This window comes from Lissotriton helveticus, chromosome 11 (assembly GCF_964261635.1).
Source record: "Lissotriton helveticus chromosome 11, aLisHel1.1, whole genome shotgun sequence".
Lineage (NCBI taxonomy): Eukaryota > Metazoa > Chordata > Amphibia > Caudata > Salamandridae > Lissotriton > Lissotriton helveticus.
The window spans coordinates 766,003,257-766,579,972 of record NC_136072.1 but is presented as its reverse complement, the minus strand read 5'-3'; the positions used below and the strand labels follow the sequence as shown (position 1 = coordinate 766,579,972).

At 44.7% G+C, this 576,716-nt stretch overlaps 1 protein-coding gene across 2 annotated transcripts; it reads left to right on the top strand.

The window, feature by feature from the left end:
- Nucleotides 1–285,733: 285,733 nt before the first annotated feature.
- Nucleotides 285,734–558,404, top strand: RASSF2 (Ras association domain family member 2). Of its 2 annotated transcripts, XM_078666637.1 has the most exons (12): nucleotides 285,734–285,813; nucleotides 464,357–464,580; nucleotides 505,771–505,861; nucleotides 507,279–507,354; nucleotides 514,070–514,221; nucleotides 520,386–520,465; nucleotides 523,514–523,668; nucleotides 536,671–536,772; nucleotides 542,245–542,296; nucleotides 549,109–549,230; nucleotides 552,152–552,249; nucleotides 552,903–558,404. In XM_078666637.1, the coding sequence occupies exons 3-12, from the start codon at nucleotides 505,803–505,805 to the stop codon at nucleotides 552,970–552,972; spliced, it is 966 nt and encodes a 321-aa protein (XP_078522763.1). In that variant the 5' UTR covers nucleotides 285,734–285,813; nucleotides 464,357–464,580; nucleotides 505,771–505,802; the 3' UTR covers nucleotides 552,973–558,404. The 2 variants fall into 2 exon arrangements, with proteins under 2 accessions (XP_078522763.1, XP_078522764.1); XM_078666638.1 differs by lacking the exon at nucleotides 464,357–464,580 and having other exon boundaries at nucleotides 285,754–285,813.
- The last annotated feature ends 18,312 nt before the right edge of the window (nucleotides 558,405–576,716 follow it).

Here is a 576,716-nt window from a genome sequence, read left to right as displayed (position 1 = left end):
TGCCAGAGGGACATTAAGTTCGAGGCAGTGGAAGGTTCAGGCTCGTTCAAGTCCACTTATCCTGGGTGGGTAGGGACCTTTATTTGTTGAAGGTTAGAGAAGCTTTACCGGGTGTCTTTCCGTGCAGGAGCGTTTAGGAGGATCTAGTTTAGCTTGGGCATAGAACCGAGGGAACGGTGGCATCAGACAGACGCTATTAACGTTGGTTTGGGGGGCAGAAAGGGGGGGTAGTCGCCTCCCCCCCGACTTTCTGGGTGGCGGGGATTAGTGGAATTTTGCCAGGGTTGGCAGAGTTTTTTGTTGGATAGTTTAATTTGGGTCATCGACAGGGATTGTTTGGGCAGGTTGATTGCTGGGGCACTTACAGAGGTTGGGTGATCGTAAGTGGTGAAGGGGCAGGCAGGGGAGTTTTGGTGTAATAGATGTTTAGTTTTATAAGCTTATGTGTTATGCATTGAATTCTGATATTGTATTTTTGTAATGTTGTAATGCTCGGGTGGGGGGCGGGTTTCGAATAACTGTTAGGGGCGGGGGAGGGGAGATGGGGTAAGTAAGTGTTTATTTAGTGAGGTTTAGTTTTGTAAGGCATTTGGCTGAGGAGTTTTAATTGTTATGTGCACCTGTTGCAATAAAGCGGCCTTTTACACACAAGAAGTTGTTTGTGGTCTGCCCCCCCCCCACCCCTCCTTCCCAAGGGGGGCTTGGGGGGGCGGACGACCGTAGGGAGGTCCCCCCCCGGGCAGTTTGGGAAATAGCCCAATAGTAGCCCAAAGTATAAATACTTTGGGCTACTGCTCCCAGCCACCATTTTGTCCTTGGTGACCTGGTGGCTGGGAGCGTTAGTTAGGGAATTTTTTGTCCCTCCCTCCCTCCCTTAAGAATTGGTTTTTCTGGGTTTTATTATTTCCTTTCCCTTTTTAAGGCTCGGCTATAATGCGCTGAAAGCGCGTTCTCGCCGAGAACTATTGTCGGCGTCTCAGCAGTCTGAGACGCCGAAGGGAGACAAGACCTGGCCGCGCGCAGCGTTTTTCCATAGGATAACGTTGTGCGCGCGGCCAGGTCTTGTCTCCACGGCATTCCAGGGCAGACCGGATCACGTCGCGCGCCTCTCTGGAATGCAGGGGGAGTCTGCAGAGAGGCGCGCGGCGGTGATAAACAGGCAGGCACTGAGAAAACGCTTTAATGGCATCAGGTCCGGTTCTCGCAATGTAAATGCGAGCACTTTCAAATTTAAAAACTTCATATCCCGCCTTGTTTTTTTTTTCTTCGTGCCGTCTAAAGTACTTCCTAGAGAAATAATCTTAGGAGATGCAGCGTCTTCCTTCATTCATAATTGTGCAGAAAAAAGCTGCAGCTGCAAAATTGCCTAATTCCAGTGGCCCTGAAGTCCCTGTGCTACACAAATACCTCAACACGAATATAGCATTGTCATAGCATGTGTTGTGGTGTATTCATTTTGTATAGCGCGTGTGTGTGTGTGCGTATGCATGTGTGTGTGTGCGCGTGCGTGCGAGCGTGTGTGTATAAATAGTGTTAAATTATTTACTTCGGTGATATTTAGGTATCTTTTAAATGCTGAGTCTGTACCCGTGGAACCCTTACCTCACAATAATAGGTGTAAATTAAGAGAACGAATGACAGCGACTGTACAGTCATGTAGCCCGAGGTACAAAATGGTCCATTCTGAAGGTGTATTCTTTCATATTTGCTTGGTAGAGCATGTGCGTCGTTTCAGCTATTTATTTTTCCTGTACAAATGTAGCTTCTATTAAGGCGCGTTCAATTCGTACGTTTAATTGACTCAGGTGAATGCTGTAAATGTATATGAATTTCAGTGAATATTTAATCATTGGCCTAGGTGGGATTAAGCTTCCATAGATCTGAATTCATTTTGTTGGTGCCAACGTGCCTTGGTTGAAATTAATGTACGAATTAATGCGTAGAAACACTATGTCGGATCTTGTTCGGAATAGGACACCAGGAATGGAATAAACTGGAGGCCTTGAAAACTGGCAGCGACATCAGCCATGTGTGCATTTTACAACAATGACTTCGCGGTGATTTCTGATTTTTAACGGACTCAAGAAACAACAATTATTCCGTGCAGGAAACAAGTCATGTTGTTGCCATGAGGACAACACCGGTTTAAACAGTTCAGCCTGGATCCTGGGGCCAGGGGTGGGGGTGCACATGGGGAACTCATTACTGTCGGCATTCTGCAGCTTCCTTCACGTCTTCTGGTTTGATCAATTATTCTGGGAGCAGGCAATCCCAGAGTTCATAACATCCGACCCAACAAAAGGTAGGTATATAACGGTGCAGTCCAGCAGCTTAAAAGCACGTTTTTGAGTGCGTGTAACTCTTTTGCAGCTCCTCGGCAGTCAGCACAGATGATCGAGGAGCATGTAACATGCACAAGAAAGTGATAACTGGAGGTGAACATGTACACTAATGCTTCAGCGTAAGCACCACTGCCATGCACACACAGACACCACCACTCCCATGCACACACGGACATCACCACTCCCATGCACACACGGACACCACCACTCCCATGCACACACGGACACCACCACTCCCATGCACACACGGACACCACCACTGCCATACACACACGGACACCACCACTGCCATGCACACACGGACACCACCACTGCCATGCGCACACGGACACCACCACTGCCATGCACACACGGACACCACCACTGCCATGCACACACAGATACCACCACTCCCATGCACACACGGACACCACCACTGCCATGCACACACGGACACCATCACTGCCATGCACACACGGACACCACCACTCCCATGCACACACGGACACCACCACTCCCATGCACACACGGACAGCACCACTCCCATGCACACACGGACACCACCACTGCCATGCACACACGGACACCACCACTGCCATGCACACACGGACACCACCACTGCCATACACACACAGACACCACCACTGCCATACACACACGGACACCACCACTGCCATGCACACACAGATACCACCACTCCCATGCACACACGGACACCACCACTGCCATGCACACACGGACACCACCACTGCCATACACACACAGACACCACCACTGCCATGCACACACGGACACCACCACTCCCATGCACAGACACGGACACCACCCGTGCTTAATTTGTAAAAAAAAAAAAAAAGTGCCAGGGCTTTCATTTGTAAAAAATTAAGTGAAAGGGCACTCGTCAGGAGGCTACTGTAGTTAAGCCATACACATTACGCGACTTTGAGCAATTGGCATTGTAAATGACAATGACTTTTATTTATGTTTTGGTTTTTAAAACATAGATAAAACACCTTGTCATTTACAATGTCAAGACCTCAAACTCGCGTTCATTTACAATGCTAATAGCTCTAACTTTTGCAATGCCGAGACCGTTGCATTGTAAATGCTTGTTAGTATTTCTTAGCTTTTCCTATCCTGGTCTCTTTGTTGTTTCCGGTGCGCTGGGTAGGCTGGTTGTATTGTCGCTGGAGCAGGTGCTGTGCAGTGCGGGGATTAGTGGAATTTTGCCAGGGTTGGCAGAGTTTTTTGTTGGATAGTTTAATTTGGGTCATCGACAGGGATTGTTTGGGCAGGTTGATTGCTGGGGCACTTACAGAGGTTGGGTGATCGTAAGTGGTGAAGGGGCAGGCAGGGGAGTTTTGGTGTAATAGATGTTAAGTTTTATAAGCTTATGTGTTATGCATTGAAATCTGATATTGTATTTTTGTAATGTTGTAATGCTCGGGTGGGGGGCGGGTTTCGAATAACTGTTAGGGGCGGGGGAGGGGAGTTGGGGTAAGTAAGTGTTTATTTAGTGAGGTTTAGTTTTGTAAGGCATTTGGCCGAGGAGTTTTAATTGTTATGTGCACCTGTTCCAATAAAGCGGCCTTTTACAAACAAGAAGTTGTTTGTGGTCTGTCCCCCCCCCCCCCCCCCCCACCACCCCTCCTTCCCAAATGCGTCCGGTGCTGGACTTTGGCCATACTATGTATGTGTAATAGTAGCGGTTGAAATAATGCTTACTTGCACATGAATGATGTTTACACACGAGAGGAGGGAAACAAGTCCTTGTCTTTTTTGTAGTTGTTTCCTGCCGTATCATTGCCTACAAATCAAAACCATCAAATTACGCCTTGCCGATCTTAACAAATAATTCCTTTCGGTATTTCCTCATTTCAAACAATTCCTACCTCCTTTTCTCCCTTATGATGTCTTGTTTGTGGCTTGATGAACTCTATCGACGGCTTCTATCGCATCGCGGCGTCTATCCTTCCGCCTTGTATAAAATTGTACACAAAAAATTGTAAAAGTATAAAAGCGGCCAGCGGACTCGCTTCTCCGTCACCGTAAATTAGTTGAATCTATGATGAACAATGATCAATTACACCTTTTCTTTTGAGGGTCTCCTATTCTTATCCGGCTGAGTGTTTCCCGTCTTTCAAAATTACCTGCTTATTTGGATTCCATCCTAAGTAAACACTCAGTACGCTGCAGCCCGTGTGTACTCCCAGCAATAGGACGTGTGTGGGGCGGTGCCACGTTACGTATTTATCCAGGTAGCCTGGGAGTTGTAGTTAATGTCCACATCAATCGCATTTACTTTTTGAGGATTTATGTACTTTCCTGGAGTGGATATTACTCCTCCTTGGGGCTTGAATAATAACTAATAATTATTTGACTAATTATCATCTTGTCCGGACCTCGTAGTATTCAGCACGTTTTTTTCGTGCAAACTTTATTGATGGGATCCTGTTTAAACGTACGTCTTTGTGTGTGAGCATAAAACTTGTTCGCATTTGGTGTATCAACTTAATGCGCCAGAGAGTAGAAAATAGATGTATCTTCAATCTTCAATCCTTAATTCTCACATTTTCTCAGTATTCACTCAGTAGATATGCGGGGCTACTTGTGATGGTTTAAATTCTAAGTTTTCAGCATGTATGTTTGTGCTGTTTGGTGAACCTTATACTTATGTGGCTATACCGTGTTCAGTGAACACAACATCTTTTCGAAAATGTCAGGCTCCTTAAGATCGTTCATACCTAAAAGGTGAGTTATTCAGCATTCATATTCCCAGTATTAAGTAAACCTCATACTTTTGTGGCTGTCCAGTTTTTAATAAACACAACATCCTGGCATATTCCTAATTCTTCACTGAAGGCATTGCCATCCAAGTTTGTAGATTTCTGAAATTTCATTGAGCCCATCTACCGCAGTATTGTACTTGACAATCAGCATTGCCTCTCTTCTTGATAGTTTTTCCTCGGAATCTCCTCCCCTGGCGTCTTGCTCTACTTTAGAAATCACGGTCCACACTAGATCATTCTCTGTGTGATTATGCAATTTCCAGTGATTCACCAGTGGTGCCGTTACGATGTATCTCCTTATTATGGATTTGTGTTGTGTAATTCTTGTTCTTACTTCCTGATTGGTTTTGCCAATTACAGCATCTTGCACGGGCATCTAATTCCATATATCACGTTACGTGACTTGCAATTTGTAAAGGCCTCGTGCCTCCCCACACACGTCCCATTGCTGGGAGTACACACGGGCTGCAGCATACTGAGAGCATTCACTTAGGATGGAATCCAAATAAGCAGGTAATTTTGAGAGACGGGAAACACTGAGCCGGATAAGAATAGGAGACCCTTCATTTCCATTTCCATTTTATTTCATTTGTATAGCGCGTAAATCACCCGAAGGTCTCAGAGCGCTGGCAGCTGACAAGAATCCTCAACTCGAACAGATTCAGGAGGTCGGGGCTCGGTGAACTAGAGATTAGAAGAGCCAGGTTTTTAGTTGTTTTCGAAATTTCAAATGAACTGGCTCTGCTCTCAGTGAGATGGGGAGGGAGTTCCATGCTTCTGGGGCGGTTTTGCTGAAAGCTCTGTCTCCGTTTCTAACTGTACGGACTTTGGGAACGGAGAGAAAGGCTTTACTGGAGGAACGTAGCGTCCTGCCTGGGGCGTAAGTTTTGAGTTTCTGTTCAAGGTATGCAGGACCAAGTCCATTTACTGCCTTATGGACTAGGCAGCAGAGCTTAAACTTTATGCGTTTTTGCACAGGAAGCCAGTGTAGTGATCTAAGGCAGTCTGCTGAGGGAGTACGAGGGGGTAAGCCTAATACCATCCTGGCCGCTGTGTTTTGGAGAACCTGTAGTCGGTTCAGTAGTGTTCGGTTGATGGCCGAGAATAGGGCATTCCCATAGTCCATCCTGTTAACAATGAGTCCTTGGACTAGGGGCATGCGTGCTGAGAGTGGGATCCATTTAAAGATCTTCCTCAGGATTCGCATCTGGCCGTAACTGCTTCCCACTGTTTTTTTTATATGTTCGGACATGGTAAGCTTGTTGTCCAGGATTACTCCCAGGTTCCTGACGTATGGCTTAGGGACGGGGCAGGGACCAAGAGAGTCTGGCCACCAGTCTGATGACCAGATATGGTCAGCTTTGCCGAAGAGCATGATTTCGGTCTTCCCTGCGTTCATCATGAGGTAGTTTCTGGTCATCCACTCTTGTATATCAATCATACAGTTTTTTAACCTTATTTTTACGTCGTCAGAGTTATGGTTAATGGTGACGAGGATTTGAGTATCGTCAGCGTACGATATGGTCCCAAAGCCATTTTCTCTGATGATCTTTGCCAGGGGGGACACATAAACGTTAAAAAGGGTTGGGCTCAAAATAGATCCTTGAGGGATGCCTTTATCATTGTTGTAGAAGATAGAGGTGTGGGGGCCTAGTTGGACCCTTGATCGCCTATTTCCGAGGTAGCTCGATATCCATTGGAGGGCGTTGCCCTCGACACCAATCTCAGCAAGACGCCCTAACAGAACACGATGCGAGATGGTGTCGAAGGCCGCAGATAGGTCCAATAGAACCAGGATGGCTGACTCTTTTGAGTCCAAGGACAGTCTTATGTTGTCCACGATCTCCAGCAGGGCCGTTTCAGTGCTATGGAATGCCCTGAAACCGGATTGAGATGGATCAAGGAGTTTGTTAGACTCCAGGTGGGCAATAAGCTGTTTGTTGATTAGGGTCTCCATGACTTTCCCAAAGAGTGGTAAAAGGGAGATGGGCCTATAATTTACAAGTTGGTCCGGGTCAGCCGAGGTTTTTTTTAAAATGGGCCTAATTATTGCTTCCTTCCAGTGGTTGGGGACAACACAGTGCTGAATTGATTGATTGAAAATATTGGTCAAGGTGGGGATCAGAACTGGGGAGACTTTGGATATAACTTGCGGCGAGGCGGGGTCTCCCGGTGCTCCAGATTTCATTTTCAGCAAAGTTTGGTTCACGTCTTTTTCGGTCAAGAGTGAGAACTGTTTTAGCGTGGTGGAATGGATATCGAAGGGATTTGGCCTTGTAATATGAGGGGTGGTAATCTCTTCCTCAGTTGTAGGTTGGGGGAACCGTTTGTGGATTTCATTTATTTTCTCATGGAAATAGGTGGCTACGGATTCCACCCAGTTCTTGGAATCAGGGGACGCCTGCTGTATGCCTGGGGGTGTTGTGAACTCCTTAACAATATTAAACAGTTCACGTTGTGAGTTTGCTGCTAGAGTGATCCTATTGCCTAGATAGACTTTTTTCGCCTCGGCGATATCGTTCATGTACTGTCTATGAGCATCTTTATATAGTTCCCTGTCTTGGGTGCTCTTTGTGTGTCGCCATTTTCGCTCTGCTATCCTAGTGGTAAGTTTTATTTGTTTAAGCTCTGGTGTAAAACCAGGGAGAATTATTTTTCGGAGGCTTAGAGGTGCGCATGGGTGCTATGTCGTCTAGCGCAGTGGTGATTTTTCAAAAGAAAAGGTGTAATTGATCGTTGTTCATTATAGATTCAACAAATTTACGGGGACGGAAAAGCGAGTCCGTTGACCGCTTTCATACAAGGCGGAAGGATAGACGCCGCGATAGCGGCCGTCAATAGAGTTCATCAAGCCACAAACAAGACATCATAAGGGAGAAAAGGAGGTAGGAACTGTTTGAAATGTGGAAATACCGAAAGGAATTATTTGTTAAGATCGGCAAGGCGTAATTCGATGGTTTTGATTTGTAGACAATAATACGTCAGGAAACAACTACAAAAAAGACAAGGACTTGTTTCCCTCCTCTCGTGTGTAAACATCACTCCTGTGCAAGTAAGCATTTTTTCACCTGCTACTATTACACATACATAGTATGGCCAAAGTCCAGCACCGGATGCATTTCTAATGAGTTTGTCTTGTCTGCAGGATTTCCTAGGAGCCTGACATTCACACTCCTTTGAGTAAAGCATGCTCAAGATGGTATGTAAATGTGTTTTTATTACAAAACGAACACTGGTGATTAACTCAAGCAAGCATATCCAGTAGGGCCTCTTTGTTAATCCAACACAGGTATTTTCTTTGGCATTGAAAGGTGAGAAGTAGCAGGCATTAAGTCAATTACGATCTAAAGAGTGAGGGGGGTTCCAAGAGGAAAGGCTAAGCTCTATGTTTTGTTTTGTGATTCAGCCGCGTGGTCCTGAAGACAACTGTAAAAAGGGCAAGAGTTCAAAACGAGTAGACTATTGGGTGTTATTAGCCATAAGATTTTTTTTTAACAAAAATTGAAAAATGGTGAATTTCAGAATTGTTGTGTTTATATTGTAACTATGGCTAGGTTTAGAGATAGGGACTAAAAAGTTTCACTAAAAAATAGGGTGTGTGGACTATGTGCAGCGATAGAATGTAAGAGAAGAGTGCAGTTTGACAGGATATGAATAAATGGCTGAAAAGAATGAAAGGTGTAGTATGAGTGAGAACCAGGAGTGTGAAGTTTAAATAGGTTAAAAGAAAGAAGTAATGACAACATTTTTTGGGGATATATTGTGAAAAATAAAATTAAAAAATAAGATTCATTTCTGACAGAAAAAGAAGTCTGTAGTCCATGTTGTTTCATTTTCAATAGGACTCCGCAGAAGAAAGAATTCAAATAAGAAAGCAGTATTGGCATTTGGTAAGTTCTTTACAGGTACTCAACATAGGTCCCTCTGACACTCCTCTAACCCACCAATTAGGTCAGGGTACCTCTACCCTGACCCCTTTAATTATTTTGCAGGTAGGTTATAAGGCCCCAGAACAGTTCCCTGATGCGTAAAATGGCGGATGCAACCTCCCAGTCGGGATATGGTCAGCCAATCACTGCGTTGCTGATGGCGGGTGACTTTGTGGGTCCATCGCTGGGGTTCTGCGGATGGTCCGCATACCTAGATATACAATTTTGTTTTTCCTTTAATAACTCCGCAACTACTAAAAGGATTTATACCAAATCACAAATAGGGCTCTTTTGGGACCAGGAGCTACCTCACTGCCAAATTTGGTGTAATTCCATCCAGCAGTTCAGGCTGTAGAAGTGTTTAAAACCTCATGGAAAATTGTATGGGAACGCACATTTTTTACCTCTTTTTTTCAGACCCCCCTTGTCAGGTTACTCTGAAAGTTTCCCTGCAGGAATAGACAAACTGGGCCACTTTTATTTAGAAAATTTCATGACGCTTCATCAAATGGCACCAAAGTAATAAGGAAACCAAAAAATCTTCTTTCGATTGTATTTTGGTCCTAACTATAACTACCCAGTAGGTAATAGATGTGTGTGACTGTGTGTGTGTGCGCGTGTATATATATATATGTATATGTGTATATATATATATATATATATATATATATATATATACATATATATATATATTCACAGAAAAAACCATAGGTTATAGACCATATATAGTTAGGAATTAGCATTTACAAAACCTTGAAAATTCACTGAAAAAACCATAGGTTATAGACCATATATAGTTAGGAATTAGCATTTAGAAAACCTTATTTTACTCACACAAAACCATTGAAATTCCATATATAGTTAGTTGCACTAACTATATATCGCGCACCCGCAATCCACTGCTGATGATGTCACATATTACATCATTCATGACATGGTCAGTGACATCACTGATGACATCACTGATGACATCTCAAATGACATCACTGATGACATCTCATTTGACATCATTCTTGTGCTAATACGATAAACCTCTTCAGACTCTAATATAACCTTAGATACACTCAGTGTATACAGACACTCACACACTGTCACTCATCCATGGAGTTACTCACACACCTAGTCAGTCATGCAAAGAAACAATCTCACCTCCATTTCCTCAACTATACAGTTATACACACCTTACTTATTCAAACATATACTAACACATATTTACTCTCTTATACAATCCCTGATACAAGTTCACAATGATCCATACAGCCACTCACACATTCAGTGGCTCTCATGCACAGTTATTTATATATGCCAACTCTCACATGTACTGTGTTTTACATATGTACTTACTATGACATGTAGCATTGAGATATCCATTCACTCATCAATACACTCATACACACAGTCAACCGCCCATGTAGCTTTTTCCACATGCACTCTTGAACTCATACACCTAGTGAATCAACTGCTCACACATCTATGCACAGAGTCACACACCTCCCAGCCACCCCCACACAAACTCAATCTCCCATAGAAATACTTGGGCAACCAATTAATAACACATATAGCCTCTCGTATAGCTAATGATCAACACATGCAGCAGTTTACATCACAACAGACATAATGATGCACAAATTAAGACAGTTTAGTCACTAACCCATGCATTCAGTGAGACACATTTAATCACTCACTCATACAGTCAGTCACGCACCTACTAAATCCTTCATCCAGACACTTATACATCCACTCATTCTTCAATATCTAAGACATATTTTAACTTTACAGAAACATACAGTCACTGGATGTTGTCATCAGTGATGTCATTTGAGATGTCATCAGTGATGTCATCAGTGATGTCACTGACCATGTCATGAATGATGTAATATGTGACATCATCAGCAGTGGATTGCGGGTGCGCGATATATAGTTAGTGCAACTAACTATATATGGAATTTCAATGGTTTTGTGTGAGTAAAATAAGGTTTTCTAAATGCTAATTCCTAACTATATATGGTCTATAACCTATGGTTTTTTCAGTGAATTTTCAAGGTTTTGTAAATGCTAATTCCTAACTATATATGGTCTATAACCTATGGTTTTTTCTGTGAATTTCATTGGTTTTTTAACAGCTAATATCTGTAGCTGTAAAATGTATTCTTCTTTAAATCCAAAAATATATTTTATATGTTTATGAATAATTTTTTTTTTAAATATTTTTTTTTCTTCGTTCCCGCTTCGCGAATCGGGAAGCTTCCCGTTAGCTGACCTTGATGCCGCGAAATAGACCGCGAGCCGGTAAACGTTTCTTTACCGCAAGTGCCGCGTTAGAAAACAACATCGTGACGCCTCCCGTCCGCATGACGTTTCACGTTGTCGCGTGATACGTCATATGACGTGCTACGTTAGCGAACTGGTACGCGAAGCGAGTCGCAAAGCGCAGGTTTCTGGAAGCAAACCGGGAGGCCCTGCAAAGCGCTTAACGTAAACACAGCAAGTCATGTGACTTGGTAATAACACTTTTCATTGGTTCATTTCACTTTTGGTTTCCTAATGATGTAAGACTAGGTCATATAATCTAAAATGAACACTTTTGATTGGTTGAGAACTCTTGTTTTTCCCAAATGATGAAAATCCCTCCTTCTTTCCTCACTCTGACTTTCATCATTGTGAGAGAAAGACCCTTTGTGATCACTGAGCAATGGCTTCTTTAGTAGCTTCAGCTGGTGCTTCCCCACCACCTCCACCACATCCAAGGAAGAGTGGACCACCTGCTCAAGTTGTAATTCAACAAGAAGAAGAAGAAGAGGAACAGGAGGACGAGCACGAAGAGAGGCAGTTTTTGCCTGAGCAGCCCAAGACGTCTCACCGGAAAGAAAACTTCATTTGGCAATTTTTTAAAATTCCCAAAGGTCAGAAAAAAGTAAATGCAAGATACGTAACTTGCCTTATATGTCAAGATAGACTGTCCAGAGGGACCGACAAAAAATACAGTTTCGGAAACTACACAATGCATCGCCATATGACTAGGTGGCATCCTAACAACTACAGTGCTGCACAGTTTCGGAACGACCTAGATAATCTCCCTATTATGGCCAGAAGATCTGTTGTACCGGAAGTAACGGGACCAGAGGGCAGGGAGATGGTGCCAAATATACAAATGAGATTTGGTGATGTAAAACACACCTGCGCATTTTGCGATGGATTCATTTCCTACGGAGAAAAAAGCATCACTCTGATCAACAGAGCTATTGACTATCATATGCAAGTTTGTCCGAAACGCCCAAAATAATAAATACTTCTTTTTTTTGTTTTGTTGCTCCTGTTGAGCCCTTTACAATGAATCGTTTTCATTGCCCCCTCCAAGAAAAACCCAAAAAAATATGAAACTGTTCCGAAAAATTCAAAAACAGTAAAAAAATGTTCAGAAAAAAAAAAAAAAGTTCTTTTCAGAACTACCTCCCCGTTATTAAAAAATTGGTACAATATTTGGAACTGTGCCAACCTCTATTTCTCTTAGTTCGCTTCCTAGTTCGCTCGCTGGTACGCGAACTGGAAGCGAACCAAAAACAGTAAGTATAAGGGAAGGAAACACACACTTATGTTAAAAGAAAGACAGCTATAGGGGAGTAAACTAGAGATACCTGTACCCATAATCCACTGCTGATGATGTCACATATTACATCATTCATGACATGCTCAGTGACATCATCAGCAGAGGATTGCGGGTTTTTTGGCAACATGCCTTATCCACGGTTTAATAACGCTGCCTTTTGCTTTATATAAGTTTTCAAATTGTATGAAATATATACCAATAGGTCGTTATGAACCTTTAGGTAGTGCTTTTCTTCATGAGGTCTGGTCGTTTCATACACATACAGATGTTTCAAAGATGATCAAGAAGTTTATCTGAATGGAGAGGAATGCACTGAGACGCCAGATCATTCACTAATGTGTAGGCACATACAGTTACACGATTCATGCAACAAACACCGACCAAATATGGCTTGCGTGTTGCAAGGCACGCCAGTTCCTGCTATCATCCCCACGTTCAAGTTGTTGGAAAATGGTAGTTATTTGATGCTCAATAATGAAGATTGTTCTGAGTTAATTAAAAGTATTCCTTTTATCGTAACAGTAAGTGAACGGGTTATTTGCTGCAGAAATGTTCTATTTCCTCCCACACATGAACATAGGGAGTTTTCAATCTGGCCACAAATACCAACCTTGGGACACGTTTCAACGGCATGGCAAGAATAAGAGCTCTTTTGTCTCAGAGAGAGGTGGCCTTGAGTTCGGCCCGTGAAACTTTCGTACTTCACATAGCGAACACCCGTACACAGGTTTGCCTTTCTATTTCAGCAACATGTTTCCGACTATCTTTAACGCATCCTCCACAAAATCCCTGGCACACTTTTTTAAAGTTGTTACCAGTGGTCTCGTGACTTCATTTGAGAAAATCTTTGGAGTCATCCCTGCTTCTTTTCATTGTATTTTCTGCACTCTGGTTCGTGGATTGGCATTTTTACTTGCATTACCAGCGGACGCTCTTGTGCTTTTTTACATTTTTAAATATGGATGTCCCTCCTATGCAACCTCCGACCCTGCAGCTGCTGACACTGTTCCGCAATCGCATGCTAGAATATTATGGCACAATGCCGTTGGCGATATTAAGCACGGCATATGGATTATCTTTTCGGTTCTCCTACTTCACCTGTGTCCAGCCTGTATTTCACTGCCTGACCTGTGATTTCGATTGGGCCATTGATTTGTGTCTCTGCGGACCGGTTTCTCCTGACGTCGACTTTAATCAGCTGATGACTCCTATCATTACTCACGAGTTGGTTTGTCCTGGCGAAAGGATTATGGCTGTGGCATTGATGCATGGACTACTTGGTCCCTGGAATTTACTGGCGGCAGCACAGTCTTTCTTGGAAGAGAGCTTTCTTGAAAACCCACCGAGCTGTCCTCTGATGGTGATAGAGGATCCGGTGCTGGGAGAGCACGTATGTTCTTTTCCGCTTTTAAATTGGATGGCTGAACTGTTTTCGGATGAAGACGGTGACTTCCTATTGGAGGCTGTTGCAGCTTATTTTGCATACACAGTTATGTCATAGACCTTTTTCATGTTTGATATGCTGAGTACTAGCATTTCATTGACAATTCATTGACTTATTTGTCAAGTTTTTATTATTTACCTTGCCTATTGGCTTAAGACTCGATAAAGTACTTGGCTGTTTTATTTTTCTTTAGCATTGAATTTTCCTAGTTTTTAATGCTTTACCTTGCGGACCGTCCACATATAAACTTGCAATCTGCTCTCATGAGATGGCACTTCTATTATCTTATTCAGTTCGTTTCCGGATCATGAGGAGGTGTCATCTAGGTCCTGGATATCTTTACACCGTGTTAAGTTAGCATGGGCTCATTACCGGTTTAAACGCCATTTTTCCTTTTTTGCAACTTCTGCACACGACACTTAGTTGTTGCTTTAGCTTTCCACCTAGTAGTTCATCGTGGTTTACATGAGAATAATATGTTATTGGTCTACTATCTGCTTTACTTGTTAAACTATATCTGTACAGCGAGTGCTAAAGTTTCAAGAACAACACGATACAGAATTGTTATGAGGTCTGATCTCCACGACTTCATACTCATAACATAAGTGCAACTTCTGCCAATTCTGGGCATGAGGCGGGTTTTATATTGCTTTGCCGAACACACATACACAACAGTTGATGCGGTTCACATGAAGAGAGAGCTGGTGTATGCTGATGTGATTCCTTCAAATCTAAGACACTAAAGTATGGGCACGCCCTAAACCAACACAAAGAGACCTTCTTAGCAAATAATATAATATGTGTATTAGGGAGGGTGAGATATAAGCAGCCGCGGGCCGTGGAGGGAGTTACGATGGGGCAGGGAGGCGGGGAGGGGGAGAAGCAGGGTGGAGCCCTCTCTACCTTGCCCCTCCCCCTCCCCGCCTCCCTGCCCCACCGTAACTCCCTCCACGGCCCGCGGCTGCTTATAAGTGTTGCTAACTCTTATTCATTTACAGCATGTTAACATACTGTCACCATTCGCTTTTTATGTACTAGTAACTATGCTGGTAATTTTGCTACTGATAATATGTGTACTTGTATTCTCCACCCTGCTTCTCCCCCTCCCCGCCTCCCTGCCTCACCGTAACTCCCTCCACGGCCCGCGGCTGCTTATAAGTGTTGCTAACTCTTATTCATTTACAGCATGTTAACATACTATCACCATTCACTTTTTATGTACTAGTAACTATGCTGGTAATTTTGCTACTGATAATATGTGTACTTTTATTATCTAAGGTACTACGCCTGAGAAGACGGCATTAGTAAATAAACATTTCAAATACACATCTGTTCTTCTTAACTCCATGTTCTGGTTTCTAAGAAATCTATAACGACCGACTGTTCATGAGTTCCACGTATCCTGAGGTACTATAAGTTCATATTCTGGATTGTCTAAACATTGAGAGTTTGTTATATCCAATGTGACACTGTACCTAGCTTGCTAAATAGTTTTTGATTACTAACGTGAGTTTTGGGACACCCTAATTCGCCGAGGTTCCAATCCTCTGTCCACAGTTCTGTGTGAGAACAGAAACCCTGCGACAGGGGCACCCCCGACCCTTGCTGGAGCTTCATCACACTTGCGATACAACTCCAGCAATGCATTCGCCGAGGTTCCAATCCTCTGTCCACAGTTCTGTGTGAGAACAGAAACCCTGCGACAGGGGCACCCCCGACCCTTGCTGGAGCTTCATCACACTTGCGATACAACTCCAGCAATGCGCCACCTTTACGGCACAGATACATCACGCATCTGTGCTGTTTTTGCCCCATGATGCGCCGCATTGTAAATGCAGCACACCATAGGTGACGGAACAGCGGCACAGAATGACTAACACATCCCTGGTGATGCGCCAGTCATCATAAATGTATCCCTATGCTTCTTATCTTGTTAGAGATGAACCGCCATATGTATCATCAAAGTTATTTGCATTTCCTAAATAGCGAACTTTAAGGAATAAATAGCGATTCTTTACCATTCCTAGTTTGCGATGAGCTATTTGCTAATTAGCCGAATGTAGCCCAATGAAGCCCAATGTAGCCCAATGTAGCCCAAAGATGGCCGCCAGACACACAAAAAAACAAATGTAGCCCAAATATCAGCCAGATGTAGCCCAACTATAGCCCAGTGACAGAATGACCAATCAGCTTCGCAAACCTCCGTTACGCGAAGCGGAGCGCTGTTACAGATATATATCTTTTTTTGAACGTTAATTTCTCAAAATCCACTGGAGCACATATATTGAGACCTAGCAAAGGCACATCGGGCTACCAGTCCCTAATATTTTGCCAAGTTTCGTGCAAATCCATTCAGCCGTTCAATTATTATTTTTATTATTTTTTTTTGCCCCGCGGGGCCCTTTTAAAACCTCCACATCAAACCTAGGGGGTCAGCGAGGATCTACTATGCCCCCTTATAGTTATTTCCCCCTTTGTTTTGACCTCCTCTTGTCTCTCGATCCTACCGAGAGACAAGATGGCGGCCGCTACGGACTGTTTGGAATGTTGACAGACGCCGGAGAACCAATCAGCTTCGCTTCACAAAGCTCCGTTGCGCGAAAAGTCCGCGAACCAGAGCGCTGCCTGGTCCGCGCTTACAGATATATATCTTTTTTTAAACGTTAATTTCTCAAAATCCACTGGAGCACATATATTGAGACCTACAAAAGGCACATCGGGCTACCAGTCCCTACAATTTTGCCAAGTTTCGTGCAAATCCATTCAGCCGTTCGGGCTAAAAGTGAGGCCAACCGCCCTATGGAAAACTCAATGTTAAAAACACGTTTTGGGACCCCCCTTTTTTCTCGGCCCCCACTGGACGAACCCCCCCCAAATTTTCAAGGGCTGCTCAGAAACAAAATGTGCCATTTTCCTGAAAATTTCAGCCAATTCCGTCCACAAACGCCAAAGTTATTAGACATAGAATTTTCAAAAAACCCATAGAGAAAAAATCCTAACTATATATACCTACTGGCGACCGCCAGTAGGTAATATATATATATATTCACTGAAAAAAACATAGGTTTTACAGATGTTATAGTTAGGAATTTGCATTTAAAAAATCCTAGAAATTCACTGAAAAAAACATAGGTTTCAGGGACGTTATAATTAGTTGGACATTTGACTCATATAAAACAAGAGAAATTCGCCAGTTATAGTTAGTTGAGATAACTGTAACTGGTGCATCCGCAATGCACTGCTGATGATGTCACTCATGACATGTCAGTGACATCACTGATGACATCACTGATGACATCTCAAATGACATCACTGATGACATCATCCAGTGAATGTGTGTTTCTGAAAAGTTTAAATATTTTTCATATATGTATATATATGCCAAGGTGTATTGACGAATGAGTGGATTTACAAGTGCCTGAATTGATTATTTAGTAGGTGGATGACTGACTGTATAAGTAAGTAATTAAACGTGTCTTACTGAATGCATGAGTTAGTGACTAAACTGTGTGAAAGTCTGTATTAGTATGGGAGGGCAGGCCGGATAAACAGATGCGGAGGCTGTAAATAGTGGGCCAGTAGGTCAGTTTTTATTCAACAATAAACAAATGTTGGTAGCGATAGTGTCCTTCTCTATTTCAAAAGCACAATCAAAGTTCTTCTTGGTTTTTAGGAAATCTTCTCTTCGTCTAGGTTTTGCCGCTCCAGTGGTTGGTCCTTCCTAGGAGGCTTGGAAGAGGAGAGAAAAGAGGGAGCCGTCAGTGTTTGTAGGGATTTTTGATAAAGTTTTGTAGACCCTAAGGTCTCGGTCACCACACCCGGTTGGTGCAACTAATATTCGGGTAAATATAATAAAAAAAACAAGAGTGAGGGAGGTAGAATGATACTTGAAAAGGGAGGGGTTTCAAGGAGGTCCACTGTCATGGGGGATGTGCGCAGGGAAACAGTCAAAGGTGAGAGAATACTGCAAGAATGCGGGGTCTCTCAAAAAGAAAAGTGCTCATGATAGTTATACTTTGGGGCAAATGTCTGGGGTTTTCTTGTAGCTCTTAATTATGTGCTTGGTATCGCTATTATCACAAAAGATTACTAACAAAGACTACTAACAAAATTAATCAGGCTTCCTCGCCCTTCACGGTTTCCTTGTTCTTGAAGCCTCCGCCTACCGCTCCCCTCTGATACCCCTTTGAACCTCCCGCCACCCTCCTGCACACCTCATAACCTCTCGCCACCCTCCTGTACACATAAATCCTCCAGTTGCCCCAGTCCCTTCTTTCCCCTTGGTTTTAGAGACTCACCGGCTCTGCTGCAACTCTCCTGAGTTGCGGCCGCTCCTCAGCCACTTCCTGCGGGGACCACCACTCCTCGCACTACGTCTCGCTCTCATCCTGGTCTCCCGCGTCTGCTTCTTCGGTCTCGGTCCGTCTTCTGGCGTCTTCTCCTCCGTTTCGATCTGCTTCCTTCTCGTGTCCAGCTGTATCGCGCCCGCTGTTCGCGTCTCTGCCCCTTTTCATCTCCTGTGGGTTTTTCCTTCCAGGGTTATCCCCACCCTCTTCCGGTTGGGTGTCCTGCTGTACAGGGAGAGGACAAGGGGGAGGAGTTACATAGCGAGCCTGTTTGATGCTGTGCTGCAATCGTGTGTTCTTCGCTGATGCAGGTACATGTTTTGAGGGTCGAGGGAGGTTATATGGCACCCTCAGGCCTGTCGGGTTCGTCTTCTCCTCACATCAGTTTCTCAGTTAGTGTGTAAGTGGCTGCATGGGTTGGTGAGTAGCTACATGAGTGTCTATATGGGTTATTGATTTATTGTCTGAGTATTTGTATGGGTGCTTGAGTGTCTGTGTGGGTGGGTGGGGGTGGGTGTGACTCTGTGCATAGATGTCTGAGTGGGTGATTCACTGGTTGCATGGATTCCAAAGTGCATCTGGAAAGGGCTGTATGGGTCAGTTAGTGTGTGTATGGGTGTGTTGGTGAGTGAATGTATTTCTCAGTGGTATATGTGTGCTACATATGTTTTAAGGCAGTATATGTGGGGGTTGGAGTATATAAATGACCATATGTGAGAGTAAGTTATTTGAAGAGTGGGTGCATAAATGAGTGTCTGCTTTGATTGTATAAGACAGTAAGTATTTGTTAGTATCTGCATGAATAAGTGATGTGGTGTCTGTATAAATAACTCAGTCGGTGTGTATACCTGTATACATGAGTAAATGAGTATGTAATTCATTCTTTGCATGACTGACTAGGTGTGTGACTAACTCTATGGATGAGTGGTCGAGTGTGACTCTATGTATAGGTGTATCAGTACATATTATAGCAGTGTATTGATGAGTAACTGTATGTATAAGACACTGGATGTGTGTATAGGCCAGGCCTAGGAAATAGTCTGTTGTATGTACTATCTGGCATTCTTGTGTGTATGGTTTAAAAAACAGTAGTCTGTATTTTAGAGTGGGTGTATGATAGTTTATATTAGAGCATCAGTATCTGCATCAGATTACCACGTGGATGATGTCATCAGTGATGTCACTGACCATGTCATGAGTGATGTTATATGTGACATCATCAGCAGAGCATTGCGGGCACGCGAGTTATAGTTAGCTCAGCTAACTATAACTGGCAAATTTCTCTGGTTTTCTATGAGTCAAATGTCCAACTAACTATAACGTCCCTGAAACCTATGTTTTTTTCAGTGAATTTCTAAGGGTTTTTTAAATGCTAATTCCTAACTATAACGTCAGTAAAAACTATGTTTTTTCAGTGAATTTCACAGGTTTTTTTAATGTTAATTTAATATTTTAATATTTGTAAAACCTATATGTTTTCTAATTGTTTTTTAATATTTTGCAACTCTATTATCCTTTTTGTAACTTTCAAAATTATGTAATGTTTTATATCTTCCCCCAAAAATATGCATATCAAACTTTTTTTCGGGGGGAGAATACTACAGTCCTGTACCGGTAATCTACCAACCTCGATCAGCACGCAAATCCTATCCACCACATTTAAATGATGCGCATTTCGTATCCGGCGGGTTTGTGACACTGCATCTTGCGTAACAACATGTACGTTTGAGGTCGCGCCGACTGCTAATGTGGTATTGTCAGCTGCAAATTCCTCGGGAACGGTTCGATGCCAAAAGGGGTCTACGGCTCGACAGTCCCAACCCTCATTGCTATAACAGCACAGGCGAGCGGGGTGGTTGAGCGGAGGAAGGAAAGGAAGGGGACAGCCGGGAGGGAGATCTGCAAGGCAAAACAAGACATGTTTACTATAGCATAAAACCCAGATTCTCTCTTGCTTTAATCTTGCGTACCTGTAAAATATATAAAGTCCTCGTTCCCAGAGGAGGGCTGTACAGGTCCTTGTCTTACTTTTGCAAAGAGAGGGGTTGCACTAGGGAAGGGTTAAACAAATGGAGGCTTAGCAACCACCCTAGAAAGGAGAGAACGTTCCCCTATATAAGCGTTACACACCACATTATCTCCTGGTTGTACTCTCTACACACCATTAAGATCGACATCTCCTGCATCACAGGGATAGAGCAGTAGGGCGCCTCTTGAACCCCCGGACACAAAATATGCACCAAAATAATACTTTGGATATCGTGTTCCAGCTTCAATACAATACACGGTAACAGTCTTGCACTTAATTGTCCATGTGTTTCTAAGCCAGTTTCTAATCACCTAATGCCCCCTCATGGTGATTGTAGGTAGCGTGCTTAATCCAACAAGATAGGCGGTAAATACTCAGTGGAGTTTTCTATACTCCGATGAGTTCCGGAAAATATGAATAGCGGAGTTGTTTGCAGAGTTGTAAGCACATAAATAAACAAAAGTTGTGATGCGAGAATCGCTTCCTGAATCAAGTCTCAAGCAATGCGGTGCATGTACACCCTTACCAGTACCAAATGTGCGGGGGGAAAAGCGCTTTGTTCCAAGAATAATCAGCACCGCGCCCGACACCGGAAACTTCTTTTAAGCTTCTCAGTCCGGGTCAAGGTTCCTTCCCAGGAGGCTTTCACGGAACTTCTGCTAAGCCTCATGGGAAATGTAGTCCTGCTGATGTTCCTCGCAACCTCAGCGCTTGGACGCCTCCGGGCAACTATTTCGCGCTATATAAAACGCATTTTCATTTCATTTCATTTTCATTTCATTTCAATTCTCCTTCCGGGCTATTGGCGGCTCCACCACCCGTCTACCCATAAACCTGCTCTGTACATTGTCCGTGCAAGGGTCAGGATGGCGGAAGACTGAAGGATCCCTGCAAGGGTCGGGACGGCAGATGACTGGAGGATGCCCTGCTGAATGTCCGGTGTTGAAGGTAGGCATGTGACAGCTATGCGACCGGTACGCGACCGCTGCACGTTCCGAAGGCGATGAATGCACACTGCCACGCCCTTTGTTACTTCATAGATGTACGATATTGCGCCGCATACGCCAGCCCCTCATTTTTTTTGTCTCAAAACTGTATCTTAATAACTTTAAAGTTTATATGAGAGCAAGCGATAATTAATACTATTTTAAACAGTTATATATTTCTAACTGAACTGTAATAAACTTATATTATAGTAAATATATTTTCTCAAAATCACATCGGGTGTGATCTCATTGCGCACTGGCTGCGCGATTACCATGTGACCATAAAAAACCAATTTCTTTAGTTAATAACATTTCCCATTGTAACAGTTCGAAAACGCCACCCATTTTAGTCAATATCTGTACTGCATGGGAAACATCCTTTACAACGAAACTTTTACAACGCAGTGCTTTTACAACGCAGGTTTTACAACGAAAACCATTACAACGCATTGCACTGGGCGGCGCTCTAGGATAGGGAATAGTTTTAATTTACTATCCAACACCTTCCCTACTATCCACGGGGACTGGAGTTGGAATAGTAAATTAAACTATTCACTATCCAGCACCCCAAAGCGCTATGCGTTGTAACAGCATGCGTGGTAAAAGCATGCGTTGTAATGTCATACATCCGTACTGCATTTCATGAGACACACCACTTCTGCTTAGAGAGCTTTGTTCTAAGCTTTTTGCAATATACACATATCTTACACTACACACAACATGCAACCATCATTTTCATCAATATTCATGCTCTGTAAAGTAGCCTTCCACCTGTGATAGCCATACACCTAAAAGTTACATTATCGAAATTTTCTCCGATGCCAGAGGTAACATAGTTGCATATGCTGTCCACAGCACAACGTAATATAGTATGGCCCAGAGACAGTATCATGCATAGATAATGAACACACGAACACAGATAGATAGTGGAAGTGGGTACGGGCACGTGTGCTCAACTCCTTTTTATTACCAGGGTGACATATTCAGTGACGTCTGTGCTGGATGCGTGTGGGGTGAGTGTAAAGCAGCCTTCAAGGAATGGTTGCTGCTAGCATCAACTACAACAGTAATTATTGGATCGCACACAGAAATTCAATATTAAAAGAATCGATAATTTGTGCTGCAGTAAGGTAGGGACAGTAGATGTGAAATAATACAGAAATAATTCTATTGTAAAAGAACCACAACTTGTGGTATACTGACACACAATCAATAGATCTGAAATAATACACAAAAAGATTATATCATAAACGCTCCATCAGTTCTAGTGCACTCACATAGTCACATCAAAAGCATTCAGCATGTGCACAGCCAGCGATAATGCGTGCTGTAGACAGTCCGTACTAGGAGCAATATCTGTTGCCATCAACACTCCATCATCTGCAATAGCGACTCAATCTGAATTGTGAACACTGCTGTCTGCAGTGTTGGCCGCAGAGAGGGGTCAGCAACGACCCACAGCTACATGAGGTGACTTGAGCTGCCTAGTTTCTCGTAAGTGAAGCAACAAAAAAGCGTGTGCAGAGCCTGCAATGATGTGTATGAGTGGTGCAGACAGAGCGCACTGGAGCAATGTCTTTTCCTACAGGACAGCATCATCTACAATACCGGCTCAATGTCAAATATGAACACTGAAGTCTGCAGTGTAAGCCAGAGAGAGCGTTCAGCAAGGGACCACAGCCACGTGACATTGACTTGAGCTCTACAGTTTTCAATATGCGAAGCAAAAAAAACGTGTGCAGAGCCTGCAATGATGCATATGTGTGGTGCAGACAGTACACACTGGAACAATGTATTTTCCTACAGGACTTCCTCATGTACAATAGCGACCCGATCTCAATTGTGAACACTGCTCTTTGCAGTGTAGGCCAGAGAGAGCAGTCAGCAAGAGCCCACCGCGAAGTGACATTGTCTTGACCTCTACAGTTTGCAATATGCGAAGCAAAAAAAATACGTCCATGGGTCTGTGAGTGTCTGTGGGGTTGCGAGTGGGTCTGTGAACACCTGTGTATGTCTCTTAGTGGGTTTCTTACTGCCTGTGTGGGTCTGTAAATGGACGTGAGAGTGCCTGTGTGGGTCTGACATTGTTTCCCCCCAAAGTGTGCCAAGATTTGTGAATCTGTTGCGGATTCCGGTAGTGAAAAAAAGTAACGTTTTAACAAAATGTCATACTCAACATAGATCCCTCTGACACTCCTCTAACCCACCAATTAGGTCAGGGTACCTCTACCCTGATCGCTTTAATTATTTTGCAGGTAGGTTTTAAGGCCCCAGAACAGTTCCTTGATGCGTAAAATGGCGGATGCAACCTCCCAGTCGGGTTGTGGTCAGCCAATCACTGCGTTGCTGATGGCGGGTGACTTTGTGGGTCCATCGCTGGAGTTCTGCGGATGGTCCGCATACCTAGATATACAATTTTGTTTTTCCTTTATTAACTCCGCAACTACTGAAAGGATTTATACCAAATCACAAGAAAGGGCTCTTTCGGGACCAGGAGCAACCTCACTGCCAAATTTGGTGTAATTCCATTCAGCAGTTCAGGCTGTAGAAGTGTTTAAAATCCCTATGGAAAATTGTATGGGAACGCACATTTTTACCTCTCTTTTTTTCAGCCCCCCCTTGTCAGATTACTCTGAAAGTTTTCCTGCAGAACTAGACAAACTGGACCACTTTTATTTAGAAAATGTCATGAAGATTCATCAAATGGCACCAAAGTAACAAGGAAACCAAAACATTTTTTTTTTCGATGGAATTTTGTTCCCAACTATACCTACCAAGTAGGTAATAGATGTGTGTGACTGTGTGTGCATGTGTGTATATATATATATATATATATATATATATATTACCTACTGGCGGTCGCCAGTAGGTATATATAGTTAGGATTTTTTCTCTATGGGATTTTTGAAAATTCTATGTCTAATAACTTTGGCGTTTGTGGACGGAATTGGCTGAAATTTTCAGGAAAATGGAACATTTTGTTTCTGAGCAGCCCCTGAAAATTTGGGGGGGTTTCGTCAAGGGGGGGGGAGAAAAAAGGGGGGTCCCAAAACGTGTTTTTAACATTGAGTTTTCCATAGGGCGGTTGGCCTCACTTTTAGCCCGAACGGCTGAATGGATTTGCACGAAACTTGGCAAAATTGTAGGGACTGGTAGCCCGATGTGCCTTTGCTAGGTCTCAATATATATGCTCCAGTGGATTTTGAGAAATTAACGTTAAAAAAAAGATATATATCTGTAACAGCGGACCGGGCAGCGCTCCGGTTCGCGGACTTTTCGCGTTACGGAGCTTTGTGAAGCGAAGCTGATTGGTTCTCCGGCGTCTGTAAACATTCCAAACAGTCCGTAGCGGCCGCCATCTTGTCTCTCGGTAGGATCGAGAGACAAGAGGAGGCCAAAGCGAAGGGGCAAATGACCATAAGAGGGCATAGTAGATCCTCCCTGACCCTCTAGGTTTGATGTGGAGGTTTTAAAAGGGCCCCGCGGGGCAAAAAAAATAATAATAATAATAATCGAACGGCTGAATGGATTTGCACGAAACTTGGCAAAATTGTAGGGACTGGTAGCCCGATGTGCCTTTGCTAGGTCTCAATATATGTGCTCCAGTGGATTTTGAGAAATTAACGTTCAAAAAAAGATATATATCTGTAACAGCGCTCCGCTTCGCGTACTTTTCGCGTAACGGAGCTTTGCGAAGCTGATTGGTTCTCCGGCGTCTGTAAACATTGCAAACAGTCCGTAGCGGCCGCCATCTTGTCTCTCGGTAGGATCGAGAGACAAGAGGAGGCCAAAGCGAAGGGGCAAATGACCATAAGGGGGCATAGTAGATCCTCCCTGACCTCTTAGGTTTGATGTACCATTTTGCCAAGTTTGGTGTAATTCCGTTCAGCCATTCAGGCTGTAGACGTATGTAAATGTCCTATAGAAAATGTTACTTTGGTTTTGTATTTGTGTGTGATGAAAGTTAATTGGTTATGTATATATCTAAAATGAGAGGAAACCACAGCCATTTTGTGATACTACTGTCTGAGGTACATTTGTGAGGAATTTTTGGTGCTCAATTTCTGGTGTTTGGTTTACACAGTACTAACACTTCTCCTACTTTTAAAAAGGTGAGTTGTTAATTTGTAAGGGGAACTATGTTGTACACTTTAAGATAATTTGAAAAATGTTTTCTGTTATTTATTTACAGTCCTTCTGTTATACTAAATACTTGATAAAGTTAGTTTTATATTATGTATTATTAAAAACGATAAAATGAAAGTGATTATTTTTTTCTGCAATTTACAGCAAGCAATTTCAAAATAAAATGGCTCACAATGAAGAGACCGTGGCAATTTCTTTTGAATTATCCACTACATTTATTGAAATTGACAGCACCAATAATGAAATATTCTCACAAGGAGGAGATGACTTGAATGATTTTTTTGATCAATCTCTTGATGGCGAATTTATCGAATGTTTGGAGACCATAGAGTTACAAGAATCATCATTGCAGACTTTTCATGAGGAGATTCCAGATGAGATGATTGAAGAGGAAATTCCTGATGAGGACATGTTACTAGTTCTTTCAAATTTTGAAAATTCAGAAGAATAAATTTATATTTAGAAATACAAAAATTGTTTGAGACATTATTCATTTTTAATTTATGAGGTTGTAGCGAAGTGATTGTAGTATAAAATGAGACTTATAGTATAGAGTGGAACATTTTTATGTTACATGGTAAGTTTACTCATATTTACTTCCCTTCTTCCACTATATTATCTCCAATGTGTATTTGACATCTCTTCTTCATCTCCGGCCTCCTTTCTCTCACTGTCTGTCTCTGATGCATCTTATCGCTGCCATTTTGTGTAATTACAGAAGAGAGTAAAATAAAATAGTTCGGAACGTGAAAAGGGGGCAAAGTAGACTACCCCTCACCCCCTAGGCCTTCTCAGGCGGTCCCAAAAGGATCAGTTTCTGCTTTCCTGAGAGATTATGGTATGAGTTCCATATACCACAATAACTTGCATTACAACATGCAAGATATCTATCTCCTATTACCAACTTTTGGAGATATTCGCGCTAAGCGCGAATATCTCCAAAAACTAACACCTGCCCTGAGCAGTTCTTAGCCATGTTATCCAGTGGGAGGTGGATAACATGGCTAAGAGCATTAGCTCGGTAATGCATGAATATCGCTGACTTTTTAGCGATATTCATGCATTGCGGCCGTTTTTTATCGCATTTGCGATAAACCTTGATAATAGCAAGGTTTATCTTCGATAATTTCTGACGATGCTTAGCGGTAAAAAAATTCGTTGCTAAGCATCGTTAGTGATAAATATCGCTTAACTTTGGCAATATGCACCAACGTCTGTTAACGTTCGATTCGAAGGAAATGAGGAATTGTTGAAAAACATTGTCTGCGCCATCTTGCCTTTTTTGAAATGCCACACTTTTGTTGTGCACGGCAGCCATTTTAGATGCCTTGACCAGACCCACTCTCTGCACGCTGTCGATTCGTAGCATGGCTCCCCACCCTCGCAAGCATCTTCCCCAGGCACTGCTCACCCCCGCTCTCGGTCTTATGCATGGGCAATAAACCTCCCCCCATCTGCGCTGCTCTTCCCTGAGAATCACACTCTGTGCCCGCCCGACACCTCCCTTTCGCCCTGTTCACTACCGCACCCTCTGACACTCCTCTTCTTCTGTGTCCGATTGTCCAGGCCGGTCCTAGGCTATCAGCTAGCCCTGCAGATGTAGTTTATGGCCCCAGCTGTAAAGAATCACCCCTCTTCAAAGGAGTTATAGTAGATCAAGGCCCACACCCGATGAGATCCGTCACACCACACGTGTTCATACTATCTGAAAACCATCCTGTATTGTGATTGGGGAGGGGACCGAGCCTGAAGCGGAAGATTCCAGGGATGCCTCTTTGTACATCAAAGTTTTTACAATTATGTGTCACATGAAAAATATATAGCACTCCAACAAAGTAGTAGGAATATAAAACTTTAATAACTTATAAATATATACAACAAAACAAAAACAGTTAAAACATTTAAACAACGAAGAGACCGTGGCAATTTCTTTTGAATTATCCACTACATTTATTGAAATTGACAGCACCAATAATGAAATATTCTCACAAGGAGGAGATGACTTGAATGATTTTTTTGATCAATGTCTTGATGGCGAATTTATCGAATGTTTGGAGACCATAGAGTTACAAGAATCATCATTGCAGACTTTTCATGAGGAAATTCCTGATGAGATGATTGAAGAGGAAATTCCTGATGAGGACATGTTACTAGTTCTTTCAAATTATGAAAATTCAGAAGATGTTGCCTGGGGGTGGGTTGTCAGTAGCGGTCTGTTGTGCGAATAGTTCCAAGGCAGCAGAACGCGCTGAAATCTGGATGTCACGAAGGTGATGTCTAGTAAGTTGCCGCCCAGCAAATAACGGCGTGGGGCGCCGCGGGGGGGGGGGAGGAGTCAGTCCAAAGTTCCGTTAAAAGGGCAAAGGAAAGGATCGGTGGTTTGAACCATCAGTCAAAAAGGGGAGGGGGTGCAACAATTTTTCCTACCGGGTCACACTGTGCTTTCACCGAACTGAGGTGTGCAGGATTCTAGTCATTCAAACTGAGGCTGGCGCCAGCATGGGAGCGCCGACGTCCCGCGGCTACAGTTTCGTCACTCCACGGGCGATCATGGCAGTCATTCCCCATCGGGGGTGTCTGCGGGGGTCGGGGACTCCCGCGGCTCCTCTAGAATCTTCAAGGTCGTGGAGGACTACGGTGGTGGAGTCAACCAGTGACCGGACCATTTCTTTATGCTGGGCCCGCTCTTGCCAGGTCGACCGCCATTTTGAGAGTTCGGTAGCTACTGGAGATCGCGGGGTCAAATGAGCGGACGGGCTCCACCCTGCCGGGCGAGACGTTGCAGCATCGCCACAGTGGAAGAACCCTTTTCCGGGCACCTGGAGCGCTGAGGGTGCAGGTGGGAAGCCTCCACCTGGGGAGGCGGGAGAGGCCTGTTCGCACCGTCTCTCCCTCCCAGTGCACCCCACGGCGTCTCGCTTGAGATTTGTTATGGCCGGACCAGGCGATGAGGACGAGAGGGGGGGGGGGGTCGGAGGCATGTGCAAGACATCCCCCCCCAGGGTTGTTGCAGCAATTATTCAAGAAAGAAGAAATGTCCCATCCGTCTTTGGGCTGGACCTCCGGTGGATGGCGGCCGGACGCCCTTTGCTCTGGCCCCATGAACGGGTTCCTTGGCTCATCGGCTGCAGCCGGATCCCGTCGGCCCCAGCCCCCGGCCGTTGGTGGCCGGACCGGGAGAGAGTGTGGAGGGACAACCTGCAACTCTCAAGGGCCACCGCGGCCGGACTGGGAGAGAGAGGGGAGGGTCGAGGACACGGACATTCCCCCCCCTAAAACTCTCCAGTGTTGTCAATCCCCCTGGCCGGGTCCCGCTGGCCTCGGCCTCTCCTCCGGCTACACCCTACGTGATGATCTCCTGGCCGAGGCGTGGCAGCAGGACCCGCCTTATATGTGTTGCTTCCGGCTGGGCGTAGCCGAAAACCTGTTGCCCTTTGGAAGTTTCTAGAATGGGGCGGATGTCTGCTGATTTCTATCTTTCCCAGTTTGCCGTTATTTGGCCGTGGCAGGCGGTGGGACAGACACGTTTTGGGGCAGTGAGGGGCGATTTTTTCTGGTTTCTTATTACGGGCTTACTTCTAACGTTTCTTGTTTCTAGGACAATAACAGGTTTTATCATTACATATTGTTATCGTTTCTTTGTTTGTTATTTAATAAAAAGTTCATCAGTGGCCTACTGATTTTCGTTTTCCTATTCTTTTCTTTCCAGGTTGTTTCATGCTAAAGTTTCTGTTAACAGGATACAGTGATCACTTCGTTATTATTGCATATGTCCTTTTCACTAGGGGTGGTCTCTTGTTGGGCCAGATGACCTATCTCTAGTAAATGGTCCGGGTGAAACCGGTGCATCAATCAGTGGGGAGTAGATAGGCATGACAGATTACAACGGGGGAGAAAGGTCCGCATTACGTACCCTTTCACTACTTGCAAAGATTTTCCTACGTTTATTTGCAAACAGGGAATACCTCCAAAAAGAACTAATTCCCAAACAGTCAATGTTCGGACAATCAATCAATCAATGAGGAATGAAATAGGTACGACGTGTTAAAGGCTTGCGTTACCTACCCTTCACTATCTGCAAAGGGAGAGAGAATATTCCTATTCTTCCTCGTTTGCAGGCAGAGAAGATCCTTAAGAGAACCAACTTCGAACAATTCAATGCTCGATTCAAACAATCAACAAGGGGTACTGTGAACACAAATGAACGCCGCTTATGTACATACACATTGCTATTTTCAACAGGTTGTTCCTAATGTTTCTATTTTAGCGAGGTCAAAAAGAGATCCCATTAGTGGCCTACTGATTTTGCTCGATTCCTTTTGTTTTTTTACACGATTTTTCGCTATCTGCAAAGACTAAACAGAGTATTGCGACTCTGTGCTTGTTTGTAAATAGAGAATGAACCAAAGAGAACAATCAATCAAATGGAGAGAGAAGCAGGCACGACGGATTACAACGGGGGCAAAGGCCTGCGTTAACTACCCTTCACTATCTGCAAAGAGAGAGTACTCCTAATAGAAATGAGGGGTGGGAGGCAGCATTCAAAGCAGATCAGTGTGCATAAACACGAAAATGTTTTTACTTACCACGTACTTGACATTCGACAGCTTATGATATTTGCTATTAAAAAACCATTGAAATTCACTGAAAAAACCATAGGTTATAGACCATATATAGTTAGGAATTAGCATTTACAAAACCTTGAAAATTCACTGAAAAAACCATAGGTTATAGACCATATATAGTTAGGAATTAGCATTTACAAAACCTTGAAAATTCACTGAAAAAACCATAGGTTATAGACCATATATCGTTAGGAATTAGCATTTAAAAAACCTTATTTTACTCACACAAAACCATTGAAATTCCATATATAGTTAGTTGCACTAACTATATATCGCGCACCCGCAATCCACTGCTGATGATGTCACATATTACATCATTCATGACATGGTCAGTGACATCACTGATGACATCAGTTGAGCTAACTATAACTCGTGCGCCCGCAATGCACTGCTGATGATGTCACTCATGACATGGTTAGTGACATCACTGATGACATCACTGATGACATCTCAAATGACATCATCCAGTGAATGTGTGTTTCTGTAAAATGTAAATATTTTTCATATATATATATATATATTTTCACCATTCCGTCGCTTCCACCTCGCTCTGGAGTTACAGCCAGCCAGGGTAAATAGCATTCGGACACGGACCAGTCAAGTTTCGTTTTCGTTTATTTAGTGCAGTTAAAGTCCATGACGTTTCGGCTCCACGAGCCTTGTTCACATGACAATGTTACTTAGCAGGTTTCAACCTTTTAAAGTGCCAGTGATGATTTAATTGACGTCACGTGTAAGTGTTTAAGCAAGGACATAGAAAACATACTGTGTTGAAGTTTCTAATTACATTATATTAATGAATAACTTTGCTTGATTGAAAGAATATCAGTGAAATACAAAAGCGGGAATTAAGTACATAGTGTAAAAAAATATATATACACACAAATAAACATTGCTCATTATCCCGGGGTGCAATAACCTTGTTAAGATCATGGTAAAATACATTTTGTACTGGAGGTTGTAAACACTGATATTATATTCTCCTAATAAGAAGAACCTACCAGGAGTCCCACTGCTATAAGCTCAGGATATCTAATCCTTTCATTTAGGTTCCAACTACAATGTTATAGTGATGTCAATAATAAAGTGCAAATGCTTCTTTCGTAGATGTGCAAAATAGTGCAAAAAGTGCCATCAAATGTGCAAATTCCGCAAAAAATGTGCAAAAAAGCAATTTAATGTGCATATTCCGCAATATGTGCAAAATAACAATATCTGACCACTGTCCAGTTGTATCAACCAGGAATCTACATCACTAATAATCAACATATTTAAGAACCTGAATAAATAAACTGAGCACCCTTCCGAAAAAATACATTCAGAGTTAAATACCCATACGATGCATATCTCCCTATGCCAAATACCGGGGGGAGTGTTAGACTACAGCCTGCCACCTGTGGAGTAGTGTGGCTCACTGGTTAGAGGCAGCAGGCCCGAGAGCAGAAGTCAGCCTGGGACCAGGGTTCAATTCCCGACGCGGCAGGGTCGTGGACCTTGGTCAGCGGACTCGATAATTCTCGCTTTGGTGCTTACTCTAATCAAGGGGTTCCACTCGGCAACTCTGGGCATTAGCTTGCCTAATCTCCACAACGGCCCCACCAATTCCGGGGATGCCTGGCTCCACCTTGGGGACTCCCAGCAAGGGACCATCCCACAGGGAAAGCCAGGACGGGTTCCCCAGAGTTATACAGCGCCGGGACGCCCCGTTGCTGGGGCAGCTGTGCGCTTTACAAGTATACTACATTTACATTTACATTTACCCTGTAATTCATAATGTTAAAACCTCAACCCTTCAACAATCAAGACTACAATAATTTCTATATACCTGCTTAATAATAAGAAGTGAATAAATACTATAAATAACAATTACAGACTGACTGGGATTTAGGACCCAACACAGTCCGAATATTATATACGTGTACTACAATTCAAAATTGAATTCATATAGGTCGTAGCACATTCAGATCAACATACATTTCGACTTAGGTCTCAACCCCACTAGGTTCTCACACAGTATCTCCCAGCCGGGTGATTCCTGTCAATGAGAACTGTTGCGGGGGATCCCTGCATAGTTATAAAGCAATCCAGACTCACCCGCTTAAGGCAGACACATGTACAAGTCCTCCGTGACATTCAAGCCAACTGGTGACTTAGTATTGAGCAATAAAATATACTTGGTCTCAAGTTTTCTCAGTCTGGCATCTCTATCTCCACCTCTCTTGCTACTCATGATCGAATCAATCACCCAGTATCAAAGGTCAGTATTATCACTACAGTGGCATTCCCTAAAATGGCGAGCCACCGGGTAGGTGTTGTCACCATTAGTGATAGCCCGCAGGTGTTGGAGAATGCGTATGTGGACAGCATTTTTTGTGCTACCCACATATTTCAATGAGCAGGGGCATTCCAAGATGTACACTGCGAATTCGGTCTTACATGTTAAGACCTGGGTGATAGAGTGTTGAATATTGGTGAAACCATCCTTTCAGGTTTTCATATTCTGTCCATGGAGGCAAGCTTTTCATTTCATTCCTCCACCTTCTAGTTGTTCCTATTCCTACAGTCATATCTCCTATTCGTGCCACTTATCATGGAACTACAGGCAGGTGTACAGGTCTTCAGTTGCATTAAGACCTGCCGGAGTCTTACTGTCTAATTCAAGTATATATCTCGTTTCCAGAAGTCGTAGCTGTGCTTCTCGGTTCCCTCCCCGTCTTAATGGGAGCACAGTATCAATTAAGAAGTACTGTAAGTATTTGGGATCACTCTCATGCTTGCTCTCAAAATGACTGGCAACTGGGTAAGCTTGGTCCTTCCCTATATTTGCCCTAATGTGCTGCAGTATCCATTTGTGGGCGGGCACTGAAAAAACCATAGGTTTTACAGACGTTATAGTTAGTAATTAGAGTTTAAAAAACCCTAGAAATTCACTGAAAAAACCATAGGTTTCAGGGACATTATAATTAGTTGGACATTTGAATCATATAACACCAGAGAAATTTGCCAGTTATAGTCAGTTGAGCTAACTATAACTCGTGCACCCGCAATGCACTGCTGATGATGTCACTTATGACATGGTTAGTGACATCACTGATGACATCACTGATGACATCTCAAATGACATCATCCAGTGAATGTGTGTTTCTGTAAAATATAAATATTTTTTATATATATATATATATATATATATATATATATATATATATATATATATATATATATCAGGGTGTATTGACGAATGAGTGGATTTAAAAGTGCCTGAATTGATTATTTAGTAGGTGCATGACTGACTGTATAAGTAAGTAATTAAACGTGTCTTACTGAATGCATGAGTTAGTGACTAAACTGTGTGAAAGTCTGTATTAGTCTCTCAGTTAGTGTGTAAGTGGCTGCATGGGTTGGTGAGTAGCTACATGAGTGTCTATATGGGTTATTGAATTATTGTCTGAGTATTTGTATGGGTGCCAGAGTGTCTGTGTGGGTGGGTGGGGGTGTGTGTGACTCTGTGCATAGATGTCTGAGTGGGTGATTCACTGGTTGCATGGATTCAAAAGTGCATCTGGAAGGGCTGTATGGGTCAGTTAGTGTGTGTATGGGTGTGTTGGTGCATGAATGTATTTCTCAGTGGTATATGTGTGAGTAACTAGATATGTTTTAAGGCAATATATGTGAGGGTTGGAGTATATAAATAACTATACGTGAGAGTAAGTTATTTGAAGAGTGGGTGTATAAATGAGTGTCTGCTTGTATCGGTGATTGTATAAGACAGTAAGTATTTGTTAGTATCTGCATAAATACGTGATGTGGTGTCTGTATAAATAACTCAGTCGGTGTGTATACCTGTATACATGAGTAAATAAGTATGTAATTCATTCTTTGCATTACTGACTAGGTGTGTGACTAACTCAATGGATGAGTGGTCGAGTGTGACTCTATGTATAGGTGTATCAGTACATATTATAGCAGTGTATTGATGAGTAACTGTATGTATAAGACACTAGATGTGTGTATAGACCTAGGAAATAGTCGGTGGTATGTACTATCTGGCATTCTTGTGTGTATGGTTTAAAAAACAGTAGTCTGTATTTTAGAGTGGGTGTATGATAGTTTATATTAGAGCATCAGTATGTGCATCAGATTATCACGTGGATGATGTCATCAGTGATGTCATTTGAGATGTCATCAGTGATGTCAGTGACCATGTCATGAGTGATGTAATATGTGACGTCATCAGCAGAGCATTGCGGGCGCGCGAGTTATAGTTAGCTCAACTAACTATAACTGTCAAATTTCTCTGGTTTTATATGAGTCAAATGTCCAACTAATTATAACGTCCCTGAAACCTATGGTGTTTTCAGTGAATTTCTAAGGCTTTTTAAATGCTAATTCCTAACTTTAACGTCTGTAAAACCTATGTTTTTTCAGTGAATTTCACAGGTTTTTTAAATGTTAATTTAATATTTTAATCTTTATAAAACCTATATGTTTTCTAATTGTTTTTTAATATTTTGCAACTCTATTATCCTTTTTTTAACTTTCAAAATTATATAATGTTTTATTTCTTCCCCAAAAAATATACATATCAAACTTTTGTTTGTGGGGAGAATACTACAGTCCTGTACCGGTAATCTACCAACCTCAATCAGTACGCACATCCTATCCACCACATTTAAATGTTATGTTATGTTAAATAATATTTATAAAGCGCACATACGCCCTTGGGCTTCATGGCGCTGAGGTACGGGAACATAACAAAGAAAGGAAAAATAGACAGCCGGTTTAGGAATAAACATTATTTGAAGGCCTGTCTAAAAAGCCAAGTTTTAAAGTGATGTCTAAAAGTGAGAACGTCAGGGCTCTGTCTGAGGGGCAGAGGAAGTGTATTCCAGAGGCTGGTGGCTAAAAAGTCAAAGCAGCAGCCGCCTGAGCGTTTTTTGTTAAAGGAAGGAACAATTAAGAGATCCTTCTTTGCAGAACGGAGATTAAGTGAGGGGGTGTACCTGAGTACCAAGCCTTCAATAAACTTAGGGCCAGTGTGTTGAAGAGCTTTGAAGACCATGCAGCCCGTCTTAAACATGACCCTCTGCGCCACCGGGAGCCAGTGCAGTTGTTCCAGGCCAGGGGTGATAGATTGCCACTTTGGCTGCTTGAGGATCAGTCTGGCCGCTTGGTTTTGAACTAGTTGTAGTCTCTTAAGTTGGCCAAGCGGAAGTCCCAGGTAGATGCTATTAGAGAAGTCCAATCTGGACATAACCAAAGCAATGACCACCTGGATCAGGGCTGAGTGGGTGAGGAATTGGGAAATCTTTTTTATTTTCCGGAGCTGAAAGAAAGCCCCGGAGACAACAGCACCAATTTGACCCTTAAGAGAGAGGTCGGCGCTGATTATGACTCCCAAGCTTTTCACAGAGGAAGATTTGCACGGGGGCTGGCCCATGATGCTAGGCCAGAAATGAGGACCCCAACTTAGCTCACTTTTCCCAGGCAAGATCAGTTCGGTCTTGCCTGGGTTAAGTTTGAGGTGGTTGAGGTTCATCCATCTATGGATGTGATCCATAGCATTGTGGAATTCAGTAACTGAATCTGGGGTATTGAGGGGGAAAATAAGTTGTAGGTCATCAGCATAATTAAAAATGGAGACCTGATAATTCTTTAGTGAGTGAAGCAGAGGACGAAGATAAAGATTAAATAAGAGAGGTGACAGTGAGGACACCTGTGGGACCCCACAAAATGAAAACAATTTAGGAGCAGAAAACGGACCAAGTGTGACGGATTGTGATCGGTCAGAGACAAAGGTAATGATCCAATTCAGGGCCGAGCCCCTGAGGCCGGCCTGCTCGACACGGCTGACCAGGATGGAATAGTCAACCGTGTCGAACGCGGCCGACACATCGAGGAGTATCAGCGCCTGATGGATGCCTTTGTCAGTATTCGAACGGAGCTTGTTCTGGACAGCCACGATGACGGCCTCCGTCGAGTGGCCGGGTCGGAATCCTGCCTGGTTGGGCTCCAGATACTGAGTTGTCTCGATGAAATTAGACAAACAGTTTGTTACATGAGCTTCCAGTACTTTTGAAAAATAGGGGAGTAGGGAGAAAGGTCTGTAGTTGGACATTTCGTATACGGCGGGTTTGTGACACCGCATCTTGCGTAACAACATGTACGTATGAGGTCGCGCCGGCTGCTAATGTGGTATTGTCAGCTGCAGATTCCTTGGGAGCGGTTCGATGCCAAAAGGGGTCTACCTCTCGACAGTCCCAACCCTGATTGCTATAAGAGCACAGTGTGGGATGGTCAAGCGGGGAAAGGAAAGGAAGGGGATAGCAGAGAGGGAGATCTGTAAGGCAAAACAAGACAGGTTTACTATAGCATAAAAGCCAGTTTCTCTCTTGCTTTAATCTTGCGTACCTGTAAAATATATAAAGTTCTCGTTCCCAGAGGAGGGCTGTACAGGTCCTTGTCTTACTTTTGCAAAGAGAGGGGTTGCGCTAGGGAAGGGTTAAACAAATGGAGACTTAGCAACCACCCTATAAAGGACAGAACGTTCCCCTATATAAGCGTTACACACCACATTATCTCCTGGTTGTACTCTCTACACACCATTAAGATCGACAGCTCCTGAACCAAGGGAGGGAAACAAAACATGCACCAAAATATTACTTTGGATATCGAGTTCCAGCTTCAATACAATACACAGTAACAGTCTTGCACTTAATTGTCCATGTGTTTCTAAGCCAGTTTCTAATCACCTAATGCCCCCTCATGGTGATTGTAGGTACGTGCTTAATCCAACAAGATAGGCTGTAAATACTCAGTGGAGTTTTCTGCACGCCGATGAGTTGCCGACAAATATGAATAGCGCAGTTGTTTGCAGAGTTGTAAGCACAGAATTAAACAAAAGCTGTGATGCGAGAATCGCTTCCTGAATCAAGTCTCGGGCAATGTGTAGTATGTACACCCTTACCAGTACCAAACGTGTGGGGGGAAAAGCGCTGTGTTCTAAGAATAATCAGCACCTCGCCCGGCACCGGAAACTTCTTTTAAGCTTCTCAGTCCGGGTTAAGGTTCCTTCCCAGGAGGCTCTCGCGGAACTTCTGCTAAGCCTCATGGGAAATGTAGTCCTGCTGATGTTCCGTCTTTGCGCTCCTTGTGCTGGACGGCGGAATTCTCCTTCCGGGCTTTTGGCGGCTCCACCACCCGTCTACCCATAACCCTGCTCGGTACATTGTCCGTGCAAGGGTCGGGATGGCGGAAGACTGGAGGATCCCTGCAAGGGTTGGGATGGCGGAAGACTGGAGGATCCCCTGCTGAATGTCCGGTGTTGAAGGTAGGCATGTGACAGCTATGCGACCGGTACGCAGTACCCAGTGGTGCGTTACGTCATGTACATATGGGGTGGCACCCGCTGCACGTTCCGAAGGCGATGAATACACACTGCCACGCCCTTTGTTACGTCATAGACGTACCATATCGCGCCGCATACGCCAGTCCCTCATTTTGTATTGTCTCAAAACTGTATCTTAATAACTTTAAAGTGTATATGAGAGCAAGCGATAATTAATAATATTTGAAACAGTTATATATTTCTAACTGTAATAAACTTATATTATAGTAAATATATTTTCTCAAAATCACATCGGGTGTGATCTCATTGCGCACTGGCTGCGCGATTGCCATGTGACCATAAAAAAAACCATGGTACAAAAGGGGGTGGTGATGGACGGAGCATCAGAACCAATCAAACACTCACACCCAGTCAAAAGATCTGGGTTTGATCCATCACCGTTCTTTAGCCCACTCTGCCACCCCAGTTCAGACATGGCTATATGCAAATCAGTCTGGCCCTGTGCCTCATGGGAACAGTCCAGCCCGAACTGCCAAGCCATGCCTTCCCTGGACCGGAAACAAGCTTCCGAGGACCGGTTTCTGGCATTACAGCCGTCTTCAGCCCGACTTGCTTGAATCCAGTGGCAAAGTGAGCAAGGGACTCACGTCTGAGCATACCCTGCCACACTTAAGGTGGCCAAAAGTGGTACAAAAGGGGGTGGTGATGGACGGAGCATCAGAACCATTCAAACACTCACACCCAGTCAAAAGATGAGGGTATGCTCAGACGTGAGTCCCTTGCTCACTTTGCCACTGGATTCAAGCAAGCCGGGCTGAAGACGGCTGTAATGCCAGAAACCGGTCCTCGGAAGCTTGTTTCCGGTCCAGGGAAGGCATGGCTTGGCAGTTCGGGCTGGACTGTTCCCATGAGGCACAGGGTCAGACTGATTTGCATATAGCCATGTCTGAAATGGGGTGGCAGAGTGGGCTAAAGAACGGTGATGGATTAAACCCAGATCTTTTGACTGGGTGTGAGTGTTTGATTGGTTCAGATGCTCCGTCCATCACCACCCCCTTTTGTACCATAAAAAAAAACATTTCATTAGTTCATAACATTTCCCATTGTAACAGTTCGAAAACGCCACCCATTTTAGTCAATATCTGTACTGCATTTCATGAGACACACCTCTTCTGCTTAGAGAGCTTTGTTTTAAGCTTTTTGCAATATACACATATCTTACACTACACACAACATGCAACCATCATTTTCATCAAAATTCATGCTCTGTAAAGTAGCCTTTCACCTGTGATAGCCATACACCTAAAAGTTACATTACCTAAATGTTCTCCGATGCCAGAGGTAACATAGGTTCATACCCTGTCCACAGCACAACGTAATATAGTGTGGCACAGAGACAGTATCATGGATGGATAATGAACACACGGACACAGATCAATAGTGGAAGTGCGTACGGGCACGTGTGCTCGACTACTTTTTATTACCAGGGTGACATATCCAGTGACGTCTGTGCTGGATTCGTGTGGGGTGAGTGTAAAGCAGCCTTCAAGGAATGGTTGCTGCTAGCATCAACTACAACAGTAATTATTGGATCGCACACAGAAATTCAATATTAAAAGAATCGATAATTTGTGCTGCAGTAAGGTAGGGACAGTAGATGTGAAATAATACAGAAATAATTCTATTGTAAAAGAACCACAACTTGTGGTATACTGACACACATTCAATAGATCTAAAATATTACACAAAAAGATTATATCATAAACGCTCCATCAATTCTAGTGCATTAACATAGTCACACCAAAAGCATTCAGCATGTGCACAGCCAGAGATAATGCGTGCTGTAGACAGCCCGTACTAGGAGCAATATCTGTTGCCATCAACACTGCATCATCTGCAATAGCAACTTAATCTGAATTGTGAACACTGCTGTCTGCAGTGTTGGCCACAGAGAGCGGTCAGCAACAACCCACAGCTACATTAGGTAACTTGAGCTGCCTAGTTTGTCGTAAGCGAAGCAGCAAAAAAGCGTGTGCAGAGCCTGCAATGATGCATATGAGTGGTGCAGACAGAGCGCATTGGAGCAATGTCTTCTCCTACAGGACAGCATCCTGTACAATACCGACTCCATGTCAAATATGAACACTGAAGTCTGCAGTGTAAGCCAGAGAGAGCGTTAAGCAAGGGACCACAGCCACGTGGCATTGACCTGAGCTCTACAGTTTTCAATACGCAAAGCAAAAAAAAAACGTGTGCAGAGCCTGCAATGATGCATATGAGTGGTGCAGACGGTACACACTGGAGCAATGTCTTTTCCTACAGGACTTCCTCATCTACAATAACAACTCGATCTCAATTGTGAACACTGCTGTCTGCAGTGTAGGCCAGAGAGAGCAGTCAGCAAGGGCCAACAGTCACATGTCATTGACTTGAGCTCTATAGTTTGCAATACGCGAAGCAAAAAAAGTGTGCAAAGCCTGCAATGATGCATATGAGTGGTGCAGACAGATCGCACTGGAGCAATGTTTTTTCCTTCAGGACTGCATCATTTACAATACCGACTCAGTGTCAAATGTGAAAACTGAAGTCTGCAGTGTAAGCCAGAGAGAGCGTTCTGCAAGGGACCACAGCCAGGTGGCATTGACTTGAGATCTACAGTTTGCAATATGCGAAGCAAAAAAACATGTGCAGAGCCTGCAATAATGCGTATGAGTGGTGCAGACAGAGCGCACTGTAGCAATGTCTTATCCTACAGGACAGCATCATCTACAATACCGACTCCATGTCAAATATGAACACTGAAGTCTGCAGTGTAAGCCAGAGAGAGCATTCAGCAAGGGACCACAGCCACGTGGCATTGACTTGAGCTCTACAGTTTGCAATACGCGAAGCAAAAAAAACGTGTGCAGAGCCTGCAATGATGCATATGAGTGGTGCGGACAGTACACACTGGAGCAATGTCTTTTCCTACAGGACTTCCTCATCTACAATAGCGACCCGATCTCAATTGTGAACACTGGTGTCTGCAGTGTAGGCCAGAGAGAGCGGTCAGCCAGAGCCCACCACCACAAGGCATTGTCTTGACCTCTACAGTTTGCAATACGCGAAGCAAAAAAAACATGTGCATAGCCTGCAATAATGCGTATGAGTGGTGCAGACAGCGCAATGGAGCAATGTCTTTTCCTACAGGACTGCATCATCTACTATACCGACTCAATGTCAAATGTAAACACTGAAGTCTGCAGTATAGGCCATAGAGAGCGTTCAGCCAGGGCCCACAGCCACGTGGCATTGAATTGAGCTCTACAGTTTGCAATATGTGAAGCAAAACAAAATGTGTGCAGAGCCTGCAACGATGCATATGAGTTGTGCAGACAGTACGCACTGGAGCAATGTCTTTTCCTACAGGACTATCTCATCTACAATAACAACTCGATCTCAATTGTGAACACTGCTGTCTGCAGTGTAGGCCAGAGAGAGCAGTCAGCAAGGGCCCACAACCACGTGGCATTTACTTGAGCTCTATAGTTTGCAATACGCGAAGCAAAAAAAACATGTGCAGAGCCTGCAATAATGCGTATGAGTGGTGCAGACAGAGTGCACTGGAGCAATGTCTTTTCCTACAGGACTGCATCATCTACTATACCGACTCAATGTCAAATGTAAACACTGAAGTCTGCAGTATAGGCCATAGAGAGCGTTCAGCCAGGGCCCACAGCCACGTGGCATTGAATTGAGCTCTACAGTTTGCAATATGTGAAGCAAAACAAAATGTGTGCAGAGCCTGCAATGATGCATATGAGTTGTGCAGACAATACGCACTGGAGCAATGTCTTTTCCTACAGGACTATCTCATCTACAATAACAACTCGATCTCAATTGTGAACACTGCTGTCTGCAGTGTAGGCCAGAGAGAGTAGTCAGCAAGGGCCCACAACCACGTGGCATTTACTTGAGCTCTATAGTTTGCAATACGCGAAGCAAAAAAACGTGTGCAAAGCCTGCAATGATGCATATGAGTGGTGCAGACAGATCGCACTGGAGCAATGTTTTTTCCTTCAGGACTGCATCATTTACAATACCGACTCAGTGTCAAATGTGAAAACTAAAGTCTGCAGTGTAAGCCAGAGAGAGCGTTCTGCAAGGGACCACAGCCACGTCGCATTAACTTCAGCTCTACAGTTTGCAATACGCGAAGCAAAGAAAACGTGTGCAGAGCCTGCAATGATGCGTATAAGTGGTGCAGACAGAGCACACTACAGCAATCTCTTCTCTTATAGGACTACATCGTCTACAATAGCGTCTCAATCTGAATTGTGAACACTACTGTCTGCATTGTTAATTGAAGGCAGTACTCACACACAACCATCAATACTTTTTCTCACTCCCTCTTAACAAAATGCAACATAAATTACATAAAACTCTACAATAAATAAATCAAAACAATTCGAATTGGAATTTCATCTGTCCACAGTCTACACTATTCACTGTTCCTTTGGTCTTGCAAGATGAATTTGGTCATTTTACTAAACCTATAACTCATTTAAAAAAACTTCTTCAAGGAAGAATACTATAGCCTTATAGCCCGCCGTAGCAGGCTATTAAAGGCCCTCTCCAGCATTAACGGCCGGTGAGGGCCTTTAACAAGAGAGAGGGACTTTAATAGCCACTATAGCCCAGCTACGAAGGGCTATAAGGCTATTTGAACATTCTGCCACTAGAGGGCAGAATGTTCTAACAAATAAAGCAAAGCCTTAAGAGAGCGCAATGGGATTTGAATCCCTTCAGGCTCCCTAAAGCATTTGTTCACAGCCAGAGCTGTGAACAAAAAAAGTTTGCAATGTTGGAGCTCCAGGCTTATTAAAGCCATTATAAGAATGGAGCTCCTCCATTGTTTTCAATGGAGCTCCCAACATTCCAATGTTCTAATAAAACAATATTGTGTATGTTTCAATAGACCTTCTAATTACTTAACTACTGGATTTTGTAATTAAACAATCACCACTTGAAGGCAACCAAAGGGGGTAAGGCTGCTGGACCCGATGGTATACCAGCAGACCTCTATAAGGCCAACACTGAATTATGGGGGCCTTTGCTTGTCCAGCTTTTTAATGTTGCTCTGGCTAAGGGCTTAGTTCCTACCTGGCTTACATCGATTATAGTCCCAATATTTAAGAAAGGGGATAGGCAGAATTGCATGTGCTACAGGCCAATTTCTTTACTGGACTCATCAATTAAAATTTTAGGGAGAGTTGTTTTAGATAAATTGCGAATCTGGTCAGAAGAGAATGGGGTGCTATGTGATTTTCAATTTGGGTTCCAAAGAGGCTTAGGGACTATAGAACAAGGATTGAATTTGTTAATCCTCCAGCAGAAGTATGTAAAGGTTAAAAAACAACGTCTATATCTCGCCTTTGTTGACTTATCATCAGCTTTTGACTGTGTTTCACACAATAAATTGTGGTCAATTATGACTGAGTTGGGGGTAGACAATGCCATTATCTGCTTCTTGCGAGATCTATATTCCGGGGCCAATGCAAGTGTCCGTTTTGGGAATGATGGTGAATGCACTAGACAATTCGGGATTGGTCGGGGTGTACGTCAAGGATGTGTTTTAGCCCCATTTTTATTCTTGCTCTACATAAATGGCCTGGAGAAACGACTGGTGCAGGAGGGTAGGGACATGCCTATGGTGGGTGGAAGGCCTGTCCCCGCCTTGATGTACGCGGATGATGCCGTTTTGATGGCACGAACTCCAATGGCGTTACAAACCTTGGTCACCTCTTTTAACAGTTTCATGCTTGGCTTAGACTTAAAGATTAACTGCTCAAAAACACTGTCCATGTTTTGTGGGCCAAGATCAAACAAGCATTTGAAACCCATTTTTATAAATTCCAATCCCTTGGAAAAGACCTCCACTTTTCCCTATTTGGGAATTCTGTTTCATGAAAGTGGGTCATGGACTAGTGCAATCCAGGCTAGATCTCTGTTGTTCTCCAAAACTATTATGGCCTTAAAATGCTTTATGAGAAAATTAGGGAAAAAACCCATAAAAGAGATTTTAACTATTTATAGGGCTACCTGCTTAGCAGTAGCCACCTATGGATCAGGGCTGTGGGGTTACTCAAATATTAACACAATTCAAACTATGGAAAATAAATTTTTACGCCACATCCTGTCTGTACCTGAGAGTACTGCAACTATGATATGCCATGTTGAATTGGGAGTAATTTATGTTACTGATACGATCAAGATTCAGCCAATTCTTCTTTGGCACAGGGTGTGGACAAATGATGAATGTCTGGTTAATCGGGCTATTTTAAAGGACGTTTTAGTATTGGACAATATCAATGAGTCCAAATGGATATGCTATGTCAAGAACTTTCTCAGTGAGATAAATTGTGCTCAATACTTCGAGGACCCACCAACTATGGCATACATATCGAGAAGAGATTTGAAAAATTTGTGTATGGCCCATCTTAGGGACAAAAGACACTTAGAGGAGGCAAGAAAAAAGACTGTCTCTGCTCACCAGGACATTTTATGTGGAGATAAATTACAGCCATATCTGTCCCTATATATGTCTAATCATGAACGTTTCCTTTTAACCCGGTTTAGACTCAATATTGTTTTTAGAGTCTTGTCCTTTCCTGTGATGAATTGTTGGCTGAAAGAACTACCCTTTTGCCCATGTGATGATGTCTCCCCACAGTCCGATATTCATATTTTATTCTTTTGTAAATTTTATACTTTCTCTCGGAAGAAACTTATCATCCCGATTCTCAAAGACTTAAACATACGTAGATGTCGCTTAGCGTTCTTTGAATGCCAGAAAATGGAAACTGTTTTTATGGTAGCCTCTTTGGGCGAATTTTTTAAATCTACTTTTAAATGTCGTAAATCGATCTCAATGAATTAACCTCCTTATTGTACATATGCATTTTAAACAACGAATATATGACTCCCGTGTAAAACTGTATTTTCCTCATGCTACTTTTATGGTTATTTTGTTTTTTAACCGAATAAAGTATTTTGAACTGAACTGAACAATCACCACTCAACCTAAATTGTGAACCCTGCGAACCGCAGTCTAGACCAGATGCAGTGGTCATTAACACCTCACAGCCACATACCGTTGGATTAGAAAGCAAGGAGTTGGTTGCACCTGATCAGAGAGGGTACACAGAAATCATCACAGACTTTAACTTATGACATCCACAATCATACAATCAAGACCCCATTTCACTGTTCGCACCTGCTGTACCACAGTATACTCCACCGACTAGTGTCAACCAAGCCCAATTATCATGTGCAGCAGTTAGCTATGGAAGCACAGAGTGTGGTGCACCTCAACACATAAACTTCTGAGAAAAGCAAGCAAAAAGAATTATCATATATCGTCCATTGTGGGATCAAAACACCGTTCCACTGCTGGGACCTACAGTTGGTTGCACCTGATCAAAGAGAGTACCTTCATCTCCACTCTCAAATGAAGTTCTAACATCGTCCATTGTGGAATCAACACACCGTTCTACTGTTGGGACCTAGAGTTGTTTGCAGCTGGTCGAAGGGAGTACCTCCATCTCCACTCTCAGATACAGTTCTAACATTGTCCATTGTGGGATCAAGACACCGTTCCACTGTTGGCACCAAGAGTTGCTTGCACCTCATCAGTGGGGGTACACAGAAATCATCACAGACTTTAACTTCTGACATCCTCAATCATAGAATTAAGACCTCGTTTCACTGTTTCGGATCTGCTGTACCACTGTCTACTCCAGCAACTGCAGTAAACCATGCCTAATAATCATGTGCAGCAGTTAACTACGGAAGCACAGAGTCTAATGCACCTCAACGAAAGGAGTTCAGTAAAAACCAAGCAGAATGTTATATCGGACATTTTACATTGTGGAATCAAGACACCGTTCCACGGTTGGAAGCTAGATGTGGTTCCACTTGGTCAAAGGGAGTACCTTCATCGCAACTCTCAGATGCAGTTCCAACATCATCCATTGTGGGATCAAGACACCGTTCCACTGTTGGGACCCAGATTTGGTTGCAGCTGGTCGAAGGGAGTACCTTCATCTCCACTCTCAGATGCAGTTGTAACATCGTCCATTGTGGGATCAACGACATCATCACAGACTTTAACTTCTGACATCCTCAATCTTAGAATCAAGACCCCGTTTCATTGTTCGGACCTGCTGTACCACGCTGTAGTCCAGCGACCACAGTCAACAAAGCCCAATAATCCTGTACAGCAGTTGGCTACGGAAGCACAGACTGTGATTCCCCCTCAACGGAGGGAGTCCTATCAAAACCAAGCTGCAGATAATATCGGACATCGTCCATTGTGGGATGAAGACACCGTTCCACTGTTTGGACTCAGAGTTGGTTCCAGCTGGTCGAAGGGACTACCTTCATCTCCACTCTCAGATGCAGTTCTAACATCGTCCATTGTGGGATAATAATAATAATAATAATAATAAAGAGTTTATAAAGCGCACAGTAACGCCATCACGGCGTGTCCCCGCGCTGAATGGAGCTACTCACAACCACCCACTACAGAACCCCTAGCCCTACAAGGTATAGAGTAGAGTTTTGAGCCTAGCCCGAAACACCGTCTCACTGCTCTCCAATCTCAGGGCAAGAGGAAGTTTGTTCCAGTGCTGAGCAGCTTGGAGCGAAAAAGATCGTCCGCCCATTCTGGCCTTCCTTACCCTTGGGACTGTCAGCAGCCCAATGCCCTCCGAGCGGAGGGCCCTTGGCGGTTCGTAGCGGCTGACTAAGTCCCTAAGATAGGCGGGCGATCTGCCCCAGACAATACGGTGACAGAAGAGGAGGCATTTGAACAGCACGCATTTCTTCACTGGCAACCAGTGAAGCGCATCCAGTGCCTGCTGAGAATTTGCTCTCCTAGGTCTCCTTAACACCAGCCTGGCGGCGGCATTCTGGATGACTTGCAGGCGACCAAGGCTACCCTCGGTGGACCCAAGGAACAGAATGTTTCCATAGTCCAACCGAGAGGTCACCAGTGCCTGCGTCAACGTCCTTCTGGCCTCTAGGGGTAGCAGGTCTAAAGTTTTGTTTAGGGTCTTCAGTACCCCGAAACACTTGCCCACAAGACGCCTTATATGGCCCTCACAGGAGAGAGTGGGGTTAACCCATACTCCCAGGTTCTTAGCCTCCTCACAAGGTGTGGGAGTAGGACCAAGGCATGGAGGCCACCACTCGGCCGACCAGCTGTCACTCTTTCCCCCCACTACCAGAACCTCTGTCTTAGAGCCGTTGAGCTTTAGGCAGTGGAAGTCCATCCACTCAGCTAATGCCTGCATACAGGCCTTAAAGTTGGTGGAGGCATTGGCGGTGTTCTGCGATAGAGAGATCAGCAGCTGGGTGTCGTCGGCATAAGATACCAATTCCACCCCATGTGCCTGTACCACCTTCGCCAGGGAGGCCATGTACAGATTAAAAAGAGTGGGGCTCAAAGCTGAGCCCTGAGGCACTCCCTGGTCTAGTGGCATCTCTACCGATCGACATGCCCCTTGTTGTACCTGGAAGCATCTTCCTGTAAGGAATGACTGCAGCCAGTACAGCGCGGGACCAGCGACCCCAGCCTCACTAAGACACTGTAGCAAGATGGAATGAGCTACAGTGTCGAAAGCTGCGCTGAGGTCGAGCATGATCAGGGCCATTGTGTGTCCTGCATCCGCTCCTGCTCTTAAAGTCTCATTGGCACGTAAGAGAGCTGTCTCCGTCGAGAAGCCCGCTCTAAATCCTGATTGGGAGGGATGAAATAGATTCCCTCTCTCCAGATGCTCAGTGAGTTGAGCATTGACCACCTTCTCAGCCACTTTCGCCACGTAAGGCAGTAATGAAATGGGTCTGAGGTTTTCCAGCACATCAATGCTTACATTTGGTTTTTTCTTTATTGGGAGTACTATAGCCTTCTTCCACTCCTCTGGAACCTGCTGAGTGGAAAAAGAGGTCTGTAAGACATGTCTTATGTGTGGTTCCAGTCCAGCTAGACCCTCCGCAATGACCCAAGGAGGGGCCGGGTCATTGGGGGATCCAGACTTCACACTACGACAAATCTTTATTAGACTATCAGCCGACGGGACCTCGAAGATTTGCAGAGAAGAGTCAGGCGCCATAGGCGATCCAACAGCTCTGAAGTCTATGCCCCTTCCCGGCTGTTTAGAGAAGGAGGTATAAATTGCTTTAACTTTGGTTGAAAAAAAGTTAGCGACTCTATTGCATTCCTCCGTGGAGACACTTACAGGAGCATTTGAGCTGGAAACCAGAGATATTTCCTTGTACATTTTAAACAATTCGCGTGAGAAGCTCTCGGCTGCCTCAATGCGTGCCTGGAAATATTTAGCTTTCGCTCTGCGTACTGCGTACTGATAGCTTCTATGTGCCAAGCTATAGTTGCTTTTGCCCTGATCGCTAGGGTTCCTTCTCCAGCCCCTTTCGAGCTTTTTGCAGTTAGACTTAGTTTGCTGGAGTTCCTGTGTGAACCAAGGGGCGGTGCGTTGTCTACCCTCCTTGGCTTTGCCCCCACTCAGGGGTGCGAACTCGTCCAAGGTGGCAGCCACAAGCTGATTGAATTCCTTATTGGCCTGGTCACTATCAGTAGCTAGCGGTGGTTTCGCTTTCTGAATGGCTCGAACAAAATCCTCTTGAGAATAATGTCTCCATTTACGTCTCATAACATTGCTGGGCCCAGTCCTTGTGGCCTTATGTAGATGGTAAGAGAAATGGAAAGGGACCAAGAAATGGTCAGTCCATGGGAGCTGAAGGGGGGTGAGTGTCTTTATCATGTCCCAGCTGGCGAACAGAGGGTCCAGACAGTGACCCCGCTCATGTGTGGCAGCTACACTTAACAGGTCAAGTTGCAATTCTTTTAGGACTAAACGAACATCTGCTGCCTCCTTCTGTAGGGGATCCTCCAGATGTAAGTTCAAGTCCCCCAACACCAATACTTTACTGTGTTTGATCGCAGTCTGAGTAACCCCTTCCAATAAACTACTTCGAAAGTTTCCCAGAGACCCCGGAGGTCTATATATTAGGATGCCCGAAATTGCCTCGTGCTGACTCAATTTAATGTTGAATTCGCCAGCTTCACTATTGTCAATTTTTACCGATCTCAGGACACACTCAATAGGGTGTTTGACAATGATGGCAATACCACCACCCCTTCCTTTATCTCTGTCAAGTCTATGGAGGGAGTATCCTGGCGGAATTGCGTTCAGTATATCTGGATCAGAGTGCTCTCCTAACCAAGTTTCCGTTAGAAATAATATGTTCAGGGCCTCATCAAGTAAGAGATCCCACAGCTGGAGGGAGTGTTTGCTTATGGATCTGCAATTTAATAGCCCACCCTTTACTGTAACCACTTCCGGGACAGGGTCATCCAAGGACAAAGTCCTCCCTTTGAATGGACAGTTAGGACAAGGGCGCAAGTCCAAAGCCTCCATCAAGTGTCGACAGGCAGTGTGAGGAGAGGGGCAAAGATCCATCAATCTCTTACTAGTGTAAGAGTGCAAGTGGCACGCAGGAGAAGCAGGGGTCAGGGCCCCTGGCCCCGGTCGGTCGCGGACGGGCGCAGACGGGCTTGGCTTTGGCGCGGCTTCGGCGCGCATCCGGCGCGCCCGCTGCGCCAGCCCGCTGCGCTGTCTGGTCCCTACACACATTTTATAGGTGGGAGGAGGGTGGGAGGCCGGCGCAACTAGAGCGCAGCCCCAGCCCACACCAAAGATGGCGCCCGCCGCCGCCTCAACCGAAAAGTAAAACGGCTGGGCGTGGCAGTCACAGAAGGTATGTAGTGTGGGTAGGGGTGTTAGAGTGCCTGTCCTCAATTCCCACTTAGCTTAATGATTAAAAAGCACCCCAGAATAAAATGCACATCAAGGTTAAAAACACGATCTAAAAACAGAATAAGCAGCACAAAATATCAGAAGCTCTGAAGAATGCTCGTGAAATAGCTTGCAGCCCTAGTCCTCCCGCTAGGGAGAGCTCTAACAGACACTGTTCCACTGTTGGGACCTACAGCTGGTTACACCTGATCGGAGGGGATACACAGAAATCATCACAGACTTCAACTTCTGATATCCTCATTCATATAACTAAGACCCCGTTTCACTGTTCGTACCTGCTGTAGCGCGGTGTAGTCCATCGACTGCATCAACCAAGCCCAATAATCATATGCAACAGTTAACTAGGGAATCACAGAGTCTGACGCACCTCAACGAAAATAGTTCAGTGAAAACCAAGCAGAAGGTAATATCGGACATCGTCCATTGTGGGATCAAGACACCGTTCCACTGTTGGGACCTAGAGTTGGTTGCACCTGGTCGAAAGGAGTACCTTCATCTCCACTTTCAGATACAGTTCTAGCATCGCCCACTATGGTATGAAATCACCGTTCCACTGTTGGTACCTGTCGGACTACTGTGTTAGTAGTATACAGAGCACTCCATGGTGCTGGGCCTCAGGCTGGGGGGTGTGTGCCTGTGTCGCGGTACCCAGCGTTAATCTCAGGAGCCTTCCGAGCTCGCAGACCTCGGCCCAGGAGCTTCCGCTGGCACGTGGTGGGCCCTCTTTCACATATGGAGGTGTTGACAGGTGAACTGTGAAGCATATATGCTTTGCAGTGGCCATGACGGTTTCTGGATACCAACACGCTAAAAGCATCATTCAAGCAGCCCCCTTCGCTCACGGCGTCAGCCTCGTGGTGGTGTAAGCTGTGCAGATCTGGCATACACTTTCGCCAATCTGGAAGAGAACCACACCCAGAGAAACGTGCCTCTTCTTCAAACCCCTACGCTAGCCTTGCGTACGCCGAGCCAGCCCACTACCCTAAACATTTGGGGGGGGGGGGCACGTACGGGCAATCATTCCGTAATCTTCCCTACTGACTGTACTATCATGGTTGTGAAGTGGTATCCACTTCACTCAATAGACCATCATTGTATGTTAACATGTAGATGTGTGTGCTCTGCATATTCGTCTCTGTCTGGCACATCCCCTCAAGATTTTGCATTATATAGTTTTATAATCGATAATTACTTACCACCTTCGCACATACTTTTCTCCCATCTCTGCCCGCATTCTGCATTGGGAGGCAGAGGTGCCATGCCATGTTTAGTTTGTGTACAGGGCTAGCCAGGTTTCCCACAGTATGTAGTGTTGTTGTGTCTGCTAGGTGCACATGTTGTTTGTCATGTTGTATGTGATTATATGAGGTAGCGCGTTTATTCACGAGCAATGATTTCTCCCATTTACTTATCGCTGTCTTAAAGAGCATACAGAAGATTTTCTCACAGGTGAAAACTGCGACCACAATGGCAGTTATTCATTACTATCCAAGAATGTCCAACTACACGGTGCTTCTAAGTTTACAGACCCCAATCTTGTGTCCTTTCTTAAAAGGATGCCAACTCCCACAATCAGACCAACATTCACACAGCTTTCTAACGGCAGTCATCTGCTTCTCAATAACCTACACTCCTACTGAATGTGAGGTGGCACACCGCATGTCCTTACTGTTTCAAACACAGTAACTTCCTGTGGCAATGTCTATTCCCACCCACACAAACTACCTCCCAAACTTCAACTTGGCCTTCAATTCCTAGTTTGAAAACAGATTTCAAGAAACAAACCAAACTAAAAGCGCTTTTGTTCAGAACACAAGTCTCCCTCACTTCTGCAAAAGAAATGTATCGACTGCAGATTCCACGAAGTTCAAGTAAATACACTCCCTTTTAATTTCAAATTTGTTTTATTGGTTTCAGTGATAGCAATATACAAAACAGTGCATAAGATACGTGTCAGGCGTGTGCGGCAGGCAGGCAAGGAAGTATGCGGCGTATAGCAGTCCTTTATGCAATTGTCTGCATGCAGTGAGTCCGGTATGCTAAGCAGGGAGTTAAGACACTCCAAATAGCCTGAAAAGAAAGTCATGGTAAGAAGAACCCCCAACAGTATTCCCCTCCCCTCCCCCCAACTCCCTGTCCCGCTCCCACCCCACCCAGTGTGCCGAACCAAAGGGACGTACAATGTCATAGGTCTGAGGTGTTCGTCATCCTCAGTCAGGCGAGTTTGCAGGGGCCTTTGTGGATTCAGTGAGTCGCAGGATGCGCAGGTATTTGGGGCACGTGATCTCATTAAATTCTTTGGACAAAAGGGAGAGTAACGGAAGCCACACTTTCTGATAGGCGGCCGTGGAGTGTGTGATTGTGGCATGAATGCGCTCCATGCCCAGAACAAACCAGATTTTATGTAGTCAACCTGTATGTGAGGGTTTGGTGGTGGAGCCCCATAAGGACAGAATGTGTTGTGTGGCGGCTTGCTTGGCGACCCCCATCTGGCGGCCTCTCTGGGATTTTAGGGGAAAGGTGAGTGCGTTGGGCAGGCCCAGGAGGGCGTACGCCAGGAACCTAGGTATTTCCGTGTTGAATGTAGAGTCAATTTCGTCCAGGACAGATTTCCAGTAGTCCTGGACTTCACGACATTCCCAGAGAAGGTGTGTTAGGGTGACCCGTTCCCCACATCCCCTCCAGAACAACGCGCTTCGTGCAGGGTTACCCTTGTGGAGCCGGGCCGGTGTGAGATGCCAGTAAATGGCCAGTTTTGTCGCCGCTTCCCTGGAAGCTGTATTGTGTGTGGTGTGAGCAGCCCTATAGTATATAGATCGCCATTCTTGGGGTGATGAGGCCCTCCCCAGTTCTTCCTCCCATCTCCTTTGGCCTGCCGACTTGCCCTGGGGGGGGGACGGAGTGAGCATTTTGTAGAGGTCAGATATGAGGTGTTTGTCCGAGTCTTTCGTCACCAGCCACTTCTCAAAGGCAGTCATGGGTCTGCCGACCAGCGGTGCGACTTCCGCATGGGTGAGCCAGTGGCAAATCTGAAAGTATTGAAACAGGTGGGGGGGAACGACATCATAGCCCTGTGTAATGTCTGCGAGGGTGAGAAAGCCTTTCACGTCGAAAAGATGGCCGGCCGAGAAGTTGCTGATGTGGCGCCATTGTGGGAAGGCCCCGGAGTTGGTGCCCGGCGGGAATTCCGGGTTGTCCAGGACAGGCATTAGAGGGGATGGGAAAGTGGTGAGTCCTCTCTTGGCCGCCACTGCGTTCCATACCTGCAGGACAGTGCGGGTAATGGGAGATTTCAAGAGATAGCGTGGCCGATGTTGTTTAAGAAGAAACGGGACCTTCCAAAGTTGAGGTACCTGCCATGGATCTGTCCTGAAACAGCCAGCGCTTTTCGGATTCAGGCCTGAACCACTCCACCAGGTAGCGGAGCTGCGCCGCCTGGAAATATTGCAAGAGATTAGGGATGCCCAGACCCCCCTCATTAGGGCTTCTGTATGCTAGGTGTTTGTGCATGCGCGCCCATTTGCCCCCCCCCAGATGAAGTGGTGGATATTGGACTGCAGAGTCTGAATGGTGCCTGCCGGGGAAAATACCGGGAGAGTCTGAAAAAGGTAAAGGGTTTTAGGCAAGATCGTCATCTTAATCGCGGCAACCCGACCTAGTAAGGAAAGGGGATGTTTGGTCCAGTTTGCAAGGTCGGAACGAATCCGAGAGGCCAAAGTCGTGTAGTTGAGGGTAAGTGTTGAGGTCGTGGAGGCCGTGAGGGTGACGCCTAGGTAGGGGAGCTGTGTCGTTGACTGAATTCCCCCATCGTACACAGGCGGGGTAGCGTGCGCTTGGGCGTTCCTGCCTAGTGGCAATATGAGGGATTTCCCTCTGTTGATTTTGAAGCCTGAGACGGCTCCAAAGGCCTCCAGTTCCGCCAGAAAGGCAGGGACAGAGTGGGCCGGGCTCTCTAGGGCCGCAATGATGTAGTCTGCTTATAAACCTATCGTGTGGGGTTCCCGAGCAAAGGTCATTCCGTGTATATTGGAGTTGTCCCGGATTTTTTGCGCTAGAGGTTCTACATAGAGGGCAAAGAGGAGGGGCTAAAGGGGGCACCCCTGCCTCGTGCCACGCTGAATCTCAAAGGGGCTAGAGCGGAGACCTCCTATGCGGACACGGGCCTGTGGGTGGTGATAGCAACTTGCAACCCAGGCCTGGAAGCGGTCCCCCACCCGGTAACGCCGCAGGGCTTGCTGCAGGTAGAACCAGTCTACACGGTCAAACGCTCTCTCCGCGTCTATAGCCAGCAAAGCGGAATCCGAGTTCTGGTAGTGGGCCTTATCAATAAGGTGTAGAAAGCGTTTAGTGTTGTCGCTGCATTGGCGAGTAGGGACGAAGCCGGACTGGTCCGGCTCCAGAATGCCAGGTAGGCACGGGCCTAAGCGCGCGGCCAGGATCCCCGTGAAGAGCTTCAGATCGAGGTTGAGCAGAGATATGGGGCGAAACGCGGAGCAGGTTGTGGGTTTTTTGCCTGGTTTAGGCAGCACAATGATTTCGGCCGCTAGCATGTCTGGGGGAATGGAGCTCGGCCCCTCGAAAGAGTTAAAAAGTCGGGTGAGGATTGGGGCTAGTAGGTGGCTGAAGGTTTTATAAAACCTGGATGAGAAGCCGTCCGGTCCCGGGGACTTAGGAGGGCGCAAGCGTTTGATAGCAGCTAAGACTTCGTCTAGGCGGATGGGGGCATCCAGGGAGTCCGCGGTGGCTTGTGACAGCTCTGTGATCTTCGCTGTCTCGAGATAGTTATCAACCTCGTCCGGCGAGTCCGAATCCCCCCGTACAAGGTGGCATAGAATGTTCTAAACGTTTTGGCAATTCGGGACTCGCCGAAGATGTCCTGACCTGAGTCGTCGGTCAGAGTAGAAATCTGGAAGCGTTGTGTTTTCGCTTTTAGGGCGCTGGTGAGCAGGCGGCCTGTTATGTTACCCCCGACGTAATACGAGTGGCGGAGGCACAGGGCAGCAAATTCGGCCCGGTCAGTGTCCAGGCTGGCCAGCTGAGCCCTGGCGGATTTCAGTTGCCTCCAAACTCGTGGGGCGCCGGTACGGCTGTGGTCCCTCTCGAGTTCAGAGACCTGGGCCGTGAGCTCGTTCCTCTTTTCTTTGCGGTCTTTGGCTTCAGCTGCCGCAATGGCTATGAGTTCGCCCCTGGCCACCGCTTTCAAGGCTCCCCACAGAGCGGTCACATGAGTACCAGGGATATCATTAGTGGCTATATAGTCGGTGAGGCGTGCATGCAATTGTGTGGTGACCTCTGGGCGGTGTAGTAGGGTCTCGCGCAGTCGCCAGGAGCCGGGCGGGCGGACCTAGGGACCCGTAGGGTGAGCTCCACAGCGTCATGGTCAGAGAGCGCAGCTGGTGTGATGGCTATGTCTGTAAGGTTGGGGACCAATTCCGAGGAGCCCAGGAAGTGGTCCAGTCTGGCATAAGTGTGGTGAACGTGGGAGTAGAATGTGTATTGAGATGTAGTGGGATGGAAGGACCTCCACAAGTCTACCAAGCCCTCGTCTTGTAGCCAGATTTTACCAGCGGGTGTAATGGCCCCTGTGTCCCCGTATCGGTGACCTGATCTGTCCGCTTGTGAATCCATCACCATGTTGAGATCCCCCCCGATTAACAGAGGTGAGTTAAGGGATTGAAGGAACTCGGAGGCCGCTTGTTGCAAGAAGGGTTCCTGTCCGGAATTCGGTGCGTATAGTGAGGCAATGGTGAAGCGCTGTCCCCCCACCTGAAAGGTATGTGCCAGTAATCGACCCTTGATCTCTCCCACCCTGTCCCCCACTACGCCATGGAAGCCCCTTGAGACTAGAATAGCCACCCCTGCTTTCTTCGTTGGCAGTGAGGAGTAGAACTGTTGAGGGAAAGCGCGTGAGCGCATCCTGTGCCAATCTTTAGGTAGGAGGTGTGTTTCTTGCAATAAGCATATGTCAGCCCCGGAGTTCTCTAGATATGAGATCACGGCCCTGCGTTTGATCGGGTTGTTTAAGCCCTTGACATTAAGGGTGAGTACTTTCAAGCTGGACTCCATGATGGGAGAACACAAAGATCCTGATGTATGTGAGGCCTAAGCACCTGGTATGGCCCGTGGTGAGGCGAAGGGCGAGGCAGCCCCGGACAATACCCCTGCACACTGGGTCCAACCCGGATCCCCGGGTCCAATCCTGCTAGTTCCCCACAACATCCCTGTGGGTCGCGCTTAGCATGAATCGTAAGTGGCAAATGAAAGACATAGCCAGCCTGGCATTGACAATACCCCTTACGGCACACTGGATCCCACCCTCGATCCATCCCGCAGTCCCCGAACACCCCGCGAACGATCCAACTGTTAAACTTCATACTCCGATTCGGAATCCAGTATCCCAGAACTGAATAACCATCCCTTCCCTCCCCCCTCCCATCCCCAAATCCCCAAACCAGGAGAAAACATAGTCCCAGTCCTGTTGGTCCCATACAGGGCTGTGGTAGTGGTACTTGTACGGATCATGTCCGATGGCGGCCTCTCCGGCCCCCCGCCCGCCTCCCCCCGCCACACGGGCAGTGCATGTGCTATAGGCAATCTCCCCAGCGAAGGTTCAGATTATTCGGAGGGAGAGGTTTCTTTGGCTACCTCTGCCACCGCCGTTGCTCGTTCCTGTGTGATAACGGAGGCATCTGGTTTCAGGCGGTGCAATGGGGATTGTCTGTGGCGCACTGTTTGCCATCCCCCTCTGGACGGTCCTTGTGATTCTCTTGGTGTGGGTTCATCCTCTTCCTGGTCAAGACCCAGGAGGGTATGGGTGTCTTAAAGCGACCGCATTTGATGTAGCCGTCCGTTCCATTTGAATATAAGTCTAAATGGCTGGCCCCACGAGTAGGGGACCTCCTGCTGTCGCAAGAAGTCCGTCACCCTCTTGAAGTCTTTGCGTTTTTGCAGGGTGATGTTGGATAGGTCTTGGTATAGGGCGATGGAGTGACCCTGAAACTGGAGAGGCTGCACCCGCCGGGCCTCACGGAGAATCCGCTCTTTCAGCGGGAAGTCTGGGAGGAAGGCCAGAATGTCCGGTGGCGGGGCCGAGGCGCGTCGAGGCAGCCCAACTCTGTGCGCCCTATCAAAGCGAATGGCAAAGTCTGCTGGTTCCCCTAGAACATTCCTGAAGAGGGCCTGCAGGTATTCGGTGATATCAGTCCCCTCCGCTTTCTGAGGGACCCACCGGACCCGTATGTTGTTTCGACGGGAACGGTTTTCAAGGTCCTCCGCGTGGGCCTGAAGGTCCAGCTGCTGGTCTGTGAGTCGCAGGACCTCTCGTTGGAGCTGTTCGATTTCGCCACTTCTAGTTTGGTCCGCCTCTTCAATGGCGACCACCCACTCCCCAAGGCCCTCCACGTCGCATCGGAGTTCTCGGACCTCGCCCGCCACTTCTTGCTTTAAGGATTTGAAGTCCTCTCTGAGCGAGTTAAACAGCATCTCCAAGAAGGACCTGGTGATCGGTACCTGGTCGTCCGCAGGTGTAGGCAGGGGTTTCATGGTCGCCGGCGAGGGTGGGTCTTTGCTGGGTTTGGGCTGGGATTTAGCCAGTAATTTAGGGAGCGTCTGGGACCCTTTCTTTCCCCTTTGTCCCGCCATGCTGTGAGCGGCCCCTGGGTTGGACAGCTGCTGAGTCGTGGGGGCCTGCGGCAGGTGCGGTATTCCGGTGTTGTAGAGCCAGCGGGGAGCCGCGCCACCGGTGTCAAGGCGGCAAACATGGGCCGACCGCCTCGTGGACGACCAAAAGCTCAGATGGGTCAGTCTCGGTGCAGGTCCGCACCCCCCGGGCGCCACCCCGGGTCCAGAGGGTAGATGTGGCCGCTCACCCCCCAGCCAGCCAGGAGTGCTGTGAGGTCAGTTATTTCTCCAGTTGGGCACACAACCTCCCAGCTGGGTCGCTACCCAGCCCTGTGCGATAGGGGCTTGTGAATCGCGACCACCAATGTCTCAGGTATAGAGCGCCAAGCCCGGTCTATCAGGCTAAAATGAGATGCAGCCCAGGCCTCACCCCTCAACCCCTCACCGGGGGCTCGATTGTGCCCCCCGAGCCCTTTGAGGTGCCCACCTCCACTCTCCTCACCTTAGTGCACACTGGTCCGGGAGCGGGCCGCCTCCACTGGTATGTCCTCGGTGCATCGCCTCGCACTCCTCCCAAGAGTGCCTCGGTTCCGTGGGGGGTTACGGGGTCACCGCGGGGCACTTCCCAGGTGCAATTTGCCGTAGGGGGGGCAGTGCTGTGAGGTCCGCTGCTGGCAAGTCCGCCCCCACCTTGTAGAGGTGCTCCGGTCAGCCGCGCCGAGAACCGCAGGTGTCGGGGCAGTAGGCCCGAAGCCGGGGCCTCGATTTTCGCGACCTCCGGCCGGGTCTCACCGGGTCGCCGGCCGGGTCGCGGGGATGGCGATGCGCTGCCCCTCCGGGTTCACTGCTCCGGGGCCAGCATCGGGGGCTCAGTTCATAGGGGGGGCAGTGCAGTGTGGTCCGCTGCTGGCAAGTCCGCCCCCACCTTGTAGAGGTGCTCCGGTCAGCCGCGCCGAGAACCGCAGGTGTCGGGGCAGTAGGCCCGAAGCCAGGGCCTCGATTTTCGTGACCTCCGGCCGGGTCTCACCGGGTCGCCGGCCGGGTCGCGGGGATGGCGATGCGCTGCCCCTCTGGGTTCACTGCTCCGGGGCCAGCGTCGGGGGCTCAGTTCGTAGGGGGGGCAGTGCAGTGTGGTCCGCTGCTGGCAAGTCCGCCCCCACCTTGTAGAGGTGCTCCGGTCAGCCGCGCCGAGAACCGCAGGTGTCGGGGCAGTAGGCCCGAAGCCGGGGCCTCGATTTTCGCGACCTCCAGCCGGGTCTCACCGGGTCACCGGCCGGGTCGCGGGGATGGCGATGCGCTGCCCCTCTGGGTCCACAGCTCCGGGGCCAGCGTCAGGGGCTCAGTTCGTAGGGCTCCGCGCCTGGCTCGTCAGGCTTGTCAGTCCTGCCCCCAGAGACCTCGGGACCGCGGGTGCTCAGGCGGCCAGATCTCTGGCGCGGCCACAATGGCGGGTCGTGGTTTGGTGTCTTCCCGCGCCCGAGTCTCCTGTCAAGCACGCAGGTCCGTGGCTCTATGTCGGGGCTGCGGCTGTCGTGCAGCACCTCTCCCTGTGTTTTTCTCTGCTTTGCCGGGGAAATAAGGCGACGTTTGCGGTGTTTAGGCGGGATCGGGCAGGGAGCCTCGGAGACCTGCGTCCGATCACGCCGCCATCTTGGACACGCCCTGAATACACTCCCTTTTAAATACGAACCGTCAATTACACTTTGTGAATTGTTACACAATTTTCAACACATGTCACACTCCAGGTCTGGCACACTTTTTTAACATGGTCTCCTACAGCCTTCTAACACACTTTCAAACTACACTACATTCATTCGATCATCTCCGGAATAACAGGAACAGTGCCCATAATTCTCGCTCTTTTTGTGGCCATCCTACTACTAATTCTACTTCTAGAAATAGCTATGCTCTCTGTGGTAACAACTATGTCTGACAGAATACGCCTCTACGCCGAGCTACATCAATACTGTAAAAAAACTGAAAAACGTTTCGGCTACCTACCTCTATCTATTATCAGAGCTAGCTACAACATAACATTTATCTACACTTATGCAATATGCGTAAAACCATCGTTTGATTGAAAAACTTGCCCATTTGACTGGCGAATGGATGTATGCCTTGCCAACATCCCAACGATCGCTCCCGATATCCAGCAGGTAATGCATTATCTTGAAAACCATGAACGTGATTGTTCTGGCAGTGGAGAAATGGCGAATACAATGCAAAAAGGAATGGCAGCAGAATAGTATTTCTGCGCAGCCGCGAAAGATCTCCTGCAACATGCGACCTTTCGCAACATTGCCTGCCAATTCAATTTGCCGCTCCAACATTCGAGGAACATTACTGTCCCTCCGAGGATATGAATTGGATTGCTTCGCTTTTCTCAGACGATGGCAACAATAGCCTCTTGGAACATTATGCATCTCAAGCCGCTGAAGAACTTCTGGACTGGAATCTCCAAGACTTGTAAGAAACTCACGATATTCTTCAAATTGATTTTTTTCCATCTTTTTTTACGTTTTCCTTTACATTTTTTATAATACACTTCAATCCTACTACTTTCATATAACAACTTTCTAAGTATACTCAGACATTTGAACTCTATCTTCATTATTGCCCCTTACATCGCCACTTTAACCAGGGATCTGTGATGTATGTCCTATGCAAATACGCTATTTACTTCCTAAATTAGCCTAAACCCGACACCCATTTAGAAACCACAACTATTCTTTGTGCACACGCCTCTCTGCCTCCCTGTTATTCACAAAGCCCTTTCACACAAATTTACTCAAAGTTAACCTCTGCTCAGAACCTCACAATAAAAATGAAAAAAAAAACGACTTTGTTTAGGAACTGGTTGTCACAGTATAGTAATAGTAAACTACCTTTATTTTCATTATACAATTTATTCATTCATGTTTAATAGCTATTGTGTAGGTTACACAAAACTGTAACAGATAATGTGCAATTCACTGATGCAGGAACTTCGATTTGACTACAGCAGAAGCGGTTTGAGTTTGTCTCAGCTCGATGCCATAGCTCTCTACACAAGAATGTTTTTTTGAAACAGCTGAAGACAACAATGTATGGTTTGACTAGAAAGGTACAGCATGTGCTTCTCAGAAGTGCAATGTTTGTGTTCATCCTCAAAGTTTCAATGTGATTAGAAATAGTACCAATTCTGACACGCACCACATTGAATCTACTGTACAACAGATTGCTAACTATTCTGCTGTTGATAATTTCTTTTACAAGAAAGCACTGCCAAGGTAGCAAAAAAGTTTGATGATTACATTTTGCAAATTCTTTTTTATTTATTTCTTTTCTTAAAGGATACATATGGTAATCGTATCCTACCTTTATTTTCCTCATAGAATGTAGAGTCATTCAAGTGTAATAGCTGTTGTTTATGTCACATGCAACTGTAACTTGTAATATGCAATTCACTGATGCAGGAGCTTACGTTTGAATACAGCAGAAGTGTTTCAACTTTTCATCAGCTGGATGCCTTAGCTCTTGCACCAGTGGGTCCAATTATGGCACTTAAATAAAGACACTTTCTATATAATTTTCAAACTCCATCCCTTTATTACAAACAGCCACTTTATTAGACACACTTCATTTCACCATTTTTCTTTTGTGGCATTGCAACATTCTGCATTATATTCTTCATGATTATTTCTTTATTCCTGCTTCCTAAAACACGTCATTTGAGTCTGCAGACCGGTAGGGGTGAGTAGTTTGCTTCCCACTCTCTGTATAGTATAAACGCATAATAACACTGCTTACACAGGTATGCTACAACAGCCAGTATCCTACAGCACCCACAGCACATCACATTACAGCAATAAACTCACGACTTACACTCACAGTATCATCCGAGTCTTCAGACCGGTACCAGTGGGTAGTTTGCTTCCCACTCCCGCTATACTCTAAATGCATACCAACACCACCTGCACACATATGCTACAACAGCCAGTATGCTACAGAGCACATCAGTTTACAGCACTCCGCTCACAGTTTAGGTGCACAGTTTCATCCCCGAGTATAGCGGTACCTCATCTCTGCACCATCTCACTCTAGACAAAACAGCACTTTCACACCGGTAAGGTTAAATACTTCGGTTCTGCCGGTATGCAACAGACCGCTCAGCTCACAGTTTAGGCATACGCTTTCATCCCCGAGTATACCGGCACCTCACCACCATCTCACAGTGGACAAAACAGCACTTTCATACCGGTAGGAGTAAATACTTTGCTTCGGCCAGTATACTATAGACCACTCAGCTCACAGTTTAGGCATACGCTTTCATCCACAGGTAACCAGCACTTCCCCTCACCACCATCTCACAGTCAATCAATCAATCATCGCATTTATATAGCGCACTACTCACCCAGAGGGTCTCAAGGCGCTGGGGGAGGGGGGTCCGCTACTGCTCGAACAGCCAGGTCTTGAGTTGCTTCCTGAAGGCGAGGTGGTCCTGGGTCAGGCGGAGGTGGGTGGGGAGGGAGTTCCATGTCTTGGCGGCGAGGTAGGAGAAGGACCGTCCCCCTGTGGTGGCTCTTCGGATGCGGGGGACGGCGGCGAGGGCGTGGCCGGTCGATCGAAGCTGGCGTTTGGGAGCGTAGAAGTTGAGGCGGCTGTTGAGGTATCCTGGGCCTTGGTTGTGTAGGGCTTTGTGTGCGTGGGTGAGGAGACGGAAGGTGATTCTCTTGTTGACCGGGAGCCAGTGCAGGTCTCTCAGGTGTCCGGCGATGTGGCTGCGACGGGGGATGTCCAGGATGAGTCGTGCTGAGGCGTTCTGGATCCGCTGGAGTCTCTTCTGGAGTTTGGCGGTGGATCCGGCGTAGAGGGAGTTGCCGTAGTCCAGACGGCTGGTGACGAGGGCCTGGGTGACCGTCTTCCTGGTCTCGGTGGGGATCCACCGGAAGATCTTACGTAGCATGCGCAGGATGTTGAAGCACGACGAGGAGACGGCGTTGACTTGTCTGGTCATGGAGAGGGAGGAGTCCAGGATGAAGCCCAGGTTGCGTGCATGGTCTGTTGGTTTGGGTGCGCTGCCTAGGGTGGGGGGCCACCAGGAGTCGTCCCAAGCGGCGGGTGAGGATCCCAGGATGAGGACTTCCGTCTTGTCCGAGTTCAGTTTCAGGCGGCTGTTCTTCATCCATTCGGCTACCTCTTTCATCCCTTCGTGAAGGTTGGCTCTGGCGGTGGCGGGGTCGTTGGTGAGGGAGAGGATCAGCTGGGTGTCGTCGGCGTAGGAGATGATGTTGAGGTTGTGCTGGCGTGCGATGTCTGCGAGGGGGCTCATGTAGACGTTGAAGAGGGTTGGACTGAGCGAGGAGCCTTGAGGACGCCGCAGATGACTTCGGTGGCTTCAGATCTGAACGGAGGGAGGTGGACTCTCTGTGTTTTTCCGGCGAGGAAGGAGATGATCCACTCCAGTGCCTTCTCCTGGACTCCGACGTTGCTGAGGTGTTGTACTAGGGTACGGTGGCAGACAGTGTCGAAGGCCGCGGAGAGGTCGAGGAGGATGAGGGCCGCTGTTTCTCTGTTGTCGAGCAGCGCTCGGATGTCATCGGTGGCTGCGATCAGGGCGGTCTCGGTGCTGTGATTGGCCCGGAAGCCAGCCTGCGAGGGGTCGAGGGATCCTTTCGTCTCGAGGAAGGCGGCAAGCTGCTTGTTGACGGTCTTCTCGATTACTTTTGCAGAAAACGGGAGCAGCGAGATGGGGCGGTAGTTCTTGAGGTCGGTGGGGTCGGCTGAAGGCTTCTTTAGTAGGGCGCTGAGTTCGGCGTGCTTCCAGCTCTCCGGGAAGGTAGCGGTGTCGAAGGAGGTGTTGATGATGTCCCGCAGGTGGGGTGCGATGACAGCGTCGGCCTTGTTGAAGACGTGGTGAGGGCAGGGGTCGGTCGGAGATCCGGAGTGGATGGAGTTCATTGTGCGGACGGTGTCTTCGGTGCTGATCGGAGTCCAGGCGCGGAGGGTGGTGGGGGGGGGGCGGTGGTTCGGTCGTGGCGCGCGCCGGTTGAGTGCTGAAGCTGTTGTGTATGTCCGCAATCTTGTTGTGGAAGTAGGAGGCGAGGGAGTTGCAGAGGTCTTGCGAAGGGGTGATGTCGTTGTTTCCGGCGTTGGGGTTGGAGAGCTCTTTGACGATGTTGAAGAGTTCCTTGCTGTTGTGTGCGTTGTTGTCCAGTCGTTCCTTGAATGCAGTTTTCTTGGTGGCGTGGATGAGGTGGTGGTGTTTTCGGGTGGCGAGCTTGAGGGCAGTCATGTTGTCCGGTGTTGGGTCTCTGCGCCAGGTTCTCTCGAGGGCTCGGCAGATCTTCTTGGAGCTCTTGAGTTCGTCGTTGAACCATAGGGCTTTCTTGCTACCGGGTCTGCTAGGCCGGGTCCTCAGGGGGGCGAGCTAGTCTACGCAGTCGCTGATCCACTTCGTGAGGTTGGTGGCCGCCTGGCTAGTGTTCGTTGTGCTGGTGGGAAGGTTCATGCTCAGGGAGGTCGCGAGCTGGTCGGCTGTGATCTTGTTCCAGCTCCTGCGTGCAACCTGTTGCTGGTGGTGGTGGATCGTGGTCCTTCCGAAGCTGAAGTGGACGCAGCTGTGGTCCGTCCATTGGAGTCTGGTGGCGTGGCTGAAGGCGATGTCCTTGCTGGATGAGAAGATGGGGTCGAGTGTGTGTCCGGCGTAGTGGGTGGGGGTGGTGACCAGCTGCTTGAGTCCCAGGTTGGCGAGGTTGTCCAGCAGGGTGGTGGTGTTGCGGTCGTTGTTGTTCTCCAGGTGGAAGTTGAGGTCCCCTAGGAGGATGTAGTCAGCGGAGCAAAGGGCGTGCGGGCTGATGAAGTCGGCGATGTCTTCGCTGAATTGTGTGCGTTGTCCCGGGGGTCTGTAGATGAGGGTGCCTCTGAGGGTGGTCTTGGGGTTGATGTGGACCTGAAAGTGCAGGTGCTCGGCGGTTGCGAGGGTGTCGTCGGTGTTGGTCGTGATGCGGATGGTGTTCCTGTGGACGATGGCGATGCCTCCTCCGGTGTGGTTGATGCGGTCCCTTCGGATGATCTTGTAGCCGTCTGGGATGGCGATGGCGATGTCGGGCGCTGAGGAGGCGTTCATCCAGGTTTCCGTGAAGAAGGCGACGTCTGGGGCTGTGGTGTCGAGTAGGTTCCAGATCTCGATGGCGTGCCTGTGGACGGAGCGGGTGTTGAGCAGGATGCATTTCAGGTGGCTGTTGCTGTTGCTCGTCTTAGTCTTGGTTGGTGCTGAAGTAGTGCAGGTCCGGATGCAGGTGAACTTGCAGGCGTTGCAGCAGAAGGGTCCGTGGGTGCGTCTCGGGGTGGCTCGGTAGCAGCCCGGGACTCGGCCGGCGTTGAGGGCGTTGAGGGTGGCAGCGTCGTACGTCCGGCGGGCGGGCTGGGGTCTGCGGGGGCCAGGGGTCCAGGCACTGGGCGCGGTCCAGGCGCGGGCGGGCGCAGACGGGCTTACCTTTGGCGCTTAGTCGGCGCGCCCGCTGCGCGTCATCGCTGCGCGTCCGCACGTTCGCCATTTAAGGCGAAGTGCGAGGGAGGGAGGAGCAGCTGGGAGGCGGGAGCGGGGAGGGTACAGAAAGGAAAGGGGGCGTGGCCGCACGCAGGCGGCGGGAATCGGGGAGCGGGTCACAGGGCCAGAGAGGGAAGCGGCACTTGATCGAAACAAGGGGAACAGGCAAAAATTATACAACAATATGGGGAGCAGTACAATGGGGAGTAAAATACTCTATAAAACACACAAGACAATCACGAAGCAGCGGCAGTGGGCAAAACAGCACCTTCACACCGGTAGGAGTAAATACTTCACTTCAGCCAGTATGCTATTGCACCCACAGCACATCACTTTACAGCACTCAGCTCACAGTTTAAGCACACGCTTTCATCCCCGACTTTACCGATACCTCACCTCAACATCATCTCACTCTAGGCAAAACAGCACTTTCACACCGGTAAGGGTAAATACTTCGCTTCTGCCAGGATGCTACAAAGCACTCAGCTCACAGTTTAGGCACACGCTTTCATCGCCGAGTTCACCGGACCCTCACCTCCGCACCATCTCACAGTGGGCAAAACAGCACTTTCACACCGGTAGGGGTAAATACTTCGCTTCGGCCAGAGCGCATCAGTTTACAGCACTCAGCTCATGGTTTACATGCACGCTTTCATCCCGGAGTGTACCGGCACCTCACCTCAGCACCATCTCACAGTGGGTAAAACAGCACTTTCACACCGGTAGGGGTAAATACTTCGCTTCACACTCCCTCTACAGCACACCCTAACCACCCTACAGACCTCACAGCCCTCCTACCCTCCTCTTTCCCACTTTTTTTTACCCTTTTTCCCCCTTACTCGCTTCAACTGAATCACAAAAGGGCGGCCAAAACTTCCTAGTTGCAACCTCTTGCACCGCTCACAGCCAATCAGCAGCAAGCATGTGCTCGTAACGCAATCAGATGGCAGAGTTCCTAAATATCGATATCTGTAAATTTGGATATTTCTCAAAAACTACAGAACGGATTTACATAAAATAAACAAAAGTGTGCTTTCTAGACCAAGACCCTTCTACCTGCCAAATTTGGGGTAATTCTGTTCACCCGTTCGACCTGTAGCCTTGACTAAAGTTTCCTATGGAAATTAACATGGAGAAAACACGTTTTGGGACCCCCCTTTTTTCTCGGCCCCCCCTTGACGAATCATCCCCAAACATTCAACATAGGAGTTGATATCAACAAAGAATTTGTTTTGAAAATTTCGCGAAGATTCGTTAATCGACGCCAAAGTTATTGGGAAAAGAATGTTGCGATTTCCTATGGTAACTAGGTCCTAACTATAACTACCTGCTGGTGACCGCCAGTAGGTAATATATATATATATATATATATATATATATATATATATATATATATATATATATATATATATATATATATATATATATATATATATATATGAAGCAGAGAACTCTGGGTAGTTCTCAAGTTTAGGTGGAAAGCAGCTCCTGTATAGAGCACTCTCAACACCAGCGACACTCTAGATCTGCTCACCTCAAATGTCTGCTTTTCTATCAAAGTCTTTAAGCATAGGATTAGCACTGTGCTATCCATGCTGAAATAGAAATGGATAACGTTTTTTGCCATTCTACAGCAAAGTTTTTATTATTTTTTATTTTTTTATTTTGAAAATTAGAAAGATTGACAGACAAATTCACTGTTGCTCATACTATTCACAATGCAAGTTACATTTAGCGTCATATTAGGAATCAAATTCAATTAAACAAACATATTACACATTTTGCTCCCCATCCCTATGCCTTCGCAATTCCAATTCCACTACAGGCGATGTACAAATCTCCCCCCATACAAGTTCCATTTGGACCATTTCCTGTCCCACTTCTTCGGACATCCCCTCGCAACAAACACTTCTTTCTCAGCTATCATGCACCAATCTAGCTTCCTCTGCCAAACCGCCACTGCAGGCGGCTGTACTCCACCCCATCCCCTAGCGATTTCCCTCTTAAATAATGTGAAACCTAACGTTACAAACTGCTGTTCTGTCTCCGTATGATCAGTTGCCTCCCATATATTGAGCAGGCCAAATCGTGGCGTCAAAGTGAGTGGCTTTCCCAGCGCGGAATGCATGTGTCCTGATTCTGTCCCATCGGCTCTGCACCATCGGGCATTCCCATATCATATGGTAAAAGGTAGCTGACTGCCGGCAGCCCCTTAGACAGAGGTTATCCGGCCTAGATCCAATCCTCGCAAGAGTGACCACAGTCAAATATGAGCGGTGGAAAATACGGAGTTGAATAAGGCAGAATCTAAGTGTGATGGCAGCCTCTCTGGGAGACATTAATGCCTGCCTCCAATCCTCTTCCTCAATAGTCCCTAGGTCCCCTTCCCATTTCTCTTTAAGCTTTCCGAAGGAATCAGGCACATTATTACTAAGTTTCCTATAAGTAAGGGAGATCGCCTTGGTGTGCAACTATTCATCCAACAGACGATCCTCCAGAGGGGACGACCCCGGTACATCTACACAACTGGGGAACATCGTCATCAAAGCATGTCTTATTTGTAGATAGCGAAAGACCTCAGTGGGAGCCAACCGGTAGGCCTTCTGAAGCTCCTCAAACTGAAGGATTTTACCCTTCTTGATCAAGTCGCCAACCGTCGAAATACCGATCATATCCCATTTATCGAATCCCGGGTGATGGCAAAGCATACCTAGCTTCTGTGAATACCACAACGACGTCATTTTAGTTAGCATGCCTGTCCAACCCAAATGAGAATTGGCCAATCTCCATATCTGCAATGTGTGTTGAGTGGGACCTATAAAATGCTTCTTCCTAGTGCGGGAGTAAAGCGCCCCAAGATATCCAGATCTATCCATCTGATACCTATCTAGAGCACATGCCGTATCATCCGGCGGGGCATATAGCCACCTATTCACAGTCACCAGTTGCAAGGCCCAGTAATACAGCCGTATATCAGGTAGCGCAATGCCTCCATCAAACCATCCCTTCGTCAATTTCTGAAGCGCAATCCTCGGGCCTTCCCATCCCAGAGTAACGTACGCACCTTCCCTTCAACTGCAGTAAAGTAGGCATCTGGAACTCTATGTGGACAGTTTTGTAGAATATATAGAAACCGCGGAAGGGCCAGCATCTTAAAGAGAGCAGCACGTCCAACCAGTGACAATGGCAGAGATCTCCAATGTTGGACATCAGCCCGCAACCGTGCCAACAAGAGCGCTAAGTTGTGACTATAAAAGAGAGCCGGATCCGGCGTGACAAAAATTCCCAGGTATCTAAATCCGTCTTCCGATACCATTAAAGCACAGTCTTTTGGAAGACGTGCGGTCTGTCCATGACGCACATACACCGACATGCCCCAATTGATAGCGTACCCGGAATACTTCCCAAAATTTGTGAAAATATTGAGGACCATATGGATGGACCTGTATGGGTTCGCAAGATATAACAATATATCATCTGCATAAAGGGATATTCTATCTTCACAATCGTGGGACCACCGCAAACCCCATGTGATAACATCACGCCGTATCCAGGCCGCCAAGGGCTCCAGCATAAGCGAGAACAGCAGCGGAGACAGAGGGCAACCCTGTCTGGTGCCTCTCCGGAGGGAGAACTGCCTGGATGTGTAATTGTTCACTCTGACTGCCCAGAAATGTCCGTATAGAGTAGCCACACCCACCGTATAAATCTAGGGACTAATCCTGCTCTTTCCAAAACTTCAAACATGTATAGCCATTCAATTGAGTCAAACGCCATGGAAGCATCCAGGGACAGTATGACTGCATCCTCTTCTAGATATCTCTGGCTCTCCCCTCCCACTGAGCCTCAACCACTGCAAACCGCCCAGCAGAGTCCGCCCATGTATTGAGAACTATCAAGGGAACGGTTCTCCTAACCAAAATACATGTACCTCGAGATCCAGAGGTGTAGTCAGCATGCACAAGGAGCTTGTACCCCCATCTATTTAGGACCTTACTTTTGTTACCAACCAAGTGGGTTTCCTGTAGGAGGACTAAGTCCGGGGATTGTCTCTTTAGGTATTGCTGAATGATGCCTCTTTTTATTTTATCACCTCCTAGACCATTAACATTCCGGGTAAGGACAGAGAGCACTGAATCACGGTCAACCACCATCTATCAACATGATAAACATCATATCACAGGTTGGAAACACGGTCAACAATATAATTTGCAACTTGCATATAAAGTGTATTGTGTTACAATCGCAGTGAAAACAGTCGTTCGGGCCTTTGGCAAGGGAATAATCTCGTCCACAATAAAAACACAAATCAATACTTCGGAAACAACAATCACCCCTCCAACACCCCCCATACTCCCTACCCCCCTACCCTGCCTCCCTGCCTGTGGATTTAGAACTACCCACCCCCAAACATGGCAGAGTGCCTCTCAACCCCCTGAAAATGCTAGAAATGCAGAGGGAACCGGTCCCCCTTCCCGCAGATATATTATACAGTCTAAAGTCACAGCCATCCTTGTATTGTTAAAAACTAAGGAACATCATATCACATCAATATAGTCAACAGATAATTCACATCATTTACCCTGAGTGCAAAAACAGTCTCAGTTCAATGAACCAGAGTCCCTCCCCCTCATAGACCCCCTACTTGCATATATTTTCAAATCCAGGTCCCTCAGTGGAACACAGGAGCTGCTCAGTCCTGATCCTCCAGCCTGCTTGTTTCCGCTGCAGCCTCTGTACCTGCCGCCTCTGACCGGGTGTCTTTTTGCAGTCCCGGTCTATCAGGGCGGTTCCTCCTCCGATTTCCTACCGTGCTCCAACCCTCCATCCAGTCCCACACTGCCTCCGGTGAGTCAAAGAACCACGATTTACCATCTGATTCCACTCGCAGCCGTGCCGGGAAGAACATCGCACATTTCACCTCTCGTTCCCTCAGCTCCTTTTTGACCGCTTGAAAACGTCTCCTCTGCGCCTGAACCTTGGCCGTGAAGTCCGGAAAGAATGCCACCTCGTAATTATCCACTTTCAGAGGGGGGCCGGACCTCGAAGTTTGCAAGGTTATGTCCCTGTCACGGTAGTTGGACACTCTGGCGATCAGCGGCCTCGGGGGCACGCCTGGTTTAGGTCGACCACCTGGCACCCTGTGAGCTCTTTCAATAGTGAAGTAGCTAGACAATGTCTTGGGCTTCAGTTGCTTTGTGATTAAGTCCTCCACATACAGGTCCGCTGCTGCCCCTTCCGCCCGTTCCAGAACCCCTAAAATTTGAATGTTGTTGCGGCGGGCTCGCCCTTCATAATCATCCAGCTGTTGCGACATCCTTTCCTGTTTTTTCTGCAGCTCTAGCATCTTGCTCTGGAGCTCCGAGGTGTCCACCTGCAGGGCACTCGTCCCAATTTTCAATTCCTTCACCTTCTCATCCATTTTCCTGAAGTCGGCTCTTAGCAACGAGACCTCCACTGTGACTGAGTCCACCGAGGTACGTATACCACCTATCGACGCCATAACATCATGCAGAGTCGGCTCCGGTCCTGGCGCCTGGGTCACCACTGGTCCCTCCTTGTACGATCATGGTGAGTCAACTTTTTCTCCCCCTTTAGCCCAAGCAAATTTCGCTAGCTGCCTCTGGGCGTTGGACTTTGTGCCTTTTCCCCCTGCCGCCATTTTTAGAGATGTCCAGAAACCCCTCACAGCCGAACGAGGAGAGCAGGCTTTGTAGATTTATACTACCCGGGTCCAGCACCTTTTGGAGTTTGGTCCAACCGTCCTTCACCAATACCGACTAGTAGTAGAGAGGTCAGTCCCTTTTACATCTCAGAGCCCGTCACCTTTCGTCCTGCTGCAGAGTCCAGGTAATATTCGCCACAGCACATAGTCCCTTCAATGGTTCCTTTCAGCCGGGCCTGCCTGGAAGATCCACCACTCACTGCTCTCCCCTAGATCAACAGGAAGGAGCCGCCGGAGGTCACAGCACAGCTCTGGGATCCGCATTCACAGGCCCCACATCGGCCCCCAGCAGAACAGTCAGGCCGGACTACGCCCACCAGTAAACCTCCGCTCTGTGCAAATGCAAATGCAGTTGCCCATGCACCTACCGACTTCTGTGGGGAATTATTTGGCTTCACTTTTCACCACCTCTGGCAATCTCCTGCACCTCGCTCATCACTGGCGTGCTACCCTCTTGGCTCCACACACCCTGGGACAGGATGTCAATACCCCTTTGGGTGGCTACTATCTCACCCCATGTGGTCCACACAGTTGCTCCTCTGGGAATCCCATCGCTGTTATCCGCCGGCCGCCACCAAGGTCTCTCCACTGAGCCCCTACAGTGCTTCCATGAGTCAGTCTGACAGCCCGACACCGGAGCGTCAATGCGTCTCCACCTTCAGACCTCCAGGAGGGCCAATTGCAGCGCCCTCCCCCCCCCTGTGGCACACTCCCTCTCCGCTGCTCCGCTGGGTTCCAGGCTGGGCACCACCGACTTCCCTTCTCGACGCTCCGTTTGGGTTTCCCTTGGGCTCCGTCTAGGCCCAAAAGTCGGGGCCTCGATTTTTTGCCGCGCCCGGCGCCGCGAGCAGGTTCACGCCGTACCTCCCGGGGTGCCCCAATGCCGCCTCCGGGGGTCCTCCCCCACCACTTTGAGCTCACCGGTAGTCCGCCGGAGAGCTGCATCACTTCAGGGGGTCAACACGTACAGCGTTGGGCGGCCGCAGTTAGTGGTCGCTGCCCGGGGCCGCCATCTTCATTTATCGGAGCTCCGAGCCCGGGTTGCGCCAGTCAGCTGATCGCACTCTAGGGGGCCAAACGTTCACCCACTATGCGGAGGGGGGTGCCTAGGTGTAAAGCCCCCGGCCTCCAACGCTCTGCACTCGGTCTTTAATGGCTGCAAGTCGGGAAAACATCCACGGAAGGGCAGGAGCACGCTCAGGCTGCGGCCATCGCTCTTGGCTGCAAGCCACGCCCCCTATAGCAAAGTTTTTAAGCATAGGACTAGCACAGTGCTGTCCTTGCCGAGCTGTAAAATGACAAAAGCCATTTATCACTCCAGGCACAGTATTACAGCTTTGAATTGGTAAAATACCAACCAAGCCAACCGGAAATGAATATTTACAGCTCGGCAAGGACAGCACTGTGCTAATCCTATGCTTAAAGACTTTGATAGAAAAGCAGACATTTGAGGTGAGCAGATCTAGAGTGTCGCTGGTTTTGAGAGTGCTCTATATAGGAGCTGCTTTCCACCTAAACTTGAGAACTACCTAGAGTTCTCTGCTTCTTTTTTGCATAATTTATTAGTAACTCTATGCCTGAAAGGGTATTTTTTGTTTACTTATACTGGGTGCTCCCTTGTGTCTGGACAAAGCTATCAAGGGTTGCTTTTATTCATTTCAGGTTGGCTTGGTGGCACCACTGTTTTAGTTTGCGCAGTTCGGGTGTGAACCATGGGGAGTTATTTAAACCCCCTTTTTGTATTCTGGATCTCCTGGGGAGACCTACATCTAATGAGTGCTCGATCCATGAGTGGAAGTTGCCACAAGCTGTTACAGGATCAGGATGGTGTGGGGGTCTGGTAGAATGCAGTTCCTTGGTCCATGCCTCTACGCTTAGTTTGGGCCAGTGTCGGGCTTGGGTCCGGGAGGGTGGCATAATCATGTGGGGGAAGGTAATTGCCATGCAAAAAGGATTAGAAAATGGTCTGACCAAGGGATGGCGACGGGCTGTTCTCCTTCGAGTTTTTTAATGTTTGAAAAGTTGGGATCCGGAAGGTGTCCTTTGATGTGAGTGGATTGACTGACCTTTGGAAGCATCTCACAAGCTGCAAGGTCATGGACAAGATCAGTGGCAAATATATCCTGGGGTTATCAAAATGCATATTAAAATCGCCCAGAAGAGTGAAATTGGATGCGGTGCTAACCAGATTTACCACTGCTTCAAGCAGTGAATTGCAGAATTTTTCCGGGGCTCCTGTGGGCGGTATAGGAGGATACCTACAAATGTGATTGAGGGGGAGACCGCAATGGAAAAATGGGTATTTTCACAGGTATTGGCAGTATACCCGTGGGAAAAAGTGACTGTACTATGGAGTTGAATATTACTGGAATGAACAATAGCAGCTTTTTGTCCTCACATGATACTTTTTTTATTTGCGGAAGTAAAGGTTATTATCACCTACCTATTGGGTGGTCAGGTAGCTGCTACATGTCCTTTTTGCTTCCACCTGTGTTTTTGGCACTAGCATCCCGTCATAAAGACTATAAACTGTATAATTACATTTCTAAGAGCCGATTCAAGAGGACAATAAATAATGATGAGGTGGATCACACTGATACTGTACTGCAGCAGTATATTGACTTTAACTTGGGGCTATTCTTCTTTGTTGGTGCGGCCTTAAACAGCCGAAAAATTAGACGTTTGACATGTGTTGTAGAGGCTGTAACCAATCGGACAGCAATGGTGCTTGGGAATATCACAGAAGAACTACAAACTGCGAGAATTGTGACGCTCCAAAATAGGATGGTCTTTGAGGTCATCCTGGCTGACCGTAGTGGAGCATGTCGCATCATCGGGAGTAACTGTTTGTAACAGCGAGCCTAGGCGGGTGGAGGGGAATACCTTTATGAGTGAATGGTGGGTTGCTGATTCTATCACCCCTCCTTCTCTTCAACCACACAAGAACGAGTGGAGCAGTGACAGACAGCCCCTGTGGTTAATGCAAGAGGAGGAAATAGGCGAAGGCTCCTTTAACTGGGAGTATGAGGAGAAAGAGGACACGCCCCCAGCTGACGTGCGGATGGTAGGATTGGCTAAAAGAGAGGAAGACCCGAGGTTGGCGTGTAATGTCACCGGAGAGGAGTTTCTGGCGTGGAGAGGAGACCGAGCGGCGTTTGGAGGCGAGGAAGGCGAGAACCGGTATCGAGAGGCGAGAGGAGGAACACCCGAGGAAGTTGCGGAGCCAGGAGATCAACGTCCCCACAATTTGCCCAGCCACGCTCCAGGAGGAGGAGTGTGGCTTCAGCAGGTATGACAGCAAGTGTCGGGCTGAGTTGGGAGGCGGGGAGATTCGTCCTGTTAGTATAACTCAACCGACCTGCTTGTGGCTTCCTCCGCTTGTGTACATACTTGTTCCAGCCCTGTTTTCCCCGTTGTTCCCTTACACCCTTTCCTCACCGAAATATACCTCACACCCCATTTAAATATCTTTACTTTTTAAAAACACGTACTCAGCGGTGCTCCCATCACTCCCTGGTCCCCCCCCCCCCGGGTAATACTGAACGAGAACAGTACTCTGACAGGTCGCTTAGTATCTTTATGCCCACATATCCTGCCGTGAGGAAGCCGGAGAAGCATACCGAGACCCTGAGGGAGAAGAGCAAGACCAGAGAGACACCCAGAGGGCACCCCTTTCCACGGATCCCGCAGTGTGGTCACGAGAAAGACTTACCTCTAGAAACAAAAAGTCCTTCACTAAAATAAAACCATACTTACCTAGACACTGTCTCCGGTCCCTTACTGAGACCCCGCTACACTGTTGCATTTACATTTTGGAAGAGGTGTGACGGAAGGCCAGAGTGCCTCACTCCGGACCACAGGGTTCATGGTTCGATCCCTGGTGCTCACGGCAGGTCAGCCCAGCACCATGTGACTCTCGGCAATAGCTCGCTTAATCTTCCTGGGGGCCCCAAGCGCCAGGAAACCACTTTGGAGGTAGCTGTGCACTTTACAAATTCAAGGTTATTATTATTATTATTACATCCCTGACCACGCCCCTTCTGTTTTTGATGCAATTTCCAAGATGCCCAAAATACTAGCCACTGAAATCCATCAGGATTCAGGAACATGGACTTTGACTGGATGGCTATGGAGCATGTTTGCTGTATGGGGTTGGAAACTATTGTCAGCCCTATGCATAATTTTTGCTATCCTTTTTACTTGTTGCCCATGTATTCAAAGTGGCCCAATGCTCTGTTCTCTATGTATTTCTACTTGTACCTCATATATACCGACTAAACAAAATGCTAAGAATGTAAATGCCCGATTAGCAAGTGATCAAGAAATCCATTAAATGATGCAGATCGATGTCCATGATATTTTTCGTATTCCTTCGAAAGTATAAGAACATGTCTTCAGCATATGCTAAAAGGGCTGTCGGTGGAAATCGAAAATAATTTTTGTTAGCATGAGCTGAAACCATCTTGGTTATGGCATCCATTTTGTTGGTTTTGTAATTCTCCTATCCTCTGCTGCTCGTCTTTTTCCCTGCCTGTGCTGTCTATTTTAGTTGACTTCCTGACTCAGCTAAAATCAATATGCATGCTAAAGAGTTTGTAGCTGCCAGAACACCTGGTCTGAGCCTCAACTGTCAATCCCTTTCTGCTGCCATAAGCACTCCTGCTCCCCCTCCCACTTTGCTGACTAAGTGATTTCCCATCTGCCTATGTTTGTCGGTAACTATTCCTGAGTAGGCCTGTACCTTCTATTTGTATCTACGTGCTTCCTCTGCAAAAAGTCTGTATATAAGCACCGTGGCCTGTGTATTCAATGTACTATCTCCTGGAACACTTGAGGGTGTTGTTTGGACGTAGTCCCACTCATGAGTGATTAATAAACTTGTTATTTGAATTCCAGCTTCAGTGCCAATCTCTATTTTGTTGGTCTAAGGACCCGTGGACAGAGAAGGGTGACCCCTGCACCGGTGTGCTAACTGAAAAGAATATTTCCACAAGATCACGGCCACTCAACCTTGGTGGGTACGAAACTGCCAATGAAAGAAGAGCATGCAAATCAGTCCCCGGAATCTTCAGCAGGACTTCGATTATCAGCAACGATGGTCCAGGGCTTGCCCTCGTCGGCATTGGCAGTCAGATTAGTTTACTCAGGGGATGAGTTCCTCCGACAAGGCACCCTAACCCGTTTGGACTTTCTCAAAGTCAGTCTCTCACTTTCCACCTCACTTTGGTCAGATTCAGACATTTCAGCTATTAGTTCAAACTCTCTTTCAGATGTGAGTCTTAGGTTTCTTCTCTGCTCTCTTTCTGGCCAGATCTCATTCAGGTCTTCTCTCTGTCTCTACTGCACTTGCCTCCTCACTTCGCTAGCTACTTCACTGGGGTCAGACTCTTGCTCAAATACCACTGTTCTTTCTTGCCCAACTGGACCCCCCTCAGATTGCTCCAGGGCTTGTTCAGCCTCTATCGGGCCAAGAACAGCTTGGTTTGCCCTCTCATGTGACTCTCTGGTCACTTCTATCAATGCTTCGAGGAGAGGAGCTGTTTCCTCAGAGGGGCCCGGAGCCCTATGAATGTGAGATCTATGAACCCAATTTGGCACTCCGCCACACTTCACAGCAGTCGTAATCACCAGTATCACTTTGTATGGCCCACCCCAACTGGGCTCAAGGCAATTCTATCTCACATGCCTTTTTCTGGGCACCCAGTCACCAGGGATCAGCTCATGGCAGAGATCTCATTATGTTCAACCTGATGACACACAGAGTGAACCACGTCAGCCAATCATTTACAGTAGTCGAGAACCAAATCATCGGATATATTCACAAACATGTTGGCAGGCACGAAGCCAGTCTCATTACGCTCCCCTTAAGAACCTCAGGAGGCAACAAGCCAGTTCTTTTATCAGGAATACTGCATAAACTCATCAGCACAAGAGGAAATGTATCTGGCCATTTTAAAGACGCCGAAGCACACACCTTTGCCAATCTCGACTTCGGAGTGCCATTGACCTGTTCAACAATTCCTGAGACTACAGGTCTGTAACTGCAATGTAGTCTCTGTTCCATTCACAAAGCTGCACACAGCAATTCCAGAACCTCATTATTAAAATGAGTTCCTCGGTCTGGTTCCAATGTAGTTGGAAATTTGAACCTCGGAATCCGCTCTCCCAGCAACAACTCAGCTACAGCGAGACTGTCACACCTCCTAGTTGAATAGGACTCGACCCAACAGGAGTATATGCACACCACAACCACAATATACTTCAATCTATTGCACATGGGCATCTTAACAAAATCCAACTTCATCTTATTTAAAGGTCATCCTGATCTCCCTATGTGACTCAATGTAACAACAGTCCTTTTCCCTGCATTAATTTGCTGTCATGTTAGACATCGATGGCACAATGCTTCTGCAGCCACTTGAAACATTTGGTTGAACTATGTCTGCCTAAACTCCCTCACCACTGCATCTCTTCCTATATGTGCTGAATCATGAATCTGTCTTGCCATCGGGTACAATAAACAGTCGGGCAGTACTGCTCTGTCATCGGTCGACACTCAGATGTCATCCTCTCTCTTCACACAACTTGCTCTGACCCAGCCAGATTGTTCCTCTTTGGAAACTTTCTCCTGCAGACACCTCTCCTCATCACAGGTATCGGCAGCAGCCAACATCATGTTGAAATTGGTCACCTCAGCATCCTTGTTTCTGTATTCTTCATTAAAAATACAAGCATTCAAAGCACAGTATCGTGCAACTTCCTCTGCATATCGATTTCCAACAGTGACATAATCTGTTCCCTTACAGTATGCAGAGCACCTCACGGCCAAAATTTCCCTTGGCAACTGTAATGCTTCTACAAATTGTCTCACAATCTCCCCATTTCTGATTGCGGACCCAAATGATATCATGAATCCCCGTTGAGACCATAACTTTCCGAAATCATGAACCACACCGAATCCATACAGGCTGTCGGTATAGATCATTGCTCTGAGATTATCAGAAACACAGCATGAATGGGTCAAGGCAATGAGTTTAGCCACCTATGCGGAGTATACTCCTTGTAACCAAGCCACTACGACTACTCCAGAAACTGTACAGGCAGCAAAAGCTGCACTCAGATTGCTTTCATTGTCTCTTAAGCGTGAGCCATCAACAAACAGAACATAATCAGGGTCAGGTAGTAGCTCATTTGCAATGGCAGGACGTGGTTTGGTGCACAGCTCAGTGACATTGAGCCAGTCATGGTCTTCACCTTCCTCCCCCTCTGAGTTTGGAACAGGTAGCAAAGTAGCAAGATTTAACACAAAACAGCGCTTCAGAGTGACATTATCAGCAACCAAAATCACTTGCTCATATTGTATCAATCGGTGATTGGTCAAATATTTTGTTTTCGTTCTTGTCAACAGAATTTCCACTGAGTGTGGAACATACACTGTCAATGGGTGACCCATCACGATGCTCTCACCTCGTTCAATACTGACACCGGTTGCAGCATCGAGTATGAGACATCCGGGCAATGCAGATGGTACAGTATCTAAAGTAGCAAAGAAATAGGCCACTGGTCTACGGGCACTTCCATATAACTGTGTGAGTACTGAGAGCACACAACCTTCTTGTTCATTGCAGAATAACAAAAACGCTTTGTTGTAATCAGGCATTTCTAAAGATGGAGCATTACACAGACTCTCTTTCAGCTCCAGGAAGGCAAGCCAGCAATCGTTAACCCATGGCACCGGATCTGATATGTCTTTCTGTGTCAACGTCTGCTAAAATGTATCCCTCAGAAAGAAGTTAGAAATCTACTGTCAACAGTAGCCCACCATTCCCAGAAACATCCTGACTTGTTTCTGAGTGCGTGGCGGATTCATATGCATGATCACTGATACGTGTTCTGGTGATACCTTTTTCACCTCCACAAACAACACTATTGTGAGGAACCCTGTAAGACAGGAAAAGAAAGGGTTAAAACATCGAAGCTTGCCCAAGCATAGAAACTAACAAAGGATGGGTATTCTTTCAAGCAGGGAGGCGGAGTTGCGAGACAGAAGGACCATTCAGAGTGTGGGTTTTGGTAATGAAACAGAGGCTACTGGATAGGGAGAAGAGTATAGCAACCTGGAAGAGGTAAAAGGTAATGGAGAGAACAGACCGGAGTTCGTGGCTCCATACTCCAGGCAGGACGTGTTGGAGAGAGAAGGGAGACCTGAGGAGAAGACCAAAAAACAAGGACACTGTCCTCGAGTAGAAGACTCAGGTTGTGAGGACGTCTACCAAGATGCACTGGAACCAGGGGGGAGAATCCAGAGACATGGTGCGAGGACTTGTGGTGGGCCTCAGAAGCAGCCGCAACTCCAGAGAGTTGCAGAGTTGCAGAGTAGCTAGAGTTCAGGGATTTTTCTATACTACAAGCCCCTGGTGATTTATAGTGAGTTGTATGATTTGGCCCAGAAGACAGTTGTCTTTAGACCCTGTACATTGGCTAAAGTTTAGTCCCTTGGTTAACGTTCCAGACCGCATGTACCTATTTTCTTTAATGACTTGAAATCCCATTACTCCTGGAAGAGCAGGATCATTGGTGTAAAAAACTGGAAATGGGCCAAACAAGCACACATCTCACCAGCAACACACAAGGAGGGTATTAGTTTGGAGGAGGAGAAGTTGTTATTAGTCACTGCCCTGGTGAATACAGTGGGCTTACAAAGTTGAATGTGGGCAAAGGTTCTCCCCGGCGGGATCTCTGCTACCATTGGGACCGTTAACATACAGTGCGCCCATGGGGACAGCAAGAGGTGTCCCCTAACGGAGGTGCAAAACCAACTCCTGGTCAACCCAGTAGTACCCCTGAAAGTGGGACGTTTCCCAATACTACCAGGTCCTTTAATCATTGGTAATGATTACCCTCACCTTAAAACCCTGGCACATGAGATCTGGAAGGAGGGAGCTGATTGGTTAGGGGTCGCTCCTTTTGCCCAGGCTGATGATCATGAATGGCCATAAGCTAAGGATAGGAAAAGCAGAAGTAGGGCCCCAGTTTTTCATACACAATGGGTTATTATATAGAAAGGGAGAGACAAGAAACCTCAGCAATTGTTAGTACCCACTCCATTTTGGGACAAAATACTATTCCTAAGTCATAGTCACCTTTTAGGGGGACACGTCAATATGGAAAAAACAGAACGGGCCATGTTAGAAAGTTTTAGCAGCCAGTTATTTGCCAGAAAGATAAGAAGTATTGCAGGGAGTACCCAATAAGGCAGAAAGACAGTAGCTACAAGCCCAGTAAGGTCCCAATCATGCCCTTACCTGTTATAGAGGAGCAATTTACCCGTGTAGCGCTGGACATCATAGGACCCCTTTTACCCTCAAGAAGTGGTTGTCGTTACATCATAATAATTGTAGACTATGCCACTCGTTTACCCAAGGCTATTGTGTTATGCCGACCCAACACAATGAACGTGGCAAAGGCTATGATCAATGTGTTTTCAATAGTATGGTTTCTGAAACAGATCCTGATGGATCAAGGGACCCTGTTTGTCTCCAAACTCATGCAACATGTGTGCCGCCTTTTAGGGATAAAACAAATGTACACTGTGACATATCATCAACAGACAGACGGTCTTTTTGGGAGATATAACCCTGCGCTAAAAAGCACAAAAAAAAGCTATTGGATCTCGAGACAAGAAGGTGGGAAGACATGTTGCCTTTGACATTGTTTGGGAACAGGGCAGACCAGACTACAAAAGCCAATTCTTACACTAGGAAGGAAACAAGCTTCCGGGGACCGGTTTCTGGCATTACAGCCGTCTTCGGCCCGGCTTGCTTGAATCCTGATGGTGCAATGAGCAAGGGACTCATGTCTGAGTATACCCTTCCACACTTAGGGTGGACAAAATTATTTACAACAAGGGGTGGTGATGGACAGAGTCTCTGAATTAAGCAGAGTACTCTCACCCAGTCAAGAGATCAGGGCTAGATCCAACACCGTTTTTTAGCTCATTGCACCATCCCAGTTTCAGAACCTGGCTGTATGCAAATTAGTCTGTCCCTGTGCATCATGGGAACAGGGCAGACCAGACTACAAAAGCCAATTCTTACACTGGGAAGGAAACAAGCTTCCGGGGACCGGTTTCTGGCATTACAGCCGTCTTCGGCCCGGCTTGCTTGAATCCTGATGGTGCAATGAGCAAGGGACACATGTCTGAGTATACCCTTCCACGCTTAGGGTGGACAAAAATATTTACAACAAGGGGTGGTGAGGGACAGAGTCTCTGAATTAAGCAGAATACTCTCACCCAGTCAAGAGATCAGGGCTAGATCCAACACCGTTTTTTAGCTTCCGGGGACCGGTTTCTGGCATTACAGCCGTCTTCGGCCCGGCTTGCTAGTCCCCGGAAGCTTGTTTCCTTCCCAGTGTAAGAATTGGCTTTTGTAGTCTGGTCTGCCCTGTTCCCATGATGCACTGGGCCAGGGACAGACTGATTTGCATACAGCCAGGTTCTGAAACTGAGATGGTGCAATGAGCTAAAAAACGGTGTTGGATCTAGCCCTGATCTCTTGACTGGGTGAGAGTACTCTGCTTAATTCAGAGACTCTGTCCATCACCACCCCTTGTTGTAAATAATTTTGTCCACCCTAAGTGTGGAAGGGTATACTCAGATGTGAGTCCCTTGCTCATTGCACCATCAGGATTCAAGCAAGCCGGGCCGAAGACGGCTGTAATGCCAGAAACCGGTCCCCGGAAGCTTGTTTCCTTCCCAGTGTAAGAATTGGCTTTTGTAGTCTGGTCTGCCCTGTTCCCATGATGCACTGGGCCAGGGACAGACTAATTTGCATACAGCCAGGTTCTGAAACTGGGATGGTGCAATGAGCTAAAAAACGGTGTTGGATCTAGCCCTGATCTCTTGACTGGGTGAGAGTACTCTGCTTAATTCAGAGACTCTGTCCATCACCACCCCTTGTTGTAAACAATATCACACAAAAGCAAAGGAAATGAGGGATAAAAAGCTGATTTCCCTTATGTTAGTGGTATGGGTCATACATATATATTGTGTTAGCATGATGTATCTATATATTTCTAGTATGGAGGTATGCATAGTGCTTAATCTATAACTCCTTTTATGTATTTAGTAAGGGTATATGCCGGTTGTGTGTTCTGCTTGCATTGAGTAGGCCGAAATTGTACAGACGCCATCTTCATTTGTCTGCGTTAGACACGAACAGTGATCACGTGCTACCTTCCAATGGTTGTCAGGCCTTAGCTTAGTTGATTTGCTGGAGACAGCTGAATACACTCTTTTCTCTCCCTGTGCTTGGACTCAAGTTCGCATCTGGCTTTGGGTGCGATAAGCGCATTCTTGAAGGCGCCGTGCCTGCACTCCAAGGCACCGAGACGAAAGGGAGTCACCCCTCCTGACCTTACCAATAATAACTAAAGCAGAGCTTTGTACTAACCATGTGTTCCATATATGGTCCTTTCCGAGGGCCAAGAGCCAAGTAGTGTTTTTAGGTCTCGCCTGTCGATGCGCATGCGCATCGAGCTTGCGAGCCTATTGCGGCTCAAACAACCTTTAAACTACGAAGCAAGGAATCGTGGCGATTCCTTGCAGTGCCCGTGACTTTTAAGCTCAATGCGCATGTGCATTGAGCTTAAAAGCGCGTGCACAGCCGCCCGCATTCCTCCGACACCTTTGAAGTGAAGCTTAGCTTCACTTCAAAGGCCCGGCTTCTTCACACCCACATGCCGCTCTCGCTCTCCCAGCTCCGCCCCCTCCCCTGCCCTGCCCGGCCCGGCTTCTTCACACCCACATGCCGCTCTCGCTCTCCCAGCTCCGCCCCCTCCCCTGCCCTGCCCGGCCCGGCTTCTTCACACCCACATGCCGCTCTCGCTCTCCCCGCTCCGCCCCCTCCCCTGACCTCGGCTTACACTCACCCCTCCTTTCTCCCCTTTAGGCTGCTTTAATTGATTTTTGTGAGCCTTTAATTACTTGTATGTTTCCTGGCGCACATCGATTAAAGCGTCTTCCTACTTACAGTCTTCTATTTCCTTTTAGCTTGGGATTAATTATGCAGACCACGTCAGTGACTACACCAGAATCTGTTCTGCTTTTCATATACTAAATATATCGGTATATAGAACGATGTTAAATCTACAGATTGAAAAAAAGCATAAATAATTCTCAGAGCTAAAGCATCCCGTTACGTTGAAATTTTTCTCTTCCTGCAAACTTCTCACCTGTCTTTCTGGTCTTTCTCTGTCTCTGCTCTCCTCCCCCTGTTGGCCTCCCTGTCGTCTGTCCTCTGTCTCTGCATCTCCCGCTCTTTCTCTGCTGCCCTCTGTCCTTGCAATCCTCCATCCCTCTCGCTGTCCCTGCTGCTGTTTCCCTTTCTCTGCCGCTCGCCTGCTCTCTGGCTGTCTCCAGTGACGTCTCCCTGCCTCTCTCTCTTTCTCTGCCGCCCCTTGGCTGCTCTCTGACCGTCGTCAGTGACCTCTCCCTGTTGCTGCTCGCCCCTCTCTCTCTGCCGCCGTCCGTCTGTCCAGGCTGCTCTCCGACTGTCCTCAGTGGCCTCTGTCTGTCTCTGGTCGCCCCTCTCTCGCTAACGTCCTTTTACCTGTCTCAGCTGCTCTCTGCCCGTCTCCAGTGGCCTCTCTTTCTGCCTCTGCTCACCCCTCTCATCTACCCCGGACCCTCTGCCCCAGCTGTAGTTATAGGTCCGCACAGGAGGCTGGTGACTGAGTCCGTGCTTGTTTTTTAGATAACTTCGATTGTGACCCGAGCAGATGTGGACAAACACCACTGCCACGACATTCTCACCCTCATATTCGTGAGTGAATCGCATGCTCTGGTGTTCCTCCGTTAACATTTCTTTCCGATCCTTCTGGTTCTTGCAAGTGATTAGTGGGTTTTCACGCTTGTTTATTTTCTGCCTGCACTTCAACTTTCCATCCAGTCAACAATCAGTACTTTCTTTCTGTTCCACCAGTCTATGTACATTTTTTCCACGTCTGTCGCAAAGCTTTCAGTTTCTCGTGCATGTGTATAGCGCACGTTGTGGCTGTCTCCATAACTGCTCTTTAAACAAATGCTTTTTTTGTGAAATCACCCCATGCCGTGCTTGCACTTCAATGGCATCCGTGCCCCAGCTCATCGGATTCACTTTGTCGGCGCTGCTTGCACAGCTGAGCACCTCCCTTAAACACATAGGCCTCGGCCCCTGCAGCATTCCCCTCCTCCACCCCTCCCTTTCAGTGTGCTTGGAGTGAGGTCTCGTATTTGTGAAAAGTTTGAGCCATTGGCATTATAAATGACAATGCTATTTATTTATTTATATATTGGTTTTCAAAACAGATAAATTAAAAGGCATTGTCATTTACAATGCCAATAGCCTTAGTGTAAGCAAATTGTTGTTTTATTTCATTGCACTTAGATCCAGAACTGCTAAACCAGCTTTGGATATTTTGATGGCAACAATATAATATTTGAGTGTGTAATTGTAATTCAAGTTATTTTGTAGCTGAGTTGTGCTTTTGTCCGGAATTACTGAACTGGCATGTGTAACTGGTTGGCTGCTTCCATAATCATGGATGGCCCTGGTTACCAAAGTATAAACACAACAGAGACATAAGTATAGCATAGGTTGGACTTGCTGTGGGATATATCATACACAGACAACCTGCACACAGTTGCAATTTGGCTTCAGTGGTCAACATGAGGCTCGATTTTGAAAATGGCGGGAATTCGGGTCCCTTAGTTCAATATGTTGTGGTTAATACCAGATGGATGTGCTGATCTGCTACTCTCTTCTACCGGCCCCATTCTCTAACTCCCTGTTCTCTTCTCCGATGCTGATCTGCTGTTCTCTTTCACCCCGCCTCCTTCTTTAACTCCCTGTTCTCTTCTCCTGTGCTGATCTGCTGCTCTCATCCACCCACCTCCTTCTTTAACTCTGTGTTCTCTTCTCTTGTGCTGATCTGCTGACCCTCACCCTCACTCACCCTCACCCTCACTCACCCTCAACCCCTCACCCTCACTCACCCTCAACCCCTCACCCACCCTCAACCCCTCACCCTCACTCACAACACATATTGTGTTACAATAGGTGTCACATTTGCGAAAGATAAAACTATCTAGAGATGTAGCATAACGACCAGAGCTGCCATATAAGTCACATAAATACAAAACATGTTGCATTCCAAATGCTATAGGTGTCACATTCGCAAAAGTTATAACTATTGGCATTGTAAATGACAAAGCCATCAATTTAGCAATTTTAACAACGAAAAAATAAATAAATTGTCATTTACAAGACCAATAACTACAACTTTTCTAATGCGAAACCTATTGCATTCCAACCCCACTCACCCACGCAACGTCACTCACACACGCAACGCCACTCTCACACGCAACGCCACTCTCACACGCAACGCCACTCTCACACGCAACGCCACTCTCACACGCCACTCATCCATGCAACGCCACTCATCCACGCAACGCCACTCATCCACGCAACGCCACTCATCCATTTGCAAAACGAAAAAAGTTAAACTCTTCTATTGCGAGACCTATTGCATTTTCAATGCTTGTTTCCATGTACGGTGACTTCATGTACCAGCCTAAAGTATATATGTACAGTTTTGAGTGTAAGCCAGCAGTCTTCTCCACGCACCGTGAGGGGTGAGGATGGGAGAGGCTCCTCTATAGAGTATTTTGTATAATAAACGATTGAACTTTCTACACTGCCAACTGACTGGTTATTTGGTCATTTGTATTGGGCTATGGTAAGTAAAGCCTTTATGTTATTTTATGGTACGTCAGTTGGCGACTCTGGTGGGACTCTGCGTTGGGGTTGTCCTCCCGTAACCGGGTAGAATGGACAAAGAAAGAGGAGCTCTGGTCGAGTGGGTGGACTGACCACAGATTCTGACTTACTCCGCTCTCGCGATCAGGGAGCCCCAGCTGCTAGTGACCCTTCGCCGGAGTCCTACGGGCTTAACCCAGGAGCTGACCGTGTTGGTCTTCAGGAGTTGGCAGTGGAGAATACGCAATCATACCTGTGTGCATCAGGTGAGTAAATTGTTTTCGGTGTCTTTTGGGAACGCGCTGTTGAGCAGTGCCTTTGGAAACAGTTAACTGTATTTGATATGGAGGTCGGTGAACCACAGGGAACTTTGGGGGGTCTGATGGGGCAGCGTTGTGGCTGCATGGGTAGACGCTCCACGGACTTGTTTGGTGAATAATAGAGATACCGATCTGGCGCCTTGGTGTGACACGTGTGGTGTGCACCCGGCCGGACTGCTCTCGGAAAAGCCTTTGGTTGTACCTGGGTAGCCATCGGGACATATCTGGAGCGACGCTAAGGCAGCGGGCTTAGTCAGAATAGTCCCGAGGGTGAACCAGGAAGATTGCAGGATGGTCTGTAGGTCGGTCTGTGGTTAATCCCTGTCTGACGGTCTCTTGGTAGTCTACGGACTGCCTGATTTTGGTATTTGTTGGTCTAAAATCTGCACTGATTGGTTCTCCATGAACGGTAGTCGACGGGCTCCGTTCTTTTGGCATTGCAAAGACAAGTCACTTTGAAATTTTTTCCTTTTGAATATGTTTTGAATATGTTTTTGTTTGTATTGTCTTGTTTGAGGTTTTTGATTGGTGAATAGGATGTGAGAATGTATGAACATGGCCATGTTTGAAAGATCGTTTCTTTAAATGAGATTGGATTGTTAGTGAATAAGTATGTCGTGTTTTAGTAAACTTTGTTTTGGATGCTGTTGTCGCCGAAAGGGCACATGATTGGATCAAAGTCAAGCCCCGCCTGAGGGTAGCCCGAGTTATGATATGTATGTTAAACATGGTCTTTCGCCTATTTTGTTTAATACATTATGGCACAAGTATACTAAAGATAATGTAGAATTACAGTGGCCTTTAACCGGGTCTTTTAATGAGAAACAAGTCAATTACCTGCAGGATCGATTATTTTCTAAACGTAGTCGACAAACGATGTTCGACTCTTTGAATATGTGGCAGAAGGAAGCAAAACAAAGGCGTATTAGGGAGGAGAAGTTATGCAAAATAAAAGGAGGTCTGACGATTACACAAAAAGCCCATAGCATATGATAAAGAACAGATTGAGAAAAATATTGAGTGTGCAGATAGACAACGCAGGTTGCAGGTGGATAAAAGTTATGTAACTAGGACCGGACCAGAGGATGTGATAGAGGATTTGTTAGATGCACGTCCGCCTCCCCCTTATGCCCCACAACGCATATATCCTGCAGTCCCTTTAACTCCAGCTTCGGCTCCAATGTCCTCAGCTTCCATTGTGGCTCCTGTCTCTACCCCTCTAGGAACTTCTTCCGTCTTGTCCCCTTCGAGATTAGAATCGGCTACTCTATTACCGAACACCTGATCCCCTTCCCCCATGCCTGCGGTAGTTTTGGATTCCCCTTCTCCAATTTGGACTTCTCAGTCTTCGAGCACGACCCCCACCCTAGCCGATCAGACACCCTATCGCGGTCCAGAGGGTCTAGATGTGCGGCGATTGTATACTCGATCAGCGGTAGGAATAGAAGAGAAACAGATGATTGCGAATCAGGCGTCCCAATGGACGCGGAACCCTGTGTATACTATTACCGATATATGGAGAGATTATGAGCCTTTTATGCAGCAATTTGCTCTGGAGCATATGGCTACATGTCTTATTTCCTTGTGGGAACAGTGCTTTCCGGATGGAAAAGCCCCACAAGTAATGTATGATATTTTGGACCGGGCTCATACATTTGATTTGGGTTTGGAAGATGTGTACAGGAATGTAGAGATTCTGATAAAATATAGAGAGCGGTTACATCTGAAATGTCCTCATTTGGATTCCCAGTATACTATGAGGGAAGTTCATCCTATTTATCATCCCGAAATACCAGAATTACGGGATAGTTAAAATCAGGTATCTAGAGCTCGTGTGGAGGCACGATTTCAGGAGCAATGGGTCTACACCCCGTGGAAAAGGAGTGAGGTCCTTTCCCTGAAAGCGCAACTCCCCGATCCTCGTAAAAACCCTACTGCCTAATATAAGGAACTCACAGAGGCTGCTGCTTCAACTGTCATGACCTTAGCTGACATTGAGTTATTTTTTGGCGTACTGGTCCCTATTGACATATGGCATCCGGTGCACGATCAGCATCATTTAGAAGAATTAGGAGGGACTTGGGATCAGTTTAAGGATTGGGATAAGGAGCGAAAGCCTGTTGATAAACCTAGACCTGAAGTATTGGCTTTGCCAGGCCGAATTATTACTTATATGCACACCTTGATTCCGCCTCGTAAGGTAGATTGGGATAAATTGACAGCGTGCAAACAGAAAAAGGAAGAGAGTGTTTCGGATTTCTTTACCAGATTTGAGGGGGTATTCATTGACTTTAGTGGACAGGATTTCTCGGTGGAAGGTGGTGTGCGATTATTTGTTAATCGTCTTGTAACCAATTTGTTACCTGAGATTTCTGCACGGCTACAAGCCGCTGAGAGTACTTGGACAACTTCCACCCCCTCGATTATATTGAGCATGGCTGAGTATTACAAGCATAGGGAAAATGAGAGCAAGGATAAGTCAGAAAAGAAAGCAAAGGATCTTAAGACACAAGTATTGTTACAACAAAGTATGAGGGGACAAGGCGGCGATCGAGGAGGGAGAGGGTTTGTTCTGAGGGGGCGGGAATGGACGAAGAGGAGGTCCAGCTGTTGCTTTAGGAATAAACCGGTGCTCTTACTTTAAACAGAAAGGTCATTGGCAATCTCAGTGTCCATTGCTACTGGTTCGGAACGGGTCAGTAAGAGGAAGAGGAAGAGGTGGCATGAATCGAAGTGATATGCGAAGAGGAGAAGCATTGCATGGTGAGTCGGAAAAGAACTATTTCGATAACCCGAAAGGAAGGCAGTACTATAACGAAGCTTGTGTGTTCGAGGGGGCTGATGGGTATGGTTATACATAGGACAGCCATGGACAGAGTAGGGGCCAGGTATCAGTACCCGTCGATCAGCAAAGGCCCTATGTGAAAGGGCGGTTGATGGGGACTTCTGAAAACTTCTTAGTTGATACGGGTGCAATGAATAGTTCGATTTCCTGTTCACTGGTCCCGAGGGCTGCTTTGTCTGGGCAAAACAACATTTCAGTGGGATTTTCTGGAATCCCGGTAGTGAGCCCCATCTCTAAACCGGTTACGTTTACAATTGGCCCGGTCACTGTAGACTCTCCATTTTTGTTAACTTCACATTGTGGGGAAAATTTGTTGGGATTGGATTTGCTAAAGAAATTACATACAAAAATTCATTGTTCCCCTGACGGTGTTTAATTGACTATACAATCACTGGGTAAACATACCTGACAATGTTTCACTAAAAATTAACCCCTTCCTCCGGAGTTCGCTGCTATACCATCGACTCTGTGGGCGATGGGGGATACGGATGTCGGTTTATTAAAAATTCCGCCTGTTTCTATCACGTTAAAACCAAACGCTCGTTTACCCCGCATACCTCAGTACAAAATTTCACCGGCTGGTGAAAAGGCTCTGCTTGCTATCATTCAGGACCTGATTGATAAGGGTGTGGTGGAAGAAACAGCTGAAAACGTGTGTAATAGCCCGATATTACCGATTTTGAAAAATGCCCCGGTTGGGAATGATGTTGATCATGTTGATACCTATCGCTTTATAATTGATTTACGAGAAATTAACAAGATAGTGGTGCCGCAGTATCCGGTGGTTTCTGATATCACTACTATTCTTACCATGATCCCTCCCACTGCAAAGTATTTCTCGGTTATCGATCTGAAGAATGCTTTCTTTAGCATTCCAATCCATCCTGATAGCTGTCATATTTTCGGCTTCTCCTTATCTGGACGCAGCTTTCGATTTTGCCACGCACCCCAGCGGTACACTGAGAGTCCTAGCCTTTATAGCCAGGCTTTAAAAGCAGTATTAGACAAATTGACCCTACTGTTGATGATCTGTTGGTGGCTTCCAATACTGAGAAAGGCTGCAAGGAAGCCACTGTTAAATTATTATCTCATTTGGCAGCCAATGATAATAAGGTATCCCTCTCAAAATTTCAATATTGTCGACAGGAGGTGACCTACCTTGGTCATCTACTGTCGAAAGAGGGGAGGAGACTAACTCCTGAACGTGTGACTACCATTTCTAACATGTCTGTACCTCGTACTCAGCGTGATGTTCGTGCATTTCTTGGCATAACCTCTTACTGTCTGCAATGGATTCCTAATTCTTCCCTTCTTACTAAACCTCTCTTGTACTTAACCACTAAAGATGTGCATGAACCTCTACCTTGGACTGCTGAATGTCAGAAAGCTTTTGATTCTTTAAAATCTGCGCTTTGTTCTGCACCCGTCTTGGGTACTCCTGACTACCAAAAACCTTTTGTGCTCTATGTACATGAGGTGGACGGTTGTTCACTTTCAGTGTTAACACAAGGCTTTGGTGGTAAGCAAAGACCTTGTGCCTATTTCTCGGCGGTGTTGGATAACGTCGCCAGAGCGCTTCCTAGCTGTCTGAGGGCTACTGCCGCTGTTGCGGTGGCTATTCGACAGTCAGAGGGGCTTGTGTTGAATACTGACCTCACAGTGATGGTACCGCGCGCTGTGGACACATTATTGAATAAAACAAAGACTCAGCACCTTACGAGTGCTCCTCTTACTGGATATGAATTTACTTTATTTGCACCCCATATTACAATTATGCGGTGTGCCACTCTAAATCCTGCCACATTGCTACCCCTCCCGTCGGATGAAATGACAAATGACATATATGATTGCATAATTCGGACCAAAGAAGAGACGAAGGGACGTGTAAATCTCACAGACATTCCTCTATCTGACCCCCAAGGGGAATTGTATGTTGATGGCTCTTGTTTCAAGTTACCAGATGGCACCACAACAGCTGCATATGCGATTACGACCCTCTGCACAGTAGTTGAGATTTCTCGAGTACCCTATCAGTCAGCACAAGCAGCTGAGTTAGTGGCATTACTTCGAGCGTGTGAATTAAGTGAAGGATTGAGAGTAAATATTTACACAGATAGCCAATACGCCTTTGGCCTGGCTCATAGTTTCGGCCGCCTATGGGCGTAGAGAGGTTTTCTTACTTCTCATGGCCAAAGAATACAACATGGTCCCTTGATTTTACGGTTACTCGCAGCTTTAACGTTACCAGAGAAGGTGGCTGTAGTTAAATGCAGCGCATATAAAGCAGTGGTAGATGCAGTGGGTGAAGGGAATGCTTTTGCGGATCAGGTGGCAAAAGAAACTGCCAAATCCAAAATGTCATCCATGTGTTTGACCACTTCTGCTAGGTGGGTGGCGGAGACCGAAATATTTGAGAACACTATGGAAAGTGTCAGAGAAATACAAAAAGAAGCTACCCCTGCTGAATTGGCTCATTGGGAAAAGGAGGTGGGAAGATTAGACAAGAACGATTCCTGGGTTGATTTGACTGAAAAACAGAGATGGGTGTTACCTAACGCATTGGTGAACGCTGTAGTGACCATGGCCCATGGCCCAGCACACATTGGGACGAAAGGTATCTGCGCACTTTTGGACCCCGTGTGGAATAATCCTAATATTTATAAAACTGCTGCCCATTTGGTCCAATATTGCATGATTTGTTTGCGACACAATCCTGGGGGAAGGGAACCAGTCCTCAGTGGAAACTTTGCACCACCATCTTTGCCTTTTGAGATGCTCCAAATGGATTATATCCAGTTGGACTGTGTCAATAATCTGAAATATGTTTTGGTTGTGGTATGTGCCTTTAGTAAATGGGTGGAGGCCTATCCGACCAAGGAAAACACTGCTTTGGCAACAGCAAAAGCTTTGATAAAGGAGTTTTTCCCGCGCTACGGATTACCACGGGTAATCTGGACAGATAAAGGGGTTGACACTTTAATGCAGAGCTTATCAGTTATGCTCTCCATCCCCAACTAGACCTCATTGCCATTTGCTGCTGGACGCCTACCCCACACCATTGGAAAGCAACTTGGGGGTCCTCATAGTTCTCAGCGGTGATATCAAAGGATGATAGTCCATGTCCAGTGTGTGTTGGTTCATCTGTAGACCCAACAACATTGTCTTCCTTTGCCAGTACCGGAGGAGAAGTTTCAAAAGTGTCCAGGAGCTGTTTGAAGGTCTCTTCATCCATGGAGGGCAGGGTGGTGTCCTCAACAGGTTGGGCATTACAGACAGGCTGATCTCCAGAAGGCATTGTTTCTCCCTCTGGAAAGAAATAGAATTTGTTATGAGGTTTCCATGATTGAATATGACATAAGTGATATCTTTAACAATCGGACAGTATTTTACTTCACTTACAAGTACACAGGGATATGTAGAATATATCTTTTTGCAAGTGTATATGACCATGTTGTACTGTCTCCAACACACAATTGCCAAACTATTACTCAGCCTACCTTGTGGCACCACAACACACGTCACCTCAGAAAACATTCCTTGCCTCCCCAATCACACTGGCAGTTCAGGATGCTCAGCCACACCTACATGGCACTACACTACCTGGGACCCACTTAGCTTACACAACATCTACGCTTCCACCAAACAATCATGAACCTCCTCTCTCCATCGCTTGTGCTCACCCACACCCCCATATCCATATGAGCAGGACAGTAGGTAAGGTGTCCTCATACATGTCAGGCTACACCTGGAACAACCTCCCCCCAGCACATCAGGTCAGCAGCGTCAAATATGGATTTGTACTAGAAACTTTACACCTGACTCTTTGACTGATACCACTTGCAGTACATGAACCTACTCAGCACCTGAAGACACTCTCTGGTATCACATTGACAGTCTACATAGCCATACTGATTAAATTTACTTTACAGTACACATTTGCCTTCCAGGCTCCACCACAAGCACAATTGCGCCATGGTGCAAGGGGGCCTGCATTGGCACTGGCATGTCTGACAAGTTTCTAAAGTCCATGCATGATATGCTGCTTCAGTCAAGGTTTTGTACTTAGTATTCTGTAACTTGTAGTCCTGTTTTGTGGAGGGATGAATGACACCACAAGTCTCAGTATTGTTAAATACCTTGACTGGGGCAGCACTATGGATCTGGGAAACTTGGCAAGGCTGGACCGAGCTAGTAAAATTAGTACTGCCCAAGGAAAGGACAGTTATGTGAAGGATGAGTTGATAAGTGGTGCATTCCTGCCCTTTCTCTTTCACACAGTAAAGCGCAGCGCAGCAAAGTGTGTTTATGTGTTGCCCTGCATGACAGTTTGCTCATAGTTGGTCCCTTGTTTTGTCTCACCCTGTAGTTCTTGCTGGTCCTCCTTCAGCACAGTCCTGCCCTTCCATTTCAGCTATCAACTCTGTTGGAATGAGGGATACCACCTGATCCTTCAATAGATCCAAGTCCTCTTGGACATCTGTTCCTCATCGCTGCCATAGGGTGCCTGGCCAGTTTTTCGTTGGTCCTGCACTTGTAGTCATGCCACGTCTTCTTGTGCTACAGGATGGTACTTTTTGTTTGTGCTACACAGTTTATTTTGCCCACTATGGATAGCCAAATGGCATCCTTCCTCCCTAATGGCAATTTTGAGGTGCCAAATAGGAGATCTTCCTTATGTTGTCATCTAAATTATTAATATCTGGTTCTCCTCCTCAGTGAAGTTAGACTTCCTCTTCCACAAGGCGGATGTGATGTTTTTGTGTGTTGTGGTTGGCATCCTCCTGGAACCCTGAGGCTTCTTCCCCGCTCCGCTGTATTGAGGAGTATTGCTGTGTCGATTGTGTTACTTTTTCAAATGCTCCCGCATGTAAAGCTGTTAGAAATGGGGGTCTCTAGTTGGCAGAGGTGGGTACCTTTGTCCGAATAGGAACCCTTCTTCCTAGTCAGGATAAGGGAGTTACACTCCTAACATAACCCCTGCTCACCCCCTTGGTAGCTTGGCATGAGCAGTCAGGCTTATCTTACAGGCAGTGTGTAAAGCATTTGCACATAACCAACAGTAACACAGTGAAAGCACTACAAAAGGACACCACACCAGTTTAGAAAAATATCCAATAGTTTTATATACTTAAGACGATACCAAAAATGATAAAAATCCACACTACAGTACTTAGAAATCTTCAGTTATCAAAATAACCTTGAAATACAGTTCTTGAAGTCGATAGCTCCATCCAGGTCTATCACGGCGTCGTGAACAAACAAATCCAAACAGTTCTGGCTGACCACGGCGTCGCGGGCCCGCTACGGTGTCGGGAAGAGCCACAAGACACTACCTTTATTAATGCAGGGCATCGGCGATTCTAGTTGGGCTTCCAACAGCACGGCATCCGCAGGCGTCGGTTCCGGAGGTTGGTGCGGGAGTCGTCGGGCCCTTGAAGTCACATTCGTTGCAGATTGAACTCCTCGAGGTTGAAGTCAGGAGTGCTGGTGTTGGCAGGCGTTGGGTGTTGCGGTGCGAAGTGCAGCAATGCGGTGTGTGATGCCCTCAGGTCCCGGTACGAGCAGTGGCTCTGTGGCAGCGTCAGATGGCGGCGTTAGTGAGACCAGGGTCGCGTTGCGAAGTGATGCGGTGCTCGTCGCAGTGCTGGCAGGTCACGGTGCAAGCAGTGGCTCATCGTTGCTGAAGCGATGTCGTCGGCTGACGAACTGGAGTCGATGGTGCCGGTGCCGGTAGGCAAAGGCTGATGTGTGGGATGAGGGTGGTGCATCGTGTAACTTTAAGAGTGGTGCCCTCGAACCACTGTGCAGGCAATAGCATTGATTTCGAACACTGCAAAGCACTCAGTAAGGTGGTAGTTCCTCCTCACAGCTTCTCCAGCTCTACCTCTTGGCAGTCTTCTTGGTCCAAAAGAGTTCTAAAGTTCAGGGGTTTTCCCTCCACTTTTTATAAAATCCTTTGTCCGCTCAGGCAGAGAGTGTCTGTGCCCAGCCAGAACCAGTTCTGCCCTCTCTGATGTGGCTTCCTGGCAGGAGGTGGAAACAACATTGTCAGAGGCAGACCAGGCCCATTCAGGTGAAAGGAAATCTCCTCCCCCTACTCTAAATGCAGCCCAGGTCTAATCAGCCCTTCCCTGACCCACCTAGACTATCTGGAGCCATGGCTCCTCCCCATCCCCTGTCATCCAAAACCTAGACAGCCAATCCACAACCCCAGCAAAGGCCTACTGGATGGCTGAGCAAGAAAATACCTACTTTCTAAAAGTGGTATTTTCAAACACAGAATGTAAAAATCACCTTCACTAAAAGATGCATCTTTAGATTCTGAGTTCATGTATACTAAACTTTATTTGTCTACCTAGTTCCCAGGGCCAGTTATGTTTATAAGATGCTATTAACAAACTCCCCATTCAGTCCTATGGGAACAGGTAGCCTTGCAATAGTGAAAAACGAAAGTGGCAGTAATTCACTATCTGGACATGCCAGACAGACCAGGGCATGTCCTACCTTTCACATACACTGCACTCTGCCCACAGGGGTACCTTGGGCCTACCTTAGGGGTGACTGACATATACGAAAAGGGAAGGTTAGGGGCTGGTAAGTGGGTACACTTGCCAAGTCGACATGGCAGTCCCAGATTGCACAGAGACTCTGCAATCGCAGGCCAGAGTTACATTTACAGGCCGTTTGCGTGGGTGGCACAATCCAGTGCTGCAGCTTACTAACAGCATTTGATTTACAGGCCCTGGCACGCTCAGTGCACTTTACTAGGGACTGACAGGTAAATCAAATATGCCAATCATGGAAATACCAATCCATAACACAATGTACAACAGAAGCACTTGCACTTTTTTTTTTTTTTTTTTTTTTGAAAACCTTTATTGAACAGAGAAAGCTCACAAATACGGGCCTACAACCCACCAGGGCTGGCCACCACATAACAAAAACAGCAGGAGACATATATCAGGTGTCACAATATACTAAGGCAACAAATCAGGGGAAAGAGCAAGCATCTTAGAGCAATCTCAGGAGCAAACAAATAGAAAGGTAGTTTTCTTTTTTAAAGAACGGGTTTGGGAGGTCAGGAGCCTGGCGGGCCATAACACAAGCCAGAGGGGCGGGGTCGCGGCGGGCAGCAACGCAGCGATCTTAAAGACACAGGAGAAATAAATACGACAGAGGTATACCAATAAGTACCGGGCAAAACAACGGGTAGAAAGAAAAGCAATTGTGCACACAGTCCACTGCCCGCCCACCGCAGCCACCACCCGTCCCACCGATCAGCACAATAAAGGACCCAAATACCAAAACGATACGAAATGCACCCCCAAGTAGAAAAAACCCCACAAAAAAGGGGGGGGGGAGAGGGAAGGGAAAGGGGGAAAAAGGAAAAGGAAGGGACCCCAACCCAACCACCCGCCCCCAGGTGACAAAGCAGGAAAAACAAAATTCCGGTACAAAATCGACCACAAAATAGGAAGACAAACAGAACAAGTCACCATCGTTGTAATACCGGAAAAATACACCAGAAAGACACCCGGGGGACAGACGGCGATACAGAGCCCCGAAAAAGGGGATACACAAGGGCCATAGAACCAAGTAGGGAGAAAAAAGGAGGAGAGAAAGACCCCTCCAAAAACAACAACAGACCCTCCCACCCACCCCACAAGCCCTCCCTACACCCCTGCAGAGGGCTATGGCCTACCCCCCGGCAGCGTGCCTGTCGCCCTAAATAGAACCCGAAATATAGAAGAAAAGGAACAGGGTAGAAACAAAGACAAAAGGGAAGGGGCAGGGGAAGGGAAGGAACAACGCACACGGGGGAGGGCGAAAAACCAGTATCATCTGCTTCCATCCCGCCACCCGCTACAAGGGAAGGGTATAGCCCATGGGAAGTCAACGATATTAGAAAAAGTTTCAGGAGTCCCATAAAATTACAGAAACATCACAACAGCTCTTGTCAATCACATAACAAAGAAACCAGACTACCGCATATAAAAGTCGTTTCAGCCCTGTCCACTTTTGTCCAAGGTTGTAACCATCCGAACAAACAAAGAGCAAACGATGAGGGACACAGGGCTCAGGAGAAAATTTCGCGGCAGTCCAAAGAAGAAACTGGAAAGAAAATATTGAAGATCCAGGAAAGACACAGTACAACAATCGTATTGCAGACAAAGTTCCAAGGACAGTTCGAACGAGGCAGGCCCAGCCGGGCCGGAACATACTTCTCGGTCGGGGAGTCGACGTGAAGAGAGACTGGAAGGATCGTCGACGCCAGGCCAGGATACAAGCGGACCGCAGCCCAGTGGCCGAGGCAACCAGACAGGACAACGGGGGGCGTCGGAGACTCTCCGAGCCAAGGATGCGGTCCCCGCCGGGGGCACAGAGTCAAGGAGCACAACAGTCGCGATCATCGACGAGGAGGCCAAATCCGATGACGGGGGCCCGCATTGTTCAAAATGAGGGTCCGCCTCCACAGTGGAGACAGACGCAGCCACGGAAGTCCGCCAGGAGTTCTGTGCATCCAGGACAACTCGAAGCGCAGGAAACTCTTTACAAGATCCGACATCCGGGCCATGCGGCGGGCCCCCAGTGCTCGCCCGGGCCCGGCAAAGACTCCCAGGGCCGGCCGCCATCTTAAGAGCCCAGCACGTCCCCGGTCGTCGGGAACCCCGGCCGGGGTAACACCAGAGCAAAAGGAGGTCAACCAGACTGCGGCAGGGCGCCCCAAGGCAGAAAGGAGAGCCACTAGAAGAAGGATGTCCGTCGGTCCCCCCGTACCGCCGGCCCCGTTCTCCGAGCCCGGGCGGAAAAATTCAAAATGGCCGGGCCGGGGAATAGAAGGGGGACCCAACCAGACAATTGAGTAGGCTCTCCCGCGAGGAGCAGCGTTCGTACCTCTGGGCCCAGGCCAGTCGGGTCCGTCAAGGGGCACAGCCGGCCAATCCACACAGCAGCCTCCGCGTCCAGCTCCACAGCGCCAACAAGGGCCGACCAACATGTGCCGTCACGGCCCAGCGTAGCAAGGAGGCCCGGCCAGACCGCCCCGGAGGCTCCGAGCGGGATCACTGCACAGGATCGACAGCACTCAGGATCACCGGAGCAACGGGTAAGTGTCCGCTAAGTGACTGGAGTACCGAAACACAGCAAGGAGGGCTTCCCGGGGCAAGAGGAATACAGGATAAATGAGGATAAACAGGCGGCCGGACGGAGCCGAGCTAAAACGCGGCCATCTCGGTCGCGAGCTAGGCTCCTCCCCCAGCACTTGCACTTTAACACTGAAAAGCAGTGAGAAAGTGCGCAGAGACACTAAGCCTGCAAAAACAGAGTAAAAACCGGGAGGTCAGAAAGCAAAAACTCAGGGGAAACATGTCAAGAGATGCCAAGTCTAGCACATGTCCCCACCAGTTGAAAGAAGGGAGAACTACCCAACCTCCTGGGAGTTCTCTTCACTAAGGCAGAAGAATCTGGACAGAACATCTGCGTTGGCGTGTTCTGTGCCAGGGCGGTGTTCCACCGTAAAGTCCATTCCCTGTAGGCAGATGGACCACCTCAGCAGTTTGGGATTCTCACTCCTCATTTGCATCAGCCATCTGAGGGGCCTGTGGTCTGTCTGAACCCGGAAGGGAGTCCCAAACAGGTTGGGCCTCAGCTTCTTCAGTGCCCAGGCCACAGCAAAAGCTTCCCTTTCTATGGCACTCCACCTCTGTTCCCTGGGGAGTAGTCTCCTGCCAAGAAAGACTACAGGCTTGTCTAGGCCCTCTTCGTTCAGTTGTGAGAACACCACTCCCACACCATGCTCTGAAGCGTATCCACATTTGTAAAGTATCCACATTTGTAAAGCGCACAATCACCCGTAAGGGTCTCTAGGCGCAGGGGGCCGTCGGGAAGATTAAGCGAGCTATTGCCCAGAGTCACATGGTGCTGGGATAACCTGCCGCCGGAGCCGGGGATCGAACCCTGATCCCCAGATTCCAGCGTCAGTCACCCTGGCCGCGGCGCCACACCTCTCCCAGCGTCAGTCTGCACAACAAATTCCTTGGAGAAGTCAGGTGCCTTGAGCACGGGCGCCGTGCACATGGCGACCTTCAGGCCATCAAAAGCCTTCTGGCAAGACTCAGTCCAGATCACCTTCTTGGGCTGCTTCCTGGAAGTCAGCTCTGTTAAGGGGCCAACAATGGTGCCATAGCCCTTAACAAACCTCCTGTAGTAACCAGTGAGACCTGTAAAGGCTCTCACCTCTGTCTGGGTCTTGGAGGCCTCCCCAGCCAGAATGGCGTCAATCTTGGGTTGTAGGGGCCCCACCTGGCCGCTTCCTACCTGGTGTCCCAAATACACCACTGAACCCTGCCCGATCTGGCACTTACTGGCCTTGATCATGAGACCCCCCCTTGGCAGAGCCCTCAACACTTCCCCGAGGTGCTGCAAGAGTTCTTCCCAGCTGGAACTGAACACTGCAATGTCATCCAGGTAGGCAGCACTGAAATCCTTCAGTCCAGCCAACACCTGGTTGACCAACCTCTGAAAGGTGGCAGGGGCATTTTTCAAACCAAAGGGCATCACCTGGAATTGGTAATGTCCTTCTGTGGTTGAGAATGCTGACCTCTCCTAGGCCCCATCGGTTAAGCCAATCTGCCAGTACCCAGACTTTAAATCAAACGTGCTGAGGAACTTGGCAGCCCCCAACCGATCAATGACCTCATGAGCTCTGGGGATGGGGTGCGTATCAATCCTGGTGATGACATTGAGCCCACAGTAGTCCACACAAAACCGCAGTTCTGGAGTGGCACCGGGTGCAGCAGCCTTTGGGACCAAGACCACTGGCTGTCCGAAGAACTGTTGGAGGGCTCGAACACCCCTAATGTCAACATCTTAGAGACCTCCTCTTTGATGCTGGCCTTGACCCGGTAATTTTTAAACTATTAGGGGGTGGGAGCGCACCGCTGACATGCCCCAACGTAATTACCTCTTGCATGATGGTTCATGTAGTTCCTGATTTCTCGTTCAACACTCAGTTCAAAGTGTTCATAGCCAGTACTGCATTATTAATTTCCAATTCGTATCCCTAGACACGTGTTTCATGATTCCTCAATAGTCAGTAGGGAAAAAACAAACAAAGTTCATAGGTTGCAGGGCATGCTGCCGTCATCTCTCAGGACCAGTTCCACTCTCAGCATGTAGGCGCAAGCTCCAGAGCTCGTCAGCTCTACGGCATTTTTAAACTATGAGGGGTGGGAGCGCACCGCTGACATGCCCCAACGTAATTACCTCTTGCATGATGGTTCATGTAGTTCCTGATTTCTCGCTCAATACTCAGTTCAAAGTGTTCATAGCCAGTGCTGCATTATTAATTTCCAATTAGTACCCCTAGACATGTGTTTCATGATTCCTCAATCGTCAGTAGGGAAAAATCAAACAAAGTTCATAGGTTGCAGGGCATGCTGCCGTCATCTCTCAGGACCAGTTCCGCTCTCAGCATGCAGGTGCAAGCTCCCGAGCTCGTCAGCTCTACGGCATTTTTAAACTATTAGGGGGTGGGAGCGCACCGCTGACATGCCCCAACGTAATTACCTCTTGCATGATGGTTCATGTAGTTCCTGATTTCTCGCTCAATACTCAGTTCAAGTGGCTACCGTGGGCCATGAGCTGATGAGCTCGGGGAGACGCCCGTGCACACCGAGAGTGGTAATAATCCTGAGAAGACGACGGTGGCATGTCAAGCAACCCCTGAAAATATTTTTCCCTACTGATGAAGGTATTTAACCAGAAACACGTGTCTCGGGATATGATTTGAGAATACACGGGCACTGGCCACGAACTTTTGAACATTTTGAGAATTTCGAACGAAAACGAAGAATACCAAACTACAATGACCATGAGGCAATGGGGCAATCCGGCAAGGACATGTTCGCGGCTCTCCCCACCCCCTATGTTTTGTATTAAATGGCTCCCGTGGGCCATGAGCTGACGAGCTCTGGGAGACGCCCGTGCACACCGAGAGTGGTAATAATCCGGAGAAGACGACGGTGGCATGTCAAGCAACCCCTGAAAATATTTTTCCCTACTGATGAAGGTATTGAACCAGAAACACGTGTCTAGGGATATGATTTGAGAATACACGGGCACTGGCCACGAACTTTTGAACATTTTGAGAATTTCGAACGAAAAGGAAGAATACCAAACTACAATCACCATGAGGCAATGGGGCAATCCGGCAAGGACATGTTTGCGGCTCTCCCCATCCCCTATGCCTTGACCCGGTAAGTCAACCTGTAAATCTTGTGTTTTACAGGAGGGCTATCACCGGTGTCCATTTCATGGGTACCAGTGAGTAACACCTAGGGTCAGAGGGAACAGTGGGACAAACTGTCCCAAAAACTAGTGACAGTCGCTCTGCTGTTCTGGGGTCAGTGTAGGGGACAGGATCACACCTTCCACTTACCCATTGTGCTCCTTGGTGGACAGGAGGTCAGGGAGAGTTTCTCTCTCCTCTTCCATCCCATCATCTGTCACCAAGAGCATGCTCACTTCGGACCTCTCAAATTGGGGCTTGAGGCGGTTCACGTGGAGGACCCTCAAAGGGTTCCTTGGAGTCCGCAAATCCAACAGGTAGGTGACATCACTTTTGCGCTCCACCACCTCAAACGGACCAGCCCACTTGTCCTGCAATGCACAAGGTTCCAATGGGGCCATGACCCACACGTTTTGCCCAGGTTGAAATTCAACCAGGGTGGCATTCTGGTCATACCACTTTTTCATTTCTTCCTGGCTTGCTTCTAGGTTCGCCTGAGTGAGTTTCATGAAGCGGGCAGTTTACTTTCTAAAGGCCAGCATGTAACTAAACACATCCTGAGAGTTTTCCTGGGAGCTGCCTCCCAGCCTTCCTTCACCAAACTCAGAGGTCCTCTCACAGGATGACCATACAGAAGCTCAAAGGGACTGAACCCAAGAGACTTCTGTGGCACCTCCATGTACGCAAAGAGAAGGCATGGCAAGAAGACGTCCCACTTATGTCTCATGGGTTCTGTTAGACCCTTAATCATGCCCTTCAAGGTCTGGTTGAATCTCTCCACCAGACCGTGACCTTGTGGGTGGTAAGGAGTGGTCAACTTGTAGGTTACACCACACTCCTTCCACAGGGATGTCATATACTTGGATATGAAATTTGTCCCCTTGTCAAAAACCACCTCTCTGGGGAACCCCAAACGGAAAAAGATCCCCATTAATCCCTGGCCCACCACTGGCACCGTCGTTGTCCTGAGAGGGATTACCTCCGGGTACTGGGTGGCATGGTCCACCAAGACCAGGATGTACCTGTTGCCCATGGCTGTTTTGGGATCTAGTGGCCCTACAATGTCCATCCCTACCCTATCAAATGATGTTCCAACAACTGGAAAAGGTTGGAGAGGAGCTTTGACCTTCCTCCCACTCTTACCACTTGCCTGGCAAGTTTGGCAAGACCTGCAATATCCACCTGACTGCCTTCGCATTTGGGCCCAGAGAAATTGGGTGACAAGCCTGTCAAAGGTCTTGTCTCACCCCAAATGTCCTGCCAAAGGCACGTCATGAGCCAGACCCAGTAGGAAGGTCCTGAAGTGCTGGGGTACCACCAGCACACGGGCTGACCCAGGTTCAGCAACCTTAGGTTCCCTATACAGGAGACCATTCTCCCAGTAGATCCAATGTGATCCAGACTGATCACCAGCTGCCTGGCCTGCAGCCTGCCACCGCAGTCCCTCCAGAGAAGGGTACTCTTTCTGCTTCCTGCAGAATTCTTTCCTTCTCTTCTCACGACGGCTGGACCTGCAAAGAGAAAGATAGAAGGAGATAAGTAATATTTACATATTTTGGCGCCCTTCTTGCTGCCAATGGGTCAACTTAGAGATGTCCCCCAGTTCAGCTACTTGTTCCCCTGTAGGAACCGGGGCGTCCCCATCAAGGTCAGCCTCCTCCCGGTCTGTGGGAAGTTCAGGGGCCGGTGTCCCGTGTCCCCTGCCATTTCTCTTGGCATGGACTTGGGCCACTGTTTCAGGCTCCAAGTCCTTCTGATCACCCTTTCTGGCCACCATTGACCAAGTGGACGTGCATACCCACTCTGACAACCCAAGCATCTCCAAGTGAGACCTGAGCTCAAAATCCTTCCATAAGAACTGCTCCAGTCCGTTACCTAGCAGACAATCTACAGGCATGATAGGGCTCACAACCACCCTCAAGGGACCTGAGACCCCCCCATTCAAAGGGAACCTGCGCCACCATACACTGGCACTCGGAATTGTCCACAGCAACTACTTGGTGAAATGCCCCTGGGACTACATGCTCTTCAGAGACCAGGTGACACAGGACTGAGGTCACACTGACTCCAGTATTTCTGAGAGCCTCTACCCATTTCCCATTGATGGTCACCCAGGTGCTGTATTCCTTTGTGTTAGGGGGAACCTGGTTTCCTGGGACCATCTAACTGTCCCCTAGTGAGACAAGGGTTATTTCTGCGGGATCCCCACCCTCCTGGGGGCACCCCTCCTTCCCAAGCACTATACTAACCAATACCTTGGACTGCCCACCAGTGGGTGGCTGTGTCCTCTTGGGACACTTGGGGTCCCCCTTCAAGTGACCCTTCTAATCACATGCAAAACACTTGCAGGACTGGTCTCAGCAGGCTTTTCTGAAGTGACCATTGCTTTCTTTTCTCCTGGGGGATGGGAACTTGACCCTGGGTGTTAGTTTGGGGCCCTTTAGAGAACTCCTTTGCTTTACCCTTGTCCCCCCCCCCACTTTTCTGCTGGGGACCCTGCCCACCTTTGGCTAATTCTCCCCAAACGCTTTCTTGTGGACCCGGGTACTCACCCAGCGGTCCGCCTCCATAGCAAGCTTCCTGGGGTCAGTCAGCTTACTATTGACTAGGTGCTGGTGCAGATGTGCAAAACATAGACTAGACAAGTGCTCCCAAGCAATCAAATTGTAGAGCCCCTGATAATCTGTCACATTACTGCCCTTCACCCAGCGAGCCAGTGACCGGCAAAACAAATCTACACATTCCATCCAAATGTGTTGACATCAGACTTCTTACCGGACCTAAAAAGATCCCTGTACTTTTCAGGAGTGAAACCATACCTAGTGTGTAAAGTGTCCTTCATGTCAGCGTAGGTGAGGTTCTGCCCCTTGCCCAAAGCTATCAGGGTATCCCTTGCTTCCTCTGGAAAAAGAGGCCATAACCCTGCCCCCCAATTCCTTTCAGCGACCCCATTCATGTGAATGGCCGGCTCGTACCCTTGGAACCACCTCTGTATGTCATCTCCCTTCTTGAATTCCTTTCCTCTTGATTCAGGCATGATGAAGTAGCAAGTTCAAACTGGCAAGATCAATAAATAGGCCACAAATAAAAAGAACCAGTAGGTGGCACATAATGATCTGCAATATGGTAGAAGTGCACACCAATTACTGTAAGCCAAGTACAAACACAAGTCCTATCCTCACCTCTGGCAAACAATATTAGAAATGAGGGTCTCTAGTTGGCAGAGGTAGGTACCTTTGTCCAAATAGGGACCCTTCTTCCTAGTCAGGATAAGGAAGTTACACTCCTAAAATAACCCCTGCTCACCCCTTTGGTAGCTTGGCATGAGCAGTCAGGCTTATCTTAGAGGCAGTGTGTTAGGCATTTGCACATAACCAACAGGAGCACAGTGAAAGCACTACAAAAAGACACCACACCAGTGTCATGAATAACTAACTATGATTCTGTTACACTCATGGGTACAAGAATTAACATCTTTTTAGGATAGTTTAAAAGCCCACCCCATTCCCGTGCACCAGCACTCCTTAAAATCAGTGTGTTCTTTGTGATACTCATTGGTGTAATTGATAACTTGCATCTTGTTAATGACACTTCAGATTCATGAAATACTATGGCAAATAATTCCTGTATTAAACAATATGTAACATCTAGTGTAATTCATCACTGTACACTGCTTGTGAATCAAAGACTTCACCGCAACTCACAAGTATCTCAGCATGCCACTAGCGTTTCAAGAAACCATGAAGCATGCTTTGGAAAGCCTCTGAAAGCACGCTTCTGATCTCAGCGCTGAGATACAGAAAGACGTTTTCTACACGCACCGCCCGTAAACTTGACGGTGCATGCTAAGCAGTTTGGGTGCGGCTCGCTATAAAAGCCGCACCCATCTTTCTGGAAGGTGCTTTGCCTTCCATTTGTGTAACGGACCGGAGTGTTCCAGAGAATCTCTCAGCTTACCTGATTATCGCTTGGGAGATCTCGGGCTGCTACAGATTTTCAACTTTAGAACTCTTCTCTTCTGACCGGTGGCTTGGATGCCGACGCAAAATGGCGGATCCTGTTTGAGCTCCGCTCGTCGGCGGAACTCGTACCTTCGTAGAGCCGTCTTTCTCCTGCCTTCATCTCTCAGAGCTCCGGGCATTTATTTCGGAAGATGCCGTGAGCGCCTGGGCTTTTTTTTGAGCGCTTCCTTGCCCTGGATATTTCGATGGAGGCTCCGGTATTTTCTCCTCACTACGACGCGGGCGACTGCCATTTTGGGCCGTCGCGCTTGCTTTTCGTCAGCCAGTAATTTCTTTTTTTTTCTCTTCACTTATGAATGCTCCAGTGAGGCCCTTTTCGCCGGCAACATGTTTTTAATCTTTCTCCATCGAGATGTTTCTTCCCTCAGCTTGCCTCTCTTTATGTTTTCCGACGTGGGACAAGATTTCTGACTTCATACATCTTTCCATCGCCTTGCCTAGCCATATGCCATATTCTATGAATGCATGACTTTCAAACTCCTTAGATATATGGCTCACAATGGTTTTTCTTTTTCTACTCCTCAATTTACCTGAAGTTTGATGCTATTTGATGCCATTAGATGCTATTTTGAATGTGCGCATACTCCTACTGGGAACAGTTTTTTTTGCGCCCCTTTAAGGAATTTTCCTCTTAGCACTTTCCTACTGCTATTCAAATTGAAGTACGCCGTTGAGTGGCTACTGTTTGTGGATCACCTGTTTTTTGTGCAACGATTTGGGCTGCACTATTTTCAGTTTTCCTCCAGATAGCCTCATTTTTTTGACGTCTGTTCATCTACTGGAGACATGGGCGGCCGCCATTTTTGGCCGCTGAGCTCGCGTGTCCATAATTTATTTCTGCAACAGACTGTTGATTTGTTGTATCTGTGCTTGAGTACTTCTTTGATATGATTAGCTGTGGCCACTCCTTTTCTCAGTGCTCTTCCTGTGGAACAAATTCTGCGCACATTCTGTGATATCTTACTCTCTTTACTACTATGGCTAGCGATTCACATTCTGCCAGATCCTCTGTCACGGGCACGAAACCAAAGAGGCATAAAAATGATCCACCGTCACCTATTCACTCCTCACAGAATCCCGTTCTAGACTCTATTTTGGATGAGGTACGGGGTCTTCAACCTTTCATGACTGCAACAAATAAAAAACTGAAACAAATAGAAGATAGATGGATTGTTATGGAAGGTAAAGTATTGGATTTGGAGCAATGTGTCAGTGACTTACAGGATATCTCTACTAAGATTCCAACTCTTGAACAGGAAATTCATGAACTAAAACTTCACACTGAGGACTTAGAAAATCGTAATCGTCGTAACAACCTACGCCTATATGGTCTGCCGGAAAATGTTGAAGGCTCCAATATGGTCTTGTTTCTTCAGAAATTTCTTCCTGAGCTCCTCAATCTTCCATCTTCAGAATCTCTCCTCAACAAAAAAACAGCTCATCGTCTGGGTCGTCTCACTTCCAATCCTACTAAACCACGTGGCATCATTATGCTCTTTTTGGAATTTACTGAACTTATGCATGTTTTGAAGGCTGCCAAACTCAAACGTCGTCTTATTTGGTCTGGTCACAACATCTTCATCTCCCAAGACATCTCTAATGCAACTAATGCACGCCGGAAAGAGTTCCTTGCTTTACGTCCCCAAATGAGACATCTTAATATTCAATTTGGCATACTTCATCCATGCCTCTGCAAGATCACTCATGATGGACGCTCACGCTCCTTTGATGATCCTGGAAAACTTACGCTTTTCCTTCAGTCCTTTGCCTCTAATGGAATGGACATTCCTACCTGATTTTCTGTTTTGTTCTTATCTCTTTGTCTCTCTCTCAATGACTTATCCGGATTTCTTCTCTACACTAATTTGTTTTACTTTTCTGCATTATAGTTCATGTTTATTACGCTCTTTCCTTCGACTTTGTTCTTTTTTTTTTTCTTGGTTTTCTTGTCTCTCTTTTATGTAAGGTGCCCCTTATTATGGTTCTCATTTTCCTATATCTTATTTGTCTTTATGAGATCCGCCTTGCCTCGCGTCACTATGCTTCCTCTTCATTGTCTTCTTCTCTTCTTACAGATCTGGCTGTTCTGCTTTGAACTGTTTGTTCGACTTTCTCTCCTTGCTCTATCTCTTTTTTTTCTCTCTTTTCTTTTTCTGCTCTTTCTTTTAACCTATGCTTTTTTTCTACTTATTTATATTTGCTCTCCATTGCTCTTTGTTATTGATTCAGGGTTAATGTATTCTAGTATTGTGGGTTCTTTTGTTGTATTTTCTTCATGTAATTATTTCTTGTGGTGTGTTCTTTTTTGTAGTCATGTCCTCGAAGTGTATCTACTCCAAGTGTGTTCTATCCTCCCATCCCTCCATTATGTGTAACTTTGTCACGTGGAACGTCCAGGGTCTTGGGAATCCAGTCAAAAGACTAAAGGTACTGTCACATTTATCTAAACTCAATTCTCAAATTTCTTTCCTTCAAGAAACTCATTGTACTGATGTGGAGTCGCTAAAATTGAACAGACAGTGGGTGGGTCAAGTTGTATTCTCTCCTGCATCCAACAAAAAGGGGGTGTCGCTATATTGTTTCATAAAGCTTTAGCAGTACAGATTTTATCCACTCAAAATGATGATGATGGACGATGGGTAATGGCTAAGATTGTGGTACAAAATAAAACGTTAGTTTTGTTAAATATTTATGGTCCTGTTAAACCACGTCCCAAATTTTGGAATGATATTAAAGTATTACTTTCGCCAGTTGATTGCCCTAATATTATTGTTGCTGGCGACTTTAACCAATGGTTAGATCCTTTTTCTGATAGATTGTCCAAATGCAAATTTCAACCTGACAAATCTCATAAATCTTTTCAATCGGCCATTACCTCTCGTCCATTGTAGGATGTTTGGAAAACTTGTAATCCTGATTTACTTGAATTCACTTTTTTTTCTAATATGCATCACACTCGTTCTAGGATTGATGATATTTTGGTTAGCAAGTCCCTCCACCCTTCTATTCAAAAATCAGGAATTGGATCCATTTTTATATCAGATCAGGCCCCTGTATATGCTGTTTTAGAACTTTCCCATACTTCATCTCAATTTAGCCGATGGAAACTTAACACTTTTTTATTATCAGACCCGGTTTTTATAAAGGAAGTAACCACTTTCATTAATGAATATTTTAGTTTCAATAACCCATTAGATACTTCTGTCCCTAATAACTGGGATGCTTTTAAGGCTGCTTTTCGTGCCTTCACCATTTCTTATGTATCAAAGAAGAAGAAGGTCAACAGAAACAAATATGAGGCTCAGCTGAAAAAACTTAAAGGATTAAAACATAAGTATTTTACCTCTCGCTCCTCTAATTCCCTTTATGATTTAATTGCAGCAAAATCTGAACTCAATAAATTAGCAGTGGTTGAAGCATGTAATATTCTGCTTAAAATTAAATCTAAATACCATTGAGGGCAAAATAAAGCGGGCAAGATGCTTGCTAACTATTTATTGGCCCTATTCTCAATGAATCCACAAAAAAATTAGTCTCATCAGATGAAGACATTGCCGAGGTCTTTCATGAATATTATCAATCTCTTTATTCTGATGACACATTCCCCACCAAGCACAATTTTAGCACCTTTTTCTCTGGTCTCCCTTCCCCACCATCTCTTCCTGATGAATTTGATGCATTAGATAAAGACATTACTCTTCAGGAAGTAACTAATGCTATCCAATCTTTGAAAAAATAAAAGGCACCAGGCCCTGACGGGTTACCTGTAGAGTTCTATTGTACCTTTTTTTTTTGTTGTTGTTTTTTGTTTGGAGACCTTTATTGCAAAGAATACAAGTACACGGCAACAGGCCTACAACCCGTTGGTAGGGCCGGCCGCGATCAATTTGGCAGCGATAAAGAGAAGCACATAGTAAGTCATAGAGAACAGTACATAGTGGTATTATGAAGGCAATCTCACTCCGCTCCCCAGGTGTCACTTGCATCTTACAATAGCATTGTACGCAGGAAACATGGTCTCATTTTATGCTTTATACAGGTAACAATTCAATACCCCAACTTCCCTCCACCCCACACCCCATGAGTCAGGTTCCGATAGCTGCACACAGTGCTTTAGGTTTTAGAGCTAGCATCAAACTACATTCAGCTGTATAGGAGCTCAGGGAAACGCATCACAAATGCTCTTGATTATTGACAACTGCGCACCGAACATGGCGGCATCCCACATCCAACTTGCCCACACGGCTCCACAGGTGAGCAGCCGAAGATAGTCTGTGAATTGGAGAAATCGCAACACGCATCCAGCACTTCTCTGTAGTGGACCCCCCCCCCCCATCGAATTACCCCGAGCCTCCCTCCCCCACCAGGGAGCCATCATGCATACTGCTAGTGCTTCTGTTTGCATCCAAAGAGAGCATATACGCCGTATACGGGCCCCAGATATCGCGCGGGCGCGAATTTGCAGGGAGCCCCTCGTGGTAGCAAACCAGTTGATCCCTGCAGTACGCCATGTCCTGCAGCCACAATCGTACCTCCGGTGCACGCCTCCCTCCCCAGGCCATAGCCACTCTACGTTTAGCAATCTGTAATGCCAATAGTATCAATCGTCTCACACTTGCAGGCACTCCATACGCCATGCCCAACAGGCATAAGCGGATATCTAGCGTAACCTCAACCGACGTCATCATAGAGAGTGCATCAGTCACAGCGACCCAAAAAGCATACACACGCGCACAGCCCCAGGCCAAGTGTACAAAGTCCGCCCCATCTGCCCCACATCGAACACACTGAGATGTCTCCCGAAGACCATACCTCGCCAGCTGTACTGGGGTGTAGTACCATTGATGCATAAACTTATAGTGTATAAGACGAAAGTTGCCGTTGGCAACAAAACTCCCAGTCATGGAGCAACACTCAGCCCATTCGTCATCCGTTAGCGGGTCAGGCAAGCACGCATCCCACCTAGCTTTTGCCGTCACTGCACCCCCCCCCCCCCTCATCCTCTTGCGAGGCTTTATAGAGTCTAGAGAGCAGTTTAACTTTATCCGGTACGGTGTACAGCAACTGCAGAGCACCCAGCGGTAATGGTTCCTTCGGGTATGTAGGATATAAGGTGTGAATGGCAGCTCGGAGCCGGGCATATATAAATGTGGACATAACCACGTTCGGGGAACGATCCGTCATATCCCGCAGTGAGAAAAGAGGCGCCTGGATAAAGGTCCCCACCGTGTTGAGGCCTACCCCCTGAAGGAGCTGCAAAGCCCCAATCTCACTGGAGACCGAGATGTCCGTGTGATACAGCAGTGGCATATCTGGGGCGTATAGCGGCAGCCGGTCCGCCCGCCTACCCAGTTCTTGCCAGGCGTTAGTAGTGGATCGCACCGTGTCTACTTCCCCCTTCTCAAACACAGAGTGTGAATTAACGATCATTGCTTTCAATGGAATGGGCAGAACCGTACTGGCCTCAAGCGCCACATGTGGCGTGTACGGCGGGGCTGACAACCAATAAGCAGCAAACTGCGCCTGAGCGCATAGGTAGTAAAGCTTCATATCCGAGATGGCGAAGCCCCCCAAAGCATATGGTTTAGTCAGTACGTCCCATTTCACTCTTGGTTTCTTACCGGCCCACACTAACGTTATCAGTAGAGACTGTAATCTAGCAAAAAAATGGGTTTTAAGCGGGATAGGAATATTAACAAAAAAATATAAAAACTTCGGCAGTATTACCATTTTAATGAGAGATACACGGTCAGCCAATGTGAGCGGGAGGCGAATCCAGCGCGCCACCTGATCCTCAAGCTTAGCAATAGCCACGCCATAATTAGCCCTAATGACTTCCTGACTGTCTCTCTGTATCAAGATTCCAAGGTAGCGCACCGGTTCCTCGGCCCACTCCAAGGGGAACTCCAGTGGGAAGGGAACCGCAGTGTCTGTGAGTGGTAAGATAACAGACTTCTCCCAATTGATGGAGAGCCCTGAGTGATGGCAACCGAATAAACTCGCGCAGTACAGGCTCAAGATACCTCACTGGCTCCCGCACATATAGGACCATATCATCGGCGTACATGGACACCGCCAGAGACCGAAGAGGAAACCTCAGGGCAGCGTCCGCACAGCGCTGCCGCAGGACACATGCTAGGGGTTCCATCACAAGAGCGAATAGTAAAGGCGACAAGGGACAGCCCTGCCTAGTCCCTCGACGCACAGGAAATGGAGCCGAGACATGGCCATTCACCCGAACCCGCGCTACGGGATTAGTGTATAGTAAAGTCACCAGTGACGTAAAAAAAAACGGCACTCCCATACGATGAAGTATCGCTATCATGTAGCGCCATGCGACTGAGTCGAAGGCTTTTGCAGCGTCTAGCATGACAGCCACCGCAGCCAGGTCCGGTTTGAGAAGATGTAGCACCGCAAATAGAGCTCTCAAATTGTGGGTGGTGGATCGGAGGGGAATAAAGCCAGACTGGTCCGGCAAAACCATGTCCGGGAGGAGCAGACGTAGTCTGGTCGCCAACACTTTCGCTATAATTTTAACATCAGTGTTCATAAGGGATAATGGCCGATACGATTCGCATTTGTTTGGCGGCTTACCCGGCTTCGGAAGAGCTACCAACAGCGCCTCTCTCATTGTGGCCGGAAACTGACCCTGTTCCACCGCCTCCTCCAGAACCATCGCCAGATGCGGGAGCAAGAGATCCACATATTCCTTATAAAATTCGGACGGCAACCCATCGGTGCCTGCTGCCTTGCCATTTGGTAAGGACGCAATTGCATCCCGAAACTCCCCCTCCTTAATATGGTGAGTAAGGAACTCCTGCTGACCCCTTGAGAGCCAGACCAGCGCGATATCTTCAAGATATTGTGCGATTTCCTCCTCCCCCGCCGTCTCCCTATGCTCATACATTCGTTCATAGTATTTGGTAAAACAATTCAGAATGTCAGTCGCATTAGTGACAGTGGTATCCCCGTCCTCTATCTCCTGCACTGCACAATGCCTAGCCCAAGGTTCCTTAATACGATCCGCCAAACCCCGCCCTGGTCGTCCCCCCTCACCATAATAGCGTGCTCTGGTTTGTTTGGACAGAAATTTTACCTCCTGGTCCGCCAGATCATTGTACTCAGTTACTTTCACACGAATATCAGCCAATATATTCTCCTCAGGGTGTTCTTCTAGCTGCCTTTCCAACATCATCAGTTCGCCCTCCAACCTGGTCATCGTGTCTCTCAATGACTTAAGCACACTCAATTGCAAGCCTATACATGCTCCCCTCACCGTCACCTTGAAGGCCTCCCACACCGTGCATATACTGTCAACAGTCCCAACATTCTTGTCAAAGAACTCCTCAATAACCGTCCTCAAACGCTCACGCAACACTAAGTCATTCAGAGTGCCCAGCGGAAGTCTCCAGGTAAAAGGGGCTGGCACATGCAACGGCATTCCTACCTCCATACACACTGGCGCATGATCAGAAAGTGTTCGGGGAAGATGCCCAACATCCAACACCCAACCGCTGACATCTCGGGTCACCAACCAATAATCCAGCCTGGACCACGTGTCATGAGCTGATGTGTAACACGTGCCCTCCTTCCGCCCAGGATGTTTCAACCGCCATGCATCCACCAGTCCAAGCCCTCCCATGCCATCTAACACCGCGTCAGCTGCTCTCTTTCGCACAGAAGGCCTATCCTGTTTCCTGTCCAATACTCCATCCAGAGTGACATTCAAATCTCCCCCACAGATTATAGCCGATGGGGGCAATAGGTAGACCCTGTTCCATAGATTGACATAGAAATCAGGGTCGTCAGCATTGGGTCCATAGACATTTATGAGCGTAACCAGCGTACCACACAGCTTACCATGCAAAATAATATATCGACCGTCCTCATCTATTTCCTCATGCATTGAGACAAATGGTACATTTTTCTTGATCAGAATCATGACAGCCCGTGCATATGCCAAGTAACTCGAGGCTAGCCGAGTACCAGCCCACTGTTTCGCCACAGTTTCAGCCGCCCTCCCCCGTAGGTGAGTCTCCTGTATGAAAGCCACGTGTGCGCCATGCCTGTCGAGGAATGCTAGCATCTGTCTAGATTTCTGTGGACGATTCAACCCCCTCACATTCCAGGTAATACAAGTCAGCTTACCTTCCCTGTTCATTGAACCAAAACTCAAGTACATCCTGTGAGCATTCGAAAAGGTGCAGTGCCCCACATACAGTGCATAGCAGATGAAAAGCAAGCGAAATACAGACAGCAGGTGCTGCCGCACAAGTATCGTCTCCCAACAACCAAAATTGACTCAGTTTCATTCCCGCCCAATCCAACCCCAAATCAGAACACTGACCACACATCGCCCTGACACTCACGACCCGAAAACCCAACATCCCCCCTCCACCCACTTCAGCACCCCAAACCTGCCAAAGCTGTCCCCACCCCCACAGACCCCAAAGCCCCAACAAGACAACCATTAATGTGTGGGGATCTCCCTTATGACGGGGGCGCAGAGTCGCCCAACTCTCGCTAGCGAACTAACGAAGAGCAGACCGTGAAAACATGTGTACATCCCACCTCTCCCCCCCCAGCTCTACTGTAGCTAAAAGAGTCAAAAATGCAGTGCGTAACAGCCCTCAGCTATTGGCGGAAGGAGAGCCTCAATAGCACCGCCCTACCCCTCGCAGCTCGTGACAGAAAAAACTGCGCCTTAAGACAGCGTCTGACAGCCTTCGTACAGTCCAGTTGCGGACATACCAGTACAATACAGGCCCACCCCAACGCAGCCACCCCCCGTGCAAATTGGCCTATGAGACCAGATCTATCGGCAATGCAACATAATAAACGCGCAATCATCAAGTCTCCGTAAACTCAGCACACATAATAGGCAAAGGTGTCCGCTGATAAAGGAAAGTTGAGTGTGATCAGTGTTTTTGCATATCGAGGTTGGGCCTGCCCAGCATCAGGAAGCCGAGCAACAGTCCGTGATCGTCCGCCATTTGCGAAAACCAACCGTGGGATCACTTAAGCCACCTCCTCCTGTATAACGTCCTCGCCGTCCTGCGCCATATTGGAATCTCTTTTACGTTTCTTCTGTTTTTTGGCGTAGTCCATGGCTGCCTTAGGGGAGGCAAACATTTTGTTATCTGAGGGAGGCCCGATCCGAAGCCTAGCCGGATACAGCATGGCGTAAGTGACATTTTCGGCGCGAAGAAGCTGTTTTACTGAAGTGAATTCCTTGCGCGCTGTTTGCACCGCAACTGTGAAATCTGGATAGAATTCAAGTTTATTTCCCTAATACTCCACAGTCCCTTTTTCCCGGGCTAGGCGCAAGATGACATCTCGGTCTCTATAGTTGAGAATACGGGCGATGACAGGGCGAGGCTGTGCCCCCGGCACCGGCCTCTTCGCCAAGGAGCGATGTGCGCGTTCCACAATGAACACACTCGATAGTTGGTCAGCCCCAAAAATATCCACCAGCATGCGCTCCATAAAGTCCTCCATTTTGCCCACATCCGTTGATTCCGGCAGGCCCGTGACACGGATGTTATTGCGTCTGGACCTCCCTTCCAACTCCTCATTCTTAGCCTGAATGACCGCTAAAACTCGCTCCATATTAAACACTTGTGTGGTCACCGTGGCCAGCCCATCCTCAGTGGCAGACACCCTCTGCTCCACCTCGCCCATACGTTCATTTTGCCGGTCAAACTGCGTCGCCATGTGATCCAACCTATGGTTAACCGACTCCATGGTGCCCTCTATGGATTGAAGTGTCTTTTGCATCGCCATCAAAGTGGCTTCCAGGTTAGGGGTGCCACCGACCGCCCCGGGGGGGTCATTGTCTGTAGGGCCCTGCGAGGAGGACATCGCCGTCTTTTTAGCATCAAAGGTTAGCTTGGGTTGGTTTCGTTCAGGTCTGCCCATCTCGAGACTCTAGGTCCTCCAACCAGCCCGGCAGTTGTAATTCAAAGGTGGTCCCCCAGTGCTCCACTCTGTGTAGGGCCTCCAACTGACAAGAACCAGTGAGGCCAGAATGCGCCTGACCCCCCCTGCCGCCTTCAAAATGCAGCCGCCTACCGAAGATCCAAAGCGCCGATCCACTCCGGCCAGGGCCTCTCTCCCAGTTTGTGCAGCAGCCCAGCCAGCAGTCGGTAATGCAGGCAGCGACCCCCCACTCGTGTGCAGCGTTCAAAAATGCTCCCCGAGATCCCTCTCAGCCAGAGCAGCTGCCCCGCCCGCGCCCACGCCAGTCGCGGCTCACTCAGCGCGGCCTAGTGCGGCCCAGTGCCACCTCCACAGCCTCGGGCTCACGTAGAGCCCCACCTCACTCACCGCTCGTAGCAGGGCCTCGCTCCGGGCCTCGAGGTCCTCGCTCCTCTGCACCTCGTCGGGGCCCTCTCTCTCCGCCACCGGCTCTCGTCACTGGTACCTCGTCCATCCCCGCTGATCAAGGGGAGCGCCGCAATTCAGCGAGGCGGCCGCCGGCCTCAAGCTGCAGGATCGCCCACCTCCAGAGCCGGCCCCGGCGTAGCACCGCTCCTCCAGAAAAGCCGGCCAGCGTCCCGCTCGGCAGCAGTAAGACGCCTCACCGCTCACCGCACTGCTGCAGCTGTCAATTCCCGTCGGGCTGGGAAGGCGTAGTAGCAGGATTCTCAGGATAAATGAAGGATTTTACACGGTCTTGGCGGAGCCTCACATATGTGCGGCCATCTTGCCTGGCGCCCTCTAGCGCCCCCCCAGTTCTATAGTACCTTTAACTCAATTTTTGCTCCCAAACTTCTACAACTTTTTAACTCCTTTATTGCTGATGCTAGAGCATCTGGGTCTTTTATGGATGCCTTAATTGTTATAATACCGAAACCTGATAAAGACCACTCTTCCTGTAAAAATTACCGTCCTATATCGTTAATCAATTATGACTGTAACATTTTTGGCAAGATTCTCGCGTGCCGACTTGAAACCATCATTCCTCTTTTGATCAAAACTGATCAAGTTGGATTTGTGAAAGGTAGATTGGCATCTGATAATGCACAGATGTTTACTAATATCATTTCCTATGGCAAAAAATATAAGTCTCTCCTTGCAGCTCTATCTTTAGATGCGGAAAATGCATTTGACCGTATTAATTGGCAATTCATGTTTCAAACTCTCCAATGGTTTGGTTTTGGACCCTCTTTTATTTCTTATATCAAACTTTTGTACTCTTGTCCTCGAGCCAGTATTTTTGTTAATAATCATTTCTCAAAATGTTTTTCTTTATCCAGAGGCACAAGACAGGGATGCCCTCTTTCCCCCTCATTATTTATCCTATGCCTTGAACCATTTTGGAACGTATTCGCACTAACTCTCAGATTACTGGCTTCAAACTTAATTCTGTTGAAACTAAAATATCTGCTTATGCAGACGATATTTTGATTTATATGTCTAATCTTGTTGAATCTCTTCCACTTTTTTTGAATGAAGTCTAATTATATTCCTCTATCTGCGGTTACAAACTTAATCTATCAAAAACAGAAGTTCTACCCTTAAATTCTATCTGCTATCAATTTATGTTTAGTGATACTAATTTTTCTTGGTGTCATTCCAAAATTAAATACCTTGGCACTTGGTTCTCATCAAGCCTAAATGATACAATAAAACTCACATTTAATGCATTATAAATAAGCTTCAATCACTCCTCCTTATATGGTCTCGCCTGTATCTTTCCTGGTGGGGTAGATTGGACACTATCAAAATGATGATTGTCCCTCATGTTTTGTACACACTGTCTATGCTTCCTATCAAAATCTCTAATGTATATTTTTCTCGGATAAACTCTAGCACCCACATGCATCATCCCGGCCGTTTGCGAATTCCAAATTGCGAAAAATAGCGAATCGCAATTTGGAATTCGCAAAACGGGATGCATGAATATTTTCTAATAATATTAGCGATTCGGTAAAATTCGCATTTTTTACCGATTCGCAAATATTATGCGAATTCTAATTTGCTAATTCGCATTTCCCATTGATTCCTATGGGCCAAAAGGCCCATAGGAATCAATGGGAATTGCGAATTTGCAAAATAGAATTCGCATAATGTTCATGCATTCCCCCCCCCCCTGCACCCCTGAAATGTATTTTTAAGTGGATGTTTCACACACACATGTCCTAAGGACATGTGTGTCTGTAACATGCAAGTTGAAAAAATGAATTTTTTTGCTTTTTTTAAATTTTCGCAAATTAACACGAGGGTCAACCTCGTGTTAATTTGCACTTCCAATTTCCAAATTCGCAATTTTTCAAAAAATGATGCATTGCATTTAAGGAATCGCACAAATGCGATTCCTTAAATGCATTCGCATTTTTTAGAAATGCAAAAAAATGCGAATTGTGCAAAAAAGTTTGATGCATCCCAAAATTGGTTTTTGCATTCGCAAACGGCCGATTTTTCCGATTCGCACCGTTTGCGAATGCAAAAACCAATGATGCATGTGCCCGATTGTGTATAAAAGTTTTGTGGAACAATAAACATCCACGTATTGCTTTCAACAAACTTATTCGTCCTAAAGATGAAGGAGGGGTACGTTTCCCTAACTTTAAAACCTATCACTCAGCTTTTTTGATTAAACAATCTTTTTCACTAGCTTATGAGTTTTTGGATACTCCTGTCCCTAGATGGATCTTTTTGAACGTTCCTTATTAAAATATTTTTCTTTTCAAAATATTATTTTTATGTCAAATTGTACCTTTTTGTCCAAAAACCCTGTTTTAAAATACTCCCAAACTCTACTATATAACACATTTTCTATGGATTTTACTTTACTTCAATGTTTTTTTTCCCTCTACTGTATGGTATAATACATTTCTTAAATATAAAGGCAAATCATTTTACTACAAATATTGGAAGGAAAAGGATATTATTTTCGTTCATCAATTTCTCAATAATTATTCTATTGTTGCCTTTCATGAATTACAAATAAGTTATCAACTACCTGACTCCCTTTTCAATGAATACAATATCATTATTAATTCTATACAATCTCATCTAGCTACTTTTTCCCTTCCACCTGACATACCACCTTTGTCCCCTTCTACTCCTCTATATCCCTTATTTTCAACCCACAGACCTAAAGCCGCTCTGGTATATAAGTTATTGTTATCAAATGTTATTGATCGATCTAAATCCCCTATTGAGATTGAATGGAAAACCAATCTGTCCGTTTCTCTTCCTGTTACAACCTGGGATAAACTATGGTCCAAGTTATTTAAAGTTTCTGCTGCTGCTCGTATAACTCAATCTTTATATTTTATTTATCATAGAGCTATTATTACTCCTGTTAGCATTTGTAAGTTTTCACCAACCTCCTTTCCATTATGCTGGTCATGTTCCACTGAAATGGGCACGTTAAAACATCAACTTTATGAGTGGTCTTCTGTTTTATCCTTTTGGAATTCAGTTTGGAATATTTGCATGTCAATATTTAACTTCAATGCTACTTTATCACTATTGCATGTTTTTTTAGGGTCCTTATCACCTGATAGATATTGTATCATCTGTTTCTAGACTATTTTATCTTTTTATTGCTTTAGCTTTCAAGGTAATTTTATCATCTTGGAAAGATAATTCCAAACTATCGTTACTTACTTGGTGGAATTTTATTTGTGATGAACACCGGATTGCTTCTGTTTCCTCTTCTTCTATTTCTCAAAAAATCAAATCTGATCTTCTTTGGCTTCACTTTACTACTTCCCTTTCTTCTCATTTTCCCACACATTAACTTTTTGTTTCCTTTATAATATTCTTCTATATCATTTCGGTTCTTTTTTTCTCTTTTCTTTCTTCTTTTTCTCTTCTTTTCTTCCTCTCTTTCTATTTCTCTTTTCTTATCTCCTTTCCTATTTATCTCTTTTTAATCACAATATTGCTATTTTATCACGTTATTTGCCTGATTGTTTATTTTAAATATGTTCAATACGTTTTATTATGGCCTTTACCCCCCCTTCATGCTTATTATTACCATTTTTTCTTCTGTATTTAAAAAATCTTAATAAAAACTCTTCTCTTCTCACGACGGCTGGACCTGCAAAAAGAAAGATAGGAGATAAGTAATATTTACATATTTTGGCGCCCTTCGCAAGAAAGGTCAAGATTTCAAGGTAATTTTTGGAACTTCTGAGAATATTAGAAGGACAAGGTTATTTGATTCGATTTCAAAGAGGAAACTACTGTTATTGCAAACAACAGGACTTCTAAGAAAGACTTTGTAAAAGAAAGTTTTGAAATAATTATGAGCATATTAACCATATAATACTAATGAGCATATTAACCACAAAGATTTCATGGAAACCTAATGAGTTATTAATGAATGATGTTATTTGGTGATTTCAAGTTTATTCGAAGGATGCTTTCTTGGTTTATTTCCCCCATCTACATTTAGGCAAGAGTACAAGAGCGCAAATGAAGTTCAATACTTCCGAGTAAGTTAATTAGGTTTAGTGGCAAATAAAAAGGTATACTAGTGTTTTAGAATAAAGAGTAACAGCCCTGTCTTATTTTTCAGCTACCAAAAAGCACGATTTTTGATGCGCAACTAAAGGCTTGCCTGAAAATCACATTTCGCCTGTCAAACAATCAACACAAGAAATACTGGGACGTAGGCCAGACAATCACTGATCACAGGTAGGCTACAAGATAGTTTAAATAACTGAACCCTAATTGTGCATTAATCATGTAATCTAAAAATACAAAAGGAAGAGTTAAATATCTGATGAGACCTTTGCTTGTTGCTTCGCAGGTCGACAGCAAGAACTCACTCAAGTCCAGTATCCGGCCCTCCTCTGTTAATTCTAATTTCTTAACTTGTAGTAAGTTTTTTTTTTAAATGCTTTTTATTGAGAAAAAGGAACAAACGAAACAATAGCATCAGGTGAGCAACATATGACATCATTGCAGGGTTTGAATTCTCATTCGTACAGAATCATAAATTACAATATGCATGAATTTTGGGATCACGGGGATTCCTGTGTTTCAACTTCTGTTTGTCTCGTCGGGGGTGTACACAAATCGCCGCAGTGACTATTCCAGGCCCCCCAGATCTTCCCCCACTTTTCCGGACAACCCCATGCCACATACACAGCCCTCTCCCTAAACATACACCAGTCTAGATCCTGGGCCCACTTGGTAGGCTGGGGTGACTGGCTGGCTCCCCACAATTGAGCAATGTTATGCTTCGCCACCATACATGCCAACGTCCCCCACTGTTTCTGATATCCATTCAAATCTGTGGGTTCCCATACATTCAATATACATCTCCGGGGTTCCGGTCGTATCTCTCCCCCAGCACTTCTTTAATCACATTGTGTACTTTCATCCAATAATTTTGTATCTCATCACAGTGCCATAGGATGTGTATGAAGGTGCCCAGTTCTCCACAACCTCTCCTACAGTCTCCGCTCGCCGCTCTGCCCGTGTGCACTAGTCTAGGCCCTGTGATATATGATCTATGTAGGATCTTAAGTTGTACCAACCTAAGCCTCATCTGAACCGCAACAACTTTGGAGGAGGAGACAGCCTCCACCCAATCTTCATCCTCCAACTCCAATCCGTCCGTTCCCCACGCTGTTTTAATGTTCCCAAGTGGGTCCATATTATTTACAAGCTTCCTATAGATTAGGGAAATGTTTTTTTCTGGGAGGTGACCGTCAAGCACTCGGTCCTCAAGGGGGGAAGCCTCCGGAAGCTCTGTGCCTCTAGGTATGCGGGCCAGAAGGGCGTGTTTAATCTGCCGATATCAAAAGTGTTCATCGTCATGTAGGCTGTATTGTTTTTGGAGAGATTCGAAAGTCTGCACACAGCCCTTCCCCCACACATCTTTAATATGACTAATTCCGATAAGGTCTCACTTATCGAACCCTTTAGACTTCCACACGTTCCCGAGCCTCTCCGAGCTAAACAGGGGCGTGGCCATTGTCAGTTTCCCTTCCCATCCCAAACTTCTGGTTGCCGCGTGCCAGACATGTACGGCATGCGCCGTCGGGCCAGCCAACGTGAATCTTCCAGGCTTGGCATACAAAGCTTTAACAATATTCCCACCTGGTGCCTGTCCACGGTCCATAGCAGGGGGGGCCATAAATCATATGATTCACCACCGCAAGATGCGAGGCCCAGTAGTATTTCTTCAAGTCCGGGAGACCGATGCCCCCATCATACCACAGGAGAGTCAGCTTGACAAATGCAATGCGGGGCCTGCCGTCCCAAAGGAGCTGCCATTGGAGTGCCTCGATCTCCCTGAAGTAAGCAACAGGCACTGGATCCATAGTGTTTTGGAGTATGTATAGGAACCTAGGCAAGGCCATCATCTTGAACAACACCGCCCTTCCAAGTAATGACAGGGGGAGAGCCCTCCAATGTTCCACATCTTTTCTGAACCGACTCAAGGGGTTTCTAAATTATTAGTATATCTCGCCTTCGGGTCTAGTGTTATATACATGCCAAGATATTTAAATCCCACTAGTTCGATCTTTCTAGGGCATGACTGCGGGACCACAGGCGGCTCACCCGATATAACAAACAATACAGACTTTGTCCAGTTTATTGCAAACCCAGAGTATCTACCAAATATAGTCAGGACATCCAAGAAATTTCTCAGGGACGCCCTGGGGTTAGTGAGATATAACAGGATATCGTCCCGGTAAAGCAAGATTTTATCCTCCCACTCTGGTGTCCACCGCAGGCCACGTATCGAGCGGTCCCATCGGACCCAAGCCGCCAGTGGCTCCAACGCCAGTGCGAAGAGAAGTGGGGACAATGACCGGACCCCGGTAAGGTAAGGGTGGGCCTTAGCGTGTCCATACCGCCAGGGTTTAGTACACTTATATAGTCCTGACGAATGCCTATATAAGTGTACTAAACCCTGGCGGTATGGACACGCTAAGGCCCACCCTTACCTTACCAGGGTCCGGTCAGAGGGTATCGTAGGTAGACAGAGGGTGCCTAGCGTCGAGGGCGGTGTGCCAATTACGCTACCACCCCCCTCCCGTGACCCATGGTGTACCCCTATTACACCGTAAAAGTGCAACAACCTACTGGAGAAAGCCTCCTAAACCAGGAGTCTATAGGAAGACATTTTATTCTTCCTTTTTGCACTTTTTCACTTTTCTTTTCACTTTCACGTCCCTAGGTAAGGGTGGGCCTTAGCGTGTCCATACCGCCAGGGTTTAGTACACTTATATAGTCCTGACGAATGCCTGGTAAACTCACACCGTTTCAAAGGCAGAAACATGTTGACTGACAATTAACGCTTGGAAATAACCACACAATTAATTGTGGACTATCTTTCCTACACTTCATTTTAAATATATGTCCCAAGTGATCAAATAATAAATCTTTTTTGGATACACTAAGACATTTTTAACCCATTCACCACCATTTAATTTAATTTTCACTACACGCCTGAACTCACAAATCCTGCTCCGCAGTAGATCTGGCGTCGAAGCACACTAAAGAGGCACTCGGCCTCTTTAGTGGGGCCCAATGATGAAGCATGTCATCACCAGGTGGTGAGTGAGGGCTTTCCTAACTGAGCTCAGTGAGGCCGGTTGTATTTTTTCCTTTGCTCCTTCGTGTGGTTGTGTATAACCATAGGACACTCTTTCTTTGTTTAACTACAATATTTGCCACCCGCTGGTCGTATGGGAGTTGTCCCGACTCTCTACTTTCTAGAAACATGGCACAGATATGTGGAGCGATTTTATGGGCATTCAATTTATATAGCTCTATAGGCACTCCATTAGGACCTGTTGCCTTCCCAGACTTTATGTTTCCAATTGCTTGCGCAATTTCATCATCTGTAATGGCTGAGTCTAGATATTTCCTATTGTCCTCTGAGAGGTTCGGCATATCTATATCTCTGATCATTCCGCCATTCTCGGTCTCGGTAAAACCATTCGCCGAGGTATATACTTTTTTTATAATACTCAGAAAAGGCGTCTGCCACTGCCTGCGGATCCGTGATGCTATCCGGTCCCGACCCTTCTAGCTCAAGCACCAAACGAGAGGCCCGCTCTCCACGTTCTAACCAGGCAATTATCTTACCTGCCTTATCCCCATGTTCATATACTCGACTTTGTGGCCGGGTCCTTCAAGTGCCATGCATTAATCGGAGCTACTCTGCCAACCGCTGACTGCCCGATCTCAACCTGTAACCACATCCGGGAATGATCTGAAATGCCCCTCCCCAGGTACCTTGCTTCTCTAATTGTGTCTGCCATAGCTGCTGGTATAAGTATGTAGTCTAATCTAGACATACTATTATGTGCGGCGGATATATGAGTGAAGTGTCTCTGAGTCGGATTACACACCCTCCAGCTATCTACTAACCCCAACGATTCAAGGAAGTCAGGGAGCCACTTCTGTGATGGTGTATGATTACGTGCCGGGAATCTATCCACTCCCCCATCAAGTACCGCATTGAAATCTCCCCCTAGCCCCAGGAGACCCAGGGTCAGGGTTAGAAAGACGGCACTCAAATCTTTAAAAGTACCAGATTGAAGGCCTGGAAGTACATATATGGATAATAAGGTAACCGTCCTACCTCCCAGCTGTCCCGAGATTCCCACATATCTGCCCCTCTGGTCTGACCATGTAGCCTGTAGTTCAAACGGGAAGGAATTTTTAATGAGGATACCGACTCCCCTAGACCCAGATGTAAACCCAGCATGCGCCACTAGTTTATATCCCCCTCTATGGAGGGCCATGCACCGATTCCCAACAAGATGCGTCTCCTGCAAAAGTGCAACGTCCGGGGAGTGTCGTCTAATTAGCTGATTCACCATCCCTCTCTTGATCTTGTCACCCAGACCATTGACATTCTAGCTCAACACTCTTATCCCCGATCCCTGACTAGTACGACACATTTACCACACACCGCTAGCATTGAATTGCAAAACTGTCACCTGATGCGAAAGAAAAAGTTGTGTACTTAGTGAAAACAAAAACACAAAACACCCCTCAACTTTAGACCCCCCTCCTCCCACCCTGCACCCCTGCATGTAGCCAACGTTCATCCCCAACTAGCAGTTTGCCTGTCGCCCACAACCTACTCTACAACTAACTAAAAGTAGAAAATAGAGGAGGCCCTCGGACAAACCCGCCACCCCCGCCTCCCCTGTCTCACCATCGCTACCCCTGTGTATATCACTCCACCAAGATATCTTTTAGAACTCAGCAAGTCAGGAGATCCATTACATACCCATCCCAACCCCGCAACATCTTACTACAATTGAAGCCCATTCAGTCACCATTTTGCACTAAATCATTGTTCATCTGCCTCTCCTCGGTCTTGGTTCTCCGAGTCTGGCATGTGGGTACTATCTAACCAATCCGCCACCACCTCAGGATTGTCAAAAAACCAGGCTTTCCCATTTAGTTCCACCCGGAGGCGGGCTGGAAACATCATAGAATATTTTATCCCCTTGTCTCTCAATTTTTTCTTCACCAACAAGAAGCCTTGTCGTTGCTTTTGTACTGTTTGGGTAAAGTCCGGGAAGAAGGAGAGGGTCGCATTTTCAAATCTCAATGAAGCCCCAGCTCGGGCCGCCTGGAGGATCACATCTCTGTTCCGAAAGTTCAGAACCCTCGCGATCATAGGACGGGGGGCGCCCCGGTCTAGGTCTACCTCCCAGGACTCTGTGAGCATGTTCAACCGTGAAGAAATTATCAGCCCCACCTCAATTGTGACAGTGTCGAGTTTATTGTCGTGGGCCTCCATCTTCTGGCCCAGGGATGTCTGAACTCTGGTGATGGCTGCCATAAGATCCGTCAGTGTTGGCTCATCCCTGGCAAGAGCGGTCTCCCCCCCCCCATGGGGGCCCTTTTCGATTCCACCGGAGACCCCTTAGGCTGAGTGTAGCGATCCAGTTTGTTGGATTGGATGCTTCTAGGCCCCTTAGAGGACCGGGACAGGGACTTATCCAGGTCAGTTTTTGTCGCCATCTCGCCTCCTGATCCCAAATGCCTCCTCTCCACACCTGCCGACAAGGTCTCAGCTCCTCTACCCACGTCCGATATTTGACGACGGGCCGTCTCCAATCTCGCCCCACTCACCTCTACCAGGCTGCACCCGGCCGCCCGATCTGAATCGCTCCTTGCACACTGCTCAACTCCCGAGGAGGTGTTTAGCGACCCAAGGGTTCCTCGTCGCCTTTAAGGTCTCCCCTCCAGTCAAGGTATCTTGCTGACTCCAACGCAGTGGATTCACCCCCCTGGCAGGTCTTCCGCTTCACTAAGCAAATGCTATGGCCGGCTCACCCTCTAGGAACTCTCCAAAGTTTCAACCGGAGTCCCCAAAACTCTCCTGGGCGGCTCCTTACCACTCTCGAGGATATGTCCAGCAACACCGCACATCTCTTCCTGGCCGCATCTACCATCTCTCAGGTGCCTCCCTTACAGGGTGCACTGCGAGGGCACCCCCTGTGACCAAATTCTGCATCTGGCCACCCACAAGACGTTTGAAGGGGTTCTCCCCCAGGTCAGCCACGCCAAGATTCTCTTCTGAATGGCCTTTCACACCGCCTCTGGCATCTGTGTACCTCCTCTGGGTGATGCCACCATCACTGCTCCCCGGGGCCGCACCTCCCTCAGGATCCTCCGGGCCGGGCTACCACGATGGCCAACTCCCGCTCCCCCAAGGCTTCGTGCCAGCTATCTTTCAATCTCGGATCGAGCACTCTCTTTGTCTCGGGGGTGTCCTGACCCACACGCCAGCCGGACCCGTGCAGCCGGATCACCGCCCACACCGGGCGATCCCTAGGGGCGGCCAATGCCCTCCAGGGCTCCCACTCGGGAATTTGCAGGCAGGCCGAGCTCGTCATCCTGTGCCCGTGCCCCTCCTTTACAGCTCCGCCGCTGCACTTATGCTGTGGGGCCCGCCGATTGCCACGGGCCAATCGCTACTTTCCTCTGGATCGGGCCGGCCCCTCCCAGCACACGGCATCCAATATTTACTCACTACCAGGTGGCCGCACCGCCACCCGAGGCCCCGGCTTCCCCTAAGCGGCCATCTTGGTCGCCGGCTTGGTTCCTCCCCCAACTTGTAGTAAGTTTATTCACAAGTTTCAAGTTAGTATTTTGGGAAGTTGGTCCCTTGCGTCCCTGCGAAATCCTACCACGCCTTCACAAGAAAGATAAGGTAAGGACAGCGTAGTAATCTGACAACCAGTTCAGGAAAATATCAAATATTTTTATATACTAGACCAAAAACAATAAAAATCCACAATACAATACTTCAGTTATCAAAATAACCTTGAAATACAGTTCTTGAAGTCGATAGCTCCGTCTGGGGATATCACTGCGTCATGAACACACAAATCCAAACAGTTCTGGCTGACAGTGGCGTCGCGGACCAGCTACTGTGTCAGGAAGACCCACAAAACAGAAATTTCGAAATGCAGGGTGTCTGTGACTCTAGTTGACCTTCCAAAAGCACGGCGTCCGCAGGCGTCGGTTCTGGAGGTTGATGCAGGAGTCGTCGGGCCCTTGAAGTCACACACGTTGCAGATCGAACTCCTCGCGGTTGAAGTCAGGAGCGCTGGCATCAGCAGGCGTCGGATGCTGCGGTGCGAAGTGCAGCGGTGCGGCGCATGATGCCGCCGGGTCACGGTGTGAGCAGTGGCTTGGTGGCGGCATCAGATGGCGTGGTCGGTGAGACCAGGGTCGGGGTGCGAAGTGATGCGATGCTCGCTACGGTGCTGGCAGGTCACGGTGCAAGCAGCGGCGTCGCGTTGCTGAAGCGCTGTCATCGGCTGATGAGTTGGAATCTATGGCGCCGGTGTCGGTAGGCCAAGGCTGCGGTGCGGGATGAGGGTGGTGCTTTGTGTATCTTTATAAGCGGTGCCCTCAAACCACGGTGCAGGCAGCAGAGTTGATTTCGGCGTGGAGCGTCGCCGTCAGGGATACCAAAGCGGCATCGTGAAGTGAGGCGGCGCGGAGTGCGGTGCCCAGAGGTTGCGGTGCAAGCAGCAGCTCGGTGGCGGCATCAGCAGGCGTCTTCGGTGAGACCAGGGTTGCGGTGTGGCGTTGCGGTGCAACGTTGCTATGGTGCCCTCTGCGGTACCCTCAGGACACGGAGTCGGCAGTGGCATCGTAGATGACGTTGGGTTGCTTTTCCTTCTGTTGCAGCACAAAACTCCCAGTCCCCAGTGATAAGGGCAGAAGAACTTGAAGTCTTTGCTGTTCCTGAGACTTCTTGAACAGGGGGCAAGCTCTACCTCAAGCCCTTGGAGTTACTCAAAGAAAGAAGTTGTAGAAAGTTCAGTCCAGTCCTTTTAATGCCTAAGACAGAAGCAACCACTGTAGGCCAACACAGCAAAGTGGTAATTCCTCTTCACAGCTTCTCCAGCTCTTCTTCTTGACAGTCTTCTTGGTCCAAAAGAGTTCTAAAGTTCAGGAGTTCGAGACCCACTTTTTATAGCCCAAAATCCTTTGTCCTCTTAGGCAGAGAGTGTCTGTGTCCAGCCAGAACCAGTTCTGCCCTCTCTGGTGTGTCTTCCTGGAAAGAGGTGGAGATGGCATTGTCAGAGGCAGACCAGGTCCATTCAGGTGAAAGGAAATCTCCTCCCCTACTCTAAATGGAGCCCAGGTCTATTCAGCCCTTCCCTGACCTTCCTATACTATCTGGAGCCACGGCTCCTCCCCATCGCCTGTCATCCAAAACCGAGACAGTCAATCCACAACACCAGCAGAGGCCTACTGGAAGGCTGAGCAAGAAAATACCTATTCTCCAAAAGTGATATTTTCAAACACAGAATGTAAAAATCACCTTCACTAAAAGATGCATCTTTGGATTCTGAGTTTGTACCTAGTTCCCAGGGCCAGTTATGTTTATAAGATGTTATAAACAAACTCCCCATTCTGTCCTATGGGAACAGGTAGCCTTGCAATAGTGAAAAATGTAATTGGCAGTAATTCACTATCAGGACATGCCAGACACACCAGGGCATGTCCTACCTTTCACATAGTGACAACAAAAGAGAGAGGGTCCTACTCTGCCAAAGGGACAGGACACCAACTAGACTGCAGTCTAAAAATTATAATCCCTTTGGGAAAAGATCATACCACACCACTCACTACTGATAGCCACAGAATTTGATACCACCTCACAAACATACATGGGCCAATCAATTAAAAAATACACAAGTTTATTTCTTATCCATAAAATATTAAAATCATGCTAAGAGCTATTCACTCTAATAAAATCCCAATCAATACAATACAATATCTCACAATGTTTTTCTCAATTAGATTACAGTTGCTCTCTATTGCCAATAATGGAAACAGTGGTAAAATGCAATAAGGACAACACATTATTTTCTCATATTATGTTTGAGACATTCCATTATACACAAACATATACATAAAATCAAATTATAGATAGAATTTGACCAAGAAGCGACGCGTTTCGGTGGAAATAGTGGTCCAACCACCTTCTTCAGGCACAATGATCACAGTTTTTAAAAAACAAGTCCCAGCACTTTCAATCTATTAAAACAAGGGAGAGAATGTATTTAAATATCATGTCATTATACATTATTCACAATGCATCTCAACGGTAATAAACAATTGTAATTTACGATTGTAGGCCTCACACTCGTTCTCAACTATTGGTATACAACACGCCATTTTGAGTTTACCCTTCAGGTATAACCCCATTTTCATCACATATCACAACCAGATCACCTACTGTTTTATCTTCATACAAGTTGCAATGTGAGCAATCAATCACTCCCACTCGCTCACACGAACGGGGCACCCACCACCACTGATTTGTATAATCATTAACTCCGGGGTATCACCTCCTTCTGTGTCTTTCTAAATCATCACTGACTTTGCTAAAATATACTGTTATTAAAGGGCAATTGTCACCTATAGTATATATTGCTGAATTTACTTAAACAGGGCCTAAAAGGGTATCTAGCCTTCCGTAGATCCTTAAAAACTTGGCTTTTCAATCAGTACTTTCTCCTTCTCTTCCTGCCTCTGCTGTCAGCGCCGGGAAACCCCTTGGGGTAGCTGTTGCGCTGTTTATACATTTAAGCAAATAAATAAAATAAATAAACACACCTCCGCTGGTTTTTGTGTTGAATATCTCAGGGGTATCACTTCCTTCTATGTGTTTCTAGATCATCACAGGCTTAGTTAAATATGCTGTTGTTGTAGGGAATTTGTCACCTACTATCTGACCTACTGATCTTGCTTAAACAACTGTTTATTACTTTTTATACTCAAATTAAAACCCTCAATCTCTGGTCTGTCGATACCCACCTTAAATTCAAGTATTATATGTGCAGGGGAATACTAATGTAAGAGTCGTGGTCGCAACTCCATAGCGTCACCATCTATAAAGAGAAAATATACAGCACAGGTCAACTACTCGGCCATACAGCTACACCTCATTGGTTTCGATCGTTCTAATAACCTACCTATGGTTGTGCAGTAGGTAATACCGATTGTGGTTACCACCAAGGAGTAGATGCCTTCAGTCTTCACTCTACAAGTATTATCTTCAATGTGCACTGCTTTTTACGATAAGAAAAATTGACTTTCTTATTTGATTTTTCTTCTATACTCTCTTATCTGCTGTGATTTTGGTCTGATTTACCTGATATAGATTAAATCTTCATGTAAGGAATCTTGCAAGATTTCTCTTAAAAACAGGCTCCTCTCTGTGATACTGTTCTTTATTCCGAGCCAACAACTTTGAATTTGCGAAATTTCAGGCGGTCAGTGTCCTGCATATCGAAAACATATATATATATATATATATATATATATATATATATATATATATATATATATATATATATATATATATATATACAGACACAACGCTCTGAATCGTGCGTGTTTCTAATAACAACGCAGCATGATACGATTACAAACAATAGCTGCATCTTACACTCATTAAGAATCATCACTTTTATCTACCTAAACACGCTAACAAAAATGGGCATATTATTGCAAAGACGGGGACACCCCGACCGTTCTCCTAACGGTGGGTCCACCAAACATTTAATTATCCTGCTCCGTGAACCGAACAGTTATATATATATAGCGGTGAACCGCTGTATGTTATATACGGAATAAAGCGGTATATCGTACCCGATCTGGCGCCGTGTAAATTCATGCGTCATGCTTTAAAAAAGCCCTTGGTACAAAAGTCCTCCATTTTGTTAGTTTACCCATATGCTAAGTTGACATTATATTAAAAATAAAAATAAAAACCTGTGGCTCCTAGTCCACTAAATGAAAAACCAAGTCTCAGTATTGCCAACGATGTGAGTCATTCTTACCGGGATTTATAAATCTCCGTATCTCCTCTGACTCCGTCTGCTTCACGAGTCGAACGCCAGCTCCCTCTAATAATCTCGTCAATGCGGAGCACGTTGCTTCCGCGTTGTGTCGTAGAGATCGAAATAGGACTATTTTTCCGAAACAGTGATCCACCATCTTTAAATGGTGTATGTCGGCCGATTTTAACCATGCCACAAATGTCTATTTTTTTATAAAGTCCGCATAATCTTGTTTAAAAGCTATTTCTTTTAATCTGGGCAAAACATTTTTTATAATAAATATCCTGCATAGAAAAAAGTAGACTAGCCACTACTATCAACAGATACCATACAAAATATTTTTTTAAATCAAAATACAGTGTTCCATGTAGGAAGCATTGCCCATGAATATTCCAAATCCAGATTTTGTCAGGTAAAAGCTATTGCCTTGGGGTAAGGGCTATTACTTTATCAATCTGTCCCATTCTTCTCTTGTATTGAGCCCCTGTCTGAAAGTATTAAAGGATGATATATACTATTGTTCTCTTGTCATGCATTTTTCATCTATGTTTCCACCCCTTTTATTGATCCAAACTTTCTCTAAAATGAACCAAACAAAATCTTTCTCTTTATGGCCCATTTCACTAAAGTGTGAAACCAGAGGTGCATTCCATTATTTTGTTTTAATATCTGACTTATGTTCAGCCAGACGCACTCTCAATTCACGGCTCGTCTCGCCTATGTATGCTAGGCCACAAGGACACCGTAGCAAATATATTATATTTTTGCTACGACAGTTATTTAGGGAATGAGCAGTAATAGTTATACCATTGTGCGTGATTTCCTTAGCCACCACACATTGGTCACACATCTGGCAATTACCACAACGTACATTTCCTCTTACTCTCGTATTGTTTAGGGTTGTTTGTCCGCTCTTCTGATCTTCCATTTAAGTATGGACCAGCTGACTACGTAAATTATTGTTTTTCCTAAATGCAAAAAGGGGTCTCTCTAATTTAACTTCTGCCTGGTCATTTAAGATATGCCAATGTCTATTCACCACATTTTTAATGCGGTTACTCAAGCCATTAAATTGGCTAACAAAAACAACTCTTTTCATCTCTTTCACTTTGTTAGTCTTAGTTAGCATGGCTTCACGATCAAAGAATCTGGCCCTTTTGCACGAGTGGGTATCAATTTCTTTGGATATCCTCTATCCTTCAACTTTTCTTTCAGAACTTTAGAATGTTCATAGAAATCCTCCAATTCAGTACCATTTCTCCATAACTGGAGAAATTGGCTGAATGGGATATTATCCTTCTGTGATTTAGGGTGGTAGCTGGAATAGTGGAGTAAAGTGTTTTTTGCCATTGGTTTTGTAAACAATTCCACTGCCAGTCTATCACCCTCTGCCTTCATTGTGATGTCCAAATAGTCGACTCTATCCCTACTGAAACAGGCTGTAAATTTTAAATTTTTGTCACCCATATTTAACCAGGCAAGAAAATCTGATAAAAGATCCATTGGACCGTCCCAAATAAAAAACACGTCATCAATGAAACTGTGCCATCCCGTAACATTTTCAAAGAAAGGTGCCAGCTCATTATATATGTGGCGTTCCTCAAAGGCACCCACATATAGGCAATCCAGACTCGGCGCACAAGTTGCTCCCATGCTGGTACCTTTACGCTGGCCCAACAACTGATCTTTGAACAGAAAAATATTATTAAACAGCACTAATTCAGTGCATTGGACTATAAATTCTTTGCTCACTCCCTCCAAAGTCAAATCTTCAAGTATGCGTTCTATCACCTCCATTGTCGACCGCTGGGGTATATTTGTGTAAAGAGACTCAATGTCTAAGGTGACTAGACATTGAGTCTCCCTCACAAATGGCTTGTTTTCAAGTTTGCCTATAATATGCGAGGAATCCCTCACATACGATCTAAGGTTAGACACCAGCGGTTTAAGAAAAAAGTCCATATACTTACTCAAGGGCTCAAGCAATGAGCCCAGGCAGCTCACAATAGGTCTCATGGGAGGGTCAATGGCACTTTTATGAATTTTTGGCACCCCGTAAAGAGCTGGAATTTTGGGGTTTGGATAATTCAAAAATCTGTATTCCTCATCACAAATCAGATTTTATTCTTTGGCTTCTAACAAGAACTGTCTACATTTATTGATAAGGATCTTAAGTTCTGATTCCTTCACTCTCTCATAATGTTCAGGGACATTAAGCAATTTAAAAACCCTTTTCTCATAATCTGTGGTATCAAACAATACAACTCCCCCGCCCTTATCGGCGGGTTTAATTGTAATAGACATATCCGCTTTCAAGGTACTAATGGCTATTTTTTCTAATTTGTTAAGATTTTGCTGTTGGGGGTATTCCTCTTTGATTATATCATAAATCCCTATTTCTACTGCTTTCACAAAGGTCTCAATATTGTTGCCAACTTGCGCTAAAGAAGGAGTAACTGTCGACTTTGGTTTCAAACCTATTTTATTATTAGATTCTCTAATAAGTTTGTTCTCAAAAAATCTCTGTAGTCTAATTTTTCTAATTAAATTGCCTAAGATCTTTCTCCAATTGAAACTTGTTCATATTAGCAGTTGGTACAAAACTGAAGCCTTTCCCTCACACTGCACTCTCATGAATACTAAGGGTTCTACTCGATAGGTTGATAATCGGTATTTTATTATCTTTATTTAACGCCAGTACCTATGGCTCCTGGTTCTTATGTATTCTTGAGGTGGTTGGCTGCGAATCGGTTGGTGCCTCGTTTGGTTTCCATTGTATCGCCCCTTCCTGGTTCTTTGCTCTAAAAAAGCCCCATATTCTTCCACCGGTCCTCTACCATTACGTTCCTCTGTGGGGCCCTGTTCTTCTTCACTGCTAGAGGCAGATGATTCAGAGAAAGTAACACCTTTCCTCCAAACTCTATTATATCTAGGTTTTCTAAAGGTATTCCGATCCCATGTTTGTTCATTTCTCTGTTTATAATAGTTATCCTTAAGGAAAGGATATGCCAATTCTTTACCAAATCTGCTAATATCCTTTTTCAATTTATTAGCCTTCTTGTTGGTTAAGTAGTCTCTATATCCAGCTACATCCTTATTCATTTCATCCAATTTATTTTTCGCTTCATCTAACTCTGTCTGACCTTTCAATTCTATTTCTAATTTCTTGATGGCCTCTTTTTCCAAGACAATTATCTCTTGTGCAGTTTCGATGATTAACAGCATCCAGTCGCGGCTGCAACGATTGGAAATCTGTGACCAAGTTTCTAAGAATTTTTAATGTTCATAAAAACTCCCGGTTCATTACGAATCTGTAGGCCAATTGGTATCACCCCTGACTTCACATATTCAATAAAAGAATCTGCATGAGCTTCTGTTCTAATAAGTTTCTTTTTTAGATTTAGTAAAGTGCCTAATTTTTCACCTTTACCCGTAATAACTATAAGTTTATTACTCTTCCTTGTATTGATGATCCTATTGTATTGGTCATCATTAAAACCAAATGTTATTAATTTATCCATCTGCAACACTTAGCTAGGATGAACTCTGCCTCAATGGGTCAGTAAGCGAGACTCTCCAGCCACAAGGACTGTACTTGTGACAACAAAAGAGAGGGGTCCTACTCTGCCAAAGGGACAGGACACCAACTAGACTGCAGTCTAAAAATTATAATCCCTTTGGGAAAAGTTATTTCACGTACCCTGCCAACAGGGGTACATTGGGCCTACCCACCTTAGGGGTGACTGACATGTAAGAAAAGGGAAGGTTAGGGCCTGGCAAGTGCGTACACTTTCCAAGTTGACATGGCATATCCAAACTTCACACAGGCTCTGCAATGTGTGCGTGGGTGGCACAATCCAGTGCTGCAGCCCACTAACAGCATTTAATTTACAGGCCCTGGCACGCTCAGTGCACTTTAATAGGGACTGACAGGTAAATCAAATATGCCAATCATGGAAACACCAATCCATAACACAATGTACAACAGGAGCACTTGCACTTTAACACTGAACAGCAGTGAGAAAGTGCGCAGAGACGCTAAGCCAGCAACACAGAGTCAAAGCCGGGAGGTCAGAAAACAAAAACTCAGGGGAAACACGCCAAAAGACGCCAAGTCTAACAAAGGCACCCTTGCATGATACAATGCTGATTTGTGGCACGTAGAGGTGCTTTACGACATGCAAATCACCTTTGCGTCATGCAAGGAGTACTTGCATTATGGCACCTTGCGCCATTCCCAACACTGTTGCGTCAGAATTCCTGACACATCTTTAGTCCTTGCGCAATGGTGCACTGTCCCATAAATACAGCGCATCCATGGAGCAGGGAAATGCCACAACACAGAACAGATTTTAATGGTGCAACAGTCTTGCATCAGTGTTGATAAATATAGCCCACATTTAGGGTACAAATGACAACTGACTTGCCTCTCAGTTCACTAATGGTATTGTCTTTGGAGTGGGTTGTGGGGGCATGAACGTTATTAAATGTATCTTTAAAAACTATCAATTTGGTTAAACGGCTATCAATGCAGTGATACAATATGGTGTACTAAGGTAAAAAGCTTGCAAAAGGAATATATTTCTTTGGTTTTGAAGACATTTTACCATATGTTTACATAATATTTGTTACATACCAAATGTGCCGAATACTCAACTCGAGCCTGGGCTCTTACAGCCAAGACGAGCTCTTTTTTTTATATATTTCTTTTTATTAAAACAAGGCATCAATAAATACATCGGTGCAGAGTACAGAAGGGGGCCAATCAACGTCAATATTAAATAAAAAAATTATTGGTCGGGGGGGAGGAGGGGAGCCATACATCAATATCATAAACGCTTATTCAATCGGGTTATGGGGAAGTTGGAATATCCAGGACTACATTTGCAGGTGGTACACAAATATTCCCCCTGTATTCATTCCAGGGGCCCCAAATATCATTCCACTTCCGTGGACGACCCCTTGCAAGGTAAACAGTTTTTTCACGGAACATACACCAATCCATACTTTTTTTCCATCCCTCTATCGTTGGCGGCCTATCAGAACCCCACAGTTGTGCTACATTTTGTTTAGCGATCATGGACCCCAACGTGACCCATTGGGTCTGTGCAGTATTCAGATCCGTGGGCTCCCAGATATTTAGCAGGCATCTCCTGGCCTCTGGCAAGAGAGCCACCCCTGTAACTTCATGCATAACATTATAAACAGAGCTCCAATAATTCACCATATGTCGACATTCCCAGATGATATGAAGGATCGTCGCCAATTGGCCACATCCCCGCTTACACAAACCCTCCTCCGCTAGACCCATCTTAATCAAACGTGGACCCGTGATATACACTCTATGGAGTATCTTAAGCTGGACAAGTCGCAATCTTGCTGGGATCGCGACCTACTTTGGAGAGGAGATCCCCGATTGCCAGTCCTTGTCATCAATTTCAAGGCCATCTCGGGTCCACCTCTCCCTCAAATCTACTAAAAGATCAACTCTGTGATTAATCAGTTTTGTATATACAGGGAAATGGTGCTATCGGGCATATGTCCATCTAGTATACGGTCCTCCAAGGTTGATGCCTCCGGTATCTTCTCCCCCTCGGGGAAGACCGATCGCAGTGCATGTCTGACCTGCGCATAACGAAATTACTCCGTACCACTCATCTCATATTCCTTTTGTAGGTCAGCAAATGATTTAATCTTTCCCTTCACCCAGAGATCACCTACAGTGGTTATTCCAATCAATTCCCATTTATCGAAACCCTTCGTGTTCCATAGTTTGCCAAATCTATCCGAACTAAAGAGTGGGGCAGCCAGAGTCAATCGGTCTTTACAACCAAGCGAAGTAGTAACATCATGCCATATGCGCACCGCCACCCTAGTCGGCCCTGTCAGGGGTTTTCCCACTGATTTAGTATACAGTGCTCTGCTATAATTGCCACCCGGAAGCACCCACCTATCCATGGCATAGCCGGGATCAGTCGCAGATCCATACGTACCATGATTTATAGCCCCTAGCTGCGACGCCCAATAATATCTGCTGATGTCGGGGAGGGCGATCCCTCCGTCATACCACGGGAGCGTTAGTTTGGCCAACGCTATACGTGGCCTGCCGTCCCAGAGTAATTTACGCTGCAAACCCTCCACTTCACGGAAATAGCCTGCAGGTACTACATCTAAGGTGTTTTGGAGGGCATAAAGGAAACGCGGCAGGGACATAATTTTAAAAAGGGCCGCTCGTCCCAACATCGAAAGTGGAAGTCTCTGCCACCCAATCACGTCACTTTTCAGCTGAGCCAATGGAGGAAGAAGGTTTCGCTCAAACCGGTTCGTAGGATCCATGGAAATATAAACACCAAGATATTTGAAACCTTCCCGTACAACTTGAATGGGGCAGTTCCAAGGCAAAACTGGGGCGTCACCATGTAAAACATACAAATACGACTTCGACCAATTTATAATCAATCCCGAATTTCTGCCATACGATGCCAAAACATCACAGAGGACAATTAGAGACTTCCTCGGAGAGGAAAGATAAAGCAAGATATCATCAGCATATAGAGAAATCCGATCCTCAAACTGTGGAGACCAACGAATACCCTTGATCGAGGGCTCCCAGAGGAGCCAAGCCACCAACGGCTCGAGAGCCAGTGAAAACAGAAGTGGGGAGAGTGGGCACCCCTGCCTAGTGCCCCGCCCAAGACAAAATGGCGCCGAGACACGACCATTAACGACTACCTGCGCGAGTGGCTCAGTATACAATAGACGCACCCAGCTAATGAACTCCGAACCAAAACCGAACTTAGCCAAGACAGCCCATAAATACGGCCACTCCACCGTATCAAAAGCCATCGTCGCGTCCAGTGACGCCACGATAGCAGGCTCCTGCAATGTTTGCGACCTCGCAAGAACTCCATGCCATCGCCTCAGATTCAAGGCCGTATTTCGAAGCGGAATAAATCCCGATTGATCGGGATGGACGAGTTCACCGATAATTTTTACCAGTCTATTAGACAGTGTCTTAGCCAATATCTTAGGCTCTGCATTCAACAATGAGATCGGTCTGTACGAAGCGCAGCTAGTTCTTGGCTTCCCTTCCTTATGGATCACCACAATCGATGCCAGTCTCTGATCTCGGGGGAGAACACCACACTCTCTAGACTCCAAAAACATATCTCTCAAATAGGGGGCGACTATATCGGGGCGGAGCTTATATAATTCGATGGGGAGACCGTTAGGACCCATCGCCTTTCCGGCATTCAAGGAGCGCACAGCCAAAGCTACCTCATTGGCGGTAAGTTTACCGTCCATAAAGTCTCGATCCTCCACCGACAAACACGGAAGTTTAATGTCCCTCAGTAGTAGACATGAATCTTCCTCCGGCCTATCTGAGACTGATGTATAAATATTCCGGAAGTATTCCGCGAAGCGGTCCACTATCTCCTGTGGGTCGGTCACACAAGTCCCGTCCCTAGCTTCAACCTCCGGAACGACCCGATCTGCTCTATCTTTCTTGTCTAGCCAGGCAATCAACTTACCGGCCTTATCACCTACATCATACAGATGCCCCTGTTGCTCACGACTAAGAGCCCTTGCACTGTCAGTGACCAACGTCCTATACTGTAGTGTAGTTCCTATAGTCCCAATAGGCTCTGCGCATTGGAATAATATCTTCAGTAGTGTAGACGTAGGACTGAGGTTAACTAGGTCTCTACTGACTATATTAGACTTAAGTTTTTTGCCAGCTAGCTCAGAGTTCACTAGAAACTTTCTCGAATAAGCGAGGAGGAGTTTAACCTCCCTGGATAGACAAGAAGGGATTTAGTTTCTGACAACCATAAAACATGACAACTTTGCTCTCCCTGAATAAGAGTGTATCTCTAGAGTCGTGTGAAAACAAAAGACAGCTATTTCACTTAGTCAATAAGTGCGCACTTAGTTTCACCAGATTGCAGAGAAAAAGAGAGACAGGCGTTTTCAATATTATTATTATTATTATTAAGGTTTTTGTAGAGCGCGCAGTAACCCTGGAGCATCCCGGCGCACAATAAAAGGTGGTATTTATTGAGCAGTCTCTTTCCTCATACAAGAGAAATGAATTGCTACAATTGCAATACTTATAGTTAAGTAAAGTGCATACAGTAAAAGCAGGATTATGAAATATTACTGTAAAAGCATTGATATGGTTTCTTAGCCATATGATACTTTAAAATGGATAAAATAGATACATACATATATACATTGACTAATCGTACTCAACTGGTGCTTCTAACTATGCCTACCCCGGTGTACCTGACCTAAGCCTAATACGTGGGAAGGAGTAAGTAAGTAGCAGTTTAAGTTAAGTTTATTTTGCCAAGAATCTGACCTGAAAGGTGCCGGGTTTGACGTAAGGCTGGACATAAGGCGTCAATAAAGATGTCACTAAGAACTGGTCGTTCTTACAGTGTTTTACATGAGTTCTTGGACGAAATCAAAACAACGGCAGCGGGGATTTCCCAGGTTGCTGGAGGCTTGGATTTGTTTAAGAACTCGGTGTGCTTTCTAGGGGGCTGGAGGAATAGGCTTGCTTAATGTGACAGCATGCGCTATGACTGAATTATGAAAAGGGTTTCTATGCCGTTGTAGGGATATTATTGATTTATAACCACACAAGGGCCAAGAATAGGAATATCGATTCAGGTACCTAGATAAACACACTACACCCACTCCACGAATTCATGTCCATAATTACTAAACTAAGCAATAGTAAACATATCTAACGGTGCATGTGTATACCGATCCACCCCAAAATACATTTTTTGCATCTGAAATGGCATATGCGAAATACACGAAAAATGAGTATAGGTACAGTATTTCAAGCAGAGTAATCATTCATAAAATAGGATGGATATATATCAACGGAATGATTTTGCGAAAATTACACATGAAATGGCTCTTAATACAGAAAAGAAAAGTGCGAGACCATTTCATCACATATAAATATTTGTAAATATGCTAGAGGCTGAGGTAATATATTGTCTCTAGAGTTCCTAAAAATAGAAGCTCTGTTCTCTAAGAATAGTTCTACTTTAAGCAGAGGATGAGTGCCAAAAAAAAAAAAATATTTTGGAATCGGGGAAAAAAATAATTTCGTTTTTCAGGGGAAGAAGCCAAACCAGTTCCAAATATTTCCAGAAGCTTTTGTTTTTCAAAGCTGAAGGCCAAATTCAGAGTTCAGGGAACGCTGAGTGCTCGTTTGCTTAAAAGTTATTCTTTTTGTTCAGGGGAGAACATCATTTCAGACAGACTTTCAAAAAAGCAGTTTACCGCTTCAGGTGAAAGTTCTACCAAGTTGGAAAATGCCGCACCTGTGCAGTCATGAGAATGATTGCTATCATCGATGTATTGATCAGCATTGCTCACAGAAGGTCGTACCTGGTTGATGCTGCTCTCATCTTGCACTTCACTACCCTTTAATCGCAGTGGTGAAGTCTCAACGAATGCCGTCATCAGGATTGGTAACCGCTGGGGACAACACGATGCATGAGCCGTTACAGGACTTAGCAAAGTATCTGTGTCCAATGGTACTTCTGATTGTAGTGTAAGACAGACGTCCAACACGCATTCTTCACCGCATAGCATACATCTTAGCACAGGTAAGATACAGTTCTGCCAGATGGGTCTGAATGAAAGAAACCAGGTCATATTCAGATCTCTTAGCCGGGCTAATCCAAGGACTTTAGTTATGCGGTCCCGATAGCGTATAGCTAGGATCGTTTCTTCCATTGTTGCTGGAGTCTTGTCTGCGTTTTGGCTTGCCATAACGAAGCAGGAGTATCAAAAATAAAATGCCTGCTACGAGTCCCAACAGGAGTGGAAGGCCGCCAAAGATCGAATGGACAAAATTAGGAAAGATGCCCAGGACTGCTAGGGTGTTAACAGTCCCGAAAAAATTGTCTTAAATACATGTGGGATATCATTCGTATCGGACATGTTTAAGATTTGGCTTAACATTTCCGCGAAATGTAAGGGGCAATTTGTTGATAAAAGTGTATGTATCTCTGCCGTTGTCCTTGCAACTTGAAGATCATACGTTTCTTTTGATGACGTCAAGGGCACAGGCGTCTGTAGAAGAACAGACTTCATTCTGCTAAAGTATCAATTCGAATAGAAGAGATTTTCAAACTGGGCCAAATTTTTCCCTCCCTGTCTGGAGTGTCGTTCGGATACAATACTTGCATACAACAAGTGACCATGGCCAAAACGCTTACAAGATAAGCTTTTCCTGGCATCAAGCCACAACATCTGTGGTCCACAATTAGAATGTAGCTCCCGTTCGAAAGCCGTCTAAAGAATGGCTCTATTCGAGTTGCAGGGGTGCCAAGTTGGTGACATGAAAGGTTATTTGAAGTCCCCTCACAGGCCCCATGTAGATTTATACCCTGACACAGTAGTATAACACTTAGTGATTTTTCACAATTATCACCACTAAGAAATAGATTCTGTCCTTTTTCACTATAACATGTGTGTGTGTAAGGTAATTTCCATGATGACTTAATGTATCCTTTACCCAACCTTTCATACTGGCCTGCCTGTATATACTTTTGGCAGTATCGAAATTGGAAAGTTGTTATCGGAATAGTTATGATTCCGTGTATTATCGATTCGATGACAGGTCGTTCTGACATTGTCAATGGTAATCTCTCAAGTTTTTCAATGCTCAGAATTGTATACTCTGCTTCTTTTTGTGCCAAGCTGATTTGTATATCATTAAGGTTAAAGATAGAGAACAGTGACGTTGTGTTGATTAAACGCCAAGGGACGTAGCCTGAACGCAGATTTTGTAACGTCCAGCCAAGCTGTACAATAGAACGCAATTGGGACTGACCATGTTGTAACATTAGTAAGTCCTGCTCTATTATATCGATTGCAGATGATACAATACTGTCCAGTGAATATATTCTGGAAGACAGAGTCATTAACACATTGTCCATAACAGAAAGTGATTTTTCCAAATTAATACGGTCAATTTCCCGTATTTTCTTTGCTGTTTCAATTTGAGTTTCTTTCCAAGCTTTGTTATAAGCTGCATATATAGAGGCCGCTATGAAACGTTTTTGACGCTGTTTGCGTGGTCCCATAATGAAATCACGCAAGTCAGCACCTTCTTTAAGTAAAGTTAAGTGTTGCTTAATTTCTGCCAGTGTGGATGTCTGTAGCCATTCAAGGCAGAGTTTTCCTACACTGTATGTTGTTACTATCCCTGGATGTTGTCTCTGGGAGTATCTAGGGTCTGGCCTGGTCAATTTGAACCCCTGTATTTTGTTCAGGAATCTATCTTGACAGTTATTTGTGTCTGTGGGCCAGATAAACCATTTCTTCCAATCAGGATTTGTTCTGTTTTGGTTAAAAATATAGGATACGTCTATCTCAACATCTGTAGTGCTATTACTGTCAGGTGTTGGCTTTGGAATAGACGGTTTATTTAAGTCTTTAATTTTGGCTAGGCCAAGACAGGTTGTTTGTTGAATTGTGTCATTCAAAAATATAATTTGTTCTGGGATCATGCAGGCTCTGAATAATGATTCTATACCTTGGACTTGCCAATCTTTGGTACCCCAGATGGTTTTTGTTTCAATGTTATTTTTCCAAAAATCAAAACCAAATGTATTCATTTTTTCAAAAAATGTTTCTGAATAGATTAATTTTGTATTTGTCAGCATGGTTTTCATTCCTGTCTTATTTAACAGTTTGAAATAAAACGTTTCTGCTTCACTTGTGTTAAACCCTGAGAAGTATGGGAATTTCTCATAAAATATTTTTGAACTACCTTTTGGTGGAGTTGCACAATGTTCCCATTGATTATGATTTAAAACATTTCTAGGTTGAGCAGATTTATGCAAATAATGGTTAGCATAGTGATTGTAGCAGTACATCTGTTCATAATTTGATGAACCTTGTAAATAATCATGTTCTGTAAATTTTGCCGACATAACTAAGTCTGACATCATATCATTAACCCTTTCAAAGTCCCAATCATCAGAGAATGTGCTCGGTTTTACAAAGTCACTTAATGAAACCTTAAATTGATGAGGATACTTCAAGAGCTCGACCGGGCCATATATTTCGTAATCTGTTTTGTCCCAAGCTACCCCACCGGGTATTGGATTGGCTGTGAAATTTACTGATGATAGTTCTCTTTTCTCGATGTGGGATGACTTGTGTGGCTTTAGGACCAAGTTGATGTTCTGACTTGCTGTGTCCATTGTACTGTATTTTCCCTCAATGAAATGTCCCAAGCATAGTACCATGATGAGCCAAAGCAGGAGGAAAAGTACACCTGGCACAAACCAAAATTCAATCCATGGAGAAATCAGATAGGTTTCTTTGAGTTGATGACAGAGTTCTTTTGCTTTGTCTTTAAAAGTCTTAGTTTCTGTTGGCTGTTCCTCAGGTTCGCTCGGAACCTCAGAAAAGTCATTGAAATTGATGAAGTAGCCTGATTCAGTTCTGTCAATTGTTGGAATTGCTTCTGGATTTTTCTTTGTTTCATTAGCATAGTCTGTGGCTACATCCTTGTAGACAGGTGTTTCTTGACGAATTGTTGCAATTTGGGTTTTAAGAGGCATAAGTTCCATGGCTTTGTTGCATAGTCCTCGTTGATTCACTGTAGGTTTCTCAAATGTGATTAGTCTCTCAGTTTGAACCTCTTGATTTGTAGCAAACTTTGGTGTTCTGCTATTCCTTGGGAGTCCACTTGGCCTACTACTTATTATTGGCCACATGATTGTGGTTTAACCAGGTCGATAGATACAACTCGGTTCTCCTTTTTACCAGCAAGGGGCGGTAGTACAACTGATCTTGTTCCGTTGACAGCTAAGACAGGTACTGCTTTTCTGTAAGAAGGCCCAAATTCCTTCTTCACCGCGATTGTCTCTCTGACCAGATCCCCAATCTTTGGAATCCAGACAGGCCTTGCTGGGACAGGTGGTTTCTCTTCAGTGGCTGTTGGCTGTTGTTTCAACTTTATGTTGCTCAGGTCTTTTCTTGTTTCATTTAAGTCCTGTAAAATAGCCAAACGATCTTTGATATCAAAGCATTTTCCTTCTACCACTGAAGTCTGACTATCGAGGTCCTGGATATGCATTCTAGTCCCGAACAATAGTTCGTACGGACTGAAACCTTTTAGAGAATTTCTTGGCAGATTGTTAAGACTACGTTGGACACTTATTAAATGTTTGACCCACCCAACCCCCGAACCTAATACCTTTGCCGTTATAGATTGCTTTATGTCTCGGTTTTTTCTTTCCACAATCCCGTTTCCCTCAGGATGGAAGGGACAAGAATACCGCAATGCAATTCCCATGCTGGTCATGGCCTCTTTATAAGCTCGAGAGCTAAAAGCAGGACCCTGGTCAGAGTGTAGCATGCCAATTGCGTATGTGCCGATAAAGACTCGCAAATCTTTTATAACAGTTCTGGCGTCAGCCGAGCGCTGGGGCCACATCCAAATGAATCTCGTGCAGCAGTCCACTGCGACCATGATGTATTTATAGTTGCCATCCCTTTGTAAGGGACCACAGTGGTCCAGGTAAACACACGCTAATGGTTTATCTGAGATCAGAAGGGGCGTCTGTGATGGTCTTTTCACTGTCGAAACTTTCATTTTTTGGCATATTTCACAATCTAGGACATAGTTCCTAGTTTGTCTTCTCATTTGTGGCCACCAGTATCTCTGTTTTAATAATGATACTGTGGCCGAGACACCAGCGTGTGCAGAGGCGAGCCCTTCGTGTGCCGCTATAATTAGTCCTAACCTATGTTCCATGTTTGGAATTGCCCTATCCCCCACTCCAGGGATTCGAGCAAATGGAACGTTATTCGCATCAGTTATGTATGAGTACTTTACTGGAAAGCCTTTTGGGAGTGTTTTTATCGCATTTTTTACTGTAGCGCTGACAGCTTGCAATATCTCACTGTCTATTTTTGTTTTTGACCGGGTGATAGCAGCTACGGAAGCCATTTGCACAGCTGCCTTCGCGGCCTCATCAGCCAATGAATTCCCTGCAACGTGAACGCCATCACGTTGATGACTCAGTGTATGTATCACGTGAGTCTTTTGTAGTCCCTATTGTAAAAGAACTACTTGTTCCCAAAGCGTTATATGCTTGATTGTGCCACCCTTTGCATCTTTGAAACCATTTAGAACCCAATTCTGCAAGTATTCATTATAAGACTGAACGCAATAATATGAATCGCACACAATGAGTACGGGGAATTCGCGATCAGTATTTTCAAGCGCCATCTTAAATGCTAGTAGTTCAGCTCGCTGAGCTGTACAATCTCCTAGAGATTGTGTTTTAGTGACCAGTGGTCTAAATTTTCCTTCGTGCCAACGACCTTTAACAATCGCGCATGCAGCACTGTAAGCTTGTTTACCCCCAACTGCGGGCTGTGCTGATCCGTCTGTATATATTATACAGCCGTAGTGTTCAAGAGGCAAGATTTCGGTCGGCAGAGGACATTCAAATTCATATTGGAGAAATTCTTGTGTTTTTAAATTAGGATCAAATTCGTAGACCACGTCTGTTGCAGCAAGAGAATTAACCCATTATATCCATCTAGGATGTAGCGCTTTAGCATTTGGAATGCTTGCCTTTGTTACCGCTTCTAGAGCTGGTACTGGTGTAACGATGATTATTCGTTTACCTTGTGCTAGGGCTCTTTCTTTTGCTACCGCAGTCTGAACCGCGGTTAGAATTTTTTCAGTTGACCTAAATTTCATTTCAGCTTTTGTGTACAAATGTGATTTGTATGCTATTGGTACCGTTTCTCCCTCATTAGAGGTTAGGTATGTGAATCCGCATCTTCCTGGGATGACCCGGATCACAAGGTTGCGTGTGTTATCGCGTGTTTGCAATTTTGTTTTTGCTAACATCTCTGTTTGCAATGATCTCAAAATTTCTGTGTGTTTTTGAGTCCAATTGATTGTTTTAAAATCTGGTTTTATTAGTTCATAGAGAGGTTTAACCTTCTCTGCATAATTTAGAATGTAAGTTCTTCCGAAATTCAGGAAACCTAGAATTGATTGTAAGTTTTTCAGCGTTTTTGGTGCTTGGATTATAGCACATTTCTTCAAGAAATTGTCTGCCAGGCTTTTGCCTTCACTTGATAATTCATATCCTAAAAACAGGACAGTTAGATGGGCAATTCGTGACTTTTTAAAGTTGAATTTGTAACCCTCTGCTGCAAACCCAAGTATTATGGTGTTCACTCTTTTCAAGTGAGTATCCAAGCCATCATCTGTTAGATAGATGTCATCGACATAAGATAATGCCTCATCATCATACATTTGTAGTCACTCTGTTACTCTTGCTGAGAATAGTCCTGGGCTGTTCTTGAACCCCTGTGGGAGTCGACAGAATTTTTCTGGAGCCCATTATTGAGAAAGCGATCAAATACCTGCTTTCAGGTGCTATGTTTTGACAAAAGAATCCATTAGAGATGTCTAATGTTGTTTTGTATTTTTTGCGCACAATGTTATTCATTAGTGCTGCACTATGTGAGTTTCGTACTGCAAACGTTTTGCAACATGAGTTTAGATGTCTGTAGTCCAAAACTAGACGATATGAATCGTCTGGCTTGGAGATTGTTCATTTGTGAGGTGCAAGTTTCAATCACCCCCTGGTATTCAAGTTGATCTAAGATCTCCCTGACCTGTTTTTTAGCTTCTTGCTTAATTGGGTGCTGTCTTTGTGCAGTTGGTTGACATTTTAATTGGATTTTGTGAGGAGGAGAGTCCTCATCCCATCCTACATGATTTTTATATAATGCAGGAGCTTGGGCTACTGCCCACTTTCTTGCAAGTGTATATTTTTTATGAATTGGAATGTGATTTGAGAAGGCAGGCATAATCATTTCTTCGCCATGAGGGCACTCTCTGACAAACTCTGGTGGCCAGTCTTTTTCAGCTAAAAGGATGTCATAGCCTTTGGAGAGGTTATCCCAAAATAGACCCCTTATTTTCCTAGTCTTATTTCCCTCTATACGTAATGTTATTTCGTATATTTTATGAGGTTTGCTAACTCTGGTATATGCAGTTTCCACCTGAATGTATTCATTCGTGTCCACTGTCTCCAGATGATTCATCAGGATCTTGCGAGCTATGCTCACTTCTGCTGCGCTGTCTAGCATTGTCTGAGCCCACTCTCCGTTTTTCAGCTGTGTCCTCAGGATCCTCGGCATGTTTGATTATTTTAATACTGGCTACCTTCTTTTTTGGAAATTGTAATTTTTTACTTTGATGAGCAGGTTCCTTGTCTTTGGACTTGACGTGCTCTTCCCTGTGTTCTGACCGTCCTCTTCTTTCCGATTTCTGCGAGGAAGTCTGAAAAGATCGAGAGGGACGTGTATCAATATCTTGATATCTATCAGGTTTCTTCAAATTATCCCTATTTCTAAGGTTGTATCTTTTCTCAGAGGGCTCCCACTGGGGAGACTTGTATCCTTGGTCCGGAGATCTTTCTCTCCGCCGAGGAGACCTTCCTCTGGACTGGAATCTTTTTTCTTTGGGAGTGGACTGTTTATTTCCATCCCAGCTCTTTTTTGGAGTGTTTAGATTATTTTTAATAAATATCTTTTCAGGATTTTCAGTTAGTTGGGGTTTTACTGGTTTCCCACCCAAACTATCTCTTCCTAGCTCTTCATAGGATTTTTCTATGATTCTGGCAAGTTCAAATGGTTGTTCTGCTATATCTGTTTCTTTCAATTTCTGGCGGATCGCCACAGATGCTGCTTCTCCTTTTATGTTGGATAATAATAAAGCTGAGACCTGCTTGAAGTCTTTCAGTAATTTCATACCCAGAGTTAAAGCAGGTTCTGGACCGTATTCATTTTGAATCTGTCTTAGCACATCGGGTATTACCGCCATGGACGGAATACCATGTGTTTTCGTGTAAATGGAAGCAAAGACTGTTCCCCAAGTGTCACAGTCCTCCACATGTGGTGCGATCCCCATTGGAAGACAAATAGTCACAATTCTGTGTTTCTCAACAGGGGTAGTATCCGGAAAACCTGCCTCTATTTGAGTTATTTTTTGTGCTAACCAGAATGGAATTTGTTCCCGTTTTATGGGTACTTTACCCAGACATGACTGTATGTTCTGTGGTGTAATTTTATTTGTGTTCCCCTGATGAGAGGTCAGCTGTGGAATGTTAATAGCTGGTTGAACTGTTGAAGTCCGCATTACATATTGGACTAATTGTCTATGTATTTTAATTAGTACTTTTAGTTGGACTAGAAGTTCTGGTACCGACATTTTTTCGATGTCTGGATGTGGTGTGTCGCTGGCTAGAACCGGCCATGTTGCTCCTGGTCTACCTAGTGGACCGAGCCTGGTGATGTGATTATTATGTTTTAGGGCGCCTTTAAACCAGAGCAGGTGCTCTTGGTATTTTAATGGGATTTCCACCTCCTCGAAAGGAGTGTACTCATCCGGAGTTTCCTCTATTTTGTAATAGTGGAACTCACGTGTGACAGCGTTCGCTTCTGGAAAGTTTATCCATGAATAGAATACCTCTGTCTGCCGATATTCATGTGCCTCAATTACGAATATGACTGTACCACCTCTCGATGTTAGTCCATTTTCTATAAGTTTAATAGTTATAGTTTTTCTTATGTTGACCGGGATGAGTATTGCATCCGGGTCAGTCTGCAGGAGACTTGTGTCATCCGCTAGGAGTTGAGCTGCTATTCTAGCTGCCTCCCTTTCTTCTTCACCGTCTGACATTTTACTGACAGGAAGGTTTTTGTTGCAGATCAAGTTTCAAGGAAACAAAGATTAGGTGCATAATATTTTGGAACACTGTATCCTTCAACGTTGAATAAACCAAAAACTATACATAGAAATCTCTTCCTACTAAGTTCCGGCGGATTTTTAACCTTTTACCCACTTCAGACGTCTTTGGAGTATTTACGGGAAAAAAGGGTCTGTGTGAAAAAGCACGACTGAGTTACTCTAACGTCTTGCGTTAGATTTATCGCCTTACCAAACGTTGGGCGCCATGTAGTGTAGTTCCTATAGTCCCAATAGGCTCTGCGCATTGGAATAATATCTTCAGTAGTGTAGACGTAGGACTGAGGTTAACTAGGTCTCTACTGACTATATTAGACTTAAGTTTTTTGCCAGCTAGCTCAGAGTTCACTAGAAACTTTCTCGAATAAGCGAGGAGGAGTTTAACCTCCCTGGATAGACAAGAAGGGATTTAGTTTCTGACAAACATAAAACATGACAACTTTGCTCTCCCTGAATAAGAGTGTATCTCTAGAGTCGTGTGAAAACAAAAGACAGCTATTTCACTCAGTCAATAAGTGCGCACTTAGTTTCACCAGATTGCAGAGAAAAAGAGAGACGGGTGTTTTCAATAAAAGGTGTTATTTATTGAGCAGTCTCTTTCCTCATACAAGAGAAATGAATTGCTACAATTGCAATACTTATAGTTAAGTAAAGTGCATACAGTAAAAGCAGGATTATGAAATAATACTGTAAAAGCATTGATATGGTTTCTTAGCCATATGATACTTTAAAATGGATAAAATAGATACATACATATATACATTGACTAATCGTACTCAACTGGTGCTTCTAACTATGCCTACCCCGGTGTACCTGACCTAAGCCTAATACGTGGGAAGGAGTAAGTAAGTAGCAGTTTAAGTTAAGTTTATTTTGCCAAGAATCTGACTCAAGAATTCTCTGTAAGGGTTTAGTCAGTTCAGTACCTGGGTATTAGAAGGCAGGAGGGCTGGTATCTCTCTCTCAGGACTCGGTATCCCAGTCACCCGCAAGGGTAAGCTGGAAACGCCGGAGGCTGGATTTCTCGGCAAGAGAAAAGACAGCGTCTTTCTCAGCGCGTCAAAAGGGAGGGGCAGCGTCCGTGGGCTCTCGCATCAGCTGGGCTCTCGGGCAAGTAGTAGCTGCTCCAGATTCATCACCACCGTGTGTTTGCTTAAGGCAACGTTGGTATATTTATACCTGAAAGGTACCGGGTTTGACGTAAGGCTGGACATAAGACGTCAATAAAGATGTCACTAAGAACTGGTCGTTCTTACAGTGTTTTACATGAGTTCTTGGACGAAATCAAAACAACGGCAGCGGGGATTTCCCAGGTTGCTGGAGGCTTGGATTTGTTTAAGAACTCGGTGTGCTTTCTAGGGGGCTGGAAGAATAGGCTTGCTTAATGTGACAGCATGCGCTATGACTGAATTATGAAAAGGGTTTCTATGCCGTTGTAGGGATATTATTGATTTATAACCACACAAGGGCAAAGAATAGGAATATCGATTCAGGTACCTAGATAAACACACTGCAATACTCAAGCTGCTTAAGCTGTAAAACATGCAATCTGGCGCGGGTCACCTCCTGCTCTAATTCTATTTTTATAGTAGCTATTTCGGACTCAATTTTCACTACGTCCTCCTCCTTCTGCCTTTTAACACCAGCAATCGGGGATAAAGCCTGACCGCTGACTACAGTTTTGAACGCCTCCCACAACGAAATAGACGACGAGACCGATCCCTCATTCTCCTGAAAATAATGCTCCAGCGCTTTTATCAAATCTTTCCGGATTTTGGGATCACGCAGATACCAGGAATTGATGTGGGCCACTCTACCATTGGAGCCAGTAGCGAAATCGAAGCTAAGCCAAAGAGGAGAGTGATCATATATACCTCTGGCTAAATGCCGTACTTCAACAATAGATGAGGCCTGGGCCGCAGGCACCAGACCATAGTCAATCCGAGAAAGACTCCCATGAGCACCAGAGTGAAAAGTGTATTGCCGCTGAGTAGGATGAAACAATCTCCAACTATCCACCAAACCCAGTGTCTCCACGAAGTCCGGAAGCCATCTTTGAGCTCGCCTCAAATCCCGCGACGGAGATCTATCTAGGGTGCCAAAGACTACCGCATTGAAGTCTCCCCCCAAAAGCAGCAATCCACTAGGAAGGTCCAATACAACCTTACCCAACTCAAGAAAGGTTGTGTTCTGCAGACCCGGGGGACATAAACCAAGACCAAAGAGAGGGTATGCCCCTCCCAACGTCCTGTAACCGCAGAATATCACCCCCTTTCATCTGCGATGACCGAGTCAAAAACAAACGGGAGAGAACCCCTAATGAGGATCCCAACCCCCTGGACCCAGAAGTAAAACCCGCATGTGCAACAAGCCGGAATCCCTTCCTATTCATTGCCTTACAAACATTTCCAACCAAGTGAGTTTCCTGCAGGAGGACCACATCTGGGGAGTGTCTCTTGAGGAATTGTATGACCACACTACGCTTAATCTTGTCCCCCAACCCATTGACGTTCCAACTCAATACCCTCAGCCCCCTACCCCCCATCATGGAACAAAAAAGGAGATCCAACCCTCCCCCGAGCCCAGCACCTTACAGGAATAAGCTTGAGATATAATGCCTTGTGAAATCTCAAACACAACACCAAAAAACAACAGTTCCCCCCCACCTCCCCCAAACAACCTGTTACACTACCCCCCACCCTGCACCCCTGCTTACGACTTTCAAGCCTCCCCAACTCGCAGTGTGCCTGTCGCCCCCACATCTAGACTAAACTGCAAAAAGTAAGTCAGAAGAGGAAAGAGAACTACCGATAGCCCGTGTATCCCCTTAATGCATCGTGCTAGGTGTGAATCAAAACAGTACAAAATAGGGAAACCTTTCCCCCATCGTCCCAGAGCCACAGTTATCATTCTTGTTCTTGTGCACTTCCATCTTCTCCACCGCTCTGTTTCTGGGGTTCCTGCCGGGCCTTCAAAATGTCTAACCAGTCTGCAGCCATCTCCGGCTCATCGAAAAATTAAGTTCTATCCTCATGTTAAATCCTCAGTTTAGCCGGGTACAGCATGGAGTATTTAAGTCCCATGTCTCGGCGCCTTCTCTTCACCCCCATAAAGTTCAGTCTTTGCTTCTGGACTGTTTGTGTAAAGTCAGGAAAGAAACTGATGGACGAGTTTTCATACTTCAAGGAGCCTCCCGACCTGGATGCCTGAAGGATAGCGTCTCTGTCTCTAAAATTGAATATTCTGGCAGTCAAGGGTCGAGGCGGGGCACCGACCCGCGGTCTTCCACCCGGAATTCTGTGGGCCCGCTCGACGGTAAAAAACTTGCTCAGGCCTTTGGGGCCAAGATGGTTGGTCATGAGACCCTCCACGAAGAGATCAGCTGCCTGCCCTTCCGCATTTTCCGGGACCCCAATGATACGAACGTTATTCCTCCGGGCTCTCCCTTCAAAATCCTCCAGTCGACGGACAACACGGTCATTAGAGGCTTTCAGATTCCGTACTTCGGATTGTAGCTCCGTGACACCGTCCGTGAGACTGGCCATTTTAATGTCTAAGGATTTCACCTTCTCACTGGCCTTCGTGAGGTCAGCCCGAATCAAGTTGACTTCGATGGACACCGTATCAAGTTTATGAGCCAGGGTCTCCATCTTCTGTCCAAGCGAGGATTTGATCCCATCAATGTGGGCCATTACGTCTTGCAATGTAGGCTCAGTTTCCAGGGCAGAGGCATCCTTTACTCCTTCCAGTGACTTTCCTAGTCCACTAGGCGATCCCTTAATTTGGGCGTAGCGATCCATGTTGTTCGACTGCGTATACCGTCCCCCTCTGGTGGCCTTCTGCTGCCGTTTGTCCCCCTCCGGCTTGGTAGCCATTTTGGGGATACTGCCATACACGTAGGCCGATCCAGGGAGGTGGCACTCAGCAATCGTTATTCGTAGAACACGTCTAGTCCCTTACTTCCGACCCTCCAGGATAGTATGACAAATATCCGTGGCCAGCGATGTCAACTGGGGTGTCCTACAGTTAGACACACTCTGCAGCTGGTTCGTGAGTGCACCCACCAAAATCGAAAGTGAAACCAAGTGAAGTCGTGGGGCCGGACCGGCAACTTCCGGTACACAGCGCCGTTGTTGTTGAACTACGCCACGGGTACTATGCCAGCCCAGGCTCCGGGCATCCAAGAGAGACAGGCCGCAAACTTTCCGAGCCCATAACTCCGGTTTCCGGGGCGCCTTCGGGATATGGTTTGCAGCGTTCAGATCGTCTTTGTTTCAACTGCAAGAATCACTCCACAGCATTCAGGATTAACGACAGGATATAAGTGGGGGGCTACGGGGGTCTCGGGAGCCCCAAGCTCACGCGGCCATCTTGGATGCGCGCTAAGCTCCTCCCAAGACGAGCTCTTAATGCCAAGACAGACCCTTAACAAGGATTTCCAATTTAATTTGTTGGCTCGCTCGTCTCTACTATAATACTGTGTATAACAGTTACTTGAGTTTCCCCTCTCTAATTGTCTCGCTCTGGGTTGTATCATCTTTTTTTTATTGTCCTCATTCTGCCAATTCACTTGTTGGCAATGCTCCCTTCCCATCTCTGGTAAACCAGGCCAGGTTGGAGTCATTCCACTCAAGAGTAAAATCTGTTTCCACTTCCACCCTTCGCTGGTGTGCCCATAACACAGAAGGGAACAGGACCGACAGCTAATCATTGGCTTAATCATTGGACCCCAGGTTTTTTAATTCAGTCCACCAATTTTTTTTTTCACAACAATTTTATTGATAAAGATGAGCATATGGATGAAAGTGGCATCCCACAATCAGGACGATACCACCAGGCATTGTAGTTACATTTGCAAAATAAATCTGAGCATTAAAGCAAGGAACCAGCGGAACCAATGGTACACAAAAACCCCAACCCCATCTTCCTCGTTTCCAGAATTTACCCACCCAACTCCCCGAACCCTCCCTCAACCCTCCCTAACCCCATGCATGTGTGTGGGAGCCATATGTATGGAAACTCTTTGCGCATCAAGTGTGTGTGTGGGAGTGGGCTTCTCAGGAGTAGACTGGGCTATAGGTCCTCCTCCGGGTCCTCCGGGGGATCCAGTGTCAAACCTCTGTAGTCCGCCCACCGCTTCCATATCTTGAAATGTTTACGAGGGCATCCCCGCGCCTCAAATATTGGCCTCTCCAGACCCATACAAAAATCTAAGCCTGCCTTCCACGCAGTCAGGGGGGGGGGCCTCACCTCCTTCCATGCTCGGGCCATGTCTCTTTTGGCTACCATCAGTCCCAGGAGGAGCAGGTGACGCTTATAGGTATTACCACCAACCCCCTCTAGGATGTGCAGTAGGCCCAGGCGGTGGGTACGGGGAAGGGTCCAGCCCAACACCTCCGACAGACAGCCCCATACACCCCTCCAAAAGCCAACTAGTTTTGAGCACGACCACACCATGTGGAGCAATGTACCTACCTCCGCCCCACATCTCAGACACTCCGGGGACTCAATCAGGCCTGCTCTCCACAGACGCTCTCGAGTATAATAAGCCCTGTGCAAAATCTTGAACTGTATGAGGCGAAACCGCATTGCTATAGCCGCCCCCCTCGGGGATTCTAATGCCTCCCGCCAGTCATCCTCATCCAGCGGTCCCATATCGGCCTCCCAGTGCGCCTTCAGCCGAAGAAGAGTGGAAGAGCAATGTACGACCATGGTCTGGTAAATGCGCGATACTTTTTTGTCTCCAAGGTCGCCCATGAACACCTTCGCCTCGATCGGGCTGAACTCTGGGAGCGAGTCAAGATTAGTTATACTGGGCGTCAATGCATGTCGAAGTTGTAAATAGCGATAAAATTGAGATTGGGGCATACCAAATTCAGCACTAAGAGCCTGAAAGGACTTGAGAGTCGTCCCGGACATCACATGGCCGAGCTGCGAAATGCCTATTGAGTCCCAGCCATCGAATCCTGATAACTTAGAAAGTTCCGGTAGTAAACCGTTGCGCCATAGCGGCGTTTCCGCGGTCAGTCTACCCCACCAACCCATGCGGCGCAGGGCCTGCCGCCATATCCCAAATACAAGTTTAGTGACTCTCGGCAATGGCCGACGTAGCCGGGGTGAGTATAGGATGGTGTGGAGCGAGTTATCCCCCATTAACGCACGTTCTAGGGCGTACGCCGGATCTCCACCGTCACCATACCACCATTCATTTAGAACAAGAAGATGAGCGGCCTGGTAGTATGACCGTATATCCGAGGTGGCTAGGCCCCCACAGTACGTGGACAGGAAGCATGTGCGCAGCGCTACCCTGGCGGCACCGCCAGCCCAAAGGAAGCGGCCCAGTACTGAGTCGACCCGCCGAAACCATTGGGGTGGGATAGGATACGGATGGTTCTGTAGTTGGTAGAGTAGGCGCGGCAGTGCAACCATCTTAAAGATAGCCGACCTGCCAAAAATTGAAAGAGGCATTCTGGACCAAGTTTTAATATCCGTCTGGACCCGCTCCCAGACGGGCAAGAGGTTACGTTCCCAGGCCGTGTCCACTGAGTTCGAGAGGAACACCCCGAGGTATTTCAGACCAACTGTGGCCATCTGCAGTTCCGAAGCCCAGGGATCCGTCACCATGTCCCCCTGTAGTACCCATAGGGTAGATTTACGGACGTTGAGGTATAGACCCGACACCTCCCCGAAGAGTTGCATGACCTCCAGGACACGCGGGCCGGAGTGCTGTAAATCGGTGAGGAAGAAGAGGACATCGTCCGCGTATAATGCAATTTTATCCGACAGTGTGGTATTCCACTCAAAGCCCCGTATCAACGCATCTCTGCGAACTCTGGCCGCTAGGGGTTCCATTGCTAAGGCAAAAAGATAGGGGGAAAGAGGGCACCCCTGCCTAGTCCCCCGGCCAACGCGGAACTCCTCTGACACCGCCCTGGCGACTCGCACTGATGCCGTGATGTCCGTATAAAGCAGTTCGATATAGGACCGAAAAACCGGGCCCAGGTTGAGCCACGATAGTAGTGTAAACAGGTACGACCAGCTGACCGAATCAAAAGCCTTGTTGATATCGGCCAATAGCAGTGCCGCTTGGTCCCCCACGGCTCCAACAGCGTCTAGCGCCGCCTGTGCCCGTCTAATATTGTGTCGCGTTGCCCGGTGGGGCATGAAGCCCGCCTGATCAGAGTGAACTAGGTCTGTAATATACGGAGCCAGGCGGTTCGCTAGGGCCTTGGCCAATATCTTGGCCTCTATGTTGATGAGGGAAATAGGTCTGTACGAGTCATGGCTGCCCGGGGGCCTACCAGGCTTCTGAAATACCACTATTTCGGCATGGCGCCAATCGGGGGGCAACGTGCCCCGCGTCCTCGCCACCTCAAGAACTCGGCGATAGTGTGGCCCTAGCTGTACGTGAAATTTCTTGAAAAATTCACACGGGTAGCCATTAGGGCCAGGAGCCTTACCCGCATTGAGCTGCCCCAGAGCGTCTCCCAGCTCCTCCGCTGTGAGGGGTGCATCTAGGAGCTCCTTGGTCTCGTCCGATACCCGTACGGGCGGTAAGTCTGCGAAAAACCGGTCTAAGGCACCCTCAGGCAATCGGTCACAAGAGGCGTATTGGGCTTCAAAGTATGAGGCGAAGCTTGCTGCCAACTCGCTAGGGTCAGTCAGGACCTCCCCATTACTGTCTATGATGCCCGGCAGCACAAGGGGTTGAAAGTTGTGTTGGCACAAGCGGTGGAGCATGGAGCACGACTTGTCCCCCCACTGATACACCCTACTTCTGGTGGCCAGCCACGCCTGTCTGGCTTCATCCATCAAGAGGGACGCGTACGATTACTGTGCTTGTAAAAGCAGCCTGATCCCGATCTCATCTCCACCCTCGCGGCGTTCCTGTTCTAGGGCCACCACCCGCTCAGCCGCCACCGCAGTTTGTTCCCGGCGCCGCCTACGGGCCTCCGAGCACCACGCGATATCCACACCACGCACGGTAGGCTTCATCGCCTCCCATACCACCTCCACGTCCGCTCCCTCTATCAGGTTCTCCCGCCAGTAATGATCTATGGTTTCTCGCAAATGTTTAGTATAGGCTGGCTGTAGCAGATGCCACGAGGACATCCTCCACCGGAATGGCTGCCGTGTCCGCATGAGGTCTACGTTAACTGAGACTGGGGAATGGTCGGATAGGCCTCTCGGCAAAATGGCCGCGCTCTTCACCCTACTCAGGCATTCCCGAGGTAAAAACACACAATCTATGCGCGAGAATGATCCATGCACCGCCGATAAGTAGGTATATTCACGGGTCGCAGGATGCAAATGTCGCCAAGCATCCACCCAGCCCAGCCCCTCACTCATTGCATGCAGTCTAGTGGGTGGAGGGGAAGGGGAAGGAGATTCAGCCGTTTCCAGGCGCCTCCGGCGATCCATGCACACATCCATTACGTCATTCCAATCTCCCCCAATTACTGCCATCGACTCAGATATATCGTCCCACACAGAGAACAGCCTCTCAGCCAGGGCCCATTGCAGGGGAGGGGGGGCGTACACACACCCAAACACTATAGGTTCCGCGCCCACCTTGCCTTTCACAAACAAGTAGCGACCCTGTGGATCTATCCATTGTTTCTCATGGACATATGTTATCCTACGGTGTATCAATATGGCCACTCCCCTGGATCCCCGAGTAAACCCGGCATGGAAAACTTGTTGGTAGCCAAACCTCTGCAGGCCCAGTGCCTTCGTGCCCATCATATGAGTTTCTTGGAGCAATAACACATCTGCCGCTGCCCTCTTACCCCATCGCAAAACTGCCCCACGCTTGATTTTGTCTAGCAACCCCCTGACATTCCACGTAACCACTCGCATAGAGTCCTCAGGAGTCCGATGAATCGAATCAGCCATAGTCTTTCGGAGTCCACCACATAAGCCCCCCGCTCCAGCGCCACCCACCACGCGCCACATGAATCATTATAGCAACACACACATGCACTGTACTATCTACCCCAGAGAACATCACCAACCCCCCGGCCCCACAGTCCCCAACAATCCCAACCCCAACTCAGCAGCCACCAGTCCACCAATTTAACCCATACTTTTTCTCGACTGCTGGGATCACAGGCTATGTCCTGTTTACTTATATTTACAACATTCTTTTTGCACTCCAGAAAAAGAGGTAGAACACCCGATTTCCATGATTTACAAATCTCCCGTCTTCCTAGGAGAATCACCTAAAAAATAAATCTTGCATCCAGCCTACTAATGCAGGCATCATTATCTTGACATATTACAAAATATACAAGTAGGGGGCTTACCCTCACTGAAATACCTGTGACTTCCGTTAAAAATTCCCACACCTCAGACCAGGACTTCATGATCTCTGGGCATGTTAAGAACATATGGTGATCATCAGCTGAGGGATCTCTACATCTTGGGCATGCATAGTGTACTCCTGAAAATGTTTCTAATCTCGCTGGGGACCAGTACACCCTGTAGACAGTGAAGAGATGATTGCGTTTTAGATAGGCAGATTTAACAGTCTCTCTAAGCATTGCAAAGGAACCCATCCAAACTTCCCTCCAGTTTATATTGATCACTTCATCTCCCCAGAGATTTTGGATGTCTTTATCTAGATTGTTTTCTGCGTTACCCAAAGTGTGATACCACAAAGCAACCTCCTTCTTAACAGTACCAGTTTTTGTTGCTTGATCCAACCAGGAATCATCATCCCAATCCTGGCTTACCCACCACGCGGAAAGCTGGTAATACTTAAACCTGGTTAGTTGGTCCCCTGTAAGTAAACTCACTGTATCCCAACCAACTAACTTGGTTCCCAGCTTCAGGTCTCCCCAGCGAGAAATTCCTGCGTTCTTCAATGGGGGGCTAAGTGAATCATTCAAACACTCCGGGGTCCCTGGTGAATCTCACATCGGGTCCCTAGATGAGTAGTAGGAAATTCCTAACTTTTCCCAGATAAAGACCCATACTTTCAGTGCCTCCAATAAAATCTTCAATCTTACTTTTTTTTTAAACTTCGGGTCCCAAAACTTGAATACAAATTGATCTTGCCCCTCTCTCAGCTCACTAAGCATTGCCCCAAAGAGGATTCCTATTGCTGAGCTATCAGCTTTGTTTAAAAGCATCCAAAAGTTCTTAAAGAGAAAAGCATGCCCATAGATCATCAGGTTGGGTAGTGCCAGCCCACCCTTGTCCAATCTCCTCCTTAATCTTTTCCAAGATATGTAAGGACCCTTCAAGGCCCAGATAAAGCTAACTAGCCTTTCTTGTAGTTCAAAACAAAACAGCAAAGGTGCACCACAATATTAGACATGAAGTAAATTATATAGTGTAGTTCCAATGAGTCGCAGAGATACAGCTTCCTCGATTCAATTTCTTTTTTTCAGTGAAAGGTTAAACACCAAACAGCCGACGCGTTTCGTCCCAACAAGGGACTTCTTCAGGGCGCTGAGAGAAATGAGCTTCAAGTGAAGAAAGAATGCGGTGAGCCAAAGGAATACCGCCGTCGTCACCCAATAAGCTTGTCTCATCCAAGTACAATCAGAGTCTTCAGATGATCTTATATAGGTCTAGGTGCCCGTAGATTAAGAGAAGTTTCATAGGTATAGGTCCATGGTATATAGTTATACGTGGGGTCACTCGGTGAAACATGTAATGCACCGAGAAAAATTCATTCGAATGAATATAGTCCTTAGTGTGGACAGAAATGCCCAGTCGGCCGGAGGACTCATCGCGGTTCCGGATGTTTGCTGACTTTGCGGATCATTTTTATTAAATCACGATCTGGGCATTTCTGTCCACACTAAGGACTATATTCATTTGAATTTTTCTCGGTGGGATCACACACCTGCATTACACGTTACACCGAGTGATCCCCACGTATAACTATATACCATGGAGCAATACCTATGAAACTTCTCTTAATCTACGGGTACCTAGACCTATATAAGATCATCTGAGGACTCTGATTCTAATTTGATGAGACAAGCTTATTGGGTGACGATGGCGGTATTCCTTTGGATCACCGCATTCTTTCTTCACTTAATGCTCATTTCTATCAGCGCCCGGAAGAAGTGCCTTGTTGGGACGAAACGCGTCGGCAGTCTGGTGTTTAACCTTTCACTGAAATAAAGAAATTTAATCTAGGAAGCTGTATCTCTGTGACTCATTGGAACTACACTATATAATTCACTTCATGTCTAATATTTTGGTACACCTGTGCTGTTTTGTTTTGATCTAGTTCCCTAGGGAACAGGTATTGTTATAGTGGGCACCATTCAGCGTGCACGCAAACCTCCTGCAAATCTAGTAGGGTTACCAATTATTTCTGGGTTTATATATCTCTTTGTTAGGTGCTGTCCTTGAGAAGGCTCCACTGTTTCTTTAACCAGCCTTTCTTATAGTTTAGCAATCTCCCTTTTATCAAATAATAATGGCATGGAATTAAAAAGAAAAGTGATTTTCGGTAAAATAATCATCTTAATAAGGTTTACCCTACCAAACAAATTTAGAGGGAGATTTGCCCACCTAACCAGCAATTCCCCTACCTCCTGGCTGATCTTTTTCGAATTCACAAAAGTAATTTCCGCTAATTTCTGCGTAATTATAATGCCAAGGTAGAGCATGAGCGAATTTGCCTGCATGGTTTGCTTTGGTTGGTTCTATTCCATATTGTCTGTCTTATTTCTAGTAACATCTTGTTTTCAGAGATTTGGACCGGTTTCCACAGTCATCAGAAGGATAACTATTCCTACTTTTTGTTTTAATAAGGAAATACTTTGCATTAGCCACCAAGAAGTTGTAAGTTACCTGTGCATTGTGTAATATAATGAAAAAAACAATGCTCAAATCATTCATTTTCCCAGTTCCAGCACTCTGCCCTGAGGGGGTCTATGTTCTTTTGCTTACTGCCATCAAATGCCATTCACCCATCAGGCTGAACACAGTGATTACTGTGACTATCTTGCCTTCTAGGAGCCACCCTCCAGCATTTGCATAACTAAGCCTTTGATATCTTCTGGCATCAGGGAGAAAGGGCAGAATGGTGCACTCTGCATTTACAAAAGTGAGCATGCACACTGCTCGGCCATTCAGTGCATGAGCAATGAGCCTTTGCAGTGCCCCAAAGATGCTTTCGTAGATACTGCTGCTCACAGTTTGACTCATGCAGCTGAGGAAATAAGACAGAGCTAACAGCAAGCTCCCAGTGCTGTAAGAGCTTCTGTGGTCCTAGTGGTGGTGGAATAATGTTACATCATGGAACTAATAGGAATGCCGAAAACATTCCGAAAAAATCCAACCATCACACAAAGAAGATGTATTGCAAAGGAACAACACCCATTCGGCAGGAGAGTGGTACAGGTGTATTAAGTAGCTGGTGTTGCATTTCGGAGCACACTGTCACAAATATATTACTAAGACATGGTGCTGTAGCCACTGTCCTTTACAGAGAGCCAATTTCCCATTGAAATGGCCACTAAATTTGCACAGACATGCAATTTTACAGATAATACTATATATTGCACAAACGATAATGTGAAGAAATTGGCTTTCAGGGAATATTTACCACGTGTGCATCACCAAGTAAAGTGTCCTGATTTGTTTTGACCCTATCAAAATCTTTGTTTCTATCACACTTTATAACTAAATAAGGCACTTAATGTGTGCTTCTCTTATTTATTTATTTTGAAATATTTGTACAGTTCATTTTTAGGTTTTTTAATTTTGTTGTGGTTTAGAAAAAAACGAAACCCTACAGTCTCTTCTTTCACACCAGCAACATTTTCACATAGTTCACTTTACAAACTCCTCACGCTTTGCAGCGATTGAAATAAAGGTAAACATCAGTCCCCATGTGAAAAGAATAAGCAGCAATTTGTCATAAGCGTAGACTGACATTTGACCTCACTGATCGCCCCTGGTCTTACACTACAAAATATCTCTAATTTTACACCGGTTAAGATCTTACATCACGACATTCCACTGCCATATGTTTCCATGCCCCTAATTAAGCCCAGCACCTATTATGTTGTAATAGAAAATACATCTTCTTGTATATTTGCAAAAGTTCCTCTCTAGTAGGATCTACGCATATTGTCCTCATTTGTGTATTGTCTTACTAGAGTCAGCCTGTTCTGAGGGTTCTAAATTCTCATATCTAAAAACCACTCTAACTTAACCAGTGTCATTAAGCTTTTTTGTTTTTCATATATACTACTTACAGTGGATCAAATAGTGAAAGCCCAATTCCTGAGCTGCAGATACTTGAAAATGAGTCTTCTCATTGAAAGTCATATCTGTTTTGTATTTTTTCAAATGTTTTGAGTTGCCCCTAGATCATTATTTGGCCACACTCATTTATTCCCTTAGGTAGCAAGAGGTCACCCTCATTCAACGCTTTTGTGGCATGGAAGGGCTAGACCATATAGGTGAATAATCATGCCATACAGGGATCTTCAGCCACATAATGGTATATACATATGGTTAGCATTGGCCCACACTCTGTAGCCTGCTAATTTTGATGGCAGAAAATTGTTCCACCAAGCTAATCTAAAATATGTCAGACTCTGAAACTAGGTTATGAAGTTGGGGGGTGCAATCACTATTATATTGGTGTCAACTATAGAACTGTGTTAGACCTGGCATCCCTGGTGTGATTTCCCCCTAGCGTTTTGCCTTCAACCCTCCTGACTTTGCTGACTTGGTTTTTGCTGGCTTTAGGACTCTGTGATCCTTTTGTGTAGGATTTTTTCCCTTTGTTAATGTTTGAAGTGTTGCACAAATACTTTACACATTTCTTTAAAGTTAAGCCTGACTGCTCTGTGCCAAGCTACCAGAGGGTTGAGCACAGGTTAATTTGGGGTTGGCTTATGCCTCACCCTAATAAAGATTGTTGTTGCTGCTTGACCAGGGCTCACACCCCAGTCAACCCGCAACCCAATTTCTTGTAAACCACAACAGGATCTAATTAACCACATCGATGCTATGCATTTTCCCCTCCTGTGCTGGGATTTACTTATTCCCATGTTTCATGACGAGCTGGGCTCGTCATGAGCGTGCGAGGAGGCTACCTCATGACGAGCCCAGCTCGTCATGAGCGTGGAAGGGGTTAACAATATTGCCCACTTTGACTTGAGCGACTTATTTTGTAGCTAGTCACTTACAGGAGTATTCAGATATCTGAGGGGCAGGTAAAGCATCATAGATTTAGATGGAGCAATGTTGTAAACTGAACACCAGTTTGTCTATTTCCCCATAAGCCCTGAGAATGTTTTCAAACAAAAGACGTCAGTGAGCAGACTACATTAATGAGTCCTTCAACTCAACTTCAACTCAAGGGTACTATGTCATTTACGATTTGCAATACCTTAGAACTTGAGTTTAACTAAATTACTGTGTTTTTTTTTTACAAAATACAGACTTGATGTACATTTATACAAGGTACTAAATGCTGCCATTCCGCAAGCATGCCTCTGCAAATGTTAAACTATCTACAACTCTGTGTAAGATATGAAGGGCAAAATATATTTTCCACAGCACAATCCAGTTCCCAATACTTTCATCAAAGACAGGTGGGCTCTAAAGATGAGCTGGTATTTCTACCACCTTCATATCCCACCTGTGAGTACGGTCCTTCCAAGTGGAAGGTCTGACAATGCTTGTCTGACTAATTAAACGACAAGACCCTTGCAGGGCTGGTCCTACATATGGTGAGGACACTGACGCAATGACAACCTTTTCACGTGGTCTGGTGCACACTCTGACCTACTCCCTTTTTATGTCATGATCAGTGTGGAGTGAAATCTGCTTAACTCCTGATCAGCCATTTGTACAATGGGCCCGCCCCTCGCATTTTTCTTGCAGTTCCCACTTTTAGTCTTTGTTATCCCTTCTTTCATCTGAGCAGCCTATGTTGAAGAGCTTGTGGCTCAAGAAATGTGTAAAGTGGCAGAAGAGGTTAGTATGAGTCAAATGTATTTTCTCCATGCCAACTATCTAAGGAATGCCTACGCCCTATGCCTCACCTGGGGATGTGGACCCTAAAGAACCATCTTGTGTGCTGCAGAGCAAAGGAAACTCTATACAGCAGGTATGATTCATATACGTTTTTAGGGGAGGTTGAAAATCATGTGGACCAAGAGCCTTCTGAGCCCCTGAAGGAGTGGGGAGCCCTGTCCGGGCAGTCCCTCGTGGGGGGGGAGATAGGACTTCCAGGATGCTCCTAAGACAGCAAATAATAAAAATGAAAGTGATCGAAATACATCTATTGCGATGCAATGTTAATGTCAAAAATTATATAAATACAATTCAAAAAACAAAGTGCGATGGCTAGGTTAGAGTGAAGTATCTCATGACGCTCCAAGGAAACATGGCAGCCTATTAAGGTCCTATGCTTCTTGTGCATTTTCCATGCAATATTTAGTTGCCTACCATATATGGTCTCCACATTTACCTTTTTCCAATACAATTCATTGTTTCCAGACTTTTCCCTACTCTGAGGCGGTTTCTGGTCTCAGGCCCGGTTCTAGCGGGTGGGCTGGGTGGGCCAGGCCCACCCAAACATGAGCCTGGTCCACCCAAACATGAGCCTTGGCCCTCACAGCAGTAGCGGTCGGTCGTGGGAGTGCCGCCGGGCGGTGATGTGGGGAGGGGGAGAGGCAGGGTGGGGGGTAGTAAACTATGGATTACGGCCGATTACAGGTAAGTAAACATATAAATAAATTAAACAAATTTTGTTGCACGCACTGCATCGCCAAATGCTCTAAAGTGCGTGCTAACTATATTTACTGCTATATTCAATGTTTCAAATTTGGAAGTTATTTTACAAATGTTTTTTATTGGGAATAATGAAAGTGGAACCGGTTGGTAGATGGTATGGGGCTGGGGACCAAGGTCACCTGTAAGATAAGATGCACTGGAAAGGGGTGGTAGAAAAGTAGATAATCAAGCCTGTAAGGGAGTGCGATGCAGAGTCAGGGGTCAGGTGGAGGTAGTAATGAAGAGGGATTCTCCCTGAAGGCTCCCAAAGAGGGAGCCTGAGTAGTGCCACTTGCCTAATACTCCCACCTCAGAAACCTCCTCTTCCCATCTAAGGGACAATACATGGAAAAAAACACTTTTTGGGAGTCATAACATTTAGAACGAGATTTGGAAAAAGTGCAGTCCTGGCTAGACATATAAGCAAAAAATCGGGCCTTCAGTGGCCCACCCGAATGCACCCTTGGCCCACCCAAATGAACCTTTCTGGAGCCCGGTCTGTCTGGTCTCCATTTTCATCCATCGTTACTCAAGTGTCTTTGTTCTTTCACTATCTGCTTGTGCTTTTGAGAGGAAACAGGTGCGAAACAAAGAAGTAATGGGAAAAAGGTACAAAGAGGAGGCAAGACGACAAAGGTAGAATAGGAGGGAGTAGATGCGAGAAAGAGAGAAGGAAATATAGCATGAAAAGGGGGAGAAAGCGAGAATGGGGTGCAAGGAAAAGAGAGAGGAGAGAAGCGAGGAAAGATTACACGGATAGGGAATGAGGGAAGAAACTGAGGAGCACGAGAAACAACCAAACAGAGTCAGAGAAGAGGGAGAAGACTGAGGTAAGATTGAAGGGGAAGGAGAGAGAATTAATAATAGGAAAGCCGAAAGCAAGGGGGTATATCAGGTGACATGGTTAGAGAAAGACGGATATGGAAGCAGATGAAAGGAAGGATTGTGAAATTGAGGTAAAGAATTACACAGAAAGGGAAAGTTTGACGAGCAGATAAAATAGGTTGGAGAAAAAGGCCGGTGGGTGGACAGAAAATGAAAGTTGAGAATAGGGACTGGCAGAAAGAAGAGGAAGAGAAGCGATGGACAGAAAGGAAACGAGGTGATGGGCTGTAGGTAAAGGACAAAGGGAAAGAGTTGGGGAGAGGAAAACATGATTAGTAGAGAAAAATATAAAGAATGAACAAGTGTTTTGGCGAGTAGAGGAGAAAGACAGAATGAGGACTGAGACTGAGGTCGTCCTGTCATCCTGAACAAAAGCAACTTGTTTGAAGAGTACCAAAAAGGTAACGTCTTCAGTCACAGCCCTGCTCTCCCCTGTGAGTCTCTACAATCACTTTTCCATAAAAGTGGCATATTCACATCTGCGCAATACAGAAAAGAGCCATCAAGTTAATTAGGCCCTGATCACACTTTCACAATACTCATTTTCTGACGCAACCTAAAGTTCATTCAATACAAGACTGAGGTAACCAGGTATGAATTCAGGCGCACAGCATAGGTACAGGCAAAGTAATCTTGCAAAATTATAAAGGTGCTGCCAAGCGAGAGGGATAGGTTACCAGACTATCCCACAAGACCCAAAGAACACTCTGGGTACTACAATAATTCAAAGATTCTCACTGAGCACTGCACAGTAAAGCAATTAATTCAAAGTATATAAGTTCATTCAACCCACAGCTACATTGATTTTTGGGGGTATAGTTAAAAAAAAATGTTAGAGTGCTGTGTTAAGCAAAATTTGGCAATACCATACTCCAACATTTTTAAAAAGCAGGGATGTGCCGTATTCACAAGAATAATGCAGCACACATAGAAAGAGCAAAATATAAAGAGAAATTAATAATTTCTCCTCGTATCGCCATTCTAAGACCAGTTATTCCCTGGATTTAGTTTTTGGCCCTGCCCCAGCCTTGTAAATCTGGGGCAGCATAAAAGCAATGGGTGTTGCGGTGCAGCACTCACTGCAACACCCATTGCATAGCCCTTTGCCACAGAGGACTGCGGCTGAAAGGGGCATATTTACAAGGTGGCATTAAACCATGTTAAGTGGCTTAACACCACATTGTAAATGTGGGGAATGCCGCTTTGCCACTGGGTCGTCAAAATCAGTGACGCTCCGGTGGTGACAGGTGCTTGTAAATGTGCACCTTGTTTTCTTGTCTTTTTTACTGTTGAGTCTAGGGCAAAAAAGAATCCAGCCAGCCAAACAGCATTGTGTCGTCCTAGTGAAAAAGAAATAGCCTGAATTGGTAGAGTTCACAAGTATGCTTGTATATTTAAATGTTCACAATGCAGGATAATTGCATGAATCACAATAATTACCATTTTAGCTAGCCAGATGTGCACTAAATAGATTTTCTTTGCTTTTTCCATGACAAAGAGATTCCTTTTTACCTACCTCCCACTTTCAGAATAGAATGACCTCATTCATGTTGCTATTAACTTTTTGGATCTAAACTATAGATGTGTCCTTCCCAGGAACATGATCTCTCAAAAGAGTTTTTTCTAAAGCTAATTCTTTTCATTGATGGTTGATAAACGCTCTAAGGTGTGTTTCTGTCGGGCCACCTGTGAGGGCCATTCGTAAGGTAATGCCCTCCACTGTCTTGAAGAGGAAACTTGAGAGACCCTGGCTGCAGCCCAGGTTTCTGATCGGCCACAGTGACGCTTGCCGACAATGGCCTGGCATTTTCCCTATGCAGGCTTCAGAGTCGAGCCAGACTTCTTCTCATTTAAAATACATGCGCACCCACTCAATTATTCACACACGTAAGCAATCCTCTTCACCTGCTCCACAAGAAATTGTCCACGGTTAAGGTGTCACTCAATGGAGTCTCAAGACACCTTTTGCCTGAATTTATTTATTTATTTATTTAATGCAATTTTATATCGCGCGGACTTTACCCCATGGCATCAGAGCACTTCACAATAGAACCAAGACCGTAGGATTGACCCAGCATAAATCACTTTCAAGACTGTAAAAAGACACTTCAAATGCTTCTAAAGCAGGAAATTGCTCTCAGGCTCAGGGCATATTTCAGATGCTTTACAGCTAATTACAACATGGGAATGCTGGGAGCTTTGTGAACGACACTAGAGTGGCTCTTGGCCAACAATCACTTGTTTACCTTCTCCTATAACATTTCAATACTTATACCATTGTTTCCCTCTGTTTAATGTAGAAGATTCTTCCCTCAACAGGTGAAATGGTCTAACTTCTTTATACCCCTTTTCCCTCAAGCTATACCACTGCCTAAAGAACCCATCTCTTGTTCTAGGCCTACCCCGAGGTCTTTGGTCTTTAACTTGACTGGAGGGCCTTCAAAGATTGATATAACCCTTGGCAATTGTGTATAATTATATAGAAATGTAAGAATAGGCAAACTTTGAGTTTTCCCAAGGCATAAATGTTGAATTTTGTCAGACGGTGTCAGACTGGTTAAATGTTTCAGAGGTTCACTTGCTTGAATTATTCCCCACCATCAGGCTAAGTCTCTCAGTAACCAATGTTACAAACAGTGTAGATATACACTGAACCATTCAAAGACTATATGTAGCCCATCCACCTCATTTTGTACCTGAAATTCAACTTTTAGCAGTGCATTGCTGATTAGTTCTTCTTAAACACTGCCATTTGGTTGATGGGAGGAGAATGGGGGGGGATTAAGCACTTATTTTTGTTAGAGTAGGTTGGCTCGTTGCAGGACCTGCCCTTTTTTCTTGCCCTAAGAGATACTTCAGGACGGCTGATGACAGCCTGGTGCAGAATCTTCACACTTCATTGTTCTCATGTTTTGGTTACTCCTGCTTGGTGGCAGCCTCATCACTATCTGCTGAGAGAGCCATAACCTTATGTATGGGATCTGTCAGCACTGTAGCCAGAACATTTGAAAGGCAACCATCCCCAACTGGTCCTAGAACTATGACAGTGGATTAGCATCCCCTTCCTGGAAAATGAGTATAATGGTATGAACAAAGCCATCTCACTTTGTTCCATTTCTAAGTTCTTTATGAGCAACCAAGAGAATGATCAGTACAGCCCGAAAAGCTATGTGATCCAGCATTGGTGTATGATTGAGAGCCTGTCTTCCGGAGGTCAAAGGACATCACCTGAATTCTGCAGACTTTGCTGGAGGTCCGTGGGTCTGCCTAGTACCTAGAAGACTTCATGCCTGCTCAGAGAAGGAAACAGAGTGCCTTGTCCTGCAGAAGTAGAAACTGTCCATGAAGGGAAGCCCATCCATGCGCCCTGAGTGTTTAGTACCCAGGAGAGCAGATATCTGACTACAAATGTAACTGGCTCCAACCCGAGCTATGAAAGTGTCACCAGGCCTCCTTGATAGGTTCATATGGAAAACTGTATGATCTAACGCGCACCCCCCAGCGGCGGCCGGCACAGGTAAGCGTGGAGCGGCAGTAGGAATAGGAACGGCGTGGCAGGGAGGAAGCTGACAGACAACGGAATAGGTATTATTTATTTAATTATACCTATTCTGTCACCTGTCAACTCCCCCCCCCAACTGCCCCGCCCCAACTGCATTTACTTGATCTGGCTGCCCCCTCCCAAACCCCCCTCCCCCAGCAACAGAGTTCTGTCCATCATCACACCGTGTGCTTGGGCCCGTTCTGATGCTGGCCCCCGAAGTGCTATGGTTTTCAACAACACGGCTGTGGCGGAGGAACCCGTACAGGCATGGGAAATGTTTGCTGCCCACAATACCCATGCCTGCAGGCTGAGGTGCTAGCTGCACAGCTGAGAAGAAAACACCACCAACCCTGCACCAGGTACCAATCCGGCAAACAGGTAACACAAGGTCTGTAATGAAAGGCTTACAGACTTATACTCAAAAAGATAAAACTGTACATTAGAAGGATTAACGATTGCCAACATGAACTCTAATAATCAAGATGTAAAATGAATTGACCTTAGGGTTGCTAGACATAGTAGTTTCTTGCTCTGCCTAATACTGAACTCACACCTTTGTCTGATACCTGCCCATGATCTTCTCATTGCTGCTAGAACTTTGTGGTTGTGTGGGAAGTGTGGCAACTCTATTAGAACACAAGTGTGGCAACTGGGAAAGTGCCAAGAGCCCCATAATGGTATTTAGAAGAAGGCTAAACCTGTACCCCCATTTGCTTAGCATTTCATTTTGCTGTGACATTACAGTACTTCTCTTTTCACTTTGACGGGCACAGTGCTGGACAGTAAGTTACTGTGTCAGTTGTTCAACTGTTTGAGTTCTGAGCCTCTACACCCCACTGCTCCCCTGAGAAGCCTTTGAATCTTGCCCTTGCTACCCTGAGAGACCAATGCAGAAGGGGTGTATTTGACCTGCTCTGCAGACCCATGGTAGGATGGGCCCAGGGGATCAGAGGCCTGCCCTATGGCTTCCTGAACACCCCCACTTGATTCCAGTTCAAAGTTCTCTATGACCAAGGAAGGGAGTGCTCAGCGGAGTACTTAGAGTACTGCTGTGCAAACAGGTCTGACGGCCAGTCTCACAGAGTTGAGGGAACATTACCTGACATCTCTTGTATTCAGGATTTTCTGCACAAGGAGCTGTGTGCCTTCCCTGAAGCGGAAACTGCAAACACAACAATGATGGACAGAATGTGGATCAATGTCACACATTCACCCCAGTCCAAAGATCTGGGCCCAAATCCATCGTTTTTCCACTCCACACCACCCTGGGTTAGACAATGGCGATATGCAAATCAGCGCTGACCCTGTGCCCCATGGGAACAGTCCAGTCCGAACTACAAAAGCCATGTCCTTCCCATAACGGACACAAGCATCCGAGGACCGGCCCGGTTTCGAGGTAACACCTCTCTTCAGCCCGGCTAGCTTGATTCCAGTGGTGTGGAGTAACTGGGACTCACGTCTGAGCATCCCCAGTACACTTAGAGCGGTAACTGCAAACACAACAATGATGGACAGAATGTGGATCAATGTCACACATTCACCCCAGTCCAAAGATCTGGGCCCAAATCCATCGTTTTTCCACTCCACACCACCCTGGGTTAGACAATGGCGATATGCAAATCAGCGCTGACCCTGTGCCCCATGGGAACAGTCCAGTCCGAACTACAAAAGCCATGTCCTTCCCAGAACGGAAACAAGCATCCGAGGACCGGCCCGGTTTCGAGGTAACACCTCTCTTCAGCCCGGCTAGCTTGATTCCAGTGGTGTGGAGTAACTGGGACTCACGTCTGAGCATCCCCAGTACACTTAGAGCGGTAACTGCAAACACAACAATGATGGACAGAATGTGGATCAATGTCACACATTCACCCCAGTCCAAAGATCTGGGCCCAAATCCATCGTTTTTCCACTCCACACCACCCTGGGTTAGACAATGGCGATATGCAAATCAGCGCTGACCCTGTGCCCCATGGGAACAGTCCAGTCCGAACTACAAAAGCCATGTCCTTCCCAGAACGGAAACAAGCATCCGAGGACCGGCCCGGTTTCGAGGTAACACCTCTCTAAGTGTACTGGGGATGCTCAGACGTGAGTCCCTGTTACTCCACACCACTGGAATCAAGCTAGCCGGGCTGAAGAGAGGTGTTACCTCGAAACCGGTCCGGTCCTCGGATGCTTGTTTCCGTTCTGGGAAGGACATGGCTTTTGTAGTTCGGACTGGACTGTTCCCATGGGGCACAGGGTCAGCACAGGGTCAGCGCTGATTTGCATATCGCCATTGTCTAACCCAGGGTGGTGTGGAGTGGAAAAACGATGGATTTGGGCCCAGATCTTTGGACTGGGGTGAATGTGTGACATTGATCCACATTCTGTCCATCATTGTTGTGTTTGCAGTTACCGCTCTAAGTGTACTGGGGATGCTCAGACTTGAGAAACAGGCTTAAATGCTACTGTAACTAAAGACTGCTGCAATTTTACTAGGTGAATTTACTGGGTTTGGTGCCGCAGATTTAGGCGAAGCGGAATCCTACAGGTAATTCTGCTCCACCTGACTCATAATCAGGGCCTAAACGTGTATTCAGTGAGTTGAATCTGATAATAAGGGGAAAAAGTCTTGCACCAAGAGTGAAAAATGTTCCTTCTGTTAAAAGTAATTTTCTTATACAAGATGTAATCAATTAATGTTAGCTCTATCTAGTGAAATATTGAACTACTGCCATTTAGTGACTCCATCGTTGTCCCTCTTCGTCTTCCTCCTCATCATCACTACACATCTGGAATAGTTGTGAGAAAAATGTTCCAGCCATTATTCTCCAGCACCTTCCCTGTCTTCCAGTGAGAGTTTGTACGTGACATTCATGGTAAGGGCAGGGGCTGGAGGCATACAAATTCTCCACAAGACATGCACACTTCCTAGCACCAAAATCACAAAAAAGTATATATTTTAGGGAGTGTCAGTTTAAGTAAGACTTTATCAACCCAAGACAGGTTTCTCTTAAAGATGTTCAACAATCCATTTTAGACTATATGTATATTTTTTGTACAATATATAAAGTCATTCAGAACCTTAATAGATGATAAAGCTTGATGCAGGGTAAATTCCTAAAACCTTAAGGGAAGAGTAAAATATGAGATTATGAACATCAAAGTGAGAAAGATAATTTAACATGCATCGCCTAACGCACTTCAGCCCTGTGTTTAGGGATTTCACCGGAATTAAGGCACAATAACACGTAATGTGCCTGGCCTTAGAAAGAATACAGGGGCATATTATCAAGACAGGCGATACAATTATCGCCGCTTTAGCGGCAGAAAACTGCTGCTAAAACTGCGATAATGGGCTTGATAATCTGCTCTATGGAATTTTAATTGAAGTCCAGGTTAGATGTGAAGGACATCTAACCTGAGCTTCAATTGGAATACCGTAGAGCATATTATCAAGCCCATTATTGCCGTTTTAGCAGCAGTTTTCTGCCGCTAAAGCGGCGATAATTTTATCGCCTGTCTTGATAAAATGCCCCACATTGTCGACAGAATAATCACTACTAAAGATAGATTTATGAGTTCATGAGTTAATTGCAATCCAAACATGTTTCATCAAAGACTGATAGATGACCATAACAAGTAATGAACTTTTCTTCCTAAAAAATTCTACAGTAGAAGATACTAAAGCCAGAGTGGTAAAAGCAAGCGTCAATAGGCAAAGTTTGGCCACAAAACAGTGTAATGAAGGACAGAAAATGTTGGCCTGTGTATGCCCGTAATTACAAAAACTAACAATGCCTCATTTAAGCAATCACTACCTAAAACAATGTGGAGTAGTCCTAAATCACACTAGATCACAGGCTTGATCAACAATATCTGCTGTGACCCTGCAAATCCAGGGGCCTATTTACAAGCCCCTTGCGCCGCCTGTACGTAATATTTTCCCATATAAAAAGTGCTGCACCGGCTGCTCAAGAGGCTTGTAAATAAGCCCCCCCCCCCCAGTCAGCTCTAAATCAGCTCTACGATTTCCTTTTCCAGAAATTGCCAGAAAGTGCTGTGACAGGAATTCATTGTATAATATTTTTGTTACTGCATCTCATGTTAATTAAAATTTGAATTGTTGAGGATTCTTATTTGTGGGTTTCTTGTAGCTCTGTCTTCTGAACAATATTCTTCATTGTGCTATGAATCTGGTGGGAGCATCTAGAGAAAAGAAAATACTTCCCATCCTTATTGGGAACAGAGAACCACAAGTTGCTTGTCAACTTATGGCATCATACGGGGTCAGAAAATGGCTCATCTCTTCGATATATATTGGAAATCTCTACAGAGTCCATTAGTCTTAAAAATGTATCTAACCATTTTTTTAGTTTAACTGGAGATAAGGCTAAAAGGCAACATGACCCTACTACATTATTTTGAAGTGATAAATCATAGACGCACAAAAGTTGGCTTCCATTGAATGGATGAAATCAGACCTTATGTTAGGAGACCAAAAACAATCATCCTACAGCTTGTAATCGAGAATGGAGAATTTATGTGTAACAAAGCAAAGATTCCTCCACTATCCCAGGTAAGAAAACGAAGACACATTGGATTCCATCCGCTCTCATGATCCTCAAATGAGTATTGTTTCCAAACAATGTAAACGCCTCTCAGTTTCCCCAGCAGATTAGGAGGACTCAAATACTAAAGTATCCTACTCCTTGAATACTCTCCATAGGCTCCACTGGCTGCCCCCACTGCAGAATGTGTTTCTTGAGAAAGTAAATAAAACCCTTGTTTTACTGATTCTGGCCTTCTCGGCCCGAGATTGGCGAGGAGAGGAGATGAATAATTGGAGGAAATCTTTATGTGAATAAAAAAGGTGAACCTGTCTTCCTAAACCTGAAGTCATAAGGTTGTCTTCAGAGAAAGTGGCTTACACTGTCAGGTTTGCACTCCGCAGGATCCGCATGCAGCAACAATGCTCCACCTCCGGACTCTCCGAACGCCCTGAAGTAATTACACAGGGCGTTCAGATGATACGGTGAGGGAAAAACCCCAAAAGGGGAAAAAACCCGAAAGAATAAAGAGGGGAAAGGAAAGGGCAGCAGGGATAAAGAAACTGTAAGACAAAATACACAAGGGTTAATACAGTTCTGAAAACCTACACTCATTACATTCTCACTAAAGCACAACCTAGTGCATCACCTGTAATGGATGTGTGCATACACCAACCGCTGATCTTTTCAACCTTCCCTCGATCCTGTTTAAACACAAATAGAAGGTATGAACTGGATGCCTGGCCACCTTCTGTCTAAACACTGTTATATAGACATAGTAACATACCCCTTTGCCTTTTAACAGCAGGCTCAAAAGTAATGTCCATATCAAATAAGATCAAGCACCAATATCCAGCACCATAGGTAAAAAGAACATCAGTGCTGCTAGTAAGAGTAAATCTCCTCAAGAAATTTCCAATAATCCTCCTGCACTATGTCAATGAATAGGAAGTATTCATATCCAATAATTGTCACTTGAAATCCCAAAACCAAATACGGTATGACGTAGTTACATCACTACAGTCATCCGCTTTGGCACTTGTAAATCCACATGAAGTACTAGAGCCATGAAGTCACTGTTCGTGACGGCAGTGCGGAGGTCCACCAATTCCCCCTGCACTCCGCCACTGAAATCACACACTGGAAACGAAAGGCTCGTCTAATCGCTGTTAGAAACACAGCATACCCTCCAATAAGCCTTGGGACCAGAAACAGTAAAGAGTGCCTCGCAGCCGCGAGATAAAACAGTAACTGGTACAGGATTTCCCAAATGCAACCGCGCTAGCCAGCGCGTGTAAAATGAATACCGGTACTGAAGATTCTTTTCACCGGGAAGAAGAGAGAAAACGGCAAGACCTCCGACATTGTCAGGAATCAACGGAGCAGCAGCCGCCACCTCCGCTACGGAATCACGAGCACTGATTACCCGGCTCTGCCTCGTGATATCCTGGTCTCGCGGGGAATCCTGGGTACTGTGGTTCAAAGCCCAGGGATGCTGGGCAATGTGGTTTTATGCAGGCGCGGTGACCTGCTTCCTGACAGTACGCCCTCCTCCCAAGCGCCTCCTAGGCCCAGGCTTCGCAGGGCACCTGGAATGGAAAGACCGGATCGCCCTAGGTGCATTGATGTTACTCACAGGTTCCCAAGAGTCTTCCTCCGGACCATATCCTTTCCAGGACACCAGATACCACAACTCCCCCCTGCGGACCTTGGAGTCACGGATAGACCGCACCTCATATTCCAGATTCCCATCGCCAGCGATGGCAGGAGGAGCCAAGCGACGTGAAGTCAAAGCTTTCTTCAACAACTGCACATGGAATACAGGATGGATTCTCAATGCAGCAGGTAGCTTCAATTTGTATGCGACTGGATTGATACGTCGCACCACTGGGTAGGGCCCGATGAAGCGCGGATGGAATATGCTCCTCAACTTGAAACGAATATACCTGGTCGATAGCCACACCTTATCCCCTACTTTGAACTGAGGACTAGGTGCTCGACGTCTGTCCTCCCATCGTTTGTACACCTCTTTGGCTTTAAGCAAATGTTTTTGCACGTCTTTATGCACCTTCCGTAGAATCTGTACATGTTCTTTCACTGATGGCTGGTTGCTCAGGTCTGCAGGGATATTGATCCCGTGCTAGCATCGTAACCAAAGTTGGCTTTGAATGGAGACATGCCTATGGAACTGTGCCATGCATTGTTGTACGCCAACTCTGCCATCCACAACAGATCCACCCATGATTCGTGTGCTTCCTTGGAGTAGCAGCGCAAATATTTTTTCAAGGTCTGGTTCAGCCGTTCAGTCTGTCCATCAGTCTGTGGATGGAAGCTTGTAGAGAGAGCTGACTCGATACCCAATGCATTGCACCACATACGCCAAAAACGGGCGATGAATTGAGGCCCCCTATCAGACACGATGACCCGTGGAATGCCATGCAAACGTATAACGTGGGAGGCCAACAACTGAGCGGTCTGACTAGCAGTGGGAAGGTTTACACATGGTATGAAGTGTCCCATCTTTGTCAGGTTGTCCACCACCACCAGCACTGCTGTTTTTCCCTGGTCAGAAGACAGACCTGTAATGAAATCTAAACTGATATTCTGCCATGGCCGATCAGGTGTGGGCATAGGCATCAACAGTCCTTTCTTTTTGGTGTTTTCCCCTTTTGCCCTTGCGCAGGTATCGCACTTCAATACCCACTGGTTTACGTCCTTAGCCAAGGACTCCCACCAGAAATGCCTCCTAAGCAAACTCACAGTCTTGGTCACCCCAGGATGTCCGGCTGCCGGAGCTTCATGACACCACCTGAAGGCTTTCCTCCGTATCTCTTCAGTCAGCAAGTATAAACACTCCCCCTGAAAAGGCAAACCCTGTCTCAACTTCCGGTCTGGTTTGGCCGCCGCCCACTGAACCCAAGAGCCCAAAGATCTGGAGCCCTTGATGTCATCCAGGAATTGCTCGGCCCTAACCACACACACCACCTTCGTCGAAGGGATAATGGAGTGTTCCTCTTCCGTCTATCTTGTGGGACTCTCCTGCCTGGAAAGGGCATCTGCTTTCCTATTTTCCGAGCCAGGACGAAAGGTAACCACGAAGTTGTACTCAGAAAAGAACAAGATCCACCTCATTTGCCTTTGTGTTAAATGCCTAGCGGAGGACATGTATTGAAGGTTCCTATGATCGGTGTATACCGTCACCGCATGACAAGCCCCCCACAGATAAGGCCTCCACTCTTGAAAAGCCTTTTTGATAGCCAGGAGTTCCTTTTCTGCAATAGAGTAGTTAACTTCCGCCGCGCTCAATTTCTGAGACAAATAAGCCACGGGATGGAGCTGACCCGTGTGTGAGTCCCTTTGGGACAGAACAGCCACTATGGCCTCATCTGAAGCATCCGCCTCAACAATGAATGGATGTTCCATCACTGGATGGGCTAACACTGGTGCTGTTATAAACGCCTTTTTTAGAGCTTGGAACGCTTCCTCTGCCTCCCCTGTCCACACAAAAGACTTCCCCTTTCTTAGCAACCTGGTAATGGGGACAGCGATCAGGGAAAAGTGCGAGATAAACCGACGGTAGTAATTGGTGAACCCCAAGAAACTCTGCACCTCCTTCACGTTCTTTGGGGCTGGCCAATCCCTCACCGCCTCGACCTTTCTCTCGGACATCTGTAAACCGTTGGGACTAAGATTTACTCCCAAGAATTCCACCTCATGTACCCCAAACTCGCATTTACTCAGTTTTACGAATAATCTGTATTCCCTTAGTTTCTCCAACACCATGCATACATGACGTCGATGGCAAGAGACGTCTTGGGAGTATATTAAGATGTCATCGATGTACATCACAACAAATTGATCCACGTATTCCTTCATGACATCATTAATAAAAAACTGAAACGCTGCTGGAGCATTACAAAGCCCGATCGGCATCACCAGGTACTCGTACAGACCAAATCGCGTCTTGAACGCCGTCTTCCACTCATCCCCTTCTCTCACCTTGACCAGGTGGTACGCCCCACGCAGGTCCAGACGAGTGTAGATGTTAGCCTCCCTCACCTGATCAAGCAATACCGAGATGAGGGGAAGAGGGTATCGGTTACGGATGGTGTTTTTATTCAAGACGCGATAGTCCACACACGCTCTTAAGTCACCATTAGCCTTAGCTATGAAAAAGAGAGGAGAAGCAGCTGGAGAGCGGGAGGGGCGGATAAATCCCAACCTAGAGTAATGCTCAATGTACTCCTTTAAGTGAGCTGTTTCTGGTACTGACAAGGCATACACTCTACAAGATGGTATAGTAGCCCCTTCCACTAAATCAATGCGGCAATCGTAATCCCTGTGAGGGGGCAATGTCTCTGCCTTTGCCTCACTGAACACATCACTATAGGCCAAGTACTCGACGGGTAAAATGACATTCTTCTCCACAGCCGTAGCTGCCAAAAAAGGGGTGGCTAACACGGTGACATTGGCAGATACACATGGTGTCAAATGGTCCTTACAGTGCTCTGGTGAAAACCGACATGTTTTCGACTGCCAATCCACCACAGGGTTGTGTGTACGTAGCCAAGGCATACCCAAAATGACTTCGTACTGTGGAGCAGCTATGATATTCAAAGACAAGACCTCTGAATGCACACAGCCTTGCAAAACCATAGACAATCCCAACTCGCCAGTTCTTTCAGTGATCTGTCCCGAAGTTAACGGTTTCCCATCAACAGCCAACACAACCTCAGGCTTCTCCCTAGAGACTCGAGGCAAGGCCAATCGTTGTACCAATCCTTCATCCACGAAATTACCGGTAGCCCCGGAATCTACCATCACCAAAACCTGATTTCTTTCTAGTTCATGTTCCAACGTCATGACAATTACCAAGTGTGACTCCGTTTCCTCACCACCCAGAGAGGCCAAAGATGTGAGCTTCCACTCCTGCCCCCCTTCTACGCTGGCCTGGTTCTCTTCCTTATGCATGCCCTCGTGTCCTGTCTTGGATACAGCAACCCTTTTGAATCTACTGACGTTCCCTGAAGATTTTGGTTTAGAAGGGCATTCCCTAACATAATGTCCCTTCTTCCCACAGTACATACATAATCCCTGTACTCTTCGGGCTTCCCTCTCTTCCCTTGACAAAGGCGCTCTGAGCGCACCTATCTCCATAGGTTCCGAAGGAGGGGTTTCAGTTCCGCTCGTTGTTTTACGCTGATTTTTGTCGCCACCATAAAACCCTCTTTCCCATCTTCTCCTGTTACTCCCTCTGTCAGACAGACGACTATCTAATCTCAGCACCAAATTCACTATATCTACAAAGGTAGTAGGCTGAGGATCTACCTGAGCCACTACGTCTTTCAAATCATCATGTAACCCTTGATAGAAGAGGGACATCCTTTTTTCCTCTGGCCATCCGGCTTCAGCCACTAATCTATTGAAAGCCGTTAAATACGTGACCAATTCACCTCGTCCTTGCCTTAGGTTTAACAGTTCCCGATCTGCGCTAAAAGTTATAGCCCTGCGATCGAAAACCCTCTCGAATTCAGTCTTAAACGCAGACCAATCCGATAAAATGGCATCGTCACGTTTCACCAGTGGAACCGCCCAATCAGCGGCATCCCCCACCAAATAAGAAATCAAAAAAGCCACCCTGGAATGATTAGTGGGAAATGAAGAGGGTTTACAGGAGAAATGCATAAGAATCTGCGTCATAAACACATGTACCTTACGAGGGTCCCCTGAGAACCTCTCCGGAGTAGCCAATGGAATGGGCGGAGGAACAGTGACTTGAACAGCAGAAGAAGAAGTGGAAGCATTAAATGGGTTCCCGCTCAGGCGTTCCACCTTCTCCCGTAAGGCAGCGGTCTCAGCCTTAGAAGAGGCCAACTCCTGCTGTACTAAGACTAAGGCATGTAACACATCCTCCATAGACGCCATTGCCGCTACATACGGATCAGGCAGAGTGAAAATTCGTGGGCTCGTGATTCTGTCAGGTTTGCACTCCGCAGGATCCGCATGCAGCAACAATGCTCCACCTCCGGACCCTCCGAACGCCCTGAAGTAATTACACAGGGCGTTCAGATGATATGGTGAGGGAAAAACCCCAAAAGGGGAAAAAACCCGAAAGAATAAAGAGGAGAAAGGAAAGGGCAGCAAGGATAAAGAAACTGTAAGACAAAATACACAAGGGTTAATACAGTTCTGAAAACCTACACTCATTACATTCTCACTAAAGCACAACCTAGTGCATCACCTGTAATGGATGTGTGCATACACCAACCGCTGATCTTTTCAACCTTCCCTCGATCCTGTTTAAACACAAATAGAAGGTATGAACTGGATGCCTGGCCACCTTCTGTCTAAACCCTGTTATATAGACATAGTAACATACCCCTTTGCCTTTTAACAGCAGGCTCAAAAGTAATGTCCATATCAAATAAGATCAAGCACCAATATCCAGCACCATAGGTAAAAAGAACATCAGTGCTGCTAGTAAGAGTAAATCTCCTCAAGAAATTTCCAATAATCCTCCTGCACTATGTCAATGAATAGGAAGTATTCATATCCAATAATTGTCACTTGAAATTCCAAAACCAAATACGGTATGACGTAGTTACATCACTACAGTCATCCGCTTTGGCACTTGTAAATCCACATGAAGTACTAGAGCCATGAAGTCACTGTTCGTGACGGCAGTGCGGAGGTCCACCAATTCCCCCTGCACTCCGCCACTGAAATCACACACTGGAAACGAAAGGCTCGTCTAATCGCTGTTAGAAACACAGCATACCCTCCAATAAGCCTTGGGACCAGAAACAGTAAAGAGTGCCTCGCAGCCGCGAGATCAAACAGTAACTGGTACAGGATTTCCCAAATGCAACCGCGCTAGCCAGCGCGTGTAAAATGAATACCGGTACTGAAGATTCTTTTCACCGGGAAGAAGAGAGAAAACGGCAAGACCTCCGACATTGTCAGGAATCAACGGAGCAGCAGCCGCCACCTCCGCTACGGAATCACGAGCACTGATTACCCGGCTCTGCCTCGTGATATCCTGGTCTCGCGGGGAATCCTGGGTACTGTGGTTCAAAGCCCAGGGATGCTGGGTAATGTGGTTTTATGCAGGCGCGGTGACCTGCTTCCTGACATACACTGGTAAGGCATTCAGAAATACATGTGGACATTTTACCTCTGAGCCCTTCAAAGTACTTTTGTTTAAAGGTGTAAGAGCTCTACTTTTCAGTGAAGTCTCTAAGGTAGTTAAGAATTTCCTTGTGCTTGTATGTAAATGTATAATATATATATATATTCATTGAAAAAACCATAGGTTTCACACACGTTATAGTTAGGAATTAGCATTTAAAACAGCTTAGAAATTCATTGAAAAAACCATAGGTTTCACACGTTATAGTTAGCTAAACATTTCTCTCATACAAAACCTTTGAAATTCCTCCGTTATAGTTAGCTCAGCTAACTATAACTTTTGCGCCCGCAATGCACTGCTGATGACGTCACATATTACATCACTCATGACATGGTCAGTGACATCACTCATGACATCACTCATGACATTTCAAATGACATCCCTGATGACATCACTGATTACATCATCCAGTGAATGTGTGTCTTTCTGAAAAATAAATATTTTTTATATATGTATATCTAAACGTCGATGGAAGAATAAATGGGTAAATAAGTATCTAAATGGATGTTTTTTTTGTAAAATTGATTGTATAACTGACTTATTAAGTATATTTAAGTGAATAGGTGTATTAGCGAGTAATCTTTAAATATTTAAATATCTGTATCAGTGTCTCACTTTGTATATAAGTGGCTGCATGGGTTGGTGAGTAGCTACATCAGTGTGTATATGGGTTATTAGTTGCTTTTTTGAGTACCAAAATGAGTGTCTGTATGGTTCGGTGGGGAGTATTACTTGGCGCACAGATGCATGAATGACTGACTCACTGTTTGTATGTGTTTTGAAGACAGCATGTGTGCAGGACTGTATGGGTGGATGAGTGTGTGTATGGGTGTGTTAGTGAGTGAATGACTGTCTCAATAGTATATTTATGAGTAACTACATATGTTTTAAACTAGTATATGTGAGTATTGATGTATATAAGTGAGTGTATGTCAGAGCGAGAGATTCTAAGACTTCCTGTATAAATAAGTATGAGTTTCTATAAGTGATTGTTTAAGAGAGTAAGTATGTGTACAAATCTGTAGAAGTTAGTGTAGTGGTGGGTGTATAGCTGTATATGCAAGAAAATGGATATTTGATAGTTTATTTGCATGTGTGAGTATGTGTGTGAGTAACTCTATAGATGAGTGTCGGTGTATAACAGGATGTATAGGTGTATGAGTACATATGAGTACATGTATGAGTGACTATATAGAATTGTTGGTGAATGAGTGGATGTGTATGTAGATTTTGGAATTACTGAATAGGTTATTGGTTGGAATTGTGTCCCACTCAGGCAAACCAACCCCAATAATAGAAGAATGGACCACCTAAAGCCCTTTACTCCTCTAGAAACTTACAATAGATTTGACATTTTCAGCGGCCTAGACGACTGCGATTGATGCCAAATGTCTAAGGGGCGTGATGTAAACGAGTTGGAGAATGGTAGTCTGTCGGGGGGGGGGGGGGAAGTTGGATGTGAACCTTGTTTACAAAGTGCTGGTGTTAACATTAGTGAAACTAAACTTTTGGGGAATGTAAGTTTGTTGCCTGTGTTAGTACCAATAACTGGGGATAGCCCAACATTGAGGGAAAGTGTTGTACTCCAAAATGATTTGATGCCTTTAGAATCTGATGTAATTAGCCCAGAATGCCATATTTTAGTACCTGGGGAGGTGGGAAACGTATTGATGCAAAAAACTTTGGAAGCATGTCAGCCCATAAAACTGGTTTCCTGGAATATAGCTGGGGTATTAAAAACCTAAGGGACCCGGAATGGGCAAGCTTCATTGACACCTTTGATTTTTGTATGTTGCAAGAGACCTGGTCAGTTGAAATTATACATAGGCTAGGATACAAATCTTATGGTATTAGTGCAATACCCTCTAGGAGTGGAAGACCCTCGGGAGGGTTGTTGATCTGGGTAAAAGTCAACCTAAGAGTGGACATAGAAGTAATGGACACCAACTCCCCTGACATACTGATTTTGAAAATCAACGTTTGTAAAGGGAAAAAACTCTATTTGGTGAATGTCTACAACAGACCAACACCCATCTCAAGTGAATCTCCCTTACTGACCCATCTAGATCTTCTATTGGGTAATCTGGACACTAGAGAGAATTATGTTATCATGGCAGGTGATTTCAACTGCAATTTTGAGCCCATTGTGGGGTTTAGTGACATCTTCTCTGAAGAAGACGAGGCAAATGGGATCCCTGCTTTAGATAACATCAAACCAGTCAAATGTTCGCCCATGGCCCTCCAAATGACGAGATTATGTGCAGAACACTGCACTAGGGCATGCAATGGACGGCTACTATCAGATATTGTGAAGAAGCATACCTTCTACAGAGGGAAACACACAAGTAACATAGATTTTATTACTGCCTCGGTGTCATCATGGGAATTCCTTCTTGACATGGAGGTAATAGAGAGATTAGAAAGTGATCATTTCCCCCTAGTCCTCCAGATTGAGGACTCCCTATTTGGAGACATATTTTCCTTTTCGATTGGAGTAGCAACCAATGGTGACCAAAATGAGATCCATATTAGCAACAATAGACGTTCTCTTAAATGGCCACTAATACTGGACAATGGCGAAATTATATCAGAAATTTACAAGCTCTTTGCTAGTATCTTTGGGGCATATCTAAATGACATGCCAAAGGAGGAGAATGACAGCTATTTCATGAAGCTACATCAAATTTCTTTTGATGTTTTAAAGCCTTTAGTCACTAAGATGCCGAGGAAAGGGCAGCAGAAGACACATAATTTGCCACACAGTAAACCCTGGTACACTAAGGACTGCAGGGAGTCCAAGAGGGCACTTTTAACTGCGATCAAATCAAAGACACAACCAGACATTATGACAGCAAGAAATAACTATAGACTGATCCAAAAGACATGTAAAATGGCATGGGAGGAAGCAAAATGGGCAGATCTGCTGTCTGCAGCTAAAACACGTGATAACACAGCCTTTTGGAGGCTGATAGCGAATGGGAACCACCAAGGTAGAGTGGTCAAGGACGTCTATTTAGACGAACAGACCTGGGTAACCCATTTTTCTAACCTTTATAAGAAATACGAGGAACCCATTATAGACAGGATTCCAAGCGATGCCACCCCGAGGGATACCTTGGATTTTACTCTAGGAGAAACAGAATTGGCAATAACCCAGATTAAGTCTGGTAAAGCCCCTGGGTTAGACAAAATTCCGGGAGACTTGTATAAACACGAATTAAAAATATGGGCTCCCTATATCAACTATCTGTGTAACGTGTTATCCCGTAATTTAGACTTCCCAGAGAGCTGGAAGGGGGCTGAAATTGTTTTAATCTACAAGAAAGGTGATAGGATGGACCCGTCCAACTATCGTCCAATAAGCCTAATGGCTATATTACAAAAAATCTATACAAAACATATCCTATTTCGTGTTAATGATTGGTTGGAGGAAAAAGCAGTTTTGTCAAGATACCAAGCGGGATTTAGACCCAAAGTTAGTACAATTGATCAAATCTTCCGCTTTTGTTGTCTCTATTGGAAATACATCAAGATTAAAAAGGGCCAATTATATGTTGCGTTTGTCGACTTAAGGGCGGCATTCGATTTAGTCCCACGTAATTTGCTGTGGGAAACATTGAGCTTAGTAGGGATGCCACCCACCCTGACAGCGCAAATACAAGAGCTCCATAGAGGCAACTTCGCGAGAGTACGCTGGGGCCCAAAAGGTGAACTAACACCTAAAATCCCTATCGAACGTGGTGTGCGCCAGGGGTGTGTACTGGCCCCCACATTGTTTTCGCTATTTGTGAATGACATTCCTCTATACTTGGAGGGATGCAAGAACGATTCTCCGAAGTTGAATGGCGAAAAAGTTACTTCCCTATTGTTTGCGGACGATACCATTTTGATTTCGCAGACAAAAAAAGGTCTCCAAGCTCTCTTAAATTCTTTCAACGATTACTGCAATAAGAAAGGATTGGAGATAAATGGTAAAAAGACAAAGTGTATGGTTCTAAATCCAACCAAAATTGACAAGGGCTGTTTAACATTAAATGGATTGAGACTGGAATCAGTTCCGCATTTTGGTTATCTGGGGGTAACATTGGATTCCAATTTTACATGGAAAGCCCAAATGGAAAAATGTAAGATGATGTTTAGTCAGAACACAAAACCCATTCTTAAAGAGCAAGGCCAAAGTACCAGTAAGGCCGTGTCCCCTGCGGTTGAACTTTTTAAATTCAAGGTTCAACCTGCAGTGTTATACGGTTCTGAAATCTGGGGCCCGGGGTCTAAAGATACCTTCAGGGTCTTGGACAATAATTTTTTGAGAAGTTTGGTCAGAGTCCCTAGAAGTACTCCTCTGGTTCCGCTCCAGCTTGATTTAAATTTTCGTAGAACGGACCATCACATTATTCTACGTCCGTTACTGTTATGGATCAGGCTGTGGCGTGTACCCGAGTTGCAAGTATATAGAGATGGGCTCATAGAAATCATGGAGCTTGATAGCTTCAAGGTGATACCCTGGATTAAACATGTTAAATTCTGGCTTACCCTACTAGGTCTAACGCATTACTGGGAACATCCAGATTTACTTCCACCTCATTCAAAAACTATGGTAAAAAAGTGCTTTTGGTCGTACATTACGGATATGACCAAGAACGCTTTATCTAGTGGGTCACTTGTAATAAGGTTTCTTACCTTTAAAAATGATCCATTCTTCGAGACCTTTTTGGATGAAATAGAACCACCTCTAGCAAAGACCTTATTTTTGAAATTCAGATATGGTAATCTCCAAATCGGTTCAACATTGGCGCGTTGGTCTGGCGGTGTAAACTCGGCAAACCATGCAGAAGATGAATTATGTACCATGTGTGGATGTAATCAAAAAGAAAATGAGCTACATATACTCTTCTTCTGCCCAGCATATGCACAGGCTAGAAGGAGATGAATTAAACCAATATGCTTAACATTAGGTGTAAGATCATGTTCCCAGGCTTTAAGGATTCTTTTGACTAACACTAGCCAACCTATTGTATTTAGTGTCAGCAGATTCTTGCATAGTATTTTTTTCCAACGAAGAAAATTGGGTTATAAATTGTAAAAAGCAGATATGTTAAAATCATTGCCTATTAATAACAGAGGGATAATTGATGAAATATTATATTTGCTGTCCCTACCTGTTTCTACTAGATTGAATAGTTTTTACGAATGTTTTAAACTTTTTGGTCTTTATCTTAGAATCGACATGAAAATTGAATGAACTTATACGGCAAGTTGTGTATTTTAAAAGAAAAGTTTTATTGTATTTATGTAATTGTTCTTTTATGGTATTCATGCCGAAATAAAGATTTATCAGATCAGATCAGATCAGATCAGAATAGGTTATTCTAACTGGAATTGGTATCTCCATTTTTTTTAAAATGTTAGTTTCTATTTTTGATCGTGTGTATCAAAGGTTATATTACAGTGAGAGGCGTTCTGCCACAAGGATGATGTCATCAGTGAAGTCATCAGGGATGTCATTTGAGATGTCATTAGTGATGTCATAAGTGATTTTACTGACCATTTCATGAGTGATGTAATATGTGACGTCATCAGCAGTGCATTGCGGGCGCGCAAGTTATGGTTAGCTGAGCTAACTATAACGAGGAATTTCAAAGGTTTTGTATGAGAGAAATGTTTAGCTAACTATAACGTGTGAAACCTATGTTTTTTTCAATGAATTTCTAAGCTTTTTTAAATGCTAATTCCTAACTATAACGTGTGTGAAACCTATGGTGTTTCAATGAATTTGCAAGGTTTTTTAAATGCTAATTCCTAACTATCTGGCATATGCATCAACGTTCGTAAATACCAGTCGGTAATACCGAAAAATAACGAATCGCTAATATGAACATGCAAACCGCGATGCATCAAAGTAATCGGTAAAAAATACCGAGTCGGTAATAATCGCTAATAAAGAACGAGTAAACGCCAGCGCGAGTAACAAAAACCGTAATCGGAAATACCGAGTCGGTATTACCGGATCCGGTAATAGCGGAATCGGTAATACCGAAAACGGGAAAATAACGCGACGCTTCGGAAGCAGGCTGATGACATCACAACCAGGAAGTAGGACACCCACGCTGCATTCAGTGTCCGGAGTTGCACAGAGGAGGAGGCAGAGCTCAGGAGCTGAGGTCCCACACTGAACCAGAAGCAAGCAGGAAAAAGGTAGCAGGACAGGATGGAGAAGGAGGCCCCCCAGCATGGAAAGGACACATCCCGAAAGCGAAAACGAAAGTTTTCAGATAAGGAGCTGGAAATCCTCATACAGAGTGTGAGCAGCAACCATGATCGCATATTTGGCAAGTTGTCGCTTAAGGTGCCAGAGGCAGAAAAAAGGAAGATGTGGCTGCGCATCATGGACAAGGTGAATGCCTGCGGAGTCACCCACCGCAGCATCGACGACCTCAAAAAACGATGGTACGACCTGCGTAAGAGGGCCAAGGAGAAGATTGCGCAGAGGGTCAGGGATGCTGCTGGCACAGGAGGGGGACCATCAAACGTGACGCCTAACACTGACCTGGAGGATCTAGTGGAGGCCACCATAGAACGTGAAGCTGTTGTGGGGGTCACAAGTCTGGACACCTCAGGTGCTGCGGAAGGAGGACAAGGTAAGAGGCATGCCAGCGTAACGATGCAGCGTGTACGTAGTCCCTGCCCACTCCCCCATGCCAGACCCAGTGCACATGTAGCGTTGCCCTACACACACACCCTCACCACTGTGTTGCACCATGGGAGATGTAGTCAATACATGAATGGGTGCATGCCTGAGCCCAGAGATGAATACAGCTGCCAAGGGTCAAATGTCAGTCAACAAAAGTAATTTATTGTGAGATGCCACAGCTATTGTCACATACCATACCATGATATTAACTATGCACTGTTTCACACACAGATGCATCCCCCATCGATTCAGACGACAGTGGCCACCTTGTCATCTCAGAGACGCCAGTGTTGTCAGAAGCGGAGTGCTCAGAGGGAGCTGAAGTCATGTCCTCCCCTTCACCACCACGCCGGACAACACCTCCACCGTCCTCCCGGCCGAAGCAACCACCACCGCCACCGTCCTCCCGGCCGAAGCAACCACCACCGCCACCGTCCTCCCGGCCGAAGCAACCACCACCGCCACCGTCCTCCCGGCCGAAGCAACCACCACCACCACCATCCTCCCAGTCCAAGACACCACCACCACCACCCTCGCGGACCAAGACACCACCACCACCAGTGCTGCCCACTCCGCAGAGCCACAGAGCAGATGTTGCCGCCCTGTCCGTGATGGAGTCAGATCAATCTTCATCACACCCAAATGTTCCACGCCAGGCTGTCGTCACTCCAACCAGCCACACTGCAGGCCGACAGCGCATCAGGCAGAGGGTTGTGTCCCCGGGTCGGGCTGCTGCAAGACCGGTCGATCTGTCCGGAGGGTACGGAGTAGTGGAGGCCCGGATGCTGCGTGTCCAGCGCCTGCAGGGGAGACACATGGGTGCCATGAAACTCAGCATGACACAACTATGCAACAAACTAGGCTACATGACTGCCGCAGTGCGTGAGCACACCACTGCCGTATCTGCGGGCAACAAAGACATCAAGCTGTGCCTGCAAGAACTGACACGTGCCATACTCGCAGGCCAAAGGAGTGAGCGCCGGCGTCACAGGCAGGTCATGCTGGCAGTGAATACCACAAACAAGGCCATCAATAAGATGTGCAACAGCACGGCTGTGCTGTCACGCAGGTCCGTGTCCCTGCAAGTGGATCTTGGTCATTTATGTGGGGATGTGGCAAAGGCCCTTGAGAGGGTGACCACTGCAGTGGAGCAACTGCAGCCAGGGTCAGCCAGTGTCAGCAGTCTGGGGGCGGAAGAGGGGAGTGAGGCAGCCTCCAGTGTCAGCAGCGTCTCCCTGCCGGACACCAGCGTGAGGAGGCGCAGTGGCCGCAGTGCAACTGCCACTGACTCCCATCGTGTACAACCCGAGGAGTCACAGGACAAGAGACTGGGGGTACGCGGCAAACGGAAGTAAACATGTGGCATAGTCACACTGTCCTTGGTGAGGTAACCATGGACAGACCAAAGTGCCTCACGCGCCACCTGTTCTGAGAAGGGACATTGCTAGTTTTTTTCGCTGCGGCAGCAGCTTGTTTGTGTTACGTTTTTCTGCACCAGTCAGGTGTCCATGCCCATTAAACCCTTGCAAAACTGATCCTGTTGTCAAGTCACTCTCTTACCTGTCTCAGAAATGATTACGTGTGATGTATGCCCGTCTCCTTTGCCCTTCAGCTGTGTTGGGCACATGTGCCTGTTGGTGTTGTGGGGGGGGTTGCTGGGCACGCAGTTCTTCCTCTCCCTCCACCTCTATGTGTATCCCCATGCGCGTGGCGATGTTGTGCAGGATGGCACACACAGCAATTATCTGGCAGCAGGTCACTGGGTCGTACTGCAAAGCACCTCCAGTCTTGTGCAGTATTCGGAAGCGGCTCTTCAGGATGCCGAATGTTCGCTCAACCACATTCCTAGTACTGATGTGTGCCCTGTTGTAGCGCTGCTCTTGCGGGGTAGCTGGGTTGAGATAGGGCGTGAGGAGATATTCACGCAATGCGTATGCGCTGTCACCTGCAGGATGGGGAGAGAATGGTAATCAGCATTAATGGAATTATACATGTGGGGAAGGAGTGGATGGGGAGTACGATGATGCAGCTATTTGTACCTAGTAGGTGTCCCTCTCCGAATTCTCCGTTGATCAGGCGCCTGTGGAGGCCACAGTGACGGAAAATGTAGGCGTCATGTGTGCTCCCGGGAAATTGGGCTACAATGTCGGTAATGATCAACTTGGCATTGCACACCACCTGAACATTTATTGAATGATACGATTTCCGGTTGCGGTAAATGTATTCGGTGGCTGATGGAGGACAGATGGGGACATGCGTGCAGTCGACACACCCGATGACATGGGGGAATTGTGCCACCTGGTAGAATTCCCGTTTGGTGCGGGTTAGCTGCTGGGGGGTTCTGGGGAAGGTGATGTGGCGATTGAGAAATGTCAGCATGGCCTCTAGAAACCGGTGGAAAAAGCGTGATAAGGCACTTTGCGACACGCCTCCTGTCTCAGCTATTACCCCCTGGAAGCTTCCAGATGCAAGCAGGTGCAGGCAGCATAGCACCTGCACATGGGCAGGTATGGCGTTGGTCCGACGGGTCTCGTGCTGCAGTAAGGGTGTCAGGTCTGCTATTAGGTGCATTATCATGGCACGGTTCAGTCTGTACTTGACGTACACCTGTTCCTCGGTCTGCCCCAGCAAAGTGATGCGAACCCTGAAGATCCTGTCCTGTATCATCCTCCTGCGCTGGGCCTGGGCGTTGATCCTCCACCTCCTAGCAAGCACGTACAGGGCAGCCATTTTGGTGTACATGTGGGGTTTCCCAGGGCATTTATGAAGGGTAACTGATTGTCAGCACCTGCTGATGGGGTTTAAATTTTTTTTTCTGTCCTTCTGTTAACTTTACCTCCTGATTGTGATTCCCCTTATTTTGCTCATGCTAAATAGCGATTTTGGGGATTTCCGGTATTAGCGACTGTTCATGCATACCATTTCCATTCGTTATTGCCTATTCGGTATTTCCGAACTATTGCTTTGTGGTTCGGTATTTCCGAATGTCTGTTTAACGATTCGGTAATTTACCGCGGGGCCATTTAGCGGTTCTTTATTTTTTTCCGATTTTCGGTTTGATGCATTGCAATTTATGGTTTTGCGGTCGGTATCGGCCTGTTTTTCCGAATCGCTGTTTTACCGGGAGGTATTTCCGTTGATGCATATGCCTGTATAACGTGTGTGAAACCTATGGTTTTTTCAGTGAATTTCAAAGGTTTTGTAAATGATAATTTATAAATGTATTAATTATTATGTCTTTATTTTTATACTAATTTCTTATGTTTTTAATATAAATATTTATATTTATTTTATTTTTTAGATTATATTTCATATTCTTATTATAAAATAATAACAAAACTAAATTGCAAAGGAAATTTTGGATTAATAATTGCTTGACGTCGGTTGCAAGTATAACACAGCTCCACCAATGCTCTTGGGGCCCCATGCTCACAATGCTGTATCAATCCTTACACCTGCTTCAAGCATGTGCAAGGTTTTGGCGCACCATAAGCTCAAAAGTGACTGAATGAAATGTTATACATTTCACTTAGTCACTTTTAGGAGGCGTTGCTGCACCCCCTTCTGCACAAGAAAGCCTCTTCTGGCGCAGCGCTTTACAATGTAATACACCCTCCAGATGCGTCACATTGTTAGTAGCACACACCATGGCACATCTTTTGCACCACCGCTGTGTCACAAAAATGACGCAACGGCTGTGTAAAAGAGGCACAAGGGGATTGTAAATCCGCCCCTAACACATACAAATTCACCCAGGCAGTTTCACCAGCAGCGCAAATTGAAGCATACACTTGTAACATATTTATGTCCATATGTTACATTCAAGTGCTTCGGACATACTACAGTATACTATAGATAAACACCTTATAGATTTATGCTGTAGCACTTCCTTATAGTTCTGCACTTTCACATTCTCCATACACTAGTAAGATATTCATTCATTCATTTATGAACTACACATTCATTCTGACAAACTTTTACACACTAACATAGAAATATAGTTCTTTCTTTGGCCAGTGAAGGTAGTTCTAAAAAGAACTGTGTTTTTTTGTTTTTTTAGTTTTGTAGTTTTTTTTGTGTTTTCTCAACAAATTCCAAGCGGAACAAAAAAAAAGAAAAAAAACCCTAATGTCGAGGACAGCAATGATCCTGTATCCTGCGTTTCATCAGGTCTATAGACTGTTCCCCATAACACAAAGTTTATCGCAAAGAATTTTAACTTTAGCAAAGTCAGAATCAATATGTGGGTGTGAACTGCTTGCTGAAAATGCTGTTGCCGCAGTTGATGTGCTTGGTGTAGCAGCAGGTGGATTCTCGTGCAACCTCCGTCTTGCAGCTCGAGCAAAGTTCTTGGGGTGCAAGTTCTTCACGTGTCGCACCATATTTGCTGTGCCAAAAGAATATTTTTTAGATGGATCACCCCTTGAAAGAGTTGTTTGGCAAATTTTACAGGTTACTTTTGGAGCATTAACCTTTTTTTGTCCTTCTGGAAAAGTAAAAAACTTCCAAATTAAAACTTCTTTCCTCTTCTTTGGACGTTCTTCAGGAATGAAATCTCCCTCTGAAGAACTGCTAGAAGATGACTCCATTGCTCTTATTATTGTGATCTTCCTTCTATTTGAGAAGATTCTCAGAAGAAATGCTTCGTCTTAGAAACTCAAAGTCGAATAATTATAATGGGACGGAACTTTCAACAGTCGCAATAGGAAAAGTTATGAACCAATCAAATCTCTACTTTTAAAGTCACATGCCCATGCGTACGCTTATGATGCGCTTACGCAGCTATTTCGATACCAGAACGCATGATGTTCTACCGTGATTTGTGTAATTGTTTTTAAAAGTAATATAAGATTATTACAAGTATTAAAAAAAATTCATAGTTATCCCAAATGTCTGCCCTTAGTATGTACATTAAATACATAAATAAATGTTTTAAACCAAGTAGAAACATTGCCCCCTTTCGCGTACAGAACACCGTACATGACGTCACACGGAAGCTTTAATGCGACGCGTAACGTCAAAACATATTCATACCGTATGCGCGGGTATGCGCTGAGTATGATAAGCAGTACAAACTATGGTGCGATCACCCTCTCGGTGACAAATCAGAGCTCAGGGCGCGCTAAGGAGAATGATTAGAAGTGTTCACTCATTGCAGATCCGATTCTGGGCCTGCCTCTGCGCACAATATAACACCGCCCCCATCTCTCTCTGTTGTTAATTGTTAATGCACACACTCATACTTGCACATGCGCGGTGCACACCCGCCCACACTACCCACATGCCACCACCTAGCATGCATGCTATCACTAAGCCTGGAAACCAATACATTACCCAATGGAATGTCCCCCAGGGCCGTAATTCTTGCAGACCGCGAAAACGCTACCAATGACGGCCCTGGGCTTAGTTTGGGCAGCCCCCGCGGTTCCCAAAAAATGCGGGCACTGACGTGAGCACGCTCTCTTTTGCCTGCCTGTGCTGCGGTGACAGACAGACTGTCAAAAACACCCCAGACTCAGCGAAACCGCAGCCTTTGAAGACACGACAAAAGACGACAGAAGCAAAGGTAAGAGAAGACGTCACAACATCAGCCTCCACTGTAAATTGTATATGCATAATGCTATTTTTTTCTCCTTCATATGGCTTTCCTACCTCTCAATGGTTTTAAATTGTGCTTACATAATTGAAATATTTCTTTATAAGTCACAAGGTCCTATACACCTCTAATTTTAAAAATTGTGCGTGCATAAATTTCTGTGTCGTATTTCTGTACTACGCCACGTGCTTAGGCCTCTATTATTAATTGTGCGTCCATGATAGTATTTTTTTTTCTGCGTCACAAGGCCTTCACAGGCCTGTATTAAGTTATTGATCTTCCTTTGTTTGCTGAAGCTGCAACAGTCTAACTACGGAATATTAAGAACCCACATTAAAATTCACTTTTGATAGCAGTTACGCAACTCAGTTTAAGATGACTAATCAAAATATCCTTTTGTTTCCTTCACCAAACATCGTTCAGAAGCAACCACGGACTATCGAGCAACAGCAATGGAATTGTCTCCAACGTATTGAATATACTTTGACGTATAGAAGCAGAGTTCAAGTCGAGTGGTGAACTCCGGTGGCCACACTGTTTATACAAGGTAAGCACAGCAGCCTACATCTACAAAGCCTTCATAGCAATGCATTAGAATTAAGTCGGCATAACGGGCGTTAGTAACGCAGTAGGCACTTCCATATAGACACCACTTGAACGCGGCACTATAACAACTGAAATGTACCAGGTATACTGCACTCGTAAAACTGTAGTGTTAGCTTTATTTGTGAAACGAGAGAGGGCCATATTATCAAGCCTAGGCGACAAAATTATCGCCACTTTATCGGCAGCAAAGTACCGCTAAAGTGGCGATAATGGGTTTGATAATATGCTCTATGCAATTCCAATCGAAGCTCATGTTAGATGTGAAGGACATCTAACATGAGCTTCGATTGGAATTCCAGAGAGCATATTATCGAACCCATTATCGCCAGTTTAGCGACACTTTCCTGCCGATAAAGTGGCGATAATTTGGTCGCCTAGGCTTGATATTATGGCCCAGAGTGTGTAGTGTACAGCAGCATCTCTGTAAAATCTATAATTACCTCCGAGCAGTGACAACAGATAGGTTACAACAGTCTGACAAACAGATCCACAACCTTATTACGCCACTTTTGAGTCACTTTTAACATGGGCAAAGTGATGCAAGTAGCTAGTAAATCTACGTCTGACTTTTCAAGAAAAAATCTCAACTCCAGACTCTGCGACACAGTTTTAATGTTGTTTTCTCTCTCTTTCTCTCTCTCACTCTCTGTGACATAATTTCTCTTTCTCTCTTAAACGTAGACACTGCTGTCTGCTAGGACGTGTATAAGAATTGTTGAAAACAAGTTGTGACACCAACTGCCTGAAATGTTTAGCCGCAAGGTTTATACAACGGTAAGCACAGAGGCCTAGATCTACAAAGACTTCATAGCAATGCATTAGAAATAAGTCGGCATAACGGGCGTCAGTAACGCAATAGGCCTTTCCATATAGACACCACTTGAACGCGGCACTATAACAGAACTGGAATGTACAAGTCACACTGCACATGTAAAACCCTAGAGTTACAAAAACTTGTAGGGGCATATTATCAAGAACGGCGATAATTGGCTTGATAATATGCCCTTGTGAATTCCCATAGTAGCCCAGGTTAACACCAGAACCTGGGCTGCTATGGGAATTCACAAGAGCATATTATCAAGCCCATTATCGCCGCTTTAGCTGTAGTTTCCTACCGCTAAAACAGCGATAATTTTATCGCCGTTCTTGATAATATGCCCCGTAATGCTTCAGCTCATTTACTCACATCTACATAATTCTAAACTCTAATTTTCTTTTTTCTTTTGCAGATTACCAATCGGACACCTTTTGGAATCCATTTCACAATTTGTTTATAACATTGTTTGTTAAACTTATTTTTCTAGTTCTAATATAGTTATAATTGAGTTTCGTTTATATTTATTGTTTAATAAAAGTTAATTAAAAAAACTACATACTTCTTTTATTTTGTGGGGGAGGGGTATGAGGGTCCACAATAAAAATAATGTTGAAATACTATAGTAAGATATTCAAGACTAGGATTGAAAACTACTGAGTTCTAACTAACAGATATAATAAAAACAACGGTAAAAAACTACTAAAATTGCGGTGGACGGAGTACGTAATTAACGTTTGGCGCCTCAGCACTACCTTTCAAATAAATATAGAAAAAATATGATTATTAATACTGTCCAAAAGTACAGCAGCGGATGACACACACGAACCGGGAAAAGAAAGCGACAGATGTACTACCTGAAATAAAGAAAGGTTTGCTTGTTGAACTTGAAGAAAAAGAAAATGTGGGCTTCGAAACGACGCTGCGCATGCGTAGAGAGTGCAACTGCTACACAAAAAAAGGAGACCTTTACATACTATCATAAAAATTAAGCAGCATATTATCAACAAAAGGCGATACATTATCGCTGCTTTTATCGACAGGAAACTGCTGATAAAGCGGCGATAATGTGCTTGATAATAGGCCATTGTAACTTCCCATAGCAGCCCATGTTCTCGTGTTAACCTGGGCTGCTATGGTTATTCACAAGGGCATATTATCAAGCCCATTATCGCCGCTTTAGCTGCAGTTTCCTGCCGATAAAAGCGACGATAATGTATCGCCTTTTGTTGATAATATGGCCCATTGCTCTTTTTTTGACCAGTAAACTTAGGTGCATATTCTCAAGGATCGGTGTTAAAATTATCGCAGTTTTATTGGCAGGAAACTGCAGATAAAATGGTGATAATGAGCTTGATAATACGGCCTTGTTATTTCCCATAGAAGCCCATGTTAACACCTGAACATAGACTGCTATGGGAATTAACAAGGACGTATTATCAAGCCCACCCTCCCACCATTAATAAAAAACCATAGGCCCTTGTAAATTCCCATAGCAGCCCAGGTTCTGATGTTAACCTGGGCTGCTATGGTTATTCACTGCTCTTTTTTTGACCAGTAAACTTAGGTGCATATTATCAAGGACCAGTGTTAAAATTATCACAGTTTTATTGGCAGGAAACTGCCGATAAAATGGCGATAATGAGCTTGATAATACGGCCTTGTTATTTCCCATAGAAGCCCATGTTAACACCTGAACATAGACTGCTATGGGAATTAACAAGGACGTATTATCAAGCCCACCCTCCCAACATTAATAAAAAACCATAGGCCCTTGTAAATTCCCATAGCAGCCCAGGTTCTGATGTTAACCTGGGCTGCTATGGTTATTCACAAGGGCATATTATCAAGCCCATTATCGCCGCTTTATCGGCAGTTTCCTGCCGATAAAAGCGACGATAATGAATCGTCTTTTGTTGATAATATGGCCCATTGCTCTTTTTTTGACCAGTAAACTTAGGTGCATATTATCAAGGACCAGTGTTAAAATTATCGCCGTTTTATTGGCAGGAAACTGCCGATAATACGGCAATAATGAGCTTGATAATACAGCCTTGTTATTTCCCATAGAAGCCCATGTTAACACCAGAACATAGGCTTCTATGGGAATTATCAAGGACGTATTATCAACCCCACCCTCCCAACATTAATAAAAAACTCCAAGACTATGCAGGTACCCCGAGCTGGAAGGTCATTTTACATATCACTGCTCCAGAAAGGTGGCATTCCCCGCGACGTGTATGGGGAGAGAGAGAGAAAGAGCTCAAAACATATTTTTTTTTAAAAAGATCCGAGGGGTGCCGCTCACCGAGACTGCGGGGAGTAGGACCGTAACCCCCCCCACATACTAAAAAATAAAACCAGAGGACTGCAGTTCCCCAGTGCTCGGGGCACCTTACAAGCCCCCATTATGCAAAAAAATTGCCCTCGTAATTTGCCCCGGAACCTAATGAATAAAACGTACTACTAGTTTTTTTCCCACCGCGTACAAGTACTGCATGAGTACCCCGCCATTTTTTATTTAAAAAAAAATAAAAATTGTGCCTAAAGATCCATGTACCACCCCCTGACCAAGACTATAGGGTCAGAATGTTTCTACCCTGCCCCCTTTCCTTATTTCTCAACTTTGTTTTACTGTTTTCTTGTGACTCTGCTCGCCCGACAAACAAGATGGCTGCCAACATTTCCTGGTTTGGAGTATTGACAGCCAATCTGCATGCAGCTCTTGCTCGTAATTGTACGTATTTCCATACGCGTACGCCGCGATTTTCCTTTAAAAAAATAAAAATAAAAAATAGAGCCTAAACATCCATGTACAACCCCCTGAGCAAGCCTAGAGGGTCAAAATGTTTCTAGCATACCCCCTTCCCTTATTTCTCAACTTTGTTTTACTGTTTTCTTGTGACTCGGTTCTAGCGAGGCACAAGATGGCCGCCAACACTTCCTGGTTTCGAGTGTTGACAGGTCACAGCCAATCAGCATGCAGCTCGCGCTCGTAATTGAACAGATTTCCGTACGCGTGTTGAACTCCGTCTCTAGATATCGCTATGATTTTACTTGCAATTTTCTCAGAAACTACTGAACAGATTTACACCATTTAACAAAAAGCACAATCTGCCAACAGAACTCTACCTCTCTGCCAAATTTCGTGTAATTCCGTTCAGACGTTCGGGATGTAGCCCTGGCTAAAGGTCCCAATGGAAAATTGCATGGGGAAAACACGTTTTGGGACCCCCCTTTTTTCTCGGCCCCCACTTGACGAATCTCCCCCAAACTTTCAGGGAAGGAGCGGAACCGAGCAGGCCATTTTCTTGGAGAAATTCACGAAGATTCGTCCACCGGCGCCAAAGTTATTCCAAATAGAATGTTGTGGATTTCCTATGGAAACTAGGTCCTAACTATAACTACCTACTGGTGACCGCCAGTAGGTAATATATATATATATATATATATATATATATATATATATATATATATTGTGATCAAGGCCGGGAAACCCGGTTGAAACGCGTCATGTTGTGTGAAGGCTGGAATAAAATGCACTAAGAAAACTTCAAAAACCTTTGTGGTGGTCCGTTCCTGGTGTAGCAGTTCGCCGAAAGGGAGTTAGCTTTCTTCCCAGGACCTGGTTTTCATATATATGTGGCTTTATTTCGAGAAAAAAAGAAAAAAAGAATACATTTGTATTGTGTTATCCATTTGCTGCTATTTGAAATTTTCTATTATTTGCACTACTTGTAAATATTAGACATTCTTTACAACAATGTGGGTTTACTACACTTCTGAATGTACATAGATGAATTTATTTATCATGGACACTTTTCTGATAGTGTATGTTGGTTTATAGATCAAGTTTTGTAATTACTACATATTTTTACAGTTCTGCGGTTATTTTTCCAGAAAGATGTCATTGGTTGTAAATATGTATATTACTTAATCTTGAATCTTGATGTCCCACTTGGGCTTGATGCAGTTCCCCACTATACTTACCTATGTGTACAGCAATTAGGCTTTGAAGTATTTTCTTCATTTCTATGACACAATTCAATGCACTGTCACTTTAAAAGGTCGAGTTCGATGCTCGCTGCTTTGTCATGTGATCAAGCCTCCTTGGGAGGCGAAACGCGTCATGGCGGCAGCGCTGGCTTTCAAAGAATAAACCACTGTTCACCAGCACTTTATGGGTCGGCTCTTTGTTGCTACTATTGGACTTTTGTTGGTTCGGTGTGACAAGCTACGCCATATATATATATATATATATATATATATATGGGAATCCACAGTCCTGATGTGCCAGAAACAACGAACGGACACAAACCAGGTACAGACCACACAACGAGGAGTTAAAGGTAGATGAAGTGCTTTAATCCATTGATGGGGACGGCATATATAGCACCCGTAGCAAAGAGGAGCAACGGCTGGTGAAGAAACGAGTTGGGAATTTAATTGCCATTTGCCCCGTCGGTACATTCCTGGATAATCGCCGGCGTCTATATACAGACGTGAGAAAATGGAGCTAACACACCAGGCATTCTGACTGCGGTAGCTTCGGAGGTTGTACCGAGGAGCGAAGCGGCGGGAACGTGGTGAGTGAAGATCCACTTCTTTATTTGAAATACCGACAAGCTGCGATAAGCGCAAAAACGGGGGCTAAGCATACTAAGAGTTGTTAAACGCTTCTGCATGAAAAGAATAAGACTATGTTTTCTGATACAGAGAGAGAAGCTGCAGCAGATGATTTATTTGCCAAAAAAGGGGAGACAGCACAAAGGAGTGAGCAGAGCAAAATAAGTGCACCGACGACATTGAAGAGCCTGTATACCACACTAGAAAAGACGTATGAAAAAGAAATACGGAAGTGGTGGGAAGCAACCAGCCTCCAGAAATACGTGGAGGTAGGGAGAGTACCACGTCGGCTTAAGATATATACTGTCCCATCATACGAAACTCCAAATCCCGCTTTATTAAATGAATGGGCGGAATATACGACTGAAGTTACGAGTGTCATGCTGAAGATACTCATCAAGTATGCTTGGATAGACAGAGCAGAATTACAAGATCAGATTAGAGAAATTGAGAAGAAAATTGACAACGAGAAGGAAGTGACAAAAAGCGAGGAGCTCCGGGAGTTAATGAAAAAACGGCTGTTGGATTACGAAACCACAATCAAACTAAGGAAACAAACAAAGTTCCTCAGAGACGAGAAAGACTATAGTGAGGGATGAATACTGACATTTGCAAAAAAGTATGACGCCCCGAGAAAAGAGCGATCTAAAAACCAGCCAACAAAAATGCACCCCAGTGAGTACCTCAGAATCGGAGGTATCGGAGGGCGAACAAAGGGACAAGGGTGGCGAAAACAGACCCACAGTCGAGGGTGGAGCATTATCTACCCTGTCCTCATCTGTTTCATCCTCGTCCTCGTTTTTTCAGGAATACGAGTTAATGAGGGCCCTAAGACAGCGACCAGCACCAAGGGTACATCCACCGGAAGGCAGAGGAGAAAAACAAGGAGGGGCAAAAAAAGCCGTAACGGGAAGATCAACTCCGGTAGTAACACGGAGCAAACGGGGAAGACAATGGAGGAAGTAAATAGAGAGAAAGAACAAACTGACATCAATCTTTCTGACAAAGTACTCACTGAGACAGAGTTAACAGTATTGAAACTGGGCCTCACTTTTTGTCCTACATCGACTTATGACTACACACAAATGCGTATAGACCTATATCTTTTTTATAAGAAAAGTCAAGCTGATGAAGATACATATTCTGCACCCTACAAAAAGTGGAGACTTAACACTGGGGGAACAGGATCAGTTTGACCAGTTGTCAGGATATGATCTAGAAACTATCCAAATCTTGAATGAACTGCATAAAGATGGAGAGCCAACAGAAGTTGGTACAACACAAATGTTGGAGAACACAGGAATCAGTCAAAAGAGCTGTAAAAGCACAATAAAGAAAAAATCCAAAATAATACCGCGGACCCCTTATGATGCTATAGACACTTTCCAAGAATTAGTAATAGAAGATTTGAAGAGATTACAAACGGAAAAATTCAATCAGAGCAAGAGAAATTTGACAAAGGAACAATGGGAGATAGTGAAGAAATTAAAGGAAGAGGAGACCGTGATAATTAAACCTTCCGACAAGGGGGGGAACGTAGTGGTTCTCAACAAATCCCAATATGAGGACGAAGCTTTACTACAGCTGAAAAACACAGAGCACTACACCCCCATCAACAGACAAACATACATGGACAGCATCGGAGATTTCAATGATCTGATCACGAAATGGAGAGATGAAGGGACACTGGACCAAGAAGACTGGCAGTTTATTAAATGTGACCATCCAGAGTTGGCAACTTTTTATCATCTGCCAAAAGTCCACAAGAATAAAATATGGCCGCCAGGAAGACCCATCGTCTCATCCAAAAAGAGTCTTTTGGAGAACACCTCAATTTATATTGATCATTTTATATCTCCACTAGTGAAAAATTTGAACTCGTATTTAAAGGACACTAAAGATTTTCTACGCATTGTAGCTGTTACCTGTTGGGATGAGGAAATGCTTTTGATAACCTTAGACATAACGAGTCTCTACACCTCGATAGACCATGAGAAGGGTCTGTATGCCATGAAATTCTTCCTTGACAAAAGACCTCTCAAGTTCCGTAAACACAATCAAATGCTGATGGAATTTGCTAGGTTTTGTCTTCATAACAACATCTTTACATTTTCAGGACAACTATACCTGCAGAGACAAGGTACCGCGATGGGCATGTGCTTCGCCCCCAGCTACGCGAATCTTTTCGTTGGCTGGTGGGAGAAGCACGTGGCATGGGGGGGGGAACGAACGGTGGGTGGACAAAATCGCTCTTTGGATGCGTTACATCCATGATCTTTTCATCGTGTGGCGTGGTCCAAGGAGCGAGGCCGAGAACTACATTAAGATCCTTAATGAGAATGATTTAACCCTACGATTTACAGGTTGCATCAGTGCCAAGGAGGTAGTTTATTTGTATCTAAGAGTCTATGTCTCAGATGACAAAATTGAGACTACACTGTATCGCAAGGCCACGGCGGGAAATACCATCCTGCACGCGGAGGTTAGCCGCCCCAAAAGAGTTGTGAAAAATATCCCAGTAGGAGAGTTCCTGAGAATGAAAAGGAATTGCTCAACTAAAACGGAATGTGATAAAGCTATAGCTCAGGCTAAAGAGAGATTTAACAAAAGAGGACACTGCAAAGGATTCTTAGAGAACGCTGAACGAAGGTTTAATGAAACAGAAAGAAATAAGCTACTACAAGATAAAGTTAAGTCTGAAGATAAAAAAATTAGACTAATAAGCAACTATACTGAGAAATCGTCTAATATTTATCAAATTCTGAGAAAAAATTGGAAAATAATTAAATCAGACAATGTGGTAGGAAAACTGCTTCCCGAACACCCCCTGATCACATACAGGAGAGGAAACTCGTTAAAAGACCATCTGGTGGACAGCCATTATAATGCTTCCAAAAAGAAGAAAGTGAGCCTGGTGACGGGATTCTTCCCCTGTATGAGGTGTAAGGCATGCAAAAATAGCAGCAAAGTCAAAATGTACCCCATCCCAGGCATAAAAACTAAAACACCTATAACCAAACTGTTAAATTGCAATTCGGAATATACCATCTATTGTCTAACGTGCCCATGTGGTAAAAATGATGTGGGGAGTACAATCAAGCCCACCAAAATGAGAATCTTGGAACACATGAGGGCGATCACAAACAAGGACCCCAGCTACCCGGTAGCTCGCCACTTCGAAAGGGAACACAAAAGCAACAGTAATCTCCTCACATTTTTCTGCCTTCACCAGATGGTAAGATCAGAAAGAGGTGGAGATAATGTGAGGAAGCTCCGAACATTAGAATCGAAGTACATCATTAAATTGCAAACAAAGGCCCCAAAGGGACTTAACAATGAGGAAGAGATGTGGGTTCATATAGGTCAACAGTACCATAGCAGACACCTCAGTACTAAGGTCCTATGCTCCATATATCTGGTGATTTTGCTCAACTTCTAATTCTCCCCCAAGGAAGCTATGTATTCCAAAAGAAGTTTTATATTATCATCTGTGACTCAGTACTCTACTGCAGCAAAAAATCCCATTCAGGGCACAATTAAATATGATCTATAGATGGACAAGCAGGCATATTTAGAGATGCACTCAGCTAAATAGCTGGTTGTTAGGAATTTTACCCTGCAACAATTTTGTAACAACTTACAAACGTGAAGGAATAGGCATCATTTAATGTATTATTATTTTCCTATACATAACGCACCGCAGTTGTTTCGCTATACAAATACTAAGTATGAATTTATTTGAATTCAATTGAAATTATGTATGGCGCTGTAGCAAGACACGAATGTATTGGTGAAAGTAAACACACCACTATAAGATGGCCGCCATGATTAGTCCATCGTCGATTGTTATGATTTGTTTTAAGCACATGTAAATAGGACTTTCTATGTCTATGGATTGGACTGCACTGTTTATGATTTAAACACGAATGCGTAAAGTTTTTGTTGACACTGATGAAGGTGGGAACACTGAAACGGAAACGCGTTTGTCAACTTGCTTGCTGAAGCGTTTATTAAATAATATATAACTTAGCACCCCCGGATTGCTTTTTTGCGGGCTCTCGAATAGTGTTTTGTGGAAATACAAGACCGGAGTTGTGTATATATATATAAATATGTATATATATATATATATTATACCTTTCCCTGGTATACCACCACGATTTTTCATCAAAAAACCAGTGCCGAGGCCCAAATGGTGCTAGATGTTAGTATTTTATTGGCTCACGAACGTTATGTTCGTGAGCCAATAAAATACTAACATCTAGCACCATTTGGGCCTCGGCACTGGTTTTTTGATGAAAAATCGTGGTGGTATACCAGGGAAAGGTATAATATATATATATATATACATATTTATATATATATACACAACTCCGGTCTTGTATTTCCACAAAACACTATTCGAGAGCCCGCAAAAAATGAAAAATCGTGGTGGTATACCAGGGAAAGGTATAATAAGAAGGAAGTGGCGATTCCGCCGAGAGCCCGCCGTTACAAGTGGCTTAAGCTAGCCGAAACTTTGTGTGGTTTATATATATATATATATATATATATATATATATATATATATTCACTGAAAAAACCATAGGTTTGACACCAGTTATAGTTAGCTGGAAATTTTACTGATATAAAACCAATGAAATTCCACGTTATAGTTATAAATATACAGACAGTGCAGGGGCGTGGCAATGGGGTCTTGCTTCTCCCCCAGCTATGCCTGTTTAGTGGTTGGCTGGTGGGAGGAGCAGATATTGAGGAAAGAATTGTCGTCAAAATATGGTAACAATATAACAATTTGGTTACGTTATATAGACGATGTCTTTTTGTTGTGGAGAGGGGACAATGAAAGTGCAAATGCTTTTTTACATGATATCAATGTGAACAAAATGAATTTGAATTTTACTTCAAACATAAGTTGTACTGAGGTGGAATTCTTGGACACAAAGGTTTATGTAGAAAATGGTGAATTACATACAACATTGCATAGAAAACCTACAGCAGGCAACTCAACATTACATGCTTCTAGTGCCCACCCCAGACACCTAATTGACAGTATTCCCTACGGTGAGCTTCTTAGAATAAAACGCATATGTAGTGATGAGAAACAACAAACTATATGTATGCAAGAAGCTGTGGAAAGATTCCGTAGGAGAGGTTACACGGCAAAAACTCTACAAAGGGCTTTGGACAAAGCCAACAGTAGATCTAGGGTATCACTATTACCTAATGTAGAAGAAAATGCCTTGCAAGAAAATGAGAATACCTCTAAGATACCTAGGCTGATACTAACCTACAATAACCAGCACCGTCAAATTCGCTCAATAATTAATCAAAATTGGGCGATAGTGCAGACAGATGCAGTCATAACATCAGAATTGCCTCAAAAACCTACAATAACCTTTAGGAGAGGCATTTCAATGAGAAACAAAATAGCCAAAAGCATCCCAGACCTGGGTACCAAGAAGAAGAGCAGTCTTTGGTTACCAGAAAAACAGGGTTTCTTTAAATGTTCATCCTGCCGGGCATGTAAATTTGGAATAACTACCAAAAAGTACACCACACCTTTCAGCCCGAGGGAGTTCAAAATTCAGGGATGCTATGACTGCAAGACGGAATATGCAGTTTATATTCTGACGTGTACCTGCGGGCTCAGATATGTGGGTAGCACCAAGCAGCAGGTACACGTCAGAATATTGCAACATCTCCGTGCTATCGTGAATAACGACAGTACATATCCTGTTGCAAGACACTTTAAGGCAGTCCACCAAAACAACTTGGCAGATTTAAAATATTTTGTCATCGGAGCAGTGAATGAGAATCCGTGCGGTGGTAACAGAGAAAAAAGCCTTAGACAGCTGGAATCCAAATTTATTGTAGAACTAGATAGTAGACAGCCCAATGGTTTGAATAATACAGAGGATTTACACCATTTCCTCTAAGACAACATTTATCTATATATATTTTTTGAGGTTAGGATATGACCGTTTAAGTTTTTCTCAGACCCTTAGGTTTCTGAAAACTAGTCTGAAAACCATACTGTGGCCCTAGTTACGTTTCCACACTCTTTTCTAAAAAATATTTTTTTAATCTTGGTTTTAGTCTTTCACGTTATAAGTATAATTACTTTTATCTTATAAATTTTAAAAAAATCTCACAAAGCTTGTAAATATTAAGTTTTCCTTTTTCCCTTTTAAAAGGAAACAACACTATTATGGAATGGGAAAATATCACTGTAATTTTTGCACTTTAACCGAAAAAATACTATTATGCTGCTATAAAACATTATATGCACTTTGTTTGTAGGTTTGCACATGAGCTCTATTTTGCACAACTCTCCATGTTGCCTAGATCAACATTGATGAAGTTAGGTCCTTACTATTTGGGAATTCATTCCGGTATTTGTGTATAACCATAAAATTGAGGTATCAACATTTTATAATATATTTCTATTTTTATATTGTATATAGAATGCATATTTATTTTTATATATATAGATATATTTTTTCAAATTATATGAGGGAAATATTTTGTATATATATATTTTTATATGCTGTAGATACACTCATGAAATATTGTGGAGCTATACGAATAAGTGACCTTGACTGCAAATTAGGATATGTTCTGTGTCAAGATATCAAATATATCGGTGCGTCATGTTTTATTTACTATTTTTTATGACTGAGCATTTATGCTGTTAGGTTGTTGTGATATGAAATACAACTATATTGGGTAAATTGGTTTTAGAGCAAAGAAACTACAAAACCCAGCATACATTGGTATATAGTATTTTTTCTATGTTTAACACTGAGATGAGGTGAAAGCATCACGCCAAAAATGTATAAAAATAAAAAGCGGACCATTTGTTTGTTACATTGAGAAAGAATACGGAGGTATTCGAAACGCGTCTGGCTATAATTGGATAATAAAGACCTGCTGATCCACAAAAATTGGAGTCTGTAATCCGTTCCTTTGGTTTTGTCCCGGCTGGGCTCTGCAGAAGGGAAACGGAGATATTTCTATATATATATATATATATTCACTGAAAAAACCATAGGTTATAGACCATATATAGTTAGGAATTAGCATTTACAAAACCTTGAAAATTCACTGAAAAAACCATAGGTTATAGACCATATATAGTTAGGAATTAGCATTTACAAAACCTTATTTTACTCACACAAAACCATTGAAATTCCATATATAGTTAGTTGCACTAACTATATATCGCGCACCCGCAATCCACTGCTGATGATGTCACATATTACATCATTCATGACATGGTCAGTGACATCACTGATGACATCACTGATGACATCACTGATGACAACATCCAGTGACTGTATGTTTCTGTAAAGTTAAAATATGTCTTACATATTGAAGAATGAGTGGAAGTATAAGTGTCTGGACGAAGGATTTAGTAGGTGCATGACTGAATGTATGAGTGAGTGATTAAATGTGTCTCACTGAGTGCATGGGTTAGTGACTAAACTGTCTTAATTTGTGCATCATTATGTCTGTTGTTCTGTAAACTGCTGCATGTGTTGATCAGTAGCTATATGAGTAACTATATGGGTTATTGATTGATTGTCCAAGTATTTGTATGGGAGACTGAGTGTGTGTGTGGCTGGCTGGGAGGTGTGTGACTCTGTGCAGATCAATGTGTACTTGTATCAATGATTGTATAAGAGAGTAAGTATGTGTTAGTATATGTTTGAAAATGTAAGGTGCTCTATGTTTAACTGTATAGATTAGAAAATGGAAGTGTGATTGATTCTTTACAGGACTGACTAGGTGTGTGAGTAACTCCATGGATGAGTGGCAGAGTGTGAGTGTCTGTATAGGTGTATGAGTGCATATGATAGTGTTGTAAAGATGAGTGATTGTATGTATGAATGATTGTATGGGTGAATGAGTGAATGTGTGTGTAGACATAGGAATCAGTGAGTGTGTATGTAGTAACTAGTATTGGTGTGTCAATGGTTTCAAAAATTATACTCTGTATTTAACACTGGGTGTAACAGAGGTTATATTAAAATGTGAGGAGATGCATTGTATTGTCACATGAATGATATCATCAGTGATGTGGTCATTGATGTCAAATGAGATGTCATCAGTATTGTCATCAGTGATGTCATTTGAGATGTCATCAGTGATGTCATCAGTGATGTCACTGACCATGTCATGAATGATGTAATATGTGACATCATCAGCAGTGGATTGCGGGTGCGCGATATATAGTTAGTGCAACTAACTATATATGGAATTTCAATGGTTTTGTGTGAGTAAAATAAGGTTTTGTAAATGCTAATTCCTAACTATATATGGTCTATAACCTATGGTTTTTTCAGTGAATTTTCAAGGTTTTGTAAATGCTAATTCCTAACTATATATGGTCTATAACCTATGGTTTTTTCAGTGAATTTCATTGGTTTTTTAAAAGCTAATATCTATACCTGTAAAATGTATTCTTCTTTAAATCCAAAAATATATTTTATATGTTTATTAATAACTTTTTTTTTTAATATTTTTTTTTTCTTCGTTCCCGCTTCGCGAATCGGGAAGCTTCCCGTTAGCTGACCTTGATGCCGCGAAATAGACCGCGAGCATATAAACGTTTCTTTACCGCAACTGCCGCGTTAGAAAACAACATCATCACGCCTCCCGTCCGCATGACGTTTCGCGTTGTCGTGTGATACGTCATATGACGTGCTACGTTAGCGAACTGGTACGCTTACCGAGTCGCAAAGCACAGGTTTCTGGAAGCAAACCGGGAGGCCCTGCAAAGCGCGTAACGTAAACACAGCAGGTCATGTGACTTGGTAATAACACTTTTCATTGGTTCATTTCACTTTTGGTTTCCTAATGATGTAAGAAGCTTCCCGTTAGCTCAATTTGATGCCGCGACCCGGTCCGCGAACCGGTAAACGTTCCGTTAGCGCAACTGCCACGTTAGAAATCATTATCGTGACGCGTCGCGGAAGCGTGACGTATCACGTTGTCGTGTAATGCGTCTTATGACGCGCCGCGTTAGCGCACCCGGAAGTGCTCCTGGGCGCGGACCGATGCGCGAAACGCAGCTCCCCGGAAGCGATCCGCGGCGCGTCGCGTAAGCGCGACGTATCGCGTTACCGCGTAATGCGTCTTATGACGTACCGCGTTAGCGCACCCGGAAGTGCTCCGGGGCGCGGACCAAGGCGCGAAGCGCAGCGACCCGGAAGCTATCCGGGGCGTGTTCCGCAGCGCGTAACATAAGCGTGAGTGGTCATGTGACTTGTTAATAACACTTTTCATTGGTTCATTTCACTTTTGGTTTCATAATGTTGTTAGGCTTGGTCATGTGACCTAAAAATAACACTTTTCATTGGTTTAGAACTATTTTTTTTTCTCAAATGATGAAAACCCCTCCTTCTTTTTACCTCATTCTTACTTTCTATTTCCAGAGAGCAAGACCTATTTTTCACAATGGCTTCTGTAATAGCTGCAGCTGGTGCTTCTCAGCAACCACCACCACCACCACCACCAAAAGGACCACCACCAACACTGGACTTTGGTAGAGAGGAAGATAATGAGGACGAAGAGGAGGAGGAGGAGGAAGAGCAAGTAAGGCAGTTCCTGCCAGAAACACCAAGGCAGAGCCATATTAAAGACCACTACATATGGCAATTCTTTAAAATTCCACCTGGACAAAAGAAGGTCAATGCACCCCAGGTGTCTTGTTTGATTTGCAAAAATATAATTTCTCGTGGCAACCCCAACAAGAAATACAGCTTTGGCAATCATACAATGATTCGCCACATGGAGCGATGGCATCCCAATAATCTTTCCCAAGCACAAGTAAGGGATCTTGCTGCCAACCCCCCAGATGTCATCCCCAGCACCAACAGGGGTCAAAGCTCATTCGCCGGACCAGAAGGCCGAGAAATAATCCCCAATATTCAAGCTCCTTTTGCACACTACAAAATAGTTTGTATATATTGTGGAGGAACTATTGCTTATGGAGAGAAGAGTATTACTTTGATTAACCGAGCTGGAGAAAATCATAAATGCTACAAGATGAGAAAACAATGAATCCTTTTTATTTTTTTTTGCTCCTGTTGAGACATGTTCTAACCCTGCTTTTTTGTTATTTCCCCCTTACAAAACACAAAAAAAACACAAAATAGTTTTCAAAAATCCAAAAAAAAATCAAAAAATTGTTCAGAAAATTCATTAAAAAAAAGAAAAAAAAGAAAAAGAATAAAAAAACAGTTCTTTTCAGAACTACCTTCCATTTATAACAAAATTGCCAAAATGTTTATACCCTGTCTTTCTTTTCTCCTCATAGTACGCTCCTCCGACCGCTTCCCGGTACGCGTACCGGGCGCTACCCACGCAAAAAAAACAAAAAATATTTTTGTTTTTTTGCCCCGCGGGGCCCTTTTAAAGCCTCCACATTGACGCCGCCTCACGTACCAACGTATTTTCTCCGCATTTTACACCCTATGCCGCATAACAGGTCATGTGACTTGTTTATAAAACTTTTCATTGGTTCATTTTACTTTTGGTTTCCTAATGATGGAAGGCATGATCATGTGACCTAAAAACAACACTTTTCATAGGATGAAAACTTTTTTTTTTCCCCAAACGATGAAAGCCCCACCTTGTTTCTGGATGTTTCAGACTGAAGCTGGCGTCAGCATGAAAGCACCACCATCTCGTAGCTCAGTCGTGGTCATTCCGCGAGCAATCATGGCAGCCGCTCCCCACCAGAAGCCTGCAGGAGTCGGAGCCCCCAAAACTTTTGATGAATTCTCAAGGCGGAGGGGACGCTTTCGAGAATGGGGTCCAAGACCTAGCAGACAAGCGTCCGATTTCCAAGGTGTCCCAGGGCCATTTCAGTGGACCAGGCCCAAAAAGGAAACAGCCTGCCGCCATTTTGAGAGTCCTGTGACAGCCGCCTATCGCTGCACCGCAAGAGTGGGCGCAACTCAGCTGAATTGCGGCTTTTGACACAGTGGACCAAAAACGGACGGAATGGCAACTGAAACGGTAAAGGGGCGCCCCACTACAACAGATGACACTCCACCTGGACAGGCCCGTTCACCGCCTCCCCCGGGGCGCCCCGCGCCGTTATTCGGAGCAGCATTGTAGGATACCAAAACCAGTGCGGCAACTTACTGGACATCACCTTGGTGCCATCGTTCTGCTGCCTTGGAACTATTCGCGCAACAGTTTGCTACTGATGACCCACCCCCCGCGACGCCCCATGCCGTTATTTGCTGGGTGGCAACTTACTAGACATCACTTTAGTGTCATCTAGATTTCAGCGCGTTCTGCTGCCTTGGAACTATTCGCACAACAGTTTGCTACTGATGACCCACCCCCCGCGACGCCCCACGCCGGAAATCTGGACGTTGTGCTGCGTTGGGACTATTCGCACAGCCGACCGCTACTTCGTTGTTTTTCCCTAAAAATGTTTATATGTTATTACTATTTTTGTTTTCTTGTATATATTTATAAATTATTAAAGTTTTATAATCTTACTACTTTGTCGGAGTGCTATATATTTTTAATGTGACACATAATTGTAAAAACTTTGATGTACAAAGAGTCATCCCTGGAATCTTCCGCTTCAGGCTCGGTCCCCTCCCCAATCACAATACAGGATGGTTTTCAGATAATAGCAACGCTTCTGCTGTGACGGATCTCATCGAGTGTGGGCCTTGATCTACTATAACTCCTTTCAAGAGGGGTGATTCTTTACAGCTGTGGCCATAAACTACATCTGCAGGGCTAGCTGATACCCTAGGACCAGCCTGGACAATCGGACACAGAGGAAAAGGAGTATCAGAGGGTGCGGTAGTGAATAGGGCGAAAGGGAGGTGTCGGGCGGGCACAGGGTGTGATTCTCAGGGAAGAGCAGCGCAGATGGGGGAGGTTTATTACCCATGCATAAGACAGAGAGCGGGGGTGACCACTGCCTGGGGGAGATGCTTGCGAGGGTGGGGAGCCATGCTAAGGATCGACAGCGTGCACAGAGTGGGTCTGGTCAAGGCATCTAAAATGGCTGCCGTGCACGACAAAAGTGTGGCATTTGAAAAAAGACAAGATGGCGCAGACAATGTTTTTCAACACTTCCTGATTTCCTTCGAATCGAACGTTAACAGACGTTGGGGCATATTACCAAAGTTAAGCGATATTTATCCCTAACGATGCTTAGCAACGATTTTTTTACCGTCAGAAATTATCGCAGATAAACCTTGCTATTATCAAGGTTTATCGGAAATACGATAAAAAACGACCGCAATGCATTAATATCGCTGAAAACTCAGCGATATTCATGCATTACCGAGCTAATGCTCTTAGCCATGTTATCCACCTCCCATTGGATAACATGGCTAAGAACTGCTCAGGGCAGGTGGTAGCTTTTGGAGATATTCGCGCTTATCTCGAATATTTCCAAAAGTTGATAATAGGAGATAGCGATGTTAGCGACTGTTTCCAGTCGCTAACATCTTGGCATGCCCACTTTGCATGTCATTAGTGATAAATATCACTCACATGCAAAGTGGGGCCCAAGATGGTCGCTATCTTCTACTAGCCGTCGCTAACTGGTGTTAGCAACAGCTAGGTAATACACATATAATTTTATCTTGTTTCTGAACGTTAATTTCTCAAAATGCACTGAAGCACATATATTGAGACCTAGCAAAGGCACATCGGGCTACCAGTCCCTACAATTTTGCCAAGTTTCGTGCAAATCCATTCAGCTGTTCGATCCTACCGAGAGACAAGATGGCGGCCGCTACTGACTGTTTGGAATGTTTACAGACACCGGAGAGCCAATCAGCTTCGCTTCGCAAAGCTCCGTAACGCGAAAAGTACGCGGTGCGCTGTTACAGATATATATCTTTTTTTGAACGTTAATTTCTCAAAATCCACTGGAGCACATATATTGAGATCTAGCAAAGGCACATCGGGCTACCAGTCCCTACAATTTTGCCAAGTTTCGTGCAAATCCATTCAGCTGTTCGATTATTATTATTTTTATTTTTTTTTGCCCCGCGGGGCCCTTTTAAAACCTCCACATCAAACCTAGGGGGTGAGCGACAATGTACTATGCCCCCTTATGGTCATTTGCCCCTTCGCTTTGGCCTCCTCTTGTCTCTCGATCCTACCGAGAGACAAGATGGCGGCCGCTACGGACTGTTTGGAATGTTGACAGACGCCGGAGAACCAATCAGCTTCGCTTCACAAAGCTCCGTTGCGCGAAAAGTACGCGTACTGGAGCGCTGCCCGGTCCGCTGTTACAGATATATATCTTTTTTTAAACGTTAATTTCTCAAAATCCACTGCAGCACATATATTGAGACCTACAAAAGGCACATCGGGCTACCAGTCCCTACAATTTTGCCAAGTTTCGTGCAAATCCATTCAGCCGTTCGGGCTAAAAGTGAGGCCAACCGCCCTATGGAAAACTCAATGTTAAAAACACGTTTTGGGACCCCCCTTTTTTCTCGGCCCCCCCTTGACGAACCCCCCCCAAATTTTCAAGGGATGCCCAGAAACAAAATGTGCCATTTTCCTGAAAATTTCAGCCAATTCCGTCCACAAACGCCAAAGTTATTAGACATAGAATTTTCAAAAAACCCATAGAGAAAAAATCCTAACTATATATACCTACTGGCGACCGCCAGTAGGTAATATATATTCACTGAAAAAACCATAGGTTTGACACCAGTTATAGTTAGCTGGAAATTTTACTGATATAAAACCAATGAAATTCCACATTATAGTTAGTTGGACTCACTATAACTTGCGCGTGTAATGCACTGCTGATGACGTCACATATTACATCACTCATGACATCACTGATGACACCATCCAGTGAATGTGTGTCTTTCTGAAAAATAAATATGTGTTATATATGTATATATTATTGAATATCTTAGTGAATACATATATTAGTGAGTAATGCTTAAATATTTAAATACATGTATTAGTGTTTCACTTTGTGTATAAGTGGCTGCATGGGTTGATGAGTAGGTACATGTGTATGTATATAGGTGATTAGATGTTTTTCTTAGTATCAGTATGAGTGTTTGCATGCTTTGGTGGGAGTATTACTTAGTACATAGATGCAAGAATGACTGAGTCTCTGTTTGTATGTGTTTTGAAGACAGCATATGTGCAGGACTGTATGGGTGGATTCGTGTGCATATGTGTGTGTTAGTGAGTGAATGACTGTCTTATTAGTGTCTTTATCAGTAACTACATATGTTTTAATGTAGTATATGTGAATATTGATGTATATAAGTGAGTATATGTGAGAGTGAGGGATTGTAAGAGTTCCTGTTTAAATTAGTATGTGTTTCTATAAGTGATTTATTAAAAGAGTAAGTATGTGTAAGCTTCCTTAGAAGTAAAGTGGTAGTGTGTGTATAGCTGTTTATGCAAATAAATGGATGTTCAATAGTTTATTTGCATGTATGAGTATGTGTGTGAATAACTTTTGGATGACTGTCGGTGTGTAACAGGATGTGTAGGTGTATCACTACATATGATTAGTGAATATATGTATGAGTGACTATATAGAACTGTTGGTGAATTAGTGCATGTGTATATACATGGTGGAATTATTGAATTTGTTGTTGTAACTGGTATGAGTATCTCCATTTTTTTGAACATTTTAGTTTCTATTTTTGAATATGCGTTTCAAGGGTTAGATTACAGTGAAAGGAGGTCTGTTACTGTGTCACAAGGATGGTGTCATCAGTGATGTCAAGAGTGATGTAATATGTGACGTCATCAGCAGTGCATTACACGCGCAAGTTATAGTGAGTCCAACTAACTATAACGTGGAATTTCATTGGTTTTATATCAGTAAAATTTCCAGCTAACTATAACTGGTGTCAAACCTATGGTTTTTTCAGTGAATTTCATAGGTTTTGTAAATGCTACTTCCTAACTATAACGTGTGTAAAACCTATGGTTTTTTCAGCGAATTTCATTGGTTTTTAAAATGCTAATTCAGAAATATCTCGTGTATACAACCTATACTTTTGTCAATAAAGTTCTGGCAATATTTTTTTCGGAAACATGCCGTTTTCTTCACTGTTCAAGTTGCATAGAGACTCCTTGTAAAGCGATACAGAATTAGAAAGTCTGTACCTTGCCTTTTTTCAACGCATTAAAATTTGTCTGTAAATAAAAATAGCCTTTCTAAACTTTCGTGCACGACCCGGTGTGCGCACTCTCGACAACAGTTATCAATAAAATGGATAGCGCATTTCCAGGCTTTCGTGCGCGACCGTGTGCGCGCACCCACCTATATATTTCGTGAAAACTTTGCAATCTGAACTTATTGAATTTCTTCATAGACCCATCAAAGAACTTATAATACGTCAAACAGACTAAAACTAGGCTTCTTTTTTAATATTATGAAAATTTTCATTAAATGGAGCAGAATGTCTTTTTAAACTTTCGTGTGTGACCGAATGTACACACCTTGGTATTTTAAAAAAATATATAAAAGGTTTTATACTTTAACAATTGTATGCTTGATTCGAGCTCAGAAGATAAGATATATTAAATCCGGATATGTTTCGATTTACTCCTTCTCACGTTTTGAAACTTCACTGAATTAGACCGCTACTTCCAAATGCCGTTCGTGACCAGATACTATCACCGCACCAGATACTATCACATCTTCTGGTGGACAACCTGTATCTCCATCGAGTGCTGTGATGGACTTGAGACCATATCTTGCAAAGGTGCACATGAAATGTAACGAGTGTGGAGAAATTCTTCTGTACGGAGAGCAGAGCATCATTCTTACTAAACTAAAAATTGAGAGTCATAAATGCCCCGAGAAAAGATAAATTTCTTCATTTCATTTTGATCCTGTGTCACACTTGAAAATGTTGTTGCAAGTTTAAAAAATAAAAAACAACATAACAGTTGTTTAAAAAAAAAAAAAAGTTCTTTTCAGAACTAACTCATTGTACCAAAAACAGCTCCAGGAGCATATTATAAAGGGCGTTTATCTCCCCTTTTTTGGCTTTCGATCGTGCGCGACCGTGTGCGCGCACCCGCCTATATATTTCGGGAAAACTTCGAGATTGCAACTTATTAAATTTCTTCAGAGACCCATCATAGAACTTATACTACTCAGAAGATATATTAAATCCGGATATGTTTCGATTTACTCCTTTTCACGTTTTGAAACTTTGCTGAATTAGACCGCTACTTCCAAATGGCGTACATGACCAGATACTATCACCGCGTACACGTCCTAAGACGCGCATGTGAAGTCATGTGACTTCAAAACAACACTTCCAATTGGTTCTGAGTAGTTTCTATTCTGCAATTTACACGAAGCACTCCACCCACTTCTCTCACATCTCTACCGTGTTATCTGCAATTGTGAACATCAAAAGGAGCTGCGCTACGCCCCTGTAAGAGGCCTCACTCCCACTGCTGCAACGGCTTAGCAGTCCTCCAGATGCACAAGAACAGCCCCTCCGATCCATTGAAGTTCTATGTCGGTCTCAATACCACTTACGAAATGAAAATAAGCACTGAAGAATATTTATGCTGTAGCAGGAGGAGTACTACATGCTTGCAGAATGCATTCTATTACCTATAAAAAAGTGAAACACCCACGCTTCAATCATATAGAATACTTCCTCTAAAGAAACCTATGAATAACTTTCGAACATCAGGTTAACCTTTTTTTACTCTCTCATCATTGTTAAAGATAAGTATTTACAATGCTATATTAAACAATGCCATGGTTTTTCCTTTTTAATTTTAAAAATCTTGCAATCTTTCACAAACCCAATACTCATGGCTTATTTTTCGTGACAAAAATCTTGCAATATTACATACCTACATAGAATAACAGAAAAAACATAAAACTACAAAGGCCAAACAGTCCACTAAACGCGGATTTGTAACCTATGGGGCAAATTTATGTTAACTACTTCATACCCAGATATGCACCAGTTAATGTGCACCACAGTATGCTAGTGCTCCGTTACCCATGGTGTGCCACATTTGAAATCTCAACCGTGGCTCATGAAGGAGTAGCTCTATCATGAGCATAGAAGTACCACTCAGCCCCCCGGCCCCCTAATGCTGTGGCAGAATTGCCACTGCAGCAAATAACTTAAACTCCTGGAAAAAACAACATGTAACATTTAATATCATTTCCCACCAATGTTTTCATATATCAGTGTTGTTGAACTCACTCAGTGAAATGTCGCTCATAAATCACTTTTAAAGCATGCCTTATAACAATGCACCCAATCCTATGTGGAAGTGCTTATATTAAACATGACATTGCTTTAAACAGGATAGACAAAGAAATGACACAGTGATGTAAAAGTTTCTTTATTTTTTATACTTACCTAAAAAATAATAAAAAAGTAAAATAAATTTCTTTTAAAAACGTAGTACCTGTGGAAGAAAAGTAAAAATAAGATTATAATGTACATTTCATAAAATAAAAAAAAGTAGGAGTCAATAAGAGAGAGGCAGAGAAAACTCTCGGATGTTATTAGTTGTACTTACCTTATAAATATAATATCTGTGGAAGACAGTAAAAAATATGTTTTAATACATATTTCTAAATTCAATGTAACAAAATAACTCAAACAACATATTAAATAGTTTATTTTTGCTGTCCTCAGAATACATTGATTTTCACTATAAACAGTGATTTCAATATTAATCATCATATAACAGCGGGGAAAAAAAACCACAATCAAAATGATTGTGTTTAAAAAACCCATCCAAAATCTCCATACATATTATAAATACCTGAAAAAAACCATATCTTAAATGTTTTTCTCAAATTCGCAATTTCTTGAGTAAGCACACTACATCTTCCACAGTTACAAACTAATTAAACTATACGACCTATTTTTAAATATATCTCAAAAAAACACCGTACAAGTATCTCCTATAAAAATCTATCTTAAGTATACATTTTCTTCTCTCATACCTTTCCGCATGGCCAAATTGTATAAGTTAACTCATTACCTTTTAAATACCTCTCCCAAAAACTTGCGTCCATATATGTTCTAAAATAATTATCTAAAGTACTCATTTTCTTCTCTCATATTTTTCCACATGGCCAAATACTATGAGTTAAGTAGATTTTTTCTGAAATTTCTTAGTCTTAATCTTATCTTTTCTTTTGTGAACCTTTACAGTAAAAATGTGTAACATGTTTTATACCATCAAACATTAACTAAATTTCTACCTGATGTTATCACTATACCAAACACAAATTTCATTTATAGATTTGTAGACCCTCAGTCACATGATATTTGTAAACAAGAAAGTTTCATATCTTTACAGTATTAATCTTCCTACAGCAAGTGATTCTACTGAAATTTGGGTTCCAAAAATAGCAGATAGGAGTTAGTTAAGGCAAAAGGCAAACGTTTCTTAAAAGTCAATTGGGTATCATTGCAAAGCGTCCAGCCACTTCCACACTTCAAATAAGCTGTATAATGTCCTGATGATGTGGAAGGCCCTTCATGAAAAATAATGGCTACAGTTACAAATGTTCTTTTAGAAATAGATACTTGAGTAGCCACAAAATTTTTAATTAAAGTTGACAATTTACTCCCATCAGCTCTGCATCGTTGAAACATTAATATTACATATTGTCCATATCTATGGATAAATAAAGTTGATAACATTTCAGACTTACATCGAGAACAGACCATGTTCTGATGCGCATCTTTAACTAGTTTATTAAAAGACACTTCTTTACAGTCAGGTAATGTTAAATATATAAATCTTTCACTGTGTATATCAGTACTACTTGAAAATGAGCAATTATCACACTTATGTTCCCATTTATAAGAAAGGCCAAAAAGATTATCAATATCTACACTTTCATCTTCCAAAACTGTAAACATATACATAATAAATTCCTGACAATCTTGCTGAATATTCTGTGAAAATTGATTTACTCCTGCACATATGTCTAAAACATTCCTTAGTTCTGAAACACTTCCTACTTCACTTTCACCACTACTGCATTTTTCAAATATAGAATTTAAGGAATAGCAAAATGTTTGCTCCTGATTTTCTACAATCTGTTCCCTTACATTTTTTTAGAAAAAAAACAACATTAACTACTACATTTGCATAACAGTTGACACCAGACCTGTTTTCAAACTTAAATCCAACAATCTCTTCAATACTAACCGTTTTCTTATGCCTACCAACAACAGCTACATCTTTTTACCGTCGTTTCTCAACTACTTCAGCACATTTCTCCTCATTTTTCCTTTTCTGACCAACCATACGCCTTTCAATTAAAGGATATTGAGGTAAACTTGGAGCATATTCTCTTCTTAACCTATTATACTCCTTCACACAATTTAAATCGGCACTAATCTTTGTCTCATCATAATCAATTAAATAAAGTCCACATAAAGTTCTAACTCGCGATAAAGCAACATATGCCATACCCTCTTTGAATACAGTGCTTCCAATATTTACCAAAGCACAATCTACACTTAAACCTTGAGATTTATGAATAGTTACTGCATATGCCAAACAAATTGGAAATTGCTTCCGACGGACATATAAGTCTTTCACAAGCAAAAAACGATTTGAACAGCGACTAATTTGCTGAACTTCCTCAATTCCATCAAATTTTATTCTTAAAAATTCAATCTCATCTCTATTTGTATAATTAACAAAACCAACAAAATTACCCATTGCTCCATTTACCAATCCTCTTTCTACATGTAAATTTCTCCTTAAAATTATCCGACAATTTAAACATACATACAGATTTTTCTCTAAACCAGCAGTTTTAGATATACTTTTTTGAAGAGAATCCAATTTTAACTTCAACTTTTCAGACAAAACAATAGTACTACCTTCATGCTCTATTCTATCTTTAGCTTCCAGTTTCCTAATTTCTTGATTTTCTAAATTCAACATTTTCTCATTAAAAACTGAACATTCTTTCACAGTTGGCATCAAGCATATCACTGATTTATCTGCTACCTCTATACTATATATTTTCTCAGGTACATTATCTTCATTAGGAAACAGCTTGGAAAGTAATCGTGTTCGTAGAGTGTGTTTCGCATCTTCAGTTAGTTTTCCAATCCTGATATCTTGAAGAATATTTCCATATTTAGTATCCTTTGCCTGTCGCATATTTTGAATCAGTTCAGTATATTTGAAATGTGACCATATATTAACATTTCCAATACTGCCCAGGCACTTTCTAGTCTCTTCATGCGTAACAGTTTCAAATACAGGTTGTCCTTTCACTGGAGTTAGTTGGAGTAGATCTCCAAAAACTATGACATGTTTACCTCCAAATAACACATCATACTCTGTCTTAAGTATCTGTTGCATTCTTAAATGCACAAAAGCAAGCATTAAATTAGATACCATGCTTACTTCATTAATAATAAGAAGTTTAATTTTTTTAAGCACTCTAGAAACTTCAAAACAAGCTTCTCCAGATAGCTTGTGATATTGTAATTTATTTTCATGTTCAACTGGCAGCATCAGTAAACGATGTAAAGTAATACCTTTAATATTATGTGCTGCCAATCCAGTTGGAGCAGTAACAACACACGACAGTGTTGACTGAGTTCTCTGCTGTAAATATGTAGTCATTCCTTTAATTAGGAAACTTTTACCAGTTCCAGCTTCTCCACTTACATATAATCGAATAGGTTCAAATGACATACATGAGCAATCTTTTCTCTCATGACGAAAGCCATGCTCAATGTGCTCTGTCACTTCATCATATATCTGTCTTTGCTCAATATTAAATTGTTTCTTTAATTCTTCTAAGTTGATTACTTCCTCTTGACCTTGCTGCATTGCTCTTTCCACCTCATCCATGGCGGTGGCTGCTTCATTTTGGATAATTGGTTGTCCCAGTGGATCTTGACTTAATGAAGCCGAACTTTGACTATCTTGTGAACTATCTCTAGCAATCTCCGCTGCAATTGTCGCTTCTTGCTCGATTTCATCATTCAACATTTGCAGATAATTACTAAAAACAGGACATTCAATACTACTTTTAGATGCGTTGAATGAATCTTCATAACTATCAAAGTTCCCAAGTAGTTCCTCTTCTCTACGCCATGGTTTAAAGAGTTGCAAAAGAGCAAAATAGTAAAATTCTCTTTTGTCAGGTGTTTCGCAACTCAGTTTCCGATGATTAATCAAGTGTCCTTTTCTTTGCTTCACCAGACATCCTTCTTGTCCCATTACAGCATATACACCTTTATCAATGTTCTCTGTAACATTCCTTTTAAAAGTGTAGTTTTGAAGTATTTCATACAGACAAATGTTTTCTAGAAGAGTACTTCTATTTGGATAGTATGTATCCAACATATTTGTTTTCAAAATGTCTGTACTGTTTGTTTTTTTCTGGGCTAAATATTCAATTTCTTGCACAGGTTTTAGAACACGGTTTCGTGTTTCTGCAAGACCCAAACTCACCCAAAGAATAGTCCTTGATTTAGCATAAAGACTTGCTGATGACAATCGGTCACAGCATTCATATGCTCCAATTTCTCGATGAGACAACGTCTTCAAACTGTACGTATACAATTTCTTGCTTAGGCTTTTTTCATGAGAAATGTCTTCCCACATCTCCTTCAGTTCCGTCTTTTCAGATTTTGTGATGTAAGACGTTACATATCAAGCCACAGCAATAGAGTTGTCTGCAACATATTGTATGTCCATGTTAGCATTCCACATGGACAAAATGACTGGGTTATAGTCATTTATATATTTGGATTCTTCACCTCTTCTTAAATTGTACGTATTTTTAGGTGACCTTCTTCTGATGTTATGTCGCAAAGATGACATCAAATTGTTGACTCTTCCTTTTGAAAGTACCGGTCGTGCAAATCCAAAACGACATTTGGTGTAGAATTTACTCTTTGATTTGAACTTTCGCCGACAATATCTTCCACAACGATGATTTTGAAAGCGTAACACTTTTCCTCTTAAATCCTTATCAGTTGTACTATTAGGTATGTCACAAGTGACATACTGTTCAATAAAAGACAGTACAGTCTCATCCGAGTCTCTTCCAAATTTAGGAGCATCCTTGATCCATAACAGCATATGAATATGAGGAGCACCTCTTGCTTGGTATTCTTTTCTCCAAAAGAAATCCAGTACTTCACCAAGAGGCGGATTTTTCTTGTTTGTAAGAAAAGACATCATAGCTTCAAATCTATGATTAAAATATCTGCAAACATTAACCGGATCTAACGAACACAGTTCTCCGGGTGTCTTGTAGTTTATATTTTCTATGTTTGCATTCGCCTCCTGAAGAAATTCAAGTAAATCTTCCCAAGCATACTCTGCACAGCTTAGAGTTAAAAACCATGTTGGTGCTCCTAAGTTTCTAAGCATGCACTTCAAATCTCCATGACGACGGTACCAATACTCATTAGTACCACGCTGACAAGCCATTAAATTAATTAGGTGTGAATCCAAAACACTATCTTTCTGTTGCACTTTATCCATAAATTCCTTTGCTGAAATATTATGCAGATGAACTCCACTTTTTAAGCTATGATTTACTGCATAAGAGAGACCAGATAAGTCACTCTCAAACAGAAGATGAAACAAATATGGAATGCATTGGCGAAACCTCGGATCTTCTGCATATAATCTTGTTGTCCGGTATTCAGATGCAGGAATCTGCATAGGTCGATCATCATATCGTGTACCTTCACCTGTAGGGAATAACTGTGGGAAACAACGACTTTCCAAACTTTCTTCCCACACACTAATAGGATTTCCTTTCGCCTTTTTCATCTGAAATAATTCAATAGCATTCCCTATTGCTTCTTTGGAATGCAGTGGATGAACACTGTAATGTTCATAAATTTCTTCACTTCTGGATAGATCAACTTTTTCAATTTGTCCAATAGACAAATCACTCTCCTCTTCTTCACTTACATCTTCTTCTTCTACGTATACATCTTTATAGTACTTATTGTTTTGAACTAAATACAAGGTTGCCTTTTTGACTTTTCTAACATCCACTAAATCTTGCCAGATTTTCTTACTCTTTGTAGGTACACCATTAACTAAAATAACTACAGGTTCCTCTTCTACATTTTCAACACCAATTGTTTCCATATTTTTTTTTAAATCAAGTGGCAAATATACAACTCTACCCTTTAATCCTCTTTGTAAATCTGAAGGATTTAATTTACCAGTCTTAGGCTCCATACGAACAATAGCCTGAAAAGGATGTACACATTGGATCAGAATAGTCTCATAAGTATTTAAATTCATCAATTCTGATGGAATATTTATCAACTCTAGATTATTATGAACAGCTCTAGCAGGCATTTTATTTTCATTTAATTTATTATAACAATATTTACAAATACGTTGCTCAAAACCCAAATCAAAATAGTTTTCCACCAACAAATAAGTTGCAAAATCTTTCCATTGAACATTACTTTCATCTTCACTTTTTAAATATAAATCAACTAACCTAGTTTGACTTTTGTAATGAATGCGTCGACAACAGACACAAGAAAAATTTGGTTTCTCACCTGCAATTACCTTAAACTTTATTATTTCCTGTTCAAAATTTTCAATATTAACATGTCCAACATTTTCTAACACATTTCCTTCTATAATTATATCAGTCTCTGCATTATCTTCCTCTGGACTAAAATAACTTACCTCAATTTCTGCACAAATCTTCTTAACATCTAATTCACATCCATGCAAAAGAGCACTATTTAACTGTTTAAGTTTAAGTGCTGGACTTTTTGCATAATACAACTTTCTCACCAATTTTCTCATTTTAGTATGATGCACTGCTAACATCCTGAAGTGATGAAACACACTCTGGCATATTTTTTTAGAAAGACAAGCCAGAGAATGACCTTGCAGACCTATTTTTTCTCGCACTCTGCAATGATCTAATTCTTGCAACATAACAATTTTTTTTTTAGACTTTCTTTAGTGTACTTACGTAAGAAATTGCGAAAGAAATCAATTGAATCCTGTCGTACACTACAAATGCTACTACAATTCCAACTGTAAACAGGAACATTAGTACGTCCCCCTGAAGCTTCTCCAGCCATCACCTCTTCTGCATTTCTAACCACAATTTTCTCTTTCTCAATTAAACATCCCTCCTTCACCTCGTATCCTCGACCACTGGTGTCAACTGCATGCAACAAATCGTTACTTTGAAAGTAACTCTCTTCATTAAAAAATGGTTCAGACGTTGAAGTATGCATCCACTTCCCAGAAAAAACTTTACAAAAATTACTCCTATTTATGTGTCTCTTCCATTTACTTTTAGCTTTTAAAACTCGTATTGCCTTATTTAGCGTATTTATTCTATTAAGTACTAAAATAAATAATTTTCTTTTTGTCTCAAATGCACGCTCAACAATACCCTCTATATATTGTTTCTTCTTAAGAAAAGCAGATCTTCTTTTAGAAACTTTCTCCTTTTGTAATAAATTCGAAACTACTCTGTTGTAAAACATACGCTTCCTGATTTGGCTAAATTGATTCATCCGAGTTTTACTGTACAGATTTTCCTGGCTCCTGATTCCAGAAACATTTTTATCTTTGGTTCCATGTCTCCTTCTCGATACTGGTATACTTTTTTCCTTGTGCACTTCAATACTAAGATTTTTCCTTCCACATATTGCTCTCAAAAACGTTTTGGTTTGCTTACCAGGAGCACTCTTCTTTTTATCCGTCCTATGTTCTTTTGATACTTCTTCAATACCTTTCTTCTTCAAATTGTAAGTCCGTTTATAGAGCTTTCTTTTTTCAGTTCTGGTCGGCATCTTAATTTAAGATTTTGATGAAATTCTCAATCTGTAAAACACAAACATAACAAATATTATAGTTGACTACTAGCATATAACGTACAAATTTAAACCACAGATTCATTTTCTAAGTAGAATAAAGAAAATAACAGAAAGTCTCTGAACAGAGTAGGAAATCCTGTAGTGAATGTTGGTTCTTAATTTTATCACACTCCATATCTGTTTTAACATTATAGACAGTTTTTAATTCTAATTTTTAAAGCATACAAAGAGTACACTTTTTTCAAGAACTATGGGTCATCGTAGATGTTTTAATCTTTTTTACTACAAACTCTTTTACACTTCATGAGAACATGTCTTATCACTCTCCTAAAGCACATCAACGACGAATAGGACAAGAAAACTCTCTTCAAGAATGCTTTACTATCAAAAAACTTTTTTATTTATTGAAATCTTCATAATTTTCTAGAACTTCCACCATTATATCATCAGGGACTTCTTCAAGTCCAAAGTCCTCATCTCCTTCTACCATCTCTAAGTAAGCAGAGTCTAAAGACATGTCCATAAAATCATTATTTTTATCTATTTCCTCTTCAAAGACTGCATCTAAAATTTCCTCCATCACTTCGTTAATGATTTCAAAATGAATTTGTTTCTCTTCTGAGGAATTCTCCATAACTAGACTCAGTTTATTCTTCTGTATCCTTTTAAAAAAATATAGAGACTAAATTATATCTTTTTTCATAAATGTGTAACTTAAAAGTACCTTTACTAATGTTTAAACTACATATATTTTTATAATTTCTAACTTATTAACTCTATATATTTTAAGATACCACGTTCCTCTTGTTTTGAAAAGAAATTGGCAATATAACCCTAAACATTAACACTAATCTTTTTTTTCCATTAAATAATTACTGTTGTTAAAAGACATTTTACTGTAAAATTTCTTTTTAGATTTTCTAGATATCACAAATATTTATAATCTGTAGAATTAATTTTTACAGATCCATTTTTTCAGTTCACCAGTACAAAGAGCTATGTAAACTATATGCACTCTGAAGAGAAGGCTCACACTATACAAACCATAGCATTCACTTAACAGATTACTACTTCCCACAGAGACAGTTACTTTTATGTTTCAACAGCATACTCACCATGTAAAAGTCATAGCATATACAAAATGTCATACTAAGCATGAAGAACAACCTCATAATAAACCTCTGCATGAATATGTAAAACAATGCCTATACATAGTATAATCACAGATATGCAGGAAAGATACCCATCACACCTAGAACCATATCATAATACCTCTCTGTAAATAAAGGAGAAAAACTGCCAAACATAATGCAACAAGATTTCAAAAATCATGAGCACTTCACAAGATTTAAGTAATGGAAACATGAAAGAATTATAACCCAATGATCCGTAAATCTGAACTCCATCAAAAACAACACATGCACCAAGCCCATTAAAAGATAATTTCAACTGTCAGTGGAGAATATCTCAAAATACATATCTAGTATAAACAGATACAACCCATGTGAATAATTCAAGATAAAATCATATTCCAAAATGAAATTTTACAAACATTTAAAAAAATCTTCTTCATTATTTTCATATGCACCCAAAAAAATTGCCTATGCAAAAATACCAACTCACCTGAAAAAAAAGAATATAATTCCTCAAATTGTATAATTCAGAAGGCAGGTTTGCGCTTTTCAGCACCAAACACTGTAAAAAAGAAAATAATAAAATTTAATTAACTTATTACAGACTTATTTCTTACACAACATAGAGCCATTATAGCAAAGAACAAGCATAACAGATAAATTCCCCAAGATTCTCTATCATTACAATAAGATACAAAATGTCTCATTTATGAAACCATTGTGCCAGAGATATATCACTTTTTCCCATGTTAAAACTCATGCACCAGCAACACAAGGCCTTCATAACTAAAAGCCCATGTGACGGAGAACAAGTGCATAGACAGAAAATACAGGGCCAACCATGGGCATATGCAAGCAGTACACCTGCACAGGACCACCAAACCCCAGGAGCCACCATATTAATATATATTCTTAATATAATAATCCTCTAAGGATGCATACATATTTGCGTAGCGGACCATGGCAGGAATTTGGCGTGCTCTGCCTCTGTTCCACTTCTAAACACCTTGATCCACCCCCCCCCCTCTTCAGTGGGCTGCACGCTCCACCCCGCCCAAATCCCCTGTTACAGAGCCCCCTACCTACGCTCCCTGCCCAGGGCTGCCATGACCCTATACCCGCCCCTGGAAAATGTATAAGACACAGCAACAGTAAAAATCAAAGATTAGGCAACATGCAGAAAAACTGCACAGTAGATAAAGAAACGAGGGGCATATTATCAAGGGGGTTTATCTCCACTTGTTTGGCTTTAAAAGCCAAGAAAGCGGAGATAAAATGATCTACCTATTACGTAGCTGTCACTAACACCAGTTAACGACAGCTAGTAGGAGATACCGACCATCTTGGACCCCACTTTGCATGTCAGTGATATTTATCACTAATGACATGCAAAGTGGGCGAACAGTTGAAAACATTTAATTTAATTTAATTTAGTTGGAAACAGTCGCTAACATCGCTATCTCCTATTATCAACTTATGGAGATATTCGTGCTAGGCGCGAATATCTCCAAAAACTAACACCTGCCCTGAGCAGTTCTTAGCCATGTTATCCAATGGGAGGTGGATAACATGGCTAAGAGCATTAGCTCGGTAATCCATAAATATCGCTGACTTTTCAGCGATATTCATGCATTGCGGCCGTTTTTTATCGCATTTGCGATAAACCTTAGTAATACCAAGGTTTATCTGCGATAAAAATTGCCGCAGCGGTACATTTTTGTCTCTAACCAAGCAATAGCGATAATTATCGCTATTGCTTGGTAATATCCCCCATATGTTTAAGATAACCCCATTGAAAAACATGTAGTAATTTTTTTAATCTGCCATGCATCTAACCCTCCACGACCGCTTTGCAAACTCCTGCTTTAAACCTTTACATTTCATTTTTAAACCATACGCACGTTTTTTTTCAAAACTGCATATTAAACGCCTAAACATGTATTTAGTCGTCCACATGCAGGCACTTTCAATTACATGACTTATTTAAGTGGAATCCCTGTAATGTTGCATATCTTTCCAAAAATACACCAGTGCCTATTATTATAACGATTTTTTTCATTCTTCATCAGTGATATTATTTTTTACATATAATGAAAATCACTATGACTTTTTAAACGACAAAGCTTACGCGGTAAAAATCACTCTGCATTTGCTTCCCTTTAAGAATGTACTTTATCTACCCCACGCATGTGAACCTTAATGTTTTCATCTGGCAGCGAATTTCGGCCTTGAATTACAAGACATGAACAACAGCCTTATTGTCACAAAAAGAAGTTAGCGTAGCATCTGTTCGCGAACATATCTTTCACTTAGCTAATATTCACAGACAACACCATTCCTTATAAAAGAGTGGCCTTCCTTTACAATTTGCTGAGGTGACTCCCTTAATATTAAACGCATCCTCCACTTCAAGACAGGCTATTTTTTTTATACCTACTAAGCAATGATTTAGTGACCGGACTGCCAAAAATTATATCAAGTCATTCTGCTACTCTTCACTCCATGCTCTGCGACCTATTTCTGTGGACTTCCTGTTGAACTGCCAGTGCTCCGGCATTTGTGTTCCCATCTCGTTTATTTCAAAATACATGTCCCTCCTGTCTTCGCAAACAAGCCGGAACACTTAGAACCAAATGTGTACAACTCGAAAGGCTATACGTTCCACACGTTGACTCGATAAGAGAGATGTTTTTGTACGACTTGAGTTATGATCGAACGACCGATGGAATGAGGAAAGAGGGGGTCTGAACATGGTGCCTCTTTGTTTACGACGAACAAGCATAGATATAACACTCCCTTACTTAGAAACGACTCACTCTCTGAACCCAACACTGATTTGCGAACGATCCAACACATTACATACATGCACCTCTCGCCATTTTGTCGGTTTTGGCGCGCTTTTTTTCCCTTACACAATAGCATAACAGAAACGTGATAGTGCTTCGCATGCAGAGAGCTCATTGATAAAGACATAGGGGCAGATTTATGAAGGCCTTGCGCCGCCGGTGCGTCACTTTTTCCCATGTTAAAAATGACGCACCGGCGGCGCAAGGCCTTCATAAATCTGCCCCATATTGTCTAACCACTATCACCATCGCAGTTCCGCTTCACTCAGTGTTAATCACTGCTCCCACGCTTCTACAGACCAGACGCTATGTCGTATTTCACTCTTTATCACGCTTTAATCTCCACAATAACAAACACTTCTCCGCCAGCCACCAGACAACACAGTGCAGATGCAGAGGCACTAAGTAGTGAAATACAACATACCCTCTGCTCTATGGAAGCAACCGAGCGGTAATTCTGAAAGAAAACATTCACTAGCGCTTCAAAAAAGCATTTCAATTATATAAATAGTTTTTTGAAAACGTTCCAACTACTTTGATGCGACTATCTGTGTGTGCCTCCACAGCAACACCTGCCCCTGAGCAGTTCTTAGCCATGTTATCCAATGGGAGGTGGATAACATGGCTAAGAGCATTAGCTCGGTAATGCATGAATATCGCTGACTTTTCAGCGATATTCATGCATTGCGGCCGTTTTTTATCGCATTTGTGATAAACCTTGGTAATAGCAAGGCTTATCTGCGATAAAAATCGCCGCAGCTCTGCGGTAAATTTTTCTCTCTAACCAAGCAATAGCGATAATTATCGCTATTGCTTGGTAATATGCCCCCAAATGTGTACAACTCGACAGGCTATACGTTCCACATGTTGACTCGATAAGAGAGATGTTTTTGTACGACTTGAGTTATGATCGAACGACCGATGGAATGAGGAAAGAGGGGGTCTGAACATGGTGCCTCTTTGTTTACGACGAACAAGCATAGATATAACACTCCCTTACTTAGAAACGACTCACTCTCTGAACCCAACACTGATTTGCGAACGATCCAACACATTACATACATGCACCTCTCGCCATTTTGTCGGTTTTGGCGCGCTTTTTTTCCCTTACACAATAGCATAACAGAAACGTGATAGTGCTTCGCATGCAGAGAGCTCATTGATAAAGACATAGGGGCAGATTTATGAAGGCCTTGCGCCGCCGGTGCGTCACTTTTTCCCATGTTAAAAATGACGCACCGGCGGCGCAAGGCCTTCATAAATCTGCCCCATATTGTCTAACCACTAGCACCGTCGCAGTTCCGCTTCACTCAGTGTTAATCACTGCTCCCACGCTTCTACAGACCAGACGCTATGTCGTATTTCACTCTTTATCACGCTTTAATCTCCACAATAACAAACACTTCTCCGCCAGCCACCAGACAACACAGTGCAGATGCAGAGGCACTAAGTAGTGAAATACAACATACCCTCTGCTCTATGGAAGCAACCGAGCGGTAATTCTGAAAGAAAACATTCACTAGCGCTTCAAAAAAGCATTTCAATTATATAAATAGTTTTTTTAAAACGTTCCAACTACTTTGATGCGACTATCTGTGTGTGCCTCCACAGCAAAGTTCCTCAACCCGGACTGAAGGCAGACACAGACAGACACACACACAATAAGATAACACAGGGCAACGGAGACGGAAAACAGAAGGCAGATGAAAATGCAGTCAAACAGCAGGAGTGACAGAGATATTTTTATATTCAGTTTGATACCTCAAATTACAAACACATTTACTGCACAAATCTGTGTACAACCTCATGGTCAGAACTTTTCATTTTATTTTACTCGACCACCTCCCCCTCTCACCCCACCAGTACAAGCCGCGGCCACAAACTACAATGTAATTTTGTCGTCTGTCAGAAAGTTTAAGAATTCATTAAGCATTACCACTTTTTCAAGACGGTATCACATGTAATATACCAACTTTTGATTTTATTTCACTCAACCACCTGCCCCTCTCAACCTACACCCACCAATGCAGGCCGCGTCCTGAAACCGCACTCTAATTTTCTCGTGTGACAGAAAGTTTAACATTTTTTCACGACGGTATCACATGTAATTTACCATTTCTCTCTCTATCTGCATTATCTGTCTCTCTGCTAATATCATTTTTTCACTTCATAAACAACTTCTCTCATTATATATAAAAGCTTCAAAATCACACAAATAATTACTCTTTATATTACACATATTTTATACTTCATATTTCACATTTAAATTAAAAATAGTTTTAGAAATACAACACATTATGACAGCCAAAAATGAGTTTAGTTTCAAACTATGAGGAAAATCAATCATTGTTTGTGAGTAAACCATATTTTACGGTACATGACAAAACAAACAGTTACAGACTTACCTTTACCAATGCTTTGTACGAGGTACAACAGTGACAGTGTCACGATCGCTCTAGGCGCCGTGATGAGAGGAACAAGGAAGGGCAAAATAGCGCGCTCTTTATACAAGGACTACATGTCCCAGAAGGCTAAGCGACTCTGGAGAGCAGGAAAGAAGGCTGGGCCTATATAGCTCCTCCTCTCTAGCGGGTCGCTGCTTGACAATTGTTTTGGTGGTTTAGGTATTGGCGGATGGTGTTTTCCCCGCCGGAGAGATACCAAGAAGAGCCCCAGCGCAGACGAAGAGCCTGCGTGTTCAGAATCCTGACAAGCCTCCGACGAAGAGCCTGCGAGGTCAGAATCCTGACAAGCCGCCGACGAAGAGCCTGCAAGGTCAGAGAAGTGAAGTTAACTTCCGACGCATCGCAAGTATCAAAAGAAGAACGGGATCGTTCTTCTTCCCCAGCACATTTTCCTTTATTTTTGTAAGCCTCGAGGGACACGCATCTTGCAGAGTTTTCTTCCCACGTGTCCATGAATATGGTAACTGATTACTTCATTGTTGTGCTCAAGAGGTATTGAGCCTAAGTAACAAGAGTTACAATTTTCCTCTGATGTGCCGAGAGAAGTCTAGTCCCAAAGGTACACAACTTTTAAGGAAGTGACGATAACTTTCTTGTCACCGTTCTTGTTATCACGGAATTGAGGAACTGCTTGTTAGCATACACCAACGAGAGATTTGTGTCTCTGGTAAGTGTCTTGCTTTGGGGCCAAGGGAGGGATTCAGTATATGAGAGACCAGACGCTTATACCTGTTCCTTGTCTCTCCACGCTACAGCCCGTCCCTCATTCCAGCATTGTCAGATTACCCCGACCCAGAAGGCAACAACCCACAGCTTGCTACCATACCCTTCCTACCTCCCGGCTTCTTGCAAATACTCCCTCAGAAGGTGCTTATTCGCGTCACCTCTGGGGGTGGTGTGGAGATAAGTCGTGGGGATTTTCGTCTCATCGTTCCTGCTGGCCGGATTCCTCAGGTTAGTGGCGCGCGACTGTATTTGCGCTGCTTGCAATCCCGACAGATTGTCAAGCCCACGAATACCAACCAGCCCGAACGATGGATGTAGATGCTACTCTCGCTTCCCTGATGGAAAGTTTCGCAGAACTCCGTCAGGAGGTCCTTACGTCCCGAGTCGAGAACCAGTCTTTGTACCAGGAGGTTACCCAATTGCGCAAGGAATTGTCTGACTTGGCAATTAAGGAACCAGCGGTAAGGCCTCTCCTCAAACCTGCCACATTACCCCCTCCTGTTTCATCTCGAACCGGGAATTATTTTGCGCCCGTATCTACTCCTGCTACAACCACGGATACCTTGCCGACTGTTCAAATCATTCAGAACACGGGGATACCTTTGGCCCCTCCGGAGAGGTTTTATGGGGATCCGCGAAAGTTCGAGACATTTCTCAATCAGTGTCGGCTTCATTTTCTGTGCAAGCCCGCAGTCTTCCAAGAGGAAGCGTCTAAAACGTCGTTTATGATGTCTTACATGGGAGGGAACGCGTCGAGTTGGACCATACCCTTGTTGGAGCGTAACGACCCCGTGTTACACAACTTTCCTGAATTTTGTCTTGAGTTGAGAAAATTATTCGATAGGAAATCACACATGTTAACTCTTGACAGGGAAATCATGACGCTTCGACAGGGTTCACAGGATCTGTTATCCTACATAACAACCTTTAACCGCCTGTTAGTGGAAACAGATTGGCCGGTGGAAAAGAGAATCTCCCTCTTTTATCAGGGGTTGAGAGGAGAATTAAAAGACGTGTTGGCCCAAGTGGTGCAACTACCCACAACAGTATCGGAATTCATTGATCTCACTGTCCAGTTAGATCACCGTCTGTTGGAAAGGAAAGGAGAAAGACCCAGAGGAGACAATCGCTTCAGCTATCCTATTCCCCGCCCCAGAACCGGAGTTGAGGAGAAATCTAAACCGACTGATGAGTCGGAACCCATGCAGATCGGAGGGGTGAGAGGCCCCTTGACGCCCGAAGAAAAAGACAAAAGAAGACGTCTGAAACTTTGCCTCTATTGTGGGAAAGGTGGACATTTTATAAAGGAATGTCGAGCCCGGAACTACCTTCCCGGACGCTCCACTCTTCCTCGAGTCCATGCCACCCAGAGGAACGACGAACCGTCGGAAAACTGAAGATCTCGAATCAGACGGAGGTCTCTGGTTTGAGGTACCAACACCCTATGATCTCCCCCGTGCTGGCGAACACTCTTCATCCTGCAGTGGCCCACATGAACGTCAGTGTAACACTCTGGATCGCCTCACGAAAGACGCTACAGATCGACGCCCTGCTGGACTCCGGGGCTACCGGTAATTATATTGACCAGGAATTTGCGTTCCGAATGGGCATCCCGTGCGAAAAGAAGCAGCGACCCGAAACGGTAAAAGCTGTGGACGGCACCATTCTTTCATCAGGTCCGGTGGTGTACAACACCTTGTCACTGTTGATGGAATTTGGTGAGAACCATCAAGAACATATCCAATTTGACCTGATTGACGCCCCCCAGTTCCGGCTCATCCTGGGTATGCCCTGGCTTACGCTGCATGATCCTTTCGTGAGTTGGTCGTCCCGCACGATCAGTATGACCTCTCCCTACTGTAAAGAGCATTGTAAAAATCATGGGTTGCTGTCTACATTTGCGGCACCTTCACCTGCCTCCTTTCTGGCTAACGCCTGTACATCCGAGAAGTACTGTTGTGCCACGGTGCTTCCTGAGGAATACCAGGAGTTTAAGGCTCTGTTTGACAAACAAAAAACGGCCCAGCTACCACCCCATAGGACCTACGATTGTCGTGTTGATCTGATTCCGGGGGCGGATATTCCGTGTAGCAGAGTATACGCTTTAACGGAAAAGGAAACCCAATACTTAAAGACATATATCGAAGAGAATCTTGCCACCGGGTTTATCAGACACTCCACCTCCCCTGCATCATCGCCGATGTTTTTCATCGCTAAAAAAGATTGCGACGAGTTAAGACCATGCATCGATTACCGTGCAATAAACAAAGTAACGATAAAAAATCGTTATCCTCTTCCTCTGATTCCGGTCCTGATGGACCAATTGAAAGGAGCACGATATTTTACGAAGCTCGATCTTCGGGGGGCTTACCACCTTGTGAGAGTACAAAAAGGGGACGAGTGGAAGACAGCTTTCAGAACCAAATTCGGTTTATTCGAATACAGAGTAATGCCTTTTGGTCTCTGCAACGCCCCCGCCGCCTTCCAATTCTTCATGGACGAAGTACTGAGAGGATGTCTGGATTCGTTCTGTGTTGTTTACATTGACGACATTTTGATATATTCAGCGACAATATCCGAGCATGTCGTGCACGTCAAGACGGTCTTGCGGAAGCTCCAACAAAACCTGTTGTATGCTAAATTAGAGAAATGTCTCTTCCATGTGCAGGAGGTAGCCTTCTTGGGGTACATCATAGACGCCCAAGGGTTCCGGATGGATACGAGCAAGATCGAAGTAATCCTCAACTGGAAAACACCACAGAATGTGAAGGCCGTGCAAAGTTTTCTTGGCTTTGCCAACTATTATCGGCGCTTTATTCGTGATTTCTCAAAAACCATCCACCCCATTACCTCCCTCCTACGAAAAAATGTTCCGTTCACATGGGGAACCGCAGCAGAACAGGCCTTTCAACAACTCAAAGTTAGGTTTACCCAGGCACCGATTCTCAGACATCCGAATCCTGACCTACCATACATCCTCGAGACGGACGCTTCCCAGTACGCCCTTGGGGGAATCCTATCCCAAAGACACCCCAACACAGGACAATTGCACCCAGTGGCGTTCTATTCAAGGAAGCTTACACCCTGTGAAATCAATTACACCATCACAGATAAGGAACTCCTTGCGATAAAAAGGGCTTGTGAGGAGTGGCGGCATCATCTCCTAGGTGCCCTGCACACGGTGGAGATTATCACGGATCACCGAAACCTGTTGTTTCTCAAAACGGCTAAGACCTTGACACCAAGACAACTTAGATGGTCTATGTTTTTCTCCGATTACGATTTCGTAATCAAATACAGGCCTGGGTCACGTAATGGAAAAGCGGACGCATTATCCCGGCTAGGAGAAGAAGACGAAACAGCGAGACCTGAGGAATCCCCACTTATCCTTCAAGAGACCGTTTGTTCCTCTACATCGCTTGCCCTGGTCACATCAGAGGACTTTCTGGAAGACGTAAAGGTGGCCCTCGCAGCTCATGACATCGCCTCGTGGATACAGGAAGAACCGGAACATCGGTGTCTAAAAAACGACCTGGCATACCACTTCCATGCGTTGTACATACCTCAGTCACAGTTGCAAAGACAGGTTATGCAATGGGCGCATGATTCAGTACTAGGTGGACACATGGGCATCTACAAGACCACAGCGATTGTGGAACGTTCCTTTTGGTGGAAAGAGGTACGAGCCGACGTCAAAGAATACGTGAAGACCTGCGCGATTTGTGCTCAGAGCAAATCGGTTCATACAAAACCTTCAGGCCTTCTCCATCCGTTGCCCATTCCTCCGAAACCGTGGCATACGTTGTCCATGGACTTTATCGTGGAGATGCCTCCTTGTGCCGATCAGACAGTTATTCTGGTGATAGTTGACCACCTCACAAAGATGGGTCACTTTATTTCCTTACCGGGTTTGCCTTCGTCTGTTGAGTTGGCTAAAGTGTTCCTCCAACACGTTGTACGGGCGCATGGACTGCCCAGTGTGCTGATAACCGACCGCGGCACGCAATTTACATCGCATTTCTGGAAAGCTCTCTGTGCGATTTTGCAGATCGATGCAAGGTTATCATCCAGCTACCATCCCCAGACGGACGGCAAAACCGAACGTCTCAACCAGACGCTAGAACAATATCTCAGGTGTTTTACCATGCAGAATGCTGCGGAGTGGACTACTCTTTTGTGGTTGGCGGAGTTCGCCTATAATAATGCAGTCCATACTACCTTGGGGTGCTCACCCTTTTTCTGCCTTTACGGATTCCATCCGAACATGCTTCCGTTCGACTGGCCTGCAGAATCTATGGTTCCTTCCATACACGAACATCATGCTCACTTGAGAGCGATCCTTATCGATGCCAGAAACTGTTTGGAAACGGCGCAAGCAGCTCATAAACGGTTTGCAGATCGGAAAAGGACTGAGGAACCAGCGTACCAGGTAGGGGATAAAGTGTGGCTTTCCACACGTAACATACATCTGAAGGGGGTGAATAAGTTGAAGCCTAAGTACATCGGTCCTTATGGTATCTGTGAAGTGGTGAACCCTGTGGCCATGAGGCTGTTCCTGCCGGAGTCGTGGTCTATACATCCGGTGTTCCACGTGTCCCTTCTCCGGCCTTGTCCATCAAGTATGCGCTTACCAGACCGTCCCCCCTCCCTGGAGGTGGAAGGCCGTGAGGAATATGAAGTGCAACAGGTTCTGGACTCTCGTATGGTGCGTGGCAGGATCCAGTATTTGGTCGACTGGAAAGGTTATGGGCCCGAAGACAGGACATGGGAACCGGTGGATCATCTGCATTGCCCTGACCTGGTGGCCGCCTTTCACGAGCGTTACCCTGGCAAGCCGGGCCGACCGCCGGGACGGCTGTCCTCGAGAGGGGGTCCTGTCACGATCGCTCTAGGCGCCGTGATGAGAGGAACAAGGAAGGGCAAAATAGCGCGCTCTTTATACAAGGACTACATGTCCCAGAAGGCTAAGCGACTCTGGAGAGCAGGAAAGAAGGCTGTGCCTATATAGCTCCTCCTCTCTAGCGGGTCGCTGCTTGACAATTGTTTTGGTGGTTTAGGTATTGGCGGATGGTGTTTTCCCCGCCGGAGAGATACCAAGAAGAGCCCCAGCGCAGACGAAGAGCCTGCGTGTTCAGAATCCTGACAAGCCTCCGACGAAGAGCCTGCGAGGTCAGAATCCTGACAAGCCGCCGACGAAGAGCCTGCGAGGTCAGAGAAGTGAAGTTAACTTCCGACGCATCGCAAGTATCAAAAGAAGAACGGGATCGTTCTTCTTCCCCAGCACATTTTCCTTTATTTTTGTAAGCCTCGAGGGACACGCATCTTGCAGAGTTTTCTTCCCACGTGTCCATGAATATGGTAACTGATTACTTCATTGTTGTGCTCAAGAGGTATTGAGCCTAAGTAACAAGAGTTACAATTTTCCTCTGATGTGCCGAGAGAAGTCTAGTCCCAAAGGTACACAACTTTTAAGGAAGTGACGATAACTTTCTTGTCACCGTTCTTGTTATCACGGAATTGAGGAACTGCTTGTTAGCATACACCAACGAGAGATTTGTGTCTCTGGTAAGTGTCTTGCTTTGGGGCCAAGGGAGGGATTCAGTATATGAGAGACCAGACGCTTATACCTGTTCCTTGTCTCTCCACGCTACAGCCCGTCCCTCATTCCAGCATTGTCAGATTACCCCGACCCAGAAGGCAACAACCCACAGCTTGCTACCATACCCTTCCTACCTCCCGGCTTCTTGCAAATACTCCCTCAGAAGGTGCTTATTCGCGTCACCTCTGGGGGTGGTGTGGAGATAAGTCGTGGGGATTTTCGTCTCATCGTTCCTGCTGGCCGGATTCCTCAGGTTAGTGGCGCGCGACTGTATTTGCGCTGCTTGCAATCCCGACAGACAGTCACAAAATAGATATTCGTTTGACGGAAGTCTCAATTATGCTGCTATCACTGCAACCAAAATTCAATGGCACAGATATACAGTCAATACAGACTCTTATATGTCTCTTCAGCCAATCATATTTCCTCCCGCAAAATTTTGTATTCAAATTTACATTTCAGTTGGTTGTCCCTCACAATATTTGCAATGTCACATAAAAGTCACCCATGACCCACTGCCATCTCTGGCTGTTTCCATGGTAACACCTCATTCTGCACCTGGCTGAAGGCACAGGTCAAAAGTTCATATCTCAACGTTCTACAGCAAACTAACAACACTGTTTTCCCTCCAGAAACACCTGCCTATCCACAGCTCTGTTACATGTCATGTCAAACAGAATCTTCCTCTGCAACATCAGACTCTGCATCGTACTTACTTAAGTAAGTAAGTAAATCGTTTATTGTGATGATTATTTAAAATCTTACAATATTACACATCTCAGACAGTACTTACTTATAAATGCAGAAAAAACTCAATTAACACAAGGGCTCTTTTCAGAGCCACCTTATATCAAACCACTCAAACTTCTGTTTTATCTCCATTTTCACACTCTTGTAAATAGGTGTGCGCGTTCGAGTGCGCGCACCCCGCAACTTTATAAAAAATATATATATATATTTTCGCGTTTAAGGGCCTTACTGCACACCCTGAGAGAACCTACGCAGCAAAACAATCTCTACCTTCTCCCCTTTCCATGTTCCAACGCTTTGAAACGAGAATATATTTACTCCCGCGCACCCCGCAACTTTTTAAAAAAAATATATATATATATTTTCGCATTTAAGGGCCTTACTGCACACCCTGAGAGAACCTACGCAGCAAAACAATCTCTACCTTCTCCCCTTTCCATGTTCTAACGCTTTGAAACGAGAATATATTTACTCGCGCGCACCCCGCAAATTTAAAAAAAAAAATATATATATATTTTCGCGTTTAACCCCTTTAAAGCTAGTAAACAAACCTCCCCAGTGCTGCGCTGTCCATTATCCGGTGCTGAACTGGACGTCCAACGGTCGTGCGCAGCACTGGGGAGGTAGTGCCCGTGACGACCGTTGGCCGACGGCAGCACTTAAGGGGTTAAGGGCCTTACTGCACACCCTGAGAAAACCTACACAGCAAAACAATCTCTACCTTCTCCCCTTTCCATGTTCTAATGCTTTGAAATGAGAATATATTTACTCGCGCGCACCCCGCAACTTAAAAAAAAAAATATATATATATTTTCGCGTTTAAGGGCCTTACTGCACACCCTGAGAAAACCTACGCAGCAAAACAATCTCTACCTTCTCCCCTTCCCATGTTCCAACGCTTTGAAATGACAATATATTTACTCGCAGTGACAAAATGGCGGTCAACACTTCCTGATTTCCTTCGAATCGAACGTTAACAGACGTCACGCAGCAACAAAAACAAATTCCGCTCGCGCGCAGCCGCTTGAGTGCGCGCACCCGTCCGCGCTTATAGATATATAATTGACTTTAACTTTAATTTTCTCAGCAACTCCTGAACGGATTTACACCATTCCACAAAAAGCGTAATCTGCGAGCCGGACTCTACAGTTTTGCCAAATTTCTTATAAATCCATTCAGCCGTTCGACCTGTAGCCGTGTCTAAACGTCCTATGGAAAATAACATGGAGAAAACACGTTTTGGGACCCCCCTTTTATCTCAGCCCCCGCCCCATCTTCTTTGAGAAATTCGCAAAGATTCATCCACCAGGGCCAAAGTTAATCCAAATAGAATGTTGACGATTTCCTATGGAAACTAGGTCCTAACTATAACTACCTACTGGCGACCGCCAGTAGGTTATATATATATATTACCTACTGGCGGTCGCCAGTAGGTATATATAGTTAGGATTTTTTCTCTATGGGTTTTTTGAAAATTCTATGTCTAATAACTTTGGCGTTTGTGGACGGAATTGGCTGAAATTTTCAGGAAAATGGCACATTTTGTTTCTGAGCAGCCCTTAAAAATTTGGGGGGGGTTCGTCCAGTGGGGGCCGAGAAAAAAGGGGGGTCCCAAAACGTGTTTTTAACATTGAGTTTTCCATAGGGCGGTTGGCCTCACTTTTAGCCCGAACGGCTGAATGGATTTGCACGAAACTTGGCAAAATTGTAGGGACTGGTAGCCCGATGTGCCTTTTGTAGGTCTCAATATATGTGCTTCAGTGGATTTTGAGAAATTAACGTTTAAAAAAAGATATATATCTGTAACAGCGGACCGGGCAGCGCACTGGTTCGCGGACTTTTCGCGCAACGGAGCTTTGTGAAGCGAAGCTGATTGGTTCTCCGGCGTCTGTCAACATTCCAAACAGTCCGTAGCGGCCGCCATCTTGTCTCTCGGTAGGATCGAGAGACAAGAGGAGGTCAAAACAAAGGGGGAAATAACTATAAGGGGGCATAGTAGATCCTCGCTGACCCCCTAGGTTTGATGTGGAGGTTTTAAAAGGGCCCCGCGGGGCAAAAAAAAAAAATAATAATAATAATTGAACGGCTGAATGGATTTGCACGAAACTTGGCAAAATATTAGGGACTGGTAGCCCGATGTGCCTTTGCTAGGTCTCAATATATGTGCTCCAGTGGATTTTGAGAAATTAATGTTCAAAAAAAGATATATATCTGTAACAGCGCTCCGCTTCGCGTAACGGAGGTTTGCGAAGCTGATTGGTCATTCTGTCACTGGGCTATAGTTGGGCTACATCTGGCTGATATTTGGGCTACATTTGTTTTTTTGTGTGTCTGGCGGCCATCTTTGGGCTACATTGGGCTACATTGGGCTTCATTGGGCTACATTCGGCTAATTAGCAAATAGCTCATCGCAAACTAGGAATGGTAAAGAATCGCTATTTATTCCTTAAAGTTCGCTATTTAGGAAATGCAAATAACTTTGATGATACATATGGCGGTTCATCTCTAACAAGATAAGAAGCATAGGGATACATTTATGATGACTGGCGCCATCTCATGAGAGCAGATTGCAAGTTTATATGTGGACGGTCCGCAAGGTAAAGCATTAAAAACTAGGAAAATTTAATGCTAAAGAAAAATAAAACAGCCAAGTACTTTATCGAGTCTTAAGCCAATAGGCAAGGTAAATAATAAAAACTTGACAAATAAGTCAATGAATTGTCAATGAAATGCTAGTACTCAGCATATCAAACATGAAAAAGGTCTATGACATAACTGTGTATGCAAAATAAGCTGCAACAGCCTCCAATAGGAAGTCACCGTCTTCATCCGAAAACAGTTCAGCCATCCAATTTAAAAGCGGAAAAGAACATACGTGCTCTCCCAGCACCGGATCCTCTATCACCATCAGAGGACAGCTCGGTGGGTTTTCAAGAAAGCTCTGTTCCAAGAAAGACTGTGCTGCCGCCAGTAAATTCCAGGGACCAAGTAGTCCATGCATCAATGCCACAGCCATAATCCTTTCGCCAGGACAAACCAACTCGTGAGTAATGATAGGAGTCATCAGCTGATTAAAGTCGACGTCAGGAGAAACCGGTCCGCAGAGACACAAATCAATGGCCCAATCGAAATCACAGGTCAGGCAGTGAAATACAGGCTGGACACAGGTGAAGTAGGAGAACCGAAAAGATAATCCATATGCCGTGCTTAATATCGCCAACGGCATTGTGCCATAATATTCTAGCATGCGATTGCGGAACAGTGTCAGCAGCTGCAGGGTCGGAGGTTGCATAGGAGGGACATCCATATTTAAAAATGTAAAAAAGCACAAGAGCGTCCGCTGGTAATGCAAGTAAAAATGCCAATCCACGAACCAGAGTGCAGAAAATACAATGGAAGGAAGCAGGGATGACTCCAAAGATTTTCTCAAATGAAGTCACGAGACCACTGGTAACAACTTTAAAAAAGTGTGCCAGGGATTTTGTGGAGGATGCGTTAAAGATAGTCGGAAACATGTTGCTGAAATTGAAAGGCAAACCTGTGTACGGGTGTTCGCTATGTGAAGTACGAAAGTTTCACGGGCCGAACTCAAGGCCACCTCTCTCTGAGACAAAAGAGCTCTTATTCTTGCCATGCCGTTGAAACGTGTCCCAAGGTTGGTATTTGTGGCCAGATTGAAAACTCCCTATGTTCATGTGTGGGAGGAAATAGAACATTTCTGCAGCAAATAACCCGTTCACTTACTGTTACGATAAAAGGAATACTTTTAATTAACTCAGAACAATCTTCATTATTGAGCATCAAATAACTACCATTTTCCAACAACTTGAACGTGGGGATGATAGCAGGAACTGGCGTGCCTTGCAACACGCAAGCCATATTTGGTCGGTGTTTGTTGCATGAACCGTGTAACTGTATGTGCCTACACATTAGTGAATGATCTGGCGTCTCAGTGCATTCCTCTCCATTCAGATAAACTTCTTGATCATCTTTGAAACATCTGTATGTGTATGGAAGCGACCAGACCTCATGAAGAAAAGCACTACCTAAAGGTTCATAACGACCTATTGGTATATATTTCATACAATTTGAAAACTTATATAAAGCAAAAGGCAGCGTTATTAAACCGTGGATAAGGCATGTTGTCAAAAAACCCGCAATCCTCTGCTGATGATGTCACTGAGCATGTCATGAATGATGTAATATGTGACATCATCAGCAGTGGATTACGGGTAATAGTATCTCTAGTTTACTCCCCTATAGCTGTCTTTATTTTAACATAAGTGTGTGTTTCCCTCCCTTATACTTACTGTTTTTGGTTCGCTTCCAGTTCGCGTACCGGCGAGCGAACTAGGAAGCGAACTAAGAGAAATAGAGGTTGGCACAGTTCCAAATATTGTACCAATTTTTTAATAACGGGGAGGTAGTTCTGAAAAGAACTTTTTTTTTATTTTTCTGAACATTTTTTTACTGTTTTTGAATTTTTCGGAACAGTTTTATATTTTTTTGGGTTTTTCTTGGAGGGGGCAATGAAAACGATTCATTGTAAAGGGCTCAACAGGAGCAACAAAACAAAAAAAAGAAGTATTTATTATTTTGGGCGTTTCGGACAAACTTGCATATGATAGTCAATAGCTCTGTTGATCAGAGTGATGCTTCTTTCTCCGTAGGAAATGAATCCATCGCAAAATACGCAGGTGTGTTTTACTTCACCAAATCTCATTTGTATATTTGGCACCATCTCCCTGCCCTCTGGTCCCGTTACTTCCGGTACAACAGATCTTCTGGCCATAATAGGGAGATTATCTAGGTCGTTCCGAAACTGTGCAGCACTGTAGTTGTTAGGATGCCACCTAGTCATATGGCGATGCATTGTGTAGTTTCCGAAACTGTATTTTTTGTCGGTCCCTCTGGACAGTCTATCTTGACATATAAGGCAAGTTACGTATCTTGCATTTACTTTTTTCTGACCTTTGGGAATTTTAAAAAATTGCCAAATGAAGTTTTCTTTCCGGTGAGACGTCCTGGGCTGCTCAGGCAAAAACTGCCTCTCTTCGTGCTCGTCCTCCTGTTCCTCTTCTTCTTCTTCTTGTTGAATTATAACTTGAGCAGGTGGTCCACTCTTCCTTGGATGTGGTGGAGGTGGTGGGGAAGCACCAGCTGAAGCTACTAAAGAAGCCATTGCTCAGTGATCACAAAGGGTCTTTCTCTCACAATGATGAAAGTCAGAGTGAGGAAAGAAGGAGGGATTTTCATCATTTGGGAAAAACAAGAGTTCTCAACCAATCAAAAGTGTTCATTTTAGATTATATGACCTAGTCTTACATCATTAGGAAACCAAAAGTGAAATGAACCAATGAAAAGTGTTATTACCAAGTCACATGACTTGCTGTGTTTACGTTAAGCGCTTTGCAGGGCCTCCCGGTTTGCTTCCAGAAACCTGCGCTTTGCGACTCGCTTCGCGTACCAGTTCGCTAACGTAGTACGTCATATGACGTATCACGCGACAACGTGAAACGTCATGCGGACGGGAGGCGTCACGATGTTGTTTTGTAACACGGCACTTGCGGTAAAGAAACGTTTACCGGCTCGCGGTCTATTTCGCGGCATCAAGGTCAGCTAACGGGAAGCTTCCCGATTTGCGAAGCGGGAACGAAGAAAAAAAAATATTTAAAAAAAAAATTATTCATAAACATATAAAATATATTTTTGGATTTAAAGAAGAATACATTTTACAGCTACAGATATTAGCTGTTAAAAAACCAATGAAATTCACAGAAAAAACCATAGGTTATGGACCATATATAGTTAGGAATTAGCATTTACAAAACCTTGAAAATTCACTGAAAAAACCATAGGTTATAGACCATATATAGTTAGGAATTAGCATTTACAAAACCTTGAAAATTCACTGAAAAAACCATAGGTTATAGACCATATATAGTTAGGAATTAGCATTTAAAAAACCTTATTTTACTCACACAAAACCATTGAAATTCCATATATAGTTAGTTGCACTAACTATATATCGTGCACCCGCAATCCACTGCTGATCATGTCACATATTACATCATTCATGACATGGTCAGTGACATCACTGATGACATCACTGATGACATCTCAAATGACATCACTGATGACATCACTGATGACATCTCATTTGACATCATTCTTGTGCTAATACGATAAACCTCTTCAGACTCTAATATAACCTTAGATACACTCAGTGTATACAGACACTCACACACTGCCACTCATCCATGGAGTTACTCACACACCCAGTCAGTCATGCAAAGAAACAATCTCACCTCCATTTCTTCAACTATACAGTTAAACACACCTTACTTATTGAAACATATACTAACACATATTTACTCTCTTATACAATCCCTGATACAAGTTCACAATGATCGATACAACCACTCACTCATTCAGTGGCTCTCATGCACAGTTATTTATATATGCCAACTCTCACATGTACTGTGTTTTACATATGTACTTACTATGACATGTAGCATTGAGATATCCATTCACTCATCAATACACTCATGCACACAGTCAACTGCCCATGTAGCTGTTTCCACATGCTCTCTTGAACTCATACACCTAGTGAATAAACTGCTCACACATCTATGCATAGAGTCTCACACCTTCCAGCCACCCCCACACAAACTCAATCTCCCATAGAAATACTTGGGCAACCAATTAATAACACATATAGCCTCTCGTATAGCTAATGATCAACACATGCAGCAGTTTACAGAACAACAGACATAATGATGCACAAATTAAGACAGTTTAGTCACTAACCCATGCATTCAGTGAGACACATTTAATCACTCACTCATACAGTCAGTCATGCACCTACTAAATCCTTCATCCAGACACTTATACATCCACTCATTCTTCAATATGTAAGACATATTTAAACTTTACAGAAACATAAAATCACTGGATGTTGTTATCAGTGATGTCATCAGTGATGTCATTTGAGATGTCATCAGTGATGTCATCAGTGATGTCACTGACCATGTCATGAATGATGTAATATGTGACATGATCAGCAGTGGATTGCGGGTGCACGATATATAGTTAGTGCAACTAACTATATATGGAATTTCAATGGTTTTGTGTGAGTAAAATAAGGTTTTTTAAATGCTAATTCCTAACTATATATGGTCTATAACCTATGGTTTTTTCAGTGAATATATATATATATATATATCAGCCGCGGGCCGTGGAGGGAGTTACGGTGGGGCAGGGAGGCGGGGAGAGGGAGGGGCAGGGTGGAGAGGGCTAAAAACCGGCACATGGATAATTACAGGTAAGTAAACAATTTAAATAATAAAACGAATTTCCTAGCACGCACTGCATCGCAAAATTCGATGCAGTGCGTGCTACGAAATTCGTTTTATTAATTAAATTGTTTACTTACCTGTAATTATCCATGTGCCGGTTTTTAGCCCTCTCCACCCTGCCCCTCCCCCTCCCCGCCTCCCTGCCCCACCGTAACACCCTCCACGGCCCGCGGCTGATATATATATATATATATATATATATATATATATATATATATATATGTATATTTGGGCCAATGATAGGGAGTAAGCTTAGGCTTTAACAATGTGCAAAGCTTTACATTGATTTATTAGTCTATCTTCTATGCCTATTGAAGGTTGGGTCATGTGACCGCAACACTCTGTTTTTTAAATGCATTTCGTCAATGGCGACTGCTTGTGTGTACAAGGCAGGTGTGCCGTAACGCGTTACCCACATTTTGATCAAATATGAGCAAAGGGGGAGTGATTGTGCAAAAGTCTGTCAAATAGCATGATCCTATTCAGAGTGCGACAGTCCATTAACCTTCACCAGCCTGTGTCTGAGAAAAAGGTGGTTGTACAAGGTATTCAACTCTCCTTGTTATTGGAATGTGCTATTGAAATAGTAGTGCTGCACTGCTGATGGACTTCTGGACCATCCCTGCAGTACTCACTGGAACTGTAGCACAGCTTTGTTAATGGACCACTATCTTCTTTATTGCACGTGTTGCTGCTGCCCTGCAGGACTGAAGCTCAACTGATATACCTCAGCCCTGGCCAGCAGCACATGTTATGCTATTTGCATTTGTATAGTGCAAATGAACACTGTTATGGCATTGTCAAATATTCCTAATCTGGGAATCATTGGATTCGGATCTGAGAAACACATACATTGGTTGCCTCTGTTGTTTGCTCGTGTTTGGTGTGTGGGGGGTAATAGAGAGTTCATACAATATTTATGTTTATAAGTGATATGTCTAAGTTACTCTGAAAGTAAATTGTGTTCCACCTTGAGAGATCTCGGGAATGTCTTATGTGTAGTTGGTGGTATACAGAGGGACTTTTGCATTTTTTGCAGTCTTTAGTGATTCGTAGTCCAAAGCTAAGTCACTGCAAACTGCCAAATAAATATGCATCAAAATCTCAATTAGAGTAGGTAATTAATTGTGATGCAATAATCTGCATATGATGTTGCTTAAAAAGTACTTTGGTTTTGTCAGAGCAGTTCTAGGATTGTTATTGATGTGGTGCATGGTAGAACTGTTGGTTTGACTTTGCTTTGCCAACTATACAGATTTGGTTCTTGTTTGCGCACCAGGGTGAATGGGTTCTGTGTAGTATATGATTTCCGATTATTACCAAATGACTGTTGTGTGGTCTCCAACCGTTTCTGTAATAAGAACTACTCATATATCCATTGGAAATCATAACAAGCTACTAAAAGCATTAGTGTTGTAATTGTGTCTGATGTGGTCATTATTACATTACTGGCTACCATATGCACGATTATCAGCAGTGACCATTTCAGTGCTTCAGGCAGGGCTGCCAGCAGTATTCTAAAACAGGTATTATCAATTTAGAATGCCTCTACATGGATAATACATAACAGCCATAGCTGTAATGCCCTTGGCATCAAGGTAATAGTATGACATAAGTTGCCCCAACACCACTCTATTTATCACTCAGATATATTTTAGAAACTCAGCCATTTTTCTCCAGAGACCAGGTATTGAGTTCTGAAAATATACACATTTTAGTTTACAATACATGCTTTCCAATGTTGGTACTGGTATTAACTTAACAAGCAAAACATTTTTATTTGGTAGGCTGTGCTGCACACATGAGAGGTACTTACAGGTTGCTGGAGAGCTACTGATGGCTCGTGAGGTATTTGTTGAGAAGCCTGGTCTGGAGTGGAAAGGCGGGATTTTACCTCTAGAGTCAGTTTACCATTCTCCAGAATCCCGTCAGAGGTCGACTGGACCTTTTTACCTGTCATAGAGTGATTTAGGCAACCTGTTCACAATTTTCAATTTAATTCCAAGATTCCCAATTGCTTCCCCCAAAGAACCACTGACTAAGGACTAATTTTGAAGGTTTATTACATAACCAAAAACAACTGAAGGTACAAACACCTCAGCAAGAGGTTCAAAAGGTAAACGGGCACTAATACAAACATAATCCTACAGAAAAGTCTCAAGCGACTGATGAATAATACGAGAATCAATTCCAGAATCATCAGACTAAACAAGATTGCTATGACCTGTGTTCTGGTACTCATTGGAATAATAGACATAAATTCAGATTAGTCTGTCCCTATACTATACTAAGTGACATCCCTACTCAGCAATAGCCCGAGCTAACCAAAGGTGTCAGCAGTGGTGACTTCCAAGGAAGTTCACTCACTTTCTCCCCTAGACTAGAGAATCATCGATCATAGCTAAGCTCTTTGCCAAACCAACTGCTCTCCCTAGCTCCTCAGCCCATCTGCTCTGCCTCCACCCTCGGGGTGCTGTCCCTAATACTAAACCCCACAATGTGAATGACACGCCCTCCAGTACGCCCCTCTCGAAGGTGCTGGTTTACAGAATTTTCCATCATGGCACTTGTCCATCCTTGTCCGTGCAGACGTCCTTGGGTCCCAGACTCTCCATCGTTTCAAGTTGCTTCTTTGAATTCCTGGTCTACTCCTCCATGTGTGGGTCTAACAGATCTAACACTCATACACAATGGGCCCTTCTACTCTGCTGTCTACACAGTGGTGCACCTGCAAAGAAATACATGCAAATAGGCTCTCATTCGAAAATGTTGCAACATTTTCTAAAGGCATCTTTTATAAACATTTCTACCGTTAATATGTTAAGCAAGACATTTTCGAACAGGCCTGCACCATTGCTATGAAATGTGGACTAGGCCTCTGCTTGGTTATAGGCCCAACAATTTACATTAGCAATCCCTTGTTTCCCTAGGCCTCCAACCTTAACAGCAAATACATTTTCTACTTTAAGCTAGGTGTCGAATATATAAGGCACAGTTATATTTCAATAAGCAGATCTAAATACAAAATAGTGCTCGTTTAAACACACTTCTCATTAGTGAAAGATTTCATTTCAACGACATCTCTAGGTTAAACAGCAAGTGTGGATTTGCAATTCGTCTATCCCACACTGCATCTAAACATGATAAAAGTCCACTATATATACGGGTGCTGCCTACTTGTACATATAATGCACCCCTACAATTTCTCTTTCATTGGCACTCTCTCAGTTCCCCCCTTTGATGACCCGTGTCATCACCACCCTCACATCGTCTTCAGGGTAAGAACCAAGTTAAACAGAGCTTGTGGCCACTTTCCCTCGCTTGAGCATCTCCAACGCTCTCAAACTGCGATATTGACTGTCTTGCAGCCTCTCCATTCGCATTTCTTGTACTCTCATCGATCTCGCCAACCTAGTTGACCGGTACCACTTGTATATTCTCACTAAACCCCACAAACCTATCACACACGCCACTGCTATGATGAGGGGTTTCAGTACAAATCCAAGGAAACTTCTCCCTATGTTTGCAAACCAGTTTCCAACCTTTCTAAATCCCTTGCCAACCGTCTCCCACGCATTCTCTTGAGTCAAATCCTCAATCTCATAATGAATTGCAGTAATGTTGCTTATATATTTCTCCAGATCCTTAGAGTTGTCTGGTATATAGGTGCAACATTCTTGAACCTTCAAACGTTTACAGACCCCGCCCTCTTTTGCTAGAATGATGTCTAAAGCAAGACAGTTCTGTAGAACCATTGTCCTGATCGACAACATCTCACCCTCAACCAACACTAAAGACTTAGCTGTATTCATTGACAATTCGTCCACCACAGTTGCCAACCGCCGTATTTTCACATCATTCAAAATGACTCCCAACATAGGTCACGCTGCTCCAAACACATCTCCAATAATTGCTCCAGCACTTTGAGGCCCTCCCTCTAGGAGCGCAAAATCCTCAGTATGGTAAATCTTGGGAAAAATAATCGCTAGATAGCATGTTCCATACCCCTTCTCTGGCAATCTCACATACGCATTCTTTCCGCAGACATAATACACTGTAGGTATCACCTGTACCACACTCTTCAGAAAATCTTTTGTGTAATACTCCAATGTGAAGGTGTGTTCACATGTGGTATGACCCACATACACATTTTCATAATACGTTTGTGGTCGGTGAATGCACACCTTCCCCTTCTGCACTTCATCTAGAGCTATTGGGCCATAATTCCCTCTTGACTTGTGTTTCTTCTCCTCTTCCGTCCAATCTACCTTGCCTTGCCCCGAATCCCGCAACTGTTTTTGCTTCGTGTACCTATCTTCCACCTGCTCGATGAACTTCTTTTCTGTCTCAGATAATAAGCATGTCAAATTGTGTCGATGTGCGTACGGGGTGTCTAGCTCTTGTGTGGGGATGAAAAAGTATCCAAGTCTGTCCTCTGACTTATAATAATCCCACTTGTTCAAGTGCTTATAAGCAGGGACTTCTGGTAACACAGCATCATAATTCGATAAGAAATATTCAAAATGATTTCGTCCATAAAATATACTAAGCAGCAAACTACATGAAATTCCATATGTCAATGGAAGGTGATGATATCTAATACCCTCATCTACTGAAGCTGGCAATTGCATGCACACATAACAGTCCTTCGCATCCATCGCATCAATGTATTCATACAACAGCTTTGCATACGCATTCTGTCCAAAATTTCCTTTAGACAGATCTGTATGTAACCTACGACTTTCTGCAGCCAGCAAAGCCTTCTCTCTTCTTGCTCTGTCTTCCTTCTGGCTGGGGGTGGTAGGTGTCGGTGTCCCCTCAGCCTTCACTACCTGCTCGTGTGGTGCAAAGTAGGAAACTAGAACTACTACAACTATAAGGAGTATCACTCCTCCTAACAGGGTGCCTACTATGCACTTAGCTCTACGATTCGGGTTTCCAGCCGCCATGGTCTCAGCACAAAGTAATTCGTACTCGGAAATCACCCAAAGTCTCTTTCCTTGTTTTTCGAGTCTCTCGAACCACATCTGGCAGCAGAAATCTCTGTTTCAGTTCTTCTTTTACTTCAACAACAGACAGCCCTAACCCTTCTCCGTCCTCTGTGGAAAGTCCCTAAATTTCTTCTTCTTCCACTCGGCTCTAGGTTAGTTCAACAACTCTTTACAAAGTCTTTAATAATCGATGATGATACTTGATCCGATTGCCTGCAACACATAGTCTAAAAGTTCCATGCGGAGCACAACTGCGTCACAAGATGGTATGTCCGGACCAAATGTAGGAAAAATCAGTCTATCCAGGAGTAAATCACGTATCTTGCTTAGGAGAGGGGGATTAGGAATTGTGAGTGTCAGTACGCCTTCGATTTCAAGTCCAGGTACCAACAGTATCACTTCCAACTTAACGTTTGGGATCGTACTGGTCACAGCCACTGACCTCACCCTCCCGGACCTCAGTACACCTGGCATTTATAAAAGGGTAGGTCCACTCAGGAGTGGCGTATCGTCGACAAGGTACTCCCACTCTCCTTGATCGTCTCGGACCCCTTTGCTCTGATTCTTGTTCTCCCTCTTCCAGATCTGATTCTTCGGACACAGGGGCAAAATCTCTTTTGGAAGCCAATCTCACATTCATTCGCCTCCGTCTCTCGGGCCAATGAGCCTCTGCACCTCTTGCTCTTCTGCTTCTCGTTTGCACCCCCTGTTCATCCTCAATTTCAGCTTCTTCTGCGCTCAGGTCACCTTCTTCGCCACTTCCTCCTTCTGAGGCAGATTCCGTGTCACTGTTGTCGTGGTCGTTTCCTGCCTGATCAGGGGAGTCCCCAACTTCCACCGGCACCCCCACAGCTTGACTTGTCCCCTCTTCCGGGTCTTCCTCCTCGTCCGGATCTCCCCTTACGAGAGGAGCTGTATTTTCCAGGGGTGCTGGGACCCGCCGGGTGTGAGAAGCATGGATCCAATTTGGCAGACCACCACACTTCACAGCAGTTGTTGTCACCAGAATAACTTGGAAGGGTCCTCTCCAGCGCACATCCAGGCAGCTCTTCCTGACGTGTTTCCGCACCAGGACCCAGTCACCCGGGCACAGGTCGTGACAAAGGTCGCTAGAAGCCGGGATTTCAGCAGCCTGCACCTGAAGAGACACAGAACGGATGACATCAGAAAGTCCCCTGCAATAATCAAGAATCAGATCATCTGTGATATTTAGCAAGGCAGTTGTAGGTATAGATGGCAGCCTCATAGCTCTCCCCATCAGCACTTCATGAGTTGAGAGTCCTGTCCTTCTGTCAGGTGTACTACGCATACTCATCAGTACCAACGGCAATGCATCGGGCCACTTCAGGGAGGTGGATGAGCACACTTTTGCCTTTCGGGCCTTGAGAGTTCCGTTTATTTGCTCCACTATGCCAGAAGCCTCTGGACGGTAGCTACAATGCAGTCTCTGGTCAATGTTCAGGGCAGAGCAGAGCATCTTCACAACTTCGCTATTAAAGTGCTTTCCTCTGTCCGATTCCAAAGAGGTCGGAACCCCGAACCGTGGCACTAACTCCCTCAACAATAGTTTTGCTACTGTGAGTGTATCGCACCTACGAGTGGGATATGCCTCAACCCATCTAGAGAACACACACACAGTCACCAAGACATACCTGAGGCGATTGCACCTCGGCATCTCAATGAAATCCAGTTGCATCCTATAGAAAGGTCCACCGGACCTCCCAATGTGACTCAATGTAACTGGTGTTATTTTTCCAACATTCATCTGTTGACATGTTACACATCTCTGACATACTGCTTCCGCAGCCTGTCTAAATTTCGGATTGTACCACGTTTGCCTGAACACACGCATCATCGCATCTCTTCCCAGATGCACAGGACCATGTATCTGTCGTGCCATCGAACTCACCAGCTCATTCGGCAACACAGCTCTTCCATCAGCCGAAACCCACATGTCCAAGTCTCCCTTGACACAACCAGCCGATTCCCACACCCTTTTCTCATAATCTGACGCCTGTCCCTGCATGCTCTTCAATTCTTCCCATGTGTCAGCCACCTCAAGCATCATGCTTAGCTCAGCTCTTTCCCTTGGTCCTTCGACTGTTTGTTCAGTAAAGGAATATCCCTGCTCTGCACAGTAACGTGCGACTTCGTCAGCATAGCGATTCCCCATGGACACAAAATCAGTACCTTTGGTGTGGGCTGTGCATTTTACAACGGCTATCTCTGCTGGACCTTGCAAAGCCTCCAGCAGTAGCCTGATAAATTCTCCATTTCTGATTGGGGACCCTGATGATGTCATGTAACCCCTTTGAGACCACAATTGCCCAAAGTCGTGAACCACCCCAAATCCATATTGACTATCAGTGAATATGGTGATCCGAATCCCGTTGGCTGCCAGACAGGCACGCGTCAACGCAATTATCTCAGCCACCTGCGCGGAGTGTACTCCATCCAGGCAGGCTGCTTCAATTATTCCAGAAATGGTACAGACCGCAAATGCTGCTCTCAACTGACCAGTATTGTCCCTTACACATGAGCCATCCACAAAGTAAATTTCGTCAGGGTCCGTCAATGGCTCATCAACAATATCCGGTCTAGGTTTGGTACATAGCTCAGTCACATCGAGGCAATCATGGTCTTCCCAATCATCTTCTATATCATTTGGTAATGGCAACAAGGTAGCAGGATTCAAGACAGAGCACCTCCTGAGAGTCACATTCTCCGCAGCAAGTATAACCTGCTTGTAGCGTGTGAGCCTATTGTTAGTCAAGTGCTGCGTCTTGGTCCTGGTCATCAACAATTCCACTGAGTGGGGTACATGCACTGTCAGTGGATATCCCATCACGATACTCTCACATCTTTCAATGCTGACACCTGTTGCAGCAACGGATTTGAGACATCCGGGCAACGCTGCGGCTACTGGATCTAAGGTAGCCGAGAAGTAAGCAACTGGTCTACGGACTCCTCCATGATCCTGCACTAGGACTGCCAAAGCACACCCCTCTCTCTCACTGCAGAACAATGCAAATGATTTAGTGTAATCAGGCATTCCCAGAGACGGAGCGCGACACAAGTCCTCTCTCAGCTCGAGAAAGGCCATCATACAATCTGTGTCCCATGGTACCGGATCACTCACGTCCTTGTGCATCAGTTTCTGCAATGGTTTCGCCTTCAGGGAAAAGTTAGCAATCCACTGTCGGCAGTAGCCAACCATGCCCAGGAACATCCTAACCTCTCTTTGAGTCGAGGGCACCGTCATTCTCATGATCGCCTCAATCCTGTCAGGCGACACTTTTCTCTTTCCCTTCTCAATTCTGTGACCCAGATACTGCACTTCAGATAGGCAGTACTGTAACTTGTTGGGGGATACCTTGTGTCCATTCTCTGCCAAATGGTTCAGCAAGGCAATGGTGTCAATCCTACAAGCATCTTCGGTGTCTGACGCAACAAGGAGGTCGTCTATGTATTGTACGAGAACGGAGTTCTGCGGCAGTACCAGACTCTCAAGATTCCTTTTCAGCAACTGATTAAAGATCGATGGACTCTCTGTATACCCTTGAGGGATACGACACCATGTTAAGACGCGGTTCTCTATTTTGAACGCAAAAAGAAATTGGCTCTCCTCATGCAATGGGATAGAAAAGAAAGCCTGACACAAGTCAATCACAGAAAACCATTCAGCTTGGAACGGTATTTGAAACAGTATCACGGATGGATTTGGTACCACTGGACAGCATGGAACAACTATGTTGTTCACCTTTCTCAAATCCTGCACAATCCTAAACTTCCCACTTGGCTTCTGCAAACCCATTATCGGAGAGTTACAGGGACTGCCCATGACTTCCTTCAGGATTCCCTGTCTAATCATGGACTCAATCACGGGTTTTATACCTGCAAGTGTTTCTGGGGTCAACTTGTACTGGGGTAGTCTCGGGAATTCAGCATTCGGTCTTACTTGAATTCTGACCGTCTCTACTCCCTTGATCAATCCGATCTCCTCTCCTGTAAAGTCCCACACCTCCGGTGAGACTGAATCTCTCAAATCCCAAGGGAGTTCCTCCACTGTTAACGTAGGGTACAATTCAATGCACACATGCGTATTTGCAACCTTAAAGTCTGCATCGTCATCGTTTGTCTGCAACTCTACTCCCTTGGGGGTACAATAGATGGTGCAATTGAGTTTACACAAAAGATCTCTTCCTAACAGGCACACGGGACTAGAATCGCACACTACAAACTGATGTCTGTCCCTGAAACTTCCGATCTTCACCGGGACTGGCTCAGTCAGGGGGTTTGTCATTCTTCTGTTTGCGACTCCTACAACTTGTATAGTCTGTCCTGAAAGGAGTAGGTTGGGGACTACCGCAGACCGCACAGTAGAACGGGAAGCGCCAGTATCAACCAAAAAGGTGGTAGGGTGTCCGTCCACATCAGCTTCCACGAAAGGTCCCCTCTGATCTACCTCTAGAACTGCCCCAAGGGTACATTCCTCCTCCCCACTCAGGCACCGTCCTGTCACTGGGTCAAAGTAATAGTACTCGTCCCCCTCGACTATAAGGCATCTGTTTGTAAATCTTGTTCCCTGCTGAAATCTTCGGCGGCTGGGGAACCGGAGCCCTAGGGGCTGAAGTCCCCCCTTTAGCCATCTGGAACTTTGTCACTGTTACTTTGCGTGCCGGAGGGGCTTGAACCTCCTCCTCCTCTTCTTCCTGTACCTGATTGTCGGGGTTATGGGGACACTCACGTCTCTAATGCCCTACCTCCTGACATTGATGACACTTGGTCGTCTTTTTCAGGGTTGCTATATCTATCCTTGGTCTCGGACCTTCCTCGTTGTCCCTTCTCTGTCCCCCTGATTTCCTCCCCAGTGTGCCACTTCCTGACTGACCCTGTCCTCCTGATTGCATCTGTACTAACATCAATTTATCCTTAAGTTTTCTGGTCTTCGAGTCTATCTCGTCACTGCAATACCTCGCATACCTCAAGATCTCATCCAGAGGCTTGTTTTGCCAACAAATTAAATGTTGCTGTATCATGAGACAGATATCAGGCCTCAACCCCAGAACAAACTTGGACACAAACTGTCCCATGTCCTTTGGGTCCATCACATCTAACCCACTGTACTGTTTGAAAATCTGCAATAATCGCTCGTAATATTCATGTACTGTCTCCTTTGGTTCCTGCCTAGTCAGGTCTATTTTCACCCAGTCAATGTCCTGTGGGGGTACCTTAGTTTTTAATCACGTGATCGCCTGCTCATACTTTGCCATCACCCTGGGCGACGGTCCATTTGTGGCAGTATCTCGCTCTGGCTCCGCTGTGGGCCATTCAACACTGACCTTACATGCTATCCACAAATCACCTGGGACCACAATGTCAAACAGCGTGTTTAAATCAATCCACAGCACCTTTGAGATTTTAACGAACCTCTCTACCTGTTTGTACCATTCCACTGGACTCTCACGCAACTTTGGAAATGTGTTCGTAAAGGCAGCCAGATCTCCCCTACTCCAGGGTACATGTACATATCCCCCATGAGCCACCTCCCACAAAGGGTACGCTTCTGCATGCATCAACCCTCCTCCCGGGGATGTCTCAATAACACTCCGTCTCACACTCTTTTTCTTTGACCACCTTTCCTCCCATTTCTCCAACTGGGACCATGTTCGGATTCCCACAATCAGTTCTCTGATGTGGGTTTTTAATCCGATCACCCTCTTCTCTTCTAGATCTTGGTCCGAGTACTGGAACCTATGGCCACCCTGTAGTGCTTTTGTCTTTGTCAAATCCACGGTATACTTATTCGCTAATTCAGAGAGTTTCTCCTGAGCTTTCCCAGCTCTCCGTGTAACATCCTTCGCCACAAACAACAGCTCGTCTGGTTCGTAGAGTTCGATCCTTTCTAGTGGCCATGTACCTTCCACTATTTCCTCCACTTCTGATTTTAGTCTGAGCACATCTATCCTTCTTGCCTTTATTGCAGCCCTCAACGTACCTTGGCTAGAAGTTCCATTAGAGTCCCTCCCGCCACCATCCTGACTCTCTCGTCTGTTTTCTTCAGGTGTGTTAGGGGGAACCCTTCTGTTTTCCCAACCTTCGCAGTCCCACTCCTGCCTACTGTCGCCAGAGGTGTGGTGGGACGCCCCCCTATTCTCCACCCCTCTGTGTTCCCATTCCTGCCTGCTTTCGCTAGCCACGCAGTGAGTCACCATCCTACTCTCCTGATTTCTGTTCTGGATTGTACACTGAGACTATGGGACCTATGGTAACTGGTACCGTAAGAGCATCTGGCAGTTTCAGAGAGTTGACACCCTCTTCAACCCGAACCTTTTGTACTGTAAATCTTCCCACTACTCTCGTCACTGGGGAAGGTGGAGGTGCCTTTTCACCCTCCGCTGGGCCAAACTTGTCCCCTGAGGTGCTCAGTCCACTCACCATTTGAACCCCACCATCCCCTACGGAGACTTCCAGGTTCATTGCTGATGTTGGTGTTCCCTCTAATTCAGGATTGTATGGAGGTGGTCTCTCTGACAACAGTCTCTCTATCAGGCTGTCGTCTGTCTCGCTTTCCTCATCCTCCGTACTTTTCCTCTGCGCGTCCCCTGTATTTTCCAACAACGTGTACAACCTATCTCCTTCAATGGTCTGTACCCTACACCTCTTGGCCATGGCATCCGATCTCGCATCTTGAACCGCCCTGACTGATCGCTTCACCCTTTCTTGCCTCCTATCTCTGTTCTTTTCATGGGCTGCCCTGATCCATGCATTTAGCGCTTCAAACTGTGTTGGTCTGGGCAAGGGTCGCAACGCAGCCATAATCGCTTTCAGCTGATACAACACCTCTAGTCTAAATGTTCCATATTTAGGAAAAGTCAATTCCTCGTTTCCATCTGTCATCTTACACCAAGTGTCAAGCCACAATATGGTATGTAACCCAGCATTCGTTGCCATATAATAAGCTGGAGTATCCTCGGGTGGAGCCTCCTCCCCACCCCGAGGTTCTATCATGTTTTCACCCTTGAAACATTTCCGCAACACTTTAAAACATTTCATGATGAAAATCCACGTTTCCTTGTTTACAGCACTCGTTTACTTCCTGATGACAATCCACCAATCCCAGCGCGGCTTCTCACTAACGCCCTATCCCAGCGCGGCTCCTTCTGACGTCACTCGCCTCCGTTTCGCAGCAGTTCCCCTCCTCTCTCCGCTCGTCTCCCAGTCACGCATGCGTCCCAATCATACACTGAAATTGATCGCTTCCGACCAAGCAACCACTTCCCTGACTGTACGTCCACAGTCGAACTATAATTGTCACCGAACTGGCAAATGTCTGTCCGCGAACGACCGGACAATCACCTCAACTGATAGGTTACACACACACGGTAACTTCCGACCAGCGTCCGTTACCCACGCACTCACACATTCGTTCCCCCTATCGGTCCTGCGGGCGATCAATGGTACCTCATGACCCCCTTAACAATGGTCGACAATTACTTTGGGTGTTCGATACACCCGAACCACTTAAACTCCCCTCGAGCTTAAGGTTTTCTCCGGTTGCGCGCGCTCACAACCTGTTCTCTTTCACGCTACAGGCACTCAACTCCGCTAGACAATACAACACACAACACAACATAACCGCAATCTAACGACGCATGACCCTTTTCATACTCACTCTCCTCCGACTTGCTGCTTTCTGCCGCACTGTCACTCTCCGTCAGTTTCCATGGAACGCCAACCTCCGTCCGCAACTCTCTGGACACTCTTCATTTGTTCTCTATGGGCCTCGGGGAAATCTCAACCTACTTCTAGATTACCCTCACTCCAGAAGATAAACCATCCTACTCTGCTACCAATTGCAAAGGCGGGATTTTACCTCTAGAGTCAGTTTACCATTCTCCAGAATCCCGTCACAGGTCGACTGGACCTTTTTACCTGTCATAGAGTGATTTAGGCAACCTGTTCACAATTTTCAATTTAATTCCAAGATTCCCAATTGCTTCCCCCAAAGACCCACTGACTAAGGACTAATTTTGAAGGTTTATTACATAACCAAAAACAACTGAAGGTACAAACACCTCAGCAAGAGGTTCAAAAGGTAAACGGGCACTAATACAAACATAATCCTACGGAAAAGTCTCAAGCGACTGATGAATAATACGAGAATCAATTCCAGAATCATCAGACTAAACAAGATTGCTATGACCTGTGTTCTGGTACTCATTGGAATAATAGACATAAATTCAGATTAGTCTGTCCCTACACTATACTAAGTGACATCCCTACTCAGCAATAGCCCGAGCTAACCAAAGGTGTCAGCAGTGGTGACTTCCAAGGAAGTTCACTCACTTTCTCCCTTAGACTAGAGAATCATCGATCATAGCTAAGCTCTTTGCCAAACCAACTGCTCTCCCTAGCTCCTCAGCCCATCTGCTCTGCCTCCACCCTCGGGGTGCTGTCCCTAATACGAAACCCCACAATGTGAATGACACGCCCTCCAGTACGCCCCTCTCGAAGGTGCTGGTTTACAGAATTTTCCATCATGGCACTTGTCCATCCTTGTCCGTGCAGACGTCCTTGGGTCCCAGACTCTCCATCGTTTCAAGTTGCTTCTTTGAATTCCTGGTCTACTCCTCCATGTCTGGGTCTAACAGATCTAACACTCATACACAATGGGCCCTTCTACTCTGCTGTCTACACAGTGGTGCACCTGCAAAGAAATACACGCAAATAGGCTCTCATTCCATAAATGTTGCAACCTTTTCTAAAGGCATCTTTTATAAACATTTCTACCGTTAATATGTTAAGCAAGACATTTTCGAACAGGCCTGCACCATTGCTATGAAATGTGGACTAGGCCTCTGCTTGGTTATAGGCCCAACAATTTACATTAGCAATCCCTTGTTTCCCTAGGCCTCCAACCTTAACAGCAAATACATTTTCTACTTTAAGCTAGGTGTCGAATATATAAGGCACAGTTATATTTCAATAAGCAGATCTAAATACACAATAGTGCTCGTTTAAACACACTTCTCATTAGTGAAATATTTCATTTCAACGACATCTCTAGGTTAAACAGCAAGTGTGGATTTGCAATTCGTCTATCCCACACTGCATCTAAACATGATAAAAGTCCACTATATATACGGGTGCTGACTACTTGTACATATATTGCACCCCTACAATTTCTCTTTCATTGGCGCTCTCTCAGGAGTAATGTTTTGTGATGATATTATTGACTGCAGAGTGCTGTTGGATACACCCATTGAAATACAGAATATTGTTTGTGTGAAGTGTGTCGGGTGGATGTGTTAAGTACTCTCTATAATGTACTGACTGGAAGGGCATGAGGAGAGTCGAGGGTTTGGGTGATATGTGCACCTAGAAACAAAATATTGTCTAAACCAGACTCACTGTGTATGGATGTGATGTTAGGAACTACCTCTCATAGGGTGGGTAGCACATCTTTCAGGAGAGAAGTGAGCATTGATGGTAAACATTGCCGTGTCGTCTCATCACTGTGTGGAATGAAGAGCTAAAAACACTTGTTATGAATAGAGCATAACTTAGAAATAACTGCATTGTCTAGTGACTACTTTTTTTATAACATAGATATTTTATGTTCTAAGATTCCTAGGATGCCTGGCTAAGCTGTCATGGAAAATCATGTGGAGAAGCAATGCAGACCCCACCCGGACAGCTATATACCTGAAACTGTAGCCACCTGGCTATTGTTAATGCATTATTAAATATTAAATAAATATTTGTAGCTTGGCATTGGCTGGGCTCATTTTAACGGTGGTGCATTCGAGGCATGGAACCAGATATATGGGGTCTACCCGCAAAGCAGGGCAACCCGAGACCCCTGCCCTCTGAACTGCAGCTTCTCTGTAGCGCTTTGTCTCACTCATCTCAGATAAGAGAATATAGGAAGGTTGGAAGTGGAGGTGCTGGTATTAAATTTAGCATGTTGGTATTTGGGTTCTGTGACCAACAATGACCTAAAATGGGTTTCAAGAGTGTACTACCCTTGCTTGGATGCCTGGGAAGGGCGCGCACACCGAATATTGAAGCTAGAATATCAATGCCACAGAATATCGAGGACAAAATATCCAAAGGTAAGTATAGATTTTCGGTATGGCATCCCTACCTCTTCATATATATATATACAATAACAATATATATAGCTTCAATTTATGTAGAAGTGGAGTAGTGAATAGTAAATCTATAATTCCTCTGTGTTCACTTGCTTTTAGATGTTTTCATCTTCAATATTTTGTCGACAATATTCTTCTATCTATCAATCAATCAATCAGTGTTAATCGCGATTACTCACCAGTGAGGGTCTCTAGGTGCTGGGGTGGGGGTGGAGTAATGTCCTGTTGGGTGCTAAGGTTCAGTTAAAGGGTTCCATGTTTAAATATCGAGGTAAAAAATATAGTCTACAAAAATACTGATGTAAAAATATCGAATACAAAAATATCGACTCCCTATACTTAAACAGGTAAGTACAATACTATTGAATTAAAAATATATGAGTAAAAAATTATAGATGTAAAAAATATCGACTTAAAATTATATATAACTTAAAAACAATATATTAAATAATATTAATACTTTTAATAAAATAAATTACATTTAACATATATTTTAACTAAATATAACAAAAAACTCAATTTAAAATAGATAAACACACAAAAATGTGTACATACACGTATATTTACTTAAATACATTTTATTATCTATTATCTTTATTTAATTTATAAACTTTTTAAATTATATAAAAATAAAATACAGACATACATCAATCATTTAAAATAAAATAAACAATCCTATAATTAATTAACACATTAAACGATTATAAAAAAATTCACAACACAATAATTACAATAGGTGGGAAAATATTGGATAGCGGAGAAGTAAAAATTACTATTCCCACTCCAGTGGGGGGCAACAGCAGGGAAAGTGTTGGATAGCGGAGGGGTAAAATGTACTATTCCCTCTCCAGTGAGCGCAACAGTAGGGAAAGTGTTGGGTAGCGGAGGGGTAAAAATTACTATTCCCACTCCGGTGAGTGCAAATCAGGGAAAGTGTTGGATAGCGGAGGGGTAAAAATTACTATTCCCACTCCAGTGAGTGCAACAGTAGGGAAAGTGTTGGATAGCGGAAGGGTAAAAATTACTATTCCCACTCCAGTGAGTGCAAATCAGGGAAAGTGTTGGATAGCGGTGGGGTAAAAATGACTATTCCCACTCCAGTGAGTACAACAGTAGGGAAAGTGCTGGATACCACACCAATAAAAAAATCAATATTTTTATTAAATTTAATTTCCATTATTAACATAAAAAATATTATTGAAATTTAAATATATTATTATTAAAAAAGATAACCATTCATTAATTACACATTGTTTAACACTATAACATCCACAACAAACACCTAAAATTAATTACATAATTACAATTAATCTATCAATCAATCATTGTTAATCGCGATTACTCACCAGTGAGGGTCTCTAGGTGCTGGGGTGGGGGTGGAGTAATGTCCTGTTGGGTGCTAAGGTTCAGTTAAATGGTTCCATGTTTAAATATCGAGGTAAAAAATATAGTCTACAAAAATACTGATGTAAAAATATTGAATACAAAAATATCGACCAAAAAAGATAACCATTCATTAATTACACATTGTTTAATACTATAACATCCACAACAAACACCTAAAATTAATTACACAATTACAATTAATAATTAATTAATACAAATTAATTAACAAATAATTAATAATTCTTCAGTAAAAAATAAATTACTTCCCACCCTCCTCACCATTTACACCTATAAACACCACATCACACACCTAAAATTAATAACACAATTACCATAACTAATTAATAATTAATTAATTTACATTACTTAACAACTAATTAGCATACAATTATTAATTAATTAATGTACACATTTAACTCAAAAACATCGGAATTATGCAATTATGAATAAATATAAATTATTCAGTACATTTCATATAATTAAATTACTTCCCACCCTATTCCCCTATAAACCCACAACCTGCTATGGAACTGAAAATGCAAAATTCAATTTAAAATAATGTATTCACTACTATAAATAATAAATACAATCTGTATAATTAAATTACTTCCCACCCTATTCCCCTATAAACCCACAACCTGCTACGGAACTAAAAACACAAAATTGTATTTAAAAAATATATATTAACTACTAAAATTTAAACACATAATAAAAATACAAACAATTCTCATACAAAATATTAAAATACATAACATTAATAATAAATCGATATTTTTAACAACTATATTTTGGTAAATGATATTTAACATTTTGATATTTTTATAATCGATATTACTTACCTGACAATCGATATTCTTACCAACGATATTTTTTCCATCCATATTTATGACCCACAATATTTTTACCTCGATATTTATGTAAATCGATATTTATACATCGATATACTAGCTCTGTACCCAGTTGAAGAGCCAGGTCTTGAGACACTTCCTACATTGGGTCAGCGACGGCGATAGCCTGAGGTGGAGAGTCAGGGTGTTCCAGGTTTTGGCGGTGAGGTAGGAGAAGGACCGTCCTGCGGTCCTGGTCTTGCCGATCAGAAGGATGGTGGAAAGGGCGTGGCTGGTGGGTATATGGAATGAGAGGTGATGGTTCAGTTATGCTGGTCCAGCGGTGTGGAGGGCTTTGCAGGAATTTGTGAGGAGCTTGAACATAACTCTTTTGTCGACTGGGAGCCAGTGGAATTCTTTCAGGTGTTCGGAGATGTGGCTGCGGCGTGTGATATTGAGTACCAGTCTGACTACAGTGTGTGAATGTTCTGTAGTTTCCTGAGGAGTTTCATTGTGACATCTGTGTAGATTGCATTGACATAGTTGAGTCTTCTGCTGATGAGTGCGTGAGTGACCGTCTTTCTGGGCTCAGTGGGGATCCACCTGAAGGTCTTTCGAGGCAGGTGAAGAATTTGGAAGGATGATGAGGAGATGGCGTTGATCTGGTGGTTCATCGCCAGCGAGGAGTCCACTATAATGACGAAGTTTTGTGTGTGGTCCGTAGTTTGGGGAGGTTCCTAATGCGGTGGGCTACCAGGACCAGGAGTCTTCCCAAGAGGAGGAGTTGGGCCCCAGGATTAGGACTTCGGTCTTGTCTGAGTTGAACTTGAGGCAGCTGTCTCTCACTCTGGTAATAACGGCCTTCATCCCATCATGGAAGTTGTTTCTGGCGATTGTGGGCTCGTTGGTGAGGGAGAGGATCAGCTGAGTGTCGGAGATGATGTTGAGTCTGTGATTTCTGACTATGGCTGTAAGCGGGTCCATGTAGACGTTAAAGAGGGTGGGGCTCAGGGAGGAGCCCCGGGGGACTGTCCAGCCGATCTCTGTGGGTTCTACCGATCAGGATGGAACGGATACAGTCCAGTGCTTTGTCGCGGATGCCGGCGTCGTGTATTCTCATGCTTAAGGTGCTGTGGGAGATGTTGTCGAAGGCAGCTGAGAGGTCCAGGAGGATGAGGGCTGTTGTTCCTCCCCGGTCAAGGAGGGAGAGGATGTCATCAGTGGTGGCGAGGATGGGGGCCTCAGTGCTGTGCTGCTTCAGAAGCTGGATTGAGAGGAGTCCAGGACGTGGTTGGCTTCGATGAACTCATAGAGTTGGGCATTGATGGCCTTCTCTATGACCTTGACTGGGAAGCGGAGCAGGGAGAGGTGTCTGAAATTCTTGAGGTCTGTAGGCTCGATGGACGGTTTCTTCAGCAAGGGGTTGATCTTAGCGTGTTTCCAGTCATCGGGGAAAGTGGCAGTCTTGATGGAACAGTTGATGGTGTGGTGCAATTCTGGGGCGATGGAGGTAACCTCTCTGTGGAAGATATGGTGCGGTCAGGGGTCTGAGGGTGCTCCGTAGTGAATGCTCTTCTTGGTCTTGAGAGTGTTGTCCGTGGTGAGTGGGGTCCAGTTTAGCAAGATTGTTGGGGGTGTCGTTATCGCATGTGGTGGTGGTGGGAGTGATGGGTGGGTCTTGGGTGTTGAAGCTGTCGTGGTTCTGCTTGATCTTGTGGTGGAAGTATGAGCCGACTTTGTTGCAGAGGTCTTGGGAGGGTGGGACTTCTGTGGTCTCACTGTTGGGTTTGGTGAACTCCTTGACGATGGCAAAAGGGTATTTGCTGTTGGCATTGATTCTATCTTGAAAGACCACTTTCTTTGTAGTTTTGAGGAAGAGGTGGTGTGCGATGACGGCGGTTTTGAAGGCTGTGTGGGTTTCCAGGATTTTGTTGTTGTTCCTCCATCTCTTCTAGAGCCATCTACAGGTGCGGCTGGACTCTCTGGAGGGCGGCAATGAACCAACTGACTTTCTTGGAGGGTTGCTTGCCGGGTGCTTTCTTGAGGGGCACCAGTGCGTCGGAGGAGTTGGAGATGAATCGGTGGAGGTTGCATGCTGCGGTATTGGCGTCTGTGGGTGTCGGCGGTGTGGTTGTGCTGAGGGTGGAGCGGAGGTGTTCTTTGGTGCCCTTATTCCAGTTATGGGGGGGGGCGGTAGGTGTGGTGGTGTACAGTAGGTATGGTGAAGTCAAAATGAACGCAGAGTTTAGCTTGTGTCCCGCAGCAAGGGTCGGAGAGGAAACTAGAAGCTCGAGTCTGATGTTGGTGAGGTTCTCCAGAAGGGATGCAGTGTTTTGGTTATTGGGGTTGTCAGGGGAAAGTTGAGGTCACTAAGTAGGAAGTAATCTGTAAATGCGAGAGTCTGGGGTGCGATTAAGTCACTGATTGTGTCGGTGAAGGGCGGGCAGGAGCCAGGTGGTCTGTAGATGAGGGTGCCCTGAAGGGTGGTTTTTGGGGTTGTTCTGGACTTGGAAGTGGATTTGTTTCATGGCTGTCATTGGGTTGTCTGTATGGGTGGTCAGGGGAAGGGAGTTCTTGTGGCTGATGAAGATGCCTTCTCATGGTTGGTCAGTGCGGTCCTTGCGGGGGATCATGTAGCAGTGGGGGATGGCGGTGGCAATGTCTGTGCCCGAGCTAGGGTTCGCCCAGACTTCTGTGAAGAAGGCGATGACAGGGGGATGGAGTTGATATCACGATTTTCTTATTGTATATATTCAGTAATACAAACCTGGGGAGAGTTGAAAGCATAGAACTTCAAACATAAACACAACCATATCTAATGTTACAGCACTGAGGAAATCTTTACTATTCTGCTCATCTCATCCCCATGCATTTCCAATGGGAGCCTGTGTTCTCGTCTAGAACACGGGATCCCATTGAAGTCAATGCGAGTCTGACCAAACGATGTTGGGAAACATCATAATCGGTCGCCTGTACTCACAGGACACAATTAATTTTGAAAGTATTCTGGAACTGATTCATTCTGGACAGTTTCCTAACAACACTGTAATCAAACCCACAGGGTAGACTCACAATTCTCCACACCCGGCGAGAGGGGGTTAAGTCAAATTTATGAGTGTAAAATTACTACTGGTAACTTTTCACACATAGGCGAAGATCTTTCTATGGTTAAGAATAAGGAAAATTTTAAAAATCTTATTCAACTGTGCAAAAAACAGTAAAGTAGTGAGCACATTCTTATGTTAAAAATTGATATGAGCGCCTTGGGACTTGCCTGTTGACACTGAAATTGCCGCTGGGCAGCCCGGGTGGAGGGCTGCTGCCTTTCTCGCCATCTGACCTGCTGGGGTTGCCGCCTGCCTCCCGCTGCCCGCTCCCACTTCCATCTGGGGAAGCGCTGGCCGCCGCGTGGAGTGCAGGTCAGGGGACTGCAATCCCCAGCAGCCCAGGGAACCACGTGACCTCATCGTAGCGCCAGGAGGCGCATAAAACTATCGACAGCCCTGCCGAGCGGGGGGAGCGCCTTGGGACTTGCCTGTTGACACTGAAATTGCCGCTGGAGAGCCCGGGTGGAGGGCTGCTGCCTTTCTCGCCGTCTGACCTGCTGGGGTTGCCGCCTGCCTCCCGCTGCCCGCTCCCACTTCCATCTGGGGAAGCGCTGGCCGCCGCGTGGAGTGCAGGTCAGGGGACTGCAATCCCCAGCAGCCCAGGGAACCACGTGACCTCATCGTAGCGCCAGGAGGCGCATAAAACTATCGACAGCCCTGCCGAGCGGGGGGAGCGCCTTGGGACTTGCCTGTTGACACTGAAATTGCCGCTGGGGAGCCCGGGTGGAGGGCTGCTGCCTTTCTCGCCGTCTGACCTGCTGGGGTTGCCGCCTGCCTCCCGCTGCCCGCTCCCACTTCCATCTGGGGAAGCGCTGGCCGCCGCGTGGAGTGCAGGTCAGGGGACTGCAATCCCCAGCAGCCCAGGGAACCACGTGACCTCATCGTAGCGCCAGGAGGCGCATAAAACTATCGACAGCCCTCCCTCGCGGGACGCCGGGCGAAGCCCGGGCAAAGGGCGGGCCCTCTGTGGCTCTCAGAGGCCAGAGGAGGTCGGGTCGGGACGCCCATCTTGGTTGGGCTCGCGGGACTATTGACATAAACTAAGGTATGCCCAATAAGAGACTAACCATCTAGAGCCCAACAACGAATGTCCTTGTTTATTTTTCCCAATGAGCCTCTTTGTCTACCTAGATATCCATTGGTCCCTTACTAGGTGTGTGTAGTTGGGTCATAATCCTGTTCCACCATGACTGCTAAAGGGCCAGACAAACAATCCGCCTCTCAAGGAGGGTCTCTCAAGGGGACACTGGACCTATATATAACTAGGGTAACATCGGCTATTGAGTCAATAAAACACAGCCTCTCTAAAGACACCATCTGTTGCGAACGATCCCCTCCGATCTTAACCGTCTTGCCGAACTCTTTACTACAGAGGGAATTAAATGCTATTTGCAACACCAGGTACATTCCCATAGAACAGGGAACCAAACAAACCGGCTCCCCAAAATGCCCTACGGGTATTGGAAGCCCCCAGCTCAGGAATTAGCATCCACTTAGTAAAAGTCCACTGGAAACTCCTGTCGTAATAACAGATAAATGTACCACTCAGGGGAAAGCACATCCTCAGGTCCCTACCCAGAGCACAAAACGTAAAGGTATGAAACACAAGGAGATACCAGCGAAATACCAAAAAATAATCTTAAGCCCCCCATTGGTTACTGCCACCACCACCCCCGAGACACCCAAAGCATGTCAAATACTGGAAACCCCTATTTCCCTTTTACCATCTATTTTGTTAGCCCACTTTGAAGAAATGGTAAAAACCCTATTATCCCCGCTTATTGAAAGGATAGAGAGAATTGGGGAAAAGCTCTCAACAATAGATGAAAATACCAAGCCAACCAAGATAAATAACCAATACCAGAGAATAGTTGCCTCAAAAACGTCTGATACCACTGTACACAGCAAAATTGCCCTGAATAAGCCACCAGATCCTGTACTATCAGTGTTCAAAAACAAGGAGGTAGCCAAAGAACCGACAATGGTCCTTCGCTCTGTTCCCAGAGCTGGGTGGTCGAAAGTAGGTAAATGTTCTGAGGGGCTAGCTGCGAGTAATAAATGCATAAACTTACCACCAAAGGCAGCACCCTATGTGTGTGTCCTCTCGGGAGTGCCTGAGCTCACTACCGGAAAAATTGAAGGTCACCAGGACCTTAAAAACAAAGTCCAGTTCTGGTTGACAAAGAACAGACCGCTTCCATCCAATATTAACGGGACAATCCTAAATGTGAGAAGGGTGGGGTGGATAGGCTCCCATCCCCAGAACACAGCGGGAGACCTGGACATTGTTAACTTCCGGGATAACCTGGTCGTCCCTTATCTGCGAAGCTGGGAGCCACAAAGAAGAGACGGGCCTATAACAACACTTGAATTGTGCAATTTCTACCCTAGAATTGCGTATTCGCCAATCACAAGGTGGAGTGTAGAGGGATACCACCGGGGGGGGCAGGAGGGGCCCTGTATCAACTAGTGGGAGAGGTGTGGCGCCGCGGCCAGGGCGACTGACGCTGGAATCTGGGGATCAGGGTTCGATCCCCGGCTCTGGCGGCAGGTTAGCCCAGCACCATGCGACTCTGGGCAATAGCTTGCTTAATCTTCCCGACGGCCCCCAGCGCCTAGAGACCCTTACGGGTGATTGTGCGCTTTACAAATGTGGATTATTAGTCAGCAGACACCCTCCTATAATTACCAGATCCTACCCCCTGCCTCAGATATGTTACTCTGATAGGAAAAGGATATCACTCATACCAACTCTGTATTGTCCGATTGTAAGGAAAACTGATGTACTTTTCTTTTAAATGTATTGTTATTCTAATGTAAATGAATTTTGTATTTTGTATGCTTTTATGGTTAATAATTTTAACCGAATAAAGTACCTTGGCAATTGGCAAAAGATATGAATTATATATATTTATTTTAGAAGTAAACAAAAAAATGCAACAGTTGTATTACCTTAATTTTGAATTAATTATTAATAATTATTTAATACATTTAAATTAAAATTATTTTTTAAGCTTTGATTTAAAAAATACTACTTAAATAAAATGTGTATGGTCTATATTAAAATTACAAAAAGCTATGTCTGGAAATGTGAATGCTAGGCCTGAGAAGCCAGTCAGCCCAGTAGGAGGACACAGATGCAGAACCAGAAACAGTCCAATAATACACCAGGGATAGTCAGAATGTTGTTAACAAAGCCCGAAGTATGGCACTGATGGGCACTGGGACCCTTAATCTATCCCCACCAATCTCCCAATACAAACACATCTATACACAGCAGAAACCACATGGCCACTCAGTTTCACATCAATCAGACAGACATACATGTACAAACTCTCACTTGCTCTCTTGTGTAAACTCACACTCCTACTTCATCTTCTCACACTCGTGCACAACATTTGCACTCTCTTTGCTCTCACTCACTCCTACTCACTTCTCTCACACTGACTCTCTCCTTCTCAAAGTTCCTACGCTCACGCTCACACTTACAATTGTATTTGACTCTCACTCACACTTATCAGCTGCTATCATTGGGAAATCTGGAACAGCACTATCATGAATGTCTGTATGTGACAAATTCCTAATATTTATTTATTTTATTTAGTTGTGCTTTTAAATACAGCAGACATTGCCCAGAGGCATCAAATCGCTTCACAATAAAGCAAGAACATATCAATAACAGATAGACACTATAAAAGTACATTAAGGCGGAGTGAACACCAGGTTCGCCTCTCCCAGGAGGTAGAGTGCTTCACACATATTCATAGAAAAATACAAGACTGAAAAGCAAGTGGAACAGTACGCTATAAGGGTCACCAATAGCTTGTGCAGCATGAGTTTGGTATGCAGTAGGAGGGAGAGAGAGGAGGTAAGAGTGGGAGGGAGTTTCGAGCTCTTTTTTGACATGACATGTGGACAGGCGGAGGCTTGGTGGGAGGGAGCTTGAATCTCGGTTGGCGCCTGATATTTTCAGTTTCTCGGAGAGGTATGAGGGTAAAGAGGAGTAAAGAGCTGAATGAGTGGTGCTAGTTCAAAGTTCAAAAGACCTTTATTCGAATTCATTAAAATTCATAAAAGTACCGATCAAAGTTACAACACACAATAATAATATATATACATACATATGGTAAATATAACATATGACATTAAATTCCATACAGTGACAATACAATATACCTCAATTCATTAAACTACGTTCCCATTGCGACACAGATCAGACTAGTTACTATATTCAGGGGTTTTCCATCATTTTACGTGCTTGTGTAGCCAATCTTAAAAAAGAAGTCGTACGAAAAGTTAATTCATCACTGTCCAAAGCAATTAGCATACAATATGAGTCTTTAAGTGACAGTGGTCTGAATTTTTTAAAATACGGAGTTAAAAACCATTTGATAAATTTGAGATAAAATTTACAAAAAAATAAAAAGTGCAAATCATCCTGTATGCTCACACCATCACATGGACATAAAGTAGAGTCAGCACTATGGCAATATCCCAGTGGAAAAGACAGCATAAATTTTACAGTGCCTGCCCTTAAACGGAACAATAATGATCGCTCCCACCCAGTCATAGGCAGGGAGAGATAGGGTGGCAAGGTTTGACTACACAGCCCATTTCCTAAATATTTACTGACACTTGATTTTTGTGATTCGCTTCTTACCCTTTCACTATTATAAAGTGCATATAGTGCATGTTTGACCTCATCTTTGTCCTTTGGTTCTACTGTCGTGGGATCATTGAACAGAGTACCTCTGTCAACTTCATTGAGTGATTTGGATACTTCCAAGAACCATGGGATCTTCATTCCATGTACACAACTTAAGCAATCTTTTATAATGTTTTGTGTAAGAGCAGCAGCATCATTCCTCCAGATTCTAATCCAGAACAGTGCCGGTCTTGCTCTAATAAAATCACTTATGTGTGGTAAATTTAATTCATTATGACAGATAAAATTGGATGAGGAGATCGGTGCGCCCAGCACTTTTCTGCAGAAACGATTTTCCTCCCTTTGGATGCTGAGGCTGTTTCCTGATCCCCATACCTCTGCTCCATACGTGGCAACAGGTGAGCACTGTAATTTAAAAATCTTTAAAATAGCCTTAGTGGCACCTATTCTCTTTGGGCGAGGGAGACTCAAGACAGAATTGTTGGCTTTCGAGAACTTGCTCGTGGCGTGGGCCAAATGCCCACTCCACGAGCCGTTCGCAGCGAAAACCAACCCTAGGTAAGGAAATCTAGGGACAGATTCCAATTTATCTGTGCCTATCTGAATAGTATTGAGTTTCCTTTTGCCTGGGCCACAGGACATGATAAAAGATTTTTTTTAATTTACCCTCAGGTCTAAATCCTCCATAAAATTTACAAAACTATTTCCAAGCAGACGAAGAGCATTAGGGGTGCGGGCCATAAGCACAGCATCGTCTGCGTATAAAAGCGCTGGAAGTGGTTTCCCTAGAATAACTGGGACGTCTGTAGTGACTTTTTTCAGACAGGTGGATAATCCATTAATATAAATAATGAACAGCAGGGGTGCTAAAACGCACCCCTGTCTCACACCCCTTCCTATATCAATGGCTCCTGATACCTCTCCACCCATCCCAATACGTACCCGTGCTTTCAGGTCGGTATGGAGATAGGCTAAAAAATTTACAAGGGTATTGTCAAGACCATTGATTGAAAGGATAGACCAAAGCTTCGATCTATTCACAAGATCGAAGGCGGATGAGAGATCCATAAACGCGAGATAGGTGGGGCATGAGCGGGCAATACTGTATTTGTCAATTATCAATTTTAAGTTTAAGCATTGCTCCACAGTTCCTACCCCACTACGGAACCCCATCTGACAAGGATCTAAAAAGTCAGTGTCAATTGCCCATTCCAGTACTCTGTGGTATATTATGCGACCCAACACTTTTAGCGTGTTGTCCAAAAGGGAGATAGGGCGATAATTTGCAGGGTCAGAACTATCTCCCTTTTTATAGATTGGCACAATAATGCTGGTTGCCCATGTAGACGGCATGCCTGTTTTTGGAAGAGTGGTGCTAGTAGTTTTAAATTGAGGGAAGCCGCAGAGAGTGCACAATAGGGGAAATGTGCTCATGTGTTGACAAGTTCAGTCTTCTCTCTCATCAAATTCCAAATGTGGGTCTCTTGATCTTTTCAGTTCTTTTCATCTGCTGTTTACTTCATCCATATAGCTATGTTCAGGAGCTTGCTGTGAACCTGTAATGCAGCTGTCAGACCAGTGAGTGGGATGGTGCCTAGTTCTGCTGATGAAACTCATTCTGCTATGATCTTCCTTCTGCTACTGAAGTTACAAGATTCCACACAGCTCTGCCGAAGCACCTTACTTTTGCCTGCACCCTCTCTCCCACGCTACAGCAACACAGCTCTGCCATTGCACCTCATTTGTCACCTGCTGCGTAAAATGTTGTTACCACTACTAGGATGACATGCATCACAGCTCACCTCATTCCGGACCTGCAACATCCCATATTATTAGTGTTACTGAATGTCGTACTCCACAGCTGCAGCAGATCCAGGGCCGGATCGGCCTTTTCATCACTAGGCATTTCCCTGGTGGGCTGAAACACTTGGAGGCTGGATTTAAAAGCCCTGGTGCCTCTGTCACTTTCTCCAGCTCCCTGAGATGAATTGCTGCAGGCAAAGGAAGGCTTCAAAAGAGAGAGAAACAGGGGGAGTGAAGCCAATGACAGTGATAAACCGATCAGAGAGGGAAAAAGGAGAGAGAGAATGGAAACATAAAGATTGCATTTTTACTAGAGCTGCTTTTTGTTCCTTAGTCCAGCCCTGTGGACTGGGACAGAAAATAGGCCCAGGACAACCATAACAAGCATTGACATAGCCAATAGGTCTCGCCTTTGCGACCTTATAAGTGTTTAGCCATACAACACGTAATGTTGTTGCAGTAAGGATATTGCGCTGCATAACTAAATACTTATAAGGTCCCAAAGGCGAGACCTATTGGCTATGCCAATGCTTTTTGATTATTGGCATTGTGACTTGGGAAGGAAATTAAAATGTAATACTCGAGTAAAGCAGGAGGTCGTGCTTTGATTAAACAATCGCCCTTAAAGCAAATCTGCTCTATTCAGAACACCTAAGAATACTACAAATCTGGCAAATGCAAGCGATTTTGGCCAATTTACGAAGAGGAGCTTCAGGGCGATTATTAACTATGACTGTGCTGGTGACCCCAGCAGCAGTAAAAACAGACCAGCAGCGGAGGCCTTAGAGACATACGCTGAAGTCCCCTCAGCCAATCAGTGGGCAGCATTTTGCATCACAGAATGGTCTCTTATCCAGTACAGAACATCTATCACGACAGCTCACCTCTTGCCCTGAAATAGTCTTAAGAGGAAGTTGAGGGAGAAGGGAGGAAGATTTAGATCGCTTGAATTTAAAAAATGCATTTAATTAGCACATCAGTATTCCAATAAAGCTGCTGCACAGACATCAGCGCTATGGTACATCTACCACTCAGCGACAGAGACGGGTGGGAGTCTAATGGGATACAAGTGACACTGGAGGCTAGAGAACGCGTAGACAAGCTACAGACGAAGTGCCAGCTCTACCCCACCCGCAGTCTGCAGCACTCATGACTCAACCTTGTTGTAAGAAGAGCTCCTCCGCTGCTGGTTCATGCGCTCCTCACGATCAGCCTCCTGCTGCTCTCGCTCCTTTGACTTCTTGTGCCGGTATTTCATCTCCAGGTGTGGGTGCTTCTCTGTGGTTTAAACAGCAGAGAAAGAATGTTAAGAAGGTTACGTTTATTTAGACCGTAGTTTATTAAAACCACCAAAAAAACAGCCATTTCAAAATAATACATTAAATACACTTAAAAAGAAAATAAAATGCCCCAGAGGAAGAAGAACAAGCGCACCTTGCGCTAAAAGTAGGAGGGGTGGGGGTGTGTGCGAGAGCACACAAAGCGTTTCCCTTGTGGGAGCGAGCCAGGGCCACCATGTGTTTGTAACTTAATTACAAACATATGGTGTCAAGCTTGCTCCCGCAAGGGAATCGCCAAACGTGCACGCGTTGCCATTGAAGGCAATGGAACGCGTGTATGTTTTGGGCTGAAAAGCCAAAGTGATTGCTAAAGGTCTTTTGCCTACGCGCAGGCCAGACCTAAAAAGTGGTCGCCTTTAGCAAATCAGCTAGCCAAAAAAGTGTCCCATATTTGTAAATCGCTGCAGTTTAGAATGTTTAAAGGCATCTATGCTTGTTGCAGGCAATGTTGGTGGTAATATTAAGTAAATCGACAGAAAAAAACGGTCCACCAGACCATAAAACTGGCCCACAGACAACCCAAAAACTTACCACACACTGAACTCTCAGAGCAACCTTTCTGGCACGTCCAGATTACCTACAGGTCAGTCCGACCCTGGCTGCAAGCAATTCCTGACCTTTATGCCCCATTGATGAATTTAATGATAAGCTTAAAGGTGCACTTCTCTTCTGTTCTGCAGCAGCACCATTTACTACTACAGGTACCAGCCATGTAGCTCTGCTGATGCACCTCACTCATAATAACCTCCACCAATTACTGCTTTTAAAGGATAGTTATAATATAGCGCCGCTCCTAACTTTCAGCATATATTACTACCGCTAGGAGCTCTTGTTCTACACCTCACTCCTACCCTATGACACCCATGTGCAGCGAGGGGTATGATAGGATAGCCCTTCTTAACTGGCTTACTCCACGCCTGTTTGTTGACCCTTGTATGTATGTGTTTGTCAGTGGACAAACCTGTGTGTGGTGTTTGACAGTATAGAAATCAACATATAGATGTGCATCACTGTACAGCCCTGCGTGTGTCAGTGGATGGCCAATTTTTGTGAATGTGTTTGGGCATTGTTTGTGGGCGCTTGTCTACTAGTGTGTATCCAATATCAGCAGACACAGCTGTTGTCTGTGTCTCTGTGTACTGCCTCTTGCATGTACATTGTAGAATTACTTATGTCTTCCTAATCTAGAGCCAATTGTATACATATATACCAGTGCCTTTTTGATTCAGTGTACTGCTCCTTGTGTTTGTGTCTGTGGTTCAGAAAATTGTGTTTGGTAGTGTGCATTCTGTGTGTGTCAAATTAAGGGGACTTGTATTTGTGCCAATGTAAAGATCATATAAGTATTTCATTGTATAGCATGGTATGTGTGTGGCAATCTGGGGATTCATGCATGTTTGTTGCACTTTGTGTGCCGGTTTCTGGCTCATTGCCTGACTTTGTATCCATATATGTGTCCCTGTGTGACTCACTGTGCCACCCTGAGGATGTATATCATTACCGAGGCTTGTGTTTGTGACTTTGTATAGCTGTGTTGGTATGTCCCCTGGGCGACAGTGCCAGTGTGTAACCCCACATGTTTGAATGTGAGTGTATGCTCCATTATTCATGTATGTTGTGCGTATGTCAGGCTACAGATCCATGTGTGTCAGTATATGAACATGTCAGTGTACTCCTCTGTACCAGTTTTCCTACCTTCTGTGTGTCTGTTTCAACATGAGTCCCTGTATGTGCATATGTATGCTTCTTTTGTGTGTATTCGACTGTGTGCAACCACTTTTGTTTGTCTTTAATTTCCCTCTTGTGCTGTGTGTATCAGTGCACAGCCCTGTGTGTTTGTATGTCTATATGTGTGTGTGTGTGTGTGTGTGGTTGTGTGTGTGTGTGTGTGTGTGACAAAATACGCGTCTCTGTGTTTGTCTGCATGATACAGCGCCTTGACACCCCTGTGTGAATGTTTTCTCGCTTTATACATTTATTTTTCATTTCATTTCATTATGGTCCTGTTTGTGCGCTTGGCTATCACAGTGTGTTTGTTCATGACCCATTACAGTGTGCCAGTGTATGGTTCATTGTGTTTGTTAGTGCACAGCCATTTGAGATTCCCAGTGTGACTGGCCTTGTAGGTGTGTCAGTGTATGATTTGCTGAGTGCCTCACTGTATGGCCCCTCTGCGTTGTGCCCATTTTCAGTTTCTATGTCTGTTTGCATGCACAGCCATTTGGCGCTGGTATTGTTTGACCCTGTGGGTGTGTCAGTGTCTTGCCCATTGACAGTTTACCATAGTATTGAGTGTTTGTGTGTGTGCAAGTGTATGGGACTTTGTGTGTATCAGCATGCAGACTAGTGTTTGTCAGTGTCTGGAACATTTAGTCCTTAAACAATAGGATGTCTTTAGTCCGCAATAAACGTTTGTGCCTGGTCTGATCTTGTATGTGTCAGTGTACAGCTAGGAACGTATGTGTGTGAGAGAGCGCCATTTAAAGTGAAATTTGTAGGGGTGCAGCATATGTACAAGTAGTCAGCACCCGCATATGTAGATGCCTGTTAATCATGTTTAGATGCAATGTATGAAAGAGTACTAAAGTAAATTGGTATCAGAAAATGTGCAGAGCCAACGTTACAAAGTGCAATACATGCTTGCTGAAAATAAATGCTTTTAAAATGAAACCTTCTTCTTATGCAACGTGTGTTTAGCAATGCAATTGAACTTGAGATCTACTTTATCTGAAACGTAACGGTCTACACATATATATACTGATTTGCTTAAAGTAGAAAATGCATTTGCTGTTTAAGGTTGGAGGCCCAGCGAACTAAGAAGAAGGAATGCCAATGTAAAGCGTTGGGCCTATAAAACAAGCAGTGGCCTAGTTCCTTTGGAATTGGTGTAGGCCTGTTGGGGAATGCCTTGCTTGACATATAACTGTAGAAATGATTTATAAATGACCTTTATAAAATGTTGCAATATCCGTAGACTGTGAGCTACTTGCGTGCATTCCTTTGAAGGCGCCTCATCGAGCAGATAGTAGAGTAGAAGGGCCCATTGTGTGTGTATGTTAGGATTCTAGACCTAGACATGGAGGAGTAGACCCGGAATTCAAGGAGGCAACTTGAAAGGATGAAAAGTCTGAGACCCAAGGACGGCTGAACGGACACAGATGGATCCACGCCATATGGAATTTTCCAGAACCCAACACCTTCTAGAGGGGCGTACCTATAGGCGTGTCATTAACATTGTGGGGTTTCGTATTAGGGACAGCACCCCGAGGGTGGAGACAGAGCAGATGGCTGAGGAGCTAGAGAGAGCGGTCACATGGGCAAGGAGCTTAGCAGCGGTGATGGAAATTCTAGTCTAAGAGAGAAGGTGGCGAACTTCTTAGGACGTCTCCACGGCTGACACCTTTTGGTTAGGTTGGGCTATTGTTGAGTAGGGATGTCATCTAGCATAGAGTAGGGACAGACTAATCTGAATTAATGTCTTATATCCTGATGAGTACCAGAACTCAAGTCATAGCTATTCTGTTTAGTTTAATGATTCTGGAGTTGATTCTCGTTCTTTTCATCAGCCTGAGGAAAATGAAATTTTGCCTGACCAATATGTCCCCTGCGTGTACCCTATGTTTCATGTATGTGCATGTCATGCATGCATTCTCCCGTGGTGGCCTGAATCACAAGGCCTCTGCATTTACGTCCTGCATTAGGATGCCAGTCATCAAGTCTCCCATGTAAGAAATATTAAGTTAGCATTTATGGCCCATGTATTTGCATTGTGCACTTTTAAATAAATCACGATGAACCCATTTTGTGGCTCAGCCTGAGCCCGTCTCTGAATTAAGGGTTTTTCATGGCTCAGACACTCTGAAAGCTACAGTTACCTATCCTAGCCTTTGTCTTATGGCTAGGGATTCTCCCTTAACTCAAGTTATTGGAATAAAGCCCTTTTGAAACGGACACCACGTACTCTGCCTCTCACTTAATGCATGATGCATGTTTATGCCTAGAAATTATGATAGGGTAATATTTTATTTACCACATTAATCTGGCGCCCGAATAGGGACTATCCCTTTCCCCACGCGCCGGCGACGTAGGTCCAGCCTTTGCCCCCTTCTACAGCCGTGACGGACCTCGAAGTGCACACGCAGCGGGACTATCTAGATGGACAGAAGCGTATCCAGTTCTAGATTATACTGCTGTGACAACTGCCAGGCAATTGGTGCGTGAGTTCTTCCCCAGATATGGATTGCCCCGTGTCATCTACTCAGACAATGGCCAGCCATTTTCCTCTGAATTAATGAAACAAGTGTCTCTTCTGTTAGGATATAATTGGAAGTTCCATTGTGTACGACACCCTGAAGCAGCAGGCCTTGTAGAAAGACATAATCAGACAATCAAGACGAAACTTGCAAAGATTTGTGCAGACAAAGGCGTGGATTGGATGGTAGCCTTGCCGGTTGCCCTCTTTTACATGCGCATGGTAGCTCATTCCAGAACAGGCCTATCCCCGTATGAAGTAGTCTTCGGTAGACCACCAAATATGTGGGGTACGCCTATGCCTAAAAAAATAACTGATGTTGACAGCACCATGCTGACAGATTACCTGGCTTCCTTGATGTCTGCACTACTCTCTTGTCGTTCACAGGTTGCTGCCGCCTTCCCTGACAACACCCAGGTCAAGGAACACGCCATAGTCCCTGGAGATTTCGTGTTTGTGAGGAACTTTGATCGTTCAAGCCCCCTTGAGCCACGTTGGAAGACGCCGAAGTTGGTGTTACTGACCACGAGGACCGCGATTAAAGTGGAAGGACGCAAGGGATGGCTTCACGCTCAACACTGCAAAAGATACTTTGGACAATCTGGAACTTTTGAAAAGAATAAAGACATTAAAGACTTTGCGCCGCTTGCGCCGCCTTTGCTAGAAAAGACTCCACAGCAAGAGTATAGGTCTAAGTTACGATCTAGTAAGTCAGACGAAGTTTAATTGTCTAAGTCCACTCGGTGGTGAATCGGTTAGACTAGATTTCTGACATGTATAAGATCACATACGAGAATAGTAAGAAAAGCAAGATGAGAGAAAAGTACTGCAAGTTATTACGCAGTAGATGTATAGTTTCTTTGATTATTTTATTTTTTCTGTGCATTGTTATCATCTGTGTTAGTTTAATACTACATGTTTTCTTTCCTCCTTTTGCCTCACATATGCACTCATCCCGTAATAACACCATAGAGCATACATTCAGTGAACTGCCACCTCATGAACTGTCATATCGTCTTGCTCTGCGTAACAATACTTTCATTCGAATGTTACATCATTCTCATCAGACCAGCAATGCGACTGATTGCTGGGTATGTGGCCAACTCCCACCTTATCAAAAGACGAAGGGAGTTCTGCCCTTCTTTCCTTTACCGTTCTCCCACAATGGTTCGTGTGGAGCATGGTTTGCCTTAATGACCTCACTAGACAAAAAGACCATAGTTTATCAAGATGGCTGGATATATGGAAACCTGAATAAAGAAATGAATAAGGCATGTTTTCCAGATAAAGACGGATTTCCCCAAAGGAAAGGAACAGAGTTAGAAAATGAAGAGTACGAGCAAGGAAATACATCTGTTAGTTTTGTAATGCTGAATGCTCAGCCCATGCAAAATATAGGTCCACCGTTTATTTCAGTCCTACCAGCAAAAGGAGATTTATGTGTTAGAAAGAAAGGTTCAGTACATATGGGACACAGTGAGTGTAAAGCCGTAGTAGAGTTTAATGATAAAGGACAGTCTTCTTTCAGAGCATCACGCCATACCTATTTCATTTGCGGTCAGACAGCCTATGTACATCTGCCTTCAGACTGGGGTGGGACATGTTATATAGCGTTCCTGCTGCCACCCGTCTTTCTGGCCCCATCCAATTATCATCGAGATTCCCGACTAGAACATGTTAGACAAAGGAGAGAGACCGATGCCTCAGGGATAGATCAGACTGAAACAGCTTGGGAGCAATATACAGATTTCAACAAAGGATTCTTTTTCTTCATAGGTCCTGTCCAAAACAGTAAACTGATAAGCAGGTTAACAAGAACTCTGGAAGCAGTAGTGAATGTGACTGCATCTGCCCTGGAGAATTTGACCCAGGAGCAGTCTGCCATGAGACTTGTTGTTCTTCAGAACAAAGGATTAAAGATGAACAAATGATGCTGTATGATCAACTATACGGTCTCATGAATATAGATGTGTCCTGAGGGTAAAAGTAGGGGACAAGGAGGGAATGAGGAAAATGAAATTTTGCCTGACCAATATGTCCCCTGCGTGTACCCTATGTTTCATGTATGTGCATGTCATGCATGCATTCTCCCGTGGTGGCCTGAATCACAAGGCCTCTGCATTTACGTCCTGCATTAGGATGCCAGTCATCAAGTCTCCCATGTAAGAAATATTAAGTTAGCATTTATGGCCCATGTATTTGCATTGTGCACTTTTAAATAAATCACGATGAACCCATTTTGTGGCTCAGTCTGAGCCCGTCTCTGAATTAAGGGTTTTTCATGGCTCAGACACTCTGAAAGCTACCGTTACGTATCCCTGACCTTGCATACTTCTGGCTCAGCCGAAAGAAGCCCAGCAAGGGGTGCCAAGACAGTGTTTTGCAAAATAGTTATCTGCTTGTTGTACAGAATCACATTCCTGCCCGGTGAAGAAGGTAAACAGAACCCGTCTGCAGAGATAGGGCCGAGCCTCTCTGTCTCTGTTTAAATGAAATTACAGTACTTGCATCTGTAGAAAGCTCACAGCCCCCATGCAATGAACGAAGAAATATATGCCCTTTCTGTCTTTAAGTGATGAGCAACCTTTGCTTCAGATAATACATCCCCGACTCAAGATATCAGATAGTACCAGACGTGCTGGTCGCCCTGACACTGAAGGTTTCTCTACTAGACTTAAAGTCAGCTTCCCCCCAGTTACACGTCAGTTGCACGTCATGATCAAGTTGCGCGCACAAGTAGGGCAAAGTTTCAGCCTGCCATGCAACCCCCTCCATGTATCCACCCACCTATGACTCACCTATGACTCATCAAGTGTACACCCTCATGCACGCCCACATGCTCTTATCTTCTTTTCTCTCTTGCTCTGCCTCGAGCGCTCCTCCCTATGTGCAAGATTGTACTATAAATATGTACTCTGTAAATAAATGTTTAGAAGACCCTTCCTGAACCTTAGTGGTGATGGAACAGATTCTCCCTTAACTCGAGTTATTGGAATAAAGCCCTTTTGAAACGGACACCACGGACTCTGCCTCTCACTTAATGCATCATGCATGTTTATGCCTAGAAATTATGATAGGGTAATATTTTATTTACCACAAGCCGGTTGAGACTTTTCCGTAGGATTATGTTTGTATTAGTACCTGTTTATCTCCTGAACCTCTTGCTGAGGTGCCTGTATCTCCATTTATGTTTGGTTATGTAATAAACCTTTTAAATTCAGTCTTTAGTCAGTGGTTCTTTGGGGAAAGTATTTTGGTATCTTGACTTTGAACTGTTTAGCTGTGATTAGATTACCTAAATTCACTCTATGACAGGTAAAAAGGTCCAGTCGACCTGTGACGGGATTCTGGAGAATGGTAAGCAGACTCTAGAGGTGAATTCCCGCCTTTTCATGTGTGTGTGAGAGCCTGTGTGAGACTGCATGACCTCTTCCGGATTTCTGCATTAGTGTACTAGTAGTTGATCCTGTGCTTCTGTATGTATATGCTGCTTCATAGACCTGTGTGCATCAGATTATGTCTCCTTGTGTGTACCAGTGGTTAATGCTGTATGTGTGTCTGTACGCACGCATCATTTTGTGTAGATCTCATTGTGAGTCCCATTATATTGTCTAGTATTTGTCTGCGTGCCTTTGTATCAGTGCATGGTCATGTGAGTAGGCGCACCACCAGTTGGTTGTATGTGTGATTGTATGGCTCATTGCATTGGTTAGTTTACAGTCATTGGCCATTAATGTGTGCCAGTGTGTGGCCTTTTCATGTCGCTGTTTCACCATATGGCTCCTCATATGTATGGAAGTGTGTGTGCTCCCAGTTTGTGCGTCACTGTATGGCCATTTGTGTCTGCCAACATGAGTGCTTGTTCTAGCACATGCACTCTCTGTGTGCATGCAGACAGTGTATGTGTGTTGAGTGTATGGCCTTTTGTGTAGATCTATCAGTACATGGTCAGTACATGGCTTGTTAGGTCCAGCATACCAGACAGCACAGCTGTCAGGTTGCAAAAGCCATATTGCCTGCCCATTGCTTACCATTGCTTATCATTGTTTACCATTGTTTGGCTTTCCTGTCACTCTTATTTGCCCGCTGTATATTTGTGTCCCAGCTTATCGATCCTTTGTTTGTCCTTCACAGGGGAGCATAGCCTCTTTGCCGTGTTTTTTGAGTGGCTGACTGCTCTGCTTGCTTTTCAAACACTGCTTTTATTTTTGGCCAATAAGAGTGCATGTGTTTTCCAGCTGTCTGCCTCATGTACTTCTTTCCCTCTGCACTCCAGGTTTTCTCAGTCAACCATGTGCTCCCTGCACCCTTCCATATTGCCCTTACTCTGATGTACTCCCCCTGTTGGTTTTCCACCCGTTTGACCCTCCACCGCCTGCCCAACATTGCTCTCTTCACCCATTCTCTTCCCCACGCCCACTCTCCGTGTTGCTTCGGTCTGCCCTCTGTGTTGCTTTAGCTCTCCACATACCCTCCCATTCTGCCATCCATTGCATCTCCTCCCCACCCCTATATTGCTCCTCTCATCTTCGTCCTGTGTTGCTACCCCATGCATCAAAAAGGCACTTCCCCACATTTGTTTCTTTTTGGCAGTCCAACTCAGATTGTCACATATAAAGGAAAACAAGCATTTGCCATGCAATAGGTCTCGCATTACCGAACGTTGGAGCTATTGGCGTTCCATTATTATTAGCAACGCCAATAGCTCAAACTTTCAGTAACGCAAGACCTATTGCATTGCAAATGCTTGTTTTACATGTTCTTCATGCCACCTAGTGACCCCAGCAGTGCTTAATTTGCACCGGTGGTTTCTTGTGCTCAGCGCCGGCACTTAGTTGACATCAGGCACTTAAGACAGTCTGCCACAAGGTGTCCCAGTTTGTCTAATTTATAGATGAGCTTAACAATAGCTGTTCATTAGTTTATTATACATTAAAAATGATTAAACACCCCCCCACACACACCCACCCATACATTCTTATTGCTTTTGGGGCCTGAAATAGCCTGAATGGTCACATTTGCAGGAGTGCGACAGTTAGTAGTTATGTTGGTACAGTCATTGGCAGCGTTGGCAGGGGCAATGGGTGGTGCAAGCTGCAGTGGGCTCCAGACGAGGGCCCTGGCACCTACTCTGTTACAAATTAAGCACTGGACAGCAGGACTACAATAACAAGAACACCTCGTCACAGTATATCGTGATTGTCAGGGAATGGCATGGAAGGCCTCTTTTATGAAGGCTTTATCTTTTAAATAAGTCAGAACGTTTTCGAGAAATACTTTTGTCGAGGTCGTCTACTTCAAATTGCCAAAGTGAAACTTTTTTTTGCACTTTTTTCGTACAAGAAGGAGATATTTCGGGGAAAAAAACCTATATACAAAAATATGAGGCGGTAACGCGCCTTTCTTTTTGTCTCTTCTCGGGGTGGAGCCAGTGGGGGTGGTACCCGTTCCCCTCCCCTCAAACCACCAATTGCAGTGTGTCCAGAGGATGAAAAGAGCTTTTATTCTCCTTTTGTGCTGCATGCCATGCCCTGGGTTGATGATGCGGGCCACAAGCCCTGTCTGTTCTTCGAGACAAATGACGCTGTAGACGAAGCAGGCGAGGATAAATTTAGTAGGCCTTGAAGCCAGCAGGCAGGCGGTCACCACTAAGCACTACTTCCAAGCTGACAGCAAGGGCGGGGGCCAGTACAGCTCCTCTCAGACTCAAGCACTGTAGATAGAAGTCAGTCTGTCAAACCGATTAAGGAAGTGACAAGAGGGGTGAGACCTGGGCACAGCTGCTTGATGGACTCAGAGAGCCCCGGCCCCAGCCCTCCGCCGTCTGAGGCAGGGGTGGTGGAACGAGCGGGGGTGGGGGCGTAGGCGGTGTGTTTCTGTTGTGTCCTGGACGGATTTCCCACGCGTCCGATTTTGACTCGTTGGAAGACGGACGATGTCGAGGCCGGGGTGGAAAGGGGGGTGAGGTGGGCATAGCAGCTGTTTGAGTCTAGTCCAAGGGTTGCTAATCACCACCTGCCCCCCTCCCTACACCCCCGCCCTCGGTAGGCACTTTTGAATGGGTGCTGACTGAGAGGCTGCCATTACCACTTTGTTTACATTTTATATGAGTGTTGGGGGCTGGTAGTCATGACGGGTTAACATTGGCCAATGCCAGGCTCACCCTCAGAGCTCCGAAATTCCGGGGACCACGCGTGTGTGCCTCTTCGAGGTCAGGTTTTAGGTCTGGCTTGGTATTGCATCTGACTGACGTCCTACTGTAACCAAGTCTTTAAATATACTAACCAGAACAGTTATAAAGGGAGAAAACAGGGAAGAAAAGGAACCTTATAGAGTGGCATACAAAGTGAGGGAATGTCTGGTGTTACATTAAAGCGGCATGGGGTGGAATTAAGGCCATCCAGCCTTGGTGTTCAGCACCCCTACCTTCGAATGAGCAGATCACGGGATTCGAAGCAAAACTTTGGGCACCAGATATTATTATATTGCAAATTAAACATCAATCCACCTCGACCAATTGGAGCCTACATGCCACACTCCACCTGTATACCAAGTCAACAGAGGCTTACATCCACTGGCACAACAGTTCTGTAAGATCTCCAAGACCACATCAGCCTCTGGGTGTAATCCACGGATCCTCTCTGTTTGCACTGGGAGCGCTGCACTGGCCACCCTTTTCCCATAGAGTCCTGCACCACCAAGACATATGTGTGCACTGCGGTCTCATATAAACTGCACATAGATCCATGCGCTGACTGAAAGCTCTGTACCGAGCCTGCTTTAAACAAGGCAATCAATGCATATGTTCCCAAGTTTGGAGCACTGAACTTTGAATAATGTAGTTACTGGGAGCATTGCTTTGGAAGATATATATGTCAATTGGCATTGTGTTATTATGGCCATGTTCTTTCAGCAGTCAGCAATACTAGTCAATCTGAGGCGTGATGATTCATGCTTACAATGGGACAACTGAGCCTGCAAGTCCCAGCATGTCAAGTATAGGATGAAAAATCAGTACTGGCTGAGGGTCATAGGGCAGGACGACAGCTATGCTGGACATTTTGATATGAACACCATGGGCCCCTTCTAAATACTGGGGCTACCGCTGTAAGATCCCTGCACACAAAAGTTACCCTGTGCCAAGGCCAACACGCTATCTTGGAGCAGGGCTACCCCACTGTAAGCACTGCATGCACTGCACTGGCTTCCTGGACCCTGCAATAGGTGCACTGGACTGGCCACCTATTAAGATAGAGTACAGCACTGCAGGGACATAGCTGCTACGTTTTCCAGGTCTGTGTGTGATATGATGGTACAGTTCAGGTTTTTTGCTTTGAACTTTGGGACTTGTAGTCATGTTTATATAATTGAATACACAAGACTATAAGACTCAAATAAAAAGCCTGGACTAAAGCTGCATATCACGCATGGACCTGGGAATCTTAACAGAGCTGCAGAGACCCTTTGCACCCACTAAGTGGACTCGAAGCTATCACATTTTTCTGGGCCATGTGTGGGTAGCTCATCTAGCTGAAGTTTTTGCTTTGCACTATGGGACTTGAAATCCTGGTTATCCAGTTACAAAATCAAGACTACAAGTCCCAGAATGCAAATGAGAAAACCTCGACAGGGTAAGCTAATCGTGCATTAAACTTGAGAGCTCTGTGGACTGCATTTTATTTATTTTATTTTGCAATTTTATATTGTGCACACATGGCCTGAAGGCATCAGAGCACTTACAACAGTAGCGTGATACAAGGGTACATCAAGTTACAGTTACAATAATTACGTTCAGACATATTGCATTTGTAGCTGCGACCAGGACAAAAGCCGCCGCTTGGACAAGGGATGTACACGGTTCAAGCATTGATTAAGATGGTGAGGACACACACTGAAGGTAGTTCTTATCCTGGACAGAGTACTTCGGTATGGTCGAGGGTGATTAACCCAGGCACTGCCAAATAGGAGGAGCTTGTGGTCCTTTTTGAAGGTGACCATGGAGGCTGTTAGGCGAAGGGAGGGTGGTATGGAGTTCCAGATTCTTGTGGCGCTACCAGAGAATGACTGGCTCATGTACTGTTCTTGACTGAAGGCAGCCCTGACAACTATTCCAGGTCCATTTTTGACCCAATGATTCATGCCAGGTGTTTCCTTGCAGTCTGGGACTTGTAGTGATGTTTATTCCATTATAATTCCCAAACAACAACTCAAAGGATTTTTTTTTTTTAAACCTGAACTGGAGCAATTTGTCACGCGTGAACCTAGCAAATTTGGCAGCTATGCATTTGTCTGACTACATATCCTGGATGAACTGCACTGGGGCCAGTGCACCTCTGAGAGCACTGCACTGAGCTGCTGCACGGACTGAGAACACTGCAATGAAGTCTCTGTACACTGGAGGATACGCTGAAAGAACAAGGTACGAAAGGAATAATACACTGTGGCCAGGCGCGCAACACCCATTGGGCTCACGAGGCTTCAGCCCCCCCCCTCGTCGTGTGTGTCAGCCCGGGCTGACACAGCTTTGCGGGCTGGGGACCATCTAATTGCAGCTGCACCCGAGTACTTAACAGGTCTTTAAAAGACCATTTACTTGTAAATTAGGCTTTTATTGTGTTTGCACCCCTTCTTTCAGCCACTCTGTCTATGGTTGGAAGAAGTAGCCCCCCCCCAAATATTTTTCACCCCCCTCCGAAATTTGGCTCTAGTTGCCCGCCTGGCTGTGGCCCCTTTACGCACGAGGACCACTGCACAGAGGCCCGTGTCTACACACGGAAGTGTTACATTGTAACCACTGTGAACACCAGGCCTCTAGAGCAGTGCTCCGGTTTACCTTAGGGTAAAAAAGCAGTGGGTGTAATCCTCTTGGACCAGGACTAGGAGTAATGAATATTACCAGTGAGTAACTGGGCATTAACCTATATACGCACAGAGTAATACCCCGGCTTCTAATTTGCACACCAGGTGCTAATGGAACCCCTCTAAAGCTGTCTAGCGTCCACGTGTCATGTGTTACACTATCACAATCTGTGCTTTCTAGCTGAACACCTAGTGTATTCTGGGACTTGTAGTTTCACTTTTAACACTATACTGTTGGCTCCATAACCCCAGCGTACTTCTCTTGATGGCTGGCTAAAGATTTCAATCATGTCATGGGGGCCACTGGGCAGCTGCATGTCACACAGGGCCTTCAGGGCGCTTTGGGACCACTGTAAACACCGGACTACCTCTTGATTGTGCAGAGTTACACTCTGGGTACCCTCGGCGGCGGATGCCACGCTTAAACATGTCACGTGCACTACTACTGCAACAAGGCAGCGAGCTCGCAACTGGATGGTTTCGGGTACTGGTGGGACTCAGAGAATTAAGGGTGGAGACGCGAAGCGTCCGAATCCGCCCCACGGATTACTAACCAATCCGGCCACCCTGGGCGAGGCACGTGATGGGTGGGCGTGGCCGCCCGTCTGAGGGATGCAGCTGGTGCTCTGCCCTCTGTGTTCAGAGGATGCAGCAGAAGTTAGCAGCTCAGCGGGGCTGGAGGACCTGAACGTGCTGTGAGTACCCACCCTCAGTGTGCACGTGCGCAGCGCCATCTGCACGGAGCACGTGCGCATCATCAACTGCTTGCACTTGGCAGCTGTAGACGGATGCTTTCGACTATGCCTCTGTGTGCCCAGCTCTCATCAGTTTGCAAGGGTGCGTGGCGTGGGTAGTATTTTGATGTCGCACGCACGCACCGCGCTGCTGCAACCGGTATCATCAACGTGCTTTGGCGCAAGTGCTTGCCCACCTGCACTATATGACAACAGCGCATCACTGTAAACACAGTAGTGCTAAAACGGCAAACAGCTAGAAGTATTGAGACTTGAGAGTGCCTACCCAGCGCCCAGAAGTGCTGTGACTCACAGGCAGCACGGGGCTGCTGCAGCTGCTTTTAATGTCTGGCATGGACCGCTGCAGACATCTCATTGTCTGCTTAGCAACGACGTATTTTATATTCAGATCAGCCAGCAACTTTGCAACTGTACCCGCTGGCCTCTCGTCATGGTTGCACCTGTGCTCGAGTGGTATTGCTGTAAGAAGCTTCGCTGCACAGACAACTGCATTGTATGTTCTGAATCAGGTCGCAGTGCTGCAACTACATCCCGTTTTATGTAGTTGGGATTCGTGTTTCTTGAAGCTGGACAGCTTCTGTGCCCTCTGTTTTGCCATATCAAGCCAGACTCTCTGTTCTGTTCTAGGTACCACAGCTGTGTTATGTGTTCTGCTCTAGGTAGCAGTGCTGCTGCATGTCTTGTGTGCTAGATATTGCTGCATCATGTGTTTTGTGCCTGGTAGTACTGCTGTATCCTGTTCTAGGTAGCTCTCTGCTGCATCATGTGTTTTGTGCCTGCTAACTGCCTGGTAACACTGCTGCATCATGTGTTTTGGGCCTGGTAACACTGCTGCATCATGTGTTTTGTGCCTGGTAACACTGCTGCATCATGTGTTTTGTGCCTGGTAACACTGCTGCATCATGTGTTTTGTGCTTGGTAACACTGCTGCATCATGTGTTTTGTGCCTGGTAGCACGGCTGCATCATGTGTTTTGTGCCTGGTAGCACTGCTGTATCCTGTTCTAGGTAGCTCTCTGCTGCATGATGTGTTTGTGCCTGGTAGTACTGCTGTATCCTGTTCTAGGCAGCTCTCTGCTGCATGATGTGTTTTGTGCCTGGTAGTACTGCTGTATCCTGTTCTAGGTAGCTCTCTGCTGCGCTAGCCTTGTGTGCTAGATACTGCTGCATTGAGTGTTCTTTTCTAGGTAGCACTGCTGCATTGTGTGTTCTGTTCTAGGTATCACTGCTGCATTGTGTGCTAGATACTACTGCTGTATTGTGTGTTCTGTGCCTTCCAGCACTTCTGCAACTTGGATTCTGTGCCCCTGCCAGCACGACTGCATCATGTTTTCTGTTCTGGCTGCCCTGCTGCATTGTGCCTTCTGTTCTAGGTAGTACTACTGCATCAAGTGTTCTATGCCTGGTAGCACTGTTGCATTGTGTGCTAGATACTACTGCTGCATTGTGTGCTAGATACTACTGCTGCATTGTGTGCTAGATACTACTGCTGCATTGTGTGTTCTGTGCCTGCCAGCCCTATTGCAACCTCGGCTCTGTGCCCTGCCTGCACGACTACTGCATCCTGTTTTATGTTCTAGGTATCCCTTCTGCATTGTGCTAGATGTTACTTCTGCATCATGTGTTCTGTGCCTGGCAGCACAGCTACTTCCTGGGTTGTGTGCTAGGTAGTACTGCTGCATGGGGTGTTCTGTGCCTGACAGCACTGCAACATCTTGGTTTCTGTGCCTGACAGCACTGCAACATCTTGGTTTCTGTGCCTGGCAGCACTGCTACCTCTTGGGTTCTGTGCCTTAGGGCACTGCTGCATTTTGGGTTCTGTGCCTGGCAGCACTGTTACCTCTTGGGTTCTGTGCCTGGGGGCACCGCTGCATTTTGGGTTCTGTGCCTGGCAGCACAGCTGCAGCTTGTATTCTCTTTCAGGTAGCACTGGTGCACCCTGTGCGACGTTCTAGGACAACTTGTCTGGCAACTACTGCCGTTCCATGCTTTCTTTGCTCAGCATGACTGCTACATTGTCTTTTATAAGTTAGGTAGTGCCTTCGTTCTAAGTAGCTCTATTCCATCATGTTGCCTGTTTTGGGCAACGTTGTCTTCCAGTGCGTTCTGTGCTAGGTAGCACTGGAGCCATCTTGTATTATGTGCTGAGTTACAATGTTGTGTCTTAGGGTATCACTGTCGCATCTCTGTTTTCAGTGCTGTGCTAAGTAGTAGTGCTGCATCACCATCCTGTGGTCTGTTCTCGGTAACTTAGGCACAGTGCAGCCTGTGCTACGATGCACTGCGGGAACTTGTTATCTGTGCTGGGTAACACTGGCGCCTGATTGCACTGCTGCATCATACCCTCTATAAGTCACCCCTGGGTCTTTCTACCTGTGGTAGCAACAATACCACTGCTGGACCACACTCTTTCCCAGGCCACAGTGTTACACTTTGTGTTATGTGCTAGGTAGCAGCAGTTCCACACCACCTGTGTTGTGCTCTTTGCTAGGTGTCACTGTTGCAGCTTGCTGGGTTGCATTGCTGTACTGTCAGTGTGTTGTTGTTACTGCCTCAACTTTTGTTTTTTTCTTGTCCAGGCCCAACTATCACATGTGTAACTGGTCATTTGAGCTGAGCAGGGGTTGCACAAGTTTCCAGCTGGTTGCACTAAATCCCCTTGGATGGATCATGTAGGTTAATTCTTTTTCATGAGAGTCAGGAAGTGGCCTGGAATTTTGCATTCGCGCCATTACTTGTCGCCTCTGCAGTCATGGTCATGGGCTGAAGGCGCTAGGCCTATACCTCTGCCTTCGCTCCCCGCAAATCCCCTTGGCTTCCTCCTAATGCCTCCAATTGGGGCTGGAGGTGCACTGTTTAACTGACTTACTCTAGAAAGTACGTGTTTAGGTACTTTGTACTGAACCCTTAATTCGTGGGATGGAACAGATGGCACTATATCACTGACAGATCTATTTTCCATCCTTTAACATATCATTATGGGGTGTGCTGGTCCATATGGCTCAACTAAAATAAAGCAAGACTACAACTCCCAGAATGCACTGATCTTAAATTAAAACCCCGAAGTGTAAAAGTTGTGCCCTGTTACACGGAATTATCTGTTTCCTTAGACTCATGCTGTCTAGGCCCAGCCTCCCCAAACAAGATTAACTCTCCTTAGTTACTCGCCTGGCTTGCATGCACTGGCCCCAGCTGGCCATTAATGGCCCAGTTGTGTGTGCAGTAAGATTATTCCATATCCTGGCGCCGTGCTCCTCCTAGCCCGGGCGCTGCTGTTCTCCAGCTGGTCTGCGGATGAACCCGGGATAGGCCGGTTCTCAGCCCCTTGCTCGTTTAATTCCCACCCGTCATCTTTGGCGGGGTGCCCTGGGCCCATCTGACCAGCAGATCGGACTGGATGCGGCTCAGTTCTGCGCTGGAGGAATCTCCCTTCCTCCCTGGAGCCCCACCGTGCAGCTGGCAGGGAACCCGCCCCAGGCGGCTCCCGCCTCCGCCTATTCATTTGCAATCTTCCGAGCTAACTGCCTGTCCCGTCTGATATACAGCCCCAAGGGGAGCGAAGACATCGACCCACAGCATTCAGGAGGAAACAAAAAAGAAAAGAAATGAATGTGGTTTTGGAGGAGAGTCAAGGCACAGACTATTCCGGGCTTCGCTTTGTGTGTTAAGTTTTCCACATGTCAGGCTGCACTGATCTGCGTAAGAAAATATTCTCTAGTAGTCTGTGTTTCTTTTTAAAAGACTATTTAGGTCATAGTCAAGTAAGGGAGTAACTGTGATGGCTCATAGGGAGTTTTCCCATTGCTTAGAATGCAGCAGCTTCAACGTTTCCTAGGTTCACCACATCCAGTTTCCTTTTCTTTGCATTGTGGGATTTGTAGTCCTGTTATAAAATCAAGCCTATACACCCCAGAATCCTTAGGAAATACTTGGACAGGATAAGCTACTCATGCATGGACCTGAAAAACTTGAGATCTTTTTGTACTGCACTTGTGTAATTAGGGCAGTTGTAGAAATGCATAACAACATAAGTATCAGAACTGTGATGTTAGGCGGAATGGAGGCGGGGTAAAAAGCGTGGCTAAAAAAAAATATATTGTGTAACTTTTTCCTGACTTTAACCTTCAGGCAGATACATATAAAATAAGACACAGCTTAAATGAAAAATAAATGTAAATGTAGTTAATCAGCAGGAGATGCACTGTTGTACATTATGAAACCTCTATTAGTTAATGCACTGTCGAGGTCTGTGTGTGGAACCAGAGAGCCAAAGAATTGAAACCTAGTTTGTGCAGTGGATAATAGTGATTTGTGTATGTTTAGTGCTACCAGGTCTGTCTGTGACAAAAGGCACTGCAAATATGTAAGCCATTATTTTAAACTTGCATTATGCACATTATAAGATATGCTACTACAAAATGCGCGAAAAGGTTTAAGATTAAAAAAAAAGCACTTTCAAAGTATGGATTTTAGTAATACCCAGATTGTATGTGATGAAACTTTTTTAAAGCTGTCTTTTAAAAACACACACTTCACAGCTCAGATGGTAACTCCCTTACAGTACCACTCAAAAAGAATAAATCTGTGTCATGGGGAAGCTTCACGTGATTCTGTTAATTAAAGTCAATACCAGCTTCCAGGCACCCTTTACATTTGCAGATTGACCAATTGTGCACATTTACATTTCTTTCAGGCATGCAGGCACCCTGTCAAGAAGGCTTATTTAGCTGCATACCCGCCCTCGGTTTCACAGCACTGGAGACTCCATGCCTTACACTTCAGCTGAAGCATTTCAACTGTCAGAAGTAAACGTTCTGGCAGTGTTGTTTCTTCACAAAAGTCGGGAAACTGTTTTTCTTAAATTAGAAAAGTATGGGCACGTCCTGCCCCATAAATCCTGCCCACTTCGTCCATTGAATTAGGGTGGTCACTGCTTGGTAATGTAAGTATAGGGCTCAGACTCACTCAGCCCAACATTCCCAGGGGAGGGTTAGGGGGGGAGGGGGGACACAAAGATTCCAGCCTGTTGTGTCTCTGTACTGCAACTTGGCACCTTCCTCCTGCACGCAGCAATAACACCCCCGGATATTGGTTCAAAAGCGCAAAGGAGCCATTGATCTGAACTTTTGTGCGCAGCCACCTTTGGGGACAGGTGCAGTCTTGAGTGCATATGACATCTTGGCACTGCACTGCAAACGTAGTTTAGACCTATGGAAAGAAATGTCTCAGCGATGGGGAATGGGAGTCAGAAAGGGCCTTTCCCGTCATTGGTGACCAGGTGCCATCTTGTGTGAAATGTGTTTACTGACTAAACTGGTTCACATTGGGTTCACTGTTGGCCTATATAGAACTATGCGCAATATGACATCTATGCTGGCAGTCTCAGCAGGAGGCTACCTTTCCCAAATGGATGTTGGGTGAAGGCCCAACTAAGGGTAGGCCCTAAATAAAGACCATAACTCAAAGTACGATCTTCTTTTCTAGTTAACTAGCCTCCATTTCACCGGCACACAAACAACAATGGTTCCTGGCTGTATTCATGAAAATTCTTAGTCAACATTCACTGAGTGTAAAATCACATCATTTGTAGCCTTTTAGGGCTGTATACAATGGCAACCCGCCATATAGCTGACATCTGTTTGTAATAGTTAATCTGAGAAATAGTCTTCAAGTGATCATAGAGTGTGGAGAAGTATAAAAGATAGCAAAATGTGTATGATAGTGGAGTGGCAATGGACCATACAAAAGATTATTAATGTTTGTATAAAATAAATCATAGGTGTCCAAACAGAACTGTGACGTTCAATCATAAAAGTCCTGTTGCTCATAACGTCAATGGTGTTTCGACCCATAGTGGTTTGAAAGGTCATCATCAGGATAAGGATGTGTTGAGCATAAGCCAGTGTCTGTGAACACGAGAAGGAAGAAGTATATTTGATCAGGTCAGGATTGGTACCATAAAAATTGCATACAGTATATACCCTGTCTGGGACAGGCATTACTGACTAATGTGAATGTTCAAAAAAGTCCAAAAGGGCTGAAAAGTATGTGCACTTAGAAGCTTTCCAAGGCACTCTTGTAGCCTTTCTGTACACTAGAACCCTAAGTGGTACAACATGGGTCTGGGCTGCAATCACACTGAAAGACATTTCCCTGAAACATGCAGTTGCGTAGCAAGGTCAGGTGGTACCCGGTGCGGAAAAGTTCTTGTCACGCCCCCTCGTTGAGTTCAGCCACGTTTTGTTGCGTTTGTTGACTGAACTAAAAAGTTTCAATACGTACATATTTTTGCCATTTTGTCACCCCCCTCAGTGATGACACCTGGGGCAGCCGCACCCACTGCACCCCACTTCCTACGCCGCTGCAAACATGGCGAGAGTATACACCAATACATTCATTTACTAACGTGTCAACCTCGCCACGTTTCTCAGGTTCATGAGTGATGAGCTGCTCCAGGCCAAGTTTTTAATCTGCATTCTGGGACTTTTAGTATTGTTTATCCCATTATAAAACCAGGCGAGCATATCCCAAAATACAAAGAAACACCTGTACTGGAGTAACTGTTCACGCATTGATGGTGGGCCTTAGTACCATAGCAGCCATGCTGTCTCAGTGGTTAAAATCGCCTTTAAGCAAAGCATTTCTAAATGTTTGTCATGAAGGCAATCCCCTTGTTCTAATCTAGGTCATTAGAGACACTGTTTCAAGTCCCGACCTTTTCAGCTACAAATCATTGTTTACAATTGTGTTATTCTATTTAGTTCAGTGAACGCAAAGCAAGATTACAGCAACCAGAATGCATTCCGTGATCACATGGAAGAGCAGGACTGGACACAGTGTCAGTAATGACCTGAAAGGAAGTGGTCACTCTCTACGTCATCTTTTCATTCAAGGTGCCTATTTCCTGACCAGATGTTAATAAGGAAATTCATTATTGTTATAGTTCCCCGTTTAGAAAAACAGTGTTTTACGGGAACGCTGTCTCTGAAATTGATACCATCTCAAAAAGAGGCCATTAGGAAACAAATGGGCATTCCTTTGTGAATATTGTCATGCTCCCACTTGCCTACACATGCCTTCCCTCTGGGGAAAAAAAACACCTGCAAAAAGTTGCTTATCGGGTTTCGGGTCTTCAGATGGTCAAAGGGATATTTTCGTTGTGCAGAGAAATGTTTGTGCCTGCGTTGCTTTTGTTTTTCTCGATTTATAGTCCAAGCATTTCAACCAGAAACGCTGTACACTGTGTACAGCTTTGCTGGTTGAAATTCTTGGATTATCACGCCGATACACGGGAACCTTGCTCGTAGTTTGGGCACTTAAATTGTCTGTGAATATAATTGCTCGAAGGTTGATGAATGTGGGAGGGGAACCTAGGCTGATTGTGTAAATGAGCGGATAAGTGCATTGGCTAAACCTGCATTCCACCCTTCACCTTTCCTTGTTTTCATGATGAAGAGGCTGTTGTGCATAACGTAAGTCAAGCAACTCGATATGGGAAGATGAGAGGTCAAAAGGACAACTAAGCCAGTGTGAAAAACTTACAAACAATTTGCGCACATTTTCGACTGAGTTTTCCAGGTTTGGTAGTATGCGTGAGGAGATCGCACCCTCCCCCGTGGTCAGTAGAACAATCGTATGCCCTCTTTGCACGTTTTTTAATGACTGACCAATCAAAACACTCCCGTTTCAATACCTTTATTATATACAACTAAATATAATGCAGTACAACGCATTAGCTTTTGGCGTTCAATAAAAACCGTTCATGAAACGGCCGGGGTGTAATTGATGCCACACCAAGGTGCCTTTGAAAGTCATTTTTTGTGCGCACAGAAACACATTTTTGGCAGGTCTTGCAGATTAGAAGTAAATCTGAAAGTCTAAACTATTAATGGCAGTTTACCTGGGTGTTAAACTTCGTCTCACTATTCTTCCTTTTAATAACTTAGCATGGCTGGTTGCTTGGTAGGCAAGAAGACGCAACATCCATATTTCCCAAGCCATTTCGCGGTCACATGTCATCAGCAATAGAAAGGTACACTTGTATGTGTGTACTAATCCTGATACACCTGTGGAGATCTATCTTCCATGACCATAAGAAGTCATGATTGTTGAGTTTCTGAGATTCTGAGTTTCTGTTGAGTTGGCCTAACGGCTAGGGCGCTCGACCTCGGACCTGGAGGAACTGGGTTCGAGTCTCAGTAACGACGCCAAAACCTCCTGTGATTCTGGGCAAATCACTTAATCTCCCCGTGCCTAAAATGAAAGTAACTGGAAAACGTAAAAATGTAACGTAACTGGAAAAATATGTAAAGCGCTCTGATACCTGTTTCGGTTCGGGTCTAGTTCGCGCTATATAAAACTCTGCCCAAAAAAAAAAAATGCAGAGGGGGTTATTTGCTTTGGAGGTAGTTTCAATACATTTCTCATATGGACCTGGGTCAACCCCCTTACGATCTGCTGAGGTACTGGGTTTTTAGGAACCGGTACCGAACCGGTAACCCAGCGGTGCCAGGGGATCAACACACCAAAGACCTCGGGTTCTCCTGAGTCAGACCCACAGAAACTTCAGAGTCTTCTAGGTGAAGTCAAAGATTAGTTTATTGGCTGCAACCAAGGTGACAGGGTCCTAGAAGTACAAGGTATATTCAGGAGACTGCACACTTTCACAAAGTTAGGCTTCTCTTCTTATACATAACATTTGCCCTTTGGCGAAACATTCCTTGGGTGCGCGGTATTTCATTTATGGTTACTGATTACAAAAAGAAAGCAGAGTCATGATGACATGTACATATTTCACGTCGTGATGCCCATAACAAATCATCCGGCAAGGCCCAACATTTCATCAGATATCGCTGGACCCCTAATAAAAATGGTCACCTCCCCACCATAAAATAAGTGAGGAAAAGGAAAGAAGAAAGATGTGAGCGAGATATGGCAGGTGTGCGTGCTGAAATGGCTTTATGGCCGGTTGGGCCTAGATACTATCTTGCTTGGCCACTGGGAGGGAACTGACCTAACGAGCTCGGCCTGGGGCAATGGTTCTAACTTGTACTGGGGTCAGGAAGAAGTCGATTAAGGGGTACGTGTCCTTGTGGAATCAAATTCGACTGGATTAAGGCCTATGTAAAGGGCAACATGCAACTAAGGGTTCAGAAGGTAAATGACGATTTCGAGGTGAAATTGTCACTCGAATATACTGAAAATACATGTGCTTGATGTACTCGTCATTTCCGGTCTTTTGATACCAAATTCGTCCTATTTCGACGAAGTTTTTATTCTCGAGTCCGGTACTATCACGGATCCATATTTTTCAGAACCACAGACCCTCCTTTTGCCCTTGCATAGGCAATTAATCTATCCTCATGTTAATCTGAGTCCAGATCTATATTCCTAAAGTCATTGAGGTGTTGCTGCAACATCATTCTAGTGCTGAGTTCGTGTCTTGACACAGGCTTCCTTACACATGATGTAGCACAGAGGCCACATATTGCAGGAGCACACTGTATGCATAGACAGAACAGGAAAAGAATGGCTAAGACCATCCCAATGACCATCAGAATTTTCCATCCCCAGGCAGATATCAGTTCCCAGAACCATCCCATTAATGACCAATCTCCTTTATCCACATGAATAGATTCGGAAATCTTATGTAGTTTGGAGATGGCCCCATACACTGTTGGAGCATTATCTGGAATGAAAATGCAACAACTGGACTGGATCAATTTGCATACTCCACCCCGGTCCGCAAGTATTACATCCAAAGCGACCCGGTTCTGAAGGGTCATCAGTCGATCCGACTGGAGCTCAGCAGTCAGGTTGCTAAGGGCACCGGCAGTCTCAATCACGGTGGATTCAACTACCCTTGTCAATTGCCTTATGTTTCTGCTGTTAACCATGGCTCCCCAGAACGGCAGAATACCCATTGCAAAGTCACCAAATTCTTGACCCGCAGTGTCTTCTTTACTCAAAACACCCCGGACTATCCTTGTCCGATGGTAATCCGCCGCTGCTGTGTAGGTGGGAGGTAACAGGAATGAAACAAAACATGAGCCCGAGAAGTCAGGGGGCAACCATGTATAGGCTCTATCGTGGCAGATGAAATAAGTACCCTTTGCGGCTAAAAAGGCAGGGGAAGTCTGAGATCCAAAAACATATGTTTCTGTGCAGACACTCTTCCCTAGCTGAGCTCTGGGATTCCTACCAATACCTTGCAGACACAGGTGACCTTGATGGGGCACGATCCAGATAGGGGACGATCTCTTGGCTTGCTGTTTCTCACTTAGTGTAGTGCCATATCCGGTCACATTCCAACCTACATATGCAAGTATCTCATCGTCTGGGGTATCTTCGTAAGAAGTCACTTCCTTGATCATGTCAACTATACCCTTCACTAGGGCGCTAGTCTTGAGGTTGTCTTTTACAGAACGTAGGGGTTGGATTTCTCGTGCATATATGAACATTGTCCTATATGCCCATACTGACCCATTGTGACTAAATGGCAGGACCAAATAGGGGATACCTCTATCCGTGGTGTGGGGCATGAGACCACACACCCAACAGTTGGTTGTGTTCATTACAAGTTGGTGTTGGTGTAATAGCTGAATGAAGGAGTTATTAATGAACTCTAATCTCCTATTTGATTCGTGGTCAGGCAAAGAGTGGAAAGAATGAGAGGAAACAGTAGGGGGAGGTATGGGTGATGCAGTAGGCGTAAATGTCATATGAGAAGAGAATAAAACATAACTTATTAAAAACACCATTACGCTAAATATCATAAAAATACACATCATTATAAAAATTTTCTTTCTCATTGTTTTCAAAAGTCTCTGCTTAAAGTTCATTTGTCTGGCAGTTCTCTCCACATCAGGAAACTCCATCCTCTCTAAGGTGCTGCCCGCGGCGGTAGGTTGTTTCTGCTAAAGGATGCTTCCGTCAGTCTAGGGTGGCTCCCTTCGACCAACTGGAACCGGCAACCTATTGTTGTCAGCTGCACCCAAAAGTCTTTAGTCAACCGCGACCCTAGCAGCGGAACCCGGATGGCGGTTCGAAAAAAACAAAAATAAGCAAGTTACCTAGATGGGAGAATCTGCATTTTTAAAATAGCATTTTGGAAGGAAAAAACTCATTATTTTATTAGTCCACAGGTTTTTCTCTCGGATCAAAAAATGAATCACTTTTACTTTAGTCTGTTTTTCTCGGTCGGAAATTATAGCGTCTTTTCCCGGGTGCTGTCTGGTCCGGAAATAGTAGCTCAGGTTCCACAGAGTTCAATTGTTCTGATGGCGGCGTAGTTTCTTGAAAAATGTTCTTACTGTCACAATCGCGTTTTGCTTCTTTTACGCGTTCATCAGTTGTGCGCTTTGAGTCAGTGCCTCCTGTCCGGACCCATTGGTCATGTGGCAGAGGGAAAGGTATTTTCTTACAATGGATCCCGTGGACCCAATTGGCCTTCCCCTCCACTTTAACGGTCGACCTTGTAGACAGGAGGACGAGGTGTGGTCCAGTCCATCTGGGCTGGTCGTTTCTTGTCCTCTGGAAATTCTTGACCAGAACCCAGGAGCCAGGGTCAATGGAGTGACCCGGTGTCTCGGAAACCGGAGGCAAGGTGTTGTGGACCTGTTGATATAAAACACGCAATTTAGCCGTCAATTCATACAAATAGTCAAGCAAAATTGGGTGTTGCAGCTCGCTAAACTTCGTGGGCCTAGGCACTCCCCATATGTTGGCTGGCCGACCAAAGACTATTTCATAGGGGCTGAGTTTCATTCGCGAATGCACAGTCATTCTGGTGGATAGGAGTGCTAAGGGTAGAGCGTCGGGCCATTTAAGACCCGTGCTCGCTTGGATTTTGGCCAATTTAAGTTTAAGCGTGCCATTGTAACATTCCACTAATCCAGCTGATTGGGGGTGATTTGCAGCGTGGAACTTCTGACTAATGCCTAGCCCTTCACACACTCGTTTCATCACACAACCCACAAATTCACTTCCGTTGTCCGACCAGACCATTCTAGGCATTCCGAACCTGGGGAAGAACTCTTTCACAAGGGCTTTCGCTGTGGACAAGGCAGTATTGTCCCTTAGGGGATAGGCTTCTACCCATCTTGAGAAGGCGCAAACAACCACGAGCACATATTTTAAGTTGTTGCACCTCTCCATGTGTATGAAATCTAGCTGCAAAACCTCGAACGGATACGTAGGAGGTGCGAAATGACCAGCTGGAGTTGGGGTTCCCCTACCAGGATTGTGCTTCAGACATACCATGCAATTCTTGACAACATTCTCTGCACACTTGGGAATCCCTGAATTCTTCCACACTGGGGCCAATAACTCGCAAATCCCTTTCGCGCTGATATGGGCCATCCCATGAGCCATTGTAACCACTGCAGGCACATACGCATCGGGTAACAACCATCTTTGTTGCTCTGTCGATTCAATCCAACAACCATTTACATCCATTCTCCCTGTACTTTCTTTCCACATGCTTAACTCTTTCTCCGTGGCCTCAGCTTGGATGGACTTCACACTCTCTATTGTGTCTTCACATATTCCAACATCACCAGTCCATCTTTCTGGGCTCGCAACATACATTCGGCTCATCACATTCTTTGCCGTTTCTTTAGCAGTTTCATCAGCAAATGCATTTCCACGACCAACATCATCGATCACTTTCTTGTGTGCACTACATTTTACAACTGCTACTTTCAGGGGCAACGTCAGTGATTCAAGAAGCTCATTCACCAACTGACCGTGCTGAATCTTAGCTCCATGCGAGGTCAGGAACCCACGTTCTCTCCACAATCGTCAAACTGTGAGCCACTCCAAAAGCATACTGACTGTCGGTATAGACAGTCACTTTCATTCCTTTTGATAACACACATGCTCTCGTAAGTGCCACGAGTTCGGCGGCTTGAGCCGAACCATGTGGTATTCGCGCAGTTTCAACGATTGTGTGCAAAGTTGTGACAGCATACGCTGTAGTCACGTTACCATTTGGGAGTTTAAAGCATGAACCATCCACCCATAATGTACCATCACATTCGGCGAGAGGAGTATCGGATAGATCAACTCTCCCTTTGGTCTCCTCCTCCGTTCTGAGGAAACAATCGTGCTTTTCTGAAGCATCCGATTCCTCAGCAATTGGTAACAATGTGGCTATGTTCAGAGTACTGCACCTTTTGATGTGCACATGGCTTGCTAGTAGCGTCAATTCATAACTGGACAGTCGAGCACTAGTCAAGTGCTGTGTCTTGGTCTTATTTAACAATGTGTCTACTGCATGCGGAACCATCACGATTAGTGTATTATTCATTACTAGACCTGCAGATTGTCGAATAGAAACAGCTGCTGCTGCTGTGGCCCTTAGACAACTTGGCAATGCTCGTGCTACCGGATCCAAAGTTGACGAAAAATAGGCGCATGGCCGTTGTCTATCTCCGTATAACTGAGTCAGCACAGACAATGCACAGCCCTCCTTCTCGTGGACATATAATGTGAAAGGTTTACTGTAGTTGGGGTTACCTAACACAGGGGCCGAACATAATGCTGTGCGTAATTCGAGAACTTTTCTGACACTCATCGGACCAAGGAATGGGATTGGGTGTATTTGTACACGTTAGTGCCAATAAGGGTTTGGCTAATAACGAAAAATTTGGAATCCACTGTCTACAGTACGATGTAATGCCCAAGAAAGCGCGTACTTCTCTCTGCGTTCTTGGCACATTTAATTTCGCTATTGCCTGAATTCTTTCTGGGGTCAGTTTCCTTCCCTCCTTCGATAAGAGATGACCTAAGTAGGTCACTTCTTGTCGGCAATATTGGAGCTTGGAAAGTGACACCTTGTGATGTAGATCACATAGATGACGCAGTAGTGCCAATGTGGCCATTTTACATATTTTCTCAGTATCCGCAGCTATGAGCAAATCGTCCACGTACTGTACTAGAGTGGAACCTTTGGGCAAAACCATTGCGTCAAGCTGACTTTTCAGAGCTTGACTGTATATTGAGGGGCTCTCACAGTAGCCTTGAGGAGCGCGTTTGAAGCGGAAACTGCGACCACCTAAACTAAAGGAAAAAATATCCCTGCTTTCCTCAGCGATCGGGATACTGAAGAAAGCATTCTTCAGGTCAATCACCGAAAACCATGATGCGGATGCTGGAATCATAGTCAATAATGTTGTAATGTCGGGGACAACTGGGAATTGTGGCACCACTATCTTATTTACTTCCCTAAGATCAATCACAAATCTATACACAGGTGGCTGAGAAGGGTCAGTTCGTTTTAAAACAGGCAGAACAGGACTATTGCAAACATTTCCTCGTGTTTCCTCAATTACGTCTTTCTCAATCAACTCGTAAACAATCGCTAGCAAAGCTTTTTCGCCCTCATTGGATATTCTGTATTGGGGAATTCGTGGCATTTTGACATTCGACTTCAATGTTACAACATATGGTGGAATTTCTAAAAGACCTACATCATTCGGACCAGTAGCCCAAAGAATATCCGGAAGAAGTGTCAATTCTGTTGGAAGCGTATTTCTCGACAAATACATGGGAGAAACCACTTTCTTACCTAAAGTCAGTTGTACTCCTGAGGGAGAACAGTACAAAGTTGCATACAATCTTTTTAGCAAATCTAATCCTAGCAAATTTTCACCACAACCTGTTGTCAAAATAAGGGGTGCTTCGAATTCACAAGGACCAACAGAAAGAGATAAAGGGTCAGAAATCGGATTTCTAACCGGGGCGCCAGAAAAACCTACGGAAACGTTCATTTCGCCAGACAAAGGTGCGCCAGGGAGTTTGGAGTGCATAATAGAACTCTTTGTAGCACCAGTATCCAACAGAAAAGGTTCTGACACACCCGATGTAATCACCTCAACGTAAGGTCCACTCTGATCTACTGGAACTGAAACAACTCCCTCTCTTCGTCTAAGGCTGTCCTAGCAATCGTTATTCTCCCACTGCTCATTTTCTGTGTAATACTCATCGACGTAGTATTGAGCTGTCCTATCAGATACGTTATTTTGCTGGTCAAACCTGTTCATAGAGTTTTGTGGTGGAAGGGGACGTGCGTCCTGAGGGGTGTTTCCACGCTCTCTACCTCTAGGCGCTTGCTGACTACCACGACCTCGTACACCAGAAAACTCGTTCGTACGTTGCGGCAGGGCAGGACAGTCATATTTGTAATGACCTTCTTGTTTGCAGTATAAACACTGATTAGGACCTACGCGGTTTTGATTGTAATCGAATCTCTGCAAGTTTCTCTGCGGTTGCTGAAAAGTGTTCCGGTAGTGATTCGGACCATTATTATTTTTATTACCACCACCACGTGGAGGATATGCTTGCTGTAGCAAAACCTTCGTTTTGAGTTCTCTAGTTTTCTTCTCTACTTTATCTTTCTCATCCTTGTCTCTATTCTCGTAGTACTGTGCGGTAGCTAATATCTGGGCTGAAGATGAGACTGCCCAAGAGCTTTCTGAATCTTTTAATTTCCTACACAAGTCTGGAAGCAGATTGTGCACAAATTTATCGACGAACAATCTCTGACCACCTTCTGTGGTCATATCTTGACCGCTGTGGTCAATGAATGTTTCTTCAAATCTGGTGAAGAAATCTGACACAGTTTCTTCTTTCTTTTGCTTGCATGCAGATAACTTATCCCAATTTACACGTATCGCAGGCATTATCGTTTTCATGTAATCTACTATCCTACCAGGTAGTTCCGCTATCAGGGGCTCAGGTTTTGCACCACCAACTTGTCGTGCATCTGCAACAGTAATATTAGCCCACGTGTCACCTAATTCCTGGTCATGATCTTCATGACGAATTTTTCCCCATAAAGGCTGTGGAACGACGTTCCCGAATAACATATCGATATCGGCTAAATTCATAATACATGACCCAGCAGTTTGCGATAATTCTTTGTAGTACCCTGCAGGATTTTTACGCGGATCTGGTAGTGTTTGTTTGAGTGCTAAAACTTCAGCTCGCTTCCATGGAACATGTACCCATACTCGGTGAAAGTGTGGCAGGACAGGTGGGACAGCTGTCGCGTCACCCTCTCTCCACTGTGGGGGAACTTCTCTCATAGGGTATTGTCGTGCCTTTTTCCTACTAGATGCACTAGATTCCGATGGTGACCCAGAACTACTTCCCTTACTTCGATGTGATAATAGCATTTCAACTGCTTCTTCCACATCGGGACCTACAATCATACCCAGACTAAAGTGAAACCTTATACGACACATTTCTTGTGGGAGGCAATCCTGATCATTGTCTTCTAAATCTTCGCAAAGAAAAACACACATCTGTTCGAACACATATCTCTGTGTCGCTGTTTCCCATTGATGGAAAACTTCCATGACAGACTGTAAATCATATTTTGCAGTGTCCATGACCCATTTCCGAGCTAAATTATTCAGGGAATCTCTCTCTTGATAATCGGGCAGTTGACTTCGCAACTGTCTTTTTCCTATGTTAGGGGTCGTAGCAGGCGACCCGAAAAGTGGTAAAAGAAGATTAGTAACAGTACTGGCCATTTTCTGCCGAAGGGAAGGTGAGACGGAAGAACAAACAGATGAAAGAACGGGGTGAGGTAAAGCGGATGCAGAGATGGCAGAAGAGGTATGAGGAATAATAGATGTGGTACTAGGCAAAATCATAGAAGGGGCATTTGTAGAAAGTACAGTAGGCAAGATCGTAGAAAACACAGGAGCAACAGAAGTGGTCGGTGGGCCTAGAGGAGGCTGCACCGAAGAAGTAGGAGCCAGCTGAAGAACAGCTGGTGGGTGCTGTGGAAAAGCCAGAGGCGCAGCTTGTGCAACTAAAGGTTGCGGGGGTGCTGTAGCATTCTGCGCATAGGGCGGTGGCGAAGTTAACAATTGCGACATTAATTGGTCTTTTTCACGCTCTTTTGCTTTCCCTTGCTGAAGAGACGGCAAAACTGGATAGCACTTATCTATTGCCATTTTACGTTGCCTGTGCAATTGTTCATTTATCTGCTCTTCCTCATTATCTTTAAACTGCACGGCAGCTTGCATTACTGAAAGTCCCTCTTCTCTCTTATTTTTCTTAGCTAATTTAATTTCTTTTTGTTTGGCTTCTTTGCGCCATATGCGGAAAGAGTCAAACATCGCCGGCCGGGCTTTCTTTTTGAAGAGTTTAACTTCAAGGTTGTCTAAGATTTCAGAATCAAAGCTACCATATTGGGGCCATTTTAAAACACCGTCTTTCCTAGTGTATTTAATCCATACCTCGTTGTAAACGATGGGGCCTACCCCATGTTTAACGTATAGCTCGTAAGTCGGAGTTCCAACTGGAGGAACCGGACATGAGTCCTCCAATCGGGAGTCCCTATTATTATTACCAAGACAAAACAAATTCCCGAGTCTAAGACTAGGCATCCTTTCTCTCTAGTCTAGTTCCAAAACTTCAAAGGAGTTATCGATTACGATATTGCTCGTGAAAACACGAGTCCTTCGGTTATGGTACTTGCAAGAACCAATAAAAACCTTTATGTATCTCTAAGATATCACAAAGTAAGTCCAACTAAGGACTAGGAGACGCTCCACTTATACTTAACTGAAAATTATCGATGGCTTCACCAGAAGACTCGTCTCAGCGTTTCGCTCTACCGAAAATGTCAAGGGTCCAACATCAGTGCGATAGCCAGGGCAGCAGTCCTTGTAGCCGTCGGGAAGCGGGGAACCTCGCAGTAAAGACCTTCGGACCACGTCGACATGCAGGGGTCGATGAGGTGGTGGGCCCTCCTCCGGAATTTTCACACGAAGCTCCTCACGATCTTCAGGCTGATTGGTACCACTGGAATCGCTCCAACGCTGGGCGCCAAATGAGGTACTGGGTTTTTAGGAACCGGTACCGAACCGGTAACCCAGCGGTGCCAGGGGATCAACACACCAAAGACCTCGGGTTCTCCTGAGTCAGACCCACAGAAACTTCAGAGTCTTCTAGGTGAAGTCAAAGATTAGTTTATTGGCTGCAACCAAGGTGACAGGGTCCTAGAAGTACAAGGTATATTCAGGAGACTGCACACTTTCACAAAGTTAGGCTTCTCTTCTTATACATAACATTTGCCCTTTGGCGAAACATTCCTTGGGTGCGCGGTATTTCATTTATGGTTACTGATTACAAAAAGAAAGCAGAGTCATGATGACATGTACATATTTCACGTCGTGATGCCCATAACAAATCATCCGGCAAGGCCCAACATTTCATCAGATATCGCTGGACCCCTAATAAAAATGGTCACCTCCCCACCATAAAATAAGTGAGGAAAAGGAAAGAAGAAAGATGTGAGCGAGATATGGCAGGTGTGCGTGCTGAAATGGCTTTATGGCCGGTTGGGCCTAGATACTATCTTGCTTGGCCACTGGGAGGGAACTGACCTAACGAGCTCGGCCTGGGGCAATGGTTCTAACTTGTACTGGGGTCAGGAAGAAGTCGATTAAGGAGTACGTGTCCTTGTGGAATCAAATTCGACTGGATTAAGGCCTATGTAAAGGGCAACATGCAACTAAGGGTTCAGAAGGTAAATGACGATTTCGAGGTGAAATTGTCACTCGAATATACTGAAAATACATGTGCTTGATGTACTCGTCATTTCCGGTCTTTTGATACCAAATTCGTCCTATTTCGACGAAGTTTTTATTCTCGAGTCCGGTACTATCACGGATCCATATTTTTCAGAACCACACTGCTCTGTGTTCCTTCTTGTGCGTAGATTTATTTATTTAATTTATTTATAAAGCGCTAACAATCATCCTGGGTAGGATATCACGGCGCTGAGGTTTGGTGCTGAGAGGTACGATAACCGCACTGATTACTAATTACTCTAGTTTAGGGAAGAGTAGTGTCTTTAATTGTTTCCTAAATGATAGGAGACAGTCTGTCAGTCTGAGACTGGAAGGTAGTTCATTCCATTTGGTTGCAGCTAGATGAGAGAAAGCCCGCTCTCCCATCCTAACAGTCTTCACACGGGTAGTGTTTGCTCTTCCTAAAGTTCTGGAACGAAGGTTCCTTGATGGTCTATGGAATTTGACTTTATTGTGTAGAATAGTAGGGCCTGTATTGTAAAGTACTTTGTGTGTGATACACAGTAGTTTGAAGTTGGCTCTTTGTCGCATTGGGAGCCAATGAACCCTTTTATTTAACTTGAGCTGAAACCAGGCCTCCCCAGGGCATTTGTGTGCAGTTGTGTTACCTGGGGAAGTGTGGCACGTTTTTTACCTCCAACATATCATCCACTCCTCAGCAGACTCTGAAACCTACCAAAAAGTAATGGAGATCCAACGTGGTTGGAACGTGGGGGTTGAATAGGGGCTCCAGGAAGGGTGTGGAGTGGTGCTGGGCGAGAGAAGGGAGAATGACAATGCGTAGTGGGTGACTAACTCAAAGGAAGTCCCAGAGCCTGGTCGATGGAGCTGGTTGACTCTCTGGAGGTCTGCCTGCTAGGACCTGCTGCTGCTGTGGGAGCTGCTCAGTTTCCAGTTCCCTGCCTGGGGATCTGAGGCTGGCTGTTTTTGAAATCTATTTTGGAAAAAGGGGGTGGTGATGGACAGAGTTTCTGAATGATGCAGAATACTCTTACCAAGTCAAGAGATCATGGTTTTAATCCATCACCTATTTTTTAGCTCATTGCACCATCCCAGCTCAGAACCTGGCTATATGCAAATTAGTCTGTTCCTGTCCCAGTGCATGATGGGAACGGGGCAAACCAAACTACCAAGCCAATTCTTGTACTGGGAAGGAGACAAGCTTCCGGGGACCGGTTTCTGGCATCACAGCCTTCGTCGGCCCGGCTTGCTTGAATCCTGATGGTGCAATGAGCAAGGGACTCACGTCTGAGTATACCCTCCCACACATAGTGTGGATAAAATCGATTTTGGAAAAAGGGGGTGGTGATGGACAGAGTTTCTGAATGATGCAGAATACTCTTACCAAGTCAAGAGATCATGGTTTTTGAAATCTATTCTTTTTGCCCAAGTGTAATGTCTGGTGCCAACCCTGACCTGCGTTTGCTGAGGATAGGAGATTCCCAGCTCTGAGTGTCATCTCCTTCCTCATGCTTGAAGTCTGGGCCTTACCCAAGGTGCGTTGTTCCTTGAAACATTATAAAATTAATAACGTGGTGTGCCGTATCGCCCCTTGAATCATAGGGATCATTGTGGCTTTGGCTTGCTACTGCCTCTCGTAGGTTGTTTTTTGTATTGTCCATGGGAATTTTATTCCCTACAGGGATGGTTGACTTCTTAGTCTCTCTTGGGATAGGTGGCGCCCCTTTTGATGCACCATGTCATGGGAAGAGACTCTTGGATGGTGCTGTCCAGGAAAAGCCATCTAGCGGGTAAGGCTATACTATCATAGAAAATAGTGAACTCAGAGTTGTGGCATGTCTCGGCCGCAATGTGGAGTGCCTTGCAACCACAGGACTGATGAAATGTTGTCGTGCTGGAACAGAGGACCATTATATGTTTCGGGTTCAGATGGGAGGCAATGGTCTGCAGGTATTTTTTCTGTTATGGGTGTGATTACTTCTTTGGTGGTGCCATCTAAGAAATCCACCTCTGTATACGTAGGGCGTTCATCAACAACTGCCAGGAGTTCCCTTTAGCCAGGGGCTGAGAAGAGGTCCTTCTTGATCTGTTCCCATGGAGCCTACCACAGCAACGAGTTTCATCAGACGAGGAAGAGGGTCAAGAATACTCACAAATCCTTCAAGAAGTTTGGCGGTCTCTGTGTGCGACGCTCCTAACATTCGAAGGATTATGATAGCTATGTGCAGAGACATCATTACGGGAAGTGACAGCTTGCTGTACTGTTTTTAAAGACTTTTACTGTTCTTAATGGGCTGAAATCCAACTCTTTACAGGCAGCATACAAGTGTTCCTCACCCACCCACAGGTCTTACTGTTAACACAAATCTGAGTGCATTGTAACCATAACTCCCAGGCAGAACAGATTCCCAGGCAGAGTACAGTGCATGACACTCACACATAACCACTCCACATCTCTGCACACCGCCTTCCTCACTGGAACCAATTACAAACGGAGGTCAGAAGAAGAAACGGCCATTGACGTAATAGGACTTGCCCATGTGAGAGCAGTTAGCTTTGCCAAGCTCGTTCAGCCATTTTGTACAGCAGCGTGGCTGCTGTTCTGCTTGGCTAAAAGTTAGTGGTGTGGCGTAGAGGAGAGTGGCTTGGATTGGCATAAAGCGGTGTGGACTGCTGTAGCTTGGAGTGGCGTTGCATAGTGCACAGTGTAATAGAGTGGCGACGAGTGATGTGATGTGCAGTGGCATTGTGTGGAGTGGCACAGAGTAGGGTAGTGTACAGTGGCATTGTGTGTAATGGAGTGGAGAAGAATACAGTGCAGTGTCATGGCATAAAGTGGAGTAGTGTAGAGTGGAGTGGCATAGAATAGAGTGCATAGAGTAGGGTGGTATGGACTACAGCAGAGTAGTGTAGTGTGGTGTACAGTACAGTAGAGTGGAGTGCCTAGAGTGAAGTGGAGTGGCTTAGAGTGGCATAGAATAGAGTGGCAGATAGTAGCGAGGCATAGAGTGAATTTCAGCCAGGTGGGACGAATAATGTATCTGCACGTCTCACTATGTTGGCTGATAGTTTACAAAGTTACAAATATAGGATCAACTACATTCCAGGTTGGAATAATAAGCAAGCTGACCACCTTGCACAATTGCTCTTACCCATTATTGCAGGTGAGGAAGGTTTAGATTCAGAGGACATTGTGGAATGTGCTTCTGAAGTGAAAGCACCATTTCAAAGGAAGAATGGCTAACTGCACAAATTAAAGACAAAGGTGCCCGCGGTGCCTGCCGCTTTGCTTATGCAAATGCAGGAGGGTTCTTGGGGTTCCGCAGGGTTCCTCGCTGAGTCCCACGTTGTTTAACATCTACGTGAGGCCGCTGGCTGAGGTGGTGAATCTCTGTGGTATGACCATGGTGTCATACGCAGATGATACCCAGCTAGCGGTCACGATCAGCGGGGACTCTGGGGTGGATGCCCCAAGATTCAGAGAAGGACTTAGGGCGGTGGCTGGTTGGATGACGTCCAACTGTCTCCAACTTAACGCCAAAAAAACGGAGGTGATGCTCTTTGGGAAGCGGACGGACCTTTGGGGAGATACCTGGTGGCCCCCTGAGTTGGGTCCCACCCCCACTCCGGTTGCGGAGATCAAAAATCTTGGTGTCTGGCTGGACCCTTCCCTCAACTTTGTTGGTCACACTAAAAGGACGGCGGCGTGCTGCTTTGGCATCTTGCGCAATCTGCGACCTGCCCTTAAATATTTTGATGCCGCAACCCGTCAACTTGTGGTACAAGCAACGGTTTTGGCTCGGCTGGACTATGCCAGCTCCCTTTTCATAGGGTTAAACCAGGCCGAGCTAACCCGACTTCAAAGAGTGCAGAACGCAGCGGCCAGAGCAATCGTAGGTCTTCCTAGGTTTTGCTCGGCCGGTCCAACCTTGCGAGCCTTGCATTGGTTACCCGTTAGGCAGCGGATCCATTTTAAAGTACTGTGCATATCTTTCAAGATTCTGAAGGGCCTACCGCCTCCCTTACTGTGCCAACTTTTGTGCTCTTACATCCCGGGCCGCACTTTGCGTTCGTTGGACCAAGAACTAGCGGCAGCCCCTCGGTTCAAACTCAGTCGGGCGGGGGGTCGCTCTTTTAGGGTGCGGGCAGCCGCGCTCTGGAACGCTCTCCCCTTGAAACTCCGGACCCTTGGCGACTTGCTTTCCTTCCGCAAGGCCGCTAAAACCCTTCTGTTCTCTGAGTTATGTTAAAATCCATACCCCCATTTTTAAATAATATTTTCTGTTTTCTGTTGTGTTGTGTTCGCCACCTTGTCGGTGCGCCGGGACGCTCCTTCGCTGGAGCAGCCGTGCGCAATACAAATAGCCCTAACATAACATAACATACCACAGGTACCCCCGTGTGCACCCCCATCTCTCCTTCACTCCGGGGGCCCGCAGGGGCCCCCCGAAGTGAAGACCGCATGCCTGAAAGGCATCCGTTCTGGCACATCCTAATATGGCTGGCGGTGTCTAATAGGCACCACCACCATGTTAGACCTTTTCCGCCCCGGTCGCAAGACGACTGGGGCGGAAAAGCGGCGGACGGTCTTTCCGTCCGCCGCGGTTGCCCCCACCATACTAATATGGCGGGCGGGGGGCATTTAGGTGAGGATGGCGGGCGGATTGCCCCCGCCAGGCCAGCGGTGGCTACCAACAGCCTGGCGGGGGCAATCCGCCCGCCACCCTAATGGGCCCCAAAGTATTGGAGGAGGTTAACAACTTCGTGCAGAACGGTGGTGTCAGAGATAGTTGCATGAGAGTAGAGGCCAGACCTTCATTTAAAGTAATGGATTTGCAGTTTCTTGAATGTGATTGTGTCTTGATCCTAGAGGAAAGTTTCATACCCCCTTCTATGTTCAGGTAGTGTGTGAGTTTGCGCACACACTCGTTAACTGCTAAAGGTATCATACCCAAGATGTATGAGAAGGCCCTTCAATGGGTGTGGAACTGTGCCTTGTGTAAAAGTGGTGTGTCTAGATTTAATTGGACCTTTGATTTGTTTACCAATTAGAATAACGTTTGCTGTTGACTTAGTCGATGTTCACACCAGCTGGATTGAGGTTGACTTTGCTAGTGAAATAATTACTGTCACTGCTTTTAGAGTCCTGTGAAACTTTTTGTCGGGGGAAGGTATGCCTAAATAGATAGGTATTTTTTTAACGTTTGTTTATTGGGAGCAAAACAGTATTCAAGGCATAGCAATAAATACAGGTATGTCCACAGATACCGGAGTATAGACTCTCCATATTTATCTCACTAGTAGCCCCATGGTATTAGACCTGCCTTGGTCAGAACTGTTTAAATCACCTCAAACCCACATTTTTTATTTACATATTAACATCACACATGCTGTGGTGGCAAATGGGAGTTCGCATAGTGCCCACTGCTAGAGTTACCTCTTGGCAAATCTCGTGAATCTCCCCAATAATGTGGGGAGGGGGGGGTTGTCCCCACAAACAAATGACACCATCGCTAGCAGGGAATCACACCCACCCCGAGGAAAGCCTGTGCACTGGACATGGGGGGGGGGGGGGGCAGTGCCACTCCGCAATATCTTTCTCCACACTACCACTCCTGGCTGTCACTGGGATATACATTCTAGCACTCTGCCTCAGAGGCAACCAGAGACCCACTTTGACCCTGAGGAGTGGTCTGAAGATTGCCTGACGGCAGTACCACCTTCATGAGGTTGTCCAGCATGTCCGCCAAATGTCCAAATCTAGTTCTGTGTGCTCGTCAGTGCTACCAACTTCAGTCTCCTCTCCTCTGCTACACCCCATTCCGGTAGGTCAAGTAGCCACCTCCGTGCAGTCAATGCGGTGGGCTGTAGCCAGTGTATGGCCACCCACCGCTTAGCTAGCACCAGGCCCAAAACGGCAAAGTGAAGGCTCATCTTTGTTGTATGTCTGGGTGCCGGGAGCAACCCCATTAGGGAATGGCCCACAGGGCGCTCCAGTGCCGCTCCTGTGACCTCCTGAAGGACTCGCAGTACCTCCCCCCAATTACACTGCGGTCTACCACACTGCCACGTCATGTGTAAGAAGGTTGCTGGTGAAACCCCACACCTTCGACATGCCGCCAACCTAGACCCATTGATTCTGTTAGCGCTGTGGGGTCATGTAGGCATGGTGTAGGTAAAAACATTGAATCAATATGAGTGAGCGGATCCAGCAGGGCAGAGGTTTGCCTAAATCTTTGGTTACAGATAATGGTATAAAGTTAACTTCTGATGAAGTGAGGAGAAGTGCCAGACCATCTCATGTGCAACATTGCAGAACATCTGTACCTAATTCACATGCAAATGGAAAGAGAATTAATCTGCTGATTAAAGTGGCCATTGAGTTGGCACTAAAAAGCAAATAGGACGTAGAGTGGGACATTTTGGAAACAATCTGGGCCCAGTCCACTTGTGTTAATAACGTCGCTGTCACTATGACGAGAGGGTGAGAAAAACAAACCAAATTTGTTAAAAAACCGTCTGTGATTGAGGAAAGAAGATTGATAGAATCGGCCAGCACAAAAGCAAAAGATATTTAGAGGTTGGAGATTGGGTCAAAGTTAAGCCTGTTTGGATAGGTGCGGGTTTGTCAAAATTAAGAGGACCTTATGAAGTTGCTGCTGTGGGGGGAACCACGTTCCTTTGTCAAATGGCCAAAGGTGGATTAGAAGAAGAGTGGCTCTGTATGATAAGTATATATAACACACAAATTAGGGAGGGCCTGAGGGACATTTAAAGACCTGCAAAGGTTGTATCCCCCCGTACCAATATATGAACAACCTAACAAACCTATGGGTCTATCATCTGAAAATCTAATCAGGAATATATGTTATATCTCAGCAACACATTGGTATGCTGAAAGGAAATCAGAAACGAGGATTCTGACTCAAGGCGTCATACAGAAGATGGTTAACCCTGTGTTAGCAGAGTGAGTAACTATTTTTGGATTCCCATCAATATCATGTGTGATCAATATTATCATCTGGTCCTCCGTCCTGGGTCTTGTGTCTCTAGATCACCGAGACAGCTGTAGTACCCTCCACGGACTCATAGTTCACATGTGCCAACAATTGGACAACCATAAGAATCTGATCTGACGGGTAAGTGCAGTGCAGAAAAGAATAACAATCGAGAGGCGCTACTCGAAGCATCTATCAAAGAACCCTCTCAAGATCGGTTAACCCTTGTCAGCACCTTCAACACGAAATCCAAAAGTGTGCAAAAGATCATAAGACGACATTGGCGAATACTCAATAGAGGTAAAGAGAAGATTAGACGTGCATCTGTCGGGTTTAGTTATTGTGTGTGGTAGTAGTAACCTGTTTAGAATTGATTTACTTTTAACTTTTCATCCCGTATGCATTTTCTGGGTTCATCTGAACAATACCGCCATTTAGTTTTGAATATTTACTACTAAAGCTTATAATAGCTTATTTTTTGAGTCGTAGTTATGTTATAAGATTCAATAAAAAAAAAATCTATTCCATGTTATTGAAGAGAGGATGTATTATATATAATGTGATGCCTTGGTAGGATGTGTTGGCCCAGATGAGATGGCACTTGCTTTCCATTCATGTCCTCCGCTTCCAGGCTAGGTTGGTTGAGCTGCATGAGACAGGCCTCCACCTTCCATCAACTCCACTTCATAATATAGGTTAGCATGGGCTGCAAAGTGGGTATTCAGAGCACCCGCAGGTGCCACGGGCAGCAAAATGGGTATTCAGCGCTCCCACAGATGCCGCAAGCAGCATATTGGGCATTCCGCGCACCCACAGATGCCTCATAGACTTTCAACAGCTGTTCCAGGGAGTTGGAGGAAAATTCCAAATAGGTCTTCATCTGCATAGTGTAACAGCAGGGAATCGAGGATTGAATTGTTAGACTGTGTTGGTCCATCCACTGCTTTGTACATCTGGACAGGTGTTTCTGGGCTGTTGGCCTAAATCAACAAACTAAACCCTCGATTTGAGGACGCTTGGAAATGTTGCTAAAAGTCAGCAAAAAAACGTGCTGGTCTGATAATGAAGGGCTATAATCCAAAAACACCTATCTAGACATATATATATGTATAGCACTGGTTGGGTCTAAAATGGCAGCACAGGTAAATGCCGTATGAGTGATCTTTGGCTTATATGTGGGGAAAAAGGCCTGCATTTTAAAGATATACTTAGTCTACTTCAGCGCATAAACGTTGTAGCCACCTCAGAAGACTGCGGTTGTGCAGAGAATGTAATTGCAGGTTTGAGTGGCCTTGTTTTTATTCTCGTCAGTATATGATTAAGACAGTGTATATAAGACTAAAGAAAGTCAGGCCAAGCAATCACTCATTTTTCATAGGAGCTATTCTGGTCCTTCTGTTTTTTTCTACACTGCGTTGCAAACGGTCACACCCCAGTCATCTTGTGAGAATATTATATACATCCTGGAGTATGACTGACTAAGGTTTATATGGTATTGTATCCAGTGCACAAGCTGTAGAGCGTGTAGATATGACAAACCTTGATATTGCAGTAGCTATTGGGAGATATATGAAAGCTGTAAAAATGTTTTTTATGGAGAAATACACCTGAAAATTGAAAGCTATGATGGAATTGGGATTTATAGTTTTATCTGATAAAAGTTTTTTTAGAAAGGATAATTTTTATTATGAATTCTTATAATTATTTTTTAAAGTATTTATCTATTTTATGCACAGGTGTGACTATGATCTATATATTGTGTAATTGTGTAAAGAAGTGTATGGAAAGCCGTTCTGCTTTTCTCTTTTTATAGGATATCTATTTTAATGGTAACTGTTGATGAAATGTATTGTGATATTAGAATATATATAAGAGATATGTTTTTATGTTGTTTAAAGACCTGTGGTCTAAATAAACGTTATTTGACTGACTGGCTGACTGACTGGTTTGTGTGAACATGTGTGTACATGCCTTATTTGAAGGGTGTGCAAACTTGTTGCATATTTGCTGCACTTTCATCTGAAGTATCATGTAACCTGCAACATTAGGTTCTTAAAATTTATGATGAAGAGAGAAGATCATATCTCCCATGTCAAATGACAAAATTCAACCTCTTAGATATGCACCCTACCTTGTATACTCCTCTGCATATCCAAAATGTGATACGCTGTACGATTGTTGTGTTTTATTTTCTTAGTGCGATAAATGATTTCAAAACCTGGAAGAACTGGATTGTTGGACTGGAATAACATGAGGTTAACCTTTATTTACACACAATTGATCAAGGATGTTGGTTCCAGTTCTGAACGTTTATGTGATAACCTAATGCATGCTGGGTTTTGCAGTCATTTTATTTTTTGCTTCCATTGAACTAATCGGACTAACATTAATAATTTGAATGCGAAGATTGACTGTGGACAGTGTCCATTGTGATCTGGAGTGTGGTGGTCACCCTGGCAGAGAAGGAGTGGGGGAGAGGCTAGAGGCATTATATGATTTGCCTGAGATGCCGCAAAACTGTAATCTAGTAGGTTACAAGTAATGGCAGGCCAGAGGTCTCCATGAAGTTCTGAACTGTGACTTTTTATGTCTCCTAGAGGTAGCAGGGGGATGCAGAAACCAGAAAGCACAATTGCAAAAACGTTAAACTGGCTTATGGTTCAGACAAGTATTTACCAAAATAGTTGTGTATTAATTGCTGTATAGAGCATTTTTTGTATTAACCGTTTTAGTATGAGTTGAATGTGAGAAGTTGGCCTAGCATATGATGTCCACTATTCTAGTGGGCACCTTGCACCAGTCCAAACGACCCTTATTGATGGTAGGTTTAAGACAACCTTGATAGAAGGCTATCCTAGTGCTAGCTGTGGAGAGCAGCCTTCAGGCTAAGTCTTGAAGGAATGTAAAGCAGCTTATTTTACCAGTCAATAATCTCTTGAATGATCAAATGAAAGTACACCACACAAGGTATATATCAAATATATATGTATTTATTCTAAACACAGCCCCTCTAGTCTCTTTATGAGGCTAGATGCAAAAGTACAATACAAGGACTTTAAATAGCACACAGTAAATAGCAGAGTATACGTTTTTCCCTAGGGGTCTCACACACCATATACTAAAATAGTGGTATAAGAACCACGTGAGGGATAGAAGCTAGGCCTAGGGCCTGTAGAACCGCTGGGGCCACCAGGAACCACCCAAGGTAGGGACGCAGGAGACCCACGGGGGACGCGTGCAGTGTCTGAACACAGCCGCGAATCATCATTGACTTCTATGGAGGAAAAGCAAGTTACAATTTTAAAGATTAAGGACACTTCGGGGTGAACTACGATGGAACCCTTTTAGACTTAGACACTTCGAGAGTCAAGACCCACGGGAGCACCGGAGAACTCTTGTTACCTCACCCAGAGAAGCCGGGTGCATAGGTGTCTTTTGGTGTCGGGTTTCGTCGTCGATTCCAATGGAGAGCTGCGAAGAAGTGCTGCAGGCGACCAGAGGAAAAGTGTCCAGGTGGATCCAAGGGTGGATCGAGATCTGAAGAACCTGAAAGCAGAGGGGACAGAGTCTGGGTCACTAGCAAGTGACCAAGATGGTGACAGGAAGATGCCAGCCGATGTCGGGTGTTTTCATTGGAAGTAGGTGAAACTTGACTCTTCAGCCACGAGGACCAGGAGGTGTCGACGACAACCAGGAGCTGGATTCGAGCTGTCCTATGAAGGATGTAGAGTGCTGCAGTGTCATAATCCGGATTGGACCCAAAAAGCCTTGGCAACAGCAACCCACGCAAGAAGACTAGATTGGCTTTGGTGCAGACCAGCAAGGTCTGAGGGACTCACCCTTTGGAGGAGAGTCAGGGCACGTCTGGAGCAACCAGGAAAGCCCATGAAACAAAGGATTGTCCTTTGTGGGGACCCACTAGCCAACAGACTCGAGATCGCGAAGGAGCCTCGAGCTGCGGTGAAGAAAGGGGACTCATGGGACACTTATGGAGTGCTGGCCTCTCAGCTTTGGTGCTAAAGGTGCTCGGGGAAAGGGCAACAAACAGCCCAATGCATAGCTTTGGAAAACTTCGGGAAGTAGGTGCAGTTGCAAAATTGCAGGAGGTCCAGGAGTTCCGGTCCCACGTCTCTCGTGGCAGCTGCGGGTCTCAGCTGTGCTGGGATCTCGTGTCGGCCTCAGAGATGTCTGGAAGTCCATGTCCTGTGTCGCAGATTCTTCGGGATCCAGCGGGAGCCTCAAAAATGCAGACCGGCAAGATGCTCTTAGGTGCCGGTTTGAACAGGGGCCGTTACGTTACAGTATGAGGGTATACCCATGTGAGTCACTGGGACCTGGGCGCAATGTAGCACAGAAAAAAGAGTCCCAACAACAATTGCATATAAGACACACAACATTTTTTTTAAGGAATAAGAATGCATATAACAAAATATGAGCAACTTGTTATTTAATCACAAGTGTCAACATAGTCATTGCAGTTTATCATCAAACGACAATAGTGCCCCTAGAAGTGAAGGCGTGCAAGTGAAAGTGGTATTTGTGCAACGTTCTCAAAGTTGTGACAAAAAGGCAAAATCCATCAAATCACAGTATAAAATTCAACCCGGCTTTCAAAGAGCCGAAGAGTACCGGACAACCAATGTTCAATAAATCACAAATAACCATGCCAAACGCATTGCAAGTAATGTCCACAGTCAGTAGATGATGCTGGCTGGTTTTGATGTGGGATAAAGTCGACGTTTCGACCCCAAGGATGTAGGTATGGATGTGACCTTAAAACGGGGTCTTCCTCAGGACAGGGTGAAGTGTAGGGAGTGAGTGGTGGAAGGGGCCATGTTTATGAATGAAGCGTAGGGTGGGAGTGGTGGAAGGGGCCAGGTTTATGAATGAAGCGTAAACTCCTAGTGTCAACGAGGCCGAAGCTATCTAGCCATCAGATCAGTGCAATTCGTCGCGATTATTGTATAAAGCTAATACCGAGTCGTAATTGTCAAAGGCATCTTTAATTCAGCCGAGTCCGCGGTCCGTGATGCCTGAAGAGGGAGCGCCTCCGGCTTGTGAAGGGGTTCCGTGTGTCTGCCCCGTGAATCAGCAGGGGGTCACTCCTTAACCCCAAGGGAGATTTCGTCCGTCTTCCAGTCAATATGGAATGTCGAAGGTCCAAGATTTCTGTTTCAGAGTTTCGTCCAGGGTAATCTAAAGTCCTAGGGACTGGGTTCCTATACTTATACTAAGTTTAGGGGATGGACTAACTCTAAGGTCCCACCTATGGGAGGACCTGGGGAGAGGGTGGTTACACCCCCTTCCCCTTTGTCCAGTTTTGCGTCCGAGCTGGGGCTGAGTGCCTCAGCAACCAGTTTTAACTGGGAAATGCATGGAGCACCTTGTGTGCCCCAGGCAGTGCCTGAAAAGCATTCACTGAATGCAACCCACCCTGCCCCAATACACTAAAGCCTGTCTGGGGAGGTGCTGGCACCTCCCTGGACAGGAAAGCTATTGTCCAGGCCTCCCCTGCCGGAGTTTCGACCAGCAGTAGGAGGTCAGACTCGTGTCTGTGGTAGCAGCATCCATTTTGTGATGCTGAGGCTCTTTTAAACTTTATCCGAGTATACCAGAGTGTACATGTCTTCTCCCTCTAGAAGGGTGGAATGCTACACCCGCCGCTAGAACTGGCAGGGGGGGGGGGGTAGTATTCCAAAGTGTTTGACACCAAACACGACATGTTTTGATAAAGCCAAACCAAAGTTGGCATGAACCGCGAGGATTATAATGCACTTAAGAGTATATGGTATGGCTATATCATAGAACAGCTATAAGGAAGGAAGCTGCAGAGGGACTCGGCTCATTCTAGGGCACCCTCTCACACAAAACCAAGCACTCTGCCTTCAGGATTGTCAAGGCCTACCATAGGAGTGACTTATAGGTTAATATATGTCTATATGTATAGGTAGTTATAGGTATACTATAACTCATTAAGGGGTGCTTACACCGCCTTACCCAGGCTGCAAGTGCAGACCTGTGGTGCCATTTTGGAAAGCTTACTAGGGGTGGCATAATACATGCTTCAGCCCCTGGTAGGCCTCTGGTACCTATGCCCTTGGTACCTACGGTAGCATATACTAGGGGCTCACAAGGTAACTCAGTAACCAATCTGGTATGTACCTAGAGTACATGGTGTCAATTTAGAGAGAGAACAGCTAGGCTGTGGTCCTGATTATCAGGGCCACAGGCAGACTAAAGTCGAAAAACCAGTGAAACACAGCAAAAAGTGGGGGTAACTATAGGAAGCAGACCCTACTCGCCTACATTGAAGATCTCCCTTCATTGCCATGTTTGCCATTGGTGTGGATTGAAAGTTTATAGGAAGACCGGATTCTTCCACATGTTTTTGTTTATAGAGAACCAGGTTCGAGTGTCGGTGTTGGCTCAACATCCTGTGATTCTGGGCACATCATTTACTCTCCCCATGCCCACCAAAAAATTAATGTATCCTTGTGTAACTGAACCAGTGCTCATGTAAAGTGCTCCAGTACTTTTGGGTCGTGTTCGCGCTATATAAAACTGTAAAAAAAAAAAAGTAGGGGGACCTGGATGAATGGGTCGTTTGATGCCTTCTTTGGACCTGCCTTGCCTGAAGAAGGTAGTCTGGGCTGGTGGTGAAATTTACCTTGTCACTTAAAAAAGTTGTCTGGACTGTTCAGGATGTGGCTATAGGGCGTGATCCTAGAAGCTGCACAACTTCTTAGAAGCTCAAAGGAAGTCTTAAATCCAATCCAATCCAAATAAGCTTTATTCGACAAATATATCATCAAAGCATAATACAAAAAATATTTCTGTATGAACACAGTTAAAAGTCTTAAGTGAAGACCAATTGCAGGGGAGAAAGCACTGACGACCAGAGAAGGTACCTCTGTTACCAGAACCCGGGGGTAGACTTGCTGCTGGCCTCCCCTCAATTGTGTATAGTTAGCTGGGACCCTGTCTGCCAAATCCGTCTCAGCTCCGTTATCTAAATACCAACATTCGTTTGATTACAAACTAGCATGTTGGTGGACTACATGTGTCAGTTTGTACCTGAGTGGACCCGTGTTGATTTTGGGAGGTGTTCTTGTGGGCGACTTCATTTTCTTACTATTTTGGGCAGACTCTTTGGTGCCAACCTGAGTTGTGGTTTCTGTACTAGGTGCCCCGGTGAAAGGGCAGCGAGTAGATGCATCACAGAAGTTTGATGCATTGTAGCATCTGTATGCCTAGAATTAACCCAGAATACCCTCTAGGGGTAAATCAGCAGCTGTTAGAGATAAACGAGGGACTAAAGCCATGAAACCAATGAAAGTGAGAGGAAAGAATAAAATTACCAGCGAAAGGAAATGCTAGATGCGGGGGAAGCCAGAGCAGTAACAGGAAGGCCCAAGAGCTAAGAGAAACAATTAAAGTGCCAACTTGGGTCACTGAAGCAGCCATTCTGCTGCTTGTAAAACTCAGAATCCATCCATCTCTCTGCTGTTTACTGCACGGCCGGTTAAATTTGTTGGTAAAAATCGTTTGTCTGTGCTCAGGATAGTTGTAGTGGTGAGTGAGCATTTGAATAGCAATGGGCATCTTCCTGCATGTTGGGCCTGAACATTTACATCGTGTTCAGTTTGCCAAAGGTATTTTAAAATGATGGATATATCACAGTGTTGACTGGGGTCATCCAAGCACTGCCAATCAATGCATCATTTCTGCTGTTGATTAAATATCAGAAATATTTGACTACTGATGAAGCTGTTCGATAAATAGCGGAGCGTTCAGCTAAATAGTGAGAAGAAACTTCTTTTTAAGCATCTGCTCTTCCAACAAGCTCCTCTTCACTCATGCAAACAAGCATTGGCCTAGTTTTACTATTGTGACCCATGCTCACCGCTTTTGCACATGCTTGTGTTTGCATGCATTAATATAGTAAAGTCAGACCTGGTGGGGTTTCTAATCGTTGTTTTATTCAGCAATACTTTTGAGAAAATCCAATATAAAAGCATAAATATGTTTTAAAGGTTCTACGTGCATTCTGATGTTGCTGATACTTTAGGTTAACTAATAGTGGGCACACAAAGTGCAAGTTGCTGCCTCCCACTTAATAGAATCACAAGGAGAGGGACAAATTCGATTATGGTTTAACCAAGGCATGGCCCCATGAGGCACAGGGTCAAGACTGATTTGCATATAGCTGGGTCTGAACTGAGGTGGTGAAGTGAGCTAAAGAACGATGATGGATTCAACCCAGATCTGTGACTGGAGGTGAGTGTCTGAAAAGTTTCAGTGCTCCGTCCATTATCTCCTTGTGTTTCCTTTATCTTTATTCACACAGCATCAGTGAGAAATAAGAATCGCAGTTAAGCAGACATTATAGTTATGAGAATACAGGACATAAGGTCAGCAAAAGAGCTCAAAGATTTACAGGCAATACAACGATTGTCAGCACTTTCCATTACAGCATAACACTCCATAATGCATAGTGCCAGAAGGCCCCTATTCCTTATCCATCACCCCTGCTCTCAACCAAGGGCATCCCAGGGATTATTGGCAAGCATATCTACGTGTCAACTTCCCCTCCGTCTCACAGAGACATTGGCAATACCTTCACTTCCATAACAACACATACACCAAGGCACCCCATATCGCTCCGCCCCTGCTGGGGTACCTGCTACCTGGAAAATTCCCTCAAAATGTTCAACTCCAGGCATCCCAGGGTAGGGCAGAAAGGTCCAGGACCACCAGCAGCTCAGCCCCCCCCCTTCCTGCCTGCCCAGTGCCCACACAAATGAATACCCCTCCATGGGGTCAGCTCAGTAAATCAGTCCAACCTTTTGGAAAGCCCCCTTTTTTCTGCTGCTAGAAATTCCGCATTCCAAGAGTGGGTGTTTGCTCCAGCATGCTGAATGCAGATGCGCGGTGGAGTGAAAAAGAGGTCGAACGCTCGCCTCTCGATGCTTTAAAGACTCTCGTCCCGGTGCCTCTAGATCACATCATAACCCTCCTTTTGTGACAAAAACCGACAAAAGACTCCCCACCTTGGCTTCTTCAATGGAGTGACTAATGGCACCCCTCCGCTATTTGCAGGGGGTGCCTGGCCATAATAATAATGTAGGAACCTTATTGGGGGCACAACGCAGACTGTGGCTACCAGTCTCCAAATGTGTCCCCTGGAGTTGTTTGCCTGTGCTGTCCTGTGGCCTGACCTATTACTGGATCAGTCATCCACATTTAGGCCATTGTAGCACCTAACTTTAAGGATAGTGAACCAGAGTAGTCCAAGACTTGGGAAGATGTGAGGCTAGAGAACCCGAAGACAGCACATTGTGGTTAAGGCTGTAATTTTAAAAGCAAAGTAGTTTGAAGACAACTTAAGAAGTCATGCATGTGTACTTGCAGTCTGACCTTGGTATACGTCATCATTGTACCGCCCCTAAACTGAATAAGAGCACCGTTTAAATGGAGCATAATCTAGTCACAGATCTCTCAATAGTTAGGGCTACACCAAAGGGCCCCGAGTACAGTGAGAGAAACAAATCCTGGGAAGATGGATCTCTTACAAGAAGCTATCCTGATTGGTGTCGACATTTTGTGAATTCATTTGAGTCTCCATTGTTGGCCTAAGGATCTCACACAATCAGATAAAGAACAACCTTTTTAAGTAGGACTTCTACCCTTGGAAGGTTCTTGAAGATGTGAACGAAGTGATCGGTTGCACTGATATCAGCACAATACCCATTTTCCTCTCAGTTTCTGTCCCCCTTGTTGCGCTGAGCATTAACAGGTGTATGGAGTATCTTTGAAGTTTGAGGTTAGGAACATCTAAATGGTGGTCTAATATTTGATTATTCTGGATTTCACCCCCACCTCCCCACTACCATTTCTTACTTCCTATGAAAGGAAACCTAGGCATTTCTGGCAGACCCTGGCTTCTGAAAGGCCAGTAGTGTTGGGCAGGATCCTGCCTTAAAACTGGTTCTTCCATATGCCTATTTCCCTTTCAGAGACAAAGGTCTGCCAGGGAAGCCTTGAATTTTCCCATAAGCCGATCCTGGTGTGCTGATCTGTTCAATACTAATGCAAATCATTGTGATGAAAAATATTTGAAAAATAATCTGCTATATGTGTGTGTGTGTGTGATATTCTGACTCAAATAATTTCTGTCTTTTCCCAGTACTATTATGTGGTTGGTAATCATGTGGAAATGCCATCTTCTAGTGACCCGGTTTACAAGATCACCAGTGGGTTGATTTAAATGGCTTGGCCAGTACGCCTTCACTCTGATCATCACGTGGCATCTTCATACAGCATTCCCCCTTCCTGCTCCTGTGTGTTATTAGATGTCACAGAAGATGCACAATGGCAGTTTGAGGATTGAGGACAAGTGACGTGTCCACAAAAGCGGAAGATATTCTCCTGCCTGGATATGCACACCCGTCGCAGGTAGATGCACCAAGAGAGTGGGTAGCACTGTGGCAGGAAGATACAGTAGCGCTCAGTGTTTCGTAAATATAACTAAGCAAGTGAGAGGCTTTTAATTGAAGTTTAATGAGGAAACCCAATCAATTTCCAATCGCTGCTCCCTCCAGACTCGTTGAGATCATGCAGCGGTAAAGTGGCTGAGCTGCTCAGTGCAAACCAGATGAGGTGTCCTCCCTCAACCAATGGAGCTGGAGATGTCTCAATGGGAGTCGCTGATTTCATGTTATAAATGTGTCACACTGGTGCCACTGGAGAGGATGTGATCTTTTACAGATTGGACTTGTGACATTTTGGGTTGCTATGTTAGTTGGCAACTTTCTTGATTCCTTTTTATGGTCTGGCTTGATAGCGCAGCTGTCACCAGACAATTATGTGAGTACCACTAGAGAGGGGCTTTGGCTCCGCCCAAATGTTGTGAGCTAGGTATACATATTTTGATTTGGCAGAAGTTATGTGCCTTCCACAAAAAAAGTGCTTGTTCTCCGCCAGATTTTATCATTTTGTTTATTTATCCAGCTGGCTGTGCTTGAACTTTATGGGGCACATTCATGACATTGTAATAGAGTACAAGTGTCTTAGATAGCTAGATCATTTATGGTGTCTGTCTTTCTCTGGCAGAAGAACATAGGAGAGAAGAGCAGTCATTAACCTACATGGATTTTTATGTCCGGCTTGAAAGTACACCTGTCACCTGACCTTTGATTCTACACCAGTATTATTCTACAGTTCATTGCTTACACACAACTATATGCTATTTACGTGTAATGATTCACCTTACCATACAACATTTCTTTAAAGCCAGACCTATTGGCATTGCCAATGCTTGTTCATTCTTTAGTCCGTATTTGTTGCTGCAACCATGATATTGTATTACACTGTCAGTAAACTGCAGTGGGAGAACCAGTTCACCCTAATCTTGTAAAAATGGTGGATTAGTGAGCTTCACATTACCGGTGCTAATTTGATGAGTGTAGACTGTGCTGTACAGAGTCACTCTCATTTACTTTCTTCTTATTGCTGAGCTGCTCTAGTATTTCTTCCTCTTCGTGTATTTGTCCCTTCACTGGAGCATGGATGCATTACTTGTGACCTTCAACTGCTCATTTTTTAGGTGCTACTTTATTCCTTACGTTTAACCATTCTACCAGAGTGTGTCTTTTTTGAGCTGTCTACCGCATATACTTCTCCCCCCTCCGTGTTCCTCCTCTGTTTGCGTTGGCTTGCTCCCACCTGCACTCCTTCCTCCCATTGTCTGCGTTGCCAAGCCCTACCCTCCCACCCTTTGTCTGCATTGCCACGCCCCACTCTCCCACCCTTTGTCTGCATTGCCCCCACCCCAGCTGTCAGCGTTGCCACGCTGTCCATTGTCTACATTGTCCGCCTCCACCCTCCCACCAATCCTTTGTTTGCATTGTCCCACCCTCCCTCCCGTTGTCTGCTTTGCCCTGCCCCTACCCCCCTCCCATTGTCTGCTTTGCCCTACCTCCATCCTCCCTCACGTTGTCTGCATTTCCCTGCCCCACTCTTCCTCCTATTGTCATGTTGCCCTGTTCCCACGCTCCCTCTCATCCTTGCTGGCCTGTCCCCCTGCCATCCCTCCCGTTGTCTGTGTTGGTCTTCCCCCACCCTCCTACCTGTTCCTGTTGCCTATGTTGGCTTGCCATTGTCGGTGTTGACCTACAGTCCATATTGCCCTGCTCTCACACTGACTCCTTTGTCTGTTTTACCCTGCTCCTTCCAGCCATACCACCAAAAACAAGCATTGGCATAGCCAATAGGTCTCGCCATTGGGCCCTTATAAGTGTTTAGCTAGAGCTATTAGATTTGCTAATGTGTTCAAACTATGTTGTAGAGTAATGTGGCTTGTGTACAGCATGTTGCAAAGTTATAATAAAAAAATGTTATAAGCATTTTTGTTACCTTATCTATAATTGAGATAATATTATGTATAACTGAACAATCTAATCTGGTCTACCCCCGTCCAGCAAAAATCGAGTCAAGTCAGGAACTATGCGAGGACATTGCGAGGTTTTTCTTGAACAAGGTGGATGTCTTTTTTTCGGCATTTAATCTCTCAAGTTCCACAGATCCTGTGGTTCTGCGGGAAAGTGTGGGCCCTACTAAAGACCCCCCCCCATATCTTTGACAAATTTGCAGATATATCTCTAACGAATACCAAGAAATTCCTCATGGCAGCAAAATCAGGTTCGCCCTTTGATCCCTGCCCAGTTTCTGTGGTTAAACTTGCCCGACTCCCTTAGCCTATGCAGTTACCTCCCTGTTTAATGCCATTTTTGATAAAGGGCATTTCCCAAAATTGTGGAAATTTGCTTCGGTTCTACCCTTACTAAAGGAGCCCAGCCTCGACCCCATGAACCCAAATAACTTTCGACCGATATCCCGCCTCCCACTACCAGCTAAAATTATTGAGAAGGAAATGAATGTGCAACTCAGTGCCTTCCTACGAGACAGCGAAGTGTTGGACCCCACGCAATACGGTTTTATAGAAGGTCACAGCACCGAGTCAGCACAAATAACCCCTACAGAAGAGATTAGCGAAGCTCTGGATTGGGGAGGTGAGGCTGCTCTGGTTCTGCTCGACCTATCGGCGGCCTTTGATACGCTCCATCACGACTTACTGATGGACCGTTTGTTGGCATGCGGGGTTCAAGGTAAAACTTGGATGCTCCTAAAATCATTCTTATCTGGCCGTTCATAAATAGTCACATTGGATAAATTTCACTCCAAACCTTTTACCCTGCCCTGCAGAGTGCCGCAGGTGTCTTCGCTTAGCCCCCTACTTTTTAATGTGTACGTCTCTTCACTTGCCTCACTGATTAGCTCCTTTGGTTTTAAACTGACATCCTATGCTGATGACACACAGATTGCCGTGTTGCTGCGGCCAGACCAGGGTACTGAACTAGATAATCACTTCCACGACTGTATGGAAGCGTTGGGGAGGCTTGTGCCGCTTGTTTCGGAGGGCTACACCGGGAGCATACACCCACCTGCCGCAAGTAGCGCTCCAGTCTCTCGACGGCCCTAGAGTACATAGGGCAGAGTGCAAGCGCAGCGGGCGCGCCGGCGGAGCGCTAAAGGCAAGCCCGTCCGCACCTGGACCGGGCCTAGGGCCACAAACCCTGGTGATTTTCAATCAGCCCCTACACTTAGATATTCGCGCACCGCACTCCTGAACTTACGCCCTCCTTTTAAATGTTCGGGTACCTGCTTCACATTTAACGAGTCCCCCTGCCTCCCAAAAACATGTCTATGCTGCCATTTTAAAACACACCCCTTACTAAATCCATTTTCCACCCTCCCCCTAACATCTGCTAGCAAACAAAAAAGATCTAGTATTGCAGCTGCTCCTATCAATTCAAGATCTCTGAGCAAACACAAAGAAGAAATCGCAGAATTTATCAGCTCTCATAAACTTGATTTGCTCTTCATAACGGAGACATGGACTAGCCCCGCATCTGAACAAGACTTGCTAGTAGCCATCCCAGAAGGCTATAACATCCTCAAACAAGATAGAGTATTGAAACTAGGGGGGGGAATTGCCATAATATACCGAAGCCACCTAAAAACATCCATAAGCTCAGTCCCACTTTCCACTTGTGAGGCACTGCAATTCTCCATCGCCTTAGGCCCATCCCAATGCTGAAAAGGCATTCTTTTATATCGGCCACCGGGAAGCAAAGTCCAATTCTTAGCCACATTTTCCGAAATGGTGGAGTCTCTAGCCACAGACAATTCCACTACCATTTTAGGCGATTTCAATTTTCCTTTAGAAAATCTTGAAAACAAAGATACCAACAACCTCATTTCAGATCTTAATTCACTTGGACTCACACAACTGGTCTCTAACAGTACCCACGAAGCCGGGCATACATTGGATGGTCTCTTCTCTAATGACAGAAACGTCAAAATCACAGAGGTCCTCCCTCTTGCATGGTCAGATCATTACGCGGTAATGTTCAAAATCTTATCTGATTCACCCCCACATTCAGGTCCCAATACCCGCGCTTCTAACACCTTTAGGTCCTGGAAAGATCTGGACAATCAACAACTTACGGAAACTCTGCCCCTCCTGCTGCCAGTCTTCTTTAATGATCCTAACCTAGCTGCTGCTGAATATACACATTGGCTTACCACGGCCATGGATAATTTAGTCCCTACGAAATCCATTTCCAAAAATCGTAGCTCTCCCTCGGCACCCTAGTTTAATAAAGCGCTTAGACAGCAGAAACAAAAATGTAGAAATAGAGAAAGACATTGGAGAAAGACCTATTCCCTCGAGGAGAAAGAACTATACAAAAAAGAACTCACCATATACAAATCCATGATCTTACAAGAAAAAAGTTGCTACTATTCCTCCCAGATCGAACAATCCAAAAACTCCAATAAACAACTTTATCAGGTTGTATCAAAACTATCACACCTACCCCCTCAATCGATTCCCACACCTTCTCAAGCTTTTTTGTGATAACCTGGCCAGTTACTTCTTTGACAAAGTAAACAACATATATACCAACTTTTCTGACAAAACCAAAGAAGATTCCCTTCCCCCACACACCATCAAGCCCCATCCCACTTTTAAGCAGTTTCATAAAACCAACTCCACTTTCGTAGCCAATGCAATGATTACCATCAAATCAGGCTCCGCCAATGACCCTTGTCCCCCAACCATACTCCTCCCAATAACTGACATTGTGGCACCCCAACTAACAATCATCTTTAATTCCATGTTCAGCACTGGGATCTATCCCTCAATCTGGAAAGATACCCTCCTCAAACCTACGTTGAAAAAACCCCATCTGAATGCTGACGATACTAATAATTACAGACCCATTGCCAGTCTGCCAAATGCCGCCAAACTAGTAGACAAATTGATGAACAATCAAATCTCCCAGTACATCGAAGACCATTCCCTTCTGGATGACACCCAGTTTGGTTTTCGGAAACACCACAGCACTGAAACAGCACTCATCAAAGCCACCGATGAGATAAGAACCATCTTAGATCAAGGAGGAGCGGCTGTGCTCATCCTGCTAGATCTAACTGCTGCCTTTGACACGGTCGACCATAACATCCTGATCGACCGTGTCAATGCTATAGGCATTCAGGCTGAAGCCAAAGATCTCCTCGCTTCTTTCCTCTCCAATCGCACCCAGACGGTCCAGCTGGTAACTTCCAACTCCACACAGGTGAATTTACCCTGTGGCGTCCCTCAAGGCTCATCCCTCAGTCCCACGTTATTTAATATCTATGTGGCAGACTTAGCCAGAGTCATTAAGGAATGGAGGATGAGCCTAACATCTTACGCAGATGATACCCAACTGGTCCTGGCCATCAAGGACAATGGAGAGAAAATAGCGGCTAATTTCCAATATGGCATGTTGGCCATTAGTGACTGGATGACTACAAACTGCCTCAAACTAAAGTCCGATAAAACGGAGGTAATGATATTTGGCAGACTCAGCCCCACTTGGCCCGGATCCTGGTGGCCCGCCGACCTAGCCCCCCCCCCATCCAGTCACTAAGGTCAAAAACCTGGGAGTACTCATCGACGACAAGCTAAGTTTTTCTGCTCATGTAAATTCTATTGTGTCTACGTCTTTTTTCAAACTTCAATCTATAAAAAAGATTCTTCCTTTTCTTCCCCCTAACTCAGGTAAAACTTTGGTCACAGCTTTCGTCATGTCCTCTCTGGATTACTGTAATGGACTTCTTGTTAATGCCCAGCACAAAGTCATTAAGAAACTACAGTCCGTGCAGAGTGCCGCAGCCAGAATGCTTTCAGGCACCCCTAGGTTTAAGCCCATTGCCCAAGTCATCAAAGGCTATCACTGGCTGGCAGTGAAAAATAGGATAAAGTTTAAAGCTCTTAGTATCGCTTATAAAGCCTCTCACAAGCAAGGACCCCGCTTTCTTCTGAATCCCCTTGCATTCCATGTTCCCAACAGATCACTACGATCTATGAACGCTCTTCTAATGACAGTGCCACGAACCAGGACTTCCTCCTGGGGCGACCGCCGATTCATTGTGTCAACAGCCAAACTTTGGAACTCCTTGGATCTTGACATTAGATCCTCCTCAACTCTGACCATCTTCAGGAGAAAAATAAAAACCTGGCTGTTTAATCAATAATCATCCTTTCCCACTCATCTTTTCTGCCTCGTCCACAGCGCCGAGACGCCCTTGGGCATTTGTTTGCGCTTTATAAGTTCCATAAATAAATAAATAAATAAATAAATAAAATTGCCTTAAATTAAATTCAGGAAAGACGGAGGTCATCCTTTTTGGGAATTATGCCAGTTTTTGGACCTCTAATTTGTGGCCAATAACAGTAGGCACTCTTCCCACACCGTCAAGGAAGTTAAAAAACGTAGGCATCATGATAGATGACAAGCTCAATTTTGGAGGTCAGATCAATTCAATGTCATCTGCCACCTTCCATGTACTTAGGATGATCAAAATAAAATTCTCCTCTTCTTACCAGTTGACAGCCAGCGAACAGTGGTCACAGGGCTCATCCTGTCTAGGCTCGATTATTGTACTGGCCTCTATCTGAGCCTACAGGAACGCTTTATGAACAAAATCCAAATGCTGCAAAACTCAGCAACAAGGCTGCTGTCAGGCACACCCAAATTTGCGTCCATGTCCAAGGAAATTAGTTACTTCACTGGGTGCCAGTCAGGAAACGGGTGTGCTTTAAAGCCTTGTGTATAGTGTTCTAGGCTCTTCAAAGCATAGGCTCTGAGTTTCTGAAACAGAACATACAATGGTACTGGCCTAAAAGGACCCTGCGCTCCATGGAAGCCAAGCTGGTTACTGTACCACGTTTAAGAAAAGCCTCCTGGGGCGGAAGAAGCTTTGTCGTGAGGGCCACAAAATCTTGGAATTGCCTTCCGTTCCACCTGAGGAATAGTACAGACCTCCTGACTTTTAGGTAGAGTCTTAATACCTGGCTTTTTAACCTGTAATAGCAGTTCACCGTTTCTTTACTTGGGATAATAACCAGCGCCAGGACACCTCCGGGTAATCGCCCCGGGTAAGTTCCCATAACATAACCTTATTAAACAAGCATTAGAAATGCAATCGGGCTCGGATTTATTTGAGTTTGAGCTAATGGCATTGTAAATGCCAATGTATTGTTGCTATGTGTTATGGAGTGTGTTCATGTGGTGTGTACTGCCAGTGATCTCCTTGTGAGTGTGAGAATATTGCACCGTTACTGCCTGTGATGTCCTTCTTGTGAGTGTGAGAAGCTTGCACCTCTGCTGCCTGTGATGTCGTTCTTGTGAGTGGGAGAAGATTGCACCTCAGCTGCCTGTGGTCTCCTTGTGAGTGTAAGAAGCTTGCACAGCTGCTGCCTGTGATGTCCTACTCTCTACTCTACTCTACTTACTACTCTACTCACTACTCTGCACTCACTACTCACTACTCTACTCACTACTCTACTCACTACTCTGCACTCACTACTCACTACTCTACTCACTACTCTACTCACTACTCTACTCACTACTCTACTCACTACTCACTACTCTGCACTCACTACTCACTACTCTACTCACTACTCTACTCACTACTCTACTCACTACTCTACTCACTACTCTACTCACTACTCTACTCACTACTCTACTCACTACTCTACTCACTACTCACTACTCTACTCACTACTCTACTCACTACTCACTACTCTACACTCACTACTCTACTCACTACTCTACTCACTACTCTGCACTCACTACTCACTACTCTACTCACTACTCTACTCACTACTCTACTCACTACTCTACTCACTACTCTACTCTACTCACTACTCACTACTCACTACTCTACTCACTACTCTACTCACTACTCACTACTCTACTCACTACTCTACTCACTACTCTACTCACTACTCACTACTCACTACTCTACTCACTACTCTACTCACTACTCACTACTCTACTCACTACTCTATTCACTACTCTATTCACTACTCTATTCACTACTCTATTCACTACTCTACTCACAAACTCAGGCGGCAAGAGCAGAGAACAGCGTTGCGGCCACCCTGGGCCGGGAAGAACAGCAGGTGAGCTACGTATCAAGCGGCAAAGACAAGGGGAAAAACAAAACTCCGCCTCCCTGGGAGCTAATGCAGGCTGATCCTCAAAGCGTTTATACCCAAAATGTGTTGAAAAATAGAACAGCACACAAAAATTTAGAACTCATAGTGTTTATTCACATTAAAGTCTATGCACTGGTGTTCTAATCATTATACATTTTCTCTTCTAGGTAAATCATATATGTTCGTTTATTTAGGTGTATGTTTCAAATACAAATGCACATTTATTAATGTCATTATTCTAATCATTCCAAAGTGATAATTCAATCTATTTTAATATATTCATGTTTTTCTGTAAGGTATGAATTATCATTCCGTGTATTGCTTTTAAATAATAAACAAGAGTTCATGCATATTGATTTTTCGATTTCTTACGGTTTTTAAAAAAAAATAAACAAAACAGGTTTTCACTGAACGGGAGTGAAAGTTTAGGGGGACTTTACTACCAACTGTTTCGTTTAAAAATGTTCAGACACGGGGGCGTGGCTTGCGCGCCGCTGCAGCATGGCGTGTCGCGCTTGAGTCCGAGGCGAGAGTGTCCCGTCGGATTAATTTCTCCGCTTCCTGACTGCCCCTGTGTGCGGAAACGGCATCCTTTTGCAGCGGAATATGCAGGGACCTGTTTGACGGCGTTTTTGGAGATTTCTGCCATCAGCTGAATGACTTCTCTGTTGAGCGCCTGTGACGCTTGATTCTCTCACGGGCGGCCGCCATTTTCCCGCTTCTGACGCAGCTGGCATTTTTCTCTTCAGAAGTGCCGCCTTGGTTACATTATTGCTGGTTGTGGTGGCTGTCCAGGTCATTTCTTCTACGATGCCTCAAGTTGGTAACATTTCTTCCTTTTTCCTGCTATTTTATTGCTGCTTGGCTGGATAATAAGTTGCCCATGCGCTGTTTTTCTCAGTGCAGCTATCCCTTACTGGTGTAGTTATTTTTTCTTACGAAGTCATTGCTGTGCCCTCCTGCTCGATTTGTGGCTCTGTCATTACTTTGGTATCTGCCTGCCCTGCATATAAGCCGCTCAGTGTGCTGTATTTCTCTATTTGGGTACAGACTACGCAGTTTTTGTTCTTCTCCTCAAGTGGCTGTGTATTTTTTCTTCAAGGCTGCTCCTCCATGGCTGCAAGTATGGGTCGTTCCTCGAGCAACAAAGATTCAAAGGATGCTGGTACTTCGCTTAAGAGACTTAAGCAATTGTCCCCTACGCCTGAGTCTGTTCAGTCAGACACTAACTCCACTCTGGACACAATATTAACGCGCCTTAATGAAGTGCATGATATTGCGCAGTCAACGAAAACTAATACGGATTTACTGCAAGTGGAGGTGTCTGCGATTAGATCTGACTTCAAAGCCCTCTCTCTTCGTGTATCTGCTACGGAATCACGAATCAGCTGTGCAGAGGATGGTATGCAGAAACAATCCAGATCCCTCAGCCCCTTAGAGCGCTCAATGGCGGCATTGCGAAGAGATCTCACTGAGCAGGAGGACCGTAATCGTAGATCTAACCTACGCATTTTTGGTCTGCCGGAAGATGCAGAGAAATCATCTTCATCTATGATTGAGTTCTTATCTCATTGGCTTCCGGACACCTTACAAATCTCATTCCAGAGAGAATTTGAGATAGAAAGAGCACATCGTGTTCCAACGTTTCGGTCTAAATCAGCAACCCAGCCAAGAGCAATAATTTTCAAGCCGCTGCGGCATCAACATACTGAACAGATTCTTTCTCATATGCGGAAAGCTAAACAGGTCGTCTGGGAAGGTCATCGAATCTCAATTTCTCAGGACTTTGCCAGAGATACGGTTATAAGAAGAAAGGGCTTCCTTAATCTTCGGAAACGTCTTTCTGAGATGAACATTCCCTTTTCGTTTTCTAGTCCGTCGAAGTTCCGCATTACTTTCAAAGGACGTTCCAGAATTTTCAATGAGCTGGCCGACTTAGCTACATTCCTGGACAACCAATTGGAGATAGAGATGGAGATTCAAAGAGCGACGTCGCAAGATCCTGGTGCCTCGGGCACTTGAAATGTCTCCTTGTTTATTTCTTGATGGTGGTTTTCTGTATGCCTGGGTTTTCTCCTCTCTCCTGTTGAGCTTCTATTTCGGTCTTGACCTCCAACTCTGTTGCTGAAGTCTTTCTGTTCTCTTTGTGTCCGCAATGTCTTCTTTGGGTATCCCTCTTCCTTGAATTTAGGCTTTTTCGATTTCCTTCTGTTTCTCTTTCAATTATTGTTCTTATTTATTTTTCTATCGTTTTCCCGATCTTCTATTTTACTCCTCTCTTTCCCATTTCTCCTTTCTATATTCCTTTTTCTTTCAGAGTCATGTTGTTTACTCTATTTCTACATGTCATTTTCTCTTCTCTTTATCCTGTTTACAGCCCTTGTTGTCTATATTTCATCTCAATATTCATTTCAGGTCCGTTTTTCTTTTCTTGATTCTTATCTATTCCTAATAGTTACCTTGGTTTTTTTTCCCTGATATGTGTCATTTTCTAGCTTCTGTGTTTCTATTCTCCTATTTTCTTCCTTTCTTCTCTTATATGCACATATGTTCCTGCATTCTCAATTCCAGTTACATACTGTTTCACTTTATACAGTTATAGATTGTTCATTAACTACATATTTATTTCTAGGCTATACATGTTTATCTACATGCATTCATCTATTGTTCATGCTTTACCACATTGTTTTGTTTCCTTATCAGATTGTCTGGTATTATTCCTTAGTATAAATATAACTCTTGCTATTGGAGTAATAACAACTGTGACTGTACAAATTTCTTAGTTACATTATGATAGTTTGCAATATTAAGCTGATATTCGTTGCTACTTTTGATTGTTCCCAGCTCTTATTTTAATGCCATCAACTTGGTATATTATTGGGGCTATTGATATTAATTACTTTTCCTCCTTGTACGGGTCCCTTGCTCGCCTTTCCACGTTCTCCCTAGTATGAAGTTGGTCTTTTTTAGGCCTCCCCTCCTGCTTCTTCTCTCCCTTCTCTCTTTTCTCTTTTCTTTTTTTCTTTCTTTTTGTCTATTTCGGATTCCCCACATGGATTCTCCCTCTTTGTTTCTTATGTTTTCTGGTTGGTTCCTTGTCTCTGTGAGGTTGGCTGTTTCTCTGTCGTCCATGGCGTCTTTTTTCTATCTTTATGTACTTCCATGCCGGGTTTAAATGTATTATCCCTTAATGTTAAGGGTTTGAATCATCCGGTGAAGAGGTCAAAAATCTTAGATTATTGTAAATCTCTATCTTCTGACCTGGTCCTTTTTCAGGAGACCAAGGTCACTGCCAGAGAGGCGTTGTTTTTGAAGAAGGAGTGGGTTTCGGATGTTTGCTGTTCTGATGCCTCGGGCAAACGAAATGGGGTCGTTACATTAATTTCAAAGAATTCTGGCTTGTCTATACTTTCTTCTGATCATGATTCTGAGGGTGGTTGGTTGTTATCTAAACTGTCGGATGGACATCATGATCTTTATGTGATGAATATTTATGCTCCTAACGTTGACGATCCGACCTTTTGGAAATCGGTTACCAAAAAATTGAATGACACCCCGCATTCTGGCAATCTTATTGTTGGCGGAGATTTTAATTTACAGATGGATCCTCTTTTAGATAGGAATTCTGCGTTTCAGTTTCGCCCTCTTAAATCACACAAACAAATGCTTAACATGTGTTCCTTTACTCACCTTCAAGATATATGGCGTCTTCACAATCCCACTGGTAGTGACTTTTCTTTCTTTTCTTCGCCTCATTCTTCCTTTTCTCGTATTGATTATCTCCTTGTTCATTCTTCTCTTGTTTCATCTTCCTCTTCTCCGCTTATACATCCTATTTTGATTTCTGATCACGCTGCGGTTACTTTTACGCTATCATCCTTTGCCCCTAAATCACGTGCTCGTTCCTGGAGATTGAATACCGAAGTTTTGCATGATGTTTCTCAGGTTAATGAATTTTCTAAGGCTATAGAAACTTTTTTCCATGAGAACGACGGCTCTGTCTCTTCCCCAATCGTCCTCTGGGATTCGTTTAAATGCACTTTCCGTGGTCAAGTTATTAAATGTATGTCCAAAAGGAATTCTGCTATTAAAAAGGAGCTTACGGATTTAGCCTCTGAAATTAAAACTCTGGAAGCCACTTTTAGGCACTCTAAGGATTCATCTTGTTTACAGCTCATAAAACAACTGAAATACAAATATAATACTATTGTTACTAAAAGAGCCCATATTGGAGTACAAGCGCAAAAATCCAAAAAATTATTGTTAAAAAATCGAGCGGGGAAGATTTTGGCGGCTACACTGAAATTCCAAGATTTCTCCTTTAAGTCCTCGCAAATTTCTTCTATTACTGACCACTCGGGATCTAAAAAATTCCAAACTGGTGAAATACTTGAAGTTTTTCGTGATTTTTATAACAAATTATATACTCCTTCTAATCAATCCTCTTTTGACCATTGTCGGGATTTTTTAAAATCGGTTCCGGTTCAGTCGGTCTCTGAGGATGATCGCATTTTTTTAAATAGGCCAATCTCCCCTGAGGAAATTGTTACCGCAATTAAAGCTACTCGTTCTGGCAAAGCCCCAGGCCCTGATGGTTATCCTATTTTATTCTATAAAACTTTTCTCCCTGCACTTGTTCCCAAATTGCAATCTGTGTTTGATTCTTTTGTTAAGGATGGATCTGTTTCTGGTACTGCTGCTGAAGCAACTATAGTAGTGATCCCGAAAGAAGGGAAAGACCATTCGGATCCCAAAAACTTCCGTCCTATCTCTCTTCTCAACATGGAAGCTAAGATTTTTGCTAAAATCCTGGCCAAAAGATTGGAATCCTTTATCCCTCATCTTGTTCATCCTTCTCAAACCGGTTTTGTAAAGGGTCGTCTTGCGCGAGACAATATACGCACCTTTTGTCATATTCTTGGTGCAGCTAAGCGGTCTCAACTCCCTGCCGCGGCCTTGGCCCTTGACGCGGAAAAGGCCTTCGACAAGGTCTCTTGGCCGTTTCTTCGTGCTGTTTTATGCGCACACAACCTTGGCGACTCTTTCATTAACATGGTAATGTCCTTATATTCTCAACCTAAAGCTAACATTAGAGTTAATGGTGCTACGTCGTCATTTTTTAATCTAAGTCAGTGCACTAGACAAGGTTGTCCTTTATCCCCACTTTTATTCTTATTATCTATTGATCCTCTTCTTCGATTATTTGACTTACACCCAGATATTAAAGGTTTTTCATTCGGGCCTCATTGTATTAAAACAGCTGCCTACGCAGATGATGTTCTTATTTTTTCCGATAATATACCCTTGGCAATACCTGCTATTTCGAATACCATTTCCCTCTTCTCATCGGTTTCAGGTTATACCCTAAATAAAGATAAGACGGAAATGTTCCCTCTGAATGCCTATTGTTTCCCTTCTCATATGGGATCTGCGGGCTTTAAGTGGCAGTCTACACACCTGAAATACTTAGGGATTTACTTCTGTTCTACCCTTTATGCCACTACTGCCTATAATGAATCCCAGACTCTCCTTAAAGTGCGTCGTCTTTTGGATACATGGTCTCCGAAACATATCTCCTGGTGGGGTCGCCTCCAGACTCTCAAAATGATGATCACACCTATTATTAATTTTGTTTCATCCATGCTTCCGGTTAAGTTATCAGATTCCTTTTTTCGCGAAATTGATGTTCTGACATCTAAATTTTTATGGAATGACAAGCGTGCTAGACTTGCATACAAATTTTTGCGCCGGCCTTGTGATATGGGAGGTTGCAATTTTCCTGATTGGGACAAATACCAAACCGCCTTTTTGGCCTCTCAAGGTGCCTTGTGGTTCTCTCCTCCATCTCCGCATGTTCCTTCTTGGCTGCTAATAGAGCAGGACTTAGCATCTCCTTTGCCTATTGCCTCTTTTTGCACCACATCTACTTTGCATATCCTGTTTTCTCGTTCTATAATTATAGATACAATTGCTGCGGTCAGGAAAATAGATAAGAAAGTGGCAATCCCTTTACATAAAACTAGATGGTCGTCTATTTGGTGGAATTCTAAAATTAAACTCAACATTACTCCCGTCCTCATGTCATACTGGGCAGCTAAAGGGATCTCTCTTGTTAAACATCTTTATGGCGCTTCTGATGAGCCATTACCTTTTTCCACCTTGGCTACGAAACACTCTTTAACGAACCTTGATTTTTATACTTTTCTTAAAATTAAAGTGGCCCTTGCTAAGGTACGTCTTCATCCTACCTCTTCTACTATTTCACTTTTTCATATCTGGATTAAATCTGGCCACGTAGCCTCCAAGATTTATAAATTTTTATCATCTGCTTCAATACCCGCACAGACGGTTGCTCAACAAAAATGGTTACACCATTTTGATCATGACATTACGGATCATATTTCCTCAGATACTTGGCAATTGATTGGTAAACTCTCTCTTCGCAATAAAATCGCTCCATCTTTAATGCAGTCTAAATTTTTCTCTCTCAATCTCCTTCATTGGACGCCTGTGCGTCTACATTCGCTCAATCTTAAAGATGACAATTTATGTTGGAGTTGTGGATTGTTGGCGGGCAATTTTCAACATATGTTTTTTGGTTGTTCCCTGCTTCAGCCTTTTTGGAGCCTCATCCATAAACATCTCTCTCTTATCTTTGGTATTGAGTTCCAACTCTCTTTCCCTTTAATTTTATTGGGTCCACTGGCTGCCCCTACTCCTCTCCCCTTAGATCCCATGGAAATACAGTTGATGGATCTTCTTCTGACTGTTGCGGTGAAAATCATACTCATGGAGTGGAAATCCTTTGCTTCGATTTCCTATCATACTTGGTGGGCTTGGGTCTCCTTTTTGCGCAGCGCTCACATTTCGATTGATCAAGCTCATCTCTCTCCTTCTATCTCTAGTGGAGTTTGGAAAGCTTTGGATGATTATATGGATCTGTCCTCAAAAGGGTTGGTTGCTCAGTTTCCTTTTTGATTTGTCTGTCTAATTGGTGTCTTATGATTTTGTATGATGGGTTAATCCTGTGGGAATCCTCCTTCTCCCTTCTTCTCTTTTCTTCCTCTATCCCTTTTCATCTTTCCTATCGCTCTCTCTTTCTTTCTTCTTTCTTTTATTCTATTTCCTCCCCTGTCTCTATTTCAAAATTTGATAGTGATACTTTTGGTTATTGCTTTGATGGTAACTTTTACCTAATCGGTTTCTGTATTATATAATAGGTTACTTTTACTTTTATACGCATTTACTTTGCTTAAACCTCATTTGTAGCCCCTGCTTGGGTATTATCTTGATTCAATTGTATCACTTTTATTGTATTTTGCTCCTTCTATTCTTTGTCACTTCTTTATAAATAAAATATTTTGAAATAAAAAAAAAAAAATGTTCAGACACACTACATAAACTAAAACAAAGTATTATGAGATTTATACCAGGGTTCAAGACTGAGGGACATACAGCGCCGTAATCACCCCTCCTTGCTTTGGATTTCAACAAAATCTTGAAAGTATGTTCTTAATGCGTATTCATGGTGAAAGGTTTGGAACTCAATAACAACCATGCTGTGTGTCACAATCTAGATCGTTGTCTAAAAGTAACAGCCCAATGGTTTCCCCGTCTCATATTGTTATGTTGACTAAGTATGTGCTGGCAGAGGGTCTGGACGGACAATATCCTGCAAAGTTCCAGAAAATGTATCATCAGCCCGTCCACACACCGGGTTACCGTCCCTAGTACATTGTAGCACACTGCTAAAAAACTCAAATCTACTCTCCTGTGCACTATCCACAACACCTTGAACATGTGACAGGCCCCAAAATAATTCTCAAAATAGCCACTTTTGTTCCACGCAACCTACTCTCCACCCACCTCTCCTATGCACCTACCTTATGGTGCGCTTCAGTAGCTGGTCGTACTGCATGGGGTGGGAGCAATGTATTTTATTCGTTTCCTATATAGCGCAGCTAAAAGCAGAAGACGGTGACAGTGCGATTAACAGAGAAAACAAACTAGTAGTTAATACACAATACCAAGTTGCAAACAGCAGGGAGAAAATCAACGGCAGGGGAGGTTGTAGTGGGAGACGGACGAAAAACAGGTGCGAAGCTGAGAGGGGTGAGTGTCACGACTAACCAGGGGCTAACGGTCTCTCGCGGGCCTCCCAGAGGCTGTGGGGCATTGGATTCCATCGCCTACTTCTGTTTTCACTGTGTCTTCTCCGGGTTGCTGGAATGCCGCTGCTGGGGGCGACGACGGCGCCCGTCTACCGGTGAACCTTCCTCGGCCAGGGCAGGTCTGTCGAAGAGCCCCGTCACCAAGGCAACAGCACTGGCCGCTGTACGATTGTCTCCGTGATCCTGCTCCCTGCCTGGCCGGTGGCTCGACGATCACTTCCGGTGTGGCTGTGTCATCTTTTCCGGGCTGGTCATTCTCGCTCCTAGCCAATGACAGGCTTCAAATGCAGACATCGCCTGAGGACACTCGCTATGCCTGTGTGCACGTGAGCAGGACGCGCGCCCGACAAACGCACTGCTAGATGGTGAACGCGCGCACACCATCTGGAATGCATTACACGGCCACCCTGACAGCTCCTAATTAAAATTAATGCACTGCCGAGCACGTAACCGCAGACAAAATGCCCAAAATGGCGCCCGACATTTACAACTGCCCAATAGCATCAACACTACTAAAAATACATCACCGCGAGGACCAATCACCATTAAGATAAAAAAAAAAACACGCGCACTAAGGAATGTCTTTCCCGAGCCCTAAAGAAACTTTTTTTTCTTTCTGTACTAATAGGATCTCGGAGCTCTGCCCCGAGCCCTAAAAAGGAATATGAAAAATGTGTTGTGTTTTTTTGGGGGGGGGGGGGTGTTGGCAACTTTATCCTGACTGATCCAATGGTTGTTTGTTATAGGGTTTTTTGTTTGTTTTGGGTTGGGGAGAGATATAAACATCAGGAGGGTGGAGTTTGGGAAATTGTACTTGAATTATAATACGATTAACTGACATATATTAGGGGAAAATTAACAGATGCCAGATTTTGAGGGTACTATGGCGCTTTAACAATGGCTGACGTATGGAATAGAATAATAACATAACACTTAATGTCCCTTGTGTTCTCACCTGGTGCTTTTAAAAGGGTCACGAGTTATCTAAGCACTATCCTACCAACATCAATCTAAACCAGAAGCAATAGTTAATAGCGCTACAAGGCCATAAACTGAGTAACAAAGAAAGCAGTGCACTTTCACCCCTTCTCCACTCCTTTAGTACCATTAGCATTCTAAGTGCTACACAAGTAACATGACAATGACGTAAAGTCTGGATAAAATGTGAGGCCGCCCCAGTGGTAGAAGTTTGCTATGCAAAACCAAATAACATAACAAGTAGTGGTTTCATCCTTCCTCAGCACCTCGAATAGAACTATGAGCATTTTAAGCCCTACAATAGGCTGCTATCAAATGGCAAATGTGCACTGCACTATAAGGCAATAGATAGCACCACACAAGAAGACCAGTGCACGGCGGACTCACCAGCACAGCCCAGCAGCACTGCTGGCAGCATGACAACCACGACTTCCTGCTCCATGCCTGAAGTCTGTGTGCTTCGAGTGAAACAACTTGCAGCTCCTCCTGAGGAAGAACCAAGTGTCTGCAAAGCTCCTCTGCTCCCCCTGAGCCAGCTGCAGGCCCTATGGACCACGTTTATTCACTCGGAGGGGAAGTGGAGGCATTTGGGGTCACGAGATCTGATCCCGCAAGGCTGCTGGGTATTTCCAGAGGGGGGGATCCTGCTGTCAGGTGATATTTTCAGCGCACGCACAACAAATGAACTGTACGTCTTTGAGTTGAGGGGGGTGCGGGCTTGAAAGTGTTCGAGCAGGCGCGGGCACAGAAAAGGAGGGGCCAGGATGTGGGGTGGCAGAGATGGTTTATGGAGAAGGGGCCCTGACCGAGATAAACAGACACGGGGAGAAAGAAGACAAGCACCACAGATATACACACTCACAAATTATACTTGTGCATATACAAATGGCCCAGAAATACACACAGTATCACACTTGTGCACAGACAAACAGAAGCACGCCAATATACACACACTCAAATCACACGCATGCACATACACGCACCGTCCGTAGATATATATGTTTTCAAATCACACCTGTGCACATGCAAACACAAGCACCCCAGATATACTCCAATCACACAAAAGATCATCAGCACAAAATGCAACACCAAATGCACGCAAAGCAATCGCCCGCAAATCCCCGAAGCAATTGTGCACAGAAAAAAACTACCGACAGACCTATATGCACATGCCTATTAAACAAGGGGTAAGATGGGAACAGGCAGTGAGCAGACACAAAGCAAGGAGAGTGGTGGCAGAAGGCAGACAGAGACAGGAGGGACACAGAGAGGGTGAAGGGCAGTGGGAGCTAGATTGTAGACCTGGCCTGAAAGGCGGAAGACAAGAGATCAGAAATTGGTAGATTGTATAGAGAAACACTGGTAATGTTGAGGGCAAATAGATGTATTTAAAGGAGACACAGTGAGAAAGAGATGAAGTCAGGAGAGACGGGAAGCATTACCTTGTGTTTGGTACCCGTGGAAAGTTAAATGGAATGCTTTCAACCCATGCTGCCGGTTTAAGTGAAAGAACTCGAAAGATGTGATTTTAAAAATCGGGTTTGATGAGGTCAGAGAGGGAGGATCTCCCCTTCCATAACTCAATGTGGCTCTGATGCTGCTCAGCGGGGTGTGTAAGGGTCATCTGAGAACATGTTACTCTGTCGCCTGCTGCTCATCCTGGGTCACATCAGACTCCTATGTAATTCGGTGCAGCGGCGCCAGTAACAACACAGCGTTAAACAACACCACTGATTGCAGGTGGGAGTGGGCAATTGGAAGGCAGCTAGTAAGAGGGTATTGTACTGTTAAAAAAAAAAAAAAGTACAGCGGAAGCTCAGTGGCAGCCTCCTTGTCTCAATTATCGTTGTGAAGCCTATAAGGAATGTTGCTACCCACAAATTACATGGTGTCTAGTTAACCATTAGGGTAGGGTCTCCAGGTTGGAGTGAAACCGTTTTTCAGTAAACGGCATTCGGTCTGGCAGCAGTCAGTGAAGTCAGAAGAATATGAGAGTGACGTTTCGGTGTTTGCAAACCTTAGAGCACGGTCAGCAATGACCTGTGACTACAGATACTAGGGTCCAGCTGAGGCTGGTGTTTGATGTCTGAGATATGCACACAGCTAAATTGCTTAGCAGTTGTACAGAGGGCTTTGGGATCTTCATACTCTGGAATTTCGCTCCCAGTACTCTGTCCCGCTGCTTAATTTAACTGGGTTGAGAATGGGTACTCAAATAATTGGCAGTTACATTTGGCAAAAAGCATACAGCATTTGCAAAGTTTTTAATCCGTCTGGAAAAGAAGATTGAAGAGGCTAAAAAATAGGTAGAGATGGGTGAACCACCTGAGCAGAACAAAAGAATTGTGCGCAGCATACATTCTTAAAGATCAAGCACGGTGTGCCACACTGATTTAGGGATAAAGCGTGCCGATCAAGGGAAACTTACAAGTGCAAATATGCATTATTCAAGGGGAGCGGAAAGAAATAATAGTATGCTGAAAAGTATCGTATGGCCGATAGTGAAAGAATCCATGTAGCAGGGGCAGTCTCCGGGTTGGGAACAAAACAGCCAAAAGGCGGGATAAATGTAAACTATTCACTAAGCAAAGAAATTTCAAAAGGCAGGCCAAACAACCAACCAAAAGCGACGTTGAAAGCCCAAGATTGAATACAACATGTCTTGAAGACCGCGCATGCGCACTGTCTAGGCTCGACCTAAAAAGTGCTATGATGCAGACAATTCTAGGTGCATCATAGCGAGTTCTCTCCTCCATCTGTTGCTGTGTTGCCCATCCATCCTCCCTCCGTTGTTCATGTTATCCACCCACCCACCTGTCATAACAAAAACAGTGCTATGACGCAGACTTGCAGGCTGTGTCATAGCACTTATCCACATCCCTCTTTCTGTGGCCTAAATAAAGGCTTAGAGGGGGATGATGCTTTTTCAGAAAGAGAAAGACACATACATGCACACCTTCCAAACTTTTCGTCATGATTCTTCAAAAGGCTGATGTTTTTTTCGTTCACATATTCGACATTCCAATGTGAATCGATTTCTATCCCTGACATTATTTCCTGTAGTCATTGTTGGTTTCCAAGGACAGGTACAGGTTATTCAGGTACCGAGGAAGTGGTGTTTGCACCAATGACACCATGCTGTTAGAAAATGAAAACATAAACAACTGCTGTATTTAAAAGCATCGTTTCCTCATTTATTCTCTCTACCCATGTATCTACTCTCTTTGTTGTGCGTGTTGCCCTACCTACCTACCCACCCGCCTGCCCTTACCTCATGACCATTCTGTCCATATCCACCCGCCATAAAAAAACAAAGAAAGTGCTATGACGTGGACACCGCAGGCTGTATCATAGCACCTCCCCACCTCAGCCCACCATGTTACTTCCTGCAAATGGCATGCATCATTACCATGTATTACGGGGTAATTGAAATTAGAATTGAAATTAAGGTGTCATTGACATTAGGATAATCCAAAATGACAATAGTTTATAAAAAAAAAACAGAGTGGCAAACTTTGTTGGTAATTTAACAAGCACTGTTAAAGCCAATAGGTGCTGCCTATGGGAGAGCAATTGGCTTTGTCAATTTCTTTTCTCCATATTGAACAGCAGCGCAACTGCTGTGCAGTATGGATGAACGTTTGAGAAAAAATTGCTTTTGCGCCCCAAACTGACTGCAAGGGGCAGGGATCCATGTTCTTACTATGGCATGATTCTTTGTCTTCACAAAGAGTTAAAGGGAAATGAGGGTGAGTTGAAGGCTTGGGATGGGTAGAGGTAAAGGGAGGTGATTGTGACTTGAGTATTTGGGGGTGGCTAGAGGTAAGTAGTTGTGAGGGTGATCTAAGAGTTCAGGGTGCGTGGAGATAAAGGGAGCTATGGGTGACTTGACTTGTGGGTAAAGGAAGGTGAGGTTGACTTGAGGGTTCATGGTGGGTAAAGAGAGGTGAGGATGACTTGAGGGTTATAGTGTAGGTACAGAAAGAATGATGAGGTTGACTTAAGGATGTGTGGGCTGTTAGGTAAAGGGAGGTGACGGTAACTTGAGAGTTCAGGTGGGTAGAAGTAAGGGAGGTGTGGTGATTTGAGGGTGTGGGTAGAGGTAAAGGGAGGTTAGGGTAACTTGAGGGTTCAGGGGTAGGTAGAGGTAAAGGGAGGTGAGGGTGACTTGAGAGTTCTCGGTATGCAGAGGTAAAGGGAAGTGAGGGTGACGAGAGCTTGGGGTGGGTAGAGGTAAGGGGAGGCTAGGCTGACTTGAGGGTTCAGTGGTGGGTAATGTTAAGGGGGATTTTAAGGTTTAGGGCAGGGTTGAGGTGAAGGGAGAAAAGAGTGATGTTAGGGGTTATGGTGGGCAGAAGTAAATGTGAAACATAAACCTTTTGCAATCAATCAATGATGAATAAAATATCTTCAAATGTTCTTTTTTTTTAAGTAACCAACAAATAGGTAATGTGCAAATTCAGAAAAACACATACTGTATGGCAACAGTCTTACACAAAGGGAATATGTTTACAGCTTTGTGATTAGTTAAAGCAACAGGCAGCGGAAATGTACATATCGGAACTTGGTGACAACGTTTTGTCATTGTTAGTTGTTTGCATTTAGCTCTTGGAAATACCGGGAAACACATGCTACAACCCTGATGGTTCCAAGTTGTCTTGCAAGTAAAAGCAAAAAAAGAAATCGATCAATAGTTGGTCCATATTCCTAGGAAGAAAAGAAATACAGGGAGCCAAATTGAAGTCGACATGCGTTGACCAGAGAAAAGGAAGAAAGAGTGACCATGAGGCTAACCAATGCTAAGTAATGTTGGGGCTCAAAGCCCCTTTTTAGGTCGAACCTAGCTTTGCAGCACCTGCGCTGCTCGCTTTGCGAGGCATGCTGTATTAGGGTATGTTTTAGAAGTGATGTGGAAGCCCCACCCACATTTTTCATTGGCTGGCGTCATCGTCCATGGTAAATGCTGGCTTACGATTGATAATGAGGTTTCTTGGTCCCTCCTTGTTACGGCCCTGTCTCCTTTTGTGACCGCCCATCAGGACTGGATCTTTTACTTGCAGCGTTACACTGTCTCCTTTATTAATCAGTAAGCACTATATTTTTTTCACAATGGCAACAGCTTGTTTGGTAAATGTATTCGGAGGTTTTAGCCTACGGCTGTAGAGCCTGAGAACTGGGTCAGCAGCGCTGCTATAGAGCCAGAGAACCAGGTCAGCAGAGCCGCTCTAGAGCCAGTGAACCAGGTCAGCAGAGCTGCTCTAGAGCCAGAGAACCAGGTCAGCAGAGCTGTTGTAGAGCCAGAGAACCAGGTCAGCAGAGCTGCTGTAGAGCCAGGTCAGTAGAGCTGCTGTAGAGCCAGAGAACTAGGTCAGCAGAGCTGCTGTAGAGCCAGAGAACCAGGTCAGCAGAGCTACTGTAGAGCCAGATAACCAGGTCAGCAGAGCCACTCTAGAGCCAGAGAACCAAGTCAGCAAGCTGTTGTAGAGCATGAGAACTAGGTCAGCAGGGCCGTTGTAGAGCCAGAGAACCAGGTCAGCAAAGCTGCTGTTGAGCCTGAGAACCACATCAGCAGAGCTGCTGTAGAGCCAGATGACCGGTCAGCATTGCAGCTGAAGAGCCAGAGGACTAGGTCAGCAGAGCTGCTGTAGAGCCGGAGAATCAGGTCAGCAGAGCTGCTGTACAGCCATAGAACCGGGTCAGCAGAGCCGCTTTAGAGCCAGAGAACCGGGTCAGCAGAGCCGCTCGAGAGCCAGAGAACCAGGCCAGCAGAGCCACTCTAGAACCAGAGAACTGGGTCAGTAGATTCGTTGTAGAGCCATATAACCAGGTTAGCAGAGCTGCTCTAGAGCCAGAGAACCAGGCCAGCAGAGGTGCTCTAGACCCAGAGAACCAGGTCAGCAGAGCAGCTGTAGAGCCAGAAAACCAGATCAGCAGACCTGCTGTAGAGCCACAGAACCAGGTCCTTAGAGGAAGAAAGAGTGACCATGAGGCTAACCAATGCTAAGTAATTTTTAGGCTCAAATCCCCTTTTTAGGTCGAGCCTAGCGTTGCAGTAAATGCCGGCTTCCGATTGATAAAGAGCTGCTGTGGAGCCAGAGAACCAGGTCAGCAATGCTGCTGTAGAGCCAGAGAACCAGGTCCACAGAGCTGCTGTAGAGCCAGAGAACCAGGTCCGCAGAGCTGCTGTAGAGCCAGAGATTCAGGTCCGCAGAGCTGCTGTAGAACCAGAGAACCAGGTCAGCACAGCCTCTGTAGAGCAAGAGAACAAGGTCAGCAGAGTCTCTCTAGAGCCTGAGAACCAGGTCAGCAGAGCTGCTGTAGAGCCAGAGAACGAGGTCAGCACTGCTGCTCTATGGCCAGAGAACGTGGCCAGGGAACCAGGTCAGCAGAGATGTCCTAGAGCCAGATAACCAGGTCAGAAGGCTGCTGTAGAGCCAGAGAACCAGGTCAGCAGAGCTCATGCAAAGCCAGAGAACCAGGTCAGCAGAGCCGCTCTAGAGCCAGAGAACCAGGTCAGCAGAGCTGCTGTAAAGCCAGAGAACTAGGTCAGCAGAGCTGCTGTAAAGCCTGCGAACCAGGTCAGCAGAGCAGCTTTTGAATCTGAGAACCAGGTCAGCAGAGATGCTGTAGAGCCAGAGAACCAGATCAGCAGAGCTGCGGTAGAGCCAGAGAACCAGGCGAACAGAGCTGCTGTAGAGCCAGAGAACCAGGCCAGCAGAGCTACTGTAGAGCCAGAGAACCAGGCCAGCAGAGCTGCTGTAGAGACAGAGAACCAGGCCAGCAGAGCTGCTGTAGAGCCAGAGAACCAGGCCAGCAGAGCTGCTGTAGAGCCAGAGAACTGGGTCAGCAGAGCCGTTGTAGAGCGAGAGAACCAAGTCAGCAGACCTGCTGTAGAGCTAGAGAACCAGGTCAGCAGAGCTGCTCTAGGGCCAGAGAACCAGGTCAGCAAACCAGGTTAGCAGAGCTGCTGTAGTGCCATAGAACCAGGTCAGCAGAGCTGCTGTAGTGCCATAGAACCAGGTCAGCTGAGCCGTTGTAGAGCCATTGAACCAGGTCAGCAGAGCTGCGGTAGAGCCATAGAACCAGTTCAGCGGAGCTACTCCAGAGCCTGAGAACCAGGTCAGCAGAGCTGCTCTAGAGCCAGAGAACCAGGCCAACAGAGCCGTTGTAGAACCAGAGAACCAGGTCAGCAGAGCTGCTGTAGAGCCAGAGAACCGGGAAAGCCTGAGTACCAGGTCAACAGAGCTGCTCTAGAGCCAGAGAACCAGGTCAATAGAGCTGCTCTAAAGCCAGAGAGCCAGGTCAACAGAGCTGCTCTAGAGCCAGAGAACCGGGTCAGCAAAGCTGCTCTACAGCCGGAGAACCGGGTCAGCAGAGCTGCTCTAGAGCCGGAGAACCAGGTCAGCAGAGCTGCTGTAAAGCCAGAGAACCAGGTCAGCAGAGCTGCTCCAGAGCCACATAACCAGGTCAGCAGAGGCACTCTAGACCCAGAGAACAAAGTCAGCAGTGCTGATGTAGAGCTAGAGAACCAGGTCAGCAGAGCTGCTCTAGGGCCAGAGAACTTTGCCAGAGAACTAGGTCAGCAGAGCTGCTGTAGAGCCATAGAACCAGGTCAGCAGAGCTGCTGTAGAGCCATAGAACCAGGTCAGCAGAGCCGTTGTGGAGCCATTGAACCAGGTCAGCAGAGCTGTGGTAGAGCCATAGAACCAGTTCAGCAGAGCCGCTCCAGAGCCAGAGAACCGGGTCAGTAGAGCCGCTCCAGAGCCAGACAACCGGGTCAGTAGAGCCGCTCCAGAGCCAGACAACCGGGTCAGTAGAGCCGTTCCAAGGCCAGCGAACCAGGTCAGCAGAGCTGCTCTAGAGCCAGAGAACCAGGCCAGTGGAGCCGCTCTAGAACCAGAGAACCAGGGCAGCAGAGCCGCTCTAGAGCCAGAGAACCAGGCCAGCAGAGCTGTTGTAGAGCCGGAGAACCAGGTCAGCAGAGCTGTTGTAGAGCCAGAGAACGATGCCAGCAGAGCTGCTCTAGAACCTGAAAACCAGGTCAGCAGAGCTGCTCTAGAGCTGGAGAACCAGGTCAGCAGAGCTGCTCTAGAGCCAGAGAACCAGGTCAGCAGAGCTGCTCTAGAGCCAGAGAACCAGGTCAGCAGAGCTGCTCTAGAGCCAGAGAACTAGGTCAGCAGACCTGCTGTTGAGCCAGAGAACCGGGAAAGCCTGAGTACCAGGTCAACAGAGCTGCTCTAGAGCCAGAGAACCAGGTCAATAGAGCTGCTCTAGAGCCAGAGAACCAGGTCCGCAATCTGCTCTAGAGCCAGCGAACTAGGCCAGGAGAGCTCCTCAGCCAGAAGACCAGGTCAGCAGAGCTGCTGTAGAGCCAGAGAACCAGGTCAGCAGAGCTGCTGTAGAGCCAGAGAACCAGGTCAACAGAGCTGCTGTAGAGCCAGAGAAGCAGGTCAGCAGAGCTGCTGTAGAGCCAGAGAACCAGGTCAGCAGAGCTGCTGTAGAGCCAGAGAAGCAGGTCAGCAGAGCTGCTGTAGAGCCAGAGAAGCAGGTCAGCAGAGCCGTTGTAGAGCCTGAGACCGAGGTCAGCAGAGCTGTACAGCCAGAGAACCCGGTCAGCAGAACAGCTCTAGAGCCAGAGAACCCGGTCAGCAGAACAGCTCTAGAGCCAGAGAACCAGGTCAGCAGTCCTGCTGTAGAGCCGGAGAACCAGGTCAGCAGAGCTGCAGTGGAACCAGAGAACCAATGCAGCAGATCTATTGTAGAGCCTGAGACCCAGGTCAGAACAGGTGCTGCAGGGACTGGAGAGGTACAAACGTAATCAGACACAGAAGAGGTGCAATGATGCTGCGTAATATGGCACATTCTGTCGCAATTATTTGCTATTTTGTAATTTTAGAACACAGTAGTACTGTGTGGGCAAACGTTTCTCCTCATTAGCAGCACTCTGACACCCAAATACAGGCGTCCACAATGAAATTGTGACTTAATCTTTGCAAAGCGTCTGTGGCCCGGGGAAACACAGCTGATGCTTTTTAAAGCCTCTTTTGATCCATCTGGGCTAGAATCAATGTTTGCAACTGATACAGAAGATCTGAATCATGTGGCAAGTGTGGAAAAGATGTAAAAACTCTGAGAACGTGGCGGCCACAGTATCCGTTATTCCAGAGGTCCTGCCTATGAGCAAAGACTTATAGTGTAATGGCCTTGATTTACTGACTGTTTTGTAAACCCATGGAACTGTCTCTCAGAAGACTATTTAGGCAAAAAATAACCTTGAAGTACTGATTCTGTGGTACTGATAAAGTAAGGGTAAAAGGGCAGACTTTGCAAGGTCACTGAAGTCCAGAAGGAACGGGCAGTTCTGGACAGCATTATCATTCTCCAGATAGGAATTCCCATGCAGGGCAGCGCCAAGTAACTGGGATGAAACAAGCATTTCCAATGCAATAGGTCTCTCAATTACGTGAGTTGAAGCTATTGGCATTGTAAATGACAATGTCTTTTATTTATGTTTTAAAAACTATGCATTGCAAATGCTTGTTAAAGTTTTTTTCTTGAAAACAATAGATCATTGCAAGCAAGCATGTGTGCTGCCCAGGCAATATTTTAAAAGTTCACTGTCCCTTTACCACAGCTTGCTGACCACTCTCTTAAGAAAATATATTTTTCTGTCTGAGGTCCCCATAAATCTCCCTCATTTGTGTTTCTTTCCCCGACGCCCACCTAATTCTGTCAGTCACTAAGCACTGTTTAGAGAAAACCAGGTAGCTTTGAAAAAGAAGGTGTGCCTTTGTTTCTTTTTACAGGAATGGAGACACAAGGTATGTCTTTTCAAAGTTAATTTTGTGGCTATGTGGTGTTGGGTAGAGATGTAAAATAAGCAATAGACGTGGTTGACATGGCAGGCGCACACCTAGAGCGCCTTTTGCATACAAACGTGCATTTGAAGATGTGTTGGATAGACATGGTTCCTGTAAACACTGATTTGTATGTGCCTTCCCTGAATGCTTAAACAATCCACTGCTCCGATTCGAAAGCGCAATGCCCTTCTCCGCCTTCAAACAATATTTACGCACTGGTTGTAAATTTAGTCTCCTTGTATGTTCATGAAAGAGAACACTGGCAAAATATTTTAATAGCATGTTTGGTATACTCTTTCTGGAAGTAAAATGAGCTTCTTCTATTTTGTTTGCATTATTGGGAAGAGGAAGATGGGGGTGGCGTAATTGTGCTGAGGAGTGATAGATGAAGGGCTTGAAAATACATGCACTCTCATGGAGTGCTTAAGCAAAATGAAGAAAAGTAGTTCCCTAAAAATAAGCAGTGGAAGGACACAAGTATAGAGGTTTTTCTCCAGGGGAGGTACAAACACAAGATGGGCAAGGCAAGCCATCGAATCGGAAGCAAGCAAATAAGAGCGACAATAGAGCCAACCAATGGCAACCAATGGGTGGGCTTTAAGCCCTTTGGTAAGCCAACGGTATGTCTTTAGCAACAAGACAACTTGTAATTCTGGTAGGCTTGCCCTAAAATGGGCCGTTGTCAATGTGTAAAACAAATGTTCTGGGTGTAATGTGATAATACTTTGGCCTCAATACTATGCCAAGTTAGAGATAGACTAAAAGTGCACCTTTACACTTATCTCCGCCTTTAGATAAGCTGATCACCCTGTAACAGCCACAGTTCTGGCTAACACGAGCAATTTTAATGGCTCTCATCTGATTTTGAGGCAACTAACCTAGATTTCTTTGGGACCCGAGTCCCAACCCCATATAATCTCTGCCTACGCAGACCGGTACAAAAAAGAATGCTTCCCCAACAAACCAAACAGTAATAGCACTACCTACACCATTCTCCCACCACACACAAATAAATCAGGACAACAAAAGTAGGCAAAAAGTGGAACTTTAGAAACATCTTAGCGCGCATTTACCCCACTTTTAATCCATACAAGGGGTTACATTTAACCAGGCCTCTTTAATAAATAAACTAACCTGACTTCCCCTGCAGCAGCTGAGAAGTATGTTGCTTACACAGCATTGACAGTGGGAAAGCATATCCCCAACTGGTCTATCATTCAGGGGCATAGCTTCCAGCGGTGCAGTAGGTGCTGTGGCACCGGGGCCCTGATGCTTGTGGGGTCAATTGGCCCCTGATTAATGTATTTTATTAACCAATACACAGCTGGGAGGAGTTGTCATTGCTTGCACGGGGACCAGCGGTACAGCATTGATGTCACTGCAGCTAGCTCGTTGTGTTTTTATGTCATCTCGGAGACATTCTCCAGCCTACTTCGGGGTTGTGAAAAAAATGAGGAAAGGGCGCTTTTATATACTGCAGCTTGTTATGCTTTCCTTCTCTGACAGACTGATATCCAAGCGTCCCAGGTTCGACTCCCTTCATCGCCTCACCACCATCCTGTGATTCCAGGCAAATCACGTATGGCCTGATGTATCAAAGTGTTTTTCTTATTTTTGGTCTATTGAAAGTGCTTTATTACTGCAAAAACATCCCTTCAACAGTATCCGAACAACCCATGCGCCTGTCCTTGGACGACAGATATGAAACAGGAAAGTAACCCTGGGGATAGAAACTGTGTCGCGTCGGAATTTGAAGTATGTGAAATGAAAAAACAACAGCTTTTTGGAGAGTCGAGAGGGAACGTTTAGATGGTGTGCGAGTACATATCTCCTTTTTTTGAAGAAAAAAACCATAATCGCCTTTAGCCTTTACTGAGGCCTCGATTATATGAGTAGCACTGAAAATTCTGAGGTCTGTACAAACGGAATTTTGCACACTAATCGGACCTATTAATTTCTAATTACAAGAATTCGATGTTGTGAGATAATTATCACACCTGTGCTGTTTTTTGCACACAGTTTACAGAAGGTCAGACCATCTGACATTTAGCGGGGGAAAGACCCAGAAAAATGTAACGGATGTGGAATGAAGAGCTTTAAAAGCTGACTGTATGGTCTGTCTTAATTCCAAGGGAAACGTGCAAGGTCAAGTGCACTCCCTTTTTTTTGTTGGAACATTTCCTCAGTTTAATCCAAATTTACAATGTTTGACGTGCGCTCGATGGTGGTTTGTCCTGGAACCACGTGGTTTATAAATGTAGAAAGAATTGAAGCAGGTAACTTCAAACTCGTGCGCACTGCATTTTTGTAATTGAAGCAGGTAACTTCAAACTTGTGCGCACTGCATTTGCCGAAACGGCGTATATCAAAGGTCCATCAATAACTTCAAGTTTTAATCCTTTTATTTGCGAACATATTCAAATTGCTTCCTTAGTTATGCTTGTTACAAGGTAGACAGTGAAAAGTAACATTGCTTCTACACGGCAGCTGTGTTAAAAAACTTCTTGCTGTCGCATGCTTGTACTTTAAAACGAATCTTTGGTGATTCTGCTGGTTCCCAATGCATTTCGGGCATATAATGTAGCCCTTCTTCAGGGGGATCACTACAAGTATAATCATGTCCCGACCATATTATTAAACATAACATTACTACATATGCTGCTAAACATTTTCTAATAGACATTTTCCCTCTATACGCTAAAATAAAGCGTTAAAACCTTTAACCAAGTTTACGTAAATGTCATCTCGATCTAATGCGATTCAGTTGTTTCATACCTTCGATCGTGGTCATACCGGCCATCCGTTTCTCAAAATGTGTCATTACGCCACTTTCAAACATGCAACGTTAATAAAAGGTGTTTCTCTGGACTCCGCCCTGCTGTTTCTCGGCCAATGAAACGGTAGGTAAACCACCCTTATACTACAAGACCCATAATGCCGTGTGTACAACCCCGAATGACCCACTACTTATTTCTTTATACATGTGCGGTGTTGTTACCATACTGTACCCTTGGTTTGAAGGTGGTGAACTGTACCCCGCCCTCCCTAGATTGTATAACACATGTCAATCAGAACATTCTGGGTGAAAAAGCCCATGGGTAGCAAGTCTGTAATAAAATGTAGCAACGTTTGTGACAGTCCGGAGTCCCATGAGGTTGGGACGGGTGAATGGATGATGATTTTTTCTGTTAGTTTTATCCTCGGTGATGTTGGGTGCAACTTGATTTAGGACAAAGATAAATTGAAACGTGCAAGATCAAGTGCACTCCCTTTTTTTGTTGGAACATTTCCTCAGTTTAATCCAAATTTACAATGTTTGGCGTGCGCTCGATGGTGGTTTGTCCTGGAACCACGTGGTTTATAAATGTAGAAAGAATTGAAGCAGGTAACTTCAAACTCGTGCGCACTGCATTTGCCGAAACTGCGTATATCAAAGGTCCATCAATAACTTCAAGTTTTAATCCTTTTATTTGCGAACATATTCAAATTGCTTCCTTAGTTATGCTTGTTACAAGGTAGACCGTGAAAAGTAACATTGCTTCTACACGGCAGCTGTGTTAAAAAAACTTCTTGCTGTCGCATGCTTGATAAAGATCAATTTACAATGGTCAGGCGATTTCAGTAGTTGTTTCCTAAGTTAAATTTGCCCGGCGTAAAACGCCTCTAATACCATACGAAATTACTCAATAAAGAGGCAGGCGCTGGAGACTGGAAGACAGGAAACAAGTTTTATTCCGACGGAGTGGAACACATCAGATCGGACAACACAGTATCGTCTCGAGGTGCTCTCTCAACTTCTCTGAGAGCTGGTCTTTTATACACTGGTTTTAGACATGTGAACGTCCTTTATTACAACAGGGACATTGTAGAGCATGAGAATGACATCAGAACGATATCCCTGTCACCCCCCAGTTCCGGCCAATTCCAACACATGACAACAGTAGAGACCCTTTCCCCTCATATGATTGGGAGGGGCTATCACGCAGCTGAGTGTTCTGCCGATCTCTCTGGAATGTGTGCGCCTGATCGAATCTCTGGGGGTGGAGGGTCGTGATCAATAGTGGCCTCTTTCAGGAGAGGCGAGTGCATACAGTGATGGGCAATAAACTGTGTCCTCGGGCTAAAGGATGACCAGCAGTCAGTGCTGACGTCAGGCTCAGAGGTAGGGGTCATCAAAGGAGGGGTATTCATGGACGGAAAGGACTGGTGTGGACAATCGAGCGTGGTGGAAGGGTTTATCCACAGAGGGGTATTCATGGACGGGGAGGAGGTGTTGGTCAGGCGCGGGGTGTGATTCCCTGGGACAGAGTCATGGGAGGGGAGGGTTCATGACTTGTGCATGCGAGTGCGGGGGCAGCCAGGGTGCGCGGGGGAAGGCTTGCATGGTCAGGGAAGTGTGCTGACGGGCGATCGTGAACAGGGAGACCATGGTACCTAAAATGGCTGTCGTGTATGCTCGTACGTGGGTCTGCAAGATGGCGTAGATAATGTTTAGTACACGAACTAAATTTCCACATGCTTGTACTTTAAAACGAATCTTTGGTGATTCCGCTGGTTCCCAATGCATTTCGGGCATATAATGTAGCCCTTCTTCAGGGGGATCACTACAAATTTAAACAAACATCACTGTTAAGTATAATCATGTTCCGACCATATTATTAAACATAACATTACTACATATGCTGCTAAACATTTTCTAATAGACATTTTCCCTCTATACGCTAAAATAAAGCGTTAAAACCTTTAACCAAGTTTACGTAAATGTCATCTCGATCTAATGTGATTCAGTTGTTTCATACCTTCGATTGTGGTCATACCGGCCCTCCGTTTCTCAAAATGTGTCATTACGCTACTTTCAAACATGCACGTTAATAATAGGTGTTTCTCGGGACTCCGCCCTGCTGTTTCTCGGCCAATGAAACGGTAGGTAAACCACCCTTCTACTACAAGACCAATAATGCCGTGTGTACAACCCCGAATGACCCACTACTTATTTCTTTATACATGTGCGGTGTTCCAAGGGACACTTTGGAATTAGCGCTATTTAGTGCACCTGGTAAATACCTCACTTTAGGTAATCGGGGAAATGTTTTGGCATGTTATTCCCGAGTATGGATTAGGCGGTATTTAACAAATCCATTACATTTCCCATTATGATGTAATGGTATTTATTGGATGTGGTAAATGGCACTCTTTATTCCCTACTGCTCCTAATCAACGCCTGATCAATTGCTCAGAGAATTGGCACATTTGTGGTAGAGTTGTGTGACTGTAAACCTGCAAGACACGGGGATATTTACAATAAAATGTTGGAGCGCGGTATTACTCTAAAATTGGTAACAGCGCGCTCTATTTTTTTAGCGTAGGGATGCCCCGTATTTACAACAATACGGAGCACCCCTACGTTTCCCCTAGTGCTGGCGCTAAAAAAGGCGTCTAGCGCCAGCGCAGTCACCCTTGTGCCATGTTGCAAGGATGTCTGCACTGCAGGGGGGATTGTTTATATGCAGGTAGGGATACCTTCCTTCACATAGACAATCTCTAAACCTTTAAGTGCTGCGCACGTTCAGCGGACGTCGCGTGCACTACCTCGGTAGTGCTGCGCACGTCTGCTGAATGTCGCGGCCCTGCCCGCGCAATAGAACATTCCGCACCAGCGCGGAACGTTCAGCGCAGCGGAGGGTTTAAAGGCGATTCGAAGCACACATAGAGCAAAATATGAAGAGAAATAAATAATTTCTCCACTTATAACCAGTCTAGGACCAGGTATTCCCTAGTCTTAGTTTTTCGCTCTGCCCCATCCTTGTAAATATAGGGTAGCGTCAAAAAGCAATTGGTGTTGCGACGGAACGCCCACTGCAACACCCATTGCACGCCCCTTTCATACTAAGTGAAGTGTGAAAAGGGGCTTAACGACGCTTTGTAAATAAGGAGAAGGGGATATCACTTCGTAAATATGCCCCAGGTCTAATCTTGAGAAGCTAGAGTTGGCTTGTATTCATGCAAATCAAGTGCTGTTAACACTATATAAAAGGAGGTTGATACCAAATGCAAGCCGCAACTCCGGGGCAAGATGCAACCTTTATGTGCTCTGACACTACACCTCCCACCCACCTACCCTCTGCTGTGGCTATCCCTTTGCATCATGATGAGAATGTATTTCTCAATATTGCATTCTAGAGTGGGTTTGGAGGGAGGGGTTAGATGGTATGGAGAGCCCTTGTACAGTGGTGCCTCTAGTCGCATGCCTCTTGGGCATGGACGCTTCATCAGCCAAGCTAGCTTGAATCCAGTGGCAAAGTGAGCAAGGGACTCAACTCAGATCTGTGACTGGGGTTGAGTGTCTGAAAAGTTTCAGCGCTAGCTTGGCTGTTGAAGGGTGTTACCCAGAAACCGGTCCCAGGATGCTTGTTTCCAGTTCAGGGAAGAACTGGCTTGGCAGTTCGGGGTGGACTGTTCCCATGAGGCACAGGGTAAAGACTGATTTGGCTGGTCATCATGGAGTTGGAACCATTTGAATCAACATTGCATCCCTTACATTCATGAAAATATTTCAATTTAAGGATGCAACTTTCCTTAACCCCAAGTCCAAGTTCCCCACTTACAATTGAGAATCAACGGTTCTTGTCTGTCCTCCTGCTGTCAGAATATTTAGAGTGCAACATCTATGTACAAGCTATAGGTCACTATATATTGATACTCCATAAAACCTTCTAGTGGTCTGTTCAAGTTTCATAAATCATCGTTGCCCCTGCTTTTAACCCTCACTTTGCAGAGCAGCTGGGCAGTAACTGGTTCCTGATGACACTACTTCCAGTGCACCTCTTGTCACAGTACACCAGAGTATGTTAACCGGAGGAATGCGGGAGCTTCGACTTTGGACCAATTCTATCACATCCTAGCTTCATGCTTTATCTGAGGATTTACAGATGTCTCCATCTTATCCATCTTCAGCTAACTGTACAGTACCTACGCCATGAGGTATGGAGTGCATTTCTTGATTTGCATTGGCTACAGTAGCACCTTCCATGGTCCCTCATAGTCACTCTTGAGCACTATTATGTGCAAAATAGTATATATGGAGGTCTATACCTCTGGAGTTGCAGGTTAGCGGGGGCTGGTCAATTGCTTCAATGCTGTTGGATCAGGGCAATTTTACTCTGACTTTAAAGCAGATGCTTTGTGTGGTTTGGTTACTAGTGAGATTACCAATGGTGGTAAATAGGTCTGAGTCTAAGAGCAGTATGATTTGGACCACGAACACTTAGAAACATGCATCTTGCATTACTCCTTGTCAGCCTCTGGAGCAGTATTTAATTTGTGAAAAAAGATCCGGGCCCTTGGGAGGTGGCCACTGCTGCATGCACTACCCACTACCCCTACCAGTGCTGCCAATGACAGCACCAACACAACGCCTAAACTTTGCACTTCTGAAAGTGTGTAAGCTCAGACTAATCCAAACTATAAGCATGGCTTGATAGGCAGGTATTAATCAGTTTTAGGCTATATTGAATTAGCAAACAACTGTTATTGTGCTTGCTTCTAAGTTAAACACAATACTCCATATGTGGCTTCCAAAGTTGGCCACAAATCTCTGGACGTGGTCTGGGCATAATACATATTAATATGTAGATTAACATATTATCATAAAACCGTTTAGTAGTTGTACACAACCAATATTAGTGGAAGTCTGTGTCATCAGTTTTCTCCTATGTGGGTTTTAAGACTCGCTCCTCGGTTCATTAACTGGTGTCTCGGGCAGGTGCCCTCCACAAGAATAGCATCTGCTGTTTGGTAGCTCAGCCGTGTCTGTCTATGGCTATTGCTGTCCGTTTGTCCCTCTCACACTGCTTTTTTTTTGGCACCACCTGCTGATGGTTAAGTTGCCTGGCGGCACTGACATCTCTTCACATTTCTACCAGGATTGGTTGTGTCCCATTGGATGTCCCATTTCACACCCTCTCCCCACAAACATTCTCTGCATGCCACTAGCATACCTACCTACGTCATTTCCTCTTCCTGGCGGATTGCATCAGCCGCTCATGCCTCAGAGGTTTTCCTACGACTGGAATAAATCATGCTTTTTTGTGAAGTAGGATCTTTGCATAGTGAGTTTCCCATGTGGTTACCATAAGACTGTCCTTTCCTCGATACAGTACACCGAAGAAGTCCTCTGGAAATGTCTTCTTGCCAGCTGTGTACACTGTACAGAACACAACAGATTTTGTTACAGGTTTTATATCTCTTCCTCAACAGTCCAACTCTTTCCCTCCCCGCGACCTTGTCATATTGTTTACCCATTTTGTCCTCATCAGACACAAGGACTCGAACATGCTCGAGGTCACCATTCACTGCTGCTTCCTGTGCTGAGCTGTGAAATGAGGAAGTTTGCACGGCTGCTCATGCTGTACCTGTTCTGTGTGTGTGAGGGAAGTTTGCACGGCTGCTCATGCTGTACCTGTTCTGTGTGTGTGAGGGAAGTTTGCACTGCTGCTCATGCTGTACCTGTTCTGTGTGTGTGAGGGAAGTTTGCACGGCTGCTCATGCTGTACCTGTTCTTTGTGTGTGAGGGAAGTTTGCACGGCTGCTCATGCTGTACCTGTTCTTTGTGTGTGAGGGAAGTTTGCACTGCTGCTCATGCTGTACCTGTTCTTTGTGTGTGAGGGAAGTTTGCACTGCTGCTCATGCTGTACCTGTTCTGTGTGTGTGAGGGAAGTTTGCACTGCTGCTCATGCTGTACCTGTTCTGTGTGTGTGAGGGAAGCTTGCACTGCTGTTGTCTGCTCTGTACAGTGTCTATAAGCAAGACTTTAGGTGGGATGAAAAAAGTGCGGGGGTCTCAGAGTGGTGTGGCCTGTGTAATTAGGGCGCGGCTTAAACGTGTAAACTAAGTTTCTGTGATCCCCATAGTGTGCCACCCAATGGGTATTTTGGTTTATCTCTAAGCTTTCTGTTATTGTATCTATATATATATATATATAACACAACTGACATACACCTAAAACCAGCCAGGACTATTGGCTTTGTCAGTGGTTCATAGCTGTTTAACTCCTTAACTGTTGCGCGAGTTCTGCCGCTGTGCAGGAGTTTTAAACAGTGGGCGGGGCTGCGTCGGCCAACGGACGTGCGCAGCACTAGCGAGGTACTGCGCGTGACGGCAGTTGGCCGACGCGTGCACGGAATGGGTTAAAATAAATGGGAAAGAACATTTATTCTGTTGTGAATAACTAATGTTGACAATGTCTCAATTCTGAAATTCTGAGACCATGAAATAAACACTACTGAGGCCTGTGGAATTGGTAGTGGTCTGCAGAGTGTCTCAATCACTCACGTTATGTTCACTCCACATTACACATGTACGCCCTTTTTCTCTCCACTTCTGCCTATCTTACAACTCTTCTAGTTACTCATCATTACGCTCTTTTCCCTCTCTACTGAATGCGCTTTGTCACATCTCCCTCACTTCACCACCCCCCCAACACACAGCGCATCCACTCACCTGTAAGCACGGCAGTTTCTTTTACTTTCGCCATTTACCTCTTTCTCATACATTAGCACAGTCACAATTGCAACTGGAATACGTGAACATTATTCTGTGCGCTCTGCAGAGAGGCCAAGGAATGGATGGCCATGTATTCTGAACAACATTTTGACACAGTGACAGGCTCGCTGAGAAACTCTGTCTATCCTCAACTCCAGAGCTCACATTTGAGGCCCACTGTGATACACCTGGAGGTGACTCCGTTCAAAGTATGCCCTATTCAAGAGTAACAAACTGCACCCCAAAAAAATGCAGAAACGCAACATCCGGGAAAGAGGTGTAACACTCCTGGGGAATGCGAGTTTAAGGAAGTATGTCAAACATAAACTACGTCGTTGACAAGGATTACTTACATTTTTTACATTCATTGTTCAGACATTGATCAGCATTTTTGCCAGTAAAGTTAATGACCTGAAAAAACGTACCTTTAGGGACCCAATTCAATGTCCGTTTTTCATTACCACCAAGTCGAAAACAATGGTTAATTTGTAAAAAAAAAAAAAAAAAAAAAGTAAGTGCCGGGCTCTCGTCAGGAGGCAGCTTGCCACGGCCCACTTCCTATTAGCACTGCCTAAAACAGAAGCAACTACCAACTATGAAAGTGGGGAGAGGATGTTGTGTAATGGCCAGAGCTGCCGACTTCGAAGCTGGGGAACCAGGTTGGAATCTTGGGCATGACTCATCACCCTGTGATTCTGGGCAGATCACTTAATCTCCCCGTAAATAAATCTGCCCTTAACTGGTGCTCATGAAAAGTGCCAGTGTTGATGATAAAGTGCCGGTGCTGAGCACCGGAAACCACGAGCTCAAATTAAGCACTGAAACCCGCGAGGCCTGGCCCACTTAAAGCCCTGTCTGTGAGTGAAAAAAGCTTGCACTGCTGCTGCCAGGATGTCCTCCTGTTTCTGTGAGGACGCTTACATTGTTGCTTCTGCATGTGCTGTACCTCTTGAGTGCAGGGAGGCGTGAACTGATACTGTACCCTGCTGTGTGCTACTGAAACTTGCTACAACGTTTTCACTCCACAACAACTGAAACTATTGGCTTTGATAACTCTTGTTGATATTTCCACGTGTTTCTTTCCCATACTGTCCAACCTGCGCCAAACCAATCTAATGCCTGCAGTACGTACAAAGCCTTAACAAACTGAGACTTTCTGGTAAAAAGGTTCTAAATTAACATGATGTCCACAGTATAAACGTGCGTCAAGTTTTTATTCAAAAGCAAAAAAAGGAAAAACAAAACAGTAAAAGGAACCCTCATGTTGAACACACTTGTAAAATCTTTGAATAAAAAAAGGAAAACGTTTTTTCAGTCCATAAAAGAGCAGAGACAGAACCAAATTTCTAACAGTTTTATTGTTGTGTATGGTTTTTCAAGTGGTAAGATGTGGAAGACCCACTATCATGACAAAATATCGAATCTGAAAAATCGTATTCTTTCTTTAAAGATGTGCTCGTCACAACAGTCAACCTTACTAAGTTATACGTTATTCTAGAGTTCACTCTGAAATATGAGACCTGGCCAACCAATCTCTAATAAATAGATACCGTGGATATTTAAATTTACAGATTATGGAGCAGTCCAGGATTCTTGTAAATTTAACTTTTTGCTGTAATTTTGAAGTTCCTCTTCTTGCTCATGAACCCTTGGGCAAATTGCAAACTGAATGTTTCTGTGTTGCAAGGCGCATTATTTAGCAGGAATGTGTCTATTTAAGGACTGTGATGTTCACACTAGCAAGCCTTGAGGGGCGAAGTGATAATTGGATGAAAAAGCAGTTTGGCAGTTTAGACGGTATATAGGCCTTATTTTCACAATTTCTCGTCTTGAAGTGAAAATGATTGCGTATTTATCTAGTATATCTCTGTCCAAGTGTCACCTAGGCACCTTGTGTCCACATATGAAGTTGGCACCGAAGGCTCCTCAAGTGTTCGTCTGTATCCAACCCAAGTGACACTTTATACATTTGAGAGAGCATACCCTGTCTAAAGGTGGGCGATGGTATGCTAGCGGCTCCTCTGGACCCCTCCCACTCTCGCGACTCTGTGGACAGAGACTGGGATCATCCATGCAGGTCTCTGGGAAACTTCTTCCTGCCTCCTTTTCTCGCGAGAGTGCCGGCCAGGTTGTTGGTGGGGCAGAGTTAGGGGTGCCACATGGAAGTAGACCGCTCAAACTGCACTTTATGGGCGACCATCATGGGAAGGAAAGGTTTATTTAATTTAGGTAGAGCCATTTTGGTTTCGGTCTTTTTCTTCCCGCGATTCTCGACCAATAGGATGGTGTTGAAGCACAATTCTCCCTAAGCATAAAAATCAGAACGGGTATTGGTGGTAGACAATAGGCTGTGTGGGTGTGACAGTACAGTGGGCCATATTAGCGGTCAATCCAATTAGAGTTTTCCCTCTGCCCAGTCAATTGAGGATGGCACTGAGGTTGGCATACAACGTGAGTAGTTCACTAGGGCTTGTGGGTGAAGGTTAATGGTTCAAATAGCACTGCTGGGGATGGAGTTTTATCTCCTAGTCACCCAGCAAGGGATGGATCACCTTTGATCTGGTGGTTAGGGAGGGGTGGCAGGATGATAATAGTTGACCGGTGGGACAGAGGTGAGGGATCGCCCCTCATCATGTGACGTGTTTTGCCTATGCTTAAGGATGGATTGGAAATGTGGACCATATTACTGCATAATCAAACATGCAACCAGTGAGTTTAAACAGTGCAACGTGGAGCTTGTGTAGATTAGGATAAAAAAAATGTTACTCTTTTAACGTGTCAAACATGTTATCATGAAAAATTGTCATTTATAACTTTAAAATTGTTGATTGTGATCACTCACATATATGATATGTGTTTTTGTTATGCTTGGAATAAACATGACCTAGGTGGTGAATTCAAAATCAAGTCTATCTTATCCTGTTATTGACTCAGTTGAGTTGGAGGGGAGGTGGGATCCAAACTGCATGCCTCCCTGGCCTGTGTATCCCCGTATTATTCCAGTACATCTGTTTCCAAATGTCAGGCACAGTATCTTTTGTGGCCACCAGTAGGATGGTAATGCTATCCTACTGTTGGGCCCCAAAAGATATCTCTACCAACTCCAACTGGTCCAGAGTGCAGCAGTGCTGTATCCATGTAGGTTAAAAAAAATTACCCCATCACAAAGTCAAGAAGCGCTTCACTGGCTCCCAGTACAATTTTGAGTTATACTTAAGGCTGTGACCATAGTTCATAAAGTAATTTGTTCCTATTCACCTGTTTTTCTGACCAAGACATTCTCTTGGCACCATTCTCCAAGGAATCTGAGACCCAAATATCTCCGTCTGATCCAAGTCTTTAAATCTTATACTCTAAGATATATTGACACTGCCTTTTCTATTGCCACAGCAAATGCCTTGAATGTTTTGCCTGTAGCCCTTCATACTAACTGAATAATGATATTAATTATAGCAATTCTGATGTTGTGGTCAGGAAAAGGGAAAATATGATTTAGTGTTTTAAGAAAGAGTTAGACATATTAGCAACTTCTGTCTCCAAGCCCAGATTTTAGTCTGTGTAAATTTCCAAACTACGGATGGATTTTGCAAGTTCAGGAAGATATAACCTACAGGCAGGCCAGTGAAGGTATCTTGCATTAGTTTTAGGGAGGTGGGCAAAAGCCCAGTCTTGTTGGGATTCAGTTTCAAATAGTTTGTGGACATCAACCAGTGCGAGGCTTCCAGACATTTGGATAAACATGAGTTGGTACTCTGATTTGGAGACACCCCAATAATAAGTTGGGTCTTATCATCCGTACATGAGGAATTTTGAACCGAATGATGTAATAAGTCCAGCAAAAGATGCAGTATATCTTGAAAAGAAGAGGGGACATAAATTTGCCTCCATGTAGAATGGAGGAGTGGAGCCAATTTGCTTCCTATTAAATTAGAAGGATTCCAAGGAAGATAGTGGTAAGCCCCTGATACCAGTTCCAGACAGTCTTAATATGGGTACTGCAGAAAGAGGTCCAGGAGGCACAGGGGCTCCTGTCCCTCTGGTATCCTGCATTTCCCTGAAGGTCATCTAGCGCTGAAACCACAGCTTGTTTGGTGCTTTACCATTGGTGAAACCACTTTGTTGACAGTCTGGAAGAGCATATTATGTTATGCAGTTTTGTAGCGCACACTATCACCTGGGAGGGTATCCTGGCACTGAGCAGGTACGTGATTAGGCACGCCTAGGGCGACTACCTGAAAAGTCAGGTCTTCAGTTTCTTGTGGAATTCAAGAAGTGAGGAGGAGCCCCTTATGCGTAGCAGCAGGTTTTGCCGTTCTTTAGGAGCGATATAGGAGAAAGCTCGACTGCCAGATCTGGTATTCCGTGGGAGCATAAGATTCTACATAATCCTGCAATTAAGTAAGAACTAAGATTTCCAGACTCTCAGGCTGCAATGACAAAAGAGCTATGGGGTGGAAGTTTTCCAGATCGGTTGGATCTAAGGAGCGTTTCTTTAGCAAAGGACGGACAACTGCTTTCATCCAACAAGAAGGAATTTTGACTGTATGTGAGTGAATTTGAACAATATCCCCAATTTTGGACCTAATGAATGTTGCCAATTGTTGAAAGTGTGTATGTGGGTAAATAATCAAGGAAGAGCCTGAGCCTGAGGGATAGCTCTGCTGGATCATAACAACTAGCTCAGATTCTGCATAAAAGTAAACTTTTCAACCGAGGCATGGATTCTTCTAGTACAGAGAAAGATATCCGTTACCGCAGAAACCCACCTGAATGCTGTAGGTGCTCAATAGTTTATATCTCAATATCAGCGATAATTTTGCCCCCTTTTTTCTAAAAAAAAAAAGTTGAAAGCTGTTCCCAAACTTTTTGGAAAGAGTAAATATCAAGATAACGGGCAACCAGTTCCTGCAGGTCCCTTGCAGTTCAACTGACCGTGCTGAATCTTAGCTCCATGCGAGGTCAGGAACCCACGTTCTCTCCACAATCGTCAAACTGTGAGCCACTCCAAAAGCATACTGACTGTCGGTATAGACAGTCACTTTCATTCCTTTTGATAACACACATGCTCTCGTAAGTGCCACGAGTTCGGCGGCTTGAGCCGAACCATGTGGTATTCGCGCAGTTTCAACGATTGTGTGCAAAGTTGTGACAGCATACGCTGTAGTCACGTTACCATTTGGGAGTTTAAAGCATGAACCATCCACCCATAATGTACCATCACATTCGGCGAGAGGAGTATCGGATAGATCAACTCTCCCTTTGGTCTCCTCCTCCGTTCTGAGGAAACAATCGTGCTTTTCTGAAGCATCCGATTCCTCAGCAATTGGTAACAATGTGGCTATGTTCAGAGTACTGCACCTTTTGATGTGCACATGGCTTGCTAGTAGCGTCAATTCATAACTGGACAGTCGAGCACTAGTCAAGTGCTGTGTCTTGGTCTTATTTAACAATGTGTCTACTGCATGCGGAACCATCACGATTAGTGTATTATTCATTACTAGACCTGCAGATTGTCGAATAGAAACAGCTGCTGCTGCTGTGGCCCTTAGACAACTTGGCAATGCTCGTGCTACCGGATCCAAAGTTGACGAAAAATAGGCGCATGGCCGTTGTCTATCTCCGTATAACTGAGTCAGCACAGACAATGCACAGCCCTCCTTCTCGTGGACATATAATGTGAAAGGTTTACTGTAGTTGGGGTTACCTAACACAGGGGCCGAACATAATGCTGTGCGTAATTCGAGAACTTTTCTGACACTCATCGGACCAAGGAATGGGATTGGGTGTATTTGTACACGTTAGTGCCAATAAGGGTTTGGCTAATAACGAAAAATTTGGAATCCACTGTCTACAGTACGATGTAATGCCCAAGAAAGCGCGTACTTCTCTCTGCGTTCTTGGCACATTTAATTTCGCTATTGCCTGAATTCTTTCTGGGGTCAGTTTCCTTCCCTCCTTCGATAAGAGATGACCTAAGTAGGTCACTTCTTGTCGGCAATATTGGAGCTTGGAAAGTGACACCTTGTGATGTAGATCACATAGATGACGCAGTAGTGCCAATGTGGCCATTTTACATATTTTCTCAGTATCCGCAGCTATGAGCAAATCGTCCACGTACTGTACTAGAGTGGAACCTTTGGGCAAAACCATTGCGTCAAGCTGACTTTTCAGAGCTTGACTGTATATTGAGGGGCTCTCACAGTAGCCTTGAGGAGCGCGTTTGAAGCGGAAACTGCGACCACCTAAACTAAAGGAAAAAATATCCCTGCTTTCCTCAGCGATCGGGATACTGAAGAAAGCATTCTTCAGGTCAATCACCGAAAACCATGATGCGGATGCTGGAATCATAGTCAATAATGTTGTAATGTCGGGGACAACTGGGAATTGTGGCACCACTATCTTATTTACTTCCCTAAGATCAATCACAAATCTATACACAGGTGGCTGAGAAGGGTCAGTTCGTTTTAAAACAGGCAGAACAGGACTATTGCAAACATTTCCTCGTGTTTCCTCAATTACGTCTTTCTCAATCAACTCGTAAACAATCGCTAGCAAAGCTTTTTCGCCCTCATTGGATATTCTGTATTGGGGAATTCGTGGCATTTTGACATTCGACTTCAATGTTACAACATATGGTGGAATTTCTAAAAGACCTACATCATTCGGACCAGTAGCCCAAAGAATATCCGGAAGAAGTGTCAATTCTGTTGGAAGCGTATTTCTCGACAAATACATGGGAGAAACCACTTTCTTACCTAAAGTCAGTTGTACTCCTGAGGGAGAACAGTACAAAGTTGCATACAATCTTTTTAGCAAATCTAATCCTAGCAAATTTTCACCACAACCTGTTGTCAAAATAAGGGGTGCTTCGAATTCACAAGGACCAACAGAAAGAGATAAAGGGTCAGAAATCGGATTTCTAACCGGGGCGCCAGAAAAACCTACGGAAACGTTCATTTCGCCAGACAAAGGTGCGCCAGGGAGTTTGGAGTGCATAATAGAACTCTTTGTAGCACCAGTATCCAACAGAAAAGGTTCTGACACACCCGATGTAATCACCTCAACGTAAGGTCCACTCTGATCTACTGGAACTGAAACAACTCCCTCTCTTCGTCTAAGGCTGTCCTAGCAATCGTTATTCTCCCACTGCTCATTTTCTGTGTAATACTCATCGACGTAGTATTGAGCTGTCCTATCAGATACGTTATTTTGCTGGTCAAACCTGTTCATAGAGTTTTGTGGTGGAAGGGGACGTGCGTCCTGAGGGGTGTTTCCACGCTCTCTACCTCTAGGCGCTTGCTGACTACCACGACCTCGTACACCAGAAAACTCGTTCGTACGTTGCGGCAGGGCAGGACAGTCATATTTGTAATGACCTTCTTGTTTGCAGTATAAACACTGATTAGGACCTACGCGGTTTTGATTGTAATCGAATCTCTGCAAGTTTCTCTGCGGTTGCTGAAAAGTGTTCCGGTAGTGATTCGGACCATTATTATTTTTATTACCACCACCACGTGGAGGATATGCTTGCTGTAGCAAAACCTTCGTTTTGAGTTCTCTAGTTTTCTTCTCTACTTTATCTTTCTCATCCTTGTCTCTATTCTCGTAGTACTGTGCGGTAGCTAATATCTGGGCTGAAGATGAGACTGCCCAAGAGCTTTCTGAATCTTTTAATTTCCTACACAAGTCTGGAAGCAGATTGTGCACAAATTTATCGACGAACAATCTCTGACCACCTTCTGTGGTCATATCTTGACCGCTGTGGTCAATGAATGTTTCTTCAAATCTGGTGAAGAAATCTGACACAGTTTCTTCTTTCTTTTGCTTGCATGCAGATAACTTATCCCAATTTACACGTATCGCAGGCATTATCGTTTTCATGTAATCTACTATCCTACCAGGTAGTTCCGCTATCAGGGGCTCAGGTTTTGCACCACCAACTTGTCGTGCATCTGCAACAGTAATATTAGCCCACGTGTCACCTAATTCCTGGTCATGATCTTCATGACGAATTTTTCCCCATAAAGGCTGTGGAACGACGTTCCCGAATAACATATCGATATCGGCTAAATTCATAATACATGACCCAGCAGTTTGCGATAATTCTTTGTAGTACCCTGCAGGATTTTTACGCGGATCTGGTAGTGTTTGTTTGAGTGCTAAAACTTCAGCTCGCTTCCATGGAACATGTACCCATACTCGGTGAAAGTGTGGCAGGACAGGTGGGACAGCTGTCGCGTCACCCTCTCTCCACTGTGGGGGAACTTCTCTCATAGGGTATTGTCGTGCCTTTTTCCTACTAGATGCACTAGATTCCGATGGTGACCCAGAACTACTTCCCTTACTTCGATGTGATAATAGCATTTCAACTGCTTCTTCCACATCGGGACCTACAATCATACCCAGACTAAAGTGAAACCTTATACGACACATTTCTTGTGGGAGGCAATCCTGATCATTGTCTTCTAAATCTTCGCAAAGAAAAACACACATCTGTTCGAACACATATCTCTGTGTCGCTGTTTCCCATTGATGGAAAACTTCCATGACAGACTGTAAATCATATTTTGCAGTGTCCATGACCCATTTCCGAGCTAAATTATTCAGGGAATCTCTCTCTTGATAATCGGGCAGTTGACTTCGCAACTGTCTTTTTCCTATGTTAGGGGTCGTAGCAGGCGACCCGAAAAGTGGTAAAAGAAGATTAGTAACAGTACTGGCCATTTTCTGCCGAAGGGAAGGTGAGACGGAAGAACAAACAGATGAAAGAACGGGGTGAGGTAAAGCGGATGCAGAGATGGCAGAAGAGGTATGAGGAATAATAGATGTGGTACTAGGCAAAATCATAGAAGGGGCATTTGTAGAAAGTACAGTAGGCAAGATCGTAGAAAACACAGGAGCAACAGAAGTGGTCGGTGGGCCTAGAGGAGGCTGCACCGAAGAAGTAGGAGCCAGCTGAAGAACAGCTGGTGGGTGCTGTGGAAAAGCCAGAGGCGCAGCTTGTGCAACTAAAGGTTGCGGGGGTGCTGTAGCATTCTGCGCATAGGGCGGTGGCGAAGTTAACAATTGCGACATTAATTGGTCTTTTTCACGCTCTTTTGCTTTCCCTTGCTGAAGAGACGGCAAAACTGGATAGCACTTATCTATTGCCATTTTACGTTGCCTGTGCAATTGTTCATTTATCTGCTCTTCCTCATTATCTTTAAACTGCACGGCAGCTTGCATTACTGAAAGTCCCTCTTCTCTCTTATTTTTCTTAGCTAATTTAATTTCTTTTTGTTTGGCTTCTTTGCGCCATATGCGGAAAGAGTCAAACATCGCCGGCCGGGCTTTCTTTTTGAAGAGTTTAACTTCAAGGTTGTCTAAGATTTCAGAATCAAAGCTACCATATTGGGGCCATTTTAAAACACCGTCTTTCCTAGTGTATTTAATCCATACCTCGTTGTAAACGATGGGGCCTACCCCATGTTTAACGTATAGCTCGTAAGTCGGAGTTCCAACTGGAGGAACCGGACATGAGTCCTCCAATCGGGAGTCCCTATTATTATTACCAAGACAAAACAAATTCCCGAGTCTAAGACTAGGCATCCTTTCTCTCTAGTCTAGTTCCAAAACTTCAAAGGAGTTATCGATTACGATATTGCTCGTGAAAACACGAGTCCTTCGGTTATGGTACTTGCAAGAACCAATAAAAACCTTTATGTATCTCTAAGATATCACAAAGTAAGTCCAACTAAGGACTAGGAGACGCTCCACTTATACTTAACTGAAAATTATCGATGGCTTCACCAGAAGACTCGTCTCAGCGTTTCGCTCTACCGAAAATGTCAAGGGTCCAACATCAGTGCGATAGCCAGGGCAGCAGTCCTTGTAGCCGTCGGGAAGCGGGGAACCTCGCAGTAAAGACCTTCGGACCACGTCGACATGCAGGGGTCGATGAGGTGGTGGGCCCTCCTCCGGAATTTTCACACGAAGCTCCTCACGATCTTCAGGCTGATTGGTACCACTGGAATCGCTCCAACGCTGGGCGCCAAATGAGGTACTGGGTTTTTAGGAACCGGTACCGAACCGGTAACCCAGCGGTGCCAGGGGATCAACACACCAAAGACCTCGGGTTCTCCTGAGTCAGACCCACAGAAACTTCAGAGTCTTCTAGGTGAAGTCAAAGATTAGTTTATTGGCTGCAACCAAGGTGACAGGGTCCTAGAAGTACAAGGTATATTCAGGAGACTGCACACTTTCACAAAGTTAGGCTTCTCTTCTTATACATAACATTTGCCCTTTGGCGAAACATTCCTTGGGTGCGCGGTATTTCATTTATGGTTACTGATTACAAAAAGAAAGCAGAGTCATGATGACATGTACATATTTCACGTCGTGATGCCCATAACAAATCATCCGGCAAGGCCCAACATTTCATCAGATATCGCTGGACCCCTAATAAAAATGGTCACCTCCCCACCATAAAATAAGTGAGGAAAAGGAAAGAAGAAAGATGTGAGCGAGATATGGCAGGTGTGCGTGCTGAAATGGCTTTATGGCCGGTTGGGCCTAGATACTATCTTGCTTGGCCACTGGGAGGGAACTGACCTAACGAGCTCGGCCTGGGGCAATGGTTCTAACTTGTACTGGGGTCAGGAAGAAGTCGATTAAGGAGTACGTGTCCTTGTGGAATCAAATTCGACTGGATTAAGGCCTATGTAAAGGGCAACATGCAACTAAGGGTTCAGAAGGTAAATGACGATTTCGAGGTGAAATTGTCACTCGAATATACTGAAAATACATGTGCTTGATGTACTCGTCATTTCCGGTCTTTTGATACCAAATTCGTCCTATTTCGACGAAGTTTTTATTCTCGAGTCCGGTACTATCACGGATCCATATTTTTCAGAACCACACTGCTCTGTGTTCCTTCTTGTGCGTAGATTTATTTATTTAATTTATTTATAAAGCGCTAACAATCATCCTGGGTAGGATATCACGGCGCTGAGGTTTGGTGCTGAGAGGTACGATAACCGCACTGATTACTAATTACTCTAGTTTAGGGAAGAGTAGTGTCTTTAATTGTTTCCTAAATGATAGGAGACAGTCTGTCAGTCTGAGACTGGAAGGTAGTTCATTCCATTTGGTTGCAGCTAGATGAGAGAAAGCCCGCTCTCCCATCCTAACAGTCTTCACACGGGTAGTGTTTGCTCTTCCTAAAGTTCTGGAACGAAGGTTCCTTGATGGTCTATGGAATTTGACTTTATTGTGTAGAATAGTAGGGCCTGTATTGTAAAGTACTTTGTGTGTGATACACAGTAGTTTGAAGTTGGCTCTTTGTCGCATTGGGAGCCAATGAACCCTTTTATTTAACTTGAGCTGAAACCAGGCCTCCCCAGGGCATTTGTGTGCAGTTGTGTTACCTGGGGAAGTGTGGCACGTTTTTTACCTCCAACATATCATCCACTCCTCAGCAGACTCTGAAACCTACCAAAAAGTAATGGAGATCCAACGTGGTTGGAACGTGGGGGTTGAATAGGGGCTCCAGGAAGGGTGTGGAGTGGTGCTGGGCGAGAGAAGGGAGAATGACAATGCGTAGTGGGTGACTAACTCAAAGGAAGTCCCAGAGCCTGGTCGATGGAGCTGGTTGACTCTCTGGAGGTCTGCCTGCTAGGACCTGCTGCTGCTGTGGGAGCTGCTCAGTTTCCAGTTCCCTGCCTGGGGATCTGAGGCTGGCTGTTTTTGAAATCTATTTTGGAAAAAGGGGGTGGTGATGGACAGAGTTTCTGAATGATGCAGAATACTCTTACCAAGTCAAGAGATCATGGTTTTAATCCATCACCTATTTTTTAGCTCATTGCACCATCCCAGCTCAGAACCTGGCTATATGCAAATTAGTCTGTTCCTGTCCCAGTGCATGATGGGAACGGGGCAAACCAAACTACCAAGCCAATTCTTGTACTGGGAAGGAGACAAGCTTCCGGGGACCGGTTTCTGGCATCACAGCCTTCGTCGGCCCGGCTTGCTTGAATCCTGATGGTGCAATGAGCAAGGGACTCACGTCTGAGTATACCCTCCCACACATAGTGTGGATAAAATCGATTTTGGAAAAAGGGGGTGGTGATGGACAGAGTTTCTGAATGATGCAGAATACTCTTACCAAGTCAAGAGATCATGGTTTTTGAAATCTATTCTTTTTGCCCAAGTGTAATGTCTGGTGCCAACCCTGACCTGCGTTTGCTGAGGATAGGAGATTCCCAGCTCTGAGTGTCATCTCCTTCCTCATGCTTGAAGTCTGGGCCTTACCCAAGGTGCGTTGTTCCTTGAAACATTATAAAATTAATAACGTGGTGTGCCGTATCGCCCCTTGAATCATAGGGATCATTGTGGCTTTGGCTTGCTACTGCCTCTCGTAGGTTGTTTTTTGTATTGTCCATGGGAATTTTATTCCCTACAGGGATGGTTGACTTCTTAGTCTCTCTTGGGATAGGTGGCGCCCCTTTTGATGCACCATGTCATGGGAAGAGACTCTTGGATGGTGCTGTCCAGGAAAAGCCATCTAGCGGGTAAGGCTATACTATCATAGAAAATAGTGAACTCAGAGTTGTGGCATGTCTCGGCCGCAATGTGGAGTGCCTTGCAACCACAGGACTGATGAAATGTTGTCGTGCTGGAACAGAGGACCATTATATGTTTCGGGTTCAGATGGGAGGCAATGGTCTGCAGGTATTTTTTCTGTTATGGGTGTGATTACTTCTTTGGTGGTGCCATCTAAGAAATCCACCTCTGTATACGTAGGGCGTTCATCAACAACTGCCAGGAGTTCCCTTTAGCCAGGGGCTGAGAAGAGGTCCTTCTTGATCTGTTCCCATGGAGCCTACCACAGCAACGAGTTTCATCAGACGAGGAAGAGGGTCAAGAATACTCACAAATCCTTCAAGAAGTTTGGCGGTCTCTGTGTGCGACGCTCCTAACATTCGAAGGATTATGATAGCTATGTGCAGAGACATCATTACGGGAAGTGACAGCTTGCTGTACTGTTTTTAAAGACTTTTACTGTTCTTAATGGGCTGAAATCCAACTCTTTACAGGCAGCATACAAGTGTTCCTCACCCACCCACAGGTCTTACTGTTAACACAAATCTGAGTGCATTGTAACCATAACTCCCAGGCAGAACAGATTCCCAGGCAGAGTACAGTGCATGACACTCACACATAACCACTCCACATCTCTGCACACCGCCTTCCTCACTGGAACCAATTACAAACGGAGGTCAGAAGAAGAAACGGCCATTGACGTAATAGGACTTGCCCATGTGAGAGCAGTTAGCTTTGCCAAGCTCGTTCAGCCATTTTGTACAGCAGCGTGGCTGCTGTTCTGCTTGGCTAAAAGTTAGTGGTGTGGCGTAGAGGAGAGTGGCTTGGATTGGCATAAAGCGGTGTGGACTGCTGTAGCTTGGAGTGGCGTTGCATAGTGCACAGTGTAATAGAGTGGCGACGAGTGATGTGATGTGCAGTGGCATTGTGTGGAGTGGCACAGAGTAGGGTAGTGTACAGTGGCATTGTGTGTAATGGAGTGGAGAAGAATACAGTGCAGTGTCATGGCATAAAGTGGAGTAGTGTAGAGTGGAGTGGCATAGAATAGAGTGCATAGAGTAGGGTGGTATGGACTACAGCAGAGTAGTGTAGTGTGGTGTACAGTACAGTAGAGTGGAGTGCCTAGAGTGAAGTGGAGTGGCTTAGAGTGGCATAGAATAGAGTGGCAGATAGTAGCGAGGCATAGAGTGAATTTCAGCCAGGTGGGACGAATAATGTATCTGCACGTCTCACTATGTTGGCTGATAGTTTACAAAGTTACAAATATAGGATCAACTACATTCCAGGTTGGAATAATAAGCAAGCTGACCACCTTGCACAATTGCTCTTACCCATTATTGCAGGTGAGGAAGGTTTAGATTCAGAGGACATTGTGGAATGTGCTTCTGAAGTGAAAGCACCATTTCAAAGGAAGAATGGCTAACTGCACAAATTAAAGACAAAGGTGCCCGCGGTGCCTGCCGCTTTGCTTATGCAAATGCAGGAGGGTTCTTGGGGTTCCGCAGGGTTCCTCGCTGAGTCCCACGTTGTTTAACATCTACGTGAGGCCGCTGGCTGAGGTGGTGAATCTCTGTGGTATGACCATGGTGTCATACGCAGATGATACCCAGCTAGCGGTCACGATCAGCGGGGACTCTGGGGTGGATGCCCCAAGATTCAGAGAAGGACTTAGGGCGGTGGCTGGTTGGATGACGTCCAACTGTCTCCAACTTAACGCCAAAAAAACGGAGGTGATGCTCTTTGGGAAGCGGACGGACCTTTGGGGAGATACCTGGTGGCCCCCTGAGTTGGGTCCCACCCCCACTCCGGTTGCGGAGATCAAAAATCTTGGTGTCTGGCTGGACCCTTCCCTCAACTTTGTTGGTCACACTAAAAGGACGGCGGCGTGCTGCTTTGGCATCTTGCGCAATCTGCGACCTGCCCTTAAATATTTTGATGCCGCAACCCGTCAACTTGTGGTACAAGCAACGGTTTTGGCTCGGCTGGACTATGCCAGCTCCCTTTTCATAGGGTTAAACCAGGCCGAGCTAACCCGACTTCAAAGAGTGCAGAACGCAGCGGCCAGAGCAATCGTAGGTCTTCCTAGGTTTTGCTCGGCCGGTCCAACCTTGCGAGCCTTGCATTGGTTACCCGTTAGGCAGCGGATCCATTTTAAAGTACTGTGCATATCTTTCAAGATTCTGAAGGGCCTACCGCCTCCCTTACTGTGCCAACTTTTGTGCTCTTACATCCCGGGCCGCACTTTGCGTTCGTTGGACCAAGAACTAGCGGCAGCCCCTCGGTTCAAACTCAGTCGGGCGGGGGGTCGCTCTTTTAGGGTGCGGGCAGCCGCGCTCTGGAACGCTCTCCCCTTGAAACTCCGGACCCTTGGCGACTTGCTTTCCTTCCGCAAGGCCGCTAAAACCCTTCTGTTCTCTGAGTTATGTTAAAATCCATACCCCCATTTTTAAATAATATTTTCTGTTTTCTGTTGTGTTGTGTTCGCCACCTTGTCGGTGCGCCGGGACGCTCCTTCGCTGGAGCAGCCGTGCGCAATACAAATAGCCCTAACATAACATAACATACCACAGGTACCCCCGTGTGCACCCCCATCTCTCCTTCACTCCGGGGGCCCGCAGGGGCCCCCCGAAGTGAAGACCGCATGCCTGAAAGGCATCCGTTCTGGCACATCCTAATATGGCTGGCGGTGTCTAATAGGCACCACCACCATGTTAGACCTTTTCCGCCCCGGTCGCAAGACGACTGGGGCGGAAAAGCGGCGGACGGTCTTTCCGTCCGCCGCGGTTGCCCCCACCATACTAATATGGCGGGCGGGGGGCATTTAGGTGAGGATGGCGGGCGGATTGCCCCCGCCAGGCCAGCGGTGGCTACCAACAGCCTGGCGGGGGCAATCCGCCCGCCACCCTAATGGGCCCCAAAGTATTGGAGGAGGTTAACAACTTCGTGCAGAACGGTGGTGTCAGAGATAGTTGCATGAGAGTAGAGGCCAGACCTTCATTTAAAGTAATGGATTTGCAGTTTCTTGAATGTGATTGTGTCTTGATCCTAGAGGAAAGTTTCATACCCCCTTCTATGTTCAGGTAGTGTGTGAGTTTGCGCACACACTCGTTAACTGCTAAAGGTATCATACCCAAGATGTATGAGAAGGCCCTTCAATGGGTGTGGAACTGTGCCTTGTGTAAAAGTGGTGTGTCTAGATTTAATTGGACCTTTGATTTGTTTACCAATTAGAATAACGTTTGCTGTTGACTTAGTCGATGTTCACACCAGCTGGATTGAGGTTGACTTTGCTAGTGAAATAATTACTGTCACTGCTTTTAGAGTCCTGTGAAACTTTTTGTCGGGGGAAGGTATGCCTAAATAGATAGGTATTTTTTTAACGTTTGTTTATTGGGAGCAAAACAGTATTCAAGGCATAGCAATAAATACAGGTATGTCCACAGATACCGGAGTATAGACTCTCCATATTTATCTCACTAGTAGCCCCATGGTATTAGACCTGCCTTGGTCAGAACTGTTTAAATCACCTCAAACCCACATTTTTTATTTACATATTAACATCACACATGCTGTGGTGGCAAATGGGAGTTCGCATAGTGCCCACTGCTAGAGTTACCTCTTGGCAAATCTCGTGAATCTCCCCAATAATGTGGGGAGGGGGGGGTTGTCCCCACAAACAAATGACACCATCGCTAGCAGGGAATCACACCCACCCCGAGGAAAACCTGTGCACTGGACATGGGGGGGGGGGGGGCAGTGCCACTCCGCAATATCTTTCTCCACACTACCACTCCTGGCTGTCACTGGGATATACATTCTAGCACTCTGCCTCAGAGGCAACCAGAGACCCACTTTGACCCTGAGGAGTGGTCTGAAGATTGCCTGACGGCAGTACCACCTTCATGAGGTTGTCCAGCATGTCCGCCAAATGTCCAAATCTAGTTCTGTGTGCTCGTCAGTGCTACCAACTTCAGTCTCCTCTCCTCTGCTACACCCCATTCCGGTAGGTCAAGTAGCCACCTCCGTGCAGTCAATGCGGTGGGCTGTAGCCAGTGTATGGCCACCCACCGCTTAGCTAGCACCAGGCCCAAAACGGCAAAGTGAAGGCTCATCTTTGTTGTATGTCTGGGTGCCGGGAGCAACCCCATTAGGGAATGGCCCACAGGGCGCTCCAGTGCCGCTCCTGTGACCTCCTGAAGGACTCGCAGTACCTCCCCCCAATTACACTGCGGTCTACCACACTGCCACGTCATGTGTAAGAAGGTTGCTGGTGAAACCCCACACCTTCGACATGCCGCCAACCTAGACCCATTGATTCTGTTAGCGCTGTGGGGTCATGTAGGCATGGTGTAGGTAAAAACATTGAATCAATATGAGTGAGCGGATCCAGCAGGGCAGAGGTTTGCCTAAATCTTTGGTTACAGATAATGGTATAAAGTTAACTTCTGATGAAGTGAGGAGAAGTGCCAGACCATCTCATGTGCAACATTGCAGAACATCTGTACCTAATTCACATGCAAATGGAAAGAGAATTAATCTGCTGATTAAAGTGGCCATTGAGTTGGCACTAAAAAGCAAATAGGACGTAGAGTGGGACATTTTGGAAACAATCTGGGCCCAGTCCACTTGTGTTAATAACGTCGCTGTCACTATGACGAGAGGGTGAGAAAAACAAACCAAATTTGTTAAAAAACCGTCTGTGATTGAGGAAAGAAGATTGATAGAATCGGCCAGCACAAAAGCAAAAGATATTTAGAGGTTGGAGATTGGGTCAAAGTTAAGCCTGTTTGGATAGGTGCGGGTTTGTCAAAATTAAGAGGACCTTATGAAGTTGCTGCTGTGGGGGGAACCACGTTCCTTTGTCAAATGGCCAAAGGTGGATTAGAAGAAGAGTGGCTCTGTATGATAAGTATATATAACACACAAATTAGGGAGGGCCTGAGGGACATTTAAAGACCTGCAAAGGTTGTATCCCCCCGTACCAATATATGAACAACCTAACAAACCTATGGGTCTATCATCTGAAAATCTAATCAGGAATATATGTTATATCTCAGCAACACATTGGTATGCTGAAAGGAAATCAGAAACGAGGATTCTGACTCAAGGCGTCATACAGAAGATGGTTAACCCTGTGTTAGCAGAGTGAGTAACTATTTTTGGATTCCCATCAATATCATGTGTGATCAATATTATCATCTGGTCCTCCGTCCTGGGTCTTGTGTCTCTAGATCACCGAGACAGCTGTAGTACCCTCCACGGACTCATAGTTCACATGTGCCAACAATTGGACAACCATAAGAATCTGATCTGACGGGTAAGTGCAGTGCAGAAAAGAATAACAATCGAGAGGCGCTACTCGAAGCATCTATCAAAGAACCCTCTCAAGATCGGTTAACCCTTGTCAGCACCTTCAACACGAAATCCAAAAGTGTGCAAAAGATCATAAGACGACATTGGCGAATACTCAATAGAGGTAAAGAGAAGATTAGACGTGCATCTGTCGGGTTTAGTTATTGTGTGTGGTAGTAGTAACCTGTTTAGAATTGATTTACTTTTAACTTTTCATCCCGTATGCATTTTCTGGGTTCATCTGAACAATACCGCCATTTAGTTTTGAATATTTACTACTAAAGCTTATAATAGCTTATTTTTTGAGTCGTAGTTATGTTATAAGATTCAATAAAAAAAAAATCTATTCCATGTTATTGAAGAGAGGATGTATTATATATAATGTGATGCCTTGGTAGGATGTGTTGGCCCAGATGAGATGGCACTTGCTTTCCATTCATGTCCTCCGCTTCCAGGCTAGGTTGGTTGAGCTGCATGAGACAGGCCTCCACCTTCCATCAACTCCACTTCATAATATAGGTTAGCATGGGCTGCAAAGTGGGTATTCAGAGCACCCGCAGGTGCCACGGGCAGCAAAATGGGTATTCAGCGCTCCCACAGATGCCGCAAGCAGCATATTGGGCATTCCGCGCACCCACAGATGCCTCATAGACTTTCAACAGCTGTTCCAGGGAGTTGGAGGAAAATTCCAAATAGGTCTTCATCTGCATAGTGTAACAGCAGGGAATCGAGGATTGAATTGTTAGACTGTGTTGGTCCATCCACTGCTTTGTACATCTGGACAGGTGTTTCTGGGCTGTTGGCCTAAATCAACAAACTAAACCCTCGATTTGAGGACGCTTGGAAATGTTGCTAAAAGTCAGCAAAAAAACGTGCTGGTCTGATAATGAAGGGCTATAATCCAAAAACACCTATCTAGACATATATATATGTATAGCACTGGTTGGGTCTAAAATGGCAGCACAGGTAAATGCCGTATGAGTGATCTTTGGCTTATATGTGGGGAAAAAGGCCTGCATTTTAAAGATATACTTAGTCTACTTCAGCGCATAAACGTTGTAGCCACCTCAGAAGACTGCGGTTGTGCAGAGAATGTAATTGCAGGTTTGAGTGGCCTTGTTTTTATTCTCGTCAGTATATGATTAAGACAGTGTATATAAGACTAAAGAAAGTCAGGCCAAGCAATCACTCATTTTTCATAGGAGCTATTCTGGTCCTTCTGTTTTTTTCTACACTGCGTTGCAAACGGTCACACCCCAGTCATCTTGTGAGAATATTATATACATCCTGGAGTATGACTGACTAAGGTTTATATGGTATTGTATCCAGTGCACAAGCTGTAGAGCGTGTAGATATGACAAACCTTGATATTGCAGTAGCTATTGGGAGATATATGAAAGCTGTAAAAATGTTTTTTATGGAGAAATACACCTGAAAATTGAAAGCTATGATGGAATTGGGATTTATAGTTTTATCTGATAAAAGTTTTTTTAGAAAGGATAATTTTTATTATGAATTCTTATAATTATTTTTTAAAGTATTTATCTATTTTATGCACAGGTGTGACTATGATCTATATATTGTGTAATTGTGTAAAGAAGTGTATGGAAAGCCGTTCTGCTTTTCTCTTTTTATAGGATATCTATTTTAATGGTAACTGTTGATGAAATGTATTGTGATATTAGAATATATATAAGAGATATGTTTTTATGTTGTTTAAAGACCTGTGGTCTAAATAAACGTTATTTGACTGACTGGCTGACTGACTGGTTTGTGTGAACATGTGTGTACATGCCTTATTTGAAGGGTGTGCAAACTTGTTGCATATTTGCTGCACTTTCATCTGAAGTATCATGTAACCTGCAACATTAGGTTCTTAAAATTTATGATGAAGAGAGAAGATCATATCTCCCATGTCAAATGACAAAATTCAACCTCTTAGATATGCACCCTACCTTGTATACTCCTCTGCATATCCAAAATGTGATACGCTGTACGATTGTTGTGTTTTATTTTCTTAGTGCGATAAATGATTTCAAAACCTGGAAGAACTGGATTGTTGGACTGGAATAACATGAGGTTAACCTTTATTTACACACAATTGATCAAGGATGTTGGTTCCAGTTCTGAACGTTTATGTGATAACCTAATGCATGCTGGGTTTTGCAGTCATTTTATTTTTTGCTTCCATTGAACTAATCGGACTAACATTAATAATTTGAATGCGAAGATTGACTGTGGACAGTGTCCATTGTGATCTGGAGTGTGGTGGTCACCCTGGCAGAGAAGGAGTGGGGGAGAGGCTAGAGGCATTATATGATTTGCCTGAGATGCCGCAAAACTGTAATCTAGTAGGTTACAAGTAATGGCAGGCCAGAGGTCTCCATGAAGTTCTGAACTGTGACTTTTTATGTCTCCTAGAGGTAGCAGGGGGATGCAGAAACCAGAAAGCACAATTGCAAAAACGTTAAACTGGCTTATGGTTCAGACAAGTATTTACCAAAATAGTTGTGTATTAATTGCTGTATAGAGCATTTTTTGTATTAACCGTTTTAGTATGAGTTGAATGTGAGAAGTTGGCCTAGCATATGATGTCCACTATTCTAGTGGGCACCTTGCACCAGTCCAAACGACCCTTATTGATGGTAGGTTTAAGACAACCTTGATAGAAGGCTATCCTAGTGCTAGCTGTGGAGAGCAGCCTTCAGGCTAAGTCTTGAAGGAATGTAAAGCAGCTTATTTTACCAGTCAATAATCTCTTGAATGATCAAATGAAAGTACACCACACAAGGTATATATCAAATATATATGTATTTATTCTAAACACAGCCCCTCTAGTCTCTTTATGAGGCTAGATGCAAAAGTACAATACAAGGACTTTAAATAGCACACAGTAAATAGCAGAGTATACGTTTTTCCCTAGGGGTCTCACACACCATATACTAAAATAGTGGTATAAGAACCACGTGAGGGATAGAAGCTAGGCCTAGGGCCTGTAGAACCGCTGGGGCCACCAGGAACCACCCAAGGTAGGGACGCAGGAGACCCACGGGGGACGCGTGCAGTGTCTGAACACAGCCGCGAATCATCATTGACTTCTATGGAGGAAAAGCAAGTTACAATTTTAAAGATTAAGGACACTTCGGGGTGAACTACGATGGAACCCTTTTAGACTTAGACACTTCGAGAGTCAAGACCCACGGGAGCACCGGAGAACTCTTGTTACCTCACCCAGAGAAGCCGGGTGCATAGGTGTCTTTTGGTGTCGGGTTTCGTCGTCGATTCCAATGGAGAGCTGCGAAGAAGTGCTGCAGGCGACCAGAGGAAAAGTGTCCAGGTGGATCCAAGGGTGGATCGAGATCTGAAGAACCTGAAAGCAGAGGGGACAGAGTCTGGGTCACTAGCAAGTGACCAAGATGGTGACAGGAAGATGCCAGCCGATGTCGGGTGTTTTCATTGGAAGTAGGTGAAACTTGACTCTTCAGCCACGAGGACCAGGAGGTGTCGACGACAACCAGGAGCTGGATTCGAGCTGTCCTATGAAGGATGTAGAGTGCTGCAGTGTCATAATCCGGATTGGACCCAAAAAGCCTTGGCAACAGCAACCCACGCAAGAAGACTAGATTGGCTTTGGTGCAGACCAGCAAGGTCTGAGGGACTCACCCTTTGGAGGAGAGTCAGGGCACGTCTGGAGCAACCAGGAAAGCCCATGAAACAAAGGATTGTCCTTTGTGGGGACCCACTAGCCAACAGACTCGAGATCGCGAAGGAGCCTCGAGCTGCGGTGAAGAAAGGGGACTCATGGGACACTTATGGAGTGCTGGCCTCTCAGCTTTGGTGCTAAAGGTGCTCGGGGAAAGGGCAACAAACAGCCCAATGCATAGCTTTGGAAAACTTCGGGAAGTAGGTGCAGTTGCAAAATTGCAGGAGGTCCAGGAGTTCCGGTCCCACGTCTCTCGTGGCAGCTGCGGGTCTCAGCTGTGCTGGGATCTCGTGTCGGCCTCAGAGATGTCTGGAAGTCCATGTCCTGTGTCGCAGATTCTTCGGGATCCAGCGGGAGCCTCAAAAATGCAGACCGGCAAGATGCTCTTAGGTGCCGGTTTGAACAGGGGCCGTTACGTTACAGTATGAGGGTATACCCATGTGAGTCACTGGGACCTGGGCGCAATGTAGCACAGAAAAAAGAGTCCCAACAACAATTGCATATAAGACACACAACATTTTTTTTAAGGAATAAGAATGCATATAACAAAATATGAGCAACTTGTTATTTAATCACAAGTGTCAACATAGTCATTGCAGTTTATCATCAAACGACAATAGTGCCCCTAGAAGTGAAGGCGTGCAAGTGAAAGTGGTATTTGTGCAACGTTCTCAAAGTTGTGACAAAAAGGCAAAATCCATCAAATCACAGTATAAAATTCAACCCGGCTTTCAAAGAGCCGAAGAGTACCGGACAACCAATGTTCAATAAATCACAAATAACCATGCCAAACGCATTGCAAGTAATGTCCACAGTCAGTAGATGATGCTGGCTGGTTTTGATGTGGGATAAAGTCGACGTTTCGACCCCAAGGATGTAGGTATGGATGTGACCTTAAAACGGGGTCTTCCTCAGGACAGGGTGAAGTGTAGGGAGTGAGTGGTGGAAGGGGCCATGTTTATGAATGAAGCGTAGGGTGGGAGTGGTGGAAGGGGCCAGGTTTATGAATGAAGCGTAAACTCCTAGTGTCAACGAGGCCGAAGCTATCTAGCCATCAGATCAGTGCAATTCGTCGCGATTATTGTATAAAGCTAATACCGAGTCGTAATTGTCAAAGGCATCTTTAATTCAGCCGAGTCCGCGGTCCGTGATGCCTGAAGAGGGAGCGCCTCCGGCTTGTGAAGGGGTTCCGTGTGTCTGCCCCGTGAATCAGCAGGGGGTCACTCCTTAACCCCAAGGGAGATTTCGTCCGTCTTCCAGTCAATATGGAATGTCGAAGGTCCAAGATTTCTGTTTCAGAGTTTCGTCCAGGGTAATCTAAAGTCCTAGGGACTGGGTTCCTATACTTATACTAAGTTTAGGGGATGGACTAACTCTAAGGTCCCACCTATGGGAGGACCTGGGGAGAGGGTGGTTACACCCCCTTCCCCTTTGTCCAGTTTTGCGTCCGAGCTGGGGCTGAGTGCCTCAGCAACCAGTTTTAACTGGGAAATGCATGGAGCACCTTGTGTGCCCCAGGCAGTGCCTGAAAAGCATTCACTGAATGCAACCCACCCTGCCCCAATACACTAAAGCCTGTCTGGGGAGGTGCTGGCACCTCCCTGGACAGGAAAGCTATTGTCCAGGCCTCCCCTGCCGGAGTTTCGACCAGCAGTAGGAGGTCAGACTCGTGTCTGTGGTAGCAGCATCCATTTTGTGATGCTGAGGCTCTTTTAAACTTTATCCGAGTATACCAGAGTGTACATGTCTTCTCCCTCTAGAAGGGTGGAATGCTACACCCGCCGCTAGAACTGGCAGGGGGGGGGGGGTAGTATTCCAAAGTGTTTGACACCAAACACGACATGTTTTGATAAAGCCAAACCAAAGTTGGCATGAACCGCGAGGATTATAATGCACTTAAGAGTATATGGTATGGCTATATCATAGAACAGCTATAAGGAAGGAAGCTGCAGAGGGACTCGGCTCATTCTAGGGCACCCTCTCACACAAAACCAAGCACTCTGCCTTCAGGATTGTCAAGGCCTACCATAGGAGTGACTTATAGGTTAATATATGTCTATATGTATAGGTAGTTATAGGTATACTATAACTCATTAAGGGGTGCTTACACCGCCTTACCCAGGCTGCAAGTGCAGACCTGTGGTGCCATTTTGGAAAGCTTACTAGGGGTGGCATAATACATGCTTCAGCCCCTGGTAGGCCTCTGGTACCTATGCCCTTGGTACCTACGGTAGCATATACTAGGGGCTCACAAGGTAACTCAGTAACCAATCTGGTATGTACCTAGAGTACATGGTGTCAATTTAGAGAGAGAACAGCTAGGCTGTGGTCCTGATTATCAGGGCCACAGGCAGACTAAAGTCGAAAAACCAGTGAAACACAGCAAAAAGTGGGGGTAACTATAGGAAGCAGACCCTACTCGCCTACATTGAAGATCTCCCTTCATTGCCATGTTTGCCATTGGTGTGGATTGAAAGTTTATAGGAAGACCGGATTCTTCCACATGTTTTTGTTTATAGAGAACCAGGTTCGAGTGTCGGTGTTGGCTCAACATCCTGTGATTCTGGGCACATCATTTACTCTCCCCATGCCCACCAAAAAATTAATGTATCCTTGTGTAACTGAACCAGTGCTCATGTAAAGTGCTCCAGTACTTTTGGGTCGTGTTCGCGCTATATAAAACTGTAAAAAAAAAAAAGTAGGGGGACCTGGATGAATGGGTCGTTTGATGCCTTCTTTGGACCTGCCTTGCCTGAAGAAGGTAGTCTGGGCTGGTGGTGAAATTTACCTTGTCACTTAAAAAAGTTGTCTGGACTGTTCAGGATGTGGCTATAGGGCGTGATCCTAGAAGCTGCACAACTTCTTAGAAGCTCAAAGGAAGTCTTAAATCCAATCCAATCCAAATAAGCTTTATTCGACAAATATATCATCAAAGCATAATACAAAAAATATTTCTGTATGAACACAGTTAAAAGTCTTAAGTGAAGACCAATTGCAGGGGAGAAAGCACTGACGACCAGAGAAGGTACCTCTGTTACCAGAACCCGGGGGTAGACTTGCTGCTGGCCTCCCCTCAATTGTGTATAGTTAGCTGGGACCCTGTCTGCCAAATCCGTCTCAGCTCCGTTATCTAAATACCAACATTCGTTTGATTACAAACTAGCATGTTGGTGGACTACATGTGTCAGTTTGTACCTGAGTGGACCCGTGTTGATTTTGGGAGGTGTTCTTGTGGGCGACTTCATTTTCTTACTATTTTGGGCAGACTCTTTGGTGCCAACCTGAGTTGTGGTTTCTGTACTAGGTGCCCCGGTGAAAGGGCAGCGAGTAGATGCATCACAGAAGTTTGATGCATTGTAGCATCTGTATGCCTAGAATTAACCCAGAATACCCTCTAGGGGTAAATCAGCAGCTGTTAGAGATAAACGAGGGACTAAAGCCATGAAACCAATGAAAGTGAGAGGAAAGAATAAAATTACCAGCGAAAGGAAATGCTAGATGCGGGGGAAGCCAGAGCAGTAACAGGAAGGCCCAAGAGCTAAGAGAAACAATTAAAGTGCCAACTTGGGTCACTGAAGCAGCCATTCTGCTGCTTGTAAAACTCAGAATCCATCCATCTCTCTGCTGTTTACTGCACGGCCGGTTAAATTTGTTGGTAAAAATCGTTTGTCTGTGCTCAGGATAGTTGTAGTGGTGAGTGAGCATTTGAATAGCAATGGGCATCTTCCTGCATGTTGGGCCTGAACATTTACATCGTGTTCAGTTTGCCAAAGGTATTTTAAAATGATGGATATATCACAGTGTTGACTGGGGTCATCCAAGCACTGCCAATCAATGCATCATTTCTGCTGTTGATTAAATATCAGAAATATTTGACTACTGATGAAGCTGTTCGATAAATAGCGGAGCGTTCAGCTAAATAGTGAGAAGAAACTTCTTTTTAAGCATCTGCTCTTCCAACAAGCTCCTCTTCACTCATGCAAACAAGCATTGGCCTAGTTTTACTATTGTGACCCATGCTCACCGCTTTTGCACATGCTTGTGTTTGCATGCATTAATATAGTAAAGTCAGACCTGGTGGGGTTTCTAATCGTTGTTTTATTCAGCAATACTTTTGAGAAAATCCAATATAAAAGCATAAATATGTTTTAAAGGTTCTACGTGCATTCTGATGTTGCTGATACTTTAGGTTAACTAATAGTGGGCACACAAAGTGCAAGTTGCTGCCTCCCACTTAATAGAATCACAAGGAGAGGGACAAATTCGATTATGGTTTAACCAAGGCATGGCCCCATGAGGCACAGGGTCAAGACTGATTTGCATATAGCTGGGTCTGAACTGAGGTGGTGAAGTGAGCTAAAGAACGATGATGGATTCAACCCAGATCTGTGACTGGAGGTGAGTGTCTGAAAAGTTTCAGTGCTCCGTCCATTATCTCCTTGTGTTTCCTTTATCTTTATTCACACAGCATCAGTGAGAAATAAGAATCGCAGTTAAGCAGACATTATAGTTATGAGAATACAGGACATAAGGTCAGCAAAAGAGCTCAAAGATTTACAGGCAATACAACGATTGTCAGCACTTTCCATTACAGCATAACACTCCATAATGCATAGTGCCAGAAGGCCCCTATTCCTTATCCATCACCCCTGCTCTCAACCAAGGGCATCCCAGGGATTATTGGCAAGCATATCTACGTGTCAACTTCCCCTCCGTCTCACAGAGACATTGGCAATACCTTCACTTCCATAACAACACATACACCAAGGCACCCCATATCGCTCCGCCCCTGCTGGGGTACCTGCTACCTGGAAAATTCCCTCAAAATGTTCAACTCCAGGCATCCCAGGGTAGGGCAGAAAGGTCCAGGACCACCAGCAGCTCAGCCCCCCCCCTTCCTGCCTGCCCAGTGCCCACACAAATGAATACCCCTCCATGGGGTCAGCTCAGTAAATCAGTCCAACCTTTTGGAAAGCCCCCTTTTTTCTGCTGCTAGAAATTCCGCATTCCAAGAGTGGGTGTTTGCTCCAGCATGCTGAATGCAGATGCGCGGTGGAGTGAAAAAGAGGTCGAACGCTCGCCTCTCGATGCTTTAAAGACTCTCGTCCCGGTGCCTCTAGATCACATCATAACCCTCCTTTTGTGACAAAAACCGACAAAAGACTCCCCACCTTGGCTTCTTCAATGGAGTGACTAATGGCACCCCTCCGCTATTTGCAGGGGGTGCCTGGCCATAATAATAATGTAGGAACCTTATTGGGGGCACAACGCAGACTGTGGCTACCAGTCTCCAAATGTGTCCCCTGGAGTTGTTTGCCTGTGCTGTCCTGTGGCCTGACCTATTACTGGATCAGTCATCCACATTTAGGCCATTGTAGCACCTAACTTTAAGGATAGTGAACCAGAGTAGTCCAAGACTTGGGAAGATGTGAGGCTAGAGAACCCGAAGACAGCACATTGTGGTTAAGGCTGTAATTTTAAAAGCAAAGTAGTTTGAAGACAACTTAAGAAGTCATGCATGTGTACTTGCAGTCTGACCTTGGTATACGTCATCATTGTACCGCCCCTAAACTGAATAAGAGCACCGTTTAAATGGAGCATAATCTAGTCACAGATCTCTCAATAGTTAGGGCTACACCAAAGGGCCCCGAGTACAGTGAGAGAAACAAATCCTGGGAAGATGGATCTCTTACAAGAAGCTATCCTGATTGGTGTCGACATTTTGTGAATTCATTTGAGTCTCCATTGTTGGCCTAAGGATCTCACACAATCAGATAAAGAACAACCTTTTTAAGTAGGACTTCTACCCTTGGAAGGTTCTTGAAGATGTGAACGAAGTGATCGGTTGCACTGATATCAGCACAATACCCATTTTCCTCTCAGTTTCTGTCCCCCTTGTTGCGCTGAGCATTAACAGGTGTATGGAGTATCTTTGAAGTTTGAGGTTAGGAACATCTAAATGGTGGTCTAATATTTGATTATTCTGGATTTCACCCCCACCTCCCCACTACCATTTCTTACTTCCTATGAAAGGAAACCTAGGCATTTCTGGCAGACCCTGGCTTCTGAAAGGCCAGTAGTGTTGGGCAGGATCCTGCCTTAAAACTGGTTCTTCCATATGCCTATTTCCCTTTCAGAGACAAAGGTCTGCCAGGGAAGCCTTGAATTTTCCCATAAGCCGATCCTGGTGTGCTGATCTGTTCAATACTAATGCAAATCATTGTGATGAAAAATATTTGAAAAATAATCTGCTATATGTGTGTGTGTGTGTGATATTCTGACTCAAATAATTTCTGTCTTTTCCCAGTACTATTATGTGGTTGGTAATCATGTGGAAATGCCATCTTCTAGTGACCCGGTTTACAAGATCACCAGTGGGTTGATTTAAATGGCTTGGCCAGTACGCCTTCACTCTGATCATCACGTGGCATCTTCATACAGCATTCCCCCTTCCTGCTCCTGTGTGTTATTAGATGTCACAGAAGATGCACAATGGCAGTTTGAGGATTGAGGACAAGTGACGTGTCCACAAAAGCGGAAGATATTCTCCTGCCTGGATATGCACACCCGTCGCAGGTAGATGCACCAAGAGAGTGGGTAGCACTGTGGCAGGAAGATACAGTAGCGCTCAGTGTTTCGTAAATATAACTAAGCAAGTGAGAGGCTTTTAATTGAAGTTTAATGAGGAAACCCAATCAATTTCCAATCGCTGCTCCCTCCAGACTCGTTGAGATCATGCAGCGGTAAAGTGGCTGAGCTGCTCAGTGCAAACCAGATGAGGTGTCCTCCCTCAACCAATGGAGCTGGAGATGTCTCAATGGGAGTCGCTGATTTCATGTTATAAATGTGTCACACTGGTGCCACTGGAGAGGATGTGATCTTTTACAGATTGGACTTGTGACATTTTGGGTTGCTATGTTAGTTGGCAACTTTCTTGATTCCTTTTTATGGTCTGGCTTGATAGCGCAGCTGTCACCAGACAATTATGTGAGTACCACTAGAGAGGGGCTTTGGCTCCGCCCAAATGTTGTGAGCTAGGTATACATATTTTGATTTGGCAGAAGTTATGTGCCTTCCACAAAAAAAGTGCTTGTTCTCCGCCAGATTTTATCATTTTGTTTATTTATCCAGCTGGCTGTGCTTGAACTTTATGGGGCACATTCATGACATTGTAATAGAGTACAAGTGTCTTAGATAGCTAGATCATTTATGGTGTCTGTCTTTCTCTGGCAGAAGAACATAGGAGAGAAGAGCAGTCATTAACCTACATGGATTTTTATGTCCGGCTTGAAAGTACACCTGTCACCTGACCTTTGATTCTACACCAGTATTATTCTACAGTTCATTGCTTACACACAACTATATGCTATTTACGTGTAATGATTCACCTTACCATACAACATTTCTTTAAAGCCAGACCTATTGGCATTGCCAATGCTTGTTCATTCTTTAGTCCGTATTTGTTGCTGCAACCATGATATTGTATTACACTGTCAGTAAACTGCAGTGGGAGAACCAGTTCACCCTAATCTTGTAAAAATGGTGGATTAGTGAGCTTCACATTACCGGTGCTAATTTGATGAGTGTAGACTGTGCTGTACAGAGTCACTCTCATTTACTTTCTTCTTATTGCTGAGCTGCTCTAGTATTTCTTCCTCTTCGTGTATTTGTCCCTTCACTGGAGCATGGATGCATTACTTGTGACCTTCAACTGCTCATTTTTTAGGTGCTACTTTATTCCTTACGTTTAACCATTCTACCAGAGTGTGTCTTTTTTGAGCTGTCTACCGCATATACTTCTCCCCCCTCCGTGTTCCTCCTCTGTTTGCGTTGGCTTGCTCCCACCTGCACTCCTTCCTCCCATTGTCTGCGTTGCCAAGCCCTACCCTCCCACCCTTTGTCTGCATTGCCACGCCCCACTCTCCCACCCTTTGTCTGCATTGCCCCCACCCCAGCTGTCAGCGTTGCCACGCTGTCCATTGTCTACATTGTCCGCCTCCACCCTCCCACCAATCCTTTGTTTGCATTGTCCCACCCTCCCTCCCGTTGTCTGCTTTGCCCTGCCCCTACCCCCCTCCCATTGTCTGCTTTGCCCTACCTCCATCCTCCCTCACGTTGTCTGCATTTCCCTGCCCCACTCTTCCTCCTATTGTCATGTTGCCCTGTTCCCACGCTCCCTCTCATCCTTGCTGGCCTGTCCCCCTGCCATCCCTCCCGTTGTCTGTGTTGGTCTTCCCCCACCCTCCTACCTGTTCCTGTTGCCTATGTTGGCTTGCCATTGTCGGTGTTGACCTACAGTCCATATTGCCCTGCTCTCACACTGACTCCTTTGTCTGTTTTACCCTGCTCCTTCCAGCCATACCACCAAAAACAAGCATTGGCATAGCCAATAGGTCTCGCCATTGGGCCCTTATAAGTGTTTAGCTAGAGCTATTAGATTTGCTAATGTGTTCAAACTATGTTGTAGAGTAATGTGGCTTGTGTACAGCATGTTGCAAAGTTATAATAAAAAAATGTTATAAGCATTTTTGTTACCTTATCTATAATTGAGATAATATTATGTATAACTGAACAATCTAATCTGGTCTACCCCCGTCCAGCAAAAATCGAGTCAAGTCAGGAACTATGCGAGGACATTGCGAGGTTTTTCTTGAACAAGGTGGATGTCTTTTTTTCGGCATTTAATCTCTCAAGTTCCACAGATCCTGTGGTTCTGCGGGAAAGTGTGGGCCCTACTAAAGACCCCCCCCCATATCTTTGACAAATTTGCAGATATATCTCTAACGAATACCAAGAAATTCCTCATGGCAGCAAAATCAGGTTCGCCCTTTGATCCCTGCCCAGTTTCTGTGGTTAAACTTGCCCGACTCCCTTAGCCTATGCAGTTACCTCCCTGTTTAATGCCATTTTTGATAAAGGGCATTTCCCAAAATTGTGGAAATTTGCTTCGGTTCTACCCTTACTAAAGGAGCCCAGCCTCGACCCCATGAACCCAAATAACTTTCGACCGATATCCCGCCTCCCACTACCAGCTAAAATTATTGAGAAGGAAATGAATGTGCAACTCAGTGCCTTCCTACGAGACAGCGAAGTGTTGGACCCCACGCAATACGGTTTTATAGAAGGTCACAGCACCGAGTCAGCACAAATAACCCCTACAGAAGAGATTAGCGAAGCTCTGGATTGGGGAGGTGAGGCTGCTCTGGTTCTGCTCGACCTATCGGCGGCCTTTGATACGCTCCATCACGACTTACTGATGGACCGTTTGTTGGCATGCGGGGTTCAAGGTAAAACTTGGATGCTCCTAAAATCATTCTTATCTGGCCGTTCATAAATAGTCACATTGGATAAATTTCACTCCAAACCTTTTACCCTGCCCTGCAGAGTGCCGCAGGTGTCTTCGCTTAGCCCCCTACTTTTTAATGTGTACGTCTCTTCACTTGCCTCACTGATTAGCTCCTTTGGTTTTAAACTGACATCCTATGCTGATGACACACAGATTGCCGTGTTGCTGCGGCCAGACCAGGGTACTGAACTAGATAATCACTTCCACGACTGTATGGAAGCGTTGGGGAGGCTTGTGCCGCTTGTTTCGGAGGGCTACACCGGGAGCATACACCCACCTGCCGCAAGTAGCGCTCCAGTCTCTCGACGGCCCTAGAGTACATAGGGCAGAGTGCAAGCGCAGCGGGCGCGCCGGCGGAGCGCTAAAGGCAAGCCCGTCCGCACCTGGACCGGGCCTAGGGCCACAAACCCTGGTGATTTTCAATCAGCCCCTACACTTAGATATTCGCGCACCGCACTCCTGAACTTACGCCCTCCTTTTAAATGTTCGGGTACCTGCTTCACATTTAACGAGTCCCCCTGCCTCCCAAAAACATGTCTATGCTGCCATTTTAAAACACACCCCTTACTAAATCCATTTTCCACCCTCCCCCTAACATCTGCTAGCAAACAAAAAAGATCTAGTATTGCAGCTGCTCCTATCAATTCAAGATCTCTGAGCAAACACAAAGAAGAAATCGCAGAATTTATCAGCTCTCATAAACTTGATTTGCTCTTCATAACGGAGACATGGACTAGCCCCGCATCTGAACAAGACTTGCTAGTAGCCATCCCAGAAGGCTATAACATCCTCAAACAAGATAGAGTATTGAAACTAGGGGGGGGAATTGCCATAATATACCGAAGCCACCTAAAAACATCCATAAGCTCAGTCCCACTTTCCACTTGTGAGGCACTGCAATTCTCCATCGCCTTAGGCCCATCCCAATGCTGAAAAGGCATTCTTTTATATCGGCCACCGGGAAGCAAAGTCCAATTCTTAGCCACATTTTCCGAAATGGTGGAGTCTCTAGCCACAGACAATTCCACTACCATTTTAGGCGATTTCAATTTTCCTTTAGAAAATCTTGAAAACAAAGATACCAACAACCTCATTTCAGATCTTAATTCACTTGGACTCACACAACTGGTCTCTAACAGTACCCACGAAGCCGGGCATACATTGGATGGTCTCTTCTCTAATGACAGAAACGTCAAAATCACAGAGGTCCTCCCTCTTGCATGGTCAGATCATTACGCGGTAATGTTCAAAATCTTATCTGATTCACCCCCACATTCAGGTCCCAATACCCGCGCTTCTAACACCTTTAGGTCCTGGAAAGATCTGGACAATCAACAACTTACGGAAACTCTGCCCCTCCTGCTGCCAGTCTTCTTTAATGATCCTAACCTAGCTGCTGCTGAATATACACATTGGCTTACCACGGCCATGGATAATTTAGTCCCTACGAAATCCATTTCCAAAAATCGTAGCTCTCCCTCGGCACCCTAGTTTAATAAAGCGCTTAGACAGCAGAAACAAAAATGTAGAAATAGAGAAAGACATTGGAGAAAGACCTATTCCCTCGAGGAGAAAGAACTATACAAAAAAGAACTCACCATATACAAATCCATGATCTTACAAGAAAAAAGTTGCTACTATTCCTCCCAGATCGAACAATCCAAAAACTCCAATAAACAACTTTATCAGGTTGTATCAAAACTATCACACCTACCCCCTCAATCGATTCCCACACCTTCTCAAGCTTTTTTGTGATAACCTGGCCAGTTACTTCTTTGACAAAGTAAACAACATATATACCAACTTTTCTGACAAAACCAAAGAAGATTCCCTTCCCCCACACACCATCAAGCCCCATCCCACTTTTAAGCAGTTTCATAAAACCAACTCCACTTTCGTAGCCAATGCAATGATTACCATCAAATCAGGCTCCGCCAATGACCCTTGTCCCCCAACCATACTCCTCCCAATAACTGACATTGTGGCACCCCAACTAACAATCATCTTTAATTCCATGTTCAGCACTGGGATCTATCCCTCAATCTGGAAAGATACCCTCCTCAAACCTACGTTGAAAAAACCCCATCTGAATGCTGACGATACTAATAATTACAGACCCATTGCCAGTCTGCCAAATGCCGCCAAACTAGTAGACAAATTGATGAACAATCAAATCTCCCAGTACATCGAAGACCATTCCCTTCTGGATGACACCCAGTTTGGTTTTCGGAAACACCACAGCACTGAAACAGCACTCATCAAAGCCACCGATGAGATAAGAACCATCTTAGATCAAGGAGGAGCGGCTGTGCTCATCCTGCTAGATCTAACTGCTGCCTTTGACACGGTCGACCATAACATCCTGATCGACCGTGTCAATGCTATAGGCATTCAGGCTGAAGCCAAAGATCTCCTCGCTTCTTTCCTCTCCAATCGCACCCAGACGGTCCAGCTGGTAACTTCCAACTCCACACAGGTGAATTTACCCTGTGGCGTCCCTCAAGGCTCATCCCTCAGTCCCACGTTATTTAATATCTATGTGGCAGACTTAGCCAGAGTCATTAAGGAATGGAGGATGAGCCTAACATCTTACGCAGATGATACCCAACTGGTCCTGGCCATCAAGGACAATGGAGAGAAAATAGCGGCTAATTTCCAATATGGCATGTTGGCCATTAGTGACTGGATGACTACAAACTGCCTCAAACTAAAGTCCGATAAAACGGAGGTAATGATATTTGGCAGACTCAGCCCCACTTGGCCCGGATCCTGGTGGCCCGCCGACCTAGCCCCCCCCCCATCCAGTCACTAAGGTCAAAAACCTGGGAGTACTCATCGACGACAAGCTAAGTTTTTCTGCTCATGTAAATTCTATTGTGTCTACGTCTTTTTTCAAACTTCAATCTATAAAAAAGATTCTTCCTTTTCTTCCCCCTAACTCAGGTAAAACTTTGGTCACAGCTTTCGTCATGTCCTCTCTGGATTACTGTAATGGACTTCTTGTTAATGCCCAGCACAAAGTCATTAAGAAACTACAGTCCGTGCAGAGTGCCGCAGCCAGAATGCTTTCAGGCACCCCTAGGTTTAAGCCCATTGCCCAAGTCATCAAAGGCTATCACTGGCTGGCAGTGAAAAATAGGATAAAGTTTAAAGCTCTTAGTATCGCTTATAAAGCCTCTCACAAGCAAGGACCCCGCTTTCTTCTGAATCCCCTTGCATTCCATGTTCCCAACAGATCACTACGATCTATGAACGCTCTTCTAATGACAGTGCCACGAACCAGGACTTCCTCCTGGGGCGACCGCCGATTCATTGTGTCAACAGCCAAACTTTGGAACTCCTTGGATCTTGACATTAGATCCTCCTCAACTCTGACCATCTTCAGGAGAAAAATAAAAACCTGGCTGTTTAATCAATAATCATCCTTTCCCACTCATCTTTTCTGCCTCGTCCACAGCGCCGAGACGCCCTTGGGCATTTGTTTGCGCTTTATAAGTTCCATAAATAAATAAATAAATAAATAAATAAAATTGCCTTAAATTAAATTCAGGAAAGACGGAGGTCATCCTTTTTGGGAATTATGCCAGTTTTTGGACCTCTAATTTGTGGCCAATAACAGTAGGCACTCTTCCCACACCGTCAAGGAAGTTAAAAAACGTAGGCATCATGATAGATGACAAGCTCAATTTTGGAGGTCAGATCAATTCAATGTCATCTGCCACCTTCCATGTACTTAGGATGATCAAAATAAAATTCTCCTCTTCTTACCAGTTGACAGCCAGCGAACAGTGGTCACAGGGCTCATCCTGTCTAGGCTCGATTATTGTACTGGCCTCTATCTGAGCCTACAGGAACGCTTTATGAACAAAATCCAAATGCTGCAAAACTCAGCAACAAGGCTGCTGTCAGGCACACCCAAATTTGCGTCCATGTCCAAGGAAATTAGTTACTTCACTGGGTGCCAGTCAGGAAACGGGTGTGCTTTAAAGCCTTGTGTATAGTGTTCTAGGCTCTTCAAAGCATAGGCTCTGAGTTTCTGAAACAGAACATACAATGGTACTGGCCTAAAAGGACCCTGCGCTCCATGGAAGCCAAGCTGGTTACTGTACCACGTTTAAGAAAAGCCTCCTGGGGCGGAAGAAGCTTTGTCGTGAGGGCCACAAAATCTTGGAATTGCCTTCCGTTCCACCTGAGGAATAGTACAGACCTCCTGACTTTTAGGTAGAGTCTTAATACCTGGCTTTTTAACCTGTAATAGCAGTTCACCGTTTCTTTACTTGGGATAATAACCAGCGCCAGGACACCTCCGGGTAATCGCCCCGGGTAAGTTCCCATAACATAACCTTATTAAACAAGCATTAGAAATGCAATCGGGCTCGGATTTATTTGAGTTTGAGCTAATGGCATTGTAAATGCCAATGTATTGTTGCTATGTGTTATGGAGTGTGTTCATGTGGTGTGTACTGCCAGTGATCTCCTTGTGAGTGTGAGAATATTGCACCGTTACTGCCTGTGATGTCCTTCTTGTGAGTGTGAGAAGCTTGCACCTCTGCTGCCTGTGATGTCGTTCTTGTGAGTGGGAGAAGATTGCACCTCAGCTGCCTGTGGTCTCCTTGTGAGTGTAAGAAGCTTGCACAGCTGCTGCCTGTGATGTCCTACTCTCTACTCTACTCTACTTACTACTCTACTCACTACTCTGCACTCACTACTCACTACTCTACTCACTACTCTACTCACTACTCTGCACTCACTACTCACTACTCTACTCACTACTCTACTCACTACTCTACTCACTACTCTACTCACTACTCACTACTCTGCACTCACTACTCACTACTCTACTCACTACTCTACTCACTACTCTACTCACTACTCTACTCACTACTCTACTCACTACTCTACTCACTACTCTACTCACTACTCTACTCACTACTCACTACTCTACTCACTACTCTACTCACTACTCACTACTCTACACTCACTACTCTACTCACTACTCTACTCACTACTCTGCACTCACTACTCACTACTCTACTCACTACTCTACTCACTACTCTACTCACTACTCTACTCACTACTCTACTCTACTCACTACTCACTACTCACTACTCTACTCACTACTCTACTCACTACTCACTACTCTACTCACTACTCTACTCACTACTCTACTCACTACTCACTACTCACTACTCTACTCACTACTCTACTCACTACTCACTACTCTACTCACTACTCTATTCACTACTCTATTCACTACTCTATTCACTACTCTATTCACTACTCTACTCACAAACTCAGGCGGCAAGAGCAGAGAACAGCGTTGCGGCCACCCTGGGCCGGGAAGAACAGCAGGTGAGCTACGTATCAAGCGGCAAAGACAAGGGGAAAAACAAAACTCCGCCTCCCTGGGAGCTAATGCAGGCTGATCCTCAAAGCGTTTATACCCAAAATGTGTTGAAAAATAGAACAGCACACAAAAATTTAGAACTCATAGTGTTTATTCACATTAAAGTCTATGCACTGGTGTTCTAATCATTATACATTTTCTCTTCTAGGTAAATCATATATGTTCGTTTATTTAGGTGTATGTTTCAAATACAAATGCACATTTATTAATGTCATTATTCTAATCATTCCAAAGTGATAATTCAATCTATTTTAATATATTCATGTTTTTCTGTAAGGTATGAATTATCATTCCGTGTATTGCTTTTAAATAATAAACAAGAGTTCATGCATATTGATTTTTCGATTTCTTACGGTTTTTAAAAAAAAATAAACAAAACAGGTTTTCACTGAACGGGAGTGAAAGTTTAGGGGGACTTTACTACCAACTGTTTCGTTTAAAAATGTTCAGACACGGGGGCGTGGCTTGCGCGCCGCTGCAGCATGGCGTGTCGCGCTTGAGTCCGAGGCGAGAGTGTCCCGTCGGATTAATTTCTCCGCTTCCTGACTGCCCCTGTGTGCGGAAACGGCATCCTTTTGCAGCGGAATATGCAGGGACCTGTTTGACGGCGTTTTTGGAGATTTCTGCCATCAGCTGAATGACTTCTCTGTTGAGCGCCTGTGACGCTTGATTCTCTCACGGGCGGCCGCCATTTTCCCGCTTCTGACGCAGCTGGCATTTTTCTCTTCAGAAGTGCCGCCTTGGTTACATTATTGCTGGTTGTGGTGGCTGTCCAGGTCATTTCTTCTACGATGCCTCAAGTTGGTAACATTTCTTCCTTTTTCCTGCTATTTTATTGCTGCTTGGCTGGATAATAAGTTGCCCATGCGCTGTTTTTCTCAGTGCAGCTATCCCTTACTGGTGTAGTTATTTTTTCTTACGAAGTCATTGCTGTGCCCTCCTGCTCGATTTGTGGCTCTGTCATTACTTTGGTATCTGCCTGCCCTGCATATAAGCCGCTCAGTGTGCTGTATTTCTCTATTTGGGTACAGACTACGCAGTTTTTGTTCTTCTCCTCAAGTGGCTGTGTATTTTTTCTTCAAGGCTGCTCCTCCATGGCTGCAAGTATGGGTCGTTCCTCGAGCAACAAAGATTCAAAGGATGCTGGTACTTCGCTTAAGAGACTTAAGCAATTGTCCCCTACGCCTGAGTCTGTTCAGTCAGACACTAACTCCACTCTGGACACAATATTAACGCGCCTTAATGAAGTGCATGATATTGCGCAGTCAACGAAAACTAATACGGATTTACTGCAAGTGGAGGTGTCTGCGATTAGATCTGACTTCAAAGCCCTCTCTCTTCGTGTATCTGCTACGGAATCACGAATCAGCTGTGCAGAGGATGGTATGCAGAAACAATCCAGATCCCTCAGCCCCTTAGAGCGCTCAATGGCGGCATTGCGAAGAGATCTCACTGAGCAGGAGGACCGTAATCGTAGATCTAACCTACGCATTTTTGGTCTGCCGGAAGATGCAGAGAAATCATCTTCATCTATGATTGAGTTCTTATCTCATTGGCTTCCGGACACCTTACAAATCTCATTCCAGAGAGAATTTGAGATAGAAAGAGCACATCGTGTTCCAACGTTTCGGTCTAAATCAGCAACCCAGCCAAGAGCAATAATTTTCAAGCCGCTGCGGCATCAACATACTGAACAGATTCTTTCTCATATGCGGAAAGCTAAACAGGTCGTCTGGGAAGGTCATCGAATCTCAATTTCTCAGGACTTTGCCAGAGATACGGTTATAAGAAGAAAGGGCTTCCTTAATCTTCGGAAACGTCTTTCTGAGATGAACATTCCCTTTTCGTTTTCTAGTCCGTCGAAGTTCCGCATTACTTTCAAAGGACGTTCCAGAATTTTCGATGAGCTGGCCGACTTAGCTACATTCCTGGACAACCAATTGGAGATAGAGATGGAGATTCAAAGAGCGACGTCGCAAGATCCTGGTGCCTCGGGCACTTGAAATGTCTCCTTGTTTATTTCTTGATGGTGGTTTTCTGTATGCCTGGGTTTTCTCCTCTCTCCTGTTGAGCTTCTATTTCGGTCTTGACCTCCAACTCTGTTGCTGAAGTCTTTCTGTTCTCTTTGTGTCCGCAATGTCTTCTTTGGGTATCCCTCTTCCTTGAATTTAGGCTTTTTCGATTTCCTTCTGTTTCTCTTTCAATTATTGTTCTTATTTATTTTTCTATCGTTTTCCCGATCTTCTATTTTACTCCTCTCTTTCCCATTTCTCCTTTCTATATTCCTTTTTCTTTCAGAGTCATGTTGTTTACTCTATTTCTACATGTCATTTTCTCTTCTCTTTATCCTGTTTACAGCCCTTGTTGTCTATATTTCATCTCAATATTCATTTCAGGTCCGTTTTTCTTTTCTTGATTCTTATCTATTCCTAATAGTTACCTTGGTTTTTTTTCCCTGATATGTGTCATTTTCTAGCTTCTGTGTTTCTATTCTCCTATTTTCTTCCTTTCTTCTCTTATATGCACATATGTTCCTGCATTCTCAATTCCAGTTACATACTGTTTCACTTTATACAGTTATAGATTGTTCATTAACTACATATTTATTTCTAGGCTATACATGTTTATCTACATGCATTCATCTATTGTTCATGCTTTACCACATTGTTTTGTTTCCTTATCAGATTGTCTGGTATTATTCCTTAGTATAAATATAACTCTTGCTATTGGAGTAATAACAACTGTGACTGTACAAATTTCTTAGTTACATTATGATAGTTTGCAATATTAAGCTGATATTCGTTGCTACTTTTGATTGTTCCCAGCTCTTATTTTAATGCCATCAACTTGGTATATTATTGGGGCTATTGATATTAATTACTTTTCCTCCTTGTACGGGTCCCTTGCTCGCCTTTCCACGTTCTCCCTAGTATGAAGTTGGTCTTTTTTAGGCCTCCCCTCCTGCTTCTTCTCTCCCTTCTCTCTTTTCTCTTTTCTTTTTTTCTTTCTTTTTGTCTATTTCGGATTCCCCACATGGATTCTCCCTCTTTGTTTCTTATGTTTTCTGGTTGGTTCCTTGTCTCTGTGAGGTTGGCTGTTTCTCTGTCGTCCATGGCGTCTTTTTTCTATCTTTATGTACTTCCATGCCGGGTTTAAATGTATTATCCCTTAATGTTAAGGGTTTGAATCATCCGGTGAAGAGGTCAAAAATCTTAGATTATTGTAAATCTCTATCTTCTGACCTGGTCCTTTTTCAGGAGACCAAGGTCACTGCCAGAGAGGCGTTGTTTTTGAAGAAGGAGTGGGTTTCGGATGTTTGCTGTTCTGATGCCTCGGGCAAACGAAATGGGGTCGTTACATTAATTTCAAAGAATTCTGGCTTGTCTATACTTTCTTCTGATCATGATTCTGAGGGTGGTTGGTTGTTATCTAAACTGTCGGATGGACATCATGATCTTTATGTGATGAATATTTATGCTCCTAACGTTGACGATCCGACCTTTTGGAAATCGGTTACCAAAAAATTGAATGACACCCCGCATTCTGGCAATCTTATTGTTGGCGGAGATTTTAATTTACAGATGGATCCTCTTTTAGATAGGAATTCTGCGTTTCAGTTTCGCCCTCTTAAATCACACAAACAAATGCTTAACATGTGTTCCTTTACTCACCTTCAAGATATATGGCGTCTTCACAATCCCACTGGTAGTGACTTTTCTTTCTTTTCTTCGCCTCATTCTTCCTTTTCTCGTATTGATTATCTCCTTGTTCATTCTTCTCTTGTTTCATCTTCCTCTTCTCCGCTTATACATCCTATTTTGATTTCTGATCACGCTGCGGTTACTTTTACGCTATCATCCTTTGCCCCTAAATCACGTGCTCGTTCCTGGAGATTGAATACCGAAGTTTTGCATGATGTTTCTCAGGTTAATGAATTTTCTAAGGCTATAGAAACTTTTTTCCATGAGAACGACGGCTCTGTCTCTTCCCCAATCGTCCTCTGGGATTCGTTTAAATGCACTTTCCGTGGTCAAGTTATTAAATGTATGTCCAAAAGGAATTCTGCTATTAAAAAGGAGCTTACGGATTTAGCCTCTGAAATTAAAACTCTGGAAGCCACTTTTAGGCACTCTAAGGATTCATCTTGTTTACAGCTCATAAAACAACTGAAATACAAATATAATACTATTGTTACTAAAAGAGCCCATATTGGAGTACAAGCGCAAAAATCCAAAAAATTATTGTTAAAAAATCGAGCGGGGAAGATTTTGGCGGCTACACTGAAATTCCAAGATTTCTCCTTTAAGTCCTCGCAAATTTCTTCTATTACTGACCACTCGGGATCTAAAAAATTCCAAACTGGTGAAATACTTGAAGTTTTTCGTGATTTTTATAACAAATTATATACTCCTTCTAATCAATCCTCTTTTGACCATTGTCGGGATTTTTTAAAATCGGTTCCGGTTCAGTCGGTCTCTGAGGATGATCGCATTTTTTTAAATAGGCCAATCTCCCCTGAGGAAATTGTTACCGCAATTAAAGCTACTCGTTCTGGCAAAGCCCCAGGCCCTGATGGTTATCCTATTTTATTCTATAAAACTTTTCTCCCTGCACTTGTTCCCAAATTGCAATCTGTGTTTGATTCTTTTGTTAAGGATGGATCTGTTTCTGGTACTGCTGCTGAAGCAACTATAGTAGTGATCCCGAAAGAAGGGAAAGACCATTCGGATCCCAAAAACTTCCGTCCTATCTCTCTTCTCAACATGGAAGCTAAGATTTTTGCTAAAATCCTGGCCAAAAGATTGGAATCCTTTATCCCTCATCTTGTTCATCCTTCTCAAACCGGTTTTGTAAAGGGTCGTCTTGCGCGAGACAATATACGCACCTTTTGTCATATTCTTGGTGCAGCTAAGCGGTCTCAACTCCCTGCCGCGGCCTTGGCCCTTGACGCGGAAAAGGCCTTCGACAAGGTCTCTTGGCCGTTTCTTCGTGCTGTTTTATGCGCACACAACCTTGGCGACTCTTTCATTAACATGGTAATGTCCTTATATTCTCAACCTAAAGCTAACATTAGAGTTAATGGTGCTACGTCGTCATTTTTTAATCTAAGTCAGTGCACTAGACAAGGTTGTCCTTTATCCCCACTTTTATTCTTATTATCTATTGATCCTCTTCTTCGATTATTTGACTTACACCCAGATATTAAAGGTTTTTCATTCGGGCCTCATTGTATTAAAACAGCTGCCTACGCAGATGATGTTCTTATTTTTTCCGATAATATACCCTTGGCAATACCTGCTATTTCGAATACCATTTCCCTCTTCTCATCGGTTTCAGGTTATACCCTAAATAAAGATAAGACGGAAATGTTCCCTCTGAATGCCTATTGTTTCCCTTCTCATATGGGATCTGCGGGCTTTAAGTGGCAGTCTACACACCTGAAATACTTAGGGATTTACTTCTGTTCTACCCTTTATGCCACTACTGCCTATAATGAATCCCAGACTCTCCTTAAAGTGCGTCGTCTTTTGGATACATGGTCTCCGAAACATATCTCCTGGTGGGGTCGCCTCCAGACTCTCAAAATGATGATCACACCTATTATTAATTTTGTTTCATCCATGCTTCCGGTTAAGTTATCAGATTCCTTTTTTCGCGAAATTGATGTTCTGACATCTAAATTTTTATGGAATGACAAGCGTGCTAGACTTGCATACAAATTTTTGCGCCGGCCTTGTGATATGGGAGGTTGCAATTTTCCTGATTGGGACAAATACCAAACCGCCTTTTTGGCCTCTCAAGGTGCCTTGTGGTTCTCTCCTCCATCTCCGCATGTTCCTTCTTGGCTGCTAATAGAGCAGGACTTAGCATCTCCTTTGCCTATTGCCTCTTTTTGCACCACATCTACTTTGCATATCCTGTTTTCTCGTTCTATAATTATAGATACAATTGCTGCGGTCAGGAAAATAGATAAGAAAGTGGCAATCCCTTTACATAAAACTAGATGGTCGTCTATTTGGTGGAATTCTAAAATTAAACTCAACATTACTCCCGTCCTCATGTCATACTGGGCAGCTAAAGGGATCTCTCTTGTTAAACATCTTTATGGCGCTTCTGATGAGCCATTACCTTTTTCCACCTTGGCTACGAAACACTCTTTAACGAACCTTGATTTTTATACTTTTCTTAAAATTAAAGTGGCCCTTGCTAAGGTACGTCTTCATCCTACCTCTTCTACTATTTCACTTTTTCATATCTGGATTAAATCTGGCCACGTAGCCTCCAAGATTTATAAATTTTTATCATCTGCTTCAATACCCGCACAGACGGTTGCTCAACAAAAATGGTTACACCATTTTGATCATGACATTACGGATCATATTTCCTCAGATACTTGGCAATTGATTGGTAAACTCTCTCTTCGCAATAAAATCGCTCCATCTTTAATGCAGTCTAAATTTTTCTCTCTCAATCTCCTTCATTGGACGCCTGTGCGTCTACATTCGCTCAATCTTAAAGATGACAATTTATGTTGGAGTTGTGGATTGTTGGCGGGCAATTTTCAACATATGTTTTTTGGTTGTTCCCTGCTTCAGCCTTTTTGGAGCCTCATCCATAAACATCTCTCTCTTATCTTTGGTATTGAGTTCCAACTCTCTTTCCCTTTAATTTTATTGGGTCCACTGGCTGCCCCTACTCCTCTCCCCTTAGATCCCATGGAAATACAGTTGATGGATCTTCTTCTGACTGTTGCGGTGAAAATCATACTCATGGAGTGGAAATCCTTTGCTTCGATTTCCTATCATACTTGGTGGGCTTGGGTCTCCTTTTTGCGCAGCGCTCACATTTCGATTGATCAAGCTCATCTCTCTCCTTCTATCTCTAGTGGAGTTTGGAAAGCTTTGGATGATTATATGGATCTGTCCTCAAAAGGGTTGGTTGCTCAGTTTCCTTTTTGATTTGTCTGTCTAATTGGTGTCTTATGATTTTGTATGATGGGTTAATCCTGTGGGAATCCTCCTTCTCCCTTCTTCTCTTTTCTTCCTCTATCCCTTTTCATCTTTCCTATCGCTCTCTCTTTCTTTCTTCTTTCTTTTATTCTATTTCCTCCCCTGTCTCTATTTCAAAATTTGATAGTGATACTTTTGGTTATTGCTTTGATGGTAACTTTTACCTAATCGGTTTCTGTATTATATAATAGGTTACTTTTACTTTTATACGCATTTACTTTGCTTAAACCTCATTTGTAGCCCCTGCTTGGGTATTATCTTGATTCAATTGTATCACTTTTATTGTATTTTGCTCCTTCTATTCTTTGTCACTTCTTTATAAATAAAATATTTTGAAATAAAAAAAAAAAAATGTTCAGACACACTACATAAACTAAAACAAAGTATTATGAGATTTATACCAGGGTTCAAGACTGAGGGACATACAGCGCCGTAATCACCCCTCCTTGCTTTGGATTTCAACAAAATCTTGAAAGTATGTTCTTAATGCGTATTCATGGTGAAAGGTTTGGAACTCAATAACAACCATGCTGTGTGTCACAATCTAGATCGTTGTCTAAAAGTAACAGCCCAATGGTTTCCCCGTCTCATATTGTTATGTTGACTAAGTATGTGCTGGCAGAGGGTCTGGACGGACAATATCCTGCAAAGTTCCAGAAAATGTATCATCAGCCCGTCCACACACCGGGTTACCGTCCCTAGTACATTGTAGCACACTGCTAAAAAACTCAAATCTACTCTCCTGTGCACTATCCACAACACCTTGAACATGTGACAGGCCCCAAAATAATTCTCAAAATAGCCACTTTTGTTCCACGCAACCTACTCTCCACCCACCTCTCCTATGCACCTACCTTATGGTGCGCTTCAGTAGCTGGTCGTACTGCATGGGGTGGGAGCAATGTATTTTATTCGTTTCCTATATAGCGCAGCTAAAAGCAGAAGACGGTGACAGTGCGATTAACAGAGAAAACAAACTAGTAGTTAATACACAATACCAAGTTGCAAACAGCAGGGAGAAAATCAACGGCAGGGGAGGTTGTAGTGGGAGACGGACGAAAAACAGGTGCGAAGCTGAGAGGGGTGAGTGTCACGACTAACCAGGGGCTAACGGTCTCTCGCGGGCCTCCCAGAGGCTGTGGGGCATTGGATTCCATCGCCTACTTCTGTTTTCACTGTGTCTTCTCCGGGTTGCTGGAATGCCGCTGCTGGGGGCGACGACGGCGCCCGTCTACCGGTGAACCTTCCTCGGCCAGGGCAGGTCTGTCGAAGAGCCCCGTCACCAAGGCAACAGCACTGGCCGCTGTACGATTGTCTCCGTGATCCTGCTCCCTGCCTGGCCGGTGGCTCGACGATCACTTCCGGTGTGGCTGTGTCATCTTTTCCGGGCTGGTCATTCTCGCTCCTAGCCAATGACAGGCTTCAAATGCAGACATCGCCTGAGGACACTCGCTATGCCTGTGTGCACGTGAGCAGGACGCGCGCCCGACAAACGCACTGCTAGATGGTGAACGCGCGCACACCATCTGGAATGCATTACACGGCCACCCTGACAGCTCCTAATTAAAATTAATGCACTGCCGAGCACGTAACCGCAGACAAAATGCCCAAAATGGCGCCCGACATTTACAACTGCCCAATAGCATCAACACTACTAAAAATACATCACCGCGAGGACCAATCACCATTAAGATAAAAAAAAAAACACGCGCACTAAGGAATGTCTTTCCCGAGCCCTAAAGAAACTTTTTTTTCTTTCTGTACTAATAGGATCTCGGAGCTCTGCCCCGAGCCCTAAAAAGGAATATGAAAAATGTGTTGTGTTTTTTTGGGGGGGGGGGGGTGTTGGCAACTTTATCCTGACTGATCCAATGGTTGTTTGTTATAGGGTTTTTTGTTTGTTTTGGGTTGGGGAGAGATATAAACATCAGGAGGGTGGAGTTTGGGAAATTGTACTTGAATTATAATACGATTAACTGACATATATTAGGGGAAAATTAACAGATGCCAGATTTTGAGGGTACTATGGCGCTTTAACAATGGCTGACGTATGGAATAGAATAATAACATAACACTTAATGTCCCTTGTGTTCTCACCTGGTGCTTTTAAAAGGGTCACGAGTTATCTAAGCACTATCCTACCAACATCAATCTAAACCAGAAGCAATAGTTAATAGCGCTACAAGGCCATAAACTGAGTAACAAAGAAAGCAGTGCACTTTCACCCCTTCTCCACTCCTTTAGTACCATTAGCATTCTAAGTGCTACACAAGTAACATGACAATGACGTAAAGTCTGGATAAAATGTGAGGCCGCCCCAGTGGTAGAAGTTTGCTATGCAAAACCAAATAACATAACAAGTAGTGGTTTCATCCTTCCTCAGCACCTCGAATAGAACTATGAGCATTTTAAGCCCTACAATAGGCTGCTATCAAATGGCAAATGTGCACTGCACTATAAGGCAATAGATAGCACCACACAAGAAGACCAGTGCACGGCGGACTCACCAGCACAGCCCAGCAGCACTGCTGGCAGCATGACAACCACGACTTCCTGCTCCATGCCTGAAGTCTGTGTGCTTCGAGTGAAACAACTTGCAGCTCCTCCTGAGGAAGAACCAAGTGTCTGCAAAGCTCCTCTGCTCCCCCTGAGCCAGCTGCAGGCCCTATGGACCACGTTTATTCACTCGGAGGGGAAGTGGAGGCATTTGGGGTCACGAGATCTGATCCCGCAAGGCTGCTGGGTATTTCCAGAGGGGGGGATCCTGCTGTCAGGTGATATTTTCAGCGCACGCACAACAAATGAACTGTACGTCTTTGAGTTGAGGGGGGTGCGGGCTTGAAAGTGTTCGAGCAGGCGCGGGCACAGAAAAGGAGGGGCCAGGATGTGGGGTGGCAGAGATGGTTTATGGAGAAGGGGCCCTGACCGAGATAAACAGACACGGGGAGAAAGAAGACAAGCACCACAGATATACACACTCACAAATTATACTTGTGCATATACAAATGGCCCAGAAATACACACAGTATCACACTTGTGCACAGACAAACAGAAGCACGCCAATATACACACACTCAAATCACACGCATGCACATACACGCACCGTCCGTAGATATATATGTTTTCAAATCACACCTGTGCACATGCAAACACAAGCACCCCAGATATACTCCAATCACACAAAAGATCATCAGCACAAAATGCAACACCAAATGCACGCAAAGCAATCGCCCGCAAATCCCCGAAGCAATTGTGCACAGAAAAAAACTACCGACAGACCTATATGCACATGCCTATTAAACAAGGGGTAAGATGGGAACAGGCAGTGAGCAGACACAAAGCAAGGAGAGTGGTGGCAGAAGGCAGACAGAGACAGGAGGGACACAGAGAGGGTGAAGGGCAGTGGGAGCTAGATTGTAGACCTGGCCTGAAAGGCGGAAGACAAGAGATCAGAAATTGGTAGATTGTATAGAGAAACACTGGTAATGTTGAGGGCAAATAGATGTATTTAAAGGAGACACAGTGAGAAAGAGATGAAGTCAGGAGAGACGGGAAGCATTACCTTGTGTTTGGTACCCGTGGAAAGTTAAATGGAATGCTTTCAACCCATGCTGCCGGTTTAAGTGAAAGAACTCGAAAGATGTGATTTTAAAAATCGGGTTTGATGAGGTCAGAGAGGGAGGATCTCCCCTTCCATAACTCAATGTGGCTCTGATGCTGCTCAGCGGGGTGTGTAAGGGTCATCTGAGAACATGTTACTCTGTCGCCTGCTGCTCATCCTGGGTCACATCAGACTCCTATGTAATTCGGTGCAGCGGCGCCAGTAACAACACAGCGTTAAACAACACCACTGATTGCAGGTGGGAGTGGGCAATTGGAAGGCAGCTAGTAAGAGGGTATTGTACTGTTAAAAAAAAAAAAAAGTACAGCGGAAGCTCAGTGGCAGCCTCCTTGTCTCAATTATCGTTGTGAAGCCTATAAGGAATGTTGCTACCCACAAATTACATGGTGTCTAGTTAACCATTAGGGTAGGGTCTCCAGGTTGGAGTGAAACCGTTTTTCAGTAAACGGCATTCGGTCTGGCAGCAGTCAGTGAAGTCAGAAGAATATGAGAGTGACGTTTCGGTGTTTGCAAACCTTAGAGCACGGTCAGCAATGACCTGTGACTACAGATACTAGGGTCCAGCTGAGGCTGGTGTTTGATGTCTGAGATATGCACACAGCTAAATTGCTTAGCAGTTGTACAGAGGGCTTTGGGATCTTCATACTCTGGAATTTCGCTCCCAGTACTCTGTCCCGCTGCTTAATTTAACTGGGTTGAGAATGGGTACTCAAATAATTGGCAGTTACATTTGGCAAAAAGCATACAGCATTTGCAAAGTTTTTAATCCGTCTGGAAAAGAAGATTGAAGAGGCTAAAAAATAGGTAGAGATGGGTGAACCACCTGAGCAGAACAAAAGAATTGTGCGCAGCATACATTCTTAAAGATCAAGCACGGTGTGCCACACTGATTTAGGGATAAAGCGTGCCGATCAAGGGAAACTTACAAGTGCAAATATGCATTATTCAAGGGGAGCGGAAAGAAATAATAGTATGCTGAAAAGTATCGTATGGCCGATAGTGAAAGAATCCATGTAGCAGGGGCAGTCTCCGGGTTGGGAACAAAACAGCCAAAAGGCGGGATAAATGTAAACTATTCACTAAGCAAAGAAATTTCAAAAGGCAGGCCAAACAACCAACCAAAAGCGACGTTGAAAGCCCAAGATTGAATACAACATGTCTTGAAGACCGCGCATGCGCACTGTCTAGGCTCGACCTAAAAAGTGCTATGATGCAGACAATTCTAGGTGCATCATAGCGAGTTCTCTCCTCCATCTGTTGCTGTGTTGCCCATCCATCCTCCCTCCGTTGTTCATGTTATCCACCCACCCACCTGTCATAACAAAAACAGTGCTATGACGCAGACTTGCAGGCTGTGTCATAGCACTTATCCACATCCCTCTTTCTGTGGCCTAAATAAAGGCTTAGAGGGGGATGATGCTTTTTCAGAAAGAGAAAGACACATACATGCACACCTTCCAAACTTTTCGTCATGATTCTTCAAAAGGCTGATGTTTTTTTCGTTCACATATTCGACATTCCAATGTGAATCGATTTCTATCCCTGACATTATTTCCTGTAGTCATTGTTGGTTTCCAAGGACAGGTACAGGTTATTCAGGTACCGAGGAAGTGGTGTTTGCACCAATGACACCATGCTGTTAGAAAATGAAAACATAAACAACTGCTGTATTTAAAAGCATCGTTTCCTCATTTATTCTCTCTACCCATGTATCTACTCTCTTTGTTGTGCGTGTTGCCCTACCTACCTACCCACCCGCCTGCCCTTACCTCATGACCATTCTGTCCATATCCACCCGCCATAAAAAAACAAAGAAAGTGCTATGACGTGGACACCGCAGGCTGTATCATAGCACCTCCCCACCTCAGCCCACCATGTTACTTCCTGCAAATGGCATGCATCATTACCATGTATTACGGGGTAATTGAAATTAGAATTGAAATTAAGGTGTCATTGACATTAGGATAATCCAAAATGACAATAGTTTATAAAAAAAAAACAGAGTGGCAAACTTTGTTGGTAATTTAACAAGCACTGTTAAAGCCAATAGGTGCTGCCTATGGGAGAGCAATTGGCTTTGTCAATTTCTTTTCTCCATATTGAACAGCAGCGCAACTGCTGTGCAGTATGGATGAACGTTTGAGAAAAAATTGCTTTTGCGCCCCAAACTGACTGCAAGGGGCAGGGATCCATGTTCTTACTATGGCATGATTCTTTGTCTTCACAAAGAGTTAAAGGGAAATGAGGGTGAGTTGAAGGCTTGGGATGGGTAGAGGTAAAGGGAGGTGATTGTGACTTGAGTATTTGGGGGTGGCTAGAGGTAAGTAGTTGTGAGGGTGATCTAAGAGTTCAGGGTGCGTGGAGATAAAGGGAGCTATGGGTGACTTGACTTGTGGGTAAAGGAAGGTGAGGTTGACTTGAGGGTTCATGGTGGGTAAAGAGAGGTGAGGATGACTTGAGGGTTATAGTGTAGGTACAGAAAGAATGATGAGGTTGACTTAAGGATGTGTGGGCTGTTAGGTAAAGGGAGGTGACGGTAACTTGAGAGTTCAGGTGGGTAGAAGTAAGGGAGGTGTGGTGATTTGAGGGTGTGGGTAGAGGTAAAGGGAGGTTAGGGTAACTTGAGGGTTCAGGGGTAGGTAGAGGTAAAGGGAGGTGAGGGTGACTTGAGAGTTCTCGGTATGCAGAGGTAAAGGGAAGTGAGGGTGACGAGAGCTTGGGGTGGGTAGAGGTAAGGGGAGGCTAGGCTGACTTGAGGGTTCAGTGGTGGGTAATGTTAAGGGGGATTTTAAGGTTTAGGGCAGGGTTGAGGTGAAGGGAGAAAAGAGTGATGTTAGGGGTTATGGTGGGCAGAAGTAAATGTGAAACATAAACCTTTTGCAATCAATCAATGATGAATAAAATATCTTCAAATGTTCTTTTTTTTTAAGTAACCAACAAATAGGTAATGTGCAAATTCAGAAAAACACATACTGTATGGCAACAGTCTTACACAAAGGGAATATGTTTACAGCTTTGTGATTAGTTAAAGCAACAGGCAGCGGAAATGTACATATCGGAACTTGGTGACAACGTTTTGTCATTGTTAGTTGTTTGCATTTAGCTCTTGGAAATACCGGGAAACACATGCTACAACCCTGATGGTTCCAAGTTGTCTTGCAAGTAAAAGCAAAAAAAGAAATCGATCAATAGTTGGTCCATATTCCTAGGAAGAAAAGAAATACAGGGAGCCAAATTGAAGTCGACATGCGTTGACCAGAGAAAAGGAAGAAAGAGTGACCATGAGGCTAACCAATGCTAAGTAATGTTGGGGCTCAAAGCCCCTTTTTAGGTCGAACCTAGCTTTGCAGCACCTGCGCTGCTCGCTTTGCGAGGCATGCTGTATTAGGGTATGTTTTAGAAGTGATGTGGAAGCCCCACCCACATTTTTCATTGGCTGGCGTCATCGTCCATGGTAAATGCTGGCTTACGATTGATAATGAGGTTTCTTGGTCCCTCCTTGTTACGGCCCTGTCTCCTTTTGTGACCGCCCATCAGGACTGGATCTTTTACTTGCAGCGTTACACTGTCTCCTTTATTAATCAGTAAGCACTATATTTTTTTCACAATGGCAACAGCTTGTTTGGTAAATGTATTCGGAGGTTTTAGCCTACGGCTGTAGAGCCTGAGAACTGGGTCAGCAGCGCTGCTATAGAGCCAGAGAACCAGGTCAGCAGAGCCGCTCTAGAGCCAGTGAACCAGGTCAGCAGAGCTGCTCTAGAGCCAGAGAACCAGGTCAGCAGAGCTGTTGTAGAGCCAGAGAACCAGGTCAGCAGAGCTGCTGTAGAGCCAGGTCAGTAGAGCTGCTGTAGAGCCAGAGAACTAGGTCAGCAGAGCTGCTGTAGAGCCAGAGAACCAGGTCAGCAGAGCTACTGTAGAGCCAGATAACCAGGTCAGCAGAGCCACTCTAGAGCCAGAGAACCAAGTCAGCAAGCTGTTGTAGAGCATGAGAACTAGGTCAGCAGGGCCGTTGTAGAGCCAGAGAACCAGGTCAGCAAAGCTGCTGTTGAGCCTGAGAACCACATCAGCAGAGCTGCTGTAGAGCCAGATGACCGGTCAGCATTGCAGCTGAAGAGCCAGAGGACTAGGTCAGCAGAGCTGCTGTAGAGCCGGAGAATCAGGTCAGCAGAGCTGCTGTACAGCCATAGAACCGGGTCAGCAGAGCCGCTTTAGAGCCAGAGAACCGGGTCAGCAGAGCCGCTCGAGAGCCAGAGAACCAGGCCAGCAGAGCCACTCTAGAACCAGAGAACTGGGTCAGTAGATTCGTTGTAGAGCCATATAACCAGGTTAGCAGAGCTGCTCTAGAGCCAGAGAACCAGGCCAGCAGAGGTGCTCTAGACCCAGAGAACCAGGTCAGCAGAGCAGCTGTAGAGCCAGAAAACCAGATCAGCAGACCTGCTGTAGAGCCACAGAACCAGGTCCTTAGAGGAAGAAAGAGTGACCATGAGGCTAACCAATGCTAAGTAATTTTTAGGCTCAAATCCCCTTTTTAGGTCGAGCCTAGCGTTGCAGTAAATGCCGGCTTCCGATTGATAAAGAGCTGCTGTGGAGCCAGAGAACCAGGTCAGCAATGCTGCTGTAGAGCCAGAGAACCAGGTCCACAGAGCTGCTGTAGAGCCAGAGAACCAGGTCCGCAGAGCTGCTGTAGAGCCAGAGATTCAGGTCCGCAGAGCTGCTGTAGAACCAGAGAACCAGGTCAGCACAGCCTCTGTAGAGCAAGAGAACAAGGTCAGCAGAGTCTCTCTAGAGCCTGAGAACCAGGTCAGCAGAGCTGCTGTAGAGCCAGAGAACGAGGTCAGCACTGCTGCTCTATGGCCAGAGAACGTGGCCAGGGAACCAGGTCAGCAGAGATGTCCTAGAGCCAGATAACCAGGTCAGAAGGCTGCTGTAGAGCCAGAGAACCAGGTCAGCAGAGCTCATGCAAAGCCAGAGAACCAGGTCAGCAGAGCCGCTCTAGAGCCAGAGAACCAGGTCAGCAGAGCTGCTGTAAAGCCAGAGAACTAGGTCAGCAGAGCTGCTGTAAAGCCTGCGAACCAGGTCAGCAGAGCAGCTTTTGAATCTGAGAACCAGGTCAGCAGAGATGCTGTAGAGCCAGAGAACCAGATCAGCAGAGCTGCGGTAGAGCCAGAGAACCAGGCGAACAGAGCTGCTGTAGAGCCAGAGAACCAGGCCAGCAGAGCTACTGTAGAGCCAGAGAACCAGGCCAGCAGAGCTACTGTAGAGACAGAGAACCAGGCCAGCAGAGCTGCTGTAGAGCCAGAGAACCAGGCCAGCAGAGCTGCTGTAGAGCCAGAGAACTGGGTCAGCAGAGCCGTTGTAGAGCGAGAGAACCAAGTCAGCAGACCTGCTGTAGAGCTAGAGAACCAGGTCAGCAGAGCTGCTCTAGGGCCAGAGAACCAGGTCAGCAAACCAGGTTAGCAGAGCTGCTGTAGTGCCATAGAACCAGGTCAGCAGAGCTGCTGTAGTGCCATAGAACCAGGTCAGCTGAGCCGTTGTAGAGCCATTGAACCAGGTCAGCAGAGCTGCGGTAGAGCCATAGAACCAGTTCAGCGGAGCTACTCCAGAGCCTGAGAACCAGGTCAGCAGAGCTGCTCTAGAGCCAGAGAACCAGGCCAACAGAGCCGTTGTAGAACCAGAGAACCAGGTCAGCAGAGCTGCTGTAGAGCCAGAGAACCGGGAAAGCCTGAGTACCAGGTCAACAGAGCTGCTCTAGAGCCAGAGAACCAGGTCAATAGAGCTGCTCTAAAGCCAGAGAGCCAGGTCAACAGAGCTGCTCTAGAGCCAGAGAACCGGGTCAGCAAAGCTGCTCTACAGCCGGAGAACCGGGTCAGCAGAGCTGCTCTAGAGCCGGAGAACCAGGTCAGCAGAGCTGCTGTAAAGCCAGAGAACCAGGTCAGCAGAGCTGCTCCAGAGCCACATAACCAGGTCAGCAGAGGCACTCTAGACCCAGAGAACAAAGTCAGCAGTGCTGATGTAGAGCTAGAGAACCAGGTCAGCAGAGCTGCTCTAGGGCCAGAGAACTTTGCCAGAGAACTAGGTCAGCAGAGCTGCTGTAGAGCCATAGAACCAGGTCAGCAGAGCTGCTGTAGAGCCATAGAACCAGGTCAGCAGAGCCGTTGTGGAGCCATTGAACCAGGTCAGCAGAGCTGTGGTAGAGCCATAGAACCAGTTCAGCAGAGCCGCTCCAGAGCCAGAGAACCGGGTCAGTAGAGCCGCTCCAGAGCCAGACAACCGGGTCAGTAGAGCCGCTCCAGAGCCAGACAACCGGGTCAGTAGAGCCGTTCCAAGGCCAGCGAACCAGGTCAGCAGAGCTGCTCTAGAGCCAGAGAACCAGGCCAGTGGAGCCGCTCTAGAACCAGAGAACCAGGGCAGCAGAGCCGCTCTAGAGCCAGAGAACCAGGCCAGCAGAGCTGTTGTAGAGCCGGAGAACCAGGTCAGCAGAGCTGTTGTAGAGCCAGAGAACGATGCCAGCAGAGCTGCTCTAGAACCTGAAAACCAGGTCAGCAGAGCTGCTCTAGAGCTGGAGAACCAGGTCAGCAGAGCTGCTCTAGAGCCAGAGAACCAGGTCAGCAGAGCTGCTCTAGAGCCAGAGAACCAGGTCAGCAGAGCTGCTCTAGAGCCAGAGAACTAGGTCAGCAGACCTGCTGTTGAGCCAGAGAACCGGGAAAGCCTGAGTACCAGGTCAACAGAGCTGCTCTAGAGCCAGAGAACCAGGTCAATAGAGCTGCTCTAGAGCCAGAGAACCAGGTCCGCAATCTGCTCTAGAGCCAGCGAACTAGGCCAGGAGAGCTCCTCAGCCAGAAGACCAGGTCAGCAGAGCTGCTGTAGAGCCAGAGAACCAGGTCAGCAGAGCTGCTGTAGAGCCAGAGAACCAGGTCAACAGAGCTGCTGTAGAGCCAGAGAAGCAGGTCAGCAGAGCTGCTGTAGAGCCAGAGAACCAGGTCAGCAGAGCTGCTGTAGAGCCAGAGAAGCAGGTCAGCAGAGCTGCTGTAGAGCCAGAGAAGCAGGTCAGCAGAGCCGTTGTAGAGCCTGAGACCGAGGTCAGCAGAGCTGTACAGCCAGAGAACCCGGTCAGCAGAACAGCTCTAGAGCCAGAGAACCCGGTCAGCAGAACAGCTCTAGAGCCAGAGAACCAGGTCAGCAGTCCTGCTGTAGAGCCGGAGAACCAGGTCAGCAGAGCTGCAGTGGAACCAGAGAACCAATGCAGCAGATCTATTGTAGAGCCTGAGACCCAGGTCAGAACAGGTGCTGCAGGGACTGGAGAGGTACAAACGTAATCAGACACAGAAGAGGTGCAATGATGCTGCGTAATATGGCACATTCTGTCGCAATTATTTGCTATTTTGTAATTTTAGAACACAGTAGTACTGTGTGGGCAAACGTTTCTCCTCATTAGCAGCACTCTGACACCCAAATACAGGCGTCCACAATGAAATTGTGACTTAATCTTTGCAAAGCGTCTGTGGCCCGGGGAAACACAGCTGATGCTTTTTAAAGCCTCTTTTGATCCATCTGGGCTAGAATCAATGTTTGCAACTGATACAGAAGATCTGAATCATGTGGCAAGTGTGGAAAAGATGTAAAAACTCTGAGAACGTGGCGGCCACAGTATCCGTTATTCCAGAGGTCCTGCCTATGAGCAAAGACTTATAGTGTAATGGCCTTGATTTACTGACTGTTTTGTAAACCCATGGAACTGTCTCTCAGAAGACTATTTAGGCAAAAAATAACCTTGAAGTACTGATTCTGTGGTACTGATAAAGTAAGGGTAAAAGGGCAGACTTTGCAAGGTCACTGAAGTCCAGAAGGAACGGGCAGTTCTGGACAGCATTATCATTCTCCAGATAGGAATTCCCATGCAGGGCAGCGCCAAGTAACTGGGATGAAACAAGCATTTCCAATGCAATAGGTCTCTCAATTACGTGAGTTGAAGCTATTGGCATTGTAAATGACAATGTCTTTTATTTATGTTTTAAAAACTATGCATTGCAAATGCTTGTTAAAGTTTTTTTCTTGAAAACAATAGATCATTGCAAGCAAGCATGTGTGCTGCCCAGGCAATATTTTAAAAGTTCACTGTCCCTTTACCACAGCTTGCTGACCACTCTCTTAAGAAAATATATTTTTCTGTCTGAGGTCCCCATAAATCTCCCTCATTTGTGTTTCTTTCCCCGACGCCCACCTAATTCTGTCAGTCACTAAGCACTGTTTAGAGAAAACCAGGTAGCTTTGAAAAAGAAGGTGTGCCTTTGTTTCTTTTTACAGGAATGGAGACACAAGGTATGTCTTTTCAAAGTTAATTTTGTGGCTATGTGGTGTTGGGTAGAGATGTAAAATAAGCAATAGACGTGGTTGACATGGCAGGCGCACACCTAGAGCGCCTTTTGCATACAAACGTGCATTTGAAGATGTGTTGGATAGACATGGTTCCTGTAAACACTGATTTGTATGTGCCTTCCCTGAATGCTTAAACAATCCACTGCTCCGATTCGAAAGCGCAATGCCCTTCTCCGCCTTCAAACAATATTTACGCACTGGTTGTAAATTTAGTCTCCTTGTATGTTCATGAAAGAGAACACTGGCAAAATATTTTAATAGCATGTTTGGTATACTCTTTCTGGAAGTAAAATGAGCTTCTTCTATTTTGTTTGCATTATTGGGAAGAGGAAGATGGGGGTGGCGTAATTGTGCTGAGGAGTGATAGATGAAGGGCTTGAAAATACATGCACTCTCATGGAGTGCTTAAGCAAAATGAAGAAAAGTAGTTCCCTAAAAATAAGCAGTGGAAGGACACAAGTATAGAGGTTTTTCTCCAGGGGAGGTACAAACACAAGATGGGCAAGGCAAGCCATCGAATCGGAAGCAAGCAAATAAGAGCGACAATAGAGCCAACCAATGGCAACCAATGGGTGGGCTTTAAGCCCTTTGGTAAGCCAACGGTATGTCTTTAGCAACAAGACAACTTGTAATTCTGGTAGGCTTGCCCTAAAATGGGCCGTTGTCAATGTGTAAAACAAATGTTCTGGGTGTAATGTGATAATACTTTGGCCTCAATACTATGCCAAGTTAGAGATAGACTAAAAGTGCACCTTTACACTTATCTCCGCCTTTAGATAAGCTGATCACCCTGTAACAGCCACAGTTCTGGCTAACACGAGCAATTTTAATGGCTCTCATCTGATTTTGAGGCAACTAACCTAGATTTCTTTGGGACCCGAGTCCCAACCCCATATAATCTCTGCCTACGCAGACCGGTACAAAAAAGAATGCTTCCCCAACAAACCAAACAGTAATAGCACTACCTACACCATTCTCCCACCACACACAAATAAATCAGGACAACAAAAGTAGGCAAAAAGTGGAACTTTAGAAACATCTTAGCGCGCATTTACCCCACTTTTAATCCATACAAGGGGTTACATTTAACCAGGCCTCTTTAATAAATAAACTAACCTGACTTCCCCTGCAGCAGCTGAGAAGTATGTTGCTTACACAGCATTGACAGTGGGAAAGCATATCCCCAACTGGTCTATCATTCAGGGGCATAGCTTCCAGCGGTGCAGTAGGTGCTGTGGCACCGGGGCCCTGATGCTTGTGGGGTCAATTGGCCCCTGATTAATGTATTTTATTAACCAATACACAGCTGGGAGGAGTTGTCATTGCTTGCACGGGGACCAGCGGTACAGCATTGATGTCACTGCAGCTAGCTCGTTGTGTTTTTATGTCATCTCGGAGACATTCTCCAGCCTACTTCGGGGTTGTGAAAAAAATGAGGAAAGGGCGCTTTTATATACTGCAGCTTGTTATGCTTTCCTTCTCTGACAGACTGATATCCAAGCGTCCCAGGTTCGACTCCCTTCATCGCCTCACCACCATCCTGTGATTCCAGGCAAATCACGTATGGCCTGATGTATCAAAGTGTTTTTCTTATTTTTGGTCTATTGAAAGTGCTTTATTACTGCAAAAACATCCCTTCAACAGTATCCGAACAACCCATGCGCCTGTCCTTGGACGACAGATATGAAACAGGAAAGTAACCCTGGGGATAGAAACTGTGTCGCGTCGGAATTTGAAGTATGTGAAATGAAAAAACAACAGCTTTTTGGAGAGTCGAGAGGGAACGTTTAGATGGTGTGCGAGTACATATCTCCTTTTTTTGAAGAAAAAAACCATAATCGCCTTTAGCCTTTACTGAGGCCTCGATTATATGAGTAGCACTGAAAATTCTGAGGTCTGTACAAACGGAATTTTGCACACTAATCGGACCTATTAATTTCTAATTACAAGAATTCGATGTTGTGAGATAATTATCACACCTGTGCTGTTTTTTGCACACAGTTTACAGAAGGTCAGACCATCTGACATTTAGCGGGGGAAAGACCCAGAAAAATGTAACGGATGTGGAATGAAGAGCTTTAAAAGCTGACTGTATGGTCTGTCTTAATTCCAAGGGAAACGTGCAAGGTCAAGTGCACTCCCTTTTTTTTGTTGGAACATTTCCTCAGTTTAATCCAAATTTACAATGTTTGACGTGCGCTCGATGGTGGTTTGTCCTGGAACCACGTGGTTTATAAATGTAGAAAGAATTGAAGCAGGTAACTTCAAACTCGTGCGCACTGCATTTTTGTAATTGAAGCAGGTAACTTCAAACTTGTGCGCACTGCATTTGCCGAAACGGCGTATATCAAAGGTCCATCAATAACTTCAAGTTTTAATCCTTTTATTTGCGAACATATTCAAATTGCTTCCTTAGTTATGCTTGTTACAAGGTAGACAGTGAAAAGTAACATTGCTTCTACACGGCAGCTGTGTTAAAAAACTTCTTGCTGTCGCATGCTTGTACTTTAAAACGAATCTTTGGTGATTCTGCTGGTTCCCAATGCATTTCGGGCATATAATGTAGCCCTTCTTCAGGGGGATCACTACAAGTATAATCATGTCCCGACCATATTATTAAACATAACATTACTACATATGCTGCTAAACATTTTCTAATAGACATTTTCCCTCTATACGCTAAAATAAAGCGTTAAAACCTTTAACCAAGTTTACGTAAATGTCATCTCGATCTAATGCGATTCAGTTGTTTCATACCTTCGATCGTGGTCATACCGGCCATCCGTTTCTCAAAATGTGTCATTACGCCACTTTCAAACATGCAACGTTAATAAAAGGTGTTTCTCTGGACTCCGCCCTGCTGTTTCTCGGCCAATGAAACGGTAGGTAAACCACCCTTATACTACAAGACCCATAATGCCGTGTGTACAACCCCGAATGACCCACTACTTATTTCTTTATACATGTGCGGTGTTGTTACCATACTGTACCCTTGGTTTGAAGGTGGTGAACTGTACCCCGCCCTCCCTAGATTGTATAACACATGTCAATCAGAACATTCTGGGTGAAAAAGCCCATGGGTAGCAAGTCTGTAATAAAATGTAGCAACGTTTGTGACAGTCCGGAGTCCCATGAGGTTGGGACGGGTGAATGGATGATGATTTTTTCTGTTAGTTTTATCCTCGGTGATGTTGGGTGCAACTTGATTTAGGACAAAGATAAATTGAAACGTGCAAGATCAAGTGCACTCCCTTTTTTTGTTGGAACATTTCCTCAGTTTAATCCAAATTTACAATGTTTGGCGTGCGCTCGATGGTGGTTTGTCCTGGAACCACGTGGTTTATAAATGTAGAAAGAATTGAAGCAGGTAACTTCAAACTCGTGCGCACTGCATTTGCCGAAACTGCGTATATCAAAGGTCCATCAATAACTTCAAGTTTTAATCCTTTTATTTGCGAACATATTCAAATTGCTTCCTTAGTTATGCTTGTTACAAGGTAGACCGTGAAAAGTAACATTGCTTCTACACGGCAGCTGTGTTAAAAAAACTTCTTGCTGTCGCATGCTTGATAAAGATCAATTTACAATGGTCAGGCGATTTCAGTAGTTGTTTCCTAAGTTAAATTTGCCCGGCGTAAAACGCCTCTAATACCATACGAAATTACTCAATAAAGAGGCAGGCGCTGGAGACTGGAAGACAGGAAACAAGTTTTATTCCGACGGAGTGGAACACATCAGATCGGACAACACAGTATCGTCTCGAGGTGCTCTCTCAACTTCTCTGAGAGCTGGTCTTTTATACACTGGTTTTAGACATGTGAACGTCCTTTATTACAACAGGGACATTGTAGAGCATGAGAATGACATCAGAACGATATCCCTGTCACCCCCCAGTTCCGGCCAATTCCAACACATGACAACAGTAGAGACCCTTTCCCCTCATATGATTGGGAGGGGCTATCACGCAGCTGAGTGTTCTGCCGATCTCTCTGGAATGTGTGCGCCTGATCGAATCTCTGGGGGTGGAGGGTCGTGATCAATAGTGGCCTCTTTCAGGAGAGGCGAGTGCATACAGTGATGGGCAATAAACTGTGTCCTCGGGCTAAAGGATGACCAGCAGTCAGTGCTGACGTCAGGCTCAGAGGTAGGGGTCATCAAAGGAGGGGTATTCATGGACGGAAAGGACTGGTGTGGACAATCGAGCGTGGTGGAAGGGTTTATCCACAGAGGGGTATTCATGGACGGGGAGGAGGTGTTGGTCAGGCGCGGGGTGTGATTCCCTGGGACAGAGTCATGGGAGGGGAGGGTTCATGACTTGTGCATGCGAGTGCGGGGGCAGCCAGGGTGCGCGGGGGAAGGCTTGCATGGTCAGGGAAGTGTGCTGACGGGCGATCGTGAACAGGGAGACCATGGTACCTAAAATGGCTGTCGTGTATGCTCGTACGTGGGTCTGCAAGATGGCGTAGATAATGTTTAGTACACGAACTAAATTTCCACATGCTTGTACTTTAAAACGAATCTTTGGTGATTCCGCTGGTTCCCAATGCATTTCGGGCATATAATGTAGCCCTTCTTCAGGGGGATCACTACAAATTTAAACAAACATCACTGTTAAGTATAATCATGTTCCGACCATATTATTAAACATAACATTACTACATATGCTGCTAAACATTTTCTAATAGACATTTTCCCTCTATACGCTAAAATAAAGCGTTAAAACCTTTAACCAAGTTTACGTAAATGTCATCTCGATCTAATGTGATTCAGTTGTTTCATACCTTCGATTGTGGTCATACCGGCCCTCCGTTTCTCAAAATGTGTCATTACGCTACTTTCAAACATGCACGTTAATAATAGGTGTTTCTCGGGACTCCGCCCTGCTGTTTCTCGGCCAATGAAACGGTAGGTAAACCACCCTTCTACTACAAGACCAATAATGCCGTGTGTACAACCCCGAATGACCCACTACTTATTTCTTTATACATGTGCGGTGTTCCAAGGGACACTTTGGAATTAGCGCTATTTAGTGCACCTGGTAAATACCTCACTTTAGGTAATCGGGGAAATGTTTTGGCATGTTATTCCCGAGTATGGATTAGGCGGTATTTAACAAATCCATTACATTTCCCATTATGATGTAATGGTATTTATTGGATGTGGTAAATGGCACTCTTTATTCCCTACTGCTCCTAATCAACGCCTGATCAATTGCTCAGAGAATTGGCACATTTGTGGTAGAGTTGTGTGACTGTAAACCTGCAAGACACGGGGATATTTACAATAAAATGTTGGAGCGCGGTATTACTCTAAAATTGGTAACAGCGCGCTCTATTTTTTTAGCGTAGGGATGCCCCGTATTTACAACAATACGGAGCACCCCTACGTTTCCCCTAGTGCTGGCGCTAAAAAAGGCGTCTAGCGCCAGCGCAGTCACCCTTGTGCCATGTTGCAAGGATGTCTGCACTGCAGGGGGGATTGTTTATATGCAGGTAGGGATACCTTCCTTCACATAGACAATCTCTAAACCTTTAAGTGCTGCGCACGTTCAGCGGACGTCGCGTGCACTACCTCGGTAGTGCTGCGCACGTCTGCTGAATGTCGCGGCCCTGCCCGCGCAATAGAACATTCCGCACCAGCGCGGAACGTTCAGCGCAGCGGAGGGTTTAAAGGCGATTCGAAGCACACATAGAGCAAAATATGAAGAGAAATAAATAATTTCTCCACTTATAACCAGTCTAGGACCAGGTATTCCCTAGTCTTAGTTTTTCGCTCTGCCCCATCCTTGTAAATATAGGGTAGCGTCAAAAAGCAATTGGTGTTGCGACGGAACGCCCACTGCAACACCCATTGCACGCCCCTTTCATACTAAGTGAAGTGTGAAAAGGGGCTTAACGACGCTTTGTAAATAAGGAGAAGGGGATATCACTTCGTAAATATGCCCCAGGTCTAATCTTGAGAAGCTAGAGTTGGCTTGTATTCATGCAAATCAAGTGCTGTTAACACTATATAAAAGGAGGTTGATACCAAATGCAAGCCGCAACTCCGGGGCAAGATGCAACCTTTATGTGCTCTGACACTACACCTCCCACCCACCTACCCTCTGCTGTGGCTATCCCTTTGCATCATGATGAGAATGTATTTCTCAATATTGCATTCTAGAGTGGGTTTGGAGGGAGGGGTTAGATGGTATGGAGAGCCCTTGTACAGTGGTGCCTCTAGTCGCATGCCTCTTGGGCATGGACGCTTCATCAGCCAAGCTAGCTTGAATCCAGTGGCAAAGTGAGCAAGGGACTCAACTCAGATCTGTGACTGGGGTTGAGTGTCTGAAAAGTTTCAGCGCTAGCTTGGCTGTTGAAGGGTGTTACCCAGAAACCGGTCCCAGGATGCTTGTTTCCAGTTCAGGGAAGAACTGGCTTGGCAGTTCGGGGTGGACTGTTCCCATGAGGCACAGGGTAAAGACTGATTTGGCTGGTCATCATGGAGTTGGAACCATTTGAATCAACATTGCATCCCTTACATTCATGAAAATATTTCAATTTAAGGATGCAACTTTCCTTAACCCCAAGTCCAAGTTCCCCACTTACAATTGAGAATCAACGGTTCTTGTCTGTCCTCCTGCTGTCAGAATATTTAGAGTGCAACATCTATGTACAAGCTATAGGTCACTATATATTGATACTCCATAAAACCTTCTAGTGGTCTGTTCAAGTTTCATAAATCATCGTTGCCCCTGCTTTTAACCCTCACTTTGCAGAGCAGCTGGGCAGTAACTGGTTCCTGATGACACTACTTCCAGTGCACCTCTTGTCACAGTACACCAGAGTATGTTAACCGGAGGAATGCGGGAGCTTCGACTTTGGACCAATTCTATCACATCCTAGCTTCATGCTTTATCTGAGGATTTACAGATGTCTCCATCTTATCCATCTTCAGCTAACTGTACAGTACCTACGCCATGAGGTATGGAGTGCATTTCTTGATTTGCATTGGCTACAGTAGCACCTTCCATGGTCCCTCATAGTCACTCTTGAGCACTATTATGTGCAAAATAGTATATATGGAGGTCTATACCTCTGGAGTTGCAGGTTAGCGGGGGCTGGTCAATTGCTTCAATGCTGTTGGATCAGGGCAATTTTACTCTGACTTTAAAGCAGATGCTTTGTGTGGTTTGGTTACTAGTGAGATTACCAATGGTGGTAAATAGGTCTGAGTCTAAGAGCAGTATGATTTGGACCACGAACACTTAGAAACATGCATCTTGCATTACTCCTTGTCAGCCTCTGGAGCAGTATTTAATTTGTGAAAAAAGATCCGGGCCCTTGGGAGGTGGCCACTGCTGCATGCACTACCCACTACCCCTACCAGTGCTGCCAATGACAGCACCAACACAACGCCTAAACTTTGCACTTCTGAAAGTGTGTAAGCTCAGACTAATCCAAACTATAAGCATGGCTTGATAGGCAGGTATTAATCAGTTTTAGGCTATATTGAATTAGCAAACAACTGTTATTGTGCTTGCTTCTAAGTTAAACACAATACTCCATATGTGGCTTCCAAAGTTGGCCACAAATCTCTGGACGTGGTCTGGGCATAATACATATTAATATGTAGATTAACATATTATCATAAAACCGTTTAGTAGTTGTACACAACCAATATTAGTGGAAGTCTGTGTCATCAGTTTTCTCCTATGTGGGTTTTAAGACTCGCTCCTCGGTTCATTAACTGGTGTCTCGGGCAGGTGCCCTCCACAAGAATAGCATCTGCTGTTTGGTAGCTCAGCCGTGTCTGTCTATGGCTATTGCTGTCCGTTTGTCCCTCTCACACTGCTTTTTTTTTGGCACCACCTGCTGATGGTTAAGTTGCCTGGCGGCACTGACATCTCTTCACATTTCTACCAGGATTGGTTGTGTCCCATTGGATGTCCCATTTCACACCCTCTCCCCACAAACATTCTCTGCATGCCACTAGCATACCTACCTACGTCATTTCCTCTTCCTGGCGGATTGCATCAGCCGCTCATGCCTCAGAGGTTTTCCTACGACTGGAATAAATCATGCTTTTTTGTGAAGTAGGATCTTTGCATAGTGAGTTTCCCATGTGGTTACCATAAGACTGTCCTTTCCTCGATACAGTACACCGAAGAAGTCCTCTGGAAATGTCTTCTTGCCAGCTGTGTACACTGTACAGAACACAACAGATTTTGTTACAGGTTTTATATCTCTTCCTCAACAGTCCAACTCTTTCCCTCCCCGCGACCTTGTCATATTGTTTACCCATTTTGTCCTCATCAGACACAAGGACTCGAACATGCTCGAGGTCACCATTCACTGCTGCTTCCTGTGCTGAGCTGTGAAATGAGGAAGTTTGCACGGCTGCTCATGCTGTACCTGTTCTGTGTGTGTGAGGGAAGTTTGCACGGCTGCTCATGCTGTACCTGTTCTGTGTGTGTGAGGGAAGTTTGCACTGCTGCTCATGCTGTACCTGTTCTGTGTGTGTGAGGGAAGTTTGCACGGCTGCTCATGCTGTACCTGTTCTTTGTGTGTGAGGGAAGTTTGCACGGCTGCTCATGCTGTACCTGTTCTTTGTGTGTGAGGGAAGTTTGCACTGCTGCTCATGCTGTACCTGTTCTTTGTGTGTGAGGGAAGTTTGCACTGCTGCTCATGCTGTACCTGTTCTGTGTGTGTGAGGGAAGTTTGCACTGCTGCTCATGCTGTACCTGTTCTGTGTGTGTGAGGGAAGCTTGCACTGCTGTTGTCTGCTCTGTACAGTGTCTATAAGCAAGACTTTAGGTGGGATGAAAAAAGTGCGGGGGTCTCAGAGTGGTGTGGCCTGTGTAATTAGGGCGCGGCTTAAACGTGTAAACTAAGTTTCTGTGATCCCCATAGTGTGCCACCCAATGGGTATTTTGGTTTATCTCTAAGCTTTCTGTTATTGTATCTATATATATATATATATAACACAACTGACATACACCTAAAACCAGCCAGGACTATTGGCTTTGTCAGTGGTTCATAGCTGTTTAACTCCTTAACTGTTGCGCGAGTTCTGCCGCTGTGCAGGAGTTTTAAACAGTGGGCGGGGCTGCGTCGGCCAACGGACGTGCGCAGCACTAGCGAGGTACTGCGCGTGACGGCAGTTGGCCGACGCGTGCACGGAATGGGTTAAAATAAATGGGAAAGAACATTTATTCTGTTGTGAATAACTAATGTTGACAATGTCTCAATTCTGAAATTCTGAGACCATGAAATAAACACTACTGAGGCCTGTGGAATTGGTAGTGGTCTGCAGAGTGTCTCAATCACTCACGTTATGTTCACTCCACATTACACATGTACGCCCTTTTTCTCTCCACTTCTGCCTATCTTACAACTCTTCTAGTTACTCATCATTACGCTCTTTTCCCTCTCTACTGAATGCGCTTTGTCACATCTCCCTCACTTCACCACCCCCCCAACACACAGCGCATCCACTCACCTGTAAGCACGGCAGTTTCTTTTACTTTCGCCATTTACCTCTTTCTCATACATTAGCACAGTCACAATTGCAACTGGAATACGTGAACATTATTCTGTGCGCTCTGCAGAGAGGCCAAGGAATGGATGGCCATGTATTCTGAACAACATTTTGACACAGTGACAGGCTCGCTGAGAAACTCTGTCTATCCTCAACTCCAGAGCTCACATTTGAGGCCCACTGTGATACACCTGGAGGTGACTCCGTTCAAAGTATGCCCTATTCAAGAGTAACAAACTGCACCCCAAAAAAATGCAGAAACGCAACATCCGGGAAAGAGGTGTAACACTCCTGGGGAATGCGAGTTTAAGGAAGTATGTCAAACATAAACTACGTCGTTGACAAGGATTACTTACATTTTTTACATTCATTGTTCAGACATTGATCAGCATTTTTGCCAGTAAAGTTAATGACCTGAAAAAACGTACCTTTAGGGACCCAATTCAATGTCCGTTTTTCATTACCACCAAGTCGAAAACAATGGTTAATTTGTAAAAAAAAAAAAAAAAAAAAAGTAAGTGCCGGGCTCTCGTCAGGAGGCAGCTTGCCACGGCCCACTTCCTATTAGCACTGCCTAAAACAGAAGCAACTACCAACTATGAAAGTGGGGAGAGGATGTTGTGTAATGGCCAGAGCTGCCGACTTCGAAGCTGGGGAACCAGGTTGGAATCTTGGGCATGACTCATCACCCTGTGATTCTGGGCAGATCACTTAATCTCCCCGTAAATAAATCTGCCCTTAACTGGTGCTCATGAAAAGTGCCAGTGTTGATGATAAAGTGCCGGTGCTGAGCACCGGAAACCACGAGCTCAAATTAAGCACTGAAACCCGCGAGGCCTGGCCCACTTAAAGCCCTGTCTGTGAGTGAAAAAAGCTTGCACTGCTGCTGCCAGGATGTCCTCCTGTTTCTGTGAGGACGCTTACATTGTTGCTTCTGCATGTGCTGTACCTCTTGAGTGCAGGGAGGCGTGAACTGATACTGTACCCTGCTGTGTGCTACTGAAACTTGCTACAACGTTTTCACTCCACAACAACTGAAACTATTGGCTTTGATAACTCTTGTTGATATTTCCACGTGTTTCTTTCCCATACTGTCCAACCTGCGCCAAACCAATCTAATGCCTGCAGTACGTACAAAGCCTTAACAAACTGAGACTTTCTGGTAAAAAGGTTCTAAATTAACATGATGTCCACAGTATAAACGTGCGTCAAGTTTTTATTCAAAAGCAAAAAAAGGAAAAACAAAACAGTAAAAGGAACCCTCATGTTGAACACACTTGTAAAATCTTTGAATAAAAAAAGGAAAACGTTTTTTCAGTCCATAAAAGAGCAGAGACAGAACCAAATTTCTAACAGTTTTATTGTTGTGTATGGTTTTTCAAGTGGTAAGATGTGGAAGACCCACTATCATGACAAAATATCGAATCTGAAAAATCGTATTCTTTCTTTAAAGATGTGCTCGTCACAACAGTCAACCTTACTAAGTTATACGTTATTCTAGAGTTCACTCTGAAATATGAGACCTGGCCAACCAATCTCTAATAAATAGATACCGTGGATATTTAAATTTACAGATTATGGAGCAGTCCAGGATTCTTGTAAATTTAACTTTTTGCTGTAATTTTGAAGTTCCTCTTCTTGCTCATGAACCCTTGGGCAAATTGCAAACTGAATGTTTCTGTGTTGCAAGGCGCATTATTTAGCAGGAATGTGTCTATTTAAGGACTGTGATGTTCACACTAGCAAGCCTTGAGGGGCGAAGTGATAATTGGATGAAAAAGCAGTTTGGCAGTTTAGACGGTATATAGGCCTTATTTTCACAATTTCTCGTCTTGAAGTGAAAATGATTGCGTATTTATCTAGTATATCTCTGTCCAAGTGTCACCTAGGCACCTTGTGTCCACATATGAAGTTGGCACCGAAGGCTCCTCAAGTGTTCGTCTGTATCCAACCCAAGTGACACTTTATACATTTGAGAGAGCATACCCTGTCTAAAGGTGGGCGATGGTATGCTAGCGGCTCCTCTGGACCCCTCCCACTCTCGCGACTCTGTGGACAGAGACTGGGATCATCCATGCAGGTCTCTGGGAAACTTCTTCCTGCCTCCTTTTCTCGCGAGAGTGCCGGCCAGGTTGTTGGTGGGGCAGAGTTAGGGGTGCCACATGGAAGTAGACCGCTCAAACTGCACTTTATGGGCGACCATCATGGGAAGGAAAGGTTTATTTAATTTAGGTAGAGCCATTTTGGTTTCGGTCTTTTTCTTCCCGCGATTCTCGACCAATAGGATGGTGTTGAAGCACAATTCTCCCTAAGCATAAAAATCAGAACGGGTATTGGTGGTAGACAATAGGCTGTGTGGGTGTGACAGTACAGTGGGCCATATTAGCGGTCAATCCAATTAGAGTTTTCCCTCTGCCCAGTCAATTGAGGATGGCACTGAGGTTGGCATACAACGTGAGTAGTTCACTAGGGCTTGTGGGTGAAGGTTAATGGTTCAAATAGCACTGCTGGGGATGGAGTTTTATCTCCTAGTCACCCAGCAAGGGATGGATCACCTTTGATCTGGTGGTTAGGGAGGGGTGGCAGGATGATAATAGTTGACCGGTGGGACAGAGGTGAGGGATCGCCCCTCATCATGTGACGTGTTTTGCCTATGCTTAAGGATGGATTGGAAATGTGGACCATATTACTGCATAATCAAACATGCAACCAGTGAGTTTAAACAGTGCAACGTGGAGCTTGTGTAGATTAGGATAAAAAAAATGTTACTCTTTTAACGTGTCAAACATGTTATCATGAAAAATTGTCATTTATAACTTTAAAATTGTTGATTGTGATCACTCACATATATGATATGTGTTTTTGTTATGCTTGGAATAAACATGACCTAGGTGGTGAATTCAAAATCAAGTCTATCTTATCCTGTTATTGACTCAGTTGAGTTGGAGGGGAGGTGGGATCCAAACTGCATGCCTCCCTGGCCTGTGTATCCCCGTATTATTCCAGTACATCTGTTTCCAAATGTCAGGCACAGTATCTTTTGTGGCCACCAGTAGGATGGTAATGCTATCCTACTGTTGGGCCCCAAAAGATATCTCTACCAACTCCAACTGGTCCAGAGTGCAGCAGTGCTGTATCCATGTAGGTTAAAAAAAATTACCCCATCACAAAGTCAAGAAGCGCTTCACTGGCTCCCAGTACAATTTTGAGTTATACTTAAGGCTGTGACCATAGTTCATAAAGTAATTTGTTCCTATTCACCTGTTTTTCTGACCAAGACATTCTCTTGGCACCATTCTCCAAGGAATCTGAGACCCAAATATCTCCGTCTGATCCAAGTCTTTAAATCTTATACTCTAAGATATATTGACACTGCCTTTTCTATTGCCACAGCAAATGCCTTGAATGTTTTGCCTGTAGCCCTTCATACTAACTGAATAATGATATTAATTATAGCAATTCTGATGTTGTGGTCAGGAAAAGGGAAAATATGATTTAGTGTTTTAAGAAAGAGTTAGACATATTAGCAACTTCTGTCTCCAAGCCCAGATTTTAGTCTGTGTAAATTTCCAAACTACGGATGGATTTTGCAAGTTCAGGAAGATATAACCTACAGGCAGGCCAGTGAAGGTATCTTGCATTAGTTTTAGGGAGGTGGGCAAAAGCCCAGTCTTGTTGGGATTCAGTTTCAAATAGTTTGTGGACATCAACCAGTGCGAGGCTTCCAGACATTTGGATAAACATGAGTTGGTACTCTGATTTGGAGACACCCCAATAATAAGTTGGGTCTTATCATCCGTACATGAGGAATTTTGAACCGAATGATGTAATAAGTCCAGCAAAAGATGCAGTATATCTTGAAAAGAAGAGGGGACATAAATTTGCCTCCATGTAGAATGGAGGAGTGGAGCCAATTTGCTTCCTATTAAATTAGAAGGATTCCAAGGAAGATAGTGGTAAGCCCCTGATACCAGTTCCAGACAGTCTTAATATGGGTACTGCAGAAAGAGGTCCAGGAGGCACAGGGGCTCCTGTCCCTCTGGTATCCTGCATTTCCCTGAAGGTCATCTAGCGCTGAAACCACAGCTTGTTTGGTGCTTTACCATTGGTGAAACCACTTTGTTGACAGTCTGGAAGAGCATATTATGTTATGCAGTTTTGTAGCGCACACTATCACCTGGGAGGGTATCCTGGCACTGAGCAGGTACGTGATTAGGCACGCCTAGGGCGACTACCTGAAAAGTCAGGTCTTCAGTTTCTTGTGGAATTCAAGAAGTGAGGAGGAGCCCCTTATGCGTAGCAGCAGGTTTTGCCGTTCTTTAGGAGCGATATAGGAGAAAGCTCGACTGCCAGATCTGGTATTCCGTGGGAGCATAAGATTCTACATAATCCTGCAATTAAGTAAGAACTAAGATTTCCAGACTCTCAGGCTGCAATGACAAAAGAGCTATGGGGTGGAAGTTTTCCAGATCGGTTGGATCTAAGGAGCGTTTCTTTAGCAAAGGACGGACAACTGCTTTCATCCAACAAGAAGGAATTTTGACTGTATGTGAGTGAATTTGAACAATATCCCCAATTTTGGACCTAATGAATGTTGCCAATTGTTGAAAGTGTGTATGTGGGTAAATAATCAAGGAAGAGCCTGAGCCTGAGGGATAGCTCTGCTGGATCATAACAACTAGCTCAGATTCTGCATAAAAGTAAACTTTTCAACCGAGGCATGGATTCTTCTAGTACAGAGAAAGATATCCGTTACCGCAGAAACCCACCTGAATGCTGTAGGTGCTCAATAGTTTATATCTCAATATCAGCGATAATTTTGCCCCCTTTTTTCTAAAAAAAAAAAGTTGAAAGCTGTTCCCAAACTTTTTGGAAAGAGTAAATATCAAGATAACGGGCAACCAGTTCCTGCAGGTCCCTTGCAGTTCTTTTGCTTGTTCCTTCAGTTCTTTTACAAATTTGAACAGCTGTTTCGGAAGCCGCGGCTAAACACTTCATGAAAGTGATTTAGCAGATGTCATTTTCCTGGATTGTTTTTTGCTAGTAAACGGAAGCTTGAAATCATATTATCTTTCTGCTCCACGGAGTTCAACCTTACCTTTTGTATGTTCTTCAGAAAACCAAGGCTTGACTTTCGTGTGGATGGTTTTATTTGTTAGTTTTAAACGTTGCCAAACTTCTACCGTAGGTAACATCACATGATTTATTTATTTTAATGAAATCTACCTTTTCTCTGGGTACACCTGTATCCACGGTTTCTCTTCTTTTATATGAAAGTGTCCCCTAAATAAATCTTATTCTGGTGTCCCTCTGTATGAAAGTGTCCCCTAAATACAGCTGTAGCCAGGTGTTCCTCTATATGACAGTGTCCTCTGCGTACATCTGTATTAAGGTGCTCCCTTGTATGAAAGTGTCATCTCCATACATCTGAATTCTGCTGCCCCATTAGCCCATATTGCTCCTCAATCGTTCGATATGTGTTCATGAGGTCACTGTCTAGCATGCGTACATTATAAGCCTCACTGAACTATAGAACTGAACTTCCCCAATGAAGCCTGTCCTGTGTGTCTTCTGTGGGGCTTGAGGTCTATTACTTTAGATCTTGGAGAACCCGGAAGCTGCAAGTAGAAGCGGCTTTCACAGTTCCTGTAAAATCACCTGTTTTTTGTATTCTCTTGTTACTGGTTCCAATAGTTCTTAGTACAAGGAAAAATAATGATTCAGAAATTCTAAACTGAAAACACAAGCCTGTACTTTAACTCCATTACTGTATCTATGGGAAAAAGAAATCTGAAATGTCAGCAAAACGAAGGGAAATGCTGCATTATATATTGTTATTCAGTTGTGGATGACTTTAATGGGTAGATACTTGTAGTAATGTCAAGGCCTTCTCACCTAGAATGAGGATTTGTGTCCAACACGCATGCCATTCATGGAATGATGTGGTTTGTAATTTCCTATTTAAAATCATGCAGATTTATTTCATTTTTTAGCAATATATTTAGCTTTGCGGACACTATGAATGTTTCATGTGTAGAAAAGCTTGCTTTCGTGTTTCACTCTGTGGTTAGACAGCTCTCTGACTTTTTCAAGGCTAGTAAGTTCCTCCTATGAAGTTAAACAGCGTTGGAGCTTACTAATGTTCGTGTTTTGTTGTGTAATAAGCATTTATACTGTTCACAATCTGCTAATCGTTTGACTAGGCACTCCCAATTGTATTTTGTATCCGAGTGCCTCGTTTTTTAGGGTTCCGTGAGAAACCATACTCTGGTATTGTTTGTAAGCCGTAGTAAGTAGAAAGCAGTGTTAGGATATTTTTTTTGTAGTTCGTTGTGCCTAAAAGGTTATTGGGTATGGCTGCTGATCCAGCCAAGAGGGCCACATCTGAAGTGCGATATTTTGGCGAGGCGGTGGGATAGGGAGCAGGGTGGAGATTATGATGGAAAGAGAGGTTGGTTGGGGGGGACTCTGGAGATAAGTGAGTAATTAGCATGGGAGGTGATCAGGCGTTTAAGAGGGGAAAATGGCTGCCAAAGCACACCGAGAATAATGAATGAACGAGGTGTTTTTTAAAGCGCTCCGCTACTATTAAAGTGTCATGGCACTGGGGCAGAAATGGCCCAAAAAAAGGAATATAGACGACGTTCTATTACTCTGGACTGGCACAGCTGACACATTGCGGCCCTTTGTTGAATGGCTCAACCGCTCCCAAGAACACCTCACTTTCACCAGTGATTGCAAGCAAAATGATTTGCCGTTCCTGGATGTAACTATCCATGCCGAAGAAGGGCACCTGGGTACCACCCTATATCGAAAGCCAACTGAAAAGAATACGTTGTTGTTGTATTCAAGTTACCACCCACGCGGATTACGTGATGGCCTACCTTACGGACAATTCCTCCGAATCCATCGCAACTGTAAATGGAAAAAAGATTATTTCAGGGAAGCGGATGTTCTGACCAAGAAACTAATACATCGCGGTTACCCTAAACGGTTGGTTACAAGAGCCAAGAAAAGAGCGTGGTATTGCCACAGGGAGCACCTTCTAATCACTCAACCCAAGAAGCCAATGTCAAGGATCCCTTTTGTTTCGAAATTCAATCCCCACAGTAACAAAATAAACAAAATTATCAGAAGAAATTGGTCTCTGCTACGCTCTCATGAACAATTCAAGGATGAACCTCTGTTCTCATATCAACGAGGCAACAATCTAGCCAACCATCTGGTACATGCCATAACCTGGCCACAAGTCCAACAAGACAGAAATACCATCACAGCTGCTTGGGGCCTTGACCCTGTAGTAGGACACTATAAATGTCAGACATGCAGCGTTTGCTGTCTCACCATCAACACCAAAGAATTTGTTGCCAATGGTCGAACCCACAAACTAAAAAAACACACGAACTGTAGATCCCAAAATGTAATCTACGCCATCAAATGCCCATGCGACTTGATCTATATCGGACAGACAACGCAAATGATCAAACAGCGCATCATCCAGCACAAGAGCCGCATCAACTGTAAAACTATGTCAGCCCCATTGGTTTCACATTACTTGCAGAATAACCATCTTGATACAGACATACAATGGCAAGTGATTGAAAAACCCACACTGCCTGTCCGAGGCGGAGACATTAGAACCCTCCTTAATAAGGCAGAATGCAAATGGATGACAATCTGTGATTCCATCAACAAGGGCCTCAACACCATTGATGAATGGAACAGCACGGTCACCACTTGACTTCATCCCCCTGAAACTATTGTAGAGCTGCGCGTTTCACCTCCCCTCCCTTTGAGTCTATTCCCTGAGCCATAACCAGCCTCTGAACCGTGTCCGTTCTTCTTCACGAATCAGACTGACTTTAACCTCGCTTACTTATATTTAGAAATGAATGGTAATATCTGATACGGCTCTGGGTCTGTTTTGCTTTGATTATAATTCCTCATTATGAGGTCAACTGTATAATGGAAATGTATGCTATCTTGCAAATATTGATTGTTTAATAATAAGGGGTTTCAATTGATCCCAGTTTGTTGCCTTGAGATACTTTTCTCCCCTCCCCCTACCCAAACAACGCCCCCCTGCCCCCCGCTCCCCCCCCCCGCAGCACTCCGTTTCCGTCCCCGTTTCCCTACCCTTGTTCTGGCTCTCACAGTCTGCCCTGTCCTACTGCACTCGCAGTGCATTCATTTCAATTCCATGTAGACGGCCTCTTCAGACGCCTCTCCATAGCAACCTAACCTGCCCTACCCCTTATGTTGGTTATCCTATATCCTCTGCCTGATTCCAAAACACCCCCGCTGACGTCCTGGCCTGCCCCGCCCCTGTTTCGATCCCCGCCCCAATGCGGAAATGAAATATGCTTGTTCCGACAAGCGCTGGCTACACCTTCACCCCCACCGGTAACAAGACGGACGCGCTGATTAATGAAGGTAACTGTTGTATTTGCTTGTGCTTTATGTTTTACTATAGAATTTGCTAAGTTGCCATGGTGCTCTTCAAGAGGTTCTAATTCTAGCTTATGTCAGTTGAAGCCTCTCTGTGCCAGTGTTTGGTGCGGTGGCTCGTTCCTCATTGAATAAACCTACAATTTGATTGCTAACTAATCTACAGCGTCTTCTTCTCATGCTTCAAACCACAACATAATTTTGGCGACGAGGACCAGTGATCATTGAAGAAAAGAGCGAGCCACTGCTTCCTTTTAAGAAGAAAAGTGATGTTCTGCAAATAAGACAGTAGCTGAACCCTCTCATCTCGTTTCCACCTCCAGCGGCTGCTTCCTATCGAAGGGAAACAACTTTCCCCAGCGGCGGTATCTTTCAACCATTATTATGAGGTGAGGAGGTCGAGGTGTGGGTCATAGCGCTAGTCACAATGATTTGTAAATTTAAAAAAAACCAACAAAAAAAAAACAGCTGAGACACGTTACGTTTTATCACGGTGAGCCCCTGCGAGCCTCGCTCTAAGGATCCTGTTAACAGTGTCTTTCAGTGTGCAGAACGTCTTCCTTCTTAAAGCAGTTACCAACCGGCTTACCTTAAGAGCAGTGGCAGTTGCTCGGCACTTTCTAGCTAGCGAGATCCTTTCTTCTCGGCTTCTTCCTGCAAGTGATGACGCAGTGGAACTCTCACTCGGTATTGGCGATCTGACTGCACGTCACAGAAACTGTTCGAGTACACGCATTGGATGATTCGACACATCCTCAACCTGACGTTTCAGGAAACTCTCGTTTTCCCTGCGTGAAGCGTCGCTCAGGTTTATTCAAAATTTATCACCACCGTTTATGGTACCATTAATATATATTACATACGATACCTGAAAGACTCGAGGACAACATCATCTGTATCACGAAAGAAGCATCGCCTGCGAGGAAGTAGAAATTCTTCTTCTTTTCATATTAGAGTGTGTCTTGAATAGACACGTTTGTGTGTTTAACGCAGTTTCTTTTCAGAGCCATATTACATAGACATTATTAACAGCACGTTTTACCACCTGCAAGGTTTTGACTTTTGTTGTCATTATATAGCAACCTTCCTTTTTCCATTCAAAGTGTTAGGAATAAGTGTTTTGTTTTTTTTTCATTCAATTTAATTGATTCAAAATGCAAGCTGTAAATCAACCTCCCCCATTTTTAGAAAGTCCAGGTACCCCTCAAAATTCAGTGGAGGCAATGGTTTGACGGGTTTGAGACCTATATTGGTGCCATTGGGGCTTCCAGATACAGGGCGGAAAGAAAGAAATTTTTACTTTTGAATTGTTTGGGATTTGAAGGGAGGGAGGTCTACAAACATTTACCTGATTTGATTCTAACTGAAGGTGAAGTTGTTGATGAATATCAAGAAACCATTAAGAAACTGGTTATCAAATTTGATGTTCAACCGAGTTTAGTTGTACTAAGACACAAGTTTTTTAAGAGAGCACAGCTCCAGAGTGAAGATGTTGATTCCTATTTAAGTGCTTTGCGTAAACTCTGTGCCGAATGCCAGTTCGGTGATTTTAAGGATCAATTGGTGAGGGATCAATTCATTGCCCATTGTAGTGACAGACACATTCAACAAAAACTGCTTACCATGGGGAATCCCTCTTTAGAAGAAATTATTAAGGTTGCTAAAAGCCTTGAACTAGCTCAAACGTCTATTAAGGAACTTGGCAAAACGGATGTGCATAAAGAGAATGTGAATGCAGTGGTGTCTCCTATTAACAGGCCCAATTTTCAAAAAAAAGAAAAATTCAATGAGAAAAATGTGGTTAAGAAAAACATATGTTACAGGTGTGGTTATCCTCCACACTCCAAAGAAAACAGTTATTGTCCAGGGAAAAACGCTAAGTGCTACAAATGTGGGAAGTTTGGTCACGCCAACTCAAGTAAACCCGAGAAGGTCAGTTGTGTGTTGGAGAATGAGCGTGATTCAGAAGGTGATTTGGTGAATGAATTCAAAGACATGATAGTAACCGTCACGGATGAAGGTGTGGTCACTGGGAACCCAGAGGAATGTGTAGATCCATATGTAGATATTTTCGTAGGAGGGGTCTGTTTGAAACTTCTTGTAGATTCCGGCGCCAGAATCACCATGATCTCTTTTGAGTTATTTAAGCAGTCTTGGTCTGATAGAGAATTATTTCCTCCAGATAGAGCACCGGTTTCCTATGAGGGTCGTAAGATCGTTTTGGAGGGTTTCATTGAAGATATCTTGCAATTCAAGGACAGGAAAATTCAAGGGAAGATTTATGTGGCTGTGCGTGGTTTGAACATTTTGGGGTGGTACCATCAAGGTCTCTTTGGTATGTTATTACGACCTGGAGCAAGAGAACAGGTACTTGTTGTACTAGATATGCCGGACTCTTCATCTCTTGAGAAGGAGTTTCCCAGAGTATTTTCAGATTCTCTTGGTGAAATTGTGGGGTTCAAACATCGGATTAAGGTGAAGAGTGGTGCCATTCCCGTGAAACATAAGGTTAGATCTGTGCCATTTAGTTTGAGAGCAGATCTCAAAACTGAACTCGAGAGATTAGAGAAAAATGGCATCATAGAACCTATTGAATCAAGTTTATGGCTTAGTCCTTTAGTAGTTGCACGTAAGAAAAATGGAGATATTCGTCTTTGTTGTGATCTCAGGAGTGTCAATAAAGAAATTTGGGTGGACGCCCATCCACTGCCCAAAATTGGTGATTTGTTGGAAGAATTGAGGGGTGCGCAGTGGTTTTCCAAAATTGATCTAGCCTCTGCGTATCATCAGATTGTTCTAGAAGAAGATTCTAGACATTATACGGCGTTTAATTCCCCCTTCGGTACCTTCCAGTTTTGCAGAATGCCTTTTGGGCTGGCTTCTGCTGCTTCGGTTTTTCAGAGGATCATGCAGAGTGTCTTGAAAAATGTTGCGGGAGTTGTGATTTTTCAAGACGATGTCTTGATTTTTGACAAATTTTTAGATCAACATGACATCATTCTCAAATCAGTGCTCAAGAGGTTTGACAGTAAGGGGATTGTAGTGAAGAAGAACAAGTGTGAATTTTGGAAGCGGGAGGTTGAATTTTTGGGTCATTTAGTGTCTGGTTTAGGTGTTTCTCCTAGACCAGGGTTGGTCAAGGCAGTGGTGGATTGTCCTGTGCCTAAAAACAAAGATGAGCTACGTTCCTTTTTAGGGTTGTGTGAATTTTATTCACGATTCATACCAGATTATTCCAGTAAAATGAAGTCTTTATCTTGTATGCTCAGGTCTTGCATTCCTTTTGTCTGGGATGAGGTTTGTCAGTCTACTTTTGACTTGGTTAAGTCTGAGCTTTTGAATGCCAAAGTTCTGAAAGCATATGACCCCAGTGTTGGTTGTATTATCATGGTTGATGCAAGCAGTTACGGGCTAGGTGCGGTTCTCACGCAAGTTATTGATGGGGAAGAGGTCACTGTTAGCTATGCTTCGAGGGTGTTGAGAGATCCTGAAATAAATTATTCAGTGATCGAAAAGGAGTTACTTGCTTGTTATTGGGCATGTGAGAAGTTTCGCACTTACATCTGGGGAAGGAAGTTTATGATTCAGACAGATCATAAGCTTCTGGTTTTCATTTTGTCTGGTGATCGTGTGAAATATGCTACACCACGCATAGCTCGTCTTACTACGAAGTTGTTGCAATATCAGTTTTCTGTTAAGCACATACCTGGAAAAGAAAATTGCAAAGCTGATATGCTTTCCAGGTTGCCTTTAAAGGAACCCGATTCAGTTAATTTGGATGAAGATAAAGAAGATTGTTTCATAGCTTCGGTGGATGCTGCTGAGTGTGTTGGTTGTTCTGAAAAAGAATGGGTTGATGCCATGTCCTCTGACGCAATCTTATTGAGTGTCAAAGATCACATTGTGAGTGGGTGGCCTAGGGAAAGAAGTCTTCCGGCACACATCCAACCTTTCTGGAAAGTCTCTGAAGAACTCTCCATAGAAGATGGTGTTGTCATGAGAGATGACAGGTGTGTTCCTCCTTTGAGTATTCGTGTGAAGTTGATCGACAGTGCTCATGAAGGACATCTTGGAATCACAATGACCAAAAGACGTCTAAGACTACATTATTGGTGGCCTTCTATGGATAGTGAAGTGGATGAGAGAGTTAGGCGTTGTAGTGTGTGTGCTACTGCTGAGAAAGGTTTAAAGATCTCTGTTCCACCTTTGCAACCCATTCCTTTTCCTTCCAAACCTTGGTTAAAATTGGGCATTGATTTAGTTGGTCCTTTCAATTTCCTTCCTTCTCATCTCAGATTTGCTTTTGTGCTTATGGACTTTCACAGTAAATGGCCCGAAGTCAAGTTCTGTTCTAATCCCTCTGCCAATTCCACTATACTTTTTCTCAGGGAAATTTTCATGAGAGAGGGCTTCCCTGAGTCGCTCGTTTCAGACAATGGTGTCCAGTTTGTAAATACTGAAATGCGTGTGTTTCTGTCTGAATCTGGAATTAAACATCTGAGGAGTTCAGTAGGACATCCTCAAACCAACGGTCAGGTTGAGAGAATGAATCGTGTACTAGTGGATTGTATCAAATGGGCCAAAGGGAATAATTTTGATGTGGAAAGTTCAGTGAGGTCCATGATATGGTTTTACCGCACTACCCCTCACTCTGTAACCAAAATTGCTCCATTTGTTTCTCTTAGGGGCAGAATGCCCACGTCAGCTCTTTATCCTGCTTGGCTTTTAAAAACTGTGTCTCACAAAGTTGTTACACGACCTGTTGTTGATGATGAGTTACAGTCACGTGTCAAGTTTGCTCAAGACAGAATGGCCTCAAGATTCAATGATAAAATGTCCACTAAAGATGTCAAGGTTTGTCCTGGGGATATGGTGCGTGTGAAAAATTATAGACCCATGAAAAAGGGTTCAGATTTGTTTGGTGAACCTGTTCGTGTCGAGAAAGTGTGTGGTAATGCCGTCATGGTGGAGGGTGGTCATTGGTGGAATCTATGTAAAGTGGTTAAGTTGAATAAGTGCGATGATGCACAAGTCACTCAACCGGGTGCTACCTGTTCTCAGTGGAGACCTGTTCCGTCTCCGTCTTCTTTGGATTTCAATGCCAATGTGCCTCCAATGGGGAATTCTTCTGTAAGGAAGTCTACTCGTGTAACTCGTCTACCCTGGAAGCTTCGCTAGTTCATTGAAACTCACTTGTTCCATATGTTCATGGTGCATTCTTATGTTGCTATTTTAATTCTGTGGTTGTTGTAATTCTGCTACTTTATCTCCCCTTTGTTCTTTTCCTGTTTCTCTCTTTTTCTTTTTCTTTTTCTCTTTCTCTCCTTTTGCTTCTTTCCACTCAGGGTATTCTTTGTCCTCTTCTTTTCTTTCTTTTAAAAAAAAAAAGAGATAATGTTGTATTTGCTTGTGCTTTATGTTTTACTATAGAATTTGCTAAGTTGCCATGGTGCTCTTCAAGAGGTTCTAATTCTAGCTTATGTCAGTTGAAGCCTCTCTGTGCCAGTGTTTGGTGCGGTGGCTCGTTCCTCATTGAATAAACCTACAATTTGATTGCTAACTAATCTACAGCGTCTTCTTCTCATGCTTCAAACCACAACAGTAACGCTGTGAATCCCTCTTAGCACTTGCCCTGTGGTCACGCATATGGACGCCTTCTAAACCCTCCCTTGCTTTTCCCCAGCGCCAAACAGCATGGCTGACTAACGCGCCCGGCTAGAACGCTGAGGTGTCTCAGCAGAACCCCTTCCAACTCGGCTGGGTTACAGACACGATCCACGCATTGAAATCAACAGCGAGGTACGTAACCCTCCCCTCCCCCCTTCTCCAGCATGATTCTTCCCCCCCCTTTTGTAACCATTTAACTATGTGCAATGTTCCATTTAACTATGTGAGATGTTTCATGTCCTCATTGCTCATTTAGTTACCGTCCCCCCTCCTCTCTCCCCAGCCTCATCTGGCTTCTTCCAGCGACCCGATCCTTGGTGATCCCCTGGTTTTACAATTCGTACCTCCACTTTGTGTACAAGTACTCCAATTTACAAGGAGTGTTCAAGGTAACCATTAGCCCTCGCCAATGCCCCCCTTCCACTCACACTCCCTCATTCCCCGCCTTAACACTCCTTCCCTTTCTTCACAGCACTACTTAATTTAGACAACCTGTCCTGATGATGATCCGAAATGGTCCGGATCGAAACGCCGTCGACCCAACAGCCTAATTAATAGGCGCACTTCTTCTCAGTGGCTCCAAATCTATTAAACTAATTGTCCCTCTGCGATATCACTATGTCACATGCGCCGTTTTTAGCCACTCACTGTAGATAATTTGCACTTTATACACAGTGCGCCGACTACGCTGTTCTCTCTCCCTTCACTTGCGTCGCCACTTGCACTATTTATTCACGTTTGCTGCACCAAGTTTCATGTGGTTGTCAATACATTATATGCAGTGCTGTCCTTAACTGTGTACTTCCAACCATGAAATGAATGTTATTACATAAAGATGAATAACTATCTTTTGATTCAAAAAAATTAGTAATCTCCTTCTTGTCCACTGCAGCAATGCTATGTGCATGCTATTCATAACTGTCTACTGACTTTTACCTTTCAGGACATTGTGTGATTATTGTACCAAAAAAAGGAAGGCATCATTTAGTGTTCAACAAATGGGGTTTCAATTGTTTCCGAAACAGTTTCTTATCTGGAATACATCTGAGGGGAAGGGAAAGGTTATTCCAGTATTTGGCAGCACACACTTAGCAGGATGAGCCACCCCACTTTTTCCTTTTGGTGAAGGGGGTGAACAGAAGATGGGCCGATTGAGAATGCAGGGTATTTGGGTGCAGTACAAGGTTAGGGTCAGATTTACAAGCCCCTAGTGACACTTTTACGCCGCCGTTGCGTCACTTTTTTGACATATTTACAACGTGACGTATCTAGTTAGATGCATCACGTTGCAAAGCCCTGCGCTATATTATACCTGTGGCAGGTATAACGTATGCAGGGCGGGTGTTCCGTCGCAAGGAGGCGCTGCGTCAAATCCTTACGCCTGCTTGAAGCAGGCGTAAGGAGTGACACAGCATATTAGGTATAGGGCACCCCTGAGCAGTGCTGGAGTTGCGTTGCGCTTGCGACACAACTCCAGCACTGCGTCACCCTTACGCCGACAGATGCATTACGCATCTGTCTATCCTTGCGCCATGGTGCGCTGCATTGTAAATGCGGCACATCCATGGTGGCGCAAGGAGTTTTTTGAGTCATGCAAAATAACTGGCGCATCCCTGCTAATATGCAGGGATGCGCCAGTTATTGTAAATCTGCCCCTACGTCTTTCATGCAGGTATGAGGGGCCAGTTTTTTAAAAAGCAGAGTGTGCTATGGCCAGAGCTTAAAAGATGATCCTTCTTTAGTGGTAGCCAGTGTAGCTAGTTATGCTACTGGGTGATCGAGGCATGCTTAAGAAGACTGAATTGAAGGTGGACTGCCATGTTCAGAATTCTTTGCAATCTACGAATAAGGTACTCAGGAAGTCCTAAGGATAGGACATTAGCATCGTTCAGTCTCGACAAAATCAATCCCTGTACCACAGTTTTCTGGGCCTCCCATGGGAGGAGTTTAAGGAATTTCCTCAGCATCCCTAAAATCCAGCATGCAGATTTATCCACAGCTGCGATCTGGGATTGGAGTCATAGACGAGTGTCAATGAGAACCCCTAGGTTCCTGGCCAACTCATTAGGGGGAGTGGTACAACTGACTAGCATGCCCCTAACCATCCGGGAAGAGGGTTGACACCGAATAGCAGGATCGCCGTTTTTCCTGGGTTGTATTGTAAATAATTAATTTTGAGTCATCCCATAACTGCTGCCAAACAGGCAGCACATTTCTTTTATCCTCAGGCTCATTGTTGTTCTAGGTCAGCAGCAGTTGGCTATCGTCTACTCAGGAGACCACTTGGATATCAATTGTATTTTGGAGACACACATTGCCTACAGATCTCTACTCTTCATTCCTAAATGTTGGCCTAGTCCTCTCAATACATTTATTATGGTCTGATTACTATTGTCTTGGTTAATTGTGATTTCTGCTGTAACTAATTTCACTGCATATTTCACAATTTGTAGTTTAGGATGCAAAAATAGCATCTCCAACAATTTCAAAATTTTCCCCTGGTAAATATTAGCAGATCAATGCCCAGTAAATATTGATAAGCACCACAATCTGCTGGTTTTATTATGTAATTGGAGTAATTCACTGCATCTGATAAATACCAATTGCCGGGGTATCATTATATATCGATGAGATAAATATCGATCCATTACCGGGCACTCTTGCTCCAACCCAAAGCAGTATTGTAGCCAGTGTGTCGCGGGCCCTAGTGCAAGAAAGGAAATGGGTCCCCTGGCTGCTGTTTGAATGATCAAATACAGCAATAAGTAGGGTTCAGTGGGCTCCTCAGGCCTTTGGGCCCCGGTGCACCTCACCCGCTCAACCAATGGAAGCTAGGCCCTTTTCCCAATGTTTTTCATATCAATTGTTGCATATAGTGACTGTGGTCAAATAATGAATTGTTTGGTTTTCTGAACTGACTTGAATGCCAGCGCCTTGAGACCCTCATGGGTGAGTAGCCGCACTTTATAAGCCCCTGATTGATTGATTGGATGATCAGGGGCCCACTTGAACCTGATTGAGGCGGATCAGTGGCACACTAAAGGGGCGCTGAGGAGGTGATTTCTTGGCCTCCGACCACCTGATGGATGCGTGGGTACTGGCACAAACCACCTCTTTTGAGGACCTGGATTCTGGCACTCAGAGTCTGGTAGTCACATGGTTTATTGCATAATCTGGCACACCAGCTGCCTGCGAGGGGCATATTTATTGGCAAAATAACTGTCTAGTAATCACGCCAATAGTGGCTCACTAATTGCCAGAAATGATAAGCGCAATAATTTGAATGGGGAAATAATTACTGCCCCAATAATTGCCTGATATAATGGGCAAAATACCTCTGGCGAAGTATAGTTATTGGCCCAGTAATTGCCTGATTGAATGGGCACAACAAGTAGGGCGGGGTTTAGTTACTGATTTAATAATTCGCTGATTAAACGTACACAATAACTTAGGAAGAGTTTAATTTCTGGCTACTCACTAATTGCCCTAATAAGCCATGACTAAGGACAGGTGTGACAGTGTGACTGGAGCACTGGGACTCACTGTATCTTGACTTTTTGGTACACGTTTCATTAAAGGCTTAACCTTTCCATCTCGGTTACAGAAAAGGTATTTTCTAATGCAACGTCCCAACACATTATGACTACTTTAATGCCGGCGCGTTTTCACTCCCCATTTAGCACAATGAAAACAGTGAAAAGAGTGAGTTGAGTCACGGCTTTTACAAAACAAAGTACATTTATACTATTGTGAAGCAACATGTCATTGGGGGGCCTAATACGACGTTTCTGCTTCTAGTTCTAGTTCAAATCTTTATTTCGGTTAAAACAAACCATAAAAGAGTCATACAAATAGTACAAGACAATCTCTTAAAACATCCATCAAGTTCAATCAATATCAGTATCTGGATAAGAAAACAACACATAACGAACCGTGGCCTCAATACAAATTCATCTCTAAAGGGAAACACAATTTTATCAGACAGTAATGATTACAAGCACACTATTAGAGTCAATCCATCAGGTTTGTGCAATGCGAGCATAAATGGGGGAAGGGAATACAGTATTAAGGATTAAAGATAATAAATATAATAAATAGTGTTAAAAGATACCAGGTGCTATTATTAATTAATGCTACTAGTATTATAAGAACAATACTATATTAAAATCATATACAGTTTGAAGGGTGTTACATCCATTACATATTGCAAGCTGAAATGTATAAAAAGTACTTCAATAACGGACCCGCCGCTCTACACTTGGTCTCGTTCGATCAGTTTAATTTAGATAATTAGTATCTTATCCTTACTGGAGCCGCTATTACAACTACAATTTTAAGCCTCGTCTTTTTCGAACTATTGCCACTGCAAGGAAAAAACGGCTTAAACTGAAAACGATGGTCTGTGATGTATCACCTTTGAACACTCTTTCCGCTTCCTTAATATGTCTGAAGCCTAAAAAGTGACAGATAGGCTTTATCCACTTTTTCCTAATATGTAGGTATGCCGGGCATAAGAATAAAACATGAGCCTCGTCTTCCCGTGTGCCAATATCACACAATTCACAAGTTTCTAACAAAATGTTCCCTGTAGAACCCTTATTACAAGCCCATTTTGATGTGTTAGATTTGATTTGTATAATGCCATAGCGAAACTTTAAATACAGTGATTTTGCCATAGTAGGCAAGATTTCATCCATGAAACATTCAAATTTGCTTTCTACTTTCACATCAAGGAACTTGAGGGTGAGTACTCCAATTTTGTAGTTTTGTAGTGAAAAGTTTAGGACGTGTTCCCAGAACCTTATCCGCAACAGTTTTTTACAAGATAGAGTCAGGGAATCGGGGTCTGTCCAATAATGGTATAAACCCAACCTTAGGAACCAATTTTAAATGTGGGTCAACCATGCCAACCGAGTCGTATTCTTTATTTCCATTAGTTCTTTTAGTGCTTCTCTATAGTCCACTAATTCGTCCGCTGACCACAGGCGAATCCAGTATAACAATGGACGTAGAGTAGCATGGTCATCGGAGCGGTGTACATTCAAATATCGAAAGAAAGGGATTATGGGGGTGCAGTGTGGTACTGCTAGTAGTTGTCTGAAGAAACTATTTTCGTGTACTGAGAAAGCATCTTTGGCTGCATAGCCCCACAATTCCACCCCATATAGTGTGGCTGATTGATCTTTATATTTGAACAACTCGATTGCGGGCGATAAGGCTCTAGTGTAACTATTCCTATGCCTTCTGGCTATAGGTGCCAGGTTTTGTGTTAAAATTAATTTAGATTTTTCAATTTGCGGCTTCCAGTTCATTTTTGTATCAAGTGTAATACCCAAATAATTAAAACTGTGCACATGCTCTATCTTTTCATTATTAACAGTAAATACTTTGTTAAAACCCTTGTGGGGACTAATCGTCATAAACTTTGTTTTGGACGAGTTAATTTCAAGCTTCTTGTCCATGCAATAGAGTCGGAAATTATTAAGCAGGTTCTGTAGTCCTTTTGGGGTCTGGGAGATTAAAATGGTATCGTCTGTGAATAGCAGAGCCGGTACAGCTTGGCCACCCAAATTGGGAGAGTCATGCTCGCAGCCCAAGAGGATGTCCGGTATGTCATTTACATACATAGAGAAAAGAGTTGGCGCCAGCACACATTCTTGCCTGACGCCTCTCTTTATGTCTATTCGCTCCGTTAATTCTCCATTAGGGCCCCACCTCACTCTTGCGTAATTATCCTTGTGTAGCCTGATAAGTTGTTCAAGAATTTCCCCGGGGACGCCCAGATTCCTTAATGATGTCCACAACTTTCCCCTGGGGACAAGATCGAAGGCCGCTCTGAGGTCCACAAAAGCCACGTAAAGGTGAGAGTTCCTGATATTAATATATTTCCATGTTAAGCATAAAAATCTAAAAACTTGATCGACAGTGCTAATTTTCCCTCTAAAACAAGCCTGGTATTTAGTTAAAACAGAATTTTCCTCGATCCACGCATTTAGCTTGCTTAGCACTTGACGAGCAAAAACCTTTTGAAGGACATCTATCAGACTGATAGGTCTGTAATGCGCTGGGTTAAGTCTGTCTCCCTTTTTAAAGATAGTCACGATTTCTGCGCCCCGCCAGGTCTCAGGAATTGGGGCACCTCTCGCAATTTCATTGCTGAGAAGGTTGATGTACGGGGCCCACAGCATGTTCTCATGTTTCCAAAGGTCCCTAGATATTTTATCTGGGCCTGGTGTTTCCCCCGGTTTGATTGCATTAATGGCTGTTATAGTATTAATCAAACTAAATGATAAGAGTGTCATGCTTAAATTTGGTCCTATCTCTTCTTCCATGCACCTTTGCTCATTTCCAACACATGAATATAATGCGGAGAAGTGTTTAACCCAAATACTTTCCTCTGGGAACAAATCCCTAGACGGTGTCCCTTCTTTCCTGCCCCTAGCTATGAGACCCCAGAACAAGGACTGGTCTTTTAGCTTGCATGCTTCCAATAATTCAGACCAGACTTTTTCGTCCCAGCCCTTTTTTGCTAATGTCATTGTTTTTTTGTATTGCTTCCTTTTTTCTCTGCCTATATGTTTCCCTTTTACTGCTATTATTAGTTCCCTTTGGCCTGGCGGCATGCTTTGTCATACCAAAGTCCATCCTTCGGGGGAATACTTTGCCCAGAGCGTGCCCGTTTAGTTACTTTAGTAAGTATCTCACTAAGCTCTGGTATCAATTTTCCATGCACCTCTGTTAAGGAGGTGCTCTTAATATTATCATCCGCTAGCGGGGACATGAGCTTTACATAAAGCTCATAGATTTTCTTGGTGATACAACCATTTCCCATAACTACGGGCCATTTCAGGGTCCTACGATTGTTAGACTCTAAAGGGTCAGAGCTCATGTTGTGAATTTGGGGTACAACCTCTGTGGAAAGCTTAAATAATGATCTTGAAAGGGTCAAAGAGAGAGGATAGTGATCACTCTCTATGTGATCATCCACCACCGAATCTAAAGTCATTGACCATAGGCTTATTGAGACCATTATATAGTCCAAATAACTAGCACAGCAACACCGTCTAAAAGTGGGTTTGCTCGGGCAATCTGACGGTAAGCGTCCGTTACAAGGACGAAGGCCGTGTTCCACTGTCAGTCTTAATAGTTGCAAAGCCCCTCTTGTGCAAGCTACTGTTGGGCTGCTTCTTGTCTCATTGCTCTGGCCATTGAGCACATGGACAGGGCATGAGTTCAACGTAGTCATTTTTCTTTATTTCATTTTACTTTTTTTGCCTTTTTCTGAGTTTGAGGCCCCTTAACTCCTCTTTACTGAGATGGAACTAGCCTATGAGGCCGAAAGCTACTGGACTTATTTTAACTTCCATGTTGTGGAAATAAGGTCCTTTGCCTCCTCCCTCAATGTACGCTATTCTTCCGTACAGTGGTGAAGGCCTGGCTCTACCACTCGACTACCCTAGAGCCACCTCGACAAGAACTTCTGTGTTTCAAGTCCTAACCCCAGGATGCTAGTTTGGCTGCTGTAGTGAAACTCTGGCATCTACAGCCATTGAGGGCAGGAAGTCTGAGGGTATGTTCAGAATGTAGAAGGATGGAAGGCGCGGAGCCCTGCCTGATATGCTATAGGATATGTGGGAAAACACATATCATGAACACAGATTTGCACGTGTGTTATGTCTGGCGGGCTGCTGGCCCGAAACAGAGCCTAATTTACAATATAACGCAAAACACCCTCCTGTCATACGTCAGGACGGCAAACGGGGTGTCCTGAAATGGAACCCATGTGGCTCTTTCATGCTTTGTATTTCATGGCGTTTTTCTTTGAAAATGTTGTTTTTAAGGGCATACGTAATACTCATTATGATTGGGGTAATCCTGTGTTCCGAAGAACCTGGGCTTCTAACAAACAGTACAGCACATCGGTGGTTCTGTCGGAGTTTATTGGCCATTATTTTCATAATTCATAGGTAGTTATCCAATTCTTCCTCATATATGATAAATGTAAAAACGTTACAGGAAACACACAAGTTTAAGTAATATATATTTATATATAATTGTTGACGCAATTTCATAATATGTCATCAACAAAACAATTTAAGTGGGTGCTCGTGTGTTAAGCGTGAGCATGACACTTTGACAGCATCTCTTTCTCTTGTACAATTGTTTGACAAGCACTGGTGTAAAGTATATTGTCTATTAATCTACTGCCCTGTTACACTCAGAAGAGGAATCGCTGTAGGTCCTGGTGGGATTTCATCCTTCGATGATCCTGATCTCTGGAATTAGTTTATATATATATATATATATATATATATATATATATATATATATATATATATATATATATATATATATATATCATATTGTAGGCTGTATAGGTCTGGAGGGACAACGAGGAACTGAAAACAGCTAACCAACAGAAATCAATAATTCAATAAGAGAACGGAAGGATGAGCGCATACCAGTAGTGCTGTGAATCACTGCCGGGAATAAAATACCATAAAAATCACTTTAGAGTTGTGAGATCATAAAGCCTTACAGATGTGTCCCCGGCCCCCTCAGTGTCTCCTGTATTCTACGTTTTCTTTCACCCCTATGTCAGGGTAGTTCTGTCTTCATCCAAAGTAGGAAGCAACAGGCTGCGTTGAAGATGGTACCAAGGGGCAGTGCCCCTGTTACATGTTCCTTCACCCAACCCTCGCAAATCCACGGCCGTGACCGCGTGTGGTCAGGGGTCACACAACATAATCAGGCCGCTGGCCGGCCTTCCTGACCCCTGCAGTCTGATTGGAAGTGCTGTTGAGGGAGGGGCAGAAACCAGCTTGCGGACTACCACTTCACCCATTCAGATCAAATGGATACGCGAAGCGCCACTGGGAAATGCGGTGATGTGTTTTTTCTGTGCACATATGCAATAATATAATCTGGCATCTTCTAGATAGTTTCTGCGTTAAAAAGTCTTGAGTTCAAACGGATCAAAAGTTATTTAAGTCGATGCAAACGGCGTGCAAAGCCACACCATAACACTTTGCAACAGTTAACTGGGCGCATGAACTGGTGCTTTCTGTATAGAATTTTAAGAAGGTGACAATTTGCATACAAAGTACCAACATCCCCAGTTGGCGAATACAGAGAATGGGTTTTGTGTGCTAAATGAAACAAAATCCTAAGGGCCCGATGTAGGTAATTCTTATTTACCACTTCTTAAATACCGAATTTTACCGATTCGGTATTTAAGAAGTGGTAAATATGAAGGGGGAGATGTAGGTATTTCCAGATGTGTAAATACCGAATCTTTAAGATTCGGTATTTACCGAATCTGGAAATACCGAATCGGTATTTCCTATTGATTCCTATGGGCTGTGAAGCCAATAGGAATCAATGGGCAATACCGATTCTGTAATTACAGAATCGGTAAATACCGATTTTAGCAAGGGTGCAGGGGGTGTCACTTTGACACCCTCTGGCACCGCAAAAATAGGCATGTGCGCCATGTGGCACACAGACATGCCCTAAGGGCATGTCTGTCTGTCACATGGCTAGGTGTGCATGCACACATGTGCATGCACACCTGAATTCGGTATTTTAACACCCAAGTCTGAAAGGCCTGCGGCACTCAAAGATGTGCTACCTACATATGCTTTTACAGACTCGGTATTTTTACCGAGTCTGTATTTACCGATTCGGTAATTTTACCGAATCTGTAAATACAGATTCGGTAAAATACCGATTCTGTAAAGCATGCTCCTACATCTCAAAATCCAATTACCGGTCGGTAACGGCCGAATTCGGCCGTTACCGACCGGTAATTGGCCACCTACATCTGGCCCTAAAACGCCTACGTAATTCATACAGTTTGTGAAGAATTATTTAATCTGTGTTATGAACATGTTTTATTTCGCTTTTCAAACGCATTGATGTTCGTATCACAGACATTGCCTTAATAAATGCGGTTATTTCAGGAGTGAACAAACTGCCAGATTCATCAAAGACCCGTTTTGCGAGTCTTTAATAGTGATTCATAAGGAATCGCTATTAAGGACTTGCAAAACGGGATTCATGTAGGAATTGCAAAAAATATTGCGATTCCTACATGTTCCTTATTTGCGATTAGCAAATTGCTAATCGCAAATAAGGATGCGATTTCAAGGGTGCAGGGGTGTCCAAAGGACACCCTGTAGCACCCCTGAAATGTGAATTCACACTGATGTTGTGCACACACATGTCCAAAGGACATGTGTGTGTGTAACATGCCATAACCACATGCAAAATAAATCACAAATGTTGAGGGAAATTTCAGAGACACAATTCAAACCACAAGATGTATGTAATTGTACAATTTTTAATTCACAGTATACAAAAATTAATATATAATGCCAGTTTAAAAAACATAAAAATTTACTTTGAAATGTACATGGGTACAAAGAAATAATTTAAAAACACAAGAACACAAGTTGTCGACGCAGCGTTTCGGTATCTAGGATTTGACCTTCATCAGGACAGGGTTTCTAAAAGAAGAAACATCTTATTAAGAAATGGCTCTGTTACATTTTGATCAGCATTTTGTTCACATGTTCACATCATTGAGAAAAAGACCCACGTTATCAAGCGTGATTGACTGACAAGTACAGTGTCGTGATTTTCATTTAACAAAGATGGGCACATTTTCGCCTCTTTTATTAAGCATGTGGTATGGACTTGGAACAGGGTGGGGGGCAGGTTGGCCAGAGTTTATACTTTTTACGCCACCCCTGGGGACTTGGGTGGAAATATTGGCCTTGATTCTCACAGAGTAGCCTATCTCTACAAGGATATTACGGCCAGTGTGTTTAGTACTGGGTCACGTGAGGGTTTGTTAATCCCCTGTAGCTACAATTTGATGGAATTACACAAGTACCTTGAAATGGAGAAGACGAGATCCTCTCTGTTGGGTTCTATGTTAGTGTTGTGACATCCAACCTTGTGGTGGCCCGTTCCTTTAGATGATAGGGTAATTCTAAATGATTTAGAAAGTATTTATATTATTAATATCAAGCTGTAATGGGGATTGTTACTTAGACATAAATGCAATATGCGGAATTACCTTAAAAATTAGTATTCTTGGTGTATGCTTGAATCTTAACACCGCTGAGATGGTTCAGTTGGATCTCTATGGAGGCTACCTTCATCAGTTGGTAATTCTCTATGAGAGTCCTGTGTTATAGAAAAACAGTGTATCCAATATATGATGTCTCTATTAGAATCTTAAGAGTATCTGATGGATGCAATTTATGGAATTACCTTAAAAAATTGGTATTCTTGGTGTATGCTTGAATATTTAACACCGCTGAGATTGTTCAGATAGGTCTCTATGGAGGTTACTTTCGTCAATTAGTAATTCTCTATGGGGGTCCTTTAGCGTCCTATGTTGTGAAAAGACAGTATATACAATGTATGATGTCCCTGTTAGAATCATATGAGCATCTCAATAGCCCTAAATTGTTCTTATAGTTACCTTATTCAATTAGGAAACAAAGTGGGAGAGTGCAGGTAGCCACCGATTATTCATTGCTAACTGGTAATTTCTAGGAAAAGGTGATGGACATTCATTTAGTGAATTATATTATATCACTTTTTCATAACAATACGGTCCTGGTGGTTAGATACTTACCAAGGCGTATATATTATGATATATTTCTTGAAATAGTGGTCCAATTTCTGATGTCTCATCGCAGGGAATAAATTGCTGCGAGGGACTGTTTTGTCTCCCCACTGGGTAAGTTGTATCACCAGGCTAGAGAGAGAGTTGCATAATGTCAGTTTACGCTTTTTTATTTACAAGCTGCTAGTGATCTCTGCACGTTTAGTCTCTTTTTGAGTATTATTGCGCATTCTTTATCATCACAGTTCATAGCCTACCATTATTTACAAGTATTTACAAGTCAGGTTAGGTAGAGCCGATGGTAGATTATTTACTTCACATCCAGTCTCTAGTGAGAGCATACTAATCGCAACTTAAATTATTTGTACCGCTCATGAATCAAACCGCTCATAAGAGCCTCGATATTTATAGTTTTAGATTTTTAGAGAGCTCTGTTGTGGGGCAGCTGAGTGACGCATAGGGCGTCAGACTGCAGCGGATTCAGTAGTTTAGCCCTACCAGCGGAATCGCTTACCTTACAAGTGTACTGCGGCCTCCCTGCTACCTCGCGTCTCTCCGATCATCAATGCAATAGGGTGGTGGCAGACACTCCTTATAAACCGCCAAGTCAGTTAACTCAGCTGGCGCTTGTTTGAGATAATTGATTGCCGCGCGTTTTCTGTCGCGCATTGGACTACTCGAGTAGTTCAGATAAAAAGGACTACTCGTGTAGTTTTTATTATCTTACTTCCTTAAATAATGCCTCACTTCCTGTCATACTGAAGGCCCTCAGCCGAGGGCGGCGCAAAAGTGCTGTTATTTACTCTTACTGGTCGGCCGTGCCCAATTCTTTATCGTATTGAAAATAGGGATGATTGAAATAGATCTGTTTTACTCTCTAAGGTTGGGAAATCGCTGCGATTCCTTCATTTCCGGACACGTGATGGGGCGCGGAGAACTACACGTGTAGTCCTGGAAAAAGGGACCACGTGAGTAGTTTGACTCCCGAGCGCTCCCCTCGTGAACGGTCCCTTTCTCTTTTTTGTGACTGAATCCGCTGCAGTCTGACGCCCTATGCGTCACTCAGCTGCCCCACAACAGAGCTCTCTAAAAATCTAAAACTATAAATATCGAGGCTCTTATGAGCGGTTTAATTCATGAGCGGTACAAATAATTTAAGTTGCGATTAGTATGCTCTCACTAGAGACTGGATGTGAAATAAATAATCTACCATCGGCTCTACCTAACCTGACTTGTAAATACTTGTAAATAATGGTAGGCTATGAACTGTGATGATAAAGAATGCGCAATAATACTCAAAAAGAGACTAAACGTGCAGAGATCACTAGCAGCTTGTAAATAAAAAAGCGTAAACTGACATTATGCAACTCTCTCTCTAGCCTGGTGATACAACTTACCCAGTGGGGAGACAAAACAGTCCCTCGCAGCAATTTATTCCCTGCGATGAGACATCAGAAATTGGACCACTATTTCAAGAAATATATCATACTATATACGCCTTGGTAAGTATCTAACCACCAGGACCGTATTGTTATGAAAAAGTGATATAATATAATTCACTAAATGAATGTCCATCACCTTTTCCTAGAAATTACCAGTTAGCAATGAATAATCGGTGGCTACCTGCACTCTCCCACTTTGTTTCCTAATTGAATAAGGTAACTATAAGAACAATTTAGGGCTATTGAGATGCTCATATGATTCTAACAGGGACATCATACATTGTATATACTGTCTTTTCACAACATAGGACGCTAAAGGACCCCCATAGAGAATTACTAATTGACGAAAGTAACCTCCATAGAGACCTATCTGAACAATCTCAGCGGTGTTAAATATTCAAGCATACACCAAGAATACCAATTTTTTAAGGTAATTCCATAAATTGCATCCATCAGATACTCTTAAGATTCTAATAGAGACATCATATATTGGATACACTGTTTTTCTATAACACAGGACTCTCATAGAGAATTACCAATTGATGAAGGTAGCCTCCATAGAGATCCAACTGAACCATCTCAGCGGTGTTAAGATTCAAGCATACACCAAGAATACTAATTTTTAAGGTAATTCCGCATATTGCATTTATGTCTAAGTAACAATCCCCATTACAGCTTGATATTAATAATATAAATACTTTCTAAATCATTTAGAATTACCCTATAATCTAAAGGAACGGGCCACCACAAGGTTGGATGTCACAACACTAACATAGAACCCAACAGAGAGGATCTCGTCTTCTCCATTTCAAGGTACTTGTGTAATTCCATCAAATTGTAGCTACAGGGGATTAACAAACCCTCACGTGACCCAGTACTAAACACACTGGCCGTAATATCCTTGTAGAGATAGGCTACTCTGTGAGAATCAAGGCCAATATTTCCACCCAAGTCCCCAGGGGTGGCGTAAAAAGTATAAACTCTGGCCAACCTGCCCCCCACCCTGTTCCAAGTCCATACCACATGCTTAATAAAAGAGGCGAAAATGTGCCCATCTTTGTTAAATGAAAATCACGACACTGTACTTGTCAGTCAATCACGCTTGATAACGTGGGTCTTTTTCTCAATGATGTGAACATGTGAACAAAATGCTGATCAAAATGTAACAGAGCCATTTCTTAATAAGATGTTTCTTCTTTTAGAAACCCTGTCCTGATGAAGGTCAAATCCTAGATACCGAAACGCTGCGTCGACAACTTGTGTTCTTGTGTTTTTAAATTATTTCTTTGTACCCATGTACATTTCAAAGTACATTTTTATGTTTTTTAAACTGGCATTATATATTAATTTTTGTATACTGTGAATTAAAAATTGTACAATTACATACATCTTGTGGTTTGAATTGTGTCTCTGAAATTTCCCTCAACATTTGTGATTTATTTTGCATGTGGTTATGGTATTTGCTGGCCAATTGGCTTTCCCCCCCCTCCCCTCCACCTCATCATCTCTTTAACTGAGGAAATTTTCCTTCTCTGCCTAAACTATAGGCCAGCTAGGGACTACTTGTTCGTTGTAACAATTGCTTTTCTCCTCGTCCCCTATTGGATTGTGAGGAGACCTCCCTTTTCACTTATTTGTGTGTAACATGCAACTTAGAAAAATGCATTTTGTTTTCGCTATTTACCACGAGGTTTGACTTCGTGGTAAATAGCGGTCCTAAATTGCGAATTCGCAATTTTTAAATGTTTCATGAATAGCATTTAAGGAATCTCTAATAGAGATTCCTTAAATGCTAATCCTCGCATATTAGCGAATTCTTTATTAGCGATTTTTGCCTTTGGGATGATGAATCCCAAATGCAAAAATTGCACTCGCAAAGGGCCAGATTCTCAGAATCTGGTCCTTTTGTGAGCGCATTTCGCTTGATGAATCTGGCCCTAAGACCTTAAAAGAATCCTTAACAGGTTGCATATCTGTTCATGGTGTGATGTCTTGAAACCTAAAACACCTCCGGGTGAGACGCATGAATAATACATGATCAAGGAGGTTTGCTGTTTAGCAGGGCTGTTCCTTACTGGAAAGGCTTGCCGAGGCTCTTTAGTATGAACATAAGGTATGGTATTGTAATTGTATTTATATAGCGCTTGCTACCCCTGACGAGGCGTTGAAGCGCTTTTTCGGTGACGAGCACACTACTCTGGAACCCATAAAGGATTAGTGGTGAATTAGTATAGTGAAATATGAAAGTAATTTGAGTGGTGGATATGTAAAGGTAGCACATCCACTGAAAAAAAGTTTAAGGACTTAGCTTGCCTGTGAGGAATAACTGGGGCACATCTTTTATCACCGCACACTTGCGTGTATATGTAATTTGTTTTCTGCAGAGTGCAATTTTGTGTCTGTTTTATAAAGTATGTTTACTGTTTTGCTGTGGGAGGTAGAAAGGGCATGCTGGTAGAATTATATTCTGAAGCTTTCAAGGCAGACAGCATTTTTTGTTGCTAAATAGCATTTTCAATAGAATTTGCTGAATGTCTATATTTTTCTTTGTTTTTTAATAATAGTGTGAACCCTCTTTAATCAATGATTTCAAAATGTAAAAAGAACTGATAATGCTGTCATAAAATGTCTTTTCTTAGACATGGCGTTCCACTGTCGCATAATTCCAGAGGCCCTGAAACTTGAGCTGATTTCATTGTCCTTGAATGGCGGTAGAAGGTTTGTCAAAGAGTAGTTTTTAAATATTTCATAAAGTGTAGGTGTTTTGGTTAAACTTTTGGGGCGGGACTAAGGCGTTCCAGAATTAGTGTATAGACGGTGGTGTGGAAGGCTGGGCAACTACGACCTGTACCCCCATGTCTCTTAGGTACAAACACGCTAAGCCACAACTTGAGTTTTTCTTGGAACATGGGTAGCTTTAGCAGTTAGCATGGAAACTAGTCCCAGAAGTTGTTGCTTGGTACAAACTATTTTTGAACTCTATCCTCCACAGGGATTTGGTGGAGTGATTTCAGGATGGGTTATCGCGGGTCTTATTTTTCATGTTGAGACGAGTACTGATTTTGAACTTGCAACATGTGTTTTTGCACTTAAGCCTGGCTTCACAATTTAGCTATCACCATACCTTATGTTATCACCAGAAAAAGAGCTTTATTAAGCAATACTGAGAGAGGAGCTTTGGCTCCACCCACACGTTGCTCGCCTTAATTTCAGCCGTAGATTGGGCAGAAGTTGTATGCTTCCGCTCAAAAAGAGTGCAGATATCTCGACTTTTGCCTTGTGGGAAAGCTTATGATTAATACAGCAGGACTGAGTTGGTTATGGTGATAAGCCAATGATCAATGTTATAGGCCTGATCTGTTTACTGTGAAAAGTTACGACAAAGACTGTAGGCCTGACATGTCTATTCTGAAAAGCACATGCTAAAGATAATAGGTATTGAAGAGTGGATTATTGGACCGTGTTAAAGCCTATTTTGTGAAATGGAATATCAAGGATTACTGTAGTAGGCAAGGTTTTGATAGTAATTATCTCCTTTGACATACCCTGGGGTTACAAGATCCGTACTGTGATAATCCATATTCTTTTGCCAACTGTAATTTTATGTATATTTTCAGTTTTATGACTGTACATAGGTTGGTTGCCTTTGGCGGAGATCTTGATGTATACAGTAGGTCTGGGTTGGTGATGGTGACATGACACTGATGAAGGTAACCGGCTTAATAGGTTAATTGGTGAAAGTTATGTGAATTGAAACAGGTCTGGTCAGTTGATTATGGAAAGTTACGACAAAGTAGTAGACCTGATCTATTTACTTTGAAAATCAAATCATGCGTTAAAACCAATAAGCCTTCAAGGGTGGATTCTTACTATGCTCGGTTAAAGGCTGTTAGCAGATATGGTCTTATATTGACTCTCAGACAATACAGTGGTAGGAAAGGGTTTTGGAGCTAATCACCAACCCTGACACACCCTGGATTTAGAAAACGTGTACTGTTAGAACCCTTGTTAGTTTCCTGTAGAGGAGCTGAGTGTTGTGTTGCCACATATATGTATAATGTACAATGTTGTAAAATGGTATGACTGTATGCCTGCTGTTTGCTTTATGGAAAAGCTTATGCTTAAAATAGCAGGCCTGAATTGGTTATGGTAGCAAGCCAATTTTACAGGATGTTGGCCTGATTAGTTCATTAGGAAAAGTTATCTCAAAAGATAAATGTCTGATGTGTGCACTGTGCACATTTATGACAAAGAAGTACACTGGGCTTATGTCTTAAGATAAGCATGTGTAAAGACAATAGGCCTGTAAGGGTGGCTCTTTAAACACTATTGACAGGTATTTTATTACATGGAATCTCACAACGTATCTTAGTTGGAATGGTCTGAGGTGTTGGTTATACCTTTGTTGTACCTTTGGGGTCGAAAGTGTGCACCCTGAAAATTGATAAGCTATAAACAATATACATACTCCTGTACACACACAGACGTTTTTTGTATCAGTCCTTTTTGACCATTTTAAGTGCCATTCACATTCTGCTTCTGCTTGTGATAGCATACAGCACTGGTCAGTGGGATAGCTCGCTTCAGCCACTGGCTCTATTGCCCTGTGAGTGATGGCATTTTGCCGGATCACATGGGCTTATCTGCCTGAAAATGAGTGTGTTTTACTATCATGGTTTAGAGGTGCCAGTCCCTTAGGTGTCCTATTTCTCTTTTTGGTTGCTTTTAAGTTTTTTATTTCTATTTTTTTTAGGTGTATAGAGAAGTCATCTTTGAATGGAATTGTGTATAGGATATAATCGCTTTACCACTCCACCACGGGGTACATATTGCTTCTAAAGATGGAGGCCGCTTTGGAACTTTAAAACAACAGTATACTAAGTTCAAAACCTATATAAGGTGGCCTCCTTTATTTATTTTTTATTGCAACCCTACACCCTGGACATTTGGGCAATAGCATGTTATGTTGTCTTTTTCCATGTTTCCTTTCTTTTGAAATGTTTTCCATGAGCTATTTAAACCTGAGTGTGTATTCAGTTGTAGATAGGTATATGGATGAATAAAAGAATGCTAAAATGAGTCCGTTCATGTATAAATAGATTTATGAGTGATACTGTGCAGGTAAGATGACTTATTCATTGCCCGAAATTACCAGTGACTAAAGACGCACTTTCAGTTATGAGGGCGACTTATTGGCTTTGCCAGTGCTTTCTGATTTATTATTATTATTTTTTTTTTGGTGTAGATCATCTTGCAAAGATTTGCCTAACGATAAATTGGCCTGTAGGGTAAAAATGGAAGATGTCTTGTCACACCCCGCGGGGCAGGCATCGGCTACAGGGCCTCAACGGTGGGTGTTAAGGGTGTCTGACACAGATATCCAGGGTCCCGTCCTATTATGGTTCTGCAACTGGGCCAAATACAATCCCCTTCCACACTGTTACTCAGGGTATCAGGGGCAGGCAGTGACCGGTATCTCAGGAAGATACTGTGGAGGTGCTCGAGCTCAGCACTCAACAATCAACCACCAGACACAATAATGTCAACATCCTGCTCAAAGCTTGTCTTTACAAGACCTAAATACTTCTACACAGATGTACTAAATACTATACAACCCCAATCGTCACACAGATAACTGTCCCTGATCAGGAGACGGCATTAATCAAACACAGGTGCAACATTGTGGCACACAGTCAAATGCAAACTGTCTCTTATTCCTACTTCCTGTGACATCGGCAGAGGTCTTAGCAAAGGTCGCAGCAGAATGGTGATGTGGCCCTGCCTGGACCGGGGACAGATGCAGCCTGGGTTTGCGCAAAGGTTGTCACGGCAGTAGAAGTTCTGATTAGACCGGAGGTAGGTGCAGCCCCTACTGGGCCTATGGCAATCACACAGTTGCATCTTTCATCCGGGCCAACAGCAACTTTGCAGTTTGAGCCCCGACTGGCCTTAAGGTGATCAAGGTTTTGCAGTTACTACAGGGAACCAGGATGAGAGACTAGAGGAGGAGGCACAGGGCACAATGTCCTCTTTAACCTGTTCCTGTCCCTGTACCACAGCCACTGAGGACACATTCAATCAATCAATCAGGGGGTTTATGTAGTGCACTACTCACCCGTGAGGGTCTCAAGGTGCTGGGGGGGGGGCAGCTCCGGATCAGTCGAAGAGCCAGGTCTTGAGGTCCTTCCTGAAGGTGTGCAGGGTTGGGGAGCGTCTGATGTTCACGGGGAGCTTGTTCCAGGTCTTGACTGCGATGTAGGAGAAGGCTGTCCCGCATGTTCTGTTTCTGCGGATGCGGGGGATCTCTGCCAGGGCGAGGTCGGCGGAGCGGAGGTTCCTCTTGGGTACGTGGAAGGCTACTCGCTCGTTGAGGTATTTGGGGCCGATGTTGAGGGATTTGTAGGCGTGGGTAAGGAGATTGAAAGTGACCCTTTTCTCGACGGGGAGCCAGTGGAGGTCTTGCAGGTGTTGGGTTATGTGTTCGTGACGCGGAGTTCCGTGGACGAGTCTGGCAGCGGCATTCTGGATGGTCTGGAGTCTGTGTAGTTCTGGATGGTCTGGAGTCTGTGTAGTTCTGGTGATTCCAGCTTATAGGGTGTTGCCGTAGTCCAGACTGCTGGTTATGAGTGCGTGGGTGACGGTCTTTCTGCAGTCGGGGGGATCCATTTGAAGGTCTTGCGGAGGATGCGCAGGCAGTTGAAGCTAGTGGAGGCGACGGCGTTGATCTGGCGGTTCATGGAGAGAAGAGTCGAGGATGATTCCGAGGTTTCGTGCGTGGTCAGTAGGAGTGGATGGATTCCTGAGGTCAGCTCCTTGTATGCATGCGTAGTGAAGTCTGGCTGCAAGGGTGCAGTGAGAAATGGTGTTGAAGGCTGCGGAGAGGTCTAGAAGGATGAGGGCCGCTGTGTGTCCCTGGTCAAGTAGCAGGCGGATGTCGTCAGTGGCGGCGAGGAGAGCGGTCTCGGTGCTGTGGTTGCTGTGGAATCCAGACTGGAAGGCGTCTAGGATGGAGTTCTCTTTGATGAAGGTGGTCAGCTGGGCGTTCACAAGACTCTTGGTGACTTTGGCTGCGAAAGGGAGGATAGAGATGGTCCAGTAGTTTTTCGGGTCAGTTGGGTTGGCCGTGGGGTTCTTGAAGAGAGGTTTTACCTCCGCCCGCTTCCAGTCATCTGGGAAGATGCCGGACATGAAGGAGGCATTGACAGTCCATCCAAGTTCGGGTGTGATGGTGGCGGTGGGCCTGTGGAATATGTGCGGTGGGCAAGGGTCCGTAGGGGCTCCTGAGTGGGTTTTCTGCAAGGTTGTGCTGATGTGTTAGATGGTAGCGGGGTTCCAGGTCATTATGGTTGGTTTGTTGGCAGCATTGGGGGGGGTGATGTCTGGCGTTGGTTCGTTGAAATTGTCGTAGAGGGCCTTGATCTTCAGGTGGAAGTATGAGCTGAGCTTGTCCCAGAGTTGCTGGGAAGGAGTGACGTCCGTGGCTTTAGCAGGGGGTTTTTGTGAACTGCTGTATAACATTGAACAGTTCCTTGGCATTGGGTGCGTTGGTCTGGAATTTGTCTCTTATGACGGTCTGTTTAGTGTCCGTTATGCACTGGTGGTAATCCTTCAGGGCGGTCCTGTGGTTGTTCCGTGGTTTTCTAGTTTTGCCATGTTTTCTCTAGTCGTCTGCAAGAGCGTCTGGCTTCTTGTAGTTCAGTGGTGAACCAGGTGGCACTCAGCAGGCATTGACTGGCGGAGTGTCGGAGGGGTGCAAGTTTGTCGGCGCAGCGGGAGATCCAGCTGTGAAGTTCTATGGCTGCAGAGTTGGTGTCTTTCGTGGCACTGGGGGGGTCTTGGAGGAGGGTAGTGATAAGGAGTTCCTCTGTGACCTTGCTCCAGTTTCTTTGTGGCGGTCGCGGGGCGGGCTTGGGTGTGGTGGTGGTGTTGAAGGTGAAATGGACGCAGTGGTGGTCCATCCAGAGAGGCTGGGTGGTGTGGCTGAACCGGATGTTTGATCCTCCTGCGAAGATGGGTCGAGGGTGTTTCCAGCTCTGTGCGTGGGCGTGTTGACCAGCTGCTTCAGTCCGAGGTTGGTGAGGAAAATAGTGGTGTCAGGGTCATCGCGGTTGTCGAGATGGAAGTTCAGATCTACGAGTAGAATGTAGTCCATGGATGTGATTGCGTGGGGTGCGGCGAGCTCGGCGATGGTGGTTGTGGACTGGGTGCGAGGTCCCGGCGGTCTATAGATGAGGGTGCCACGTAGCTTGGTCCTGGGGCTGGTCTGGATCTGGAAGTGGAGTTGGAGATGTTCTGTGTTGGAGTGGGGGTCACTCGTGCTGTATGTGGAGAGGCGGAGGGGGGTCTTGTGAGCGATGGCGAGTCCTCCTTTCTCTGGATCTTGTAGCTGTTGGGGAAAGCAGTGGCGATATTGGGGCCGGAGGTGGCGTTGGTCCAGGTTTCAGTGAAGAAGGCGACGTCGGGCGAGATGGTGTCAATCAGGTCTCAGATCTCTACGACTTGTCGGTGTAGGGAGCGCACGTTGAGGAGGATGCATGTCAGGGTGTTGGAGGTGCGTGCGTCAGTTGGGCCTCTCTTCTCCTGCAGGGATAGGCAGACTCCTTCTCTCTCTTAACAGGCTTCTAGGTTTTTCAAGGCAGATATGCAGCTCTTCCGGTAGAAAGTGCAGACTTCAGGTGATATCCCCTCATCCCTGGGAGACTGAGTGTCATGGGGACACCAACTCTGATTGCACAGTGGTCCTTTGAGCACTCTACAGAGCACTTCCTTCTCTGTTCATAAATGACTTGCAACTGGAATAAAGTGGTGCAGTTTGGGTCCCACATTTGTGCACAACTTGATAGGGGATGTAGAGCTACTGTCTCAAATTGTAGAAACTGTTCGTAGTGGGCCTTCTTCCAAGTGTCCTCCCCGTGCAGATCTCCAGATACAGCATTTGTGCAGAATGATGCTTCTCACAGTAGGTAGCAATCTGTCTCCAACCCGGAGCACCCAGGTTTTTGCACCTGTCTGTCATTAGCCCAACTGAGGACGTAATTAGGGAGAGACAAAAAGGCAACCCACACCTAGAACCTTCCTTACCACTCACAACACAAACTGCAGTCCCATCCTTTACCCTTACTATCCACCAAAAGGCACTGCCAAAGACAACTCCTGGTAACAAAAGGCCACATGAAATTTCTAAAGGTATCCCTACCTTTATCCTCCTCACTTCAGGGTCTGATTTATATCCCTCTAACTGTGGATGCATGCAATACACTTCCAACGTTTGATTCCTTTAAAAACAAGGTATGATACCCTCACTGCTTAAGGTGCTATACTCCGGACAGGACAGTAATCCACTACCCATAATAGGGGCATGCTTGGTATGTCCCTCTAGGTTACAGACTAGGGCAATGACCTTTCATAGCCTGTGACAGGCCTAGGAGAGGATACTGTGCACATACTTAGACTAGCATGACACCAGGGCCAAAAGAAAAGTCACAGTACCCGATATACATGCAGTTAGGCATTCGGGTGGGGGAACATGGCTGCATCCCATGCAGGGGACATTACTGTCCAGTATCTTAACAGGTCGGTGCTTGTGTCAGAGTGGCAGAGTTGGGAAAGTCAATCTCCTGACATGCGAAAGACTCTGTTACACCTTTTCTTGCCCATCTGCGGCAACAAATCCCCAGACATCAACCTCTCTGCCGTTGAATATGCTGTGACTATAGAGCTGGTCATTCCACAGCACTCTGTGGAGATCATGGAATTGATTATTTTCCTCCGGCTTGTTGGATTACCATTGACGTGAACTTATAAATTTCCTGAAAGCACTCCCTAGCCCTGTGCTTGTCGCATCCCCATGGAAAAACTGAGAATAGACTAGTGTCCTTCACTCTTATCGGTGACGCATTAGGCTTATTTAAGACGAAAGAGTCCTAGAAGTCAGACAACCCTGCCAGGGCAACTCTTATCTACAGGGAGAACTTATATACACATATACATATGTGTGTGTATGTGTTTGTGGACCCACACACAGTAGTTAATATTTCACAACACAAACTATCCCACTCCTTCCCGCTCAGCCAAGAGTCTCGGGGTGACTGTTAATAGCGACCTCACTATGAAATCCCAGATCGGATCAGTAACTTCCACCTGTTTCTTTCAACTATAAAAGATAAGGAAGATCAGTAGACTACTCACTAGGGAAGCACTAGTCCCGGTTGTCCTACCCATGGTGATATTAGACTTGGATGCCAAAATATAAGGAATTGGCATAGTCTACTATATCTCACTAAAAGACTGCAGCTGGTGCAGAACCAGGCAGCCAGGCTGATTTTTCAGCAACCCAGATGGGAACATGTCTCCCCTCTGATGGAAAAACGACATTGGCTTCCTATCCCACAAAGATGCACATTTAGTTGGCTGCCTTATCTTTAAGTCCTTGCATGGCACAAGCCCAAAACTCATCTCCAGCTTTGTTCAAAAGTACAACCCTCCCTGAAGCCTGCAATCGGCACATAAGAACCTCTTAACCATTCCTTCCTACAAACGTAAACAACTAGGTGGTTGCAGGTTTGCAGTACTGGCGCCCAGTTTCTGGAACACTCTTCCATTGGACATCAGAACCTGTACTAATTATCCGAGATTCAGAAGGCTTCTCAAGACCTGGCTATTTATCCAAGCATGCATCCAAATACTAAGCAAATTACCAAACACATAGGGCTTCGGCAAAATCCTAGGACAGCGCCAAGAAGCCAATCGGTGTACGTGCGCTTTATAAGACATTTTTAACATAACATAACATGAAAAATCAAACATTTGTTTTGTGTATCAGAATAATAGTAATTCTAATTATCTCAGGAGTCTTAATAAAAACCTAAAAGAACATTAAAGATGCCTAATGCTTTTTACATCATACATCCCTGCTTCCTATATTAGTTTAGCCTAGTTCCTACCTAACACCTGTGAATATTTGTGTATATTTTATTAGCTCCATGATTAGCTTATCGGAGCAGTTAGTAATCTCTCTAATATAAATAGGTCAATGTGCCAAGTCATGTATCCATCTGCGAATACCTCAATGCTGCCGGCCATCAGTCGGATGCCGGGGCTCTGGCATGCCCCTTGTCGGCAATCGTAGCCTTTGCCTGCTGCTCATTCCAAATCTTCACCACTCTTTATACTCGTCCCTACAATGATTATTTATGGAAAAAGGAGAAGCTGTGTTTAATGCAGCCTCTCATATCATCACTCTGTAACAGTAGACAATGGCTCTGTTACTGGAGCTACAGACAGCAGGCAAATGTTGTAGAGGCACACAGAATGCTAAGCTAATGTTTCTTTTCTGCTTTCCTTCCAAAAAGCAATCTGTGCAAGGCAGGATGACCTTGAAACTTTGTACTGCAACTTTCAGAAAACGATTAGCTCTGAAATACAGAAATCTGGTGTGCACAATAGGGAATGGAAACTTCTCCATTTTGTTTACACAAATAGCTTAAAAAAATAAGGTCTATAATCATATGGCGGTCTTGCACACACTTAGAATTTCATTCAGAAGCTTACATTTTCTAGGATTTAGGCATGCAACACATTTAAAGGGCTGCGTGGGTGCGCAGAGATGGTAGTCTTCCGACCACTGTATTAGGACCAGGGAGGTCAGGCCACCGTGGGACCACCACGCCGCAGTCTTGGTAACGTAGTATGCTTGTAGGGGCCGCTGCAGCCCCACCAAGCATATTACGAGTTTCTCAGCCCGTTATTCATTATGCCTCAATGTACGTCTTTAAGGATATAGGTATTTATTGACTTATTTAGTTAATAATTAACATTGAGGTATTCCAAAATATCACGCAGTAAGACGAAGAACCCTTCATTAATAACCATGCTCCTTTCATTGAAAGTGAATGAGCCAAAGTCCATTTTATTTAGGGCCGGACTGGCTACCGGGCGTTTTGGCATGCTGCCGAGCTGGGGTCTGATGTCACTGCAGTGGGGGCTAATTTCGTTGATGGAGACCTGCGTGTGCTTCGAAATAAAACAAAACTAATTTCGTTCAGCACACGCAGGTCCACATCAACAATATCAGCCCCCAACTCGACAGCATGGTAGCCAGTCAGGCCCTGATTTTATTCACATAGGCTCCTCCAAATAATAAAAACAGACATGTTTTAGCTATACCAAATCGAGGCCTCCTCAGGATCAAAGAAGAACAAGGCACATATTCCTGTTTAGCTCTATTCATGTCCTGCGTACCCTATTGTTATTAATCAGGACTGATTGCTCCTGTGTGTGTCAATCACGGTGTATGAGCGTCTTCCTCAACCCCTAAACAAAGTTATTTTATACCAGTGTTGTAAAAAGTTCTGTGACTTCCTGACATTGCGCCAGCCATGTGCTGCTCCAGGACAAAGAATGTCAGTAAAGTCAGGACGCTTGACTTTACTGACATTCTTTGTCCTGGAGCAGCAACTCCAGGAGTACAATCACATTATGCATGGTTTAAATCACAAGCCCAATGAAAAAAAAAATAAGGGGTGATACCCTGAAACCGATCCCAGGATGCTTGTTTCTGGTCCAGGGAGGACCTGGCTTGGCAGTTCGGGCTGGACTGTTCCCTTGAGGAATAGGGCCAAGAATGATTTGCATATGGCTGGGTCTAAATTGCGGTGGCAAAGTGAGTTAAAGAACAATATATTTAAACCAGATCTCTTGACTGGGGGTGAATGTTTGATTTGTTCCATATTCCGTGCATCAAGTGTCTGTCTTTTGATCCCAAGGTGAAAGGCATTCCTCTTGGTAACAACTACAAACATACTATTTTATGTTATGAATGGATCATATTGATGGGTATTTTATGCAAAACTGTTTTCCTTTTAAAACTGTGCAATATTTCTACCATAACATAATTATTTTAAATATTACATTTTTTTAGCATTTCTGTTTTTGTTAGTTCCCTTTTTTATATTTTTTGTTTGCAGCCCAAAATCATGAAGCCATTTTAACCGTCTTGGGCCTGATTTAGATTTTGATGAACGGGCTAATCCATTACAAACATGACAGATGTCCCGTCTGCCTTTTTTTACAGAGCATTATAATCTTACTACACGTGTAATAAGGCGGATGGATATTCGTAACCTTAGTGACGAAGATACCCTTCCGCCAAACTCTATTCAGGTCCCTGGTCTTTTAAATGTACTAGAGCACGGGGTACTGTTTGCTTTTTATTTAAGTTTTGTTGTGAACAAATATATCTACCTTTTAATTAAGTAGTTGTTCACTTATGCTCTGGGAATTGTGGGGCCTTCTTTTGTGTTAGGAAACAGGACCTGGGAAAATTATTGTTCCTTGTGGGATCTCGAGCTGTGACGTCAGAGCAGTGGGGAATAAATGTCATCTATGAGTGACTGGGGAAGCAGCTGCCAAATAAAATTAAACATTTTTTTTTCGTGGTGAGATAATTAAATACGTGACCCAAGCGTGCAGGAAAAACGAAAGGGAAAGAAAGTAACGCCATTAAAAACGGGCTTTTGTATTGTGTGTGACAGAGGGTTGAGTTAACGTCGGTAAAGTTAGAGACGAGGTCTTGTGTCACGACTAAGCAAGAGTTGCCTGTCACCGGATTCTGTGTCACAACAAACTTCCTCTCCTTGCAGTTGACGTTGCAGGATGACGGGGACCGTCTGAGCACAGATCCGGCGCGGCCTCGAAGCGCTCAGAAAGAGGAAGCAAGCGGACGGTTTTCGGAAGCGGCCTCCTCTCTAGCGCAGCTTCGGGTTCCGGATTTAGCATTGAGAAGTTCACAAACAGGAAGTGAAGGGCACACTACAAGACAGCGTGACACCGCCATCAACCGCTGCTGCTGGGCTCCCGGGGAGCGGTAAGTCCATTTGTCATACGATTTGTGAAATGACAGGCAAACTCCGTGCATTTTTTTTGTTTATGTCTGAGTTTATTTTGAATAAAAAGCAGGTGAGTTTCTCCCTTACATTTCCACGGGTACCGCCCTTTTTGAAAGCTGTTTACAGTAGGAAATTAGCAGAGTTCGTTAGACCCATTACACATTTATATAGGATTATTTATGGCTTCTTGGTGTCTTGCAGTGCATAGGCTGCGCCCTAGGGGCTCAGCGGAAGAGACATGGAGAACAGATTTGCTAGAATGGGCTCAGGCAGAGAGGGGACGAATGAAAGCATCTCTGTGGTCCGGCCTGAAGGCATCAATAGCTGACCCTTGAGACGAAAGGTGAAGAGGCGTCTTAATGGCCCCGCTGCGTTCGGGTCAGGTGCATGGCCATGTAAAGAGGGCAAAGGTCTCCCGCCAAATGCCTCTTCCTCGGAATCCCTCACTACCACCCTGGAAAGGGCTCCCCATCTCTCCATAGCCCCTCTCTCACAAACATTTCATTCATTGTGAGCGCTGGTAAAGGCTGGCTTTACAAAAGGACTTCACTATCAACATAAAATACAGATCAGGTCTTTGCAACAGGCATATAAACCCTCTGTGCTACCTTATGGAGCCAAAACTGTCACTAGACAAAACTCTGATCTCTCTCTCTCTAGCGGGAACATTATTCACAAGAGTTATCTTGACATTTTGTTGCTGCCTGAAAGCTGGAGGCTGAAGGAACTCTGCACCAGGTGCTCTTAAATTGTAAGTTATTGCTAAACACTGGCCCTGCCCTGGACAATGACACCCTCCAGGTCAGCGTCCAATATGGCCACACCGCCCTAAAGCTGGCCCTGGTAAGATAAATTGTGTGGAAAACCGTTAACATTTTTTTGCTGGAGTAGGTGCCATAGACCGCAGATGAGCATGCGTCCGGTACCCCGTGTACCACATGCGGAGTACCGGACAGATGCTCGTTTTCAGTCCATGGCACCTACTCTAGTGCCACTTCGGGGTGGATGGACCCCTTCTCTGACATGCAACATAATTTCAGTTGGATGTCTTGAGAATCTACCGAATGTTGTTCCTCTAATGCCTTTGGACAGTACCACTTGCCACATCGTCTGTTTTTATTGGAGGTCGACTATTTATTGATCCACACTGACATGTATTTTGGAGGATGACCGTTGTTCGTGTATGAAAGTGGTCTGATGAAATGAGCTTTGAATACAACTTTGCCCTGTTGAAGTCCATTGCTATGTACGAAACGCGTTGGCTGTTTATGCTGTAAAATTGGCGACATACAAGTATACAAGAACCAGAAAAATAGAAAAGCATTGCATATACATTGTAACTCTATTTGGAAATGTGTTTATATTGTCATCACTTGTGGTGCACCTTTACTGTGTTTTAATTTGCAATGTCCTTGCTGTAGGGCTGCATCTTGGCAGCAGGTGCTGATATTGTGTGCACACATAGACTGGAATTTTTCACTAGAATATGTTCAGGGACACAGGATAGGTGTGGTGATCTGGAAACCACTACATTTTTTGTGTTTTTTTACTGTTTTATCATGTGTATACAAATAATACAATTGAAGGATACATTGTATCTTAACACCATAATTCGTTACTCCGTAAATAAATATATTTGTCTTCAGTTTGACATTTTTCTTTTTTCCGCCACGTTTTAACAACCTGTAATATATATTTGCGCATCATTGATCTATTTCGATTCAAAGATTACACATTTTATATTTTCTTACTTGACTGCTAATCTTTTCTGTTCTTTACTGGAGCCATATAGGTGCTCCAAAGTTGGAGTTAAGTTGTTTGTAAAAAAAACAAAAAAAATTTGACATTCGTTAACACTTAAAATCCTTGCGCAACCTAGAATAATACGGAAACTGCATACTTTTAACAAATAATATTGAATCATATTTACCAGGTACATAGCACATAAACGTTCCTTCAACGACAGTGTTGGTAATGTACCGATTTTCTTTTCTTTTTTTTATCGACCACGTAAGGATAAAAAGCTGAGTCGACCCTGCAGCAGGGATTTTACTTTTTCTCCCCTCCTTCATCGCAGATTAGACGTGTCTCCCTTAATTTAAACTTAGAATCGTAATACTTACTTTCCTTTCCCCATATGCTTTTGAGTAATCTTGTGGTGTTCCAGGATATAGAACTACCTCAACGTAACGGTGCAGTTACGTGTTGTTAAGTCGATATATCCTTGAATGAAGTGACCGTCTGTCATTCCTTGGAGAAGTGTAGACGTATTCTGAGCAATGAGTTTTTCACAATCCCTTGACAGGACTTCTACATGCCACCAGTCCTTGCTTCTGATTTTAACAATAGTCTTGTGAGTTCTTTTTTGGCACCTGGGAATCAGCTGGGGGTCTTAAAGTCAGCCAGACCCCCATAATGTTGTAGCTTTGGAAAACTTGTGTAAGTTTGTTTTATTAGAGAAGACTTAGCCGTGATGGAGGTGACACCTTAAATCTCCTATTAGCAGACGACAGCAGTCTGCCACTGGCCAAAAGGTGCCATGCAGCCCGGCCCGCCTCACTGTTTCTGCATGAAGCTGCATTCCATTCCAGCACAGCAGTCTGCCACTGTCCAGAAGGTGCCATGCAGCCTAACTCTCCCTGCTGTTTCTGCCCAAAGGTACATTACATCCCAGTACAGCAGTCTGCCACTGTCCAGAAGGTGCCATGCCGCCTGACCCTCCCTGCTGTTTCTGCCATGAAGCTGCATTCCATTCCAGCACAGCAGTCTGCCACTGTCCAGAAGGTGCCATGCAGCCTGACCCTCCCTGCTGTTTCTGCCATGAAGCTGCATTCCATTCCAGCACAGCAGTCTGCCACTGTCCAGAAGGTGCCATGCAGCCTGACCCTCCCTGCTGTTTCTGCCATGAAGCTGCATTCCATTCCAGCACAGCAGTCTGCCACTGTCCAGAAGGTGCCATGCATGCATCCTGGCCCACTCGGCTGTTTTTTGCCATGAAGCTACATAGCATTTTGCCTACAGTGACCAGGCGTCCCGAAATGGGCAGTACAGTATTGCTTTTTCACCTGCTGTCCCTGCCCATTTCAGCAAATTTAGCACGTGCCGGCTTGCATAGACGGTCGACTGAAAACAGAGGAAGACATGTTTTTATGTGTTCCAAGGCAGGACGAGTTTGCAGATCTTATTAGAAAGCCTTAATTAACACACATTAGGCTGGGTTTAAAAGGTGCATTTTGTCTGTCTTTCTATGTCGAGGAGCACTGTCATTTAAGCCATTCTATGCCCCTCAGCTGATGTAAAACTGTAGTCCTTCTTTGTTTGCTAAATGTCGCTTTTTTGATTTTCAAAATCTTGGCATACTGTCCAGAAGGTTCAAAACCAATGGAAAATAGTTCCTCAGTGCACAACTGTTGTGTGGCCACTTTTAATGAATGTTATGCCTCTTTCAGAAAAGTAGAAGTGTGCTACCAGGGATTCTGGCCTTGGATTCAAATAACAATGAACTGTAAGCTATTTCCCTGATAGATTACAGTTATAGATGCCATTAAAACATTGCTCCATTTATACTGCCACTTGAACACCATGGGCCTAATTACGATGTCGGGCGGACTTGGGTCCGCCCAACATCGTTTCAGTACTGGGACTGAACGACCTCCTGTCGGCGGTCCCGACAATCCAATTAGGACGCGACCGAGTGCTGTTCGGTCGCACTTCTATTCTTTACAATGGGAGCACGCATACCAACCAGGATGTATGCCGTCATTGTAAAACAGCGAGGTGCAGTTTATCCCTGCACCCCGTGGCAGGCACCTCAAGGTGGAAGCCGGGCACCCATGGCGGCCCTGCTGGGCTCCCCTAAAGTCGACTTCCTACAGCCTTTCTGTGTCAGAAAGGCAGGCACAGATAGGCTTTAGGAATCCAACAATGTAATCCCTCGGGCAGAAAGAGGCGCCCTTGGGACCACTGAAGTTATTCCACTTGCCGACGGGCTCTACGAGCCCATCGGAAACCAGTCATAATGACAGTTAGGATTCTTTTCCGACCAACACCATCATAATGGGTCGGTTGGAAAGGAATCCGACCAGCTGATTACAATATGGTAGGAATGGCTCCGACCGTCAGTCGAAGACATATCCTACTGCATTGTAATCAGCCCCCAAGTGCTATCCACTTCACACAAGAGCGTGGGCCTTTACGTGCTCTTGTTTATTTCTTTACTGAACCAGCGTGGGTAAGCAGGGTCTTGCAATATTTTTTCTATTTTATTCCCTCTTTGTTTAACGTGTTCTCTTTGTTTTCCAAGGTCCTTCTGCTCTTTTTGGTTTACAGGTTTTGGTAGTAAACTTTTTTACTCTTTAAGTGAACCTTTTATGTGCATTTGCAAGCAGGTGTCCCTGATTTATTTATATACACATACATGCATGTGGAAGTCTTCATGTTTATATTGACCCCAGGAATGGGAATTGCGACTCATCGTTTAAACACCATTACGTTCATACCTGTACATCACACATGTAAGGCAGACCAGCACTTCTACTAATTGCAGTACTTAAGTTATTGCAATAATCATATTAGCCATTATTTATTAACACACAACTTAACTGTCTGTCTGTCTGTTAATACCGTCATGGTCTTATTGCATGACGCACAGGACTGACGTGGTGCAACAGTGCTTCTCTGATTCTGTTTAATACACTCGGATCCCACCAGTCTCACTTCTGTAAATAGCAAAGGGTCTTCACTAAAATAACATGGACAATACTCCTGATCTAGACGTATGGATAGTGCATCCGATTGCCCAAAATGCGCAGGCTATGTAGACCGAAAAATCGAAAGAGGGCGGCTGTCTCATGCTCTCTGACCTATATCCAGGGGGCCATTTTATCACTATGCAGGATCCCTCCGATATGTTTGGAATTGGACAAGGACCATTTTTACAATTTTCTAAGATAGCGGCTACAGCCCGGCAATTATCACCAACAATACCTGAGGCCCGATAGCCCACATTAACCATGGTTTCATGCTTACCATACTCTCTTAAACTGGTGGCTGTAGACATGTAGCACCTAGATACCGCGCAGACCGCCAGGTGGAGGCGTTCCAACTGGAGCAGACTTGGCATCAGGCTTGTGAATCCCTGACATCAGGAGATTGGACCAAAATCCACGAGTATAACTACATGCACCTCACCTATTTATCCCAAGATGACTCCATGTTATCTACCTTGATAGTTCCTCTTTGTGCACTAGGTGCGGTCACCTTAAAGCTTACTTTATACACATAGTGTGGCGCTGCTTAGGCATTACAATGGACTGGGCTGAGGTGTAGTCCCACATTAAATCTGTCACCGGATGGGCGATCTCCAATACTATTAAACAATGTCTACTAGGCCGCATCCCAGAGAACTCCAAAAAGAAACTGAGCAGACAGCTTGCGATTCTGGGCCTTGTAGTGGCCAAGAAATGTATTGCAATATGATGGTTTAGTCCCTGATCGCTTATGATACAGACATGGAGGAGGGACTTGGAGTGGGCTGGTGCAGAGGAGGCTCACATGCGACAAATGAGTTAGATCTGTCGCTGACAGGGCCGAACTGAGAACACAAAGCATCCCTGGCAAATCTTTCGGACCTGCCCCATGGGAGGTAGAGGGGTGGAGGGACAGGGAGGGGTGCAAGTGTGAAGCACTGCTGCTTAACTAAACCAGCCCCCAGCACTGCTGCTTTTGTTACTGAAGGCCGATATTGCAGCACTGTTGCAAAACCGGCTCCCCGTAATTAAAACGGCCCCCACGCTCCAAAAACTGGCCCTCACCCTTCCCGACCCTCAGGGAAATGCCAATGCCCGCTACGGCCAGTCCGGCCCTGGTCGCTGACCATAAGGCAAAGTGCAGCCCGCCACACATCAGCCTGCCTCTGCTCCCAGAAGACATATTTCAATATAGCATGAACTATACGTTTGTCACAGCATAAATGTTCCAGTACAAACCAGCATAGTACAAAAATATTGCAGCCGGCCCTATAAAGAAGTCACTGCCCTAATGGTACAGTGCTATCTGCCACAGAGCAGTAGGAGGCTTTACAGATTGCAAGAGTGCGCTATACAAATGCGAGTAACATATTGTAACATAATGAATTTGAATTTGAATTTACAGGGATTTGTATAGCGCACATATACCATGCGGTTTCTTGGCGCTTGGAGGATGCTGAGCCAGGGGCAAGAAGGCGGAGTTACTGAGGTGGAAAGGCGTGGGTAAATAGAAAAGTCTTAAGAGCCCTACGGAATTCGAGATAAGAGGGGATAGATCTGATGTGAAGGGGAAGGGAATTCCAGAAGGTTGGGGCAAGGACAGTGAATTTCAAGCCCCCAGACTTCTTTTTCTTAAATCGGGGAACAGAAAGAAAAAATTTGGTGGAGGAGGGAAGTTCACTATTGGGGTGGTAAGGACTAATGGCTGAGGAAATGAAGTCAGGAGCAGTTCCCGCCAAGGCCTGGAATGTAGTACAACCCAATTTGAAGAGAGCCTGCTCCTTGATAGGCAGCCAGTGTAAAGATTGGAGTAAAGGGGTGATGTGATGGAATCTGGGCAGGCCATAGATCAGGCGAACGGCCTGATTTTGGACTAGCTGAAGGCGACGGAAGGCATATGCAGGAGCGCCGTTGTATACGATGTTCCCATAGTCCAGCCGGGACAGGACCATCGCCATCAAAATTAACTTAAGGGCAGGAACAGAGAAAAAGCGGGAAATTTTCCGTATAGTGCGGAGAGCAAAGAAACTAGAGGAGACAACAGAGCTAATCTGAGAATGGCGAGTGAGGTGTTTATTAAGTGAAATCCCCAGGGTTTTTACAGAAGAAGAGGGTGTGGGGGGGGAGTGCCCAGGGAAGGGGGCCAAAAGTTAGGGGACCAGGGACTAGGAGTGCTACCAGTAACAACAAGTTCCGTCTTGTCCGGGTTTAATTTCAAATGATTGCTGTTCATCCAATCACTGATGAACAGCATGACAGACTGAAAATTGAGTATACTGGTTGGGGAGTGTGACAAGTGGAAGATGAGTTGGAGGTCGTCGGCATAAAATGAAACATAACTATCAATCCCAAGAATGTGTGGTGTAAAGCCTATTGACATTCAGAAGCTATAGCCTAATCTGAAACTTTGGTCTGTCACCGATGCTTGGATTCCGGACTGGAGCAGTGAGCTTTGGAGCCCCACAAGCAATTTAATTGTGCTCTCGTCCACCAAAAAGCAGATTTTCTTTAAAAATGCAGCATTTTGAACCTACCATATAGGCAAAAATTGAGTTGGACCAATAGTAAAATCCAGTGCCCTGGCACTATGGGCCATATTGCATGCAAATACATTGGGCTCCCCATCCCCTATTTTGGTAGTAAAAAGTCACTTATTTGGGTGCAGTGGGTCCATCACAGCCTTGGTCTCTGGTGGCACTGCACCTGCTGCACTGTTGATATCCTCCTGCGATGGCTGTCTGTCCTCTTTCATGACCAGGCACATGCTGGAGGGTTCGGAAAGACTTGATGCTGCTGTTTCTGCTATAAGCTCAGGATTGCAAGTGGGAATGTGGGCTTAGGAGGGTTATCATGAAAAGTTATGGAGTACCCATAGGCTCATTCCATGGCCATTCACACGCTGGAACAGTGTAACACTGGTCCTGAGAAAGGCTGGAGTAGCTTTTTTTTCAAGGTGGTAATGGAAATTGTACACTTCCAAATTGAATGGATATTTATGGAAAGTGGCGCCTTCACATGGAAAATATATTAAATTTGGCAAAAAAGAGAAAAAGTTAACTGCACAAATGTACATTTGTGCTATAATGAGTGGTACATATTCCCCATCAAGAGGATGACAACGGGGAATTCTGGAAATCTATAACTCTCAGAATGTCACTATTCTCTTGAGTTTTTGAGAATTTAAAACAAGTTGACTAGGTACTGTAGAGGGAGGAGGAAACCCAACTAGACAGATTTCTGTTTTTTTAAAAGGCTTTTTTAATCGGACCAGGGTATCGGCTACCACTTCATTCATACCTGTGGAATGACGCCGACGAATAGACAAGAGGTTTGTTCCCTAATCCCCATACAATGGTGAATAGTCACTCCATCCTTATTACCCCGTGAACATTTCGATGGTATAACAACAATGAAAATAAAGACATTTAAGTAAGTGCCCATTGATTTGTATTACACTGAATATCTGCACTTGGTCCACTTCTAAGCAACTCTAATGTTGACAGACTTCGAAGAAGAGATGTAAGCTCAAATAAATAGCACAGAATTGGAGCTGGGTGAATCTGTGATTGGCTGTCGTCCGGCCTGGGTTGTGCTCTTGCCAGTGAGCGGATCTAGAGTCATACTTGCCTTCTCATTGTAGTTTCATCTCACCCTCACCTCAACCTTGCATCATGTCCTGACAACTGGGCACATCACTTCAAATGCAACTAAACTTAACCTCACCTCAAACTCCCCTCAGCTTCAGCTTAACCTTGTCTTCTCTCCTTATCCTGCCCTCATCTTCAACCATACCTCATCTTCACTCTTTCCTCACCACAGCCACACCAAACCTTAGAACAGCCTACGTCTTGCCTCAACCCATCCTCCGCTTAAATTCACTTCATTTTAGCCTCAATCCCACCTCGCTTCAACCCCTTCTCAGCTCAAACACACTTTACCTTTACCTCACAACACCTTCAAATACACTTCAATCTCAGCCGCCCGTTCCACCTTCAACTCAGTCTAATTCTTCATGAGCCTCAGCCACCCTCAATGTCAACTCTAACTCTCATCAAGCTACCTTAAAGCTCACCTCAACCTGCCCTCATCTTTGCCTAACCTCTCCCTCAACAACCCGTTTACTTCAGCCTCACCCTCACTGCAGTTAACTACCAGATACTGATTAGAAGGCTGGAGGAATTGGGTATTGTAGGCAAAGCAGGAGATTGGTTACATTCTTATCTCTCCAATAGGCAGCAGGCAGTGACTCTGCCGCCTTTTTTCTCTCAAAACAGAAAGGTTAAACAGGGGTTTCCTCAGGGCTCGGCTATCAGCCCTATCCTGTTTAATTTATACCTTTGCCCTCTCATTGTCTTAATAAAATCGTATGGAATTAATTTAATCAATTATGCGGATGACACTCAGATTGTCTTCACCTTTGAGGGCAACAACGCAGTCAAACGGCAGACTGGCTGAAAATGAATTCCTTACAATTTAATGAGGAAAAAACCGAAGTCGTGTGCTGTACGGCAGGTCGTATTCAGCGTCCCCTTCCTACAGACTTTTGGCCTGGCCCGGCTAACAACTCCTTAATGCCCACTAATACAGTGCGCAATTTAGGAGTACTGATGGCTAGTAATCTTCAGCTGGACTCCCAGGTGCATAAAACTGTGCGCACCTGTCTGTCCCTACTTCAAGCTTTGCGTAAGATTCTTCAGTTTTTGCCCACTGCTACCAGATCTCAAGTGGTTCGGAGCATCGTCTTAAGCAGAATTGACTACTGTAATGCTCTGTTTTTGGGTGCCCCAGCCTCTCTGCTCAAGAAACTACAGAGAGTGCAGACAATGGCGGCAAAGCGTGCACTAAATCGGCCACGGGGAGCTTCGTCCTCTTTAGCCCTTAGGGACCTTTACTGGCTGCCTGTTGAACAAAGGGTACAATTCAAGGGACTTTGTATTGTCTATAGGGCAGTACAAAAAAATCATGCCTAGGGTACTCCAAAGGAAATTTGTATGCTACTCGCCTGTTAGATCCCTACGCTCATCCTCTGCATATTTGATCTGTGTTCCCCATGTTAAGAAAGTGCGAATGGGAGGTAGATCCTTTAGCTTCACAGCATCTAGACTCTGGAATGCAGTTCCCCTGGAGCTTAGACAACTTAACACCTTGTCCTGATTCAAGAAGGAACTGAAAACCAGACTGTTCCCTTAATGAGTAAACCGTGCCTTCTCTGTTGTTCTTCGTGCTCAGTAATCTAAGCGCCAGTATACCCTTTGGGTGACAGCCGCGCTATACAAGTGCACCTTACATTACATTACACTTTAACCTCACTGTCACCTCTGCCTCACCTTCTCATCCTCAAATTAACCTCAATCTCGCCTTAACCTTGTCTCATTGTTACCCTTTTAAACTCGCCCTTCGCTCACTTCCTCCTCTCCTCACCTTTCATGCCCCCGTCTCACCTCTACAGCTCGATTTCATGCCAGATAATGATTACAGATTTACACTGGGGTGTGTCAGGGGTTTGTCCTTAAATCTCCGTTGTCCCTGTCCTTGCCTATCCATGTTCCGTGTTTCTGTTTTCTACAAAGCTCCTCATAGACTGCTTTCTTTGACAGCTCTGGGGCCAATTCACAAAGGTAAAGATAGATCAAAAGTATAACTTAGACCTAAAGTTTCACTTTACCACTTTTCGGTATTCACAAAGGCAAGTTACTACTAGTAATTTTACTCTTAGTAGAGTTACTAGTAGTAAAGTTACTACTAGTAAATTTGCTAGTAGTAAAGTTACTAGTAGTAACTTACCTTTGTGAATACCGAAAAGTAGTAAAGTTAGAATTTTGGTGTATGTTATACTTTTGATCTAACTTTACCTTTGTGAATCTGGCCCATAGTGTTTTGACATGTGGCGTTTGGTGGGTGTGTAGCGGGAAGATAATGAAAAGCCAGCTTGGGTTGCAGTCACTTTCCATTGTCTCATCACCAAGATTGGCATCCCTTTTTGTTTTGTACCAGACGTAAGGCAGCTGGTGACTTTAAGGGCTGTATACTGCTGCACATAACAACAATCAGAGTATTTTTCATTTCAGTGTATGGATGTGTCATGTTTATTATATCTCCTATGTTTTGAACGTTAGTCCCCCTCCCTTTGCCGAAGATGTAGTTAGTCTTGAAAATCAGTGCTGCAGATAGTGTCCCCAGAGCTGGACACAACACTCCAAATATGGGCTTCAAAATGTGACACATTTAGCCGGGAATTGTATCAAGAACAGAACACCAGACTTTGGAAAAGGTTTTAAGAATTGGACACATCATCCATGATGCAATCTCCAAAATGTACATTTCTCTGCACGTGGCCTCCAGTTTCGAAACAAGTATGCCAGAAGTACCCTTAATCTGACTGAGGGTGGTTCACGCACCTTACACAGTACTTTGGATAACCCCTCAGAATGAGCCCAAGAGACAGGAAAAGCTTGCAATGCTGCTGCCTTTGCAGGTTCTATTCTGTGTGTGTTAGGAAAAATGACCTTGTATCTGAGCATGCTGTATTATTGCATATGTGTGTGTGCGCATTGTTTAAGCTTTTGCTTGTACTATATTCACTACTGTGTGTGGTGGAAGCTTGCACTGCATGCTGTACCTGTGTGGTGTGTATATGACAAGCTCATAAAAAATCTTTCCAGTAAACGAACCCCAAAACGATTGACGTTGTCAATGTTTTTAGTAGTGTATAGAAATTAGCATGAGGGCAGATCAGTCCTTGAGAAGCCTAAGTAGGCTTAAAAATAAATCCAAAAGAAGACTGAATATACCAAAAGTCAGAGCGTGTCAGACGTGGTCCTTTTTATCCCATTTCCCACCCATTTGTTCTATACACATTGCTCTTGAGCACAATCTATTTCAAACTTGCCTGGTGACCCTCAACGTGTCTTTCAATGGAGCGTGACCACCATTTGTGCTCAGATGTGCAGCCTGCACATCTGCCCTGAAAATGGTCAAAAACCTATTTCTGTCAAGGCCAGTGGTAAATCTATTTTAGGATGGGACTAAGGAGTGAGCATGACCAAAATTGTTGGGGTGTAAGCGACAGAGGTCCTTCAAGATAAAAGTATTTTCCACGTGGAGAAAGCATTGAAATAAAAAGTTTAGAAGGCCACGTAACATGCATACTTTCAGAGTGCCATGTTCACCCTCGATAAAGTGTCTGGGCACTATTGACAGATAATGGATGTTTTTTTTCGACTTAATAGTACTCATTTTATCTTACTCACACTCCATGATTGGAAATTCGAGATTTTTGGAGTGGATCCACTAAGAGATGAGATCCAGGGTTTGTTGTCCACTTCAGCTGAAATGTCCCTGTGTGGAAATGTATATGTGTGATAAGAATTATGGATCTGAGTACTTCTGTGAATGTGTGACCGAGACTAGAGAATGCCAGTATTCTTAGACAATTCCAAAAACGATGGGAATTTATTTAAAACTTAGGTGCCAGCATACATGAATAAATGTTCACCTTTATGTGTGAGTAGGGGCCTAGATTAGCATGAAATAGATGTTTGAGATGTATCACGAGGTTATTGGCCGACACCTCTGCTGTTAATACCACCAAAGGTGGAGACATGCCTGTAGGGAAATCGGGACATTTCTTGACAGGCTGGTGCCTCTGAAAGACCCGTAGAACCTGGTAGGAAAGCCCCAAGAGTGGCAGTGGTGGTGGAACAACTTTCACAAAGGAGGTGCTGGCCATCAACGTCACCTCTATTAAGGCATCGGCATCGTGAAAGTTTATGTGGTCACTGATGTGTTAAAAACATCATACATGTGGTCTTACCATTACGCACAGTGCTTGTGTGAAGTAATATCTGTAGCTACTTGGGGGCATATTTATTAGGCCCGTTGCATTGCTCTTGCACCACGCAACATGGTGCAAGAGCGACACAAATCAAAGATGAGATTTAAGAAGCCACGGAAGGCCACCTTACAAGACCCTAAGTGCCTTCATAAATCTCGAGTAAAGCAAAGCAGTGCACATCTCTGCGTTGCCTTACTTTGCGCTAGGGAGTCATTCCATAGGCATTGCGTGGGTATTCCCACGCAACACCCATTGTTTTTGACGAATGCACAGATTGACCAGAGCTGTTAAATTTGTGAATGCACCCAAAAAATACTCCTTCCCAGGAGAGGCGTAACAAGGAGAAATATCTTTTTTACTCCCCATTACTACTTCTTTCTATGTGTGCTGCATTTTGCAGCACACAGAGGAATTTGCTTCTCAGGATTGTTTTAGTGCAGGAAGGTTCGCCTTCCTGCACAAAAACAATTCTGCATGCAACACAAACACCCTGCATTTGCGCTAAGCAGCCAGGATGGCGCAGCGCAGGGGAAAAGGCAGAAATGCGCCATATTCTTTTAATTACGGCGCATTCCTACCCTTTCCCTGTTACGCAGTATAGTGCAGCACAGTACGGTGACTTGCTGCGCTGCACTGTGTGACAAATCTCATGAACATGCCCCTTGGTCTCTGCAACTATTTTATGCAAATCTAAATATCTCTTAATATGTATAATGGTAGATAGGCATCGTATGTCAATAATACACTGAACTTGCCTGTTATAGCCCAAAATTCTGTGAATTTTGGTTTTGCAATTACATTGGAAACATGACAATAAATAGGAGCAATTTTAGCTGTGTGTTTGTTTTACTTACTTGAGCCTACTCTCATCTTTTAGTCATATATTCAGCATGCTTCTTGAACATCTGAAAACACTTGTAAAGTTTAGTTTTACAGTAAATGTTTACATTCGGGTAAAGAAGTTCTCATGCTTTATCTCCTTTCACACTCACTCTGCAGTGAGTGAAAGGAAAATAAGCTATTTTAATCTCTTTGAAATCACAAGAGCTGCCAAAAGAAAAGGACTTCTCGGGCCTCATTATGATTTATTCTTATTCTGAAATCTTCAAAGTTATTGTGGTTGGGTCGGGATTCTCTGGCCCCCTTCCATCAACCCTTGGATCCAGAGTCCCTGAAGAGTGTCCCTATTAATGAACCTCTGACGCCTTGGCATCCCTTTAATTCCGAGCAGTGGGCAGACGCTGGCTCAGCCCTCCCTCCTCCTGTAATGCCCCCCAGGAAGCAAGGGTAAAGCTGGAGACCAACGTGGCTCTGTGTGAAGAGCAGCAGGCACGACTTGCCTGGACGAATGTGCTGGCTTGATGTGCATATGCTGTAAAGTTAGTGCTTATATCTCCCCTTCAACTCTCTGTAGATCCCGCTGCCCCTCTCTATATTTTCAAATACTTTAATTCCCCTCTCACTCCCTGATGTCTCAGTGCCACCCCTGCCCTCTCTTGACATTTTATGTCCCACGCCCCTCACTGCACCCTCCTCTTCCATATGAGAGAAAATGGGCTGAAGGAAATCCTTTTTAATCTTGTTATTTCGGGCCCAGCGCACATCTGCAAAGACGAGCCCCAATTAAATGACCAGTAATCCCCCTTGACATACTGGAGTGGGGTGGAAACTGATCTCTTTTTTAAGCATCCGAGTTAAGTCCTCTTTATTCACTTTTCTTCAAGCTGACTCTGTCAGAGTTTTGGGGCATAGGAGAGCAGCACAGACCACTGACACCAGGTTTGTGTGAAAAAGGCCGCTTTATTGAAACAAGTGTACATCACAAACAACCTAGGCCTTCGCCTTACAAAAGTACAACCTCACTGTACAAAATTAAAAGCATATTTTACTCTACTCCCCAGCCCTAAGTTATCCCACCCCCCTTCATAACCGCTTAATACATCAATATTGTATTATATCAATGGCTGTTCGAATGTAACTCCGACCTCTAAAATCCCTTCCCTCTTTCCTACATCTAATAACCTCTTAGCCCACTAAATTTCCTATTTAAGCTTTAATTTCCTGTCTCAACTAAGCACAAACGTGCCTCCATTCCCCTTAAATCTGAACTGCCCCTGACAACAACAATAAACTTTGGTAAACCATTGCAACTTCTCTGCCAACCGCCACCCAGAGAAGGGAGGGGTGCTGAGCCCCCACAGCTCCTTTCTGCCTTTTCCTGCCCCTCCAATGTCATACTTGATGTGTACTTCAGGACTACTTGATATTAAGTACTTTTTCCAGGACCAGCTTAATCTGCAACAAGTAAAGCTCCATGCCCATGAATGATAAATGGACTCCTTCCCAGTGGAAAAACTCTTGATTGTCGAAACATAGGTCCAAATACTCTAACCTACCTATCCTGAAGTTCCTACAGAAAAAAGGCATCTCCTTATTCAGTTTCCTCCTTGCTTTATCTATAGCAGCTGGTTTTACCACCCCCTCCACACTCTCCCAGGTATGAACTCTGTCCAGATCACATGGCAGCCGGCCTACAAACTTAGTATCTCCCTTAGATCTGCCTTCATGCATTTGATCAGTGCCAACCCTTTCTGCACCACCAAGTCGTTTTTCACATAGATGAATCAACAGGCTGTCCAGGCAGTGCCTCCCTACCACGAGTTTGTTTAGATAATTAAGGAGCTTCCCCCATCTCTTCCCCTTTTACCATACCACTTAATGTCATACATGGATACATCAAAACCCAAATTCATCCTCTGCCCTGTAGACCTCACGTGCCATTCCGTCCCTTTCATAAAGGAGTGGCCTATGATACATCTCTTCAAACCTGCCGCATGGAGACTGGGACAGAACCTGGAATAGAAACAAAAGTTGGCAACCCAATCCATAGCTTAGCAAGGCTCTTCCCATCTCCAGACATATTGCTTTAACCAATTCGATGACAACCTGCCTACATCCATGATGCATTCTGGCTCCAAACCCCCCCCTACCTGCTTCTGTAACCATGCCTATGTGGAAAGAATGGGTACCATAGCATGAATCTACTCCACTCAAGCTGAGCGCCTTGCACATTACTGACAGCAGCTGGAAGGGGTGACTGGTCTTTCGTCTATGTGTTCAAAGACCCTTCCATTCCCTGGCACTGCCCCCTGTTGGATGGATGCCCCCCCAACACTCAGGGCATAAGCATGCTGCTAGATGCTCCCTAAGGAATACACTCCTGCTCTTGCCCCTCTGGTCTGTCTTGGACTTGTATAACCATATTTGCAGGCCCTCATGATGACTACAGACTTCCTCCTATTTGACACATTTACACCCTTTAACCCCCAGAAATTCTGACACTCTAAATGCCCCAAAGAACATCCATGACATGAGAGTTGAAAATAGTGCCAACTCACTCTCCGATGCCCAAACTGCTAAAAGGGCTCCCATCACCTTTCCCAAAATATCTAAGGTCAGCGGCCTCCTCTTGGGCCCTTGATGCCCTTCTTCCCTAGCCGAACCTTCCATAATCCACTTACCTAGCTCACCAACTGACGCAGCGTAACCCCAAAGGAGTTTACCCATGAATGCTAGGCCCTCTAATTTACCCTCCATAGTCACTCTCGACTGTCCTTTCTCTATGAGGGACTTCATGAATTCAACTATGTTCACTGTTCTAAACAAGCTCTCCTGTCTTCCTAGCCCATCCGGTAAAAGATTCAGACCCAGCCTGAGCATAAGCTCTCTATTGATGGCGCTATGGAACCTGCTACCAGTTGAAGCATCCTTTCTCCTACAGACCAAAGCTCCTGAGGTCCAGACTCTGCTTCCGTGGCCAGCCCATGGAATCTCTCCTACCGTGAATGAGAAAACATCTGCTATGTCATTGTCTACAAATTAACAAACTCTTTACACATGGGGTCCTAGGGATTAATATTTAAAGACCAGGCAGTGTTCTGTCCCCACTCTAGAACCTGAAAAAACACACAAAGAAACTACCGGTCTAAGAATAACGAGACAAAGAACGACCAACATATAAGGGTCAATACCTATTCACAAAACAGACGGAAAGGAATCCCATCAGCCCACCGTGGTGGCTATTTTCATCATCTGGGATTGTCTCTTGGTTATAAGACTCATGCAACCAAAAGTAAAACTCAGCTTAGTTCAAACTACAATGATCACTCAAGCCACTACATTATTTCTTTGAAAGTGGTGCTGATGATTTGCAGTGCAAAAAGGGTTGAAAATAGAAAACGTGCAAATGTTAAAATTGACTACTGGGACATAAAATATAATCAATAAGCGCTGTCCAAGTGTCAAGCCTAAAAACAGTGCGTAGGCAGTTTGAAAAAGAACTGTCAGAAAGCATGGAAACAGCAGATCTACATGTTTCAGCCTCAAAGATAATGTATATCTAGGCTTTCGTCAGGACCAATATATGATAATGCTACTGCAAAATTAACATGCAAAACTGTGTGAAAAAAGAATAAACAAAAATAGATGGTTGGTACGATACAGGCTACCATCACCTGTGTATCCCGACAGATGGTGAAATATCACAGGATTCTCAGATTCATTCTTAAAGAAAAATAATCATGAATCATATTTAAAGACCCAATACACAATGAAAAAACTAGCCGTCCAACATCTCATATTTTTATGAAAAATTCAAAACAATGGCAAAGTCATCCAATACCATATTTCACTGAATCATAATTGGATTAGAAACGTTGTTGGACTCACCCAGCTATATGTGGGAGTATTCCTCACCTCACCTGGCATCGGCTCAGGGAATGAGGCCCTGCTCTATATTGTGGGTAAACACAAAAAAATCACCAACAGAGTATCATCCCTGCAAGTTGGTTTCCCATCTTAACCATAAAAACGTTGTCACTTAAAAACAACAGCCGACCATGGCCCCCTACAGAGGTCTCTCTAGTTCAAATAGCAATGGAGATCTGGATGTGTAACTGAGAAAACACATTTTAGTATCTCTCAAGCAACTGGAGTATCTATTTGTTACTGAATTATGATTCAGAGGAGAAAATCAGTATAATATGTATGGTCAATTCAGCTCTATGACAGATACCACAGCTGTCCTGAGTCCCATAACTCACATAAAAGTCTCGTGTATATCCCTCCTTACAAGCGTCTCTCTAGTCCGATATAACTAGCATCGTATATCAAGACCTCCTAACGAAGGGGCCAAATTCGAACTACAGACAGGAGAATAACACAAAAAGCATTATGCTTATTCCATACCTGTCCGTCGGTACCCCGAGCTGTACTGCGCTGAGGGGGAGGCAACCGAACGGACTGGTTTCTCTCGTTTAAATACCACTTACTGGGTCATGTTATTGGTCGTCTGATAATGCGATTCCGCTTGTAACGGCGGTCGTGGGCGAGGCAGCCGAATCACCGAGTACAGTGGTACAAAAGGGGATGGTGATGGACGGAGCATCTGAACCAATCAAACACTCACACCCAGTCAACAGATCTGGGTTTAATCCATCACCGTTCTTTAGCCCACTCTGCGACCCCAGTTCAGACATGGCCATATGCAAATCAGTCTGACCCTGTGCCTCATGGGAACAGTCCAGCCCGAACTGCCAATCCATGCCTTCCCTGGACCGGAACCAAGCTTCCGAGGACCGGTTCACCGAGTACAGCGTCATCGCGTCCAACCTTCACTTCCTGGTTGCTACCGCGCATGTGCCTGCACGGAAAACGCGTTGTAGTTTAAAGGCGCGTGATGCATGGGAAAGATAGTTCACCTCACGGATTCCCGCAAGCGCTGTATATTTGCTCATAAAGCAATACTACATTCCTACCAAACTTGGCTTTGCTCATAAGTTGTTTATAAAGCGGGCTTATTACCAAGTTGGAACAACACAGCCTCATGTAAGGAGAACATTGTTGTTAATATATTACCTGGCCTATATGGAATTTTATTTTTGTTTTCATTTTCATTTTCATGCACCCGATCCTTGTATCTTAGATGAATCTAAATACAGGCCTGCGTGTCAAGCGCATTAGAGTCTAAAGGCAGGTAATGCAAGGGACCTGTAATAAATAGGTGCTTGAAGTGCGCGCCGAATACAGTACTTCACTCGTGCCAGATTTTTTTCAACTCGAGAGAGGATTTAGGATTTAAAATGGGCGGGAAGGTGGAGGCTTATTTCCATATTGCAACATCAAAGTCTATTATTAGGAAAGCCTTACTGTCACTATAATACCTGGCTCATATGATATTTATTTTCGTGAACCATATCCTCGTGTCTTATTGTACCATGAGTGAATTCCAGTACAAAATTAGAAACTGTTATATATTCCTCCCTCTTTTCTCTTTTCTCTTTTCTCATCCTGTATTGATATTTCTAAATAACATGTGTAGGTGGTAAAGCATCATGTATAATGTAATCTGTAAGCTGGAAAAATACGACTTTTAAAAATATTTTGTTTCTGAGTGATGACACCCCCGGCTATCAGTAATAATTCTGAGTTGGAAACACAGCAAATGAGAATCAAAAGAGAGATTATAATGTGACCCACGGAATGTCATCGTTCAGCACTTGGCTGTCGCATTTGAGCTTAAAAATCCATTTCTGCTCTTTGACAAAAAGAAATTTGGCAACATCACTAACATGAGATGGAATGAATGGTTGCTCAAGTACAATCCACTTCATGTCCTCTGCCTTGTGTTTCAATGTTAGGAAGTTATTAGTCAAAAATGTAGACTGCTTATTGCACCTGATTGTGCTCTTATGCCCATTGATACGTAGTTTTACCTTGCGTGTCGTCATGCCGATATATCTCAAAGAGCATGGACATGTGATCATGTAGATCACCCTTTCGGTGTTACAATTAGTATGTTTCCTTAAGACCCAGGGTCTGTCAGTACCAATGTCTACACTTGTGGTTTTCTGGGTCTGGGGGCATGCTGTACAAGTACCAAAAATGGAAGTGTCCTTGGACCGCAGGAAGGTCCCATAGCGTGCCCACCGAGTCTGAAACTATAGTTTTTGGTCTTGTATGGACCAAACTGTCCTGCAAACTGACTCCTCTCTTAAATGAAATCAGAGGGCAGGGATGGTTTCATTAGCCACATTCAGAATCTTCCAGTGCCTTTGTACTGATCTCTGTATTTGATTTGATAATACGCTAAATGTATTCACAAAGGTCAGTCTCCCCAGTGGTTGTTTTTCCATTGGTATCTATCAGTGTGTGTGAGTCTGAGTCAACATATTCCTCGCCTCAGTAGTCCAGGAGGGATCCGTGGCATTTAATCGGGACCAAAACAGGAGTGAGGCAATCCCTACTCTCAATCTGGGTTATGTGGGGGGATTTCGTGTCTTGTGCGATATTCTCTGATACCACCACATATTTATAAGTAGGTCACAGAGGAACCTAGTAGTCAAATGACCAAAGGGAGAGTGGATATCCAACCTTTAATTAAAAATAAAATGCACCTTGGGTCAGGGCAGAGGACTGAGAATGTGCTGCAGCAGAGATGGTGGATAGTCACGGCGAATGGCGTGTAGATCTACCCTTCCGTTTGCATCAAGCCCAGAGCTCCTTGTTATGATGCGCCATGGCACACCCTCAGTAATTTAACATGGTCTTCCTTCTTACAATTACAAAAAACGGGGGAGGCATACTGTTTCTAAAGAAATAGAAAAGAAAGCTCAAGAAAACTAGGTTGTGGTCAGAGAGCCTACGTGAGACATTAAGAACTACTTCCTGTTGCCCTCACAAACGCCTGTCATGCTTTATCACTGGGCACTTGCTCCTTATCTGGCCGTCGCTGCAGCACCCTAAGGGTCCCCCGAAGGGCGAGATCTTTTTGAGATTTAATGCATATGGTGAAGGGTGCAAGTATGATGGAGTCTCAAGTGTGTAGGGTGACCGTGAAAGTGAGTGAGTTAAAACTATCTAGGGGATATCTAATCATGTTTTAATGTAACTATTCTCCTGACGGTTAAAAACTGGTAGGGGCTACTGTAGGGATATGATGTGCCCTGGTTGCTCAGCATGTGTGAATTAAAAGTAAATGGGTCTACATGTTTTGCGCCCTGGTGGTCTGACAACGTTTCTTGGTGCTTCTTCAGGACCAGAAACATTGGTAATAGGTCTACCCCACTCCTATTGTGTTAGAAAGGTGCTCCCTCTAAAACGAAGTTTACCCACTTTCTCAAATTTGAAAATGATTGTCCAACCTAGAAAGAGAAAAAAACCAAGAGATCGATATCAAAGTCAGGGACATTTTACATTCAGGTCTCTATTTCTAAGAGATCCTCATCATGCAACAAAGCCTCTAATGGTAGACTCATATTAAAAAATAGTGCTAAATAGTCACCACACAAGGAAAATATGCATAGTGTGCAGGCATTGTAGCCACGTGTATAAACAAACAGACATATAACCTACACATATTGACATGAAACACATGCAGGCGTCACACAGGGCTACACACATCAAATCACTGTGTACTCAATGATATAGATGGGCTTAACCTTTGAATCAAGCAATTATAGCCCCATGGGTCAAGACAGGCTAGCGCTCAGCTGCTAGCTGAAAACACACAGGAAAATGTATTATGAAACATATACGTCCTTCCGTGAAGGTGATCAGATAAAGTATCTGAAGTAGGGAATCCCAGGCTAGCGGGACAGATTGCTGCTCACATGTGTCCTGTAAGCGTTGATTTTCCAATGACCTAACCTCCACTTTTCGCCCGAATTGAGGCAGAGCCGTGGGGGTGGTTGTTATTTAAAGCTGTTTATTGAACTAAATTAAGCATTATGACAATCAGCTGCGGTCCGTGTCGGGGTGGGAGTGCATTGACCATGTCAGTCGGGCATATTGGTAAATCAAAGCCTCCGTCATGTGGGCGTGGCCATATGGGCTCATCATGTGTAAGAAGCCAATCGTGTTGTGTAGTGGTCATCTTATGTAGATTACGATGGGCGCATGCATACCATCGTCATGTTATTCAAGTGTCTTGTAGAGCGCAACTACTCACCTGTAAGGGTCTCAAGGCACTGGGGGGAGGGGCTGCTGATCCACCGAAGGCGCTGTGGTTTAGTGGAAGAGCCAGGTCTTGAGGTCCTTCCTGAATTAAGGCAGTGACAGTGATTGCCTGAGGTGGAGAGGCAGTGTGTTCCATATCTTTGCAGCGAGGTAGGAGAAGGATCTTCCTCCGGCTGTGGTCTTGCGGATACGTGGGAGGGTAGCCAGGGCAAGTTGGGTGGAGCAGAGGTCTCTGGTGGGTGCGTCGAATGCGAGTCGATGGTTAAGGTATGCAGGTACCGCGTCATGTAGAGCTTTGTAGGCATGTGTGAGGAGCTTGTGGGTGACTCTTTTGTTGACTGAGATCCAGCAGAGGTCTCTCAGGTGGCCCGTGATCTGGCTGTGGTGGGGGTTGTTGAGGATGAGTTTGGCGTAGGTGTTCTGATTGTTCTACAGTTTCTTGCGGAGTTTCTGAGTGATGCCGGCATACAGTGCTTTGCTGTAGTCGATTCTGCTGCTGATGAGTGCATGGGTGACATTCTTTCTGGATTCGGTGGGGATCCACTTAAAGATCTTTCGGAGCGGGCAAATCATGAGGAAGCAGCATGGTGAGACAGCATTGATCTGGTGGTTGATGGTGAGTGAGGAGTCCAAGATGATGCTGAGGTTTTGTGCGTGGTTTGTGGGTGGGGGCGGGTTTCCAAGTGCTGCGGGCCACCGGGGGTCTTCTGTGAGTTGAGCTTGAGGCAGATGTTCTTTATTTAGTTGGTGACAGCCTTCATCCCGTCATGGATGTTGCTCTCGGCGACTGTGGGTTCGTTGGTGACGGAGAGAATGAGCTGGGGTCCATTGGTGTAGCAGACGATGTTCAGTCTGTGGGAAACGTTGTTGAGTCTGTGGTCCCTGACGATGGCTGCGAGCAGGGCCATGTAGATGTTGAAGAGAGTGGGACTCAGGGAGGAGCCCTGAGACACTACGCAGTTGATCTCTGTGGGTTCAGAGTGGAACAGTGGTGTTCTGACTCTCTGTGTTCGGCCGGTGAGGAAGGAGGGGATCCATTCCCTGGCTTTGTCGCAGATGCCGGCATTGTGGAGTCTTGTGCATAGGGTGTGGTGAGAGATGGTATCGAAGGCGGTCAAGAGGTCCAAACACATATGGTAAAGTAGTGACATCATGCAAGCATGGAGACCATCTTAAAAAGGTTCATAACTGTTTTATCTAGACCTAGAGGGCTGCTGAAATAGAAGTGCAAGCCCAAGATTTGCCATCTACTCCAGTGTCAAGTTACATCTCACACCAAGGTATTTCATCAATCAGACTGATACTATCTGTACTCGGACGAAACACCTAAAGTTGTTCTTTGGTGAACAGATATGTTGCATCCCACATGGGATTTGCTTCCTGGATAGTCCATCTCAAATCATCAGGTGAAAGTTTAAACTCATTGAATTGATTAGACATCCTTGTGGCACTGCATCCACAGTGGATAGTAAGTATGTCTATGTTCCACAGTGAGGATTATGACTGCTCTGGTCATCATCCCCCCATAATTGAGATTATAGGGGCATGTAATCAAATAAATACAGTTCTTGATGTTACAGTTAGTGTGTTGTCTTTGTGTCCATACAGAGTTCGTGCCAAATGTCACCTCTTTCGACTTTTGAGTGAAAGGGCAAGTGCTACACGATCCTCCGCGATAGTGTCCTGTAAGGGGGAAGGGCCCAAAGGGTCTTTAGTGTAGAGGTCTGCTTTACACGTGGTCTTGTATGTTACAAAAAGTCTTTCAAATTAGATGTTAACTTAAATGCAAAGCGAGGTAGCGATAAATGCATAAAACCAGTATTAAGGCTACCACAATGTTTCCTAATGAAGTTCCTTATCCTGTTAGCGTTTGATGTAAAAGTGGTAACGAATGTTATAACATCCGCTGTTGGTCATGAGCTGGTTTCCAACAGAGCATCCCGATTATTACTGCGGGCTCTCTTTTCCGCTTGTGGTATGACTCTGGACGGATAGTGCCTAGCCACGAGACTCCTGTTAAAGGCTTGAGCCTGTGTGTCATAGTCTTTTAATGAGATGCAATATTGTCTTAGGTGCAAAAACTGTCCATATGGTAAGCTCTTATGCAGCGCCTTAGGGTGGTGGTTGTCGAAAGGTAACAGGCTGTTACTGTCAGTTTCTTTCTTTAAGGTCTTTGTACTGCGGGAGCCATCCTTAATGGAAATAAGTAGGTCAAGGAATGGTAGTTCTTTCCTTGAATATGTTTTAGTGAACCTGAGGATTCATGATGTTTACCCAATCTCCAGAATCCTGGCACTTCATTACATCACTTTTCCGAAAGATCAAAATGCTTATCTATAGAACGTCTCCATGCAATGATATTCTCCATAAAGGGATTGGAAGCCGTAAAAATATTCTGAGCCTGAAAATGGGTCATATACAGACATGCCAAGCTGGGGGCAAAGGTCCTACCCAACGACGTTCATTATACCTTGTTGTATAGCTGGTTCTTCATTCCACAATGAAGTAGTCTGAGTTGCTGTTCTCAGCCAGGAGGTGATGACATCCAGCGTAACATCTTGGGCAATTTTTGTGTATAGTGCCCCCATATCCAGGGTGACCACTAGGCCTATTGACTATCCATACTGGTGACTACACTTAGTAAGTCCCTGGTGTCTTTAAGGAAATATGGTGTATCTTGCACCAGGGGTTGTAGGCAGGAGTCACAGAATTGACTCAGTGCTTCCAGTAAGCACCCAATTCCAGACACAATGGGTCTCCCAGGGGATGTGCATTTTTGGCAATATGTAAAAATACAGAGTCCTAAGCGATGTATTTGCCCAAAATCTCCGTTTCATGATTTGAAATCCATCCCTGGGCTTCTGCTGTCGTGACCAAGGCTTTACTCGTTGTCGACAGGGTGTTAGTTAGATCTGTGTCTAATTTACGGTAGTATCTGTCTGTTAACTGGCGTAGGCACTCTTGGTCAAAATCAATGGAATTCATCACCACAGTGGCCTCACCATCATCTGCTGGTTTTATGATGATGGAAGGGTCTCCATTCAGTGTCATAATGGCTCTCCATTGCCTTATTCGGGCAGTGTTCTTCAAGATAGCTTTTTCAAATGTGAGCACCGCACATGGTGTCATACACGCATTGGGGGTGAATCTTGATGATATCCTCAGACCCGAGTCCACACAATGCGGGGTAACTTTATCATGGAAAAAAGCCCGTAGGTGGATCTTCTGAAAGAATTGGTGAAGTTCCTTAGTAAGTCTGAAATGGTCCTCGCTAGGGGGTAGGAATGAATCCATGCCTCTTTGTAAAACCGCCACTTCATCATCCGCCCTTATTTATTTATTTAATTTGTTTATTGAGTTTTTTACAATGCTGCGACACATTAGAATAATCTATCATCCGCCCTTATTACATCCATATATTTAATGAGTGCTATGTACCTCTCCGGGTGCCATTCGCAATAAACACACGTGTATATGAGGATAGCTGCCGTCCAATTTTCAATGGTTACTGGCCCTCCCGGTCTTTTGGAAAGCTCTAGATCCTCCTCTTTTGATCCCTCCTTAGACCTAAGCTCCTTAGGAGGAGCTGCAACATTTCAATATATTCGCCCTTCCATATCCTCTCTTTCGTTGAGAGCATGAGGTGCGCCACTGTGGTTTAAATGCCCCATATAGGAGACCTCTAAACACCAGTTTAAATTTCACTCCTTTTCTTTTGTGTTTGTCTGTCTTTGTGGATTCCTGTTGTTCCTCGTTTTTTGACCCCTTTTCCAGCCAGAGATAATACCTACCTGCGCAGGGCATAAGTCGTAAAAAAAGAAGTGGGTAGACGCTGTCACCGGAAGTGACGTCACGAAAGGTGCCGAGCTCCTCGTCCCAGAGAGGTGAAAGAGTGAAGCCCAGCTGTTTGGTAGAGGGGACGGCGTCCCGCCAGTAAAATAAGTGGGGGGGACGCCGTCCACCCGCGTGGTACCCCGACTCGAGCCCTGTACCTCCTCCTTGCTGGCTGCCTCAGGCTGTTCCCGACCTGGTTCGCCAGTAGATCTTCCCTCTTTTTTGTTCTACAACTGAATGTGTGCGTTCTGCTAAGCTTTCATCTGTGCCTACTTCAGTATCTTTTACATATAGACCCTTCCGGAGGCGGGCCTCCCAACTCTCCTGAGGCTCCTTTGACTCTACTACCACTGATACTATGTAAGAGGGGTATTCACTGCTACGCAACAGCTTAGCTGGAGCCGAGGTTGGTGCCCTGTCCGAGGCCCGCCACTTCGCTACCCTCTTTTGCCGCCAGCTTTTGATCCGACCTTTATGATGTTGCCACATGCCTATATCCTGCAAAACACTAGTGGCAGAGCGATTAGAAGAACCTCCCACCATCCCCTTTTTCAATCAAACAGACTCCTCTGCCTGAGCTTCTTCTTTGTCCCTCAACTCCCCTTCCTCTAACCTTTCAATGTCATCAGCGTTATAGTCAAGTACCGTCTGCTGGCTTGCATATAACCTGCTCATGTCCTGGACCTCATCAGCCACCCAGCTGTGTGATCGTGACCCTTGTTGCCTAAAAGCATCTAAAACTAATTTATGTGAGGGGTACTTATCTCGCCCTACCCACCGCTCCAAAGAGACTGGAAGCACCGTCCTGTGATCTACTGCACTGTAGGCTGCTTCTAACCCTTCTAGGTGTTGCGCTGCTGAGGTTACGCTAAACCTTCTTGGGGCAGGGGTGAAACAGTTACTTGCCGACGCCAAGCTGGCCGCCTTGGGCTGCACCTTCCCTTCTCCTCAGGGTTGATAAGCTGCGCAAGGCTCTCCTGAGTCAGCCCCCCTTAACTTGCATCGACCTGTAAAAAAGAAGAAAACAAGCCCGGTGTGCTGGTGAAGTGACAAGCTTGCTGCACTCTTTGCTCTGACCCTCTCCTGATGCCACTAACCCACTCACCCCTTGACCCTGCAGCCGAAAAACAAGGGGCCACAGGCCTACTTGGGGTGCCCTCCTGCCATGACTCGCCATTCCACGAGATGCCCACCTTACCATAGACTTTAGTGCATGGCCTCACCGCCAAGCATCAGCCAAGCTTCCTTCTCGGGGCCTAAGCACTACTGCATCTTCTGCCTCCGATCCCTCGTCATCACTCCACTCTGAGGGCAGCTGACACTGCTACTTCTGCACCTACCCTCTGCACTCCACCATGTAGCTCGAGGCTTGCCCCAGGGGACCCCTGTACACTATTCTCCCCAAAAATCGTAGTTGATGGGGCCCTGCCTCTGCTTCCTCCCTCAGCCCAGTGCTCCTGCACACCCAATGGGCCCTGTCCAGCCAGGTAGAGCTGTCCCACTGTATAGTGTTCCACTTCCTAAGCTGATTACCCCTCGTGCCCCTGGTCACGCTCTATTTCCACAGTCTCCTCGTGCTAATCATCGAGGAGCTGATAAAAACATCCCTGAAATCCACAGCCTCATAAGATCCTCTTGCCCCCCTGGCCTAATGCCTTACCCCCTCCTCCTCCCTCCCTGCCTCAAAGGAACCTTTGGCGCTTATTACAGGCCACACTGGGTCCTCCCGGCATCCCCTAGCCACATCCAACCTCTCCTCCCCTTCTGAGAGGCTGCTTGCGCGTTCGCTGCATCCCCGCCCCTTTTCATGATGCGCAAGGCCTTCTCTGCCTGACCGAGGCCCTGCGAGCGAATCCTTGTTTTTTGACCTTCCAAGGCTAGTGGGCCATCCCACACAGCGTTCTGGCTCACCCCTGCCGCACGCAGGGATACAGTCTCGCCTACACTTTTTCCTTGCTGGGGCCGCTCTCCTAGTGCGAGAGTAGCCCCTCACTCTCACCTGTCCGTGAGTCGATGCCACAGGGTGCCGGTGAAAAGGCCAACATTGCGGCCGCTACCACTCCTGGCGCTTTGCTGCTAGGGCGACCATTAGTATGCGGCGCCCATTCTGCCAGCAAATCAAGGTGCCCAGCCGCCATCTTCAAAAGCTGCATCGCTTCGGCCACCAACTCATCTTGGGATACTCCAGCCGACGCCATCGCTGCCACCTATGCTCTTTAGTACACCTACAAAACGACCCTAACACCTACGACCACTACCACTATGGACAAAAACTACCCTATAAAAAAGCTACTACTGCCAGCCACCATGTCACCTGACAAAATGGTAGCTGAATTACAAAATGCCCGGTTTTATACCCTGGGGCTACAAAAGTAGCCCAAATAAAGCCCAAACCCCCGAGCAGTTGTCTGACTGATCCACTCCCCCAAAATACCCGGAACAGACCTCCCTCTGGTCGACTGCCCCAATCCCCTGAAGTATGAACTTATTGTTTTTATTCTCTTAATTTATGTCGTCCAACTGTGACAAAAAATGTTTTACAAATATTTTCAGTGCATAATTTGCACAAAGAAAATAAAAACAGAAGTGCCAGGGACCTTGTTAGGAGTCCACACCACTTGCACCAATCATTGGCTCTGTCAGCGTGGCCACTCATAGTATCAACACGGCTACTAATCATCACACTCCTACAAGTGTGACATTTCTGACTATTCCAGGCACCCAAATCTATAACAATGGCGTTGGTGGCAGGTAGTAGTAAGGTTTAATGTATGTTGAATTAATAAACAACTGTTGCTGTGCAAGTCTCTAAACCAGACAATCAGCGCCACCATGTGGCAGACAGTTACTAGTGCCGGATTTTGACAATTAAGTTCTGGTGGCGAGCACTGGTAACCACACGGTCAAATTAAGCACTGAAAGCAACAGTAAGCACCCATTCCCAAATCAAAATAAAGCAAAAAAACAAGTAGGAGGAAATTAACAATTTAATGTTGATTTACGATAAATTGTGCAAAAACAAAATCCTTGTCTGGAAACAAGATGCCAAAGTAACATTTATGTAGCTCGAAATGTACAGAAATCTTGTCTTCTTGACATAAATAAATATTGTATCATTTACAAAAATATTGTCGGGGGAGGGTGAAGATTTCCTGTAAATGAAATCAGGGTGATATTTTATAGAGGAAATTAGACAATATATTCTGAACGGACTATGCATGTATGCCGTTGCGTATGCATGTGCAACAAATGATAAGACACAAAACAGTTAAGGTAAAATGCAAAGATTTATTAGATGAAGGAGATGGACCAAGGATGGGAATGGTGGTGTGTGGCTAGGCATGTGGGATGACTATTGGATTTGGTGTGGTTGTTGAGCTGAGTGTGGTGTTTGGACGAGTGATGAGGAATGGTTTTTAGATGGCGGATGGAGATGGCTGCGACAGAGTGTAGATGGGGGTGGTTGAGTTGCACTGATGATAGGGGATGGTTGTAGAATTGGGAGTGGAGGGTAGTTGTGTGGCAGTGGATGAGATGACTGGGGGTGACAATAGGGGGGAAACTTGTAGAATTAAGGATGAGGAATGGTTGTGAAGGAGTGGGGCTGAGAAGTAGTTGTGGGACTGTAATTGTTTTGTTACTGGAGGTGGGAAGTGGTTGTAGGACTCAGGTTCTGGAATGGTTGTGTGACTTGGGCTTTACTATAGTTGTAGGACAGTGAATTGTGAACTAGAGCAATGTGGGATGTGTAAGACTTGAGATCTTGGGTAGCTATTGCAGAGGGTAAGTAATCATTTTATTACCTCCGCAAGCTTCTGTTTCTCTTAGTCCTTCAAACTATGAGAATATACCAAAGCTGGTAGCATATTTTGAAAGAACATCAGTAGGTACCGTGGTTCTAAAATTCAAAGACCACTGTCCCCTACCTCCAGATGGTGGTGACAGAAAAGGTTCGAAGGCTGCCCAACAAATATCTTGGATGGGAGCTCCCTTATCCTCCACCCAAGAGGCAGACATGCCACAAGTGGATATCGCTTTTGCGCAGACCCTGGTAAGGAAGAACCCCAGGAGTCATACGCAGGAGAAACTACAGTTTTTATTCATCAACTCGGAGAAGAAGTAGAAGCCCTAAACACCTCCAGGAATACACCAAAATTGACAAAGAGTGTCTCATAGAGTCTAATTTGCATGTGTTATATCCAAAAAATGCATGCCTCTTATTCTGGTGAAAAAGTGAAGACAAGTAATTGCATGATCCTGGTGGAAAGTGAACACCACCATTAGACAGAAATCTGGTCCTAGTCAAAATACCAGTTTGTTAGGAAAAAACTGTTGGTAAGGAGCCTGAACAGATAAGGATCCCAGTTCACCTAACTGAGGTAATGGTCACCAAGAGAACACTTCCTTGGTCAAAATTCTAAAATCATCAGCGGTGGTGGGACGGTCTGAAAGGATGATATTAAAGGGCTTTGAAAACCAAGGCTAAGTTCCAAGAGGTCACCATAGAACGAACAGAATGACAAAGAGAAAACCGCTTAGACAGCCTACTACTAGGGCTTCGGGAAGACAATCCAAAGGAGACCTAACTGCACACTACGTTCTGAGGGTGGAAACTTCTAACCCCTGATCAAAACCATCTTGAGGAAATTGTTGTAGCTGTTTGGGCTCACAGCCACTGGAGTCTAGGTTTTGTTTTACAAAACAAAATGAAAAGGGGTCCTAATAACTATCACAATATTGATGAGTTGAAAGTACTGGACTCTTGAATGGAAGTAGTTGGAGAGTAGGTCAGTCCTTAAAAGCCCTCCTTGCAATCTCCACGTTGACAGATTGAGATGTTGACAAGATACCTGAAAGAGAAAAGGACTCTGGAGTATATATTGGTTCAGGGGGAATATACACTTCGGGACGAGAGGCATGGGTCTCACCCCACATGGGGCCAAAATGGAACCACCAAGCTAAGTTCTACTTTCTCACAGAGAAGGCAAATCGGGAACTACAAAATTAGGAGAAATTGTAGGACGGCATACTGAAGCCCTTGGATCCACATAAAGGCCACATAAAGGCCAGATCATCCACCTTCCAAGCTCCTACTTACGGAAATCGGGGCAGAAAGCATGGAAAGAGAGCCTTTGCGCTTGTGAAGAGGTCCACTTTTGGGTGCCAATACTGTTTCGAACTAGGGCGTAGTGGGATTGAGGAAAGGACCTGTTTATGCATTCTGTCACGGCATGGTGAATTCCTGGAATATTGGGGGCTTAAAGAGCTAGACTGTTGATTTCTCCCAGCTTCTTATCTGGAGATGCTAATGCTGGAGAGCTCATCTTTGACTGTCTGTTGGCAAAAGAGTCTTATACCGCATTGTCATTTTGTTTCGGGCCACCTTATTCTGTATGCGTGGAGCAAACCTGAGGGGAGATTGTCTTCAGATGCATCTAGTTGGAAGCATGAATGCATTTGGAAGGAAGCTATTGCCCCATAAACTGAAAGGAATCTCATAGTTGTCCCCAATTCGAGCTTGCTGGTATCTATTGTGACTATTACAGGAGCTAAGACTGAGAGAGCAACTCCTTGTTTTAGGTTTGCTGAAGAATAGACACCGAAGTAGGCACTTCTGAATGGTGTTGGAGACTGATACCAGGGGGTTTATGTGCTGAGAATGAAGTCAATTTTGGTGTAGATGCCAGACCAGGGAATCCACATGCAAGTGAGCCCTCGATACCATGAATATTGAAGATGCCTGCAGACACAAAAGAACACAGAACCACAAATATTAGTTATTCCATATTCAATTGGTAGTCCCCTAAATCTCACCCCCAACCCCCCAGGTCAGGACTCCCTATTTCACCCTGCACCAGAAGCCAAATTCTGGCCTGGGCAGATTGTCGATTCTGCAATACAGTTAAGTACTGTTGCTGCCTGGCTGCTTACAAAAACAGAGGAATCACACCTCCTATCTCTGCCTGGAATCTTCCCCTATGTGCTCCAGATCATGGGCTGCAGTTTTTTGTAATTAATCAGGGATCCATTTTGCTGCAGGAGATGACAACCCCTCACCGGATCCTGGAAATTCTCTGCAGTAGAAGGCGAGTGGACCAGCCAATTGGCCAGATAAGAGTGGGCACGAATTCCTGTGTTGTGTAAAAATACTTGAAACTGCCGATCCCGTCCTAGCACAGATAACCGTAGGGACCTTTGGGATCACAGGAATGTGCAGGTAGCCATCCAGAAGCTCTACGGCCAATAACCATCACCACAGGAGAAACCAGTGCAGGTCTTTTCTACACTGTATCCATCTTGAAGACCCTCTTGTTGATAAACATGTTCAGTCCTCTGAGGGTGATCTGCCCAAACCTGAAAGTAGAAGGGGAGATGACCTTCTACTGGAATATTTTATTATCTGGGTGCTGGCCAAAGCCCAGTTACAGGTTAAACTGGAAGCCATTTAAAAATACAAATTAACAGAGCACAAAGCTCTCCCTAAATCTTACTTGGAAAAAGGACCTGTCCCAGCCTGATGAGCATGTTCCTCATTATGGCCCCAGGTATGAGGATGGGGCCCAAGGCACAGAAGAGGGAGTGGAAGGATGTTGAGAAGTTTATCTATGTCCGGGTCACATGATGGCTAATAGAGGTGGACTAACCTCATTGTTGTAAGGACTGGAATTGATGAGGCAAATTGCCGTGTTTGTTTCAATCTCACGTAAAACCCTAATCTGGTACAGGTAACTGGTGAAATCAAGTTTATTTCCAGATAAACACGTTTCAATGACTTGTTTATTTTTAATCAAAGGTTATGACGAACCTTGAGTTCCTTGCCGAAGTAAAGCTGTTGTTATTTTCCGGGTGACTCCGTCTTCCCCCGCATGTTTTCTGAAATACCTAAGAGCGGTACAAGAGCTTTTAATATGCCTCGGCTTCCGGCCCCACACATTATTAAGCTGTGGAACCATACCGGAGGTTCCGACTCCCATTCCTCCGCAGCTGTTTTCGGCTTCCCGCCTCCACAGAAGCCAGCTGTCGGCGTCCATCTCCTTGCGGTCATAGGCCTCTCCTCACAATGCCTATAGAGCGCTTCCGGTGCATGAAGCCTCCACGCACATTCTCATCTGTGGGAAGGGAGGCGAGAGAGGTAGCGAGGTTGGGTGGGGAGGGGGGCGAATCGGGGGAGTTGACCAAGGTCCTTAAGCGAGTCCGGCTTGATCACTCTTCTTGGGTAACCTTGTCGTATGCGCACCTCTCATGTTAAGGTACGCAGGTATGTGTTGGAGTCGTACATATTAAATTCAGTTCAGATTGTTAAGTGTCACGTGCTGCTCTGGGTCGCAGAGGCTCCGCTCTGGTAAAATGGGAACAGTATGTGGCCTCACGGCCAGAGCTGTCGACTTTGTAGTTGGGGAACCACGTTCAAGCCTGGGCGTTGGCTCAGCATCCTGTGATTCTGAGCAAATCACTTAATCTCCAGTGCCTACCAAAAATGAATGTGTTCTTGACGTGTAACGTAACCGGTGCTTATGTAAAGCGCTCCAATACCTTCGGGTCGAGTTCGCGCTATATAAATCTGCAACAAAATGTTAGTAATTCTTCTCATTTAAGGACCTCAAATCTCCTCGCACCTTCTGTTTTGTTTAGTATATATTTTGTAAATCCCATTTAATGCGTAACGTGTACTTGTAAATTGTACCTCAATCTGTGGGGTTTGTATAGTGGATGCGTTTTTTACTATCAACCTCAATTCCAGTCGTTTTATTGACTCGGACTGATGACTGGCCGAGTGAACCGGCGCTGATTTTGAACCTATTAACATGGAAACACACAGTCTTGCATTTTATGCATTAGTCCATTGAGCCATGACAACTGTCTGAAGGGGGGACCCAGGGAGAGCCAGGCGCGAGCCAGTCTCTTCCTGGGCAGGTTCGCGCGAGGATCATTACCAGGTGGGGGCTGATTAGCAGAAGGCTTAAAAGGGGAAGTTAGGCGGGCGGTTAGGAACTGCGTGGCGGGAGGCGTGAAGGGAGGTTGTTTTGCGCTCGTGTTCCTACCTTTGTCCTGAGTTATGGAGGAAGCTGCGGAGGTCAGGAGGGCTGTCCAAATCCTTTGTGCGGCAGGGCGCGAGGACTTGTTGATGCCGGGTGTCCCGGCGGAAGCCTGGGTCGGCATGGCCCGCCCCCCTCGCAAGGCTTCGGAGGGCGTCGCCAGGGCTGTGGAGGCGTGTCTATCGCCGGGCCCGGAGGACGAGGAGGACGGCGAGGCGGCCATGCCGGCAGACGGGCCTGGGCTTCTTTTGCCCGCCGTGGAAGCAGAACCCCCGCCGTGTGACCCGGGCGCCCTCCAGCAGGTATGTGCCTTACCGTTTTTCGATGCTGGTGCACGAGGGGCGCCCGGGGGGAGGCGGGGGCGTTCCATGGGCCGGCTGGCTACGCGCACAGGCGGAATGGCACCTGGGAAATCTGGGACATTGCAAGGGGGCCCCAGGCCCAAGCGAGGGCGAAGCTTGGAGCAGAATGGGCGCTTGCACGCCCCGCTACCTGCTGCGGTGCCCCCTGCCCCCCCCCTCAGTGCCGCCTTTGGCAGATGGGGTCTCCCCATATTTATGGCTTAACGGGCAGTGTTATCTGCTTTCCCCGGCATTGCCAGGGCCTGTTCCTGCCCCCCTCCCTTATGTTGGCACTCCTACCACGGTTGACGCCGATGCCAGGCACCCCTGTGCCACGCTGACGTCGCCCCCACGCCCTGAGGCCCTGCCCCCGGCCCCTGCTGTGGTTTCGGTGGGTGCTGCCCATACCACGCTGCCCCCCCTGGCTACGGCTGCTTCAACTAGTGCCCTCGGCTCTCTGCCCCCCCCCCCCAAATCCTTTGCCTCGGGTGGTAGGGGTTTGCTGCGCAAAGGGGCGCCCCCAGCTACTGGTCTGTCACTGTTCCCGGTCCCCAGGGGTCGTCCAGGTGGGCTTTTGGGTGGCCCTGAGGCTGGGTCGGTGGGTGTCACTGCTCTGGCGTCGGGGGGTGATTGCGGTTCCGCTGTGGGGGGCAATGTTTCTGGGGCTGTTTCTTTGTCTGGCTCGAGCGGCCGCAGTTTTCAATCTGCGCCATCGGCTGGGCGGCTGTTGGCTGTCTCTACGGGCCCGGGAACTGTCCACACGGCTGTTTCCAGTGGTGGGCTTACAGGGGGGCTGTCTGGAGCGGACGGCTCTTCTACAGCTTTCAGTGCACATAGCTTTCAAAACATTGACTGGCAATTTTATGATGGGGGTATTGGTGATGGGGCTATGCCCAGTGGTAGTGCTCAAGTTGATTTTTCTGATGAAGCTTTCGGTGGGAGTTTTCATGATGATGGGTTGGAAGAAGGGGAATTGAGAGACAAGGATGTTGGGCTTTTGGCAGCACGGGCCCAGGGGGGTGGGTTGGGGCAACCCACGGTTTCTCGTGTTTTGCAGGAGTCTCGAGCGGACCTTGCAGGTGTACGAGGGGCAGTGTGGTCTGGACCTTCTCAGAGGGATCGTGGGGCTGTCGCACAGCAGTCGGAGCAGTTACCGCGAGGTAAGAATGGGTGGTGGTCTGTGTGGCAACCTAGGGAGAGTCTCCCTGTTAAAAGTACAAGATCTATTGGTACGGGTGATGGGGTTGTGGTTGAGCGAGTCGCTCTGGCACCGAGGCTTGAGCGGCCTGTATTTTCGAATGTTTCTAATGTGCAAGTTGCAAATGACGTTTCTACAGCGGGGGTGGGCGGGGTGGATGCCACACGTGTCACGGAGGATAGTATCCTACCGAAAAAGTTGCCTTATTCTGGGGTGGGAATGCCTTTGGGGTCTCATTTATCTGAAAAAACGAAGAATTTGATATGGTCTGGGGCATTTGTGGATGTTTTTCGGCTTCTCCATAGGGATGTTCAGGCAAAAGAAGGGTCAAAGGAGGAGGAATTAGAATTGGCTCGGAGGCCTCGTGTTCCGAAGTCCATAGAGAACTGGACTTCGGCCTTTCTAATTTATGCCAGCGTTTATTGTCAACGTCATCCTGAGAAAGCAATAGACATGTTTAAATATGCAGATGTCATCCGCAAGGCTCACAGTTATTTTGGCGGCTTTGCTTGGTTGTCCTACGATGACGAATTCAGGGCGCGCATGAGCGCTTTCCCTGAGCGTTCGTGGGGTGAGGTTGACTCCGAGTTATGGTTGCAATGGATGGCATCGGCAAACCCACCTGCTACGACCCACACAGCTAGCGGGCAGCCTGTGTTTTATCGGCCCTTTTCAGCTCGCCCCGCTCAGTCTGGGGCGGGGGTTTGGGGCAGAGGTCAATCAGCCGCCTCTGGCACATGCTGGCATTTTAACAGGGGTTCCCGTAACAGACCTGCTTGCAGGTACAAACATGAGTGTTCGCAGTGTGGAGGGAAGCATGCCCTCACCCAGTGTTTTCCCGGCCAGCGATGGGGTGATCAGGGACGAGGTTCAGGGGGTAGGGGGCAGCAACAACAGTCTGTTTACAAGGGCCCCTACTCCTATTAGGCAGGAGGTTCTCGATCTCTGGCTGGTGGATTATCCAGATTTTGAGGCCGCTAAGATTTTGTCTTGGGGTTTCAAAATTGGGTTTCGGATTGGGTATCAGGGACCCAGGGTGGGCAGGTGGTCGGATAATTTGAAGTCTGCGAAGGAGAGTCCACATGTGGTGCGGAAGAAACTGGATGCAGAGCTTGCGGCTGGTAGGATTGCTGGTCCTTTTGTGAATTGTCCCCTGCCTGACTTGATTGTATCACCCCTGGGCGTGGTGCCCAAGAAGGCGGAAGGGGAGTTTCGTCTTATCCATCACCTGTCCTGGCCCGAGGGTTCATCAATCAATGACTTTATTGATCCAGCTGACTCAACTGTCAATTATGCTTCGGTGGACGATGCCTTACGGCTCGTGCGCACGGCTGGTGTTGGGGCTTTGCTGGCGAAGAGCGACATTCAGTCGGCTTTCCGGCTATTGCCCATTCATCCTTGGGATTTCAGTCTGTTGGGAATGCATTTTGATGGTAGTTTCTACGTGGATCGGGTGTTGCCCATGGGCTGTTCAGTGTCATGCTCCCTGTTTGAAACTTTCAGTACCTTCCTACAGTGGCGATTCACTTTTGTTAGTGGCCACGTGTTGGTCTGTCATTACCTTGATGATTTTCTTTTCATTGGGGAGGGTCGCTCTGGGCAGTGTCAGTCGGCTTTGAACATCTTTCAGGCTCTAGCGGAGGAATTGGGTGTCCCCTTGGCGCCGGACAAGACAGAGGGTCCCTGTACGTCCCTGACTTTCTTGGGGATCGAAATTGATACTCTGTCTATGGTGGCGAGACTGCCTGTGGCTAAAGTGAAGGAAATGTCTGCTTTCATACATCTGGTGTTGGGGGAGCGGAAAGTTGTTTTGAAAACTGTTCAGAAGTTGTTGGGTTACCTCAATTTTGCTTGCCGGGTTGTTCGGGCGGGCAGGACGTTCTGCAGACGTCTGGGTCTGTCCATGTCCGGAGCAAGCCTTCCCCATCATAGGGTGCGCATTACCACCGCTGTGCGTGCCAATTTGACTGTCTGGCTTCGTTTTCTGCAAGAGTTTAATGGCGTGTCCTTGTTTTTTGCGGATGAGGACATGGTGTGGCAAGTACAGTTGTTCACTGATGCGTCAGGGGCTCACGGATTCGGAATATTTTGGGAAGGTCGATGGTGCGCGGCCGGCTGGCCGGCGCACTGGAAGGATCAGGGTCGCAGCATTGCGTTTCTGGAGCTCTTCCCGCTGCTGGTTGCTTTGCACCTATGGGGGGATGAGTTTCAGAATCGCTCAGTCTTGTTTCACGTGGACAATTTGGCTGTAGTACACCTTGTCAATCACCAAAAGGCTCGCGATTTGCGGGTTTTGCGGCTCCTGCGCGCATTCATGCTGCGGTGTCTGCAACTGAATATTGTCTTTAAAGCGCGGCATGTTCCTGGTACTTCTAATTGCATCGCTGACTCTTTGTCTCGCTTTCAGTGGTCCGAGTTCCGCAAGTTAGCTCCTGGGGCGGACCTGGAACCAACAGCGATCCCACAGTACGTATGGGACCTGGGGGATTGAGGGTTCACCACTTGGTGGAAAATTCTGTGGCTGAATCCACCAGGCGGGGTTATGTGAAAGCCTGGACTGAGTTTCTGCAGTTTGGTAAGGTTTCGATGGGGCCGTTCAGGGCTGGTTGGTCTGATGAACAATGCATCTTGCAGTTTGTTTTACATTTGGCGGACAAAGGCCTATCGCCCACTACCATTTCGGGCAAATTGGCTGGGGTTTCTTTTTATGGACAGCTTTGGTGGGGGAGGGATCCGGTTGGGGGGGTGTTGGTTCGTAAATTGTTGAAAGGTTTGGCCAGGCTCCGGGCTGGGGGTCAGCAGCTCCGGCAGCCAGTGACGTTTGAATTGCTCCAGTTGATGTTGCCGGAATTGGAGGTGTGTTGTCATGATGCTTTTGAGTGTGCCAAATTTCGTTTGTGTTTTGTGTGGTTGTTCTTTGGGGCATTTCGGGCATCAGAGTTGCTGGGGTTGCGGGGCAGGGTAGGTATGACCAGCTGTGAGGTGGTGTTGGAAAGTGACAGAGTGCGACTTTGGCTGCGGGCATCCAAAACCGACCAGATGGGGAGGGGTAAGTGGGTGTTCCTTGGTAGGAGTGGTGTCTCTGCATGTTGCCCGGTTGGGGAATGGGAAATGTTTGTGTCCTCTCCGCATTTTCTCCAGGGGTCCATATTTTGTCATGCGGATGGTAGTCCCATAGTTGCATCTCAATTGTTGGCTGTATTACGCAAGGTTTTGTTGCGTTTGGGGAAGGACCCTGTTCAGTTTGGTACCCATTCCTTCAGAATTGGTGCGGCGACGGAGGCCGCTCGGTTGGGGTGGGACTGGTCCCAGATCCGACGCATTGGTCGTTGGCGTTCCAAGTGCTGTGAAAAGTATGTGAGGAAATAGTGCATTTTGGCTTGTCTAACATTTCTTTCTCTCCTAGGTCCCTGGCTATCAGTCGCCGGATGCAAACGAAGGGTGTGGATACTGGGGCACTCTTTTATTAAACGAGCAGCTTTAGCCGCTGCCAGCCAGCTCTGTGGGAGATCACTTGGTCTGAACAGTATGACACATGAAGTCTCATGGCATGGAACAGGGGGAATGCGCTGGGGTGGGCTTTTTCCCGCCTTGGCTGCTTTGGTTTCGCAGTGTTTGGGGGGCCCTCCGGATCTCCTGGTGCTACACTTGGGAGAGAATGACTTGGTTTCTCTCTCTGGGTTGACCTTGTTAAAATTAATGAAGCAGGACCTGGAAATCATCCGAACCACATGGGAGAGCACCATGCTTATATGGACTGAGTTTGTGCCTCGTTTGCAATGGCGTGGGGCACGGACCCATTCTGCCCTGGAAAAGGCTAGAAGGAAAGTGAACAGGACAATGCGCCTTTTTTGTCAACATTGGGGGATGTACAGTTTGAACCATTATCATTTAAAAGTCTCTGAACATCATTTATTTTGTGAGGACGGTGTGCATCTCTCAGCTTTGGGCCTCTCTTTTTACCTCCTTGAACTCAGGGACTTGATTAGCAAGGTTCTTCAGGTACAGTTGTGGTGTGCTCCTTCCTTTCCTTTAGGTGGGGCAGGAAAACGCTAAAGGTTTTCCTGGGTGGCGGGTTTTTGTTAGTGGGGGTGGGCAGCCTGGAGCGGGTTGGCCATCCTGAAGGGTAGCGTAGGGTAGGCTAGGGGTAGTAGGCAGGAGTTTGTTCGGGGTTTTGGGATTTAGGTTTCGTAGGCTCACTGTAGAGTTGAAGTATGTAAATAATAAATAAATAATGAATGTGTTTATGAAATTTATGATGCACCTGTCCTAAAATAAAAGTGGCCTTTCTTGCTCCTAAAAGAAGGTGTGGACAATGATTTCTTGCGCGAGGGGGGACCCAGGGAGAGCCAGGCGCGAGCCGGTCTCTTCCTGGGCAGGTTCGCGCGAGGATCATTACCAGGTGGGGGCTGATTAGCAGAAGGCTTAAAAGGGGAAGTTAGGCGGGCGGTTAGGAACTGCGTGGCGGGAGGCGTGAAGGGAGGTTGTTTTGCCCCACCCACCCTCCCTCTTTTTTCTTTTTCTTTATTTATTTATGGGTTTTTTATTTTGCGGTGCTCTAGGCACTGTTTAGTTTAGGTAGGTTTGCCACTGTTAGGATGGGTGCCTTTGTTCTTTTGGAGGCGGGTTTTTGTTAGTGGGGGTGGGCAGCCTGGAGCGGGTTGGCCATCCTGAAGGGTAGCGTAGGGTAGGCTAGGGGTAGTAGGCAGGAGTTTGTTCGGGGTTTTGGGATTTAGGTTTCGTAGGCTCACTGTAGAGTTGAAGTATGTAAATAATAAATAAATAATGAATGTGTTTATGAAATTTATGATGCACCTGTCCTAAAATAAAAGTGGCCTTTCTTGCTCCTAAAAGAAGGTGTGGACAATGATTTCTTGCGCGAACGCAGGCCATTAATTAACCAAAGTCATTCATCTTCTATTGTGATTAGTTTTGAGTGAAATAATCTGGAGAGGATCAAAACACTCAAAATCCGTTTGTGGTGGAAGTTCGTGTGTGGAACAAATTTCCTTTGAGTTTTACAATACTTTGTAAACTAATAGTTGTTTCACAATGTTTTGCAAAAAACATCAAAAAACATTAAATTACGTTTTGTAGTAGAATTTTAGCAGATTTTCCCCAACTATTTTGTGGAACGTGGAGGCAGAATTCTGTGAACAGTGTCTATTTTCGCTACTATAGAAAATAAATTGCCCAGGCCTTTAGTGGAGAATGGGTAAGGAGATGTGTATGAGAGAAACTTGCCTCACTGCCGGATGGGACAATGGTTGTTGAAAGGGGACTTGTGACTAAGAGTGTTGTTGGACTGACAATGGGCAGTGGTTGTTGGTTTGCGGATGGATTTGAATCTAGGTTTGAAAGATGGTTGTTGAGCTGGCGGTGTTAGTATGGTTGTTGGACAGCTGATTGAGAACAGTTTAACTGCTATGAACGTGCAACCGTTGGTGGACTGGGAATGATTGTTGAAATTGTGATGGGGAATTGTTCATTGACTGAATATTGGCCAATGGATGTGGGACTGGAAGTAGAACATTAGTATTGGGAGTGTGGACTGTTGCAGAACTAGAGATATTTAAGCAAATGGTATAAGAGATGGTTGTGGGACTACAACTGGGGCATACTTATTGGACTGGCACTGTGGGAAGGTGTTTGGACACCTATTTAATGATCTTAAATGAAAAGTTTATGGGGTTCATGGGGTTAGCTGTGTGACTTCCAATGGTGGTTATTGGTAGGACTAAGGTTTGGGGTTTGTTTTAGGAGTGAAGATTGGGGTTGTTGTGGGAGTATTTGGGGAGAATGGTAGTGGACCTGGGTGTGGAGAGTGGTTGCGGGCTTGCATGTGGTGAACGGTTACAGGACTGGGTGTGCTAAATAGTTATGGGATTGGGTGTCTGGAATGGTTTGGGGACTGTGTGTGGAGTGTGACTGTGGGGCTGTGGTTGTGGGACTGGATATGGAGAATGGTTGTACGACTGGGTGTGGAGAGTGGTTGTGGGAATGGGAATTGTCAGAGTCCTGGCGATAGTTGGTGTTTATTTTAGAGAGTTTAGTGGGATGGCATCTAGAATAGAGCATCTTATTGCTGTACACTAACTACTGATCAGACTGAACACATTACATACAGTCCTGTTTATCCCTTTCTTTCTTCTATATTTGCAGGTGGACAAACCACATGACAGAATAACTCCAACATGGACTACTACTCCCAGTCATGCCTGGTTCCCTGTGGAAAGGACAAATACATTTCCAGGTAAGATTCCTTAACCACTGTTGGGGGAGGGGGCATTTGAAGCATCCTGTGGCCCTCATCTGACCTCCATCCCTCCGACGTTTGTATGGGTTATACCCTACCCAGGGTATACAGGGGAGTGATGAGCTGTCCCTGGAGAAACAGAGGGAGCTCTATGGGCATAGGTGTGTTGAAGAGAATCCTATTCTGCGAGTTTCCTTTGATGGCAACATTGTTGGGCATGACATGGAAGCAAGTTAGAAAAGAAGATCTAGGTTCCGTTGAGTTAGCAAGCCCTCACCAGTATTTTGGTTGCCATGTTTATTTTCTTGCTTCATTGATTTCCCAGACCTTCACCATCATATGCGGAAATTGCATTGTAGCTCACAATGGTTCAGTTCTGCGTACAAATTTGAGATCTGAAATTTTATTCCATACATTTCTCTGGTACCAATGCGTGACGTTGAATCTTTAATTTCAGGGTTTAGTATACATGATGTTTTCATGATTGATTTCGGCTGGTTCCTTTCCTTGAAAATAAAATCAAATTTCCTCTACAGTCCGTTTGCTGATATTGTTGGCAAATCCAAAAACGGAATACGTATGGACTATGGGTTCTGTTACAGAAATGCAATGCAGTCATATGTCATGTTATGTCCATGAGGGGGAATAAGAGTGCCAGGGGAGATCTTGGTGTTTAACTGGGAGGAGTTGACCTGGGCTAAGGTGATAGGGCACCTTACCATATAAAACATAACATAAAACATAACATACATAACACAAAATATAACACATCGCATCACCCAGAGGTACTGAGTACCTGAACTTCTTTAATTTGAAAAGGAGGTACCTGCACTTCTCAGTGTGGATGTAGAACTTATAATAAAATACTACTGGAGCTTCTCATTAGCAGCCAGGTACTCCTGGATAATAACTACCTGCACATTCAATGTTCCTTTTCAAGCATCATTTAAATCATATCATATCAATGATAATCATAGTATGATAATCATTCTGTTGTTGAGAAAAGGCTGGGGAGCTAATTCAGTGGAGTACTTAGCACTGCCCTGACAGTTTTCTTGGAGTACAATTTTCACACTTATGAGAGGGATAGTCACAAATGGAGGCAGAGCGAGAACTGTACAGGAGAACCCAGTGGTAATCTGGAGAAGGGAGCTTTATATTCTAAAACACCACCTCTCTGCTATTAGAAGTGTCCTAATGAGTGACATATCACGAAACGGATTTGGTAAAATGGGTTACACAAAGCAATTGAAGCACATGGAGGGTGTAAATAAAAGTCTAGCAAGATGGCTGCTTGGCACACTCCACAGTAGGACAATCAGTAAAATGGCCGCTGTAGGACGCTGGGTATTGTTTGCACATGTTCATCACATTCCATTGTGTTTAAAGTATAATCCTTATTGTCTTCTGCCAGAAACGAGCTGCTGTCCCATTTGAAGACTTACAACCTGTACTATGAAGGACAGAATTTACAGCTGCGCCACCGAGAGGTAAGGGTTCCCTGGAGGGCAGTTGCTGCAGAGGCCAAGGAGAGGTTTATGGGTTCCTGGGAGATGGCCGAGTGAGCCATCTTTCTTTGTGATTGATGTCTCGCAGGATGACCCACAATGCTTTTCGTGTATCGTAGCCCGTCTCCTTGTTAGTGTAAGTCTCCCATTAAGTAATGCAATGTATTTTGTGTGCGTCAGAATTGACAGCTCGTGCTCCCTTATTTGAAATCCTTGTCCTAAGATTGTGTCACCAATTTTAGTAGATGTGGTTTGTTGAACTCAGGGAAGAGTGGTGCAAGGGATAGATTGTAGTCAACCAGGAGAGCAGGAGGTGGGAGAACTCCTGACAGGTTGTTCTTATGGAAGACGGTAGGGCTGGTACAGAGTTAGATTCCTTTTTAAAGCACTAGCCTCTCCGTACTCCTGGTTTCTGTGTAGTCCAAGGGGACCTTTGAACTACAGGCGAACATTTTGGTGTGGAGGATTCTTGTACAGCCCAGAAACATTTTCAGCTTTACAGCACCTTTGAACTACAGGCGAACATTTTGGTGTGGAGGATTCTTGTACAGCCCAGAAACATTTTCAGCTTTACAGCAGGCGCTGACAGATACTTTACGTGCTTGACTTTGTCATATTTATCCGCTCATATATTTTTTCATTATAATCCGTTCAAATGTATTAAGGCATTAGTACTATTTATTCATTTAGTAACCAATGTTGCCATACAAATCATATCAAATACGTTTTCTTATTGGCATAAAGATTGATAAACAAAGCTACACAACTTATCATAATACACTGAAACATACACTGTCAAAATTTGCATTGCATGAATATCTCTCCTGCACTAAAGTTGTTTTAACCATGAACCACCACCATGCATTTATGCATGATCCTTTGAACTAGGTTATTGATCCTATAATCTTGTTGAGTTTGAGTACCGCTAGTTACTCCTCCACAACTATTAATACTCTACATAGCGTTTGTGTTATGTCTTAAGACTTGACTGATGACACTCAAACGATCTGATTGGCCAGATCTGTGTGAAAAAACAACGTAGCAAGGAAATCTATGATGATGTAAGCACCTCTTACCCACAAACCTATGAGAATATATCCAGACTAGAGGAGTTCTTAAATGACGCCCTAACCCCAAGTGACTTGCGGGCCTTTAGTTGTGATGTAAGTAGTTGCGTAGAAATGCGCTGTTAGTGAGATACCCCACCAGGATCAGATGCAACTTCCAGCTCCGCCCAGATGGCACTGGCTAGCTGCCGGGCTGGGAACCTCTGTACTCTTGGTGTTCTATGACGTCATTAGATGTCCTAACAAGAAGGATACCACATCTTTCCTCTACCAAAAACGAAAACTTTCTGCTTTGAATCTCAATCGAACACAGCCACTTGCCTACAACCCTGGGGCCGGCAGCATGTCTTTTAAGAGTAGTGTACACAGCTAATAGGCCAACAACCCAAGGGGCAGGCAGCGATCACGAGCTAAAAATTATAAGAAACTTTATGTACAGAATGATCATGGTGAACAGCAAAGCATCATAAACAAAGCATACATAGCTTGCTTCGGTCAGTGGATAACAAAGCATATATAAAACAATTGAAGGTCTTCTGGATATAAATGTACCAGTGGGTTGAGATACCCATCAAGCGAACAGAAGCTAGACCTGCATGTCCTCCCGTCCAATCATACTTTACGTCCCGGGGGGAGGGGAGAGCTCCTCATTGACACTACACCCAGGATGGCGCTGCCTATTTTGTGCTGCAGACAGCCGATTAAGTGGCCGTGGCGTGTGTATTGCCATCAGGGCCAGTAGGGGCCTCGCCGTCAATATTTACATTTCTGGCAAGCAAGTATGTCATGTAAAGTCCCCAGAAGTTCTTGGGTCTACTCCGGGGGGGGGGGGGAAGCAATTCACTAAAATTCTCAGTTTGCGTACTACAGTAAAGCATGTCATGCGACCATTGTGTCATTGTGGGTATGAGGCCCCTCGACCACCACATTGCAATCCTCCGTTTAGCCATGAGAAGGCCCATATCTACCAATCTACGTAAAGCCTTAGGTAATTGTTTGGAATACCCCAGTAGGGCCAGAGTTGGGTCTGGAGCAAGCTCTGTATTGACTATTTTCCCCAACTCCAGGAAGACCGATTCCCAGTATTTATACACCCCCGGACATTGCCACGCTAGATGGAAAAAATTTGCAGATTTTGCACGACATCTGTCGCAAGCCGGGCTTTCCCGTAAACCGTATCTGTGTAATCTCTCTGGTGTGTAGTACACTTCATTCACGTGCTTGAAGTGGATCAGTCTATGTCTGCCGTGTAAGGAGATACGCCGAGTGCTGGTACAGCAATAGGTCCACATGGAGTCATCAATAGTTTGTTGTAAGTCTCGCTGCCAGGCCAGCCTGGTTTTAGTATATTGATTCGCTCTATGGGACATTGCCAGCTTTTATATGTTAGTGACGATTTTGCGGAGCGACTTAGCTCTGATGACGTAAGACAGTTCCAGCAATTCAAGGGGTTCCTGTAGATCATCTCCTAAAACTCCATACAGTGCTCTCCTCACTCTATGAAACTGAAACCGCTGCAGCATGTTGCTAGTGACCGCCAGGTCCTCTACCTCCTCCCAGGTTTTAACTGCGCTATCTTGAAATAAATCCCCCTCCGTTTGTATGTTCAATGATTGCAACGCACAAATAACCGTTTATCCCTACACGGGCCAATCAGAGAGTCCATTCAATCGGCATGACCAGGGAGTACAACCGTGCCCCCGCTTGTAATTGCAGTAAGTTATGCCAAGCGTGTCGAGTTAATGGAGTGTAATATCCCCGTCCTACGATCTGTAAATTCAAAGATCATGGCCGGAAGGGGGAGCGGATCTGCAAAAAGTTTTTCCATGCGGAAGAACGGAATATTTGGTGAACTATGTATCCAATATTAAACTTGAGCGCCTTGTGCCGCTCTGTAGTACAAATTTAAATCTGGCACGCCCAACCCTCCCATGTGATATGGTAAAGTAAGAATCTGGCAATTTACTCTCGCTTCTTTGCCCGCCCAGGCCAATTTTATCAATGATTTGTTCACTCTCTGAAAAAAGGAACAAGGCACAACAATGGGGATGTTTGTGAAGAGAAACAGGAATCGGGGCAGAAGCACCAGCTTCATGATAGAGATTCTGCCAAGTAGAGACAACGGCAACTTAATCCAGGCTTCTACGTCATCCTCCAGTCTATTGTCTGCTGTGCCATAGTTTTCTCTAAACACGATCTCCGAGTCCGTGTGGCGACGGATACCGAGGTACCGTATAGCTTCAGTGGACCATTGCAGCGGAAAATCCTGCTCAAAAGGTAAAGTGACTGGGGTGAGTGGGAAAATGATGGATTTAGACCAATTAACACGCAGACGCGATTGCGCCCCGAAGTGTACCACCTCACTGAGGACGGAGGAGAGATTGATTTCCGGTTTGCGAACGTATACTAACGTGTCGTCTGCTTAGATAGACACTATGATCTCGTAAATCGGGAAACAGACACCCTTATGACTATCGTACTCCCTTAATGCACACGCTAGTGGTTCAGCAACCAGGGCGTATAAAATGGGGGACAGCGGACAGCCCTGCCTCGTCCCTCTGGATACTGTAATTGAATCCGTTACCAAATTTTAATAACGAGCCGTGGGGGAATTATAAAGTACCCAGATCAGTTGAAGAAAGACCGGGCCCAGTCCCATCCTAGATAGTACCTGCCGCATGAAGGGCTACTCGACTGAATCGAAGGCCTTCTCCATGTCGAGGAAGACCGCTGCCGCTTTAGAGTCCTGTTTAGTATGTTGAATGGTTCCAAATACAGTGCGAAGATTGTAGGTAAGGTTCCTGTCTGGAATGAACCCCGCCTGCTCAGGGGCCACCAATACCGGCATCAGGGGGACTAAACGGTTAGCAAGTATCTTAGCAAATAATTTGGTGTCAACATTAAGCAGGGAGAGTGGCAGTAAGACCCAGAAAACTTTCTTTTTAGTTACATTCTTAGTAAAGGCATTCACATTGGGATACTCCTATAGGGCGTCTACTAATAAGTTTTGGCCCATTGCTTTTACGTCTCTTGTACTTGGTAAATATCTGATATGGTTAAATAAGTTATGGTGCCTCTCATCGTCAAGCACAGGCTCAAATTAAGCCCTGAGGGTAGAATTACTGGTAATATCTGATCTGCTCTGATTACTGGAAAGCGCGCATGCCCATGGATGCTCGCTAACCATTAGGGCTTGTTATTGATAATTGAGCTATTGGGCCACAAGCACTCATAAAATAACCGATAGGTTCAGATTACAAATAATTCATAACAAAATGGCTCACTTTCATTGGCAGTGGTGAGAACCAAAAGACAAAGGTTACAGAAGCTACTAATACAAAGTGACTCTAGTATCTTTTCTTTTCTTTTTAATGCATGTTCTGCAAATAATACTTCCCCCCTATGCTTCCGTTGCATGTGTGGCCTATGCTGTTTTTAGGGCTCGGACTCCTCCCCACTGTAAGTGGGGGAGGAGTTTCGAGATCCTAATGTTATAAGAAAAAAAAGAAGAAGTATCCTTAGGGCCTTGGTGAGAGGAATTCCAGACATTCCTTAGCGTTTTCTGTCATCTGGCCAGTGATTCGTCTTCCTTGTGTTTTCGTTTTAATAGGCTTGAAGTGATAGGGTAAATGTAGTTTTGTTCCGCCATTTTGGGCATATTTCGTGCGTGCTTGCGCAAAGAAGTACATAAATTATAATTAGGAGCTGTCAGGGTGCCTCCGTTAGTGAATCCAGATGGCCGGGCGCGTTCACAATTCTGCAGCGCTCAGCGCGCAGCTTCCTTATTTGTTAGGCACGGTGAGATTAAGTGATTTGTCCAGAATCACGGATGTTGAGCGTCGTTGCCGAAACACGAACCCCGTTCTTGTTTTGAATGGGACGAGCAATTAGAGGGTGGAATATTATTGTGATCTTAACGAGGCTCGTTAGAGCTAAGGAGCTGCAGGGGGGTGCCGTGTGTACGGGGGTAGATAAATGGGCACCACTGGAATATACACGCCGGGATAAAAGCCCCCTGGCTGAGGCAGTTTACACATGACTTGCACGTACTTTCACTTCATTCTGCCCATCTGAGCATGAATAGTGTCGGGGAAGAAAGGAGAGATGAGATCATTTGGAAGCTGCCTCCCGGAGCCGGCGACCCCGGTGTCTGCGTGCGCGCGGCGGACCCCGGGGTGGCAGAGGGCACCGCTCTGCCCCTGCTGGGAGCTCGCAGGCGCCCCTGCACTCAGCGCAGGACACCCCTCCCCGCTGTTTGGTTTAACCCGTTGGTGTCCCGCGCCGCCCATGCCCTTTTTGGCCACCAGTGGGGCTGACAGTGTTGATCTTAGCGTGATGTCTCTTTCCAGCTCTGTCAGCTGGCAGTGCCATGTGTCTGTGCGCGCTACGCCGACGCCTCTCCCAGCGCTCAGCCCTCACTCCAGCTCAGCTCAGAGTTACACTTTTAGTTTGTTTTAGCCGCTGCTGCTGGAGTTGTTTTCGTTGCATACGTGCAGCCAGCTCCAGCGTCTCGGCGTTTAAGGACCGGCGGCTTAGAATCGGGCTGAGACGACTCTAGCGGAGGCAGAGACTTCATAGCACGCAAATAGTTACATGTGGATGAAGTGTGGCTAGCAGACACGTGCACACCTTCTTTATAAACACCCCAGATCTTTCCATCACACACAGTACACATACCGCACACATTCAGAATCAGGGACGCATGCACCCCTCCCCCCCACACACACACACACATACACAGGGAGACCCACACATGCGCACACAAACAGAAACATACAAAAACACAGCCACACACTGGCCCACACAGGTGTCCACAAATACGCAAACATCGACACTGTAACAACTCAGGCAAACACATCCACCCCCACGCACACAGATGCCCACACATGCCGAAACTCACAGACGCAGAAATGTAGGCACACACAAACACGCTGACAGACACACAAGCCCTTAACACAAGGGGGCCGATAAACATAAACAGTGTGTGACTATGCAGGGTGACATTGGGAGTGTGCGGGTGAGCAGTGTGTGAATGTTACGGGGCAGTGTGTGAGTGTGCAGAAAACACCACACACACATACACCACACACACATAACGCACACACAAACCACACACCTCAGTCTCTCAACACCACACACTTGTCACCACTCAACACAACACACTCACCACCACACTCACTCCCCAGGCTCACCCCCACAGACTCACCACCACACACTCACCAGCACACAGAAAACAACACACACAACAACACACCCCCAGCCGTCAATTAATGCTTTCACCATGCACAAACACCAACAACCATCATCCATCTGTGCACGCTTTTACCAAGCACACACCCACCAGCCGTCAGTGCACCCTTCCACCAGGCACACACACCTCCAGCCGGCAGTGCACTTTTCCACCAAGCAATCGCAGTATGGTACACTTTACTTTTAAACATATTCATATAAAGCACAGCATGCCACCATTGGTAAAATTACAATTCAACAAACATACTTCCACTACACACCACATGCAGACACTCCATAACACATGGCAAAAAGACATTGGCATTTACAATGCCATTAGCTCAAACTCAAATAAATCCGAGCCCGATTGCATTTCTAATGCTTGTTTGTTTGTGTTGCAGGAAGAAGGGGAGTTTATTGTTGAAGGACTCCTGAACATCTCCTGGGGCTTGCGTCGGCCCATCCGTCTACAGATGCAGGACGATAATGAGCGGATCAGGCCGCCCCCTTCCTCTTCCTCCTGGCACTCTGGCTGCAATCTCGAAGCACAAGGGTCAGTACTGTGTGATCCCCTGGGCTGTGAACAAGTGAGTGAGATGGTGGTTTAGAGCACCACATACAAATCAATTGTGCCTTTTCAGGCAACAATGTAGTCGATTGTCAGTTTTTTAGGCATATGTGCTTATTCTCTTTGGTAAAGGAAAGATATGACTCCTCACTGAGAAAATAGAAAACATTTATTATAATAAAAAACAGTGAAATTTTTCTATGAAAAGTACACCTGAACTTTTTGGCTATCTTACAAAACATATTCACCGCTGATATTCGCTTCTTATGGTGAGCACTGCAACCACAGCTCCCTCCAATGCAGCACTCTTCATGACTCCTCACATGATGTCACAAATGATATAATGTCTCCATGTTCCCAAAACAGACTGTAGAGGGGCATCAGGGGCTAGGCTTTGCATCTGTCAAAATCATGCGCCCAATCCACATATCCAAAACCTTGCTTTGCACGACTGTTGGCCATTGTTATTTTTTGTCTGATTTTTCACACCTATTTGTTCATTTCTGTCATGTATTTATTTTCTGTTTATTTTCTGTTTGAAAACAGTTCACAAATCATCTAAAAAAAAACCTTGTGACAATTTTAATAAGGTTTACTTAAAATGAAGAACCTGTCTTTGGTTCAGATTTAGGAATTAAAGGACATTTGTCACTTTTCTGGGATGTCCCCATATCCCGGAGCGGTTTAGATGTTTTCCCTTAATGTGGTACTTGAACTTCCGGCATCCTGTATTGACTGCTACAGCATTTTGTTCAATCAGCCGCATTACAGTGGTTCTCGAATAGTTCAAGGTACAAATGAATGCTACTTAAAACTGCTTCCTCGGTCACTAAGATATGTTTTTGAATTTAAGAACTATTCTCCCACCGAACAGTTCTCACTGTTCTCAAAGGCATTTGTCAATATATGCAAAATATTTAAAGGTGGTAGTCTAACCAACATCTTTTTTTGACGCACATATCTGAAAAATGCTGAATGGTTTTACACCGGTCCAAGAAAAGGGCCTAGTCCGTCTAAAGTGAAGCAATACTCGATACTGACATTGAGCTTGCTTTCAAGTGCTCCCAAATTTGGCAGAATAATATGGAACTTGTGGCAGAAGAAATAGCATTTTTAGGGCTCACCTGCACAGCGTGTGCACTGTGCTGCGAGACGTATTGTTTTACAATTCATTGGGTTTACAACCCTCCCATTGCATGCCATTAGTTGTTTTTGCTGTCACTCATTTGCAACCTTTTCTTTGCTTAGCTCCTGTAGGCTTCCCATCCTTTCATGTGGTAGCTCCTCACTGGAGCATGGACCAAGTACATGTGTTCTTCCTCATATTTTTAAAAAATACTATTTTTTTTAGAAGCGTTTCGATATTATTCCAGGATGTGCAAGGTGGTTTATTACTTAACACAGGCATATGGCTTTTTATTTATATTGGTTCCATCTTATCTTCTGTCTGTATTGATGCTTCAGTTACTTACACCAACAGCTATACTTCTCTACGCCACTGTACTCCACCACTTCATGCCACTCTACTTCTCTCCACTTTACGACACTCTATGACACTCCACTCCACTATATATCACTCTACTTCATCCTACTCTGCAACTCTACTCACTCTGCGTAGCTCTATGCCACTCCACACAGTGTCACTCTTCTCTACTCTTATGCCTCTCCACGCCACTTTCTGCTACTCCACACTACTCCATGCCACTCTACTCCGCCCGACTCTGTGCCACTGTTATGTTAGTAGGACTTGTATAGCGCGATAATCACCCATGAGGGTATCCATGCACTTAGCAGGTGGGCAAGCAGCTGTCTCCTGGTAAGTTAGTTGAAGAGCCTGATTTTCATATTCTTGCAAAACTCTAGTAGTGAAATGGAAGCTCTAATGTGGTGGGGGAGGACTTTCCATGCATTGGGGTGGACATAAGAGAAGGCACGGTCTGCAGCTGTGGCTTTGCGGATCCCAGGTACGTTTGAGAGTGAGGGTTTGGCTGAGATGAGGTGCCTGGTAGATGTGTAGAAGTGTATCTGGCTGTTCAGATATGCAGGGCCGGTGTTGTTTAGTGCTTTGTGTGTGAGCGTGATCAGTTTGAATTGGATGCGTTTGTGAGTTGAGAGTCAGAGCAGTTCTCTGAGGTGTCGGCTGATATGGGTTTAGCGGGGTAAGTTCAGTATGAGTCTTGCTGCGGCGCTTTTTATGGTCTGAAACCAGTTCAGTAGCTTCCCAATGATTCCTGCTTAGAGTGTGTTGCCATAATTTAGTCTGCTGGTGATCAAGGCCTGAGCCATTTGAAGATCTTTCGTAGCATCTTAAGGATCTGGAAGCTGGTGGAGGTCACTGCGTTTACTTGGGCTGTCATGTCCAGCTTGTCATCCAGGATGATTCCTACATTTCTTGCGATGGTGGGGTTGGGTGATGGTCTAAGGTTAGTAGGCCACCAAGTGGAGTCCCAAGTTGATGCTTTCTTTCCTAAGATCACAACTTCAGTTCTGTTTGTGTTTAGTTTGAGGCAGGTGGTTTTCATCCGTAGGGTTACAGTGCTCCTGCATGTGGCAAAGTTGTTTTTTCCTGGTGGGGGGGCCTTGTCAGACAGGGAAGAGTATCAGCTGAGTATTGTCCATGTAGGAGAGTATGTTGATGCTGTATAATCCGATGCATCCTCTAGTGAAGTCATGTAAATGTTGAATAGCATTGGGCTGAGGGATCATCCTTGGGGTGTTCCACCGATGAGGTTCTTGGCCTTTGATGTGTAGGGTGGCAGGTTAATTCTTTGTGTCCTTTTTGTGAGAAAGGAACAGATCCAATTGAGGACAGGTCCTTGTATGCCTCTCTTGTGTAGTCTTTCTATCAGGGCAGGGTGGGAGACTGTGTTGGAGGCAGCAGAGTGTCAACTAGTAGAAGGGCTGCTGTGTCTCCATGCCTAAGATCATCCTGATGTCATCGGTTGCTGCGATGAGGGCAGTCTTGTTGCTGTAGTTTGGCTCAAAGCCTGATTAGATAGTGTCTAGGAGCTGGTGTTTGTTGAGGTGGGGAGAGAGTTTCATGTTTATGGCTTATTCCATTATTTTGAGCGGTAGGGTAGAAGGGAGATTGGGTGGTAGTTTGCTAGAAGCACAGGTTCTGCCAAGGGTTTTTGTTTAGCTTTATAAGGAACACTGGTCCCTCTAGGAAGGGTTTTTGAACAATTGCACACAGAACCACAGTAAGCTCTGTGAGGATATTCTCCTCAGTGGAAATGCAATGCATTTATTAAGTATTAAACAATTGAAGGAAAAAAGCCAAAAAATATATACAGATTTACGTGGATAAAAGGTTAGAAGTCAGCAGATTTCCTGACCTCAGGCATTTAAGTACATGTGACTTTGTAAAGGAATACAATTTTAAACAGTCACAATTAAACAAGCATCTTATGCTCCACAGAAAATCAAGTGAGTCAGTTCTGAGTTAAGATGCAAGAGTCGGCGACATTTCGATCCCCACTAGAATAGGGGGATCATTATCAGGATACAAGGTTTTATTCCTGAGTGATAGCCTGTACATTGAAGGAAGGATTTTCTGTGGAGCATAAGATGCTTGTTTAATTGTGACTGTTTAACATTGTATTCCTTTACAAAGTCACCATGTACTTAAATGCCCGAGGTCTGGAAATCTGCTGACTTCCAACCATTTACCCAAGTAATTCTGTATATATTTTTGCTTTTTTCCTTCAATTGTTTCATACTTAATAAATGGATTGCATCTCCACTGAGGAGAATGTCATCACAGAGCTTACTGTGGTACTGGGTACCGTTGTTCATACACCCTTCCTGGAGAGACCAATGTTCCTTATGATGCTATGCACACCGTAGGTCACTTCTGACCTACAGGGTTCCCTTGGCTCTTTACCACTAAGGGTTTTTGTTTAGCAGTGCGTTGACCATTGTGTGTTTCCAGGCATCTGGGAATGTCTCAAAAGTGTTGAAAGTGTTCAGGATGTGGGTGAGGACTTCGCTGATGGGACCGTCTCCCATGTTGTAGCTGTGGTGTGGGTAAGGGTCTGTAGGTGATCGCAGTGAATGATTCTCATGATGCTGGCTGTTTCTTCCATGATGAGTGTATTCTAGGTCGTCAGGATTTTGCTGTAGTTGTTTGAGGGTAGACTGGAGGTGATGGTGCAGGGGTTTTTGGTTGAAGGTTGAAGTTGTTATATATATTGTATTGATTTTGTTGCTGAAAAAGTCAGAGAAGTTCTCCTGCAAGGGGCCAATGTAGTTAGTGCTAGTGGCCAGTGAGGTGAAGGTTTTGATGGTTGCAAAGATTTCTATGATGTCTATGTACTTCTCTAGGGTATTTGTCTTTGATTTGTTGGTGGCAGTGTCTTGGAACTCTCTTGTATGTCTTTTAGTTATTTTCTAGGTAGTGTGTTCATTTTCTTTTCAGTTGCTTGCAGTACTGTTTTGTTGCACGGAGCTCTTCAATGCACCAGCTGGCCCGTTTCTGTATTTTCTCTGTATGTTGTGTTTGCGGAGTGCGTGGGAGACAGCACATTTTATTATCCATTCGTCCAGGTTTTTGATGTCTTTGTTTTGGTTGTTGGTGGAGGTTGTTTGGTTCAGGCTCCACTCTACTGTTCGCCACTCTACTCTATGCCACTCCACACAGTGCCACTCTTCTGCACTCTGCATCACTCCATTCTATGCCACTCCACTGGATGCCCCTCTACTCCACACCACTCTATGCCACTTCATACTATTCCACTCTCTTCTATGCCACTCCGCTCCAGTCTACAGCACTTCACTCTATGCCATTCCACTCCATTTCACTCTACGCCACTCTACTCTGCTCCATTCCACTCTACTTTATGCCACACCACTCGGATACTCTACTACACCCCACTCTATTCTGCGCCACTCTACTCTACGCTACTTCACACAATGCCACTCTTTGGCACACCACGCCACTTCACGCCACTCTATGCTATGCTACTCTACTCTATGCCATTCAACTCCACACCACTCTACTCCATGCCACTCTACTCCAATGTATTTGACTCCATTCCATTCCACTTGAATCCACACCACTCGAATCCACACCACTCTACTCCACTGCACACAATGCCATGCCACACAGTGCCACTCTACTCTACGTCACTTTTCTCTAAGCCACTATACTCTAAGCTACTCTTCAGCACACAATACAACTCAGCTCTACTTTTCCATCGCAATCTATGCTACTCCACACCATTCTACTGTACTCCAGCCTGCTCAATGCCACTCTACTGTATGCAACTCCACTCCACTTAACTCTACCCCACTGGACCCTAAGCCACTCTACTCCATGGCACTCTGTTACTTCACAACATTTTACTGTACTCCACTCTACGCCACTCTACTTCATGCCACTCTGTGCTTCAGCACTACGCACCATTCTATTTCACACCATGCCACTCTACATCACGCCACACCACTCTACTTGACTCCACTCCACACAATGCCACTCTATGCCACTCTACCCTAAGCTACTCCACTCTATGCCACTAAGCTACTGTACTCCATTGCACTCTATTCCACACCATTCTACTGTACTCCACCCCACTTTATGCCAATGTACTCTACACCACTCCACTCTATACCAGTCTACTTTACACCACTTTACTCTATGCCACTCTACACTACTACTCTCCAGTCTATACCACTCCACTCTACCCTAGGCCACTTAACTCTATGCTAATCAGCACAAATCTACCCTACTTCACTCAATGGCGCTCCATGCTACTGTCCTATGCGCCACTCTCCTTTGCCTCCACTCTATTCCACTAACTTTTAACCATGCTGAACAGCAGCCACCCTGCTGTACAACCTGGCTAAAAGACTGGCAAAGTCAGTAGCTCTCACACAGGTGAGACCTATTGGCTTTGACAATACTTGTTTGTTAAGCTGGAAAACTGGAATAAAGACGCACATCTCCTGATTTGAAAGTTGTCAACTTGACCACTTGATACATCTCTTGTACACAGCTCATTTGACATTCTGTAGAATGGGATGCTTTTGTGCTAGTGATGCATGGAATACTTCGAGACTGTCCCCTTGGTCTCATGAAATGTTAAGATACAATCAATACCTTTTTTTCCTCCAAAAAATGAAAAAGTAAATACTTTTTTTCTCTCCTGTAGATCCCAAACCATTCCAAACCCAATTCCAGATATTCAGATTACCGACACAGACAGCAACACAGACGAACCTCACGGGACAGGTGAGAAACCAGCATATACGTTGACCAGGTGGAGGTTAGGAAACCCTTTACTGAAATAACTCTGAGTTACAGAGTTCATATCCATGTCTTCAGAAATCTGCCACTCCCAATAAGGCAATGGCCCACATTACCCACATTTATTTGATCCAGTCTTTACAGTGACATTATTTAAGGGATTTTTTTCCCAGTTATTCTGAGAGGAAAAAGTAAGCTGCATTTGTGTATCTCCATAAATGGAATCTAGGTTAAAATCTGGAATCATTTAGTTTGAAGTAGAAGCAAAAAGTCCAGGCGAAGTTGTTGAAATTAACCATTGCAAAATATATTTTTGAAAGCGAAAAATGCTTGATGTGGGGAAACAGTATATCTTAAGATCTCATTAATGCTCTGTTCCTGTACTCATATTCCGTACATTGCCGCCGGGGTGTCTTTAACTGGAAAGTATTGTTGTTTTTCAGTACTCCAAATGTGTGCTTCTTCTGAATGATGCGTGTGAATCTGATCTCTGTACTCACAAATATGCCTTTGTAAAGCCTGGTGCTGTAGAATTAGTGCACAATCAAAATGACTTGTGCAAATAAACAAAGAAGACTTGACTCAAGATCGATTAATTGGTAGGGCATTTTTGCTGACTAAACAATATACTGGACATATAGGGCTTTACATATTTGTCTATTCGATCCCAATTCATGATATTTATATTTCATAATGCATAGACGTGGGTTGTATGTTTTTACCCTATGACCACTACTTCCCCACATTTGCTTTATTCTGCTGTTACTTTTCCAGCATATTCATAACCTTGAACTAACTTTTACTTCAGCCCGTTTTCTTTGTCCAATTTTCTCTTGGTCTTGTCTTCCTAAATCTAAGGTGCATTATACTGCTGTTACCTTAATCCTTTTTTCAGTTTAATGTAATTGCATTGGATTTCATTAATATCAAACCTTAGCCCAACCAGACATTTAACGAAATGTTCTTTATTAATTGAAAAAATAATTTACTTTATATTAACATTAATTCTAACTCCAGTAGTAAATTAGATCAGTTATATTATTTATAATTATAATAGCTCTAATGTTATTTAATTTCATTTCTAAAATAACGTTATTGTAATCCTAATGCTAACCCTAACCATATCACTCCATTTAAATAACTTCGTTCAATTAAATAGACATATATTGTATCAAATCAATTTGTACTCAAAATTAGATTGAATTCAAATATCTAAAAACATCATTTTAGCCCTAAAACTAACTTTAGTGATGCATTTATTATTTTAAGACTAACATTTAGTGTAAACATCATTGGTTTATTTTCTAAAGATAAGTAAAATAAAAATTAATGGTTTTTCAGCAGTAACCCTACCTTTGCTTAATTTTAATTACATTCGTTTTCATTTAACTACATTGATACTGATGTTGCTCTTGATCTAACAATACATTTATAGTGCATTAACACAAATCATTTACCATTAAATTTGTCTTTTTTTATTTTGAGTTATATTTATCACACAATTTATTTTTCTAATAGTTTGGAACAAAGTGATGGTGTAACTCAGTGAAAACAGACTAAAGGTGCTGTCAGTGTAATTGAGTAACTGCAACAAATGATGGACGGAATGCTGAATGATTGAAATATTCTACCCCAGTCAAGAGATCTGGGTTAAATCCATCGTTCTTTTGCCCACAACGCCAACCCAGTTTGGACCCAGCCATATGCAAATCAGTCTTGACCCAGTGCCTTATGGGAACAGTCCAGACCGTACTGCCAAGCCAGGTTCTACCTGGACCGTAAACAAGCATCCTGGGACCGGTTTCAGGGTCTATACCCTTTATCACCCAGGCTAGTTTGAATCCAGTGGCGCAGTGAGCAAGGGACCCACGTCTGGGCATACCCATCCCACCTATGGTGAAAAGTGTAACTGCAACAAATGATGGACGGAATGCTGAATGATACAAACATTCCCCCCTCACCTGGCTTGGCAGTTCGGGCTGGACTGTTCCCACAAGGAACAGTGTCAAGACAGATTTGCATATGGCTGGGTCCAAACTGGGGTGGTGTGGTGAGTAAAAGAATGATGGATTAAACTCAGATCCTTGTGACTGGAGGTGCAATAACAGGCCTGAGACATGTTTGAAAGGGCTACTTAAGTGGGTGGCACAATTAGTGCTGCAGGCCCACTAACAGCATTTAATTTACAGGCCCTGGGTATACATAGTACTACTTTACTAGGGATTTATGAGTAAATTAAACATGCTAATTCGGTGTAAGCCAAAGCGACCATGTTTTAAGGAGCACGCACAAGCACTTTAGCTCTGGTTAGGAGTGGTAAGGTGCGCAGAGTCCTAAAGCCAGTAAAGCAGGAGGGTTGAAGGCAAAAAGTTAGGGGGAAAACCACACCAAGGATGCCACAACTGACAGTGCACATATGTAAATCCTATAAAGGTGCAAATTCGGGTTTCTTGAACTCAGAACTTTAATTTGGACTTACAAATCCGGCAATTTGTGTATATGAGTTACATTTACACATGTAAATGCCTTAGACAAACAGACCTTTTAAAGCTTTCTGTATAGATACAATCACCAACTTTCATTGAGAAAGCAACCATATGATTTAAATAGTAAAGATTAATTGTGTTTTTAGGAGCATGATGTTTTTGATGAATACAAGATTCATAAAAGGGAATATCTTTGACAATGTGGGCAATAATAATTGTTGATCACATGGAAAAACTGGTGATGCATTTATAGGATAACAATAAGAACTACATTAAATGGTGGTTATTGGTTGAAAATGACCAAGGTGACCAACTGAGACTATTGAATTTCTATGCGAATTATTGACCCCACCACAAGATTTTTCTTACTATGTTGAAACATTTTGTAATTTGGAGAAAATATAGTTTTCTTAAAGAGCTAGGATTCAAAGTAAAATCATTGTAGGGTGTCCAATTTGAATTACATGTAAACTGGGTGGGCTGTCTATAAACAATGTAGCATGTTTGTGCTAATGCTGATCAAAGGGCTTTCTGTTTTATCTGTCAGATGTAGAAGAGACGGAGCAGGAGGATTTGCCCCAGCTGATGAGGACACGAAGTGATGTGGGGGTGAGGCGGAGGGGTACTCGACGCACACCCAGTGAGCAACGCCGCATCCGAAGGCATCGCTTCTCCATCAACGGCCACTTCTACAATCACAAGGTATGAGGGGGTTGGTAGAGACCACCATGTCTGCAGTATCATGTGTACTTGGCCTAAGTAACTTTTCTGTAAAATAATTCTCTATTTGCAGACCCAAAATGTATCACCACTGAAAATATCCCACACATTGTATATACATTCCTAAGATATTAAGGTATATAGTTTCTGTACCCCACCACTTCATTCAGTAATAATTTTGTTGGCTGTCTTCTAAGTTGCGTGAAATCAGGACCTCTAGGGTAGGTTCCTCAGTTTTGTAAGTTTCCTTTTAATTTTATCTGGTTCTGTACTTGCTGTGTTTGCTTTCAAACGTTCAGTGTTTCTTTTTTTAATTATATTTATTGTGCTGATTTTTTACTTGATGTTTCATGAACTATAATTGTGTTCAGTGCATTGTTATCCTACTTTGTAAGTTTAACCCTTTACATTAAAACAATGTGTTTTGTTCTCAGGGGCCTTTTTCTACCACAGCATATGGGTGCCAATGCAAGAAGCACATGGCACTCTTTTGCCGTTTGAAAATAGAATCTGGTTAAACAAAATTGAATTCCATTAAGTTCAAACGTAGAGATAGTGCAGTTAAGATTACCCTTGCATTGCATGAACAAGTTTGGCAGCAAAAGCTGCTTAAACTGCTCTGATATTGACGTGCAGCGGCCTAGCAATTTGGACTAAGGGGCCGATTATTATGCCATTAGGAAAGCACTCCCACCGAATTGGGTTAGGAATGCTTTCCGAACGATTCGTATTTGGGCAGTCCTACTGACCGATTATGATGTGTCCGGATTCTTACGGACTCAGTTCGGTTGGATTCCTGTTCACTTCAATGGGAGCCGGTGTTCAGAACGCAAATACAGGCTCCCATTGGAAAAAGGGGTGGCTGGGGAAACCCTTGCACCCTGTGGCGGGCACCCCATGGTGCCTGCCACATTGTGCATGGTTGGGAAGAGGGGTCCCTTGGGTAACCCCACAGGCCACATTCGGTCGCCTTCAGGTGAAAGGGGGCCCGCAACGGGCCCCCAAAGACTGATTCCGAAAGCCATTTTGTCTCGGTTAAACCGATTCGGAATGTCTGTCCGAATGGGTCATCGTACAGTCTCCATTGGGCTGTGTAATACGGCACCGAACGGCTTGGGTTGCCTGAATCCCGCTCGAAAGCGATTTGGACAACCCGGGTGGATATCTTGCATTATACTCAGTCGTCCCGTAGGGTGACTGATTCGGTCGGACACAAGGGTTCCGAATCGGATTCGACAATACCAAATCCCATCCTAAATGTCCCCTTTGGAATATGGGGGAAGTCATATTTGCATAGCTCGCCCTTCTCTAATACCACTGTGAACTAAAAAGCAATGGAATGCACATAGCGCAATTACCAGTGGTTAAGATGTATCCAAGCATTTTCATTGATCACTTTTTGTCAGATATAGATGGTCAGCCAGTCTGCCTATATCCCTGTCTCCCTTGTAAAAAGGGCCTAAGTAACTTTTATGCTGACAAGTTTGCTGTATTCTGTGTGAGTATAAAGCAGTGGGAAAGTGGAGGGATTTAACGGGAGGTGGTGGGGAATGCGGCAAGGTGGGCCGGAAGAGTCTTTAATTCTAGTTGTTATCCCCACACCAAAACCTGGTAGTTTCGAGATTTGACCTCAGAATGAGGAATAACAATGCTGATTCTGGAATACTGGGGCATCCTCTGGTTGTTTTTGCTTGTTTCCTCTGTATTTTTTTCATCTCCTTTATTTTTAATTGGTTGAGAGTTCGTCAGTGCTTTCCTGCCGTTTTTGCTTTCCGCCCCTGGCTGCCGCTCAGCGTTCCGGAGAACCCCACCCACCTTTCAGGACTACTTATGGAGGCTGCTGCACGGCTCCATTAGCAGCCCTTGATCTCTGGTCTTACACCATTCCCCCTGCGGCCTCCACCCTAGCTCCGTGGTACTGCTGCATGGCCGGCAACCCCGAAGCCAACAGATCGAGCCTGTTGACCCCTGGGCAGGTGACCCAATTGACTTCCTCCTGCGTTGTTGTAGCCTCTGTATTTTGTGTTATTGTTAGCCCTGTGTAATTTTTGCCAAGCCTCAGTTTAATTTTGCTTGTTTTGCTTCTTCCTCTGTATTTGTCTGCCTCTCCTGCTCCTCTGTTTTAATTGGTTTAGCCCTGTGTGATTTTTGCCAAGCCTCAGTATAATGTTGCTTTTTTGCTTGTTTCCTCTTGTGTTTTTATGCCTCCCCTGCTCCTTCAATTAATTGATTGAGAGTGGAAGGCCTGTCTGCGCCTGTCTGTGCCTGGACTGCGCCTAGCATCAGGACCCCTGGCCCCGCACTTCCATTGTGACACCGCCACAGACCTTCGCGCCCTCAACCCTGGACACAAAAACAACTGCTGCCTCACTTCACTCCACTCCAAAAAGTGATCCTTCTGCAGCCACGGCTGCCGGTTCACCTCAACACCACAGTCGAACACCACAACTGCAACCAGTGCGACGCAACCACCAGAAGCCAAGACCACCCCTGGAAAACTTGCCTGCCTCCTGCTCAATACCAGATCACTCAGTAAGCATGCCACTGAAATCTGGATCACCATCTCTACCCTCAACCCAGACGTGACCTTCATCACAGAAACCTGACTCACCCCAGAAGCAACTCCGGACATCCACACGGCAACTTCCATTGGCTACAAAATGAAGTGCTGCAAACGTCCCATCAAAACCGGTGGAGGCATCATTATACACAAGGAATCAATCACCTGCACCATCTCCAACAACAAAACCATTCCTATTATGGATATCATGGAACATATGGATTTCCAGCTCAGCACCAATGACACTACCATCACAGGCACCCTCACATACAGACCACCAGGACCATGACTCGGCCTCAGCAACTCCATCATGGAATTAATTACCTCACTTGATATTGAATCCGACTCTGTGTATTCCTAGGAGACCTCAGCTTCCACCTTTATGATGGAACTGACATCTGCCCCACCGACCTCCTGAAAAAAACTGGACAACATCATAATCAAGCAGCTAGTCGGAGACCCCGCATACAACACACTGAACCCTATCTTCACATTCACCAACAAAATTAGATACAGCCACACTTCTGAACTCACCTTGTTGGACCACTCCACCGTACACTTCACTGCCGCTGGGCCCACCCCATCCCCCCCAGAAGGACACAGAGGCCCCTTCCGCAACTGGCCCAAGGTGCCCTCAGCACCACACAGCCCATAGACTCCACCAACCTGGACCTGGCAGTCCATAATTTCAACAATTGTATCACCAACGCCGCAGACCAAGTCACCCCCACCAAAGCAGCCAAAACACACCTAACCCCCAAACAAGCCATCTGGTACACTTTGAAACTACGCATGTCAAAACACAGATGCAAAAAACTTGAGACAATGGCACACAAGCAAGAACCATGCTGACAAAATCAGTTTCAAAACAGCGCTTAAAGAATACCACCGACAGATCAATGCTGCGAAGGAGGCCATCAACTGTAGAATCAACACCAGCTCCAATCATGCCAAAAAACTCTTCACCATCATCAGAGAGTTCTCCCGCCTGTCATCCACGAAAAGCATCACAGGAACTCTGCGACGTCCTCACTGACCATTTTTTCTTTTTTACTGAGTTTTATATAGCACAAACTTGACCCGGTATCGGGTATCAGAGCGCTTTACAGCTTTACATAGCACCAGTTGCGTTACATGATGACACATTCATTTTTGTTAGGCACGGGTAGATTAAGTGATTTGCCCAGAATCACAGGATGTCAGCGTCATTGCTGAGACTCAAACCCGGTTCCCTAGATTTGAGGTTGACCGCCCAAGCCATTAGACCAGCTCCTCTCCCCATTTCCACAAGATATCAACCATCTATAAAAACTTCGATCACCAACCCCCTCAGCCATCAGCCAACCCCCACTACCGACCACCAACTTACCGCATAGAAACAACCCAGCGCATCAGACACATTCAAGCTAATAAACACAATCCACTCTGGAGCACCCAGCGACCCTTTTCATCACCAGCTCTTCAACCTCCGCAGAGACCAGATTAGTACCAGCTCACCACCATCCTCAACGTCTCGTTAACCACGCCCACCTTCCCAATAGTGAAGCAATTGTAGTTAAATAGTTAAGATAAAATGTACATATTGCGATGTATAAATAAACAGAACCATAAACATCTAAACAAATAACGTATATGAAAACAATGCAGTGACCTATATACATGTTAAGCATAGAATATTATAACCATAAGTAATTTGTACATTTGTTAAGCAGACCTAAAGAATATTTTTATATTTATAAACATAATTATTATACATATTTATACAATGAAATAGACATCTAGATACATATAACCAAATTAAAGGCTTATATACACAGGGATATGCCATACATTTGTGTTTGAGTATGGTGGTTCTGAAGATAAGATAGTTATCCATGGATCTTATATTTGGGGGTAGTGAGTTCCATAGGTTGGCTGCTGATGCAAAGAAGGATGTGCCACCTATGTATTTTTCCTGTACGGTGGGATTTCGAGGAGATGCCAATCTGGAGAGGAGGTTTTTTGTTGAATGTATTTGGTAAGGATGGCAGGGGCCGTTGCTTGTTATGGGGTATTTTAATTGTGTAATTAATTATGCTATAGACTCTACTAGCCAACCACATGCTTTAAGAATGAAGAAGGTGAGAGCTTCAATCTTAGAACTAGCTCGAATTCACTCTTTACAGGATGCATGGTGGGTCTTGCATGTAAATAAGCCTGGGTATATGTATTATTCTGCAACCCATGGTGAATATTCAAGAATTGATATGGCCTGGGTTTCAGATGCTATTTTATCGACTGCTAAAATAGAGATTTGCCCCAGGATTACATCCAATCACAGCCCTTTAGTTTTTTTTCTATCTAAAACTGTCATCAAAAGTCCTCAACTATTCACATTTCCTAAGAATCTGACTAACGATGCGGAATTTGTGAGCTTCATTAGGGAAAAAATTGTAAATTACTTTATAGATAATAGTGGCTCTGCCTCGATTTTTGTGGTCTGGGATGCTATGAAAGCGTACATTAGGGGAGCCACTCAGCAGTATATATATCAGAAGAATGGAGAACAAGAGAGACAAACTAGGGATGCTCATCAAAAGCTGGCTACTTTGGAACTTCAACATGCTGAAGCTATTAGATTTAAGCATACCAATCAAGACTTCCTATATATTTTACTATTAGAACAAAAAGCGATGATAACCAGGGATTTAAAGGAAAAAGTAGCATCATGCTACACTAAACATAAGACATTACAATACGAATATGGTGACAGAATTGGTAAAGTTCTTGCATATCAACTTATGGATAAACAGCTTAAAACTAGAATTAAGGCTATAAAGGGCGAAGGAGGGGTACTTTACAGATGTCCTCAAGAGATAGCCAATCAATTTTCCCATTTTTTATCAACAATTTTATTCATCGGAGGCTCAGCAGGACTTAACTAGGATGTGTAACTTCTTAGAAAGGTGTAAATTGCCGACTTTAACAGAGGAAGATTCGTCTTTATTGGAACAAAGTGTTACATTAGGGGAAGTATTGGAGGCAATTGGGGCATTACCATCAGGGAAGGCGGCAGGGAAGGATGCCCTCCCTGCAGAGCTATATAAGTGCTGTAAAAATATTCTTGCCCCGGTATTGCTTGAGGTGATTTCATAAATTGGAAATACAGGAGGAGTACCTGACTCCTGGAATACGGCTAATATAGTTTTTTTTTTTTAAAGAAACGGAAACCTCCATAGGAAAGTGCTTCTTACCGCCCAATATCATTAATTAACTTTGACGCAAAAGTATTTGCTAAGATATTGGCTGCCCGGTTAGCTTCAATGATGCTTGCCTTAGTTTCTCCGCAGCAACATGGGTTTATCTATGGAAGAGACACCACTACTCATGTAAATACAGCAATCGCCGCTTTCGATGTTGCTGGGAGGTTGAAGAAGAGACTGGGCATGGTATTATTGGATGCTGAAAAGGCATTTGACCGGGTGGCCTGGGATTATCTCTGGACAGTTCTCATATTATTTGGCATTAAAGAAAACTTCTGAAAATTGATAATGACAATTTATCAGAACCCGATGGCTAAGCTATTGTACTTAAACATCCATACTCCTGCTTTTTTTATTCAACGACGGACTAGGCAGGGATGTCCCTTTCATTTGCCCTTTACATTGAGCCATTCATTCGCGCACTTTTGGATAATAATTTGATTTGTCCCTTTGAAATAGAGCAGCGTTATTTAAAATTGACTGCATATGCCGACGACATAGGCATTTTTTCTGAAAATCCAAAAGAAGCTATAGAAGTGATTGACCGAGAGGCTAAATTAATTTGGAACTTTCTCTGGCTATAAATTGAATAGGAATAAAACTCAAATTGTACTTAATTTTCAACCGGAAGATGGGATAGTGTGTGCGAGTGCCACATATTTCGGGGTACAAATTTCTTCCAAAATAGAGCTTATACTTGCTTTGAATTATGATGTCTTATTAGCTAAAGTTATTTAGCAGTTAAAAACATGGCATAAACACCCACTTAGTATTTTAGGAAGATGCAATGTCATCCAAATCAAGATACTTCCGAAGTTTTTATGCCTCTTTCGGTCAATACCGCTGCGCATCTCAAATGTGTTTTTTAAGAAGTTAGATGGAGTCCTTCGCAGTTTTATATGGGGATATAAAAAAGCTAGGCCGGCAATAGCAGCAATGAAACTCCCATATAATCAAGGCGGCCTAGACGTCCCTGATTTCAAACTTTATCTTTTAACTACTTTTGTTGGACGTTTAAGGAGCCTTCTTATTCCGGAGCTAACTCATTTTTGGCAGAGGCTGGCCTTGGGGGTAGACAGCTAGATGTTTCTTTATCGAATCAATGACCCCAACTATTTTAAACGGGTGCATTTCAAGACAATTTGTGACTGTGTATATATATGGAAAGGCGTTCAGTCCGGACTCTCCCTTCCTTCACTGTATGTGAGATTTCCACTTTGGAGAAACCCAATGCTGCCTGGTGTCTTTCAGGATAATACTGCTCTGCGATGGGCTAGATATGGGATATACTCACTGGGACAACTTTATGGTTGCAGTGGTATTAGGTCTTTTGAGAATCTCCGGGTAACTTACGATATTCCCCAAAGCATGTTTTTTAAATACTTGCAGATTCAAGATCACTTGCTTAGAACTTTGGAGCTCCACAAGGTAGTTGACTCTGATATGTGGGATTTCATTTATACTATAAAACAATCTGGTACTATTAGTAAGGCATACAGAATATTTTGTCAGCAACGAACAGAAGGAGGTGCTAAATTAGCACTTAGATGGAGTGAGACATTGGGCGAAAATATTACAACTGATAATATGCTGGCAGCTTTTGATTCTGTTACCCGAGCAGTGCATTTGGTTAGCCTACGGCTGCAACAATTTCGTACACTTTGTTTACTATATTTTGCACCTGAAAGGATTGCTCGGTGGTCTAACGGTAGAGACACATGGGGAGGGGCTCAAGATGGGACACGTCAGAAATGCCCTAAGTGCGGGCTACATGCGGCAGGTATTGCTCATATGTTCGCCACATGCCCTTCACTTGAGAAATTTTGGGATGGAGTTCAAGGCATAATTCAAGATTAACTAAATATGGATATTATAATTATGGTGACTGAAAAGATGTTGGGATACAAACAAGAAGGGGACGGGAAAGACCCAATATTGACAATTATGTTCGTTGCTGTCCGCTTAGCAATAGCTAGAGCTTGGATTTCCCCCAAACCTCCTAATGAGATAGAATGATGGATTATTCTTAGAGGTACTTGCGAAAGGGAAAGGGCTCTGGCTAAAGCTACAGGGGTCAGAGCAATGCAGAAATATAGATCTATCTGGAGGCTCTGGAAATGGTCTGAAACAACTTATTGCTGGTTAACTGAAATAACTGCTTGCCGCTATTGATAACGTCGGATAAGGCTCAGAAGAGAAAGTATTATTTGTGTTTTTATGATTTGAGTTGTTTATGTTCTTCCACCATCATTATTATTACTGCTGTAAGCTAACTTATTTTTATTTTGCATATCTTTGAAATTGTATGTATTCCCTCTTCCTTTTTGCCAATATTTTTTTTTTTTTTTTGTAAAGAATGTATTTGGTAATTTTTTATTCCTGATGAAAAACGGACCTGTTCCATACATTGCTTTGTGGGTGATACAAAGCAGCTTGAATGCGGATCTTCTGACAACCAGTAACCAATGTAGGGCCCTCAATGCAGGGGGATATAGGCTTGTGGCTTTACGTGTAGGCGTAGTCTGGCAGCAGAGCTCTGAATCCGTTGCGGTTTTTCATAGTTCATAATGAGGATCCGTAGTAGAGGCCATTGGTGTAATGAAGTTTAGACAGTCTGAAAGAGATAGTAGCCTGGACCGTGTGTGGAAATCCAAGATGGGGCAAGATACATTGCAAGAGTTTTCATAGTAACGAAGCTTGATCTTGCTAATTTGTCCACTTGGGCATTCATTGAAAGATGTAGTCCATGGTAATTTAAAGGTTTTTTACTTCCTTAGATACTTTAGGCGGTGGCAGCTGAAAAGTTGTGAGTTTCCAGTGTCTTTGGGTTTTCCAGTTTGCAGCATGTGAGCTGAAGTTGATGGTCCATTTCCTGTTATGACCTCCTGTAGATGTTGATTAGCATGGGTAAGATGATAGAGCCTTGAGGGACCCCTGCTTTTGTGAACAACAGTTTGGATAAGAAAGGTGGAGAATGGATTGCATTTGTTCTGTTTTGAAGGTAGGATGTGATCAGTCCCCTGTATGCTGGCTTCATCGAGTATTTGTATTAGTGTCCTGGTCAACTGTGTCAAAGGCAGCTGAGAGGTCCAAGAAAAGTACTGCAGCAACCCTGTTCTGGTCTATTGTGTTTATAAGGTCATCCCAGATGGCGATGATGGCAGATTATTTGCCTCTTCAGGGGCAGAATCCTGTATGGAAGTCTGAAAGTATGCCGTTATCTTCAATGAATTGTGACACTTGGGCGAATGCTACTCTTTCTATCAGCTTGCCCATGAAAGGTTAATTTGTTCTCAGTCTGTAGTTATCTGGGTTAAGCAGGTCCAAGTTAGCGGGGCACATGCATGCCTTTTTTAGGTCTTCTGGAAAAATCCCGTAAAGAAAGTATTGATGATTCTTCTTACTGGTGTAGCAGCCCAGGTAGTTAGAAAAATGTTCTTGTATGTTTGTGGAGGACATGAGTTAGAAGGGCTGCGGAAGGCCTGCTTGCTTTCACCAGATCTATACATTTACTTTGATATTTGTTTGAAGAAATGGAGAGGCTAGGTTAGCCTACTCTTGGGGGAAAGTTTAGGAAATGGGTTGGCGCTGGAGGTATTCCTTTGCTTTAAATAAGAGTCCATTCATGTCTGTTTTGTTTGTGTAATGGTTTTCCACTTTGTCTGTGAATTCTTGAGTAATGGGATGAGTTCCTTCTATGCGTTTAGGTTTACAAATGTTGGTGCAAATTTAATAAAATTCTTTGCACATTTAGCATTTTGAATTCCGCCTGAAAAGTGCATTATTGAAAAAATAACTTTTTTGATGTCTGACTTGTAGAATCTGTTAAGTTTCTGTAGGTGAAGTTTGTCTTGATTGTTGTTTGTTCTGAGCCAAGTGCGTTTCGGTTTTGTAATTTGTTGTTTTATCTCTTTGATTTGATTTAAAGTTGTATAGCACAACATATACCCTAAGGTGTCTTGGCTCTGATGTCTGCACATTTAGCAATCGCAAAATACCAGAGTAAATAAAGAAATTATTAGACCAGCAAGGCAAAAAGCCAAGCTTTTAACAGCTTTCTAAAGGTCACAAAGACCTCTTTTAGTTCTGTTTTTCTCCAAGGGGACAGTTTTCTTTTGTGTCCTGTTTTGTTCTTCTTTTTGGTAATAGGATATCAAAAGCTTCCTATAGCCACCCATGTAGTTTTTTTTAACGGAATTTATTGTGTCTAGTTCTGTGTTGGATGTCAGTTGTGTTTCTATGTATTCAAAATTGTGTGTGTTCCACGTCGGTAGGTGAGTGCATGTAAGGTGGTTTTAGGTGTGTTGCATTGTGGTGTTTTATGTTGGAAAGCTACCAAATGGTGGTCTGACCATGTGACTGGAGTAATCGTTTGATAGGTAACTAGTTCTGGATTTACAAAAAGGACATCTCGAATGTGTCCAGCAATGTTTGTTGATGATCTGATGCAGCCTCAGTGTCTCAAGGCCAGTGATGATGGTTTCTGGATGGATCATATTGGGTTTGTCAAACCAAATATTTAGATCACCAAGAATGCATAGGTTGGAGTGTAGTGTTATCAGGCATGAAACTGCGTCAAGAATTGTCGGGAATGTTGCATTGATATGTGGAGGCCTGTAAAGGTGAAGGAAGTTACAGGAGGAAGTTGGTGTAGGGTTACATTTGATGAAGAGCGCCTCACAACCTTGTATGGAAATGTTATCAGCTTTAGTGAGATTTATTGTTTGCTTGAATATAACAGCTAGTCCACCTCCTCCTATGCCTATATAATTTTCTGTGATAGCTTGATAGCCTAGAGGAACGGCTTCATGCAAAACATGGAGCCATATCATCTCCCAACCATGATTCAGCTATGAAGATTAATTCAGGTTGTCTGTCGGTGAGTAGGTCGTAGATGTGATGTTTTGTTCTTAAAGAGTGATCAAGTATTTATTAGTAGGCAGTTTAAAGGTTTTGTTTTGGTGATGATGTGACTTTGTGTTTTTGATGAGTGAGCAGAATTGTTTTGAACTTGTAGCAGGTGTGTCGTTAGTGCTGGTATTAGCTGTATGAGGATAGCAATAGTGTTGCTTTTCTATATCTTATTCTTCATCCAGCAGGAATAGAAGGCATTTTGATAGGTGTTTGTGTGTGTGTGTGTGTGTGTGTGTGTGTGTGTGTGTGTGTAGGAGGTGGAGATGTTGGTTGAGAGTGAGTTGGTGAGCTGTGGTGGTTTTTTTAACGTAGCCATGTTGTATAATAGAAATGGAGATGTGAAGTTGTGAAGACTGGCATGTTGTTCATTTTGTTTGCATCTGTTTAGGGTGGAAAGTGTATGAGTTGGGGTGATGGCGCAGCATGTCGGTCATGTTGGTGGATCATGAGGTGGATCCTCTCTGCATCAGGATGTAATACATTTTATTGTGCAGTGTAAATAAATATCTGTTTAGTGTAAATAAATATCTGTTTTGTTTCCTTGGCTTGCACTGGTGGGAGAAGAGTAAAGAAAGCAGGAAATGGCTGAGGTTTTAAACTCAAATGTGTGTACCCTTGTTCAAGGTCAAGGAACTAGTTCGCATCTTGCAGTATCCCCGGCTCTGGTTGGGCAATCCTGCCATCTAGTGGCTAGACGTCAGACTGCTTACAAGAGCTTCAAAATTGTTGTGCAGCCTGTGTTTCACTGTGCTGCTAGCCTCAAATCCTCCAATTTGTTCCTTTGCCTTTTTACGCCAAATCTGTTTTTTAAGCCTATGAAAGACTGAAACTTGATTTTGTCATGTTGGCCTGGGGTGTGAATCCAAAGCTGCACCCCCCCTTGTATAGTTTCAGCTATTTTATTCATAGGCAAAGGTTTTGTAGTTGATCATTATTTGGAAAGTATAAAATCCCGTGTGTTTGAATCAAGCAACAACTGACTCTTTAAAAAGCGAAATAACTTGAAACAGCGATGTGAGTATTTTTAACCCGCATATGCTTTTTATACTTTGTTGTACTATTTGTTTGCAAATTTGAAAACGTATCATATAACAATGAACCCAATCTGCGTTTTGCATTTGAAAATGCATATAGAACACTTACTAATTTTACAAAGCGAAGAAATGCATTTTGTGTGTATTCCGGATCTCAGCTAAAAGGTTCGACGCGAACCAAAATGCTAGACCCAATCCCTGCAAAAGAAATCTCTTTACTTTGTGTTTCAATCTTTTCGGACCTCGTCACAAGTAGCATTTGAATCGGTAAAATACCCTTTTCTTATGTAGTGTAAGAAACGCTAAACCAGCCTGATGCCACATAAAGACAACCACAAAAGCCCGATTTGAGTCCTAGAGAAGACAGAACATCACGTGCTCTCTACCGGTAGTTGTCTAGTTTCCGTATCTTTCTTAGAGCGAAGCAACATAGACCTTGAAATCAATTGAAGAGGTTCGGCCATTTTGGATTTGGAGATTAGGAGACTCTTGGAATGTGCATATATTGAGTACCTTTTATACCTGCGTACTATGGCGTGTAACGGGGTACGCAGGATTGAATCGAATGTGAGCTAGAAGTAAGATCTTCCATTTAGATGAGTGTTGGAAATGCTTTTTATTCTCCAGAGGGCCATAGAACAAGTGTTCATTTTTATTTGCATGTAACATTTTGTACTTGGCCCAATACTTTTGATAAAAGCTCCATATGATGCCGGCGAGATGACTCTGAGTTAAACTCCTTCTGCGGATGACATATGTTGTTACCTGCAGGGCACGAGAAATCACAGCCATGCCACCTAAACCTTTTCTTCATCTCAGGTTGAAAAATTAGATAATATTACATTGGGTAATATTCAACCCTTTTATTGCAGCACCCATTAATACTAAATGCAGCATAAAAAACAAGTGCTATTTACACTTGTTTACTCTTGTCTTGACATTTGGTGACCTAGATTAAGGTCTTTCCTTTTAAAAAAATCGGATCAATGAAGCTTGCGTTGACATTTTTTTGTATGAAATCTTTAAGTACACTATTCATTTGATATTTGAGCAGATCCTTACTTTGCAACCATACAGTATAAGAAGTTTGATGCATAAATGTGTTCTATAGACTTCATGTGTGCCCACTTAATATTTCCTATGTATAACACTTTCCTGTGCCTGAAATGCAAGCAAAGGACATCACTTGAGAATTGGCCACTGATTGGTAACAGGTTTGCGTGTTTTTTTGCAGACGTCTGTGTTCACGCCAGCATATGGGTCCATCACAAATGTACGAGTGAACAGCACCATGAGCACACCACAGGTCCTCAAGCTTCTTCTGAACAAGTTCAAGGCAAGTCCTGTCTGCTTTCCCATGTTGTCTGCCATGTAGTATTGAGGTTCATCAAGGGAGTGATTAACATTTATTTTTATATAGAATACACTCTGAGCTAAATCTTTTCTAGGTTTTTGTGTTGAGGCTGAGTCTCTGTGCGCAGCAGTGCAAGGTTAATGTGAGGGTTTTCTCTGTGTCCTGAAGCAGTCCTTGGTTATTGAGCGCTGTCTTCAAAGCGACAAGGCATCTGCTACTTGTATTCCATGGCCTTGGTTACCATTGCGCTCTAGATGAGCATCAAGTTCCTTTGTACCCAGGGGAGGCTCCTCCACGTGGGCATTGGAGTGTCGCCCTACTGCTTTGTCGCAGTGCGAGAAACAGAAATGTAAAATGGTATAAATACCATTTTACGTTTCTGCTTCTCGTACTGTGAGAAAGCAAAAGAAGGGTATGCCTGGTTGGGGCGGGCACGTGGTCGGGTCAGGGAGGAGTAGCTAGCCCAATGTTCTGGGCGCTGACTGTTTGGTCAGTCCCAGGGCCGATCAAACCAGTTATAGCAGGGCGTAACACAGGCACCTGCAGCCCCCACGGTGCTGGGGGGCCCTCACCCTCCAGGGGGCCCCGTCAGCACCGCACTTCTGCTGGGGTGCTCTAGATTGTGTCCGGAGGGGGCCCCTTCACGTACCCTGCAGGGGGGCCCCCTCACGGTTTGTTACGCCACTGAGTCATAGCACTCTCCGTTTTCTTCATGTAGGCTGCTGCACAGCCTGCATGAAGAAAACGGCCTCCCCGTAGATGCCTGTAAGGACGGCGTCCTAGCCAATCGCAACGCTGCCATTGTAGCATTGTGATTGGCTTAGGTTAAGAGAGGGAGGCTGCCTGCTTCTGCTTCCTGTGAGCAGAGAGCAGGAGACGCGATGCGGAATCCGGACCGGAGGTGAAGGTAACTTTTTTTAATTGTAATTTTTATTAAATTAATTTCCACCCCCTCCCTGTGCAGACCCCCCCCCCCTGCCCCCATCTGCTATTAATGCCGGCCGTGACTGTTTGTACCCTTAGACTCACCCAGGTGGTAGCGAGATTGGGACAGAGTTAATATCCGACAGACTTAATTACTGGCAAACTCAATTTCCATTCAAACTTGATTAATTTAATAGGTTTTTTTTTACACACAGACCACATAATTCATGTAAGTAATTATAACACAAAAACACAGAAGGTCAAAACACCTTCTGGACCCAAGATACATTTAAAACAGTTCAAAAATTATGCTATATGCGGTATTTAATTTGTAAAAAACAAAATAATAAGTGCCAGGCCCTAGGATATTTCTCAAGAGACGACTGCAGCTTGCAGTGGCAGCTTGTAGGTAATGGTGGCAGAGGTGGGAGCTTTTTTAGAAAAACAAAATACTTACCTGCTCATTGCCGGTCACCATCCACAGTCTCTTCTTCGTCGTCGCTGTTCTGCTGGCTCCCTGCATCACGCAGGCTCTCCTAAACCAATCACAACACTGCTGTCACCATGACAGCAGCCTCGTAATTGGTCTGAGTGCTGTGGTTCGACTCTCAGACGAAGACTGACAGCCTGTTCATGTTCTCCACCCAGGTTTGGCATTACAGCCCGGTGGAAAACATGCTAAGTGTGCATGACTGTTTGGTCGGACCAAGTCACCACTGGAGCCAAGCCCCGCCCTGCCCCACCCTAACCTGGCTGCAAGATACTAAAAATAAAATGATAATATCCTCTGTTATTATCATTTAATTTTGTCCTTTTACACTGCTCTGAGAGCAGTGGGGCGACGCTTCCCCGCCTTGCCGGATGAGCCGCTACTAGCAGCTTATCCCAACCACTGCCTCCTGCCAGCGCTGCCAAAATGCAGCTCCAATGCTACGTACTAGCCTTCACACTACTATCAATATGACAATTTAGACTATTATAGGTCACCAACAATTGTATGATTAGCTTCAACGTGCAGTTAGTCCTCTATTTTTTATGTATATCAATAAAAATACAAATAGACAGCCAGCACCACCATGTAATGTGAATTGTCCTAAATATGTGCTGGCTTTAAGGAGTTGGTGTTAACGCCGAACACTGCTAAACACCGGCACAAATTTAGCATTGGTTGCAAGGCCGCATGGTTATTAGTGGACAATGTTATTGTCCGGGGTAGGTTTGGGAGTTTTATGTTGTCCACAGAAATGTTTGGCTTTAACTTTGCTTATCCCCCCTTGTTTAAAGCACCCGTTCAATGGGAATAATAGCGCCTGACATAATATTAAAGTTTATGCAGTGCACTATCATATATATATATCTGCCCTCTGTCCCAGTTTCTCAGTGGCCTTGGATGCAAGTGAGGACACGTCAGTGGGTTGGAGCTGAGACTACTGAGAAACTGCCAAAGACAATCGAAAGCCCCCAAAAAGTTCAAAATAACTACTGCACAATAGTGAAATAGTATTTCCATCTGCAGAATAATTACTGATTCTCTCACCAGCCTTTGCCTATTGGGACACAGCCTTCAGACCTAGGACGAGACAGAAACCCCGTCACTTTAGGGCTGGAAAACAGGCTATTCAGGCTCACACGTTCGGGGATTGTACAGGAAGCCTCGGGGCCCTGCAGGTGCACCAAACGCAAAGTCCTGAATTAGCATCTAGAGGTGCTCATCCGTCATTCAAAAATATTAACTCCAGTAAACCAAAGTAAAGCACATTCTCTCTCTCTCTCTCTCTCTCTCTCTCTCTCTCTCTCTCTCTCTCTCTCTCTCTCTCTCTCTCTCTCTCTCTCTCTCTCTCTCTCTCTCCCCCCCACCCCCCCTCAGAAAACACAACATTTGTACCTTAATTTGGAGAACAGAATCATGTACTTAAAGGCATGCTTCAAAATGAAAGAGCACCACATACATCCTGAAAGGAAAATTCTCTTGCCTGCATCTATTGTCTGCTTGATTTTGGCGCACGAGCTCGCATTCCTCTGTCTGAGGTTTAGTTTGATGTTAACGTCTGTAGTCACATGGCTCGCAGGAAAAGAAACTAAGCAGTGTATAGCCCATTCTTGTTCATTTGGAAGATCGGGTGTATTTATCTTAGTATTACGTTTGTTTTCTGTGCAAAATGTGGATATTAAAATGTGCCTGCCTGTGCAACCTTGGTTATTAAAATTGTCTGGCTTGCAACCTTGGACATTAAAATGTGTCTGCCTTTACAATCCTGAATATTAAAATGGACCTGCCTTTGCAATCTTGGATATTAAAAGATGTGCCTGTGCAACCATTTATATTAAAATGTGTCTGCCTTCACAATCCTGAATATTACAATGTGCTTTCCTTTGCAATCTCGGATATTAAAAGATGTGCCTGTGCAACCTTTTATATTAAAATGTGTCTGCCAGTGTAACCTTGGATATTAAAATGTGACTGCATTTACAACATTGGATATTAAAATGTGCCTGCCTGTGCAGCCTTAGATATTAAATGTGCCTACCTTTGCATCTTTGAATATTAAAGTATGCCTGTCTGTGCAACCGTAGATATTAAAATGTGCCTGCCTGTGCAGCCTTAGATATTAAATGTGCCTGCCTTTGCATCCTTGAATATTAAAGTATGCCTGTCTGTGCAACCGTAGATATTAAAATGTGCCTGCCTGTGCAACCTTAGATATTAAAATGTACCTGTCTTTGCAACCTTGGATATTAAAGTGTGCCTGTCTGTGCAACCGTAGATATTAAAATGTGCCTGTTTGTGCAACCGTAGATATTAAAATGTGCCTGCCTTTGCGTCCTTTTTTCCCCATGCACAATCTGGGTATTAAAATGTATTTTCACCAGCATGATTCTGATCTCTCTGCACACTTGGGCTTTTCACTGGGTCACTGGGGACACATAGCACATGGGCGAAACTGCTACGGGGTCTCTGAGGTGCAGCCTGTGGTCAGATGAAAGTTGGAGTCGCCTTACCCTGAGCAGAGGAACCACTATTTTGCGCGGCATTTGATGTATCCTTTCAGAGGAGACTGCAATGTTGCGCCTAGACTGATGAACCCCACCTATGGTAGACACAGAGGATATTACCGGAAGGCAGGGGAATAGTAGACGTTTTCGCCACCATTTAAAAAGACTTAAGCCCTTTACCTATTATTGCGCCTGCCACAATCAATCCATCTCACCGTAAAATAGTTTGCGGGAACAGCAGTAACACTTGGCTATGGGTAAAGGGTAGGGTACTTGTTTTTTCAACAGTAGTAGACCAGTACGGATTTACTGCATCAGCTGGCCTGTGTACATTTCCAGCAACTGATTTTCAACTGTTACAGCTTGATTTTTCAGATATTTCCTCTATTATCGTGCTTCAGGGGCTTTACCATATTCCACTCCAGATATTCCTGTATAGTGTGGAATCATGAAATTGTAACGTGGCTTTTCCTGATGAAGGCACTCCTGTGCCGAAACTCGCGTAGACATTACACAGTTTTCAGCCACTGAGAGTTGTTGAAATTAATCTGCTTCTTAACCATTGCATAGATTCCGGATTTTAGCCATTTATGATTATACCATGTTTATGTAGTCAAAGTAGATTCTCAGGATGAAATAAGTATCATAAATGAGAAAGGAACAGTCAAATTCTTGTTTTTTTTTATTGTACATTGCCCTTCTATGTTCTTTTCTGACCGTACAGACTGATGTAAGAGTGAATGTTTGATATGAGTAGAGTATGCATGTGGTTATGTTCATTATCAATATTTATTGTATTGCTTTAATAAAACATATTTTTGTATTGGGTTATAATATGTTGTCCTTGTCCTCCCACTTTCAGTTATGAACTATTGTCATGTTGGTGGTCAAATTCGAGTTGCCCTAGGTTTTTGCAATTAAAGGGTAGGGCACGCCATATGGCCTTCAGTGCCTGATTCTCTAAGAATGCGAATAAAGCTTGGAGCACTCAGTGGACTTGCACGTTTCCTCAGGCAAAAATACTGTTCAGCCCAAAAAAGGACAAATGGGCAGGAGCTGTCCTCTAAGTCGTTGCAACAGACTATCCTCGACTGGAATATCTAAGATGGCCCTTCAGCAGTTCTGTCTAGGTCCCTGCTTAGTGTTTTTGCTGCAGTGTCATCTCTTTTTATATAAAATACTGTCATATCCCTTGATGCCCAAGAGCCTCCCCCAGCAGGGTATGCCACCGGTTTACCCTCTGTAGCTCAACTTCCGGTTCTAGCTCACACAGTATTTTCTTGCACCCCGCCTCCAGCAGGGAAGATACAGTGGTCTTCTGTGTAGCACTGCTGTTCTTCCCCTCGGGACACTCCTTGCTAGGTCGCTAAAATCCCTCCATCCATCTTTAGCTTTCTTTTCATCCTTCAAGAGCGACAGAAAGTGTCCTTTCACCCCTAGAATGACGTAATACTCGTGCAACTCTAAAACCCATTGGGCGGGCGCAGGTTCTGCCCCATATGACAGCATCAGTCACGCATGTTTTCTTTTGCACAGATTGAAAACTCTGCAGAGGAATTCGCCCTGTACATCGTTCACACGAGTGGTGGTGAGTACACAAGAGTGCTGGGCTTCAATAATTTTTATTGCCTTCTATGAGCAATGGTGCTATTATATTAATGTAAGCATTAAATGTCGGGGCTATTTACAAGTCTCTCTGTTTTTTTGTCTTAAACATTTATGGTGTACTTTGAATTTTTTTAACACATGTTCAATATTCTTTACATTTTGTATTTGATTAAGAGTTGTGGCCAAAGACAAAAAAGTAACACGGAAAATCTTTGTATATGGTGTCTTTCTTCTGCGGCAGGCCACTTCGTGGAATAGGGATAGTACCCAGATACTTGAAACCCAGAGGAGAGCTCATCTAGTCGGTTTGTGCCAGTGATCATGACTCCGTGATGCCAGTAATCATGTTCCAGTCATACAAATGTAAAACCACGACACTCAATTGTTAAACAGGACAGGAAATGGAAAAAACACAAGTGCAGGCACTCACCAAATACAGCGTGGACTAGTGGGTGGGGCAAGGGGCGCGGTTAGGTTTCTTGAATGCAAGAAATCTGCACGGTTTGTAAAATTGTTGGATGAGATGTGGAAGAGATATAATCATCTCAGCAAAAAATATGTCTGACTCCCTATATTCAGACACACACAAATTCAGTATCTGGGCTCGGATGGGGATTCCAAAGCCAATTGAGGCATTCTTGAAAGTGATTTGACAACCCCATAATGATGCCAGAGAGTCAACAAAATCCTGAATTAAATAAATGGCAATATCCTAATGAATACTTACTTTCACATTTGTCCTTGTTGCCAATTTAATTGGGGCTGGGTTTAAAATAAAATCATTTATAAGTTGACTGTCAGATTCTTCTCTTTGTGACTTTGTCTACTTTCTGCAGCAGACTGTTAGTTCCAATTTATAGGATCACAAGGTTTTTTCCCATTTCCAACACTTATTGCCTACCTTTCTGATTAATATAATTGGTGTTGGCCTCAGAAGTGCCCATTTTTAAAATACATTTGACTCCACTGTGGTAAACCTGCCGCACAATTTGTTCACAATGCTGACAATATGTTGTTAATGAAAGTCACATAAAATCTCAACGGTTCCAGCAGTCAATTCAGTTTCCTCTGCCATGAAAAGTTAAAAAGCACTTTCTGCACCCAGGCTTCAAGGTTTCTGGAGTCTGAAATGCTTCTGCAAACACCTTATTTTTAATGTACACGTTATTACTTATGCCGAATAACTGAAGATTGTAACTTGACTGGACTGGACTGGAAGAGACTGGATGTTAAAGACTAGTGTGTACTCTCTCATTCAAACATGTCCAAATACAACATCCATCTTTTATTCAGACACAAATGCATACGCGTCGACACAGACTCAAACACACCTCTTCACCAGTGGCCGAAGTGCATTAAAAAAAGTAAGGGAACTGTGATGCTGTGGACAGTGCAAATGAGGATAAAGGCGTGGCTAAAAAACCTATTCTATAACTTTTTTCGGTCTTTCACCTGCACGTCTGTACATATAAAATAAATACATATAAAATAACACACAGTTTGAATGTAAGATAAATGGAACTTAAGTTAATCAGTAGGAAATGCACCGTAGTGCTTTATGAAACCTTTATTAGTTATTGCACTGCAGACGTCTATCTGTTGCCAGAGAGTCACAAAATGGAATCCTGATTGGAGCAGTGGGGAATGGTTAGAAGGGTAACAACCCCCTGCAGCCTCTTCTGTGCAGGGGCCTGTGTTATGCCCCTTTATAAAGCACATACGTCATAGCTCAGCTGGTAACTTCTTTCCAATACCTCTCAAAAAGACTAAATCTGCTTCACCAGGAAGCGTCAAGTGGTTCCATTAATAAAAGTAAATACTGGCTTCTGAGCCCCCTACTATTTGCAGATCGACCCGTTGTGCACATTTGCACTTCTTTCAGGCAACAGGCACCCTAGCAAGAAGGCTTGTTTAGCTTTCTGCCCCTCAGTCGGTTTCACAGCACAGGAGACTCCATGCCTTACACTTCAGCTGAAGCATTTCAACTCTCGGAATTAACTGTCCCGGGATGGTTATCTTTTCACAGAAAGTAGGGTAACTGTTTTCCTTACAATTAAAAAAGTATGTGCATGTCGTGCTGTTCCGATCCCTCCCACTTTGACCACTGCTCTTTACTTGTTTGAACTCCCCTTTCAAACATTCTGTCACTTACGCACACAAACGCTTACACTATCCTCCTTTTCTTTCCCAGTCATGCTTGCATTCACATTTTTTTTTATTTTACTTTGTCTCACACATACCCTTAAACATGCTCTCTTTTCTGCACGCAAATACACATCTACAGAGTTAGCTGCAGTTGTTCTTGTTGACAGAATTAGAGTCTGTCTGTTCTTGCTGATTACAGGCAGCATTCTTCCAATTAAGAAAGTGTGCCTCTTTACTGGCTCTGGGCCTTAGTTTTCCAGAAGTTGACTGCGTTGTTAATCTTTGACTCCTCGTGGGTTTGATTGAGAGTCCTGGAGCTGTGTAGTCAGGCCGGAACGAGGTTCTTCAGCCAGCTAACTTGAGCCTGGTTAAGTCTCTCAGGCCGGGCTTGAGGATGAGGACACTCTGCTACCGAACAGCAGGGGCAGACTCTGCAACACATCATGACTAACCCTGCTGAATCTAACCAGCAATTGAAAGTGCTTGGAATAGTAGTTAGGCTGGCACTGCAAGACCAAGATTTATGAAGCAGGTGCTGCACAATCATAACACTAGCTATATATTTATACTGCTCTCTGATTATTTGAAATGTGCTGCAGTTAGCCACAGTGGTGGCCGGCATGACTTAAAGGTGGCGCGGCGCGCACATGTGAGGGTACCAGGGGGGCGCGTGGGCAGTTGAACAGTGTAAAACAAATAAAAAAAGTTATTATTCACTTAACTTACCGCCGGCTCTAGTGTTTCTGCTCCTTGCTCCTGCTCTTGTGGGAAAGGAAGCCAGGAAGAATAGCCAGGCTCTCCTGACCAATCACAACATTGCATTACAGCGTAGTGATTGGTTTTGAGCGTCCTGGTTCGACGCTCAACCTGTGAATGGGGGCCTGAGCTTGTTCTCCACGCAGGCTGTAATGCAGCCTGCATGGAGAACGGGGAAAGTGCGCATGACCGGTTTGGGCGGCTCAAGAGGGCTGACCAAACAGTCATTGCGCACTTAGGAGTGGGCAAACCACTCCGCCCCTGCCCTGCTCCGTGAGCAGAGCAGCTCCGCCCACCCGCAAAGGAAACATAAAATGATAATAACTAAAAGTTATTATCATTTATATTTCCTTTTGCCGATGCTACTCTTCCATAGGGGTTAGCCACTCAAAAGACACAGGGTTCTTGGGTTGGGGGAATGTGTATATTAAAATTTAATGATGGTGCCGACTGCGATGGTTTGAATAGACATTGTTGAGCAGAACTTTATATGGGCTGATGCTGGGCCCCTATGAGTACCAATACTCTCCTTGTCTGTTACTCATAGAAGAAAATTAAAAAGTGCCGGTACTCAGTACCAGTGGGTACCGGCCCATCTAAAACACTGATATGCCAGGTCTTCTTTCAAGTATTAGATAGTATTGTTGTTTTAGATGCCAGATACTACAGAATGTTGTTTAAGAATGCAGTGAGCAGGGTAGTTAACAGGCAGAATGTATGGAATTCGTTTTGCAGTGTGCAATGAACGTGAAGGAATTGCAAATGGGTGGACCTCATTAATATTTACTCCTCAGCATCCCCTTCTGCAGTTGCTTTCATCAGTATGGAGTGGAAGCCCAAGAAAGATTTATTCGCTTTTCGCACCATGGTCGGTTTAGAAAATATTTTTGTTTGAACTTGGCTAGGGCAGAGAAAATTCAGCCAAAACAAAGCTCCCATCACCCTCACCATTCTCTAGGGTATTTTTCCCGCGTGACAGCCCAAATAAAAATATGTATTTACTTCTTCATTTTGTAACAGGCTGTGGCTGCAAGCTATTATAAACCACAATAAGGCCTGACCAATATGATCACACCAAATTCTTTACTTCCAACACAGGAGGGGTCTCATAAACTATTGTAACTCCCTCTCATACTTATTTTATCCAAGTGTTGTGGTGTGTCTCAATTTAAAATAAAATAACATACCATCAAAGACCCACCCATAAACTGAAAAAAGTGTGGGAAAGAGAGAAAGCACCTCACGGTCGAAACACCAAGGGGGCTGCTGGCAGGTACTCACCAGCAAGCCTGCTTATCATCATCGGTTACTTTCTCTCAAAAAGAAACAAATGTGTGTGTTGTCATAAAGAAATCTCAACCCATGAAATCAAGGAAAACAGAATAGAAAAACCTACATGTGAATGAACTATCTGTGCACGCTATTATGAGTAGTGCCCATTGAACCCCGTGAGAATATAAGGCATCACGGGCACTGCTCTAAGCTGGGTCGAATAATTTCTTAAAGACCGTTTCCAGCAAGTGTGGATGCCGCCCTTCCACTCATCAGATAACAAAGTAGAAACAGGGGTCCCGCAGGGGTCGACTTTGAGCCCCTTGCTTCTTAATGTTTATCTGACCCCCCTTATCTACCTAGCAGAAGATTGGGTGCCAAAATTATGGCTTACGCCGATGACACCCAACTCCTCTTCACCTGGAAAGGCAGTGACCTACGCACTGATGAAGCCCAATATTGTCTGTCCTCAGTATTTGCCTGGCTTGCCCAGGCCAGCGTCAAATGCAACGAGGATAAATCCGAAATACTCCTCTATGGCCAATTCCCGGTGGCCTTTAAAGAAGCACTTTGGCCCAAAGGATCCCCCTGTCCCAAGGGCGACTGTGGGATAGCTAAGAACCTAGGGATTTGGTTTGGGGCTGACGTGTGCTTCCACGAGCAAATCACAAGATTGGCGGGATCATGCTTCGGTACCCTAACAACCCTAAGGAAGTTCTTCCCCCTTCTGCCCCAAGCTGCCAAGGAGACAGTTGCCAGGGCGCTTATACTCTCGCGCTTGGACTACGCCAATGCCCTCTACATCGGCTCTCCTGGCTTTCTCCTCGGCAAACTTCAAGTGGTTCAAAATGCGGCTGTTCGGCTCCTCTTTGACATCCCCAGGAGACTAAGTGTCCGCAAACAGCTTAGCGATCTTCATTGGCTCCCGGTGGCTCAAAGAGTGCGTTTCAAGGCATTGGTCCTGTTTCACAAAGCCCTTCATGGCCCTTGTCCATCTTATCTGAGGGCCAGATTTACGCTCTATCAGCCGACGCTCCATCTCCACTCGGCGGCCCTTAGACGTCTGGTGGTCCCCAGGTTTAGGAAATCATGTCTAGGTGGTCAGTCTCTGGCTGTTAGAGCTGCCACCATGTGGAATGACCTACCAGACCTATTAAGACATACGACTGAATTGGCCATCTTCAAAAAACTTCTCAAAACTCATCTGTTTCAACAAGTAGTTTAGTTCCTCAGCTCTTTCTGTCATTTTTTTCTTCCACGCGCCAGGATAGTCTTGACTAACAATGCGCGCTATAAATCCATTTATAACATAATGTAACATAACATAAGCAGAAAATTCTCACCGTTAAATAGGTGAAGCTTACTGGCTCAAAGTAACTTTATTAAGTGCTGTAAGCTTCCCCAAATTAAAAATGGTTCTAATAAACCATAATCAATCCTCACAAGCTGCCAATGGATCATTTTAGGCCTTTTTGTTATTTTATGAGGGCAAGTTTAAACTGCCAGAAACGAAACAAGGAACACACTATTCAAAACACTATATTCAAAAACACTGAGGTAAACACTTGGCTCGGATAATTGGTCATAGAAGATCCACTTTAAATAATAACTTGGTTTTGGGCAACACAGGTAATGCTACATAAAAAGTAGCACTTTTATGCATTATAATGCACCTGTGATCTTATTTTATTTATTTTCATGTAATACATTGTATTTTAATATATTTGTATATTTCTAAGTAATGATGTGATGAAATTGACAATTGAATTTTTCCGGGTCACCATTAACAGTTCAACCCTTTTTAGTCAGCAGTGCTTTGAAATTACCTTTACTTTTACTATATTAATTATGGACTTTAAAATTCCAGCTTTCAGCGATGTAATTTTAATGGGTGGGATCTCGCCTACACAGTTATTCCAGACAAAGGGGATACCATTTTGCATTTTGAAGCATTATATGCACTGTGTTGTAGTAATAATGTACACTTTATACAATTCTAGTGTAGAGATTTGTGTTCTCCTTCGTATCCAATTTTAATGAAAAAGGAGTATCGTAGTACGTGTAATAGACTAGAACTTTCTAAGCAAGATTGTATAAAAACGACTGTAAAAAGTAACTTTGAATGTTCTTCTGCGGGGTAACAACACTGTGAATTTTAAATAATTTGTAGAACAGCTGTTTTTTAAACAAAATAGTTACTTGGTGCTGATTTGCTGTGGAAAGTTGATGTACATAAATTAAAATCTGGTGCTATCTTTAAGTAAACGGCAGGTGGCAGCGGAAGCACAGAATACACTATCGCTTCTATTCTATTCTATATTGAGCTGTTAAACAATCCTCTGGTTTCTCTTAAGGTCTTTTGATAAGATAGTTCCGTGGGTTGACTCACTTTTGCTGTCTGCACTGCTTAAATTGTAACTATTATTATCATTACGTCTCTACACTTACCTGGACCATTTGAACCTCCTTTATCCTAAACCCCATTAAGGTAATCTCCCATTCTGTTGTTCATTGTTGGTGGATAGGCACTGGTGCTGAAGAATCACTGAGTTGATTGCGCACTGTGAGGTTGTACGTTCTCACTGCCTCAGCCTGTGTTATTTGTGTGTTCTCTTGCAGAGAAGCAGAAGCTGAGGGATTCAGACTACCCCCTCATCGCCCGTGTCCTGCAGGGCCCGTGTGAACAGGTCTCAAGGGTGTTTCTAATGGAGAAAGACCAAGTGGAAGAAGTCACCTATGATGTAAGTGGGGTTCTAAGACTACCTGCAAAAGCAGCACAGACAAGATTCAGGCCCTCGGCATGAGTGGATTCTTAATCTGAATGGAGCTAAGACTGCAGAAGGCTCGGATGAGCTTTATAGGGCGAAACATGTACTGGCTTTGAATCATCAACATATGTATTCGTCTGTATTTGAAAGTACACGTACAGGATTTAAGTGAGCCTAATTCTATAATATGTTTATTCCTTCTTAAATGCTATTTGAGGAATTAAGCTACAACAAAACGAATGGATATTGTATCCAATACATATGATATGATAAATGAGGTGTCATCTCCTCCATTCCTCCCCCACACATGACCTCGCTAACAATACCATTCCTAGCTTTAGCAGAAGACCACCACAAAGGAAAATTCAAACCATTTCTAAAAGGGGAATCTCCAGGGAGTACTAATCCTCTGTGGCTTTAGAGTAGAACTAAGTTGTGGGTTCAGTGGAGCAAGTTATGTGCAAATCCTTCATGGAGGGGAGTAAAAAGGGGACGAGGGTGTCAGAAAAGTGACATTCCCCAATGTAACTCCCGTTGGATTCTTGACTGTCACTTCTGAAAAAAGTGCGAAATGGAATTACACCAAATGTGACTTGAAATACACCTTGGTTTTGCTGTAAATCCGTTCTGTAGGGTTTGAGAAAAGAGCATTACAAAAATCTGTTCAGTTGGTTAGTAAGGATTAAAAAGTTAGAGACACCTGGATTGTTAATTTGCAGTTCTTCAACTCCAACAAAAAAACAAAAGCCCACAATTGTAAAACTGATTTTTTTCTTTCATTGGCCATTGAGGATTTTCCGATACGTCCACTGTGCTCCGATTGGCTGGCCATCACATAAAAATTTCTGTTGCACCTGCCATTACCGAGGAAAAATAAAAACGAAAAGGGCATAAGGTTCAGAGTGAGCGTACTCTGGCCATCAGATGCCTTTTTGGGTGTGTGTTTGGGGGGGGGGGGGTGCAAAGACAAACTAAATAACACAAATACATTTCTTCAAAGTGCAGCTAAAGATGACCCACTGATTGGAATTAGGATTTTTGGGGCCAGATGTAGGTAGCCAAATACCGGTCGGTAACGGCCGATTTCAGCCGTTACCGACCGGTATTTGGCTATTTAGATGAAGGTGGGTCGGAATTTACAGAATCTGTATATTTACCGATTCGGTAAATTTACCACTTCGGTATTTTTCCGAATCGATAAACATACCGATTCTGTAAATCCATATGTAGGTGGCACAGTTTGCAGTGCCACAGGCCCTTAGGATTTCTTATTTTACCACCCAATCCTATTGGGTGGTAAAATACCGAATTCCAGTCTACATGCACATCTGTGCATGTACACCTATGCCATGTGACACACAGACATGCCACATGGCACACAAGCCTGCATTTGGGGTGCTACAGGGTGTCAAAGTGACACCCCGTTCCCCCTGCCTGGATTCGGTATTTACCGATTCTGTAAATACCAAATCTGTATTTCCCATTGATTCCTATGGGCTTCAAGGCCCATAGGAATCAATAGGAAATACAGATTCGGTATTTACAGAATCGGTAAATACCGACTCTTACAGAATCTGTATTTTTTTACCTACATCTGCCACCTTCCTATTTACCGACTCTTAAATACCGATTCGGTATGAGTCGGTATTTAAGAGTCGGTAAATGGGAATTACCTACATCGGGCCCTTTGTGTTTTGTTGACCTTTAATGGACGAAGGTTAGGGACAGTGAAATAATACTATTTTGTGGAGTTAACTGCACAATCGGGTCTTTACCACACTTTCCACACAATCTGTAGCATACTTTGCAGATTTCCACAAAAAATGTTGATTCTAGCTCTGATGGCTCAAAATAATACTGCCAGAGAATGTTCCGCTATATATATATTTTTTTAAAATATAGATAACGAAGTTGCATAATTTGTCCCCCCTTCGCTGCATAATCCTAGTGGTTATGCAAAAGAAGTGTCCTGTAAGATTAAACGCTACACAGATTCAAAGTATGCTGTTATTCCATGTAAATTTAGGAATAGTTATGTAACATATTTATTAAATTAGAGGGAAACAAATATTTTCCTCTATAAAATTAGTAATTATTTTCAATATCACAGAAAAAGATCTGATTCCTTCACTCGTAATATGAAATATTATTTTATACAATAGCTAATGTATGCAATAATGTACATGGTAAGGGTGCTAAAAGATATAACATTGTGACAATATGTTGGTGTTCAATTGAGTGACACGTGTCCAATAGATTTACAGTGCAAATATAGTAAATGAGACATTAAAAGGATAAGAAAGGCTTTTTTGCTGCCTTGCCTAATGAATATAATTGAGAACAGGCTGAAAATGAAACTTCTATTTTCACAGCATTTGAAAGCAATGTTACTGGTAGTCCACAAAAGGATGCTGTTGACAACGTTTCCTCTCTACACGCCAATCTAAGTTAGTCTTCATCAGAATCACATGTAGGATATATTTGGTTGTAGCAACCCTCTCAATATCAATTTAAAAGGAATTCATTAATTTATCCAGAACCAAAGACTAGAATATGCGAGATGGTAGAAGCACTGTCCTGTCAAAGCAGAGAAGATAACATAATACTTGTGTCCCTAACAATGGTAACGCTTTGTAGAATGGTTTGGGGGCTACACCTACATGTGTATGCAAACATACACACATACCAGAGACAATAATCTGAAATATTTTCTGATTGCCCTAAAATAGTAGGAGGTAATAATGTGCAAAAGAGTGACACTTCCTGAAATTAGGAAGGATTGTATGTGAAGTTGCTAAGTAGATTGTTGTCTGCAGCTTATGCTCGTCATGCTGAGTTATTTTTACCAAAAACAAAGTTCACAAAGTTGAAAACTGTATTTTTTCTTTTTGCAGGTGGCACAGTACATTAAATTTGAAATGCCAGTATTGACCAGCTTTATTCAGAAGCTGAAGGAAGAGGAAGACCGGGAGGTGACCAAGCTTGTCCGAAAGTAAGTCATTACCAGTAAAAACGCACTAGCAGTGCAAATCTATTTCCCTGATTTATTTTTTTAGGATTTTTGTATATGCTTTCCCTTCACACACATGACCTCCCTACCACATTGTTGTAAATTCGTATTACCAGTACCTTTCTCAAGATGGCAACCAGTGCTTAATTTGTAAATAAAATAAGTGCCGGAGCCCAGGTCAGGAGGCCTCTGCAGTTCGCACCACACATTGCCACTCTACTTGCACAACTACTAACCATCACACTGAAGTGTGACAATTCAGACTTTTCAAGGCCGCCAATGCTTTAAGAATGGCTTAGGTGGCGAGTATTAGTTGTTGATAATGTATATTGAATGAAAAACAGTTTTCTGCTCATCTGTAAATTACACAAACAGCGCCACCATGTATCAGCTGCCATAAGTGCAGGTTCAGGCAATTAAGTGAGCACTGCTGCCAACTCATTCTGTACAAATTGTTTCTGAGATCCATTACAGGGCTGATCACATATTCTACTGAAATTATTGCCGCCACGTACCAGTCTCACACTACCAACTTGTTTTGCACTAATTATTGCTACTGGGATATGATCTGAAGTCGGCGTCTTGTATGGTCTGTCTTTGTACCGGTCCCTGAATGTCTTGGTTTCTCTCTGCAGGTACTCCATCCTGCGACTGACCATTGAGCAGCGGTTGCAGGAAATCGGAGACTTCCCCACAAGCATGTAGCACCACTTTACGCTGGGATCCCCCAGCACCTGGAGAAAGCTGCACGAGTCTATGCACTTGTTTTCCTGGAAACAGCCACAAAGCACAGTGAACAAAGAAGAAAAAGCAGTGACTTGACATGGCCACTGGTTCTGTGGGAAGACAGCTTTTGAGCTTTTCTCTGACTCATGATATGAAAGAGAAAACTGTATGGTCTGCAGACTGAAGCAAGTTGAGTCCTTGCCACTTCCAAGCATTGGGGGCACTGCTGTTCTGAAATGGGCCACCGGATATTTATTTTGTTCTGTTCCAGGTGTTCCACATTCCCGGCTGTACCTCTCACCCCCCTGAAATGCGTTTGTGAGGCGGAGAAGAAACTCATATGTGCATCAGTTAAGTGGTCAGGGTGAAGCAATTCCGTGTGGTAGGTGGTGCTGGGGTCAGTCACATGATAGACCTTGGCTTAAGTCAGATATGCCCCAGCCATGCTTGTCCTGGAGAGCAGATGGACTGTGGAACAGTTTTGCTATATGCTACAGTCCACCCCTAACTTTTTGTCAGTCTTTGCGTTCAAAAGCTTGCAGAGCTGTTGAAAATTACCTGTAACATGGAGGCAATGCCCGTCGTTCAGAGAAATGGAGAAAGATCTGAGGCTTGAAAAAAAAAACTTGCACCTCAGTCCTTAGTCAGCAGTCCCTGCCCATGTGCAGATTTCACCTAAACATTATTGCATCTGATGCTGGGGTGAAGGGTTGAGAGGGTTCTCCTACACTTCCAGCAGCTATCCCCCCAAATGCTAACGGGAGCGTGGGGTCACAACAGTATTCACATGCACAAAACCTCAATGTGAGAGCCATGAACTGCTTGACATTACAATGTATTCCAGCCCTACCGGCCGGACGGACTATTTATCAGGTGATCGACGGTGTGGTAATATTCACCTACTACCACCTTGCACCCTCTTACCTGCAGGATCCCTTCTGGCCTAATGTAGTTATAAACCCAACCGTGAAACAAATTAAATGCAACATTTAAAGTGTTATTTTCGATGTAAAAAAAGATCTAGCATAGAAGTAAGTTTAAATCATTTATTTTAGGCATTGTGTGTATTGTACACCAGGATGTTACATAAGACAAATATGATATATGAGTGAGCAGGTAGTTTGAGCTCATCCCTACTTCACTTTCCCAAAGGCAGTAAAAGGAATGGTTTATTGCACTATCTTCTGGTACATACACTATGTCAGATTATTCCAAACACCATGGCATGAAAGGCTGGTTTATACTTTCATGATCCACGCAAAAAAATGAAACTGTAAAGGGTGGGCAGATGCTTCCAAAAAGCTAAATGTATAAGAGCGGCATCTCCATGCAAGTCTTATTAGAAAGATGCTGATAAGATTTTTTTGTAAAGTTGTGTAGTTTTTGGTGTTATAGTTTCCCAGAGACTGTAAGAACACATTCCACTCTGTAGAGAAACACATTTGATCTCTCAAACAAAATGCTGTGAAATTAACGTACATTCCATGCGCCGAGGACAGGTGTTGAGTGGTAACATTCCAGCTATGATTATATGTTAATCCCCCCTTCTTCCCTCCACACACCTTTTGCTGGAGAATTGTACTCGAGTTACACTGCAACAACATCAATTAGACGAAAAAATGCCCCAACAAATATTTATTGTTGAAAACTTAAATGCCACAACTTTTGTAAACTTACGAACTTGCCTCAACTCAGCTGGTACAGCCTTGATGAAAATGCACCCAACGTCTTACAACATGTTTTTTTTTTTATACATAGATGACCAGATTAATTACTTCATTTGCCATTTTTTCATTTAACAGAAATTATGTATGGCTTCCACAAATTTGCTGCTGCCCGTTAGCAAGGTTTTCTAAGATAAATGTACTTTTTTAAGTGTGGGAGTTCCGCTTGGAAGACGAATGCTCAATGACGTTCATCCACAGATCGTTTATGTTGCTGGGTTCCGTACAAAACATTTACAATGCAGAATTTAGCAAGTACTGTGAAATATTGTCTGATCTCTGAATATAATGTCGTATTTCCAAGAAGGTTGCCCCTACTGATATGTTGTGGGGCATATGTATCTTGCAATCAAAAACGTGGAATGGAGTTTCTTTTGCCATCAGTCACTTAGAGAACTGGTTTCCTCCGCCATGAGCTTACAACTAAGTGGACATTTGAGGTATTTTGTTTGAAGTTAAGCCGTGTAGATATTAGCTCTCCTTGATTACGTCATAGGTAGGTAAAAGCACAGCAGGTTTTTTTTTAAATAGAAACTCCCAGGGCCTTGAGTGTTTGCTTTTTCTTTTATTTTTCGGACCATCCCTCATAATTGGTGCTTGAAGTAGTTGATAAAATTGTTATTTCAGTTTTGCCTTTGAGCCTTGACATTTAACAGTAAAATTTTGATTAATGGTTATTTACTTTCGTTTTCAGATCTGTCTCCTAGAACCGTGGATCATAATGTGCCACTTAATGTGGACTGTAAGCTTCTTTTAAAAAGATGTTCCAAAGTCTAATTTGTCAGTTCCATTACCCCCGGCTCCATCTTCCTCACCCATTCTGTACTCTAAGGTAATGTACCTCTAAGACAGGCTTCTTTTAAGTTTTTTTAATGCCTTCTCTAAACACTCCCACTTTGCTCTCTGGAAAGCTATAAAAAATGGCAATACCCAAGTCCCCACTAGCAGTTACCGAGTAAACCGCTCCAGTTGGAAGGCAAGACCAAATTGGGGGACAGGGAAGATGGCCCCAGGAAACATGAAAATTACTCATAAGTAAATAGGCCGTTACTTCCGGGGTCCCCTTCCATATCCTGTTCCTTATTATATCAGGCTGTACCTAGCCAGTGCCACCTACCGGACCCAAAGGCATTGCAAAAAACACATCAGGAGACACAAATACTGTGAACACATGAGGCTTTAATGCAAATCAACATAAGAGAATCAAACCAGGGAAAACTAAGATAGCATCTTGGATACAAAGTTCCATTCCTAGTCTCCATTCTCCTGGAGATAGGAAAGAAAGAAGAACATGGAAGGCATGGCACATGAGGCAGCCAGAAACCATCAAGAACATAAACTCGCCGAACCTTCGTCCAAGCAGAAGATGTACTTCTTGGCATACCTTCCCTGGAGGACAGAATTCCCCTTCGCTGCGGGGGGGTAATTCCCCCGCTGTGCTGGGGGGGCGCCCACAGCACCCGCATGCTCATGACGAGCTGAGCTCGTCACAGGTGCACCCGTTCCCGTGGAACGCTCAGCACAGCAGGGGAATTATCCCCGCGTGTGAGCTTTCCAAGGCTCATTACGAGCTGAGCTCGTCATGAGCACCGGAGCGCCGTGCCTCATGACGAGCTCAGCTCTTCATGAGCATCGATGGTGTGAAGTCTTCAAGTGTAGTTGTGAATTTCTCCGAGAGCCCTATATGGCACAGCAAGGTCTAGGTCTTCCATGACCTTCTTATTGATGCCGATCTTTTAGGCTCTATTCACATTAAATGATCTTAAGTTAGAATGGACCTCATGTATGTTATTAAGAACTAACACGATGCAACACCTCATAAGAGCAAATTACTTGAGAGGTTGTTGTAAGAATGACCTTTCTGCCAGAGAAGCAAACTAAGACGCTCTTAGCAAAACACCGGCTTTCTTAAGATGGCACCTTCTCAAAATGAATTTATTTTATTTTTATTTATTTATAATGCATACCATCTAGAATCTCTGGCACAAAGTAAGATTCCAGTAACCAAATCTAATTTATTAATAGACAAGCCACGTATTCCGTTGTCTCCTGAATTTGTGTGAGGGAGTTCACAAGTTATGGGCCAAAGACTGAGAAAGACCTGCCTTCCTATTTCTCCTTTTTATTTGCTTAGGAGAAACATTTTCAATGAACTTTGTGACTGAAAAAAATATTTGTCCTGTTTTCCTTTGAAGGAAGGATGTACCCTGGTCTTCCTATTTGCCTCCAAGGCTCTGTGCTTGTGTTTTTGGTCTTTTTCTAGTAGATAATTCCTTTTGCCTTCTCACTTTACGTACTTTAAAAAAAAAAACAAAGGATATGAGAATTTCTCCTTGTTTATTCTTCTCATGCTTTGGTACTACCCATTGCCACCTTCTAAGGCGTTGCTGGGTGCATGCTCTGAGTTGTAGACTGTTACAAAATCTAAGGGAATTCTACCACAAAGCGAATTCATGTTCATTCCAGCAAACCTAATGCAGACCTCCATGGCTGTAAGCAGAAAAGTCATGTCTCAGTCAAAATGTTTTTTAAGGATGAGTGCGTGGGTGAATTAACAGAGATCCTGTTTCATGATACCTTCGAGGGTCTATGTTGATGCAGTTTGTATATGGGAAGAAATTCTTTACTTAAGAGTAAGCAACAAGTGGTTATGTTGGCATTCTTGCTCTTTGGACACTCCTCCATTCACAGCACTCACCTTCCATTCCCTCGCTGTACATGACAAGGTCTTGGTATTCGGTGGAGCCAAGGAAGTGAGTACGCAGTGGTCTACACAATATTGTGACATATAGGGATGCAGTCTTGGGTCTGTGGTTCTTTAATGAAAAGTGCCTTACGTCAAAACTTCAGTCTCCACCACCCTAGCCCTCATTATAGAACCCATGGGAATCCCAGGGAAATTGCGATACCACAGGGTTGGGTTTTCTCTACTGTGGTATCTACTCCCCAATCCAGGTTTCGCAGCCTTTGATGGAGGATAATGTGATAACTTATTTTCCACCGTTGCAAATGCAATCCTCCCAATATTAAGTTTTTTTCTGCACTCGTTTTGCATGGTTGAGCCTGGAAATATTTTGCAGGAACCACTGCTGGGACTAAGGGATATTTCCTCACGTCTTTTAATACTGATTAAGGCGTAACTCTTATTTGTTTCTGAATCAGGATTACCACGTGTAATTTCATGAGGGCCTGAGTAGGACAAGTTCCAGTACATTTGTAATAGGAGAGCTCGTGTAATTAGGCACATAAACCAGCTTAAAGATAACTTTCCTGACTTTTCGTTCAACCTTTTTTGAGGGTAAAGTCTGATGTCCATGCATTCTGCAAAACCTCTATTGTAGCCATAGAAAAGGCACCTCTGAGCTTCCAATTTCAAAGAAACTGGCTGCGGAAGTACCTGGGCTGAAGAATACTCCTATCAGAAGTGTTCAGTACATTTTATTTTTAACCTCATTGCTCATAACATACATGACTCATGCACAGGTTTCAAAGGTACCCAGCTGTGCACAGATTTCCATAAGCGTTTGTTTTTAAAGGTATTTGTGTAATATTGCTTTCCCTCTGAAGTTTAATGTGACAATTGTTTGAATATGACACATAAAACCCCATATTTGTGTATCCGTTTCGGTGCACGCTCTGAAGCACATACATTTTATTGAATAAAGCACTTTGCAAGCACAATTTCAACCTATTTTGTGAGACAGCGTTTATTTTTATTCAGAGTTATATTTAGCAGTGATTGTTGCAGATGAGACAGAACAGTACTTATTGTATTCTTTGGTTATTTGAAGAAAAGAACAAGCACACGTTTATATGCCTCTTGTTTTAGCACTGAGTTATTTTAACATTCAGTTGCTCTAAAGATAAGGCTTGTTCTACGGATGGATGTATCCTGCAGCAGTGCTACTTTTGCAATATAACTGTGAGTCCTTGGCTAACTACTGATATATCATACATTACCTCCTCTTTTTCCGTCCTCGTCCCATTCATTACCATTGCAGTGAAGGTGACCATTCACTCTACAGAGTCCACTGTTAAGCTATCTTCGCTGACTATTACAGGTCAAAGACATCCCAAAAATACCTCCCTCACCCAAACCGATTGCTGTTTTTTTGTTTGTGCCCCGTATGCTGTTAAGGCTGTGGGAGGTTGCAGTGAAACTTCCTTGTAGAACATTTGCATGTCGTTTCAGGTAGGCATTTCTTTACCAGTGTAAATTTTCCTTGAGCTTGGTTTGATTTTTCCAGTGCGGTACAAGAAGAAAATGGCTCAGCTCACGTGTAACAGTCAGGCCCGGACTGGCCGTTGAGGGCACCGGGCAATCCCCCGGTGCGCCGCAAGGGTGGGGGCGGTTTTTGTTACAGGGCCATTTTTGGAGCATTGCTGAAAAACGGCCCTGTAACAAAATCGACCGAAAACTGGCCCTGGCAAAGAGTGCGGTCTCACCCACAACCCCCCCTTGGGGGCTGGGGGGGGCCGGCCGAGCACTTTGCCGGGGCCGGTCTTGTTCCCAGTTCGGCCCTGGTAACAGTCTTTGGAAAGCCGGCCGCTGTCGTGCAGGCTTTACAAATTTAGATTTACTAAATGGTGGTGAGCGGCGGTGCTACCATCCTTGCTGTAACACTTATGGTTGTCTGGTGCTGATTATTGTCTTGTTAGAGGGTGCTTGGGCTCCGGTTGTTCCCACGTGCAGCTGCTCCATGAATACTGCTGTCTTTCTTTATGTAGCTACAGTGGTGGCTGGTGACATTTGAAAGTGATTGGGCATAACAGTTGGATTGCCTTGGGAGAGAGGGCGCAGCACAAGAACTGACCACCTTGTGTGAAAAAGGCCGCTTTATTGAAACAGGTGCACATCACACCATTACCTGTCAAACAGCCTTACAAAACTAAACTATACATCAAATTGAACTAACCAATAACCCCACCCTCACTGGCCCCCATATGCCCACCGTGCAGCTATTGAATTTAACTGTAGTACATTTCAGCATTTTTAACTTTCTAGTTCCCCTACAGCCTACGACTGCATGTATTAACCTGTAAGCCGCCAGATGTCCTAAAATGATCCTTGAACTACCTGTCTACCCTCCCTTTGCACATGGTTCAGCAACTGGCAATGCCAACCAAACTTCTGACAACTGGCCATCTTTCCATGCCACCGCTAAGGACCTCTTCCAAGCAACAGCATACATAACAAAAAACCCTGCGCACTGGTCTCAAGAACTGGCCCCCAATAAGCACACCCCAAATACTAGAGCTAAGGAGGGCAGGGAAAACTTTGCACCTATCTCCCTGCCACCAGGTCACCAAACCTAAAATGGTGTCGGGGGGCCCAACAAGGACGCTTAAATTATTTTGGGCTACATTAAGCTACACATGTAGCGCAACACAAAATGGTAGTTCTAGAATGCACCATCCTCCCAATCTGCCATGTGGGGGGTGACCTCAGGGGTCTGCCCCCCCCAGACCCTCTTGAGAGAGAGGGGTGCAGCACAAGAACCAACCACCTTGTTGGTTCAAAAAGGCAGCTTTTGTGAAACGGGTGCACATCACATTACATGGCAAACCGCCTTACAAAATGAAAACCTAACTATACATTAAATTGAACTAACCAATAACCCCACCCCTAAGGTCCCCCCCACATAACCACCCTGCAGCTATCTCATTTAACTGTAGTTCATTTAAACATTTTCGACTTATATTTCCCCTACAGCCTAAGACTGAATGTATTAACTTGTAAGCAACCAAACGTCCTAAGATGAACCTTGAACTACCCACCTTTACACATGGTTCAACAACTGGCAACGGCAACCAAATGTCTGACAAAACTCCTGGCCAACTTTCCAAGTCCCCGTCACCCAGAAAAGGGGAGGCTTCTAACTTTTTCTGCCCCCTCCTCTGAAATATTTTCCTGGTATGCTGCCTGCTTCATCTCCTGATATTAAGGGTTGTGGCCAAAACTTCTCTGAGCTCCAAGAAATTTAAATCCATTCCAATATGTAACAAATGCACACTGTACCCCCTTTTGATAGCTGTGGGCTTAGACGCCCCCTTCCAAGACCTTCTTGTAATGAACTCAGTCCGCAAGACAAAACAACCAGGCCACTTTGCCTTAATGCACAACAAATCCTTTTTCATTGTCCATATCAAAACTATACCCTTCTCCTTTACGAGGTCGTTCTCCCCTAAGAAGATAATACAAATATCCAGGCACCTATTACCTACCATCATCCTATTCAGGAACTGCAACAATTCCCTCCAACAGATACCCATTTTTCCTTTTCAAGTGATGGGAAACAAATCTTTACTAAAACCTAAATTCACCCCAAAACCCCTTTGACAAGCTTGTACTTCCGCCTACTTGACGAAGAAATGTCTCCCCACCCATATGGTTATGCCCTCTGCCACTGTACCTGACACAGATCCTGGAAAGAAAAACCCCAGCAGTAAACATATTACACAGCCTGCCCTGGCAGGCTCCCCTCATCGTACAGAACACGCACATAATGTCTGTAACACTCCAAGGCCCAACGCCCAAGCTCCAATGAATGCACACCAATTCCGCTGGGGAGGCACCCCTGGTCGGCAACAGCTTTACAAAGTAACGATACCGCTGAAAAGCGCTGGCCCCAGACCTGTGTTGATACACCATGCCAGCAGCAGCCCCTCAACATAGCACCCATCACTCCCCCATGCCACTGGACAATTCCCAGTGTAACCTATTGCATGCAACACCACTTTTCTCCCCTGTGCTCTTTGGTCGGTTTTGAACTTTGGAGCTTAATTTCCAAGCTACTGCCCCTCCTGGACACATTCTACCACTGGAAACCTTCCCTACCTACTAGCACTTCTGACACTCTAAAAGTACCTAAGAACATCAGACTTGAAAGCCGAAAACAAGGACCAGTCCGATGCATCTCTGCACACCTCAGGTAATTCCCATAGCACCTTGCAAAGCAAATTCCAAGTTAACGGCCTCCTTATTCGCCCCACACACCCTTGCTCTCGTGCCCAGTTTTCCAGCATCCTGCACGCCAATTCGCCTGCTGATGGTGCATACGCCCACAACAGTTTCCCCATAAATACATTTCCTGCCAACTTGCCCCTGATTGTAATGCACAACAAGCTCTAGTCAATTAAGGCCAACCTGAACTGGATCACATCTGCTCGTAACCAGCATTCCTTCCGGTGCTGAGCCCCCGATGACCAAAACTCCAATCATGTCTGACCAAAAGATTTCTGTGTCTACTTCGCGAGGGACCCTACCACCAGTTGCACCCTCTGGCATTGCCTACCAAGCAAACATTCTCTGGCAGAGGCATCAGGTCTCTATCAGCGTCCTTGACCCACCCACAGAATCTCCCCCACTGTGAACAAGACAAAGGATCCACAATGTCATTGTCCACGCCTGGCACATGTAGCGCCCAGAAAGAAATGTCATGTCGCGGACAACCCAACATAGAAAAACGCTGCAGCTGTTTCAAAACCTGTGAATCCCTGACCTGCACTACTGACATGTTTTCCACTCTGAACAGCACTCTCTTGTGTGCCAACCTTGCTCCCCACAAGGTCCTGCCTTCACCTCTCCATTGCTCTGGCCATGGCTCCGTGCACCACCTGCTCTGCTAATATAAGCCAAAGCCCAGACCACCTGCTTAAAAAAGATTCATAGCCCATGGCATCTGAAAAGATCTGTAGCTCCCAGTTCAAGTCATCCTCCTGTGCCTAAGGAATCCCATTGAAGCACTGGAGGAAAAAACACACCCGCAGATCCTCTTTCACCCCAGCTAATAGCCTGACATGATGAGGAGATAGGGAGAAGCCAGACAGTGCAAGGCCCAGTCTCCTACAAAAGGTCCTGCCTGACCATACCACCCTGCAAAGTTAAAGTGGCCTAGAAGCACTTGGACCTCCTTCAATATCCCTTTTCTTTTGAAAGCATGCACACTAACAAGCTGAGCATCTCTTTCTTGTCTTGTGGCAACCTCGCCTCCATACGACCAGAATACATTGCAATGCTCAATAAAGATAAGTGGGTCCATAGTTTTCTATGGTCCTAAAGGCACCGCCAGGTCATCCATGAGCGCTTGAAATCTTGCCAAGAGAGCCTGGCAGTGCTCTGAGCTCAGTGTCCCCACAAAGAAGAAATCATCCAGGTAGTGGGTTACCAGGTAATGGTCCTTATGCCATGCAAACAGCCACTGTAACAAAGAGCTGAAGAACTCAAACAAGGCACATGATAATGAGCATCTGATTGTTAAGGCCTTATAAAGGAACCGAATCATTCAAACTGTATGCCCCATAGCTGAAAGTAATTGGGATGCACCGGAAGCAGCCGAAACGCTGATTTCACATACTGTTTGCCATTAGTGCTCTTGTCACCACCAATGACATGGCCACACAATGCTGAATCAGTCAAAACTGGCCATGTTCCTTTTTGGGAACCTCCTCTATTGGGAAGAAGCTCAGGTCCTCCATTGGCCAATCCTGAAATGGGGGCCACCATTCTGCCTTCTGTCATCCCCTTATCTAACTTATCTTGGACCAAGTTTTTGTGTTCTTTTGCTTACCATAAGTTCTCAGCCCACCGCTGCACCTGAGGACCTTCATACCCGAAGGAAAAACCCCATTTAAAACCATCCTGTAGAAACCTCACCTCTGTCTTATGTCCATAGAAACTCAACTAGTACTCCAATTTGTCAAGTTTAATCAGAGTATGAGCCTTTTGCTCCAGATCCTGGGGCCCACCTCGCCCCCCCCAGTTGCCAGAAAACCGCTGTTGTTGATGTGTCTACTGTTGCCCCATGTTGCTGTCTTTGTCCCTGATAGCCACTACCTGTCACCCCAAAATGGCTAGTGAGAGGATGGCAGCATGTGCACTTTGAGCACTTGTGACGAAATGTACAGAATTTCTGAGTGCACATCCCTTTGTTAAAGTCCTAGCATGTGCCTCTTGTAACCACCTGGGTTTTGGCTGCGACTCCAATCCCTTTTTGGGTGGGGAGCCCCTGAAATGCCTGGTCCACAATCAGAAAGGCACTTGCAATAAAAATCATGTTGCCCAGCTTGGTTGCCCTCATGGTGTTCTGCCAACAGTCTGAATCTAATTTCCCCCCATTTCACCTGGGTCCCATGCCAAGTGCGCCCTAAATTCCTTGTCATATGGAGCCCAAGCGTATCCACACTAAGTCTGGGCGGTGAGCTCCGCTTGCTGAGTTTACCGCACACCGCATTACGCTGAGCTCGCGGAGTTATGAAAAACTCTGCTTTGTGTTGCGAAACAGAGTATTTTTCCTTGCACGCATTCGTCAATGTCAAGTTGGCGAGCGCGAGTGAGGAAAATCCACCTCCTGGCGAGATTTTTCCTCATTCGTGATAGTCAACATCAAGTTGGCGAGCGTGGAAAATCAACCTCCCGGCGAGATTTTTCAACGCAGGCGGTCAGATTTCTCATTGCGAGTGGTTGCGTATGACTCCACAGCATGGACAAGCACCTGGCACTGACAATCACCACGAACTGCATTTATCTAAAGAAACTCCGCTGCTCGTGGAGCTCCGCATAGTGCTACAGAGTTTTTTGTACGCGGAACTCTGCAAACTCAGTCCAGGGTTAATACACACCTGTGCATTCAGCTGTCCGGATCACGTCCATATACTTACACAAGGCCACACAACGTTCCAGACACTTTTCACAGTATACGCTGGCGTGTATTAAAAATGATGCTGCCCAATTCTCAATCATGAGGGGTACCTTTGGCCACTTTGTCAGCTCATATTCCTCCTCCTTCAAGCCCTCTTTGGAACACACTTCTCTAGGGAGTAGATTAAGCATTTCCAAATCTGATCCTTTGTGGCTCACATAAGATGGGCCCCAATGGCTTTGTAACCCCCATATATGGTGACCACTTTCTCTTAAGCTCTTTGCTCTCCACTCGTCCTTTTTCTCACTCTTACCTAGTGACTCTTCCCCAACCACTGACACCTCACTGCCACCTGCCCCCTCATACCTGCCTCACTTTTCTCACTTTTACTGCCTGCCTTGAACTCCTCAGGACCCACACCGATGTCAATCATGTACTTCTCTTTAACCCCTTCCACGCTCATGACGAGCTGGGCTCGTCATGAAGTAGCCTCCTCGCACGCTCATGACGAGCCCAGCTCGTCATGATGGGTGGGATTTCCGATTTCTCAGCACAGCAGGGGAATATGCTGAGCATCCATGGGGTTAAGCAGCTGCTCCTGAGCCTCACCCGGAATGCACACCCATAGACACCATTATTGACTCCTTGCCCAAGGCCCAGGCCTTACCTGGCTCCAAGGACGGTGCATGTAAAGCTGGTTGCCGCCTCACTATTTGCCTCTGCACCTCCATTGCTTTATTTGGCCATTCCACGTTGGGCTGCAAGATACCGGACAGCACATTAGATGTGCCCCCCACCATTTTCCTTGTTTCCCCTCACCTTCCTCAAGTCCTGCAACATCATAAAGCAACACTGTGACCCCCAGCGAGTCGGCCATCCCACCTCAACTTGGGCCGGCACACACATTTTGCCCATGAACCGTTATATAATGAAGCATTGTAGGATGAGGCACAACATCCGGGGGGGGGGGGGGGGGTTCAAGATAATGCCTCCATGCCGCTACTCCGGCAACAAACGCTTGTCTGCTGTGCCATGAGCACTGGAGGCCGTTTCAGACCTGCCAGCCAGTGGGGCCGATGAGGCCAATCCGGACCTTCTTCTACCAGGTACGTAGGGAACGCTCAACGACATCAGGCGCACCGTGCATGGCCCAGCAAGCTCTTCACCTCGGTGCTGTCAAGCTGCCTCTAGCTCTACCGAGTCCGGAACTGTGCTTCGCTCCTGTACCTGGCAATAAAAGGACTGTGCTGGGGCCCTGCGCCTGCCACTGCAAATCCCCCGCACTCCAGACACCACCAGACCGACTGATTTCTTTGTCCTTACCTAGCACTTCCCAACCCACCTTGACCCCCCCTCCACACCCGTGGTGCAGACTCCCTGCAGTACTCCACTTCTCCTAGAGCCTCAACATCCCTATCTTCCTCGTATCCGCTCCACTCCAGCATTGCTGCCAGTAAAACGGATGCAGGGCCCTTGGCCGTCCCCAATGGATCCTATCCTGTGCCATTCACTTTTCTGCCCCATACTGCCCTCATCTCCTGTTCTTACATTCCCCTCCTGCTCCCTTACTACTCCTTGTGCTTAGGGGGCTCTACAGAGCTCATCATTTGTCACTCTGATGGGCACAGCTGTTCCGCTATTGGTAATCACCAAATGGGAGCGTCTGCCTGTCATTAGTTTCACACTGATAGGCACAGCCTGTAGTTCCTTAACAACTCTGCTCTTCCTGATTATTGTTTCCTATTATTATTTGGCAGGCATCTGCTGTTTTCACTTGTGCGATTAACTATGGCTACCGCAAATATGTCGCAACTACATCTGTTCCTTAATGTGGTGGGAGAACCCCTACTGCCATGGAAACAGTGGTTTGGGTTATTGGAATCCTACCTAATTGCTATCGGAGGGGAGACATTTTCTCTGTTGCGTAAATTACACACATTACTCCACAACTTAGGCATTGAAGGTCCCAAAACTTATTACAACATTTCATGAGGAAGCTGATAGCGATGAAGATGAAAATGTTTTCAAGGTCGCGGTGAACAGACTTGAGAAACATTTTGGGAAGAAAATAAATGTTGTTTCTGAAAGACACAAATTATTTTCAAGGGTACAACTTTGAAATGAGAAAGTTAAACCTTTCATTGCGGCATTGAGAGGTCTAGAGATTACTTGTGAATTTGAGTCTCTTCAAGACTCTCTTATCAGAGACCAATTGGTCAGGTGCACCAACATCCAGAAGATCCAAGAAAGATAGCGGTGGCCAACCCTGATCTCAAGGAAGCCATCAACATATCTGTTGGAATTGAACACACTGCTGATTGTATGATTGCAATGAAAGATGGGGGTAAAAATTAAGTTAATATTATTAACAAACAAGAAGTTGGGCTTGATGTTAAATACAACATTTTCAACACACAGCCTGTGGGGCAAGGCCGAAGTGCTACAGATGTGGTAGTCCTGGTCACTTAGCGAACAATATGAATTGCCAAGCTAGGACAATGGTATGCCACAAGTGTGGCAAAAAGGGTCATTTGGCAAGGGTATGCAGGGAAAAGCGTACCAAAGCTGTACTGGCTATTGAACATGAATGGCCGTCAGATACCAAATTAGTGTTTCAACTACAAAGTGGTAAGGATGTGACTGGTTTTCCTTTGTGTTGCATCACATTTGATAAAAAACCAGTGACAGTATTTGCCGACTCTTGTTCCCTTTACACTTTAGTGGATGTCAAATTGTTTTCACTATTCTTGTCTTGGCAAGAGGTTCTGCAGTCCCCTGACATTCAACCGGGGGGGCTACAATGGGGAACCCCATACCTTTGCTCTGGATGACGACCATGGATATTGGGTTCAGGGGAAGACATACAGTGAGTAAAGTCTACGTCACGCAGAAAGAATCTAATTTGTTGAGATGGAGACACCAAAAAGAATTGGGTATCAAGTTGGATCCCAATAGTTCTGACCAGGTCCTTCATGGGGATCCATCTGTTGGGGGAATGAATATGTGTAAAGATTTTCCTAAGGTTTTCTCTGAAGAACTGGGATTACTCCAAAATTACCAACACTCCATCAATCTCAAATCCAATGCTAAAACAGTTGCGCATAAGGTGAGGCCCATCCCCCACATGATGCAAGCTCCTCTCCAAAGCAAACTGAACAGATTACTAACTTTGGGTGTCATCGAACCAACTGAGAGTTCCCAGTGGTTGGCTCCCATAGTTCTCACTACCAAAGCATCGGGTAGGACATTAGACTATGTGTGGACATGAGAGATCTCCTTGAGAACTTTGGATGGACAGACTGCCACATATTCATGAGGTCCTCACTTTAATCAAGGCAGCAAGTTGTTTCAGTGTCTAAGATCTTTCATCCGCACACCATCAGGTAGAACTCCATCTCGGATTCCCGTCACCTTACAGCCTTTGCGACCCCCCTTGGAGCATTTCAGTTCCTACGAATGCCATTTGGGCTGGCTTCAACAGCCGCTGCTTTTCAGAGAATCATGAAGCATATGCTGAGGGATCATCCGGAGACGTTGTGCTTCCAAGATGACATCCTCATCTATGGAAAGGATGTAGCACTATATCACATTGAGAAAAGTGTTGTCCAATTTAGAGAGGGCTGGGCTCACTTTAAGAAAAGATAAATGTTGCATTGGTGTCGGGTCAGTAGAGTACCTAGGTCACACTATCTCACATGATGGCATTATATCCAAATTAGATCTGGACGAGGCTATTCAAAATACTGCTGCCCCAAAATGCATTGAAGACCTCAAACCTTTCCTAGGTCTATCGGAATATTATTCCAAATTTGTCCGCAACTATGCAAGTATTGTGGAACTATTGCAAAGCTTACTAAAGTCCAGGGTCCCGTTTATTTGGAGCAGATAATGCCAGGATGCTTATACTGCAGTCAAGGAGGGCATTGTGGCTGCCCCTTCCCTAGGTAGGTTCGACTCCACCAAACCTACTGTGCTTTGTTTTGATTCCAGTAATAGGGGCTTAGGGGCTAGTCTTTCTCAATTTGTGATGGGTAAGGAGCAAATTGTGGCATTTTCTTCACGTGCCTTTGAAGGTGCGGAGAAAAACTACTCTGGTTATAAAAAAGGCTCTTGCTTGTTTTTGGGCGATAACACCTAAAACCTGCCAGTCTTATTGGCTTTGTCAATGGTTGTTAGCTGTTTAAGATAAATGAGTAACAACAATTATTTCTTATGTATAATTAACATTTAAATTGTTTCAATTCTGAAATTTTGAGACTGTGAATTAAAATACTGAGGCCTGTGGAATGAGCATTGGCCTTCAGTTATGTGAGCTTTATGTTAGACATGTATGCCCTTTTTCACTGCACATCTCGTCCATCTGCACATCTTAAACGTCACCTCTTTACTCTTCAGCACCCTCTTTTCACTCGCTCCAGAATGAACTTCCTTGCATCTCCTTCACTTCACTGTCATCAACATACACTGTGGTCACTCACATTTAAGCACTGTTTCTCTTACTTTTGTCTTGTAAATATTTTCTAATCTGTGTACCCTCTTGACACACATTTACAAAGAATTTCACTTGCAACTGGAATACATGACCATTATTCTGTGTGCTCTTCAGAGAGGGAATCACATTGACAGGCCCTTTGCTTTGGTGTCAACCTCAGGGTTAGAGCTGTCAACCAAAACCATATATAAACACCCGGCACTGTTCAAAGTATGGTGACCACAGTGTATGTTACTATGCAAGAGTAATAAGATGCGTGGAAAAAATACATTAACACGACATGATGATATAGTTAACACTCTTGGATATGCAAGATTAAGTAAAACCTGTGAAATAAGAAAGGAACTAAAGGGTTGACATGCATTGCCTAAGTGTTCTTACCATTCATTGTTCATAAATCAATCCATCTTTTTGGCATTAATGTTAAGAGCATGAAGATAGGGCCAGATTTATCACCATACAGCAGTTAACTGTCTTTACTATAAGCACATATTTCTCCCTTTGCGCTTGACTTGGATATTTGGATCAACTTTGCAAGGAAACAAAAACCCTGCTCGTTTTTTGGATTAATCTCACAGGGGCACAAATACTGCAGTTCTACTTCTAAAGGAGCCAGTGACATGCAGACAGGCCCTGGGCTGTCTCAGTGGGGGAGGTTAGCGTGACCAGGTGTCTCAGCACAATATACATAACACAAGATTAGCATTGCAATACTTACCATTACAGAGGATAAGGCACCAAATTGCACATGCTTGCATCCCCTCTTATATGTGATGAATGGGAAAGGGTGGTATCTATGTCTGTGAATGCAGATGGCATCCTTCACGCAGGTATGGAGACTCCGACGCCACAAACTGTGACGCTGAAAGTGTCACTGGCATATAGTGGATACTGCCATATGGTACAATGGCAATGAAGGGCTTTAGAATGGTAAGCCTTGTGTCACAGTTCAGAAAGTTGATTTATTGCCTGGCTTCCGTCTCCTACTTCAGAGCGAGGTGGGGCAGTCAGCCTAAATAAGACAGTCCAGACTTAAATACATCAATGTGTTTAGAGATACCATTGTATCTCTAAATAAATCAATCTAGTTATTATTTGTGCACGAATGTGTTGGAATTTCAGTGGGGCGCAGTCCCAGAGCATTGATGGAGAAACCACCCCTTTGTAGTGGCTGTGGGAGCACTGCTTCCTTTGTTTTAGCAGCTGCAGGGGTGTCACACGCCTCCTCTGATGTGGCAGCGGTGTGAGGAGTTTCTTTCCTGAACTGCATGTGTAGATATAATTAAAGCTGATTGTGACCGCATTTGGCATGACATCAGCATATAATATACTCAAAAGGAGGGGGTGCATAGGGGCTAAGTTAAATACTGATTTTGCTTCCGTTGCCCGCTTGACCCCTGCCCGCCCTGTCAGCTTGTCATGGTGGTGTGCTTACAATGCCCATCTCACCCTTTCTTTTTAAGACGTAGGGGGTTGAATTTTCTAGTGCCTGTGTGTTCTTATTTTTCTTACAAAGATAAGGGGGGAAATAAGTATAATCCTATTCCTCATGGGAGATAACATTTTACTTTAGAGCTCTACTTAAAGGGACTATATATATATCTGAGTATGGTTCTGCCGTGTAGATAAGGGGTCTACTATTTATGGCCAGCAGCTCACATAAAAAGAGATCTCTTCCCCTGTTTAACCAGTCTGTTTTAGACTTGCACTTGTAACCATGGGAAAGAACTAGCATGATTCTTGCCTTGCATCTCCAGATAGATTCCTTCATGGGGGTTGTGATGGAAAACATAGACATCATTCTCCTTCTGTGACATAAAAGGATCTCCAGTAGCTGGTGAAATCTTAGTTGGAAGCTTATAATAGACATCGCAAAAGGAGTCCACCTTCTTAGGCATCTCCTTCTGTGGCTGGTTGCTGTTGGTAAGTCTACTCCCCCTCATCTGCCTCTTCTTGGGTGTCTCCCAAGTATGATGAAGAGAAAGTGGGTTTTCTAGCTGACTCCTCCGCTAGGGAAAAATATGTGCTTAAGGGGAGTTGAAGCCAAATAATATCATACTTCTTTTCTAACCTCCAATTACCAGGTGAGGGGGACCAGCCTAACATGAGCAGGAAGTGATTTGGACAGTTTCAGAAAACGAGGTTTCCCAAGGTTCCATTCAAAACTTTTTGAAGCATGAATGGAAAGATCCGGACAGGGTCTCGGCGCCTAGATTCATTGACAGACTATACTCCTTGGCGAAGGGAGAGACTCAGAGACAGAATTATCCCAACTATTTCAGAGGACTCTTTTCGAACAAACTTGATTGGGAAATTTTCTATGCTACAGAAGATGTGATATTAGCAGACTGGGTGGATAATAAATTGGAGGCTGCTTTGAAGAGAGCACATGGAGGTCTTAGTCTTGCTTTAAGAACAGGAATCTATGTATGCAGCCAAATCCTTAGTCAATGAATTTCAAGCTTTTCATCCAGGAAGAAAAAGATTTTTCACAACGGCTGGGTCAAATGCAAATACAGGCCAAATTCCTTTTGGACGATATGTTTGACAACCTAAGGGGTTCTGCTAATAAATGTGGCCGCCAGAAATTCATTTACTCCTGGGAGGCTAAAGTCAAAACAGTTCAGAAGAAGTTCCTCCTAAGAATTCCATTTTCGGGTTTTAGGATTTCTGGTGAATAGTTGGAGGGAGGTACTAAAAAAGTCATTCAAAAGCACACTCAATCTTTCTGCCATATGCAGATATTTTGGGAAGGAGGGGAGTACAAGTCTGACTGTTATAGAAGGAAAAGAATACACTTTTACCAGAAAAGGTCCCAGTTTGAACCTAAGGTTTACCGATCAGGCTGGTCATCTTGCCAATCTGGTGCTGAAAGGGGTTTGAAACCGAACCCCTGACTAAGCCAGGACTTTTTACGATCCTATAGGAGGTCGCCTTCTCCTGTTGCAGCACACTTGGAAGGAGAAGATCTCTGACAAGGAGGTTTTGAAATTGTCACCCAAGGCTATGCTATAAATCGTTCATCTGAGTTTCAGGACCCACACTTTAAACAAGCCCCTTGGCCTTCAGAGAAGATAAAGAAACAGCATTGAGGGACATCATCGCTTTACTTTTGGACAAAAGAGTCATAATCCAAGTCCCTATTCAGGAGAGAGTTTATGATTGCTGTTCAAAGGAATACCTTGTCAAGAACTTTTCTGGTAAATACAAGTTGACAATAGTGCTCAGGTTTCTGAATACGTTTATCCCAATCATATACTTAAAGATTAATACGCTTCATCAGGTTATTCCACTGATCTACTCTGGAGATTTGCTAACAAAAGTTGACCTGCTGGATTCATAATTGCATGCTCCAGTAGATTCAGTTTCTCAGACATTCCTCAGGTTTCAAGTAGGGAGCCACCGTTTGCAGTTCCAGGTGCTCCCATTTGGATTGAAGGCTTGGATGTATGACATTACAACGCATGCATTTACATCGCATGCCTTTACAACGTAAGTATTACAACGCAGTCCATTACAACGCATGGTGCTTTGGGGTGCTGGATAGTGAATAGTTTAATTTACTATTCCAACTCCAGTCCCCGTGGACACTAGGGAAGGTTATTGGATAGTAAAATAACCTATTCCCTATCCTAGAGCGCCCCCCGGAGCAATGCGTTGTAATAGTTTGCGTTGTAATGGTTGCGTTGTAAAGGCTCTGCGATGTAAAAGTTTCGTTGTAAGTGTTGTTCACCGAAGGCTTTCTTCAGAAAAGTCCTAGATCCGGTCGTAGGTCTCCTGAATTCTCCAGGAATAATAGTTTATCTCTATCTGGACGACCTTCTTATCCAGGGCTTATTTTAAGACAAGACCTTAGAGGACGCAAACTTGACATGCAGACTCTTCAGGAATTCAGATTTTGATCTACCAAATGAAATTCCTTCTTCTACCATCTCAGAGACTGGAGTATATAGGTTAGTATTAGATACAGTTCACAGGTTAGTCCCACTTCCTGACTCCAGGTAGGAGTCTGGTACAGGACTTGATTGGGAAGTCAGAAGCTACGGTGAGAGAGTGGCTGCGAATCAAGGTAGATATGGTTAGAGACAGCCCTGGGTTTTGTCTATATAAATTCAAATATTAGGGAGAAAAGACCCCTTTCTCACTTCCTTTGTTCTTTTTTATCCCAGGCAGCAACATTGAGCATAGTGCCATGGTACTGCCTCCACTTGAGCCAGCTAGTTTGTCACATTCTAGACCACTGGCCACCTGTTCTCGAGGATTACAAACACCCAATGCCTGTGGCTATATCAGTTTGACAGTGCTGTCTTTGGTGGGTCACTCCACCGTTTCTGGAGAGAGGATCTCTGTTTGCATATCTCAGTTGAAAAGTTCTAACTACTGATGCCAGCAGTCTGGGTTGGGGGCAGTTCTAGAAAACCAGACAGCACAGGGTTCCTGAAGTGTGTCACAGTAGACCAAGTTATCTAACAAGAGGGAGTTAATGGCGGTTTGGAGGGCTCTATAGTTCTTTGTTGATCAACAAAGCGGGGATTCAGTTGTGATATGCACAGACAACTGGGTAGCGATGTCATATTTAAACCACCAGTTGTGGACTGGTTCCGCTTCCCTAAATCAGTTAGCTCACCTCATTGACTCATGGGGAAGAACAATCTGCAGAGTATCTGGACTGTGCACATAAGAGCAGTTTTAAACTTGCAAGCAAACCATCTGCACTCAGTATTTCCATCCTCACATGATTTTGTTCTCAGCGCTCTAAAATTTCAGGGAATTTGCAAAAGGATGTGGTATCCCTGTGGTAGACCTATTCGCCTCTCACCTGAACACTGTTACCTTGTTTTTTCTTCAGATTCCGGTATTAGAGGCAGTGGACATGGACGCCTTGACGAGCCTTTGGTCAGCCGGCCTTCTGAATGCCTTTCCCCCAGTATCTCTAATTGCAAGGTACCTTCAGAGAGTACCCGCAGAGATGATCATGGTGCCTCCATTCTGGGAAAGGAGATCATGGTTCCCCATGCTCTGGCTTCTGACAGTAGGCGACAAGTGGATTCATCCTTTTGTCTAATCCCCTCTAAGGTGCTCTTTTCTTTCACTATATACCTTAACCTGAATTAGACTGTTGGCTTTGGAGGCTGAGACGGAGGGTCCATTGAATACGCTTCTCTCTTTATCAGTCTCCTTCGCTTCAGACACCCAGAATGAAGTCCACTGATAAATCTGCTGAACATCATTGGACTTAATGTAATGCTTTGTGTTGTGCAAGATCTTTATTCCCAGTTTCAGCACCTACTCCTGACATTTTTCAATTACTTCAGTATGGTGTTATAAAGAATTGGTTGCCGCTATCCTTAGACTCCTGTAATCTTCAATTAACCGCTTCCGTGCGGCACTAATTTCAGCCCTGCGCTAGACATTCCAATTGCGGGCGTGGTCATGACGGAACCATTCCGTCATCAGCACAGCCCAACCGTGACTCATGGCGGAATGGTTCCATCACGAGTATGGAAGGGGTTAAGACATTTAAATCTCTCTGAGATAAACGTTCTGAGGTAGAGCTGATGATTTTCAATCTATGCAGAGGGTTTGAACTCTTAGACCCAGAGTCCGAGCCCCTTTACCTTCTTGGGACCGCCCTCTAGTTCTCTCTCACCTCCATAAATATACTTTTGAGCCTTGATAGAAGATATCTGAGCAGTTCCTCACTCTGAAAGTGTTACTTCTGGTTGTTATAACCACCACAAGGAGGTTAGAAGAGCTAAATTGTTTGGTCTTTTGCCACCATACTACCTTCCACAGGGACCAAGAGATAATTCTCTCTGTGTTACAAAAGGAGGGGAATACCACTGATTCATTATTACACCTCTTAGACATGGTAAGGACCTTAGGATCTATCTCACAAGGACAGCTCTGTGAAATAAGGAGAGAAATCCTGGTCTTCCACTCTGGCTAGATCCGCGAAGATGGTTATTTTCTCAAGTTATCATGTGGAAGGTAAGGACATACTGGTTAGTATCAAAGCATATACTACTAGGGGTATGGGAGTCTTATGCGCCGAGTGGACAGGTGTTTCCATTTGGGAGATCTGTAGAGCTGCTACTTGGTCCTCCTCTTCAACCTTTGTGTCAAACTACAGATTGAATGTTGCTCAAGGTTCTGAGTTATCCTTTGGTTCTCAGCTAATTATAGGCTCAATATCTACTTAGGAACCATATGTTTCCCTTTATTTCCTGCTGATACACGACTGTACTTTTTCTTTTTCCTTTTGTTTGTGTACATTGATATTGTGTAAAGGAGAGATGAAAACACAAGTCCGGTTATGGTGAGTACAGGAATTGAATGACTGTAAAATCCTTCCCTAAGATGTACAGTTTTAAAGTGTGTTTTTGAGATGATGAAGAGGTTTTTGCTTTGGCAAATCTCCAGTAGTAAGGAATTGGACTAAGGCAGAAGAAGAAGAGGTAATGCCTTGAATACTTACTGATAATCTTCATAATTCCGATCTTCCTTACTCGCCCCAATACTTACGACCCTCGCATCCCACCTAAATCTTCACTCATCGCTTAGGGTGTGACATAGACAGTAAGGGGTGAGGGAGGGATTTATGAGAGGTCCTTTGACCTCAAACAAAGAGCACAAACAGGGGTTGACTCTATAGAAAGAATAGTTACCTTCAATCCAATAGTAAATAATGGAACGAGTAATGAAGATTAATGGTATATAGTCCGTGCAATAATTCAAATCTAGTAACCCTCCCCCACACACCACCCCTACCTCCCATGTGTGTGTTCCCAGATCTCAGGACATGGTTCTGAGTCTTAAAAAAGAGTAACCCAGAACAAAAATACGAGTCTCAGTAGACAATAATTGCTTTATTACTTTTTAATTTTGTCACTTGGTGATATTACTTGCAATAGAAATATATAAACAATTTGTCACTCACCTGTAGCTTATAACTATAATAACTTGCGTTTCATAAAGTCCTTCACACTACACTGTCATTTCTAAACACTGCCAATAACAGATGTCAATATTACTCAGTTTAGTGGCAGTGAATCTTGAGTATTGCTCGCTGAACTGTCGTTGCCTAGCCTTGAACACATGAACTGCTAATCACAATAGATGTCAGTGGCGGGCGTTTAATCCTTGAACTGCCTTGCTGACTTTATATTGCCTCTTTAGCCAGGCCCCTTGGAGTCTGGACTCCACTGTATGTTTGACCGAATAGATAGAAAGAGCCTGGTCGAGCAATGTGTGTCATCGAAGACGAATCCAACAAATAATTGATAAGGTGGACATTGCTTAAACTTCGAAAAAGTGAAAAACCTTCCTACAGCAATTAAGAAAATAAAGAATAGGAACACAGTCAAGCAAAATGCTTCCAGTGAGAACATGTTTGCATCAAAATACCAGGGCACAATTTCAGAACAGTTCAGCACCAGAGCCAACTTTTTGGATAGCCGTTGTGTTTCATAAACACACTTCATTCATGTGAGGCAGGCTCGTCATGTGTGATAGCTTCTGGTTATCAGGGTGGAAAGTCCCCTATCAACGGATGTTTGTATTTTCCTGTGGAGGGCAGTATTTGTTTGTTTTGGCTGGTATTTCTGGAATAGATTTCTAACTGCAGATTCCTTACCTTAGAACAGGGTACTCAAAGTACGACCCGGGGGCCGCATGCGTACCTCCTGACCTTTATCTGTGGCCCCCTGGTGAACAGGAGCACCGGGCTGCTGTTCACTTGACAGAGCAGGAGGAAAATTAAGAAAGCTGAAAATTACGTAAAGTAATGGTAAAGAAGCCACGAAGGTGTCCTAGACAACTTATCTTCCGAAACACCTTTAGTTTTAAAGATATCTCACACTAAAC

What these genes read in the sequence shown, in the direction of transcription:
- RASSF2 (XM_078666637.1), top strand. Translation starts at nt 505,803, where the DNA reads ATGGACTACTACTCCCAGTCATGCCTGGTTCCCTGTGGAAAGGACAAA. An exon ending in GCCACTTCTACAATCACAAG is followed by an intron (nt 523,669 to 536,670) that starts GTATGAGGGGGT and finishes GTTTTTTTGCAG; the next exon opens with ACGTCTGTGTTCACGCCAGC. An exon ending in TGGAAGAAGTCACCTATGAT is followed by an intron (nt 549,231 to 552,151) that starts GTAAGTGGGGTT and finishes TTCTTTTTGCAG; the next exon opens with GTGGCACAGTACATTAAATT.